Source organism: Apteryx mantelli, chromosome 7 (assembly GCF_036417845.1).
Source record: "Apteryx mantelli isolate bAptMan1 chromosome 7, bAptMan1.hap1, whole genome shotgun sequence".
Lineage (NCBI taxonomy): Eukaryota > Metazoa > Chordata > Aves > Apterygiformes > Apterygidae > Apteryx > Apteryx mantelli.
The window spans coordinates 20,021,773-20,597,203 of record NC_089984.1 but is presented as its reverse complement, the minus strand read 5'-3'; the positions used below and the strand labels follow the sequence as shown (position 1 = coordinate 20,597,203).

At 38.2% G+C, this 575,431-nt stretch overlaps 4 protein-coding genes and 2 long non-coding RNA genes across 11 annotated transcripts; 4 read left to right on the top strand and 2 right to left on the bottom strand.

Moving 5' to 3' along the window:
- Positions 1 to 18,750: 18,750 nt before the first annotated feature.
- LOC106498902 (uncharacterized) lies at positions 18,751 to 165,549 on the bottom strand. Of its 2 annotated transcripts, none has more exons than XR_010884716.1 (3): positions 165,475 to 165,549; positions 144,805 to 144,984; positions 18,751 to 18,846 (listed from the first exon to the last, which is right to left on the bottom strand). It is a non-coding gene; the product is annotated as an uncharacterized lncRNA (long non-coding RNA). The 2 variants fall into 2 exon arrangements; XR_001295065.2 differs by lacking the exon at positions 165,475 to 165,549 and adding an exon at positions 152,662 to 152,707.
- Positions 83,474 to 93,221, top strand: PLAU (plasminogen activator, urokinase). The gene is made up of 11 exons (XM_067299514.1): positions 83,474 to 83,548; positions 85,101 to 85,215; positions 86,333 to 86,387; positions 86,563 to 86,667; positions 87,246 to 87,411; positions 87,812 to 87,909; positions 88,003 to 88,192; positions 88,809 to 88,954; positions 90,074 to 90,214; positions 91,279 to 91,427; positions 91,936 to 93,221. The coding sequence occupies exons 2-11, from the start codon at positions 85,156 to 85,158 to the stop codon at positions 92,128 to 92,130; spliced, it is 1,305 nt and encodes a 434-aa protein (XP_067155615.1). The 5' UTR covers positions 83,474 to 83,548; positions 85,101 to 85,155; the 3' UTR covers positions 92,131 to 93,221.
- Positions 165,152 to 232,252, top strand: VCL (vinculin). 4 transcript variants are annotated; one of them, XM_013960225.2, is made up of 22 exons: positions 165,152 to 165,576; positions 187,207 to 187,277; positions 195,172 to 195,322; positions 197,308 to 197,416; positions 199,977 to 200,099; positions 201,527 to 201,687; positions 207,195 to 207,285; positions 208,671 to 208,818; positions 211,320 to 211,473; positions 212,421 to 212,596; positions 213,821 to 214,011; positions 216,423 to 216,622; positions 217,201 to 217,329; positions 218,335 to 218,484; positions 219,105 to 219,213; positions 220,249 to 220,551; positions 221,131 to 221,255; positions 221,590 to 221,775; positions 225,590 to 225,799; positions 228,024 to 228,227; positions 228,854 to 228,958; positions 229,623 to 232,252. In XM_013960225.2, exons 1-22 carry the CDS (start codon positions 165,409 to 165,411, stop codon positions 229,767 to 229,769), a joined length of 3,411 nt encoding a protein of 1,136 aa, XP_013815679.1. In that variant the 5' UTR covers positions 165,152 to 165,408; the 3' UTR covers positions 229,770 to 232,252. The 4 variants fall into 4 exon arrangements, with proteins under 4 accessions (XP_013815679.1, XP_013815680.1, XP_067156003.1 ...); XM_067299902.1 differs by lacking the exon at positions 165,152 to 165,576 and adding an exon at positions 174,510 to 174,604; XM_013960226.2 differs by lacking the exon at positions 225,590 to 225,799.
- Positions 232,253 to 234,740: 2,488 nt separating this feature from the next.
- AP3M1 (adaptor related protein complex 3 subunit mu 1) lies at positions 234,741 to 255,819 on the bottom strand. Of its 2 annotated transcripts, none has more exons than XM_067299899.1 (9): positions 255,802 to 255,819; positions 246,017 to 246,292; positions 245,127 to 245,298; positions 242,529 to 242,666; positions 240,429 to 240,514; positions 239,916 to 240,049; positions 239,045 to 239,252; positions 237,139 to 237,283; positions 234,741 to 235,803 (listed from the first exon to the last, which is right to left on the bottom strand). In XM_067299899.1, the coding sequence occupies exons 2-9, from the start codon at positions 246,287 to 246,289 to the stop codon at positions 235,703 to 235,705; spliced, it is 1,257 nt and encodes a 418-aa protein (XP_067156000.1). In that variant the 5' UTR covers positions 246,290 to 246,292; positions 255,802 to 255,819; the 3' UTR covers positions 234,741 to 235,702. The 2 variants fall into 2 exon arrangements, with proteins under 2 accessions (XP_067156000.1, XP_013815739.1); XM_013960285.2 differs by lacking the exon at positions 255,802 to 255,819 and adding an exon at positions 250,702 to 250,722.
- Positions 255,820 to 256,277: 458 nt separating this feature from the next.
- Positions 256,278 to 264,484, top strand: LOC106498934 (uncharacterized). The gene is made up of 2 exons (XR_010884715.1): positions 256,278 to 256,356; positions 264,171 to 264,484. It is a non-coding gene; the product is annotated as an uncharacterized lncRNA (long non-coding RNA).
- A 513-nt stretch (positions 264,485 to 264,997) lies between these two features.
- ADK (adenosine kinase) lies at positions 264,998 to 567,256 on the top strand. The gene is given in 13 exon segments (XM_067299898.1): positions 264,998 to 265,046; positions 265,049 to 265,175; positions 265,177 to 265,197; positions 272,154 to 272,228; positions 291,053 to 291,106; positions 346,719 to 346,797; positions 404,463 to 404,635; positions 408,979 to 409,087; positions 482,056 to 482,226; positions 517,334 to 517,369; positions 524,050 to 524,164; positions 547,381 to 547,467; positions 566,072 to 567,256. Coding segments are annotated over 13 exon segments (1,221 nt in total). The 3' UTR covers positions 566,197 to 567,256.
- Positions 567,257 to 575,431: the final 8,175 nt, after the last annotated feature.

Sequence of the window (575,431 nt, the reverse complement as noted above, 5' to 3'; positions counted from 1 at the left end):
TGCATGCAGCGGGAGGGGAGAGGAGGGGAGGGCCGGGCCGGCCGCCGCCGCCGCCCGACAGCCCTCCCCCGGGCGCACGTAAGCGCGGTTAGCTGCGGGCTGCGGGCCGCGGAGGCGCCCTGGCCCCGGCGGCCTCCCTCCGCGCTCCGAGCGGGCCGCGGCCGGGCGAGGCGGGCGGGCCGCGGGGAGGAAGCAGACGCGCTCCCCGGCCCCCCCGGGGACTGCAGTCTGACGCCGCCGCCGCCGCCGAGCGCAGGGGGCCCGGAGCCCTGCATTGCCCCCAGCGCGGGGAGAGGCGCAACCCGCCGCCCCGCCGGGCGCTGGGCGGGGGGCGCCGGCCGGGGCAGGCAGCGGCGCGGGGAGCCGCTGGCCGCGCTGCGCTGCGCTGGGCCTCGGCGGCACCCGCGGGAGGCTCCGGGCGAAGCGGCCGCCGCGAGCGAGGGCAGCGCGTCAACGCGGGGATGTCTTGAAACTGCCGCGCGCGGCCCCCACGCTGGCACGCGTGTGCGCTGCGCGAGATGGGACGGGGACGGTGAACGGAGAAATCGGCGGTCTTCAGCTGCAAAAACCGTCGGATACAGTTCTGTCTCTAACACCATTTGAGAGTGCTGTCCGCAGTGCCTTCATAAGCGAGTTTATTTTCACCTCTCATTTCAGTGAGTCTGTCTCTGTCTAGACAATTGCCAGATCTGCTCAATGTGCAGATTTATATAGGGCAGTCACTGATCCAGCCAGAGAGGGAAGGGCTGCTCCGGCCTCTCCTGTGTGACTGGGAGAGAAAGCTGTGTTACGAACATACAGACAGACAGACGGATGAGCATGCCGTAACCCAGGAACAGTATTAAACTGATCTGAAAATGGAAAGTACTGTATAAGTACCATGCATTACTGCCCTGTGACTGGACTAGGAAATCATCATGTTATTCAACCTTGTGAAAAGCACAGGCAACAGCCATCAGCGTATGGTCCCCTCTGTCTCCAGGTTAAATACACCAGCGTGGTGCTGCAAAGTCTGCACCGAAGCAATGCAGTCCATAGAAATACAACCGGAAAGTAGATAGCAAAGTAGGACAATGTGACAGTAATGTTACAACAAAACAAAACCTCCACGAGGTGGTTATGAAACAACAGCATTCAGCCTCTTATACCATGCCAGCATTTAAAAGCTGGAAACCCATGGACCCAGCAGAATAATTACCAACAGGTGCCAATCAGTGGATCTGCCTAGTAGCAGGCTCTGTAGTGCTGAGCTGAAACTGCTCCAACAGCCTCATTCAGTTGCCTGCCAGTTTCTCTATGAGATGATGGATGAGTTGCAGAGGATGAGGAAAGCAGTCGGACAACCCATACCTCTTTCCTTACCGGAGAAAACTGCTGATAACACAGAAACCCAAATGGGAGATTCCAGATGTACTGGTCGACAGTGCTGTTGATACACAACCTGCAATGCACCTCCACCCTCCAAATTAAATAATATGTTCTTTGTGCAGGAGAGGTGAGCTGTTTGATTTGTGCTGTGGTTGCACCAGCTGATGTAGTCAAGATATACCCAACCCTGTCCCCTGTGTTAGAGCATATGGAGGTAACTGGAACAGGAATCAATGCCACTCTTTGACTGTTCCTTGACACCAAAGTTTAGGGTGGACATTTAAGGCCAGATTTTAGCACGCTGTGCTGTATGAGCAGTCAGAAGGAGAGAATCTGAGCTTTTGTGCACTGTCGTGTATTCCTACACACTGAAGAAAGATGATGCAGATAAAAAAGGGCACAAGCCACCAGAAATAGATACATCAACATGCAATGTTTACGCAAAGCTATGCATTAAACTGTGAGTGAGATTCTGCCAGTCTGAAAACAGGCTCCCAGCAGTGCCGATAATAGGTAGGGAGGGAGAAGTTCATCACCAGAAAAGGATGCACATTTCTTGTTTACTCATGATGAAAGAAAGGGTGGAAGTAGGAAGATTTCTAATTCTTAGGATTTAACTGGGACCTAGAGAAGGAAGAGGTAGATGACACAGTTACAGTAGAAGAGGAGAAAGGATTAAAAAAAACACAAAAAACAAAGCAAAAGCACAAGAGTGGCATGTAGAAGGAGAGAAATGCAAAGAACAAATAAAAACTAGGAAGTCTTCCTTTAATGTTAGAAATTCATGTTGTTTCAAAAAGTATTTAATGCCATACAGATAAGGACTCTCAAGAAGCTTCAACATGTTACTATGTATGTACTTTACCAGACACACATGTAAAGGCAATTCCTGCCCTAGAGAAGTCCTTAGGTAGGATTTCGCTTTTAAACTGCTGAAAACTGTTTAACTAGAGCCCAGCACTGTTCTGGGGAACAGTTAAAGATCCTACACAAAGCATCCCACAATATTACGAAAGCCCTGATTGCAGTGGTCTCATAGAAATACGTGAAGAACATAAAAAGAGGGAGACAGAAGAGGAAGTTTCTTATCTTCAAGTGCTACAAGAAAAAGAGAGGTCTGGAAATAAGAAAGGGAGAAAGCAAAGAAACAAACGTGGAAAGGATAGCTAAACATGTGTTACCCATAGCAAGTGCTATAGGAACAGATTGCTAACCGAGAAACTTGTGTTAGGAGAGAAGCGGGATATAAATTGAGTGACAGACTTGATTAAACCAAGTACTGAGTGGGAGACTAAATTATGGGGGTAGAGTTTTCAAAAGGAATGTAGGCAAAATGAAGCAGGAGGAGGGGTGGCAATATGGATAAGAGAGTATTGTGTCAACAGAAAGAAATATTGATGTTCTGGCTGACATAGCAGTCTACTTGTACTGAGAATAAAACTGCAAACAGAGGTGAATATTGAATGGTGTCTGGGCAGAATAATGTTGTAGAGACTAGAAAATATTTGTGCAGATAAAAAAATGTTTTGAGAGAGTCTGTGCACTACTAAAGGGAGAGTCAGATAAAGAATTGTAAGACAGATTCTGACCTCAGTTGTGCAGGAATGAAATCTGGAAGTAATACCTTGCTTTTAGAAGACCAGCTTCAGATGTCAATTAGTGGAGCAGCAGAGTTTGGGTCCCCGTCTTTGGAAGTAGCACAGGTTGACTTATACAGTACACTGAACTGTCAGGGATGTATCAGAGATTAATCTGACTTTCATAACTGGAACTGAGTAAGCAGCACTACTTAAAATAGAAAGAAAATATGTAAAATACAAAGGATTTAATGCAAGGCCCATGGACATAAATGGACACTTCCTCTGATGTTAATGGATTTTGGATCAGGCCCCATCTAGCCATGGAGCCTAAGGTCAGGTTTGGCATGTTGAAGAATGTCTGTGGGAAGGCAGCAGCACAAAAGCGTTGGTCTTTAGGGAAGGAGTGTGAAGGACTACAAAATGAGTTCACAGAAATTAACTGGAATTCAACCCACTGTAGAAAATGGGAAGTACAACATTTAACTGCTGGAGAAGCTGCACACTAGAGCCTTTCCAGTGATGCTAAACAGACCGAAGGGTAGCATGTATCAGCAAGCCGAGCAGAGCAGCGCTGACTACTGCCACATATGAAGAGAGGGTGTTAGCAAAAGTAAAGGACCTGGCAAGGCTAAGAATGGATGGAGTTAGAAAGCAGTTGGGGATGGTGAAGGCAAGAAACAAAAAAGAAATAAGCAACAAATGGAATGAGTAAACATAATTTTTTGAGTATACATTCTCTGTTTTTCTCTCCTTAACTTAGGGTCCCACAAGAATCAAGTCATTTTTCCTCTCTATGCCTCTGCTGTCCAAACCGTCCATTTAGACTGCATAATTCCAAGGTGGGTCTGATCTCTCACAATGCATTTACAGGATATCCAAGCCAGCCTGCCCTGCTCTTGTGTGGGACATCCAATATCCTACTCCAATACAGTAACAAATAATCAACAAACAAACAAACCCAAACTCCTGGATTTTATAAAATATTGCATCATCTTAAAAAGAGGGACTTTTTGGTGGGTAGAAGGGAGAAGAGTGTTAAAATTCTTAATAATTATTTTGCTTCTGATTCCACAGAGAAAAATACAAAGAATTACCTAAATTAAGCATCATTTTATCATGACTGGCAACTGATGCACTGTCATGCATACAGAAGAAAACTACAACAATTAATTTGTTTTCATAGGTGACTAGTCATGTTGGCTGTACAGTGCAAGATCTCTCAGAAAAAGCTTGACTTAAGCAATTGTTGGACATCTACCAGAAAAATTATGTTCCTTTAATATGTCTGGTTGTTCTGTTACTCCCCTCAAACTGAGGTACACTTGTTATCTCTGAAAAATCATGGTTTAAATAAGTCTAAGTAGATTTGTAGGTGTAGCTGATGATAAACAGAAAAAGTAGCACACATAAAAGGAAGGATGGAAGAGAGGAACTTTTAAGCAAGTGAATATAAAATTTATATATGAAATAAATATTAGATTTTAGAGTTCTGGAAAGAAGCAAACATATAAATTACCCTATTAGTACAGACTATTTAGCCATCCATCTAGTTTAGTGTCTTGTCTTCAGCAGTGACCTATTCCAGATGATAAATGTGAGGAAGGGGGAACTGCAGAGGATGAGAGGAGGAGGGAAAGGAAGAGAGAGATGAGAAGAGGAAGGAATCAAAACAAGCCAATATAAAGATCCCTATAAACCACCTGCATACTCTGCAATACTCAGTTAGAGGGTGGCTTTCTTCCTGACCCCACGCTGACGATCAAAATATGCCCTGAAGCATGAGGATTGGTAGCCCTTGTAATTTTGATCCTAGCTTGTGTCAGTACATGTGCTATTCTGTTTCATGTCAATGCCTAATCCTTTTTGATTCTTACTAAGCTATTTAAGTCAATAATATCCCATGGCACTGAGTGTCGCATGTTAATTATACGGCTCATAAAACATATAACCTGATATCACCGCAAATTTGTTCTATTTTAATGTCAGTGAGTGCTCTCTCCTGTTATGAGACAGGGTCAATAGGTACGTCCAAACGGCCACCCTCGCTCTCTACACCTCTGCCCTACAGTGCTGCCAAGTACTGTGGGTCCCTGCCCCAGTGGGAGATCAGACAGAGGAGGGGTGGCCGAGCCCTGCAGGGTCCCTGTCCCAGGTGCCCCCGGGCAGGCCACGTGTGCCTGCTGGCGCCCAGCTCTGGTTCACCAGCTCCCCTGACAACTCACTGGGACACATGCCTTTTACCAGGACTTTTGCAAGCCATCTGGATGAGAGGCATTTTCCTCTTAGCCTGAAGTGCTTGAAACTTTGGATTTCAGAAGTGCAGTTTAGGTCCCAGCTATGAAAGGGAAGCATTCAGTACAAGTTAGCTTGTACTGAATTTAGCTGCCACAAACTCACTCCACACAGTCTTTCCTCAGATTGCAGGAGCCTATCCTACCTTTGCTGAGGGATCAATATCAGATTTACTGACTGATATCACTGTCTGCTCTGGATTCCTGGCACAAGGACATGCAATATAGGCAAAGCTTGGTGGAAGAGAGAATACATGGACAGTCTTGAAGAGCTGAATACATCACCCACTGTCCCAAACAAAGCAGGCAGCAGCAGCCTGATTTTATGTTTCTCATCTCATGAAAATCCAAGCCCACTCAATACAAGCCTGGATTCTAGGTTAGAAACAGACTGAGGTACAGGAGAGTAGTCTTTCTGGCCTCTTCTTTGAAACTCTCTTTGCTGTAGAGACACCACTACGTGGCTTCTGAATGCTGAGCTGCAATGTCCATTGGCTGCTCTCTTAACTGATCAGTTCTACAAAACATTTATGGTTTTTTTTTTAAACAATCCTCTAAAAGGTATGAATAAGACTTCATGGAAAACTCCACTGAGGACTACTGAAACTGGGTAAATGTTCTGAGCAGCAAGAATGATTTCCTCTCATTCTGTATCTACAGCAATATTAATAATACTGCATTCAAACATTTTCAAGTTTCCAATCCTGTCCTCTTTAAACGGGCTAATGTCAGCTGGTAATCAGGTGAATAGCAAGATTTCCCACCATTCATATGGCAATAAGATCATGCTCTACAAGTCCTGTAGTAATTATCCAGTAACACTGACTGGTGTGTTAAAAGCCCCCTTCGACGGACGCAGCCTCAGACTGGTTCCCATGTGTACCGTCTCTCACAGGGGGCAGCCAGAGCAGCAGGTTCTCCTGCTTCAGCGGAGCAACCGAACAGGGCTGTGTTTCCAGAGCCAAGTGTAGCTTGATCCTGTCTCTAGAAGGCTCTGCTGTCACTGAAGGGTTACTGTGTCAGTACACGATAGTGGGGAAAAATCTCAAACGCTCGTTTGAATATGGCCATTGCGATGGAATGTCCAGCAGCTATTTTAAGATTCTCACTGTTTGTTTAAACAAGATTGTGTGACTCAATGGCTGTTACGTAAAGGATGAACACAGACTTCTCCCTATAGCCCAGAGATCTCCAATAACTTAAAATACTGTATGTTCTTTACTGAAGACTAATGCCACATCCTGAGGTGGGTCTGCCCTCTTTTTTAAATAGGTATCTGTCCACAGGAAGGCAATCCTGAGAAAAAGATGACAAATGGAGAGTCCTGATGATTGAATGCTGTCTTACACAGTCCTGAGAAGAATACGCACAAGCAACTCCCTCATTGCTGGGGGTTTCTGTTGCTTTTAAAATGGAGAGAAGATCACTGAGAAATTTTCCGATTTACCTCTCACCCTCAAAGAATGATCATAATGTTTGGCCACTACTACCTCTGTTTGGATTCAACCCAAATTAAAGATAAGCTCCATATATGCCATACGATCCATCTCTTAATTCCTTCCTCTTGTCATCTCAACTATATTTACAGTACAGTCCTTGAGGAGACACCAGATTTTTTCCATGAAGTTCTCAGTAAGGTCTTGATTTAAATGACTGTGTATTATTGTCCTAGGATAAAAGTGCTAGACACCAAACCTACACTGAGGTCTCTGTATACAGACACTTGAGCTTACAAAGAGACCAAATGGTTCCCTTTGGGAATGTGCCAGTGTACAGTACATTGAAAGACCGGACTCACACTGCCGTCTCTTCAGAACGAGGAATCTGTCCAGACTTGTGTGGCGAAATCCTGTGCACATCTCTGCTGGTATGTGATAGACTGGTCAGTATGAAATGCAGCAGTTCTCAAATCATAACACCCTACTGATCAGACATCAAACCAAGACCAAGTTATTTAACACTAAAAAAGGGAGATAATTAAAAAAATACAGGATTTTGTTTTCTTCCAACTTAAACATAACTTAATAGCATTCCATCAAGCTTGATTATGTCTGGCAAACTTGCAGTCTGAAAGTTTTGGGTTTTGAAAAGAAATACCCTGTGCTCCTTACCAAAGTGGGAGTGTGACATTATAATAAAAAAAAATGGCAGAATCAGTACTTTAGAATTCTGAATCCTTTTCTCCAAAGAGATTAATTTGAATCTGAGACACCTCAGAAGCAACTTTTAATCATCACAGACTCCTTGGCTATTATCAAATGTGAAGTAGTATCAATCCAGTGACAAATGTCACTGTCTTAATTGGCATAAACTGGCCCCTCCTGGCAGTCTCAGGAAATCAAGTTTTACAGAGCCTGAGCTTTCCTCTCAACCCCAGGCAGAAGTCCTTTCAACTTAGGGCTGAGGCAGGAAGGGTGTGTTTTCACTAATAATGTCCATGGTGTAAGTATAGATGAATAGATGCAGAAGCAATCAATCTCCAAGGCTATTTAATCATCATTTTCACAAGCATGCAACTCTCAAGTAACACCTGTTAACAGAAAATACTGGTTTTCATTTCTTCATCTCTGAATCCCCTTAGTCCAGTGTTTCATTTCAGTTTAAACAGTAACTGTTTAAACATGACCCTGACGTTTTTAAAGGAGCCTGTAAAGCCTCTCCTTCATAAAACAGCCAGATTAACATATATGCATAGTTAAAAAAACCAAACAATTTAACCAAAATTGCCTAAATGTTTATGTGAGGAGAGAGACGGCTCACAGGACTCTTCAAAGAACATCACTGGCAGCAATTTCCTACCCTGAGTAAAATAAATTAATTAACACACACATCCTGTTTAACATCAAAAGAAAATCTGGCTCCAAAGAACAATCCGAAGAGAGGGCCTGTGACTGTTTACAAACAGAGCCTGAGCCAACAAATGCAGGAAGAGGGTATCTGGGAGCCACGGTGAAGCCTCCACCCAATAGCTGGACTCTCCAGTTTGTCCAGGCTTCAGGTCTCCCTGTACGTGACAAATAGAAGGCGAGTAGTGAGGAAGACCTTGATGGGCCTGATTTCCCAGCCAGAACAATGGTAAAACAGAGATGTACACTCCCCTTTAACAGACACAAAACCTGTGGGAATAAATGAAGTAAACCATGTCTTACCAAGAAAGAAATGAGGCAAAGAGGGGGACAGTGACTCTCTCATAATCTCACAGGAGGGTAGGGGCCAAAGAATGTGCATAATTCAGATTTGCTCCTCCAACATGAGCAGATATGGACATTTTTCTCTTGATGTGGATTTTGGGTGAAGATAATACACTGAATTAAATTGTGCTGCTCTCACTAGATTTCTCCTGAAAACTGTGCCTTCAGCATGGATTGCCATTTACAATTAAAACCTCACTAAACATTTGTCATGCTCCTTAGACACTTTTATGTGGAGTGGCTGCAAATTTTATTGCTTCCTATGTCTCCTTCTGAGTGTACTTTGTTCTTTGTATCTTGTTAATAAAAATAAAATGCAAAAGAAGAAAAGATGGTTCTTGACAGGGTAAAAAAATTACATCTAAGATCTGTCAGTTTGGGTTGGGATCCCCATTAAGGATCCACCATTGTGAGTCTGCAGTGACACTTCCTGCCTTTGAAGGGCACAAGGCAAATGCACCTGACTTCATGGAAATACAAATATTTGCACATTCAGAACTCCTCAAAATGTTCAAGGGAATTTCTATACAGCAGACGAGGGTATTATTTCCATGTTTAATGTCCTTATTTTATATTCTAATGGTACTAATAAAAAATACATCACAGCAGCAGAATATGATGCTAGCTCATGGCTGTTTGTTTCTCAAAGACTTGCAAATCACAGAAGGGTGTACAAATGAATGAAGCAAAACTGTCTTTCTAGTCACAAAGATGTGGGTAAGCTGAGTCAAGCAGAGGCGTGCATGTGTGTGTGCAGTTGGACGGTGCATAGCCTCGGTGCATATATGCAATACAGTCCCACAGCTGGGGACCCCAAGTAGAGAGATGCTGTGAACTGTGCAAGGATAGGCCTCCCAGATGAAAGGCATTTTCACATACATATTCAAAGACAAAAAAAAGTCGGAATGTATAAGGGGCAAGGATCCAGAGAGACCAGAAAGCAACTAACTTAAAGTGACCTCCCTACGGCAAAGAGAGATAAGCTGGTGGGTGGGTCAGAGAAAGAGTGACAAAGCATTTTGTGTTTACATTAAAAAATAAGTGCTGTCATTACAATTATGGGCCAAACTTCATTTAGCTCTTGGCTCTGAGTGAGTTGTTAGAGGACCTGCACTTGGTGATTTCTGCATAGCTGCAGCACTAAGCTGTCGTTCTAAAGGGAAGAGAAACCCCCCCACGGAAATCATACCTGCTGGCTGAAATAAAATCTGCAGAACTAACATCTGTCCTAGCTCTGGCAAGATCTCAGCTCTTAGGCAGGCATGGAGTAGGTGAAAGCATGGACTGTTCTTGCCTCCACTGGATGCCCCTGCAGGCACTGCTGGTGCTGTGGACACGGCACCACCCCACACAGCTGCTAGTTCTCCACTTGGGGTCAGCTCTTCCTCCCAGCAGCTTGAATATGAATATAGTCGTGCTGGGCACAGTGATGCAGCCCTGGTTATTTGCTGCCTTAATGATGCCAAATGAGGACTTGAAAGTCCTATTCCTAATGCACACTTAGCTTCAGCAGGAGGAAACAGAGGAGTTAAAAACTTATTTGTATTGCTTTTTGCATGTCACTGAAAATGCCATTACAGAATGTAACTCAAATGTTTTACAGACACAGACACCACCTTTGGAGCTCCCATACGATTTATTTTCTCTTGGTACAACAGGTTGCTTTGAGGATAGCTCCACGTTATGCGCTTATTTTTTGTCAACACCTTAGAAGTTCTCTAAATCCAAAGACTGCTTATTTATTTCAATCTATCTTCTAATCATTTTGTCAGAAGGTACAATCCTCTTGTTCTTTTGGAACAGTATCCACTTCTTGGTAGCTGACACAGTTTCTTCAGCATTTTCTAAAGCATATTTACCAACATTGAGACAACAAAGATGACTGCCTAGATCACTAGTCTGAGAATACCACTGACAACGTCTGTTTCCCTGCTAGTAACATTGGTTCTTTTCTGCATATGATACACTGTGATAGACACAATTCTAAGCTACAAGCCCTGCACAGCTGATTTGGAGATGCAGCCTTCTTATAGATGACACCAAGCACACTTTGTGCATGAAATTTGTATGCACTTGTTTGTCCATCTGCTAAGAGGCCAAATACTGCAGAAATTTATCTGACTGCAGACACAAGGATTTGGCCTCCTACGTCAGCAACACCTTTTTCCCACTTTGTTTGTTAGTTACAAAGTTTATAGGTAGTATAGTAGCAAGTGTACAAGTGTTGCACTAAGCGAAAGGAGTATTTACTCTCAGTGGCTTCTGGTTGCCTGAATTCTACGAAGCCTAATGCTTTATACAAACACCCAGCATCGTTCCTGTAGCCTTAGACAAACGACTACACTTGTACAAATGCAAGACCCAGAAACAACAGCATCCAAAACTCAAGTTTCCAATGTAACTTCTCCAAGCTCCAGCACAGGTCGACAGTCAACAATGTCCTGCGCACACTGGACTTGTGTACAATCCCCCCCAGGAGAGTTGCTTCTGCAACTGTTTCGGTGACAGGAACAGAGGACAAGTAATCTTCAGGTCTTGCTCACAGCTTTCAGCACCGCTGTGGAAGTACATGTGTTCTGGGAGAGAGACCTGTGGGAAGGTGTCCCTGTGCGAGTCCATCCAGTACCAACGAGATGGCACAGAAGCATTGCTGAGTACTTTGCTCATGAAGGCCTGCCTGTAGCATACGCAGGAAATGTTGTAACAGTGTCAACAGGCAAGATTGCAAGCAGGAAAAAATAGGAAAGCTACATACAGCTAAACCAGATGGGGGACATCTGAGTGGAAAGTGGAGGAGAAAGAGTTTCAGTGATTACAGGAACAGTCCTGCTCCCACTGACTCAAAAAAAAGAGGCCACTGGGGGAGAAACAGTGATTCTAACAGCCATTGTTATCCGACTATTGCCAATGCAATTTGGCATTTACAAAGCATCAAGCCAAACAGGTACTGAGCAACCTTTGCACAGCATGGCAAGCTGTTAAGTCCTGCAGACAGCAGGGAAAATGGAACACCATCAGAAGATCACGGTACACAAAGCCATGAGAGGTCTGTCCCCAAACTAACTGGTTTTAAATTTCTTCCTTGACAATCAAAAAATCTTACTACAAAGGAGGATCATCACGGCTACATGACCGGGTATTGCACTGAAAGAGCTTTGGTCACCAAATATCTGAGATGCTAGAATGTCCTCAAGAAAGCATCGCTGAGAGACATCTAGTGGCAGCAGCAATCTTTGCACTGGAGAGCTACTACAAAATTTGCAAGTGAACGCCTCCAGTAAGTATTCACTGCAAAGGTTAATTTATGTGCAACTCAGGCTAACGCTGAATAACTGAACACATAAATCATTCCCAGGTGTAAAGAATGCCAAGTGCCAGGACCGCTACACTGCCAGAGGACTGAAAATACATCCACAATACTTATTTTACAGTATTTAATTCTGGGGTTTAATTAGCTAAGCAAATGCTTCCAGTTTAAGGAAGTTTAATCTGCATTCCTCACACTGCAATTCTTAGAAACACCTTTGCTTTTAGGTCCAATGTCCTGGAGCATTTCCCATTCTCTCCCTGGTTTCAAACAATATTCCTTTCAACCAGCTTCAACCGTGTGCATCTCCTCCTCTTGACATTACAACTTTTGCTCTTGCTATCCTCTGTGCTTTTAGCACCCTCTTTCTGCTCATTTATTAGTGTTCCCTTGTTAAAATCTAATCCTACAACAGGGTCTGGAAGCAGGTGACCCTGCCCTCTCATCATAAATCACTTCCTCTGCTGAACTGTTATTATGTTCTTTTAGGTAAACACAGCTCTTTAGAGATGGGCTGCTTACTTGCACAGGCCAGCAAGTATTTACCTAGTGATGTATAAGAATAAAAGGAGATAAAAAGAGTTGCAATAAGTCATGTCTGATCATCATTACATAGGCAGAACTCCTAGTCAAGTCAAAAAAAATTGCACAGAAGGGACTGAGGAGAAATTGAGCTTTCCCTTTTTTTCTGCTGTTTACCTCAGTAGAGAAATCACAAACCATCGTTTAGATTGAATTTACTATGATTAAAGAGTTTTTTTGCACTTATGAAATGATCTCAACTGCTCAATATCTTTTAATTATTTAAAGGGGAATTGACAGATATCCAGGAATACATTTGAGGAAAATACCTGATTTATACAATATAGCCAAGTACCTCTTTTCAAATGGATTTTCTAAGAATCTATTTAAAGCATTCATTAAGTATTATGTATAAAAAGGAGGGGGAAAATTCAAAGTAAAATGCTGAAGCGTACCTCAGACTCCTACCATAATTCACTTCATCAAATCATTAATCCTGGGAATTGCTGCCTATCAAACCTCTAACATCAAGACAGGCTAGCTAGGGGGTAATCATCCCTTTCACGTGCATCTCAGAAACCTCCTGCTGCAAAACATCCCTAAGCACCAGGATATACTACAACAAACAAACAAACTTGTTTCAGTTATTAATTTCTTGTGTTTTTCTGAAAATAACAATGCCATACTGTGGTTGTACATACACAACAACAGAGGAGAAATCAAAGACCTGAAAGGGGATCTTTTAGCACCCAGAAGAATTATACTGTGAACTAAGGTTTTCCAGGCTGAAAGTGCCACTTGCTTCTCTCATGTGACACACTACAGGCAGGAGAACCTCTAACTGCTGGGATTAACAGTTTGCCTGGAAAACCTCAGCTTGAAGCCTAACCTCCACTAAGAGTATCTCTCTAGGGTCCCTTCAAATAACTTTTTACTAGAAAGGGGCAATAATGAAAAAATAAACATGCGTATATATTGAGGGGGGGAAAAGGCACTTAAGAGATCTAAAGTAAAAGATATAAAACACTAGGAACTGGGGTGGGTGGAGGAGAGGAGAGTAAGCATTTGCTTGATTGAGTCAAGTAATTGGCTCAGTGTTAATGAGTACATGAGGTGCAAGGAACCAGACCAGATCTGATACAGAGGCAGTTCCTCCATAAGAGGAATTCTTAAAATAACAAGCACCCTGTATGCACTTGAGAAATAAAGCTATGGTTACATGATCATGTTTATTTTAATTACACAAGGGCACATTGTCCCCAAAAGGCAGCATCCCACCCTCTTCCACTCTCATGTTTGCTTGTTCCTGCTGCTTTTCTTTTGCCTGCACTTACACTCATTGCAGATAAATGTCAAGGGATGTTCACAGGGAAAAAAATATCCCAACTTTACGTATAAAGTGATGGACTCTGAGCTGACTGTTACCGGTCACAAGAAGGAAGGGCAACAAGGATGGCCAAAGATATTGAATGCTGCTATACAAGAGAAGACTAAGGAAAATGGGACTCTTCAGACTAGAAAGGAGACAACCAAAAAGTGATGTGAAACTTGTTCATAAAATAATGATTGGTAGAAGAGAGGATGGAAAGGAATCCATTCTTTACTCTCTCTTCCAATACAAGACCTATGGGGCATCAGATGATATTAACAGGAGCCTGGTTCAAAAAAAACAAAAGGAGAAAGTGGCTCTTCATGCAATGGGCATTAAGCCTGTGCTATTCATTGTCAAAGGATATTGTGAATGCTAAAGTTCTACATGCAGTCAAGGGGAGACTGAATAAATTAATGAAACACCCCACCCTCCCCAAAGTTACTAAATAACAGGTAGAAACATAGAAACCACATTTCTCAATAACTCCTGAAGCTGAAAGTATATCCAGGCTAGGAGAGTATTAGGAGGAAGTATAGATGCCCTGTTCTTACTCTTCTCTAAATATTCACTTAGGCCACTGTAACTCGGTGCACCTTTGTTCCAGATGCTGTTCAGCAGTTCTCAGGTTCTCATGCAGCCAAGGAGCAACTGCAATCAGAAGACTGATCCATATGAAAACTGACCTGACCAGCTCCAAAAACTTGGGTAGTTTTCAGTCAGATCAGTTGCCTGCACAGGCCCAGAGCATGGCCATACAAACATGTGTGTGACACAAAGGACATGTGGGAAGAATGGCTGGTAATGGGCAAATGGCAGGACCAATCCTTTCAGCAATGGTGCAGGTTTACGTTCAACTGAGACAACCACATAACTCTGGCCTTATCACCTTTGGCGGGTGATAATCTGTATCTGAGTCTAAATCATGCCTGCTCCTACAACAACAAAAGAGAAGCTGATATCTCAAAGCATCACCGCTTCTGCCTTGCAGAAGTGTGTATCGATTTGCCTTGCTCCAGCTCTGCACATTTCCCTCTCCCATTTTCCAGTTAGCCTGAAGGACTAACAGTGGGAAGGTGGATAGCATATACCCACACGTTCCCATAGCCCTTTGGAAAAGGCAGGGCCCTGAACAGAGCCCCTGAGCATACTGTCTTTACTGTGGGGAACAGTGTCCTTGTAATCCCCGTTTAGCAGTTCCTGCTCCACTAAGAACAGGTCTGCATGCGGTGGGGAGGGGGAAAAAGGAGAAGCAGGGCATGGGGAGGCTGTCAGGCAGTTTCCACACCCTGCTGTGGCCTCTCTGAATCCAAAGGCAAAGTGTGGTTAAGACCTTAGGTACATAGTGCCCAGCTCTTTTTGATGTCAGATGTTGACCGTAAGAGGTCTGAGGATGGAGGATGAAAGGGTCTTTCTCCTGCCAGCTCCTGGCTCTGCTTTCAGGCTTGCTTTGCCTATCAGATATGTTGCCTTTATTGTAATGGGGTAAAGTCATCTGCTATGGTCCACTGAGGGAAGCAGATGCTAGAAACATGATTTCAGGGCAAAGAAGTCAACCCTATTTGGGTCTTACAGCCTGGTGAGACACCTGAACATCTTATACAAACAGTCTAATACTATTTTCCCTTCAGCTCCACTGAGCACTTTAAGAGAGAACCACGAACAAAGCTAAGGGCTGTTAAAGTAGCATCAAAAAAGACAGGACCAGTCATAATTCCTTCATGCTCACCCCTTCTAGGATACCAAACTTCACGAAAAAGATTTGGAGTACAAACAAACCAGGACCCAAATCAGGCACAGCCATCCTTAAAGTCACAGGTTTCATGATCTGGAGTGAAAGGGAGAAGGAACAGAAAGGAACTGTGATAAATGCCACAAACTTATGCTTTCCATTAAGAAGCTAGTCCTGGTATTTCCCTCTGGACTTCACTAAATCAGGTAGCTTTAGACTTTTGCTAGATGAATATTAGGCTCCTAGGTCTCAGAACAACAAGATGAGGTGCTCCACAGTTTGTTGGATCCTTACTGCCACCCTGGGCTCCCAAAGAATAGATCAGGCCAGTCTTACTTATGGAAACGTAACTCTCCCAGAGGGAGCTGCCCAGATCTCCACCAACACACAAGCAGCACTCACCATCATTTGTACCCTTCGGCCTGAGCCTTGGGCGTGAAGGCAGTATGGGCTCGGCAGAGCTGAGCTGCTACTGCATGAAGGAGCTGAGTAAGATCTCATGATCCCTAGTACGGGCTCTGAATGTTCCCTCAGACCTCCAGCTGGGCCTGCACAAATTGATCACAACGCTCAGCAGAGGTTTGCAGCTCTTGGGAAAACAAAGGGAATCCATCCTAAGATATCAAAGCGGCAGCTGCCTTCAGAGCAATTTTTTGCATGGTCTTCTCACTTGGTTTACATTTACTGATATACTCCTTTCCTCTGAAGTCTGAAAGAGGTTCAAAGTCTTTTCCAACCTTCCTCTCTGCAGAGCCCACACATATCTACCATAATGTAATTCCCTTTTCCATTTCAAGTTTTTTCATTTTAAATTCTGGTCCCACAAGATGCCTCGCTGTAAATAGACCTTGGTGCTTTCATAAATCCACAGTTCAGTAAATAGCATAAGCATTTAGAAGTGGAAAGGGGAATGATCCAGAGGGAAGCCAAACGTATGTGAGCTGGATATGATGAAGGCTAGAATAAAGTCTGTGAAGTCCAACAGCAAGTAAATTCTGTACATCTGGAAGAGTGATAGAAACTGGTGCAAAACCCACTTGGTATCAGAGGGCAGGACAACAGAGGTGAGAGATGAAACTTGCAGCTACGCTCAGGTAGGCTGAAAAAAGAGACGTATGGGATCTGAGTCCTTGTGACCACCCTCACCAGAGGATGCAGCAGCTGGGTGGACTGTGCACTAGCAGTAGGGCTCCCACCATCAGACATTTCAATTAGAGCTACGCGAGTTTTGAAAAGTGCAGCATATTTAGCAAGGCAGAGACTTCTGTTTTGGCACATGTTCTCCAGGCGGCCTTTCCCGTTTTTTAACAGCTGTGCAGCGCAGCGATGGGCAACCCGGCGGGCACGGCGGGGTGCACCGGCTGCGGCGCCGCGCCGCGGCGGAGCCCGGGCCGAGCCAGGCGCGCCAGGCCGGGGCAGGGGCCGGGGCCGGAGCGTCGGAGCCAGGGGGTCGGAGCCGGGGCCGGAGCCGGAGCCAGGGGGTCGGAGCCAAGGGGTCGGAGCCAGGGGGTCGGAGCCAGGGGGCCGGAGCCAGGGGGCCGGGCCGGGCCGCGCGGCTGCGGGGCGGGCGGCGGCCGCGAGGGGGCGCCCCCGTCCCAGCTCCGAGCGGGCGCGGCGCCGGCGCGGCTGCCCGGCCGGGACGGGACGGGACGGGCCGGGCCGGGCCGGGCCGGGACGGCCTCGGCGCGGCGGGCTCCCGGCGCGGCGGGCTGCAGCAGGAGCTGCTTTCTGCTCATCTTCAACCGTACCAACCCGCCACCGCCATCGGCGGAGGGGGAAGGGGGTTGCATCCCGCAGCGGGTTCAGCGCCCTTCCCTGCTCGGCCGTCCCCGAGCCTTCCCGGCGGCTCCCACCGCAGGCTGCCTGCTGGTAGCGCTGCCCGGGCGGCGCAAATAGGGACCAGGGGACAACAGGAAAGGCTGCATTGCACAGGGTTAAGAATAAAGCATCACACCTCATTCAGAAATCACCATGGATGTCGACAGTTAGAAGGAAGCATCATCTACAGGAAGATTATTTAAAATGCAAGCTCACACTGAGGCCATTTCCACTTTCCTCAGGAAAGGTCATTATCAGATATGATAATGACCAGGCTGGAGATGAGATTTCTAGGCTAAGCAGATCACTAGCCTGATACAAGACAGTAACTCTAATGTTTCTGTTCTAGTCAGTGACAGCGCCATAACCCCAAGTCATCACTAACAATGAGGAAGGTCCTGCTCCTCTGGTGCACAGCTTCTCTAGATGAGGACTGTGGGTTTGAACTCTAAAGAGCACATCTAGATTTCATGACAGATTTGCACCTCCATATGAGGCCAGATTACAACTTTGGCTACAAACACCTTCAACAGCATTTCAAAACAGACAAGTCAGTTTGTATCTGTTTCATGCATGCAAAGGCAGCATCTCCCCGGTCACGGGAGAGGAACGCCAGGCACCGCCATGCCATGGTTCACCCAAGGCCCCATGCTCAGTCCTCATGGTCCTCAGCCAAAGCCCAGAACTGCAGTCCCTCCTGCCACTTATGGAGGGCCGTGCCTGGTCCATCAGGCGATGTATCATAGGAAAGGAGCCAATGCTGGACCGTGGCTGTGGCTGTGGAGCACCTCCTGTCACAGAGCAAGCCCGTGTGGACCATATGTGAATAACATCTACCTGAATGCAAACATGACTCAAGAGCCAGCTGCACAAGCTGCAGATTCATTGTGCAGGGCTTGACGGTCTGCTATTTGTAAACAAAAGGAGTTTTGGCTCCTTGGTATTTCACTGTTGTTAAAACACACAAATCAGTTGGTATTGCTTTCATCTGGAATGACATTTTGTAGTTTATTCAAAGCCTGAGGCTTGAACTTGAACATGAACAAGCCTCTGCCAATGGTTTGGATTAGATGGCCTGCACCTGACATTGCTTCCAGGCTATTTCCTGTTGTTCAGGTGTGGCCAAAATCATAAAATAAGTTGTTTTTATGACTAAGATACTAGAAATTTTACATGGGCAGAGACTTTTGTTTGAGTTGTACTTAGTGTTCTTATCAGTTTATAAAATTTTATTCAAACCACAAGAATTTTAAGGACAAAACCTGTTCAAACTTGTTCAAAATATTACAGTGACATTTTAAATAAGATCACTGGATTTGTGCAAGCTGTACAAGGGTCATCGGTTTGAGATTTATGCTGTTTAGAACTATTCTAATAGCAGCTCAAGACTCCTGTAAATGTAAAATTAAACTCTGTTCCTGTTCAGCTTCAAACACAGACCTTGTGTAGACGAGGAGTATTCAGCACCTACCCACACCACAGCGCTCGGTGGTCCTCTGAGGTATATGAGGGAACATCTGGGTGTGGTGTACAGGTTGCCTGCCTTCCTCAAACAAACCAGCATTCTTCATGGTCTAACTCCTGAATGCCTCGGCAAATACCAAACAAATCCAGTCAATACTGGGAATCTCCTGCAAGACACTTGCAAATTCAGTTGAGAAGGAGGAACTGGTGAAAGAGCACAAGGATAAAGCAACATGAGATATGATACATTTCTGTAATAACATTCAGTTTAAACCTAACACAGACAGTGAAAAGTCCTTTTGAAATAAAGGATCTATCTGCAAACTAAGGTACCTTGCAAGAGCTGTGATCCAGTAAGAAAGACAAACACCATCAGACAATTTACATTCACAAATATGGGCCTGGAATTATCTCATTTTCAGCTCCTGATTCCACTCTGGCCTCAAATGAGCCCTACACATCTTACCTCTATCTCTTTGTTTTCAAGATGATGATACTACTTACTTACTACAAATCACATATGGGGCTATGCTATATAAAGAATGAAGAACTGTTAACAGTCAGTGGAGCTATGCCAACTCACACCTCCTGCAAATTTGTTCTATTTTTACTGTGGGTGTAAGATCATTTAGCCAATTAATGTTAGTGTGTGTCACTAACCTGACAAACCTGTAGCCAGTGAGACACGAACACTATGTAGAGTGTGCATCACACTCAGCAATCCATGATTAGTATTTGTTTTTACTAGAGCCAATGCTTTTATACTCCAGAATAATAAGTCCCATGTTGCTCAGGTAACTTCATTTTTGTAACTTCAGTATTCTGGAGGTTGTAACCCTGCAGGGGGATTAAAAAGGACAAACAAAAACATTGGGAGAGAATTACTTTTCCATTATGCTGAATCTAAATGTGCATCCCCTTTGCAAACAGGAGGAGGGGCTGTTGTTTGGGATTTAGAGTTCCCAGGGCAGTTTGCCATGGTTGAGGAAAATGCTTACTGCAGATGTAGTATGTTACGTACTGTTGCTTTTAATTGCTTTTCAAAATGTGAAGACAACTGTGATATTTGGAATACGTGAGTGAGCTGCACTAATAAGCTCTGCTCTGCAGCAGATCTGGTTCACCATCCAGGCTCCTCTACAAAACTTTGCCAGTACCCTAGGGAACAGGGAAGGAAAGAAAGGATCCTAGGCATGCCCTACCCAGACAAAGAAGTGAACTTGAACAACTGTTTACCTTGGAGTTGTATCAACAGAGGTCTACATCCTTTCTTATAAGATCCTCCAGTAAGAGCAGCTAGTTATAGCTGCAGAGCTATAGAGCTACTGTGTTAAACTGTTCTTTTTGAGTAAAAGCCATACTGAACATTAGATTCAGCAGAAAGTTATTTGGCCAGTTGAGAACTGTCTTGGGAATTAGTGGTTCACTACCTGCAACAGAAACAGACAGCCAGCAGTGCTCCTTGGCTGAGAGTTCAGTGGGGCTCCTCAGATCTTCAGAAACACTCCAGTTCCAGGCTAATATCCATCTGGAGGCTGTTCCCAAAAGGTTACAGACCCTGGCCCCAGCTGGTAATGTATGAAGCAAATTTATTGCTTCCTTCTGGGGGAAATCAGTATTCTGGGATTTTGACTCACCTAGAAGTGAGTTGGAGGTTTGGCGGAGATGCTGATTACAGCTGGGTGCTCTTGAGTGATCGGAAATGCTGCAATGAACTTCACCCAGACCTTTGGAAGGCAAGTGTGTAGGCTTCTTCCTGGGACTTGTACAAAAGTCTCAGTCCCAGATGTGGAGTGCGTTTCACAAGCAAGTGAAGAGCCAAATGAAAATGGCATGTCTGAGGGTGAGGAAGCTTTGCCTCAGCAAAGATGTTCTCCACAAACCCCACAGCCTTTTTTTTTTTTTCTCCCCAGCTGTGAGCAAGCCTAGAACTAAACTCAGACAACACATCAGCAAGGCAACTAGTGGAAAACGAGCAGATTGAAAATTGCTCTCACCCTATCACTCCCAGGTAACTTGCTTTATAACAAAACTGGATGCAGATAGGATCCAAATCGTGGCTCCCAGATTCTACCCCTCCGTAAGAGCTGGGTGTAACTTCTTTGTAGGCAAGTCACTTAATTCAAACCAGAGTGCCCAAAGTTATGTGCCTATTTAGAAGTACAAGTGGCCACTAACACAGACTCATTTTCAGAAATGCCTGAGTTCCCAAAAATTTCAAAGCAAGCTGTGGATGTTCAGTATCTCGGGGGGGGGGGGAAATCAGTCTGCTTTCATGTGCTAAATATATTTATTCTTAGAAGACTGACCTCAAACGTGCTGGCTCACCTCTCATTTGACCTCTCTGAAACCTGTTTTCCTCCTCTGGATTATGTAAATAATAATGATACCTTTCTTTGTAAATTTGCCTGAATAATGCTATGTAAATACTAGATACAATTAACTACTGTCATCCTTACACATCGGGAATAGGCAAATCATTAATTTTGCTGTTTCTAAAGGTTTTGGCACTGGAACTGTCTTAATTTGACAAAAGGGCTGTACCAAAAAAACCGAACACTCGCAGTTACATACCTTGCTGAAATTATAGCCAAAGCCATAGTCTTACTGAGATGAACATTATCCATGAATAAACAAGCACCTTGGATTTCTTTGTATGACAACGACATCCAAGTCTGAGCAAACAGACACAAGTCCAAGCCAGCCCACTTCACAGGCCCAGTCCCAAATGCCAGCAAAACAAGGGACTGCCAGCATGTTCGCATGCCAGGGCCCTGCGTGCACCTCCTCTGCCCCGGGGCTTAGCTGCCTCTGCTCAAGGCTGGGGCTCTTACTGTACCTGTAACCTGCTGTAACCTGTGCCGTTGTTCAGGCTGTTGTAAGAAAGAGCTGTGAGAAGCTGGGGCCTGCCCTGCCTTTGCTCAGGAGCCGCGTTTAAGCTGAGGGTCTTGGCACTGAGCCCTGCGTGAGCTATGCTGAGGGTATGCCTGCGCCTGATCTCGTACCTCTCTGCCCTGCTGACTTCTTTGCTTGACTTCAGACCTGCCTCACCACCGCTGGCTCTCCTTACCCGCTGGACGCTTGGCTGAGGCTGGTTCCTGCCCCGGGCCTGCCCTGTTCTCTGTGCTGGGGGCCGATGCCCCGGTGGCGAGGGCTGGGCCCGACCCTGCCCACCATGCCATGGCTCCCGCTCGCCTTCCCTGGGGAGCAGCCAGCCGTGCTGCTCCCTGACACTGCAGGCTTTGAAACAGTCCTGTTCCATTCTCACGGCAGGATCAGAGACACAAGAAAAAGGTTTCATAATTATTTTTGATCCCAGCCAAACAAATGTATTTGACTGCTTTGGGTGAGCTTAGGCCCCTTCATACAAATGCCCATGACAACCTAGCTTAAAGTTTCACTGTGAATACAGGTGAAAATTTGTGTTTAGATGGGAGGTTTTCCCAGAAACTCTGCTCTTACAGCAGAAACTCTGCCTAGCTGATCCTCAGAGATGAACAAACTGCGTCTAGGAGATATGCATAGAAACTTCCTATAATCTAAAACAGAGAATGCTAAGTGCTTTCAGCACATGTAGACACCATCAGCTTCTCACTGCACCTAGCTAGCTGGAGCACTGCTAAGGTCTACAGAGCTATGGCAGTTACAAGTCCTGACTCACCGAGACATTCCCAGTCACTCTGAAGCAAACTTATCTGCTACCTGTCCATATACTTTCCTTTGTTTATGCTAGGAAAAGTCTTATGTGTTGCACAAGTACTGAGGCTACTTAGAATTGGCCGGAGCCTGACGAATTTTAGGACCTGATGCGAAGCGGTTCCAACCTACCTTAAATAACTTCTATTGATGAATACATCTCCTGCTAACTTCTGTAACACCATCTTCTCTCTAGCACTCTTTTCACCATTGTCTAAAAGCACTTCCTTGAATATCCATCCCCATCAGTCATTCTGCTTCCAATTTTGTGTTCCACCTTGCTTGCTCTTATTTCTCTTTCTCTGCCCTTCAATTGCCATGATTACCATTGCAAATTATTTTAGACATATAAAACAAGACTGTATCACAATGCAATATAATATATACTGTCAGTAATGAAGAAAATTAATTAAAAAGTTTTTAGCACTAAGAGAGAGAGAGATTTCAGTGTCTACAGATGTACTGTAGTTGTATTATCCATTACATTATTACAGCTCAACTGTAATAAACGTGCCACCTTGGCATTTGGGCCATATTCTCAATTTCATATTTTGGCCTTTCTATACTAAGGCTGATGGAACAGTGCTAATTAACACCAGCCATCATTCACCTGGGGTCATCCAATCCCAGTTAAATACACTTAGGAAAGAAAGCAAAGTGGTGACTCACTGTTGTGGGCAATGCAGGATATACTGTCTAAAGAAGAAAAGACAGGGAGAAAGATCACAGAATCACAGAATCACTGAGGTTGGAAGGGACCTCAGGAGATCATCTAGTCCAACCCCCCCTGCCACCTAGAGCACATTGTACAGGATCGCATCCAGGCGGCTTTTGAATATCTCCAGAGAAGGAGACTCCACAACCTCTCTGGGCAACCTTTTCATGGGCTCAATAATGCAATACTCATTGTCATTATTATGCACAGAGGAAAGATTCAATACAAATCTAGTACCAGCTAATAATTTAGACATAGACACTTGGAAATCTGACTTCATTTAGCTTGTACTTTCCAGGGGGAAGGTATTGGGCCCTCTGTTTGTCATGTATTTGTACAGTAATTAGCACAACAGGGCTTTGATCTATAACTCACATTCCTAGCCTCTACAGCTATTCAGCTAGTTTAGGCATTCAAGACATATCAAAGAATTGTCCAATGCTACTGGCAGATAACTACGCGGTTGTCACAGGAGAGGCTAAAGACTGAAGGGAGAGAGATGCTAACTTTGAAAGAAAGGTAGAGGCACAAAGGTAAGATAGTTTTGTGGTCATCATTTCTGCTCACACCCAATGTAATACAAATAAAAAAGAAAGCTTTTGAATAGTTGCTGTTTTTAAAAATCAGACTTGAATTACCACACTAAAGGAGGATGATGGAATTTAAGATGACCTTCAATTTTCCAAGCAGTTTAACTTAAAAAAAAAGCTAGTCTTCCTTTTGGGTAAAACTTTAAAATATTAATGGTGTAACCCAAAGCAAAAAAGTGTTATTTTAGGTGCGTTCCTGTAATATTCTGAAATCATCTCAGCTGTTACATGAAGACTGACTGCTGAGATTTTCCGTATTATTAGTCCTACTCTGATTTAGTCATTTTTTCTGGTAATACTTTTATAACACATTTTGGTATTTCTGAGGCCAAGCATTTTATTTTCAGTGTCTTCTTTAACTAGTCATAGTTCAATGATATGGTAAACTAAAAACAGATTACACTGCATGGGGTATTTCCATTTTGTCTTCAGCCTGTGCCTAATAGCACTATTTTTCTTACTATAAAATATTTTCGTTTCCTTGAAGAAGTCCAGTGACAGAGATGAAAACAAAGATTAAATTATCCAAACACAGATGCTCAAAAGTAAACATATCAGAAGTTCAATATAAGAATCCTTGGAAAAGCAATGCCTTAATTTGCTGGAGAAGAAATATTGCGAAAATCAGATAAGGGCCATGCTGAGTCTTTGAGTTTGTCCCTCACCGTTGAAGGAAGCCACTTCATAAATCCAATTTCTAAAATGACCAGCTTTCACCATGAGACAGTGACAGGCTTTTTGTGTCATTTCTTCATTTGGAAAGCTGCTCCAGACCCAATAGTCATGACAGTCCGAGAACTCCTTTTAATTTCCAGCCCATATTCACAACCAGTTGATACCCCTTTGATTTTGTCTTTTCTCATTGTGGAGGGAACTGCCATGTATATTTATAGAAAGCAATTGCTGCCTCCCTCAAAATTATATTGCTAGATTTAGATGAGCCAATCTTTCGCCTCTCCTTTCATAAGGCAAGGTATCTGTTCCTTTATCATCTCTGTATCTCTGATCCTTGTATAGTCTCTTCCATGGATTCCGCCAAGTGACATTTCCCGCATAAATAGCTTCTACCATGTAAATGTGAAAGGAGCATGTACATCTTTCTGTCATCATCTTTGTGACCTAAATGGTTCTTCAAATCTCTTTAAATAGTAGTTCACCCTCTACTCTTCTGGTGCCTATTGAGAAGAAAAACCTACAAAACCCTACAAAATCTGTACAAACTCACCTATACGTATCCTCGTTTTCTACTTTTTATTTCCTGGGATCCTCTGCTCTGCTCTTTGCTTGTATTTTAGCTTTTTGCCTGAGTAAACACTCCTCCCCCATATAGTGTTAGCAGGTTCACCAACTGTGTTCAAAGGAAAGAAGCCTCCCTCCAGTCTTCAGATGTACAAGACCTTCATCTTCCTAGTTCACAGATGAAAGACTGCAAACAACATAGCACATGAACACAGTTCAGTTGGGGAAGGGGTCTTCAGCTCAACAGACTGGCACTTGTTAAGTCTGACAAAAAAGAGGAAGTTATTGCTAACATTTCTGATTATTTACTGAATTTGCAGTTGCCCATATTAAAAGATGGTGTTATAAGATGATAATTCAGGGAACGAATTTGAATAAATGTTGTTGGTGCTGAAAATAATTAATGTCTCTACAAAACATCGCAAGAATCTTAAGGATGGACAAACCTTAAATTAGTGGACTGGACATTTTAAATAATTTCACAGTAATGAAGTCGCTTACAACCAAAAGGTGAGTCAGTGGTAGAGCTGACAGTAAAACTTAGCTTCATGATTCATGAATTAAGGTTCCCTCCAATGCAAAGAACTGGTTTCTACAGCAAAGCAGTTTATGTGTGTTATCAGCATTAGAGAAAAGATGGGAAACTGTGCTGACCACTTAACTTTCAGTTACCAGCCAGGTCAAAAGGTAGGATGACAAACTCGATAGATCAAATGCTTCCATCTGTGATGGCAAATCTATAAGCATTTCAAATATATGGCTGTCTTAAGTTAACTGACTCTGTAACGGACTAGAACTCTCATTATCTGGGCAACCTGAGTAGGCGCATTGCTTATAGCGAGGTATCTGAATTTCCCAGGTTGATTGAAAGATGATTTTTTACTAGCTCCTCATTCTTGTCTTAGCCTGAAGAAGAGGAAAACCCCACTGACACATGAAAGAGCAGGAAAACAGGCAGAACAGAAAGCACAGTGTTGCTTAATGTGTTGGGAAAGGAACGAGAATACCCTGCCTTATAGCTTTTTGTTTACAAGATCCTTCCTACAAAACTATTTAGAGAGCGCACACCTGCCCCGCTTTTTCAGTTATCAGGCAACAAGTCACGGAAGAGTAGTTTCAAGCAGGAAGTTGAGGAGGGCAATGTTTAATGTCCACTATGTATATATGAGTAGGATCTGTGCCGCGCTGTTTTCTCTAATTATAAAGTTACATTGTCACTTATAGGTATCAGCTAACTTGATATAAACCAGATTTAAAGTGACTGAATCAGTTTACACTTGAAGTTGCAGCAGCTTCACTAAACAGGTTTAATATTCAGCTAAACTAACCTAACCTCTCTGTGCTGATCTCCTCCAATACAGTTATCCTCCAATACAGTAGAGCACCAGAAATGTAAAATGAATGCACATCATAGTGAATATATTCTTTGTATACCTGCCCCTCCCCCCCAATCTGTTTCCAATGACAGCAGCCTTAGGAAAAGAAAAAAAGAACTGAAAAATACCCTTTCTCCATTTCATTACACATTAAAGAATTTCAGTAACTCACTACATTTAAGAGTATGACCCAGAGATGAATAGTCAAATAGGTAGGCATTCTTTCTCATAGGCTCATGCGATACGAAAAAATACTTATCACAGTACAGCAGCTTCTGAATGCAACTTATGTTTCAGCAGCCCATAACCTTTCTTCAGCTCTACAGGAACATCCTAACCCTCACCACAAACTAATGCAAGGCCTGAGACCAGGTGTAAGGACAAAGTAGTTACGTATATAAAACTATAAGTAGCTGATCAGTTGAGCACAAACACAGCAGTTTGTCTAGAGTCCCTTACCCAACCCACTGTCAGTAATGAAACTGGAATGCAGTATCATACGGCATGTGAATCAGCAGGGGCACACATGTTCACCTCTACATTGACAGCTGTGGAGAAAGGTGCTAGCCTCCAGCCAGAGTTTCTCAGTTTGCACAGAAGAAAAAATATCATCCCTTGCTCTTCTCATTAGAGATATTCCTCCCCTGTAAAATTCAGGAACACATCTTAATTTCAGACACACTAAAGCACAATGAGTGTTGATGTGGTTGAGACCCACTCCCTAAAAATTCCATTCACAGTTCTCAGCAATAGATCTGGATCAGATTCTCTGCACCACCAACTTTCTTCCCAGCAGAGTATAAGGTGAGAGCAGATCTGGTCTTCTGGTTCATTTCCATCCACCAAACAAATTGGGAGCATAGAATTTGGCTTCCAGCTCCAAATATATCTGACATGTTACGAGGTATTCAGCAAAATATGATATACTGCTATCTCTACATTCATGAAGTCCCAGACAGAAGAATGTAGTTGCAATATGTCTGTGTCTTCCCATCTGCAACATGCCAGTTCCTTGAAGGTTAAAACACTATTTGGGGAAAGAGGAAATAAGCCATCCTACAAAGGAAGCCTTTAATCAAAGGAAGCCTTTAATCAGTATTAGTTACAATGAAGGAAAGTAAGACCATCCTGTTGAAAAGCAGTGTGAAAGGAAACCTGGAACCATTTCTTCCTAAAATCACACGCTCACCATGTTATTCATTCCCAGGGCAAGCATTTAGTTGCAGCTGCTGAGAGGATACCAGCAGTCATTATAAGGTGAGAGTAACTCTCACTGTTTTCTACAGAATTCATGCAAAGACTTGATAGGAACAAGATTGAAGGCCAAGGTGTTTGATGAGTCGGGAAAGAGTTTCCAAAGTTGCACTTGCATTTTGGTGCTTTTTTCCCAGCTGTACTCATGCCACAGACAACAGAAACCTATGCAAGTGAGGTGTGGCCAGTTTTACCCATTATTTCTGCAACCGGTGCCAGAGAATGGAGCAGGAAATGCTCTGAGAACTGGATGGAGGAAAGGCCATTTTCCTGTTTAATAAAAGAGCTGCCTGATCCAGATACTTTATTCAAGAGCCTCATGGCTGCAGAGGTTAAAATGCCCCAGAGAGGGAAGGACACTGAATCACTTAACAATCTGGCAAATTCACCTCCAGAATATTGTTGGCTGCCAAGAGGATTCATTCTGACTCACAAACAGATGTATATATTATTCTATGAAAGGATGTGACTGTGTATAGTTCTTGCATTAATGACCCTTAAAATCAATTTAAAAATTTCAGCAATTCTAGTAGATTTCTATCTGTCCTGAAGAATAGTTCCTGTTTGCAGAGGAGACCTTCTTAGACTGTCTGAATGCCTCACTTGACCAAAAAGACCTGGTGGGTGGCCTGCCTGGGAAAGAGGCAACAAATCATGGAAGCGGAGGTGACCTAGTAATGTGTCAGCAAGGAGTGGCAAGCCCGAAAAAGGCAGTATAAAGCCAAAATGGAACAGGGGTAGGTAATCAAAAGATAGTTTGCTAAAACAGTTCTGCCCTGCAGAGGTCTTTTTTTTTCACCCCATGCAGCAGGAACCCTGAGGAAACACTACCTACCTTTCCTGGGACTGATGCTCTGTGACTGACAATGCTGTTCACATGACTGCTGTGATTCATACTCCTTTACCAATTTCAGGGCATGAGCAGCACCATTTCTGAGCTGTGGATCTGGCAGAATCACTGTTTACTGCCAGCTTTCTTGGGATTTCAGAAATTATCTGAGAAGAAAACTCGTGGACCAAATTTGGTCCTGATTTAAGCTGGGTTACTTCACCAGAAGATTTGATCCCTTAATTGCTAAATTTAGTTCTTCATTATTTCAGAGAATGGCTGTTTCTAAAGATTTCCACATGACTGTTAAAAACATCTTCAAAGGGAACAAACACAAGCCTTAGCTGTGTGGATGCTCAGATTCCCTTTTGTTAAAAACACCTTTGGCTTTGCACATCTAAAAATCTTCCATCTTGAATAGCAGTGTGCCCTTCACACAGTCATTAGCTGAACTGGACAGCATGCCTACGTGGTAAGTAAGCTTATTTACATGTCCATTTAGTGGATATGTACATTGAGAAAGGAAAATTTTTGACTCACCTAAAGCAACAAAGCGACATGGTGACAAACAACTGGAATCTAGAAGATAACATTCACCTGCTTTGCTTGATGTTACTCTTTTAAGTTAACTAGCAGAACTCTTGAACTCTGTCTCCAAAAATAATTCTCTTCATTCCATACTTGTCAATGTGTGGGACCTTTCCCTGCTCCACTGGCCAGGCTGGAAATCACAGGCTTGCTTGCCATTAAAAAGATCTAACTCCACTATATTTCAAAACAGTCGTCTGCATGCCACAAGTTTCTGTTTCCACTAGTTTTACACTTTGGATAAAAAGTTAAAATTACATCCAATGCGGATAGTCCCTTGCATCTGATCACTTACCGCCCTCCCTGGAGTCCACACTCCAGTTGTTGGCACCTGTCTACAGAAGTCTCAAGCATGTGAGTGTATTTGAAAGGGAGATGAGAGAAATGACGAAGATGCACCATATTCCTGGGAAGCAGGACTGGAGCCCTGAGTCAGGGCTAATATGTACCAGGGTCAAACAGATCTGCACCCCCACAAAAACTGGAAACTGTGAAAGATTAGGAGCCCTTCACTCTGACAGGGGAATAGGGCAGGATTGCCCAGATTAGAAGTGCAGAAACATTATTGCTCTTCACAAGTGAGGGAGCTTAGCCTGACTTTGGTGAGAATTCACAGCTTGTTTTAATGTTCCTGCAAACTATTTGGCAGCAGCACAAAGGTTTCTTCGCACAGCTGTGGGATGTTACTGAGCACTTTGTAGTCTTAGCAATGCAGTAATTCTCCAACCGCTGTACAATTAAGGGCTTTATTGAAGTCCACTGACATGTTAGTGTATTTGAAGTGCTGCACCTTGTTTCTTGGATCAGACTTACAAACACGAAGAAAAATGGTTAATTTTTAGCCCGACTTTAATCTGCAAAGGTGGATTCTTTAAGAGTGCTTCATACCTTGTGGAGTTGTAGTCCATTCCGACCCTGTGCTATTTGCATCCACCCCGCAACATAACCATTCTCTAAATTTGCTTTTAGTCACTGCTAAAGGCCCAGCACTCAGTTCATAAGTTGACTTGCCTCTCTTGAGCTCAGAGCAGCTAAACGTTAAGCCTTTTGTTCCCATCACCCAGTGATGAGAGAATGAAATTTCTGAGCAGATGATTCTATCTTATTTGATCACCATTTATAATTTCTTCCTTTGTTTCCTGTCAAGGATTTCCCTGGGAAAGAAACAAAGAAGCTTTTCCTGCCTGGTGTTTGATTTCCCTGCCCTTCTGCTGACAAGCCAAACGGTTGGTGCTGACTGGTGATAATATTACACTCTATGCAAGAGGCAAAAGGGAAGTGACCTGTCAGCATTCAAATAATGAAACTTGCAACTGCCACATTTCACTGCTGATGACTTGTTTGTATTTCTGCCTTCATAGAACCTCTTTCATGCTGGAAAATCCTAAAGAAGTTTTAAATTGCATTCAGGAATTAAAGACTCATTCTACCAATTCTTGTTCATGCAGGTGCTTCATGAAAATCTGCACTAAAACCCGGGGGATGACTCATACAAATGTCTGCAGATGCAGGCATAATTCTTCTATTCTAAGTAGTAAGTACATTCACTGAATGCACCATATGCATTAAGTCTGCAGGATGGGATGTCTTATCTGTAAAACAGGCATCGAAAGAACTGACAAAAATTTTAAACAACTTGAGTGACAAACATTTGCCACCTTCAGATGCCTAACTTCTTCTTATAAGTACCATCTGATATTTCACATCCCTGCAACGTAAATATAATGAGAATCACTTCAGAAATTATCAGTCCTCTGCAGTTTTCCAGTTCATCATTATCTGCTCCCTTCATATACAGATATTTTAGAAGATTCAATCAATTCTAGTTCAAGTTTTGATATATGTAGACAGAAAGATGAAATACTAGCTAATCAATTTTGTATTGCTTTTCCCAAAATCTCCCTTTATAGAAAAAAAAGAGAAAAACAAACATTTTGTAATCAAACACTGGCATGTTAAATTATACACAAAATGCAGTATAATATTGTTATATTGCAGCAATATTCTGGGCAAGTATGGGCATCACAATCTGCTGGTATAGTAGAAACTACTGACTGACTTTCCTACAGTGACTAAAACCCCCTGAGGCTTAAAGTAATTTAACCTGCTTTTCTTAAGGAAGTATATTCAATGTAGGTTTTGGCAACATTTTATTTTTCACACATGATGAATTAACCAGCAAAACATCCTGCCTTTTCTCACACAGATGAAATAAACTGTATGATTTTCCATGAGAGTTTTTTCCCCTCAATAGGGCATAAAAAAATAGAAAAGAAACAGAGCAAAAACCAATCTAATCTCTGTTGAAAATATGATACTTAGTAGAATATTCATTCTTACGGGAACTGAAATGAGATATCAACTTCTAATGTGTTTTTTGGGGATTTTGTATATCCATTCTGTCTGCAATTTGGGGCATTTTTCATGAGCATAAATGCCCCCACTGGCTAGGATCACTTAAAAACTTAAGTCACTCACTAGCTCATCTCTTTCTGGCTAATAAAGGAGGTTGGGTAAGAAAGGCACAGGGGTGCGATTCAGAGCATTCCCAAAAAACATTTCTGATTCTCCCACAGACGCTCTGCAAGACATCAGGCAAGTCAGTGACAACCTGCTGCAAAAATCTAACTCATCTTTCTGCCTATAAAATGAGAATAATGTCTTTTAAGAATAGAAAGTCTTCAGGGCAGGGAGGGTCACTTACTAAGTCTTTGTAAATTTCCTGGCAGCTTGGAAGCCTGATTTCAGCACTGGCCTCCAGGCAATATCTTAAATATAATGCAAGAGATAATAATAAACCCTGCTACAGCTTCCCTGTGAAGATGTGGGTGTTATCAGTAATCATTTACTGACTCTCTTGTCTGTTTGATGGCTACTGCATTGCTCGCAAAGTGCTAAAGAAGAGTTAAGTCTGACAACGGTAGTTTCAGATACCGGCATGAACAAAAGTAAAAGGTTTCAGATAACTGGTGGGAAAAAGACAAAACAGGGATCAAAGGCCTCTGATCAAGCCCAACACATGTCCAGTGGGACAGTGCCATAGGATATGCAGGTGTTAACAGAACTTTTGAAGATCTGTCCCGAGGAACAGAATAGGAGGGGCAAGGGCTGAAATTTTTCTTCCCCAGAAGTAGGGATGCTTGGATAACTGGGGCCTGCTTAAGTCCAACGGAACATGCTAAGCACTAACTAATTTTGCATGCAGACCTTTTATTGTTTTGTCCTTTTTCTGTGACTCCTGTCCTCCAGATGCATAAGTAACATTTTGAAGTTGTTCTGGATCCTTATATCATCAGAAAACCACAACTCCCTAATCAAGTTCTGTGGAAGTGGCCAGGCACAGTGAAGCTGGAAGAACAATGATGGCTGCAACTACAGGTTGAAGACCCATTTGAAACATGGTATGAAGTTTATGGTTGTACCCAGAAAGAATAGACAGCCTGGGGGCTGTCATTCAAATAACTTGATCTGGAGAAGCCTGAAAGAAAGGTGCAAAAGTACGGCTAGGCCTGAATAACATCTGTCCTAGAATATATATTTCTGTAGTACAGAAGGATTTCATTTTATCTTCCACATCTGTAATATTGCGTCTTCTAACTCCAGAAGGGGTGGGTAGAGTGATTCTGCTGTAGGGCAGTATAGGCAAAATCTATTGGTGTTCCGGTTTAAAATAAATGTGATATATTATTTGAAGTTCCCTGTATATAAATGAAGTCTTCAAATTCTCTGTTGTTGTTCACCTTCAAAACAGATTAGGTATTTCCTCTTACGCGCAACGAATCTAGCACTGTTAAGCAGATAATGATATGAGCAAGAACGTGCTTGTAGCAGCAAAACCAGTTTCTACAGGGAGATGGATGTTCTGTGGGTGCTGCCTTTAAATATTGTAACTTTCATGCAATTGCTAACACTGGAGCCTTCCCACCCTCCGGTAGTTCACTAAAAACAAATGTCACATGTTGCTTAGATGATTTTTATTTCTAGTTCAAGCTATCTCCCTTAGTTCAAGTCCAGGCTGAAAGATAACAGAAAACAAGTCTTTCAGATCTATGAGGCAGCTCAGTGATTGGGCCCTAGAAATATCAGGCACAAACTAAACCTTATTCATTGGTGATGGCAGTCCTATCTGCAAGCCAAGATGGTGATATCTTTTACAGGATCACTGACAGAGCTAGTCTGCTTATATGGGGCTTCACTGATGAGTTGGTATCATACTCACACACATGCTTGCATTGCTGCACATTGCTGTTTCCTCCCTTAAGCTTTGGAAGCACTAATGAGAAACTGAAGTGCTGTGCTAGTGGTTAGGTAGTGCCAAGAGTATGTAATTCCTAAGAGTTCACATTCTAAATAGGAAAAAAAAAAATGTAAAGAAAGTAGTGGGGGAAACGAAGCACCAGTAGCCCAATTTGATAGATGAGAATGAAGTTTCAGAGAGATTAAAGACCAGAGTTTCAAGAGGTACACATGCACAGCAAGACCTTCAGAGGTAGCTAGACTAGGTAAATTCCTGAAACACTAGTAAAATTCCTGAACCACTAACCAGAGTTACCTGGGGGCAAGGTCAAGTTCCAAAGCATAGTTCCTCTACCTCCATAAGTGGAGGCCAGATCTGAGGCAAGTTAAAATCAGGACAGATCTCTTGTGCCTGTGACAAATGGGAGCTTATAACAGTAACTAACCTTGGAGGTAGCTATGTGACGCTGACACTGGCTTACTCCATATAGTGAATACTCCAGCTGGCTAATTCTCTCCAGCTGTGCTAAGGCACATCTCCTGCAGGACACCACCACTCTACCAGGAGGCGAGCATCCTCCAGCATCCTTCTTCCTCAAGCTTTAGCAAGCTACAGTTTTACTATCAGAAAGCATTTGGACCCATGTGCATTACAGCATTGCTGGTATGGGCTAGCTAATCAAGTCAATACAACACAGTCCAAAAGGAGACCAGCAGAATTCTATTTTCTGGCTATTTTGATGTGTGTTGAGTTTAAGTAACAATCATCCCAGGTTCAAGATGAAAAGTCCCAAGTACTCTGGAATCCCTTGAAACTCTCAGGCTTTTACTGTCTGTCTTCATTGTCCTATTATTTCTTCTGTCTTCTTATCACTCCTCCTTCCTCCCCAGTTTTCTAAAGATAGTTCCAGCCACAGCCCTGCAACTGTGGGTGAGCCTGATTGCCTGGACATCTTGCAATAAGTCAGTGGTAGAGTCTGTCTGCCTCTTCTCAGCAAGCTCTGCTATCTCCACACCACACCACTCATTAGTTCTGTTTCCCAGGGTGGCACTGACTGACATGCCTTATATTTAGCTACAGCAAATCTCATGATGTTTCAGAATGTCCTCAGGTAAACTTACTAACTCCCCTGTAAACCCCATGAGTCAAGCCAGACAGCTTCTACTGTCTCACACTCTAAGAAGGTTAGTCCTAAATAGTTTTTTCTGATCAGAAAAGCCCGTGTATTAATGAGACAGTCACACCTACCTTAACATGTCTTCTTGTTAGAGTTTTTTTAAACCTAACACCCAATAAACTTCCAATAATCAGAAGAAAGGAATGAATGTTCCCACACAAAGTTGCAATACTGTACACTGCAAAGAGGAAGTGGATTATAACGTCCCTTCTTTAGTTATTATCTCAGGACACAGGGCAAGCAGCCTAAAAGTCAGAAATAACTTCACATTGCTAGGATCCCTTCCACAGATAGACAGAATTGGAAGAGCACTACAATCCCAATAGGTTGCCAAGCTATACTAGGAGAGAAGGTGGAATTTCTGTCTAGTTTCCATTATGTTACCATTGTTTTCTCTCCCCGCATCCACGTAACCTCACTTTTCTTCATAGGCTTACAGGTAAAGATAATGAGTAACAATATTTTTGAGCAGTGCTGGCTGGCTTCCATGAAATTAGAATTAGATGTTGCCAGGGTCAAAGATCAGCTGGGCCAAATAGACTGGGGAATGTGGGCATCTATGAGAGATCCGCTTGGGAGCAACTCTATCTGGAGAACAGCTAACATTCAGTAGGAAACAAAAAACATGAAGAGCAGATGTAAAACAGTAAGACATCACATAGAAGAACAGGATGGTGAATTTTGCCTCTTCTAGATGTGGATCCCCACTCATTCATCTCTTTCTCTTCAGCCACACCTTGTCTGTCTATGTGATCCTTTTACACAACTGAGAAGGAGGTGGAGGTTCACAAAAGGCAGGTCAGACAGGGTGCAGTAGACTGGAGAAATGTAGTGAAGTGTCTGCGGAGCAAGATCAGGAGTAAGACTTTCCTAGTTGATTTTCCTAGCTGATGGATCAACACCCTTTGCTACCCTTCTATCTCCATGTACTCCATAGGAAGCTGGCTGGTGTGTCTGTTTCCAAACGGAACTCTGCAAAGGCCAGGATGAGCAGCTTTCTGCAAACTCTTGTCTTGTTTCATGTATGTCACCTAGCTTGCTTTCACCACAGTCAACCTTCTCTCTTTCCCAAGAGCTCTCAGTCCCTCCAGTCCCCACACTTTCCTCTGCTCAAGTTGTAGGGATGTCTCCAGATTCACAAGCCTCTTCAGCCCCTACACGGAGCCTTTGAAGAGTTCTTCCGCAAAGCTCATACTGACTACTTGTTAACTCCTCCAACCTGAACGTGGGGCACGCCTGCATTCATATGTGCTCATTCTTTTATTATTTGCTTTCTTGTTTTGCTCATGTTTCAAAACTATGTCTAAAAGCTTTGGCTCCTCCCTTTCATATCTACCTTAATGGGGACATTTGATTCGTGATGCCCAAACAGGCAAAAATCCCCTCATAAGACCCAGGCATGTTTTCACAATCATTCTGGCTGACTGACGGAGGTGTTGGGAAACATCTCAATTACAGCGTGTACAGATACTCTGTAAGAGCAAACTAGTCTGCACACTTTCTCTAATGTGCTAATAGGTCTACCATAACTGTAAAAGGGAAAAAGCTCAACAGGAAAGACAGACATGATCAGTTCCTTCCTTAAACAGTCTCACTGACTTCAGCTCTGCCACTCTGAGCCACCAAAAGTAATGAGGAAGGGAATTCAGGGGAAGTAAGCTGGGGCAATGAGCTGTACAATACACTCACAGCTTACATGTTGCAGAACGAGACATAGGCCCAGACAAGTCAGAACATCACTCAGGTCTGTAAACAGCAACGGGGTGTTGCCAAAGTCCAAAAGCAGCAGCAGGCAGGTTTGTAGTGGTCACAGAATCACCTGCATGGTGTGGAGTGAGAAGGTCCCAGGTGACTCCCTACCTCATGAGACTTGCCAAAACAACCTATGAAGGCTGATTATTGGCTGATTTTGTTTCTTTCCTTTTTCTTGCTGCTTTTCACTGCCTCTTCTGTAAACAACACAGTGTAACAACAAGAAATCTTCTCAAGATCACTTTTCTGCTTATTTTTTTCAAAGTAGAAAAAAGCTTGTTCCTAGAAAAATCAGAACCAGTCTAGAAAGCCACAGATTAGCTACAAAATTCACCCCATCAACTGCCTATTGTTTTTCTTACCAACAGATCACAGATAGGTTTCTGTACCTTTTGTGCTCTTTTTAGCCAGCTGCAACAAAACAGCCCTACCATGAAGATTGGGCTTCTGGGCTGCAAGCTTCAAAAGCCTCTAAGAGACTTAGGCTCTTCATTTTCTTTCAGATTCCAGGCGAGTTCAATGCAGTAGCATGTTCTTGTGAGAGCAGCTATTGGACACAGCGGCTGTTTGCCCCTTGTGTTCTGAGAAGTTGTCCTGGATTCTTGGTTAAAATGCCAGAGAACTAAGGGTTCATTCCAGCTGTGCTACTGACCTCCTCTATAACTTGCAGAAAAGCTGCCCCTCACACTAGTTTCTCCACCTGTAAAATGGGGAATACACGGATTTCTGATGGCAAAGGAGGTGGGATTGAATTAATGAGTCTGTACAGCACTGTGGCCTCCCCTACAGAAGACACTGTTACTTCTTCTCAAAGTAAGTTTCTTCCCAGAGAACCAGAGGGAAACAACTGATCCTCCGTTGCGTTTATTCAGTTCTGTAATAATATAAATCCCTATGAAACAGCTTGCAAGCAAAGAACTTCTCTCCTTCATTCTGAGAGGGAGATATCAGCCATGGCTGAACCTCTCATAGTCTGCCAAAGGTCAAGAAGCACAGCGTATACAGTAGTCTAAGTCAGGAGTTACTCCACTGCTGCTCACAGATTCAGGCTGGTGTAAAGTTAGGACAAATAAGAGAAAAATCTGGACTGTAATGGCTTTGATTAGTCTGGCTGTTAGTTCATATAGCCCCTCCCTTCCTCCAGAAAACAAAATCAAAGATAAAAACTGGAGTGGGCTATCACTGTCTTCTGCTGGTCACTTGTTACTTAGATATGACTCTTCATACCCATAGTCATAGCCAAAAATGAAACCAAACAGGCAGGTCACTTTAAGAAAAGGAGTCCACAGTTGCTACATCACTGAAAGTCTCTATAACAGGGTGGTAGTCATTATAAACTTAACCCAGCAACTTGGGTTAAAGGAGAACACGGATTTTGGCTGAGAAAGTCAACCCTCTACTAACCATTTGCCAAATATTTGCATATTGCACTTTAAGGCCTACTTAAATGAAGACTCTAGAGGACACCTTTGGGCAAAGCTAAGAGTAAATTAAAGCCAACAATGTATTAAGACATTTCAGAAAAGGGGAGACAGCTCTACTGATGTTTGCATTCACTTGCAAACTCCTAGAAGCAATACAGAGAGAGTTATATTATTTTTCCAGAGAAAAGTGGGTTCCTCTCTGGCTGTATAGGAGCCAGTTCACTACCGGATGCTCACACACTGACAATCTTCAGTTTGTCTGAATTGACTCATTGTCTATTAAAGGATGCCTAAACCATAATTTATAGCTTGTACTATTTTAAAGCTCTCCACCATATTTTCAATATGCCATCATCTTACAATTATAGGACTACTGGGGAAGTGTACTGCGTATTCCTGAGTTACTTGGTTTAGCCTTGCTAGGAGGTGTCCTCTAGCTTGCTAGCATTATCCATGAGGAGTCGGGAATTCAAAATACTCTGAGTCCCTGCTTTCAGTTTTGTTCTCCTGTCTAGTAGCATTCTTCTGCACTTCATGCATTTATCACCTTACAAACAGAAAAAAAAAAAAACTTATTTAAGAATGAATTATTTATTTCCAGCTAAAATGAACTAATAACTGAGGATTAGCTATACTGTGTACCAATGTCTCATATACATTATCAAGAGGATGAAGTGAACATGAAGTGAAATAGGTTATTTTTTTCTTCAGGGAGGAAATACTCACATCATGACCTACAATTTTCATGTCAAACTTATCTCTGTTCCAACTGAGTAAGAGGACCTATGTCTCAGTACATTTAGGGAGGGACCAAAGAAGCAGGACAATGAGATGCAAAGAGCATGGTTCTGAAGAGTTCTATTTTCTTCCAGCTGATTCCTTCATTTCCAGCAGTGAGCAGCAGCAGCAGCCATGGCTGTAGAGAACTTTTTTGCTGGCATGGGAAGACAGCAATAATAAACTCAATTGTCATCTACCTACCCTGATGGCAGTATGAGAAATATCAGTATCAATGGTTCTGCTACCTTGAGGGGGAGTCAAAGCAGCTTCAGTGCTAGGATGCATTTCCACTAGCCACAGTAAGAGATGTTATCTGTCCTGGTAAAACCCATGTTCAGTAACACACCGGGCAGCATTTCTCAAATTTTTTACATTCAGAGATCACCTAATTTTGAAATGATCCACGGATCACTTTGTAGAGTATTTCCATGAAGTGGACATAAATTAGGCTAAAATAAACTAGGCTGAACCTAGAAATTCATCTATTACTTGTATTTCCTGCCTTCTGTTTGCTTGTTCACAGGCATGAAAATACGTACAGGACTTCAGAAATTTGTTTATCTGAAGTGCTTTTGAAACCAGCTGGTGATGACCACCAGTAGTCCTACTGATGACAGATTGAGAAGCCCATCAGGGAGTAGGAGTTCCTCTCCATTTCAAAGAACCTGAGCTTTACTGAATCAAGAAACCAGCCCCAAAGACCGACAATATGATCTTGCTTTGACATACTCATACGTAAGGTGCACCTGTAGAGGAAAAAATTTTCATTCAGATTTGCAAAACCAGAAGAAAGCACTCTGCATAGTTATTTGCTTAGCTAATCTAGGCAAAGGAAAAAAACTGCCTGAAGGAACATGCCAGCAATTTGCTGAGCAAAGGCAGCTTGTGTTCCAGATGAATTTCCAGCCAGTTTCTGGTTAAATCCCTGACAAATACTCCACAGGCTAACTTCAATTTGTAAAATAAGCTGGCTAAGTTTTGGCTATGACAGTTTATCATGATCCAGTTCTTAGATGGATTCCCAGCTCCATGTCAGATCTGAGAACATTCACTACGTAATTGGACTTTCCTGTTCCGAAAGTTGTTTGTTTGACCAAAACCTGTTATTAAAGGTCACTTTCACGAGCCTGAGTAAAAAAATGTGAACACTGTAAAACTCAGGGTTATACAATCATTCTGTGGCTTGGAATGTTCATAGTGATTTTCTATTTTTGGTGCAATATGAGAGATGTCAATCCAGCTAGTCTGTTCTCACTCTAGGTACAGCCTCCCCTCCCCTAGTGCCGTCAGGAGGAGATGACATACAGACAGAGCAAAATCTTGAAGGAAAACAATATACTGTGAAGACATGGAGCTGGATACTTTGGTCCCCCAAGTCTACACAGCACTATGTGAATGAGAGCTGTCTAGATACTGCCTTTGTGCAAGAGGACTTCAGCAGTACAAAGCTGCAGAAGCAGCTCTGACCTCTTCTGCACTGGATTAATTCCTTTCTGAACATAAAAAGAAACAGGGAGTGAGTCAGAAATGGGGAGAGAGAATATGAGTAAAGGAGGGTCATGTTTCAAACCAGGAAAAGATCAGGAAGCAACACAGTTCGGTAGACCTGAACAGTTAATCCAGCGCTCTCTGTCACACTCATACATAAGCAACACAAGTTGAAATGGTTTCCTCCAGCATATAGCCACACCAGCTAGCTAAAAACCAGAAAAGGCACCCTGAAAAGCATTTAAATAAGCAGTAGAACTACACATCAAAAGTTGCTGTAAAAAGGAGCAAATTCTTAATCACTGCTTGTCAGTTATTCCAGCCTGCCTTGCCCTTAATGTTAATGTGGCTTGAGGATTCTGGCAAAGAAATCCATAGAAGAAAAAGCACATCTTCCAAGTACTATCTACAAGTATTGCAGCATACAAAAAAAACAGGTATAACCTTTTGCACACACACTATATATTATATGTTATATGTTATATAAGTTATATAAGTTATACGTTATATATCATATATCATATAAAAAATATATAAATATTTGTAAGTAAAAAAAATTAGTTGTAAGTAAGAAAATTTCTTTTACTCACTTCTTGTGAACTTGGATATGACATCTCTTTGTCAAAGTGTTTTTCTTCTCTCATACAATCACACTGGTTTATTATTGCAGAACAGCTTGTAAATGCTGAGCTGTGAACATTGGTTTGCTGTTGTCTGAATGGTCTCAAAGTGCTGAGCTTGTACAGTAACTTCTTACTTTAAAGTTCCTCAGATGATCTGAGCTGTTTGCACAGGTCTGTTATTCTAGGGTTGCTTAAAAGTGCTGAATTATAGAAGATCTGTTTGTTATTGCATGAAAGATCCTAAGTACTGGACCTTTTTTTTTTTTAATTGCAAGGTACCAAGTAGCAGTTTTACTGATAAAACCCCCCAATTAACCAAACCCCCAAACCAAACTGATGCCTTAATTAATTCTTTGTTTCATTCCCCACTTTCTCATGGCAAACATAAGAATTGTAAAACAAAGTTATGAAATTTCCATTTAAATTGCTAGATCGTGTAAAAGAGTGGGATTATGAATAGCAATTACACATTTTAATTCTTTATGGAGTAATTTTTTAACCTGCCCGCAATTAACTACATAAACTACAAAAAAAAATTAACTACATAAAAATCTTAGAAGTGATAGTATTTTTGTTCAGATGAGGAAAAGATCTCTCAATTATCTCTCAACTGCAGGTAAATTCTGCTCTTATTTGCACTGTGTACACAAAATAGATTCACTTAATGAAATTTCTGTGGTTCATGAGGAACCATAATTTGCTACTCAATTAAAAGAGCTGAACATTATAGATCAGATGCAAAAGACTATCTTATGAAAAGGCCTTTATGAAAAGGCTCTCATCCTAAAAAATGGAAGATACAGCACCCTTCATGCACTGATGTGCATACCAGCAAGCACAAATTTTGCTTCTTCGTATTTAATATCCTCCAAATAAAATGAGAAATAGAGTACGAATATAGTGATGAGGAGCTACATTTTGGATCTCACGAAGATAGCAGGTATTATGAGAGGCAGCATTCTTTACAGGAACCACATGTTTTGCCCTAAATTTTATTCTTTTGTTTATTTAATCATTTTGTTTTACCAGATAAGTAACCTGAGGATTTTCCATCTAAAGATGATGTTGTATTAATTTTGCCAGGGAGAAATTGCTGACTCTATTCTGCTTTTAATTACTATGCAGTTGGAATCAATTATTACGAAATCTGGTTGCTCCAATCTGTGTGATTCACTGAGTTCACTGTCTAGCAATTTGGTGGTCAAGCTCTGAGTGGCTACTGTGTGAATGGGCACCACACTGCAACATTCACCCTTTCACTGTTTTTGGAGCTAAGCTCCTTTTCTACCGTCTCTTCTTTTCTATAAGCCTCTTTCTTCTACTGACCAGCCTCATCTCTTTTCACTGTCTCTCTCCTACAAAAATACTGGACAGCTTCTGCTACATCACCTGTTCAATGTGTACATTGTCACCACATACTGCTTTTTTTCATTGCACATTTTCATGGTCCTATGTTTGGAATATTGTCATCTTTTCATAGCATCTGTGAAATATAACTCATCCAGTTTATAGTGGGACACTAGCTTGGATATGAGTAAACATAGTGCAAACAAAACATGATATCAACCTGTTAGTTTACATTAAACTTCTAATGAGTCTGAAATTACACTACTGTAAGTGAAAAAATAGTATTAAATAAATATCTAGTTTAAAAAAGACTCAAGAGATGGATAGGTAAGTGGGAGAAGGGTCTTCTTGCAAAAGTTTGCCTACTTAAATAGCTGGCCTAGGAAGCTCTCTCCCTCACTGTACTGTAATGCTAACTAAGGCTCTGTAGAAGAATAGCTGGTTGTGTCCATAACTTTCCACACCTTAAGAAATGTAAGGATAACACTGGCTATTGTAGGTGGTGATACAACACTGGTCAGTGGAGTCAGGGCTCTAAAGACTCTGCCTTTGCTGGAAGCAAGCTCTGCTGTTAGCTTCACACAGCTTCTCTGGCAGAATTGAACTTCAGCCTGTGGAGGAACTACTGAGGACAGGTTGTGTGCTCCTACTAGTGCCCACATACGGGGCCATATCCCTCATTTTGGTGTAGCTAAGCTGAGAGTCAGAGAGTACCCTCTCCCTGCGTACCAGCAGAGGAAGATCTGACCCTGTTTTTACAATCCCGTGCCCTACAACTAGGTCACTGAATCATATTGGTGACTCACTCTGGTGTCTGTTGATTATAAGCACTTTGTGGCTGCCTTTCCTTCAGAAACATTGCTGCCAAGGCCAGGGCTCCAGGCAACATGTTTATAGGAATGTCAGGGGTTTTGAATTTGAATTTGGGTTTACACAAAATTAACCAAAATCCATAAAAAAGCACATTCATCTCTGTCAGTTCATTCTCTGGCTCAACTGACCATGCCAAAGGGAGGAAGATAGGTCACCAGTTCAAGTTTGCAAACTTCAGTTGGCAAGAGTTTGCATCATTACTTTATCATGACATGGCATTACATTACTGTAATGTAATATGTCACACATTGTACCACTCAGGAGCTCACTAATGACCACAGGGAGCAAAATTCCCCATCCCAAATGGTTTAAAATAAGATTTTGCTTAAATTCATGAGATTCTTAAAATATAATATTTTGTGATCCTCTGATTTGCTATCTGAATCCATGCTTCAAGCTGTTTCCAGTAATTGAGGAGGTTAGAAAAATATAACAGATTCTCCACCGCTCTGATACACCAAGGAGCCTTAACGTAATGTATCAACTGTAGAAAGTCTTGCCATCAAATTGTGAAATTTGGCAATACCAACAAACTGGAGTGTGGCTGGCTGCTTCCTCACAATTAGCTCATAGAAGCATCCACCCTGGAGAGCAGACTGGGCTACTACACAGACTCCTTTGGGCCTACTTTGTGACATGGTGTCTGCGTAACAAGCAAAATGTTTCCATGGTTTTATTAGACATAACCAGACTTTGAGTCTTTGAGCCAGCATGATGTCAAAATTCTTGGTTTTCACTTTTCCTGATTTTAACTTTACTAATTTTGGAAATTAAAATATGATTTTTTTTTCCTTTCTATTGCTCCCTGGGTCTTTGTTGCTGAGGTAGGGGTGACACTGCTGGGCAGCTACTTTGGGGAACTCCGCAAAGGCTGTGAGTTCAGCCGTAGGGGAAAGAGAAAGGAGGGGCTTGCATGACTTGACTGTGATTGATTTAATTGAGTCAGCTAGTCAGCTCCTCTCCCAGGAGTATAGTGCCTTGTAACTGGATTTGGGAGCAGAAGGTAAAAGGGGGATTTTTTTTCTGGCTTCAGCTAGGACCAGAAAGAAAGACATCAGGAAAAGTGAGCATGTACTGGAATGGTGTGTTAGGGAGTCACTTAACCTCTTACTTGCCTATGCAAGTAAGAACTGTGACATGTTCAGAAGGTAAAGCACAGGAAAGGCAATGTGGTGAATTAGAAAATGAATTCTGCCAGGAACAGAACAGTTCTGATCTGTCAGCTGCAGCCCTGACTGCTGTCCTCAAACTCTGCTAGTCAAATCCTGGGGCTTTCAAACTTGTGACAGACACATCATTTCCTTTGCAGACCACTTCCACTTATTAAAAAAAGGAAATTAAAATTGTCTCTGAAAGAGATGTGCTGTACCTTAGAGCGCAAGCTTTGGCAGATGGTAGGAAGGAACACTTTCTCTTAGATTTCAAAGCTCCTCTACACTGTGCTTCACCGTGCTGGTTCTTCTCTGTTATGACCACTGTTTTTCCTTCCCATTGGAAATAACCAGCACTAAGATAGCTCTGTCATTGTAAAGGTTTCTTAACAGGTTCTTCTTGAACTTTTCTTCACAGAATGAAAAACTCCAAACCATTAAAATGCCACCTCCATATCAAAACTTCTTTGGAGCTGCACTGAACTTACCTGCATTGGCTAATAACAGGTTGTCTATTCACATGACTTCTACTACACTGTTATCAAGGGGTTAATGAATCATTAACACACCTATGAAACAGATTTGTTGCAATTTCTGCAGAACATGGATTTTTCTCAGTAACACACTGGTGTTGAAACTACTAATGACTATTAGTGGCTAGACAATGGCTTGGATGACAAAACTTAGGTCAAGCAAATTTGGTATATTTTCTTGGTAAATGTAGCAGACTTGTGTATGGGAGAAGACATGGTCCCTTAAAGGGCGTGTTCCCTAAACCCTAGCCCAAAGCCCTTTACTAACAATGAAATAATATAACAATTAGAAGTTAAACTACCACCTACAATACCACTTACGGCCTAACATTACATCTGACAGCTGCATTTCTATTACAATAGCCTGTTCTTCATGGCTCGGTTATCTTGGCCAAAGTCTGATTCAAGCCATACAGAAAGAAAGAGTTCTAAAAATTCTGTAATGCTGCCAGCTCTGTCTGTAAAAAAAGTGTTCTCAGGGGATGGGGAGGGGGTTCAAATGCATGGTGACTTGACTTCTTCCTCCCCATTTTTGTGGAAAGAATTGACAGCCTGTGACTAAGGGGCTCAATCACACAAAGGCAGTAACAAGAAAGAGAGAATCTCTACTGTGAAAAGATGTTTGGGAAATACTTGGAAACAAGTCAGTCATGATCCAATGCCTGTTCTCAAGGGGAAGGATGGGTGGAAAGCAACAAGTAGGTTTCTGAACAAGAGTTATGAATATAAGACCTGAACATGGACATGAATATGAGACTGAAGAAAATCTTATCGATCCTTCATTAAGGCGTTTGATTGTCTCACTTCCTGTTTCTAGTTAGCTGTCATGGCTACAAAAGCAAGCATGGAGGAAGGCAACAGAAACTTTCTTAAATATAAAGCTTCTTCACTATATATGTTATTCACTGCATTGTAGCCACTCTACAACAAATCACTCTTACCCTGAATGTTTGGCTGACCCAACCTCAGTGACTGTGCCGGCACTTCTCCAGCTATTGCAGCATTAGCAACCCAACTCCGTGGTAGATATGTTCAGGAGTTTTGACAGCTATGTCCTCTAGGTTTGCATGGCTGTGTAGCCAAGCTGCTGATAATAATCAAGTCATTTATAGTTGAGCATATCCCACAGGTGATAAACAAGAATTTAAGGAGAAATTCCTAAAACTGCCAGGGTTACACAGAATCATTGTGAAGTATAAACACTACGGATTTTTTTTTTTTCAATTAGAATAAGTTAAGATGCCTGAGGACTGGAAGAAAGCTAATGTTACTCCAGTCTTCCAAAAGGGCAAGAAGAAGGACCCAAGGAACTACAGGCCAGTCAGCCTCACCTCGATCCCTGGAAAGGTGATGTAGCAGATAATCTTGGATACCATTTCCAAGCATATGAAGGATTAAGAAGGTGATCAAGAGTAGTCAGCATAGATTCACAAAGGGGAAACCATGCTTAATCAGCATGATAGCCTTCTACAATAGAATGGCTGGGTAGATGAGGGAAGAGCAGTGGATGTTGTCTACCTTGTTGTCTTCAATAAGGTTTTTGACACTGTCTCCCATAACATCCTCATAGGCAAGCTGAGGAAGTACAGGCTAGATGAGCAGTGAGGTGGATTGAAACCTAGCTGAATGGCAGAGCTCAAAGGGTTGTGATCTGTGGCACAAAGTCTAGTTGGAGGCCTGTAGCTAGCGGTGTCCCCCAGGGGTCAATACTGGGTCCAGTATTGTTCAATCTCTTCACCCATGACCTGGATGAAGGGACAGAGTGGACCCTCAGCAAGTTTGCTGATGATACAAAACTGGGAGGAGTGGCTGATATACCAGAGGGCTGTGCTGCCATCCACAGGGACCTCAGCAGGCTGGAGAGGTGGGCAGAGAGGAACCTCATGAAGTTCAACAAAGGCAAGTGCAGGGTCTTGCACCTAGGGAGGAAAAAAAACAGGCATGAGTACAGGCTGGGGGCTGATGTGCTGGAAGGCAGCTCTGTGGAGAAGGACCTGGGAGTCCTGGTGGACAACAGGTTGACCATGAGCCAGTAACGTGCCCTTGTGACCAAGAATGTCAATGGTATCCTGGGTTGCATTAGGAAGAGCATTGCCAGCGCTTGTGAGGCTGCATCTGGAGTACTGTGTCCACTTCTGAGCTCCCCAATACAAGAGAGACATGGAGCTACTGGAGCAAGTCCAGCGAAGGGCTGCGGAGATGATTAAGGGACTGGAGCATATCTCATATGAGGAAGGGCTGAGAGAGCTGGGCCTGTTCAGCCTGGAGAAGAGAAGACTGAGGGGGGATCTTACCAATGTGTATAAATATCTGAAGGGAGGGTGTCAAGAGGATGGGGCCAGACTCTTTTCAGCGGTGCCCAGTGACAGGACAAGAGGCAACGGGCACAAACAAACACAGGACGTTCCATCTGAACATAAGGAAAAACTTCTTTACTGTGAGGGTAACTGAGCACTGGATAAGGTGGCCCAGAGAGCTTGTGGAGTCTTCTTCCTTGTAGATATTCAAAAGCCGTCTGGATGTGATCCTGGGCAACGTGCTGTAGGTGACCCTGCTTGAACAGGGGTGTTGGACTAGACGATCTCCAGAGGTCCCTTTCAACCTCAACCATTCTGTGATTCTGTCATTCTGTCATTAATCCAGCTCTCTGCACCATCCTACAGCTCCCCATAGCTCCAGACTGAGAGGATGCTAATAGAGTAAGGGGCTGTAAGGTCACCCTGATTTAATAATAATGACTGAAGAAGGTCAAACTATTTGTATCACCCACTGTCCTCTCCAACAGGGGTTATAAAATCTACATCTTCAGAAGAATGATGCAGTAGACCTATTGATCTCTCAGTGAAGAGGTAATAGATTTGTTTCTGGCACAATCCCACATGATATTCTCATACGGAAACTAGTGAAATACAGTCTAGATGGAACTGCCCTATTGTATGAAAAAGCAAATATACAGCAGTCATCCGTGTTTTACTGGCAAATGTAGCACCCATTAAAGTCTGTTCCTGGAGGTTTGGTACTAGCCAATGTTATCATTAACAATTTGGACAAAATATTAGAAATTACAGTCATAAAATCTCTCACAGTGTGAAACTGTGAGGAATTGCCAGCAGTCTGCAGAGCAGGACAAAATTTCAAAATGATTTTGATTAGAATGAGAGAACGATGAAAAGCAGCAAGATGAAATTCAGGAAAGAGAAGAACAAATCACCACCCTTGAGAAGGAAGAATGAAAGCATACAAATTCAAAATGAAGAATAATTGCTTACTAGTGAAATGGCAGAGAAGATTTTGGGCATAATGGGTACACACTGAATAAGGATTAACAATGTGATGGTTACAAAAAAAGGTAAATCTTGGTTTGTGCCAAATTATCAGCTTTGTTGGGGATGAGGGAAGGGAAGCAAAAATCCAGTGCTTCTGGGTGCTGGTAAAAAGGAACATGGTGCAGTTGAAATAACATTCATTCTTGGTATTGCTTTAAAAATGAACAAACAGAAGAAAGATTTAGGCAAACTGGAGAGAGTGCAGAAAAGGGCAACATGAATGATAAATCAGCTAGAAAACATGGTCTAAAAGGAAAGGTTGGAGAAGTTGGGATGATATAGTCTAGAAAAGGGACAACTACGAAGGAACATGGGGAAACACAAAGGTAAAAGGCTTCTAATATATGAAAGGTTGCTCTAAAAAGATGGTGATGAACTCTTCTCCATCTTTAGTGGATGGAAAACAAGAAGAAAGTATAAGCAGAAACTGAGGGTTAGTTAAATACTAGTACCAACACTACAACAGTGAGGAAAATATAGCTCTCAAAGAAGTTAGCTGGGGAGGTTTTAAATCCCACTCACCAGAGGTTTGAAGACAAATGTCTCTCAGGGATTTATAGCCGTTTACATCTGTTTATAACTGATCCCACCTCAGTGAAGAGGGATGGGTTACATGACATCTCGAGTTCCCTTTCATTTTCACATTTCTGGGATCATTTCAGTCATATAGGAAAATATAAGCACAGAAATATGATGACTTGCCTAACACAGATCATGAGACTTTAAATTCTCTGCTTTAAGCAACGCCTCTTCTTCCAACTATGTACATAGCTCTAAGCACTGAGCAATATACATACCCCAAACTCTCAAAGAAATTCTCATCTTCCTTCTCCTTTTTCTACACCATACATCAAGTGTTAACAGTGATAACTCAATGTTACTGAACATCAGCTGAGCTGTGGGAAAGGTATGACAGTAATTCTAAATGGTTTCACATATTTATAGGGATTGGGGTTGGTGGCAACGTGAGTCTGCCTTTCTCTACAAAAGACACCTACTCCTTTGTGGTAGGTGTAAACACCTGGAAGAATACACTTGGGTCCTCTGTGTCCTGCTTCAGTAAACATTCATAACTCAACCTGTTCTCTGTGAAGAGAATAGCTATTTTGGCAGTGACAACCTAGAGCAGTACCTGAACTCCACTTCAGTCATGGAGGTAGCACTTTCGACCCCTGTTCCCAGTCATCTGTACCCTGCCTCTGCCTTCTTATCATGGCAGGCTAAATGTTCTCCTAAGCAAACCAGAGAAATCGGTGGTTTTTTTTAATTGTTATAGAATTGAAACAAAATTGATGACAAAACTGTTCTCAAAGAATAGTTACCAGTGATTTTCTGCTGAAATGGGTTGAGGTTACATTGAGTGGGATTTTAAAACTAGTTTGTTGCAGAGCCAAGGCTGTTCAATATTTTCATAACAACCAGAATGGTGGAATAGACGTTATCATTAAGTAACATGCAGAGGACTGCAAAACTTATGAAGATCAGTTTAGAACTCAAGGCAATCTTGGCAAATTAGAAAAACAATCAGAAGAAAAAGAGAATGCAAATCGATTTTGGTAAGTTCAAGAAAATGAGCTTAAATGGGAAGATGACACTGGATGGGATACTACTGGCCAGGCAGCAGTTCCGCAGGAAAGGATCTCAGGGCTATAATCATTCACAGGATGAAGATGAGTCAACAACATCATGCTGCTGTGAAAAATGCAGGCACTACACTGAAGTGTCTACAGTGGAGTATGACCTGTACAACATGTGAAATAATCCTTCTCCATCCACTTCAGCACTGGCAAGACCTCAGCTGAAACACTGGGTCCTGTTCTAGATGCCATGCTTCAAGAAGGATGTGGGTCCTGAAGGCACAGGAGACCAACCAAAACCTTCAGAGGTGCAGGAAACGCTACCTGTCAGGAGAAATCAAACAAACTGCATCACTCACACAAAGAAAAGGCAACAGAGGGGACACAATAGAAATCTTGAAGTACAGGAGGGTAGGAATAAAATGTTTAAATGACTATGGTGGACAGGACAAGAAGTAATGGATTTCAGTTGCAGCAAGTCCAGGTTATCATTAGAATAAAATGACTGTGGAACAAGCACTGTTTGCATCATCAAAGGTTTTCTTAAAGCAGATGATTCAGTGACCCTACTTTTGCATGGACGGATGAATGTAAAGTCCCTTCTAGTCCTATTTGTTTTAGAATTCAGTTAAAGAAAGAGTAATGCAGTGTTGCATTGCAGATGATTCAGTCCTGAACTTGAAGGCACCATTAAAGAAACTGAATTTAAAGAAGTGATATACAACCCTCTGCCTCTCAGACAACTTCCTTCTCACAAGACCATGAGGATGTGAATGTTGCCAATTCCTGTTATGATATGCAGAAACACAAAAATACTAACATGGGAAAAAGAAACTCAAGCAAATCATCTTCTTCCTCTTTCATCTTTGACACAAGTTCCGTCTGTCCAACAACAAAAATAATTTCTCAGTTTTATGCCTATTCTGGAAATGCAGAAAGGTCTGGCACACCAACTATAAATCTTTCTAGCAAATCTTACTCCTTCCAGAAATTAATTCTTTGCCTAACATCATAATTCATTATGCAGCCACAAAGTTCTATGATACACTATGCCTCCAGATATCCAGAAAATAGGGTCATATTCTTGATTTGCAGGTTTATGTAATTTCCCTATGCCTCAGTCCCTATTTCCTGGGAATACTGCAAGGTTAAAGCCATGACTGTCACAGAAAAGTCACTAAACAGATACATTACAATAAACTTCAAACAGTGTTTTCCTTGCCAATATATCAAAAAATAGGGACAGGGCTAGCCAGTACCTTGGCTGGAATGCATATCAGCTATGCCTACTACACACAGCTTTTCAAGCTAACAGTATTATAGCATCATTTTACTTTGTTTTTTTTTTTATTTGGAAAATACCTCCAGTTGTCATGTAATCTCAAAAGGATCTGAAAACCAGGAAAATTTCACATTCTTTTATTTAATGGCTGCTATCATTGCTAAAAGAACTGCAATGACTTGCCTAAGGTAAGAGCCATTCAGACTCAATAAACCCATTTTCCACACTAGGACATCCAAAACTGAAGATCCATTTTCACAGCTGAAAGCAGTACTATAATGAAGATGCTTATGGGGGCATCTGTATGCTGACTGAGAAATCCCAGTGCAGGCCTGGCACATTTATTTCTGACTCCATGACAAATTAGCTAATTGTCCCTTTCCTCATAACAACTTCAGCTATTTCCTCCTACCACTACACAAAGCATTCAAAATAAGAAACAAATAAAATATACAAATCTCTTCTAGACTCAGGATTCAAGATACTGGAATCAAGGGGTTGAACCTCATTTACAGGGTATAATCCTGCAAAGAGCAGGCTGCACAGAAGAAGGAAGCAGATATTCAAACCATGCCTTGCACCTAGCTGTGCATAGTGTAGGAGTTACAAGGAGCAGAAGACCTTGGATTCTGACAGGGAAAATGGACTGGAATCCTACAGCCAGTGAGGTCTGGGGTGCCTGGCCTGACAAGAGAGACCACCAGCGTGGATACTTTATACTTGATGGAAAAATCTGCATCTGAAAAAACAATTATCCTTCATTCAATTTGATGTGAAAAGCTGTAAGACATGAAATACCAGTATGGTAATACGACGCCTTTTGCATGCTTTTCTGCATCTGAAACAACCACTTTGAACAAACTTTCCTATATGCCTCTTCAGTTCAACATACGTATGTAAATGTATGATTGATTTCAAACATATGATACATTCCTAAATGTAAGGGTACTAATAGACAAACTGCTGAACAGGAATGGCTTTCTAAATAGGGCCTCCAAAGTAATAAAACACAGAAAAACAGAGATGGTTACATAGGACAGATCCAGCAACCTCAGTTCTGACAACAGTGCCAAGAACAATACTGGGGACATTGACTCATGAAGAGCTGTTTATATACCAGAGTAAACTACTGCACATCTGCATTACATCCTGGAGAAAAGCCAGACTTGGAGATTTTCACTTCTTCTTTTACAAAACTCCTTAAAATTACTCTCAGGGCAATCTCAGACAAAAACTGAACAAAGCTTAGGAAATACAGGACTCCATTGGCTAAACCAGAAGGACCGAAATAGGTTCAAAACAGCAAACTTGTTCTAAACTTGCCAGCTTCAGCAAACTAGGTCATTTGGCATTTTGTGCCTCTTGAGATTTATTTTAACCCAAGTTCATTTGACTAAAGCAAGGAAAAATTGCTTCATCCTTACGGAAGTTCAAGTAGTAAAATTCAGATTTGTTTCAAACTTTTAAGAGCATACTCCAACTTTTAAGAGTAAAATTGTTTTGAAACACAGTCTTTCTAAATAGAGTTGTAGCCTGAAATATCTCATTTTCAGTGTGTTCAGTGTATTACAAGTATCTGAGATCAAAGGACATAACAAGGAGGTTTATAATAACTGTAACAATGGCTACCAAGAAAATTCCATGCTTCTGCATATAGCAAGAAGTCTATTATATCTCAGTAAGAGAGGGACTGCATTGAAAATAGGTCTGGTTGCAACATTTACATTGAAGTCTTTTTTGATTTGCAAATATTTTGTGAGTCAATTCTGATTTCTTCAAATGTAGTCATTTGTCATATGAACATATCACAACATTTTCACAAATATCTGAAAATTATCTGAACGCAACCTCACAAACCATAGCAAACCAAACATTGTGCACTTCTGTATGCAAAAGTATTTGCAATGTTGAATCACTATTCAACAAACTCCAGTTGTCTTCTTCAACACATTTTTCTCTAGCATTTGAGTTATCATCATAAATTAACATTAAGCAATGCCAGAATTACACTCAAGATACTTTAAACTATCAAACTATATTTAACACAGAAAAGAGAAAGACCTGTATAATCAACACTTCTTTTGAAACCAGTGAAGATAACTTGACAACCTTCACCATATACTCATGATATATAGGAGAATTATTTTCTCTCCTAGGTTAGGCTAAGTCTCTGAACATGGCCCTCAAAATATGCAGCGTCAACATGAATTCCATGAATAATTAAAAGAAATGAAAAATTTAATTTCTGAAATAATTTAAAAGAAAACCCAAAAGCTGAATCTGAATCTCAGATGAAGATTGTTTTAATGACAAAAACAGTATGATTATAGTTACATTCACATCAATACCAGAAAACATGCTAGTATGGGGAAAGAAAGTCAGGAGGCCCAAAAAGCCATGAATTTCTCTGATCCCAAATATTTTTTGCCTCTTTCCCTCGATTACTTAACTTCTTTATGATATTAACATTAAATTACATCATCTGGTTCATATTGATTCCTCATTCTACTGACACATTCGAAGAATTCTCAAATAAGGGAAGTAAGATTTTACCTTGCAAAAACTGTATTCTTTGATTCTCTCAGAACATCATCTTCTTGTGCTCTCTATTTCTAGTTTTAGCTACAGTTTCAAATCATTTCTTGGGAATAGATGTAAGGTTTATTGGTATACAATACCCTGAGTTAACCTTAGAATATCTTTCAATGCAGGAGAACTACTTATTAACTCTGATCTTCCTCAGCAACTATTTTCATTGAGAAATAGCACTGTTTTTAACATTCACATACTTCATATTAAAGTTCCTTTATAAATTTCAGATGCTGCTCACCTAACAGCACTACTTCTTTTTGAAGCACTAGTTTGCTCAGGCACCACTCTTTTTGACATTGCCTTTTTAAGATTTATTACAAGGACAAAGCAGGTCCAAGAACGGTACCTCTCCAGAACTAATACAGAAGATAAATATGGAGGGGTAGTTTGGAATCACAGCAATTGTCTAAACTTCCTAACTGTATCTCTTAACACCTTGTGATCCAGTAGGCTAACCAAGTGCGTCATGGACTTGCTGTTTCCAATAAGCCTAAAGATGCATGTTTCTCTTTGATTTTACATTAACCATTCTGAATTATTTGTAATGATGTGTTCCCTCTTACTGCCTATCACAATTTACAGTTCATTTTACTGACTTCATTTCTCAAAGAATTTTGTGTGGCGTTAGTAGATTTTCAAACCTTGTCATGTAGCCAATATAATTCTCTGGAATGGAAAGGGACAAATGTTTTTGAAACTTCTGTATTTTTGTAGCAACCTTCTAAAAGAACTTTAATTAATTGAAACTGACCAAGCACGGATTCAGGATCAGATACCCCCCTGTCATACCAATGCAATGCCCCAGTACCCTGTCATACCAATGCAATGCCTCTTTGAAACAGCACAGGTGTAAAATAAATCAAACTTCAATGCCACAGAAGTGGGGTAATGAAAAAGGAAGGCCATTGGGGAAATAATTGAAACAAAAGGAGAATGGATATATATGACAAAATCTTAGGGGTAAACTCAAAGGAAAGACAAAATGCAATTGGCTGGCAGTGATTTCCAGTGATTACAAGACTGCAGATAACAGCAGAAGAGAGACCTACAATGTGGTATGCAGTATCAATACAGAGGAAATGAATAAAGATGACCCTATAAGGCTGACAGTCATACTCAGTCTTAAAAGCTATTTCAGTCACGTCCTACTTTGTTTGGAAATGCAGCCACAGTTATGTAAAGCAAGACAGACTGAGCGTCAAGTCATGATTGCATAAACTTATTTACAATAGCATAAATAAAGGAAGCAGTGTGAAAAAAACACTGTAAATGTGACTGATGTAAGGCAGTCTCTCACTCACACAATTGCAGTCATTTCCCTGCTGTGGCAATCAGTAAACTCACATAGGGGCAGATACATTTAGAAATTTTTCCTTGCCATCAAAAATAATGAATATGCAAACAAAGCTCAGACCTGCATTAGATCTGAGGAATGAGTTACGTGGCTAATAAGAGAGAGCTAACAAGGTTGCAAGCATCTGGGCTATCTTCTTTCGTGGATTCAAGTTCAGATAAAGCAACACAGGAAAAGAGGCAATAGGATATGCCCTTCCAAGGACATACATTAATGTGCTTCAGAAGAGTCAAGATATTTCGTACATATTTGAAATGACAGAAAGCACGACGAAGGTGAACCTTGTTCTTGATACACTGAATTTGGTACCACTGAATCAATTCATATTTCACTCATGTAAAATTTTGTTTTGAATTCTTTAAGAATTGGAGAGAAAGATAAATTATAAAGCTGAAAACTCTCACTCAGTCCTTGCTCTGGCATCAGTATTATCAAATGAGACATGTCTCTTTAAATGCCTTGATGCTTTTATTATCACTGGGCCCACAAACATGAGGTAAGTTTGCTTACTAAGCTGACTTGCATGGCACCGTATCCAATTTTCTTATCCAGATTTGGCATGCTATGAAGTCTACTGGTAAAACAGTCGCACTTTAAGATCTGATTTACATTTCTCTTGACATCAGCAGAAACACTGGTACTATAAGATACTGCACAGCAGACCCTCATTGTACATTTAAACATCTATGAAACATCAAAAGAAACTCATACAAGGCCATCATCTAAATACTTTTCTTCTTTGTCCCCCCACTTCATGTTATGCAGCTTAATTCTACATCTTTCGTATACAATAAATTCAAATGAGGATTTTACCATATGTATTTCAGAACAAAAATTTGCCTCTTGAAAGGTTTTGTGTAGCTAAATCTCATACAGCTGTGTGACTGTAAATGCCTGAAACTATCTGTGCATGTCAGCAACAACAAAATGATCCTATACTTTAGTTCCTGGTAAGGGCAGTGAAGCATGTAGGCATTCAATGTCGTTACACAGAAGAGATAGGTCTCTTGCATGGACGCAACACAGAGCTCCAGGCAAGGAATACCTGATCCTTAACTCTGTCAGTAACACCCTTCCTGGTGTTTCCCTCAAACAAGCACTGTAATTAGCATGTATGATTCTCAGAAAACAAGGAGTTTAATATACATGAATCCTGCATTGTTCTCTGCTATGAAAAGCGACTGAAATACACTGGTTTAAGAGCTGCTGTTCACCACTCCTTGCTGACTGTTAAAAGCAAATCAGTATTGTGAGCACGCTAGGAACATGCCTGTAAGATTTATAGAAGATTTTAAGTTTGCCAAATTTCAGGTGAAAAGAAATTTTCAGGTTGCACTAGAGAGGGTTGGCAGTACACCTGAAGAGCGGGTAGAAATTTTTAATGACATTTCTATACTAGCAGAAGCCTTCGTATAGATACCATGCAAGAAGAGAAGGGGGTAAGGATGCTAATATATTTTACTTGGCTTGCAGAGCTATTATGTGTTTAATCAGCAAAGCATTCCAACAAAAAATTCCTAGAATAAGCTAGGCCAAAGGTAGGAATTTGCTAAAGAACCTGAGAAAACTGTGTGATAAATCTCATTGAATTCCAGCTCCTTTGGAAACTCTCCTGAAATAAGCACAAAGAATTAATGCAAGAAGTATGACAATTCTGTTATCTTCTGAACTTCTAGCTTTGACTGTATAATATGCATAAATGTTGAGCAGCCTTTTGCTTGAAAGACAGAGGATCTGTGAAATATCTGACAAGGAAAAATATAAAATTATGAGCACTGACTGATTCTAGTTCCAATAACATTAGTCCAGCTTTTCAGCTGGTAGAGATATTAATCATAGGAAGGAAATCCTTATCAGCATTGGAAGAAGTGGTATCTCTATCAGCAAAAAGCAAAAACAATATCCTATTCTTTTCTCTTCCTCATTAAAATTAACATCTCCGGAAAAGTGGAAGTCTGATTCAGAATTTCTACAGATTTTTTACAATTAAACAACTGAGGAAGTGGGAAGAGTGATACAAAAAAATATCTCCTTTTCATCTTCCTAAGGATGGATGCAGTTCACCACTTGACTGAACTCACTACTTTGTGGCAGGGAAATGCATGTCATGTGTCAGAGCACTGTAAATATTCATGGCAATTGCCCTCCACGTGAATGGCAGTTACTGCAGAAAATACCGAATCACATGGGAATTTAAAACCACTCCCATTTTATTTTATTTTATTTTTGCTGAATTATTCTTTTACATTGAAAACCATATTTCATAGAGAGAATAATGGACAGCAGAACACTGAAGGAAAAGGGAAACAGGTTTTAAAGAGTGGTACCAGAACTGAGCAATCCTCCAGTTGTGGAAGGGGAATAACTACTATTTCAACCAGTGAAGAAAGCAATTAGCTTTCAAATTATGTTGGGCTAACCTGATTGTAGCCTTCATTCTGACAAAATCATAAAAGATTATGAAAGTTAGCGCTCAACTTCCATCGTCCAAAATGTCTTAATGCTTACCCAGACTTCAGAATGATGCTGTTTTTATGAAAATTGTATTACTCTTCTTTTCATCAAGCCCCAAACACACTTCTTTACTCTTCCAATAAGCACTAGCCTCTCCATTATTCCTTCTCTTGTCCCATAAGGATACAGTATGTGCTTTCTTCCAACACACCCCTCTTGTCCCTGCTGACTTTGAGAAGTCTTTGTGCATGCAGAACAGAGGAAAATTATTTACTTCACATCTCCTTATTATCCTTGTATTATCCTTGTTAAGCACCTGGGGAAATATTTCTTTTCTTTTCATCCCCAAAGCATTGTGGAGGTAGTTAACATTTCTCTGTTATCACTCAACTAGTTACTTCCCCAAGGCCTAAAAAAATGCAGTCTTCACTCATCTACACATTGAGGGCAAGAGAGAATAGTAGGTCTTCAGCCTCTTTTCCTTCCCTCGTAAGACATACCAAAATGGAGAAGAGTGATGGCAAAATTGCTGAAATCCTTCCAGCTCTATGGATACTTGGCACGTGAGATTTGTTTGTAACATGAACTTTGTAAAGGTTTAAATGATGGGGATTTATGTGCGCCCATTCACCCATACTCCAGATTCAAGTGTCCAGACCAGTGACAGGAAATTTTAGAGATTTTTTTTTTTTCTGTTGCTGACTCACATCTACTATTGTAAACCAGAAGATGAGGACACTTGTAATTTTCTCAAAACGTGCACATTTGTTACTCTAACATCTGCATTCCATGAAGGTCTTTACGTATGCTTACAATTATTGGTTGTATTCATCATTTCATGGTGATCAGATACGTGTACTGCCATCATTATCACCCACTGAACCTTGTCTTCCATGCTGTTTTTCCTAACAGGGCTCTTTTTTAAAAAGACTTTAACTTAAGCTGAACAGCCTTTTGCTTGAAAGATGTGGGACCTGTAAAATATCTGATGGAAAAATATAAAATTATCAGGATTGACTGATCCTAGTTTAAAGAACATTAGACCACCTTTTCAGCTGGCAGAGATATCAAGTGTATGCATTGACAGATAATGACAGACAATACTGCTGAAGCTGGGAAGCAGCAGATGGGACTGCTACTGTTAATTGTGCTTTTTTTTAAAAAAAGCACTAAGCTTCATTTCTGAAGTATTGTGCTCTCCAACGACTAACATATAAATATATGTTTGGCAGACAGTACACATTCCACCTAGAAAACCAATGCCATATATCAGTGGAAAGCTAATATACCCTGACTTACTCTAACGTCTTAAACTGAAGAACTGAGTTAATACATAAGGCAGTAAAATGCAAACTCCTAAACTCCAAATAAACACCATGTTGTATCATAGCAAAGATTGTTTCTGATAGACATGAAATATGTAAGATCGGAGATCATAATTTGTCAATATTCTAATATACATGTCCTGAAATCTATTAGCTGGAAAGATGTCTGTGACCAATGTTTATTTTAAGAGAACAGAGATGTATGGGAATTAACTTTGCAGCTGAGCTGTCCATATCGCAAGAAAGAGATTAGGGATATTTTCCTAGTACTGCCACAGATTTCTCTTTCCAGATTTCATTTTTATGACTTTGATCTAGCCAGTTGAACTTTCCATACCTCATTTTTTCATTTGCTCTCCTACCAAATAACTGCGTATTAGTTCAACTGTGAATTTTTTGGAAGGGTAACTTTCTACGCTTTTACGAAATGCTTAACACTTTGGGCTTTTGTAAGACCAAAAAAAGTAAAAATGTATAGATTGCAGCAGCTTTGAAAAAAGACCTGAACAATGTATATAACATGTTTTTGGATGGTCAGCTTAAGATACTTCAAAAAGTCCAGTTTTTCAGAAGATGTCAAGTGCCAACTCAAGAATCTTTAAAAAGAGTGAACTGAGGCACACATTTAAACAAACAGCAACACCCACTTGTAATGTATTCAAGGTAATTCTATACACACTATGGACTTGTGTCACCTGTTAGCATGGTCCATTGCATGAGTTTCACTGGCTTTTTTATTCTAAATATAGACCACACACTAGGTCCCTTACATAATCTTAAAAGTTATGTTCCACACTCAGACTAAAGTAACCTACCATGAATGACCCAGAACTCCTTCAACTCCATTAGGGACAGCAGGCATGAGAAGGGATGCGATGTCCTCAGTGCTGTGGGAAAACTGTATGCTTTGGACTGGCAGGCTCATTTATTTTAAACTTCCTGAAAAAACTAATCTGTTCCAATTAATAAGTATTAAGGTTTCCTGTAAGAGTTTGTATTTACAAACTGGAACACACTAAATGCAGTGAAAGAATGTGGAGTATACAACAACATAAACATACAAATATTTATCATTTACTTTGAATTACAACCCAAAAATTTCCAGGAAAAGGCTGATATGTAAGTCAGAGAAATATGACCGTCTGAAAAGATCCTAACTTCAAGGGGTTTTTTTGTTTTTTTCAATTCTTCCAAAACTTCTTTGCAGTCTCTAGTAAAGGAGGCTATTTTTCTTAATATTCTCTGAAAGGATCTAATAGTTGAGGGGATTTATCACTACTGAGCCATTAAAAACAGAAAGAATTAAGCCAAACATATTATGCATAGTAACATATATTGTCCTCAGGGCATTTCAACATTTGCATGACTTAACTGGAGATACCTGTTAGTAGAGCACTGGAATGGAATTCACAAGGCTTAAGTTTTACACCCTGTTTTCCCACTGACCTATAAGCAATATAATTTAAAGTTTCTGTGCATCCTGCTACAGTTAAGCCATTTATCCATATTATTGTCTGTTGAGAATGCCAGCCACTGCTGCTTATAAAGGTAGTGAGAACTGTGAGGGAGCAATCTGGTGACAGCCTGGAGCTCCCTGAGTTGATGACTGTCCGACACACATATCTACACTCGTTAAATGACAGTGGTGTTATACAGGTTTTAAATCAGTACGCATATAGGACAGCTACATTATATAGGAATGTTCAAGGGACAAGTAATTTACATCAAGCATCCCACACAAATAGTAATAATCTGTTTATATTGCACAGTATTTTTAGTCTATACCACGTGTTGCAGAACCTTATTTTAAGACTAGTTAGGAGAACTTTTAAGACACTGTATGGAACTTTTTCTTACATTTCTCAGCAGGGTCAGTTTTGGTATAGGTAAAGTATAGGCAGTAATGTAGAGCAGCTGCTTGGCAGGGCACAGCTGGAAACAACAGTCATGACCAGAGCTGCAAGCAACCAGGTGTGCTCCTGTGGTTGCCTCTGGAGGAAGCATCAGGGTGTGTCAGGCGGCAGCTACAGCTGGCAGCGAGGGGACAACAGCCCCTTAGCGACACCGGTCTCTGCCATTGTCTTTCCTTCCATCCCTCATATACACTTGGGACCATCAAAAGCAGCAAGCTGGGTTCTCCTCCAGGCTAAACTATGTATGCCAGTTTTATGGACATGGGTTTCATCTTGTATCCTGTTCTTAAAAAGATCAAAACAAGAGCTGACCTGCTAGCTACCAAAGCTAGAAAGTATTTAAATACTTTAATTTTTGCTTAATGAAAAAGGCAAATGAATACAACTGTTTGAAGGTTACAAATTGTGACGTCAGTGGACTTGTAAGGGTGTAGCTATGGACAAGTTTTGACTCACTATTTGTAAATGATCAGATCAAATCTAATACCAGTCAGATATTGAGCTATTTCATAAAAATAAAAAAGATTTACTGGTTTTATAGATTTTTTTTTTAATTATTTAAGGATCATTCATACATTAGTAACAAAAATAGAAAGCTGCTCTCTTCCTAAAATGTACTGAATTGTTTACTTTTAAAATGTAGTGGGACAAGCACAATATCTGTTGATGCCACAGTATGTTTTCAAAATTACTGTCATCTGTCAAGGATTGCACAGCCCTAGCCTACGTCTTTGGCCCATGGGAAAAAATAACCAGTTACTTGCAGCTATAACTGATTGGGTTGTTTTTGAAACACCTGAAAGTTAAAAAGGTTATCTGTTTATATAATTTTAATCACAAGTTTTAGCTAAGTCTATTAAATAATTTAAGACTGTGGACTACACAATAATTTTTTCAGTCCATTTATGAATAGTGGCTTCTAACTGATAGGAGGTATCCTATCTGGGTATTGGATACTAGGGCAAAGACTTAAGTGCTCCTGAGTTTTCAGCACAGCTGGTAATGTGAGCCATTTCTCTTATTTCTGAGCTCTGTCTCTATTTCAGCAGTTATAAAACAGCAATAAGAGTTCTCACTATACCTATTTAACACAACTGAATTGGTTATTGTCTGCAGAATTTTTATCAGATCGAAATGCTCAGATATAGGTGGAAAACAAGACACAGAGGACACCTTAACTGTTCCAAACTTACAGGCATTCTTTTTTTTTAACTGCAATTGTTTTATAATGTGATAAAGGAGAATAACTTGACCTTACAAAGACAGGCTGAAAGGTTCCTGCTAGGCTTGCAAGTTGTGGTCCTCTCACTCTTACAGTCAACCCGTACTATGAACAAACTGGTGGCTCACACACCCAAATCAGTAGCACAATACACACATAACTAGTAAAAAAGTAAAGGATATCCTTCTTTTTTTCCCCTGTTCTTGTGGGGTCACACAATGTGACTTTCACAGCTCTACAGAGCAGTCTGACCAGAGAAATAATCTATATAAACAACTACAAAATTGCCCAAATTGGCAAATAACCCGGGAAGAGGAGGGAAGCAGGCAGGGAACAACCATGAAAGATGGAAAAAAGACATGAAAGGGGAGTTAGGTCAACTGTCTTTGCTGGATGTGCCTCTGACAATACCAGGGTGTCTTTGTGGGAGAGTGTTCCGGGATGTTCAGGAAGATTGCCCACAATGAGACAGTTGAGGAAAACAGTTGAACATCTTAGGACAACTGTCCATAGGGTAGGAGGTAGGAGAAAATGAACAAGTCATTAGCATTTTTCACGTAAAGATCATAGAGAACAGCACCCACAGACAGCTATCTTAGGAACACATCCTATAGTAAATATGACTAATTCAAGTCCTCCACAGCCCCAAGTTCCAGCCATCAGTCAGTTACTTTGCTCATACCCTGCTTTGCCTCTTCTAGGTGACTGATTCAGTGAACAGCTTCCTGCAGCATAAAGTCACCAAGCAAAGGTATGACTTACCTCCCCAAGACAGTATCTTATATGCACCTCAGCAAACAGAATGGCAGAAGCAGGTACAGCTTGACTCATTTCACTACTCTGATACATGAATTGTTTAGGACAAGGCAAGAGCATATAACATATATGCTTTAGGTGAGAATTCTCTCACCCCACTACCTTTATGCCTGGAAGTTGGATCGGTCCTTCACTGGGTGGGGAGGATTAACCCAGTATAGGCACTTCAACAGACAGCAGTATAGCACTGTTCAGATGATCTGTTTGCAAGACTTGGCATAAGAGGCCAAGGCATAAACTTTGGCTGCAGAACTGGAGATGCAACAAGACATGTTCTACAGATTTGAGCCAGTGGTGCAGCTTACAGAAAAGCATGGAAATAGTTGCAACTTGGACATTTGTGGAGTAGAGGTTTAGGTGGGGTTCACACTTTTGGATCTGTCTACAGGGCAATCCAGTGATGGAACTGCAACTTGTGTAGACATATCCCAAGAAGTTTTAAGGTTCAGTACTGCCAGGAGTACAGCTATGGCACATTCAGCTCCACAAGTCCAAAAGGGACTCCAGACCTACCAGTGAAACTACATGCCACTGCAGCTTTACTGGATGTAGCAAGTTACCTAGCATAAAGCTACATATCTACACCAACTGTGCTACCCATCTCGATTACTACAAACAGAAATTTTCAGCTCTAGTTTACATGGAGTTCACATTAAGACATACAAATGAGGAACATGGTGTAAAATAAATCTTTACTGCTAGTCAGCTCTCTTCATGTCCTGTCCTCAGTAACCATGTCTCAACATTGGCCAAATCTAGCGAGAACTGGAGAATGGGAAATGGTGCATGATAGCCACACATCTTTCCTCCAAAGCCTGCTTGTTTTATTATTTTTCACAAAAATGAAGAGCTCATCTACCCCAATCTTCCTATGTTTGAACCGTTACTTTGGTTATTGAGCTACTAATGAAAGCATTTTAAGAAATGTTTTGTTTTCTACTATTTTATTTCCAAAAATACAAAAAGCCAACCCAAACCTGATTCTTTCCTTTTTAACTGAGAAGACATCTTAACTAACTTCAACCATGTTTATGGTGATACTTCTTGTAGGTCTCAGTTCTATGCTACAGAATATGCCACCAATGACTTTGAACTTCACAGGGAATGTATTCCAACTCAGTGGAGTGTTCTTAGCTTCAAAAAATCTTTAAAAAGTAAACAAAGCAAAACAATCCCCCCTTGTTTACAGAATGAGTTCAAATGTGATGTGACCAAATGCCTGTGAAATGTCAGGCAGCAGGATGCATTGGTCAGTTCTGAGATGTTACAGACTAATAGTGAAAACACGCAGGGTATTTTATTGAGAGATTCATACTGCTATAATTCCCTGAAATGAATCTCTTCACAAGTTTTGGTTCATTTGGAAATATTAAAGCACAACTTCCATAACAGGACATAAACTCACACAATATTTTTGTGTTCTGTACCTTGCTTTTTAATGCAAAACCAGCTAATTAAGTCCCTTGCTTTAGAGTTTGAAAAAAAAATCCTATTATCATAGACTACTTTCAAACATATCACAGAAAACCCTCTCTCTGCATGTATCTGAAGTAAGCCAGTATTCCTTCCCTGTCAGGACTTGATGTCATTTCAACCCATGACCCTTGCATGTCAGATATCTTACAGAATTAATATGGGAAAGATAAGCTTTTTTCATTCATTTTTGCTTCATGGCAATATCCAGCCACACCTTACTTTCACGAGACAGCTGTTTTACTGATTTCTCTGGACCTCAAAGAAAAGACACTTCCTTCCTAACAGACCCCACTGGCAATAGGTTTAGTTCCTATCCTACCAGTCCAGTGTTGTGGAGAGAGGAGTCCTAGCCTTCTTTCATGGAACTGTTTCTGATTATATTTTCCCTAGGTATGGCAGATGCTTTGCGGAATAATATTTTGAGGAATATTCTGCTACTTTTTGAGGCAAGCAGCTGCACAGAAATGATTGTTTTTCTTAGAAGACCTTTCTGAAATTATTTTCTTGAAATTATTATTTTTTTCTTGAAAATAATCACGTGTTTACTGTGCAGAGAAAATGATTCCATTTCCTAGTAGAAAGAATGGGAGTAAACTGCAATTTCAGCATGTGAAACTCATTCCTGCCTCCCTACTTCCAAACATGAACAGGTTGCAGGACTTCTGGCACTTTCTAGTTCCTGTAAGGTCAAAAATATCAACTCTTTGCTCTCATGTTCTGAATCTGGATATTCATAAACACATAAAAATGGGAACCGATGGAAAGAAACAGAGCTCAAGTCTGCCAAGCTGGAGAAAAAGAGTCAAAATTGCACCTTCATTTCTAACAACTTATTGTGAAGCAAGGACAATGAAAAGGAAATAAATATATACGAAATTTCCAGTAGAGACAATGAACTTGACTTAACTTTTAATATCATCCATTCCAAATTATTTGAGCTTTTATCCATGAATGACAGACAAACAAAGGATCACGAGCTCTCATGAACATCCTGACAGAGTGAATCACACCTCAGTAGTGAGGCTGCCCTGTGTTACTTTCTTGCATAGTTGACATCACATATCTTCTTCTCATTGACATTCATGAACCCCCTAACAACCCACAGAAACTTGAAAAAGTAGTAGGAAAGTGCAGTATGTGGTAAGAATAAATATCTGTAATGCTACAGATCTTGCTGTTTCCAGAGGCTTCAAGAAAATTAATATTCCCTCTGTTTGCTGTCTGCAGCTCTCCCATTGATTACTGACAGCAATATACACCCAGTAAGGCTCTGTTCCCTGAAAATGACTTTTCTTCTCTCCTGAAGTCTGAGGAGAAGGAGGGGAGATGTCTGAGCTTTTCTTCCCCCTTTTTTTTGACTGCTCTGTACATTTTCACATTGCTAGCTGTTGAAAGTTTTGAGTTTTGCTGAGGGAGCTGGAAGTAACAGAAGGAGGACCTACACTAAATAATAAACCAGCCCTCTTCAGACAGCAGTTTGGGAACCCTCTGGCTTAAAACTCAAGCACTGAAATAAGAGGCAGGTCTCTTTTACTCTCCACTCTGATTACTTTGTGACCTGGCAAAATTTACTTTTGTCCTGCATTTACAGATATGAAGTTAATGTAAATAGATGTGTGAGGCAGAGACAAGTAAGATGCTCATACAGGAGCATATATTAGCTAGATGACAACTATCGCAGATGGTAGAGTTCTACATCTGGTGGTTATCCCTAATGTCATGCACTTCAGAAAGAAATCTCATGGTTACAAAGGAAACTGAAAATGTAATGATGATAGCCTGCACTTCCAAACAACCTCAATTAGCTGCTTTCAGAGAAAGAGCTGGCAATCATTTTTCACCAGGACATACAAAACGGCAGGAATCCGCTAGCAGAGCTTTGTTTGCTGCAAGGAAAAAAGAATGAACAAAAGTACTTCCCCTAGAGGTGAAAGAAACAGAAACTTCCTGCTGCCACTAAATGTTATGTTCTTGTTTATGTATCTGAAGGAAAAGGAGAAGTGAGCCCTGTATATCTAAAAAGGCCTTTGGGTAAATGACACGCTGCTCCTCAGTATTTGACCTTCAATCTCTTTTAATGTTCATCCCAGAGAGTTGTGAGTACAGCAGCTAAAAGTCTTACAGTCAGGTGAGACAGCATCTCCTTCTTGCTTGCACAATCAGGCCACATAAAGCAAAAGGGTCCATTGTAAGCAAATCAGCTGTATAAAAGCAATGTAAGCAAACATCAACAAGTGGTCCCAGCTTCTCTTCTCCTTGCAAAACTCAATGAATGATCACAAGCAATAAGCACTACCCCATGCTTGAATTCTCAAGCAGTAAAAAACTTTGAGTTTTTTAGACAAAAAAGACAAAACCAGACAAAAAAAGAAAACAAGACAAAAACTTTTTTTTAACAAAAAAGACAAAAAAAAAAGTCGGAACCATTTTGTCTTCAACCTGTAGTTCCAAGGTGAGGGTGAAAAAAGCCTGCCCTTTGAACTCTTAATCAGAGATACACAACGGTTTTGCCTGTTCGTGATCCCAGGAAGCTCAGAAATGGCAGAGGGCAGGAAGTGGTAACAAGTCTTATTCATGAGCCAGGTTTAGTACAGGAAAGGACAATGCCTTTTGTTTGCTCAATGATTTTTCACTGACGCTCTGTAAAAAATCTTTCTGAACCTAAAGATAGAAGGGATTGGAGCTGCCTACTCATTTGACAATGTAAGACCTTTCCACTAAGCCTTCAATTACTAACCTTTCCCCACAACTCAAAATGAGTAACTGCTTCAACATGGTATCTGCTCCTCAGTTCTCCAAAGGCTAGGAAAGATATAGTCAAGTCATAAAATCTCAGAGTAATAATGTTACTATTTTTTTCAGTTCACTTTTGCCAGTCTCTAAGAAAAGAATTTGTCAGGAAGCCAGAGTGCTTACTGAGGGACTCCACTGTCTGCAGCCCCACAGCTCCTGCCACGCAGCCCAACTCATCACCTGCACTTTGTGCGACCTCCCACATTATTGCAATATAGGTATGAAACACCAGCATTTCTGAGTGAATAGCTTTTTAAAGTTTTCTATTTTCTGCATTGTGTGACTCTTTCCAGCAATACAAAGAGAGAACAATATACCAAAGCAACCCTAAAATGTTCCCAGGTGAGGTGCTTGGCTTCTATAGTTGCTTCTACAGGAAGAAAATGTGCTAGGTGAGGAAACACCCTAAAAGCAATGTACATAACAAGCAAAAATTGAAAAATTGAATGAAAAACTGCTTAACGTAGAATAAGCTAACATGAAATATATTGTTTTGTTTGCACAGGACAAAGACCAACAATTAATTATTTGATTTTTTAATAAATAGATGCAAATATACACATGTAATGTATACCAATGGTAATAGGATATTACTCAATCCATTTATTTCGTTATATGGTTTTACAGGTATCAGAATATAGACAGCATAAATCATCATACCTGAGGGAGAGGGAGAAGCCATAAAGCAGTCAGGATATGACAGATGAAGGCATCAATAAAGATTTTGATCAAAATGGAATTATGATCAAGTAGAAAGCTTCAGGACAGGCAGGTTGTGGACTGCAGGGAGGAGGGGTACGAGGAATTTCATAGTGGATGGCATTGCTGATTCAATACACAAAGAGAACTGGCACTCAATATTATATTGCTGTAACAGATTTCACACAGGGCCACAAACTGAAAGCTCCTACTACTAATTGCATCTGATTAAATTGCTTTGTCTAGATTATCCCCTTTCCTCATTTCTTTAGAAGTCTTTCAAAAGATTTCTAGTCCAAAGCCCTGTATTGAGAATCTTATTTTTCACTGACCATTTCCTTCTCCTCCCTTCTGCTTGACTAAGTGACCCAGCCCTTCCTCTAGCTTTCTCTCCTGGGGTAACATCCAGGCTCCCTCACTTCCTTCATGATCAAGTGGAAAATTTTCTATTGGAGGGTGGAGGTAAGATAAAGGAAGGGGAAGTGGAGAGTCCAGGAACAACTGGTGCGCTGTGCATAACCTGTACCTTCCGTATACGGCACCAAGAGAACTTTTTGATCATGAGGATCACATTTCAGGGTGAAATGTTACCACTGTTCCTCATATTGAGTAATATCCTATTCCTCACTCCGATGGAATTATTTACTGCTTTAAGAACAAAGGACCTGCAAGCCCAGTTCCAGCAGCTTTTCAGAGTTGGTGCTATTGTGCCTCAGGGAACTGAATTTTGCCTGCTTATGTCCTTGTCTCTGCTGTAGAAGTTACTGCATTTCCCTTGATGAACTGCATCTTTTTGCTATGATGAAGCATCTAATCTTTAAACATATTCTTAATATTAATGGCAATACTCACATGTTTACAAACTCCACCTACATCCACCTGCTAAACGAGATACCTAAAGTTTAATATGTTCCATAACTCCAGAAATCAGTTAAGCATTATATACAGACTACAGTGGTTAACCAAATGGCCCCAAAACACATCTTCCTGCTACAAAATTCAAACCATTTTTATGTAGTCAGTCATCATTTTAAGAATGATAACAGTAGGCATAAAACAAGCTTTACCAAGAGTCCTACTAAAAGTTCTCTAAAGCTGTATCAAATGTAGGTACAATATTATTTCATAATTATAAAAAATGAAAAACAGGAAAATAATACAAATATTTCTATGAATACTTAAACATGAAAAGATTCACAATTCTAAACACTATGATGTCCTTAACTACATGCAGGATCACAGCACCTGCACTGCTTGTTAGACAATTTTGGATTTGAAGCTGTGATCTTTCACAGTAGCTTCTGGTATTGCTTGGTAAATCTGGGTGCCAAAATTTGCTGCCACAAATATTCACATGCTTATTCACATAAATTGGTATTTGGATGAAAGATATTAGATATCTGGCTTGAGGACTGATTTTTCTTAAATTGTAAAGTTGGGAATTTTTTTCTAATTGACAATTAACAAAAAACGTAAAATATATTGTGTAGAGAATAATTCTGCATTGGACAAATCAGGGCCACCTAAAGCCATTAGGAAAGATCACATGCGTGGAGCATCTTCAATTTAAACTTTGCTGAGGTTTGATCAATTCCTATCCCTGAATTAAGACTTTGTTTAGAAGAGGCTGTTCTGAGTCACTGTATGCATCTACTGGATCACGAGTCCTGAGGGGAAACCTACTGCAATGGCTTAGTGCATCCTTTCAATTGCAAAGCTGAACCAGCTGAAAAAGCTCAGACAGGTTACAGTGATGGTGTCTCTCTGAAAGACAGTCTTCAAGCGGGATAAATCAAGGGATTACAAGAACTGCAGATGCAAACTCTGGCACTTCCAGCAGTGCTCAGAGAAAAGCAGACTGCGTGTCTGAGTTGTGGCACTCACCCTTTCAACATGACTAAAGGAAGGTGACCAGCTAAGTGCAGGAAAATGGTACCAGCTTAGAAGGAAAGGAGAAGAATAATTCTTCCAATGAAGAAACCGGGGGAAAGCTGTCATTCCTGTCTGGAATCTGGGATGTTGTGGTTAATATCCCTGTTCTCGTCAATAGTTCAACGAATTTCCCAATGGCCACAAATGTTCAGGACTTCAGTTTTACATTTCTCATTCTAGAAACACATTGGGACACTGGTTCAGCACTGACTCAGTGGGCAAGGTGCCGTTTACTGAATCACAAATACCACTTCCTGCAGGACTGTTTCTGCCCATAGCATTTTGAAGGAGTGCTTGGGGTGGTTAGCTGAGAACTAACCTCACAACTTAAGATAATAAAGCAGCAGAACACATGGAGTTTACGCAGATACATGAAAAGTGTTTGAATGTATTCTATCGCACAAACTTTGAATGAGGTTATTCAAATAGTAGTAGTGGTGTTTTGTATGTGTTAAGTAATATTCATTTTTCTCAGAAAGATAAACTAAGTTTTTTCAAATGAAAAACAGAAAGCATGCCCATCTTTATGCTTCTCTTCCCAGTGCAAAGCAGCCCTTTATAACTGAGTTGACATCCTATTGAATAGGATGATTTTTCCGTATTAGGAAGTAAAGATAGCTAAAATTATCTGAAAAAGCTGGATTTCTTTCTATACCTTGGGCTGTATGACACTTAAGAAGCACACAAAAACAAAACAACTCTTAGATCACTGTAATATTACACATTTTTACAACAAATAAAGTACTAACGGGGTAATTTTACCTGCTACTATACTCAGAAATTACACATGTAATTCCACGTGCACAGATACACGTGACAGTCCCAGCTCATAAATTTATTGCTAAGTCTCTGGTCAATAATGCAGGTAAATGTACTTGTCTTTTGATATGCAAAAGAGGTAGCAGTCTTTTCCTCTCAGTGATAGACTGTTGGTTGCAAGCAGTTAAACAGTTAATTTCTAGTGAGGATCAGTGAGTTTATCATGAGGTCATGCCGGCACACCAGCACTAACTTTTCCAGCTGCTTCTGCAACCCAGCCATGCCTATGCACTCTCCCAAAGTTTTGTGACTCTCCTGTTATGATTTCCATTAGCAAAGATTTGGCAAGTTGTTCTCATAAAATGCTTGTCAAGTACTAGGAACATGCAGGAAATAAAACTGTAGCCAGAAGTAGTGGATGCTTCTGTTCGAATTTCTCTGTGTTAACCCAGCTATAACTATTCTCATTTGAGAGCTTCTTTAAAATACATTTAACTACTTGCAGATCTGCTAAAGCAGCCAATATTTCACACCAAATATCTGTTTTAACTGGTACTTGTAAGTCACTTGTCATGCTGAGAGCAACCAAAGATTTAATTAGTCTGGAGACTCAATTAACAAGGTTTCTGAAGAAGATTGTCCAAAAAGAGGCTTGAGCTATAAGGAGACTAAACAGTAAAAGCCTAGCTTTGAGCTGTTAACACATTGAAATTTTCTTCCTACGCTTAGTGCACAAGGAATTGGGAGATCATTTTGCTGGTAGAGTAACAGCACTGATACCTCATCCTGTGCCTGAACCATGCAGATAAGAACCACTAACAAATTTAAAAATTCAAATCAGAAATGCTCAGATGAGACAACAGATGGGCTATCTGTGGGCCAGGCACTAAGAACTGAATTGACTCTTTTGCAACAGGTATCATTTTTAGTTTATACAGGTAGCCTGAGTCGATCCATAGCATTCATGATATTCCTATAAAAACCCAAACTTCACTTCTAAGTGGGTCATTGTGGAACTTTCCACAGCCACAATGTTGCTATACAGCAACTTTAAGAACTCACCATGATGCCACAGAAGATTGCTCTGCTGTAGAAGATAGGATCCAGCACAGGCGAGACAGCAGTAATACTATACAACAATCAGTCATGATTTCACTGATGCTTTTCAGTATCCAAAGCATACTGCCTTCAGTCAGTGCATGAGAAGAGGCACTGTTACTGTTATAATCAATTCACATCAGTGAAAATAAGGAATTCCCTATGCCTTCATATTCTTAGTTGATCATCCATTCAGAGGCTTTGGAACAGATTACTAGATAAGGACGTGCTCCTGATATATAAGCAGGGTCTACAAGCATCAGACACTTTTATTTTGTCAAGAAATAAAAAGAAAACACAATGCTAACTTCCAGCTGCTCAGCTTTCCTGCTCTTGCTCTTCCTAGAAAGACTTCTTCAAAAGAAATTTGCCACTGCTTCAGAAGGCAAATCTCATGTCAGGGTTTGGAGAACCACCTGTCACATCAAAGGCATTTCAGAGCTCTGATGAGTCGTAGCTTCTGGGACTCCTCTGGCTCTAATAGCATTGTTCCAGCTAACAACAGGAGAAATCCTCTCATAACATAACAGTTGCACCAGGTATTCAGGTATCTATTCTTATTTTCACTTCCATTAAATTGCTGGAAATTTTCCATGTCATTTATTAACAACCAAAATATAGCTTATAATACTTCTTTTGCCTTTCAAAGTGTCTGTGCTCCACAGGCATGTATTCGTCAGAGCTTTATGGAACCCTTACAGTTTTCTGAAGACACTTGAGGCCAAGTTTGCCTGTGGATATAGTTTGAATTACTAAACAAACTGTTCCAAGTTATAATACTTCAGTACTCACACAGAATCGAATATCACATGCTCAGACTGTGGTTTCCTTATGTTCCACAGAATGATTTTTGTCCTTCCTCTTTTCCTATATTTTCTCATTCATTTTTTTGAGGAATCAATTTTCTCAGAATTTATCACAGATAAGGGAAAAAGTCAAACATGTTTGTAGAAGGCAATACAGAAGAACACTGAGATCCAAGTGTACTAAATGATTTTGCTCCAGAACTGAGAGCTGTGATATGCTGCACTATGCCAGCTTAATGAATCTCACTTTCAGGAATTATCTCATGTTAATGTAGAGACATGCTTTTATGATCAAAGCAAACACCTGTCTGGCACTGAACGGCACTGTGGGATCACCTACTATATATTATCAGACTGTCGAAGACAAGATATGAATCTTGTCTTTCAATATGAATTTTAATATGAAATATTTTTAATATGAATCACACAGTGGGAAGACGAAAAGGCAGAGAAATACCATTAATCACCTATAGATATCTGAAGCAAGCAAATAACCTAGTAGCCCACATTCTGTTTGTTGGAATTTATCTTGAAAATCATCATTCTTGCCAGCTTAATTTCCACATGTATCAAATTTAATCATGGAAACATCAAAAATGAGGTGCTTGGCCTGGTTCAAAATGCCTATGTAGGTATTTAAGCTCCTTATGTACCATGGGAGCACCTCTGAAAAACATTTGAAAAGGCCTATGCAATACGAAGTCATGCTTTTGTAGAGCAGTTTTAAAACTGACATTGTGCACCTGCACTATAAATCCCTCTTCCCCCTTGAGATTCATATCAAGTTCTATTCTAAGAGCAGGAGGTTGAGGTTGACAAAAGAGGCAGTACAGCAGCACCTACTTTTTGCAGTTAACCTGAAAGGAAAAATTGGGGTCCTAGGCTCTTTTCAGCCTGAGGAGACATCAATTTATAGTTTTTACTGAGAGGTGGGTGGCCTAGGGCAGGAGGCATTCTCTCCCCTTTCCTGATGAAAATGAGGCCCTACAGAGAGAGAAATGGAAGATATATGAGGCCCAAGAGACAATGAGTAACTAGGTAACTTTCCAGGAAAAGTCATTCCATAGGAACATATGCTCTACAGTAGTCTTTTTATATATTTTTGTGGATACAAGAAAACAAGAGTTCTAAGTGATCAGTTATTATAAGTCAGATGCTGATCCTTGTTACACCAGTATAAGCACATTATGGAGTAACTGAGCTTATAACAGTGCATTTGGGAAGAGGTTCGGGTCTCTGATTTAGCTGGTATTTTGGTACACAGACATTCCATTGAAATGAAAAGAAGACATAGATCTTCCTAACCTAGTTTTCTAGTAAATAATATTCAGTGCATTTTAGTAAGCGTAATACAGTAACTTATGATTTGTCCTGATGTTCCTTACTCCCACTGAGTAATGCTTATTCATGCAAGTAGTTCCATTTAATGAACTATGTTACATGGGCTATATTAGAAATTTCCATTTATCTCAGGGGAATTCACATAGGCTGGCACAGGTTTTCCTAATGGACTACAACAGGAATGATCACCACCAGGTGTGGAAAGGGAAAATACAATTCTTTCCTATAGTCTGTCCTACTTTAACAATATCCCACTCTCTACACTACTTCACATATTGATGACCTCTGAGCTCACCACATACAAACTTAACAGTGGAGTTTTTACTCCAATGCCAGTTTAGATTTTCTCCAATCTTCCTCTGTCCTTTGCATGCAGTGGAAACTATCCTCATCAGAACAGATCAGAATCAGAGATTTGTCCTCATCATCCTGAGCTCAGGAGCTTCCTTTATACATCACTGACCGTACTCTACAGCTGTCTCCTTCAGTGCTTCTCTAAACATATCATCTTGCCTTGAAATGGCTCTTTTCTTGGTTTCATTTTTTTCTTCATTTTATATCTCACTTGGATATCTCACAAACTGAATTGCCATTTCTGTGTGGGTGATCAGATGACCTCTTCCATAAAGGTCCTCCACTCTGTCATAGACTAAATTTGCATATCTCTCTGATATCACCTTCTATAAGACCATTCATAAGATCAAATGCATTCAGAACTGCGTCTTTCCTGGTTCTTTTGGGTCCCACAACACTGTCCTCTACCTTCACTCTCTATCACTAAAAACAATGCTACTTTCCTGCCTGTCAGTGAAGCCTGCCAGAAGCCTTTGACAAATGCAGTTCTACTGCTTTCACCTGCACTTAGAAAAGCTTCTGCAAAGGCATCTCCTATAGAATTCTCTTTGATCAAGTCATCCTCTTCTTTATCATCCTCTTGCTCTTCTTCACTGAGTCAACCACATACGTGATTTGTTTTCACTCTCAGCGCAACTCATGACCTACGCTCTCTAGGCCCAGGCCTGCCTCTCATATTCATCGACTAGATATTGACTCCTGATTCTGTGTGGCAACCACCTGTGTGGCCAACCTCCATTGCCCACTTACTAATTTTCAAAGATTAAGTCCTTGGAGAAGTGTTTTTTAACCTTTTCCAGGGCAAGCTTCACTTGCTATTGTGTTCTCTTTCTATTTCTGACAACTACTTACTTACCACCCCTCCTTTCCTACCTTTTCCCTTGCTAAACCCAAGCTGTTTCTGAAAGGCAAACTATACCTAACATTGCCTCCTACCCCCCCCCCCCCCCGCCTTCCCGATCATGACTACGACAGTACCAGCATGCAGCCCAGGCTGCTGAGCCTTACAGATTTATTAGCATGGACTCTGTTCTACACCATGCCCTGTCCAGCTCCCCTGTAAAAGCCTGCCTCACTCACCACTTGGTCTGTAGCGCCAAGGGAACAAACTCCTGACACCTCTGGGTGAATAAAGGAAAGATCCACTCCAAAGCTGTTTAAGAAACTCCCAATGTGGGACCTTTTGTTTTATGGCAATTTGAGACATTTTGCTCAAAAAACACATACATTTCAGAATAAATAAAATACTGTCATTTTTAACACTTCTAACCAAAATCACAGAATGGCATAAGTGGCCAGTATGGCCAAGAAAAAGCCATGGAAAGAGCAGGGAGACGGAAGGCAAGCATTTCTGCCTTCTGGTAGGAATGCCCCAGTGGTACAAAAGATAGGACTCTGTATGTCAGAATTCCCTCTACAAGATTTTGCACAAAGACAAAGGAAAGGCCTACTTTGCAAACAAGGTGTGGTTTTGAAAGGATTTTTCTGTTGTGTCTATGATATACAGGAAGGCTCTCTAATCCCTCCCACCCCCCTTTTGGGGAGCTATGCATTGCTGCTGCATAGCTGAAGTTTCATGCTGAGTTTCCCCACCTCTCTGTCCAACAATAAAAGTTGCAACTGCCATAGGCAGGGTAAGTGCTAAATTTCCTGAAGGAGAGCAAGGAGAACTTTCTTTAGAGATGTATTTACTTAAACTCTATAAACTTTAAACAATAATCAGCAAACAGAGATTACAGAAAGGAGCACAGTGTCTATACTAGAAATACATTACAGGAAGCTTACTATAAAAAATGGAGGACTGCAGCCAAAACATCCAAAGGAGTGGGAGGGGGGAAGAGATATGCACTATTATTAGAGTACCCAAGATATACACTATTATTAGAGGACCCAAGTTAATTTTGTTTCCCTTTTTTCCTCAGAGGAAGTACGCTCTTGCTCAACAGCACCTAGAAAGCAACTTAATTTTCTCCTTAAAAGTCTTCTTCCTCTGAATTGTTCAACAGCAGTTCACTTGCAAGTGTGTTGAGATTCTGCCTGTCACACTGGGCAGTACTGCCCCACGGGCTCTCTGCATTCCCATCTTTCTCCATTTGGTATCTTTTTCCTTCAGCTGTAAACTCCTAGGACTATCTTTTTTCTTCGGAGCTTTTTGGTATTTCATAGAGCAGTCTATGACTAATGCTCATTAGCGTTATGATGACAGAGCTATTTTTCTTTAGCTTGTGGTCATTTAGATGTAAAATGCTTTAGAAGTTTATACTGCAGCCCATCATTTTGGCATCCGGATATTTACAGTCAAAACAATCCCCATCCATTTAAGGGTTGTAGTACAGTTCTCCACCATGACTGCAAGCAATTTGCTTCTCAAGGGAGCGGGAACAGAAAAACCCAGTGCAGCTGCTATTCTCCAGACAGACGGGGCTCCCTGCTGCAGGTCTTACACCCCTGGATTTCACCCGAGAGGTGCGAGACCTAAACAATGTTTTTTTTCTCCCTGCAGGCCAAAATTGGTAAGAGCAGGCAGTATCACTCCCTAGTGAGAGCTGGAAGATGAATTGTCCCTCCACTACAACACCTGTTAGGGTGTTAGTGTTCCTTGACAGGGCAGCCTGTAAAATCACAGCTTCCTTCCCTGTAGACAGGAACTGTCTATTTTAGTTTAGGCACTTCTTGTCCTTCACTAGTAGGAATGCTGTAGACAGAGGAGGAAGGAGGAGAATCCCGAATGAGTTCCCCAGGCAGGGCTCTCTCACTGACAGGGACACTGTCAATTTTCTCACCTGGGCTGTAGTACTCCAAGCTATGGGTAGGCTGCTTCTCTGGATATACCGCCCCTGGGATATAGCTCACAGAACTCGCACCTCAAAATTCGTTTTTTTTTCCAGTTCTTAACAAATCTTTCTTTCCCAGAGATCTGCCAGCTGGCTCTCTCTCATTTTGTGGGTTTTCCTGTGAGATGTAGATCTGATTGTCTGATGCATCGCCTAAACAACAGCCCCAGCCAGGCGTTTCTGTAAATTTCCAGTGGTAAGTTTCAATGTGTTATTTCAGACCAGTATATGGCACGCAAATATAGTATTCCCTTGAAATATATTCCACTTCAGAACTTAAAATCACCACCAGGAGCACAGCTTCATCATTAAAAAACTCCGTATTTGCTTTCTGCCTTCTAACTTCAGACTCAAAAGAGAGGTATTTCTTCTTTCCCCAGTGCTACCCAGCTAATTGGAAACTAAAGATAGGACTGGACCTAAACGCAAGCACAGTTATAAGCTGTTTAGGATGTGGAGCCAACATCTGCAGCTCAGGCTAATCTTTGCTTTAGACATTAGCTATCTCAACTCTGCACATTTTCAGAAGTCTGAGCAATTTCAACAAACCTCAAAGAAATTGGCGATTTTCATAATCTATGGATTTTCACAAATGCTAAATGAAATTCAGTCTACACAAAACAGTTTAAAAGCAGACCCACTTAAACCTGATGGAGAAATCCTCAGATATTATCACTCCCATTCTAAAAAATACCAGTATCTCAGCTCACTGAAACAGTACATTGTATACAACAAAAACTATTCATCAACTACCTGCTTTCTACTTTCTGCATGAATGAAATGTGTCTAATGACAGGGGATTTCACAGGTGCTCAAGGTGCTCTACTTGTACTTAGAAGTCAACTTCTAGCATATTCAGTCCCTTTGAAAAGCACAGCTGGAGTATCCAACAAAACTGTGCTTGTGAGTGATTATATTTCTTTAATGTTTCAACCACATTCTCTTAGTGCAATAAAATCGCTGAGCAAACAGCAGTTGGTTTCTTGTTGTGACTGAAGCAAGTTTTAAAGTTTTTGATTACACTGGCTTAGTTCAGAGATAAAAGGCCGGCGACTCCTTCTACTCACAGAGCAACAACAAGTAGTATCAACAAGCATCCCTAGAGAGTTCAGTGACCCACAACTGATACACTCTGCTACTTCTAGCCGCATAGATAATAAAGAAAAACAGTAGGCAGCAAGGAAAAGAACAGGAACAAAATTTTAAAATAAACAAAGAAACCTGAGTAGCTGAATTATACCTAAAGGAAATGAGATCACCATTTGCTTCAGATTCCAACCACAAACAACTGACAAGTAATCAAGAGTCATTAAAGTACAAGAATTTTTATGAATCACATTCGATTTAAAATCAGCTACTTTGGAAATTCCTGGGACTCATACAAGCTGTAGTTTGAGAGAGTGAGATTAAAGGCAAGTTGTATATTTTTTACATTATGACTGGTGATCATTAAACATTTAAAATCCATTGTTTTACATTTCAAATCTATTGTTTTTTCATCATACCTGTCATTATCTCAAGAGCTAGATGTAAACTGATTTAAAAAATAAACTTGGCCAATAACAAAGAGAGAATAGAAAATGTTTTACTGAAAAAGTACCCGAGTTTGTGAACCTGGAGCCAGAATATTCTAAAACAACTTTATACTGGAGCAATTCCTTTAAACTTGTGTCATATTTTATGACTGCCTTGAAATCCTTTCTGCCATAATCCAAAATTTATTGTGCTCTAATAATGTTTGATTTTGAAGCACTATTCCAATATGCAAAGCAGTTGTAAAAATAGCTACTTGACAAATTTTTTATATTCCTATACCCATAGCTGGAGCTATATAATTCAGTGACAAGCTATTTTCCTTTCAAAAAAACCCCCAAACTATTAGCATTACAGAGATGACACATCATGTAAAAAGGATCTAGGTGCTTTCTTGGCTTTCACATCCTTAATCACTAACTAAATATTGGATGTGAGGCTTAACCTGGCTCTTTTGTATGAGATGACAGAGGTTCAGGTTAACATGTCTGGTCATATGCAAATTTAGACCTCTCCATCCCTGATGCACCATGAATAGAGAGGATTCCTGCATGATTCTTCTATTTTGTGGCAAGCTGTGTGGGCAAAACACACATTTTACTAGACACAGGACCAATTCTGGCATTAATTACACATGATACAAACAGGAAGGTGTCCCACACAACCACCAGACTTAAGCTGATACAAAGCCTGAGGTGTATCTGAGCCTGAAATTGCCTTGAAAAGAAGGGACTGCTGCCCCTGCACAGAGCCCCATCACCTTCAGTGGGGTCTTACAGAAGTGTCTGGTCACGGAGCTGAGATTTCAGAATTAGGGCAGATATCTAAGCACGGTTGTAATTTTAAGTGTGTGGAGATTTCTACTAAGCTAGTGAGTGTCCCTGCCTGAGAAAATCAGTGTGGAATATAAGGGTACCACAGTGAGGGAAATTTTTCAGGATAGAACTGCACTTGTATGGCAGTTCCTTTTACTATTATTTACGTGGTTATTTTAACTTCCCGTGAATCCTATCCTTTTGGGCTTTACTGATGAACGACATGAACCAATGTATGATTGATGGTATTTCTCCCTAGTTTTCATATTTTATCACCGACTGTGAGAAAGAACACTGGAACTAATAACACTTCCAGTCCTGCAATCCCCCTGAAACAATGTGAACCTCACAATCTCTTTCAGCCCACCACCAGGAGATAAAAAGCCTGTATTTCTTTAAAAGGGTCAGTGTCCTCATCTAGCTGGAATGTTATCTTTTCTAAATTTGCTAAGTCAGGCTGGTAGACCAGTTAGAAACACTCAAGTTATTTCAACTATAAATTAAAAGAATCAGCAAGATTTTTATCAGCAACTGAAAACTAAACCACAATAAACCAAAAACTGCCCAGCTGTGAGTCTGATCCTACCAGCTCTTTGGGGTTGGATCCATTGTATCTGGCCTCTATTGAAAAGTTCATTAAAACACTACAGGAATGCAAGAGGTTCACAGGCTTGGATCATATGAGCAGCTCATAACAGGCATATGCATTCTGTTTAGTCTGTGCTATAGTCCTGGCATAGACAAGAGAAATATGTAAAGCCCTATTATTAACAGTTCTGACTACATAAATGAGAGAACAACTTTAAATTTTATGAATTGCATTTTCTTGTTGAGCCGCTAGACTCCTATTAAGATGCTAAAGTGTCTTCAACAAGATCACCTATGCCACTTCTGTAGCACCTATGTTTTCTTAGGGAACATAGGTTTTCTCCATCCTGCCCACACCTCTTCCAAATTCAGATATGAGACTAAAGTGATGAAACCACAAACATGTACAAGGAAAATGAACTAGACAGTGGAAAGTGGAATGTGGCTGGTAAAATATAAAATGTGTTCATGGGTCTGTAACCTAAATGTGCTACTGTTTCTCTTTTAAACCATATGGCTTCTCATTAACCAGTAATTACCGGGCTCATAAGTTCCACTCAGAGGCTTTCAGTAGGCTTTTCAGTTTGCTCAGTTGTTCCTAAACAATTCAGATTTTGGGCTATGAAGGCCTTCCTTTGTCCTATAATGATCTTCTGGAGAGAGAGCATGGTTTGTAACAGGGCCCTTCTAAACTCTTAAGACATGCAATAATGAACAGACCCTGACCCTGAAGATAAAGGAAGTCCCTTGGTGGCAGAACTGGTCCTGTTCCACCCCTCATGCTCCCTTGGTCTGTGCATTTCCCATCTGTGCAGGCAGGTCCAGCTATGAGGTCTCTTGGAGATCTGGCCATAACTACCGGGTTGTAGATTCTCCAACGCTCTGCCTTAGGGTAGGGCACATAACAAGTTCAAGGGTTTATTTCAGTTGCAACTTCGCTTCAGATCTTGTGCCAGCCATCAGCCAGGAAATCATTCAGTGAACTCAGGTACTGGAAATTCTCTCATCCATTCTGCTTCCTCAAGACTCACTTAGTGCTGATGGAGATCATGCTGCCCTGTTTGCTTTGAGACTGCCTGCAGTACCAAAGCAAACTCATTTACAGCTAGTTTGGGTATCTCTCTGCTAAACTGTAGTTTTAATTCAGTCATTCAACCATCATTCATTCATCTCTCTAGGTGCAAGTATTCAGACTAAGGAAGTAGATGGCACTAAAGTGGTATTGCAAACCTGGCAGACTTTTTCTGATCAGTAACTGTTACCAGCCTGATTGAAACAGAGCAACACCTCTGCCAAGATCACTTCCCCTGGTGGCCTTTCAGATATATTTTATTACTAGGAATAAAGTTATACAGTATTTCAGTAAAACTTAAATATGTGACAAGTGGTAGGAAAAGGGAGTTTTGAATCTGTCCAGCCCCGGTGGACCCCACCTCTCTCTGGCAGCTAGTCCCCTCCCTGCTCTCCCCAGTGAATCAAATAATGACCCAGGCCATTTTTCCTCCCTACTCATCACCCTCATCTCCACAAGCCTCTCAGCTTCTGCACTGTCTTCCAGAGAAGCCTCCCACTGTTCCTTGGAGAGTCTTTTTCCCACTGATAGGAGTGATGGTAGCAAATGCAGATGTGAGGGGTTTCCCAAAGACAGGACATGCGTGGACTATACTGTGTTATGGACACTTTCACAGATTTGGCCACTGCTATCCTCATTCAATCTACTTTACTAGTCCTCATCTGGAGATAAGCACTACTCCACAGAGGCTTCATTTCCTTCTTCTATCTCCATTCCACATTATTTACGCACTGTTTTGAAATTGCTGACAGATGTCATGCCTTCTTTCTGAAAATATCTGAATATAATTTGAACATATATTCCTTATTTTATTCTCTTTCTAGAAAGAGAGACAGGGCTCTCAGGGATGCCCAGGACTCACAAATACCACTGCAGATCTAACTAGCAGTGAACCAACAAAACATAAGTTACTGTACTTCCCTTCTCATGAAAGGAATGACACATGACAAATGGTAAACTGGAGGTAAAAGTAGTATACAAAACATAGCTTGATTCAGAATTATATTTAACTACTCAGATAAATTAGTCCCCTTTCTTGTTTTCCTTTTTTAGCATTGTCATTTAGCCCTTGTAAAAACTGAAAGACAGATGGGATTACAGTTTAAAATTTTTATCCACAAAATTTCACAAACTTTGAGATTTTATAGCTAAAAATGATTAATGTGTGATCATGGGTAGTCTGAGATTGTTGGGAGTATATTCTAAGAGTCAAATTCCTATTTTATATAATTTCACTGGCTACAGGGATTTTACAGGTAGGGAGGAAATGTAGTTCACCACCTTCAGCAAAGAGCTGAAACTACCTGCAAGGGACGATGAGATTCCAGAGAGAATGATAGTTAAGGCATATCCCAGCAGGTGTGGAAGACTGACTTCTTTATTATGTAATGCTGGTGCATTAAAATTAATTAAGGCAGTAAATGTTGCTGATTGCTTTTCAATCTAGATTCTTTTTTTCCTGGAATTTATTTCTTAGAATAAATTTACTTGAAAGCCACTCCTCTAAAGTAAATAGAGTTGTAATGGGGATTCTACCTTGATATTATCTGCCATATTTCTTAGAGGATTTATTTGTTTGTGATGTTGATATATCAGTTGCTACAGAGACAGAGCAAAATGACTTTACTGAATTTTAAAAAGATTTGTTCCTTACCTATCTTCACTTTTGGACTTCCAGCTTAATCTATTTCCTTTGACTCATTTGCCATTCAGTGAACATGAATTCAGCACAATTTCAGTAGAGATGAGGTCTGTTTTGACATGAGCCTGAAAAGCTGAATTTACAACAAAAAGGAACAGAGAATATAAGCAACTACTGCCCAAATAAGGGTATGGCTGTACCACAGACTTGACACAAACAGAATGTGGGGAGCAAAGAAGAAACCTAAGCCATATTCCTATCACCAAAGTTAGGTGTCAGACATAGAAGGGAGGTCTGCTTAAGCTCTGAATTGCCCAGTTATGAAAAACATTCCTCCAGAGGGAAATTCAGGTACATTCCTGCTCTCAACTGGCCTATGAAGAAGCTGTTCTTCCAAACATGAAGAGACCTGCCTCAGCTTAGTCCTTAGCCTTAGCTGCAGTACCTGAAGCTAAACACTAAAAATATTCCCACAAATGCTATGTGTTGGTGTTCTGCTACAATGTCAAAGCACGTGCATGAAAAATCACATTTGACTGGGCTTAGGAAAGAGTATATATTTTGCTGGGTCTGCATTCTTAGGTAGTGCGTGTCAGCTGACATCCACGTCCATGTCCACATCTTAAGTAATGACTCCACTTTGCATATTCCTTTGGAAGACAGAAAATATTATTACAGGAAAACCATGACCAATTTCTCATGAGTAGAACAGTGCTTTGGAGTGAGGGAGATTTAAATGGCTTTGAAGAATATGAGTTTAGCCCCCACTGTGAGTCCTGTGCTGTAATAGATTCCATCTGGCGGCCGGTCTCTGCTCTCTAAAAACACATTCTGGGCTTCTAGCACACCAATCTGGCCCACTACTCCCTCCCCATGGGCTGCGCTTTACCTAAGAAATGATCTTCCTAATGTATTGGGAACATTCTGCTCTAATCCATATCTATGAATCCATTTGACCCTCAGACAATAAATCACTTGTGTTTCTTTCATTATGGATAGTGCCATATAAATGTGAATAAAATACAACATCACTTGTTCACGTCTCTAGGCACGTTTCAATACTAGTCATTTTCTTCCCAGCTGTCACTCCCATTTCTCTTTTGATTTTTAAATACTTCTTACGAAATTGCTGCCTATCACGGTACATGAAGCAAAGGAAGTCAAGAAATAGATCTAACTTCAAATGCTGCGTAGCTTTAAGCAACAAAGAAGTTGTTTGTTCGCCCCGGCCACACTCTCCCCCCCGCTCCGAAACTAAAAAGCATCATTTAAAATTCCCCCCCTGAGTCACCCCTGGAGTTTTTGTTTGCGCCGAGCGCAGCGCCGAAGCGTTCGCAGCTCGCGGCGCGGGAAGGCGGGCGGCGCCGCCGAGCGGCCCCGGCGAGGCCAGGCGGAGCGAGCCGAGCCGAGCCGAGCCGAGCCGAGCCGAGCCGAGCCGAGCCGAGCCGAGCCGAGCCGAGCCGAGCCGCCCCGCCCCGCCCCGCCCCGCCCCGCCCCGCCCCGGCGGCGGTGGGCGGCCCCGGCGCGGCGCGGCCCTGCCCTGCCCGGCGCGGCCTTTATAGCGGCCGCCCGCCGCTGCCGCCGCAGCAGCCTCCGCAGCCGTCCCCGCTCGGCACCGTGTCGCCTCGCCGGTAAGTGTCATGCCTTTATCAACCTAACAGCGGGTAGCAGCGCGACTGCCAGGCGTCAGTCCAATGTAGTGACAGAATCCACTGATCGCTCTTAAATTAAAGCAAATCCCAATCGCATGCAACCTAATGTTTTAGCAATGCAAAGATCTGCGCTATGTTCCAGATTTTAGCGGCATAATATAATTTTGATAAGAAATCAGCTGTACTGCTATTTGTGATGCTAAGTGTTGGGCCTTAGAAAGCAATTATAGTAATGAGGGAGAAATCATTTGCATGCTTGCCAAATATATTAAAATAATTATCTTAACATGATTAGTTTAAGAGAAAAATACATCTACTGCAGTATAAGCTTAACTTGAAAAGTGTGTGTGTCTGAGTACCTGAGGCATGATTTGCTTTTTTTGCATTATGAAACCTGCACTGCTTATAAACAAAGGATGCATCTATGTTAGCACTTTGGTTTGGATCAGGTCTGCATTTTTTAAATGAATCTGCTGATCCTCTCTATTTCCCATGCTTTGGGTCATACCATGGAATGGTTTTAGAATTGTTAAACTATATTTCTTTTGAACAAACTAAACTGAAAGATGCATTTCAAATATCGGGGGCACTCAGTCCATGGGACAAACTCTGAAGCAGATAGTGCAGAGCAGGTCTTCAGTGCCAGCTCTCTTCTGCATGCCCTCTCCTAATTATTGTATTGCACTACTTGCTAATGTAAATACAACCAAAGTTCCCAGGCATCTTCAGTTTCTCTTTTCTTTGAAACTGAGGATACTTTTTTTATTCTTCCAAGAAAAAATAAATTTCTATGAATTACATTGCAAATGAAGGAGGAAAAAAAAAAGGGGGGGGGGCAAATTAGTGCTTCACAGCTTTCCCCCCCATCACTTTTACAAGTTTAACTGTCACTTTTGTGAAGATTGCTATGCATGCTTGGCTACAAGAGGCAGCTGCATATAAAGAAATCAAATGGAATATGTTGTTAGCCTTTTAATATTATAAACAAGTGAGGTAACATCAAGACCAGATTTTCAAGAGTTTGCAGTGGTCAGGGCACTAAATGAGGTGGCCAGACTTACACAAATGCCCAGTGTCAACAAGCTCCAGTCAGCAGCTATGGAGGTACTAGGAAGAAAAGGCATTTTCCCTTTCAGATCCTTTCGTCCTAAAAGTAGATGTTAAGTGCTTCTTGAAATCTTGCTAAAAAGTAGTAACATCAAGTTAAATAGATACACACCACTGCACAGCAACTAAATAAATGTGCCAATTTCTAAACTGACTGCATTAGTCTATACTGCAGTAACTACTAATGTGTGGATTCTTCAAATTTCCCTGTCTCTGCTTCATTTGAACAATACTAAATCTGATTGTATTTATAAATGTACAATATTGTGGCAGTAACAATCGGATAGTCTACACTAAGTCAATTCTTAATTTTTCTGTCAACTGAATTGTGTGACATGTCCTGAAACCAAATGAACACAACAGAAAGAAGAGCAAGCTGACACTGCAAGCTACAACATGATACTAAATTCCTCTTTATTTTCAGAATCAAAATAATACAGATAGAAGAAGAGGAGCAAAGTAAGAAGTTACCTAACATCATGAAGTTACTCATCATCTGCACAGTAACTCTGGCCACACTTGTCACACGACTAGATTCTGTAAGTTTTGAAATAAATGGGGTCATCCACTTGGAACCACTTCTATTTTTCCTGTTTTTGACTATACTTCTGCTTTGGACAGTGAACTAGACTTTCTGCTAGCATTCTGCTTTTTGCTGCATTTGCATCTGTTGCATATATACCTCCATGAAACACTTTGAACCCTCTGGTTTTTTTCTGCGTTTCTGCTCCACATTAAGATCTCCTCTAGAGAGTTCAAATGGGGAGGACATAATGCAGTAGCTTTTATACTTAATGCAATTCAAACCTGAACACCAAGTACCAAGAACTCACTGTGTTTCCATGGAGGCTGATATTGGTCCTTAACTAAATTCCCATTTTCCCCTACTGGAAAGAGTGTGATTTTTAAGAAAGGAGCAACAGATCTGACTGAATATTTTGACTATTAACTTGTATGACAGCTGATATCTCAACAGAGCCATTCACCAAATTATGGAACTATATTGTAACCATGACTTGTTTTAGCTCAGGCTAGCCCACTTCACCTCTGGGAAAGCCTACCCTTTTCTCTTTCTCCATGAGAGTAAAAGTCCAGCCTATACTTCAGATCCTCCAGAGGCATGATCTGAAATACAGGGCAAATAAATCTACTGTTGTGTAAATCTACTGGCTATTACTCCATGCACAACCATGGAGCACCAAGGTCACCAGAACCAGAAAGGGAGCTGGATCTATGCTGCATCTTTACTGTACTGCTTGGTGGCTGAGAGGTGGGAAGGGAGAAGGCTTCCTTCCTCTGTTTTAGGGACACTGACCCTTGAAAGCTGTTTAGGTCCTTATAGCAGCAATATAACAACAGTGTTGACCTGATGCACTGGCCCAGTTTGTTTGTTTTGGGTGTTTTTTTTTCTGGTTTGCTCAAGTAGCGTTCAACCTCCTATTCACAAGGAGACTCCACAGAGCAGGTTCAGCTGGTAACCATGTGCACATAACTTTAAACTGTTGAACAAGAAGGTATGCATAGGGAACAGAGCTTGGGCCCATAATGTCAGGCGTTGCAGAGTTGTACAAAAACTAGCAGATAATAAAACCACATAAAAGAAACTGCTTCCTTAAAAATAATTCGTGTCCCTTTTTCCCCCCCTTCTTTCTTTAGGCTTACAGCAAGAAGCACTACAAGCTACCACATAAACATGGATCAGAACACAAGGGTAAATATCTGCCAGTTCTACTTTAATCTAAAACCAGTTTGTTAACTTGCAATTAGCACATTCATACAAGAGGGAAGACTCTTAATGATACCTATCATCTAGTTTGCAGCTACATTTCACTTTACAATACTATTCAACTGTTTTAACTCTGATTCCTGGTGTCGTTCACTTGCAGATTGCAACTGTTTAAATGGAGGAACCTGCATTACCTATTACCTCTTTAGCCGAATTAATCGTTGCTTGTGCCCAGAAGGATACAGTGGAATTCACTGCGAAATTGGTAGAGTATCTATCTTTCCCTACTTAATACTAACTTACTATATTGAAAAGATATAAAAAAAGATAAGCAAATCATGAATATGAAATGCCAATTGAAAGTACTACAGATAAAAGTATCTGGATATTCTGGATAAAGTATCTGGATAAAGACTGGATATTCTTTAGCACTTTATACTGATAGATTAGACAGAAGAGAAATAGGTTATTGGAGCAAAGTCATGATCTCTGAGGTTTTTTTTGTCCCTGCCTCTTCACTAATGTTTCAGTTTGTAAAATACAATGAATTTGTTTGGGTGTGTCCAGAAGTGCAGGAAGAACTGATTAAATTGTGATGTATACTGAAATCATTAAACAAGCAATATATATGCTTTAAAACATAAGATATTTGGTGCAGAATATTCATATGAAATAAATTTAATAAGAATATATAGAATAACTAGTCCAGATTTTGCATCATCTGTTTCCAAGTGTAATGCAAGAATGTTTTTGTTTCTTTCATTTTGTTTCATCCATATGGTTATTTCTATTTCAGAACAACTATAAGCAAGAACATGATGCTAGCTTAAATTTATTTTGCAGACGCTGACAACAAATGCTACACTGGGAATGGTGAGGACTACAGAGGAATTGCAACAGAAGAGGAATGTCTGCCATGGGACCTTCCCTCAGTAATCAGGAGGGGTAGTTACCACACTGACTTGAAGAATGCCTTGCAGCTTGGACTGGGCAAACACAATTACTGCAGGTAAGATAATGTATCACTTTTCCTGAGATCAATTCTGTTGTCACATATTCTCAGAAGTGCCTCTAGTGATGGTACATGATCAAAGGAGTGCTACAATTTTCCAGAGATGAATATTGATTAGAAATACTTGAAACCTGGCTCTCTGAAGTGTCTAGAGTTCTCGTTTTTCACTGAAGCCAATAGTACTGCAAAATTCCCAGAATGCTACAGTAAGGGTCCTACAAGAAGTACCAGCTATGACAAAATGAACTGCCAGTTTTGTGTTCAAACATGTGTCCTCTTGTAAATTAATTTCTTTGGCATATCTTGCAGTCTTTATCCTTTTCAGAACAGTTCAAATGTTAAGAGACTAGCATTTACAAACTGTGTTTATGAAAAGAGCACTTCCTTAATCTTGCAGAAACCCCAATGGAAGGAGCAGGCCCTGGTGTTACACCAAAAAGGGGTTCAGCATTCAAGAAACGCCTTGCAATATACAGGAGTGTCACACAGAAAGTGGTAAGCCACTTAGTTTTCAAGACAACTGATTTCAGGACAAGGTTGGTACTTGCCTGTTGTAAGCACATCTCAACAAAATTCTTCCTTTCATAGAGCCCACGTGTGGTCAAAGGAGCTTCAGCAAGTACTTCAAGATTGTTAGTGGAAGCCAGGCAGACGTTGAGTCTCAGCCTTGGATAGCTGGCATCTTCCAAAACATGAGGGGCATCGACCAGTTTTTGTGTGGTGGCAGCCTCATTGACGCTTGCTGGGTGCTTACAGCAGCACACTGTTTCCAAGATCCGTAAGTTCTAGCACTTCATAGCTCTGCATTGGTCCTATTTTCAGCTTTTGTCAACTGATTTCCTTGGGCAATGCTCATAGCACAAAGCTCAACACCCTTGAAAATCTATCCTACTGGGACTTTTTTTTTTTTTTGACTGATCAAAACATGTGATCAAAACATGAAGAGTAACCATGATCATTAAGCCTTTGAGAGCCTAAGTCTAGCAAAATGAGCTAGCAAAATGTAAACATTTTGCTGGATACGCAACTTAAACAATTTAGTCAAATTGGAACCAGGGTTTCATGCTGTTAGCTGTTCCTCAAATTTAAAAGCTGTACTGAAAGGTGATGAGCTGTTAAGAACAATACATCTAGTAATATCTTGTGGAAAGTCTCATTGCCAATGCCTGGCACTAGCAGCAGCCAGGTAGATGTGCAGCTCAATGTCTGAACATCTAGTTCATATTGACTTAAAATGGCAAATCAGGAGTCTAGAATATTGGATCATCTTTCAAAACTAAATAGCTAAATCCTGCTTTTTCTTGTCAGTATTAAACATGAAGCAGAAGTCAATGGTCCTTGACCTCACTCTTGGAAATCAAGTAGTCTTCATGAATCTCTTTACTTTCACTCAGGTCAAAAGACAAGTCAGCCTACAAAGTCTTCCTTGGAAAGTCCATACTGAATGCTACTGATAATAGAGAACAAGTGTTCATGGTGGATGACATCATCTCTCACCCTGACTTTACAGATGAGACAGGTGGCTATGAGAATGATATTGGTAAGTGTCATCTTAATATGAGCCTTTAAAGCACTGAGGATAGTTGTGAAGGTTACATGATTATGGTGTACTTCCACTAAAATAACTAGAACCAAAGAACAGATGAAGGGGAACAGGAGCCAGGTGCTTCTGAGACCTAGGCTTATAGTGAGCAAGATTTCTCCACTTACATAAAGGTAGTTTGTGGCACATCTCAAATGTAAAGTTCCATACATTACCTGGCACACAGTCAGCTACAAACCTGTCTCTCTGCTGGGCCTGCACAAGGCATAGCTCTTGAATAAGCACTGGTGGCAGCACCCCCCATTCCTACCATCTTCCCAAGTGGAGGGAGCTGGCTATCAGCAGAAAGGCAATATGCACCAGGTCTGGACATTTAGAATGGGGCAGGACTTCCTGGTTGCTCTGCCAGGAGCACAGTATGCCCAGAACTTTGCTCTGGGGCAGAGATTACACTACTGTATCTCTGCAGAGTCCACACTGTATTTGTGTAGTAAATCAAGACACAGCACATGCACCATAGGTTTCCCCATATGTTAGAGGAATGTCATACCAGGTACCATACGAGCTAAAGGTTACCTTGAATTAAGCCCCTCCCTAAACCAACAAAAACAGAGAAGTTTTTGTAACTTAATATAGTAGACTTCTCACTTTTGCACTTGACACACATTTCACCACCCCTTCCAAATTCTTGCCATTAGAAAAAAAGACTCAAAGAATAGTTTCTTAAGCCCTTCTGGTGAGTGGTACAGTAGAAGCTGCCCTCTCTTCAGCAGGGCACTAGAGGCTACCCTTCACAGCCAGTCAGGAAACTGAGGTCTTAGAACAGTAAGAGGCAGTTAAATGCCTTTTGAGAGAAATCTTCCCCCAGTTATTCCCCCCTGCTATCCTTCCAGGAAGGAAGTTCAAGTTGGAATGTTTGCCCACTTCAGTGTTGGAAAAATAACTTAGTTTTCCACTATAATAATGACTAGTGTCATTCCTTAAGTGATGAGGGCAACCAGATGTAACTGAACTAGACATAATCACTTTATCAGATGCTTCCATTTTCAAAGAACTCATGAGGGAAAAACTTGCTTTACAAATCTAACTGTGTCTGCTCTGACCTTTTTTCCTTAGCTTTGATAAGAATAAAGACAACTTCTGGACAGTGTGCAGTAGAAACCAAATATGTCAGAACGGTCTGCTTGCCAGAGAAGAACCTTTACCTACCAGACAATACCCAGTGTGAAATTTCTGGCTATGGAAGACAGAATTATTGTAAGTGGATGACTTCTCTCATCAAAGCTGTACTCAAGCAACATGGAAACCTCTTATATTTGAAATACAACAAGGAAAACTATTAAGCGTTTCTCTGCCTAGTATATAAAGCCTCTATCTTAGGGGTGAAAAACTTGACCAAAGCTGTGTTGTTCTAGACTTCTACAGATTTCAGTAAAGTGTTTTTTCTTTCTTCAAAAGATAAAAAATCAAGTGTACTTCAGGAATGGTACACTGAAGCCACTGAAGCCACATAGTTCATAATATGTACAGAAGCATAGCACATTAAGAGTATCCAGCTTTACTATGAAAACTATTTCTGACTTTTAGAGGTAGTGTACTACTGCAATGCCCTACACTCTGGTCTTCCCTCAAATGCATCAAGATTACCTTACAACACTCTGTTGCTTATAGTCACTCTTAAAACCACAGTTGCATTTGTGACTGTTAATGCCAGTAACAACCAAGACCCACGAGTGTCAAGTAAAATGAACACAATTATATAAACTGGGCATGTAAACAAGCTGTTTTTTATAGCATGATCTGCAAATGATTCGGAGCCTCCCTGCTATTATTGTGTATTCCCAATGTGCAGCTTTTTTGAAAGATTGTTTTTTGCTATCACCTTTAGTTGTCCATGGCATTTTCTATCTTATGCTTCTCGCATTCTTTCAACCATCCAAAGTAAAACAAGATTAAAATAGAAGAAAATGCTGTCCCTTCCCCCTTCTTCCCCCCAAATAAGAGTGAGGAGGGAAAGAACTGAAAGCTATGTTGGAGTATTAAGCAAGGATTGCATCCATACAGAATTTAGCTCCAAAAGATATCAAATTCTTTCTCTAAAAAACTAGATAAATTTTAGAGCTTGCACTTGGAACATTTGTTTTCACTTTTAATATTAATGAATAAGTCTTAAAGTAAAACAATGCTGTATAAACTGGAAATATGAGCCTCAAAACAACTGGAATGGTCATGTTAATTTCTTTTATGAAGACTAGCAGTATTTTTTTTTTTTTCTTTCCCCTCTTGGAGTGTGAAAGTCTAAATAGCTCCTTTGTTTGCAGATGACTATTACTATGCTCAAAGACTGATGTCAGCCAATGTGAACTTAATATCACAGAGAAAATGCACACATGAATACTATGACAATATCAGAGTTACTGACAAGATGGTCTGTGCTGGAGATTCCGAATGGAAAACTGATGCGTGCAAGGTAAAAACTGGTTTTGTTTTATTTTGTAAAACTACTCTAGATCATGTTTTCCACTCTAATCTCTACACTGCACTGATCAACCGTTGGTATCTTATAATTTGCTAGCCAGAAGAGTCTTTCTTTAAATAAAGGGAATACAGTGCAGCCAATGGGCGGGGAGACAACTGATTCCAATTCTGTGATAAAGAACTGAGCATGCTGGCTTTCACCTTTTGTAACTAACCTAATATCTGTGATTATAAACATAGTGCAGAGCACTATGTGCAAGGTAACTATTCCCTCTGTGCCCAGCTAGGGTGGACTGGAGAATTTCTTACCTTATAGACTATGTTCTAATAGAACAGAATGCTCAGCAATTTCCTGCTATCTATGCAGTATCCTCAAAAATCAAACCTTAACTCATAGGAGTTTGCTAGTTCTTTTCATTTCAGAAAAATAATCACAGGGACCCTGTGATAAAGGCTTCATCTGCAGAAAAAAGGCTAACGTATTCTCTTTCCATGGTCAGGGAGATTCCGGCGGCCCCATGGTCTGCGAGCACAATGGCAGGATGATGCTTTATGGGATTGTCAGCTGGGGAGAAGGCTGTGCAAAGAAAAACAAGCCTGGCGTCTACACCAGAGTCACTCGATACCTTAACTGGATTGAGTCCAATATGAATGCAGTACATACCAAAAGTCGTTCTCTCCCTGAACCAAAATGACCTTTTCTCCACATATGGAGTCAAAGTATTTGCACCAAACAAATGAGATTAAGCCTATACTGATGCCAGGACACTGAAGTCCTGAATGTCACTGAAGTTGAGTCACGTATATTCCTCACTAGAGGCTTTAATTACAAATACTCACGTTGTCTGCCACTCGTATCTGTTCCTGATGCAGAGACACAGTGACATACTATTTCACTACTCTGAATTACCTGAAAACCACTCCGTGGGAAACTAAAATATTTAACACTTAAATGGGTATTCCCATGCATGATACAATACATATCAGGTTATCTGCCTGCTTCATTTATGAACCAGTGTTTGGTCCAGAAGTATTGGTACAGTTTACTTAGTTAACTGAAGTGTGCATTTTGTACATAGACTCAGTGTAAAACTCTTCCTTCCCCTCATCACATTGAAGAATGCCAGAACTGAAGTCCTAGAAACCTAATCTGTTAAAACCAGTACGGAGAAGGCTATCAAGCTTTGTGCTAGAAAGTGAAAGAAATTTCGTCAGCATTAGCTATCACTAATGCATAAAGGAGGACTAAAGTCTAGCCTGAAGCAATACTTGGCATACGGGGCTCAGTCCTGTAGTCCCAACATATATTTAAAATCTTAGGGATGGCAACAGTAGCTGTGTCAGCATAAAAACCTCTTAATGCATTCCACTTAAGGACTGTGATACAAGGAAGCAAATTGTATATTTTTGACTGGACTTCCAGGTCACATCTGAGGGTGTCCGGGTCCCCTTTAAAGTCTGATTCTGCCACCTTTCTACATGTATGTATGTACCTAGAAGAGGATCTAAGTACTCAAAGACTTTTTGTAACTTCTGGTCAATCAATACCTATTGAATGCTGCAGATCTCAAATGTCAGAAACTATTGTCCATTCATTAACTGATATTGTATGGAAGCGACTTCTTTCTCTAAGATCGATATGCTGGTTTTATTTTTTTAAAACTTGTCTTTGTTTAATAGATTTGTATTATTTGTATGAGGGCTGGAACCTCAAGTTTTATTTAATTATTTTTACTATGTTTAACTTATTGTTTGTATTATGGATGTTTGTATTATGGATGTTAAACTATCATTAAAAAAATCCTGTTGTTATTATGTGGTTGTTTGTTCTATACTGGAAGTGGAAGGCCATGTTTTGAAAAGGGAACTACCATTATCAAGTTCTAATCTCAAGCTTAGAGCAAATGGCATGACTCTCCCCTGCTTAAAAAGGGGGGAAAAAAGGAGTGGGGGGCAGATAAGCAGCTAATTAGGTTCTTGAATTTCCCATTTATTAAAGCATTGAACATGAGAAATGAACGTCTTCAACTCTGGGCTGGAGTATTAGAAGACTATGTGTATACTAGCTAAGTCATGCAGTGTAAAATGATACTGGTATGATGAAATGGTACCAAGGAGCAAATATCCACACTGGCTGGCTGTCTTTCAGGGCTCTTGTCTAGCCCTGGGGACTAGACATGCTAGCTGAGGTGCAGCATACTGGGTGAACCCTGGAGCACAAATTTCCCCTTTAGCTTCACCCTAAAGGAATATAGTTAGCATGCTCCATGGCTATTCTGCAATGGTATCCAAATCACTTTTTTGGGGGGAAGGGGGAGACAAGCGGAAGATTCATTTCAAAAGTTCATCCATAACTAAAATGCTACTGCAGGTGTAAGAATGCAGTGTAATCCCTTTGTCAGAGAGATGCAGCAATATCATAGGAAGGTGCTAAAAGGAAAGTCACAGTTTCAGCTTTCCTCAGTATTTCTTTGTGAGCAGTGATTTTGGAAAAGAAATATATTCAAAGCTGACCTCAAGTACTTCTAAGCATGACCTTAGGTAGTGAAACTTACGTCTCAACAACAAATTTATTACAGACTTATTTACACTTCATTTTGCTGTCAGTTCTCAAGAAAGAAGTGTAGCTAGAACAGAATCCATAGTAGAGAGCTCTTAGAACAAAGAAATACTTGAGGCCAGTTGCATTTCCAGTTCTGGACAAAATGTTACAATTCTAAACACAAACTAAATGCTCACTGAAGATGCATGTGTGAAGATGCACACATTCTGTTGCTTGGACAGACAACAAAAGCAGAAAACACTCTCTTTTGGGCGGTTTAGGGAACACAGAGTTCTTGGCATCACTTTGACACCGTAAAGAGCATGCTCTGTGCCTGCTTTGGCATTTTTTGTTGTTTTTTTTTAAGGAAACTGTAATACATGGAATGACTCCAGCTGAAGACAACTGAATGAGATGTTATCAAGCCACCTTAAAAATAATACATAATCTATAGAGAGTGTATCAAATTTATAGAAAACAATTTGCATTGCAGCATTAAGATGCAATTTACTTGGGTGATGTTTGCAAATGTGAAAGCAAAAGGTCTGCCCATATCATAACAATATCCTGTCAAGTATTTAACACTATGAAAAATGATTTCTCACACAAATGGCCAGCATGGAACAAACTAGCGGGCTAATTAGCAGACTAATTTCTGAAATAAGGAGTCCTGTTCATCCTACTCAAATGACATAGTTAGCCAGCAAGACTCCAGTACTTATTGGTCAAAAGATGGCAGATCAGCATTTTGGCTTTCCATTTTTTAGCCTATTTTTAAAAAAATTAGTACCCACATATTTTGTTGCTTATTCATCTCCTTTCACAAATACAGAATTTGGGTAGCTCTAGGGTCAAATTACAGGACCTCTAGCACAATCAAATTGATTTTTGTAGATTAGCTCATATTAACATTTACTTGCCTTTGTAAATTACAGTTCATTTAAAATTTCAGAAAAAACTCTCAAATGTGCATGTCCAACAATCTTTACAGAGCTCTCACATAAGCCTTTTGGTCTCAGTCACTAGCTGCTTAATGATGACTGATTACAGATTTCAGAAATATTTTGGAAGTCTTGAGCAAGAAATTAGTTGTGACTTATAAGTGGTGCTCTGACTATAAATGAGTAGTATTTGGGAATGAATTGGATCTTTTTAATAACATTTCAGTCAAATGGATTTTTGTCATGTTACAGACATCAAAAATATAAACAAGCCTCTGAAAAGAGCAAAACTTATTTTTCCATATTATTCTCTTTGAACAAATAGAGATGAACAGATAAACTCATTGATACACTGATTGATGTCTTCCTTTCATAGCAAAGCACCCGTGAATTCAGAGTTGCCCAGGTACAAATTCCACCATAGCAATCCTTTCAAAAACTAAGGGAACATGCATCAGCTAAATTCCCTCTCTCCAATAAGCACATCACCATTTGTGAGAAGCATGCTACGTCCTGTAGCTTATTTAGTTTGGGTACATGAAGCTTGCATATTTGTGATGGAATGACAGGAATAAGAACCTTAATGAAGGGAAGTCTTGTCCTTAAGACTCAAGCCTGAAGCATGTAACATCCGGATTATTAAATCACAATGTCTTTATACTTCAATTTCCCATCTATAAAATGCATGGGACAGTATTTCCTCTCTCCCACAGATCTGTCTTGGTATGGTTTCTCTGGGGGAGGGACAGCTGACAACTGTGTGAATGTACCATGACTAACATGCTGAGATCCCAGTCTCATCCAGGGACAGAAAGCATTACTTAAACACAAAATGATTAGTGACAATATTGGGTTGTGAACTCTCTGGCAATACAATTTGTGGTTGGGATCGGCAAGCAGAAATTTATTAGTAGAGGTTACCACTTTGTGTGTGGTACAGTTATTTGGTGAAAGCATGTTGTTTCTGGATTGTTGGTTAGTGTTTCTGCAGGGAGTTAAAATTGCACTTTTTTCTGGAGAACCGGTTAGAGATGTTCTGTGAGAGACTCTGAGACTGGAGACTGCCCAAGACAAGAAAGAAGGTATCTCATCAATGATTATCTGGGCAGTAACTGACAGGACAACCTGACCTGTGTTGGCAGACTGTACTATGGGCACAAAGTAAACAATAATAATGCAGTTTAAGACAAATATTTACTTTATTTTAATCATGTCTTTTGGGATGCTACAGATTTATCACTTCAGTATTTCTTTCATTTAAATATTTATTGAAGTATTAAATTCATCAGATTTGCAACAGATGGAGAACACACATCGTCAGGGCCATTGTGTATTACTACCATTGTAATCAACTGCATACTTCTCATTGACTTCTGGGGGCTTTTTCTACAAATAAAAATCAAATCAGTACAATGTACATTTCAATTTACTCCCATCGTTATGAATATAGATAAGAATGAAGAAGTTTTGCATTTAAGTCTCCTTCATCCTGAAATTTAGGATGCTTTGCTAAAGTATGAATAAAGACAGGGTCTTGAGAGCTGAGGAAATCTGGATGCAGTTTTGGGTTCTGCACTCCCAGCTCAAAGCCTCAGTTTTTTCAGGCTCTGATTGCTCCTTGTGTGTGTAATAGTTTTCGTTCTTTAGCTAACGTTAAACTGCCTGAACCAACATGAAATCTTTAAACAAACATACAGTGCATATACCTCTGCCTTGACTGCTATAATACATCATATACTCTCTTCTAACGTTCTGCGTATGACTCTGACCCTAAAACTGCGGTATCATCTGGCTGGCTAGTTATTAGAGCCTAGAAAAAAGAAGGGCAGAAGATGAGAGCGCAGTTCTTGCAAAACTTTCTCTTCCTGCAACAGAATACAAAGGACACATTTTCTTTCCCTCCTCACAGAGAGTGAGCACAGGATGATCCAGGCTGTAGGGCTGAGGAAGAGGGGCAGAACCGCCTGGAGAATTCTGCATGGAGCACGGCGAAGAGCACTACAGACTATTAACAGAAATCCTAGAGAGAGGTCACACATTGCTGAGGGGCAGGCCGAACTCTGTATGCATTCTGCATTCTTCCCATGTAGAAATGCTAGTTTTGGCTCTGAATAAAATAGCTTGAATACCAGAAACAACACAAACAAGTTAGCATAAGATAATTATTCTTGCTGAGAAGTGATACTGCATTGTTTCACTCAAATGTTTCCTTATTTTAACAAAAACAATTAACATGATTTTTCCTGTTCTTATGGTGTTGCCATCCTTCCCCTCTACAACACTGTCAAGTCTCACTGCAGACTGCAATACAATTCAGAACTAGATTATACTTCAGGACTGGATCTCAATAATGTCTCCAAATAATAGTCCAAATTCAGACAGCCCTGGGTGGGCCAGTTTCTGTTTTCCTGTAGCTTTCCCAGAAGGTACATCAGGGTAGTAAAGCACATCTCACACTGAAGTACAAGATTCACTTCCTATCATCCTATATGTAACATACATCAACATACATGTTTCTTAATGTTCTCCACATTATGTTTCATAGTAGGGTGGTAAAGCCAACTCCCAGTCAATCAAGATGTTGACATGACTTAAAAAATAATCATCCCTATTGGGATGGTAAAGAGATTGGTAAAGTAAAACCAGGCTAATGGTAATGACAGATACATCACTGGCAAAACTTGCTTTGAAAAATGGGGCAACATTTAACAATTACTATCAGGACTGCTACCCCAGCACTTCCTGGGATGCCATGATCCTTTTGTTACACCTTCATATCCTAATCCTAAAAGGCATTGCAAGCAGACACTGACACCTCTAGTGGCTCAATCTCAAATGCTTAGGATGCCAGTTGTTGAAACTCCTTTACTAATGCAGTAATTTTTATCCCACCATATCCCTTTTTCTCACTTCTTTAGGCTGCTGAGGGGCAGACACTTGATCCCAGGTTTTAAACCAGTTTCAAAAAAGAGTCAAATGGGTGTTAGCACATAGCCAAAAGGAGCAAAACAAAACTGTTTTAAAAGCCCTCTTTAGAAAAGTTCTAAGATATGTTAAAGATACAGTCCAGTATCAGACTAGTAAAGGCTAACTTGTTATTACATAAGGTGTAAAGCTGCAGTAACTTAGTACCTCCACACAGTCCAAATTTAAAAAAACAGTGAAACATACCTAATGCTGTGCCACAAATGTTTTTCTGTATCAACACAGGAATATCTCAGGATCTTGGCAGAGGCTTAATCTTTACAGAGCCTCTATTACAGGCAGTGGAGGGAAGTTGCCCTCCAAACCACTGCTCAGGAAGTTTTAAGAGACCCACAGGAATTTGCAGTCTCCTTCCAGGGCGCTACCACCCTCCTGGTTTGCTTTTTGTAGTCACAGTACAACAAGTCTGTAAGTTTTCAACCTAATTGGAGCCTCTCAGAGGCCCAAAAGATATCTAAAAGATTTAGCATCTGATGCTTGTCAGGTCATGTGCTGCAGAATTCCAAATATATGATAAGAAAGGAAAAACTGTATTACTTATCAGACTCTTCTTCTACCCTCCCTAACCAGTGTCACTAAATACACATAATTTTTTTTCCTTTAAATCCTTTTTGAAAGATATTAGATATCTGGTGGATACTAACACACATGTAGAAGTTTGCAGGACAAATCCTGATATCATAATTTTACTCTTCAACATCTTTCCTTGATTTCAGATATGTGGCAGGCAATGGAAAGCAGCAGATATGGGCATCAGCCGAACAACAGAAGAGATCAAATTCTCAGAAACCTTAAGAGCATGATGAAGAGGAATTCAAGTCACTACTTCTCCTTAATACTTCCACAGAGGAAACATATTAAGCAATGAGCATAAAACAGTATCTGATGTGTCCAAGACACAGGAAGCTAGTTTAACCTGTCAGCTCTCAAAAGGAAGTGATGCATTCTGAATGGACAAACCACTTTACCTTATATAGCTAAGGCTTTTTTTAATGGAGGTGGAACTAAAACGTGACTCAAAGAACTTAAAAATAAAATGGATTTTAAATAAACCAAGTGCTGGTGAAACATGATACACAGTCACCTATTTGTTGCACGTATCACACCACTTCCATGTAGAATTGCAAGGGTCAAAGGATTTTGCTTGTGTGTATTGAAACCTGACCTAATAGAGACCATTATGACTATTTGATCCCCAGGCCTTGGCCTCACTTCTGACACTTAACCAGAGTGCCTGCTTTGGACTTATCTGTGAAATGAGAAGCAAACCTTTGTGCATCCACCGAACTTGTAATCTGATGTTTTAGATACTCCCATCGCAAGCCAAAGTAAAAAAAGCAAGCAACATATTTGGAACAATGCATATTCATTAATGAGCAAATCTGGGTTCAAACTTGGTCTGGCATACACCATGCAGATATATAAACAGAAATTCCGAGCAGAATTTGGGTTATGTTGTTTAACCTTCCGACAAGTGAAAGAAGTGAAACTTTAAGAAGTGAAAATATAGGAAATTTATGGAACAAGTACCATGTGCTTGCTTGCTCTCATGAACAGGGAAATAAGATGTACACTCAGAAGTTAAGCATGAATATACAGGCCGACCTATGAGAGCAGGATGCTCCAACTCCTGTGTCCCATTCCATAGCTGCAGCCAACCAGCTGACCCAGGCTGCTGACTTAGGCTGCATATACCTGGTAGGATACACTAACTATATTTGAAGCTGGAAGGCCTGCAAGTGTTCCAGGGTAGAAAGCAGAATCCAGAGTGAGCTTAGCAAACTAGAGCTGCCTGAAATGCACAAGATGTAAATTAATAAAGACAAACATAGGAATAATCACATGCACAGATACCAGATGAGTAATGACTGGTATGAAAGCAGATCCAGAAGGCATAGCAGACCACGAGCTGAATGTAAGTCAACAGTACTGCAGAGTTAAAAAACCCAAAGATCATACTGACACATACAACAGAGCAGTCTGTAAACCTAGGCTCTAGGCAGACACTCAGTTGTGTCTTGTTTTGGGGATCATTCTTCTTGATGAGAACATAACAAAATTGATCAACAATCTAGAACATGATTTGGAGAAAAGATCGACAATATTTGCTTTATTTTATAGAAGAAGCAAAATTTAAAAGGGAGATTTTCTTCAAAGGGGTAGAAGGTTGCTGCAGAGAAGGGAATAAACTGTTCTCTGTGTCCATGGGAGAAAGAATGAGAAGCAATGAGCTTAACTGCAGGAAGGAAAACTGAATCCAGATATTATGAAAACTTTTATACTGGTAAGAGCAGTGAAGCACTGCCATAAATGGCACTGAGTGGAGGCGAACCTCCTCCACTGGAGTTTTTAAGAACAATTTAGACAGAGGTCAATCAGTTGATAATGTATTGGGATCTTAGAATGAAACTGGAAGAGATTTTAAAAAAATCATCTAATCTCAGCCTCCATGTTCTACTCAGAAATAAATAAGCATGCTCAGTGACTGAGATAACTAAATGAAAATACAGACACCACAAAGAAATTTAGAAATAGTATTACACAACTGTGGATTTAAGTGTCTTTTTTAAAGTGACTTTAAAAAAAAAAAGGCTCCTGTGACAGGAAAACATCTGGATTTATGAATTAACCATTACAGGCAAACCTCTTAATGGTAGATTTATAACACTAAAAAGTGATGAGCAAAGTCTTCTGTGACTCTTGACAGTATAATACTCTGAACAGAACTGGAATGAAATTAATTGCTTCCACTTCCCACTGTGCAAAATATTTTCAATGTATTACATGCGTAACTGGCAAGAGAGTACAATGAATATCCCCCACTGGACAGTGGGAACATTATTTCTCTACTGAATAACTGGAAAGAGTTTTGCACATAATGCTATGACTTGGCATCATAAGCATGAATTACCTCAGTATGTTTCAAGCTGCAGGCCTCTGGGTGTGATATAAATCTTCCAAAGCACAGTATCATCATAAGGAGGCAATCAGGAAAGAAGATAAATATCACAGGCAACCACCAGATGTTGTGAGGCACAGCCTTATGCATTTTAGGATCTGACACCTGTTTGATGACATAGTACAATTCCAGAAAAAACAGATAGATGTATTTACAAGTAAATATATCCACAAGTTGTCTCATCATCTGTTAGAAATGAAGCGCAAGTGTCAATGCTAGTCACAGCTCAGATTTTCTAAGTTCAATATATTTGTGACTTCAGCAGCGGTAATTCAGAAGTACACTTACTAATTCTTCTTTGTGGCATAAAACACCCTGGCCACCAGCAACAAAGCAAATGTAGGGCAACATACTTCTGTCACTTCTGGGAAATTCAGCAGGTAGTATGCGCTTTCCTCGGACTTCCTGACTTAGTGCTCATCCTAACCTATCGGTAACCCACAGAACTTCTCAGAGACGCTGTCTATCCCAAAGGCCTAAGTGAATATTTTAGCCTAAGTGAAAACAAACCTTCCCCAAATGACAATAAATCAGAACATCACTACAGCTGTTGAAATTGCAGCTGTTCCATGATCACAGCATGCACTTGGAATTACTACAACACATCAGGATATTTGATAGAAAAATCTTAACTGCTGTTCCAACTCCTTCATCTTCAAAGGCATCTGTGAAGTCTGAGGCACTGAAAATTGATATGATTGGTTAACTTTTTGATTTTTAAACACATTCCCATGCTATGTTAATAGCAGTTCCATTCACATGAAAAACTGCCTTGAACAGGTACCCTTGATCATCTCAGTAGTATTTTGCTCTAGAACTTATCAGCCAGAAGCAGAGCCAGCATTCCAGGACACTGAGCAAGCTTAAGCAGCTGCCATTCAAAATGAATTCATTTGTCTCAAAGACGATTCTGACTAATATACTTCCAGAAAAATGAGAAAAGCTTTCAGATTTAAATCAGTGACAGAATTCAAGTTCCATTATTCAAGCGGAAAGAAGACATTTCTAGCTCCTCATATGGTTAAAAGCTTCTATTTTATTTCTGAGATGTCATTTGACAATTCTGATTCTTTACAGAATGCATTTTAGGCATCCTGTTGGGGTATTTGTTTTGGCCTTCCCATTAGATGGATGCTGACTAAATAACTTGGAAAATATTTTATATATATACAATTATACTTGTAAATGATCCTAGATTATATAGAATGCCATAAGTTACATACATGGTTGTATGAGAAGGGAGGTATGACCTGTTTTGCAATAACTGTTATCTTACTCAAAAGTGAGATTAATAAAACCAAGTTACGCCTATAGGTATTTTTGTATGAGACATTCTGCAAACGTTTGGTATTTATCATGTGATTCCCCAACTTGTTTTTCAACTGGAAAAAGATCCTACAAAACAAGCATGCTTTCTCCATATAATAGTCCTGTAGGCAAGACATGCTCACACAAATATTCTTTAGAATATTCCTTCAGATTAGTCCTTCAGTAAAACAAAATTTTTATTGGTGGATCTATAGTTTTTTATTCTAAACAATTATGTGAAAAAAAACAGAGGTTCAAGTCTTATTAAAGCAAAGTATGGAAAATTTCTAAAAACTTTCACACCTTCAAAAAAGGTACTGTTTGTACTGTGTGTTCTCAGAGGCCACAGAGGGCATAAATGAAAGCTTCTGGTCTGTGCAATACAACTGGAAAAGCAAATGGGGCCTTTCTGAGCTCAGTGCAAAGAACATGGATTTTTTTCTATATTTCCAGAGGAAAACTGAGGTGGAAGACTCCTCAAAATCATGGGGTAGACATTCTCATTGAGTCTATTGTGTGAAGACTGGGCACAATAGAAATATTTCAAGTATTTACTTTCAGACTGAATCCAAGCTTGGCTGTTTCATTTCCTTTTGACATCTTTCTGTTTGGGATCAAGTGTATTTAATCACAGACATCATTTTTTATATATAAAGAACAAATGTTTGTTTATTTCTTTACAAACTAAATGTAAACAGATAAATTGGAAATCTTTTTGCAGAATAACTCAAGTTCACCTAAAATAACTGCAGCTAGGATTATCCTGTATATTAAACCTTTTGGCACGTAAAGAGACTTTATCACATATTTACTGTATTCTTCACTTACAACAGGCTGGTATTAAGACACACAGTATCAAGGGCTTTTTTGCTTATTAAATGAGGAGGAAAAGCAGAGAAACAGATCATATTTTGTAGATGAATCCAGCCTATGGAAATTATTTTTAGGTGGTCAAGTCACAGTGCCACACGACCATGGGAGCTTTTTATCAGCAACTCAGTGGCACCCTCTAAACAAAAGATACTTCCCTTTTTTTGATCATGTTAAGAAATAACTTTGCATGGACTAATAAAGATAGTAATAACTTTCTCCATTTTCTATAGAGTGTTTCTCACTTGCTCCTGGTGGGCTGTCTGATGTAAGACAGCACACAAATGCAGTGAATCATAAACGTAATTTTAGCATAGCTTCTAAGAATAAACCCTTTGAATTTTTTTTCTTTGTTACCAAGAAAAGGGAAAATATAAAAAGCAGGATGGCTGCTGCAGAAGTATATACCATAGTATTATCCCACTCATTTTGAAAGACCCCTTGATTATTACCAATTAAACAGTCCTGCTTTTTAAGATTCACCAATAGTGAAATAATACTTGTAAAGCTTTATCCCACAAAGATACAGCAAAAGTACATGATTCTCATCTGACAACTATTGAAGACTTCATTAAAAATGGCATTCTTCTTTCTGACCATAAATCTCTCAAATAATGGAAATAGCAAAACAGGTTCTGATAACATCTCTATTACTACACTGTAGTGCAAATAAACCTTTGTATGCATAATGAGTTACAAACTGCAATGAACATGCACTAAGAATATGTGCAAACATATTAAAAAGTACGGAAATAGTCTAGACTTGGAAAACATATTCATCCATTAACCATCACCATTTAGAGTTGATACTGCTATTGCCAATTTTGGGACAGAGCATCTACAAATGTGTGGAAAATTAGAATCAGTATTTACTTCTAATGAGTCTCCCAGCTCATATATTGCAGATTACAGTGAAGTACACTACAGACAGGTTATCATACAGTTTTGATGGTAATGTAGCAAGAAGTCTTAAACTGCTTTTCTCCTTCTGGAAAAAGTTTCACAGGTTCTGAAATGGTATTTCATTGTGTCAACTTTAAATACATGCAAATAACAGGGGATGGGGTGGGGTTCCTTCCTGGAACTGAATGAGATTGTAAATATTTTCCAGATATTAAAAGTTACTTTGGTATATGCAGGGAGGGTCAACTAGCTAAAACTTTTGGATTCTTTGATGTCAAAAAGATGGTAGACATGGAAAAGACTTTCAGTGATTGAAAATTATTTATATTAATTTCACAAGATACTAACCTCTTCTTAATTAGCAGGTCAAATAGCAAATGTTGACATAATAATGCATTAAATGATTGGTAAGTTACAACAAACAACTGATGACAAATTCTTGGGCCATAATTAGAATTCTTACCTGAAAACACACCAAAGCAAGGACAGAGAAATGGAAACTAACTCACACTAACTCTCAAATGCTTCCATGTACATTTTTATTTTCTCCAACACAATTATTTTAATCTGATCAAGTCATTTTTTGGGAAAAAAGTATAGGCTTTTCAGGAAATTATAAGCATGATTTAAAGACTGAAATTGAATAAAAGACTATATATGGATTGTTTGTATGATAAATACTGAGTATTGGGAGATTCAGTAGAATTCACATGCTCAATTCTGGCGCCTTGCATTAGAAAATAGTTTCACCTTCTCTCTACAAATTCTGATTCTTTGCATTCCTTAACATTTTCTGAAAATTATTCTGTCTATTCCTTTTTGAAACACAACAGTGAAAAGAATTAACAAAATAAAAATCCTTGTAAAAAGGACTTGCATGAATTGCACACAGCTGATAAATATGGATTGTTAAGGCTGACCTTCAAATTAAAGTTAATGTCAATTGTACATGCAAATACTTCCATGAATTTACTGAAAACTAAACATGTACTAAAATAAATGGTACTCAGAAGAATAGTGTTAAATTTTTAATTGAACTGTATACTAACTGAACTGTATATTTCAAGGCAACAGAAACATACCTTTGAAAGAAGATGTATGACATATTTCCTAAAATGTTTCCTAACACCCTCCTCCAGCCCACTCCCAAATTTAACCGTTATTTTTCTTGCAGTTTTCCATTATTTTCATCCAAGAAACAAGGAAAGCCTAAGGAAACCTGTTGCCATCAAAAATCCCCTTCCTTGAGACACTGATGTGACTCTGCAAACAGCAAGTGTGTGGCAATAGTTTAACATGGATGAGTGACTGAGAAGCACCATGAGAGGAAAAAAGCCATGGAGTTAGGCAGGGGTAGTACAGATTTTCAATTGGACTGGGAGTAATTAATGTCCAGTTGTTACAGATTCTTTTAAGAGCAGATGCTTTCAATTCTGTTCATTTCTTTGACCATCTCCTCTCCTAGTTGTTGCATTTATATAGGTTTGGCCTAACGCAGATGGTAACTACTGGATCAAAATCCATCATCTGTACTTCTTCCATGAAAAGAAAGTGACTTCAATTGTAGCAACCAGCTCAGTCTCTTAAAATAAAAATTACAACTTTTAGGTATCAATGTCTTTAGAGAAATTTTACTTCAGGTCTTGTAAAAGTCGGAAGCAGCTCTACTACTCACACATACACATCTGACTACATGGCATATGATTCAGCAGACAACCCAATAAAATGAAATGAAGAACTAGAGGCACACACAGCATTTTTCATAATTGTCGTACTGCCATGCAAGAGACTTCTGATTAAGACACAGAATCAGAAATCAGGGCTCACAAAAATATTTCCAACCCAGCTGCAGACCTGTTCATATCACCAAAAAATCCAAATCTAAAGAGTTCTGGTGACTCTTACAGCTCTAAAATGTACATTCTCTATCCCCCTTGAGGTGTTAAGTTTTACTTCACTCACTAATGCACTTCATTTCAAAAGCACTAAAACATACTTTCAAATGTGTCCACACAGGGCATCATTTGAGACTAAATTAAAAAAAAAAAAATCAACAGAACATTTATTTCAGTATGGAGAGAAAGGTATAGAGATAAAAGCACTGTAGAAAGCTTATTCCTGCACTGATTTATGCACTTAAAATCTCAGCCCTAAAACTATATTAAAGGGACTTTTAGAGCATTTAGGGGCAAAATAATTTAAGTTGCCAGCTTTGCTCTAAAAACTTTGGAACAATTCTTGTTTTTACCGTCATATTTTAGTCCTGTAATACACATATCTCCTCCTGAGGCATGAAAGCAATCACATGGATGGGAAAAATATTGACTTCTCAGAGGCAGTACAGCTGTCAAATATGCAAGCTAACAAATGGTGGGAAGGAGATAAAGAAACAGTGAAAAGGATGATAGTTTATGAGCATTATGGATTGCAGCGCTTAAAAATAAAGTTTGTCACCTGAATATGATGTATGTCAGCAACCTTTTAACTCAATATACTTATAATAATAACAAAAAAAAAAAAATTATTAATTCTGGTAATGACAATGTCAGGAGGCAGCAACATTTAAAGACCTTTTAAGAAGTAAGATATAGTATCTCAACCCCAATATGCGAGACTAAAGTGCCAGGCTTTATACATACTCATACTGGTATTTATGCTGATAGACTTTGTTTCAGTACAAGAAAAGGGAAAAGCGTACTGGTATAAAGGGATTTTATACAATACATTGTTTTATATTTCTGACTATATTGGCTTAAACAAATTAATCATCTTTCCCTATCTGATGGTTTTACAGCTACAAAGACTGTGCTAACAAGTTCTGAATTTCACAACTGGATTTTCTACTACCTAGGTTTCTCCTCTACATTTTTGTTATTAACCATTCATGACAGGCTGAAATTTTTACATATGCATGATGTATTTTGCCAACTTCTGATACCTGAAGATCTCTAGTATTTCAGCTCCTGGATTCAACAGGCTGAGAAGGTGGATACATTTGTTGGTATATCCTAGTTTCTATAGGGGCAAGCAAGATCACATGCTATTTAAATATTGTTTTTTCATTCTCTGGATCTCTGCTACGCTTCTCCAAACACTACAACTAAAATTACAGTCTGTGGGCTCTTCAAATGGCAAAGAGCATTTCTGTATGAAAGCTTGTATAGGAAAGCTTTCCTACTTTGAAGGTTACCAGGTATCCCAGCCTGACTTGTTTATATGCTGGTAGGTATATTTTACTATTTACAGAAAAGTGCAGCAAGGAGAAATACAAGCTTGGAGAATTACATGTTGTTGGTATTACTGTACAGGTGCTAATGACTTATTTTTCATACTAACAAAACCAATGCCAGATAGAACTGCCAGTCTTATATTTTTAGCTATAGAATCTTGCAATGAAAATGAAGATCCGTCAAGATGCTCTTTATCCAGTTTTAGCAATGGAAATGAAATCAAAAACTCAGATCTATGCAGCAATTCTGTTCCTACTAAATAAATGTTTAGGGCTTGTATGAATAACTTGATTCTACAGCGGCCTCCTCAGGAGATCTGGCGTATCATTAGAACAGCAGAAAACTATTAAACATATCTCCTTCTTTGTTTGATCAGCTCATCTCACCACAAGCACAGTCCCACTCATTCAGTGAAATTAACATTTCTCTTAGGTATTAGATCAAAGAGATATGGGTGATCAGATCCATCTGGAGACCTGTGAACTATCAGAGAAATAACTTTTTAAAGGGAAAATGTAAGTATAACCTGGGGAAAGCCAAAAGAAAAATGCAGCTTCATTACAGAATGATCTACAAGAGCAATGGAATTCTCATTTCCAGATTTAGTCCTACTTGTTCTGGCCAATTTCATTTCCCTTGTTTTGCAGGAAACAATCTCACATATACAAGGCTCCCAGCAGATAGGACCATTTTCCTGTCTTTAAATGCCACTATTCTCTATTAAAATTTTATAAACATCTGAAGGGAAATCAATAAAGACATTTTTCATTGGTTGGCCTGTAACTGGACTCAAACTTTGACGGGCCGCATCTGCTTTGGTTCAAAACTGTTTCTAAGCTAAGTAACAGTTGCGTCTGAGCTAAGCCTGGCCTGTGTAGCCGGCGCTGCGAGGAGCAAGCAGCTCTTCCCTCTGCCCAACGTACAGAATTGCCACTAGATGGAGCATCAGCCTCAGAAACCGAGGGGCTGTCTCTCACAGCCAAAACACACAGCCCAGGGACGCAAATGACAGTGTTTTTATTTATAGCATATCATTTGCCCCCCTTTCATTTCAGTTCTTCTGAAAAGCTGAGCAAGGAATGACCATTAGGCACTCAGTCAGTTATTTATATAACCCAGCACTTTTTACTATGACCCTGCCAAAGAATACCTCCGAATCCTCATTGCCAATTATAACGCTCCATCTGCCTGAACTGTCCAGGTTTCAGTCAGTGTAAGCACACTTCATAGGAGCAGAAGAGCCAGAATACTGCCCTTGTGAGAATGTCCCTTGGCACACCAAAGCATTCGGGAACAGAAAAAGGGCAGTTACTCCCAATCATGCTCACGGGAAGGCATGGAAGAGTGGAAAAAGTGTTTAAGAAGAAATTGTAAAAGTGCAGAACAGTGTATTACTTGTTTTTCTGCAACAATACATGAATTTCACTAGAATAACATGAATAAAAAAGATAAACTGGCACATAAAGTCGGAGGAAACACGAAAATCCTAAATCTTATCTGTAAAGAGTAACAGCTACAACTATGCTTTAAGTGGGTGTGTTGACAGTGAACTTCCCCCGAGCCTCTGCATAGCGCTAGATTATAAAAACGGGACGGCCCCCGGCTGTCGCCTCACAGCTTTTGCTCGGAGCCGCCTCCGGCAGCGCTCCGCCGGGGGGAGCCCGCGCTTCGCGGCGGCGGCGGCGGCGCCCGGGACGAGGGGCGGCAGCGGCGGCGGCGGCGCCCGGGACGAGGGGCGGCGGCGGCGGCGGCGGCAGGCGCCCGGGCAGGGCCGCCGAGGCGAGGCGGGGCGAGGCGAGGCGGGGCGGGGCGGGGCGGGGCGGGGGCAGGCTAGCGAGCGGCGCCTCTTGTAACACGGAAAAGGAGCCGGAGGAAGGAAGCTGCCTGTACACCGAAACAAGCACCCCGGTGCTAGTTGTAACCCCCGTGCATGAAAGCGTCGAGACCGCACCTGAGGCCCTGCTGCCGCTCCTAAGCGTGAGCCAGCTCAGAGTTCTGGCCCGGGGGCTACAAAGTCCTTGAATGAACATACTGGCCGCGCTGTCACGCGAGCTAGAAGTGGCATCGCAAACACGTGCCTCTAAGGTCTTCCTGGCACTAACGCTCAGCCAGTTCTCCCCAGACCACTTTCCTTACCTATTACATGCATAACAAGACAAGTACTTTGTCGTACGGAGCTGCAACAAAATAGAGCAATGGGGTTTGAGTTGGTTTAGTCTCTTGGATATTATATGCTTAAAGTTTTTAATTTAAAACTACACCCATGAAGTTTTATATTTTTTTTTAGTATAGCTGGGTGAAACAAAGTAGTCAAAAACTGCTAATCCTGCAGATTTTTATCACATATGACTTCTGTAATGTTCCTTTCTACAGGTGCGTGGGGAACTCTGTTCTTCCCATGGTTGTTTTCTGAAGGTAATGCAAACACATTCAGATAATCTCCAGAAGTTTTTCACTGTTTGTTTTCCATGGGTCTTCACATCTGACATCTGACACATTCAAGCAGGGAAGTGAAGTATGTCAAATGACTTTTGACCCTGCATTTCCATCAGAAGATGTATTAATATTTTCAGAACACACCTGATTTTACACTGAACAATTACTTTAAACTATTCAGGCTTCAGTGCACAGCTAAAAAAACAAATCTTATCAGTTTGTTCAGGAAGGTTTCCCATCCTGAAAGAAAAATGGCATTACAATCCCAAAATAGGTATAACAAAGATTAACAGAATATGCAAGCAGAAAACATTTGCATATGTTTAACAAATAAGTCTGCACACCCCTTTGCTACAGATGCTTGATCTGCGTTATCATTTGTTGTCAAATTTTGTGAACCCCCCGACCACATTGCTAGGGATCCTTATAATTCTGTATCTGGGACATACAAAGCTGTTAAAATACCTGTGACTGCAAAACGTAAGTTGTAAGTTCAAGAAACTTATTTTTTCAGCCTCTGATTCATCAAAATTACACCAATAATTTTTCTCAAGTATACTACTATGAGAGAAACGTGAAATGTATGGCAAAGATTAAAAATCTACTTCACAATTCCACTAAAGAGCACTTGAAAGATCATTTTCTCCTTGAACAGAACTCAATATTGCTTAAAGAAGCAAACGCTACTTTTTCATATCAAAACTCCACACTTATTTCATCTCACTCTGCAGATGTCAGACAAACATGACATCAGTCAGAACGCCTGAAGTAGTCTGCATGTCTCCCAGATTGGCTACCCACACTAGAAACTGGTTTTATGTAGTTTGAACAACTTTGCTATCTACCCCGTTAGACTACTACAGGAGCACAGCACACAAAAACTACCCATTTTCTAAGCTATTACCGATTTTCATTACAGATCAGTTACAGGTTAAAATAATGCCATATCAATTTTACAGTCACTTCTGCCACAAATATGTGATATACTGTATTTTGAAAGCATATGAGATTAAGCTGTGGAAATCAGCCTTGAACTAGAATTTGAGGGAAGAGGGAGACCATTTTCATAATATTCAATAATTTTCAAAATTATTTCCATGACTAATATCTTCTGCAAAAATTGTGCTTCAGATGCCCAGGATATGTAGACTTTTTTTTCATGAAAGGGTAAATTCAAATTGAAAATGTGAAGACACAATTTAATAAGGAAGAATTTTTTCTAAAGCATCTGGTTACATATTAGATGAAAGGTAACAGCCAAGGAATTAACTTTTCCAACAAGATACATATGACCTATTAACATACGCTACCTAAATCCAAGATGGCATTACACAGAAAAAAACATCTTTCATGAAAAAGCCAGTGATTAAATAGCCTTATAGGAAGGGAGATATTTCCAGGCAATGCTGGAGAATGAAGTTTAATGAAGAAGCTCTTGCTGCTACTGGCCAGGCTGTGCTCTGCACGGCAGCCTTCCAGCACCTACGAGGAGGTTATGAAGACGACAGAGCCAGGCTGTTCACAGCAACACATGGCAGCAGGACAAGAGACAACGGGTGTAAATGGATCTGAGAGGTTCTGACTGGATATATGCAAAGCCTTTTCCCCAGGAGGAGAATGGAGCAGTGGAACAAGTTGCCCAGAGCGGTTGTGCAGCTCTAAGGTGGAGGTTTTCTACAGCTGTCTACAGAGCTGCCCGGAGCAACCCGGCGGGGCCTCTCATGGCTGACCCTGCATTGAAGAGGAGTTTGGTCTAGAGACCTCCTGATGTCACTTCCTACCTGAATTAGCCTACAATGTTATGATAAAAACTTCCATTGTCCCATAGCATATTCACATAGTCACAAGACACTTTCAAAAGGAGACTATGATAAAATTCACACAATATATTATATGGTATCACTCAAGCTTTTAAAAATGCATTTCCTTCAAGAACAATCACAAATCTAAGACTTTATCACTTTATATTAAGAAAGCACAATTTCAGAACTCATTTTCTGAGACCAATGATTGTCAGCTCCCAAGATGTTTTAACGGTTATTGGTAGTATTTGAATCTTGTCATAAAATTACATTATTGACATTTATAGTTGCAAATATAGATATAAAACCACCCTGAGAAGCAGCCTTTGTAGTAGAAACAAGCATACCAGACTTTGTAGTACCTCTGCTATTTCAAATTTATGAATGGTTATTGTAGTTACAGTTCATAATAAACTTTCTTCCAAATCTTGAATATGTCTCATAATTTTCCCATGGCAGTTTACACTTACACTGTATTTAGAATAAGATAATTGCAAAGAGCATTTATGATTTACTATTTATGACTTACTATTATTACTGTTGTTATTATTATACACTTTTACAGTTAAATGAAGAACAAAATTCATGCACTTATCCAAAGTCTTCGCACTGATTACCAAGAACAGTGTGCAAAGAGCTCTTTGCAGTCCTGCAAGCTCAGGATCTGGTCACCACCAGAAGCAGGCCACACTGCCTCCAAGGTCAAACTCCCACACACTGGTGAGCATTGACTCAGCACTGTACTGAGGTAGTAATAGAGTCTGCACCAGGGGTCTGAAGGCCTGAATGAAGCGAACATGGAAGCTAAACGTCTGCTGGAGTATGCAACTACCTTCTGATTACTTGCCAGGGACACTGAAAAAACATTCCTGATCTAAACACTCACCTCCACAGCACTGCTTTCTGGGATATTTTCCTCACAGTAGATGGCAATCTATGCTGATTCCATCAGCTTTAGTTTATCAGATGGCCTTTTATGGTCATGTGGCAACAGATGACCAGAAAACTTTCCGAGTAACTGCATGGCATAAAATGCAAAAGATACAAGTGTAGAAATGCTTGTTCCCCAAGTATGGTAAGGCCTGAGGTCTCCTGAAGGTAAATCCCCTTCTCAATCCCACCCTTGCTCTACAAAAAGAATTCATCCAAGAGAACCTTTAACTCTGGAGTATTTTGTGTCAATAACTCCAGTACAAGGGCTAGCCTGCTCATAAACGAAGAACATGGATGCTTTCTTTTCATTCAAGATTAACAGGCTGAATCTCACTCAAAATGTATATGGCAATCACATGTGAAAAGATGCAGCAATGAAAGATATTTAAGATGTGTTACCGAGACGCTGAACAGAGAACTGGTATCTTCTAGTACATACATGAAAACAGAAATTCTGCATCTTGGTACAAACTTATTTGTTCCCACAAGTTACTTCATCTATCAGTAAATTTCTTTCTTCATGGACCAGTCTGAGAGGGTAAAACAAATCAGATCAGCCAAGAGTGGAAAACAATTACAAAACATCTACTGGTAATATCCTCTTGGTAACTCTGCAAAAGTTAAATACTGATTTTTGCACTGTGATTGAATTTTACTATGCCTTTCATAGCACTTACATCAGCCGATAACCTCCTCCTTCAGATCTTTTGCAAGGCAGTGCAGATACATCACTATTCAGCTATCAGTTCTCAAATATTAGTATCAGAAAATCTGTCAAAGAATAGTTATAGATGCAGAGTCAGAGAGGTATTTCCTGTATTCCTAGTCTCTTCAGTACAGAACCTACTCTAACTTCTGTCTCCTCTCTACCTCTCTGTCTATCTCTAAAAACAGGTTTAACAGTTGCAACATTTCATTATTTGATAGATAAGCATTTCCACCTTTACACATTAAAGGTATATCCTACAAATAGGTATATAATAGATTTCCTTACCATAGGAATCTGCAGGATTCTATTAGAAGAAAAGATAGTATGATGCCATGAAGAGAAGAGTTTTAAAAAATCTGGTTCTTCACTATCTTTTCTTTCATCAAAAAAGAAAAAAACAAAAAAACCTCAAGTACCTTCTTATTATAATCCTTTCTCAAGTGATGGGAGAATTTTAACAATCGATTTCTTCCCAGTTGCAAACTTCTGTTGATAAAAATGTCATCTTGAAGGAAAAGGAACAAATCAATTCACGTTTTTTTTGTCTATTTAAATAAGGAATCAATAAAGTACCAGAAAAACCAACATTAATCAAAGTAAAGCCAGCCTTAAAAGCATTAGTCAATTTGTCTCAGCTCTTAAATTTGGCCTTTCCAGTTCTTTATTGTTTCCTTAGAATCATTTCTTTGGTCAGTAATGAATTTTGTGAGCCCCTGTAATCATGCATAAAAGCTGTTACTGCCACCAGTTAAAAGACAGGGTAAGCAAAACTAAATTGCAGCAAAACTAAATTGCAGTTAAGTGTAGCTAAGTATAGGAAGGGATCTGTAATTTCCGGATGTTTCTTTTCTTTTCCTGAAGCTCAGGGGAGCTATGGCACAGGGAGAGGACAACTCTCCAGAAGCTTTGTAAGGAACCCTAAATGGGTTGGGTAGTTGGAGAATGTTGGAACTCTACTTCTAAATCATGTATAGACTAGCACAAACTGGTAGAAACCAGTCATTAGTTCTAATATTGGATTTCAGTATCCACAAGTCATACTGTATCAGCTAGGTAAGGAAGAAAATGTTTTTAAGGACAGAAGCTAATATCCCAAGCTATGAAGCTAACCAATATAATATGGTGGCAGAATATTCACAATGCACAGCTCCAGTTCACTACAGATCAAAATTTATTAATTGAACAAATTTTTAAATAAGTAACAAAAATAAATAAATCAGTGTGTTCACAGTTTACTAACAGGAAGAATGGTCATTTTTGTCATATTGCAGTTTTTGATGGAAATTATTCCCACTATTCTAATGAAGTGTAGACATATGTCTGAACCAAGTATTTACTGCTCTTGAAGACATTTTCAGATTAGGTCTGTAAACAATATATCAGGTGAAAAAGCACATAGAACACACTTGGGTTTTGTCATGAAACATGTCACAGTCTTCTTACAGCAGTTTTAAAGGGGTTAAAAGATGGTAAAGAGAAAAATAGCGTCTTTACAAATGAACCTGATTTTCTTTCCTAACTACACAAACTGTTGCATATATTTTTCCCCCTAGCAATCTCATTTTCATTGTTTCACATTACCACCCTGAATAGTAATTTGGCTTTGAATAATTCCCTCATCATAATGCAGATGTCAGCACCGAGCTATACAGGCACAAGCTACAGTGTATGCAGCAGCTCTGGTTTAAAATGCAGGCCTTTGTATGCAGAGCCAGTGAAGCATGTGTTTTTTATTTTTTAGCTGTTTCGAACAGATTGAAAATTCCACAGGCTACAGAGTCTTGAATAATTTAGAATGCTGCTTAGAGTACTCCTTAGCTAGAAAAATATATAAAGAGGGGGAAGAATTACTTCATTTTGCTTTGCTGGATATATTTGATCCCTAGATAGTAGCAATTCCTTGGTAGGCAGAGACTAAGAACACATAGGGATAAGAGATACAAAAGATCCCATTTCAGGAGAACAGATTGATTCATGATATTAATGAGATTGAAGAGCAATTTCATCACTGAACAAGACTAGCAGCAGGGCTATTTCTCCATCTTTGTGACAGGAGAGGAATAAAACTAGGCTGTAGGACTTGCTCTGCTACTCAGAACTGACAAAACTCAGGTAGGTGGAGAAGAAATTAGTCTGCCATTGCTTCAGTGGAATGGTGCTGGGGCAGCATGACAATCACCACTCAGAAAGGAATGGCTAAATCTATTTATTCAAATGCGTTGGTGATATCTAGAATGGTTTAAGTTAAATGTTCAAAGAATCTACTATTTATGGACCTCCCTTGCATAAAAAAAGCCTGCACCCAACAAGGGGGTAAGTTAATGTCAGGTTCCTCGTTATGAATCTTTTCTGTGCTCCTCTGCACGTGCCTTGCCTCAGCTCAAGCCAAATTCAGAAATGGTATTTATGCTGCACTTCATTTTTCAAAACAGCTATTTTACCAAAAATAAAATACATGCCAAGGAGTCCTACATTAAAAAATATCCTCCATCAATCCTGTTTGTCTTGATTATGTTCTCCTAATAAATAAAACAGCAAGTCTTTAAATTTTTGTGTCAGGATCAATCCCAAATGTTCAGCCCTCTCCTCATAAATGCCAAAGCTCTCATTGAATCACATGGGCACCAGGTACACATTTCAGTGACTGCCAACTTTCTCTTACCCTAAAGTCCAGATTGTCATGAAATAGAAATACAGTTCAATGAGATCATATGTCTGCACAGGTAACTCTGAAATCTCTCTGCGTTTCCCTACCTGGATACATTTAAAACATGCTACAGTGAAGACACTACAAAATGCACAAAAATGTATTTACTATGCAGTTTAAGTTTTGCAAACATTTGCAAGTCATAGTTTCAAGGCTAGGCTGCAGCTTTAGCAAGAGGCTGAAAATGAACTGAACTGCTGTAGCAATAGCACTCTTGCTCTGAAGAGCCCCTGTGGGGATCTCCTCACTTAGACCTGTCAGGTCTCATTGCTCTGAGCATATGACTCACTCAATTAGACCTCAGCTTGTGCACTTTCCCACTCCTGCCACAGAGTCTGCATTTCACGTATTTGCAGTGCCATGATTTTCATTTAGCTCTCAGCTGTGCCTTGTTCATGGGGTTTCAGGAGGAGCAGTGCACATTTTCTGGGCAGCTGCCTTAGCACATCTGCACTTTTTCACAAACATGCCAATCCATGACATGACCTTGATCATGCCAGATGCACAACCTTCTCCCTCATCAGCTGGAGTCCCATGAGTCAGCATTAATATCTGTTAAAAGACACATGCTCTATGCATAGACTGGGGGAGCAAAGGAAATATAATTCAACAAATCTCTCCATATGTCTAATTAAATAATGCTTGCACTCAAGAGAAGCCTACAAGAAGCACACAGCCAACTCCACCAACTTCACGTGAACTAGCAACTAGTCACCCAGTTAGTTGCAACCTAACCCTGCTATGAGGGGGGAACAGAGCAGAACTGCAGGCCGAGGCAGTAATGCCAGCTGTGCTTCTAAAACAAACAAGCACTGACAGTGGAAGCCCTGCACCCTACGCAAAAGCTGGGAAACTTGTCTCCTGTGTTTCTCAAAGCCATGATAGAAGCAAAGGACTACTTTTTGTATAGGATTCTATTTTTAGCAGTGACTTCCATTTCAAGGTAAAGTGGAAAACTATTCATAGTCATTAATCATACTTACAAAAACTCATCCTCTGGTGACTGTGATCAGACAACTAAAGTGTTAACTTTTTGCATTAAACTTTCATACTCTCAGCAGTTTTACTTTATTTTGTGACTCATTCCTGGAACTAATGAAAATACAAAATAAAAAAAGCTAAAAGCTTTAAATGCAGGCAAGCCACATTAATTTATGCATCCGTCTGATAAGTGCTGCTGTTCTTTCTTGCAAAGTACTTAGCAGAAAGATAGTACTATGTTTTCTGAGGCTCAGACCGCTTCATTGTTTCTTTAACACTTGTACTGATGAATTACAATGACATGAAAAACCACCAAAGCATAGCTTCTATTAAGTAGGGAATTTATTATTAACAGCATAGCCTAAAATTGATGCCATAAGTGAATTTGCTGCAAAAGCTACACTATTAAGCCAGGTGAACAACATTGAAATGTCTTGTATTGTGTACCTAGGTGCTTGCTTGTATGTTCAGAAGGAACACAAGCTTAGTGGCATAGGAAGACATAAAAGTATTTAGGCATTTAGATTAATTAAAACAGGTAATTCCAGCACAAAGGAAATGGGCATGGAGATGAGCCCCCATTTGGAATCTGTAGGTCCAGTTAACGCAGAAAAAATGGCATATTGGTAGTGAATATATTATTCACTATATTAATATAGTGAATATTAATACAAAAACATCCTGACACCCCGTTAGTCTCTATCCATAACTTTACCAATATTTTTTTTTAAGTTAAAAACTGAACTGAAAGCTACATAAACCAAAAGGAATGAGGAATTTATTTCCTGAGTGTCCATTCCCATATGGAACCTCAAGACTTTATTTTGTACACTGCTTAATGACTGGTTGCAAATACGAACAATCAAAGCAAATTCCCACTGTGAAAGCTATCTTCAATTCTTCCTTCTGCTGACATCCATCTCACTGGAATTAGAAAGAGGATAATGACAGATTTTAGAAATGGTTATGATGCAAACCTCCATGCTTACCAAAACAGATATGTATTGATGTCAGAAGGTGATATTCAGCAAATTTTTTTTTCTATTACCAGTGTACAAGAGTCTCAGACTGCTTAATGCTGACAAATAAAACTATAGAGTGCTTCCTAAGAGAACTTTTTCCCAGTGTCACCAGTAGATAAATGTTTATTATAACACTGGGAAAGATCATGGCACAGCAGCTATATCAACTGCAATTATGTTTTTCTCAGCTGGGGCTGCTGTGTCCAGGACAGAAAACAATTTTAAAATTAGCTCTCCATTTCACTTACCGTTCTCTGGATGGAAAGACACAGGGCTTGAGCCTACAACATTCTTGTTTCCCATCAGCTCAGCATCTCTCTCATACTCATAGATAAGACTTGGTTTTAAACTAGCAGCCTAGTCAACAAGATTGCTATACTGCAGAACAAGTTAAACAGTTTTCTGTGAGTTTCATAGAGCCATCTTCTGCCCTTGCTCTTTTCTTCAAGCCAGAAGACAACTCATAAAACAGACTGGATTCACTGGCACAGCTGAAATGACCGAGGGATAAAGCTTTGCTATTTCTTGACCTGAATCCTGATTGTTCCACCATCAGATGGAAAAGCTTTAGGATTGCTCTGACTGGCACTATTTGAGAAAGTCCCAGATGGCTGTTACATCTTCCAGATAAGTTCTTTGCCTTATCCTGGCACAACAATTGTGCCAGTATCTAAGAAAGCTGTGATGTAGCGTTGACTCTGTTGTTTTTGCAGTAACAACATTTGCCAATATTTACTCGAGGAAGAGGAGTGGCAGATGGTGACAAATGAGTCAATGGTAAATAATACAAGAAAATTCTTCAGCTAACCCTGATGCAATCCCTTGAGATTGCCAAAGATCCCCACACAAGACACATGACTGACTCCAGGGCCTTAACTTTAAGGAGAGTCTAAATACAAACTTGGAGGTGGAAAGTCAATTTGGGGTATATTTTACAGTGCTCCTTTGTCTAATCTCCATTTATGCTTGCAAACTGTATTTTATAAATTATGTTTGCAAATGTTTGTAGACCTTGAAGCCAGAAAGCATTTCTGGAAGGTCAAATCAGGCTCCATAGTACCATTCACTCATAAATCACTTCCTATACACAAGTCAGTGTTCTGCTTTTTTCCCTAAATTAGACACTGCGACACATCCATACCCAGAATCAGACATAATAACAGCTGAACCACTGAGCTGAGCAGATAACTTGTGTCAATGCAGAGTGTTTCATTCCTTAAATAAGACAAAAACTCATAATTTTGACTAGTAAGAGGCTAGCATTCTTATCTACTAAAGTACATTTCATTCTCCCCCCTTAGTGTCATTGGATAACCATTGCCTATAGATCTGAGCTTAATACAGCATAAGCAAAAAATTAGCAAGTCTAAAACAAATAAATGTGAATTAACATTTAAGGAGTGTATTTTACTGGGAAATAGATGAGAGCACCCATTTGTTGTGACAGAAAGGGCCACTAAGATGATTAAGGGACTGGAGCCTATCTCATATGAGGAAAGGCTGAGAGAGTTGGGACTGTTTAGCCTGGAGAAGAGAAGGCTCAGGGGAGTCTTATTAATGTGTATAAATATCTAAAGGGAGTGTAAAAGAAGACAGAGACAGACTCTTTTCAGTGGTGCCCAGTGACAGGACAAGAGGCAGTGGACCCAAACTGAAACACAGGAAATTCCATCTGAATATAAGAAAAAACTTTTTTTTACTCTGAGAGTGACAGAGCACTGGAACAGGTTGCCCAGAGAAGTTGTGGAGTCTCCTTCCTTGGAGATGTTCAAAAGCTGTCTGGACACAGTTCTGGGCAACATGCTCTAGGTGACCCTGCTTGAGCAGGGGTGTTGGACTGGATGATCTCCAGAGGTCCCTTCCAACCTCAACCATTCTGTGATTCTGTGAAAGATTTCAAAATGAAGGAAAGGGAAGGCAAGGCAAGGCATAATCAGACAAATGAAATGCCAGTTAAGATTCCTTTTCAGAAATACAATATATCTCATGGGCATCCCTTCATTTTTTCTCTTTCAGTGGATTAACACATATTGTCCTCTGTGACTGGTAAGCCCCAGCCACAATGGGCTCAACAGTATGCTATATTCCCATAAATTTCCATCTACCCAGTACTATTCTTAACCACAGTAGACAACTAGCCACAGTATGGCTTAGTCATTTCCTTGCAAATGTATGCCTCACAACAGTCTACAGCTATACAACAGAAGCCTATGTAAAAATTTTCAGAATGAGCAGATGATCATGTAAGGAGCCAGTGAAAATGTTTCAGAAACTGACATGTTCCCGCTTTCGGACTTCCACCCCTCTCCCCTCTTAATTTTGCCCCAATATTCAGTGCAGGGTTAGATCTGAACTTTGGTTCTTGCACCCATACCTGCTGCTGCTTACCAACATGTACACAAGACAGCAACAAAGAGGAGTTTTACCAATGCACAGAAAGCCCCAGCAGGGGAAGGCTCAGTGTAAAGCCATTGTAAACTGAGCTAAAGAAGCTAGCATTGCTCATCAGTCACTCAGAATTAGTATTACATTGTTGACAACTCAGGAGCAATTTAAATAGCTGAAGAAGATGATGGCCCATTACTAGACAAGATACAAAATTAGAGCTGAATATTAGAGCTCTGCCTTTTTCTTACAACCAGAAGTGATAGAATTATATTCTACAGATGATAAGATGCACCAGTACTCTGAGAACATCCAACAACTAGAGAGCTGATCCTCCCATAGAAATCTTGCCTGTCTGCATTCTCTTTTGCCCTGACTAACCTCAAACAGCAAGAAATCTTTAGCCATTGGCAAATAACAAAAATCTTGATGAAAAACCACTAACTACAGCCCTCTTTCACTGCTAATTATTTTTTATTAGTCATCTTTCCTGTCCTTAGACACCTATTTTAATTTGATTTGATCTATGTATATGCACACTTATACACTGTCTGATGTTTGACTTGTATGAAATAGAAGCAAAGATTCTCCTGCAAGCACCAAATATCTGCTCAGAAAATGAGCACATCATGACTCGGTTCTTAGGTTCTAGAAGACAATTGTCACTTTTTACCAACTCACAAATAGAAAAAACATCTCCAAATTAAGGTAACAGTGTATTTCCCAAAGCTTAACTGTGAGCATTATTTTAAATTATTTCAGCATACAATGTCCAAGCACACTCAGATTTCTCCCAAACACATCACATCCCCCTGTTACTAATTGCATCTTTTTCCAGATGACTTGGAAATTACAGCTTAGAGGGTACAGAAGCAAATTACTATACAGATAGTGCTCTGGTTGAAGAGATAGAAATAGTGATGCATTCACTTTATAATTGGCTGGCATTTACTATCGACCATATAAATCCTCCACCATGACATGCTGATTACCATGCACTGTAATTTAACAGCCAGCTGTTCCATGCTGGAATTCTGTGCCTTGTAATCCATACTGTAAAAATGCTCTATTTTAGTGCTGTTTCTACCTGCTAGACTGCAGTTTGAGAGTTTAAAGTGTAGAAGCTCCCAAAGCATCAAGAGCAAGAAAAAAAGATTTCATTTAATACTACTTTCAAATACATTTATTAAGAGCAAAACGGAGTTAGATAGGTTGGTTAAATCAATGACTGATACATAAAGCCATGTGTGCTACTCCCATATGTGGAGACTCCTGCAACAGATGCTCTTTACTGAGTGCCCCTGACAGCTCAGCAGCATTATCAGTACAATGGCATTAGAGTAGGAAAAAACTACAACTTCTGTCAAGCAAGCGCAACAGAATGAAGCCAGGTTTAAAGTACTGCAGCAAGCCTGCAGAATCACTTCCCAATTTCAGCACTGCTTATCACAATAAAGGTTTTGAATATGGCTTTGAACAGAGACCTAAGAAATTTAGGCTAGTCTGTGTCCTGCTCCTTCTCTCATTCCTTCTATTTATTTCATTGGTTCAGAGATAGAAACAAGCAGCCATACTGTGGTCTGCAACAGTAACTAGTGCAAGAGTTGCACTTCTGATGCAAGCAATTTTTACAGTAAAATAAGAATATTTGCCTTCTAGAAGACAGTAGTCAATCAAGCAACATTCAGCAATTTTGACCCTCTTGGTTCTCTTTCTATCAGGGCTCCAACTTGCATGCTTCTCTAGACAGCTCTAACCCCTTAATATTTTAGCGCCAGTTATCTTCAGATTTTGTATTCTCACCGACTTCGGTTGTGAGACACTATTCAAAGAGGAATGACATCAGTGACAAAGGTTAAGAAAAGAATATGGTCAGAGTTCTGTAGAGAACAGAAGAGTTCCAGGAACACCACAATTAAAAAAATAAAATAGAATAAAATAAAAATGTTATGTTCCCCTACAGTCTGGTCACTAGGAATTGCCACAGGATGGATGTGAAGTTATGCTTGGTCCACACATACAAAAGGCAAAGTGAGCAAGGCCAGTCATCAAAGTTTTGCTTGTGACTAGTTCAGGCTTTCTAAGATTGAGGGTCTCCTCCTGCTCAGATATAACAGATAGACACTTTAATTGCAAGTTAATAAGCTTGCATACGTTCCAAAGCTACCCATCACAATGGCATTTAGAAGGCTTTTGAGAAATACATCAGTAAAACGAAGTCATCCCTCTGGTCTCTCTGTCTCCCTGGCTTGTTCAAAATTGCCACAGTCATCACTGGGAAACGACCAAGGTCTAAAGCAGGAGAACGTCTCTTCTTATGAAGGAAAAAGATGCACCTGAACAGACCATACATAATGCCACACAGCCAAGACCTTGCAATCAGCTGAATACTGTCTTCAGGGTAGAGAAAAGTTAATTAAGATAAAATATTTATAATAACAATAAAAAATTAAAACTAGTCGTAATTAGCTGGTTGCCACTTCATTAGACTTGCAGTGATTAAAATGCAGATGAGCTTTAGTTATAACCTGTTAACAGTGGGAAAACAAAAGACTCACTCTTATGGGCAGGCCAGATAATTGCTGAAATTTAAGAAATACGGTAATTTAATTGAAACACTGGCACACATTTGGAAAAAAAAAAAAGCCTGGCAAAGTTTGTTCTTCTCTAGAAAAGACAGAGATAACATCTCAATCCAGTATTCATTGAAGAAGGAACCACTACTTCCTTTCCACCCTTCCCTTGGAGACATTCTGTTTTCTAAGAACTGTAAGGAGAAAAACACAAACAAAAAAGAAAGAGGAAGCTGAACTACTAAAAGCAAGTTTGTGGCCAGTCACTATTTAAATTACCAGTAAGGCTAGACACATTCATTCAGAATGGCCTCACACCTACCATATTGGTTCTTGTTTCAGTACTTTGTGCTTATAAAACATGCCAGTCCCTGCTTCCAGATTCCATCGGCAAGTGATGATTTCCCAGCTGCATCACAACAACATCTAGGCAAGATTACATCAAAGAGCACAGTCCTTTAGTTCTTGACTCCAGCTCATAGCTCTGCAACTGCAACAGTTCAGGATCTCGGTTCCCAGAAACCCTTTGCTTGCTGCCCCAGTGGATGTGTTCAGACTGTCTCAGAGGCTAACCCAGAGTTCAGTCAGTCTCTGTAGAAATTTTATCGTTGAGACACAGAAGAAATTTTTACCACATCCCTTCCTTCGGGTGAGCCACCTATGCAGCCTATGTCAAAACTCTTTCACTTCTCTCCATGCCTTGTCCTAAGCAATATCCTGTCTTTCTACAGAGAACTAGTATTGTGCCTACCCTGACACAATGCCAGTCTGAAGGCAACAAAAAGCAATGGTGTTAGCAGACTGTTCCTAATACACCTCAGCTCAGACCTCCTGCCTTTTGTTTCCAGTCACTGACCCTGCTATTTCTATACAAGTTGCATGATCTCTGGTAGCATGACCTTGTCTTGAAGCCTGGATCTCTTAGGTCTCTGAATGCTTAACATCTGTGCTCTGCCTTTTCCACTGATTAACAACCCAGTTCTTCATGTAGCTCAGGGTAACCTTCACATATTCTGGGATAGCTGCAGTTGCATTATATATTCTTAGTTTGACTTTGCCCTCTCTAACTATATAGAGCTTGAACTTTAAAGGAATATTGTATTTTACTTGAATAGGACATTTCATAAGTTTTTCATTGTAAAAGGTGATGTTTGGTAAGTGCTTCTCATATGCAATATGAAGTAATGCATTTAGAATTAAATGCATAGCAATAGTTAAAAGCAATGCAAAACTCAAAGTCTGCCATCGGTTTTATTGGTATATGGGAACCTCATATAAGCAATATTATTTATGTAACAACATTATGGAGGCCCTGAACACACCATGCACATGCATATAGTGTGAAGAGGTGTGTATTATTTTACCTCATAGTCAGTCACAGGTGATGGGGAAAAATACAATCCTCCTTACTCAGAATTTAAAGGATCCTTCAAGTACTACCACAGAAATCTCTGCTAGCCAATGTGTGCTGCAAAGGGCTATTCTATAGGACCAAAGAGTAAATTTATTTGCCTATGCTGTATGGTAGGCTTCCAAAAACCCCACATAGGAAAACTGCACATACAATACTGTTTTATCTTTTAAAAAAGAATATATTTTTTTGTCTGTATTTAGTAGTGACACACAAAAAAGGACAAACATACTTCCCCTTCAGATTTCCCTGTCAAAGTTGCCTGCATTCATACTACACTGTACTTGCGCAGTAAGTTATCTGCTTTTAGGATATGCCAGAATTACTGTGCATGCATAACTATTTTATTCAGTACTTCCCAGAATGACTGAGCCAGTGAGAATGCCCAGGGTTTCCAGAAGTGCAGAACCCTAATCAGAACTGCTGGGCCCTTATACCAGTGTCTAATCCAGGAATTTCATATAGTCTTTTGTATAGTTGCATTTTGTTTATTAAAAAAAAAAAAAGGCTAAATGGAAAGACAGGGTCATAGTTAAGTTTTTAACTGTTCATTAGATTAGGCCAAAAACAGGATTACCATATTTATTTGTATTTTTCATCCACACACAAAGAAGAAGAGGGCTTAACACTCGGTCAGAACAACTGCATACAGGTCATAGTATTCTGAATGCCGGACTACTTATTACTTACTTAAATGTGTGGGCCTGCTTGTTCACACTAGTTTCCAAACAGCAAAACAAAAAGCAAATTAACAGAAAATAGAAAAAAAAATGTAAGTAAAAGAAAACCAAGACAGAGATACTAAAGAGACTTCTTCCAGGACACACAGCAAGTCAGTATCAATGCTAATGTTCTATAGCTGCGCAATTCTTGGATTCAGAGCTCCAAGTTCAAGCAGAATATGCTCTTGTTTCTCAACTCAAAAAACTGTAGATTCAATTAAAAACAATTCATATTATCTTCTTTCTACTGTCAGGCTTCCCACCAAAAGAACTGTCCAAAGATTTGGGATAACCTAGCTGCCTTAGTAATGATTCATACAAACAAACAAGAAAAATCAGAAATAGTAACAATTATGGTTGATATCATTTGGCCCCAGTGCCAGGAGGAGGCTGTATGCCAAGGGGAACATTCCTCGCAAGTTAGTCCTACAATGTGCTTGCAGCCAGCGAGTGCCTGGAACGAATCCGATGTTCTGCTCGGTCAGGCTGCATTCCCAGGGCACCTGCGAAGCAGGGCAACGCAGGGGTGTTTTGGGGAGCTCTAGGGTACACAGTAACAGGGGCATTCCTTCTTCCTCTGTAGAAGGGAGGCTGTGGGATTAGTGGAGGCATTTTGCTGAAGCCTGTGGCGTAACGGCAGAAGAAGAAAAAAAAACACCCTAGAAGGAGTTCAGGCTCTGCTTCTCAAACATTTGTCAGCATGCCTTAAGCTGTGCTTTTCTCCTTTATTTAAAATATTTTGTTTCACAGTTAGGAACGTGTCGAGATTTTTAGCATCAACCTCCATGACAGAGTCAACAGCTAGAACAGATGATTGTTTCAGGATGCGAGGCATATTGTAGCCTTTGGACCTGTACATACCAGATTTTGCCTACTGTAATAGGAGGGGCACTTGTAAAAGAGGAGATTTAAAACCAAAGCAAGTCCAGATTCAATGCAATTCCTTCTGGGGTCTTCTAAAGGTTAAGGCTAATTTCTCTAAGTCTTTGACTTCCTCCAGAGAAAAAAGCAAGTCCACCCTGTTTGCTAAACTGCCTCTGAAGTTTTCAGTACTGCATTTCCTAATACTATTCTTATGTACAGTAGAGGTAGCAATATTCTTGCCTAGTAACTAATATTGGAATACGACAGCAGCCACTTTGCCAGGCCACCTTACCAGATGAATACAGCACTCGTGATTGTCTATTAAAAAGTCTTTCAAAGTTCAGAAAAAAATAATTTTGTTCCATCTCCTACTGCTCACAGTAGCTGTAGACATTTTTCTTTCACACTAAGCATAGTTCCCCATACAGACAAGTTCAGACAATTTCAGATTTTATGAGTGTGCATGGCTCCATTTCCAAGGATGATTAATTACATTTGACTCTCTACCACCTGAAGAGTACTCTAAGACCAATTTCCCTGAGTATTTAGAAGTTGTAATTTGTTCAGCAAATGATGCCAACTTGCTGCTGAGAATTTAATGGACACATATACCTTATTGTGTTCTGTGATCTGCCTGACCTTCACTAAAAACAAAAAAAGCAAAAAAAAAATCCTGTTTATGTCACCATCTGTCTGTCTTGAAATTCACCCGAGTTAATGATCAACATCTTGATTCAAGTCATAAGCTTAAACACTGGAAATCTTTCATAAAAAAAGCTTGGGGTGTTTTGTCAGAAGATACTAAGTAATACTGAAACTTTGCAGAACTTACCAGATGTAGTAAGAATCAGTAACCTAGTGGTTACATTCATCTAGGATTTTGGAGACGAGTCAAGAAACTGATTTACCCATACTTAACAGGAGACTGACTAATGCCTCATCACCATGTTATTGGCTATTCTGGGAGAAGATGGCTTACAATCAGCTTTCAGAAAGCTCTCTGTGGTTCAGCTGGAGGAACGGCACATCTCTCCAGAAATGTCACAGCAATTGTGACCCTTCTAAGGGTCCACATTTGGAAAGAAGGCTGCAGTGACAAAGTGTTCTCAACATGGGAGAGCCCATGACATGAAACTTTCTTCCACCCCTGCCTCAAAGCCTGTTGAGTACTCTGAATTCAGTCAGGTTATCTCATTTTACATGCTGTTCTCCTATATTCCAATTTGTAGTTACATTACCTTGAAAATCATAATATGATTTGTTTAAAGGATATTTTTTCATGTTTTATGGTGGTATTTTTTTTTAAGCAAGACCTCAGATAACTTGACTACAAGATTCACATATCTTTACCTAGAACAGACTACTTTAAAATATGCAAGCAAAGTACTTTAATTGAGCACCATAAAACCCAAGAATATTATATGCTGGCTGATGTTGCAAATATCTTTGCTAAAAGCATTTCTTAGCAGTTATCAGTAAGATCTTAAAATGCAGGAAGAGCCTTGAAGTGCGTTTTTAAGTCCTGAAAGGAGAACAACGAAAGTGTCTAGATAGAGATATAGCCTTTTAAAGCCTAACACAAAGAGAATTTAACAGGATTAGCAGAGAAAGACAGACACTTTCACAGATAAACGTGTCTGAGTTCATCCAAATTCAACAGCAACTTAGGTCATCAAATTAAAAGAAGTTTTGGTGTTTCACTGGAAGCAAGTCTGTGGCTCTCAGCCAGTTTCTAGAGAAAAGTTACTCATCAAAAACATGCCTCTATTTGGCATTCATACTAGGGGTTTCAGAAAAGTCCAAGGAGTGAAAATACGCAGAGCAGTTCTTTTAAACTGTATTATATTAGTGGCCTTTCTGGAACCTGACTGAAATGTACTAGCTATAATACCATGTCAGGAACACAACCCCCTTTTATTCAGTTGGGGATATGCAATACAATCCATGAATAAGAGCAGGTTTTTATAGTATTATTAATGTTGATTTTTCCCAAAACATTTAACATATTCAGTAGGTGGAAGGGAGGGTTCAGATGATTCACCATTGAACTTCTCATTCTTCAAGTGAAACTCTGGTTATAGCATATTGCAACTTATCATTACATTGTTGTCATGGGATTTCTTTTATACAGTCCTTCCCCATAAAACTATACCTGGGATAAGGCAAGACTCCTTTCTAACAGGAACACTATGTGAATGTATCACGCTTTTATAAGACAGAGCTATTCTACACAGGCTCCAAGGAGGCTGGCAAGCCTCAAGTGCTTTTGCAGACGATGGAGTCAGAGGCGTTGAAGCCTCTAAGATGACACCACAGCATCACCAGGCCTGCAGGAATGTGGGGGCCACTGCTCATCCACCCAGACTGAGCCATCTGGAATTTCATGAATTATCGGGTCTCATTCTTCCTCTAAGGACCAGCCTGCAGACAGGAATATTTCATCCAGTTACTTGGACAACTAGCCACACAAAATTTTTCAGTTTCACGAGTATGTTGCTCCAAGTGTACACAACAAAGTTGGACACTGGGAAAAGGGCACAGATTTTCTGAGAGGCTACAAACAAATAGTATTTCCCCAAGAAAAAAAGGGATTGTGAGGGGGAGGGATGCCCTCTTCATCAGACATCTGTTGTATGAGCCTATTAAAAAAACCCTATGAGCCACAAGTTTAGTGTGATCAGTGACTTCACAAAGAGAAAACCTTCTTCATGAAAAATCATTGTGTACACTTCTCTGCAAGACACCCACGGACTTGTTGTTGAGTACCCTTTATGCACGATCCAGTTCTCATGCTGCTTGGTCAGATTAATACGGTGCCTAAAAATCAAATGACCTCCTTATGTACTGTTTATGAATACGCAAACACACACACATAACCAAACTGCTTCTTCTGCCTTAAAAATGGGGGAGGGACAGGCCCATTGCATGGTACATTTACACTCACCCAGCTCAGGCAGGCGGTAAATATAACCCTCTCTTGAAGAGCGCAGACATCCATTTATCTACTTGGTTTTCCACCTGTTAACGTTTTTCAGAGAGGCACTGTCTGGAAATGACACTGTGCTTTCATGATGAACTCTATGTGCTTTACTGGACAGAACCAAGATGTGACTCATTGCTCTGAGATGTGTAAATATTAAACCTGTTTCAGCCATGGAGGCTTAGACTTGTCCGATACAGACAGGCATCGGTGGCAGAACTGAAAAGAGATGACAAAAATCTGGACTTCAAGATTTTTATTCTACCTGAAAGAAATGTAGGCACTCTGATAGTAATCTGAAGAAATAAGACATAATCAGGAAGACGTCACTGAATAGGAGCAGCAGTCTCTGCTTTCTAGAAGATGGGAAAATATTTGCACCAGTAATTAGGGAATCTTAGCAATCCTTAAGCCACTCTTCTCTCTCCTGCCAGTCACAAGGCCATAATAACTGATCACTGTGGGATTTACTCACATGTCCCTGCATTACAAGTTCTGCTCCCAAGCTACTCTCAATTTACCTGTAATAGTTTTGAGGAAGATTTGGGGGTGAGGAGGAATGGAAATGTAGTAGCAAGTTATTTATTAAAGGATGTTCCTATTGCCCTAACCATCATGATACTGAATCATCAAACCAAATGAAACAGGAAGATTATTACTGTTTCAGTGTCAAAAACAACTATTTCATGTACTGTGCCTCCAGTTCTGGCCTGTCTTTTCAAACTTTTATCAAGTTATAATTCTTAAATCAAAATGAAATAAAATTTTTTTTACTAGATTACATAGGATTAATGTAATGTTCTCTGCTTTTTTCAGCATTATATCATGACTTTCTGGAATTCCTTGAGTCACGCCTGTCTCTGAATTTAAATATTACTTGGCTATTGGGATCATAACACCAAAACAGTTATATACTAGGGAACATATTAAGGGCAGTGACTCTGGTTAATGCAAGGACTGCCATTATCGTTAAGAGATAAGACAGACAAGAAAGTAACTGCAGTATTCTGGGTAACTCTGTGCACTAATTGATCATTAGTATAATTTTGCAAGAATCAGAAAAAATGTGCAGTATAGATAAACATCACATGACATGGTCTTGCTCCTGCCCTGAGGATATTGCAGATATTAAATGTATGCATACAGAAGAACAGACATAGTAATATATAACCATTCATTTAGTGAAACCTTCTCATGCAAAGTAATTGAAAATGTTTTAGTTTTGACAGAACAGATTCCATATCAAAGAGGATATGGTAGGACTGGAGAGTGGGAAGAAGGATTTATGCATTTCAGGAGTGTGGTAGCTCAAGAAAATTTCCTAGCAGTGTAAAACAGCAGGAATCAGGAAAATCACTAAACAGCGTAATTTAGCTGTATATAATTCCGTGAAGAAGACGGGAAAACTAGATGGAGAACAGCTTTGACTGTTAAAAATTCAGAAGCTACAGCATGACAAAGTGGAGACTGCACCAATACATGGTCTTAACCCTCACACACATACTGTTTTCTACAGTTACAACCTCATCGCCACTTGCTCAGCTTGATACGCAGCATGGGTGATATCCATCACTTGTACAGAGCCAGTACAAGGCCTTAGTGCCATATAAGACTTACTGATAGGTTGAGTGGTGCCAAGTCATGTGAATTAGAGTCAGCTTCTGAGTTATCTTCAAGGACTCTAATCACTGTACCAACCAGGGTATACTTACTAAGCAACTGTTAACAGATTTCTCATTTCCCCACCTCCCATTTGCTCCCCCAAAATACAAAGAAATAACCTGCAACCATTATGATACACAGCAGCTATGACAGATGAACAACTCGCTTTCCCATACAAGAGACGTTACAGGTCTAGCCTATAACATTCTGGCAGAAGATACTGGTATCAAGACAGCATAGCTCTCCAAAAGGGACTGCAGGCTATTTTGTCTGCTATTTGATGATCATTCCTGACCCTGAAGTGGTCTTTAACATGGTAGGAAAAAAAAAATTAGCAAGTAACACTTCAGAAATAATTCAGTATGAATATATACTCTTTCACAGGAAAATGCTGTGGCAGAGCATGTCAGCATAACAACAAACCCCGGGGAAGCTTCTTTAATAGATTAGCCTGAGACAGATGCAAGCATCATATTTCTGTCAACAGATAAAGAAAGACAGGAACAAAATGAAATTGCAGTATCTCTTGCATTTCCTCAACGCTTTTCTCAGGGGCAGGGGAGTTCACCTGTGTATGTGCCAATTATACAGCCAGTGATGGCCAAGTAAAAAGGAGCAGGGGAAAGGATTGTTCTCCATGTAGCTATCAGACTTTGATGAATTTTCTTCTTGTGTGGCCTACATTGACAAAACAACAGAAATCCAGGTCTTTCCAAATAAACACTGCGAACAGCCTGACTCAAGGGAACTCTAAATCTAGTTTTAGTTTCCCACAGAAAAACAGCAGCCTTATACTTCCGGTCTGTATGTCTTATTTTAGATTAAGGAAAATGCTTTCACAGATCACTTTGTGGGGTGAGAATTTAGGACTGGGCCCTGCAAGATCCTGAATCTCTTGTTCCACTAAAGCCAAACACTTCAACGGTGAAAACCTCATACTTTTATTGCTGTTAAACCGGTTTAGATTTTGTTTTCTAGCAATAGCCTTACTAACTTTGAGTCCTTCTATTTCATGGTTGCTAGTAAGTGTAGACCTGCAGAGTTCAGCAATACAGAACAGCACTGGCAACTAGAGCACATCAGGTTGTTACAACAGTTGGTAGTCTTGAAGAAGAAAAAACTTGCAATAACATTTTAGCATCCACTACATTTTGCAAGAAATCTGGAACAAATCATTTGGTGAGTTGTCTGCACACATTGCTAGAATCAATGCTCTCATTAGAACTGGTTGCCAGTTGTCCTATGAAATTTAAGTTACAACAGCCTCCTCATTGCTGATGCTCCGTTTTCAACAGCTTCAAGTGAAAACTGTACTGGTCTAAGTTCCTGTTTCAATACACTACAGCCAATTTCCCAAGTGAAAGACAGCTGGTTCTTTCTATACTAGCAGTTTCATTACCTCTGAAAGCGCCACTTAAAACCCAAGCCCACCTGTTGTTTTTTTCCTCCCCCTTTTAGTCATATTCGAAACCATATTTATTAACACTGTTGAGAAAAGCTGGCACCTTCTGCTTTTTATTCCTATTGTGCCTGTGTATTATATGCCATTCTGGGAGAGGAAGCTGGGCTTCATTTTGGCTTCAAATAGACACTTTTAACAAAGATTCTCACGTTGTATCTTTCCTAACGCACCTGAGCTCTTTAAGTAATTAATGAACAGGAAGAAAACTCTCCTTTGGTTTCATTTTCTAATTAGATCTTGCAGCAGTAGCAGTCAAAAATAGCTTTTTACTTATAAACAGATAAGATTTGAGATCGCTAACAAGAGGCAAACACAGAGCATTCCAAAGCCACTTCACAGTCCCTTCCAAGAGTCAAACTGCACTTTAAAATATTACTTTAAAAAGTATGAGTTATCTTAATTGAGCAAATGATCTGACAGTTCAAAGCAACATTTCCCCAAACCATCACAAAGCTGATTGATTGTTTCTATAGAAGTTTGGCCATTGGCTTTCCACCATCACACAGCTTTACATTAAAGACATATAAAAAAAGACACATCTCCTCTGGTAGTACTCAGTAACAGCAGTACTTTAGGACCTTCAAGGCCCCAACCAAAACCAAGAACTCTTGCAGTATACTTCATATATATGAACTACTGTATCCTGTTTTGAAAAGCTCATTTCTCAAGTTATGCAGGACAATCTCTAAGAGCCACTGTCTCTGGGAATATTAAGTCTTGGAAGCAATCAGAGTATCCATGACTTCCTTTGCAACAAATTTATAGGCATTATCCACAGGGCAGTGGTATATGATATTAAACAAAGGAAAATTCTGAATTTCCTCCTAGTCCTGTACATTGGCCACAAATAAAGATCAGCTCAATGAAAACAAAATCCATTAGTACATTTGGGCATTTAATGGGGAGAATAGAAAACAAGTCAGGCCCCGGAAAATCACGTAACTAAAGAATTAAGTGTTGTGACTCAATCTACGTTCTGGGCTTTCAGAATTAGAGATCCCCATTTCTGAGTTTTCTCCACAGGCTAGATATAGGAACTAGACGTTTTTATTTAAGAATCTTTATGGTGTTAAATAATCAGAGAACTCAAGAGTTCTAGTTGTAATAGTAAGACTAAGAATAAAATTGATAAAGTTTTAGAGTAAACAACTTTGAATGCTGAGCTAGTGGAGATTAGAAAATTACCTAAACTTAAGTAACAAAAGCAGTCTTTTTCATCTGATAACAGACAAAATTATGCCTCTCAAAAGAAAAGACTAATAACAACACTCCAGCCTAGAAACAAGAAGCTATGATGAGTCTTTGAGAACACTATTGTCACAGGGGAACTCTTTTAAGGCTTAGCTGGCTGACACTCAGGCTTGTGGGCACGGTGAGACAGGTAGTCCGCAGTTGTACTTTGTCTTAAAACGTCTTCTACTCCACTGTGTCAGGTTCATGAGAAGGCTATAGGCTATAGCCTAAGAAGGCTAGAGGATTACAGATGCGGGTGAAGAATCTGTGTTTCAGACCATGAGCTAATGACAAATAGATTAGCCAATGGATTTAATTGGATAGATGACACACACGGTATGAAAGGAGCCTATCTCATGACCTGTCACTGAATTTGCAGTGATAGTTATGTTTTAGTATTTTTGAACAGGTTACGAGTGACTTGTTTTGAAAAGAGATTTTATAATAGCTTTCATGCACATGATTCATTTCTACTTCTTTTTGAAGTGTTTAGTTCCTATTTATTACATTGAACTCAGAACTCTTGTCTCATTCACACCAAGTAACACACTTCGGGGTCTTGCTCTTCAAACACTTCACTTTAAGTAATAATCTGCTGTGTTGCAACATTGCAGTTCATTTGAAATGAGTAACATTATCTGGTCTGTTCTGGTTATATGGAAGGAATTAATTGCAGTTGCAGCTTCTGGTATGCCTGCACAAGGCAAACCCACAAGAAAAAGCAATAAAGAAAATTGAGCAGAGATTATCCCAGGACTGAGAAAAGCACAAATTTGCTGTCTCTTTTATCCAGAAAGGGGGCTGTATTATTTCCTCTACATCACTGTCTGCAAGACTTATTCCAAATAAAGACAAGGCCTTGGTGTCTTAGCAAATGACATGTAACTAATACAATACACACTGCTTACTGACTTTTCTTTGGTAACTAGGTACAACCTGCACAGAAAGCAGGAATACTTGCCTTTCTGCTAGCCTTCCAAGTGCTTAGTATGCCTGGTCTTCAGCAAAGAAAAAAATAATACTGTCCCACCTACTAAGCCCTTCCATGAGAAAGGAACGTTGGCCCCTGTTGTTTTCAAACTTCAACAGCACTTTGCAAGCAGAGCGTTAATTGAAATGTAGTGTATGACAGTGCCCTTCCAAACATGAAGTGGGTAGACTATTCCTAGAATTACTAGGAGAGGGAGGGATAGATGATCTGCTACGGAAAAGTTTACAGCTGTACTTTGTACATTGTGACAACTCAGTAAATTGTTAGCAGATGGGCTGCATTGCCAGCCGTTAGCGGCCAAGGCGCTTCCTATCAGTGGTTTAAGAATGATCAGGGGGATATGTTCACCTCTCAGGCGAATGTTAACAGCACTTCAGACTATTGTTACCCAAATGCATGCTGGAATGTCACAGACTATATTAATTTTGTCTTAGAAGCCCATATGAGTTCCTCATCATCTCTCAGTGCGGCCGAAGAGCTCTGGATACTCAGGAAGATGTTCTGTAAGCTGTTAGAACTCATTAACTATATAGAGGTTCATGCCTGAATGGATATTCTCCAGCTTCTATAATAGTTATAAAGCGTCCCATAGACGACATACCTTTGTGGCTCTTTGCAAAGGTATCTTATGCATTCTACCTCTGCACAGTTTGCTAATCACATCACTGCAAAAAGGGTAAGCCAGCAGAGACTATGCACTATGTTTTATGGTATCACTAATTAATGTGGGCAATTTATTCACTGCAAGAAGTTGCATTTAAACATATTAAGTAATGTTCAGAGTGTGTTTATGCACACAGTCTGAGGCCAACTCCTGCTCTGCTTCACAGCTTCCTTTGCAATATCTGGGAACACCTCTAGACTGTCAAGAGTTTAAGTCTAGACTGAATGTGTTTGGGAATAACATATACAAACATAAACACGTACAATTATTTTGCATTAATGCTGGGAATTTTGTTCAAAATGAGAATGAGTGTTGATGCTCAGGTAGGTGAAAACTTTGGGAATTTTTTCCAGGTCACCTATGTTCTTTGAAGTTCAGGGGTAAACTCCTTGCTCTATTAAAATTTGTGAGAGTTTTGCTACTTAATTCAGTGAGACCAGCAAAGATATTTCCTTGCATGCTCAGGACTTGAGAAAGATTTTGCAAACTTGGTCTAAATTCATAAGAAATCTGGGCCAAATCATAACTTAGAAAGAAACAATAGAAGACTGAGGTATAAGCTCTGCTTCTTCTTCTTTTTTTTTCCCCCCTCCTTTGGACAATATAGAACAAATGGCTAATATTAAGGATTCTCCCAGACGTTCACACATTCCTATAAGCCTTTGAGATACATGCAGATGTCTTACGATGGTATAATTTATGGAGAGTAAATAAATCAATCCAGTGCAAGTTATGTCTGTATCCCTAGAGTGGGATCGTGGAGGAAAAGAGACTGAAAATTTAAGTAGTATCACATCATCTCTATCTAAAAGCTAACATCTAAAGCTAAGAATTCAAGAGAATGGATCTCAAGTGATGTATGTTATTGGAGTTAGAGAAGTTAAAAGACTTACCTTAAGTCATCCAGAAGCAGTAGAAGAGAACTAAGTGTTCTCACATTCTAATTCAGTGCTGTATCCAAGACCACTACTGACTTGCTCAGCTACTATAGTTTTAATATAAAACACCATGATAGCTTTAAACTGCGAAACTAACTCTGTGACCACCACATAACACATCTGACTGCATGAACAGTAAGACAATCAACATCCGATTGTATAATTACCGTGTTTATGACAAATCACATAAAATAAAAGAAAACAAAAATAGTGCTCTCAAATGGCTCAGGAAGATCTGTCTACAGAATAAGGCTAAAAAGTGACTTAGCAATTTCCAGGCACTAATAAAGAATGAAAAAAATGATCTTTTTTTTTTTAATAGTCTCAATTTCTCTTTTTGCAAGATAAGGACTTATTCTATGACGACCTCAGAAGAGAATGCCAGACATTAGATATCCAACCCTACTTTGAAAAATATATAGTGCTAGATGAACTTGTAAAGAGCACAGTTAGATACAAGTAATACCACAGAGGTATTATTTACACTTACAGAGAAAACAGGACATCCATAAATAGGGAGGTTAATCTACCATCAGAAAGACCAATGTTACTATTACTGCTATACAATACTTTCAGTTACTTAACAATAGTAGCCTTTGGTAGAAAAAAAGGATAGGAGTCTTCACTGATGATAATGTCAAATCATGATGTGTTTGTGTTTTAGTACCTGCATTTCTTATAGACTACAGTGGGAGTTTTGCAAGCTCAGCAGTTTTGGAAATCCAGCTACTACCAAATGACAGTCATTTTGCCAGTAAATGAATCATGCTGCCTGTGAGGACGACTACACTAGTAGGATTTTCATACACAGTGGGATGTATGCATCTAAATTCCTGCTCAGTACATACTTTTTCATGACAGAGAGGAGCTTGCTCAGCCTTTCAGGTTACAGGACAAGTAATAGGAGAAATTCACTGCCACATGATAGGGGCGTAAAAAAATATTTCTCCTGGTTTTCTACCACCCTTAGGCAGGAATTCCTAAGTAGGGCTTCTTGCACCTTCCTCTGAAGGTGTCCAGACTGGCCACAATCTGATTACTGGTCTGATTTATATGACAACTGCTACCTTCCTATAACAAGTCTGTGTAAATATTTGTGCTCCTATGAAAATGTAAATAGAAAATATTTGCTATTTCATATATCAAATAAAAGTATCTTTGTCTACTTCCAGAATAAGAAGAAGTCTGAACTCAGTGTGGCTATGGAGTTCTAGCTGGGAATAAAAAAAAAAGAAAGAAAAGAGAAACAGCCTGAAGATTTTTATGAAGCTTTGGATCATTCTATGCACATGGAAATATATACAGTGGCATTAGAAACAGTGCCAGATCACTTCTTCCCACTGTAAAGGCTACGCTTTGACCTTGGCAACTGCAAGAAAATACATTCCTAAGATGCCAACTGTCTTCTCTTTAATTTTGCAGGCTAGGGGGGCAGTGCTAGCTTGTCTCCCATGCATTGTACTACTTGAAATTAAGCCTAGAGGGCAGAAGAGGAAACAGTGCAGTAGACAGAGACAAACCTCCTTTGATTCTGGGCAGGGTGGGAGATCCATATACTGAATCCGGAGGGAAGGAGCACAGTTCTCCTGTCTGCAGTACTATCAGTGGTACATCCAGTTCCCTGGAGTGCTCCTGCAGTGTCCAAACATTCAAATGTACTGTTAGTAAGAAGGAGCAGTAACTTAAGAGCATTTAAAATGCTTCATGCTGGCTCAAAGCTGATTGCAACCCATTATCATCATTTTAAATGTAATTCAATTTATATTTGGATGTACTTTAAGTTATTTTTTACTCAGTAAAAAAGCAATTATTTTATCATAATGGCTACTTCTTTCTTATGGCTACATTTTTTTTCCTTGTTCCAGCTATTCTAGAGTTGAATCCTTCCTAAATTATTTTTCCCAAATTAATGCGTGTGTGTGTGTGTATATATACACATATATGTGTATATATTTGTGTGTATATATATGTGTGCATATGCATGCAAATTTAGATGTTACTACAGAAGAATGAAGCCTGGGACACCATGCACAGGTGCTGGGCAAGATTCTTTACATAGCTCCTCTGTGACAAGGCACCTCAACCCTTGGCCTCCCGTCGTTCTTCTGTCCCGGATTCACCAGGGAGTTCTACCTCTGCTCGCTGTGTCTCTGCACTCCCTGTCTTCATGTTCCTGGGCCTTGCTGGAGCCTTTAAGCAGCTCCTGCAGTTCCAGCCCTGGACTTGAGGGACCCTGAGCAGGCATAACCTAGGTTATGAAAATTCAGCATATTGTACTAGTTGTTTTGTTGGTTTTATTTGCTCTTTTCCTAAGTTCTCCTATCCTACTGCTCACAGAAACTGCTCAAGCAAACCCTGCAACACAGGCTCCAGGCTGCTGAGGCAAGGCACTTCAGGAGACACAAACCAACATCTGGCCTGGGTTGCAACTCTGCTCCCTCTCCCTTTGTTGGCACTGGAGAAAAAAGGACGGCAGCAGCCAGGCTGGACTGCTTACACTTCCTCCTTCCCTCTACAGTAGTGTTAGCTATTGCATGATTCAGTAAGATTTGCATGATTTCAGTACAAAGGCCACAGCCTCCAACTCATACAGCATCTCTGAGTTTATCTACTTGCACCCACTATTGAAGGCTGTGTGGGAAAAAAAGTAAACACAGGCCTCACTACTATCATCAACATAATTGCTTTGGCTTTTGCATGTGGAGAGCTGATCCAAACTGTGTCATAACTCATCTGTGATATTACTATTTCTTAAAAAAATATACTTGTGTTCCTTTTGCATTGACCTTTTTTCCTGAGAAAAATAACAACACTTGTTTGCTGGTGCTGAATGGAACATAAATTCTCTTAAGTAAAGCCTAGCCACAAAATCCACAGAACATGTTATCTGCTGTGTTACCCAGCTGATCAGTGTCCTGGACGTAATAATATCTTCTTTGCATTCTGTGTAAGAAAGCCCACATGTAATACCATCTGCTCTTGCACTGACAGGTTTCCCTCCTACCATGGCACGTGACAATTAACATTTATATCTCACATCAGCTTTGAGACATTTGACATGCAACGAAAGGTGTTCCCAGACTGTCGCAGCCGGTATTTTACAGGCTAGCCAGTGTGGAGACTTGGAGGCCTTGGCTCCAAGGACATTTCATAACCACTTGAAAGCTATTTGCTTTTGGGGTTTGAGCCACACAAATCTGTGAACCATAATTTCCTTTGTTCTTCAAGTCTTAAACTGGTATTAGTACTGTATTTTGCAAATAGACAACTAAGAAGAACAAGGTTCAAGTCTCCAGTAGTGAAGGTTACTACGTTACCCCCAGCATCCTCTCAGCTGCCATACTTAAAAAGCTACTGTGCTGAGGTGATAAACTTTGTAGCCATCAGGTACTACAAGCAGCTCTCTACAGAGCTTTACCAACATCAGCAAGCACAGCATAGAGCCCTCACTGCTGGTAATCACATTTGGAAATATACTTAGTGATATTATTTTTAACTCTTCCTGAAAGCAATAGGAGTACTGGTTTCCTATGAGAGGTAAAGGAAGCTGACCTCCCATGGGTTTTGTGCTGCGGATGCATGAACTGTATCAAATCAGATGTGGTGTGGTTTCTTAAAAAGTTTTGCTGAAGTTTAAACTCAAGTTTTTCCTGTCCACTACTATGCACTTTGAAACTAAAATACAGATGCCATGTTTCCCTTGCCAAAATGAAACCTATGCTCACTGTCATTTCATGGACAGAATAAAACCCTCTCTTCCCCTCATGAAAGCTCTCAGATATTCAAAGCAGCCCTGTCTGTAGAATGCTTATATGCTTTTCCCAATAGAATTTTCCACCCTGTCTCAGTCCTTTGTTCAGAGTGTGTTTCCTTTACCTCACTGTCAGATCTAATCTTCCCTGGGTTTCTATTGCATTATTTTTCTCTGCCCTCTCTCCCAGTCTCCAAGAGAAATACAAACCTAATTAAACACACATGGAATTTTTAGGCTATGTTAGAGACAGTTAAAAATTAGAAAGAAAACAGGCTTGCATTAAGCCATGGGAGGTTGTTTCCAGTCATCTTTTCAGAAGAGAGATGCCACAAGACAATTCCCAGTTTTCATGAAGAAAGATGCATGAGATTATATCTCACAGAGAGTGTTGTCAGCACATAAATAAGGTGCACAGGAGTACACAAATGGGTATCTTTAGTATACAGGCAATATAATAAAAGAAATAAGTCACTAGGGGATGCGGATCTTTTATGGCTCATGTTTTGAGTGCTAAAAGCACACATGGCAGCTAGAGCTTTGCTCAGCAGGCAGTCTCTGCCATGTGACCAGATGCAAGCCCACCACATGACCAGACCCACAGCTGTGCCTCTCGGGTCATCGTGTCCACAGTTGTCCATAGGGTCAGAACATGATGACGCATCATGTGTCCTTTTTTTCCATCATGTTATCACTAATTTTTAAATAGAAACACTGCTGTGTTTATAGAAAATGTATCTTTGTTGTAACAGAGGCAAATGAATTCTAGCCTCTCTTTAAAGAGTGAGCAGAAGAAAAGTTCAGTCACGCAGAAAAGAGGAAATAGTAGCAACAGCAGATAACAAGTTATTTTCATATCACACACTATCACACTGAGGCTTCTTGTTACCCTGCCACCAATTTTGGTGCTTCTTTCTTGGTTTGAGGTATTCGAGCAGAATCATTTTACAGGAACAGCATGAAGACACCCAGATTCAGATCACGTGTATCTTCTAGCACACTATCCCAACTCTCACAGTGACCAACAGTAGATGTCCAAGAAAGAATACAAAAGCAGGGCAAGAATAAAATAACAATTCCCCAAATACGTTTGCCCAGCTCTGAGCCATCTACAGCTCAGGATCCTTCTGAGCCAGAAATAATGCTTCCGCATTTAATAGACCTTGATGAGATTTTCTACTGTGAATTTGTCCAAACAGTTTTTGAACATTTGAGACTTTTTAACTTTGTTCCATATAAACTTTTGGAATCGATAACATCTTTGGGTGAAGATACAGTGAAAATATCTCTCTATTGAAATTATAAGCACTTAACATTCAGAACCCCTTACCCTGTTACTGATAGTAAAGCCTGACCATTCCATAAACACTTCAGATATGCAGAACAAAGGGACAGGATTTGGGAAAGGGTAACGCTGTACGTTGTATGCTGGCACTTTCTTGCAGTCAAGTAAATTTACCAGCTCTTCCAGTTTAGCCTGGATAACTTTCTCATCCTGAGGAAATTCCACCCAACTATATTTTGTTTCAGACATTGACTTGAGATAAATGATTTTCCCTTGCTTCCCTTCTCAAATCTCAGGCCTGGGAACTTGTGCCTTCCCCATACCACAGGAAGATACCAGGAACGAAGAGACAAGAGCATCTGGCTTCCGCCAGGCTTTTAAGTGGGTACAGGGGATCCTACCCCTTGAAACACAAGCTAATAAAGAGAGCATTTTCCTGTTATGTGATGTGATACACAGGGCCTACCTCTCCTTCCTGATGTTTACAACACACACCTAAGTCATTCTGTGCTGGACAGCCAGCTGGAACAAAGAACCAATGCAATTCTCTTTCTATGAAGGATCTTTACGGTAGACACAAGAAAAAAATACCAGACTGGCATCAAAAGACCAAATTCTCCCCTGGCTATTTCAGTAAATCAAGCTTCTTTGGACTCAATTTCCCCAGTATAAGTACCGCTTTAATTACCTCTCTAAAGCATTTCAGGATTCAGAAGTGAAAGGTTGCTATAGGTTACATTATTTTAAGTACTTTAAAGGTACTTAATCCCTCAGCCAGCTGCTGCTCTGTAGCATAAAACTAGATATGAATTAGAGAAGTATTTAATCTCACAGCTTTCCAGTGCCAGACTCAGCACCTCTAGGAGACCTGGAGGAATGATGCAACTGTTAACCAGTGTTAGAAACTCCACATGCATTTTGATTAAAGCAACACTTCTGCGTGTAAAGCCTTGGTATTTTCAGCCAACAGAGAAATCCATTTGTGGCTTTTATAAGTAGTAGATTTAAGAAGGAAGCACAGCACAAACAGCTGCAGAGAGGCATTTAAAAGCTGTAACCTGCATGAATATACTCAGCATAAAATGCTTTATGCTCTGCACTGATTGTTTACCAACATATGCAGGGCTTTCCATTCTGGAGGGGAGAGGCAAGATGGCTTGCCATGCGTTTCCACTCCTCAAAACAGGAAGAGTTTTGCACACACTTCAAAGACCCGGAGTAAGATGCTTAAGCTGATTTAAAAATGCCATATTCTGTATATCCATTTTAAAAATGCAATTTCTAGCAAGTTGAATTACTTTTGCCAGCAGCTTTAAATCTACGTCAGATGAAACAAGGGCAGTATCGATTAAATATTTCTCCCAGTGACTTATAGGGCAAAGAGGAAATCACTAACTGAGAGGCACTGTTAAGCTTCGTATGTAACTTGTGTTTACATTTGAAAAGAACTTTAGGAGAAAGGTACTGACCATAATCTACTCAAAACAGTGGGATCCTCCAAATCTTGCAATGTGAGATCAGGGTACTGTCTTATCCAAACAAACCACCATTCCCAATTTCACCTTGTTATTTTTCCTGCCTATTTTTTTAATCAAGTGTTAATAATAAGTTACATTTCTTATTATCTCTAAAATTCATCAAGAGTTTTGCAAGATAATACTAAAATGCATTTACGAAATACAACCTCGTAAAGGAAGATTTTAATTGTGGCTGGTCTTTCAAGAACCAAATAATCATTTGAAACTGTAAAATTTAGATTGTCTTTTGTAGCTAAGCCTGGATGCAGGTATCTATGTGCTCAGTGGGCCAAAGCTGCCAGCCACTAAAGCTCTGGAAGCCTTGCAGTTGTACGTTTGACATCCCCTAGTCCTTCCAGCCTTTCCTATTACCCTCCACAAACAATGAGAAACTACTGCAGTGTTCCAGACTCTTTGCAAGAGATGATCTCAAAACAAATTTGCTGAACATGAAATATTGCCTTGCAAATTACATTTGTTGTAAGGCTTCACAACCTGATAATGCCAAAATTACCTGGCCCTCCAAAAGCTTCTGTAACAGCTCAGAAATGATTAAATGGCACCAACCAATTTGTTAAGAATGGCCAGCATTTCCATTATATGAATAAGTTTGCCTGTTGACCAGATGGATATTTTCTTTGGGTCTGTCCAAATGCAATTTTAAAGATACATTTTTCTATCAGAGATTAGCACGGCGACAAACAACATCTGGGAAGACAACATATGGGAGGAAATAAGTTAACTGAAGTTTGAGCTTTGTTAAAAGTTGTAAAAATCATTAGGCAAATAAACTTTACTTCTTAGCTGACTGAAAGAAACTGAGAAAATTGTGAAGTACAACACATATGTAGTCTCTGGCCAGATTTCTGCTTAGACGTTTATTATGGACACTTTCTAGTTGTGCTGTCATAAATTATTCCAAATCCCTACCTTCAAAAAAGATCAGCTACTACTGTGAAAGTAGTTCTGGTAAAATAGTTTGTACGAGAGTGTTTGGCTAGCAAAATTATGCTGATTGTAACACACCAGTTCATTATACCTATCACCAGTTAAACCACACTAGCTAAAGCTTACATTCTAAATGTGGACATTATACAAAATCAAATCCTGTATGGAGACTGCCTCTACAGTGAATTTCCACAGCAAAATGAACTGCCCTTCTCTCTCAATTCAGCATGTGTCTATTATTTTTACTATATTGTATCCCTAACAGGAGGATGAGAGATCATCCAAGAAAAAGTTTACTGTCTAAAACAGTAAGGAGACATGAAGTGAAAGCATGATTGTAGCATATCTATATAAACAATCCGTGGAGACATCCTATGGAGGGATACATGCCAAATATTAAAAAGTTCTTCCAGAGCATCTTAAAATTATGCTGCTCTTGTTATTTCAGTTTCAGGTTTGAGGGGTCTTTTTGATGATGTCTCTCAAGTTGATGTGGGAGTTATTCCTCAGTCCCTTTAACTGGATGGTAGGTCAGCAAAGAGCTCTAGAAACACATATGAGTTTCTCTAAACAAGAAAGAGAAACTCAGCTTTCTGGCAGCACAAAATTAACTTCATTCTGAAACAAACACTGAGTCCTAAAATGACACCTACCAGACCGCAGACATGAAAGACCATCCTGCTAGAATAGTGCCCATCACAAAACACAAGCCTGACTGCTTGTAACTGCTTCAGAATGAGATAGCATTAATAAAGTATTATAAAAATAATAATTTTCTGACATGAACAAGCAATTACAGAAAAACTAATTTACTCTTGGCAGATTATAAGAAAGAAGAGATCTTTTTTAGATGAACAACGTGCTTTAATAGCCAGGAAAGCAATAAATATCCAAACACTACTTGTAATTTCTTCAGTTCTGTCTTGTTCTCAAATAACCCCTTACCAGGTCATGTGTGAAATAAACCAGTGCCAGGTTTCAACTGCCTGATATCCTGGAAAAACTGTTTCCCCCAACCCTGTATTCCTGCTAGCCTGCACCAAATATTCTGGGACAAATGATACTCAACCACACATCCTCACTGGAGGATGCAAATAACACACTGGCTTCACTCACGCTAATGCTGCGATAGGAAATGTAAGCGGGCAAGGTACTTCTACAAGCAAGAGGCAGCAAGCCAGCTTAAATTCAGAAAAAGTACAATAGTGTTTTATCAAAAGGTATTATGTCCTGTGTCATCACTCTTGTCATTGGTAGTGCTGAATATGTTGTGCTCCTCTGTGAACCCACTTCCTTGTCCACCAGTTTCTCACTTACTCAATTAGTGTGGACAAGTTGTGGTGAAACTACAATCTAGATATAGCTCATGAATTCATTTCACATAGCTGGGAGCCAAATGAACTTTTCTACTTTGTATAGCCAGAGCCTGATCAACATTCTTATTTAAAAACAAGAGCAGAATTCATATCTATTAAATGGAATATTTTTCTTCAAAAAATAAACTTATGTAAAACCAAAATTATGGCAACCTGTATGAAATTTAAACTCAAATTATTTCATTACAATTATTGTATTAAAGTCACATGAGTTAAAGAAACAATACTATTGAAATGTCTTTGCATTTGCTGCTAAAACTTTAAAGTCAAACTACTGACCTGGTGGAAGAAAGTGGCTGAACACCTGGAAATAGTCAGTGAGAGCTGGGCCCTCTTCTGCTGCAGCAGGAATTCTGTTTTCTTTGTTTTCATTTACTCTTTTTAGTTCAATTGAGCAATTAGTTTGGTCAGAACTGGGAAACCAGATGAGAATGAAAACGTTTGCTTTTATCTTCCAATCTACAACACAAAACAAGATTAACATTGAAACTTACAGCTTTTTGCTGCTGATTTAAATCAATTCATCCTGAGTTCAAAAGCAGTTACTACTTCATCAAAAGTTCAAAAGTAGTTATTACTGAATAATTATTGACACTGAAATCCTTAATGTTATTTACAGCTGCAGATAGCATATATTCATTTTTTAATCTTCAATAAAGATTGACCAGTCAAAGCATGTATTGCAAGGCAGTCTTTTATGTCTTTGCAAAATGAATTTCAGACTCTACGATCATGTACAGAGATGGAAAGTGAAAAGCAGAACCAAACTGGGAATTAGGACTTAAGCCTTTGGGAGGAATAAAATACATCTCCAAACAGCAGCCAAAGCAAAATTTTCTTACAGAATAAAGTACAAAATTTCTGCAGTTAGACAGAAACAACTTTATCAAGGTTGCAATATTTCCCATTTCGGACAGCTCTGAAAGCTAATGATAAAATTTAGTACCACTCCTACTAAATCTTTCACTGACAGCATGTTAGCTGAATCACTATGACTCAACTTTAACATTATAACCACAATCTGAGAAAGTTATGACTTGAAATTTAAGAGCCTTTCCCTTGCATGTGGTATCTTTCTTTTGGTGGTCATGGTAGAGGGAAGGTGTGGAGGCACACAAAAAAACTGTTTAGGATTTGCAGAGAGAAATGTTGATGCTTTTGCCTAATGGCATATAAATAATATACATCCGCTTCCCAGCTAGGGCCAAAAGAAATCCAATTTCAATTAATGCTCAGACTGCAAAGAGTTTCAGAAGTCGTAAACACTGTGCAATCAAACCTCTTGTGCTAAGAGAACATTGGATACTTCTTTAGGCAGTTTGAAAAGAAAAATAAAATCTTTTACTTCTACCTTTGCCTTAATACAATCTGCCACAAGAATAAGCACTACGTCTCTTCCCTTACCTGAGCTATTTTTCTAGAAAATTCATAGCTCTTTCCCAATGAGTAAGGGAAAGTGGCCTACAGTTTCCTTTCCTCCATAAGGAGCCTCCCCACCTCCATAAGAGGGCTCTTTTTAATGGCATTTTAATTTATAAGACATTGGCTTCATTTTCCTGGACTGTTTCTAAAAGCCAGGTTTACCCCTCATCCTATCAAAAGGGCTTAAACCTTGTCTATGATGCAGTCAATAAGGGTACCACTTACAAAGTGTTCTGTAAACAGTGACTCACTAGAAATGCAAACCACTCCACAGCCCTTTACTCTGTCAGACTTGCCCTTGCTGGTTTGGCTCTGTACTTCTTTGGTCTGTAAGCTGCTGCTTCTCTGTGTGCCTGGATGACACACAGCTACCACTACTTATGGAAGTCAGAAGCCTAGAATAGCTGCAACAGTCAAATACAAGTGAAACTACCAGCTACTAGTTAGAATCTGTTGATCCTCTACTTTCCTGGAGACTTTTTTTGAAAAGGTCCTCCCTACATTAAATGTATGTTATGACTCTTGTTAAGCCTTTGAATAAGGATTTGCAGAACGTGGAGCCTAAATTTTGGTGGATTTAGCTTGAGAGTCTGTTCTGGCAGAATTTCAACCCAGACCTGGTAGTAAGTCCCACCAATCTTCTCACAAGCATTCCCCTTATGAGTCCTCCTGATGAGTTTGCAAACCCAATGGATTGGGAATTGGCAGACTACACATAAACATGTTGACTGGGGGATAAGTGCACTATTGCATACTGAAAACCGGAATGGAAAAGAACTGTACTTCTGTTGTTCAGACTCTATACAGTTAAAGCTCAATGACACTTCTTTCTGCTACCACACTATTTGTATTTCATTCCCTTATTCTGACTAAAGCATTACAGCAGTCACCTTTCTGAACAAGTTCCAAGAAGCTCATGCAGTCCAACTGAGACGGAGGATGGCCTCCCAGGCTATTAGGGCTGCTTCTCTTCTCCCATATTTGGAAGTTGGCCTGCAGTATGGAGATCCCTTGTGGATTTCTGTTTAAATTCCACCATCACTATTGCACATTACCATTTCCTTTAGCTGATGTAAATCAAATACAGTATGAGCAAAAAATGTGAGTCTAGCCTTGCCCAACAGCTTTGCAAGGGAAACTATTGAATGCAGAAAGTTTGTCTTAGAGGAGAAAATATTTGACAAGCACAGCATGCCTTACACAGTGTTACATGGCTGAGGCTATTGACCCTCATTTGGCAGCAGTTTGCACACACTTTACCTCTACGTACCATAGTTAATTGGCAACGCTGACAGTGTGCAACAGAAGAATCACACACTTGCATGGGACGTATTTATCTGCATTTTTTGATACATAAAGCCCAAGAATTCTAGATTTCATGTCATCCCAGAAATCCTAGGGCATCTGTAGGAAGACTTAATAGCCCTTACTTTTTGCTACTCATCTTCCAGCAACTCCAGGACAGCAGAATTCAAACATCCACTTGTTTCAAAAAAAATTAAAATTTTTATTAATCAAGTTTTCTTTTTTGTTAGTGAACTGAATACATGATATCATACGCAACATAATACCTTTTTCAGGAATGATTCTAAAACATTTTAACAGAACTAATGGTTCATAGCCAAGTTCCTTTAGGGGAAGGTTTATAAACCTCTCATCCTATCTCTGAATATTCCCATGAGTAATCTCACTGGTGTAATGGGGCAAAAATCTAGACCACTAATATCTGATCCCACAGGAAAGTAAGGCAAAGCACAGGGCTCTTCTTCCATATGCACAAGAGATTCACAATTTAATTCTTACTAGCCATGAATCTAGCTGCAGGAGACTAAGAAAGAACAGCATGTTTTCAGTACACTTTAAACGCTTCTAAAACTATTCTTATGGACATAAAATGTCATGAGGACAGTTTTTTCCAGCCCAGGAATGTTGCATAGGTCAATGTAAATCTGGAATCTCCCATTTACAACAGTATAAAACTCCCCTTGTAGCACTAAGGATCTTTAAACCTATGAGTGAAACAGCATTAAATACATCCTATTCTGTCTAGGACACCTCTGCATTTTTATAAGGAATGAAGAACAAAAAGTATACATTCACAGAGCAATCTTAAAATGAGTCCTACTGAATTTGACTTGCAAGTACAAGGTCCAATTACATGAAACTAATTGTAGGTTCGGCATCTTATGACAGGAAGAAGGAAGTATTTTCATATTAGGTTAATTTTCTTTCTTTATTGTAATTATTTTAAGCTCCTCTGAGGTCTGGGAATCTGGAAGAGTTTTAGTCAAGACAAATTAATAGATAAAATGCAGATAAGGTACTCAAAAGTACCTCAATATGATGTATTCTATGGATTTATATTTCCATTATGAATGAAAAGAGTTTATAAATATATACAGAAATTTGGTACTGTCTAGCAATTTCTTTTTTTTTTTTTTTTTAAGTATTGCATAACTTAGCCATTTAGTACTTGCTGATGGCAATAAGCTTCTGTGACTACTGATATCAAGTCACAAATCCTTAGTATGCAAGCTAAATAAGATACTTATTTAAGCCATAAAGACTCTACGAAAGAGTTAAACCTTTTCAAGATCACCCAGTAAAAATTTATTACAGGCACATATTCAAAGAGTTCCTTATTACTAAATATAGTATTATTTAATTTTTGTCAGTGGCTTTTCCAGAAATCTTGGCCAGTCCAAAGGCTTTAGCTTTGTGGTGAACTGGAATGTACACAAAATTGCAGAAAACCCTGAGCCTGTTAATTCTGCAGAAGGGATATATGTAACTCAGGAGACTCCAAACCAGCAAAACACTTAAAATTTCAGTCTTTTCACTTACCAATACAAACAAACTTTAACACTTTGATGGATCAAATCCAACACAAGGAACTTCTGGGAAAGGAGTTGATATATACAATTACGTAAGACGGGGGTGGGTGGGAGAAGCCTGTTGAGCTGAAACAGACACTGAAAAACACACAGCCAAAAAAATAGCCAAGTATTGTATAGGTCAGCCATGTAGGCTGATTTGGATACAGGTGTCCTTGAAATTTGTGTAAACATAATTACATGTGAAAATGCTTGATCAAGGGCACAGTCAGACGTGTTCTTGCAATGGACATCAAAAAGTTTCAGAACTTACTCTACACATCTCAGCTGAGGTGATTTGTACCTGTCCATTTCAGCGCAAAGTGAAACAGAAAGAAGCTTAAATTAAGCTACAGAGAGCAATTTAAGACAACCTTTCCACTTCATAAGGAAAATGCACAAGAAGCATCAGTTACCGCATCTCAGCTGACAGATGCAACAACTTTGTAAACTGAACTTAATCACAAGAGTCTGACTGCTCCAAAAAGGCATGTTCTTGGAAAAGAACCAAGGTGCAGCAAAGGCCATTTTAAGCTGAATGACAGCATCCCCATGAGGTTTAATATTCTTAAACACACTTAATATCTTTAGTTGATTTGCCTCAGTTTTCCTGTGTCCATATATAGACATGATCATACACATCTACTAAATTATTAGTGGTAACATGAATATTTTAGTTTAGACTGTCAAAATGGAAACATGCTCACTGTGAATAAAGCCCTTCACAGAAGTCTTCAGATTATTTACAAGCAATTCATTTAAACTGACACACACTGAGCCAGAATGCATATACTTAGAACACAAATATACATCTGCCATTGCCTAAAAACTTTATTTAAAAGAACACAGACACAGTCAATGCTGATACTTAGTGTGATATATAGGAACAGTTGGTTGGCTTTAATTCTTCTTCTTTTAGTGATACTGGTCTATCTGGTCAAGTGATCAAGCTCCTGAAAATTACCTACTGCCTATTGAAAAATCAAAGTCTCTCGCAGGTTCAGAGGAACGTTGCCACAAGGGCCAAAATGTATTTTGTTTGCATTTACTGTGAATAGATTGTAATTTTAACTACATATAAGCTATCATACATGCTTTCCACATATATAGGTACTGATAATATAGACTCATTTGGAATTTTTCAAAATTATGAAAATCCATTTTTATGACCCTCATTCCTAGTCATCAGTCTCTAGAACAAGCATTTACATGTATATGAATAAAATAGTGTTCATCTTTCTTTTCCACATCTGTTTTCTGTTCTTAAAAACACTGTTTGAATTACAATTGTTGGATATACAGTTAAAATTGTTGTGCTACTCCAAGATAAACCACTTGAGAATGCAGTGTGGTTACTAAAATGTTTTGGACTCAAAGCAGTTGGCACAATAACTCAAAGATGAAAGAAAAACTAAATTTGTATTTTTGGCTTCCCAGTAGATGTTACATAGCTGTGCATACCTTCTAGCAAGAATCTTCTTGAAGAAGATACTGCATTGGTAGCAGCATTCTCTAATTTAAGCCTGTTATGCTTTAACAACACATAAGACCTACAGAAGGGCAGCTAGGAACTGAGCAGTGTTGAGTGATGAAACAAAGTTAGTAATCAGGAGATAGCGGACAACTGTGATTGGAAGTTTTGAATCCCAGATAAGCTGCTCCTACCTAGCTCAGATAATGACTAATGATTAGTCAGTGTAGAAAAGCCATGATGGGTTGGTCTCCTTACAGTTCCCAGCACACAAGTTTCTAAAATGATAATATATCAGCCAAGACACAGAACTGAACAGAACCTAAGCTGGTCTCATGGTAGAAGTCATCTTTACAATGGCAAGGCACACTGACAGAATAATATGATGAAGTTGCACTGTCATAGCTCCTTAATAATCTGCTTTCTTTTCCCTAGGTTTTTAGGTTCAGATCTGCTCTTAGGTGTGAAATGTATCCTTTCTGTTCTAGTCACTAAATACTAGAGCTATCAATAAAGTAATAGCATTCAACAACAAACCCATGTTTAACGTACAATTTGTGTTTAATGCAGACATTACCACAGAAGGGGGAAAAAAAGTTTTTTTTTAAACAGATTCCTTCAATCATCCAGTGCTTAATCCTTAGATTATCCAAAGTTAATGGCTTAATAAGAGGGAAGTCCAGAAGGTGTTGACCTTATAGTCCTATGTCCACTGACCACCAACAGCCTTCAACCTTCCTGATGTTGATTAAAAAAAAAAGACTCAAACCCTTACATCTCTATATATGCTTAAATCTTCATAGGATTAAGGAAGTAATGCAATCCAGCACATGCAAAATACCAATATGTTTCACAGCATTTAAGTAAACTTTTTAGGCAGCTAATTTAGGTGTTATTCAGAAAAGTTAGAAGCTGGTACAGTCAAGGAGCAACATCAGGCCCTTCTAGAGAAAAGTGATTCAGCACACTCAAGTTAAATGCCTAGAAAACCTAATCCTCCTGTGCTGTGGTACCTAATCCTGAAAACGTCTACTGTGAAATGTAGGTTAGTGCTAAGCAGACCCAGGGACTTAACTGAAGTATTCATGTTAGCAAACACCTCCTAATTATAAATAATTGCAAGTTCATCAAGCTCTTTGAAAAGGGTTCTGTTCCGCTGCTCCTGCCAGTAGCCGCTGCAGTGCTGTGTACCCCCACTGCAGCACACAGTACGAACAGGTATGCAGAACTCTCCAAAAGACATTGGGGAAGAGACTGCATTGCAGCTACATTGTTTGTTAGTATGCAGCGTTCTCCCTTTTCCTACTGAAGTCTATTACTTCTGTATCATACATCTCACTTATTTCAGTGGAAGTAAAGAATGGATTTCTTTAATTCATTAAAAGATACACTAATATATGGGAAAAGGAGGTAGTAGTGAGAAGGGGGCAGCAACAATATCACTGTTCTATTATAGATCTGCAGAGAGTATGGAAAGCAAAAACCAAATTGTCAGAGCAAGAAACTACTCAGCTAAAGTAACAAAATTAAAAATGCAGACCTGGTCAACGTAGAATTGATTTACACCATGGATATTTAGAGATCTTTATGCTCAATAGATGCAGCAAGGAATCGTATTTTCTTACTTCATTATGGCCCAACTTTCATTAAAATCAGAGGGAAAAGATTCAATGCCTCCAATCTAACTTGGATCAAGCCACAATATAGTCTTTCATCTTCTTGTGTAGCCTCATCATAATTTTGTAAAAAAGGGAACACAAGTAAGACTGTGCCCACAGCATTTTTTTATCCAGGGAATCTCATGTTATAAGAATTCATTAACTGATGATCTGGGACAGAGAGAAAGTTTGGCCTTGCATCCAGTAGAGATTCCTGTAAGCACAAGGGTTTGCTGGCATAAAGTTCTTTGCAGAACTGGGTTTAAGTGGACTCACCTGAGTTCTGCTTTCATGGAAAGAGTGTCTTATAAATTAATGCTTTCAATCTAACCACTTTATCTTGCTCAGCATGCTCGGCACCACTATAATGCTAATAATAGATGCTACTTCTTAATAATACTAAAATTTTGAGTGTGTGGAAGGGAAAGAGGTCCAGCATTTCTTTTTTCCCAGTGGGAATTCACCATTGCATGTGCAATGCCAGACTTGAAGTAGGACAAATAAAAGAATTCATACATTTCCACCTTGGGCTCAATAAACAGAAAATATTGTGATCAAAATCTATCATTATCTTATTCCATCTGTTAGGATCTGGAGAGTTAATAAAACTATAAACTGGAGAAGCAATCTCACAGTAGGAGCATAATTAATGTACAATTACAGAAATAGAATGGTGCAAAGGGCAAAAGAATCTGGTTAAAAAAAATAATACCTGCTGTTGTTATTCATACAACATCAATGTGACAGATTTGAACACTGCAAAGAAAAGAGAAAACAATGTAAAGGTTGTACTTAAAAAAAAAAAAAACAAAAAAAACAGTGCTACATGTATTATTAGCTGCTCCTTTTGTAATTTTGCTGGATGTGGCTTCAAAAATTATGGTTAACCACAGCAATAAGAAGCAGAGAATTTCAGTTATGGGCCCACTGTACTACAGTCATGTAGTACAGACAATAAAAGTTAATTTTTGCATTTGCAAAAATTGAGCCAATATAACCCAGATGCTGAAACTAAGCTCTTAATACCACCTGACCCCCATATGCACAAACACACAAATTTTGGCCTTGTAGGTGAACAGTTTCAGAAGGCTGCCAAAAATGTCCATGGGTTCTTTCATATTTTATTTTGCTTGTAGTGACTGTACCTATTAGAACCACTATGACAACCTTTTAAAATGATCAAACAACACATTTTTTGTTCTTTAAAACATATGCATGTGCATATTTCAGCTACAACTCAGTATACAAGATCCCAGACTTAAAGCAATTATTTTAATCAGAAAACTTAGCTCACGTGCAAGTTCCACAAAAGACTAAATAAGTGGTTTATTAGGTTTGCATACTTCCACAATATGGAATTTAGCAGATGATTAGTTCATAACATGGACTAATTGCTTTTTGTAATTTCCAGCTGCTGCACATTACTATCCAGAAGGATTTTTATGTGTACTTATTATTAATGATCCATAATATGCTAAAGAGGCATTACTGGGAATGCATATATTAGAAACAGTAAGTAAAATGTGATATAGCTAATAACATGCAGTACACTTACAGTATATAGTGTGACTTTGTACACTCATTACTGCTAAAAAGCTGATTAAGTATGTCTTGAATGCCAACAAAGAATTTGGTTATCTGTTATCAAACCTACAGATATACTTGTTTCTGAACAAAACTAGACAGTACAACATGGAAATTAATAGTCTGACCTTTCGCACTGAAGGGTCAATAAATACACATATGTAAACACAATTCCCACCATACAAAAAGAAAATATATATTAAAAAAAAGAAATTCAGAACTGAAAGTATTGCCAGAGTTTCTAAACCTGCACAAAATGCACATAACAAACAAAATCTGTTTTTCTCATCTCTTTAGGCCTGCAACCTATAACTATCCCAGGAGCTCCAACAATAACAACTACTACAAGTGACAAATCCTTATGCACACCAGAACACTTACTGATTTAATTACTCTTTCTATATGTATCATTTTCTACTAATAGGATCAAAAACTGCACAGAAAGGGCATCCCGTTTGTTCTTGTTACAGGTAAACGCGACAAATTGACAACCACTCGGGCTGGGTTGCATAAATTCCAATTTAATAAAATAATTGAGCAAGTTACAAGTAAGCAAAACAGCGCTGGGCGGCTGGGGAGTCTCCTGCTCCACCAACGGCGCGCGCAGCCCCCCCCTCACAGTCTCCTTATATGCAATTCCAGCTCCAGGTATATGTGGCACTTCCTGTAACTTCTGCGGTTGCGCCGGCTGTTGCTAGGGGGTCTTCTTCAGCCCTCTGCATTGTGAGTGGTGACCCTCAGGTCACGCATATATTTTACAACTTTCGAAGTCGTGCTATATTTCACAGTTGTGTGACATCGCCATCACCATATTAGGCTATCTAAACTAACATTGCCGCTTCGCTAGCTCAACTCCCTTATCTCAGGCAGGGTACATGCCCCCACCACAGGATGTAGGATGTTCCCACAGATGTTTCCAAGGCTGTTTCTTACTTTGATGTAACCAATTAGCACACATCACAGTCCAGGATGTTTCAAGGCTGTTTCTCAATTTGATGTAACAAACTAGCACCTATCACAATCCCCCCTTTTTGTTTTGGTCCCTTCTAATTTGTTCATCAAATCGAGCAACAACCTCCTGTGCCAGGGAGAGCATAGGGTTATGCTTACTCTCATCTTCATTTAGTTGTTCATATTGACTTCTTATCAACAGTAGGTGGGCAGCTTCGAGTCTGCTTTTTGCTAAGTTAATTATTTTATTTACTATACACGGTCCAAAGGTCAACACTAGTACTAGTAAAGTCAATGGGCCCGCGATGGTAGACAATAAGGTTGTTAGCCAGGGAGAATGACTGAACCATGATTCATACCACCCTTGCTGGGCTTCTCTTTCCTTTTTACGTTTTTCAAGGCCTTCTCTCAATTTCGCCATAGTATCCCTGACAACTCCTGTATGATCCGTGTAAAAACAACATTCTTCTCCTAGGGCTGCACACAATCCTCCCTGTTGCAAAAATAAGAGGTCCATCCCTCTTCTGTTCTGTAAAACTACTTCTGATAGCGATGTCAACGATTTTTCTAAGGCTGTAATGGATTTTTCTATTCGTTCTAAGTCCTCATCCACTGCTGCTCGTAGGGTGCTAAGGCTCTGCTGCTGCACCACTAAGGAGGAGATTCCAGTTCCCGCTCCTACTGCCCCTAGGCCCAGTAAGGTGGCTATAGTAATTGCGGTGATTGGTTCTCTCTTTACTCGGACCGGATGAGGGGTGTCCCAATGGTCGTACATCACATTTTCTGGGTGGTACAAGATCCTGGGAACTACCTCTATTTGTATACAATATTCTTGGGACTCACCAAGTACCCTTAGGGAGACACAGGGAGTTAGGCCCGTTTTTGAACATATCCACCTAGCTCCTTGGGTGGGAATAATCCATCCAATTTCGGAGGTGTAGGTTTGCAGTGTCACAGACCCACACAGCTTTTTCTTTGATTTTGGTATTTTACCAATACACATTCCCATTCCCGTAACTTGCTCCATGGTCAACCCCTTCTTCTTATCTTCCCATTGACACTGTGAGCCGGGATCATTGCTCACAGTATATGTCATATTTACTCCTATTGCTTCATAAAAAGGGGTCTTATGTCGTAGCATAACCAGCAATGGGTGGTTATACTAGGGGTTGTAGCATTTAATACTTTGTAGGTTGCCTGTACAATCTTCCACAGAGGATTGTCTACCCCCTCTGTGGCTTTACTTTCTGAGATTACAACAGTATCTTTCGGGGTGGGGTGGCTCATAGGAATACTTGTCAAATTCATTATCGCAGCCGTTGGTTTGATTCTTAATTTTGCTCCTTTAACGGCTAGATTCGGCCCTATTGCTTGAGGAGCAGGTTGCACACTTTCTTTCTTTATGAAAATCAATCCACCCCTATCGGTCCCGGGCTCCCAGTACCGGACTCCCCAGGTCTTTCCCAAAAACCACCCTGGATCTTCAGGACGGGTGATATTTATCATTAAATGTTTACAGTCCGAATGGGAGGACGGACGCGTACCTCCAGAAGAGTCTCGTTTGGGGGGTGTACAACCATAGGGTCCCCACTGGGTCTGAATAAACTTATCTGATCCTGCGCCGGGTGTCCAATCCGAGGCTATAGTTTCACATCCCCAATAAGCACAATAATAAGAGTTTGGGTAGTTACAGTATCCTCGCCCAGGATTAGAACTAGGGCAAAAGTAAAACCCCTTTAGATTTAAACATGGCTCAATGGGTACCAATTCACACAAGGTAGGTGTGAATGTAGGTTTCCCGGGTACGCTTCGTACTTGGATCACTGTTTGATCTTCCCATCTCATTAATGACCATTTAAAGGGTTGGTGTACATTATGTTCCCCTTGGATTCGTCTTCCTAATAAGCCCAGCACAATCATCTTCCAGAGGAGTAGTGGACCCATGGCTTGGTCAACGGATATTTTACGAACCCTTAATGCCTTGGAGGGGCGGTCCGTGATGCCAAGTGTCTCTGGGACTTTAAAGAGTCTGGGTCTTACAATTTTGGGTATTCCTGCTTAGGAGGTGGCTTATCGGCCTCGATCCCCACAAGTTCTATACGTCTCTGCCTCCCCTGCCTACTCTTTTGCTTCAGAGCAGCAGGGTGTACTGTCTTCTCGGCAGCAGCCGTATTCTTCAGGGGAACCTCCTGTATGAGCCTTTTAGATTTTTTTAAAGGCTTCCCAGTTCCCAAGAGTGACACTCAACATACGGCGCGGTCCGCCTATAATTGGTGTTTTCAATTTTAGCCTTATGTGATTTGGGGTGGTTGGCGTGGGTACAACCTTTCTCTGGTTGTACTCCTTTTAACAAAGGCTTCCCACCGTTCTACCGATCTTTTCTTAAGATCTTTTAATGTCCAATAAGTCAATTTTGTCGTAACAAGGGCGGCAAATGCTGTTAGGGAGATACCCGTACTAACAATGAGTCCACTACTTCCCTTTACAAACCCTACATGCATAACACACAAAGGGATAACAAATACAATGTGGGGTTATAACAAATACTATGTTAGGTTTTACAAAAGGTGGTCTCACTTATCGAGGTTTCCAGGTTTCTTCTTAAAGGTTACTTTTAAATTGTCCAGGTTTCCAAAGGCTTCCCACGATGATTCTGAAATCGGTCCTTTAATTCTGCTGGCATGTGTCCATCCTCGCTCTGCGGTACGAATAGCAGTGTCTGTGGTAAGCAAAACAAGGAAAGGTCCCTCCCAGCGGGGAGTCAAGGATGAGTCTTTCCAGGTTTTAATTAAAACCTTGTCTCCAGGGTTAACTCGGTGAATGGCTACATCTAGTGGAGGTCTCTGTGCTATTAGTCCTTTCTTTATCAATTCTTGTCTTCTCTTCATAAGCTCTGTAATATATTTCTGTAATAATCTCTCTTCTACTTTAGGATGTTCTTTTGGTATTTCTAAATCGTATGGCATCCCATATAACATTTCAAAAGGGGAGACTCCTGTGTCAGTTCTGGGCTGAGTTCGTATATTCAACAAAGCTAAGGGTAAACACTTGATCCAATTCATCTGGGTTTCCATCATTAGCTTTGTTAACTGTTTTTTTATTTCCCCATTCATCCTTTCTACCTTTCCTGAACTTTGAGGATGCCAGGGAGTGTGATACTCCCACTTGATTCCTAAAGGATCTAATGTTTCTTTAATGACCTTGGATGTAAAATGTGGCCCCCTGTCTGAGTCTATGACCAATACATTCCCATACCGGGGTATGATATTTTCTAACAATATCTTGGCTACCGATTTCGCAGTTGCTTGGGCTACGGGAAAAGCTTCTACAAAGTAAGTTAAATGATCTACTATAACTAATAGGTATTTATACCTGCCCACTTCTGGGAGTTCTGTAAAGTCAACCTGTATTTTCTCAAATGGTCTCCTGGCTATGGATCGTCCCCCTGGGACCTTTTTTCTGAGGTGCTGCTTGTTAACCTTCTGACAGGTCAAACATTCTCCCACTAGTCTTTTTGCTATGTCATATATTCCAATGCACATATATTTAGTTCCAAACTGGTCTACTAATGCTTGCACTCCCCAGTGAGTCTGTCGGTGGAATTCTTTCATGATTCTCCAAGCTACGCCTTTGGATACAATTTCTCTATCATCGGGCAGCACCCATTTACCTTCTTTTTCTAGGGCTCCTATCTGTCGTAATTTATCTATTTCCTGTTTAGTAAAACTCATCCTGGTATCTAGTTTATCTTGGCCCTCTTTTCCTTCAGACAATAGGTGTAAAGCTGCTTTTTTTGCTTCTTCATCTGCTAGATTATTTCCCCTTATGTGGTAAAATGTGCCTTTTTGATGGTCCCTAACATGTACTACTGCGATTCTCCGAGGTCCCCTCAGAGCTTCTAAAGTTTTTCTGATTAATTTTTCGTGCACTAAATTCTTCCCTTGTGAATTAATCAGTCCCCGTTCTTCCCACATTTTCCCAAATGTGTGTACTACTCCATAAGCATATTTAGAGTCGGTGTATATAGTCCCTATTTTGCCCTTTAAAATTTCTAAGGCTCTAAAAACTGCATACAATTCACAAGCCTGGGCCGACCAAGTTTTGTGTAGGGGCCCTGATTCTATTAACTCTAGAGACTTTCCATCTACAATAGCATACCCTGATCTGCATTTCCCTTCAACTACGCGAGAGGATCCGTCCACAAAGAATTTAGTCCCCTCTGGTAACTCTTCTTCTTCTAAATCTTCTCTTATTTTTGTTTGGTATTCTATTAGACGCATGCAATCATGTCTTAATTGACCACTGGGTTCCCCATACAGGAACTGGGCTGGATTCTGCAAGCTTGTAGTCTCAATTTCCAACTTTGGAGAATGGATTAAAATGCCCTCGTATTTTAATAGTCTGGCATCGGTTATCCATTTTTCGGCTTTTTGTTGTAATACTCCTCGTATATTATGAGGGGTATATATTTTTAATTCTCCTCCAAAGGTTATCTTTTTAGCCTCTTCTACTAATAAGGCTGTAGCTACAATGGCTTGTAGGCAAGTGGGCCATCCCCGACTGACGGGGTCTAGCAATTTTGAAAAATACCCTATAGGTTTCTTTTTCCCTGCCCATTCCTGTGTTAGGACTCCAAAGGCTGACCCTTCCTGTGTATTGATAAACATGTAGAACGGTCTCTTAATATCTGGTAAACTCAAAACAGGTGCATTCACCAAGTCAGCCTTCAAATCTTCGAGGCTTTGATCATCGGTTTGAGTCCATTTTATTAGCCCATCTACTATTAGTTTTTTTATATAAAAATTTTACTTTATTGCTATAATTTTCAATCCATTGTCTGCAATACCCTAATAACCCCAGCAATTGTCGGACCTGTCTTTTGCTCTTCGGGGGTCTTATTGACAGTATACCATTTACCCTTTCAGGGTCCAATTTTTTGTGCCCTTGCTAAGCCAATGTCCCAAATACTTCACCTCTTCTTCCGTAAATTGCAACTTTGATTTTGATACTTTCAATCCCTTTAAACTTAGGAAATTTAACAACTTAATACTCTCACATCTAACTTCCTCCTGGGTTTTTCCTGCTAAAAGCAAATCATCCACATATTGTGTTAAAGTAATTTGAGGATTAGTTTCGTAAGTACTTAGAACCTGCTCCAGGGCTTGCCCAAACAAATTAGGGGATTCTGTAAACCCTTGTGGTAAAACAGTCCATCGGAGTTGTTGTTTCCTATGGGTATCTGGGTCTTCCCACTCGAAGGCAAAAAAGTCTCTACATTCTTCCTTAAGGGGGCATGCCCAAAATGCATCTTTCAGGTCTATAACCGTATACCATTTAGCCTCAGGTGACAGCTGACTAAGTATGGTATAGGGGTTAGCTACAATTGGGAACCTGGTAATTGTTCTTTTGTTTATTTCTCTTAAATCTTGTACCAATCTATAAGTACCGTCTGGTTTCTTTACGGGCAGTATGGGGGTATTATAGGGAGACATACAAGGCTCCAGTAACCTTTGATTTATTAGCCTCTGGATTACTGGTCGGAGTCCTTGCCTCCCTTCCTGTGACATTGGATATTGCTTGACTCTAACAGGGATTTCTGGATTCCGTATGCTCACTTCAAAAGGAGCAATATCTAGTTTCCTACTGATTCTGGGGTATACCAAACTTCAGGGTTGATTTTGGCCTCATCTTCAATAGTAAGGGTGCGTAATTTTATAACTAATTCTTGATTCTCTACTTCTAAATTGACTCCTAATTCAACCATCATATCTCGGCCCAGTAAATTATATTCAGCTTCGGGAACTAATAAAAAGGATCCAACACTTAATCGAGAGTCTGATTCTATTTCCACATTTTTAATTACTGGGACCTTAAAGGGTTCTCCCTTAGCTCCTATCACTTGTAATTTCTCTGGGGATGGTTTACACCCCCAGGGTACCGTTTGGACAGTAGATCTTTCTGCCCCAGAATCCACAAGGAATTCTACTTCTTGTCGCTGGGGACCTAATTTCAATTTTATCAAGGGCTCAGTTCCTTTATGAGTCCCCAGCAAATAGAGCCCCTGACCCCCCTAATCTTCTTGGAACATTTGCTCATCCTGCATTCGCTTCCTACAATTCCTCTTCAGATGCCCTTTTTTCTGGCAATAAAAACACTCCACCTGCCTCAAGTCCCTCGTCACAACTTCTCTGGGTTGTCCTTCTTGGTGAAGTGGCTTTCTTTTAGGTCTGTTATACGACCTAGGGGGTTGTGCCTGGATTCCTCTCTGCCCTTCTCGGACTGCTGCCACCAGAATCTTTGCCTGCCGCCGATGGGTTTCCTCTTCCCTCCGCACATGCACTTTCTGAGCTTCCCTCAGCAATTCGTCCAGCCCCCTATCTTGCCAATCATCTAACTTCTCTAGCTTTCTTCTAATATCTGGAAAGGCCTTTGCTACAAACTGTGTTTTCAATAGAGCCTGTCCCACAGGGGTACTGGGGTCTACCCCGGAATAAAGTTGCAGATTTTTCCTAAGTCTCTCGAGCCACTCTGTTGGTGTCTCATCCTTCTTTTGTTGTTCCATGAAGGCCTTATTAATATTTTGCCCCCTGGGAACAGATTCCCTGATTCCCTGAACTATTATGGCTCTCAGATCGGACATATGTGTCCGATGCTCAGCATTCTGATTGTCCCAGTCCGGCCGTTGGGTGGGCCATTTAATATCTGCAGCGGGACCTTGTTGGTGTTGTTGATCCCAAATCCGCATCCCAGCCCTACGGATCATTTCCCTTTCTTCCGCTGTAAATAACATGCTTAAGATGGATTGTAATTCCTCCCATGTATAAAGGCTTGGACCTAAAAACTGATCTAATTTCTCAGCCACCCCTAAAGGGTCTTCTAATAAATTCCACATTTCTTTCTTAAAATCCCGTACGTCCCCTGAACTCAGGGGCATAGACACAAATCCCATCCCCGGCTGCGGTCCTCCCATGGGGAGTTCTCGCAAGGGGTACAGCTGATCAGGTCGCCCACCTCCCCTCGTTTGACTCCTCGTGACCCTTCGGGTTTCTTCTGGGGAACTAGGAGGGTTTAGATCCCAGTCTGGGGTCATCGGAGAGGGGCTATGAGGAGGGGCTGGTGTTGGGTTTTGAGCCGGAGCTGAGGGAATATAGGGGGGAGGAGAAACGGGAAGTTCCTCCAGTGTTTTGCTTTTCTTCCTCGAACCCTTCTCTTTCAAGGTAAATATCATGGTCCGAGTATCTGGTCTTATCCATAAACTAGCATACTCACTTTCTTCTAAACTAAAGGGCTCCTTTGAATTCACATATATAGTTAGAGCCTGACATATCCAATTTTCAAAAGACCCGTATACTGGCCAAAAAAGGGGGTCTCCTCTAATCTGCTTCCCACCCCATACTTGCATACAGTAATGTACCATTTTTTTTTCTCGACTTTTTGCCTTTTCTGGAGGGCCAATCGTTCCAATACTTAATCATTAATCCTAAAGGGCTATCGGGCGGTATATCTGGTAACTGTACCGTAAAGCCCTCTATGGGATCAGAAGACTTGCTCTTTTTCTGTCCCATCTTCCGGAGCACCCACCCCAGTCACTCTCTTTCTTTCCGCAGGGGACCGCACTCACACCACCCGAGTCTTTAACTGCTAGGACGGTTGTCCCTTCGCAGCGGGCGGCCCAGTCGGCCGACGGGTGCCCCGTTTCGGTCCCCTATTACAACTCTCTCTCTCCGCAGGGGACCGCACTCACACCACCCGAGTCTTTAACTGCTAGGACGGTTGTCCCTTCGCAGCAGGCGGCCCAGTCGGCCGACGGGTGCCCCGTTTCGGTCCCCTGTTACACAATCACCCTCATGGAGGGTCCGCACTCACTCCGTCCCCTGTTACACAAGGACCCCCTCTCCTGGAGGGTCCGCACTCACACCGTACACAAGGACCCCCTCTCGTGGAGGGTCCGCACTAAGGACCCCCTCTCCTGGAGGGTCCGCACTCACACCGTACACAAGGACCCCCTCTCGTGGAGGGTCCGCACTCAGGACCCCCTCTCCTGGAGGGTCCGCACTCACACCGTACACAAGGACCCCCTCTCCTGGAGGGTCCGCACTAAGGACCCCCTCTCCTGGAGGGTCCGCACTCACACCGTACACAAGGACCCCCTCTCCTGGAGGGTCCGCACTAAGGACCCCCTCTCCTGGAGGGTCCACACTCACACCGTACGCAAGGACCCCCTCTCCTGGAGGGTCCGCACTAAGGACCCCCTCTCCTGGAGGGTCCGCACTCACACCGTACACAAGGACCCCCTCTCCTGGAGGGTCCGCACTCCCCTGGGGACTTCTCACGTGCTCCAGGTATCCCACCCCAACCGAACGGAACCGCATACATATACTCACTCAGTCCTGAGTCTTCGTCCGGATCTTCGTGCACAAAGTTTATGGGGTACTGCAGTTCTTTTGCTTACTTGTCCTGATTTAGGGTTCGGAAATACAGGTTCTGGTAGGGGAACTACCCGCTCAGGGGCCATCCGAAGACGGGATGGGGCGCCTCCCCTGAGTCAGAGTCCTGAAACCAGGGAAGCCTGTATCCGAGTCACGGCACCAAATTGTTACAGGTAAACGCGACAAATTGACAACCACTCGGGCTGGGTTGCATAAATTCCAATTTAATAAAATAATTGAGCAAGTTACAAGTAAGCAAAACAGCGCTGGGCGGCTGGGGAGTCTCCTGCTCCACCAACGGCGCGCGCAGCCCCCCCCTCACAGTCTCCTTATATGCAATTCCAGCTCCAGGTATATGTGGCACTTCCTGTAACTTCTGCGGTTGCGCCGGCTGTTGCTAGGGGGTCTTCTTCAGCCCTCTGCATTGTGAGTGGTGACCCTCAGGTCACGCATATATTTTACAACTTTCGAAGTCGTGCTATATTTCACAGTTGTGTGACATCGCCATCACCATATTAGGCTATCTAAACTAACATTGCCGCTTCGCTAGCTCAACTCCCTTATCTCAGGCAGGGTACATGCCCCCACCACAGGATGTAGGATGTTCCCACAGATGTTTCCAAGGCTGTTTCTTACTTTGATGTAACCAATTAGCACACATCACAGTCCAGGATGTTTCAAGGCTGTTTCTCAATTTGATGTAACAAACTAGCACCTATCACATTCTGAAGCACTTAGAAACAAAATCTCTCATAGAGTAGGTCTGACAGGAACAGTGATTTATAGCTTAAAATAGCAGCACCAGGACAAAGAGAAAAATACCTAAAAGTTAGTAATATTATTTCCAAATCTAATTTTGTGCTCACGTTATCAAGGAAAGGAAGAAATACAGACTGCAATCCCGTAAGTCCTTACTCGCATGCTTTGTTTTATTATCGTGAGTACTCTCAGTGTCACCAGAGACATTGCACAGGCAGAGCCTGACAGGGAGAGCGCGCCAGCAACGGAGCAGCACATATGAGCTCACGGACTAAGTTTTATTAAGCCTCGGAACGGTATTTGGAGGCCTCAGGACAGCAGGCTCATAAATAACCCCGCTCAGCACGCCGGGGGAGCGCGCAGCCGGCCCTTGGCAGGCGGCTGCTCGGGCCGCCAAACTGACTGAATCCGTCCCGGCTACTGAACACCAGCCCTGCGGCACTTCATTCCTAGCAGAAGAGCTGTCGGCAGCCGCGCTCCGAAATTAGCGTTACAGAAAAGAAGGACTGCTTTTACTGTTTGCATTTCTTCCCCCCAAAAGATTGCTTATCTAAACACACTTAACTGAGCTTCCATACCTGGGCTGCTATTATCGCCTGAATCTATTATAACGGCAAAACCCCTAAACCAGGGTCACTCTCCCCCTGGTTTCTCTAGCGCTGCCTGCCTCAGCCCTCCACCGCGCCTAGGCCGGGGGTCCCGCGCCGCCGGGACGGGGCCGCTCGCCTCGGCCGCGCCCCGCTTCCCCTCAGGGGCGGCGGAAGGGCGGCGGAGCGCAGCCGGGCCGCCCGCAGCGCGGGGGCGCCGCGCGGGTGCGGGGGCGGTTGCGGAGGCGAGCGGCCCGTCCGGCAGGGGGCGGCGCGCGGGGCGCTCTCCGAGGGAACCTTCCCGAAACGGCAGTTGGCGACGGGCAGCGGGATAGGGGCGCGGGCACCCCCCCCCCAACTGCCACTGAGCTGCACCACGGAGCAACCGCCGCCTTCCTCGGGCACACGCGAAAGCAGCGGCGCCGCCCGGCGGGGCGCCCGCAACGCTCCGAACGGACGAAACTGCCGCTCCCGCCAGGCTGTGGGAGGGGGCGGGGCGGCCTGGCGCGCAGGAATCCCGCTGCCCCCTCCTTCCCGGCCAACTATCCCGGCGCCCCAGCTTTAATCATCTCCTAATATGGACACCAGAATGTCTGACGTCATCCCAGCGCTGGGAAACCAGCGCCCGCGCAACCGAGCTTGGTTGGGAAGGCGGCTGGGTGGAAAAGGCGGAGGGAGAGGAGGAGGAGGAGGAGGAGGAGGAGGAGGAGGAGGAGGAGGAGGGGGAGGTGCTGGAATGTTGATGGACGCGGCGCTGCGCCACTAGGAGCGGCGAGCGCGGCGCGGCCATTGGGCGAGGGCAGCCGAAGGGGAGGGGAGCCGCGGGAGGGGTAGGGTGTCCTGGCTGAAAACCCGCCGCCTGGCTGCGGAGGGATGCCAGTGCGGGGTGGGCGCTGCTGGAGGGAGGCGGCAGCGCGGCGGGTTCGAGTCCCGCCTCCGCTAGCCTGACTGGAGAGCCACTTCTCAGGGCCGTGTAATCCGCCAAGGGGCGGCGGCGGGGGGAGACTTTAGGTTTTTCCCCCCCCCTTTTTTTCCCCATATTTTTTCTGCGGAGGCCGCGGCTTTCTCCGTGGGGCGCCGGCCCGCCGGGACAGAGTTGCCCAGGAGTTTGTGCGGACTTCGGGTCCCGGCCCCCGCCCCGCCGCCGCCATGCCCGTCTTCCACACGCGCACCATCGAGAGCATCCTGGAGCCGGTAGCCCAGCAGATCTCCCACCTGGTCATCATGCACGAGGAGGGGGAGGTGGACGGCAAGGCCATCCCGGACCTCACCGCCCCCGTGTCGGCCGTGCAGGCCGCTGTCAGCAACCTGGTGCGGGTGAGTCCTGCGGCGCCCTCCGCCGCGCCGCTCCCCTCGCGGAGCAACTTTCCGCGCCGCGGCAAACTTGGGCGCGGGGCCCCCCGCCCGCGCCGGCCTGCCGCGCGCAGGTGCGCGGGGCCCCGCCGCGCCGGCCGTTGGCCGCCCAACGGGCGCCCCGTAACGGGCGCCGCGGGGCCGTCCGGCGGGGGCTCGGCAGCGGCGGGAGGCGGAGCGCCGGGAAGGGCAAGGTCGAGGCTTTGTGGAGCTCGGCGGCGCCTGTGCGAGAGCCGCTCGGGGCGCTGCCGGCCGGGACGGGGCCGGGGCCCGGGAGCGGTGTCCAAGCAGCGAGTCGTCCCGGGTCTCCGCGGCCCGGGCAGCCTCCCCCTTCTCCCCCGCGGCCCCGCCGCTGTGCTGTAGGTACCGCTCTCCGTGCCGCCCGCCCCGTCCGGCGCAGAGGGCTCCCTGAGGCGTCTCCTCTGCCATGCCCCGTATGTCCTTTGCTGTCTTGGAAACTCCTATTTTAAGTGCGTTCACTGTAAAAGGCGAAGTGCTTACTTACCTATTCTTTGGGGGGGGGTGGAAACTGGGAAGGATTTTGGTGTTGATCTGTGTTGCTGAAGACGAAGGCTAGCAGTAACAAGCACAGGAGCTGAGGAGGGACTGGCCTCTGGTTTCTAGGCGAAGTTTGGAGCTGTAGGTCTGTGTGTTATCTAGCCTCAAGTGTGAGTAACTGCTTGCTTGCGGGAAGCTAAAGCAGACTGAAGATCAACTTGAAGCTCTTGACTTCTTGAAGGCAGCTATACGTAGTGTGAATTTTCAAGATATGAGTATTTGCAATATGGGCATTTTAGTCTGAGAAGTGCAAACGGCTAACGTGTTTGAAATGTTTTGATTGTATTAATACTTTTGTAAATAACTGCATCAGAAGAATAGCAAACTTGCAGTGCAGAAATATGTCTGGTTTGATACAGGAAGCATTGAAATACTGCATACTTCTCCAGGTTACAGTTAAGGAAATAGAAAACTTGCCATGCACATCTGTTAGGTTCATTTACAGACACTCTGAATTCATTTTCTAACATCAGATGTTACTTACTATGAATCTTGTAAAATTCTTAAGTTGTTTATGGCAAGCAATATCTCTTGCCAACATATTTTAACGTAAATTGGAGTAGGACAGTGTTTCTCCTTTCCTCTTAGCTTTGCTATTACATACAGATAAAAATATTGTGTCATTGTTAACTGACACGTATATTAATGATGCAGGAAATACGGCATCGTTTTGAAATGCAAGTCATGCTGAACATATAATAAACCTCAGAAGAGAAATTGTGAGGCTTTTGAATATAAAATGATGTCAAGATGAATGTTTTAAGTAATATGTGTTCATTTGATTTAGGCTGCAGTACTTGTTACTGCAATAATATCTCCGCAGTATGAGATCTGCAGTGTAACTGTAACTTTTGGTCCCCCTGATTCCATGAATTTTACAGAATGTGTTATCAGGAATGCCTGTGCTTCTTGTTGGTTTTAGCTGAAACCTTTGAGTTTAATGGAGAACAATCCATCTCCAGCAGTGAACTGATGCAATAAGAATATTGGTTGTAAGCATATGAAGCTTGAGTGTATGAAATACTTTTCCTTGAAAGGAAGATGTTGCCGTAATGCTTTGCCTCTCCAAGCTTAGCTTGTATCACTGGATTGTGTGATGGTTTTTCCCTCCCTTTCTCTTAAAAGTAACCTAATCTGATAGCACAGTGTTTATTAGAGAAATGTAGAAACAGAATTAGTTTCTTCCTGCAGCTTGCTAATGCCAGCTCTTTTTCTATTTTGGGCTGTGGATTTTGGAAGCCTCTGGCTTTCTTTTAAAGCCCATTAGCTAGAGAAAAGGAAAGACCGTTGAATTGTTTTTCTGTGTTAATTCACAAAGAGCAAATAGAGGGAGTATAATCTGAAGTGGTACTTATAAGAAAGAGTCCCTTTCTTGGGAGAATATAGCTTTGACTACACTAGGGAAAAAAACAGAAATAGAGTTCTGTCTGTAAGACAGAAGTAAAGTTCTGTTTGTGAGTTGTTTTCAATGCCTCATTTCTAAGTGTAAAGAAGATCTGTGAAACTGCAGTTCCACAGAAGTGGGAATATTTGTGTAGACGGGATATCTGATTATTAGCCTTCTAGTTGCTTTGCAGGTGGTGTAGCAAAGATGGAATTGCCAGTATAACGGAGATGGTAAGGTGGCTATTAGCACTTTGTTCTTTGATCTTTCTGCTGTGCTACGTTGCTAACGTAGCACGGATATTGCTAACTGTACATGATGGTAAGTACTGAGCAGCAGTGATGGGCAATGAAAGTTCAGTTTATCAGTGGTAACTTACCACATGCAGCAGCACAAATGTCTACCTCCCCTGCGTGGAATAAGGATGCCAAAGTTTGGAAGGTGCAGTATGTAATTCATGTAACTTGTAGGACTGCTGTACCTGTAAGTAACTGCTGGTAGCAGTAGTTGAAGAGTTGAGACCCATTCTGTAGAAGGCCTAGGAAGTATGCTAAGTTGAGAAACGGGCTAGAAAATGAGAAAATGTTCTTTGCTTCTGCCTTATTGTTGAGGAAGGAGCCACTTGCAGTAACTTTTTTTTAAAAAAAAGTTTTTCTTTGACATTCCTGTGGTGGAGTACATGCAATACATTAGAACCAAGAAGGAGCAGAGTTGATGGATCTTCTGTAAAGCTTTAATTTAATGTCTTTTGCCATTAGATGAGTTAAAAGGGAATCCTTCTCTTAGGTAACTTGACTATAGGCCTCTATATGAGACCTTGTCCTTCAGTTTACCATTCAGTATTCGTTTCTTTGTGTGTGTATGCATGCATGTTCATTTGTAAATGGATGTGCTGCATTTTAAGGTTTACCTGAAGCCACCTTTACTGACTTTTTTTTTTTTTCTCTCCCCTCCCATGTAAGGCTTGCACATGCAGCAAGACTTCCTGTAGGGATGCTTGTTTGTCAGAATATAATTGTGAAGCAAACCTAGGAATGAGAAAGTTTATTGTTGTTGAAATTAAGATGAAATAACTAAATATTTACGTATGCTGGTGTCTTTCCCCATGACAAATAATGAAGACTTAGTGTTTTGGGCTTTTATATTGGTTCCTAATATGTACAAGTTGGGTTCTACCATATCTTCAATATTCTGTTAGTGGACAGCTTTTGTGGAACAATATTCAAATCATGTAGTCATTTATTGATGAAATATTTGTTAATTTGGAAATAAAACACAACCTGTTGTCCATACAAAATTTTTTTGTGTAGAGGTAAGTGACAGAAGCTTCTTGCACAAAAATTTCCCTTTGGCTGGGGCCAAGAAAATGAGGGAGAGGCTTCAGATTAATATCACAAGATGAATAATGTACTAAATTAGTCTTTTTAACTGAAGATACTATGTTTTTATTGGCTTGTATTTGGAGCTGGATGTATGTCTCTTATGGGAGGGTTGGGATTTGGTTTGGTATTTCATGTACCTAGAGATTTAACATTGTAAATTGGAAGAAATTAGTTGAAAAAAAATTAATCAAGCTGAACAGGTGGGGAATAATTGGAGCTTGCCCAATATACTATTCTACTGTGCCTTTTTTAAACTCTTCGCTTACTAGTTTATATGGATTCTGGCTTTCTGGCAATACAGACATGGCTAGCTCTCTGTTACTTCTCTCTGCTTTTGGAGCTGCCCCACAGCCTTTGTTCCATTGAGCATCCACAGCTCCCTAGATGAAGCAGCCAGGTTTGATGGATAGGGAAGCAATTCTGCCGATGAGAACTAAGGTAATAGAGGGGAACCTGTGAAAGGAACTTAAATGCACACAATTTAAATGTACAGGAATATCTTATACAGGGTGGAAGATGAAAGGGCCAGAGCAGAATCAGCAACTTGAGCTGATGCCAGCTTCTTGGAGGCTGGCATGTTGGACCAGATCACCATTCTGAAAGATATCAGCTGCTGCTTTTATGAGACTAAATGCCTGACCATTACCTGGTGTTTCTGTCCTTCATCCTTGATTGAGCTTGATTCATCTGAGGCAAGTGATGCTGATTTGAAATGCTCATAGTGAAAAATTTGTGAGGTGTTCACCATGGATAAGTGTCTGAGATCTTTCAGAACACTGATCTGCTCTGAAAAGCCAACATTTCTTCTAGCTGCTGCTGCTGCTTTTACCTCTCCATCCTCTATGCTGTCCCTTCGCATTTAAATCTACGTATCTCATAAGTCTCTGCATGCATCCCATTCTATTATATGAATTCTTATAGGGAAATATTGCTTTGCTCTCTATTAAATTGTTAACTATCACACTTATCTGGAACATATCCTTGATGGATGTTAGGATATGCCTTTATTCCTCTATTGAGATTTAGAAGCTTATGAAACTATTGTGATATCTTTCTGCATCTTAGTCACTAACCACAGGTAGCATGTCAGGCTGATCATCAGTAAGGATTATGAATATCCTGTCTTGCAGCCATGGTTATTCAGAGGTATTCTCTAAATTCTGCAGGGCAAAGGGCTACTTGTCTAACACTAATGAATACAGTCTAGAGCAAGATTAAGCTTAATTAGAGGTTACTCTTGACAAGAACCCCATGACCCCTGTGGTGCTGGGTCAGTCAGTCACTCATGTCATAGAAGTTTCTGTCCGCTTTCTAAGGTTGAGAGTGAGTCTCTTTAATTACCACCAGCTGAAGCACCCCATCTATGCACAACCAAAGACACAAGGATTACTCCCAAAACAGATGAAACCTTATACAAACACTTAGGCAGTGATGTAGAGCAACAAAGCTGTGGGAGAGCTACACTTAGTGTAGCTGTAACAGCTATGCTGTCTCATCTTATCCTGGTGGAGGGAGCAAGTGCAATCACCTGAAGGAATCAACATCTCCTGGGTGTATATCCATGGCCCCCTGCTGGGTGTGAGAAGTTCCCTGGGAAAGCAGTGTTCCCTGTGTACTGCAGAGAGCTGTGCACTTTCCTTGGACAGGCTGCAACTTGCCCACCAAAACCTGCAGCCTGCAAGCTCAGGAGTCACTTGTGTTGATGAATTTGTGGAAGATGAAACCAGCTTTGTAACCACTGTCACGCTGGCAGCAGAAGAGGTCAAATACATGGCTAAGCACTTCTAATAAGTGGTCCGATCACTGTGGAGAGTGGATTGTAAAACAGCTTCCTCATCCCTACCTTTTCTTCTGGCATAGCTGACTTGCCTGTATCTCAAGGTGCGCAAGAGAGGTATGAGCTGTTGGGGACAGGTTAGGGAAATGATTTTTTCAGAGAAAAGTTATCTTGTAATATTTATGTTTTGAAGAGTATTTTAGGGGAGGATGGGAGAGGAGAAGAAATTAATTAAGCTTTTTCTGTACAGAATCTTCTGCACAGCACAAAAGACTGCTCTCAAGAGGTTACTGAAATTTCCTGGATTTTTTTCTTGGTATTCGTAACTTGTCATTGGAGATGCATAAGTCTGTATCCCATCCTCATGGTTTGTTGTACTGGAATATCTTCAAGCTGAAAGAAATGGATTACTATAGCAGCCCCCCAGAACTCTGTTATGTTCCAAAACTTACTGCTAAATGACAAGTGAATTAGAGTACCAGAAGAGCCCCAATGAACTAACGAGATTTTTTTTCACTGTAGGTTTCTATGCCTTATATGTGTATAGTAGAAATATGTGATTAGTGCTAGAAAAGAGGTGTTTTTTTCTGCTTTTTGGGGGTTTTGTTTTGTTTTGGGCTTTTTGTTTGTTTTAATTAATCTGTTTTAGACTTCCTTCCTCTTTGAAACAGAGCATTCTACATTGATGTACCTGCAATTTCTTAATGATTGTAACAGTATTTCTATATAAGGTGGGAACAGGGGCCATCTGCTCTGAGAAAGTGGATAAAACCAGTTAGTGTGTGCATGGGGTGTGGGGGAGGGTGTTTAATGATTGATCAAACCAGAAAGAAAGCAACTTTGTAATAACAAAAGCATGTCAGAGACTTGTTTCTTGCTTTTATCTGTTGGGAATGAGATTTAAATAAGTGATAAATTAGTTTCTGATTTGAATGGAATAATCTCTTTGTTCTGTTATTATGTTTGGAGACTTAATTTATACCAGTCTCTTCTATCGGCTTTAAAAGGATTCTTTTGTTCTGTGTTCCTTTAAATGGCCATGAAGATGGTAAATGCCTCTGTTAGTAACTATATGCAGCTTGCTTTTGGGCATAAAAACTGAGAATATTATTCTGGAACCTTAAAGCAGTTGGTTGGGCTTAAAAGTTCCATGTGCTGACAAGCTGGTGTATACCAGTCCTGCTCTGGAAAACTTAACATTTGCTTTCTCCTGCATAAGTGAATCACTCCAGTAAGAGAGGAGTTGTTAAATCCATACTGGGGGCTGTGTGGGGGTGGGGTGTCTGTGTGGGGGTGGGGGTGTTCTCCCCTCTGACTTCCTGTAACTTAATAAGTGTCATGTAGTTTTCAGTGTGCTTTGAAACAAGAGGTTACTCTGATACATACAGAATTCCTTTATAGAGTTTAATGAAACAATGAACCAAATAGAATGTTTTATACTTGGATAAACATACTCAGTATGTTTTGTACTTGGAAATGTGTAATTTCCAAAGCATTGACAGGTGTCTTCCCTTTTCCAGTATGACTGAAATTTGGATTGACGAAGTAAGTCTGAGAGGATTGTGGCAGGGAGGGGAGAAACCAAGGGGTGGTTTTAAAGATGTGTTAGCAAACATGCGGTATTAACACTCATTGCTGGAAACGATGCCTGAAAATGTTAACTGGTTGCAAATGCTGGGGTGTGTTTCTTGATTTCCAGATCTGCAATAATCGTTAAACAAAAGCCAAGTTGTTACTTTTGCCAAATATTTTTTCAAAGGAAAGAATAGGTCAGTCATAGCTTTGATTTGACACTGCCTAGGGTATTGCTTAATTTTGCTAGTGGCTTCGCGGAGAGCTAAGACTAGCTTTTTATTGCTACTGCTCTATTGTACAGCTTGTATGTATTATTTCTAAATTTGTCTTTCTGACAGAACTGTATATATTGGGTCTTGCTGGCTTTATTTCTCACCTCAAATATGTAGACAAAGTATCTACTGTTTAGCAGTATCTGTTTTCTCCTGGTGCTGTTTCTCCCTGTGAAAAGGAAGTCAGACTGGCAAACTAGACCTTAAAAGACTCAGAACACTCTATATAATGTCTTTTTTTTTTTTTTAGTGACCCAGAAATCCTATCCCATCATTTGCTCAATCAAATGCTGGGAAACAATTCCTTTTGATACGGAATTGCCTCTGCTGCCACCATCCTTAATTCTAGGAAAATGATAACCTTTCTGGCATTTATAATTTAAGCACAGCAGCAGGAATTCTTACTAGGGAGTAATGTAATGTAATACTGATTTAGACAGTAAAGGATCATCTTCATAACTGTTATACCTATATGCATTAAATAAATTGTTATGTTTCATTGTATAATTTCTTCCTCAATTTTACATCAGGTAAGAGGGAATTAACATCTAGAATGTCTTATAACTGGAGTCTAGAGTAACTATATGTGTTGATGCATGGAAATGCACCACAGGTGCCTTACAGGTTTCTGCACTTCAGAAGACACTTTGTACATACAAGATGATTTGCTGCATGGAGAGTTGAAATGATAGAATAAAGGCTGGTTTTTCTTTACACTTACAAATATTTCACCAGCAAGTATCTCCTTAAAACATGAGCCTAGCATTCTAGCAACACAAAATTCAACTGGGAAAAATCTTTACGTGTATAATATATGGAAGTAGGTCCAGAGTGTCCCTACTAATAAGTTCAGGCCCCAGTGCATTTCAAATGTCTGGGTATACTGCAGCTGTTTGGTTCTCATTGCTCCACACACTCTAGAATTGTGTCAATTTTGAGTCACTTGAATAGGAGACAGTAAATTTTGTATAGTAATTAAGTTGCCTAAATTCTTTAATGGACTCAAAAGCTACAGATTGGTTCAAGGCAGTCTCCGTTCAGGTTGGCAGTAGGCAAAGACTGAAAAGCTTTGTCCTGTGAGGATTGCAAGTAAACAATTTGCACTTCATAAGGATTTTTACAGTACTCTGTATTCTTGGACAGTGTTGATTCAGCAAAGAATTTTCAATAAAGTGATAGAAAGAAAAGACAAAGCAAGCTTTTTTAATGGTCACACTGGCAGTATCATACTATGTTCTCTTCCATGTTTACCTTCTGTTTGTGAGAATAGTAATGTACAATTGTATTAAACTTGAACTGTATTTTTGTAGCTGAGTTTTTGCATGGACTACAGAGGCAGGCCGGTCCCTCCTTAAATGTTGAACAGTGCACAAGAAAAAGCTATGAAAATTAATTTCTTAAATGGCCTTAGTCACAGAAGTGCCAAAATAATACTAGAATGGTGATTATTTCTGTAACCTGTGCGCCCCCTTCCCCCCCCCCCCCCCCCAGTTGATGAGGAGCCCTCTGGGCTGTACTGGGTAAGTCATGGGTGTCACCTTAATTAAATCATTGTGTGATGACAAGCAGCAGTTACTACTCCTTTTTGGATATATCTTATACTTTTTAATTCTCATCAAATAGTTGCCCTTTAATGTAAGGAGCAGGTGCATTAAAGTGGGAAGCTTATTAATAAAGGCTGAACTGGAAAAATCCATATAGACTTTCTTGTCCTATTCTAATCCTACCATCTATTTCCTGGGCACGAGCTCTTCAGCTGCAGAAGTCTGAAGGCTCCTTCTGTTGAGCAGTGGAACTATTACGAGCTGTCATCTGGGACATAGTTATTCCAGCTGAGCTGCTTCCTCTGCTGTCTCCAAGCTCTTTCCTGTGTTTGGAGGAGACTGTGTACTGCAACCCTCTTTTTTGGAGGGGGGGTAGCATTAATACAACTTTCTTTCTTTATGCAGGCCTTGTTTTGTTTGCCTGCATAAATCCTTTCTGGGAAGGAGCAGAAACTGAGACTTCAACCATCTAGTCAGTACCTGTGAAAGCCAGATAACTTGTAAGTTACAAAATTTGGGGGTGGGGTTGGTTCCTGCTGACCACAAGTTTATTTAGGTTTTGAATGAATAGGCTTCTCATTTATGAGTAAAATATTTAAGTCTGTACATAGGCAATAAATGCTTAACCTTTTAATCTCAAAATGAAACACAGTAGTGTATAACTGAATGAAACAACTAGTGCTAAGGTTTAAGCTGTATGCAAGCTGGCATGTTCAACCTTCCTGTTTAAACTCTATGGGAACCTTATCAGTTACTGACACACACCAACAGGGTCATCTAAACTTAGTCAGGGGAAGTCTTTAATACGGAACTGTGTGATATGCTGGATATTTACTGTGAAATGTTATCACTATTAATAGTGCTGCATCAAGCATCCAGTTAAAAGTTACTGAGAAGGTAACTTTCTACTGCTGTTCTTTCTGGTATATCTTTTAAAAGTTAAACAAAACCTTAATTTTTTTCTTTTTGAAGACTGCTCAAGATTGATCTCAAAGGTGCTTCCCACTTCAACCCCCTACTGTGTATACAGGTGTTCAGATATACTTCAGCTAAGTAAGTCTGCAAAAGCTAGTTTGATTACAAAATTCACAAAACTCAATATTTTTCTTAATTTCCAATACTCAAAAGAACTTATTCTCAAGTGGGAATAAAAATACTTTCCTAAATTTCCACACAACTTGTGAGATTTTAGGTGAGAGAACAAGTTGGTAAACTGGTTAGTGTTCATTGGACTATGCTAAACATCACTTCCACGAGCCTGCCCATCTCTGCAACTTTTACAGCATAATAGTTGTGCTGAATGTCCAAGCAATTAAGCAAAAAAAGTATTTCTCAACCTCCAGCAGAGTAATAGAAAAAAAACAGTCACTTTTTATTTAGTTTGCCCTAATTCAGAGGGACAGAAAGAGTTGGGTAGAGGAAGAGCCAGTAAGTGCCAAACCACTGACTTACTGTAGCAACTGAAGAAGCATTGCATGATTCCTTGCCACAGTTATGAAAAGTTCCCCTTTTCCAGAAAATCAAGGAGGGGGGTGGGAACCTCTGTAAACTTCTTAGTTGTTTTTTTTCTTGCCTTCAGACTTTCTTCAAACAAAACCATATTTTCACTAAGCAAAGCACTGTTTTTGTTTCTCTTAAGTTAATACTAGAGAAAAACAGCATTCCTTAGTTCTCCGGACAGACTCAGCTGGTACTTGAGGTCAGCCCAGCCCATCTCCCTTGCGAGAGGAAGAGTTGCATTTTTTTGTTAATCTGATTTTATATATATATTTATTCATTTTTTTTTATTTTTTCCTTCTTCTCAGCTTAATGTCAGTGATTATCAGAACTCCACCCTATGAAGTGTTTTATCTCAATTGCAAGCTAACTTTCAGCATACCATTTTGCTCTGGAAGCCCCTTTGGAGAGGGGCAGCTGGGATCTTTGTCCTGTTCTGCAACTACTTGTGGTAATGAAATGCTAAGGGACCTTGCCACCTGAAGCAGTTGTTAACTGCTATGAAGAGCTGTTGCTTGGCCTTCATTGTGATAGATTTTTACGCAGTTGTGTTTTGCAACTTTTTTTTTCTTTGCTAAGAACTGAAACTTTCCTGCATGTGGCTTACTTGTTTTGAAAATTTTGACACTGCCAATTAACCAGGTCATGATACAGTGTTGGAGGAAGTAAGCTATGAGGGATTTTGTAAACTTGATACTTCTAGTTTCCACCTTTATGGCAGACTACAATTACCTTCTTGAGACTTTTTTCTAGTTGGCTTGTTAGCTGACCCAAAAACTTGTATTTGTTTTGTTCCATATTATATAATGGGTACACAGAAGGGTAGTTCTCTTCTATTTCACTGCTTTTAAATCTAGAGCAACTTTCTTAACTAAGTAAGACAAAGTGTTGTTGGGAACTAGTGTAGCTGCTTGCTGTAGGAGATTCTTTTAGTCAGATTTGCAGCAATAATGCCAATTCTGTTCTAGTGCTTCTTGAGTCTTCTAGCTTCTCATTTCCACCACATTTTTGTGGTGGATAAAAGAAAATATACCTTTAGCTGTATTTACTTTGCCAAGCTTTAAAGGATTTTTTTATGATTTGCTATTAAACATCTGAAAGGATTTAACACTTAAACACTACCTGCAGCTTCTCAAAGCAGTAGCAATTATACTAACAAGGATTGACAGTGCTTTGGTATCCTTCCTCTAAAGTGGAGCTTCCTCCCACCTTCAGCTCTGATCTTTCTTCTAATGCAGAGTTCACTCTTGTGTGATGACTGGATAATAGTGTATCTTCGTACAGTTTCTAGCTCAATGGGATCCAAAATACTACTGTACTACAAATAAATTACAGTGAAAAGTTTTCTTCTTTTTTATTAAACAATTTGAACTTCGATTATATTTTTATGGTTCAGTGTCAAATTTATAGATTCATTTGTAAAACAAGCTTATAGAGACTTTACTTCTGTACAACTTTGAACTACTACTTAAGAATTTGAGAGAGTTTGCACTGGGGGGAAACAAATGACTAAGATTATTCCTTTCCCATGCAAGAAGCGAAGCCAGTTTTTGGCCAGCTTTGTTAGTCATTGGAACTACAAATACCTAGGCTGAAATTAACTATTTTATGTACTTGATTGTGACCAAGTTGCTTGCTGACTCTGCCTAAATTTCCCCTCTATCAAATGAGTAGTGATATTAGCCTGGTGTTTCAAAGCTTCATTGAGCAAGTCTCTCCATCCTGCCAACCATGTTCAGATGCTGCTGTCTGTAGTAATAGGGCCAAACAGATTTGTTGGTTTAATTCATTCTACAGACCTAGTTAAAATTCTTGAAGGAGCTACTAATAACTCTTAGTTAAGGCTGGGGTATGGGGTGGGGGGAGGGAAGGAATTAGCCAAAGTGCAAAACTATATTATATATATATATTTTTGGTTATGTCATTCCATAATGGAAGGTTCTTTCTACACTGGTAATTTCTGCTGCTGTGCCATAATGTTTAGCAGCCCTTACCATGAAAAGCACTTCATCTCTTCAAAAATAGTTTTCTCTTTCAAGGCAAGTCAAGAAATAAGTGGCAAACACTATTGAAAATAAATGTTTTTTCAAGCTTTTTGTGTCTGTAATAAATAGTTTGTTACTTTGTGATATAGTGAGCTTAATCTCTATTAAAAATTAATTTTAGCAGCAGAGTAAGTCTTCATTTAATTCAGAACTAATGCCATATCCTGTCCTGTGTCAGGTATTTTTGCCAACTGGATAGCTGCTTTGTTATTGTTTGTTTGCAAATTCTTTGTGATGACTCTGTGCATAAGTGGGTTGTAGTCTATGCACTGAATTCCTTGCAGAGCACTTATAAGCTGTCATGAACACTGAAGGCAAAATCAAGCTTGAAAATAATTGTAAAATATGAAGCTTCTGACACTTAAGGTGTTGCTGGTGCTGTAAATGAGCATTGTTCTTTGGAAAACAGTCCATTCCTAGTTCTTCATTCTGTTTAATATGACTAAGTACTGTTGTAGCTAATTAAAGCATCACATTTGACATATGAGCAATGATTTACCCCATGAATTTATTGTGCACTTGAATTACTTGCTACTCAAGGAAAATTAGACCCTTATGAAAGACAAGACCGAACTGTCCCATATTTAACATTACAGAAGGTAAATAATCACTGTAAAATGCTAGATGTTAGTCATTTTTGAAGAGTTTTACTGTGGTAGGGCTCATGCCAAACAAGCAAGAGATGCAAGTTCCTGTTGCTTCAATCATATATTAATAAATGCATTACAATATTTTTAATTAATGTATTCAAAGAACACAGTGAAAAACGTTGACTTATTGATAAAACTAACTTTAGACAAATGTCTTAGAGAAACAATAGGATTAAACACAAAGACAATGATGGACAGAATGCTGTCATTTCCTGCATTGTCAGGTTGACTTCTCAAGTAAACAGATAAAGTAGCATTTCTTATATATTCTTTCTCTGTCTTGGTACTTTGTTTAGCACTAAACCCAGTTAGTTTATGTAACCCAACAAGATTATGGTAGTGGAAATAGATGCTTGCTTGACAAGGATGCAGTTAAGTAAGTTGTCATTTATATGACGGGCACAGAAGACCAAGTCCAGTAACTTGGAAAAATGTTGTGGGGGAAAAATTATTGTAAGAACTTTGGAATTGCTTAAAGTGAATGGTCGTCTGCAGACAATGATTTTAACAAAACAGGTGCGTTTAGAATCTTAACGTGCAGTAGTGCTACATAAATGATGGGGTAGTGAGTACTGTTCCATACATGGTTATATTCCTACTGATAAAAGCCTTGCCCCTATCTGGTGCTAGAAGTGAGTCTTTATTCAAATTTGTCATGGCCTAGAATCTGTGATGATTCATATTCCTCCTCCCCTGCTATCAAAAGTGTGATTCAAAGTAACTGCTTTTCCTTACTCATGCCCCATGCTTATAAATGTTACCCTCCTGCAGGGAACTGCTGCTATCTTGAACTTAGAGAGGAAAAAAATGTGTTACTCTGGAACCACTGATGTGCCTGGAGGGAACTGGGAAGCAGTGCTGACGTTTCTATGGAAAAGGCAAATCTGTGTTTAACAGTCTGGTATTTGGAAGTCAGTCCAAGTCTGCTTATCATGAAGAGAAGATCCTAAAATTCAATCAGTGGCAGCTGACCTACATTTTCAGTTGTGATACATTAGAATTCTTCATATGGTTAGCAATACCTGTGAAGTTAGTTGTGGGTTTCTAAAAATGGAAGTGGGGTATAGAAAGTAACAAACAGGTTTCGTAGTTAACTAAATACCAAAGTGAGTCTTTGGATATTTATAGTGGCCAAATTTTATCTACAGAGGCAACTGAGATGATGGATGACAGCTCTTGAAGAGAAAACATTTAGAATGTGAGTACCGGGAAATTGATGGAAGAAGATATTCTTGCCCCCCATGCAGTTTTGTCGAACAAAATATCAGCTTTCTCTGTGCAGCAAGACAGTGTCATAACTATACTTTAATTTTATATTTGATACAATGTTTCTGCTCTCTAAAAGAAGTTACTAATATATATTTTTTCCTTTTGTAGTGTACCTTCTTGAAATACTAGCAGTTTCTGTCTTTATTTTCTTGTAACTCACTTCCAGAAGGAACAACTCTAAAAGTGGTGACTTTTGCCACTTGATTTCTACTGTTTTAGTTTACATTTTTATTTGACAACGTTGATTTTTACTTATTCAACATGTTCTACCATTTCAAGGTCTCCTGTTATCATACCTTTTTGAAGTTCAGGCCTTATTCCTTGGAATTGAGATTTGGGACTTCAATCTCCATTTGCTTTGCACCTGATTTAGTCAGACATCTTTGAAACATGAGGAGGACACTTTACTGTTATGATTCTGAAAGTTATTATTCAAGATAACAGAGAAAGCAAGTTCATTTGTTCTTTATTTTCTCAGCTTCTTGTGTATTATCTGTGCCAACACATGGATAAGTAAAAATACCAGTTTAAAATTATTGTTACAGAGGCCACTTGCAATTCAGTTTGTCATTCTGCTAAAGAAAAGGTGACCTGGGGAGAAGGTCTATTAGTGCCTATGTGAAACTATATTTGGTTGATTTAGAGAATATATCTATCCAGTGCTAGGTTTGGCATCTGTCAGAAGCATGGGTTCTCATGGGTCAATTTGTTTCTTGAAAGAAAACTCTTCTCCTTCGGCTGACCTATGAACTTCCTGTGATGAGGCTTTTTAGAGGTTTTTAACTCTGCTGGTAACATAACAATCATAAGAAAATATTACAGATATTTCTATCTGCCTTAACACATCCTGTCCCCCCAGTCCTTCCCAAGTATCCCCACTGCTGGGGAAAGAAACAAAACCTTGTGTGCGTGTTGGAGAGGATTTTGGCCAATATTAGCCAATTGTCAGTGAAGAGGTAAACCTACCAGCAGCATCTTGGTATGCAATGTTCTGTTGCCTGCCCTTTCTGAAGTCATTCTAATAAGGAAAGAATGTATCTCTATGGTATCACGTTATCTTTTTAGGACAGTACTAATTTATTTAAACATCATTAGCAGAGTGTATTATAAAACTTAGTGATGATCCATAGTTCTAGATACATGGGAATGAGCTGGAAGAGCTTTTGAAGTCTGTTTTTTTTTTTTTTTTTTTTTTTTTTTTTTGGCACGACAGCCTTTCCTGTGACAGTTATTTGTAAGGTAGAAGTGGCTAATTGCAGCTGTGCATTTCATTTGTAAAGGACAATTGCTATATCTTCTTGATATTTTCAGGTGGGTTTTGCATATGCCCAAAGATCAGAGCTGACTTCTATGTAATTTGATTAAAGTGGAGATGTAGCATGTCTTAAAGTAGTTCTACTTGGAAGTGCTGGTTTAGAAGGAAACCTTTCTCTTTGTAAAGGAACTATTTTCTAAAATAAAATAGTTCCATAAATAGTTTCACTATGACATACTCAGTATTTGTTTTTACTTCCTGTATAGTGAGTGTGCATCTTTTAATCAGCCAAAGCAATGAAGTATCAGCTTTGTTATCTGTCCAGGGTCAGTCAGCATTAGCAGCATGAATAAAAATATCTTTTGGTACTCAAATGATGTCATTTCTGGTTTCCATATGGTTCTTGTTCCATAGTTATGTGTTTTACTTGGACTGCAAGAGTTCCTTGGCCTCAAGGCATTTGAAATTTGTCTTAATCTCCAGTGTAGACAGGTAGGTCAGTTTGCTATTAGGGACCAGATGGCTGGAGTGTTCTAATTTACTTGACTTACTGCCAGAGGAGTTTGGAAAGGTGCCCTGCTATGCCTGGAATGCAGTCTCTGGGGTCATCATGAGAAAACCAGGAGCCAATGTACAGCTTCCATATTAACTGGAAGGCATAGTGGCTAGGTTCTGATTCAGCAGTCTCCTTAAGTTCATGCCTAGTTTAAAAAAAAAAAAAAAGTCTTGTTTACTAATGTCAGTGGCAATACACGTGCATTGTTCATGGTTGGCATAAACTAAAAGCAAGAAGCAAATTCAGCTGCTTATTTCTTTAGGCTTATTTTTCAGCCATTAATTGTGTCATCCTAATCTACTGCAGATAATAAGCAGGAAAATTTAAACAAAGCCTCTTAAAATAGTGTTATTAATTGAAAGTGACAGATCAATCCTGTTCTTTAGATTTAAGCGAGGTGAAAGGGTAGAATGATAAACAAACTTGAAATTTGCTGTTAAAAGCTTCCAAGAGAGCTTTTGAAGGAAAAATAAATACTGTTTTGAAAATAAGATATGCTTTATTCTACCTGGTTATAACCCTGACTTTTTTTTTTCCAGGTGTCCTGGGTGTGAAGGATTAGATTGTGAGGAGTAACCTGTAAACTTAGACTCCTGTATTTTCTAAAAGCATTTCAGGATTGCTTATCTATTTTATTCACTGTCTGCAGAATGTTATACTTTTACTGGAGGCTGAGAAAGTCATGTGATCATAATTTTTGAGTGACTTGTGAAATTTGGATGGGACCAAGAAATTTAATGATACAACCCAAACCTGTTTGATATGCATCTGGCAAAGTTGTATGTTCTGTTATGACAGAATGTGTGCAATTCTGTTCTGCTAACATTTGTCACATGAATGGTGGTGGCTAGGGGCCAGGGCATGGTAAAATAACAGTCACTCCAAGAGCTGTATTTCAAGACAATCTGAGTGAGAAAGTTGGAAATTTCACTAAAGTCTCTAGTTGTTGATATGCTTGATACTGTAAATAAAAACAGAACATGGATTGCAATTGAAATAGTAGGGCTGACAGCAGTAAAAGAAATCAGAGCTGTACCCATTTGGCTTCTTTTTCCTGCCCCAGCTTCTTCCCCCTTCTCAACATCTTTCCATGACAATTTGGCCGAAATGCCTGGCTTCGCTAAGGGAAGACTAAATGATTGTGAAGTAGTCATTGAACCCTTGCCACATTTGAGCCCACTGAGACAAACTGGCTCTGAACTCAGTTTGAGGTAAAGGACCTGCTTTGGCTTTCAGTGGACAAGCCTTGGGGGGAGAGGGAAGAGCTCTGTGAAAGGTGTAAGGACACAATTGTGGACTGCATTGACTTATGCCATTATCTTCCTTCTACTGTCATGTGCAAGAGCCCTAAGTCTGTAACCTGAATTCAAAATGTTTTCACTAGGAGTTTTAATTCTTTTTGCCCAGTGTTAAAATTTTTTTTATCTGGACTCAAATGTAAGACATCTGTGCCAGCAATGAGTAGGCATAAATTTAGCATAACTTCTGCTTGCTTCTAGTGCTTTTTGATGGATTGTTCATCATATTGAAATCTTAGGCTCCTTCTTAAAGGACACATATTTTCAACTGGCTTTTGGAACATTGTAGAAAGTAATTTGCGCTTTTTTTTTTTTAACTGGGGAAATCATATAGCTGCAAGGAGGATTTCATTTCCTCCATTCTACAGATCCTCAATATATGCATTCAAAAGAAAACTTTGATGTAAAAAATATTAATAAACTTTGGGCTCTTATCTTGATATTTGTGTGTGTGTTTTTTAATCCTGTATGATACATTCACTTTGTGCTTTCAAGCTGTTTCCTACAAGTAGGAGAACTAGAATTACTTGGTGTTTGTGGTGTGTTTATTTAAACAAAGTCTAAAAGAATTATAGAAGCTGGAGCTCTTCCCTTCCTCACTGAGCAGCTGTTCTTAGCTATATCATGCAGGCTAGGAAGATGGAAAAAGGACCTTGTGGGGTACTCTTGTCCCATCTCTCCTACAGCAGAAGCAGATATGACAAAAAAAGCTGCAAAATTGATTATAAGGATAAAAAACTCAGCCTGGTCAGAATGTCGTCTTGTGTTTTACACAGAGGAAAATGTTCCCCAGAAGGAAACTTAAAACACACTGATCTATTAGTCAGTGGCAGATAAGAGTGCAATGAGAGATCTCTGAATAAGTGTAAAGGACAGGAGCAGCAGGAAATCTCGGTCTCCTCTGGTCCTGAAGCCTGTTCACTGTTCATGTTTGCCCTCTAGCTTGTGGGTGTCCCATTTCCTTCATGTTTCTAAGCATATTGATCCTTTGTTCCTCATGGTTAAGTAGTGCTTGTTCTCCCTTTACTTCAATTCAACTGTTTTGTTTCCAGTATAAGTCACCACTTTGCCCAAAGAGTATCAAAATGAGTATCGGGTGGAAGTCACAACAACAAAACTATGTTGGTGAGCTTTGCGTGGTAGCATCTGTTCCTCTGTCACTGCTCTGGGCAGGTACAATGTTCGCAAAGTTAATGTGTCTTACTCCGTTAAACAATGGAAAGTTTCTCTGGAACCATGAGTGATGACCACTTCTATATTATTTAAAAGCAGAAGCTTAGATTCTATGGAAACTGTTGCTTACCACTTAGTCAAGGGAAGCTTATATTAGAGGGTAAGGATAACTGAATAGAAATAAAATTCAGGATCCCTAGGTAATTGTTTTGTATTAACATCAAGCAATACAAGCCTTCTGTCTGAAATAGGGAATGGGATCTTTAAAAAAAAATAAACATACAAAACCTTTCTTGATTCCCATAGTATTTGAGTACAGAAAAAGTGTAGCTGAGTGAATCTTTACATTGTGTAGCGCTGCAATATGTCTGAAAACTGCATAGTTGACATAATTAGTCTAAAGAAACCAGATCTTATTAAAACAAAACAAGAAACAATTCTCCTAACCACAAAGTTAAAAAGGAAAACCCACAAAACCTCTTTGGGGTTGTGTATTTTTAAAAAGTCATCAATGTGGCTTTGTTTTGAGACTGTCTGTTAAATGGTGTATGGAGTACATTTGTTCTTTACATATCATCTCCATACCTTGGTTACAAATGCAAGGACTGCAGCTTCTAAAGGTTAATAGCTATGCAAATATGAAATGCTTTCCTTATGAGACAAAAGGATTTGTTTAAACTGCAGAGATTCAGTGAGGGGTATGTGGAGTGTTGCAGCTTAAAATATGGTAAAAGTCATTTTTTTCTAGAAGGTTAGGGGACCTTTTTAATAGGCCTGGTGGGAACTGCTTGAAAGCTTTTGTGTGTCTTTTCTGTGTGCTGTATGGTGCTGAGGATATAGGAGGAATGAGTGTTTCTAATTTGTGGTGAACATGGGAGAAAAATGGGCTGTCTTTAGAGTTTAGGACAAAAACTGGGTCTGTATTTGAGATGTATTGAGGTTGACACTCCCTACAAAAAATGAAAACGGAAATTACCTCATATCCTATACGTTATTTCCATTTGAAGAGTAAAGAGCCTAGCCAGGCATAGCAAAGAAATTCTTATGACTGAGAACTGTTGAGTGTTTGCTCCAAAGAGGTCTTGTGAGTGAGTGAATTTGAGCTATCTGTGCCAAGTTCTTTCATTTTGTATATCCCACCTGTTTGATTCCAGCTACACATTGAATTATGGTGATTGCTTATATGAATGAGGTACCTCATTTAAACCCAAAGAATCAGTTTTTTTGTTTATTTACAAAGTTAATGTATGGAAATTAACTCAGCTGCCACTGAAAGGCTTAAAAAGATTTACTTTGAGAAAATTTTCCAGAAGAATTATGGTCTACTGAAAAAACTTCAGCTAAATTTATGCTGTCTAGCTGCAGTGTGGGTGAAGACAGCTGTGTCAGGTTTGTGGCCTAAATGTTGCATCCCATGAGTTAAGCCTAGATATACTTTATTTTTAGAAAAGTTTAAGAAGAGGAGACTTTGCTTTCCAGACTGAAGAAATGCTTTTGTTTCAGTTAGTAGAATTAGCAGTAATTTCGATAAAGCCTATTGTAGCTTATGAAAAAGTTGTTTCTCAGTTGTTCCTGGCGACTATTCAATATAAAAAAAGCAAGCTGAATATTGATTGTAGGGCGAGCTTTGAATTAAAGTTCTTTTGTTGTAAATTTTGTTTTTTTATGCATTCTTTAAAAGTTGTATATCCTCAGAGTATGTATGTGGTGTGTTTTTTTGTTTTTAAAAAAATTGATCTATATGCAGATTGGTACAGCTGAGAAAGAGAAATACATCTTGAAGGCAATGGGATTTTCCCCAGTGGCTTTTTGAAATAAAACATTACTCTTGGTTTTCATCTGGTGACAGACTTCTATCTACATCCGAATGATGTGTTCTCTATAATCCAAATTATGCAGGCTTATAAGAATTATTCCTTTTCTGTTATGTTTCTGCGCATGCACCCCCCCCCCCCCCCGCCCATGAGAAATGTATTTAAAAAAAAAAAAAGTTTCCTGACCTGGAGTGGAAATGTTTAGAATGAAGCAGGCATGCTGTCAGTGGTGGGTCATACAACCCTGCCCCAAGAAGAAATCGGGGTATGAGACGCTTGTAACTGTGCTGCTGAGGCATTGCCCTGCTACCCCTCCCCTGCCCAAGACCCTGGAGTTACAGGAGTCATGGCAATACCGTAGTGCTGCGCGCTAGCTGGCAGTGGTGCTGGTACTGTGAGTTACAGTAAGCATAAGAGATGGAAAACCATGGTAAAACTGAAGACTTTCAGCATCTTTACTCTTCCCTCTGTTGCTAGTAAATACATGCATGAATACTTGCAAGTGTTGCACTAATAAGTTTAAAAAAAAAAAAAAGTTACATGTAGACTAGAGTGTCCATGTGTATGAACCAAATGAAATATTAGGGCCAATGTAATTCTGTAAAGCCCCTCTGAAAAGGACTGAAGTAGCAAGACCAATTTTGGCAAGTGGAGTAAATTTGCAAGGAAATGCTGCTTCTGGAGTGTTGTACAGCACTAGAATTTTTAAGTACTGTGCATATTGGCGCACTGCAACTTCTGTCAAAAAACAGCAGATCTTTAAAGAGCAGCTGATCAGGGATTTTTAGTGCTATCTTGTCTAGCTTGAGCAGGCCTGGCAGCTCTTAACACAAGCTAGTGTCTGGGTTAAAGACCTTCTGCTTTGTGATGCCTTTCTGAATGGCTTATTCAGCTGGAAAATACAGTGAACAAAGGAGCTGGAAATATTTTGTCAAGTTGGTGATCTCACAGTCCAGAGAGCCAGCTACTGATTATAAAGACTTGTATTGTATAACGCAACAGCTAGTGCATAGAAAAACCCAGATCTTATTCTATCTCTTTCTTTATTAACTTCTGCATAATTATTTTTGCCTAAGGAGGGTGTGAATGTGGGTGTGGGGAGTATTGTCAGTAATTGCGTACATTTTTCTAATAGACTAGACAGGTTGAATAGGAAAATGGGGATTATTTTTTAACTTTGAATTTGATTTTTTGACTTTTGGGGGGAGTTGAGAGAGAAGCCTACAGAGTTCATTGTGATTAAGTTTTTCTTATTTGTTTGCTGTGTTTAGTTGCACTGTTTCTGTGGAGAGTGGAAAGAGGGAAAAGCTCCCCCCGCCCCCAAATAATTTAGTGGCGATGTTGGCAGGAGACACAATGTGATTTGTAAGGCATTAAAATTTGACTAACCCAAATATATAATGGGCTCAAAACTACACCCAGCAACAACAAACATAGTTGAAGGAATTGTGTCATTGGTACAAATACATTTTTTGTTGCTGTTTGATTTCATTTAGGCTTTATGCTGAAATTCTGAAACTTAAGTATGACTTCTTTCTCCTGCAGGTTGGAAAAGAGACTGTGCAGACAACAGAAGACCAGATCTTGAAAAGGGATATGCCACCCGCATTTATCAAGTAAACTCATTTATATTGTCAAATCTTCTATTGTAGGTACAGGAGATGTGCCCCAATGATAGGCCTTGTTACTCACTTCTATTGTGCAGATTACAAAATATATAGTTCTCTTTGTGGACTTGAGGCTCACCTTCTTCAGAAATGACCTTTCAGCCAATAGTGACTTGTTATATTTTATTTGTATGGGTGCATATCTGTCTATACATGTCTTCCTTATGTCTTCTCCAAAAATAAAAATATTTCATAGTAACCATGGCACTTACCCGTGTGCTGGTATTGTGCCTAACAATGCCAAAGATAATGTGTGGTGTTCTCGCAAAATCTTTTCTTTAATTTGATTGGTGAAGTGTGAATGTGGCAGTATAGCCAGTTGGTACATCATATCACTGCTTGGAAATCTAAGACATTTGAAGAGCAGTGACTGACCCTTTTAATTAAGTTCGTGGCTCAGTGTTGAAGACAAATAACTTTTCCTCCTGCTGCTTGAAGTCTTAGAAATGATACATCATTTTTTTCCTGTTGTGAAACTGCCAAGCTTCTTATTGTCAAATGAGAAACTTTAACTGAAATGATTCTGCCTTACAAGCCACTGAAAGCAGTATTAGCATTCTCTGCTGATGTGTACAAAATTAATGAATATCTTACTATATTCCTGAAGACAGAAGAGGCAGATACTTCAAATCAGAAAGCACTGAGTCAACTAGGAAAATAATAGAATGGAGAACAGAGGTGATGTTGAAAGAGAAATTTCTATGAAGCAGTGAATACAGATTTATTTTGTTGCATTGTAGATTGACAAAACAAAAAACAGCTAGGACGAGGTAGTATTAGCCAAAGAGCAGTAAAGGTTCATGAATGAAATAGCTGAATTATTAGTGATGTGCAACCTCTCACTTGAGACTATCTGGTATGTCAGAAGTGAAGGTGATGGTCCTGTTTGAAAAACTTTCTAGGGGAATCTAGGGATCAGGAGATCAAGAGGTCTGGCATACCTTTGGGGCAAATGACCAGAAGAGAAGAGAGAGGATAATAGAGAAGAGAATTAGCAGGCGCCCAAGTAAATACAATTTGCTTTGGGTGAATTGACAATGTTTTTGTAGAGGCAGGTCCTGCCTTACCAGCTTCTCGTGTTCTTAGAAATATCATGAAGATGGATAAGGCTAATCCAAGTGATACAGTCTACATGGATTTGTAAAAGTTTTTTTGACAAAATCTGAAAGCTTTTAAGAAAAGTTAGGCGCAGGGTAAGAAAGAAAGTTCTTGCGTGGAAAATAAAAGATTCAAAGTGAAAGGAAACATTAAATGGTTAGCTCTGACAGTGGTGGGAAGTCATCAGCAGGGTTCTACGGAGATCTGTGCTGGGGTTTGTGATTTTTAACCATATTCACAAATGCCCTGGAAACCAGGATGAGCAGTGAGGTTAAAGAACTTGCTGGTGACCAGAAGTCTGATGCAGGGTAGTAAGGATGATGGATGACTGTGAGAAATTACAGCAGGAAATGATTAAACTGAGTGACTTGATATCAAGTGTAGATGAAATCATTTTGATAGCTCTGAAGTGACAGACATTTGGGTGAGTAGCAACTTTAGCTTCAGATAGGATGCTTGACTCCGAACTGACCATCACTACTAGCAAGGAAGACTGTGGAGCTCTGATCGGTGAGAGCATCCGTTAACATGCTCAGTAATGGTCAAGAAAGGATTATTAGCAAAGGACTAGGACTGTAATGTCACTGTATATGATTCTGCTGCTCCTTCAATACTGCATGCACTTCTGGTCCCTCAGTTTTAGAAAAGATGTAGCAGAACTGAAAAAAGCACATAGAAAGACTTCGAGGGTGGTGAAAGGTATGGAATGGCTTCTGTATAAGGCAAAGCTGAGTAGGTTGGAACTCTTCCGCCTGGGAAAGGTGCCAGAGGAGAGATGGGGGACCGACAGAGGTCTAAGGAACTATGAGTTGCATGGAGGTATGGATAACTTCCACTGCTCTTGCAGTGCAAGAACTTGAAGATGGCATTACATTAAGCTGATAGTTTAAAAATCAACAAAAGGCAGAGCTTCTTCATACAGTAAGTGATGTCCTGGATTCTTTGTATTGGTTTGGAGGATAACAGGCCAGTACTTAGAGGAATCCATTGAGAGTTATCAAATAGACAAACCACGGGAAATCCCATGAGCTGAAAATAGTTGGAGGATAGGAGAGTGCCCGGAGGAAGTATGATAAATGCTTGTCCTGTTCTTAGCCTTTCTTAGGCATCCACTTGCAGCTACTTTTGGAGACAGGATACTAAGCTAAATGGGCCTTTGATACAATCCAGACAGTATTTCTTATGCTATGTTCCTGGTGTGTGATCTTGTTTGGTTGGGTTTTTCAGGATTGGTTTTATGTTTTAGGGGAGGGTTGTTTTGGGGTTTTGGGTTGCTGTTTTTGGAGGGTGTGTGTGTGTATTGAAATGAGACTAAAACTTTTTTCTTGATCCTTGGGGAGCTGTATATAAACATGTAATTTTGTTTGTGCTCATTTTCTAGGATGTGTAGAGTTTTTGGTTCATTTCCAGCTTCTTGCTCACTAAGGAGAGTAAGGGATTAAGGAAAAGAGACTGCCTTCTGAATTGCTACACAATAATTGGCCTCTGATAACATTTACCAGATTCTGAAGACTTACATAGTCAAATTACTATGGAAATGTGATGAAAGCTTAAAGGATTCTTTAGTGGAGCGCTGCTGAATAGTAACATTTCTTGCTGAGTACAAGAACTTTTTCCGCAACAATTTGCGACTGCTTAATTCGTAGTACAATGAAAAATGAGAAGCAGAACTATCTGTCACAATAATGAAACCTTTTTCACACAGTACTTACCTAATATCCTGGATGGGATAACACGAATGATGAAAGATGGATGACCTTTATGAATGATAGCCTATTATATTTGTTGGTTTTAGTTAATCTAGACCTTATATCAAAAAGAGCTAGTACATGTTAACAGTTCTTCGTTCATATGGTGGAACATACTGTCACTGACTTCTCTGGTGTAGGGACAAGTGATAGCTGTGAGTGAGCTGCCAAAGGAGCTCTACCCGATTCTGCGTTAAAGAGCAAGACTGGGATGTAGGAGGCCAAATGGAAGAGGGTTGTTGTTTTTTGAGGGGAGGGTTGTTTGTTTCTAAACTGCTGATTCAAGAATTGGCAGTCATCTTTAGGAAGTCCTTTTGCAGGACTTGTCCAAACTGGCCTGTGTCTGATGGGGTAAGAAACAGTGTGCTTGCACTAGCGCTGTGTTCCCTGCCCATGTTTTTCTCACTCAAAGGGACCACAAGACCTGGAGGGAACCATGCCTGGAGGATGATGGAGATGTTATTCTTCTTAAAGACTTGTTTTTTTTCTTTCACTTGCCTGAGACTGATGTTGAGGGTGTATAATGAATATTTGATGGTACTCTGTGTAAAGTTTTCCAGTAGGAGTGTGATGGCAACCAGCAAAATTTTGTTAGCCATGGGGAGCCTAATGTGCATCCCTTTGCTTGCTAGTGACATAAACCACCTTGGAAGCATTGGCCTAAAGTTAAAAAATGCTGTGTTCTGTATCTTGATTGTCTTGGTCTCCAGGGAGTGTGAGTAATGCATGGAATTTAAATCAGATGGTTTTGCTGTGTGTTCATATTACTTGTTATAATTCTGTTGTAATGAAGGAAAAAGCTGTAATCTCTGTGCAGAGAGTAGGGTACATCTGAGTTGTTTGCACTTGGAATAAAAATCTGTCTGCAGTTAACTTGCATGCAAACTCATTTAATAAAACCATAATGCTATTTGTATTAACACTATTTTTGTAGCCAAGTTGGAGCAGCATTACTGGTCACCTGTATTAACAAAATTACATTACTATAAAGTATTTACTTCTTAAATTATATTTCTGCAGCTGTAGGTAATCTAAACTGTAGTGAGTAAACTCACTACAACTTGAGCAGTTAGAAATTGAAAAAAGTGCTACTCAGGTATCAAAAGCATAATCTTGTATTTTAGAACAGCCATCTGTGTTTGGGAAAAGCAGAGGTCAATCCTAAATCCTGAAAAATAAAATGGGAGTTTAGCATAAGCTGCAACTTTTCCTCGCACTTCATAAAGACAACGCTAACAGGAAAGAAGTTGGTTGACTATTGGAAGTTGTTGTAGTTGGAAAGATCATGACCTGTGTGTCTTCTCTACATAAAATTTGGCTGGTGTTAACATAGATTTATTGTAACTGTGCCTCTAAAATAAAAATATGCATTCTTTTATAATGGTGTCTTTTAAAGTTATGATATGACATAGGGATTTGGATATTTGAAAATTAGTTTGGCTCTCAGAGGAGGTGCCACTTTTTTAATTGCTTCATAGACTTCAGATTACCAGCAGAATATCAATTACATTTTTAGGAAATAGGCAAGTGATAGGATTTCATTGGACATCTGCATTTTCCCTCTTGTTATCAGAAGTATTGAAAAATGCCTAGAGGGCACTACTTTAATGTTTCTTGTTTTGTTTTGATAAATATTTTGGAACGAATTTAAAATCTCTTTTTTGGCAAGAAAAACACTTCATTTCTGAGGTTACACTAGTCGATTCCCTGATTAATTGGTTGTTCAGTATGGAGATTTTTTCAGTTTATATCATTTGAATGCCACTTCAAGTTAACTGCTAACCTGACACCAGTTGATAACTTACTGTAAAATTACCCATCTACTGATTAGATTGTTGTTGAACAGCTGTGTATTTTTTCTTGTGGAAATATCAATTCCTATAAACTGCCAATGTACTATGTGTGATTTTGGCTACTGTAGTCTTAACAAAAAAAACCCCAAACACTTTAACTTTTTTTCAATGGGTATTGTGTTAGAATTACCAAATTTGAAACAGTTTTTCAGTAAATCCAACAGAATGATCCAACTGTTATTTTGAATATAATAAAGCCCAATACAAATTACAATTAAAATGAAGTAGAACGCAAAAGGTGAGCAATGATATGTTTTCACACTACAGCTATTTTAGCAACTGAGTTTATGAAAAGTTTCACATTCAGAATAGGCTTTCATGTTTTTGAAAGCGTGCAGATGTTTTGATATATACAGATCCAATTACATTACAACTATGTTATGATCTGCTTATGTCTAAGAATAAGAGCATCAAAATATAAAATCTGTATTGAATTTGTTCTATAAATATGGTGGTGTTGTCTAATGTTACAGTACAATTTTGTTTAAATGTCTGGCAGTTTTTTCAGCTATTTTCTGTTTGGCCCTTAACTGTGATTTTATCTGTAAGCCAACATCCTGAACTTTAGAGGAAATTAAAGTTTTACTGATGTATTAGTATGTAACTTGCACTATATTACATCATGTGCAGACTTTTTTGTGAATTGGATTCTGTGGGGTTTTTGGCATTGGAAGAATTTCAGCTTTCTTCCAATAAACAATTGAGCATCCCCTTCCTCTTTGCAAACTAGATAAGATTTGTGCTGTCCAGATCTGAATGTAACAAAGAATAGGAGTGTGTGTGTGTGTGCGGGGGGGGGGTGGTATTCCACAGAAACTGTCATTAGCATTAACTATTGTAGCTCTGTGGTTAATTTTTTTCCATCTGTTTATAAGATTAAAAAATCTTAAGTTTATCAAAATACGTACATAAAGTACCTAGCTATCCAGAGTTTTCTGTGTTGGTTCTGTTGTGTGCTTCTGTGGGTGTGGTCTCTATACATAGAGATGCAGGTTATGCAACATAAAAGCATGAAGTAGCAAAGGCTTCTTATCTCAGCAGTGATTTAATTAAGTTTTAGTGATAAATTCACCTTAGCAATGAACTGCTACTGAGAACTTTTTAGTATGTTTCATTTTCTGTGAGAGAACTGGCACTTCATTGCAGTGAATATGTTGAAGTGTATCTTTTAACTTGAAATCCTCCCCCCCCTTTAATCCTTTGTTTCCTAGTGTGTTTTGGGGGGGGGGAGGGTCTGTTTTAAAACACCAGCTCCCTTCCCCTCCACCCTCCTTTCTTGCACATAGAACTGCACGTTCCTGAAGTCTTTCAAATACACTGGGAAGTTTATACAAAAAAGGTATTATGCAAGTAAAACACAAAATTAATTTTAAAGGTTCAACTTTGAAACCTGGAACAGAAGTCTTTGAATCTTTTGAAACTTCATTCTTGTGCTAAATTGTGGGAACTTCTTGGGTTAATGCACATTTACATTAATTCATTTATTCACAAATGGAGAAGCCAGCCTTGAGATAATCATTATTATTAAACAGTTGAGCATGAAATTGAGCTGTAGGAAATGAGGTATTTCTGAGTCTGTGGCTCTGGCTGGGTGAATAGGTGATATCTGCTTTCTTAGCAGAGTTGGAAAAAATAAACTTGAAGTGGGGATATCTGCTTTAGTGAAGTTAGTTGACCTTGATTTTACAGCTAAGTTCATTGCATACTAGTGAGTAAACCATTCCCACTCTCTGCCTTAAAGTCCTGTATTTTTCTACTCAGTTGTGAGTTACCACCCAATACGCTCCCCAGGTGTCTCACTGAAGAATAGATTATGACAATGGGGCTGGTTATCTGGGGAGCCATTAGCTGAAAACCTTACTTTCTGAAAAAAGTTTGTTTTCCTGTAGTAGATGTGTGATTTCTTGCTGCAGTCAGTGGTAGGATTAAACACTATGTTCTGCCATTTGTGTGAGAAAGAACTTAAGAGGGAAAATGAAAAAACTGTAACTTTCCCATATAATTTAACTGAAGGTCTGTGATAAAAGAGTATGCCTAAATGATCACTAGAAAATAAGCTATGACAAGCATGAAAAAAGTTACAATGAGAGATAGTATTGCTGAAATAAGAGGGTTTAATGTTTGTTGGAACTTGGTGCAACTTGAATAGGCATATGGCATTCGTCTATACCTAGAATCTGAGTATCGGACTTATTCACAATTCTCTTAAACAAGGTGAGAGAATGGAGGAAAGGCATGGTCAGCGTAGTCAGTAACTACAGTCATGATTAGCGTAGCCGCCATAGAAGCAAAGTTTGACTTTTATTTCTCTAAGCTGTTGTGAAATGACTACAGCAAGCAAACAAAACACAAAGCTCTTTAATGTTCCAGTTATTGATTTTTTTTCTTAATTGTCATGTGAAATGGCTTGATAAAACTTAATTTTAGAGCTCCCTTGCTTCTTGTAGTACCTTCTGTATTATTGTAATTGCACATTATAATACCTTGTAAATTCTCCTTCCTGTTCTTAAATACGGAATTTCAACCTGCATTTGAAATTCATACCTTATCACTAAATCTTGTGGCCATTTAAAATGCTATTTCTGTAATGAGTGCTAATAAAGTTAAAAGCTGGAGCGTAGCTCTGTGAGGTAGAGAATAGTCTTGAGAATTTTGGTTTCCTAAATGGGATGTTCTTTTGTCTTAATGTGTAGCAGTAATTTAGTATTTATTAATTGCAGTTGCCTCTTGAATACTAATGCAGATATAAGGATGATAAAGGTTAGTAATTACTTTGACTTGGAAACACTAAGACAATAATTGTACCTTCCCCTACCCTGATCATTCATAATAAAAGATGTTTTGCCAAGTCAGCGTTTGGGACCTTTCCTTAACAACATTCTGTATTGACTGCTGTATATGGGATACTTGAAACATTCCTTAATTTGGAAGATTTCCTGACTTCAGAAAAAACACATCATATAGATGCTGTCTATTTTCTTGTTAACGTAAATATCTTTGTTCGTTAGACTATAAATGTAGAGAATGAACGCTTGCAGCGTTTCAAGTAGTGAGGCTGAAAACAAATCCTTCACCATTTTCTCAAGTTTGTTGCCTTACAGACAGAAGTAATCAGCATGTTTTGTCTGATGACTTTCCCCACAGAGTGGAGAATGCCTGCACCAAACTTGTTCGGGCAGCCCAGATGCTGCAAGCAGATCCTTATTCCGTCCCAGCTCGTGACTATCTCATTGATGGATCGAGAGGCATCCTTTCTGGGACGTCAGACTTGCTTCTGACATTCGATGAAGCCGAGGTAGGCGTCCCACCACAAGTGACGCAGGTCGCAATACTGTTGCGTTAACTGCAATGTCCACTTAACTGAATTTGCTAATGTAAACTATTGAGTAGAGCTGAATATGTTTTTGACTGTTAGCTTGATTTAAAGCATATTTTGCATTTCTGTCCATCAGAAGAAGGTTCATCTTGTTGCTGTATTTTGTTAAGAGTATCTTTGTATGACACAATGGTTTTGTTTGTGTTTGTGATTATTCCCTGAAAGGGCCAGATTCCATCAATGCTGGCTTACATTTTCCTGCCATTTTTCTGTCTTCCCTTCACTGTACCCATAACGGACCCTTACCTTCTCCATATCCCTTCACTGAAAAGCCCTAGGCTACTTCCTAACCTCTCTGGCTATCTTTGCTTGACCTCATTAGCTGTGGCAATTCAATTGGCCTGGTAAGGGGGTAATCCAAATTTAGACTGTTGGCTGATCAGCTAGAGGATGCGTTCTGATAAACATAACACTTGTATTTTGGCTGCTGCAGAAGCCAAAGAAATGGCTCAGAGGTGCCATTTGTAGCACCTCAAATGAAAAAGGCAAAATACACGAGAGAACTTAAAAAAGGAGGCGTTGAGTGTTTTGTAGTTGAAAATCTGCCTTTTTGTTGGAAATCTTTTTTTACTCTTGTGATCCTCTTACTGGGAGTATGAGGTCTTATGCTTTTCTTAATAGCAAATATCACGCCTTTAAGAGGGAATGAAGCTGGCGCTATTAGAACTGCTGATAATTCTAAATTTTACCTGTGCAACAACCTGTTAATCTCTGACATTACTACGTTACCCTTCCTGCTGTTCTGTGTAGTCTGGCAGGCAGCTTGTCTCTCATTTAATCAGCTCATGATGCTGTTAGTATGTTCCTCTGAAATGAGAATAATGCTGTGGGACTTCTCTGTGGCACTAGTAATTATACATTATTTTAAATGTTTTTAATTGATATTGTCAAGTGTTATGGGACATGATTACAAGGAAGTAAGCTTGACGGCATTTAATCTCCCTGCTTTCAATGTTTAGGAAAGGCGTTGACTTTTACGGAGTTAATGCTTCCTTGAACTCCTCTCTGACAACTGCATGTAAAAAGAAAAATATTACTCTGGAATGATTGACTTTTCACAGATAGAAAACTTGGCATGTCTCTATCTACTCTTACTATGTTTCAAGATAAACTAACATGGGGACAAAACTGAAGTGAGTTTTAGAGGAAATTATGATCCATCGTTATGAAGACTGAGCACTGCATGTGGCTGATGCAAATTAAATGTTAGCAAAGTCATTCTTCAATGAGAATTGTATGTGTGCTGTTGGAAACATAGTTCAGGAAGCAAGAAGATTAGGTTAACCAACAGAACTCTGTTGTGGCTTTAAGCATGAACTAAAAAAGTAAGTAATCAACAGCTGAGGCAGAAGTCCAGAGGTGAATAAAGTACATATCTTCATAGACAGATTTTCCTGGAAGGCCTAAGATGTTGGATCTACCTTTCCAACTGGAATTCTGGATAATGTTTTTTCCATATGTAAAGCTGCATGGTGGATAATATTTTCTATGAAAGTTTTGAGTCTGCTTTCCTTGTCATTTTGCTTTGTGATTTAACTTACATGTTTTTTACTGATGAAATTGCAATGAAAATTTTTGAATCAGGCATGCCAGCATACTTAAATGCAATTCTTTATTTCTTTTTCCCCTGCTATCCTTCAATTATCATGCAAAGTGAAAACACCGAAAGGAGGCTTTTGCATTTGTGATGAGTAGTGGAATGCTGATTAAATTTTGTCTTTGTTAGTACAGCATTCTTAAGTAATTGAGTTGTGGGTTGCCTAATCAGCATCCCCAACCTGTATGATTGCCCGTACATCATGTGAGCAAATGCTGTACCTATTCTGTTCTAATGATAGACTTGCATTTCTAATTCAAGTATAATTTAGCTTCATCTAATAAATGATGGAATGTTCCTTTTTTAGGTCCGTAAAATCATCCGTGTCTGCAAAGGAATTTTGGAATATCTGACTGTGGCGGAAGTAGTAGAGACTATGGAGGATTTGGTGACATACACAAAGAATCTAGGGCCAGGTTTGATTTGCTGCAGTATATCATAAACATATTAAGTGTAGTCTTTTTTCCTCATCCTTTTTTCCCATACTCCCTCTCACAGCCAAATTTAAAGTGTTTAGACAGTGATAAAGCAGTTGCTTTGAAAGTGTCTGGAAAGAGTTTTAAACTACTATTTTCTGATTCACATTCTCCTAAGAATGCAGAAGAGTCAAGATATGTGCTGTGTGGATGATGTGTACTGTACTTTCTCCACACTACATTATGTGTGGGAAATAAGCATGCATTTGCAAGAGTAAAATAAAAAATTTGAAAGATGTATAATTAAGCATTCATGGCTAAAGTCCCTTCAGACTGTAACATTTCTGTACTGAGATGGTTAGGCCTAACAGGAATTTCTCGGAGTAGTGTAAGGTAAATGCTCTATATTAACATCTTAATGAGGTTGCAGAAATAGCACTCTTGCAGCATAATACAAAAGCCCAGCAGTTATCCTAATTCTTTTCCTTCATTATTTGGTGGTCCTTCACTACTTGTTACTTCACCATGCTACATCACACTATCTTTCACTTGTGAAAATAAATGATTGGTAAGTGAAGTGCTGGGCTGGTACAGAGGAAACCTACTATTAATCTCCCAGTCATCTTCTGCCCCCAGTGCTTTAGTTTCAGCAAGCATAAAAGAGTTTAAGTATTATTTAACAAAAACATTCTGTAAAATTTAGGTGTTGTGGTGGTAACATAGGAAAACATTGGAATTGAACTAAAGTTGAACTAAAGTCTGTTAAAACCAGAGCAGGAATTCAATTAGTGTCTTGCTGTTTGACAGTGGCTATATATATATATATATATGTGTGTGTGTGTGTGTTTATAAGAATACATATATAGCATAAGTATAACTAGCTAATAAAGGAAATTGGATACTTAAAGACTAGAAGCTGTCTTACATCACAGAGCATATTTATCCTTCTTGATGTACTTATAGATTACATTGTTTAACATATGCATATAGTTTAAGTTCCATGTGAAGGTATAGTGTTTTAATTTTTTTTTTTTTTACGTCCCATGAGAAATTACTTTCAGCTAAATTCATTTTGCTTCATTTTGAAAAGGAAATGATGAAGCAAAAAAGGCAATCATCTCTTTCTGTGAAATTCATTATTTTACTTAGTATATACAATTTTAGTTTCTCCTTAATCGTAATGCTCTGTCTTTAAAATAGAAGTTTTCCTGAGCTTCTATTTACTCTGTTTGGCTCAGACAGCATTTGGGACTTCTCATTGCACCTCTCTGACATAATTTGTTGTTCCATGTTTATGATGGAGGTAACAAGTGTTTGACAAGTATCTAATTTCTTAGTCAGAAGTGAGATGTATGTTTGTGCCTGTGTCCCAAATGAGATTCTCTAAACTCATACTGTTCTGGATACAGAGCTAATCTTGTGCTTCTGGCATGTTCTAAAAGCATTCTCTTTGCCTGAATTAAATGCCACTTAACACTTATAGCCCTGGTCCACAAAACTTTAACATTTTATGCCATTAGTCCTTGTTCCCTTCAGTTATATCACTGGACATCTGATCTTACTGTCAGCTTAAGCACTATATGAAGACACAGGAATATGAGTGTGTACACTTAAAAATCAACAAAGTGCTTACAGGTTTTAAGCTGGAAGTAGAGAGGAATATGATTACCTCTTTAGGTTTTGGTTACTTGAAAGTGGAGATGCTTTTGCACAGCATGCCAGTCTATGCTGGCAGTGTGGTGGTCCTCCTACTTTTTATTATTGGCATTAATGCTTATTTAACCTTTTGCTAGGTTGGCTTAAGATTCTAAACTAGCAGAAAATTAACTCAGCAAAAGAGTATATGGCTTTCTGCCAGTTTTGTGCCCTCTAGAAGAAGGTGGGACTATGGCAGCATCAATTTAAATCAACTTAAATTTTTATTGAACTGTGCCCAAAGTTTCCACGTGTTGTGTGGTAAACATCAGAAGTCTTAGCTCTTGAAGACAGATTTACTCTAGAATGAGTTTAATTCTTCCCTCGCCTTTTTTAGACCACTGAAATATTGCTAGTAGAGCTTTCTTTAAAGAAGTAAAATATATACAACTCTGGAATTGTATCCTGTAAAACCTCAAGACAAAATCCTTGAAGGCAAAGAAAGAAAAAAAAAAAAGTAACCCTGATGTTTCCTTTTCCTGTCATTCACACTTAAGGGTTTGATTGAGTCTTAAAAAAGGAAAAACCCTGTAAATTAGCTTCCAGTGTTCATGAGGTGACTTAATGTCCTGAAATAGCTCTTTATCTTTATTCATGTATTCCTATTTTTTCTCTGGAATTTTAAATCTAGAATTTTGAGGCTTTCATTCTGCCTTGCCTAGTGGATAGATTTTGAATCAATGGGTTCTCTAGAGTATCTGAAATGCAGTTTAAATAAGAGGTGCTAATATAAAAGTTCTAAACTTAAATGTGGTTGTCATAACTTGTTACACTTTGTTCCTGTTTAGAAGGCTCAACTGTTGCAAGTTAGGCTTAATATTACATTTCTTCATTTATGACTATGTTTAATTACTTCTATCTTTAGGAATGACGAAGATGGCCAAAATGATTGATGAGAGACAGCAGGAATTAACGCACCAGGAACATAGAGTTATGCTGGTAAACTCAATGAATACTGTGAAAGAGCTATTGCCAGTACTTATTTCAGGTATCTTCTGCTTTAGTTTTTAATACCACTTCAGATCTGTGTCTGTTCTGAACTTTACTGTGCTCCTTTGCAGGGACATATCATCCTGCTGGCATCCCCATTTCCTTTTATGTGGAGACACCAGCAGTACCTCAGACTGTGCTGAGCCATGTATAGGCAGGCGCTAGAGGCATTAGCCTGTTTGGGCAGCCTGTGGGGGAAGAGCAGGGGAACATGTGGAGGTGTACTATGGCCTGAATCGAGCTAGTTGGACTAAAGTGGTTTCTTAATCAAACGAGGACAGTTATCTCCCCTCTTCCCTGTCCTGATTTTTACTTGTTTAATAACTGTAAATAGGATATCCTCCTGCTACATTTCCCTGGCTCTTCTCTGGGCATGTTACGATATGTCTCATGTTGAGGAGGAACAAAAAATGCAAACGTAATTCCTGGTTTAGGAATAAACTTAGATCAGAGTTCACCCAATTTTTAAGTGAAGAGGGGTGTGCAGTCTGTTGCCAAGATTTGAAGGAACATGAGCTCCCCTTATTTTCCTGACTGCTGCTGAATAGAACTGTGTTGCAAAATACATCTTTTAAAATTATCATGTTGTCTTCTCTTCGCCCCTTCTATAAAAGTGTCAGTGTAATGGATGTGTTGCAGGTGTGTATAAGCTTGGCTTCTGTCTGCATTCGGAGGTGTTCTGGGCATCTGTTTGTTGTCTTCAGCTGCTGCTTATTTGCCATCCTGAAGGCTGATGGTTAATGGTGTGAATGGAGGGCATTTGATAGCTGTCTGTGTGATGAACTGTAGATTAGCTAAAGTGAGATATAGTTGTAATCAGGTTCTCAGCAATAATAATGGAGGAATAAGAATAATAGTAACTCAGATCACAGGTGGCATGATAGTGATTGGCCACCACTGTTGTAAACCTAGTTTAAAACAAATTAATGGCCTGTTAATACAAAATGAAGTTCTAATAGTAGTTTGTGAATCCCACTGTGCTGAACAACCACCACTAGCTGCAGTAGCAAAAAGCTAATGGCAGTATGTGCAGAATGTGCTAGTAATCAGGCATAAACTCTTTTAGCACATGCTGAAACCCATGTGGTGATGTTTAACAATGTCAATTGCAAAGTATGAATACGATTGGGACAAGAAAACTACTACTGTGCCAGTCTAGTTAACTTGAGTTCTCATGTGATACTGGTAAAATACTGGTGTAGATACAGTTGTAGTCTTAATGATTTAAAAAAAAGAAGAAAAAAGGGGGGAAAAAGAAGAAAAAAGGGGGAAATACAGATGGCTATAATTACAATCACTTTTGGATAAAATGGTCCATACAAAATAAAATTTACTGCCTCTGTATTTATGTAATAGGAGGTTACCTTGAATATTGATCATATCTTGCAGGTATTTTTTTTCTAACCTATGGTACCATGTTCACAGCTATGAAAATTTTTGTAACCACAAAAAACTCTAAAAGCCATGGAATAGAAGAGGCCTTGAAGAATCGCAATTTCACAGTAGAGAAAATGAGTGCTGAGATAAATGAAATAATCCGTGTATTACAACTCACTTCCTGGGATGAAGATGCCTGGGCCAGCAAGGTATGTTTTACATCTGCATTTGATATACAAGTCTCTTTTTTATATATTCTATTATATCCTTATAAACTGGTATTTTTGAGAATGTTGACATAAGTATTTGTTTATCAGTGTTGCAGCACTATGCAGTCACATTGTAAAGTCTCTTCAAGGTCAAAGAACATCTTCAGAGACAATTGTCTTAAAGCTAATTTTTCGAAATTAGCTTTTTCTCTCTCAACAGGCTAAGTTAGAGGAATGTGGCATTTGAAGGTGGCCCACTGGTTTATTGGCACTGCATGGTCACCCAAAAGATTTGTTCACATTTTGGCTTTGGCTTGATTAGGAAATCGTAGAATACAATGTATTCCTCAAAGAAGGTGTTTCTCGTTACCTATAGCTACCTTGCAGCCTGATGTCTGACAGAAGAACATTAGGTATGAAAGCTGTCCTTCTGTGCCTTAAACTAGTCCTATAGCTAGGCACCCATAAGCAGGACTACCTTAGATTTTTCCCCTAGATGCTAGTAGAAAAGTTAGGCTGCAAAAGTTAGTCATTTGAGGGGTACTTCACTGAGCACTTTTCCCCTATTTTTAATTTGGGTATGGAAGTAAATTTCAAGTGTTTGCTTTGTCGCTTATCTCAAAAACAGGCACCCTAGATTGAGCAGCCTTTTTGGATAAGAATGAAATGAATGAAGTCTGTGATGCTGGAATATGGGCAGCGTTGGTTCCTTATGACCCAGCGTTAAGCCGTGTAAATGACTGCCTCTGCTTCCCTGGAAGGCTCATGTGATGTTCTTAAATGAGGCTTGCTGAAGATAGGGAAATATGTAGCAGATCTGTCTGTTACAGACCATAAAGCTGCTTATGGCAGGCTGAATCAGCAAAGTGCTGTTGTGGACTTATGAATAAATGTTGTATAGATGAGATTCCTGCCAGTTTGAGTACCTTGAAGTACATTGCTAATGGGATTTTTTTTTTAAGGGTTAGTACTGCAAACAACAAATAATAAACATATTTAAAGAAAGTATTGAGACCTGAAGTCAGACTTATTAACAAACAAAATCTCTTGCAGAAAATCTAACACTGATGTGATCAATTAAAATCACTTTGGCCTATATTATTTGGCACTTGACCTTTAGTTTGCCTTTTGAGTTATTTTGTCACTATCACTTCCTTATTATGACTACTTTATGCATCTTTGTTTTTGTTCTCCTGTCTCTTACTCTTTTCTCACCTTTAGAAGGTAAGATTTCTTCCACACCCTACACCTCTACTTTGTACTAAAACAAAAAAAGCATGTCTGTGGGATTTTGTGCTGTGTGCAGGCCGTGTGCTGTGTGATTTTCTTCTGTGTGCCAACTGTAACACCATACTTATGTATATACACATAGAAGTTTTAAAAGGATCTTAATAACCCAGTCTAGCTACGTGTGGAATTGGCCGTCACTAAGAGAGTGGCGATGGCAAGCTGAACTACATCAAGACTCTTTCAGACCCTCATGAGAGCCAGCCCAAGATTTTAAAGCGCGTTCCTTTTGAATGCTGTTGGATTATGTTACTAGTCTCTGTAGCTACATATAAAAGGGTCCAGTCATGCAGGAACAGGCTTTCTGCAGGCCCAGAAAGGTTTATTAAATCAGGAATTTTGTCCATTCTATAGTATTTCATCAGCACCCTTCCTTCAGTATGTCAGTTCAAATAGTTCATGCTCTTCAGGCCTAGGCCTAAAACCTGAATTTCATGTGTATATTTTTAAATTCATTTTTATTATTGTATTTAATCATTCCTGCATTTTGTTAAATACCAATACAATTGATCCACAAGAAATCTGGAAATTTTCATGGTAAGAAGTGGTTGTGTTACAAAAAGTAGTTAAGCTAGGCTTAGAAGATTCTTACTTCTGTTCCTAACAAAGGCGTCTACCAAGGATTTTCTTAACAAAATTTTTGGCATATTAACAGTATCTATAAATGGAAAATGTTGGCCATTATGCATAATGCATAAGTATGTTGTGTGGACAAGTACATCAAAGTATTGTTTTATTCTCTGAGTTAAGAGAATTTTTAATTCTCAATTGTATTTTGATTTTTCAGAATTAAGGTACTTTGATGATTTGGAGCTGTAGCACTGTACATTAACCAAAAAGTAAAGTGTTTGTGATGTAAAGAATTTGAGTGCAAAATTCAGTAGCTGTGAGAAGAAGCCAGAGCTAATTTTCCAATGGCCACATATTGCAGACCTTCTTCCTTATATGTTTATTTATGTTGATTTATCTCTTTTTGTGAGAGAGGAAGGAGTTGTCAATTTCTATGATACTACTGTTGCATGCATTTCATGCCTGGCCATCAAGGGAAAGATTTTTCCCATGCTTTTCTGGAGCAACATAAGGTCTGTTTGGGGACAGACTGACTTGAATTTTGCCTGTATACATGCTATTGTTCATGCTGGAATTTATTTTAAATGTGTTATTCTTTCTTTTATTATGTACACATTAAAATATCATAAAATCTATGTAGATATAGTGGAGAATGAACAAACATGTGGAGGAATAGTTGTAGGCTTTTTCTTTAAAAAGCTGTTCTATCAGGCTTTCGTTAAAACCTGAAGTGCACGATACCGTTATGGATTGCAATAATCTCCACTTGCACCAAAACTGGACTTTTTTTAAACATAGTATGCTGATTTATAATTGAATCTTTGACAAAATCTTATAAAAAAAATAAAATAAAAAAACCATCTGTACTTATTTCTTCTGTTTGTAGTTTTGTTCCATTTTGTTTTCTTTTGGATTTCATTTTACAGAGAAGTTTAACTTTCTCTTTTGTATATTGTTAAACTTGTCCCACTTTTTATAAACTTTAAGTAATATTGAATTCATACGTCTTCCATTTCCATGGTAATGGAGGGGGTTAAAAGTTGTAGGAGGCTGAGAAGTATCTACTATCTTGCAGGATTGGACCCTGGATGGTGACTAAGCTATATATTCTGCCAGAAGGCTGGCTTTGCCTATTTCCTTCAACATTCCCTTCTTTGGTAATGAAATGCAGACGTCTCTAGACTAGACCACTTAATTGAGTCAGAGATTGTATTTTGTATTTAACAAGGGATTGTGTTGGATTTCTCGTTCCTTTTCAAGGCAGTGCCGATGGCACCTGCTGCATGAATAATCTCAAAATTCTTCATAGTGGTAAAAGTGGTGCATAAAGTATCTTGAAAAAGTGCTCATTTCCCTTAGAAATTGTCTTGCAAAAAGCTTGCTTGCTCTTTTCCCTTCAGGGAACGTTGCCCTAGTTATTTAACTGTTTTTGTTTAGCTCTTTTCAAAAGGCAGTAGTGCTGATTTTGCTCCTTTTGCCAACTAGATGTGGGAAAAGGAGGGAGAAAATCAGATTTTGCTGGTAAAACTGCTCTACACTAAACTTCTTGCAGGATAGCTGCGAGTTTTTTTTTTCTTTTCTTGCTCATAATTGTTCTTCTGGCAAATCCCGGATGGTCAAGTCTTTAAGATACTTAGCTGTTTAGGAAAAGACATGACACTTGAACAGCTCCAGAAATCAGGAATATCAAGACTTGCTTTCAAACAGTAAGATCATGAGCAAGTGTGTGTGTTCTTTGGGTTGTTTTAATTTATTTATTTTTTTAATTGAATGCTTCTAATTCCAACTTCCTGCTCAATAGCCTGGATCAGTGGACAAGTCCAGACGTTTCAGGATGGCAACACCTTTGTTTCTTGCCAAATATCCAACACCTGACGCAAAACTGTGGCAGAAACAGAAGTGAAATAGTGAGAAGTGCCGTAGCAGCAAGGCTGGTTAGGGATGTGTTCTCATTGTCTGTCTAAAAATTCCTCCTGTCTAACTGAAATGACAACTCCTTGCCAGGCTAAAGCTGAGAGTGACTCCTTGCCTTGGCAGTTTTGGCTTTTAGGAGGGGAAATCCGTGCTTTAAGAGTTGTCCTGAAACACTTTGACTGCTACACTAGGATTTTACCAGATTTTTTTTAACTAAACGAGGGGGATGGTGCTTTGCAAACAACACAAACTTCATTGCGGAGCCACGTGGGATAGCAAGACTTACACTGCAGAGCAGTCCAGTTGCACAACCTTCATATGATAGGAGAGATGGATCCTGGATGGCTTGGGTAGTGCTAGCAGTCATGGAATCATAAGTGTAAAAGGTAGCTTTGATTTTGGCCCCTAGTATGAGACTTAGATTCCGAAGCTTCTGTATCATTTTGCTGAAACTGCAACTCTGCAGGCGGCTGTGTGGACACAAGAGCCTGCGTCAGTCAGAAGGGGAGGCCTTCGCACCTCCTGTTTCTCCCCCCTCTCCTTTTCCAGCCTTGCACTCCCACACCTATCATCTCACCAATACACTCAGCAACATCTGTCGCCTTTTTAAAAATTCAGTTAATTTTGTTTCAAATTATTTATGGGGCAGTTCTCTTTTTACTGTTGTCAGGGTATCTCCCCTTATACCCGTTACTGATTCTTGATGCTAGGAACAGGCTCCTCTCTGAAAGAGTTGGACATGGACAGTCCAATTCAGTTACCAGTGTGAGGGCCAGGCTTCTCTTCAGCTGTATACTGTATCCCATAATCATGGGATGTTAGATGCATTTCAAATTATTTCTGTCACATTTATGGTAAAGAGCTATTTTGGCCTTGTCCCAACTTTTTACTTAAGGTACTTGTTGCTCTGACTGTCTTTTCATTTGTTTAAGATAGAAAACTTCTGGCCCCTAGTGGAGAGATGACATCGACAGTTAAGAGAGTATGCAGAGAGATAACTGGATGGTTTGGTCTCCTGTAGGCAAAGATGTGTTAGATAATAGCAGGATAATAGTCAGAAAATCAGCTTCTCTGACACTCATGGCAGAGAGATTCTGAGTTAAAAATGTGTTCATGTGGGTTAAAACCTCCGAAGACCCTATATCGGAATTGCAGGAATGAACTGGCAGTCTGTGCTTTTCTTCAGTGCTGCTTCTTTCTTTAAAAATGACAAACAGCACCTGTTTGACTTCAAACAGCAAAACAGTTTTTTTTTTTTTTTTTTTTTTTTTTAAATAAAAAGCAAATGCACATCCTCTTACACAGAAGTAGTAAAATTCACTGGCCAATTTCCATCATTAAAAAGTTGACTCTCTAAAGTCTTGTGAATGATAATCTCATTGTTATAATTTTTCTATATGCCTGATTTATATTAAGGGGAGGAAAAAAAGGAACTAACTGCAAGATGTGTGCTTACTAGAGCTTTGACTTCAGAAATTAAAACACTAGTAAATAAAGGAATAGAAAAATCACTAAAAACTTGCATGCACATTTTCTGCATTTTGAGTGAGATGAAAGCGTCTGTCTTCAGAAAGAAGTGATTATGACCCGCTAGTTTGAAAACGGGTTTTGAGCTGCTTATATGGGTGCGCTTCTGTAAGGAGATGGTGCTTTAGAACCGTTCTGTCTGCTTTGGTTGTGTTGACTATTTGTGCTTTGATTTTGAGAATCATTACGGTGGTTTCTCTTTTGCAAAGGACACTGAAGCCATGAAAAGAGCTTTGGCCTTAATAGATTCGAAGATGAACCAGGCAAAAGGGTGGCTGAGAGATCCAAATGCACCTCCAGGTAATATTAAAAAAAAGAAAAGAAGTATTTTGATTTTTAAAATCCTAAATAATTCTTCTGTGTAAGACAGAATTGCCTTTAAACATTAATAAACTATGCAAGGTGGATCATTCTGAATGATCATTTAGAAATTCCTTTCTTTAAATATTGAAGATCAAGCAAATAAATTATGTGCCTAATCACCTAGGAAGCTTTGGTTGTTTTTAAGTTGTCCAAGTAATTGCTCTGTATAGTGTATATGATTTTTTTTCTTTGCATTCCACTAGTAAAAACCAAAAAAACGCAAATTACATTGAACAGTATTTAACTGCAGCAGTGGATAATACTTTAAATCCCTCCTTCTGTACTTTTAAATTTGATACCTTCAGATTTGTCTAATACTAATCTCTTTGGTAAGTGTTTTTCTTTGTCTTGACAAAAAAATTTTAACATGGAAAAGCTGCTGTAAATATTGTAACTACAGATTTGTCATCTCTGTATAAAGGTTTTGCCCTTCTATGCATCTTTAAAGCTCATAAAACCAGCTACAGGCCTATTCCATTTGTACTTTAAAAGACCTTGTCTGAAAGGCTTCCTCTGAAATGGAAGCTAAATACACAGTTGTAAATGTTGGAAGTGAATTATCATCTGTGAAGCTGCTGCTTATTTCTTCTGACCTTGTTCCCCATGCCACACTCAACTCCAGAAAATTCAGTTCCTTGCAAAGCCTTCTGTTGTTGACATTGACAATTAATGAAATAAACCATAAAAAAAATTCAGTAGCCAAGGACAATGAAAACATGTAGAACTTGCTGCAAAACAGATTTTTCTGGGTATATTACTTGGAAATAATCTCATATTTTTGTCCTTGAGTGGTTCTTATGGCAGCACTTGTTCTTTGAGCCACTTCCATTATTCTGATTTCATGGTGGAAGTGGCGCTTTATGGATGGTGGGGGTGCCAGTACCCATAATGCTGAGGGATGGGGTGGGGGGTGGATTACAAGGAGAATGAATGTTGTTCTTGATCTTCTTTTGCCAATTATAAGTCAGATTTGCAGCTGGCTAAAGTTAAGGCTGCCTGAACCTTTCTACATTGCTCCTTCCCTTCTCATCCTGAGTGCATTAAAGATTCTATAAATGAAGCATATATAGGAATTAAGCTATGATAACAGAATGATTAAATGATTTAATGGCACATGATGCACACTACTAAATCTGTGCTCTACTGTTTCAGGAATATTGTCCCATTGTAAGATTTATTCCATTTTGTGTATGTCTTGTAATTTTGGATAAATGTACTTTCAAATTGGAACCTAATAAAATCAGTGTGGCAGGCTGTGATGAGATTCCCAGTTATCAAAGAATATCTTGTCTGACATTTTGCTAACTGACTCTGCCTCTTAGGGGATGCTGGTGAGCAAGCAATAAGGCAGATCCTTGATGAAGCTGGAAAAGCGGGAGAACTGTGTGCCGGCAAAGAACGCAGAGAGATTCTGGGAACATGCAAAACACTGGGCCAGATGACGGATCAACTGGCTGATCTCCGAGCCAGGTAAATCTGTTACTCTTACTGGGTTATTTTCCAGTGTTGTTAAAACAGTTTTTCTGCACTTACGATTATGTTGTTTCTTAACCCATAGGGAGAGCAGGGCAGTAACTGCATTATTTTTTGTTCCATCACTGTGGTGTGGCATGTGGTTATTTCATTCTCTTCTGATAAGAATAACTTGCTTTAATATGTGTTTAATATGTGAATTCTTAGTTACAGGACATGTTGGGACAATGAGCAGCAGAATTACTTGGGTAGATAATTCAGAGTTTGTTTAATGTCAAACACAACTTTCCTTCAAATTAAGCAGAAATTAAATCTTACTCTGTTATGCCTGTTCCCCCCAAAAGATACCCTAATGACCATCAGCTGCATGAGTATTACAGTTGTTAGGTTTTTATTGGGATGTTAGGCGGCAAGCAGTAGTTGTTGTTGTTGTTAATCAGGTACTGATAAATTCTTCAGAACTTGATCTGCCTGCCTTCTGTTGGCATTTGAGTTTGATTTAACTTGAGTCCTTTATCAGTTTTCTGACTCCTCACTTAAGAATTGGTTATTCTCTCACAAAGCTGGTTTTGAATTAAGGGTGTTTTTAAGCAGCAGATGAGTCTCTTGAGGTTTGCTGAACTTCTTCATTTTAAGTACTATAACCTTTTGTTCTTTTTTTTAGAAAACAGGAAGTATGATATTCCTTTGTGAAGGCATAAAGATGATGAGTTAAATAACTACTGCATGTAGCTTGAATTCTATAACCCAGTCTCCTTTGAATATGAGGAATTCTTTTTCTCAGCTGTGCATCAGTGTAATAAATCCTTAAGCTGGAATGCTCTAATATTGATCTCCTTATTTTGTTCCAATGATCCTCTCCCCTGCCACCACCCTTAAAAAAACAAACAAACAAAGCAGAAACCCCCAGAAGCTGTTCATAACAATCTATCAGGGAGACAGACAATGATTTCATGGTGTAATATTTTCTTCCTAAATGTTAATGCATCTTGCAAGAAAAAGCAGTAGAGGTTATGAGTTTTTTTCTTTTAGAAAAATAAATTGCCTTTATTTAAAAACAAGCATCTCTTCTGACTTAAACCTGTGAAGTGCAGGAAATGAGCAAATGCAAATTATCTGAAGATCTCAGTTTTGAGTGACCTTAGATAAGAACAAATTCCCTACCATCACTTTAAAAGTGGAGACTGGCAAACTGTGAAGCATTTTAGTGATACATACAAAAGCTTGGAGCATTTCTGAAACAAATTATTTCTCTAAGGAATCATTAGTTTGATTATACAAAGACTACAAAGGTCAAAGAATCAGAAATACTAGCTATGCTGTCATTAAAGAAGTGATGTATGTTGTAATGGTAATAATAGATGAGAAGCTGGTTTTGGTTTAACTTCACTTGGATTTCCAGATGATTGGCCTAAGAAAATGCCAGAGTTTCTTTGTACCAGTTTTTGCACAGACCATTGGAGATTAGGTCAAACTTTAATTCTTGCTGTAAAGGAATAGCTGGTGTTAGCTTTTGTAGTATTTGAAATTTTTAAAAGTGGAGGAAAGCAGGACTAAGATTTACTAACAAGTAAGTTAATTTGTATGCTGTCTTAATATATAAATGACTTCAACTCAGCCTATGAGAAGTAAGGTGTGAAGAAACATATTTTGAAATCAGACCTCTGGTCTGATGTGTGTAAATATACCTTATCTCAATAGCATCCTTGTCATCCTGCCACTTACTATGATCTTTTTAAAGTTATTTGTTTGATAAAATTAACACACTCAAAGCTTTCCAATAATCAAATATTTTGGAATGGAGTATGAGATTTCTTATGTAAAACTCTAATGTTCTCAGGCATGTATACCTGAAATAATTTTTCTGTCTGGCCTTTAATTCTTATGCAATTGAACAATCAGTGCTGCAAATTATTTTCTACAGCTTTGTAAACTGGTATTTTTAACATCCTTTCCTCCAGTTTAAGAAATAATACCAATATCCTGTAACCTTTAAACTACTTTGTCAGCATGATAGAGGCACAGCAATGACATCTTCTTGCCACTTACAGACTTGTTGGCCTCGCTTAGGCAGGGCTAGGCACAACTCCGGCAGGTTCTGACTGACTGTTGCAGCAATCTGTAAGTGAATAGAGAGCAGGCCTGGTCATCAGTAATTCAGTGGAGCCAAATTCCCAAATAGCCTTACTTTATCTTTTCATATTGGGGAACTTAAAAGTATTTATTCTTCTGGGGATACTAAATACAAAATCTCTAGGAAGGGGCAGATATGCTCTAAGTATGCTATTAGTTTTAAACCGTTGCCGTCTCGTTCTCTCTGTTATTTTTGTTTTCAAGAGAAATATTCTGATTAAATACTGTAGCTCTTTCAAGAATAGCTGAGAATGCTCATGAACTTTTTTGTTGCCTCTTTATTAGAAAAGATTTTTACTGTTCAGTGTCAAAGAAATTTATTCAGTCCTGAGCTGAGTCTGTGATGCTTTTTCTGTCTTGAGCAGAGGACAGGGTGCTACGCCAATGGCTATGCAGAAAGCACAGCAGGTGTCACAAGGTCTGGACTTGCTCACTGCGAAAGTGGAGAATGCAGCCCGCAAGTTGGAAGCCATGACAAACTCTAAGCAGGCAATTGCTAAGAAGATTGATGCTGCTCAGGTACCACTACTGATTTAATAAATGTTTCAGAAAATGGTTAAACTGATGCTGTTAGATCTGTTTGGCTGAACTGCCGTAGGTGTTTCCAAATGCAACACAGCTAGTCATCAGGAAGAACATGTACTTGATTTAACACAGACAAATCTTAAATTCTGTAATACTGTAATTTAAAATTCTGTGAATTTTGTTACAGCTTATGACTTTTCTTTTGTTTTTTTTTGTAAATGGTTTATCATTGCTAAAGAGTTTCAAGGATATGAACTTAAAATGAGGAAACACTCCCTAAATTCGGACATAAACTGATCTTATTAAAGCAAAGAGTAGAGGAGTTTCAGACTGCACAGGTAAACTTCCTTGGCCTCTGTTTTGGGAGTACCAGTACAGATTTAGAGCCTCATGCTTTTGATGACAAAGAGCAAAACAGTGTTTTTGTAACTTTTAATCTCCTTCGATCTTCAGCCTATTACCCAGTGAAGAAGATCATAATTATCAGATAATGAATTTTGTGTGTGTGTATATGTATATATATAAAAATATAGATATCTGGTCTTGATATCTATATATAAATATATAGATACATATCTATATATTTAGATTATGAATCTGATAATTGAACTTTTTAGAAAGAGCTCCATAAGGAAAGTTACATTGTCCACAGGAGCATCTGTCTTCATTTTTCTTCTAAAAGCTAAACTGCAGTTCTCTAAGGCCTGTAATTAAATGTTACTTCTGAAAATATTGTTGGCAAATGCTGGGGAGAGTAGGTTCATTTCGTTTCCTCTTATTTTTGAAAGTAAAACATCTGGCAGACAGAGCTTCAGGGTACATAATCAACACGGATTGTTTTTCAAAAGTATTTTCTGTTAAATAAAGTTTTGAAAGCCTTTTAAAGTCTCTGTAGAAATAGTATTACTATTTATCTTCACTTCTACACAACTTCTATTAAGAATTGGCTAGCAGATCCTAATGGGGGCAGCGAAGGAGAAGAACATATTCGGGGAATTATGGCTGAGGCAAGGAAAGTTGCAGAATTATGTGAAGAGCCTAAGGAAAGAGATGACATCCTTCGCTCCTTGGGAGAAATCTCTGCTTTGACAGCTAAGCTGTCAGATCTACGAAGACAGTACGTATTTGTTTATCACCATTAATTTATTTGAATACCTTTCATTGGTAGTTCAAAGCACAGAATTTATTAATCAAAATACTGCTGATTAATTGGGGAATATGTTTTTCTCCAAGAACTGGGAATGAGTATCGTAAACTTTTGAGTTTCCATCCCGCATTTAGTAAAAAATGCGAAGAATTGTTCAGTTCCCAGAACAGAAAATGTAACATTTTAACAACGTTTTTAAATTTTAACATTTTAAAAGTTTAACATCCCTTTTAATATTTGAATCTATTTAATGATTTCTATCGACAAGCTATGGTTGTTATCTTCCCCCTATAGAAAATGGGAGTAGCTAGAGGTGCACGTCTATAAAATACTTTTTCTACTGCTTATGGAATGTTTGACTGGCAAACTGAAGACAAAAGCCACCTCCTTTGCACTATCAAAGCATTTCGAAGGAACCAGATAATGTGAAATTTGCTTGTTTATACAGACAAATGTCATCACTGATTCTTTGCTAAGCAATTTGCTGCAAGACAGGGTGGAATATTTCGCACTTCAATCTTTCGTTAGTGTTCTAAGATGTAACTGTAAACCATATAAAGCATAGGTTTTAAAAGACTTGCAGAAAAACTTGCAGGGTTCAGTGCTCAGCTGCAAATGATGTTTCTGTATCGGTTTTGCAAAAAGGCTGCTTGAGAACAGACTGAAACAGTTAGTGTATAAACCCGGATTTTTAATCTCTAGTCAGTTGCAATATGGAAATAAATACTTTTCTTTCTTCAGTAGTTAGAGACTAAAGTTTTTCTTGATATTTAGCTGCCATAGGTCTTAATATGCTACCTCTTTCCTAGCTTGTGAATAGCCTTGGGTCTGTTGCTGCTTATTTTTGAACTTGTAATCTGTGTGGCTTTATTGCAGTACTTCATAAGATGGCCATGAGTGTGGGAAATTGAAGTCATACATCAGTACTATCAGTGACATTAACATACCTTCCCCCACTTCAGTGTTATGTTGAACATAAGTAAGGTCCAGGTGCCAGAGAAATCTGAGGTGGGGATTTATGGCTGAATCTCAGAGCAAATAATCCCGATCTGTCAAGTCTTGATTTGACCTTCTTTAAAAAGACTAAAAGTACCTTTTCTTGTGTTCCTCCCTGCCCCCCCTCCCCCCAACTGAATTTAGGATTAAGTGATCTTTGACTGTATTTTTTTTTTTTTTTCCTTCCTTTATCTTCAGCGGAAAAGGTGACTCTCCAGAGGCCCGTGCATTGGCTAAGCAAATAGCTACATCACTTCAGAATTTACAATCCAAAACAAACAGGGCTGTAGCAAATACTAGGCCGGTTAAGGCAGCTGTCCATTTGGAAGGCAAGATTGAGCAAGCTCAAAGGTGGATAGACAATCCTACTGTTGACGATCGGGGAGTAGGTAAGTGTTTCTGCGTACTCTTCTGGAGTTTCTTCTCCCTTCCTTACTATCCCAATTTTATGGTTAAACTTGTTAGTAATTTTTATGACTGAAACTACTGCTCCTGAGAGGCTTAACATGTGTAGGATCTCTTCACTGATACTAAGTTCATGGCTGGTGGTTTATAGCCATGTTCTAGCTGCAGTACTATTGAATCAAGCTGGCCTATGATTCACTTTTTCTTCTGGAAAGAAGAATTTTCTCAAAGAATGGGAGAATGTGTACTGCAGAATAGACAAACTTTAAACTCCTCTTTGCTCTTCTCATCTTACAAATATAGTGTCCAAAACCTGAATTTATATGTACTCCAGCAAATTGAGAAATTGAGTTCTTCAGAGAGGAGAAAAGCAATCGTAACGGTAGTTTAAAAATGTCTTCTGCTTGTGTGGCTTCTGGGTTATCTGAGAATGCTACTTGATTGAAGAGAAAAGTGATCTGCAAATTCAAGCATGCTCTCAGTGGGCATATAATTATGGTTCAAGAATTGCTTTATTGAGAGCTCATTGCAAACAATCTCTGAAAAGCCTTGTTTTGCTGCTTCTGATGCCATTTTAAGTAGGTGGATGATACCTGAAATCTTCATTCGATAATTTTCTGGTGTGTGAATAACCAGGGGCAGATTCTTGAATTAATGATTTGCAAGGCTGATAGCTTGGACATTTGTGAAGTGCGATTTTAAAAGTAATGTTATAACAGAGCATTGAAGTCCCATGTTTTGACACTTTTTGATGAGTAAACTGCACACCAAATGAGATGACACAAGAAGGTGGCATGTAGGTTATGTTATATTTTGGCACTGACTTAAAAACCTTCCTAATCCTGAGCTTCAGATGCTTCTCTAGAATTCTGAGGTGGTCAGCTCAAAAAAGCATGCAAACTGTACTTTTTTTTTTTTTTAATTCAAAAAACCAAAGAAACTTAAATCCCACTTGAAGTCTGCAAAAGCATTGTTAACTATGAGGTTTGGTTACATAAAGGAAGCTTCTTTAAAAAATGGAAGTTTAGGTATACCAGCTACACACTAGAGGATTTAGTCAATTGCTGTAGTGATGCATAATGACAAAGATGTGTGAAAGATGTGTAAGATGTTATGTGCCCCATAACTTGAATGTTCCTAATACTATATAATGAAAAAATTCTAGTTATGACATGAAGTTGTTGCGTGTTTTTTTGGTTCTGTTTTGTTTTGGGGGGTTTTGTGTTTTGGGGGTTTTTGTGTTACAGTTGCTTTGGCCCTTGGTAGGCTGTGTATATGAAAGATATACTAAAAACCTAAGTCAAATAAGTGCTCTGTTAGGTCCAGACAGCACTTCTGGAAGAATTTGGCCTTATATTTTTAGTCCTACAATAATATGAAAATACTTGCTCAGTGTTCTCTGCAGCAGGAATGACCATTTCACAAATAACTTGGCATGTTTACAGTTGTCCCAGGCAGGGTAGCACTGTAGCACAAACTGACTTTGGAAGTAATGAGATGCATCTAGCTTTTTTCATAAACACGTGAGTCACTTCAGTGGTGTTTACTGCTACAAATATTTACATGCAGTCATATTATATGCTATGCTAGCTAAATGATGGCTAAAATAATTATTTGAAAGATGTCCTGTGACAACTCCTTTCTTAAGCAATCTTGAGCTTGCTATTAATTTGAATTACTCGTATGTTAGCATTGGCTTCAAATGACTCTTTAGTAGGTCTTTAAAGGACTTATTTTTAGAAGAAGTTATTGTATATTAATATTGCTATATTATTGAAACAACAGAGGACTTTATCTTCTGTTAGTGAATGAAGAAAATCACCCACACTAACAAAACTTTCACAAAAATAACTTCCAATACACTGTGGAAGTTTTTATATTTGTTATTTTTTTCCATCTTGGACACTTGACATTTCTTACCCATGATTTTTAGAATTCCTAGAGAGGATATTCTGCTTTCTCATTTGTATTTTCTACTTTGCTTTTCCCCCCTCTTCCTGCTCATCTTCTAATGACTTAAAAAGACTCAAATTGCAGTACTTGGAATTTGCAAGTACTTTCTGTTGGAGTCAACAGATTAGTTATGTAGGAATACATGATAGCTGTAACAGTTAACTTCTGTGAAGCCACCCTGACTGAAAAGGATGCATCTCTGGCCAGAGATGCTGTAAAGGACAAAAATTGATGGAGACTCGAGTTCCTCTTTGGATTTGAACTGATGTTGCTTAGTGAAAAAAGTGAAAGATTCTTCCCACTGCCAAAGCTTTCTGACTAGAAGGGTGTGCTTAAAAACCTAAGAGCTCTGAAATGTCATTTAGTTCCTGGTACATCGAAGATGTGCTTGCAGCTTTTGGATCTACTGTGTATAAATGCAGTATGACTTTTTCCACTGTAGGCCAGGCAGCAATTCGGGGACTGGTTGCAGAAGGTCGTCGTTTAGCCAATGTCATGATGGGACCTTATCGTCAAGACCTGCTTGCCAAATGTGACCGTGTAGACCAGCTGGCTGCTCAGCTAGCCGACCTCGCAGCGAGAGGGGAGGGAGAGTCTCCTCAGGCTAGGGCAATCGCTGCTCAGCTTCAGGACTCACTCAAGGTAAGAATCATTGCAGTTGGATCTGTTCTTGTGCGGTGAAACACATGAAATGTTGAAGTATTTGTACCACTCCGATAAGGCACCTGTATGTGTGAGGCATCAGTAACCAAAAAAAAGAAAAAAAAAAAAAAAAAAAAAAAAGAGGTGTAGCAAAAAACCTGTATGGAGTAAAGAATGTGCAAGTGGATTTTTTTGTTTTTGTTGAGAAGCTCTATTTTCCAGAGATGCTTAAAGCCAACGTCCTTCAGAGATCATGATGTTGTGCTGTAGGGATCAATTCCAAATGAACAACTCTAGAAGACAACATGTTAGCATCGCAAATTTGAGGGGCAAGGTCTCAAATCATGCCATTCATTGCTTCTGATGCCGCTTAAGCCTATTATGTAAGCTTTTCATATTTCAAACAATAAGTTGTTTATTGAACGTGCTCTTAAGGTCATGTTTTATCTTAGTGGCTGCCACTAAGATAAAATAGTAATGGATTTACTTTTCTGCAAGAAGAGATTTTATGAGATTTGAACCCCTACAAACTCTTAGTGTTCCTGTGTTTTGTACCAATACCTTTTATTTTTTTAAAGGATCTTAAAACACGGATGCAAGAAGCAATGACCCAGGAGGTTTCTGATGTTTTTAGTGACACTACAACTCCCATTAAATTGTTAGCAGTAGCAGCCACTGCTCCTTCTGATGCTCCCAATAGGGATGAGGTAAGCATATCAAGTTGTTTTTTTTTTCCTGTGTGAAACTTCAGTTAACTTATTGTATAGTTTTACCAGAATTTTTCTACCAGAATATTTTCTCTTAGGCTTGAGATCCATGCTTATTCTGAGTGAGCAATGGTTGCCATGCAAAATTCTCTGGGCTGATGGGGATTCATAATTGTGCTATATATCCCTGCAAATGGTATTGTCCATGACTTCAGTAAATGCCAAAGATTTTTCCCATGATGTTCATGTCATGTTGCCTATAACATGCTAAAAAGTATTGGGCAAGAAACACTAATTAACACACTAGATTGCATATCTCAACATATAAACTGATTAAAATAGTCAAATTCATGCCAAGGTTCATCAGCATACTTAACCTGTTCTTTTGCTGTGTGATCTTTTCCTGTACTTCAAGGCTACTGGCTTCATGTGAAGTATCTCAAACTCTGCGATGGGCAGCTCTGTTTGCCTAGTTGGTTTGAACATAATCAAAATGATTCCCAAGGCTTTGGGGAGTTTGGCTTTACAACAGGATAGTTTTTGCCAAAGTATTCTGTGCCTTGAATAAATAAGGACTGTGAAAGGAGAAGGTTTTTTTCCAATGTGGAGCTTCAATTCCTAGGATAAAACCCAGTATCTATCTTCCAAATGTAATTACTTCTGGTTTGTAGGTTTGAGGATTAATCTCTACATGCTAAACCAGGAGTTTTATTTGTATTAACTCAGTATTTATTATGGCACTGGTCAGGAATTAATGTATTTAATATATCATAGGTATAGAAGTGTGGTAGTATCCTTTGATGGGATAGGTTAGCAAGTAAAAGTCCAGTAACATAAAGATTTAAAAAATGAAACTGCTTCAAAGCTTCTGTATCCTCTTGCATGCTGTTAGAGGTACATTAAGTTTGGATGTTATGAAGGTGTCCCTAACACTTAAAGAAAAATTGTCTATTCTGTTAGAGAAGTTGTGCTTTTGTCTAACCTGTTTTCTCTGCTTACATCTAGGTGTTTGATGAAAGAGCAGCGAACTTTGAAAACCATGCTGCCAGACTGGGAGCTACAGCAGAAAAAGCAGCTGCAGTTGGAACAGCTAATAAAACTACTGTGGAAGGCATTCAGGCAACTGTGAAATCAGCAAGAGAACTTACCCCACAGGTTTGCTTCCTTAGTCTCAAAATGCTATTAAGTGGCCAGAGAAGGACTTGAGTGGGTTTTTCTGTGTGCTTCTGCTATTAATACCAGTGAAGAACATAGTGCTGGCACCCTTAAAAGGCAAAAGTTTGGTTATGTGATATCAAGTAGAATAAGCTGATTAAATGGCATGTCCTACTCTTGAACTTCTGGACAGAAGCCATAGTGAATTTATCCTTGCAACAAAATTACTTTAAGGGTTAATAAAATATTTAAGTGGAAAATACATTCTTTAATATTTTTTTTCCAAACTAAACTTCTAGCATTTGTTCAGTAGTGAGACTATCTTTGGTACTGTGCGGCTTTTCACTGATTTCAAATATTGTTTTATTTAATTAAAAACCCCCCACCTTTTGATGTATGATAAGCATGTAATGGAAGTTCTAGAAAACACTATTTTTGGCAATGAATTCTGGAAGCACTGTAAATCTTCATGCAGCTAAAAGTTGATAAACTAGATTTAATAGAGTATGACAAGTGTGGAGCTAAACATGCAGTCCTGAAAGGCAAATGCATTTTCAAGAATGTGTATGATATCCTTAAGTACTGGTATTTTCGTAATTGAAAATGTTTTCCATTGGCAGGTAGTATCAGCTGCCCGTATTCTCCTGAGAAATCCTGGAAATCAAGCTGCTTATGAGCATTTTGAGACCATGAAAAACCAATGGATTGATAACGTAGAAAAAATGACAGGTAAAATAGGAATTTCTGTTGAAGACTGTACTTGTGGCTGGCTAGCTGGTGTGGGATTTTCCCCATTCTGTTTGGATTGATGAAACATGCATAAAAGTAATGATTAATTGAAAATAAACTGTTTCAGAGAAATGAGAGCATGTGCTCTATGACCCCAGAAATGTGTATATTGTACAGTATATATAGAGTAACTTGTTTCACAGGTGTTAATTTTGAGCAGCGTCAGAGTAAATTGGGCTTTAGTTCTTGCTTGGGAAAAACGGAACACCTTTCTTGTTTATTGTGCTTGCTGAATTTAACAGTATATCACTGTAGCAACTAGAGTATTTTTGTTGTTGTTTTGCTTTCAACATGATCTTGGCATGCTGAATGAGGACAGATAATTAAATGGGGGCAAGAAGAGATGCTCAAAATGATGTAACAGCTTGATGAAAGCAATGAATGAAACAAAGCTACTGATCTACTACTGAATCATGCTGAGACAATTAAATACTTCAGTCCTTCTGAAGCACAGATCCTCCTGCACTAGGCTGCCATCCAAATACTTTTGCTTGACTATATACTACCTCCTTCTCCAATCCCATAATTGCTCCGTGAATATTTTAAATCTTACTGCCTTGTCACTATATATCACCCATAAGGAGAAAGCACTGCTGGAGGGGCCTTTCCTTTTGTATCAAAGGGAGAGGTGTACAAAAAATACTGAATATGCATGAAGAAACTTGGTGGGAGGAGGAAACTCTGCTGCTTATACTCTGCAAGCCAAGTCTGGACTCCAGCTACATTCCACGGCAGAAGAGTAAGAGCTCACAATGTCATTAGCGGGAGGAAGCCTTGATCAGATATTCTGACCACAGTTAATGTGCTAGATGAGCCATGTAATCAGAAACAAAACTGCACTAATACAGTTGATCTAGTTCCCCCGGCCCCTGTTTGGAAATACTTATTTTTCTGGTGGTGACTAGTGCCTGGAATACCAAATATCCCTTTCCACAGATGAAATTAGAATATTAATGTGTTTAATTTTTATCCTAGGGTTGGTGGATGAAGCCATTGATACTAAGTCTCTGTTGGATGCATCAGAAGAGGCTATTAAGAAAGATCTTGATAAATGTAAAGTTGCAATGGCCAATATTCAACCTCAGATGCTGGTAGCTGGTGCCACCAGCATTGCTAGACGAGCAAACCGCATCCTACTGGTTGCAAAACGGGAGGTTGAAAATTCAGAGGACCCTAAATTCCGGGAGGCTGTTAAAGCAGCCTCTGATGAGCTAAGCAAAACTATATCGCCAATGGTAATGGATGCGAAAGCTGTGGCAGGAAACATTTCTGATCCGGGTAAGGATTCAATGAGCTGATTTCAAATATATTTCTTATTGGTTAAAAATGATAAGAAGTAGTCCTCATTTTGTCTTGTTACAGCCGTGCATCCCCATGCATGCAAATTTTATATACACTTAAATCCCAGAGTGGTGAAATCAAGGTCACACTATTAACTGCTGGATCTTGCTCTTGTTAAACGCAATCAAAGAAGTGAAAAGGATTCAGCGTTCCAGTTTATGTGATTTCATGATCTTTATCCAAAACAAGTATTCGTCACCAGTATCAGCTGTATTACTTTTACAAGAAAATATTGTAGAATTTATTTTAGAATAAACATTGTTTTGGGAACTACTTTGGTTATTCATAGTGGCTATTCCTCAGTCCAGGCTTTATTTTATGCATGTTGCATATGTGACAACTAACACTTCAAACATTGAAATCCAGTGTAAACATGGTTTGTAAACATAATTTCACATAGGTATATGTGCACTCTGCACAATATCTTATGCAAATATTTTTGGGGTACTGTTGCTGTTCTAGATAATAAGAAATGCTAGGCTTTATTGAATTTGGAATGGGATTTTTTTTTTTCAGGTTTACAGAAGTGTTTCTTGGATTCTGGATACAAAATCCTGGGAGCTGTAGCCAAAGTCAGAGAAGCCTTCCAGCCTCAGGAACCAGATTTTCCACCTCCTCCTCCAGACCTTGAGCAGCTTCATGTAAGTACAGCATAGTTTGTAACAGAATATTCAGTTACCACTGGTAAAGTGTAGATTGCACACTGAAATTACTTGAGTAAATTTTTATTCCTTAGAAATAAAATGCATTACCTGGCTAGCCACACACACAAGCAGCCTGAAAAGAAAAAAAAATAGAAAAAAAAATAGAAAAAAAGGCTGGCTTTCAAGAGAAAAGATTAAAGCATGGCGCGCTCATAACAGAGAGCCCTTGGAAAACCTAGAAGGCATGAGCCATGACGCCATCCCTGACTTGATCTGTATACTATTTCATTGCACTGAATAGTTCTTTTTGTTTTTTTTTTCCCTTCCTCAGCTGACTGATGAGCTTGCCCCTCCAAAACCACCACTACCAGAAGGTGAGGTTCCCCCACCCAGACCGCCACCACCTGAAGAAAAGGATGAAGAGTTCCCAGAGCAGAAAGCAGGAGAAGCTATTAATCAGCCCATGATGATGGCTGCTAGGCAGTTGCATGATGAAGCTCGGAAATGGTCTAGCAAGGTAAGAAGTTGTTACATATGTATCTTGGGCTAAAAGGAATTATTTTTCAGAATCAGTGTTTTAATTTGGTCCAAAGTCAGCTGCCCTAATTTTATATTTTGGGCTTTGGCTAATAGTTGTGATTTTGTGTATGTCATAGTTCTTCAGCTGGCTGTTACCAAGCTATATAGTAAACTGTAAACTTTAATCTTTCTGATATTTTTGACTATGAAGAACTTGGTGCTTTGCATAGGAGTCAAAGACCGTGATGTGTGCAAATCTTTAGACAGTTTCTCTGAAAGACAGGGAATGTTCTGTATCTGTGGAGAGAAGGGCATTGATTTTCTTCAACTTTTTAAACTAGTACAAACTATGGCAGTGATGTTTCATACTTGAGTATTGAATAACATATGTTTCAAATAATGTGCTTTTCCCAAAGAGACAAACAGTCCAGGTCTCAAAATGTCTATTTTTGCTCAACTTAAACTGGAGGAGGAAAAAAAAAAAGCCTGGTTTGTTTCCAACAACACTCTTACATTGGTCCTATTAAATTCCAGGCAGCTATGAAGATGGGCTTCAATACAGAATTAAACAGTGTATGGACAGGGCATATACTATAGTGATGGAGTAGTAAGAGTGAATATGAAAATATACTTGCCAGTTGCTTTACAGTCTCTATTCTTTGGCCGCCTTCGTGTAGCAGCCAGAGGGGAATGCCTGCAGAAGTCAGACTGCAGAAGCTTTATTCGGAGTGCTATAAAGTAAATGAGGCCCTCCATTTCCCCCATTCACGCTATTTCTGAACTAGTGATGGCAGAGATTAGTCTTATAGAGACCAGATATTAAAATTGTAGTAGGAGGAATTAAACTCTTTCAAAATGCTCAGTGAACTATATATAACTGTGCTAATACTCAGAATTGCTGGAACGCTTTATTAACATACCTCTGCACAAATGTATGTGCCTTCAACGCTAAGATGTTTGTGATCCTTGAAGCTAGCATTGCCTAGAGAGTCACTAGTACTTAAGACTTTCTAGACTGACAATCTGACTGCTGTATTTAACTGACTTTGCAAAGACCATATGGATGTTACAGATACCAGCTGCAGGACTCATGAGATGGATTGTCTTAATTCTGGGAGGAGCTGAAAGTTACTTTGTGGTTAATGTGGGCAGTTATGGTCAAAAAAGTGACCATATATAGATGGCCTGGTCTCATTCCTTTTTTGTAATGAGTCACACTTGCTATCAAGGCCAAAAGCCTTCATTTTCTTCCAACTTCAGTGCTATGACAAAGTAGTCTGAAGTCTTTATTCTAGCTAACAAATGCAAATGTGACTCATTTGCTTCTCTTTAAAAAAGAGATACATTTTGCCTCTGGTAGCAACTGAGTAAGGACTTCTCTGAGCTTTGGCCTTCTGCAGGTATAACTTAAAGGTCAGAATTTGGCTTTTAAAAGCTCTATTTTTTCCCCTCCCAGTTAGATGATGAATAAAAAGATAAATTTAAACAGCTGACAGAATCAACTTTAAATTTATGTGCACAATAGGAAAAACTGTGGAAGTACAGATAAAATGCAAAAGAAATCCTGCAAATCAGTTTGACTGTCTTTTCCATCACATGTAAAGCTCAATTTATTTTCCCTATACTTTTGGATATGCCACACAAATTTTCATATTATTAAAGGGATACTACTAGATTTTATTAGTCATCTCAAAAGGTAATTGAAGTTGAAAATCTTAACTTCTGCTTCCTAAAAGTGTTTTGATATTTGAATCCCAGAACAGGTAACTTAACAATACACAGTAGGTAATAAAATGCTTTTACTATATATATTCTATATTAGATAATGTAGCTATTAAAATATTTACCTATCAAAGCAGTAGACTGTAGAACTGCTTGCTGATTGTGGAAGAGCTATAAGATTAGTGTGTTTGGATTATGAAACACTGTTTTCATTGCTGTTTCCATAAGTTGAGACCAACAAACCAGGGAATTAGCTTGACACTTATCCTCCTCTAATTCTTCTAAACAGTCTCATTTTAGTAATGACAGAGTACAGTTATTCTGTCGATATTTCTGTAGGGAGTGAGGTAGTGATCAGTAGGACATGATTTGTCAGTAAGGGTTTTTCCAGCACCCACAGTCCATGTTTTAATTTTGAAATATTTTCTTAGTCATACTCAAAGCCAAAAGTATGGAGTTTTAAAAGCTATTTTTGTAATTTCTCAAGTCACTTTCTTATTAGGTGGAGCAGTAAGAGGGATTGATGCACAGTACCACTGAGGAATATGGATTAGATGTAGAAAGATGGAAACACAAGCTCTTGCTCGTGCCAGATGGCAGCAGACTGTGTGTCAAATAGCTTCTGCTCTATCTGCCTAATTACATTACCTTACTGATACTTTACTATGTGTTACCCTTACGGAAGGGGAAGTACTTAGTCTTTTAAAACACTTGCTGACATTCTTCATTCTTGTAAGATTTTAACTTGGTTGCTTTTTTCTTCTCTCTGTCTCTCTCAAGTCCTCATTGCTGAATGGACTCTGGATTTGTGTGCACTCCATTTTTCTCATGGAGCACAAATCAAACACTGTCAGTTGCTGTAGATTTTCCTGCCTTTTTTCCTCATTTGGATAATTCAGAGAATAAAATTTTGCTTTTTTCAGTCAGGCTCCTGAATCAAAACTGCCTTTAGAGAGGAGGGGATATTTGGAAGCTTTTGACTGGATTGGGACTTAAGAGATGAGTTTTTCTTTAAAGATGAGTCAGTATGATAGTATATAAATGTTATAACTTGTTCCTTCCAAAGGTTTTGGCTTTTTTTCCTTGGTTTTAGATGTTTTTCTATAAAAGGCCATATCATAAGCAAAACAGTTTGAAAATGCATACTTTTTGATAAGGGTTGTTTGGCTTGTTTCACACTTTGTTTCTAGTCTGAGAAATGCAGTTAGTAAATGTGTAGAATATTTTTTAATAAAATGATGCTGTATTCTAAACACTTGTACTATTGAACCATTGTTACCTCTTCTTTATATGATCTACCCTCAACTCAATATATTTGCTTGAATCCTCTTTTTTTCTTTCTTTAAGGTAACGGATACAACATGTGGCAAAACAGTATAATATGCTTCATAATCCTCTTATTTTACTAATTTCATTTCAGTCTTTTTTTTTTTTTTTTTTTTTTTTAAGAACTGTAAAATTCACAGCGTTCATGACATTCAGTATCACCTCCTCTTTTCATAACCTGGTTTTGTTCTTTTCAATGTTATCTGCGGTACCTCAGTGTTCACTTCTACAGTCCCCCCCACCTTTTTTACACGACAGAAAGCAGTGTGTCAGTGACTGTTCTGTGCTGCTGCTTCTGCTATCTTTTCTTGTTACATATATATGAAATGGCTTCTGTACAAAGCTTTGTCTGCACAAATACCGTGATCATCAGCTGCTGTGCCTGCTTCTATCCAGTCAAAATGGCTTTCTTTAAAACAGAAAATCCAGTCATTTCATCATTGTCTTGCCAGAAAAATGTTGTTCTGAAAATCAGCCTCTGTGTTTTGGAGCTGTTTGCTTCGTTGAAAAATGTTGCTGCATCTTTGAACTGTAACTTCTTAATGTTCTTGGTAACTTTGGTTCACAGGTGAAATGTTTGTTTCCCTTTTGCTAATCTTGTAGTCCTTCCCCTCCTCCCTCTGACCCTAGAGTTGTGCTGTTGTATCCTTAGAGGCCAAGAGGATGTTTGGTCACTAAAACAGCTCAGTTCATGCTCTTCTACCAAATTCTGCTTCTCATACTAACTGTCCCCTGTTTCTCCACCCTCGTTGCCACCTGCAAAGCCTGCTGTGACTGTGATTAATGAAGCAGCTGAGGCTGGTGTAGATATAGATGAGGAGGATGATGCAGATGTTGAATTCACTCTCCCCTCTGACATTGAAGATGATTACGAGCCTGAGCTGCTGTTAATGCCAACCAATCAGCCTGTTAACCAGCCCATTCTGGCCGCTGCTCAGTCTCTACATCGCGAAGCAACCAAGTGGTCTAGTAAGGTACTCCTGAGTCTCCCCCGGGCGACTGGTCTGTGTGCATCCGGCCGTTGGGGAACGCTGGCACATTTGCATCACTCTTGATCCCTGCTGGATCCCATGATTCTGAATGAATAAGTGTGTCTGCACTTCATTTTAAGGACTGAGAGTGGCTTCACAAGTTTGTTAGGTCTGTCTGTCAGTGCCAGATTGAAGCTTGATTTGGGTCACTTATTAATATTAAAAAGCTTCATCTCCCTTTGCATCTGCCTGTTCTTCTTTGTTATGGCAGCTTTCAAATTGTAATAGGGGTTGTCTCCCCCCCCTTTTTTTTTCTCGTTAATTCTGGCTACCTGTGAAGCTATGGGCAATGGTTTCTTAATGACTGTTTTAATGATGCAACAGAATATAGAGCATTCAAGAAGTCATTTAACATGTCTGTTGTGCTTTGCCTCCTTTGATGCCATCAACTAAAATACATATGAACAAGGAATGGCTTTGTATGGCAGTGTTTATTCAAGAGGACTGTCTGCTGGCTTGCACTTGGCTGATTTGCTAACGCTGGTCTTGAGAGAATTTTTTTTGTTGTTGTTTTTGTTCGTTGAAGAAGCTGCACTGAATGCATTAGTTGCTGAATTGAGATTGTGTTTATATGAAACCAATGGAAATGTAAGATGAGATTCAGACATTCACAAGTACCCTGTCTCTTCTGCCTAAACACAAATGTTTGCAAGACTGGTCTTTTTTTTTTTTTTTTTTTTTTTTTTTTTTTTGGAAATGGCATGCTGCAAAAAGTACGGCTGTTGGTGTCCTATAACTAAGATTAGGTGTGTATGTGTGTATATATACAGTAAACTATTCTTAATAAAAAGGGCTTTCAAAATGTTCTTGTCCTTTTCAGATTCTGATGCTTGGATAACTTGTTAGAGGGCTTCGTAAATGACACTGGTCCTAATTACTTGATCCTCCTACGTGAAAACATGGAAAAGTTTTGCATCCTAAGTGGTTATACTAGCAAACTGTTTAGATATTAGGTCACAGTAACCAATAGTTCTGCTTTTTATATCACCTGTATCTGCGTGATGTTTAATGATATGTTTGGGATTTCTTCTTAAATTTACTAGTAGTGAGTCATGAAAGTATGTGCACAGGGGTAGAGAATACATTTGCTAAGTTGAGTTCTCTGTGTACTTCTTGCTCTGAACTTCATCGTCGTTAATCATGGAATTATACTGAAAAAAGTGTGCTAATACTTAAACTCACTATGCTAGTATTTCATCCACACAACAGGAATGTTTCATGGCACCAAATATTTCACATTTATCTAACAACTTTCTGCAAAGGTGAATCTAAATATACTAACACTATATTAACGATTGGTCATCTAGGTCTGCTTTTTCTTGCACCAGGTTTCTCTCTGGAACAGAGTATGAGAAACACTTTTGCCTTGGTCATACTTAGCTCACATGTTGCAATTATTTCTCAGAAATATTTCTGTAACTGTAGTTTTAATCTATTTAATATAAGAAATCTGAATTTAATCTGAGGAATATCACTAGATTATCTCACAAAATATTGAAAATACTTCTGCCCTGGAAGCATTGTTTTAAAGGGGGAAGAGTTTGTCAAAAAGGAAGATTTATTTTCAAAGCGTAAAGGAGATCGTTGAATCTCATTACTGCATCACAACCTGTGACAAAACTTCTGTGTGTTACAGAATTTCTTCCTTTTTTCCTTTACCAATGTAGTAAGTAGCAGTATAGCTGATAGTTAAATGACTCCAGTTTCAAATGCCACTTAAAACTTTATGTTCAACTGTTCAGACTAGACTATTTAACTTAATTAGCACTATTGGTTTAACAAGCTACTTAGCACACTTCTTAAAATAATGTTGCTTTACTGGGAAATCTGGAATTTCTAATGCTAATAACATGCTTCATCTTAAAGCCTAGCCAGCAGACCAGTAACCTGTTCTATGGACAAACTAACACTTTTCTTTACCACTTCTTTTTTTCTAGTTTTGAAGCAAACTTTTTTCCTGAGTGTTAGAAAGAAAAGTATGTCACAAATATATAATTAGTACAGCTCTTCCCTGTTCCTCGAAGAAACCTCTTCTGTGTACACAAATCATTCTTCCATCCTTGACTTGTTGAAAGGATTGGCTACCAAAATGTAGACTACCACTCAGACGTGACTTCTGTGAAGCCTCCAGCCTGGCACTAACACTAACTGGTGCTGTTCTCTTCAGGGTAACGATATCATTGCTGCTGCGAAGCGGATGGCGCTGCTAATGGCAGAGATGTCTCGCCTGGTGAGAGGAGGTAGTGGGAACAAGCGTGCCCTTATTCAGTGTGCAAAGGATATTGCTAAAGCATCGGATGAAGTCACTCGGTTGGCCAAAGAGGTGGCAAAGCAATGCACTGACAAGCGGATTAGAACAAACCTCTTGCAGGTAATGATTTAACTTTTAAATGCCTCAAAATACCCCTTCCTTTGACCTTCTCTCGGTATGGGTGAAGGCTGGAGCACAGGAGCTGTGGCAATAAATCACCTGTATCTTTCCTTGACTTGTTAAGCTTTGTCAAGTTCAAGTCTGTTTTTAGATCCCATTGCAATACATGTTTTGTAAAGTCAGGATTTGGTTACAGATGGGTGGAAGATGCCAGTGCCCAAAAGAACTTGAAAAATACCATGCTATGAACATTAGTCTTTGCAATGTCTGCATTGCTTTACATTTCACCTAGTCATTCTTCTTGTATCAAAGTATAATAGCAGTAATATAACACACTCCCGGGCTTTTTTTTTACCATCTCAGATGGTCAGGAATGGCAGGATGTGTATTTGGCTAAGTAGACCCTTAAAGAATACCTAGAGGAGGGGAAAAATCTTAACTCCATTCTCCCAAAGAATTCATATAGCAAGTCAGAAGTAAAATAAGAAGTTCAAGTATCCTACCAATACTCTATGCTTATTTCTTCTCTAATACTAAAGCAAAATCAAAGGATTTAGCTGAAAACCCAATAGATAATTTATCGGTTCGGTTTACAATGTGAAGTGTGTTTAATCCCCATTCCTTAGGTCTGTGAGCGAATCCCAACCATCAGTACACAACTCAAAATCCTCTCCACTGTCAAAGCTACTATGCTGGGCAGAACTAATATCAGTGATGAAGAATCGGAACAGGTAAGAGGTGTAAAGTTTGATGGTAGTGTGAACTGTTGTTCACAGTTTTATGGGAAGGGGATGTAATATCAGATGTGTTCTAGGAATTCAATATTGGAAAGCTTACCTTAGCTATGTGGTAAAGCTAATTTTTAGTATAGTGCCTTGGTTTCTGGTTCAAAGGCTACAGTTTAATAGTGGGACATCGATTCTTCCCAAGTCACAAGGTTATTTTCACTCAAATTTTTATTTGAACAACTTGTTAATCTCTTGACTTTATAGTAAAAAGCAGAGCTAACAAAAGAACTTGCTCTGAAACGATCAAGGAGGTTTGACACCTGAGGGGTGCTAGCACCCTCTGGTGGACTGTAGTGAAAATATTTTGTTCTCCAACAACTTCTTAACTGTCTTACAACTGTTAGCTTCCTAATACTGCAGATCTTACCACAGGGTCTTTTTGCTTCTGAGAGAGTAGTCAACTCTGAGACACTGAGCTTTATTCAGATTTCAGTAAATGGACAATGAAAAACAGGGTCTGTTGTGAGTCAGTATGTTACTTGCTGGTTTCCAGAGACTGTTTCATTTACTTTTCATAATTTAGACTGAGTTAAGAATGCTTGTACTGGCAGAATGCTGCTGTCTTATTAATACATTGCAAACAATTTTTCTTCTCCTTTCTTGACAGGCAACTGAGATGTTGGTTCATAATGCCCAGAACCTCATGCAGTCTGTAAAGGAAACTGTGAGAGAAGCTGAAGCAGCTTCCATTAAGATTAGAACAGATGCTGGATTCACCCTGCGCTGGGTTAGAAAGACTCCGTGGTATCAGTAGACACTCGCCACATAAGTATTGTTTTCTGTAACATAAAATGCCTTTTTTTTGGAAACAGAAGAAAAATATTAACAGCAAAAGGTGCTGTAAACAAGCTTAAAATTAGCTTATGCTAATGCCCCATTCTAAGGGTATGAATTATATGAATATGCATTTCAAATATCTTCGGAAAGCATTTGGTATCACACAAGTCAAAATTGCTTTCGATAGTAGACAGTTTTTATCCTTTGTTTGCTTTTGAAGATTCTCTTCATGAATTCTGTAATCCCAGAAGCACATTTCATTTATGCACTGTATATTCCAGTAGTTTCCATGTGATAATATAATACATGGACTTCACTTTGAGCTTGTACTGAAAGTCTAGGACACTAACAGTGTTACTTGACAGTGATACAGGAACAATCATTGACACAAGCATTCAACTTTTCAATAGAATTTTAGTTAGCTGTTCTTAAACCATGCAGAAATGATGAGCGGTGTTTTTAAAAAAAAAAAAAAAAAAAAAAAAAGGAAGGCAGAACACTTAAAGTGAGGATGAAAATCCTATTGCTGAAATGATTTTTTTTTTTTTTTTTTTCTGGCTGTTAATTTTGCCTGGCAACAATACGTTAAGTCAACAAAAACTGGAGCTGTCCTTGTCACCCTGGTGTCATCCTCTAGGTGGGCTTTCCAGAACGCTTGTTCTGTCCTGAAATGCTTCGCAGTGGATGTTCGTGGCACACTGTGGGCAGCTTGAGCCTTATGGTTGAAGGCCTTAAATCACAGAACTCTTTCCTTCTTGCTCACTTTAGTGATGTGAGCTGAAAAATCTTGGTTCTCTTAAGCTAGCTGTACATATTCAAAACAAACATAATCATGTCCAGGACCAGAAAATGTCATGCCCTGGCTCCTTCCTTTTGAAAACCAAATGAGCACATACACAGGGCATTATTCTATTTTTTTTCTTTTATCCCTCTATCTACTGTTGTTCTAGTCACTCATGGTAGAAATTAAAAGATGAATAACAATGTTCAATTCAAGAAGACCTTTTACCTCTCTGCCCTTTTTTTCCAGCAATGAAATAGCAGTTGCATAAGCTTTTCCGAATCCAAGTACTGCAGGGACACAAAATCCTACACTTAGGTAGTCAGATGGCTACTGACAGTCCGTGGTTCCTAATATTAAACCTTTTCAGATATTTTTACTGTTTTTAAACATATTTAGAGGCCTGAAGTTCAAAAATCTTTTTAAGTCCTAGTAATAGTAAATTGAACAAAGTGTTAGTATGTCTTTTTAAAAAATCTATTAATAAAAATACTTGGGATATTTTTATGCTTCCATAATTGAACATGCCTTTATATATAATTCATGTTAATTGCTCCGTAGTCTCCTTTGGCATTTGACAGAGAGAGGGAATGATTGTTTTCGAATGGGTCTCTCTATGTTTGCAAGGAACCCTTTCAAATTTCTACCCAGAGCAGCACTGACCTCGTGAAGACCCCTTAATTTCCATTTGCTAAAAATTGTTGCGTGGTCAAACCACCTTGATTAAAGTGTCCTTGTGGAAAACCTGCTCAGTTAGTCTAACAAATCAAAGGAAGAGAGACACAGTATAGTCAGCTGTTCTTTGCCTGTCTGTAGCAGTTACTCTACACTTGGATTTTCTTTTTTCCCCTTTCCACTGCACTGTTATCTAAAAAGGGAAGTTAACCTGATTATAATACATCTGCCTCAAACTGACCGTAGCAAGAGAAAGCGTGTGTTCATCTTTAATTCACTCCCTGTGTCTGGGTATTATGAAACACATGGTACTTAGGATCTTTCCTTACTTTCTCTTCCTGTAATTATCTGTAACAGGAAGAGTGAGGAGGAGATGCCAGAGCCTTAACCTGAATGTCTTGCATTTGGTTGGTTTATACCAGATCTTTAACATAATTGTAATGTAGTCATTTCTATTTAATAGTAAATTACACTGAATAGGTAGGGGTTATTTTTAAGCAGTCTTCTGAATAGTCTTCCTGTATTTCTTTCAATGCTCCTCCTCCTCTCCCCCTCTCCCCCCCAATTCAGGCTTCTCCATGAGATTTTTTTTTTTTAGCATCACTGTTTAGTTGCTTGACTGATATTAATGCAATATTACTAATGCCTTTAATACATAATTGTTTATGCCAAAGATCACTTTTTGTTTATTGAGGAATGTTTGTGGGAATGTTATGAATCATGGTTGCCTTTGATACTCTTCCAGAATGTTTGCTATGAGTTCTTGAACTGTTTTGTAAAAGCTGAGATGCTTGTCCACCTTATGCAATTACTGCTTTTTTGAACACTATTGGTCTTCAGACCTGAAATGCAGCAAAATTTGAAAAAGACCATGAATGTCGGTTAGAAATGTTTTACCACTATAAAACTTCATTTATAAACCAAAATGTGTTATATAGTCTAATGTTTTCAACCTTTTTCTTTGGTTCTGTTAAAACAATAAAAATGCATTTGTACAAATGTTAGCTTGTGAGTATTAACAACTGATGATTGATGACACATTTTTAGCAGCAGAAAGTAAAAAAATGAAGCACCAGAAATACTCAAGCAAAATAATAGTGGGTTTTACATATTCTGAACAGAAAGGAGCAAAACTCCTGAAACAGGAAAAGAGGACTAGACAAGTTGGGCTTTCGCTCTTGCACCAGTAAAATTAGCAATGAAAATAATTTATTGAAAGCTGTGGCCCAGTGGGAAGAAATGGGATTTCTTGCAGAGGCCTCACGGTCATCTGTTCTAGTACTGCCAAGCAAAGCTGTGAAAACTTGAGATGGGATTTGTCTGATCCTGTCAATAAGAAGGAAAGAACCACTGCTCTGGCAAACACAATATATTTACTTCATTAATCTGAATTTCACTTTGCAAACCGGAATGGAAGGGCAGTTAGCATGGAATCACTGTCCTGTTTCTTCCAGTCCTTCAGAGCAAGAACATCTTATTAATCATTCATGAAATCTTTCTCTGTATAAAAATTTCTACAAGCACTGCATAGATAATGTTTTGGCTTCACAGAATCAACATTTCTTGGTGACGTAGGACTTGAAAATATAGTCTGACAGTGCAGGAAGGCATCTGGCATTTAGTAATAATACATGAAATACAGATTTTTCAGTTGCTGTTTTCCCCTGAATGTTGGGGGAGGAGGCTGTCATGGGTTACACATTTGTCATGAGACTGTTAACAGCAAATATTAAAAAAAATGTATGCTCCATTTCAACCTCATCCTTCTCCCTTCCCCAAAAATGTTCTTTTTATTATTTTTTTTAGGCTAAACTGTGCATACTGTTTATGTTGTAATTTCAGTTGACAACTTCTAGTTGTCAGAAACGTGAATTTAAGTTCCATTTTTCTTGCTTAATATCAGACTTTCATCTTCATATTGTTCTCTCCATATCTGAAGGAGGAATAGAACCTGTGAGACGCTCACCTTTGTCAGTGCTCCCAGAGCTCGACACCTAGATCAAAAGTTGGTGGTACTAATTCCTCAGTAATGATATTCTCCTATTTCTTAAGCGGTACTATGCATATCAGTGCTGGTGCAGTTTATTTCATTGGGGAGAATGTGAACACAGTCCCCCGCTACTGCAAATGGTGCAGTTTTCTGTGTTTGGAGAAATGGCAGGAGTCAGCACACCCACAGTGGAAGGTGTAAGCCTTACACAAGGAAAACCATTTCCCTGAGGAAAACCATCTTTGGGCTCAGGGTGCCTTTCTTACTGGATAGATGTAATTCTTGTTGGCAATGACCTCTGGTGGTGCCAAGTGTGGATCAGAGCTCCTCCAGAGCCAGGAGCTTTGCATATCTTTCCCTGATGACTCAGTTGCAGGAGACTGGCAAGGCTTCTTCTAAGACTCTGTAATACACTAAAATGCAATCTTGAAGGAAAGTGTTAGTGCTGAAATTAGCCATTTTTTGATACTACATTATGTTCCATTTCAGTAATGGTATCACTTGTGAATGGAGATATTGCAGTGTTTCCAGGCTGCTAATGTAGGCAGCAGTTCTAGCTACTCAAGGCTTAAGCTTAGGACATATCAATTACATCTTAAGTCAAGACTCTTAGTAAAATTGGCTTAACCGAAGGATGTTATTTACTGTAACATGCAGTAGAACAGTAGAATGAGCAATGAACTGACAGATGATTCCCCAAATGGAGAATGGTAGACTAGAAGCTTTGTACCTTTCAATACACAAGAAATGTGTGTCTGCATAATACAAGGCTTTCTTACAAATACTGGTTCTTAAAAGCACTGTTTTATCTACCATAATCTACTGTCAGTTCAAAAACTCAAAATGAATGTCTGCAGGCTAGTCACCCTAGTGATACTGCTGAAGTTGGCAACAGAGAATGTGCTCATTTCTTTCCTTACTGGCTTGCTGCCAATGTTCAGGTAGGTTCCCTCTTCTTTTTTCTTTTTAGACTTGAAATCATTTTTGTTTCTAAGTTTGAAATTTTGGCTACTGAATGAATTTAGTTCATATACTGATCTTAAGCAAAGTTAGTACCTCTTTATCAATTTGTAACTTAGGTTAGGGAAATGAAGATTCTCTAGTATCCCACTCTTCCTTAATTCTGAAACTTGTTTATCTCAGCCTACTACGTATTGACCAAATGCATGGTTTTAAACCTGACGGGTACTGTGGCACATGTATTAATTTACAGGGATAGCAAGCTTATGCTGATGTATAAGAAAAACTTTGTCAGCTTTGCGTGATCACTGTTATGACTTTAGTGTGCAGATTGTGACTGTTCAATTGTCCTCCATTTAGAAAATCAAAGGGAGCTCACCTACCATGCTCCTGAATATACTCTTTAAACTTTAAAAACTTGCATAGTGCTCATGTTCAGTGACAGTGTAGCAAATAGTCATTGTTTAGTTGTGGACCAGATGTCTTCTGTGTACAAGAGCATTACAAATAGTTTACAATACTGATGACTTCACAAGAGAAGATGCATTTGCAGTAGAGTTCCCTTTATTTCATTACATTAAAGCAGACAACCATTAAATACACTTGACATTTCTACTGTGCTATCTAAAAGCTATGCTCCAATGTACACATGGCACAAATCTGGTGGCATCCACTTCAAACAAGTGGAACATCTGAATCAAAGCTCAGGCTTCACATAAAAAATAGATCTTACTCTCTGCAACTGTATTCTTAAAAAATGAATATGATGATGAAATTGAATGGAAAGAAAGTGGACTACTGAAGCAACAAACACCCCTCAGATTTAATGTAGAATATTATTTTTATCAGCTCATCTGCAGATGGCACAAATGAAAGCAGATTAAGGCAAATGCTTCTTAAGAAAGGCAGTTTCTTGTAAACAAAAAGGAAAATATTTTTTTTCTTTCTTCATCAGAAGCTCTTTCTCAGGAGTGACATTTGCTATGGTCAAGGCCTGTTTGGGAGCCTGCCCATCATTCTGCTGTTCTCTATTTCTGAAGGGATCACATGATGCTTTGTGGAATACCAACTTGCAGCTGGCTATGAGAATAGCTGAGCTTTCTCTGCATGCTGCAGCAGCAAAATGTGCTACCACAAGACTCTCCCAATAGCCTGACTGGCCTTTATAATGTGCTTGGCCTCTGGGCTTTGGTATCTGATTTGGCAGTGTAGTGTTTGTGACATTCTGTGGATTACCTATATCTAACTATTCACCAGCACAACAATTCAGTAAAAAAGGGTGAAGGTGTATTAGAAAAAAAGGTACCGTATTTTAAAGCTGTATTAAGAAAAAATAAGCTACACTTTCATTTTAAGACCTGCTGTGCACAAATGCTTTGATCTCAAACTAATCAATGTCTATTAATTGGCACCTACTTAATAGCAACATAAGTCACTAAGCAGTCGTTTTGTTTTGTTTCGTTTTTTTTAAAGGGGAATTTCCTCTTGGAAGTAGAGCATCTTCTCATGTCCTGACTTGGAATTTTCCTGCTTTTGTAATATATTTGACACCTTTAAAAGGCTTGTATTTTTCTCCATACATGTCCAGGCGATTGACTTTCAATCCTGGAACAAAAGTAAGAGTACAAAGTTAAAGGCAGAATACTACAAATTTTGTCAGTCTGTTTAAAAGTCTTCTCCATTTTCTTCAAGCATGTTAAAAGCAGTTAGGAAGCTAGTTTTCCTTCCTACTCCTTCATCAGTTCATCCATTTTGAGAAGCAAAAGGGACGGTTCTTGTCACCCAGTCCTCGCTGGCAGCCTGGGGGGGACAACTCTTATCTGTTCTACTCAATGAGTCAACATCCTCCTTCCCAGGGATGAAACACTGAGCAAAGGAGTTCATCCCCCACAGCTCATGCACAGTACACCCTTGCTCCTACTAACATGGGTGAAGCAAAGCAGAAATTTTAAAATTTTCTTCACTCTTTAAATTATAATTTCAAGGACCAGCAGTCCCTCTGTTACTGATTGGGAAATACCAGCAGCTATTAATTACCTAACAGATTCAGGTTGGCCCCTGCTTTCTCATATGTCTACTAGCTTTGGCATCCAGCCATTCGGTCTACTGTGTTTTGCTAAATTTAGACTGGTGGATTGCAAGTTTAAGAGGGCACTGTAGAATTCTGTTGTTATACTAGGACAAACCATTATTTTACTTAACAAAATAGTCTAGGATACAAAAGAACACTAGCCTAGTACCAACCTGGACAGATACTACATGCATTACCACTGGTTCTCATCTACTGTCTTCAGTCATCTTCCTTCCATCCAAGTCTGAGTCTTTGCTGTATGGGGTATACTCTGTTAAGGCCTTAATTCTGCAAAGACTACTCAGAAACATTTTGCACACGGAATGCTCATGTGATTTAAGTGTTTGCTGACTGAGGCCTTGAGTTTGCTTTAAACTTTCTTTTGCACTTACCCTATAGACTTCATGCTGATTTCATGTGCAGATTATTTTGAAGATGAAAAACTAACTAGTTACAAAAGAAAAGAATAAACAAAAGGGGCAATCTTTAAAATTAATAGAGCTTATTGACCAGTAGAAATGGCTTTAGTGGTACAAGGCTAAAGAAAATCAAGAGCAGCATGCTAAATCATCATTTATCATTCTTCACTAAAAAGAAATTGCATATTTTTAATGCACAAATCAAAACAATTCCATTCTTCTGTACACTTTTTCACAACCTTTCTTGGGCAAAGCAACTGGGAACTCACAGTTTTCTGCCAGCAGGGTTAACTGTCAGGTTTAGGTTAACCAGACTTCACCTGTTTGGACGAAGTCCAAGCTGACTTTAGTTCAGCACCTCCAGTTGAAAAATTAACAACAGGAAGGCTCCATTTCCTATTGTTATTCTACTTGTTCCACCAGCATCAATTTCACTTAACGCCCACTCACCTGAAATTGCAAGCTGTTGTATTTTAAACTGGATGTTTAAGCTTGGATTCTCCTCTGGCTTGGGAGCTCCAGACTGTAGGTTCACTATGCCCTTCAGATTTGGTAGCTTTTGAGGGGTAATTTTGCCAATGTCCCATGTTAACACCTTGTCAGGAAAGAGAGAATAGTAGTAGTAGCATTTTAGGAAACCCTCTATGAGGCCACATTCAGGTCAAGCCTTAGTTTGCAGGCTGGGTACAGTAAGTAGCCTAGTAGCCCTGAGAATAATTCCCCCGGTCGGCGAGTTGGCATGGTTAGGGCTCCTGCAGGTATGGCGTCTGTTCTTTCCCAGCCTTCCTTTTGCCCTACGAGGGTTCCTTCGTTGGGTTGTGCACTTAATAGGGCTCATTCTCTTAGTAATACTGGCTGACCCCATTGTCACATTGGGTCAGATAGGTCTGCAAAGCGAGCATAAAGGTAGCAGGTATTTAAGCATGGGAATGAGCAGGAGAGGAGCGGGTGCATAGCAAAAGATGTTTAAGATAGAGTAACTTTTCCAAGAGACACTTTTTTCCCATTGATTCCTACACTTTAAAGAAGGTACACGTGACAAAGTTGGCCCTTTACTTACCCACAAGAGGTTTTTTTTTTGCTGTTGTCGTTCTTGTCTTATACAAAAAACTGTTGCTAAATGCAGAAAAAACTCAATTTTCTGTACTTCTAGAAGCAAGGTTTTGCAGTTACCATCCAACTGTGTGGTAAATTCAGCAGTATAGCAACAGGCCCAGAATTTCTGTAGAGCCAAGTGAGAGGCAGCACAAGCAGAGCAAGCATGATGAACGTAATCAGCTCCACCATGCTGTTGAGGTACATAAAGTTTTGGTTTTAAACTAAACAAGTCAGACATCTCTTCAGTACAGCAGTACTAAGAGCTATTTTAGAGCTGAGCCTTGTCACAGCTTATCACAGATCAGTTTGAGAGGAAAAACAAGAAGACCAAGTTCTGAAAAAGGGGGCAAAACTGCGAGTAGGGGGAGAAGTTGTTCCAGGGGATACCAGGAACACAACAATCCACTGACAGTTATCCCAACTCTTAAGAAAAAAACAGTAAAATTTATTTCTGTCAGTCATGACTCCCTGTCTTTTCTCTCCTTTGCAGGGAGGAAAGGCGACTTCAAGGTTTTTTTTTTTTTTTTTTTTTTTAAAGATTGGTGTCTGTTGCTTTTAAAACCAAATGTTATTTGGAGAGCTTTCACCTCCAATTCAAATCAAGCACTGCCTGAGAAATTCCAAGAGCAGCAGAAAGCTCAGAACAGGGTGTTAAGAGCCAGCAGAATGGCTCGGCTCAGACCGCATTCCAGCAAAATGGTTCCTGGGGACTAAAAAGCTTCAGGAGCTTTGGGAAATTTAGGTTTTGAATCACAACTGAGAGGCAAGAAAGCAGGATTCCCAAGATACAGTTTTTCAGACTATTTGTTTGCCATTTTTCTTCCTGTATGTCTTTAGGCAGATCTTTTGGGAGAGACTTGCATCTCCTGCTTCCTGTTTTTCTGACTATCTATTTTCAAGTCTGCTGCATTTTCTCCAGATATGTTTTAAAGGGCATAGATTGCAGTATGCACCACAGCTGAAACCAGCAGCAAAATACTGCTGCATCCATTAAAGAAAAAAAAAATAGGGGTGAAGGTGCAGGAGAAAAGAGATGAAGGAGACGGGAGTGAAGTGCAGACTGATATAATGAGAAATCACATCTGGGTCTTAAGACTGAAAAAGTGAATTTTAAAAAGAAAGTTTTAATTCATAAACATATGCTGAAGGAAGGTTTTCTGCTATGTGTGGCACAGTGTTCCAGTACTCTGCAATATGTATAACTTGCTCTAATGTCTTCTTAGATATTTAAATAAATAAAAATACAAGACTTACTTACTTTAGTAACTGGGTCAAACGTATAGTTGCCTTGCGTAGAAGTGAGGTTCATGTTAAGTACTGCCTTTGGCATGTGAACTGTCATGACAACTCCTTCTACTGTTTTCCCCATATTCTGTTTTGGTCCAATGGTAACATCAAATCTTCCTGAAGAACTATTCTCCTTAAAACTGATCATGTGTTTCACATATACAGGAATCGCCACCAAGCTGAAGAAAGAAAACAGTAGTTGCATGCATCCTGGCTACTTCTCTATTGGGGAAACTAAAGCTCTTTTTCATAAATAGACCTTATGTTTCTGGCAGGCATAAGTTAGAACCAATTTCTTTCAAGCAAGAAGTGATACTCAGCTCTTCAACATCATTGTTCAAGTGATTTTTTATTAGTGGGGAATCATGGGGAAAAAAAAATTTTCCAAATCACTTTTCCTAATCTCTTTCCTTCCACTCTATTTTTTTAAAGTAATCTCACTTCTCAAAACAGCCCTCAGTCAAACGAGACTTAGTTTGCAGATATTTGTGGCTTAGGCTTTTTTTGCTTTGTTGTTTTTATGAAGTTTATGATCCTCTATGGATACAGACACTTAATCACAAAGATCTATCAGCAGTATCAATTACCAGGAGTGAATAGCCCTATATTACTATCACATGTGATTTATGTCACTGAACAGTGATTGTTTAGTATCAGCAGCTCTGTTGAAAAACTGTTTTCTTGTTTTAGTGTGGACAGAGCATCAGATCAGACAAAAACAGAGAACATGTATTTTGACAATGATGCAAATTCTGCTTGTAACAAGGGGAAATCTGCAGTTACCCACATGGAAAGTATTAAATGGTGTAGTTAAAGAACCAGTGTATCTAAACCAAACATACTTCTGTGAGCTGACACGGTAGGAGATCAGTCTGAAATTCCCATCTGGAGGAATAAATGAAAGGACTCTTTCAGACTCCCAGCGTTTGAACCGAATACATGGATGGAAGCTGACATCATCCAGCAGCCTTGGGTTCTGTAAGAAGTGGTAAAGTGGTAAGTAGAAACTCACAAAGTGTCAGCGGTTTGAACTAGGCTACTAAACTCTACACATTTCCTATGTCTTATATTCTTAAGTATTTTTCCTGATCATTATCAGAGGCACATTACTCAACTAGATGGATTTCTGGTCTGACCTGGTACCGCAGTTCCTGTATTTTTGCGTACGGACAAAAGTCATTCCAACTACTGAACATGTAGCAACTTTTACAGTACAAGGCAAAGCTTGGTATATTATTTTTCACATGTCTAACATATGAAGCAGTTGTTGCGTTATTTTACAGTTGTTTAAATCTGATCATTAAGCAAAATAAACCCAGAGCAATTAAAATTGCCAAATACACTGCTAAATTTACCATGAAAGAAAGAGAAAGATCTGGCATTCCTGAGAGCTTAATGCATGAATCAATAACACCTTGGATTTCTGCAAAGACTGTGGAACCTGGGAAAGAAAAAAAAAAGATACTTATCAAGGGTGTAACAAATGTTGTGAGTTGCAGCTAGAGGGCACAGAAGCCATTTGCACAGCACTCAACAACACACCAAGCACAGATAGAAAAGGTCATTCCAGTTACTGTGGCCTAGGCAGCTTGCTAAAACACCTGAATTAGAGCAAACAGCTTGCCCCGAATCAGCAAATTATACTTGTGCAAGCTGTTACACAGGATTTGTACTGGAGGTGCTTGAACTGGTTCCCAGCAATGAGCAGATAAGAATTTCAGAATATGCAAGCTCTGAATTTTCCTTTCTTTCACCCCTGTCCTCTGTCTCCAGAAAACTAGCCAGTTGTGCAGTGATGTCAGGAAGCTGAAGCACATCAAAACAGTCAACATCAACACAGAGTAAGTTTGGGCTATGAAGCTCAGGATCTTGTTATCCTTGGTTTCCACAGCTGAAGTGTGGCTTATTTTACAGTAGGATTAAATACTCATCTAGATGTTAAATAAATCTACAGTCAAAAAACCAAAAGCAGGATTACCATGTGCCTTACCCAGGAAAGGATCGTTTCCTTAAATGCCCACCAAGGGCAGAAAGGCATGAGCAGGATTCTGGACTAATTAGCCCTACAAGCAAAGGTTGTTAGAAGTAGAAACTTGCTGACCCAGTTAAAGGGAAGGAGAAACTGTGGGTTAATACCTCCCCTTAAAAGAAGAGATCCTGTTTCAGATTAATGCATATAACCATATGCCTATGAAACAAGATAACATCTATTCTGGAGGAGCAATCTTATCTATTGCTTAGTCCTAATGAAGGTTAGGAAAGAAGATTTTTGCACTGTAAGTCCCCGAGGAATTAGAGGAGAAAAGAGTAGTTACAATTACAGCAGTGGGTCCTCAGTAGACTTAAATAATCTCAGTGGTCTCACACTCTATTTGGGATTGAAATGCATACAGAAATACACACAGGGTCTTGATTATAACTCCTCAAACTGGGCACGCATAGTACTCTTAGGAATGCTATTGAGCTAGGGGAGTAATACAGCCATCAGGGCGTACTGACTGTGATCCCCACTACCTTTTAGTCTCTCGACAGTGAGAATAAGAGTTGCACAATGGCCATTTTTGACTCTCTAGTATGATTATAGCTGAAGTGTGTGTTGAACTGGTGTATGGAGACAAAAAAACATTGACTATTGTTACTAACAGCAGCACTGAATTAAGAAATCAGAGATTTAATCCCCTCTCTACACCCACAAACTGGTATCATACAATCTTCAGCTTTAATAGCCAATGGGCCCTGCCAATGAACAGAACAGCAGGCACTTGTCTACAGCCCAACAGTTTTCTTTTTGGATCAGCTTTTTTCTGTTTCCTGGCACTGGCAACATTTACACAAAAGTTAGCAGATTCCTCTTCAGAGCTAAATTTCATATTAAAGACTGCAGTAAAGTATTTGAAGATATCATCATTTTTCTAAGTTATTTACAGAAAGGAAAGGAATATTGTTATGCTTCATAACATCTGGCTCCAGTTTATATACAAGGAAAACAATACCATCTGACTATTTTGCAGCAAGTTTTGTCTTGCTATCAGAAGACAGCTAATGACTGCTTTTGTCTTGTTCACTTGAGGGCCTATGAGGACCTACCATAGACTGTTAGCAGGAACAAGGGAGATAATTTTGTCATCACATTTAAAGCTTTAAGTATTTTTTTTTCTATTTGTATCTCTTAAGAGATAATAAATATACAAACTAGGTATCTAAGTACAGAATATTTCTTGTAGGTGTACAGCATGTTCTTTAAGCAGCCTAGTGCACGTTGCTATTATAAAATGAACTAAAAATATATTTGGGCATGTTAAAATGGGCTATGTATTTTTATTTAAGATATGGATATATGTATATAGAACATACATATAAATGCAGAAAAGCAGTTGGACTGTATTCTCTCTAAACATCAGTGGCTAAATATAAAAACATACAACAAACAAATATGAGTTCACATGTCATCTTACCTGATTTGTCTATAATTGCATCAATTTCTTCAATGACATCAAAATAGGCTTCGTTGTTTGTGTATTTTACCCCTGCTCTGCGCCAAGGAATGTTGGACAGCTGCCCAGTGGGAAGTGTGTCACCCACATTACTACTGCCTTAAAAATTAAAAGAAACTCATAGAATCAGTAAGTAATTACAAGAGGAGTGTTTCAGTTATCACAGTTATGAATCAAAAGCAGAATTTGACCCTGAGAACTGCAAACTAAAATCTGAACCACTAAAATTTCATTAAGTGACTTGAATTAACTTCAAGTATGTGTCCAGACTTACAGCTTTGAGACTGTATGCTTTGCACAGCAAAATACAAGGCTCAAGACAGCAGAAGATTTGAGTGGGGGCAGATGGGGGGTTAGATTCCCAAAAGGATTCAAGTGCTACAATTCAAGACATTGCAGCTCCTTGTGAGGGCTCTGAGCACTGTTTCCCCCTCTTCCAGGAGTTTAGCTGACTGCCTTCACGGCCAGCTTGCAGATAAGAGATATTACAAAGAAAAACCTGGAATAAGCCTTAGTGGGGGCTCCCTCCCCCTTTACTTGGGAGCTGTTGAGGCTCTTGCCTTTGATGCCCATCTGAGCTACCTTGTAGGATGTGACAATCATGTCTGTTCCCAACCATGTACCCCACTGATTCAGACCCTGACCCACGGACTTGACCTTCCAGCCTGGCGATCACTGGACTGTGGCTGACTCTGCTTACTGTCTCCAGCCCTGATCCTCACCCTGACTTGCTGGCTCCATTTCCTCGCTCCTTGTCAGTGAGGCCACTGCCCTGCCTGCCTTGCACTCACCATCAGTTCCCAGTTCTTCTTCCCTTGCAGCACAGCCTGCCCATGCTGCTTCCTAGCACTCCTACTCTTGGCTCTTGAAGTAGCACCTGTAGCCTCACACCAGTAGATAAATAAAATTTGGTTCCCCCAAAGAATAAGATTAATGCCACTCAATGTGAGAAAAAGGCTTCCTGAGCCACCTAGTAATAGAGTAAAATGATGGTTCTTTAGAAAGGAAAACAAATCATATCTCTTCTGGGGATTAGCTAACTGATCTTGAACTCCCAGTATAGTGGAAACAACTCCCTCCGCTACGCGTTGTTATCTGGACAGGGCTACAGCTCAGCATGGGTGTGGTGGTGTGCTCTGCAGAGTGAGACAGCTTCACTGAGAGGCAGGGGCAAACGGTCATCACTTCTACATAACTTGGTGGCTAGGCCCTCTCCCAGGAGGCAGAAAATTAAAGTTTTCATTCTTTTGGGCTGGTAAAATAAACCTCTCTAAAAATACCCTTACTAGACTCTGCCTCAGTGCTATAAGATGTGGGGGATGAGGGGCAACTACCTCCCCACTCTAACTGCCTTTCTGAAGGGGAGCAGCTGCTGTGGCTGTGCCCTGTGCCCTTCACAGCCTTGCCGGGTGCAGCAGGCACGTGCGAGCCAGGCTCAGCTGCAGGCCAGGCTCAGCTGCAGGCCAGGCAGGTGGGAGAGCTCCCAGCCTGCGGCTTCCCACTGGCTCGGGGCTAAGCTGCTGACACTGACAAGACGGAGGCTGTCCTAGGCAGGCACTTTAGGCTCCTAGGGATTTCTAATGAGGCTTTAGGTGCCTGTGTAGTAAAACAAAAGGATTTGAGGCTGCAGCCCTTGGCTGAGGCATCTTAATTCCCTTTACAGTGCTGCATCTGGTCCATTAATGACGTAGACATTTTTCAGAAGTATAACTACTGCCATCCAAGCCCACATTTTTCCAAAAAACAGAAATAAAACCTGATGAGACTTACATATAAAAACTAGACTGCATGTGTTACCCCAAACACCAGCTCTTCCGAGCAATACCTGTGTGGCCCTGCAGCCCACCTACTACCCATCTCTAACAATGTACAGACGAACATTTTGCTATCTTCGACCCCACGTGACACCTCATGGGCCACCTCCCTCGCGTCCGCTTGCCAGACAAGCAGATTCCACCAGCTCAGCTGACAGACATGTGGCTGTCAGTGTGAGACGTACCCATTTACGACAGCCTGAAACCAGCTCTAAACTTGACGGATGCTGATGGTGGCAGGGTACGTGCATGTGTGTGTGGGGGGGTGGGGGCTGAGGATAGGCTATTTGCTTCTCTTCAAACTATTTGTTCCCAGCCAGCAAAGATTTATTGGACTACTACTATACTAGGTATCTGTTACTTATCTTTATATATTAATTTCGTATAGCATGCATAACCTTCTCCAGTGCCCCTGAGTTATTCAAGACTTGGGCTAGTTCTGTAGCAATCCCAGAGCACCTGTCTCCAGTATGTGCTGCCTGAGCTGGGTCCTGCTACTCCTGAGGGACTTCAGCAGCTGTGGCTGGACCAGATACTACTACCACTGAGGATCTCAAAGGGGCCCGGCCTAAACTGCAAATACAGAGTAAGTTGCCTTTATTCAGCTCTTAATTATGGGAAGCGGAAGGACAGTGGCCTTGCCTTATAAATTCAAGTCAATATAGTATTATTTTTTAATTAAAAAGCACGACAGGGCTTGTTTTTTAAGCAGCCAGTCACCTCTGAATATTATTTACGTTCATACCTGTGATGGAGTTGACAACGGAGCGCAAAATTGTGGGAGGCTTAATCAGCTCCTTCAGTATGTTAGATTCTGTTGCCAGTGGAAAGCCATTGTCTAACATTTCTTCTAGAAGTTCATACACAATAACTACATTGTCCTTAATTGAAGTCTCGGAACATTCGCCAAAGTAATCCTAAACAAATCACAGATTACAAAGGGGAGGATTTTTATTCCTGTTAAAATGCTTTACAATTTTTTTTTAATGCTTACAGAAACCCTCTAACATATCATGGAATTTTAGTGCTGAAAATGACTAGCTACTTCTATAGCCTGATTACACTACATGTTAAGGTTGCATTTACCATGTAATTAGAAATAAAGACAGTGTGAACAATGAAACTAATGCAATCTGGTTTACTATGGATTTGTGTCCCAGGGGTTCTCCCACTTGTGAACATTAACACATCTTCAGTCAGAAGAGTGCTGTGAAATATGGAAAATATCTTTTGGCAATGCCCAGTCTTCACTGAGGTTCTTTTATTTACAATATCTGCCAAATAGGTTGAAAATTGACTTACATTTAGCATCACTCCCCTCCCTACAGACTGCTCCATGACTGCATGCTAGTTCAGTCCATCAATATAACATGAACAGTACAAAAGCTTACAGAAACAAGGCAGCTTTTATAAATTGGCATTTGGGTTTTAGTGCATGTGCACTGGTATCTGTAAATCAAATGAATACACAAGATAAACCTTCTTTTCCTTTGTACTTTATAAACTAGCACTTGACTTAAAAATTGCCAAGGGCAAAGTCATGACAGGAGGGTTTACTGCTTTTTTTTAAAAGAAGTTTACATAAAAATTCCCTTGGAATTATTTCAATCTTAAAATTACTTAATGGTGACACACCTGGAAAGTATCTGCTACTCGGTGCAGAAATTCAATTACAAAGAGTGGTGGCACTTCTGTCTGTATGACAGACACAAAGAAGATTTTATCTCGATAGATGCTGATGAGGTAGTGATGTGGCGTTGAGATGACGGGAGGCACATTTTCAACATCGACTGCTTTCTCCTGAGCTTCAAAGAAATAATCACACACAGATTGGCTCACAACGCTCTTCCAGTGCTTCTCCAAGAATATATCACCAGAACAGTTTATAAGAAACAGACTGTGGATCATCTTCTGTTGGAAACACATTTGAACAAGTTAAAACAAACAAAAGGATTTGAGGATTGACATTTTTTCTTCTCCCAGGTCCCCTTTCTTATAATGGTTATTCTTTACTAACATTCATTGTGAATGAACTTAAGAAAAAGATACTGCTTTACTGCTGTTTTTTAAATGGCATTTTCTTTATTTAGAAGAATGTTACAGCACGAAATAACTCAAAGGGGATTAAGTCACTAATATATACTGCAATTTAAGCAAGAAGCTAGCACTCTCGATTTCTACTTTCATCCCTATTTGGCATTTGAGAAAGGCTGATTCTCCCTGGTTGGCACCCACTTAGACATGTTGTTTGATAACATGAATGGATACCACATACATGAAGTTTCCTGCTTTTCTTGCAACAAAGGAGTTTGCATAACATTTACACACATAACTGAGCATTGATGTCTCTTAAAGATAAATACCTTCAGTTTGTCAGCTTTCGGCTACTGAACTAGAAAACAGTGTTTCTTATTTGCTAGCCGATTAGTCTTTAAGTTATGACCAAGTGGCCCTTGGATAACGGGTTGGAATTCACCAGAATTACACAAACTTAGAAGTTTTTATCTTTTTTAATTAAATAAAATTACCTCAAATGTATTTGATACACATGAAAAAAGCTTGTAAAATATGTCTTACATCTAATACTAACTCTCTCATGAAACAGGAAGGTATTAGCTCCAAAAAAAGAATGTAACCCTTTTATTCCCGTATCTTTCAGGATTTATAAATAACATGTCTCAGGCTCTGATACTTCATTTTATTCATGGGAAAAGAAGCTTATCTGCCTTCTTTAAAAACTAATTCCTAGTCTATTTCTCAACTTTCAATGAAACAGTAGCTGAACTAAGAAGTGAATAAATTATTTTCTCCACTTCTATAGAACAGATAAATGCTATCAGACTTCAGTTTAGCTCTTCAACCTTTACATGAGGCAGGTATAATGCTTTGCCTGACCCTTCTAATGTCTTAGAAACCTCTTGTAAAGAGCACAGTCTTTGCTGGTAGATACACAAAGAGCAATAGTCAATACGTGGATGGAAAGATCCTATTAAGCCAACAGTATATAAAAGGAGTTTAATTTGGAAACTGTAACTGTCGATTTGCTTAAGAGTGGGAAAGGAAACAAATCTACAAGCTAGCACTACTGCAAGTTTCCACTATACCTCTCATGGATCAAATTCATCTCTATCTTACTTTGTTAAAAAAAACAGACAACTTTTATACTGCAAGCACAGCATTCTTATAGAGGAGCCTTGACTCAATTGCTTAAATCCAGTTTAACCAAATGTGTTCTGAGTTTAGCCAGCGCTGAACATTAAACCCCTCCAAAATCTCCTGGATAGTCACACAACGGTGGCAAGTATAATCAACCACTGAATGTCAGTATTGTTCCACACCAAGGCAGCCCATACATATGAAGGTGATCAGCTATAAATCTCAGAATAGTTCTCTGTACATTTTAATATGGATACAATAGCATATCTGTTAACAAAGATAAAGCCCAGCTCCCAGTAAATGCATGCAGAGCTGCATAGAAGAGTTCCAGTATCAGCAGCGCTAGCGCTGGCTGCACTGATAAGACTCCCATTTATGGAAGACTTGATCTACAGACCACTGTGAAGAAAGAAGGCTGGTCTGTGGGCAGCTGTGGATGATATGCTGGCGAAGTATAGCTGGGGTGTGTTACAGAGTGCTTTTACACCCTAGCAGTTGTGCTGCTGTTAAAGCTCATACCAATTCTATTGATCAGAAACTACTGCACTTGTTACTAACACTTAAGCAAATACGGCAGTCCAGCATGCCAACGTAATCGCTAACTAAATACAGTCACTTACTTATACCGTGATCACAGCAACCTCTCCTGGTAGATGAAATGACTGTGTTAACACAGCCACTTCTTTTGCCAGAAATCCCACTTATGATATTAGACCATGACTTAATATGCAAGAGGAGGGCCCGGGTGGCCAAAAAGGGCAGCAACACTCAACCACTGCCTCTATCTACTCATTTGTGTTTCTGCCCCAAGCAGCCCAGATACCAGCTGTGTTCATATGAGCGTTTGTGCTGCCACATGGTAAACTGGAATAACAAACTGATCCGGGGGACCATGCTTGGCAAATTATAGCTTTACAGTATCTGTGGAATGCTGAGCAGTAAAAATGCACCTAGCTGCCTACCATATCTTCTGGCAGTTTTTACAGGCTTTCGCATTATGCATTATTACTTTACTTTGAGCACAAGAATTCCCTTCAAAACCTCACACATGCTCATTTCCTCCTTCACAAGTTCCAACAGCACGCTGCTAAGAAATGCGAGTTGAAGTGCTCTGGAAAGATGGAAGCTCTCTCCGTATAGACCAACCGCAGAGCAGGCAGTGCACACTTTGATACCAACAGGCACAAGGCCTGCCCTATCAGTAACCGAGCAGCTCGGCCTGTTCGCTTCTCACTGCCACTGCTGACAACAGAAAAGCTCTAGTAGCGGTGGGAGTACCAATCTGCTAGGCGCAAGACCAATTCATTTGATTTATTCCACACAGAATCACAGAATGGTTGAGGTTGCCAGGGACCTCTGGAGATCATCTAGTCCAACCCCCCTGCTCAAGCAGGGTCACCTAGAGCACATTTCCAAGGATTTTGTCCAGGTTGAATATCTCCAAGGAAGGAGACTCCACAACCTCTCTGGATAACCTGTTCCAGTGCTCTGTCACCCTCACAGTAAAGAAGTTTTTCCTCATGTTCAGATGGAACTTCCTGTGTTTCAGTTTGTGCCCATTGCCTCTCGTCCTGTCACTGGGCACCACTGAAAAGAGTCTGGCCCCATCCTCTTGACACCCTTCCTTCAGATATTTGTATACACTGATAAGATCCCCCCTCAGTCTTCTCTTCTCCAGGCTGAACAGGCCCAGCCCTCTCAGCCTTTCCTCATAAGGGAGATGCTCCAGTCCCCTAATCATCTTTGTAGCCCTTCGCTGGACTCTCTCCAGTAGTTTCATGTCTCTCTTGTACTGGGGAGCCCAGAATTGGACACAATACTCCAGATGTGGCCTCAGCAGGGCTGAGTAGAGGGGGAGAATCACCTCCCTCGACCTGCTGGCAACACTCTTCCTAATGCAACCCAGGACACCATTGGCCTTCTTGGCCACAAGGGCACATTGCTGCCTCATGGTTAATGTGTTCTCCACCAGCACTCCCAGGTCCTTCTCCACAGAGCTGCTTTCCAGCAGGCCAGCCCCCAGCTGGTACATGGGGTTATTCCTCCCCAGGTGCAGGACCCTGCACTTCCCTTTGTTGAACTTCATGAGGTTCCTCTCTGCCCAGCTCTCCAGCCTGTCCAGGTCTCTCTGAATGGCAGCACAGCCCTCTGGTATATCAGCCACTCCTCCCAGTTTTGCATCATCAGCAAACTTGCTGAGGGTGCACTCTGTCCCTTCATCCAGGTCATTGGTGAAGAGGTTGAACAATACTGGACCCAGTATTGACCCCTGGGGGACACAGCTAGCTACAGGCCTCCAACTAGGCCAAACCATCAAAAGTTATAGCTTTGTTACCAGGGCTGAGTAGAGGGGGAGGATCACCTCCCTTGACCTGCTGGGAAACACATGCTGCCAAACAATTGGCACCAGCCAATTAAAATGGATATTGATGATGGATATCTTACAACTGGTATTATTACAAAAATATCTTATGTAAGCTAGTATTTAACTAAAATTACTTACAGGACTTCCAATACAGAAGATTTCCCAGCTAATCCATTTTTCGAGCGCCAGACTTCATTAAGACATCTAGACATTCCTGAATTTATGTCTCATTACCCTACCTTCTCCTTCTACCTCATCAGAGCTTTAGCTTTGCAAAAAGAAAAGATTAAAAACAGTGCAACATAGGAAATTGATATAGTTACAGTAAGATTCCTTACACCAATAGGTCAAATAAGTGATACAGGTGGCCAGATAGCAAAGCAGGTTAAGAACTGGGACACCTTGAGGGTAAAGGTCTTGAATCAAATTTCTTAAGTTTAAAAAACAGTAGCAAAAGCACATGACCAAAATTTAAGAATTGTCAGACTTTTGCAGTACTGTATACAGAGACCACTTTGAGATGGCAGCATAAAAGCAACATATGTAAAATACTAAAGGTGTATTTCTAGGAATATTTCAAAAGGACATGTCTCCTCTTTCTCTGCTTTTAGGCATATCTAGGAAGCAGACTAAAGATATACACGGATTATTACTTGCATCTTTAGTTCAGAGCAAGCCATTCATGCTCATTTTTAACAGACTAACAGCCTTCGATATTACTGCCTGACTGCGAGTGATCCCACAAGGCACTGCAGCAACAAGTAACCAAGCAGAGGTTTTGCAGTTTCTTCTCACAAACCTTCCATCCTTCTCAAGAGCTCTGATGCATGAAATTCCACATGATTCTCTGCAGTCACATCTCTTCTACCAGAATTTGAAGTCCTCATAGAAGAACTACAAGTTTTTAGCTAAGGTGTCTTCAGTATGCTGATTCCAAATCTGCATCTTTCCTTTTGATTTTGGAAATTTTTGAAATTTGGATATTGCAATTTCACTCTTCTCTCTCTCTCGTGGCAGAGAAGCATCTGGACTGAAGTCACAGCAAGTTCACAAGACAAAGCAGAGCTCACTGGTAAGAGGGAAAGGCTGTGTTCATGGGAACAACAGTGACAGCGTATGCTTGTCCTCAGCTACAATTAGATTCTCTAAAATTTAATTAATGCAGAGATACTCTTGCCAGCTGCTTTTCTGTAACACTGAGCTGAGTTACAGTCAAAGCACTGAAAACCACTGGCCTCTGCAACACCCTTTAGAGCTAATAATAATTACTGAGAATGTCTCAATATGGGATGTGCTATAACAAATAATCCCAGAAAAGCCTGAACATACCATCACTTGCAAAGTATTCCAGAGCTTCTGTGTTCCTGGTATTTAGCATAGCTGCCCTGAATGGTGGAAGGATTAGTGGGAGTGGATTGTTTGAGCCTCTGTTATACATTTGTAGAGATGAACTTTTAGTGAAAAGCCCTTAACTGAATGGAATGCAATTTAATCTTTAAAGTAATCTGGAGAAATGAATAAACTAAAATAGGTAGTTCTGTTTCTATTTTGAAGATAGTATTTTTGCCACAAACACATGGTCAGCAGTTCAGCTTTTTCCTATAAATTCAGGATGTGTCACATGACAAAACCAGACAAGCTACATTTCCCACAGCCCCAATGCCATTCACCAACTCTTTAAACAGCAAACCTAATGAAGAAAAATCCCATCAATTACTTTAATGACATTTACAAGACAGCCAGCATAACAGCTCTGAACATATATATAACTAGTTGGACTAACCTTAATACAGAATTAGTATTTGTGATTCAAACTGATGCACCTGGGAGTCTCAGATCACATTAATATGTGAGTGTTCTGTAACTACCATTTTTGTAAGGCTCCTGTCACTGTTGGCATATGTTATTGCTGCTGCTCAAGTATCATTAATCTTTTCACTTATAAGATACCACAGCTTAGGTGTCCGTACTATTAAGGTAAAATATATTTACAATCATTCTAATGAACTGCCTGGTGTCTTTCCCTGTTATTCAAGTGAAAGTCCCAGAATCAAAGCAATTCTAATCTAAGACCATCAAGTGCTTGCGTCTGTACAGTAACTACTTAGATGCATATTTTATCAGCAAAGTCATCCCTATTAAAGACTAAACAGTGTGCATCCCAGATGCTCACTATACATTTATTTTTCTTCACTCATTTAAAACAGTGGTAATAACTTTCTGGAATTGTTTTTGAAAGGAAGCAGTCCTTTGAGAATACAATGAAATTGTCTTAAATCACTATTTAGTATCCGTAACAACCTTTCAAACCACCTCCATGTTTTTTTACCAATAACAATCACAGCCTGCATAAGAATTTGTGCAGTATTCCATCTACTGACAGATAGGCTTTCGAATAACATGTTTGCATGCTGCCTTTGTTCAATTTAGTTTCAGCATAAATCCTCTAATTGCTGACAATTGCATATATATTGCCAACACAACAATATTAGGTCCAGAATAATCGAACAGTATTAGATACTGAATAATTGCATTCCCTTTGGGTTCTGCAAGAACTGAAAGCTTCACTGCAAAAGCTGAAAATCTAATAGAGTTGCTTAGAAAAAAAAAATTAAAAATTGATTGCTAAAACTACATTTTTTACATGAAGATGGAACAGCATCTCTAACACAAATTACATCAAAATCATTTGATTTAGGACTATTAAGGGACCATTTAAGAAATTCATTCTCTGGAAATGGTACTGAATAAACAGATAGGGAGGACTAAATTGACACCGATAGGGTCAATGTCTTGTCACATTTCCTGTCAAAGGGATTTTCAGGAACAGACTGATAATTAGGCTCATATTCCAGCCAAACCAGAGAACTGTGAATGGCCAAGGCAGCAGGATTCGACCATAGGAAACAAAAGCCTTGCCCTAGTAGTTCTTTGGGAAGATGTTTTCCATCATGCTGTCCCAATACACTGCTCCAGCAACTGTGACAGGCTGGAGAGATGGTGCCACCAGCTTTATACTGCTCTTTTTTCACATGCTCTATTTTAAGAGCCATTCTAGGTTCAAGAAAGGACATGCACAGCACCCAAAGAGCCATGCAGTACTGAAATACTAGACCAGAGCCAACCAGTATCACTGGAACCCTGCTGTAAATGACGGCTCTTACTAAGGTGTGTGCACTGTGCCACGACTAGTTCAAAATGCAGGTGGTAGAAAGAAGGCAAATTACCATTTTTTCCTTCTTTTCTCTTCCACGAGTAGAGCACAGCACTGCACTCCTTAATTTTACCATCCAAATTAATAAAATCAGGTTTCATAATACCAAGTGTTAAAGAGATTTCCAAGTAGTTTCTTTTAAAAAGCAACCTTTGATGCATGTTTGTTGAATAAGCATTAAAAAGATTTCACTTGTTTTCTGTGTATTACTTAAGTTTTGAAAGCAACATAGGAAATAAGGTGGGTGAAAATAATGGAAGAATAAGAGGAAGAAACTCTACATTTTAAAAAGATTTAATCAGGTTTCTTCCTGTCATTACAGCTATGAAGTACAGTTGCCACTTGTCACCTGCTGTTCACACCTCTCTACCTCAAGGACTTCAACTTCCCCTTCAGAAATAAATCTTATCATGAGATTTTAAGATTGCCTAAAGCAGAACTACTTGTAAGGGGAGTTTTGCTTGAAGGAGTAACTAGGACTTAATCGTGTCATAGTTATTTTGCACAACAGAAGACTAAATTTTTGGGCAAGGACAGCAAAATTAACCACTAGAGCATGTGGAGAGGTCTTAATATTTAATTTGCCATTTATGAGGAATTTTCAGGTAAGTGCACAAGGACTGGAAAGAATCTTCCTACCTCATTTTTTCAAAACCAGATTTGTTTGTGCTTTGAGTTAGCACCCAACATATCACAGATTAAATTCTTGACATTCAGAGTGAAACACCATTCAGTTGTTTTTTTTTTAAATAAACGAGAGGCTATGTACAATTCAAACCTGCTGGCAACAGCTGGCTGAATCATTCCCATGGCTGATATAGTCAGTCCATTTGTAAAACATTGCGTCCATCATTTTACTTCTTGCATGAGTAATTTGATTTGCTTGTGCTTTTCTTGCAAAATAGCTTTTCCTGTCACACTGCAGTCTGCCTTCTATGAACATGAACTTTCATTATTTGTTATGAATTTTTGGCTTGGTTGTTTATACAACAGCTACATTTCATGGTGAACCTGTTCTTTCAGTTGGAGCCACATTTATTGGGTACAAACCACTCAGCGTACTGAAAAGATGGTAAGTGTATTGCGACTTCAAAGCAGATTAGCATGCATGAAACAAAACGAAATAAGCTGCAACCTCCATCCAAGTACCAGGGCAGAAGCAATGTGCAGTACACAGCATAGGATGATAATGGAGTAATTTCTAGCACATATTATAGAAATTTATACTCACAAGGACCTTTGCTAATTAAGCAATTATAGCACAAGCACAACCATTGGGTTTACAGCAATGATGCCAGAGTAAGATTCGGTGAGCTGGGTGCTATCCCTCCTGCAGCCCCCCTGCCCTAATGTCACTTTGCTGCAGGTTTCCCATACAGCCTTGAACGGCAGGTCCTGCATCCTTTCTCCTGGGAACTCCTGCTTAAGCAGGCCCTGTACCAGGACACACCCAGATCCTAAGAACTTTGAACATGTGGGGAAAGGAAGGAGGAAGTAGAGAGGAGTCATTACCCTGCTTAAACCAGTCAGCCCCAAGGGTAACCCATGGATCGATCCCCTGCGCACTGGCCAGAGCTTGCCATACGGAGCACCCCAGCTTGACTGAGACCTCCTGGTCTCTAACAGTTACTCTCTGCATTGCCTCAGTTGCACTGTGACTCACTTATGTTTCCAAACATAAACAAACGTTCAGGTAAATAGTACTATCAGCAACATACTGTTTTCCTGACTCTTTTTAAAATGGATTCAGAGAAAGCCAAGGAAGTGTACAGGCACAAGAAAGCCACTAAAGTAACAAATCTGGGGGTGGAAATACATACACTAACTTATTCTTAAGACAAGCCACGACTGATTTTACAAAAGGGTAACTACAGGGGTAAAGTTCTTGCCTGCATGGTGAATTTGATTTGTCCCCTTCTCCTGTAAAAACTAAATTAAATGACCTCCCGATGCACAATCCCTCCTTCTCATCACTACTTATCGTTTTAGAGAGCGATCTACATAGACTGTTTTAGTTGGACGTGTGCATAGAATGATCTGCAAAATACTTGGCGAAATTAGGTGCTTCTTAAAAAAAAATTATATATGCTCCCTGTCACAGGCTTCCCTTTCCTATATTAAGTCTCGGAAAGCTACCTCACGAGCATTATCCCATGACCAGCAAGTTAAAGCGCAGGCTGAAGAACAAGCGGCCTGGCCAAGGCCCTCATGCCTGTGCAGTCGCTCCCACCGCCCTGCCCCGCGCCAATGCCGGCGCAGAGACGCTGCCAAGGAACGGGGAGACGGGCACGATACGGCGCAGCTCGGGCCCGCAGAGCCGCCTCCCGGCCCCGCTTTCCGGGGCGCCACAGCCCCCCGTGGCCCCAGCCAGGCCTTTGCCCCTGCCGAAAACACGCGGCCCTGGGCGGGCGCAGCTCGGCAGCGTGGCGATGCTCCTAACTAGAGCACAGAAGCAGCGCCGGGCCCCAGCGGGTACTTAGCACCCGGCACCGATGCCCCGGGGGGTAGGGCCCTGCCTCCGCCCAGCAGCCGCCCTCGCCACCGCGGCGCGGCCGCCCTGCCCGGCCGCCTCCCGCCGCCCCGGGGCTCGCTGGGGACGCGCCCGCCGCCGCTCCCGCCCTCCCGCCCCGCGGCGCCCCCGAGGGCTCTGGCGGCGGCTCCTGCGGCGGCCGCGGCCCCACGTACCTCCCCCGGCGCGGCGCGGCGCGGCCCGTCCCGCTCCCGGCCGCAGCGGCCAAGATGGCGGCGAGGCCCGGCGCGGCGCGGGGCCGCCCCCCGGCGGAGGCGCGGGCGGCCGAGGCGCTGCCTGCGCCGAGCGGCCAGTAACGGCCGCGGCGGCGCCCGCGGCGGCGCCCCTCCCCGCCACCCCGGGGGGCCCCGCGGCCGCCGGCGCCCGCGCGCCGCCCGCTGGCGCCCTCCGCGCCCGCGCGGCGGGCAGGGGCCGGGGGGGCGCCGCCGGGCGTTAAAACCGCGCGGGAGCGCGGAGCGGCCCCTCGGCGCCGCGCGGGGGGAGCGGGCGGCGCGGGCGGCCCGTCAGGCGCCCGGCGCGGCCGCTCCCGCTCCCGCCGTGGCCCCCGGCGGCGGTGCCGGGGCGGGGCGAGCCGGGCCCGGCGGGCGGGCGGGCCGAGGCGAGGGGAGCGGAGCGGAGGGCGCCGTGCCGTGCCGTACGCCGCCCAGCGCGAAGATGGCAGCGGGGGAGCCGCAAGCCAAGAAGCTCAAGCTGGAGCAAAAGCAACTTAGGTAACGGGCGGGCGGGCGCCCGGCCGCAGGCAGCGGGAAGGGCGCGGGGGGCCGCGCGGCGGCGGCTGAAGCACGTGCAGCACCGCCGGGGCGGGCGGGGCCGCCGAGGGCCGCGCTCCCCCCTCCCCCCCCGCCGCCCCCGCGCCCCGCGGCGGGGGGTCCCGGCGGCCGCCCCGGCCCGGCCCGGCCCTGCCCGGCGGCGCCGCGCTGGGGCGCCCGCGGCGGCGGAGGGCTGGGGGGAGCGCGGCCGGGCCGGGCCGGGGGCCGGGGCGGTGGTGCTGGGGGCTTTCCTGGTTAGCCTCCGCCGGTGCAACCGGCTGTCCGGCTGCTGGCGCGGTGCTGTGTGCTGGGGCTGGATGTTGCCGTCAGTTACCGCTCCCGGCTACCGGGTCAGGAAATAGAGCTCGCTGCCTCCGCGTGTCCTTCTGCTTCTCTTTCTTTCTTCTTTTTTTCCCGAACCCTTCGCGGGTCTCAACTTGCTCTCGTTTAGGCAGGATTTTAAAGCGACCTAAACATTCTTGCTAGCATGCATATATGTCTGTTTCGGGATGTGTGAAATATTCTTAACTGCGTTGAGGTTAAAATAATCTGGAATGAGGTATCAGTGCTATTTGCTGTACTTCGTTATTCGTACGAACGCTGTGTAACTGTATTGATTGAACCCTGTCTTTCAATTGATGCTTTACACGGAGGCAACTTTTCCTTTTTTCTTTTCTTTTTACTTTTTTGTTTTTAATGTCATAGCAGAAAAAATATGAGGTTACTCAGTGCAGGAAGCATGATCAAAATGAATACTGAGAGGTTATCAGAGGAGCTTTTGTTGGTGCAGTTTTTGGTTTGTTTCCTCAGGATTATTTAGACATGAATATAATTGTATGGTATCTGATCTGCTTCCAAGTGTTCAGTATATGAAGAGGATTAATGATACAAGGCTTGAAATGCCAAAAATGACTCTGGTGGTAACTAATAACGTATTCAAATACAGAGTAAAAGAGATGTACAGAGTGGAGAACAGTCCCTTTCTGTGCTGAGGGTCCTTGCTAATCCTATTAAATTTGTCAAAGTCAGGGTACTTGTTCTTCTGGCAACTGAGTGACTTTTCAAGTCTAATAATAGTTGACAAGCTCAGCTGCAAATAATGGAAGAGGAGGAAAAGTGTAACTGAGCTCTGAAAGTAAATAAATGGCATGCAGCAATGTAAACTTGTAATTAAAAAGCAACAACTATTGCCAACACAGGATGAGAAACTGGGAATTGCAATGTTTCTGTTTATACAGCTTAACAGAGGAAACTGCATTTTTACCTACCTGAAGTCCAGACATAAAAATTAAAAAATTGGGAGAACATTACTGAATTAAAAATATACAGGATGTTTACAATAGAACAGAAAGCCACTGTGACATGCTCTTGTAACAACCTATTAAACCAAAAATAATAATTTATAAGGTACACAATAGATACAACATACCAGCAATGCTGTTACAACCTGTGTACTCTAATCCTGTTACAGATCATTTCAATATGAAGTGTAAACTAGACTTCAGTCCTATTTCATAAGGAGACAAATGCTGCAACTAACTGGTAGTCAAACAAAGTTAATGTGTCATAGGCCACAGACTGGACCCTGAAGGAGGGGTATGGTGGTTGGGTTAGATTAGGCAGATCTCTCTGCCCTTTTGAACATAGCCGCAAGAGCGTGTCTGGCCGAGTGCTGCTGTAGGACCTTGTCCCATGTTAAGAGCCCGTACAGAAGGAACCAGGATGGTAATGAGGTTTTCTGACTTTGTTGTATTTGTAATGAGGGGCAGGTGTTAATGCAAAGCACTGTTAAATATGCTTGTGCTGTATTAGAAACAGTTAATTTACAGATTAGGAAAGAAGTGAAAAATCACTTACAAAAAGTTGTTATCCCCAAGAATTTATCTGTTGTACAAAGAGTTAGATGAGAATTCCTTGTTCTCAGCATGTTCTAGATCTTCTAGGTTTCAGACTCTCCAGCCTCTTCAGAGGACCATGTCTAACGCACTGAACAAGGATGGTCTTGTACCCTACTTATTCTCCCAAATGGTACAACGTAAATTGAAGTCTTCTTTTCACGTGTTAATGAACCTGTATCTTCCCTGTGGCTACTGCAAAAATTACTTAATTAGAAAAGTTACATTAAAAAAGTTAAATCTTACTCTGTAACAAGCTGTACCTTGGCAACAACAGTAAGTGTCAGCTCCACATTTTGTTTCCCTCACATATTTATTTATTTCTTTTTTTTCCCATCAGTTTCTCTCTAAGTGCTATCAGGGAGGTTTCCTGAATCAAAGACGGCTCCCTCATAACGTAGGCAAAGCCAGCCTGGCTCAGCTGAAGTTGTTTGAAAGCAATATGAGATAGCTGGCTTTTGCCGTCCAGTGAGCAGGACACAAAGCTTGAGACCCGATCTTGCGCTCCCAGCACAACGATGCTTTGTTGCTCTATGCTGACATTAATCTGCCGGGCAGGTTTTGCATCATCTTTACTGACGGGTGCAAATCACCACTAAAGCCAGCAGGCTTTAAACAAGGCCATTAATGCATGTTACGTGTTTCAGACTTCTGACCACGTCTGCTGTGTGAAATAAAATATCACTGTGTGTGTAAACTTTATTATTTGAAGAGAAAATAGGCTTGCAAAATAACAAACTGAGTTTTCTGCTGAGTAGTAGACACAATTTACTAGAAACGTTATGAAGCATCACTTTAAAGGAGAATTACTAATGAATTGTGTCCTTTTAGGTTTGGCTTGCTTTTATCCTAGAAGCCCGTGAAAAATACAGCCAAATTCTGTTAACAGACAGTTAAAGTTATGAAAGAATTTGAACATTCTCCTTAGAAATGTGTATAAGTGTATGCATACATTTCTGTATAGAAATACACACGCACACATCAGGAAAAAAAATGAGCAAAGTTTTGAAATCCACCATGGTAAAGTCCTCTCTGTTACATTATGGCCTTCTGGCAGCTCTGCAGCTGCTGTATTGATTGAATGGTCATGACGTAGTTGGCTGTTTGAGCAAATCGATTTATCTACATGAAGACAATGTAAGCATTGAATTTGGCAAATATTTTATACTCAAAGTACAAGGTGCAATATTCCTCTTTTTCTGTTACTGCTAGAGAGCTACTCCTTTTCAGAATAAATTATCAAGCACTATGGGTAACTGTTATCCAAAGCAGTCTCTTATCATTACTGTTCCATAATGTGATGTTCCTAAAATGTACATTACTGTACATTTTAGACTGCCTGATAGTGGTAACTGTAAAAAAAAAAAAAAAAAGCTAATTGCATGCGTTTTTAATTTTCTTACTCTTTCATCAGCTTTCTTCAAATGAAAATTTTGAGTATTTTAAACTAGCTGTGACAAAGCTTTCAGTTAGAATTTAGTAATTCGTTATCTTTCTCTCGTTATCTCTGTCTTTTTAATTATTACTCTATTTACTCTCACTCCCCGTTTGTATTCCCTCAATTTCTGTTTTCATGGCTTGTACTTCCCAAGTTTCCTATATCTGCAAATACAGGTAGCTTTCCCCGTGTCATTATTCTTAATGGCCTTCTAGTGCAAAGATCTGACACTATCTAGCACCTTGCTGTGTTTGCTCCCAAAAGAATAAAAACACTGAACGTTTTTCAGATGGATATTTAGACACATTTAGAAAATGGACAAACAAAACTATTGAAGACACTAGCAATGTACTCTTACAAATTTGCTTTATTTAGGACATAACAGCAACAAGCTTCCCTTTAAGACTGTGTTGATATAAATATATGCAAATGTTGGATGATTGATGGGGTGGGAAAGTCCTCGCTCCGTTTCCTTTGTTCGGTTATCTAACTCTGAAATTACTGCGTAGATTCCATGTGTCTTCACCTGATGTAATTGTGCTGAATTGCTCAGAGCATGTGTCATAGGATGCAGCTTTTATGCTTTCACATTATTGTATTGGATAAGTTTATTGCAATGTTTTCATCCTTATCCTTTCAATTAAAATAATTCCACATTTTATGAGCACATGCACATTTTATGTGCAATTAGAAGAAAGAGGAGGTCATGGGAAGATTATTTCTGCTCTGGACTACTAGTACAGCTGGTGTCTCTTACTTTATTTATGATATTACCCGCAGCATACCTGGCAGAAGTGACATGGACAAACAATGATAGTTTAGACGTGTAATAGGCAGTGATCCTGCAAAGACAGATGTATCTGACACTGTATGTTGTTTCACTGAAGTCAACAGGACTGACTAGTCTTGTCCCTGAAGTTGCTTACGTGCTCAGTTCTCTGTGGGAGGGGAGCCTGTGCCTCCTTGATGACGAATCCTGAAGTTCCTCTGAATTTTTGAGATGTGCAAGTTCCTTCTTTCTCATCTAATGAAACAGCTTGTGTAGAATTAATCATCTACTCAAATCTACTTATAAAAGGATATGGAAGATGCTTGGAAAGGAGAATTGAGTGAATCAAACACAGTCAATTGCAATAGTGGTTAGTTTAAAGTGTGCTTTATGTAGGATACAACCTTGGGTTATTATATTGTTGCTGAGTTATATTTGATGTGAAATTGTGGGAAGCAAAACTCTGGCTTGCAATTCAAGGTTGTGATATTGAATTTGAGCAGTTACACAGACATTGTACACAGATATTTCACAAAACCAGTTTCAGAAGTTGGGAATATATTGCTATCAAAAGGTCATTAATAAGTATTTGCTGGCGAAGTGTTGAAAACCCTTATCTTCCTGAAAAAAGTAAATTGAACTTGCAGATACAATGTGAATGCTACATTCTCTCAAGGCTGTTCATCTTTCTGTAAGTTGCCTCTTAAATCATTTCAATTTACATACTAATTTTATTTATATAATAAATATCTAAGCATTTTGTGTGAAGCAGAGATGTCTTTGGGTATTACAATTCAGTGAAGGGAAAGGGATTCTTTTTTTCCTCCTTTTCATCTAAAACTAATCATTTCTGTAATGACTGACCACAGTTAAAGCTGTTCCATGCTTGAAGGATATTGTGACGTAAAGCTGCTTGCTGACTTTATACTGCCTTGGGATTTCACTTCCAGTGAAGGATTTTTGTTTGGGCTTTTTTTTTCCTTTTTCTTTCTTGTACAGTCAGTGGCACAAAGCAGTCGTTACTGTCTCAAGGACTAGACTGTTTGACTTCAACCAGGAGAGGAAGAATACGATAGGAACAAAGAATACAGCTGTCTGCAATATGTTGAAGACTTAGCAATATCACTGAGTTTACAGATTCTGTTTTACTCTTACAGCTGTGTGATTGGTGAAGCTGCCCTAAAAGAAATAGGCACATGTTATGGAATTTTAAAATATAATGTATTTTTATCTTGTATGGATCTACTAGCAGATTATTAAATTTTTTAAATATTTTTGTAAAATATAAAATTCTCTTTATAGAAATATTTTCAAAACAACTGATGTTTTAGTAGCAAATACATACCAATACTCTTATTGAAAGAGGACTTGTGGACTTTCTGCTTGCTGCTCCCATTTTATAATGTCTGCTGAGGCTATTATGTAAAAGATCATTCTTCTGTCTTGCAGAGAGAGAAGTGGGCAGCTCATCTAAGATTAACCTTAGTTTAGTACATTGAAGAAATTGTGTGAAACAGGAGGGTTGGTGAAGAACTTTTTGATTCTATTTTGTAATCTAAAAGACTGATACTGAATGTTGTGTATGGAACATACTACATTAGTCCAAGGCTAAGTCCTAGACTAACCGTATCTTGGATACACTCATTACAAATGTATAAGATGTGTAGTTTCATGGATTACTTCAGTAAAATGTTATTTTAAAAGTTTTTACATTCTTACTTGCGTCATCAGGCAGGGGCAGAGTTCACTTTTAATTCATACTATACATGAAAGCAAGCATTTTAGTGAAATCAAGTGAGGAATAGTTATTCATCCTATTTAAAGAAACTGTAAGGTCATGAGGATCTATTCCTTACTGTATAATAACAGAGGCAGTCAGGAGAAATTGTGGCTAGATCCTGCCAAATCTTTTTTTAGATGTGAAAGTTGTTAAAAGTTCTGAATTCCGTATTTTTCTCTGGGGTCTCTGAAGCAGAAACGTATATGAAGGCAGAGCTCAGCTGCTCTGCGCAGGCAAAGCAAGTACAGAATGGAGCAGGGAGACTCCGCAAACTCAGATAACCTACCATGTATATGGTGTGACAACAAGTCAAACCTGTGGCATGGTTGTCATAACTTTATGATCATTATTTCTGAATGACCATTTTACCAAGGTTTTCCTGATTGCTGTTGCTCCAGCTATGTATTACAATGTCTAGAAGTTCCCTAGCAAATGACCAAAAAACCCAGTAGAGGTAGGGGATGCCTTGAAGAGATCAATAGCAGTAGGGTCTGCAGGTACGTGTTAGTACAAGCCAGAAGATTGCTTGATATACACTTGGGATTAGTTGTAAGTTTATAAAGTGCTATTGAAAAGTGCTGTTGAGATGTAACACATGCTATTTTGTCCAAAGCTGTTTAATTAAAAAAAAAAAAAAAAACCTTCTGGCTGAACTTGTAGGAAATAAGTAATGTGATGGTAGCTCATTTGGATTCCCTAGCTTAATATCGATAGTATGCAGTTATTACATGTTACAAATCACTATAACTGTAAATCATGTTAATGTATTATATCTGTATTCCTTTATGTATTCCTGTCTGTCTGTTAAAGCCAGGTAATTGCTTTATGAGGGAATCTACTTCTCAATTATTTAAAATGGATTTATTACTTATTTATTACTTAAATGTAGTAATGGGGCTAACAAGACCAAGCTGTGTTACTAACTATTATTATATTTGCCTGTGTGACAGGAGTTTTTCCCTTTTTCAGTTATAAAACAGGGGTTTGGCTATTAGGCATTGAAATTGTTAAACTAGGAGTAATTTGTTGTTCAGCACTAATCAGAGGCTATAGTCATTATATGTACAAATACAGTATTTACATTTTATTAGAGTTCAAAATCCTCCATCAGGATTTGGGGACCTGTTGTAGTGTGTGTTCAAAAGTGTGGGATGGGATTTATTTCTCAGTCCAGTTAGTTTCTTTTTTAAAGACCACTGGCAAACATGAATAACCAGAGTGTTCAGTTTGGAGGACCTAGGAAATCTTTCCTCCTTCAGGTATTAGACAAACATTCATGTTATCTTCAAGTGTCACTGTAGGTCCTTGAGCATGTTGAACATCTTTGAACATGTTGAACAAGTTTTGGCGTCATCTTTTCAGGCACACCTAAAATCACCCAATACTTGAAAAGTTTGGCCTTAATTTTTCTGACTACAATACTCCCATTTCATAGAAGAGGAGAAATTGAGGCTAATAACCACATCATTAGAAAGTTACAAAGTTTAAATGTATAATCTTTGAAAGGGCTAGAAGAAAGTTATTTTGTCATTTGTGGATTAGAGGTGATACAATAAGATTAACAGAACAACGTGGGATTCACTTTTGGCAAAAACAACCTTTTCTGACATCAGTCTCATGAATCAGTGTTTCTGGTGCTGGTAAGTTAACAAAATAAGTGCCAAATCTGCTTGGGATTAGCAGTAACTTTGACAGCCAAATGAAGAGCAAGTGGGTTGGAAGACGGAAAGAGACAAGAAACATGTATCTGGCTTTATTGATGCTTCTCACTTCTAATGTGGTTCTCTGCTTGAACGTCTCATGTAGTTTGGGACAAGAAACAGGTTAGATAATGAAGGGCTATCCTTTTTTTTTTTTTTCCCCTGCAAACGGAGACTAACCTTGCCATTTCAGAAGGCAAGCAAGCCTACATCTCAGCGTTGTCTCCACCCTTGCCCTCTGTCAGGCTCGAAAGATAAATTAACGTCTGATAGCTGCACATGCACTTCAGCGACCTGTGAAGGAAGCAGCCCCATCTCTGGAAGGACGTGGAGGCTCTACGTGGCTCGCCGCAAGCCGTGCCCTGGCGCTCGCGGGCGCGGGTTAGCCTTCGTTCACTATTGGCACATGCGCCTGGCTGTGACAGCTGACGAGAAGAGCTTCCCAGGGAGTTGCTGCAGGTGGTGTTGAGGTCTTAGCCAACACATAAATAAAAAGAATGAAAACGCGTTCTTGTTGAGTGTGTACTAGTCAACCAGTGTCCTTGCTGTGGGCGGCTTTGAGTGGTGGTCGGGGAGCGGCAGCAGCGGGCAGGGAGCTTGTGGCGCGAGGCCCAGTGGCCCGGTGACGGGTTGGGGTCTCCCCAGGAGCTGCAGCAGCTCTCGTGGCCCTGCGACGGCTGAGGGATGTCAAGGTCTTGGCCATCTTTAATGTGGGCAAATATAAATGGACCTCTGCACTGTGCGCTACCTCGACTTAACAAGAAAGACTTTTTAAATTATTATTCACGAGCACAACTGCTTCGTTAGGCTGAGAGGAAAGGAGGTGGCGGGAGCAGGCGGAGGTGAGCGGGAGGCGCGCGCTCCCTGCCCGTAACAAAGATGGCGGCCGGGGGCGCGGGGCGGGCGGTGCCGCCCGGTACCGAGCGCGCCCGAACCGGGGCGCGAGGCCGGGCGCGAGCCCCCCGCGGCGGCCCGCTCCCTTCCTCAGCGCGGGGCCCGCCCCCGCCGGCCGCCCAGCCAATGGCGGGGCGCGCGCGCGCGGGCGGGGCGGGGCCGCGGCGGGCGAGTGGGCGGCCAAGCCGTGGCCGGCGGCTCAGTCGTGGTGGAGCGAGGGGTCGCCGCCCCTGCCGCTGCTGCGGGCGGGCACCGGGCGGAGAGGCGCTGCCGCCGCGAGCGGGGTCCCCCGCGGGAGGGCCGGCGGGAGCTATGCCCACTCTCAGGTAACGCCGAGCCCCGCCGCGGCTCGAGCAGCGCAGCCCGGCGCCGGGGGAAGGGGCGGCGGGGGGCGCTGAGGTGCTCCTGCCTTCGGCGGTGCCGCCTCGGCAGGGCGGCGGGCGCCCGGCCCGGCTCGGCTCGGCACGGCACGGCTCGGCACGGCACGGCTTTCCCCCTTCCCCGGAGCGCGGCTTCCCTCTCTCTCCACCCTTCTGCTCCTGGGTGTGGAGCAGCTGCCTCCGCCGCGAGTTCGCTCTGCGGCTGAACCCCCCCGCCCGCGCCCCGGGGCGAGGAGGGACGGGGCTGAGCCTCGCCTTCCTGCCGCGGTCCCGGCTCCGCGGCCGCGCTGCCTGCCTGCGCCTCCCGCAGCAGCAGCCGGCGCGGGCGGAGAGCGGGGAGACGCGGCATCCCCGGCGAAGCGGACTTTATTCTCGGCGGTCGGGGGGGCGAGCAGGTGGGCGAGCCCCGGCGTCGCCAACGGTCGCTCCGGCGTCGCCAACGGTCGCCCCATTCCTTGCCGCGCGCCCGCCGCCCCGCCTGGGGCGATGTCAGCGGCGGCCCCGGGGCGCTGCCGGCCCTCAGCGGCGCCGGGGCTGGGCACGGCGCGGCGTGGCGTGGCGTCGCCCCGCCGGGCACGGGGACACGCGCGGCGGCGGCGGCGGCGGCGGTCGTGTGCCGGCCTCAGCCCCCGCCGGGGCGGCTCCGCGGCGCGGCAGCGGCAGGCGGGACTCTCGCAGGCTGTCGGAGCTCCGGTTGCGTCGGCTTAATGCAGAGCGATAAGTGAAGAATGACGAAGCCGTAACCTCACGTTCAGTGAGGTGAATTGTTGTGACCCCTTTTGCCTCTTAAAACGCTTCGTTTTAAATCGGGTTGTTATTGCCAAGTGAGCCCCTGACCTTCCTCACACAGATACTTTGATCGGTCCTTTAGCTTCTAAAAAAAAAAAAGAAAGAAAGAAAGAAAAAAAAAAAAGATATCTAAAGTTACAGATTCCAAGTTTGACCATCATTTGCTGACTCCTTTCCCATCTTTTCTCTCCAGCATCAAAATGCGGTGTATCAGATTGCACGCTGTCTCTAACCGAGGAGTACAGGCTGATAACTCTTCGAAATTGCAGGAGTGTTTAACCGTTGGAGTGTGTGGAGTTAATACAACTGCCTAAGGAGCTCAGTAGTCGCGCAGCAGTTTTTCTGTGCAGTAGCCCTATTTTTGCAAGGTTAAGGCTTTAAGCTTGGCTTCTACCTGTGAATGTATCACTGTTGAAGACTATGTTTCATAATGAATGAAATCTTCACTGAAGATACTCCTCCAAGGCAGTCTGTAAACATGTAACTCCTTAGCCAAATATTACCTTTACTTAAGGCCTAACTAAAGAAAGCATGTGAGTGGTTCTGCTGGCTACTTGTATGTTTAAGGTCTATGTGCTAAAGTGATTTGCTGACTAGTGATGCAAAGGAAACCGTCTGAACTCTGGAATCATGGAATACTAGTCTTCAAGTGCTTTTAGTGTTAGACAAGCAATGGTGAACAGTAAATGGCATCTTATTCACTTACATTTATGTTGCGTAGATAAGTATGAGAGAAGAATGGTCCTAGTCGAGTGTCTATAAGCTATTCAGATGCTGTTAGCATGGTACTAATGTTTTGTTTTAAATACATTTACAATTTTTTTTAATTGCATTCAAATCTTATGCGATTAAGGTGGACTAAGTTCTTTCATGACTGGAATAGCTGTGCTGGGAAGAGACTTAGGACATGTCTTCTTTGGCCTTGTTTTTAACTATGCAGCATGATCAAACTCTATAGAAATATTAAAATTTCAGACCTCATGAGGCAATACCTTATTTCCATAAATGGAAGACTAGACATACAGTAGGTTGTTGTGCAATGTGGTTTAACCCACCTGAGTCATGTTTTATTAAAGCTTTCTGACAGTAAAATAACTCTCAGCATAAGAATTTCATATTAAATGTACGTTACAGCCACACAGCAGTATAAAGCTGTTAAAGACCAATAAAAAGGTGAAATTACCAACTTAGCTTACTTTGCTGTTTATTACTACTATGTAGACAAAATTGTTTTTGCAGCAATTAACAGGAAAAATGTGAATTGCTTGTTAAGGCAATAATTGGATTTTTTTTTTTTTTTTTAAGTAAGACATGCCATTATCCAAAGACTCAGAATATTCCTCTATCTGCATACCAGTAACTAGTAATACACTTTCACAGCTATTTTGATGTTGCTGTTCCACTGAAGTGCACAGCAGTATGAGACGATAACATAATTGTGTGATACTTAGATACTGTACTGCAAACATTCAGCAGCCAACTTGAAGCCAGGCTGAATTTTTAAAAATTTGTATAACACTAAAGCAATTATTAATGTATAACCATGATTTTGGATACAGCTTTCAAGATCTTTCAGTTGCGGTTAATTTTGTTGATCTTCTTAAAAATGCTTGAAGGGTAGCTCAGTACTGATGTGGGTATTTTTTGTTTGTTTTCTTTTGTTTTTTGGGAGGGTTTTTTTACTTTCTTCCAGGTTGGTTGCACTTTATTACTTCTGCAGCTTCTGATGAGAAAAGAGTAATATGTGAAATCTTAGAAAAGAATAATATGTGAAACACTTTGACTATTTGCGAAAAATTAATAATCTTTGCAATCTCCCCCCCAAAATGCCACAATTAGCAGATGAAGATTTATGTTTAATGGTTTACATTGCTTGAACTTATAATTACAACTAAGTCTTCCTCTAGTACAAAGTTAAATGGCACACTCATAAAATATATTGCTTGTGTCAAGAGTTTAGAATGTAAATGTGTTTTACATCCAAACCTTCTGTAAAGTAATCTGGTGTTGTTCTTGTAGTTTTGTCTACTAAGTGGACAGAGTGTTTCTGAGTCCAAACAAGTTTTAGATTTGTATGTACATTTTATTTTTTGGTTTAGAATTTAAACAGTATATGCTTATATACTGTTCATATATTCATATCTATATATAGAGAGATATATATGTACACGCACCCTCCCCCCCCCACACACTCTATACATAAGGCCAGATATGGCATTAATTTGTGCCTCCTCAAAAAATAAGTGGCAAATCCACCACCTGCACATGTTCTTTTGCAGCGGGCTAATCAAATTAAACAGCGTGCCTCTTGAATAATATTGTGCTATTACTTGCGTGCGAGAGAAGGGACTGGGGACTGCGAGTGAAGGAGGCTGCGGTATACATTAATGTTGCATCTGTTGCAGAGATGTATTTCCCAAATAACCAGTGTACTGTGAAATCTTGCATTTCAGGAAACTATTGCTGCTTTCCTCACAGTGTTTTATATATAGTTAGGTGGAAATAATATGTGAAACTTGTCAGTCTGGTTGTCCAGTGTAACTGAATAGCAAAGCCAGTAGCAAGGCTAGTAGGGTTCACATATATTGCTGAAAGTGTTAAACGTGATTTAAAAAAAAAAAAAAAAGTAGCAGTTTAATTTTGCTGGTTCTTCTGAGCTTTGTAAGTTTAGTATCCTCCAGGATCCTATATATTATTCTTAATTTTATGCTTTTACAGTGTGTGTTTTTATGGAGTATATGTGCCCTCCCTCCCTCCCATTTTTGCAGAGGGGCAAGCCCCCCTTTAGCCAAGTACCTGCCGTACCTCATCTGGTACCATACAAAAAGCAATAGCGTAATGGTGCAGATACTTTGCAGCCCCTCAAGAAGGGAAGGATTTGCACTGTACTGAAATGTAGCCAGTGTTAGGTTAACCATGCTGAACATATTAAGGGTTCACAGATCAAAGCCTTTCTCTTTAACAGTACAAACACTGGATTCTTCAGATCATAATCTGAATCCTATTCAGAAAGGTCCCTAAATCTAATGTCAGAAAAGGCCAATGACAATGGTGCCTGCTTAAACTTGTTCATTTTTTTAATATATAATTTGGAAAGAGATTGTTTAGACCCCTCTCATTTTGTCCCAAAAGATATTTCTATCAAATGAAGTATCTGAAAAGGAGCAATATGGCTACAGTCTGCAGTAGAAATGGGGAGTGTGAATTTTTCTCCTTTCTGCCAATGGGATGTTAATATGTGGTGAAACATGAAAGTTCTAGTACCTTGGAATTGATTAATTCAAACATCTAGCTGAAATAACTGAAAATGTAGTGATATCTCTGTTAACTGAAAATACAATGCTAACTATTGGTATATGTTAGATTATGTATTTAACTTATTTGCAAAAATGAGTGTTACATTCTGTGCTTTTTTTCCTCATAGAAATTGAGCAGTTAATGAACTCAAAGTTGTGTGTGTTTGGAAAGCTGTAAAATTCTGCTACCTTATGAGAAACAGCTACGCTGAAGCTGGGAAGAGTTTGCCCAGAAGTTTCAGGAGATTTTTCTGAATGTCCTCTTACTAGTAAAATAACTATGTTGGCTTTTAAAGCTTGCCATCCCAGATGATACACTACTACACAGCTGTTAGCATACTTGAAAGGGGATGATTATAAAATACTATGCGAGAAGGAAAAACTTGGGGATAGAACAACAGCACTTGTTATATGTGATATAAAGAACTGCCTGGATTAAACAGCCCTGAAAGAGCTAGCTCCTGCTGCTGATAACATATGAGAAGTTTGTATGCGTGTTACTGGCTTGATAGAGCTTCTGTGGTGGCTAAACCAGTACAAAGTTGTTGTGCTGCTTCAAGCTTATTGACCAATATGTTCTGTTGTTCACAGCTTGTTAAATATTTGGTAGCTTCTATATTTTTGTTTTGTTTTCACTGAAAAAGACAATTTCTCCATAGGTAGGGATCACAACATGCTAGCTGTATTTCGGAGGATTTTTGAAGTACAACTGCTGGTTTTTGGTATACCATACACCTAAGTGCTAATACTTGTCTAATGTAGAAGTTAGCCATGATATCATGCACTCATTTCCCTAACTGTAGGTACAAAATTATTGATACGTAAAACTTGGCAGAATATGAGAATCAGCCAAACATGAAATACAACAGCAAACAGTTCTGGACAAATCTATATTCAACACTTAAAATTCTGACTTGTTTGTTCTACCTCCTACAGTACTTCTCATGGAGTCGTTTTTAAAATGAAGGAAGTGCCTTGTCTTGGGTCTCCAACTGCAATCCCCTTTCCCCTTACGTCCTCTTATCTGTTATTTTTCTCTCCCTCCTCATTTTCTCTAGCTATACATAAACTTATGTGGTTATTTTGAACTGACTTATATATTATCTTTTAAAAGGTGCAACACTTCCTCTCACGCTGACAGAAATTTTTAGTGAGTCTTACAGGTTTTTACTAAGCAGTCGTTACCTTTTTCAGTTAGGGGTGAGCTGCATTTCTAATTCTGATTTTCAGAAAGCATAGTCTTCCCCAGGAACTTGTCTGTTTAATGAAATATGTTGTAAAGGCCTGTCTTTAAAGCTACAACAACAAAATAAGAAACTTAAAAAAAAAAAAAAAAAGGTTCGTTGTGTTTTAATCCTTTAATCAAGGATATGAATCATGTTTGCCACTTCTTCACTTCTGGACTTCAAAATTTAGCATTTACTGGAGATTAATGTGGCATCCTAAAGAGGAAGAAGTTTGACTGTGTACCTTTGGCAAATTGCTTCAGATTTGACAGATGGTTGCCAACTAAAGGCTTTGGTAGTGACTGTGAGAGGAAGTACATGACTGAGTTTCCAACTTCTGTTGGACACAACTCGTGAGATGGTTCCATATCATCCCCTTTCTGCTTGTATTGAGTTCTTTTTTTCTTAGCCTGCTAGGTAGGAGTTAATGAAATACATCATTTAGTAGGCAGATATCAAGTCTATAAAACATTTCTCTTGCTCTAAATGGGCTAAAACAATTGGAAGCTCATTCACTTTCTTTGAAATTCAGCTGACACTGTTATCTGGCTTTGAGCCTTTGGTTATTGAAGACTGTAGTGTTACAGTAGTACTTCAGGGGGGATGGGGGAAAAGAGAGACTGGGAAAATGCTTTCTTTGCAAACCCTTGATAACTAAAGGATATAGTAAAGAGGGAGGCGCATTTGGTGGTTTTAATACTGGAGTCACCTTTGGTGGCTAGAGCAATGCTTGGCTTGCCTGTTGGAGCCAGCAGGTGTTAGCTTACCAAGGAATGTGATGGTTTTGAATGTAGTTTTATGCAGCCTTGGAGGACAGCTGCATTTGCTCCTACTTGTCACTGGGCCATATATTTAATCCTTTGGTATTACTGCATTATCACCCAAGTACATGCTATTGAAGAAAAGGGAGTACATGATTTTCAAATGAATCTAAAAAAAAATTCAAAGTGAGCTCTTTCAGCTGCTGCCAATCTTTCTCTGACGTCTTGCTTTAATGTGGTGGAAGTCATGTAGTGAATTTCAATTTGATTAAAAAGCAAGTATGAACATTCTTACCAATGAACAGCTATGCTGTTTAAGATGCCTAATTGACAATGCGGAATCCATAGTCTCTTAATTTCAGCTTGTTAAAACAGAATTAAATTGTTAATTGTTGGCCGGTTGCACAGTAAACCTAGCAACTGAGTCTGTTCAGTGAAACTCTATAACCTGGTCTGATGCTCCCCCTGTCTAGAATCTGGTATTACAACCTGAATAGAGTTCTTTAAAACTGCAGACTGTGGCATGCAGCTCTCTTTTTCTGAGTGACGGATAGTTTAACAGAATATATACACTGTTGTACTCTTGACTTCCTCTGTTCTGTATATAGATTGCAGAAAATTATTGTAGAGTGGTGCTTCATTTGAATTTGACGGTCTGTCTATATGCCAGGAAGGTTGTCACTACTGCACTGGGCAAAATGTGTGTGTTTTTGTTCCTTAGCTATATTCAGGAAAAACTCTTCTCCCTAATAACAAATGTCTTCAACATGTTATAGTAGAAACAATAAGATAGTAGTAAACTAACTTGAAAATAATTGGTTGTCTTCCAGTGAAAATGTCCTGTTTGGAATGGGAAATCCTCTACTTGATATCTGTGCCGTGGTGGACAAGGACTTCCTTGACAAGTAAGTGCTGAGGGGTTTTTCTCTTGTCAGTTGCGTTTCCAGAATGATGCCCGTAAAGAAACAGGACTGCCTGCTTGGGCAATGCTAAGTTTGCCTTGCTCTTTGTGCCATTCGGGCCTTATGCTGAAAGAAGCCTACATTGTATCAATAATTTGATTGTTCCTGCTATTTGAAACTGTGTTGTTGTCGTCCTTGTCAAGTAGCAACTTCATTGGTTTTATACAGTGGTTTTGGTATTTGTTATCTATCAATTATTTATTCTAGTCTCTGCATGCTGTCTTTCCTAGCTCTTAATTGGAAGGAACCATCAATGAAAGAAGCAACAAAAGTATTAAGTTAATTTGATTTATCAAAGCTTTTGGTATGATGTAGGTAGCAATCATGAATATTTGTACACTACTCTTAATACATTATGACAGCATTCCCCCCCCCCCTTCTTCAGTGATAACTTTGGGGCAAACAAGCCACTTCTGTAACATGCCAAGAAAAGTTGTGCAAGTGTATCTTCATTTTTATTTCAATTTATCAGTCAAGAACAGGACCACTTCTTATCATGTGGTCTCTTATCTTGCTTGAGCCTAGTTGTTATGCTACCAACCATATCACTGAATTGCTGTTTGTGTGCTGCTGGTGGCATTACGTTTACTCATTCTCTGATCAACTTATAGAGATGTGGCTCTTCAACAGCTGTAAAACATAGTTTGCTCTTTTAAATCCTTCTGCATGAGTTCACTTTTCTCCAGTTGCTGCTTCATGTCCCTAAATTAAGTGATCAGTGAATAAGTTGATTCCATCTTTCGAAGTGTTCAAAAATCTTTGTTTCATGTTTAAAGTGTTAATCATTTTTTTCTCTATTTATTCTTTTAGTTACTAATGGGAATGCTGGATCAAGAATAAATTTCTTATCAATGAATAAAGAACAGCTGCAGAACTTTTATTTGTCAATATGTGTGTTGTCAGCCACAAACATTTTGCTTCAGTGCTTTAATAAAAGGCACAATTTGTTTCACAACTGACATTTTATCACTCAAGTTTTATTTAAAGGTCCTGAATATCATAAGCTGGAGGCAAAAGACAAAGTTGTAATGGAGTGTTTAACTTCAAAAATGTATGGAACTTAGAACCCTCGAGACAAACTCTCAGTTTCTGAAAATTTGAATTATTCTGATTTAATTCTTTGCTGCATGTTTTCATTGAAATAAGTTGAAAACAAGGCTCTGAACATAAGTTAAAAAACAAACAAACAAGCAAACAAACAAACAAACAAAAACCAGCATCTCCAGGTAATCCTTATAAATTGTTACCATGTGAGTGGTGGTGGAAACTGAAATTCTGCAGGAGGAGTACATCATGCTTTTCACTGGACCTAAAATGTTCTGCAGAATTTCACTGATTTAAAAATCAGTAGTCTTACGTACTCAAATTTGAGTCCTGTCAGACAAGTTAAACCATCTCCTTGAACAGCATATACTCTGTGAGCATTTTTCTACTGCCAAATGCCTTGTGAAGTATTGCATTATTTAAAATGGTAAGCAGTCCTCCAACAGCAGCTGCAGAGAGGACCAGCTGATAGTGTGATGACTGATAATAACCTGGAAACTGGGAAGCCTGTTCACCTTCTTCATAAATTCTTGACTTTTCTTCTAGCTCCCTATCTGTGAGTGTATTCATAGTAGTCCACCTTTACAAGTGAATATGCGTGTTTCTACTCCAAGCCAAACTAAGTCCTGCACTACTTCTGAAAAGGGAACCAGATCTCATGCTTCCTCAGCCTGTGGAGGATAGATAAAACAACAACCCTAGCTGTAGAACAACTGCTAAAATGAAGATTCAAATCCTGCAAAGAGGTGCAAGAACATGGATGCTTCAGGACTCTGAAGCATTTGACAGAGAAATTATTAATTATAGCAAAAGCTGCCAGAGACCAATAGAGAATCTGGAGCTACTGCTTAGCCTAGTCTCTCTGATTCTCTTGTCAAATGAGGCATGCATCCATCTCTAGCCATGTAGTGCCAGCTCTTGGCATCTTGGTAATGATCAATTAACTTTGTGGTGTCTGTATCTCACCTCTTCAACTGGATGGTCATCTTTAATGGGGCCATCAGACCAGATGGGCTCTGGCTTAAAGTAGCCCGGAGGAAAGAGAGTTTAGGTAAACTGAACACCTGTAAGAGTTTCATATGTTTAACTTTTTCACTCTTTCTGTTTGTTCAACCTCCTTTCTTGCATAACCACTGCTTTAAGAATGAATATCTTTAGTCTGAATAAAGGACTTGATTTTGTAAATTTAATCATGATTTACTGTCAGTGAAATAAGGGAATGTTAAAATTAGTCCTGCTAGCCAGATTTTTTTTTTTCTTTTTAGCTTCTGTTAACAAACAAAATGCAGATGGAAAGAGCATAAAACTGTGCTGGAAGTCTCAGATGGTCCTTTTAACAATATTTAAGTGGCTATACTACATGTTGGAAGTAAACCTGAAAATAAATACACCATGGACTCCTACCCCTGGCAGATTTGAAGCAATTTGCTGCCATGCCATACTGGCTTGAGAAAACAAGATAGGGGGCTATTTTGGCCTTGGGCTGTTAAAATAGTCCTATTTCCTTTCTTTTAATGTGTGTTTTGGTTTAATCTGGGTTCCAAAGTCTTTTGTTCTCTGGACAAGTTTTGGAAAGCATTACACCTTCCCTAGACCATTTGTGGGAGAGGTGGTCTTAATTTATATCACAGTAGGACTTGGTCGTCTTAGCTTTTCAGGCCACATCAGCAGCTTGGCATTACATGAGCTAGAGAAGTTTTGGTCTCTATCAGGTAGTTATGTTGGGCATCATTTCTTATCTCTATTCAGGGAGACAATCTGAAATAGTGTTAGCAATATTGGTGGCACTGATGAAAGCTGGCCATATCCAAAACTACTTCAGTTCTTGTTCACAGAGCTGGAGAGCAATCTTGAAGCAAATATAGTCCATTGCATGCCCTTGGTTTTCTGAGTATCTACATAAAGGAAATATCAGGAGTGTGAGGGGGTTTTGCCTCTTTCTTTTCACTTGCCGTAAGCTAAAATTATCTTTTTATCCTCTAGTATGTAAATACTTGCTAAAAGGGGACAAAAGAGAAAGGAGCAGATGTTTTCTGGGTGAATTGCTAACTATACCTGCATTAATCTGTGAAAGTAACTTTGCAGGTATTTAATAAAACTTTCAGCGTGATTTGTTTACTAGGTTCTACCTGTGACACTTAACAGAAATGATTCCTTTACCTACTGAATTGATAATAAGCATTTAAGAATAACTTAATTACACCAAATACATTAAATTCTAATAAAACAGACAAAGAAATTCTAATTAACAGGTCAATGACATTTTAAGGCTTTCCATAAAAACTCAGGACCTCTGAGTCTTGTAACTTCTCCTATGTCCTGCTGTTAAAAGTTAGCAGGTGGCATCTGTCTCATTGCTCCTTCTAGAAGGAATGGCACTTTGTTTTGCAAATGTTAAGTAAAAGTCAAAAACTGAATTATAGTTGAAATATTTAGGCTGTAGAGATCTGCTCATTACTTATCTTCTCTAGTGTACATTCAGCAGTTGTAAAGCATATGTTCACAGAAGGGATAAATCTCTTTGCTGTTGTCTAGGAGTTTGGTATATGGCTGCAGGAACCAAAGAAGTGGAGAGAATCATTGACAATTTCATGTTGACAGAATTATTACGCCAGCCTTGGAACAAGTCTGAACTTCTAAATTTGTGAAAACCTTGTAGCTTCCCTGATTAGCCAGTGAAAAGGTGAGGGAAATGTTACTTGTAATCACCAGTGGCTATATAAACATGTGTAAATATCTATCAGTCTGCGCTCTTAAAAAGGAGTGGAGATACAGGGGAAATTATGGTGTGTGCCCCATTTCTCACATCAAAGTTATGGAAGTTCATTGCTGTATTTTACTTTATTTTCTGACTCTTGACCAGAGCCATGATCTCAGGAAGCGGGGCATGTGTACTAACCTTAGACATCTGGATGCCAGTTTCCATCATATTTGACATCTCCAGGCTGATTACTTGCTGATCAGCATCATTGTCCAGAATTATAAGCTCCAAGAATGCTATTTGATTTACTTCTCAGTTGTAAAGCAGCTGAGTCTTTTTCTGCTTGTGTGGGGGATTTTTTTTCTTAAAATTAGGGGGCTGTGAAAATCTTTTCACAGCTTCACTGAAGATGCTCAGTAAAGATCTGTATTTTTTAATGGCTTTCATGCACTGTATCATCTGCTCCTTCGTTCTCTTCTCTGCCACTTGATGCTGTTGAAGCTCTGTAAATACAAAATAATCACTCTCTGTAAACCAAGTAGTGGGTTTTTGTTCTTTTCTCTCTTTGCTGGAAAAGTAGATTTTAAGAAGTGGGAGAGGGAGAGTGAATGGGATCTTTGAAGTGTACATGTGTTTTGGGGGTGGTAGTGGTTAATATATGAAAAGAGAGTATCATCATACTGAAGAAATGTTATCATTTTGATCTGTAACTTCACAAGTATCCTATGGGTCTCCTGCAGTATACTACCACCCTGTCTGCAGCATTGAGAGTGGTAGGGTCATCACAGGGGATCCCACGATGCTTGGTCACTCCCTGCCTGACCTTACTGCAAAGTGCTGTTGATGGGTGACAGATTAGTGAAGCATAAATTTTACTTATGGAGCAACGCTGGCATCTGGTAAATTAAACTTTCTTGTTTGATGCTGTTTTAGTTTGCTTGCTGTGATGGAAGTGAAGGAGATATGTATATTTGATCTTTTTTCCACTCTTGTGAGAATTTGAATTATAAATAAGGGGAAAAAAAGGACCAGCAGCTGAAATGAAAAACATCTGCTTACTTGCACTAAATTTAAGCTGGTCTGTATAGCTGTTGGTTTAGCCATTCTGCCATGTGTTATTCTCCATATTTTTCAGCTTGTTACCTTTTCTGGTATCTAACAGAAGCCTCTCTAACTTCCCATGGCAAAAATCAAAATACACCGCTCACACAGTTAATTATCATAAATCATCTGAGGATCTAAATAGCATTTACATAATCATAAGTGAGTCTGTTCCCCAAAACTGAGGTTTCAAAACAATCTTAATGCTTCAATGTAAAACAAGCCCTTCCCCAAAAACAGATGCAGGCATGAGCTTGCAGGAGGACTGAGAAAGACGAGTGGTGAATCTGTACTAGGAAGTCTCTGGATCAGAGAACACGCAAGTCTAAGGTGTGGACTTTGCCGCCACATTTAAGTGAAAGATGTACAATTTCAAGCTTTTTCAGCTTCTCCCATGTGTTTGAGTGCCTCGTCAGCCCTTTGGGACAGGTTAACAGGTTTTAGTATTGTTTTGAGTTGGGAGTTATCTTATCTGTTTGTACAATGCGGAAAGTACTGGAAGTGCATAGTAATAACTTAGAAATCTGTTGTCCCTGAAAAGTTACCCTTCTTTTTTCGGAAGATAGTTCGCTATAATGTTCCATTGTTTCAATAACCCTTATGAAAGATTGCTACTAAATAGTTTCTGTAGCATTGGTTCATTCATTAGAGAAGCTGAATAAGTCGAGGTTTTATTATTACCCTGTGTTTTGAGTTGTATTTGTAGAACTCTATTCAACTTATCTCAGTTAGAATCTGAACATAAAATGTTGTTAATGATACCATTCAGCCAAATTGCATCATCTGACTGCTGGTAAATTATAAAATTTCAGTGTTTGCTTACAAAAACTTAGGATAATGATGACTGTCTTAAAGAGCACCTCTCAGTATAATGTGCCTATAAATTTGGTAGCATGCCTAACAATGTAATTAGAGCTGTTGTACTAACTGCTTCCTACAAGCCTGATAACGTCTTCTGCTGCATTTATGTACCTATGTTTAGTTTAAATGAATGAAAGATTTTAGTTAAGCACCATTTTGAAAGGGCTATGCGAAAAATCCACCTGTGCAAAGGCAAAGTTTTGCCGAAGGAGTTGTGACATTTTCAGGGTATACTGAGCTTGTAACTAATTATATACCTATAAATAGGGTGTAAAATGTTCATGAATATGAAATACTCCAGTTCTTACCATCTCTTCTCTTGTTAATATATCAGGTGTTTTCACTTTTTAAAATGTTTGCTTAGTAAATAAAACTGCAAATCGTAACATATTAGATATTTTATTTTTCAATTTCTTCACAAAATTTGCTAGTTTAATTACATGTCAATAGACTATGGCTAGTTCTTGGATTAATTGTTCTCTTTAGAATGACCTTGAGACACGTCTGGCTGACGCTCAAAGCTTATCTGTATTTTCCCTCCACTCCCAAATAAAAACTTATTTAACAAAACTTTGGGAGTTTATTTATTACAAGGCATATGATGAAATACTGGAATTTTAAACTCAGTTCCATTTGCCTAGTCTAAATATAACAAAGAACAAACAGCAAAGACCTGTAAGTGAGAGTCCTATGAATTAAATAAGTTTCTCTGTTTTTAAGTAGGCAATAAAAATATTAGATGAAAAGACCCTCGCTGAAAATATCTTTGATGAAAAATCTGTATTTCTCTACTACTTGAACTGGTACAAAACAAAATGGTAAAACTCTTTCCTGGGAAGTGATACTTGCTGTTTGTGCTGAAAAGCTTTTTCATCTTAAAGTTTTCTGTTCACACAGTTACAAGAATGTTTTTTCTTTTATTTAGAATGCATTAGATAAAATCATGATTTAAATTCTGGGAACAGTTGCAGGCATTCTTTCTAATTACAGGTAATAAGGTGTGATTTTAATATTATTTTCTATTCCCATCGTGCTTGTCCAAACCAAAACTACCACCTGCACAGGAAAGGCTAAAGACTTACTTCTGGTTACTGTAGTATATAGTATTGTATCACTCATGAATTGAGATTAGAAAAGTCCAATTAAAAATTAACAATTGTTTGTCAGTTTTTTGTATTTTTTTTTAACTGTAGATGAAATTGCTTTGCAATTGAAGTGTCTTTTAAGAAAAGAAGACTTTTGAATGATAACATTTTTAAAGTCTTTGGAATTTCTTTAGTTTCTTTAAAACTTCAAATTTTAAAATTAGATTTTTAGATACATTCTAATGTTCATTAGTATTTGATTGTTTTTGCTTCATTCAGGTTAGGTAACTTGCTGTCTCACTGGCTTTTTTTCACCAGATGAGAGAGATTCCATCCTCCCTTTCTTAAAATTTAAATATTCATTTTTTTAACATTTCTTCTTAGCAACATTATTTCATCATGCTATTCCTGAACAATATGCAAATACCTTGTTAGTGTTATTGTTAAACATAACCTAAGTTATGAGGTAGTGATACTACTATTGATCCCTGATACGCTATTTTTGTGCCCTCCTTCACGTAACCATGTCCGGGCCTGCTCTGTGCTTTGCCTCTCCTTGTCCTCTTCCTTTCTGGAGTCTTGGACCTATGGTCTCTGCTGTAGCCACAGGGGAGAGGGTGGAGGCAGGCTGTGGTCCTCTTAATCACTAGTGTTCTTGCTTTTCCAGAGTCAAGGGCTGGAGAAGGGTAAACCTGCTATTCAAGTCGGTTTTGTTGTTTCGGGGTTTCTTTTTTTTGGTGGTGGGGGAGGACCTTCCGTATTCCAAGCTACTGGAAAAAGACCAAACCTGTGTTGGAGGCTTCATGATGTTGTGAGGCCTGAAGTTCCCTAATAAGTTCAGATTAAATGCAGAGCTGGGGAGAAGGATCATTGATTTCATGAACCCTTGACCCTTCTTTTAATAGGATTAAGAATATCTCAGTGAGAGTGTTATGCTTTCTTATTTTTAATAGATATCATGAGATTCAAATGATAGTTCACCAATCACTAGTGTAGCTGTTCCAGTGCCATATGTCCTGGTATGCCGTTAGATTCTTAATTTGAGCCTATGCCAAATCCTATAAATCGCTGTTGTGTCTTCTACTGCAATTCAAATTTGCACTCGGAAACGCTCTGTGTAAGCCTGACTTGATTTTAAGATACAAATTGTCTTCCTCAGTTCCACTTAAAATGTGTGGGTATATGTCTGTCTTATTATCAGATGAAGACGAGGGAGCTATGGCTAGGGAATCTTGGGTGATTGTTTTTTCTGTTTGCCTTTTTTTTTTTTTTTTTTTAAGAAAAAAGGGGAAGAAAGGATTTTTGTTTGTTTGTTTTTTCCCTTGTTCTGAAGTGACAGCACAACTGATTGTTTCAACAGGAGCATCTGAGATACACATGACACTTAAAGCATAAAGGGAGCATATGACTGTCTAATATGACAAGCTGTAATATGTGAACAGTAGCAAGTGGACATTTTTCAATCCTTGCATAGTTGAAGTTATTTGAGTACTAAAAATTCCCTTCTTCCTATTCATCTTGTTTTTTTTTTTTTTGAGGAACAGGAGCTTTTGGTTGATAGGAAGATAGGCAATAAAGATTGCTGTAAAACTATGCTATCAGTCTAGCCAGAAAATCACTTATTTCAGAGGTTTACTCTCTGGGAATTAGCTATCTTTATCAAAAAAAAAAAAAAGAAAAAAAAGAAAAGTTAACCTTTGTTTGCAAAATCCCTGACTTTTTACTGTAGTAGCTCTTGTGCTAGGGACATTTCTAACATATATGAGCTAATGCAAACTGTAGAGTTGCATCAACACATTCCACCATTCAAACATTATTAATTAAGATGAGAAAGCTGCTTTAGTAACTGCTAGGTTTCTGTTGTTTCGAAAGCACCAGTTACGAGTTCCTGCTTTAGCCAAGAAGGTCTGAGGCATAGCTGACTGTTTCCAAAAGTAAGACAATTCTAAATTTATACATATATAGGTTTAAAAAAAATTAATAAAAGAAGCCCAGCAACTTTACAAAATGAGATATTTTTAAGTTTCAATTTTCTGCTGACTCACAAGATTAGAAATGCTCCGACCACCGCCTTCTGCAGCCAGCTCTGGGACAAAATTGTTCCGCAACCAAAGTAGGAAGCTCCCTTGGGCAGTAAATGGCAGGAACTGTCCTTCTTCCTGCCAGAGCCCTGGCTGGCTGGACTGGAAGTTGCAGCTACCACCCTGGGTGAAGAGTTAAGGTACAAAAACACAGCAGCTATGGCTAGAGGGGAAAGGGAGAAAACAGTTCTTCCCAGAAGCCGTAATTGCTGTTCTCGGTATGTCTGATCCTCTGGTGGCAGCAGAACAAAGAGTTCAGCTCTCAAGGACTCTTCCCTGAAACTCTGTCTTGGTGTTGCAAGTTCATTTTTAGAATGAAATTAAAATTTTCAGTGCAGTAAAAAAACCTTCTCTGCCATTTTCCATGGGCTGCTTTTTTTCAATAAAGATAATGCTTTTTGCTGCTTAGATAAATTCTTTCAGCACAGCTGGAATTTCATGATAACAGCAACACCTGTCTCTGTGTCGTTCACTGTTTGCCGTCATAAGGGTGAAAATCATTTTTAGAGATGACAAATTAAGGCGTGTGAACTCCTTGATGATTCTCCAAATTGCTGTAAGCTGAACTGTCCTGTAAAAAGTGTTCATGTGTGGAGACAGATGAGGGAGAAACCTCACTTTTAGGCAGCTTAAGGATTCACTTAGATTGCAATAGAAATCTGGAATTGATACTTTCGCCTAACCTAACTAGCGCAAACAGAAGGATGTCCGTTAAGTTGTGTAACAGCAAAACAGACTGCATCTTAAGCTTTTTTTTTTTTATCTTCTTCTAACAGGTATAATAAGATTAGCTGTTAATTTTGTGGTAGTTTCTAAACTAAGCAATGTATTGTAGTTTTTAAATATGATACACTTTGTGAATAATAAAAAGATCAATTGCTCTCTGAATTTTTCTCTATGAATAATGAAAAGATCAATTATTAGCATTTTTAAGACAAAGAATGTTTTGAACAGCATCTTACAGCACAGCAGTCATAAGATTTGGTACTGTCTCAGCACTTTCAGTATCTTCCTTTGGAGGAATTTATTGCTTGAAAGTAACATTCTGGACTGACTTTGTGGCTTATGATTTCTTGACTGGACAGTAATTGATCTTATTGATGTGGTAATTTTATTGATGTGGTATTAATTGATTTTATTGACGTTTTAATAGGGAATATTGAAATAACTGTGTTTTAGAAATTCTATTTTAATTTTTCTTCTGGTGTTGGAAAGGCAACAGATCTAGTGTGGGGACAAAGTTGTAATTCAGTTATGAAATGTATTTCATTCTGATGAAGCCTAAACTGTTGTTAGGTATTTGCAATAGTGTAATGTCACTGCCTTTTGTTAGTTTATCCAAGATATTAGCCTGTATTTTATTGGAGCAGTAGAGTCTGTTGAACTTTATCCAGATACCTAATGCACATAGCTTTTCAAGTGTGCCTTCTCCTTAGAAGTAATAGTGAAGATCCATTCTCAAGCCTAAGGAAGCTCACTTGAGTAGGTTGCAGTGCTATTCATATATGGCATACAGACTATTTATTTAGAAGAAATCATTAAAGTAATCTATAGATGTAGGTAGAAGAGTCTGAAGGTCATATCCACAACTGCACTACTCTACTTTCCCCAAATTATATTTTTTTTACAATTTCCTTGTCAAGAAGAGCTCCTGCTTATGCAGTAGTAAGGTATTTGTGCGGGGAACTTCAGCACTAGTTCTGTATCTGTTGTACAACTGGTAAAAGTTAGTCCAAACAGTAAGTTTTAAAGTGATAATAGCACGTGATGGTGGCTAACTAGGAAGAGAAACTGCTCAGGAAGCCTTCAGTTTATTGTTATCTAGATAATGTACACGTTACACTTTTTTTTTTTTTGGAGTTTTTATGCAAATCAAATTTTAATTCAAAATTGTGACACCGGGTTTGTGTTTAGAATTAAGATTAATTCAGTTACAAACCAAAGTTTATATGTTTGAAGAAAATCAGTACATACAGGTTAGATTATAGATTCAGAACAGAGACAATACAACATGACAGATGTGACTAATGATATAGTTTAAATATTGAATACTCAAAGGAATAATATTAAAGAAATACATAAAAGAGCTCAACAGTCTATAGGCTGAACCACCTATAGTTCTGCACAAAGTTAATTAAATAATATTTTATTCCATAATGAAATTATGAAAAGTCAAGCAGATATAAATGCTGCCAATGTAATGAGTACAGAATCCAGACTAACAATTTCAGAACAAAATGTAGACTGTGAGGTGACTAACTTTTTAAAAGAAATCATTGTAAAATGAAAATAAGACTAAGGTGCTTGCAGTCAAATATTTCAAAAAATACTATTGCAAAAACATTTTCCTTTACATATTTACTGTAAGTATTTAGACATCTTACATTTTTGGCTCACTAGTTTATCATTAAGTTATTTTGACAAGGCCACTACTGTATGCTTCAGTCTAGAATGATAGGGCTGACCCTATTAAATGATCATAGTTTTCCTTAGTCTGGTATTTAGCAAGCTTTGAACTTTCTTAATCCATTTTAATCATTTAAACCTATTATTGTTTTGACTTCAATTTCAAAAGCTCTTTAAATCTGTCTTACAATATTAATAGCTGCTTAAAGTTCTGATTTCCTAGCATACCATCAGTGGGGAGTCTACTTTATTGCACCAAATAATTTAGGAACAGCTATTTAGGAAAATGTGGAATCAAGAGGGGGAAGAAAAGAAACAAATAAAAAACACCAGAAAAACTATGCCTAGTAATGTTTATGTTTAAATTAGTTATCATATCCATGCAAGAAATTGGGAAACAAAGTACTTCTAATTTATATATGACATTGATAAATGCATTAAAATGCATTTTTTTTTCTTTAGGTTTTAGAAGTGTAATTTTAAGTTAATTCTGTGTTGAAATTTAAGATCTGTCTTCTGTTTTAATAATAAGTATCATAGTGAAAAATCTTTCTGGTAATATTTTTGGGTTCCCTTTCAGTCAGAAATCTCAGAAGTTTTTTTTCTGAAAACCGGAGATATTTATGTAAGATATGATGCAGTCCAAATAAGACTCCAGTCATACTAGTACACAGGAACTGGGAAAAACCTCATTTTGGAAAAACAAAAACGCCAGAAACTACTCCATGAGTTCTCCAGGATGTGGCTTCGGTTTCTCAGTAGTGACATTATTTCTCTTTCAGTAGCAGTGTTTAAAGTCTGGAAACTTTTATAAATGAAAGAACCATGATCTGTGGTTTGAGCTGAGTTTAAATTCTTACTTAAGAAGGTGCTGTTGTTTTGTTAAGCAGTGTAACTCTGCCAGGGCAAAGCTACATATTTCTTTTCCCCTAGCTAGACTTGATTCTTTCTTTGATAACTGTGAAAAGTCATTTATTTTCAACAGTCTTCAAACAGAAGCATCTTAACCTTTTTGTATTGCTGGTTTTCCTTGTCTCTTTCCCATTATTGCTAGCGTGTGCTTTATTCCTACCTACGTTTCTTTTTCATAAATTAAATTTTTTAGCTCCATGTTCTGTACAGATTTGTAGGATTAAGATGGAAGAGGACAAGATAATTAGTGAGGCTGACTGGTTGTTTTTGTTCTGCCCCTATTTCCATATTAAACTGGTTCATTGGCATCTTTTCTCTTTGACATAAACTAGAAGCTTGTCTTGAGTTAGTTGAGGATTATGACCCTGTTCCCTCCCCCCCCCAACAAGTTACTATTTTGTGGGGTGCACTTTACCCCAACCTATGTTTGTATTCTTTTTGTTCAGCTTCTTAACTCTGCGTCTGTATTTTGAAGTTACCATGTTTGAATGGGTTCATTTTACTGCCTGCTGGCGTGTTCTGCTGTCACTGCCTACCCTTGCCTGTCTGCTGTCATCTAGGGATTTTATCAGCAGTTACTGCGTTTAACTCCAGATCACTCATAAATGTGTTGCATGGCGCTGGGTCTAGCACTGATTCAGGCTGAAGTCAATCGGAGATGCACGTTCTTCCATATACCCGAAACTTTCCCAGAGGAGTGTCTGAGAAGTCTTTTAGGCAGTTTCTTCTTTTTGTGCTTAAGATTTTCAGGAATCAAGTTCTGTTTGGGATTTCAGTGGTATCATATGTAATCCCTCTTTAATCTTTCAGTTTCTCAAGGAAAAGATTCTGGACTTGGTTTTGTGTTTGTCAGCAAAGCAATATCTGCTCAGTAAGGAATTTTTCTAAAACTGTTTAACCTGTACAGAGTCACCCTAGCATAACAGTGGGTGATGACCAGCTGTCATTAAAGAGACAAGTCATTGCTCAAGGGTCCCTGACTTTGTAGTCAATTTGAGGCCAAGAAAGGAATGCAAAAGGACAGGTGAAAGAAGCTGCCCTATTTATGGAATAGGAAGGAGGCTGAATGGGAGAGGAAATTTTGAGGGAAAACGAAGCGTAGTGCCTTTCAGAAGGTGAAGCTTGGAGACTGTAGGAGAACAAAGCAGCAGAGAGCAACTTGGGAGAAATAAAAGAGCAAATGTATTAGCACTGTGATGAAATGAAATATGGTGCAAGTCGGGCAAGAGATTTTGACTTTCAGGATATGAATCAAAGCCCTTTTGGAGGGCGGGTTATTGAAAATTTGATAGTATTTGGGTTAGGGTGTATGTACATGTCAATTACACAAAACTTTACTTTTAGTTTAGCTGGTTGCATCTGGTTCAGGATGGGTTTGGCTGCTGAATTTATGTATAAGGTATGGTCTGGATTGTGTTTTTTTTGTTTACATCTTGATTTAGGAAATATGCAGCCCCTAGAACCTTGTATAGCAAGTTTCATGTAATGATACGGGAAAAAATGCAAAATCATCGCCCTTATGCTCCATATTTGAGTACATTAAAAAGAACACTAGGCTAATCAGCAGTAGGAGGCTATATTAGGCTTTCCCAAAATTTCCAAGTAACTGTAGCCATGCCAAAAATGCAGAAATTTGCCTTGCTTCAAGTAATATTTTACTACAGTTGGAAAAGCAGTTCACTTATTGCCTTTTTCTCTCTGGACAGATCAAGTCTGAAGAAATGGAGTTAACAATTATGGCATCATTACTCTTTCCATCTGATAAATCACACATGGAAATTTATAAACAGGCTGACCTTCTGTCTGTATTCCATCCCCCTCTTAAATCTGCCATGGTAGACGTATTTTTGGAGCTTATGTGTGTTGGTCTGCAAGTGCCCGTGAGAATGCACTGTTGTTGCAGTTCATATGTTTATAACCTGAAAGATCTTGTGGGATGCGTTAACCATGTTTGTTTAAAAAGTGGTCGATACAATCCAAAAAATGGACAAGTACGCACCAATGTCCCTCAGGCTTCCTGTCCTAGTTTTATAAGATTAATTATTTAAAACAAACAACAGAAAAAGGACTGCATTTCTTTTTATAGAACAGTGAAAGTAGCTTTGACATCACTTGAAAGTTCAGGCAACATAATTGCTGAATCATTCTTCTGGAAATGCTTTCTGATTAATTTGAAATACAAGAAAACTATACATTGAAGTCCTAAAGGTTTCTTAATGGCTTTGTGGAAAATTGATGAAGAAGTGTTTCTGCAGAGCTCTGCCTTAAGATACTCTTTTATTGATGAAGCATAGACTATTACAGCATAAGTTCTACCTCCATCTTGTCTGGTTAGTAAAACCAATGTGCTTTAGATCTCTGCCAGGAACCTCAAACTCTGTTATTTGTTGATTTGTTGACTGTTATTTGATGATTTTTCTGCAAAGTTGGAAGAAAATGTTGGAAATCTACCCTCCCACACATGCCATTTTTAATCAAGCTGGGAAATATTTCAAAGAATAACTACAGCAGAGCTTGTCAAGTACAATAAGCATAGGAATCAGCAAAGCCCAAGTTCATCTCAAGGGGAGCAGGATTAGTCAAATACAGTGGACTAAGCCTTGTACTGTGGCCAGGTTCATACTTATTTGAACATCAAACAAGGCAGAAGAATGACTGCTCAGATATGAGTGTATGTTCATAGCTTCTTAGCTTGCTTTACCGTCTCTATTTATTACTGAAATAGGGTTTTTATTTTTTTTAATGATGATTGCTTACATTAACAATTAATACAAAAATATCCTTTTACCTCTAGCTCCTTGTTCCTTTACAAGTATTCTTGAAACTTTTCATGAAAATATTACATGAGCATGTATCCGTGTATGGTTTTGTGTACCTTCTTGTTTCTGGGTAGTCTACACAGTGGAGACCTTAACTTGGCTGTTACGGCCCAAGCAGCAGTGTATATGCACGTGCTGATTTTTAGTTTTATCTCTGTGCAATTTTCTGGTATCGTGTCTATCTAAATTTTTGCTTACATTGGTGGACATTTTGAAAGGTAAGTGAATTTTGAAGATGTAAATTTTACTGTCATTTTTAAAACCTGTTTGCTCATCACCAGACTTGTTTATTTTGGGCCTTGGGCCAGCTGAATTTTACCAGCTTTTCAGGAAACTCTGGTTCATGGAGCAGATCAGCACTTGATATTCATGTGGAGTTTTTACACATACAGTACGTATTTAGTGTTGGCTGTGTGTTCTGTTTTTAATTTGGTTAAGGCTTTGTAAAATTGGATGTTGTCTGAAGGGGACCGTACCTTACAGCTGTTTGTTCCATTAAGAGCATTATTGCAAAAATGCTGACTGCAATCCAAGCACATTAGTCTCCATAGTCTCTGTTATTAAGAGCTGGAAAAGGGAAAGGCAAGGAGTTGCAGCAGCACCATTTCAGGAGGATCTTTCAAGTGCATTGCACAAGTCAGGCCTGAGCTTACAGATTCTAATATGCCTAAAAAAAATTAAAAGCAAACATAAAAAAAGTTTATATATTACTGTAAAACTTGAGGCTGAGATGATAATCTCCTATGTGAATGCTAGGGAAGTCATATGAATACCAGGTGAGAACATCCCTCATCATAAAAATTCAGTTATTTCAAGCTTGTCCTGCTGAAATTTATTGCTACTTTGTTAATTTTCTGAAGTTATAGAGCTTGTGACTAATGGCAGGCATTCACATCACCTTGCTTAGCAGGTTAATTTAGACATCCCGTATCACTGTAACAACCCCCCACCCCCCGTATAGTCAACAGAGGGTGAGATGCTTTTCCAGAGAGTGAATTGGTTTGGGTCTGTGTTTCTTGATGGAATTTAGGGAGATTAGTTTACTAATTTTTCCTAGTAAGTTAAATGCCTAAACATGGATGGAATGAATGCCTTTTTGTAACCAGGTTAGAAAGAATACCATTTAAAACATTATCTTAGTGCTCAAAAATGTTATGTAAAGTTAAACTGAGAGTAGAGCTTGGGTGACAGAATAATGTTCTCTTCTACTTGCAGATAAGTTACCTGAGCTTTGATCAGAACAGGTTATGCTGGAGGGACTATGGTGCAATGACATCTAGAAGTTAGACCAAGAGTGTTGTGGCCTAAGAAGCTGCACAAGGAACCAAGTTTGGGGAGAAAGCTAATGTCTTATAAAAGTTGAAGCTTTACACAAATACAACCAATCTATCAGATGGTCGGAAAACATTCGCTGCCGTACTTGGGGGCTGGGCTGTGCGTATCTGGCCGGGCAGCTGAACTAGCTTGGCAGTGTGCAGCTTTGCAGTGTGACAGACGCTGCAGTCAGGGCACTTTTTTTGTCCCTCTTTGCGTGATTATGTGCAGCTGCCATTTGGAAGCTGATGGCTGGAACGCTGGCTGCTCTTGGAGTAGATTAAATGTCTGTAAAGGACATATCAAAGTGTTTAAATACATCGTTTCTGAAATGTACTACAGTTTGTTTTGACATTTGCCTACCATATTGCTATAGAACTTTGCACATTTGTATTCTTTTCTGAAGTCCCACTTTTGAAACAGGATCTTGAGCAGTGATGAAGAGATTAGTACAAAATTTCAAACTGTATCTATCCCAAATTGGCATGTACTGGATAGTTTAAATGTCATTTCATGCTAGGATGTGTTGAACTTGAAATTTCACAGGGCAGGAAATAGAAAAAAAATTAAGTTGTGGTCTCTTCAGCTCCTTTGCCCACTTTCATAGCATGTTTGAGTTTCTTCTTCTCACTAGTTTAATAATACTTGGGTAACTGTATAATACATTATAGCAAATGTGCAATATGTTGTTCCCGTTGCTAAGATAGTTTCAAATGTCCTAAGTTATTTTAAAATTTTAGATTGTATATTTTTAACCTCAGTTTTGCAGTTAGTTTCTTTAGAAGTCTAGGGGACAGAAATTCTTTGTTCCAATTCTAACCCTCATCAGTTAGGAAAAGCCAACTGGTGCTTCTCAATCTTGTGTACGAAACACATGTTGGGAAATACTATGTAAGAGCTGTTCAGTGTGCTAGCTGCACATTTAAATACATTAAATACTTCAGCAACTGTGTATGAAATACAATATGCATCCTATCTTAATGTGGAAAGTACTAATAGAAATTTGAACTCTACAAGTATCTTCCTTTGAGGTAATTTTCTTTGACAAGTTGATATCAAAGCCATATCTTCTTTAAGAGACAAGGAAGGATATTTGAAAAATTAAAGGTGCCTTTTTCAGGCTGAAACAAGGGAGAAAATGAAAAAGATTAGGTAAAATATGGCTCACAGAAGGAACCATTCTGCAAACCTCAAAAGCAGCCACTGCTTCCCTCCATCACCCCCACCCCAAACTCCCACTCCTCCGTGTTATGTCAGTAACCTACTGAAGGCAAAAATAACACATTTGTTAATCAGCATTCCCATTAAATTACACGTTTTTTGTTCTAGCCAACTTACTCAAATGAAGAAGTAGTGAAGGGTTTTGTTTGTTTTGGCTTTTCTTTAAATAACTGGATGTGCGGGTTAAATTATAAAAAGGTGAGGAAACAAGGAATCTGGAAGAATCTGTAAAAAGCTCAAGTGTAGATATTAGTACTTATGTCCTCAGCAGATAAATTGTATTCAGTTTGAGCTGAAGTGGTTTGACTTCTTGCTTTCAAATTGCCTGTGGAAATGCATGTGGTATTGTTCTCGGTGAAGAAGGGTGGTTCTGGTTGACATTGTGCAGATATTTTTTTAATGGGCAAAATTATCTCCTCTTACCTAGCGGATGGCACATTAGGCAGGGTATGTCTGTCTATGACAGCCTGATTTTATTGTATGTGAGATTACAAGTCATGTAAAAAGAATTTGTGTCCTTTGACTTCTCAGAGATGTTCATTTTAGAAATTTTCTGGTAGCTCTTTTCTTTTTTTCTGACATATAACCAGTTGCTATCAATAAAGTGCTTATTAAGACATGGCTAGCAGAGATAATCAGTGAGGTGTAGCAGCATTATAAAGAGACTAGTACTGGGCCTGACACTATTCACTAAAGAAAACATTGATCTGAAAATAAATGCAGGATCGCAGCAGGAAAGACATCTGGGCGCTTAAACCAAGTGATCTGAATTTGTTACTGAACAATGTGTTCAACAATGTGTTGAAGTAACGTATATACATTACGAGTCAAATGCAGACTATACCCTTAAGATACATGGAGTGAAGGATAATGTGGATGGAACCTTCTGTATCCTGGTTAGAAGCAACTCCGTGAAGGATTTAGCAGCCAAGTGGATAAATGGATGCAAGTCAGCATGATACTATGGTGAAAAACATAAGACAGTTTCAAGATAACTTGATTATAGTTAATTAGTGACCAGAATCTTTCCTCAGAGGGGTAATTTATGGTTCTTCAGTTGACTGGAGAAAGGAATAAAAATAGAGGGCAAAGTGACAAATGGTATATTCTTTATTTTTAAGTGCCAATTAAGCATAAAATTGCCAATTTAAAACCATAAAACTACATTTTATAACTATGTTCTCAAGGGAATAACCATGTTTTGTGTTTTGTTTTTCTCAAGGTATGGGCTGAAGCCAAATGACCAAATTTTGGCAGAGGAGAAACACAAAGAATTGTAAGCTCTTCTATATTTCTGCTTATATACATGCATGTTATATGTATTTACTTTTCTATGTGCATACATAAGATATGTATATCTTCTTATTAAAGGTCTGGAGCAGAAGTTTTATGTATCCAGAAACATAGTTTCTGCTCTTCAGTATCATGTGCTATGAATTAATGCAAATTACATAACTTGTCTGAAAACCAGTTGAGTTTTTAAAAAAGTGAGTTTCAAAAAAGATTAGAAACCTCATTTTCATTCTTTTTTTAAAAAAGTTGCGCTCTTAACTGCAGTTGACACATTTGCAATTTAAATGTCTGAATGTTCATTCTAATTGATGCTTTGTGTGTTGAAGTGATTACACTAATACTTACCACTTGTCTGCAGTAAGCCCTAAGTGATATAAGTGATATAAGTGTATAAGTGATTTTTTTTTGAAATCTAGCAGAAATTGAAAGGAAGACTTTTTTTTCAGGTGAAGTGTTGGATCATTATTTAAACTTGTTTACTTGTGTGATATCATGGCCATCCTCAACCATTGTGAGCTCTAGTCACACAACTGGACTGTGCAGCAAACACTCACCAGTGCCCTGTTAGTTATAATAAAATTTTGCCTGTTTTGGCAAGTCTGATTCTGTAGCCTGAAAACTCTGTTCATGGAGAAAAAAATATAATTCTATTGTGGACGTATTTCATTGTTGAATAGCTCATTCTTTTGTCTTGCTGGAAAAGTAGTCACAGGTAATGAAACATTATGACAGCACCTTAAATGTTTTTGTTCCTTCATTAAAGAGATGCCCATACCAAATAAGCTTGAATTTCAAATTTATTCTAAATCTGGAAGCAAAGTATTAGAAATGCAAAGCCTCTCTAGGTCCTCAGCAAACCACTGAAAGCTTACTAAGAAAACTTGTGCGAATCAATAAGACTTTTTTGGTTTAGAGCAGCTTCCATGTTCAGGCAAAATAACCGTTACTTTTTATTTTGGCTCATTAGGTACTAAAATACAGAAGTTTGCATTTAAGTTGAAAACAATACTCCGTAGCATGCCTAAGTATGTTGATATACATTTGAAAAAGGGAAAGTAAAAATATTAGTGGATATTATCAAGACATGAGGGAGAAAACTTTCTGAGTTTGTATATCTGCTTTTTTTTTTCTTTTTTAACCCTCCTCTTTTTCATTTATAGTCACTTTTAAAACAGTAACTGAAGTTCTTAGTTACTGACTTCCTGAATAGTATACATGTTTTGAAAGTGGGGGAGACTTCCTTGAGCTTGGTATATTTTCTGTAATAACTGATTTGTTCAATCAGAATCACTGTATTAAAGAGGAGAAAAACATTCACTAAACTGTCTGTTTTTATATAAACTTTGTATATAGCTTTGTATAAACAGTATACAAAGACTAAAAAAGGCATAATCGGAGCATTCCTGCTTGTTTGTATGTGTAAGAGTACAGGTTACATAAAGTCACTATTACAGTACTTTTCATTTCAGGATATAGTTAAAAAAAAAAATTCTCTTGCTCTTAAAGCTTTTCATAATGTGAAGTAATTGTCATTACTGTTCATTTTAATTCCTGCGCATTATTACCACTGGCTGAAGAGCTATACCCAGTGCATGAAGTCTCATTCCCTCACTTTTTTCCATATGTTGCCTGAAAAATATTGTATTTGAATGTCCTCTTTGCCATCCCTCAAATCTGTATTATGTAACTGCCTTTTTTAAAGATAGTTTGTATGAAAGACTGTAGAAAGTGTTTCACTTGTCAGCCATTACATAATTGTGTTGATTCAGTGTCTTTTCCATAGTGACTAGTGGAATATTTATGTAACAGTTATATTTCCAAGTAAGATACAGATGTTTAGGACTGCTTTCACATTTCTTTCTTTTAGGATAAAGGTAGTGGGGGATTTGGTCCCTTCTGTGTGCATTTGCATACTTAAATATAAAAAATCCCAACACCTTTTTTCTCTATTTTTAAACTTTCAGATCTTGCACATAATTGTCTGTTTCCCTTATTACATTACCAGGTGTGTTTGTCTTATTTTGAATTATTTCATAGCATCCAAAAAAGGCTGTTAAGCAGTTTATCCACATGTAAAATGAAGCAACTGTTTCAGACAAATTAATATCTATAGCTGCCAGTTTTTTCTATGTTAAAGGTCTGGATATTTCGCAGTAAGGTCATTGTAACAAAGAATCCTGGTAATGAAGATTTAATTCCTTTGAAAACAGAAGCGTGTGCTAAAAGTCTTAGTGATTGAACTGCTAGCAAAATAAACTTTCAGTGTTCTGTTTGAAGATGGAATGAATGAATGGATGAATTTCATTTGTATTTGTAAATCATGATAATTTACCTGTGACATTAAAATGGCTAGTGCTGCAGGCAAAAGAGGCAACAGCAATTGCCTTTGATTAGCATATTAGGTTGGTTTTACATAGAACATTCTCTGTAATAATAGAACATTTGCAGACAGCATAATTGTCATTAAGCCATTAAATGTATGAGACCATTTTAAAAAGACTTAAGCTGGAAATATTAAAAGTACTAGCAGGTTGGGGGGGGTGGGGTCAAGCACAAGTTAAGACATATAGATCTCTATTTTGGACATTACAAGTTATACTGTGTACACAAGTTTGTTTATGCAATACACATTGATTAAACTTAATGTTTTCAGGTGAAGTACTTCATTTGAAGTAGTTAAAATAAAAAAGACTAGAGAGTATTTTAATGTTTAAAGTGTGTTGCATGTTGATTATTTAATTGCCTGTTAGTTACTGACATGTTTATGACAGCCATTGCTTAAACGAAGGGTTGAACTCTCTTAAATAAAGAAAATTCAGTAAAAATAAACTGCTTTACAGGAGTCAGCTTCAACAGAACCTTTCTTTGGCTTTTCATTGTTATCAGTACAGTAGCTCCTAAAATGATTTATACTCTGTCAGTTATAATGAAAGGATTGGAACACGCTTTTGCTGTTGACCTTGGCATCTTGAATGTCACTGATACTTGACAGGGAAAAAACTCTCATAGGTCAGTGTCATGTTGTTTCAGGACAGACCTTTGGAACTTTTCTAGTATGTCTTGTGCTCTGTGTGAACTGTCTTAACTATACAGTGCAGAACAGGTTAAACAGAGTGGTGAGCCTCAGAGAACTTTCTGTCCTTCTAGCTAAATTATCTCATTTAACTTACAGGTAAGTTGTTATATACTTGACTGTCCTTTTCTGATGTTTAGATGAACTTTCATATTTAAAAGAAATGCCAGTTCTTGGGAATGGTGCAAGACTAAACTTCCCATCAGAGTAACTGGCTATAGATCTATGTTTCAGTTCAGTGCCCTTATGATAAGGTGCTCTTCTGAACATGTTGTAATGTTTTCTTAAGTCAAAAACAAAGTTTTCCAGAAAAGTTGCTTAGGTTTGTCTCTGCAATATTTTATCTTCCATTTTTTGAAATGTTTGCAGCTTTATATTGACATACCTAGCAAAGATGACTAATTTGGTATTCTTCATCTAATAGTTCTAAGATGATTTCCTGACTATCGGAAGTCCTTCACTTTCTTAGTGATCACTTTTGTACATAGCTGTTCTTCATAAAAATGTAGATTTCATTCAGTAATGGATGCACTATCTCCAAAAATAATTGGGCAAGCTACTCCCTGACTTGGCTTGATCCTGTTGGCCTAGAATCTTAGCTATCTAGTGAGGCAAGTACAGCCACTGAGACAGGCTGGAGTTGGCTTACAGGCATGGCATCATACTAAAATTCTATTTTGAGAGCTAAGGTATGAAAGATCACCAATTTTTTTTACTTCCTATTCACTTGGACTGCAGTAGCCTTCTAATATTATTTTATCTTTTCAGTAGTATATACATTTTTTGTATCAGAAAGGAAATTGGTAGCAACAAAGTTATATGTTGGTGACTATATGTTCTTCTCTGGATCCAAACTGGAAATATCTGTCCCCCATCAACTCCTGAATGCACACGAGGTGGAGGTCACTGTCCTGCAGCTCAGCCAAGGAATGGGAAGTGTGAAGGTTCCTTAGTCTGCTTCACTATAAAATTAACATATTAGTTCAAAACATCTTCACTGATGATTAAGCTAAGCATGCCAAATTTGCAGTGAATCAGATGAGCCATCATATTTGTTTTTACTGGTTCAGCTGTGGTGTTGGTAATCTCTAGCAGAGAATAACAAAGACAGGGTGAACAGTAATGTCTTCAGTTTGCACAGGTTTTTTGCAAAGTAAATGTGCATTTGTGACTGAAGAGAGGTCTGGGAGGTGCTTCTTCCCACCTCCCCCAACCCAACTAATCCCATATAACTTTTGGGGGGGGGGGGAGAACCCTCCATCCTTCAAGTTGCTGTGGAAAACTGGAGCCAGTGATGTTGATGAGGCCTTGATGTTGCTTGTTCTTCCCGTCTGAGAACAGTAAATAAATATAAAGTCTGAGAGAAATGAAAATATTTCCCATGATTCTTTGGATATTCTTTGTCTTGCAGAAGTTGCTCCTATTTTTAGTTCTTAGTCTGAGTGACTTCAAGGTCATATTGCCAAATATAGTCTTTTAAGTGTGTGTGTGTGTGTGTGCGCGCGCGCGCGCATGTGTTGTTGCCCAGGCTGATCTTCTGACTACAGTTCCAGATCAAAAGTTTTTGAGGAGAATAAATTAAGGCTGACTGCAGCAAGTGATGAGAAGTGACCTAGGTTAGCTTGTCTTGAGGTTAAATAGAAACACTTTATTGTTTACCCAAACCCTGTTATGACTAGATATACAGAGTTCATTTTCACTGGATAGAGAAGGGTTGGCAGTAGTGTTGGGTTTTTAGTAATATTCTCATTTACTAAAATATGGGCTGTAGCAAAATCTTGCAATTTGGATTGGCAACTAAAATATACTCATTGTGAGTCTTAAGAGCATTGTTTGAAAGTTAGTGATAACACTGAGCAGTGCTTCAGGACCTTTAATATGGCTTTGGCTGCTGGTCATACAGTTTTATAAACTGTTTTGTTTGTTCATGACTGACCACTTCGCTTTTTTGGAAGTTAGCTGAAGGAGAAGATAAGAAATGTGGGAGCTGCTTTATGTCCCACAGCTATCTATCTCTGCTTTCATAATTGATCTTTTTTCAGCGACAAAGACCATAAAGTGAGAAAGAAGAAGATGATAAGTGAATATAACCTTCCATTCTCTTCAGTCAACCGTTTGATATGTTGTAGTAGGAAGGGGTGGGTGGGGGGGCTATTGCACTGCTGCAAGTTTGCCAAGAGGAATTTATTTAGGTATTTTATTCTTAATTTCACACTTGCTGTGTGGGCATTTTCTCGTAGTGAAACTGAAGAAGGGAGAAATGGACTATTCGGTTTGAGAACAGCTAGTTGGGGAACTGACTGATCTGGTTTTGAATTATGAATAACTTTTTTTTTTCTTGTATTCCAATTTTGCTTAGCCTATATGTGTATATGTGTGTGTGTGTGTGTATATGTATGTATATATGTATGTATGAGGGAAATGAGTATTGGAAGGGCGAATTTTGGGGACATAGGAGGCCTGTTTGGGAATTACAGAGCACCTGCGTGAAGGCCGGAATAGAGCAGAGAAATACACAGTAGAGGTCTAGAAGCAGCTTGGGTATGTTATGGAGTTAGAGGGTGTGAAAGGGATTTGAACCTGTTGGTAGGAGGATCTGAGAATGGGGTAGTGGAGTTTTCTCGTATTTTGAGTAGTTACCGCGTGTAAATCACTGTGTATCGCAAAGCTTCAGTGCAAAAGCCACCGGGCTCGAGCCCCAAGCCACCGCTGCGCCGCCAGCAGGGCAGGAGGGCGGGAGGCCGGCGGGCTGCGGCTGCTGGAGGCCGCCACGCCGCAGCGCGTTGTGCCACTAGGGGGTGTCGTTTATCCTCGATAATGCTTTGAAAATCCTTCTGAATAGGTTTCTTTGGGGAATCAGTGTCCTGTTGATATGTAGTCTCCCTGAAATACCTTTGTTTTTATCCATCTTGTTCCCCCCCAAAAATAAAAAAGAGGGTGGAGGACTCTTTTTGAGGGAAAGATACTAAAATATCAGAAATACTAAGCTTTAGATCTCCGTGTTTCGTGAGCCTACTCAACATATGCTGACAACACAGATTATTTGCACTGTTGGACTGGTGCGTGGATCTGTCACAGACACCTTGTCTGTCAAAGCTGTTGAGTTACTTTATATAATACAACTCACTCATAATTACTTTTGAGTGGGCCAGTATGTGATATGAAAAAAGTTTTGATAATGAGGTAATGTGGAAAACTGTTAAGGCATTAACTGAGTGCTCAGCTTTACGAAAAAGCTCACCAGTTCTAATCTTTACACAGCTTTATTTTAGGTTTTCTCCTCATTTTTAGACCATGCTGCCATACTGACCTGTTTCCTGATGTAATGGTTTGTATGGAAACTTCATAAAGATGTATATTGTGGATTTTTAAAAAAATACAGTATTTTTAGAGTTGATACAAATTGAAACATCTAAACTTTTTTTTTTCAATGAATTAAACATTAATTTAGAAAGATCAGCCTCTTAAATTGCCAGCTTCTCCCATAGCAAATATAAATTCTGTTTTATATTGACATTGATTATTCTATGGCATGTTGTTGACCACTTAAAAGGACAGTAAACATTCTTTAAATGCTTGGGACTTTTGTGAGTTAAGAATCTGGACAGTGTTCTGCAGATATCTGAAAAACATGTCAATGGGATAAAAGAGATTGATCATTGGGAAGAACTCTGGGCTAGTCTGGAATGCATTTTGTTAATCTTATTCCTTGAGTTGTTGGCTCCCTCTGTAGAAACTATTTAAAATTGCAGTTTGATTTCTCTAGAATTGTTTTATCCTTTCTGTAGTGTATATATTAAGGCTTGACTTACATGTACAAATAAAGCTGATTTGTGGTTAGCTACAAAATTTCTATTACAGATTCATCCATCTTCTTCCTCGCTCTGGTTCTCCCACCCCCACTATAAATTCTTTTGAATGCAGCACCAAGGCAAATTAGTGCTACACAAATCATCTTATACAAAATTCTTGCTAACAGACAATTCTACATAAAATTTCCAAAAATTAAGGATCTAAATTATGGCATAAACACCTTTCTTTCTTTTTTTTTTCTGTGATGAAGGTCCTCTTAACATTTGCTTCAATTTAAAATGAAAAATTGCAAGTGTTAATTATATTGTATTACTTCATTTTGCATCTTGCTATTGGTTATATGAAATAACTGGGTTACTTACATGGGGTGGTAAATGTATTGGATCAATATTTTAAGTTGTGTCCTGTATCAACACAGTATTGTAATTAAGCCATCTGCCTCTGTTTACATTATTTTGTGTAGATATAATGTATATAGTATATTTAAATCAAATAAAACTTTTCTCTTAGCTTTGTAGGCTGTACTAGAACAGTCTGAGATGCATCACTTAAGCAGCTCTTGGAAGTCAGTGTTGATTCATTCTTAAGTGACACTGTGGTGATTTGATATGACATAGAATAAAACTCCTGTTAATAGCTGTGGTTGGCGGATGAAAAAAAGGCTTAAGTCCTCTGGGAACTTGATTGTGTAGTATGAGCTGCTTATCTGAGGCTGTTGTGCAATGCAATGCTTTCATGGTAGCAGTAAGAGAAAGACTGGAGGGGAAAAAGAAGGATGGATGTGAAAGCCGAGGGAGAATCCAAAGTATTTCTCTATGTATTATATATATTATTTATTTACACAGGGGAGCCTAATGCAAAAGATCTAAAAACAGCTGCTAGAGAATGGAAACTTTATTTGCTTAAATCAAGTTACAGAAGTTCCTACTGTTAGGTTTCTTCTGTGACTTAATCTCATAGATTAATTTTTCCTCTCATACCTTTAAGAGACATTTTTCAAGCACCTGTATGATCTATTTTGCTCATTGCTACAGTATTATAAATGGTACAGCAGAGATATCAAATGATCCTCCAATGGAAAGATATTTTGGAATATTCCAAATTGTAATTCCATTTCAAATCTGAGAGCTTTTAGAAGCTCTAACAGTACTGATTATGGAGTTAAATTGATCTTGCACAGCCATTTCTTACACTCTGAAAATTTCTGTCTATAAGTATACGTGGGAGTAAACGGCTGGATGGACACTGACCTGGCTGGCTGTTTTTTATATAGTGAGCTAATGAGATGAGTTACTATATCACTCTTTCTGATCATAATTACTGTTACTTAATATATACTCTGCATACCATACTGTGTTTAAAGCAATGGAATACATTTTGGCTTTTGTTGTATATTCCTGAAATCACCCTCAACCACAGACTAGCTGATGGTTAAGCAGTGTTCAACTGAATGTCCAGACTTGTGTGGCTCAGGTATTCTGAGCTCCAATAAAGGGTTTCAACCTGCCATTCCCCCAGCGTTCATAACCAAGGCTTCACAAACAGCCAGAAATAGTTTCTTATCCCCTGGGGTTCATGCTTCCATAAATGCAGGTGGGACAGTCCATGAGGTGTGATGGTACAGAAAAGGAGGCTTTTTCTTCACCATTTTTCCAGACACTTATTTTTAGAACATATTCAAAAGTTGTGTGAAAAATGGGTATTAACTGTATTTTATATTGACTCCATGTATGCGTGAAGTGCAATGCATGTCACAACAGTGACCTGACTATGTGCAGCTGCTGGCATATTTGAAAACTGAGTTTGCATGTGCAGAGTGATTTTTCCATTGTGCTACCTGTTTCTCTTACTGTGGTGATTTCTTTTGGACAGAGACTGGATTGTGTATTTGCTTTGAGATGCGATCTTATGCTGCAGAGCTTGCAAACTCTTCTGGGATTGCTCTTTCTTATTTAAGGTAGTGTTTTTCACACTGTAAGATGGGCTTCTTGCGAAGAATGTGTATGTGCATGGGTGCAGATGCAGAATGTATTCTGGAGGGCCTCAGCTGTCCTCAGTTGATAAATGGAGGAGGCGAATTCATCTAAAAAGTCTGTAGACTGAGTTAGAGGCATACTGTGAATACATACCCTTTGGGAGATATTCAGTAGCAAAGATATTGCTGTTGGCAGAGAGATTCCCTGAGCTGCGTGTAACGGGGGCTGAAAGAATGAATATGTTGTGAGGAAATATTACTATATTTTTGCATGGTACTTATATGCCTTTATTCTGTTATTGCCCCCATCTGATCTGTGTATGTGTGTTTTTAATCTAAGCAAGGGGGAACATTACTCTGGGCCTCCTGCCATGTCCCTTGAGGGTGAGTACAGAAGTCTGCAGGATCGGGGGCGCTATATCTAGGTGAGATGTGGGCCACAGTGCAGTGAGATGGCAGTGGGTGCAGGCAAGCCCTTAGTGACCGTAGCTCCGGCCATGTGTGATGGAGGGCAGGTACTCGTGGGGGGTGACGGTGTTGGTGCTGCGCTGGTGGCTGCAGCTTTCTACCCCTCTTGGGCAAGGGGAGGACAGTGAGCTGCAAGAGCTGCTGCTGCTGTTCTCTGCCTGCCCTGCCATTGATTTGCAGGGAACAGGTGGGGCCAGCCTTTCTTTTCCTGCAGTACATTGGGGATTTTCTTGACTTTGGGGGTTTTGCATTTTTTTTGTGTGTAAAATTTGGTTTATTATTAATGTTGTTGTTGTTATAAATCTGAAAAAATCGAGCTGTGATAGATCTGTTTCAGTCTTCTGAAGGTGGGGACTCTTTCAGCTTCTGAGCCTTCTCCCTGTCTGTGGTGACCAGGATGTTCAGGTATCTACTGTACTGCAGCTTGTACAAAGTATGAAGTTCTTTTTGGTCTTGACAAATTTTTCATCCTCCCTCTTGCTATCAGCGGGAAATCTTTCCTCTCTTGAATTTTGTGAGCCACAGCTGCAGGGCTGGGTTCCAGGTACTGCTGTTGCTGTCATAGCCCCAGGGCTTTAGGCTAGACGGATCTCTACTTGGAACTGGTATATCTATCATATATTGAATTAAATGCAAGAATTTTATGTAACTAAGATAATTTAGTTTTTATTTAAGAGCTCTCCAAATCTAAGGTCAATAGAAATACTTTATATGAACCAATATCAAATAGTGGGAAACAATAAACCTTTTCTGCAGCTTTTATAATACAACCATAGACTTACTTTGCTAGGGCAGGGAAAAATTAGACTACAGTTGTACAGCAAATGAGTGTACAATATTAAAGAACTTTATATAACAACATTCAAGTTGAGAAAAATAGGAGTAATAAAGGTTGGTTGGTTTTTTTTGAGGTATTTTACAGGAAAATCATTTTTAAGCTAAAATACCCAGGCTTGTACATTTCAAATGTAGCTTTAGCTCATAATTTTATAGCTAATAATGTATAGACCATTCTAAATGAAATCAGTGTCGTTTGATTTGGCAGCTGGAAAGCTTTCTGCCTCTTTGTTTCTGTTGCATACAACTATCAAATGCACAGTCTGGAAATAGACAAATTTGTCTTTGGAGTGTTAGTTTGTATGTGATTTGAAATATAGCATAAACTTGACTCTTTTCTTTTTTCCCTTTTTTTTTTTTTTTTTTTGGAAATTTATAAATGACCAATTGGTCATTTTACTGACTTGGAAAACATACTATCTCTCTTAAAAGGTCTCTGAGCAATAGTACGTGGGATGGTTTTGTGCCATCAGTGTTGCTCATTTCTGCAGCTCTTCTGGTGTGTCTGCTTGAAGTATCCCAAGAGATAGAACGAGAGTTAAACTTCATACGGGATTTTTTCCCATTCTTCTACAATGCTTTTCACATGTCAGCAGGTTGCCTTTTGCTCACAGCCCTCTGGAGACAGTACTTGATGCAAAAGAAATGCTAATACCTGCCTGAGCATTTTATGAAATTACATTAAGTTCATAAATGCAGTGTGTGTATGTGGAATCTTCAAAAGTTCTTCTCGTGGCAGAGATTTTTGAATTATGTTTTTGTACAAATTTTAATGAAAAAATACAGCAGAGCTGTTGAAATCTTTGCTGTGTTCAGAAACCTGAGAAAAAGGGCATGCAATTAGTACTGTTCTAGTCACAAGGTGGCGCTTTATATAGTAGCTAGCTTTATGGCAATTAACTTAAGACTATAGTTAAAAAAATGTCTAAAGCTTTTAACCAGTTTAAAGTATTTCGCAGTGCACAATTCATTTTTGTTTAAAGACTTATGTGCTTGAGATCAGAAGCCTTACTGCTTTTACCGAGACAAATTAACTACAATAGAAATAAGAAATATATATTCTGTTGCACATTATGTGCAAAAGAGAATAGGCTGTTTAAGGTTGAGCATTACGGATGCACCTGAGGACAGCAGACAAATTGTTTCTTTCATAACACAGACCACAAATATCTTTTGGTGTTCAGATTCTCTAGGATAGGTAATTTGTTAATGAACTAAAGTTGTAAAACCCAGAATGATAGTTTAATCTTCTCTTCTGTAGACTCAGAAAATTTTTTTTGTTAGTGGCATAATCCGGTTGAGGTGATGTGCTTTAAAATCACTGGTGTGATTATCCAAGAGCTGGCCAATGCAAAATAAGGAGTAGCGTAGATGTGTGCTCAGAGTAAGTTAGTCATGAAATTCATGATTTTGTTTATATTTATCTTTTGGATAGGCCTGATGGATAATTTAAATTTTCAGCATTTTTGCATTTGAATGAAAAGGTCTACTATAATAGAAGATATGCAAAACTGAAGCCTAAAAAGCAAACATCTTTCATTTAGTAGTTGATTTTTAAATAGCTTTAAGCTTTAGTGAACTCTTGCTATTTAAAAAATAAAACTTACTACTTAATGGCACCTGTGTGCATTTGTGAGTGTGTTCTGTTTACAATGCATAAAATATGTAATTTGTGTTTTCTTCATAATTCTGTAAGACACATCATCATGCTATAATGCCAGTGTTTTTCCTAAATATATCCTTAACTGGATAAGGAGATGCATTATGGCATAGTCCTATTGTTCTCAGAACTTGTATGCTTTTCAGTGAAAAACATGATGTATATTTCTCCCCTGCTAGGACTTCGGTTCTCTCATTTAAAATTTTTTGCAGTGGGACTGTTCTGAAGTGACTTGCCACAAGAGAAATTCAACTGATGTCATGCTTACTATACTATTGTAAAAAAGGCATGGCCAGGTCAGATCTTCTGTTTCCAAAGCTGCTAATGCAGTATCCCTCTCTTCACTAATATAGCTTCAAAAATAGCCTCATTTGCAGGTGTAAGTTCCCAAAATAAAAAATATAATAAGCTACGTAATTTATCAGCAGCTGAAAGAATAGATAAGTCTTTATCGCCTCTTCAGTCGTTTCTAGGTTAAGCTTAACCCCAAGAGTACCAATTATCACTCAGTATAGTGGATTCTGCTATTTTAAACAAGATGATCATCTATCAGAGAAGATTAAATGGCCTATGTGAAAGTAGTGTAGTAGCTCTCCGTTAATTGCCTTCCCTTTCATAGAACCTTGGAAAGGAACCTCAAGAGATCATTTAGTTTCATTCCTCCAATCCAGCTAGAGATGCATCTTTGTCATTTCTGGCACTTACTTGTTTAGCCTCCTCTAAAGGTCTTTGAGGGAAATAGTAAGATGTCACGTGGAGACAGTGCAATCTTACTGCATAATCTGTATTGGTGTGCAGTTTCATTCCTACTAAGTCCCCCCCTCCCCAAACCACTAAATCTAGGTTTTAATCTGTTCTGAATAAAGTTCAGTTCCATTAGCTGTCCTGTCCTCCACTGACACAGAGAATGGATTATTCTCTTTCTAATTGTTGCATTCTTTTTTATGTTATCTACTCTTCCCTTTTCTCTCCATCTGTAGACTAGAGAAACATCTTTTTGAGTAGCTCACATCTTCTAGACTTCTCAGTTTCGCTGCTTTCCCCTGGACTCCCTCCACTTGTTTTAGGTATTTCATAAAGTATGTTGCCCAAAATGGGACATAATCTTCCAGATGCGGCCTTACCATATGCAGTGTGGAAATCCTAAGGCATCAAATTAAAACACATTAATCTCAAAGCTGACTGAGTGCAGTGTTCTGAGAAGTGGTATTGGAATCATAAATATTTATCTTCAAACTTTGATTTTCCTGTGACTTTGGAGATGCTGGTTGCCATGGCTTAGAATTAAAAATTAGTGTGGTGTTAACATTGAAATTTATTAAGAAAAAAATTAATACTCTTTTTTAATTAAAGCAATTATTACTTCATATGTTTAGGATTTAATTTTTTAAGTTTAAGAGTAAATATATTACTGGTTTAAAAATTAACCCTAATTCAGAAATGATTATTTAGCAGCCTATATTGACTTGTTTTTGCTTCTGAATGAATTCAGGTGAAGAAAGCAGATGCTTGAAACCATGCAGATAATTGGTTCACTGAAGTTCTTTGGTTATGCTACATAAAAACAACAGTGAAATAATTTTGCATGTTTAATTCCCCAAAGTGTCGTCTTTACTGATAACTCAAACTTTTAATGTGGCTGCAGAGAGTTCAAAATTGTTCTTTTGGAATGGCTACTGATTTCTGTTGTTCTTGGGGGACTGGGTTGTTCTTACTTGCCTTCTGGTAAATGGGAGACCATGTGATGAAGCAGTTTCTCATAATTTTCAGTTGGAGTGACTGAAGGTTGGTCTCATTTATTTATTTAGAAAGAACTGTTCTTTTACTTCTGAAGAAGGTTTTGTGTATGAGCCTTCCTGTTATAAGAAATAATGGTACAAAATCTGGCAGTTCTGTTTCTTTTCAGAAGATTCCTATTCCACCAAATCTGCTGTAAGAACATGGAATGGCAGAGAGGCTGCAGGAGGAAACACAGAACTAGTGACCTTAAGTAAATTGAACAGTGGAGAAGGAAGAGTGAAGGGGGAGTGGGATGAATAGGATGAATACAGAATGAATAGGAGTGGAGATGGGAGGAAAATGGAAATGGATCTAAACCAAGGAGCGGAAATAATACAAGATTGCCAGTTTAAGGCCATATGCAAAGAGAATGCACATATGTATTTGGTAGGGCAAGGTTCTGTGCACCTATGCACCTCTGGAGGCAAAAATGTAGAATAGCTAGAGTAGCCTGTTGTGTGAGGGAAGACATTGAGACTTAAGCTATTTTATTAGTGTGATGGAAGAGATCACTGAAAGTTCACTGATTTAATCAGCACATGTAGCAGCTCCTACTAACTAGTGTGAGTATATATGTCCAGTATAGATATGTGGTTTTACACTTGCAGGGGAGGTAAATTTGTGTTTTCATGTAAAGCTGATTTGTTTTCTTACTGATCATGAGTAGTCTTGCAGATTTGCCAGGAAGTATGTCTTTTTCTGATCTACGTATATAGCTCAATCATCATTGTATCTGGGTGCCTCAGACATTTAAACTGATTTGTCCTAGCAGTTTGTTAGATAAGATCCTAATATTATGGATTTGTGGCCAAAGCAAACAGGGAATGTAGCTGGGTCAGAATTGCATGGCAAACTTGCTGCAAAGTCAGAAATTGCATGCCTTAACCACCAAGCCATCTGTTTATTCCGAAAAGGGTTTCCTGCCCTAACACCTTGCTGACTGTATGATCAGATGACCTTGCTTTACAAGAAGCAGCAACAGCAACTGACACACACTGCTGCTCCTATCCCCAAACCAGGGATCACAGATGGAGCGCAGCTGCTCTAAGGGATTCATTCAGTGGTACCTTCTGGTTGCCTGAGTCAGCTGGTGCAGTTGCAGCTGCAGATGCCACAGTCTCTGCTGAGCAGCTGAAGCCAATATACATTATTCAAGCTGGTGCAGGAGCATGTGGGAGGTGATGGAGATAAACTCCTGGGGCAAATTAGGCATCTTCAGCACCCTGCCTCAGTACATGCATCCTGGCCTGTCCTTGTCTCCTGAACTGCTCAGCAGGTTCTAGTTGTGAGGGAAGTAATGATGGAGCTCTTAAAATGCAGTACAGACCAGGAGAATATGAGGGTATTAATTCCTTTCAAATATTAATTTCTCGTATAGGCACAAACATAACAGTCAACACACACGTTCTCCTCCTATCCTGCTTCTCTTAGGTTTAGGTCAGTAGGGTATGTGCAGACTGTGTACTTGCCTGTCAAAGATAGGCAGATAGATGCTCTTTCACTTCATTGGAAAAAGTATCTTGGGAAATTCAGTATTAGAACAACAAGGTGTTGGGTGCTTCAAGTTCAAAGTGAATATTTAAACAAGTTATTGAACTAAATTAGTTAATATTGTCCTTTTAAACTGTAGTGACAAGTTATCTTACAGATTTGGTGAAAGCTGAGATGGGATACTATCATTTGCTTCTGAACTCACTTGAATAACTTTTTAAAAGTAGGTGATAATATATATTCAGCTAACATTTCTAGCATTCAGCAACAGTAAAACATGTCTGTTTTCAACACTGAATAAGCCTGCCGTTCTCCTCTGTTGGCAAAGAGTCCTATGTGGATTTCTGAATTCTAAAAAAGAGCAGGGTTGGACTGTAATCCCAACAGCAGCTATAGGAATTTCTTGAAGCAGCAGGCTTTCTTAAAACTTTCTACTGTGTGAACATCCCACTTAACAGTGAAAAGAAAATCATGCCATCATAGTTGTCCAAATGCATGTGTTAGTGGTTGATACAATTTATAGCAGTCTTTCCTATATTGGAAAGATGTACCAGTGCTAAAGGCTGGACTTTGAACTAAACTGCATGACTCTCGATTCATTTATTTTCTTCTGTACCCTGAGAAAAGTGCCCTGAAAATGTCCTTAAAATCAATTCTTTCTTTTCTGGCTTATTGCTTATTAGAAATTAGGCTTAAGAAATATATTTTGTAATTCCTGACATATTGCTTATTGCAGTTGGTGGAAGGCAGAGGTATTCTGGTACAGCAGGCTTCCCCTCCTGCCTGCACCATCCCCAAAAAACTGTAATGTTCATATTGAAAAGACTCTGAATCGGTCCTACCTAAGAAGCAGAACAAAGTTGAGACTCCTAGGAAAAAAAGCATTTTCAACCTGCTGTGAATATAACAATAGCATTTCAGCACTGAAACAAATTTGCATTACAGATCTCGTAAATGTTAGAAGTAGCAGAAACCCATGTTTGATACTTGGAGTTCAGTGTTTGCACAGTTACTTGCAGTTGCTCTCTTCAGCCTCTTTGCCAGTACCACATTTCCCACCCAGATCCCTCTATTCTCAGAAGGCAGGCTGCTTACCGACCCTGATTAGAAGTGGAACCTGGTTTAACTGATTTACGCCAGCAGGATCACAAAAGTAAACACGGAACTTTTTAAAGGAAAGATATTGCCACTGGATGGTGCTAGTGTTATGTTATTTAACTTATGTTCTCAGATAATGTGGATGGCATGATGTCTCTACCCCAGTCCTCCCCAAAGATTTTGAAAAGATCTGCTGCAAGAAAATCCTGTGTACACAGGTCACAGTACCAATGGAGAAAAAGTCATCCTTAACCTATACCTTTGCAAAGGTTGGGCAAGGATAATTCTATCTGGTATGGTCTGTATTTGAGCTTTGCAGATGAATGTTTAATACAAGTTGGGGGGAAGCCTGCTGCTTGATAGTGCAGTTGTTTTTATGGAAGGTGATGTTCTTGAGGAAAGGGATATATAAGCCAATCAGCTCTGTGAAATCTGCATATTCATAAAATGTCTAATTATCCAGAAAGAGATGCTGAGTTACTGAAATTGTCACTTTGAATGCTTTCCTAACAAGGGGACTGTCTTTTAGAACAGCAGGGGTTACATAGTTAGCTACCTATTCCATTACCAAAAAAAAAAAAAAAAAAAGAGTTTTGACTGTTTTATGCAAATATACTGCATTACCTCATATAATGAGAAGGTAAATCAGCTTTTGAAAGCCCTTCATATTTTGGGGGGGGGGGAAATGAATTGTCCATATAAATTTGCATTTCAAGAAGTAAGTAATGACTTGAAAAGGTGCACCTTCTTTTAAAGATTGCGGTTTGATAGACTAGGGTTTGAGAGTTAAAATGGCTTTAGAAATTTTTGAAATTCATCTTTAGATATACTATGAACAATTGGAAATGTATTCCAATTCTCACATGAGCTGGTTTAAAAATGATTTTTTTTTATGCTTGCTCTCTCTTCCCCTTCAGTTTTCTTTCATATATTTTGATCAGTCTAGAACAACTGGAGTAAATTTTTTTTTTAAAGCCTAGGAGAGAGGAGCAAGAAGAAAAATCCCCAGAACCTAAGAAGAATATTGCTACTGTCAGCCTTGACTTTAGAAAAGATCATGAGATTTGGCAAGAAACCATCCTGTGTATTTGTAGCCTAACTTTTTTACTGATTGAGCTATCCTATTTCTATCATCTAATAGTTCTTAAGCTCACTCGACAATTTCATGACTATATTTGATAGGGCAGCAAAAATTTCTAGGATAATAAATACTTTTTATGCAAGTTGGTGGCTGATAAAGAAGAAAGTCCCATGGAGGAAAAGGTGGGTAGAACTCAGCCATTACTTCCTCTCAGAAACTTGATGCCCAGCTACCTTGAACAGCCTTTGGGTGGTACTACCTAGTGTCAACCAGGATGCAGAATGCCCCAAATCAGCAGGTCCTCCTCCCTCTTCCCCAGCCAAACAGCTAAGACGATTGCAGGGTGATGGTGGGGCTTCGGGAGCATGACAGAGAACTAAGGCTGTTGGGGTAGGAACTATAGAATATGAATTTATGAAAAAACAGACTTTATTTCTCTTATCAAGAAGCAGTTTTACGTTTAGCGGGTATATCTTTCAGAAGAAGCTACTTGTTACAGTATGTTCATTAGTTATTGAAATCAAAAGCTGTTTGCTTGCTCCATCTGCACCTGGAAGACCTCAGTCTGTTTATGCCATACACACTAAATCTGTCCTGGGAATTCTAACTTTCATTTTATTACTTGTGCTTTTCTAAGAAAAACAGCTTTTTTTTTTTTGCTTTTTTTTTTTTTAATTGTCAAACAACCTGTTTCAAACCTTCTGCTCTAACAGGTATAGATTTCAGTCTGCTGCTTTTGGTGCAATTATTTCATATGCTTAATGTTCATTTTTCTCCTTCCTGTCTCAACCCACAAATCATTAACTTTTTTACTGGGTTTATTACACTTACTAGTGTAGCTGTTAGGTCTATCTAACACAGATATTGCTGATGGCAACTTAACCTTTTGAGATAATAGTAAGTACATACTCATACAAAGCAATGCTATGTATCTTGAGTTCTTATAGAAAGAAGGCAATTCTATTTCTAGAGCCCTGCTCAAGAACAGGGTTTGGGGAAAGGCAGAATGAAGATAGACTGTGAGGAGCTGGCTCGAAGGGTAGAGAAGCTATTTCTGAGAGAAATGTCTGAAAAGATATGACAAGGGGGAACTGTTCAGGAGCTTAGGGAGATGGCATAGAGGATAGGAGCTAGGTAGGGAGCAAGAGAAGGTGCAGGGAATCCTTGCTGGAAACTGGAATGCAGGATTTTGACAGGAAGTTGGACAGAATACTTTGCTGGAGCTTGGTGTGAGGATTTTTCTACAGCAATATATGTGGTAGCAATTTTATACTTGAGGTAGCTGTTAGGCTGGAGGTTGGGATACAGTTATTTGGAACACGACTATAACATAGGATCTGTGCATAGTTATGTTGTGAGTGGTAGAAGCTGAGATCCAGAGTATTAGGCTAAGTATGTGGAAGGCCTAATCTAAAAAGATTATCAACTGGTGAATCTATTTCTCTTGCATCAGGGAGATGGAGGGATTTAATTCTAGTTGAAAATTCCTTTCATCATTATTCCCCTTCCTGCACTACAGCTGGTAGAAATGTTTATATATTTTTAATATAGTATGATAGCTCTTCCAACTGAATACAAGAGAATGAATATTGAAAGATACTTCTACTTTTTCAAGTTTTTCAGTCACCACTTACACTTCTTAAAATCCCTTGGTATTAAAAAAGATCTAGAAAGCTTAAAAGTAAACAGAATAAAAATCTTAACTAATGTTAACCTTATTGCATCTAAAGACACAGCAAAGGAACTTGGACATCTCTCTTTCATGTCATATATTTTTATTTCTTCAAACTTTTAAACTGAATATCTTTTAAACACCTGAAGATGATATGTTTCAGAAACAAAAAATGGAAAAGTCTTTGTTCTTCTTTGTGTCCATCTCCTCCAGCACAAACGGAGGTCATATACAAGATAAAATATCCACAAAAACATGTGCTTTTGTAGCTGAAGGTGGGAAGCCTTTTGTAGAGTGTTTTATTGAAGGCTGCCATGTCTGTGTGAATTATCAATGAAGTTTGATTAATATGTTTCATGATTTCATTGATCATACTTTGTTTTGCATCTTTTTGTAGGGTCATTATAAAATAATTTGTAATTTAACAGTGGAAAAAGTCGAGCGTACGTATCTGTGTAGATTATTTTTCAAATAAAATTCTTTGTGGTATGTGATAGAACCGAACATGAATTGTACATACAAAAAGCGGTTTCAGTAATTGGAATGAAATTTGTGAACCATAGTAGCTAGGTATGGGATTCCAGAAACACCTCAGTTTTGGGCGGGGGGATTTTCTTGATTATCAGGTGTGCATGGGAAAGAATGATTGCGTTCCGTTAATGTGACCACTGCTATGCCCTCCAGCCTTCTCATGAAATAGCTAAGCAGAACTACCAATTGTCTGAAAGAGTATGAAATCCCAGATACATTCCCACGTGGAAGTCTCCCATGTTCAGTGTATCATGGGCCTGTGTCACTTACATTCTTATTACTAGAGATTCATTTTCTCACTGTAATGAGGTAACACATCACAAACTCATGTTTTAGTCAGTGTGACTATGAATATAGATAGCGTGTTCAACAACCAAGACGTAGTAGTATTTTCAAATTGCGGTAGGTACTGTGTAGCATGTGTCTTTTTAAAATGTATAATGTACAGTAGTCGTGATAGATTTCATAAACAGATATTGTTTCAGAGCATCCAGCTTCATTTGTGGTAAATAAAGAGAATTCTTTAAGGATACCATCTGCTCAGGGCTCATGTTCTTGGGTCCAATGCCTCCTTAGATTTATGAATCTTCTCTGATTTTTGTAAGTCCCTTCTCTCAATTCTTTTTTCCAGTGTTCATTTTATTTTACCTTTCCTGCCTAGCTAGCCTTGCTCTAAGGGTCTGGATGTTGTGTTTGTTGGTAAAAGAATTTTTTTTTTTTTCTTGATTCATTCCCACATGTAAAAACACTTAGAACTCACAGGCTTTAGCCTTTAGCCTTAGTGCTGCATGTTACCTCTTTGCTCTGCCTTGTCTCTTGGGATACTGTTCAAACTTCCTAGGTTTCAAGAGTGAGAATACTTAACAGGTGCATTTTAACGAGAAGGAAAGCTGTGGCCTATACTACTACTCTTCTGATGTTCTTTTTTTTTAATCCTGGATTCTTACTTCTTCGCCTGTTCTCCTTATTAAAGAATGTAAATCTGTAAGTTAATTTTCATTTTTTGACCTTGGTTTTTCACTTTTTCTGAAAGATGAGACACGAGTTGTCCCATTTCAATCATTTTATGACTGGCTTCTGTCAGTGGGAGCTCTACCTTTCTCTGTGGGGAGAGGAATGTACAAGTAGAAGAGGAGTGTGAAAACCTTGGAGCGCTGCCAAAAGCAGCTTGCTTCATATGCCATCCTCCTCCTCTGGTGTAAAAACTTCAACGTTAGAGGTGTTGCCCCAGACTTGACAACAGGCTATAAGTATCTCAATGGGAAGAAAATGCCGAGTAGTGGAGGGGGTTTTTTAGGATAAAATAGAAGCATACCAAGATTAAACCAAGCTGGGAGCTTGAGACAGGCAAACTCAGATCTAAAATGAGGCAGGCTGAAATGGGCAAGCTGGTCAGATGGAGGACCGAAAGTCCTGCAAGCTAGTATCTTGACAATTATTAAACAAATTATTTTTGCGTGTTAAGTCCTTAATAAACTGGGGCAGGGGAAAGCACATACAGATGTTAAATTTTGCATTAAAAACCCAAAACCACAATGAGAGGGAACACAGTATGTAAATTTCTCGTATTACGTCATGATTTGTCTCTGAATATTTGGCGTTATTTAAAACAACTTTGTCGAATTGGGTGAACTTTGATCCTAATGAAGAACATTTGATCATATTAAGTGCAGGCTTAAAACTGGTGTTTATCTTGAGAAGAAATATCTGCAAGTAAGTATTGTATGTATAGCTAAGCAATCTAAAAATACTAATTTTTTTCATGTAATATATGCTGATATGCAAATTTCTGTTAGCCTGAGGAATGTATTTACGGCTTTCCAAATTGTGCTCCATGTTTCAGTTTCTCATAGCAGAACTAAGCATTCATTTCATGGACTTTTTTGTTCTTCCTGCTCTTGCATTATGCAAATGTAGCTTTGAAATGAGGTTGTGTTAGGCTTGCCCTTAAAGGATGCTACGTGCATCCCAGCCTGGCCCTTTCTGATCCTGGTAGAGTGGCAAGTCATTTGCTCTTAGTAGTGTACCCTGGGGGACAGTTTCTGCTGTAGCCTTATCTCCTCTGTGTGCTTCGCAGTGGAATGGCAACATTATGTCTGTGTTTTTGCAAGAGCAAAGTATTGTGCTTCTCCAAGGCATAATGCCTGCCTTGATTACTGCAGTTCTGGATTATTCTGGTAGGGAGTCAGCCCTCTTCATGTAAATTCCAGTTTTTGGTTTAAGTAGACTATAGGTTATCTAACCCTGTCAGTGCTAGTATGTAAATGAAGTCCATTTATTTAAACTGACTCATTGGGTTTACATGTAGAGATAGTATTTGGAAAGATGGGTTTTGTATATATAACCCTGCTGTGATTTTATGAAAGTAGCCTTTGAGGAAAAGGCCCCTAGCCAATCTGAATATTGACTGGGCAGCTTGATCTAATGGGTTCCATAGGTGCGTTTATGTTAGTGTCTAGTCTGAATTTCTTTCCTGCTGCTTTTGAAGTGAATTTCCCAACTGTCCCCACTTAATGCACTTGGCTTCATTTCATAGAGTGATCTTGGAGCATGCGTACTGAATTCTTTTTGGGTGACACTAACATGAAGGTGTGCTGTGGGAGCACACCTCGCCTGCTCCAACTGCTCAGCAGCTCCGGCTATGGGAATAGACCAGAGCTGGTCTGAGGGACTTCTTGAAATACTTGTACATGAAATACTCATACTCAAAATACATGCTGACTCCTAGGAACAGCTAATTGTTGACTGTACACATCTGCGCCTATTGGGCTGCGCTATTTATGTAGGCACAGCCAGTGTTGACTGCTAATTCACTGTTGATGTTTTCCATGTTTCTTTTTATTTAGAAAGGAGGTTATTACCTTTTGTTGTCCCAGGCAAACTTTTCCAAGTTTAAATAGCGGTGGAAAGTCTCTCTGCATAGTGAAGGCTAAAGGATGTAGTTCATCCCCCAGTTTGTTCAACTTGTGTTACTTCCACTTTCATCACTGTCGGCATGTATCGCCCTTATTGCTGGCTCTGTATATAAGAGCCTGAAATTATTTGCAGACCTAGGACTTCTTGGGGCAATGCACTACCCATTGAGCTGTCTGGATAGTTATGATGGCATTGTTAAATCTTTTAAATACGGGACTGCTGTATGTACACTCATTCTGGTTAAGGCATGTAAGAAACTTTTACCTTCTCTGAAGAATAAACAAGTGAAGACATGGTGAAGAGTTCAGCACTGTGTTCTTTGAAAAGAATAACCACTGATGTGGGATTTAAAGATAAGAGAAAAATCAGGACTGGACTGGAATGCTTGTTTTGACTGCTAGGAATGTCTGTTAATTTGGGGATGTTTCCATACAGATAAGACTTTACAAAATGTTTTTTTGTTTTTTTTTTTAACCTGAATTCTAGAGTAGTGAGATTTGGCTGCTCTCGGCAACAGTATAGTGTATTCTGATTAATATGTTATTTTGATGCTAAAGAAATATACTGTCAGTGCAGCATGTGTTTGTTCCCATTGACTTTCATGTGGTTCCCCTTTGTGCAGTTCAAGGTAAGTTTTACCTTTAGCCTTAAAGGTACAGTTGAGAGAGTACTATGTTTTTTCCTGGAACTGAAAAATATCAGTTTAACAGTTCATAGGGAAAAGTTGTGGGATATGCTGATCTGTATTAGTTTATGTTCAATTTTATGTTTGAATTATATTTTTATTGCATCCCTCCAGTCCTTTAGGGCTTCCATTGCCTGCCTGCAGTAGCTAGGAAGGACCTTCCCTTCATGTGCATAACTTGGTTTCTTGTATGCATCTCTTAGACTTGCTGGAGATAATGCTAAGTGTAATTAGTATTGCCACTAAAGCAAGATGTGCTGTGCTTCTGGTGGTATTACAATACCTTCTATGCCTGTCAGGCATATCTTATTCATGAACCGAAGGAGAAGTACAAATGGTTCACAGAATATGAAATGAGATAGACAAGGACTCTTGGAGTGCAGGTCTGCTAGTTTGGGTTTTGGCTTTCTTGTGTATTCTGAGGTATGGTGGAGTTCCCTAGATCGTCTAATGCATTTCTGATTATTGCAGGGATTGAAGGCATTTTTAATGTCCTCATTCTCTTCCATTTTTATGTTGGTCAGTGATTTTTCCCTCTGCCACTGTCTGCGGCAACCTTGAGATTTTGTGGCTTTTGATCCTGTAAAGGACACAATTCAGATCAACACTAGTGGGGAGGTAACTTTGTGGATTTTGGTGTACACTGTATGTTCTGTGGCCTGTCTGGCTTATCTGTGGTTGCCTTTGGTTATAGAGAGGATTGTGCATTAATTCAAATAGTCCATGTACATTGTCTGATGTTGTCTTATATTTCCATTTTGGCCATGTAGAGGTGTTTTGCTGCCTTTAATAATTGGAGAGCAAGACTGTCTATCACTAAAGCTACTGAAAAAGAATAGTCTTTGCAGAACATGTTTTAAAAACAGCACATTGTAATGGAGATTTCAGGCTCATGTGCCATGGCAGCAATAGCACAACTGTTTTTACAGAGACTTTAATATCGCTGCAGTCGTCTTGTATCATTCGTATTTTTAATTTCAGTTACACTACTTAGATGTCACAGTAATTGCTGCTTGCAAAATCAATTAAGTAAAAAGAAGTTCACAGATATTAAATAGCAGTGGTACATGGGAAAAAAAAAAGAACAACAACTCTGGATAGGAAGTAGGAAAAGAAGGAAATGCAATAGCTCTGTGTTTGTACCACCCAAGACCTGAATAAAATAAGTAGCTTTGTTTGGGAATTGCAGCCCTCAGAACTCTTCACATACAAGATAAGAAGTGATGAGTGAATTTTAACAGAGTGGAGGAGGGAGTTGTTAGATGATGCATGTATTGCCTCCTTTGAGGTTTTGTTTTTGTTTTTTATTTATGTACTCTGGACCCTGTTAATTCAACTTCAAATTTTCTGTACTGATGGAATCCCAGCCTGTTCCTTTGGGCTTGGTTTTGTGTCTTCTGTTTGGAAGTTAGACTCAAGAGTCTGGAACTGAGGCCTGATTCTCTAGCCTATAGGATTTTTAACTTTTTGGCCTGTTGTATTGCTCAGTCTGAAATGGTATTGTTTGTTTTGTATGTTTGCCGTATCTTAAAGTCACTAGTGAGCTTGAATTTCTGGTGAGCATTGCTATTGTATAACAGTTGAGTGAGAGAGAGAAATCAGTGTATTCTTAAACTTCTGGAAAAAGTACTGACATATATCAAAATGTACGTAGACCAGGCACGAAAAAACTGACCTACTTCCGTGTGGGAGAAAGGTCGACAGTTCATTTGGATCACTGGGGTGACGAGCAGCACTTTGACTTTCTTTGCCTCTGTTTGTGGCTAAGACTTCCCTAAGCTGAAGTTGTTCTTATTTTATAGCTAAGTGTTGGAAACTTGTTTAAATCGCTATGGTAATCACGGTGAGGTCACTGTAAAATTCATTTGTTAGCCTTTCAGAGGAAAGATGTGCGTGCTTATTGTCAATTACATGCATCAAATTGATTTGAAATTGGTCCATTAGTTACATTGATTTAAAGTGCCAGAAAATTGATCTAAATTTCATAATTTAAGAATGGAACTAGTTTCTCTTACTTACAGGAGGATGATTTATTTAGAGACCAACTGGAGCATGAGTACTTGTATAATAAAGTAGATAATGGAGATGCAGCAGTGCTGGGAGAGAAGTAAAAAGGCTATCACAGTTTGTTCAGGGAATAATTTCACTGTAACCCACTGAAAATCAAACACACCTGAATATCTCTGGATTTCTTGTTAAAATTTGTGTGTTCACATACTTGCACATTTTTAATAATTGCATTTCTTTCCCTTCCCTTTTTAGTATGCTTTGAAGCTTCAGGTAGCAAGCATCATGTCTATTTAATAAACCCTTTCAAATAAAAAGCTTTTTCAGTTGCAATGGATGAGATGGTACGCTGCTATAATGTGTTCAGAAAACATCATGATGCAGGCTAGGAAATTTCGGAAGTTTAATATACTGGAACGTTTGAAAGGTGTAAGATGCTGAAGTTACCCTGAGAAGCAACAGCTGGGGGAAGTGGGTGGAAGGTAAAATTTCAACTCTATTTTTGTTGCTTAAACATTTACAACTGATGCTACTGTTCTGTGTAAACTACTAATCCTATGCCAGGTTTTGTGGAGCCAGGAAAGATAATGTGAACTTTTTTATTCAAAAGTTAGGTCATGCTGAAATGTGCACTGTGGCAATGTTCATGTTTTAAATCAAACAAAGCGAAATTGGACAAACTTAGAGTGTAGCAGTGTTGAAACAGTGTAAATTGTAGATAACAGAAAGTCTATATGAAATTGTCAAATGATTTTTTATAGAATATTTTTAACCACTTCAGGTATTTGTTTCTTCAAATATTCAATTAATAATAGAATATAAGAAGTTACTGAATTTTTCAACTAATGTATTGTCATCTGATTTCTCTAAGTTGTGGTCTATGACATGTCGAGTCCTCTTAAACTGTAATCATTTCTTTGTACAGATGAATTTTGAATGTCTTGGCTCTGAGCTTTTTGTTTCTCATCGTAGATTGTTAACATTATGAAGAATGGACCTGGGTTTTGTGCCTGTCGAGTTTCATACTGGGGTCTCATGAAACTGATGCTAATACTAAACTTCATTGAGATGACAGGGTTTGTAGGATTGAGCCCCGTGGGGATACACAGGATAGGATCCCTTATTAATGTCCATGGAAATATTGGGGTTGGGGGAGCTTCAGACTGATTAATTCTACTAAATATTTTCTTGATGCTGAAGGGTATTATTGGTAGTCTATACCCTTGAATGGACTTTTGTTTCAGTATCATCATTTTGGTTTTTCATTTTGCCAAAATCATGTTTGTTACATGGGCTAATGAAACACCATGATTCCTTAAGTAGACGTAGATGATTGATTCTGTGTTTATTTAGTGTGAATGGGTAATCAGCATCCAAAAGGTAAATAATGACAACTGATCATGGAAGTTTTCATTAGTACTGAATTTCGTCATAGTCTTGACACTTGATGATGCAGAGAGAAATTCTGATGCTAACCTATGTAAGTATAAAATATGTCTGAATCGGAAATACCGTTAACCAGTGAAGATATTTAGGAGTGACCAGTACAGAGTGGGGCCAGGGGAGAGAAGATAGGAGGTTTGTACCTTATTGTTTTAAAGATACGGAAGCTAAGTACATTGATTCAGAGAACGGAGTAATACGTGTGGGCTGTTAGACAAGTTATGGCAGTTCTAAAACTGAAACAATGATTTTTGAAATGCATTAAAATGCATTCATTTCAAATTTTCCAAGCTAAATTCAGCAGGTGTAATGAAAGAAAATTATAAAAGTGGGTGAAAATGGGAAGCAAAATCTTAGACATAGATATACTGGGTTTAATTTTGATAATAGGAAAATATTGTAATTATTGATTATAGTAGGTAAGTAGGTCAGTTATATTCATATGTTTTTGTTTAAATGTGGTGCTTGTTTTGTTTCTGGAAGATAAAGATGTCAAGTATTTAAATAAAATGGGCAGAAAGATACTTTAGTCTTGATAGTACATAAAAACAGGATCATAAGAAAAAGGACCACTTATTAAAATTTTTGACTTTTTTTGTTGTTAATTTATGATCAAATTTTTAAAAGTTTAATCTCTTATAATCATGGTTTACATTTATCTATGAAGTTGCCTGCTGGCTGTTTCATTTCACCCTCTTAGTATTCATTTAAATATATAAGAAAATTATTTTAAATTTTTTTCTAACTTGCTAAATTCATTCATGGTTAAGAATGTTAAAAATGATGACCAAGTATTTTGTTTATGTAGTAAATGCATCTTTAAAAATTGCGTTCTAACTTGTACGGTAAGTAGTATCATTAGTAATGAACATTATAGAGGGACCTGACAATGTATGAATTATTCAAAACTAGATTATTATATCTTTGTTGTTAGCATGCAAGATAATGAACATAATTACTATGGCAATGTACTCAGGGGAATGTGCAGTTCCTCCAACAGTCTAGCCTGTAGTTACCACCTAAAGGAGTACTAAGAAAATATGGACAAGGTCTGGTAGCTGAGATGCTGCTTTTTATTTCCTTCTGGCTCTTTAGTAAACAGATATGCTTTGTACGCTTTAATCTTAAAGGTCTTTTTTTTTATTATTCAGAATAATACTCATCTTTCTGTTTTCAGTTTGGTGATATTGTATGCTGACTAAATGGATTTGATTTTTAATTGTAACAGCATTGTAGATTTACCCTCCTCTATTAGAAAGGTCTATTATAGTAAATTAGTATAAACAGTCTAATTACTTAGAAAATTCAGGGTAAAAGGTTAATCAGCAATTTGCCCTTCCTTAGAGGACTTAGCTTGTTATGATTTACTTGTCTTAAAGAACTTGGCAAGGCATTACTTTATATGCCTTTCTAATCTATAAGGTTGTCCACCTGATCTTAAGTTAAGCCTTTTGATGAACCAACTGCTTCTATTTTCTGTTTTATATAATGATAATGTAAATTATCTGTAATAAGCCATCCTAATTAAAGTTGGTAAATCTACAGCTCTGCTCCAATTACACACTAATCAATTATACACTAATTTAATTCTACTTAGCTGGATACAGTGAATCATTAGTCAGGTTCAGATTTAATACAACAGATTTACTGTATTAACCAAAAAAATTGGTGTGTTCAAATGGAGGAAAATAAAGGAAGTTATGATGCCAAACAGTGCACATAAATGCTTTCTTATCAATAATGTATTACTAACAATTTTATTTTTCAACTGGGAAGTATAACTGAAACCAGTTTTCTCTTTGTGAGAAGATTAATGTTATGAGCTGATAATATAATACCTTTTAAGCAGATCATAGTTGTTATTTCATATGCTAGTCTTAATTATTTTAAATAGAGAATTGTCTCACTTCTAATATGGTATAAATGACTAGTCATAAATTAAATTTATGAAAAGTTACAATGCCCTCACTTGTAGAAGAGCAAAAGCTAGTGGCCAACTATATGTCATTCTGTTCAGACTTTTGAAAACTTCTCCCTTATGTAATAATTTGTACAACTTCAACTTGTTATCTGATGCTCTTACTAACGTCTAATGTTTTGCAAGTGCCCTTACAAAATACCAAAATTAGTATATAAAGACTATGGCTAATTGAAAACCAGTGCATTTTTAATGGTTACCAATCAATATTATCCTTACTTTAAAGCAGTAATTAAAAAGTAAAAATACCAAACAAAAGGAAAACTGATTATATAAACAAGTTTTCTTACTAATGAAGATGCAGTTTCATGGTCAGAGTAAATGCTGCTTCTGAAAGATACAATCACACCTTCACCTCCTCTACTGTGGGACGAGTTTTATCAGCTCTCTGATCTGGATCTGAAAAACTACCAGTAAGCTAATCTTTAAGATATAATTGTGCCTAAAGTCTGTTATCTTAATTGAGTTAAATTCATTCATCTCTGTGCCTGTATATTGCAGCATAAAGTGCACTTCAGGCTACCTGTATCAAGTAAAGACTCCACTTCTGAAGGACGGCCACATACTGGGAATTATGGGGTGTGGATGGAGGAGTAAGGATGGGCAGCACATGTTGGAAATACTTACCTGTTTTGCAAATGACCTCATTTACCTTTTTCTAGGTAAATCCTTGATGAGTTAGAATTTTCTCTTCAACTGCTTCACTGGTTCTAAACCACTAGGGAACAGAAAGGCCTCCTGCCACGCTGCGGTGATCCCTAAGAAACAGCATAAAGTATTGGTCCCATCTTGTCACTCAAGTGGAGCATTTCTTAAATCGGGATCAGCACAATGCTGTATGTGTCCTGTCAGAGGACAGGATGATGATTTTCAGGTGTCTTTGGTGCTACAGAAAATGCAGAAGGACAATTAGAATGTGAAGAAGTTGTTGGAAAACATTTACTGGAAAACAGGAGTAAGAGAATACATGGAAAATGGTAACTATACTGATGCCAGCTGTTTTGGATGGCATGCATCTCTAGACTGAAGGGGAACTAAAAAAATGAACTTCCTGTGTCTCTGCCTGTTTAGGTGCAGAAAATCATGAGCTTGGAGAGAGGTTTATAGTGTTCTGGAGGAAAGCAAACTTGCTTTCAGAAAGAGAAACAAGGGTTATTTTAGTTTCTCCAGACATCTGAGGAAGAGCAAACCACATTATAAAATCTGCACCTTCACGGTGGTGGAGGAAAATCCAGATCCAAGTCTTGTGCTTTATAAAACTGGGCAAGTTTAACCTGCTTTAGTTTGCCCCAGTGTCACTGTTCTGACAGTTGCCTTTTAATACGGACATTGTTCAAAGAAATCCCTCTCCTGTTGTAAAAGTTCTCGCACTGATAACTTAGATATACTTTGGGGGTAATACTTTGCAAAATTCAAAGACTAATTCTGTACTGGGTTTTAAAAAGACTGCATTACTTCGTGATTCAGATAGAAATACTGATTTAGATAATTGATACATTAAAATGTTGGAAGTGATCTGAAGCACAACACTTAATATAACATTAAATTTTAAAATCTGTGCAAAGCTACCTTGTAGAATATAGAATCCCTCACCCCTTCTTTAAAGCTCTTTTCTCTCATAAATTCATAGCTCAAACTGAAGTCAGTAGAATAGCAGATATGTATTTTACTATTTAAAGGGACTTGCAAAACTTGTTTGAATATATCTAAAGGCATTGGTAGGTCAAAGTATGTTTAAGTCCAGTTAATGATGTTTTTAAAAAACACTTGAAACTTTTCCTTGGGTTTAGCTGCATAGGAAAATTTATTGGCAGTACTTTAGCATTATGACTGACGCCCATTTTTATTTTCTATGTAACACACTCACTTTGGAAAAGGAGTGCTAGCTTCAAATTAGCTGATACAGTTTTCAATAATAGCTAAACTGAAGGGATCGAGCTCATAATGTGGAATAGAAGTATTAATAAAAAGTGTATCAGTATAAATAAATACAAGGGTGTAACTATAGAGGCATGTGAATCTTTGCCCTGGGTATGTATAACTTGCATTATGTGCAATAGTGACAGAGTAAACTGTAGACATGTCAATCACCAGTTTCACCAAAAATGGTGTTGCTTCTTTAATAAACCAGTGAAGCAACATATGAATACATGGTAAGCTTAGAAGTGAAAGAGCTGTTGGGAAGTGGAAATTTGCAACCTTACAAGGAAGAGCATTTCTGTACCTTTCAAGTTTATTTCAATGTGGAAGTGGAAGCTGTCAGTTACCTGACCTAAAGAAATCCTGAAAGCAAGGTTTCCTAAGGCTTTATACATGAAAATGTAGTCTGCTTTTCAGATGAGTAGGGGAAGAAACTTTAAAAAGCTTTGTGGTTCTTCCATCAAGTATTCTCCCTATGCTACAAATACCGAATGTATATACAAAACAAGGAGCAGTTACAATAGTCTGTTTTAACTTTTCCCCTCCCATTTACCTTCTGTTTTCTTTTTTTTTTCTTTCAAGAACACGTTTGTCAATTGATGGTATTTAGAAGTGAAAGAAAAGTTGTTTTGAAGGAAAAAGTACTGCTGAGTTTAGGTTGGGTGGATTTTATTTCAGCAATGTTGATATACTCTATATAGCTCAGGATTATATTAGGCACTTTGAGTTTCTTTTGTGGACAGATAATTTTGTTTGTTTTTCTTAATGTTGCAGAAATGGCAGTCTTTTAACAAAATACTTCTAATGAAAACACTTTCAGTAATTTAAACTAAAATGACTGCTTTTTTCATTGATTGAAGTGAAGATGGACGTTCTTGCTCTTTTGTTATGAAACTGTTCATTGTCAAGTATTTGGAGACTCTACACAGGTGGTGTTTTTATAATTAATTTAGGAGAAGAGTACAAATTGCCTTTAAAAGTAACAATACATAGAAATAATAAATTACTTCTTCTTTGGAGTAGGAGGAAGAGATCAATTGCTTCAGGATTTTGTAAAAAAGAGAAATGATTTGTCTGCAGGGAAGTCAGTTCATAACACATTACCTTCTTCTGAAAAAGAGAGGAGAATGATTATAGCATAAGAACAGCTAGTTACAGGGACATGTCATCTCTAGCATATATCAGGGAGAGCACACTGGCTAGATGAAATGATACTTCAGTTATTCTTAACCTGTTAGCATTTTTTTGACTTAGTCACAGGGGAAAATATTCCCCCTCACTTCCTGGTGTAGGTATCATTTCCAAAATACATTATATTACAAAAAGTATTGACTTTCTGATATTGCCCATATAAGGTTTGGTAAAGGTGGGTTGTGACTTCAGTAACTTAAAAATATATTGTTGAAGTTTCTTAAAGGAATATCAAGCACAACATTTTCTATTTACTTCATGCTATAATTGCAGTTCATGTCTATAAAAACACTTATTTTCAGGTTGTTTTGAACTGCCTGAAACGTTGATTAACAAGACACGAAGGCTGTCTGTGCTGCTGTACAGCACAGGAGGACAGTGTTGCCTAGAGAGATTAAATCACTTGTAGGAATGACTATAAGAAAGTTCCGTTCATAACAGACTTGTGTGACTGTGTATAGGTAATTTGTTTGCTGTACTTCCTGTGACTAGCTCAAATGCTGCCCTTCATCCCTCCGGAGTTCTCAGTGTGCCACAGTCTGACACAATGCTGGGGAAGACTGGGCACATGCAATGTCCTCCTTTCCTAGTCCCCTGCCCTTTTATTCCTTGCATTGTGACTGACGGAGATGGAAACATCCTTGGCAGGGTGGGGGGATGTTGGAGGAGGCATTTCAAAGTATACATGTGCCATGGACTCCAGATATAGCCAATGAGTGAATTCAAAAATCAGTCTACTCTACTGATTCAATTCTTATGTCAGTTGGTGTAATCAGTGATTAGGTGTTTCTGTTCTTCTTTTCCTTCAGAGAAATGTGCTTTTGCATCTTGAACGTGTAGGGTATATTGTCTTCCTACTGCTGTAGAACAAAGTGATCTCCTAGATCCTTAAGGCTCCCTACTATATTTGAGGGTATGTGAAGGTATGTACTGAGGTAGATGCAGTAGTTAGGTTGTTCTAGCACTAAGACTATATTAGAGCTCAAACTGTATGAAAGTGGTCTGTGGTATAAACATAAGGACTCCTCCTTACATTAATACGCACTCTCTGCACCTGAGCTGAAGGTACATCCCTAGCATGCGTTAGGTATCCTTATGATCAGAATCTGCAAAGCATAATTGCTTTGCAATTATGGCAGATCTTTGTCTAGATTTTTGTGACCCATTGACTGAGTATTGCTGTAATCACTGGGTTACATAAAAATCCTCGTCTCCTGATGGAATTTTGGATCACTAGGAAAAAGATAAACACATACAGGTACTTAAATGGTACCATGGTTCTTTGAGATGCTTTGTACATGTGGACTGCTTACCTGTCCTGTCCCTGAAACTCTGAGCCTTTTCATTAGGCAAAAAAGCAAAATATCAGGTGATGTCTCCAGCATTCATCCATTTGGGGAAAAAGTGAGCATGAATGTGTGTGCATCCCCAAATCCTGATTAATTCTGCTGTCTTGCAGTGAGCTGTGTGTACTCTGGAAGTTGAAATTACATGCACAAAGTGCCTCAGGGAACTACAGCTACTGCAACAGAATACTCCTCCCCACCGTACGTTTGTTCTGTAGAGGCTGTTGTTTCCCTATAATGACAAGATTTGGTTGGGTAGCGTAGCCTTGAAGTCAGAGTGCCATCAGTTTATCATTGATGCTTAGGGTGTTGTCCTGTCTCCCACTGAATTAAGACCAAGGTCGCTTTTAGGCGTAACTTGTCACTGAAAGAGGTTAGATTGCTTGAGTGTAATACAGGTTAGCTTTGATGCTGTGGTTTCATTAGCTTCAATAACTTGTTTTAACTGAAAGATTTAATGTTTGGCAAAACAAAGCGAGTTCCTATATGTGTGGACATGAAACATATACTAAAATGTTAAATATTTCAAGTGTGGATATAGGGTCATTATCCCACTTTGTTACTTTTTGAGGCAGTAAGCCTCCCTCATCACATGGATTTTAATTCATCACATTGAATTTATTCTAAATTATTTCAGTAAATATACTTCTAGTAAATTATAGTGTTTGAAAATTTAAATTTTGGCTTTGTGTAAGAAAAGATTTCAGATATTCTTTTCCTTTCCTTCTGAAGCTGCAAGTAAACTAGAACACAAGAAAAGCTGAATTACCACATTGTATGTCCATTTCTTGGTACGAACTTTGGCAGGTGATCTAATCAGTTTGAAATAAGTACAGCATCTCTGAAAGCCACAGCTTTTAGTCAGGAGAAGAAATGATTCCCCCAAAAAGCTCTATTATTTGAATGCCAAAGACAGATGAAGGAAAAACAGACTACAGAAAAATGCTACTTTAATCCGGGTGAAAGCCTGATGAAGAGTAATTTATGGTACTGTCAAATGTGGATAAATTTCACCACGAAAATGGAATATAACTTTGTTTTAATGCTAAAAGGTGTTCATTGTACCAGAGGTAGTAAAATTCATGTGTATTTAGGAAACTTTGAGCTTTCAAGTTACTGTTTTGGTAGATCATATTCTATGTTAGAGAAAAAATCAAGATTATATTTTTATATATATACAGTTGAAACATACTGTATTTGTTTGCTTTAGGGGGCTTACATGTTTCCTTAATTGCTGCAATAATAGTGATTTTTTTTCTTGTATAATGTTTAGTATAATTAGAGTGAAATTTTAAATTGACTTTGAAGTATTGGAATGTATTTTCTACAGAGATGATGGAAATACTGCAGATGACAATACAATTATTTGGTTATTTGCTGTATTGTAGAATCCTTCTCTTTCAAAAATCTCTAGGTAATGGCGCAGCGTGTTTTGTTGCGGATCATGATGCATGTTGTACCATTTTTGCTAGGCAGTTTTGTATTCATTAGTATTTGATCTGTCCTTTGCCACCATTTTTCCAATGCAAACTAACCACTCATTTTGCTGACAACCCAGGTACAGCAGTAGGAAATCTGTAGCAAAGCAGCAAAGAAAATGAGGTTTAACTATGTTTTGACTGGACCATCTCTGTTTTGGGAGGGATCAGAATTTATCTTCCCTTCATATATATGCTATTGATCTGCCCATGTTTGAGATTCTTTCTGATAAACTGCATATTTAAAGATTCTTAAATCCAGATGGTTAGGAATAAAGGCTTTGAGAAGTCTACTTAATGTGCTTCCAGAATCTTAAACCAAGGTTTTTATGTGATGTATCGATGACTGTCTGTCATTGCTATCACATTCCTGTCCTAAACCTATAAAGCATATAAAAAATCATGATATGCTGAGGTCAGAAGAACATCAGCAACTTCAGTTCACTTTTCCAGGAGATTTGGAAGGCAGCCTTTTAGAGCTCTTTAATTTGTAAAGGCTTGATTTAGTTTAATAATGTTCTTTGCCAATCAAGCTTGGCTTCTCTGTTGTAGGATCTGAAACTGAACTGGGGAGAAAAAAGGTCTTTGAAACTCCACTGAATATTCTGTGTACATCATTTGATGTCTTCAGGATGTGTCTTTGTCCAATGATACCTTGTATTTAATTTTTTTTGGAAGTACTTTGTCCTTCCTACAAGTTAGGCTAACAGATGTACTTCTAATTCTTGCAGTCAAATATTAGTTCTAAAAAATAAGTGACGGTAGATTGTTCATGAATTTTCAGAGCCTTTTATAAACACATGAGTTTACTTTGGGGAATATTTTTGTGTGTGGATGTGCCTAATGATTATCTCTGAAAGTGAATTAAACTAATCTGCCTTGATTTATATTCAAAGGGACTAGTAACATTTATGCAGTTGTTACCATCTCCACCAAGGTGACAGTAACTATCGGCAGTTTGGTTCTCTTAACTTCTTCAGTCTAGATAACAAGTGTTCACCTCTATGCCAGTAGTCTTCTGCAGTATGATCGTACATTATTTGTTACAAAGGACTGTTCAGAGCACAATATGAGAAGAACTGTGGTTATGTAATGAAAAGGTGCTTTTCTCTTTAGGGCGTTACACTGTGAAAGTTGGGATATGTATAGCTGAATGAGAAAAGAAATAGTGGAAAGTAAAGAGACAGTTTCTGTACAGCAAAGTGAACACGGTCCTAGAAAATCATATTCTAGTCTTCTCAGTAAATTTTCTACGTAAACCCAGCTTTCACAGGTGATGTTTCTGGGTGTCTGACATGAGACATAATGTGCTGAGTACATACAACTGTAAGTAAATGAATGGGAGTTGTACTTTGAACATATTAAGTGCTAGATAGTGCTGAATACTCAGAAAAATAAGGTCCTAAGCATATCAAGTTGAACACTCAAAATTAGTGAGTACAATTTTTGTTTTATTTTTGCTTCCACAGAAAGAGGATAATTATACCTTTCATTCCAGTGGGATTCTATGAAAATACATTTGTTTATACTTGTATTCAAGTGCTTCACTATAGAAATTTGTCACAAAATACTGCTGAAAAATCAATAATTTTGTCTTCATGCAGGATATATATATAATGCATGTGTATACATACTTATATATATAAGGTATGGGGCCACATGCTTAACAGGGAGATGAAATAAAAAGTAGCACATATATGAATGAGCCAAAGTCTTATTTCCAGCTTTTCCTAACTTTTAAGCATTTGGTTTTTGAACCATAACGTGATTTTGACATAGAGGGTTTTTGTGTGTCATAAATGCATAGTTTTGTACATTTTGTATATCCTTTTTCTTTTCAATAAACTAATTTTGCTTTGTGTTGTAATTTGAAACCTTAGCAATCCTGTTTAAAGTTCCACTATTTCCACACTAGAATAGATTAGTCAACTGAGAAATCCACACTCGTAAATCCGGAAGTGTAAATTGACTAAAATGTGTTGGAAACTGTTTCATAATACATGCTATATATTATGTTTTAATGAATGATTTTAACTCTGCTACTAATTAGTAAGGGAGAACAGAGTTATAAGTGGAGAGAAGAAAACCTCATGAATGAAAATTGAATTATTATATCTTATTACAGAGGAGACAATATTTTATAATGGTATATTATGTTCACAGTATATAAGTAGCTGCTTCAGCAGTTCATTTTTTAAAAAAGGCATGCATACATACATATATATTACACACATGCGTGTGTGCATGCACACACATGCACACACACACACGTAAAATTAAGTATGTATCGCTGTGCATGAGAATATTCTGTATAGCATTCCAGTAGCTCTCATTGCAAGTCACTGAAAAGTAGCACATGACATGCCATTTCCACAGGAGGAGTTTATATTTGTGTGATACTAATGCAATAGTTAATTCATGATCTATGCTAATTTCCTAGCATCTATGCTTATGTGTTAAAAAAGTTTGTGTATATATGCCCCTAGTTCTATATGGAAGTAAAAAACTTGTGAAAACTTTATTGTAGTTCTAAATTGCCTTCAGGAATGATGGCTCAAAGTTTTGTGTTTTCAAAACAAGTATTTCTAAATGTGGGAAGAATGTTAGTTACCTGTAAATTATGATGACTCTTGGATAAGTTTGCTTATATTTTCAAGTATTTTATATTCACATAGATTCTCCATAATGGACTTCTGTTTAAAGCCTAACATTATAATCTCCCTTTAAAATGAATGAAAAACTATTTTAAAAATTCTTTATAAAAGAAAAAGCTTTGTAAAATGCACACAGTCCTCAACAGTTATGCAAACTTAATTCAACAGTTATGCAAGGCTACTCTTTAGAAATAAAAGCATATTAGCAATATAAGTTTTAAGGGGATTATAAATATGCCAGATGTTCCCAGTAGCCATATTCACAATTGACCACAATGACATATCGGCACTAAGTCGTTCCCCCCAAAAGAAAGTTCTGCAGCTATAGTTGTGCCTTGGAACATGGCACAAAGCCACAACATAGTCACTTTTAAACCACAGGAAAAGATCTGGAACCTGAGAGCCTAAGCTGACAATACTCTGCTTCTAGACTAATGAATTTCCACTACATTTTAACTGCCATGTGTTGTTTTACCCACACATGCGCACACACACGCACACACAAAAAAACCTATCCTTATTTAGCTAAGTATATAAATTTTTTCTTATGTTTAGCTAGATTTTTTTTTTTAATTTTATTCCTGTATGAGTTAAAAATCAGAGTAAAGGGGTTTTGGAGACCATAGTTTGTTACTTCTGAATCTGTTCCTTAGATATTATTGAAAGATAACATCTCTGTTTTGTTTGGTTACTAAAACGCAGTCTCTAAACACAACTTGCATTTGGTTCTATTTTGACAATAAAAGTTAATCTTGTATGGTTTTTGTTAAAGCACTGTTGAAAAAATATCTTATTGAACTATTTGCGGTGGGTTTTTTTTTAAGATGTTTAAGATTTCGCATACAGTTTAACTGATCACAGATGAAACTGTAAATTAATACCTCATGAGTTTTACTGACTGCAGGGCATTGTTTGTAATTCAAAGCTGCTTTGTTCCTACAAACTAGGAAAAGGCCCTGTTCAAGCAAACAAATTAAAGAGTTCATCATGATATCAAACTATTTATTAAAAATGAAAAGTCTACTTTTGAATTATTATTCCACTGTGACTTTTATAATAACCAGTTCAGAACTTATTTTTTTTAAACTTAAATCTTTAGGGCTTGAAATAGAAGATCTAAACTTGCTTTTAATTGTTGGCCTTAATCTACCTTAGTAGAAATTTTTGTGCTCTCGCTCAAATAATTATGCTGCATACAAAAAGAAAAAACACTACAACTTGCTTGGTTCAGTTTGTTCTTTGATCAGATTCATTTCCATTTCTACTGAATTGCATATGGTCTCAGGACAAATAACAGCTATGTAACAGAAAATAAAACTCTCAGACATGTTTCATGTATAAAATTTAATTTTCTCTCTAATACTGATAGGTTATTCCTAGCTAGAGAGTCAGGGTGAATATATTTGTTTTCAATCTCCTTTCTGTCTTCTCTAACCTCAGAAAGGATTTGGGGATGATCTTTTTATACTTTTCTTCTTATTACCATACAATTAGTGAGTAAAACTAAGAAAGGCAAATAAATATAGCTTCATACAATTTGAATGGCCGTGACTTCTACATCATCTTGGTGTACTGCAGGTATTTGTGATCACATAAAGACCTGAGGAAGCTATAATAAAAACAACAACAACAAAACCCTCTCAAGCAACTTGCCCTTCAGCAAAAATAAACTATTTATGTGTTTGTGGTACACTCTTATCTACTTCAGTGAAGCTAACTGTTCCTGAGTTATGAAGCCATTGAAAGTCACTTTCCACATTTGAGAAGGGAAGAGAATATGTATTCTTGTTAATTTAGAAATAACCAATTACTGTTTCAAGCAAAGGTGCTACACAAGTTGATTTCTACCTTCTATTAGAAGAGATTCAAGAGCTACAAATCTCATCAGAAGGTTCAAGATGAATTTTCTATCTTGAAGATTTATGATGACTCCATCAAGCTTTAAAAAACATATCTACTCTTATGCCCTCATAGATCCAGCACCATGAAAAAGAAATGCTCTGAAATGGAAGAGGGGTATAGAATGAAGAGAAAGGTATTCAGGGTCAGTCACTGTTTCAGAAACAGCTTCTGTTCTTACTGGTAGATTAGCAACAAGGCATATATCTTTATAATCCATCCGTAGGCTTTTGCCAACCTTGAAACAAAGAAAAAGTGATTTGGCATGCTGATTAGGGGGAAAAAATGCTAGCCTTCATGCCACAATCATAAGGGATGACCAAATGATCTCCATCTAAATTAGTACAATATTTATTAAGCCAGCCTTTAAGAATGTTTTAATTGTGAGCTGCTAATCACTCTAGATTTTGAGTCTGAGAAATGCATTTTTGTTTGCCTAAGTGGCTGATCTACAACAACTAAACTCCTTTACATTCTATAAAGAGACTTTGTGGCCCACTAGTATTTCTGTATTCTCCTAGTAACTCTCCAGCCCACTCTTTAAGTTGTATTGTTGTAGAGAATCCAAAAGCTAATTCTTTGAGGCCATCTCATGCCTGGTAGTATCTGATCTCAAGTGGAAGAAGTGTTGTCTTCCACAGTGATGTTTCATACTGTTCTTTTCTTGAAGTTTTTGAATTTCTGCTTTGAATACCTTATGGCAGGGGTGTGTGTGTGTGTGCGTGTGTGTGTGTGTGTGTGAACTGTTCACTATTCCACATTCCTTTGAGTGATTTAGGATTTCTTCTTACTCTTCTCAGCAGCTCAAACCTATGAGTGGGAAGTTGAAGTGGGAGAGAGATCTAGAAGAAGGAAGAAACAAAAATAAGTGGGAAGCAAGAGGTTGAAAAGCTTACAGACATTCTTCCTCAGCAGTACTCTCAGGCAGTGTCTTGAACTTTTTAATGTGACAAAAATGTGTACGTTTCGTAGGGATGTGTTCCCAAATACAGGATTGGAAATGAGGGAGCTTGGCTGATTTTTTTTTCAGTTGATTTAAAAAAAAACAAATAATAATAATCTCATCTGGTCAAAATACCTTTCATGTTTCTATTAAAATCTAGTTTTTAACTTCAAATGTACAAAGTAGATTCAAGTACATTTCACAGAATCACAGAATGGTAGCATCACTGTAACATGGTGAACACTGCAGGCTAGCCTTTGGTGTAAGAGCCAAACTGGTTTTTCTGTATGCAGTTCAGCGTCATTAACCTAACAGAGTACCCTGCTCAAGTCTTCTCAGTGGGACAGATTAACCGAAGTAGTGTGTAATGGTGGCAAACTCAGACTACTTAAAACAGCTGAAACGGCTCAGGTACCTCTACTTGGTAATATATGAGAACATAGTTATGGTTACATCCAGTCAGTCTGAAGGCTCGATTATCAGTATCTGAGAGGGGCAAAGCAGGCGATGGGACGAAAGGACTGTGAAATACAGCAAGCATCACTGTACTTCTGTTGTATATTCTCCCAGCTTCCAACAAACACTATTTAGAACCATGTGAAATAGAGATGGTAGGGTTTTTTGTTGTTTTTTGGTTTGATTTTTTTTTTTACTTACCTAGCTGATTTGTCCATGAATTTAATTTAATTTAATATTCCATTAATTTTGGCTATATTTACATTTCTTTCTCCCAGCCCCCCCCGGAGTCTTGTACCTGAATGGTAATATTTAGGTCAAGACCCTTTATTTTATTAGGGTTAATTTTTCTTCATGCATATCCATACATCATTTGGTGTGCAGTCTTGACATTCTCTTAAAATTTTCTAAAATAAGTCTTTCTTGTCTACCTGCAGGATATTCAGATTTGCCTGTGGAAACTCTTTTTCTGGTCTTGCCTAGCTATTCAAAATAGCTTTTCAAGCTGTTTTTCTACTCTTCTTGGGTTCTTGCATCATTCTCATCATGCTTAATACTGGAATGTCTACAGATACTATAAGAGGGTGTGTTTTTCTGTGTTCTTGTATGTATTTTTCTCTCACCCTCTCCCCAGCAGGAGATTTAGGTACAGTTTTGTGTTTCATGTTTTTTTTTGTTTTTTGTCTTGTAACATTTTTCTTTATTCATTAAAGAGAAGGTTAAATATATGTATCTATCACTTGGAGAAGTGGTTGTGCTTGCTTTGGATTTCCTTGGGACTTCATTATAGTTGCTTGGTTTCTTGAACAGCTGTGTACTCTTTTGTCATCTGTAACTTAATTTGAAAGATTCTGTTTTGAAACAGAGTGAGCTGTTGATTTTCATTTTCTTCAAAACTTCAGTGTGGAGAGCTAAATAAATTCCATGACTTCAAAACTGTTTATTTCTACTATGCATTTGCTAATAGATATTGTTTTATGGAACCACAGGACGGGGCTAACATGTTTGTGATAATCAAAGTTGCTGAAAAGTTGCTGGTTTGGAAACTGTAAGTTTTGCTTTCCTTAGCCCGGTGGTATGTCTTCTGTCTTGTTCAAACAGAACAAACTGGACAGCCCAGGGCCCTTTGTGGTGATAGATGGAGGAGCCTTTAAAATCTGTGTATCATTGACGCTTCGGTGTCTGTATACAACACAACTAAAGGAACCAGAGAGAGAACTGGCTTTTGTGGAACTCCTCAGATGAGAGAGATCTCTTCTGTTGTTTAGACCTACAGTTTGATAACACTGCTCAGTTAATGCATCCTTCCATCTTTCTAGTTCACTTTTGTTTTAGTTTTAAAAGTGGGGACTACTTTTTATGGAATCTCAACTTCATCTGTTGTGTATAGATAAGAAGGCTCTCCACTTAAGTTTGCATTTAACCCTTAATCAGGTTGCCTTTTCTTCCTGACTAAGTCCACCTGATCCAAAAATAAGTACAGTGCTTGGTGGAATGGTGAAATATGATTTAAAAAAAATGGAAGCACGGTAAGCTCCTTTGCCATCTCCATGCAATTTTATTAAAATACAGCTACAAAATAAACTTCTTGGGGAAAAAATCTTTATGAAAGGCTTTGGAAGATCATTATTGTCATCCTCTCATGCAGTAAGCACTACAAATTGTGTATCTGTTTTTTGTGGATGTAGCCTGATAGGATTAGTTCTGCAAACTGCAGTACTCAACTGATCTTACAGGATCATGCAATGAAAATAGTTAATATAATGGTTTCTTTCTTGTGGGAGCTTTTGTGCTATTAAGGGTAGAAGATGAAAGGAATGATGAACCTAGAGGTAAGAGAACTAGAAATGTCATTCAGTTTTCTCCCATGCTTTTAATTATAGAAACACTGGGCTGTTATGAGCCTCAAGACATTCATAGCACCAAGATAAATGTATGTAGCTGAAATATTTATAATAAAAGTTTGTCTAACTGTTTTCAAACTGTTGAGTGAAGGAGATTCTGCTTCTGCTAAGTTGGATGTTTCTCTACATGTGGTTAGCTTTCTGTAATGTATAATCTAAATCGTAGTTAGGCTGATTTCGGCCTGCCTGCAAGGGATATGAAGAAGTATTGCTTGCTTTCTCTGTAAGAGCCATGATGTGATTGTTCATCTTGTCTCTAGACATTTTTTTTCCTAGACTAAACTCAATTTCCTCAATCTTTTCTTATACATCATGTTTTAATACCTCTTATCCTGCTTGCCCTCTGATTAACTCTCTAAACTGCTTTTCCTCTCAAGATAGGCTACCAAAATTGGGCTTGATAGTTGGAGTCTTTGTTACTACTATGTAGAAAAGACTACTTTTACCTTGCATCTAGAATATCTCACTATTGTATTCTAGAAAAATATCACCCTCCCCTACCCCAACTCTCCCAGTTCAGCCTCTGCAACAGATTCAGGTTGTTGACCGATTTTTACATTTTTGATCTTCTGTTACCTCCAGACCCTTTTTTTTTTTTCCCCAGTGATACTACTGTTTAATCCCAGTTACTCCTCGTTTGGTCCTTGCTCCTTAACTTTCTTCTGCATCAGTCTAGTACTTAGCACTAGTCCTTGCTGGCCTTTCATCCTAAAGATTCTGGGTAGCTTCTTAATTGTATTGGGAACCATTGAGTGAGGTGGTTCATTGCAGCTGCTTACGTTCTGCTAATTTTGGTTGTTTTGACCTGATTATCCACTGTATCATAAAATAAATATTTTCTGCAAAATGGCCATCCAGAAACAGAAATTAAATTTCAGTGGTTTGTAGCTTCTGGTTTCCCACTTCTTCTCAAAAAGAATATGCTTCCGTTTTTCCTGTGCTTTGGGACATACGTAACGATTAATTATTTTTTCCTAATTTTCGGAGGGCTGAGGATAAGAAAAGTTTCTTCCTCCTTTATTCCAGTCTCATTGGGAGGGGAGATAAGTTCTTTCATGCGCAGCTTCTGTGACTAACTGCTGCTTTTCAGGAATGTTGTTCAACACGAGCTGATGTGATTCTGTGAAACACAGCTGACCACAAGCTTAGTAATATCATGAAGACTAACACTGAATATCAGGGTGGTCACAGACAGGGGAAGTCAAAATGGCTGGTTTATCAGAGGGAGCTTCCCAGTGTTGTCATGTTTGGGTCAAATGTTTGGGTTTTTCTTTTCAATCCCTGGGTTATTGTTCTGCTGTGGAATTAGACTTTTAGTGCTGCTTGGAACATTACTTTCTGAAATGATTTATGCAGTACTATTCCCCTGCAGCTTTTTTTTGTTACTTGTAAATTTTTTTGCTGTTCATTGCATATGCTAATTTTTTGCCAAAAGGTGACCCTCTGAGATTGTGCCTGTGGAGTGAAGAGATGGACTGAATTGTCATAGGCTGTGGGATGAGTTATTTTTAGCTGTTGGCATTTCAGGCTGGAACACTTCATTCTGTCGTGCCTGCTAATGAGTCATCTGGAGAAAATGGGCTTCTCTTGCTTTCAGAGAGGGTCTGTAGCAAATAATAATAGGCTAATCTCTGCAGGAGATACTCTGTCAAGTAACTAAAGCCTCAACTAGAAAATATGTTGAAATGGAGACTTATCACCTCCCTGCAAGAATAGGCACGCACTCACTATTCTTATTATATTGAGATGTATATGAAAATCTGAAATACTAGCAGACTGATGAAGAGTCTAGTAATGGTATTACAGTAAAACATTTTCTAGAAAAGCTTAATTGGAGACAGCTTACCTTTTACAGATAGAGAAGAGTACATACTCACTTCCTAATTCAGAACATAGTTGATTTGCTGGAATATGATATGTTACTTAGTATTCTGGAAATATGCTTAACTGCAAAAAGTCGTATATAAATTGTCTCCTTGAGGGAAAGCAAAATGTATCAACATTCAATATATTATTTTTAAGGATTATCTAGCATCTTTGTTTTGGTCACTACTAAAAAATAAATTTAAAATCTTTGTTTTGTTTCTGTGTGCAGTTCATAATGTCTCCCTTGAAGATGACCTCTTCCCTTAAGTTTTGAAGGTTTTGTGTTGATACAGCAGGAGACTTTGTCTCACAGGTGAAAATATCACCACTCAAGTGGAAAACTTAATATAAAAATAATTGATCAAAGGGGCTAATCCAATTGCTTCATCTTTCTCCCTTATTGAAATTCCAAGATTCAGTAATATAAATGATTCATTTATTGAAAAAAAAGAAAAAAAAGACAGGGCGGGGAGGGGAACCTGTATCAAGATTCACAGAGTGTTGTATGAAAGAAAAAAAAAAAAGAGAGAGTATGCTATGAAGGAAATGATTTAAGGAATAGCATCAGTGTCAAGTCTGTGTGTCACCTTGATACTTCTGATACTACTTCTAGTCTATACTTTTACTTTCTTTTATTTACATACCTTCCTTTTGTAAAGTATGTTACAAGTCTGAAGAGGCCTTTCTGTTTTAGAGGCAGGAGGATGTTTGCTTTAGAGCTAATAGTTTTTTACTGTCCATTGATTATTGTGGCTATTTGAGTTTGCTTTTTTCACTTATCAGTGAAACATTTATTGAGACATAAGAAACCCTATTTAGAGAAATAATTTTGCATTATTAGCACCTATTAATCCTTCAACCTGTACTTATATTGCTGTGATCATTGAACAAAATGCTTTAAACCAGTCAAGCTCTAATGCTTCTGACATTGCCAGAGTCTGCTGCTGCTAAATAACCCACAGGGCTTAGACTGGGTTAGTCAAGATTAATATTTTAGATTTTTGAAATTTGGAATATATCTGCATTGCAGACAGTAGTGTTGTGGTCAAACACCTGAGATACACTTACATAAACTAGCATATGTATCAGAATAATGTAACTGCAGCAGCGTGGAACTCTGCATGGGAAATTTACCCTGCATTTTAGCAGGAAGAAGTAACCTTCGGTGAACGCCAGGCTGCTGTGGCTAGACTGCTTCCAGAATCTGATCTCACTTGTTTATAGCTGGCTTGAGTACACCACGCTGACTCTGTAGCTTCTTCCTTAACTGTCTCCCTAGTAGCCAATTTATGTATCTCCTCATGTGGCAGTCCACGCTATGTATCCAGCCCTAGGATGTTGTCCCACCAGGATAAGTTGTTCTGCTTGTAGGAAAGACAGTTGGGTTTTTTTGTCTTCTCCAGAAGTGAAAGCAAACTAGTTCCATGTTACTCTTTCCAAAACAGTTCTGATTCCTTCCTACTTAAAATTAGTATTTTCTAAAATGTCCAAAGATGTTGGTAATAAACAGTTGATTCATTTCCAATCCCTTTCAATGAAAATACAGATTGGGACATGTGATTACATACTTACAAAATACTTACAAATAGGAAATGTGTTAGGCAGTATAAAAAGAGTAAATGCTTGTGATAATAAATACTGCCTGTGTTCAAGTTACAGAAGCTCATGTTGTTATCCACTATCAGGAGGTAATTCTGTTGAGGGATATTCACAACAAAGTTTCTTTGAAAGGGGGGAGGGGAAAGAACGCAATGAGAAATCTTGCTTGATATTTACTGTTGGCTGTGCTCTGTGCTCATTTTACTGTATGTTCCTAAGGTTTGCCTCAGGAAAATTACGACAGTTCGCTCCAAGTTAATACGAGCTTAGAGGAGACCTGTACTATCTTACTGGAGTACTGAAGTATCCTAATGTAGTTTTAATGTTTTCTTGGTTTAAAGCCAATGTACTGACTTGATATCTGTTTTAACATAACTTAAAATAACACAAGTGGTAAAGGAAAATAGATATTTTAGCTGTGTGATTAAATTGACCTGGACTGTTAGTATTACTGAAAAGAACAGATCGATTTATATAGATTGTAGTTACAACTATCACCATTGTTTTGGACTTTGTGTTAACAGAAAGGAATATTACTCAGATAAAATATTTCTTAATCTGAATGATATATGGAAGCAATTAGCTTATAATTTGTTTTTGGAACAGCTCTGTCTCTGCAAAACCTAGTGATATTTTTCGACTCTGAATTAGAATCCAAACTTTGCAACTTGTCTAACATTTTTTACTGTTCTGATGTATTTATAGATAAAAGCACAAATTATAAAGTTACTGCACAGTTCACAGTTAAAATACTTCTCTCTGCCAAGTGTGTGTGCATATCTTTTTGTGTCAGCTCTTTAAGGTAGCTTAGTATGATTTGAGCTGCAGCTCTAGATAACCTGAATTGTAGCAAAGATAAGATCTAAGATCTCTTGTATGATGACTGGGTCCTTTTAATATTAAAATATTCTTTGCAAATATTCTGTGAAGTTAAACAAATGTTCACTTTGATGTGAGCTGGAGTAAGTTGCTGCTTGTGAAACAGCAGCTTCAATTAGCATTCACTAAAGAACTATTGACAGTTAGCACCTGGTCTACTGTGCCAAGTGGGAAGCATCTAATGCAGTCTCATATGATTGTTGCATAATTAGGATTATGATCTCTAATTTGCTTTTAATTTGTAAATCTAATCTTATTTTCAAAAGCATTCAGTGTTACGTGTCATCCTGCATCTTTTTTGTAGGACAGATGAAATTATTGATGTTAAGAAGATTAAAAAGCATACTACTATCTAATTTGAAAAACGGCTTGTCCTATTAGGTACTTAGCAAGGAAATTTGGACATGGAAAATTTACAAATAGGTGTCAGAGTTAGAAAGCCTATGTTCTTCCCATACTTCTTATGAGAAGCAAACAAGTAATGACACGCTTTTTTTTTTCCCCCTCAAGTAATGTTCATGTATACATGCTGACAAACATATACAAATGATATCAGGAGCAAGCGTAAATGTTTCTGTAATACTACTGAGAAGTAACAAAGGAAACGAGCTAGTTCCTCAGTGCTCCAGAACAAATTTGGTGCATCCAGGGATGATAAAGGTAACTGCTAGATACTTTCCCTTGCCTGCAACCTCTTTTGACCCTTACTGGTTACGTACAAGGGCAAGGAGCATTTCTGCCTGCAGTGTTTTGTAACAATACTGTGTGAGTCTGTAGATGTATTGGGAAGATCTATGAGACTTGGCTGATCTTTTGGAAGGACTTCTAAAAGAGAAAGAAGAGGGGGAAAAGAGTGTAAGCTTCGAGTGAGTTACTGAATTGACAGCAATTCTCTGATAGCATTTCTGATTACTTTTCCTCAGATGAAACTTTTTTTCTTAATTTTTTTGATTAGAAGTTTAATAGAAGAAAAGGAAGTGTAATCAAGAGGTTTCAACCTATAATATAGTAATCATATATGCTAGATGTATTTTAGGGTTTGTGTGTGAATATACTCTGTGTATGTGCAATGTGTTTATGTATTTGTGGTGTGTTTAACAACAGTTAGTATTAGAAACATAAACTTTTAATAATTTAGAGGTATAGTTTTCCTTCTTAGCTCTTCATTTTCCTTCAGCGTTTCAAAATATCAACAATAAAATTCGCTTCATGGTGGCTGACGCTTTTGGATATAATCATGTACATTTTTGAGATAATGTAGCGAGGGAAAATATCCAGATAATCTGGAATAAGAGGGGCTTTTCACAGAACACTTGCATAAATTTGCCTGACTCTTTGCTGAGAAAAGAAGAAAAAAATTACTTTGAGAAATGTCTTTAAATCATAGTCCTTAAAAGCTGATGTTTTAACCTTAGATTTGAATGACTGTTACTTTTTCCATCTTGTTTCAATATGCCTAAATGCAAACACATGTGGAAAATGTTCTTTTGGCTTTTATCAAACTGACATTTAAGTGCATTTTTTTCAACCTCGCTAACATTTGTGGTAAAATATTTCAAAGCTATGAATCTTGCAATTTGCCTATGCATTTTTTTTTCTTCTTTCATATATTAACATTTGGTACTCATAATCCTAACCTGGTTGGAATTACTGGCTTTTTTCATTTGCTGTTTGTTTGGATGAGGTGATTAGGAAAATACTTTATGTGAAATTCTAGTTTGCAGTAGTAAGTGCTTCCATGGAGAGTCACTGTTTTCTGAACTTCAGTGAAAAGAGGAGAAAAATATGATAATCTACTATTTTCAATTGTTGCAATCATATTCCTAATGCATTTAGCTTTCTGTTGTGTTAGATGTACACAGTGCTAACCTGTCTCCAAACTTCCTTTTTTGCATTTTTCAGTCTTCCCCTCTACTCCCCTATCCATTCCCAAAAGCTTTAATTCCGTGCCAAACTAATAAGGAGAAGAACTAGCTATGGGTAGAGTCAATCATTGCCAAGCAGCTGTTAAAAAGTTTTCTCATGTACTTCGGTGATTGTACCTCATTTCTCAAAGGCAATGTTTTTCCTCTCTTAGGCTGAATTTTAAGCAAGAGCAACCAATTATATCTGCATCTCAGTCTTAACTGGTTATATGTCAAAAGACTAAGGTTGAAATAATTCTTATATGTAACTGTCCTATATAGGATTTGGACTTTGAACATTGAGTTGTACAGTTTAGACAGAGAAATTAGTAATGCTCTTTAGAGTTAAAAGTATGAATTGCTTTTCTTTTTCACCACAGTGTTTATCTTGAAAGAGTCTCCCCTTTATTTCTATTTAAATATCAATTGCATTTTAGATAATAGAATGTTTGAATATTCTGAGACTAGACCTTTTCCTTAAATCAGAGTTAATATTTCACTTCGGATCAAACTTCTGAGGGCTTCAGCTTGCCTCCTGGGGCTGAGCAGGGTAGGTTGTCTTCCCCCGCGCGTGCTCCGGCGCCTGCCCACAGCATCGCCCCGCCGTCAGCCCCGGCTCCAAGGGAACTGCGAAGGCGACAGGCGGCAGCCTAACTTCTTCTGCAAAACAGTCAGGTCACACGTTTAGCATTATTTAGTTGTTTCGTTGATTTATTCCTTGAGGGTTTTCTTTAAAAATTGGAGATAAAATTTGATACTTTTTATGTAGCATTGCTGAGATTTTTAGTGTTATTAAAGTAGGTTGTATAAAATGATATTCACTCTCTCACATAATTTGCCTTTAATTTACAGAGTGACTTCATAGGCATTCTGTCACAGGTTACTTAATTTGAAGATTTAAGTGGATTTTTTTAAAGAAACGCAATTAAAAGGTTCGAACATCAAATCGTCATTATATTAGCCCGGTTCCCTCATAGCTGAACATTTCACTTAAAGCCGTATCTTAATATGACCTCTTCTTGCAACTAAAAATGAGTATCTGGGAAGGGTGTCAGAATTGCCTTTAATTACAATTCTTTAATTAAAATTTAATTAAAAATCATCCGATAGCTGGAAAGCATACCAAATCCTTGTCAACCTTCCACTCTAGAAGTTTCCACAAAGCCAACCTTCCCACTCCCAGCTTACCTCCAAAGAAGTTACAGGCTTCTGTTTGCAACTTGAAACATTTTGTTGAATATTTAAGATATATCCATCTAAAAGTTTACTGAAGGTTTTTATACTAGCAAACCAAAGTGCACAATCCACTGGAAATATTGTATTATTATTATACAAAATAACCAGATTTTTGTCTTAAACTCAGGCTGTCATCATCTGGCATACAGAAGCAAAAAAGGCAAAAATTGTTTTTCCTTCCTCTCTAGCTGTTTTTGGCAGCTGATTTTTAAAGTGTAGCTCCCTGCTGAGGTATGCTATTGAGTACATCTTAGGTAATAAGCAGATATATCAAAAGATATCCAGGGCAACACACCCTGCTGAAAAACAAGAGATTATGTTTCTCTACTTCTTGCAGATAAGTAGCTTCTCACATCTGCATCAGAAGTGTTTTCTCCTGGTGCTATCTATATATGAGAGTGTTATATTTTGGTGTTCTAAGGCCATTTTACTCTTAAGAAAGAGTTTTTTGAGTTTTTGTTTTTTGTTTTTGTTGGGGTTTTTTTTGTAGTCTAATATAATTTGTGTCCGAAAACTTAACAGAATTACTTGAATTGCTTTATTTATCCTGACTCTTCCCCTGTTTCCTTATGTTGTCTGGGTATAGTTGTAAGGAACATTTTATGTGCTTATTTTAATTGTCAGTTTGGTTTTGAAACCACGATGAGCCCAACATGACTCTATTTGGTGCTGTATAGCATAGAACAAGAAGGTAGTCCCTGTTTAGAAAAGCCTCAGATTTTGTATGTAAAGCAAGTTCCTAGTTTCAAGTCTTGCAGGGCCTTGAAAATGAGCAGCAGCTTCCGTCTGAGATGACAGAGAAGGGGACTGGAACAGGGGTGCAGAGAGCGAGGTGAGCTGATCCCAGGGACAGCCGAGGCAGATGATCTTTGTAGCTGTTTGAGGGGCTTAGATACGAAGATGAGTGACTTTAGCTGTATAGTTATAAAGGAAAAGATCCATTTTAAGAGGTGCTATGAGAAGGAATAGTGTAAGACTTAAACATAGTTTGGTAAGAGAACACGGGATATTCATAGTCATGCTCAGGTTACGCATGGTTTGAGTGACAAATGTGAAATTGTCAGCAGAGAACAAAAAGGAGCGAGAAGGGAGAACTTACTGGGGAAACTCTAGCAGCCATCTTTAGTTTGATGCAATGGTATGACATCTCCAAGACGAGTCTGCGGGATGCAGGCATCCAGTCCAAAGTGCCTTTTAAAAATAGGCCTCTGCTCTTTATACTGTTAGGAATTTGTGAAAATTTATTCTCATTCTTATTTGTATTCTTTTATAAAATAGCTTCTTTTGTTACCTTCTAAGAAAACCTATTTCCATACTTTTTTAATAGGCATTACTTCTCTCAAATGTGAGGTTACTGAAAAGACATACCTTTCTGTATTGAGTTCAATTAGCAGTCAATCCTGCAATAAAAAAAAAAAAGAAGAAAGAAGAAGAAAAGGCAACTAACAGAGTTCTATCACCTCTAGCATAACTGAGCAAAACATTAACATATCTTTGGTCAGTGCTACAGTTGATCAGCAGTGTCACAGCTGAAAACGTATGCTGCTGCAAATGCAAACTTGTTTTTGTTAAAATGTGCTGTAATGTGGTCAACAAGTTCATGGTACCAAAGATAGGGGCCCCTCTATATAGTGCTGATCGTGGGATTTATTATTCTGTTATTTAAGGTAATGGTATGTTGCTAGGTCAACAGAAGGGTCACAGTTCTCAGATATAGCAGAGCTTTAAGAAATACTTGGAAAGACCATCAGTTGCAGGACCTGTAACAAAAATATTATTCAGTCTAGCTCATAAGGTTCTAATTTTCTTGAATTATCCTAAGTGTGATAACAGCTTACTCCTGAAGCACACACAGAAGCTCTATTTAGCATTCACTGGCCTCAGAGCAGTTTCTACAGTTGAACTTCCTTCCTTAAAATGGGGAGTTTTATAAAAGCAAATACCGTGTTTCTGAGGAGGTGTTGGAATGAGAGAATCTCCTCTCTGCCGGTCAGACAGTGACAGTCAGTTTTCCCATGCCTTCCACTGACATTTTGAAAAATGTCTGTCTAAATGTTCATTTTCTTAAGACAAAAGCAATTGGCATTCTTAATTTTGAGATCATATTCTGAAACAACATTGTTATTAGACTCTTGTGGATTGAACAACACAATTTATACCTTCCTTTTGATACGACGTGGCAAATGGTCAGCAAAAGTACTTTCCTTGCATTTGTATGAGCTCTCATAGTATTTTATATAACAGCCCCTTAGAGGTGTTGAGTGACTGTCTTAATTCAAAGAAATGAGTTAGGGCCTTTAATGTTCAGTCTGAAATAGTGAAAGGCAGTGGCCATAGTTTGTTTGCCTTATTCCACTAAATAATTATAGAATAATTTGTTGAGGTTATTTTTTTAGACTATATCAGCTGTCACCTTGAAATCTTGATATTAAGGGCAGTGCTTTTAGGCCATTTGCTTCTAGTTTTGGTTTGGTATTTTTTCTAAGTTCAGATAACAGCCTTTTCATTTGATAGATCTTTTTCATTTAAACTACAAGATGAAGTAACTAAATATGTTAGAACTCTAGATCTAGATGAGTAAGTATGTCATCTGTTACTGTCTACTAATACAAAGTAAAACATGCCATTAAATAATACAGGCAATTGAAACACTAGATGCTTTCAGGTAAAGGAATTAAAAATGTTAACAGACATGCTTGCTGATATATAAAAAAACCCAAAATAATCATGTGGGCTGGGCACTACACACTCAAAATGATTGAAAACGTAAAATGTCAGTTAAAGAAAAAATATTGCCAAAATACTAAATTGGTTCATGATGGTTTTGTATGTCTTTGCTTGAGAAGCAATTGTTATGAGACTTGTTGTTGTTTTTTTCCCCTCTCAGCTACTTGCTATCATTTGAGGTTTCAATTGCTTGACATAGAATTGGTGGATAATTAGCAGTGTGGATAGCTGTGAAGAGCATATGTAGTAATTTAGTTCTTGGTTCTTTCTAATTGCCTGCCCATCGGTAGTTTGCTAGGGTGAGTAGCTCATTATTCAAACATTTTAAAAGGAAAGTACTGTAGAAATGAAAATGCTCTTATTATTAACACAGTATTGAAAATCAAAACCTTTTAAATAAACAAGTCACTATTTGACAAATCTGTCCCAAAAGCCATTGTTTACATGGGAGAATGAGCAGATACAGTTCATTTTTCCCTCTGTCTGAAATAAAGATGTGTCAGTCTGTTTTAGAAAATGTTAAAGTTGAAGACATTAAAATATGTTGAAATAAAATAAGTTTGTCTAAATGGGCAAGCTTCATTGTTAAAGATAAACATCTAAAATTAATAGACTTTAAAGACAAATCTATGCTATTAATTAGGGTTGACCTTGAGGTCGTTTTAAACCCCAAACATGCCAGTGAATTTATACAGTAAACCTTTTAGCTTGCCTGCAGGAGTACTTCCTTCCAAGTCGAGAAGCTCTGTTGTTAGTCCTGCTTTTTAATGCACTCATTTTGAAGTGTGCTTAGAACTTAATGGCATGATGCAGTGTTTGAGCACCGTCTCCCTGCAGTTTCCACAACTGCCTGGTTCTAGCTGACACTTTACTTGTCTTTTCTATAGCCTGTGACTAGAAAAAAAGCTGGTTCTTAAAATGCTGTGGACAGAGCTGCAAAATGTATCATAGACAAGGAAAAGTGTCTTCTGCAATTCCATCTGGGTGGTCTTAACCCTAAAGCTTGGTACCAAATATGAGGATAGATATTTCACTTAAAAGCTTAAATATTTGTTTTAATGTGGAAACCTCATAATAACTACTGAATGCTACCATTTTAGTATGAAATGTAGGAGTAGCTACAAGCTTTACGGGTAAGGTAGGACCAATCCTAAGGGTGAGATGGTGCTATTACTAAATTGCTTAGCATTCTTTTTTTTTTTTTTGTAAAAGTGAAATGGGGGGGGGGTCTTTTTTTTTTTCATGCTGTCTTTCAGGAATAAGTTGACAAACCCAAATGTATGGTACCAGATAGTGTATATAAATTGTCCTCAACTTCGTTCCAATCCATTTTCGGTATATATCTCTGAGTCATTTGGAAAAGAAAAAAATGCTGAACTTCACAGTTCTACAAATTACTCTTTCTCCTGTTCCTTCATCCCACCTCAGATAAGGTAAATGACAGGGAGTAATTCAAAACCTTAAGTATTTAACCCTTGTCCAAGAAACTGTAAAAGTAGCATTTTCAAAGAGTTAGAGGTTAAAGAGGATAAAATATATAGAAAGTAAACATTTTCAGATATGTGAACCTAAAATCTTTTAAATTTTGCTGTGCACCATATGACACATAATATTAATGTTTAAAAATCTGAATTGTCTTGTGAGAACTTGTGTCAAATTCTGAGACCAATTTCATTTATTTAAAAGAAAGAGTATAAATTTTAGTGCACCTTAGCAAGCCACTAAAATTTTCTTGATAATATTACTTTATATCTTCAGAACATTTAGCAGAAGCCAATAAGGAAATTGCTATTGAATCACTAACGTACTAGTACCTGTGTTTGGGGGGGGGGATGTTTCATGAAAGGATTTAATAATGTCCTTTTAGGAGACCACCTGCTAATGAGGACAGTTTATTTAGGATGTCACGAGTCTGGCAAGTATTTACTAATGACAGAGTAAAAGACTGCTGGTTAAGACCACCGTTTGCTAATAGAGCAATAGTATCCCAAGAAGAATGTTTTTTCAATTAAGCTTCCAAAGGACATTGCTGTTGAGCAAACCAGTCTCTTAAGAAACTTTAAGTAAAAATCCCCAAATGGAAATGCAGTTCAACTCTATTTCTGTAAATCACTTGTAAAACTAATGTTTTGTTGGTCCCTTAAAACAGGATCAACTCCGTTACTTCGTAGCACAAGGCTTTTTTTTAAAGTCCATACCTAATTAAAGTATTGCTTTGACTTTTTCACCGACCCTATTTTGACCTTCCTGGAATGAAAAAAAGTCAGCCTGTACTGCTTTTTCCTTCTGTCTGTCTTTTCTTTGACAAGTCCATTTTCTTATTTTACTGATAGCTAAATAAACAAGCAAACCACTTAACTAGATGTTATTAAACTGTGTCTTCTAAAATAAAAGCTGATTTTGTCTCTGAAAATACACTTTTACTATTTTTGTCATATACTTTGAAATAGCTTTTGCGAAGTGAAATAAATGTTTTAGAAACAGTTTAAGGAATATGTTTACATAGCAACATGAAGGACTGGAAAGCTTATTCACAGAAACTGTCTTTTCCGTCTCTTCTCACATTACTAGTAGATTTGGTCATAAAAGTTGGTCACCTGTCACAATGCAATATTTCATATGTAAACTTAAAACATAGCACAGTTGCTTGGGTTTAGTTAATTTGGAAATATATCCTGGATCACCTTCATCTTCTCACTGAACTTCACATTCTGCTTCTAGGCTTAATTGGGTGGGATGAATCTCTGAATATCTTCATTTACATAATTTTTCTTTATATGAGAATATATTTTATTTATCTAAAAGTTAATTGCAATCAAGCTTATGCTTCAGGTAATGTGTATTTGAGTTGTTATTTAAATGCACAACTGTAAGGTGAAGGACTCAATGTCACACACTTTGCATTGTAATTTGGACAGAGTCTAAATAGATCTCAGCTTGCACCATGTAAAATAGCTAATGTATCTGAATTTCCTGTTTGCAAATAACATGATGTCATCCACTTCTAATTCTGATATCTTCTTTTGCAAAAAACTGCAGAATTTAACTTTCTTCTTCCCTTCCCACTTTTTTTTTTCTTTTAACAGATTTGAAGAACTTGTGAAAAAGTTCAAAGTAGAATATCATGCTGGTGGATCTACTCAAAATTCCGTTAAAGTGGCCCAGGTTTGTTCTTCCTTAAAAATAGTTATTGGTACAAGATATTCAAAGTGTTGATTCTGAATCAGCTTGATGCTCTGTATAGCCTGCTATGTTTCTGCTGCCCGCAGGATGTTTGGGGTTTTGGGGGGGCATGATTCATTTTGAAGTTTTGCTTTTTATTCTTTTAACACAGTTTCTATTAAGGTTATATTTACAATTACTATGTAGGTGCAAGCACACTGGGTCACTTGAATGGCAAAGAGGCTGGAGCACATGATGTCTGAGGAGAGGCTGAGGCAGCTGTGTTTTTCCTTTAGCCTGGAAAAGAGAAGGCTGGGAGCATGAGGGCTCTAACTGGGATTCAGTTTTTGGCTTCAGCTACCTAAAAGGGGGGAGAGGAGAGTTTTAAGGAAGATGGAGCCAGATATGCTTCTCAAAGGTCTACAGTGGAAGGACGAGAGGGAAGGACAATGTCCCTATTTGCAGTAAGGGATGTTCTAATGGGATATAAGGGGAAAAAAAAGAGAGTGGTTAAACACTGGAACAGGTTTCCCAGAGAGGTTTTCAAATCTCTGTCCTTGGAGATTTTCATAACTTAAGAGGATGATGCCTTGGGCAACCTGATCTAATTTTGAGACCAACCCTGCTCTGAGTGGTGGGTTTGACTAGATGACCTGCAGAGGTCCCTTCCAGCCTACATTGTTCTGTGGTTCTACCCACATTTATCCTGTAGGAACTTGGAAGTTTGTTCATGAAAGTTTGAACTGTAAAACTTTTTCTTAATAGAAGGATAGTTTTTCTGTCTATGAGTATGATGGAGAACAGTAATGAATTGGATTCAAGGTGTACTTAGTGGGTTTTTTTTTTCATATGTAACTAAAATATGCCTTTTGTCACACTACTCACACATATTCTTGGGTATATATTTTTAGATAGTGTGATAGATATATAAATCCTACAATTAAAAATGTACAAACTATATTTATAACCTTTTCTTAATGATGCTGGCTTATTAACTTCCAGACTCCTTGTATAATTAAAACTTATTGCCAGATAGCATTAAATGAACATTTGGAAGAAATTAAATTCACTTTAACAGTTCTAACTCTGAATGGTCGTGTCTTTTAAATATAGTCAGTTATATACAGTTTTTGGTTCCGATAATAATTTAAAAAAACAACAAAAAACTCTTCATCAGGCGAGCTGGAAAGCAAATCATTGAATTTATTCTGTGTCAGAATCACCGTTGCTCAACCTGTGGGCATGGTGTCATGGTGGAAGGCTGTTGATTGCATTCCTGATGGTTGATCAGAGGTCAACTATTTGGAGGGAGTTCTGTAACTGTTTATTAGCTCAGAGTCATGACGTTCTGCTTCCATTCCTACCTCTAGATTACAGAGGTACACAAGCAAATGTGTTTGGTACATTCTGAGTTGCTAAACTTCAGGGTGTTCAAAGAGCCCAGGATTTTATCTCCATCTCTTCTTGAAATGACCTCTTTGACCTCAGGCAGTTTTTTAGTTAACTGTGTGTCTGATTCTTGGATGTCTCTTAATTTAGTGGTCAAGGTGTTGTTCAATAATAAGGCTATGAAGTGCACAGAACATACATATGAGTGAATGAAAGAGAGGAAGTTTGAAGCAATGAAACTTAGGGTTGTCTGTATCAATGCTCCTTTCTTACACTGATAGGATTTTGAACTTTTCCCTTTGCCTTGGCTCTGAACTGGAAGCCTCATTCAGCTCCAGTTGCCAACTGGAGTTGAATTTGTCTCCAGAAAGGTTGTAATATCTGAGGTTTTGTTTCAAATAAGAATAAAACTTCAAACAGTTGTCTGTGAATAACTTAATATCAATAAGAAACTTTAAAAGAGGGACGCGAGGGTGAGAGACAAAGAAAAGGGAATTCTGGAAATCTTAAAAACAAGCTGTTATTCTGTAAGCTTTAGCAAAAGAACAATGTGAGGATGGAAAAAAAAGTTAAAATATATATTATAATAAATATATTATATATTATAATATAATATAATAAGGAGGAGATATAGCTTTGTATAACTTAAATATAGATATTTATGTTTTTAAATTAGTGGGAGTAAGTAAAGAAGCATTCAGGAAGCCTGACTGGTCTTTGGAAAGAAGTAAAGAACCAATAAATAAGCTCAGAGCTTAGAGCTAGCCATCTCTACAAGGATGCATGCAGGGAAAGAAATCCTGAGACCACCACTTTTATTAATTTCTCAAGTCATGTTACTTTGTGCAAAAGGCTTGGAAAAATATGCTAACAACCGTGAGAGGTATAAACTCAAAAAGTTTGTTTCAGCTATTTTTGAGAGTTTAAAAGTCGCTGAGAGTATAGGTTTGTTTAAAAAAAAAAATGCATCCTTGGAAAACTGACTATAATGAAATACAACTGTTTGAGTAGAATGATTGCAAATGAACAAATGGCCTCTGAAGTCTGGTAACTGCTTCTTTAAAAGTCCATTTCTGAGTGGGAAGAGTGTGTATTATTAAGTAGTGTGGTAGGAAAATTAGAGGCCAATTAATAAAATGATTGAGATAAAATGAATTTAAGCAGTTAAACAGGGTCACTGAATTACTTATGTTTCAAACCATCCGTTTCTTTATGGGTCAGAAGAGCAACACTAGGCTGAAACAAAAATACACAAAGGCAAAATGGGTGGGGGAATTTAGAGTGTTTACTCTGTTAAAAATGGAAAAATGAAACCGTAATAAGCATGCTTGGATGGTGTATGATGATCATTAGCTCTGTCATGTATTCTCATGTATTTCAGATATTTCTTTCAACGTTTTTCTATCATGTCTGTAAAGATGGTGAGATCTACTCAGCAAAGACTATCTCTGTTCTTTAAATGGATAAGCCAACTTCTAAAAAAATAATTAAAGAGAAACGAAAAGGCTTAGAAATATTTTATTTATCGTGCATGAGAAATTTGAGAAGGTGATAAAGAAGCAACAGGAAGAAGCTGTGAGTTCAAAGAAAACGGAAGAAAATGAAACTTAAATCACAGATTTTGGAACTAGAAGTTTAAAACATCATCAACTTTAGTGGAAATGAAGATTTTAGTGTACAAACAATTAACTAGAAGCGCAGTCAGGTTGTGAAGAGTAGAATTATTTAGATTTTTTTTTAGCAGTGTTAATGACAAAGAAAGATCTGAAGTGCAGCCTCGAAGTAAGAATTTGACAGGTAAGGTACTAAGGAGAATCTTGACCTTTTTTTCAGTTTTGTCTTGCAGTAGAAGCAAAGTAGAATGTATGGCACACTGCAGAGGAGAGCTGTGCCTGGAGCCATTGTGGGAGTCAGAAAGCTGAATGATATCTGTCCAAAGTGGGTATTATGTGGGCAGGGTTCTCAGCGGGGTCATAAAAAGGAAGAGGTGTGGACATAGGGACAACAGAAAGGATGTTTTTTAAAGAACTGCTTCTCAAGGGCCATGGGGAAGTAAAAAAAAATTTACAAAGTGACAAACATCTATCAGAGGGAAAGCTGTATGAAAAGAAAGGTCTAAGCACTGATGAAGCCAGCTATTTGAGAAAATTATTTGGAAGGAGCAAGTTAAGAATGATTCTGTTGCAGAAGAAGTCCAGAAGACTATTGAATTGAAAATTAAGAGGGTGGAAGATAAGTCATAAAGGGGCAGTAACTCATGCTCTATTGTTTTTCATAAATGTATTTAAAGTACAATAATATTTTTAAAATATTTCCGAAAGAGGTGAAGAGGAGTACCAAGAGCAATATAGAAGTAATGAAGAGCAGTACTGAAGCCAGTGAGACTAGGATATTTATGTTCAAGTCTTCTGAGCATATGCTGATCTTGAAAAGAGCAAGAGAGTTGAAATGATTTTGGCTGCTGCTTCTTCCTATGTGTGTTACTGTCATTTCTAGAATACATCAATCACTTTTTTCCCCTCCTCCTTCCCAATATGAGGAGGGAAAAAAGTGATTGATGTATTCTATAAATGACAGTAACACGCATAGGAAGAAGAAGATAAAACAAATGAGGTTGCAGTTTAATCTTTCATAAAAAAGTTTAAGCTAACAGTGAGTATGTCTTGGAAATATTAATTCATATGATGAGAGAAATACTGATAGAAAGAAGAGAGGAAAACAGACACAGAAAAGTGTCCTTGTGGGGGGGGGGAATGAAATAGTTTGTACCAGAGAACAGGAAATAAGAGAAAAAAAAGGTTATTGCCTGAAGAAGAAAAGCAGTATAAAAATCACAGTTTTGCTCTGATGCTCTGTCCCTCACTGTCCCATCCTTGTTACGTTTTTACTAATCTGCTTTTCATTTTCCACTTTCATCTTTCTTGGATGTAAACTAGTTACACTGGAAAAGAAAAGATGGGTAACCAGAACACACTGGGTATTTCTAAGGCCTTAAGGAAAAGTCTTATTGAAGTAAATGTCTTTTCCTTTTAGAATTTAGTACTGAATGGAAAAATCAGTTAAGAAAGAGGCAGGCCAAAAAGAATGGGGAGAGGGGAAGAAGGTAATGCTAGAGGGTTTTCTTGGGTGTAGTACAACATGGAAAACAGCTGGAATCCAGAGTATCGATAAATATGCAGGTAAACTTAGACAAGCTATGATCAGAGGTGTTATGTTATTAGGCAGGACTGTTCCCCTCCTCCCTAAATACAATTTTAAGATGCCCATATATAGATATGGGATCTTTTGTGTCTGAAAGATTGGTTTTCCATTTTATTTCTAAATATTGTAATTTTAAGGTTCTCTGTTTATCTGTGGCCTTTGTGTCTGTCTTGTTTAAGGAATTTGGTTACTGAAGAGGTTAATCTGCTGGTAAGGGGTTTTAATAATTTCAAACTTTGCTGGATCAAACTTTAATTTATCAGGCGTTAATCACTGAGAATTGCTTCATGATACATTGGAAAATGAGGACTAGAGATGAAACTGAATTGCTATAACTTAGTTTCTAAAATAGAAACTAACGTTTAACTTTCCTGCTTGGTGATCTTGGCACTTGAATTATCCTTTTATATAGACTTATTGTTTTACTTTGTTTTTAAAGTTGAAGTTATGATGCATGCTTAGGAACAGGGAGAAGTGGGGGTATTTAGTTGAAATTGCAATGTGCTGCTACTCTGACCTTGTCTCATTAAATTTTGGCTTTGTATCTAATATGATATGTGACATCTTGCTTTAATCTGAGCTCTTACAATCCCTCCAAATGATTGGATCCATTATATTAAATCTATAAAATATGCATACATGTAACTGCATACAGTTCATAAATAATGTAATGTTTTAGAGTTTTGCCAACAAACTAAATTCAGATTTGTGAATACAGTATTTTACTACTCCTCAGCTTCTTTCTGTAATTTTAATTAAGCCTATGTGCCTGTCTAGCCACAAAGATTGATCTGGAAGGGGGGGGGGAGAGTTTTTTTTAGTAGTGCTAGTGACTTCAAAGCATCTAAAACAGATAGCTTGCATGTGCAGACAGGGCAGGTATTACTGACCAGGCCATATTTGCATGCTTTCTATTATCGTTAATTTTGAGTTTGGCTTGCTGGGGTTAGAACTGTAAGAAGTACAGTCTCTGAAGCTTTATCTAACTCAAGTGCTGATTTTAGATTTCAAGTCTAACCTGATAGCATTTTATAACTTGGATTTTAAATAACAACACAACCTTGTCAATGCATATGGCACATGCTCCTTTTTGTTTTTTTGAAAGTGAGTGTAAAGAATGGCACATTCTTCATGCTCAGTATAGTTGCTCTTGGTTTGTGCTCAGTTTCTTGCTAGCTTATTTTCATTTTAACAGTTCTGCTGTTGCTGTGGATCTAATTTAGCCATTAGAGAGAGCTCTATTCTGTCTCATTCATCCTTGAGAGAATTGTAAAACTCTCATTACACAATTTTTATTGCTACTGGTGTAGTGTGAACTTGGAAGAATGTAGTTTGATACATTCACATTGAATTTGTTGGACTGGCAGATAAGGGAAAAACATCTTAAGATACAGTTCTTGGGAAGGCTTCATACAGATACTCTTGGGACTTCACAATAATGTTTTTATAATATACACTTCAGAAAATAGTATTGACTTCATATTCTTTTTTCTGCATTACCTATTGCTATCTAATTGTACGGTTTTGTTATTTGTGGTTATACAATATTCTTGCACAAAACCTCTTGCAGTTGTTAGATGCTTCAGTAAAGAAGCTTGATTTAAACTACAATATGTGCTTATTTACTTTTAATAATGTGTAGAATGCTATGGCTTTTTAAATGAGGGATAAAAACATGATAAAATAATACAATGATAAATTATGCTGAGCATTTGAGTCCCGCAGTCCTCTGTAGTTTATGGAGGTATAACACTTTCCCAATATCATCCTATATTTCAAGGAGTTGTAATTTCATCCCAGTTTTTTATTCTTCAATGATGATTAGCTGGATCTGTTAATCTAAAATGATTGTGCTTTTTAGCATTCTAATAAACTGACAAATCTGAGAATACAGTTTTGAAAAATGAACTGATTCATGCTTGTTTCTAAAAAGAAACATAAGTGATGAAGACTTATATGGCTTTCAGATTTTTACTATTAGTCATATACTCATTTATGTGAGTAATTAGCCAAACCATGGTATGATATTAAAAATACTTGTCCACTGGGTCATGTTTAATCTGAGAATAATCTATAAAGCTACAAATGTATCTATGAAAAATCCTTGGAGGGAGAACTTTATTTTTTAAAAAACATAACCTGTAATCTTGTAAACATATACTAGATGCATTGGGCCTGGTTGCATGCTTAAAATTAAGCTTGCATGTATTTGTAAGATAGTGCCCTTGGTTAGATGTTAGCTATAGTGTGTGATCTACAAAGTTCATCACACCTTAGCTCTTCAGTGTTGAGTAGTTTAGTGATTTCCTCCTCACTTTCCCATCATTCAATATAAATATATAAAAATGACATATAACTTTAATGGAATTAATCTTTTCCTCATGTGTGAAAACTGCTGGATTACTTCTATGCAATTAATTAGACTGAGACATAGCAGGAAGAAAGGTTTGGCTTAGGAGCAGGGCTCAAATTGTATTGAATGTGCATAACTAGAAGGGAGGTAATAGAAGAGTTATCAAGGACGTCACCCCAGGCATGTTCTCAATTGTCTTTGGAGGCTCATATAACTTTGCTGAACCCACCGTTATTTTACGGAACCCATCATGCTATCACCTAGAAATGTTCTCTGTGCTAGTGGTTGCGTGCTTAAGCTCGCTTGTGCCACAAATGCCTTTCTCCAAAGACTGTTTCTGGAATGGTGCTCACAAAAGGTGCAAGCAAGTCCCCTTCTTCCTTCTACTTAGTGAAACAGGACATTTAACTCCATATCCTTCTGTTGACAAAAAGGAAATAGATCATTTTTTCGGAAGAGGTAGGCTCTGTGCCTTTGAACCATTTAGGACAGAGTCTTAAGTTTCTCAGTTAGTTTTGGCCTTATGCTCTGTGTTCCTTAAGCAACTTCATTACGTGCCCCTACTCAGATGGGCTTGGTGGCCTCCACAGACATGTTTCCAATATTTTCAATAGTTCAATCCAGCTTTCAAGAGAAAGTATAAAAAAAGCTCTCTAAACCATTTTCTGTTTTGTATGATTTAATAAACTTAGGTATAGCCTCATCTTCTCTGCCAGAAAACAATCCCAAGACATGTGTTTCCTTCTGTGCCAGCTCAGATATTTTTCTGCTGTGCCCCATTGGTATAACATTCCTCCAGCATGATTTCCTGTCAATGACAATGCCAGCACACAGTGCTGTGTTGCAAATGCGAATACCAGCTTCTCAAACCTATTTCACTTGAAAAAAAGATAAGCAGGGAAGAGTTATGACTTTCAGCTCATTTTTTTATATATACCTTGCTAAAGTTTATATGCTACTGAACCTCTTAAATGCCTATCCCCAATGCTGTGGCCACTTCTGATAAGTGAGACTTATACTCACTGAAGGAATAACAAAACATGCCTTAGTGCTGACAAAAACAGTCATTTGATTAAGTACGGCTCTATGGAAATATAACAGTGGCTCTTTCCACTGATGTGAAGACAGTGTCCCATTGTCAGTGCCATGGGGGACAGTGTCATGCGCCTGTGACTTGAATGCTGTATTTCCTAAGTTTTTCTTTTCAAGGGCACTCTATCATTCATGTGCTCTTCCAAATTAGCCAAAGCCAAAAACCAAAATGATGATGTCTGTATTGATTCAGACAGAACAGACAGACTTTCCCCTTCAGAAAGATAACATGCAGGTTGGGTAATTTTGGTATAATGCTTTAGCTGGTTTGGCACAGATATTAGAAAGATTATGTAGTATCTATGAGACCTTCCTAGATTTTTTGAAAGCCTTAGAGAAGATTGCCAGACCTTTTGCTCTGCTGTCAGTTTCAAAGTCTTAGAGCCACCAGAAACAGTTCAAAAAAGCATCAAAACCACATTACCACAGTGGTAAACTTTGTACAATTCTAAGCAAGTTCCCCCCAGATTACAAAAGTGGGTACTTCTCAGACTTTCAGTATTTAGAAGGAAGCTCATATTTCTTATGGCCTGTTGCTGGCATTTGACACTTTGCTCCTACAGTTTTGAATTACATGTTGGGAGTAAATTATGCAGCAGTGTGCTGAAAGAACTACCTTTTTGAGGTTCCTGATAGCGAGGCCTTTTTTCCTGCACGGTGATACTGGCTACATTCTGGTAGTATGGTTTAGAACTCCCTGTGTATGTACGTAGACCTGTGAATGTAGTTTTGATGAATACCAGGATGGTCAGAAAGCAAAGTTCTGAAGAGCTTGTGGCATTTTTTTCAGGTTTCCAAATGCCCTCCAATGCCAGGTTTCTAAATCTGTTCTCTTAAAATTAGGCAGTGCCAATTAGACCATTGGCAGACTCCAACACTCAGGTGCTAACTGTTAAGCATTGCAAGACAAATATCCTTATCACTTATCACAACAATGTCACTTTGGCATGGATTTGAATAGCTGGCTGCTGGCCAAGTGGACTTGCAGTTTGATGCACCAGAACCACACCCGCTTGTTTCTTCAGGTCTTGTCCCTGGCAAGCACCATCACTAGGATTTAAAAGTAGGACATTCAAAATCACCTTGGAGAAACAGGCATCTGTGTCGCTTTTTCTGGCTAGAAAGAATTGTACAGTCGCAATTCCCCTAAATCCTTTCAAACAGAGCCTTCAAACTCTCATTTTCAATGTGTTTTCATGAGCTTTAGAGTCCATATGCAGCCTCTGTTCATTCATCCAAAATTCTAATTTGTTTAAATGATTAAAAAACTGCTTCCATGTTCCAGAGTCGTCAAACATCAATCACCCATATGAAATCAGAAGACACTCTACAAATGGCAGCAGTTGGCTCCTCCTGGGAACAACCCTTAGGCTGTGAAATTCAGATGCTTGCTGCTTGACTCAGCTTCCATGCCTGCTTGGCTGTGTTAGCACCATATTTTGGAACTGTAAAATTTGTCAGCTTTTTCAAAAGCAACCAAGGAATTCAAACACAATTAGCACCTAAACTAATGTTCAGCTGAATGAGTTGACCCAAACCTCATTGTTTTTTGGTCTTCCCTTGCACTGTTTGCACCTCTAATTTGTGAACCATGCTATATATGAGAATGAGATGGGTTAGTACATTCCCTAGTTTATGCCTAAGCTGAAAACAGACATTTTTCTAGGTAACACAATGGGTGCAGGCTGGGATATATCCTGAAGAAATAAAGAACTGGAAGTGTCACTGGGCTACATATAGGAGAGTACCTGCAGGGTGCCATGCTGTGAACCCTCCAGCCTTTTGTGCTCTGAGTGGCAATGGGACTTCTCAGAACCTTTCACGGCAGTGTCCATGCAGTGAAGGGCTAATGGCCCTCCAGTAATTCGATGGCATTTACTAAATGTGTTCCTATCAGTTGACACTGGAAGGAGAATGACTGCTTGCTTTGGCAGTCTCAGAAGAGAGGGTAAATCCCTGGGCTTTGCTGATATTAATTTGGCATGCTACTCAAGTCTTGGAAGCTCAGGAGCCGTTTTATCCTTAGTAGCTCAATAAGTTACATAACTACATCTTTAGCAATTAATTAATGTTAAGTGATATGATACAGTGGGGAGTTAATTGCCTTGGAAATCCAAAACACCAAGTTATGAGGGATTTCTTGCACATCTCTAGAATATTTTCTGTTGTAAGTGTACTTTTTTTTTTCCTCTCTGAATAAGATTACTGAAAATCTTACTGTTAGCTAAGGACTCTGTGCAGGTATTACAATTTATATACTGTTCCTGGACATGTAGTGCTTTCATCAGAAAGTTTAAATATAATAGTTATATAATATCTGTATAAATATATAAAATTAAAATAAATATATTTTTTCTTGCACATTTGTTAGATATTTTCACAGGTTTGTTGCCTAAAACGATTCTTTTCTCTATTTCAATAACTTATGCTCAATTCATGTGGATGCATGTCAGAGTTTGTACTCTTGAGTTTTGAATTTGACATTGCTACTAACTTGCTTTGTAGCCATGCAGTAAATTAGTATACCTTTCTCTTACTTATTTAAAAAATGGAGATAATATTGGTTTATCTCAATAGAAATATAATGCAAACACCTATGAGTTTGCATAGTGTTTTAAAAAATGTAAAGCTAACTTGATCAGTTCATCAGAAGGCACAGCAGCACTTTTATTAAAGGCTCTTGAGCATGATTTCAAAGGAACATGTAGGATTGCCTTGCCAATCACACCAGTAGCCTGTGTGTTTCCGTGGCCTTTTCAGTGACTACCATTGTGTGCTTTATGGGAAATTATAATATTGCCTGTTCAAGGAAAGGGTATGGAATAATATAGTAAACTCCCAAGAGTGAAGTTTTGTCCGAGCACTACTCCATTAGTAGTTGACTTGCACCCTGACACATGACATCTTGCTTGTGGATATTCTTATTATTGGTATATATGTCTAGTGCTTAAAATAATAATAATAATAATAATAATAATAATAATAATAAGGAAAAAGAATTCCCTAAATTGTGACTTCATTTATATGCATTGACTTTCACAGTTTAATTATTCATGCTGCAAAATAGTATTCACCTTTTAATTTTATGTGTTTTCACCTTCTGTTAGCTTGTAAAGGATTAAAAGAGATTCTTTATTGACTTTCTGGGTGTTATCTGTAAAATTATGTATTTTGCTTCCAATATGGTGACAATTTTTTTCATCTCCTGTCATTCTCTTGTGTCTTTTTATGGTTATCACTAGTGTTGGGTTGAGCTTGGGTACTGTAGCTTTATATACTGTAGGATAACATTTTCCTTGTTTAACTGTACTTAGAAGATCTATATTGTATTAAAATGAGTCTCTGGTAGTTTTTATAGTTGTCATAGTTCCTTTTTAAAGGATTGGGCCTGTTATCATCTTGAACAACTGTAGGAGAATATTTACCAGACATGTCGCAGGAGTCCTGTTGGAACAGGTCACAGGACCTTAAAGGAAAAGTATATCCTCTAGTATATTCTGGCTTTGTTAAAGTATAAACACAAATGCAACAGCTCCAGTTACTTTCTTGTTACGCCGTGTGTAATGAAAGTAAAACACTCAAAGTTGACAGTGTTGTATTCCCTTCTAAGGCTGTTACCAGTGTTCTGCTTTTAACTGAGATGCTTTTCACTTGTGAGTGAAAGGAGGATCATTTACGTGTAACAGTTAGATTTTGCGTGCATTCCATAGCTATCCACAATATCTACCTTAAACTCTCTCACCCATCTTCAAAAACACACCACAGTATCAGGACTAACTAAATGATGTTTCAAGTACTTTTGTATTGCTTTTACAAATCCCTAGATTTTTTCCTAGGAAACAGAATATGTAAGTAAACTTGTTAGCTTCTACACACACAGTTTTATCTTTTCCATACTCTAATGAGAAGACCACTCTGATCTACTCAGAGATATGTAGGAGTTAGGAGCAGACAGTTTAGAAGTAAAGATACTGTGTACTGACACAGTGTATACCATATGCTATATACTAGTCTATGCCAGAAGAGTTAAATTTAGGTGTCATAGTAGAGTTAAATGACTATACTCAATTATAGTGAGTTTCTTCATGACATTACTGTGTGACAAATAATTGAATTAATTGAAGAAAATAATTTACTCTTGTTTTGTCAAGGATTGTGCTAATGCATTAAGATAAATTTGTAAACCCCAAAATCAAAAGTCTTTCCTTCAGAGTCAATATAGTGGCACAGATGTACTGTAGGATAAATTAAGTAGGTTTGTTTTCTGTCTTTTAAAAATGCATCCTGAAGTCTCAGTGATTCCTTATTCTGTTTAGTTTATGAATAAAAAAAAAATTATTTTTTTTAAAACAGGTAACTTTCCAGTGCTCACTCACACTCTGAGCTGGGCTGGGGATTTTTGCCTTTTTTCATGCATCTTGAGTAGAAGAAGATTCTACGTGGCAGTTTATGCCCTGAGTTATACCTATCTAACCACATTAGATTTTGTGGAGTTTCTCCAGGTGTAACTGAGAAAGGCATTTGTCACACGACGTTTTATTAGAGGCGATGATGCACAAAAGCAAAAATATCTGGCTTAACTCAGATTTTAAGTTAAACTTGTGAGATTGGCACTAAAAGAGCTCTGTATGACTGGAATATACTTGATTCTGAAGTAGTGAATTTCATCAAACAGTAGGTACCACTTTGCGGGCTCACTTTGCAAGAAGAAGGGGTTCGCTTCAAAGGGACAAGGTAGAATGCGTAGACATATCTTTGAAGCAATTATGTGACTTTTTTTGGAGCAGCAAAGAAAATAAATGTTACTTCACTTCCATGCCTGAAGTGTTCAGATAGAGTATGGTGTACAGTCTCATATATGTGAAACAGCTTTTCATTTAAATTTGTTTCTTTTTTTATTTGTTCTCTTATAAATGAATCAAAGTAAAAGTTCTTATTGGTGCAAATTGAATACCTCCCAGTTACTTCCAAACCAATATGTGCAATCAGCTCTAATTAGTTGTTATGCTTGCTTTCTTATTTGACATACAATGTTGAGGTTTTCCATTTGCTAACGCACTACCGTTCTCCTTAGAAAGATGGGCTGGGCTATGAGCCTTCCTTGCACTCACAGTGCATCAGCAGTAGTCTTTCTTATTCACCTTATAAGCAAGTGGTTTCCCTGCCTTCTTCAGCGTGCAACACAGAAGGGCATAATTCTCAGCTGGGACAATCTCATTTTGTTTTGGAGGTTTTGGGGTTTTGTCTTCTTTTGCAGAACTAAAAATGTCAATTATTACATAATTGTATCTGTGTCTCTTCATGTTAAGATTTTGATACTTCATGTGTGGCTTTTTTTTGTTGTTGTTAGTGAAAAACTAACATGTTGGTATTTTGGAAAGAAAATGACAGAGCTTTGCAGTACAACAGACTCATATTTGTGTCTTCTTTCTGTAGGCTTTTCAATACAGTTATGAGTGTCATCCATTTTGTCTTTTTGACCTTTAGAAAAATAAATAACTTAAGTTCATCCTTTTTTGGCTCCACTCTAATTACTAGTGTACTATATTAGTTTTAATGGTGATAGGAAAAGTATAGAACACAAATTTGGTAGGCAAATATTTTCAGATTGATTTTATTCAAGATTAGCATAATTTTGATCATTTGTTTCCACAAAGAAAAACAAGATTTCCCTTCTGCTTGATGTAATAGGTGATTCAATTTTAATATGAACATGCTAGCATTATAAGTGCGTAAATTACTTGAAGAGACCTAACAATAACAATTACAATGATTAATTGCATGGAGAAAAGTAAAAGTTTTCTGTAGGTTTGCTATAGGATCATTTTTCATTAGATAATATAGTCCATGGATATTTTTACCTCTGCAAATTTCATTATTCATAAAACTATTAACTTTTTTGTCAACTCATGTATGTTGGTACTTCTGGTTTATTGCAAGATAAACATCATTGTTGTGATGACAAACTTTTCTTAAAAATTAACTTGTTATATTATAAACTGATCAGTATCTTGTTTTGCATTTAATCAGCAAATTAAATTTTAGCCTGTGTCTGTTTTGCAAGTATTTATAGTGTATGATTAAACAAGGAATGAAACTTGTTGACGTGTTTTAAAATTATTGTTCATTTTTCAAGTTTTTAAAATCCTTTGGGTGCTAGTTGAGACTACAAAGGGACTGACTGACCAACACAGTTAATTTTGGGGTGGCTTCAGCAATTCTCATCTGTGATCCTGAGATGGGTTGTCTTATTCTATAACAGATACTGAGGTGCTGCAACCTGCAGGCCAAAATATGAAGAGAAAATCAGTGCTGATTTATTTCAGTGTACCAGACGGTCAGCTGCAGCAGCTTAGTAGATAGGTCACAAGCAACTGAACTGTTCCTGCAGTGAGGGTAAGGCTCCCTAGGAAAGGGATCAGTATGCTGCTGGATGAAGTGCCACTAAGCTGTCCTTTAGAAATCTGTCCCTGCTCGTGAATCGGAGCTCTACACCTAGATGAGAGCCCTGAAAATCCTTCCGTTCTCTCTAGTGGGTACACATTACGAATCTGTCCAGATTCTTAGCCGTGTTGTTCAGCTGTGTTTCTAAGAGCCAATGCCATGTTGTAAGAAGAAAATTTATCTCAGATTATTGAGTCTTCAATTTCTGAATGTGGCTTACATTATATTACAGTACCTAAAAAACTGTGATCCCCAAATTAATTTCACTAGCAATTGTCATATGTGAAAGAGGGATATGATAGTAAGCTGCTGATATGTATTACCTTTTAAAATTGCTGTGATAATTGATAAATATTGTTGCTTATAAAAATCCCCCCCTTTTTTTTTAACAAATGAGGTATGATGGTAATGCATCTAATTGAACAGGTCTCGTATTTTAGGGAGTAAGTGCCAATTTAAGTCACTGTGGAGTTTTTTCAACTATTTTTCCAAAACTTGATTGAATTGAAATATGAAAAATGCAAAAGAAGTTAACAGGGCAGGATTGCCTGTACATTACAATTATACTGTCATACCAAACTGTATATTATATTACTAATTGATTTTCCTAAATGTATGTGTGCTTTATAGTATATAAAGTTTTGTTTTTGAAGTTGTTCTGAAATTTTGTTGCATGTTTCCTTGTCCAACATTAGTTGCCCATTGAAGAAGTCAAGTCTTGGTGACATTTTGGAGTTATGGAACTGAGATCTTCCATCTCTTCGAAACAGTGACTTTCGATTCTGTTCCCTTCTCAGAAAGAACCAGTTTTGAGAGCAGAAGGAAGTGGGAAAAGACTCAGTCCTTGGAGGGAGCGCTAACTGAAATGAGAGTGAGGAAAAGTGCATCTAGCAAAGGCAAATAAATAGTCTTTTGAGTATCTCTCCTCATATTTAGTTATGATGTTTCTCCAAAACCATTTTTAATGAAAAGTCTTTTTTGTTTATTACCAGGTAGTCCATGAGCCTCTACCTGGGCAACTTAACAGTTTTTGCCATCACTGATTCTTATCAAATGCCTTGCAGTAGCCCTGTAAGAGACTGCAGGCTTTATTTTTCCCCTAAGCAAGCTCAACAATTTAGCACCAAGGTTCCAAAAATCTGCATGTATTTTTTTACTCACCAGGGGCTCACTGAGCACAAAGAACTAATTGAATTGAAATCTTTGTGATTTTTTTTCTCCTGAATATGTTACTGGTGTGTCACAAAATATGGTAGGTTAACAGGATCGAAAGGGAAATTTTCCTTTTTTGCTACCCAGTTTTTGGTACGGATAGATAAGGACTTCAGGTATGGCAAATATAATTTTTCAGAAGCACCAACTTTATTTAAAAAACTGTAGCAATGGCAATTTTTAAATTTACATGCATAATGCAAATTTGAGCTGTATGCTAGGGAATGCTGCTGTGAAGTAGACCAAGTGTGATTTTTTTTGTGGCAATCTAACTGCACTAGAATTTTAGGCTAGATGACTCAAAGCTGCCTTGCTAAAAATAAAGTAACTTTCTGTTTTAAAAACTGAACTGTACACATACAAAATATATATGCAATTAAGAAACAGCTTCTGAATGCAACAGTTTTCTTGGGTGGTATTTTAACTTGGACGTGTAGCTCAAAGGTTAAAAGATCCTGAGAACTAAGGTGCTTGGATGTTAAAAAGTAACTGTGACTTGATCACATAGGGCTATCTGTCTAGGTGACTCATCCCTATGTCAATAGCTCAACTACTTTCTACAAATATGAGCTGGATGCTGTAAATGGTGTAGCAGCACAGACTTAAAATCCGGATTTCCTTTTGTGAAACATTGTGGGTAAGATACATTTTAACATCAATTTAAAGATAAATAATTAAATTCTAAAACAGCTTGTCTTAGAAAACGAAGAATGACATAGCATGTTCTATTAAAGATACTGAGGTATAGTAAGGGAGTGTGTCCTGTGTCAAGCAAGCAAGGACATATGTCAGATAATTATTTTCTGATTGCAAAATGATGGAGTGGGATGGCATTTTGGTTTCTCAGTTTCTCTTTTAAACCTTTTCATTTTTTCCTATCTGTTCTTTGAACCATTTTGATGAATTATATTCTGTTAGTCCTATCAAGGCAAGTCTTAACCATCTTTCATCTTTTCCAGAAGGTGCATCTGAGTTGGAGGAGGGGGAGAATTTGGTCATCATCTGACCTGTGTTCTTGTAAGATTTTTCTCATTGTACCAGCATCATCATAAGTGTTCAGCCTTTAGGATACTATTTTGAGGACAGCTGAAAGCAGAGTTTAGACTACCAAAAAAATCTTCTGTTTGACCAAAAAGTCAAAGACAAAACCTTTGGTTGTAATGCATGCTCTCGACTGCTGTCTGACTGCTGAAGTTAAACTTTTCTCTTTTGTGGTGTGCCTGACTTAGCTAGAAATGACCTCTTCCACTTCCCACTGTCCCCTTCCTTGCTTTTTTTGTGAGCATGTGACAGACACCAAAGGTTCCCAGTTTCTAAAGCTATGTTTTCAAGTGCTATGGGTGAGGCAGATTAAAGAAAAAGCTTGAAAGCAAATCATCCCCACCCATGTTCTTTATAGGATCTTTTTTTTCTTAATGGTTTCACTTGCTAGTCCAGGAAATTCAAATGACTTCTAACACTAGACAAATTCATTGCAATTTCCTCTTTATCCCCCGGAAGGATTTCTGCATGTGTTTGCTTTGGATTTGCTCTTTATTACAACCCGCCTGTACCTCTTAGTGGTCTGTAGCCTTCCCTTGTTCAGAAGGCTTGTTGTTGCTTTTTCTTTCTGTTTTCCACATTCTGAACTTAAGAAGGTTTTTCCAAGGGAGTATCTTCAGTTATTTTCAGAAAAGCAGAAATATCCCTCTTCTAATGGAGGGACGCAGAGTGCAGTATCAGGATGTCATATACTAGAAGCCTCCCTTTTTCTTTTCACAGTCTGCTTAGGGAAGGGCAGCTGTGAACAGTACTTCGTATTTCATTAATGCAGAATTTGTCAGGTGCTAGTTGCTATGTCAAGTATCTTAAGTATCATGAGCTGCTCTACTCTTGGGAGGGGAGCCTTATAATTAAGTTCAAAACTGTTGTTTTATTGCTTTATCTTTGGAATAAGTTTGTGAGTGTTGTAGTAGGTCATAGGTCCAGCCTGCAGCATAGGGTTGTGCCCAAATTGTAGACATTATCCACATCTCTTTGAAGGAGAGCAGTAGTGCCATTCTGTTGGTAACATACAATTACAACATATAATTGTGATCAGTATTTAAATATATAGGCCAATGAAAAAGAAAAGCACTTGTTGCTTCTGTATCTTTCTCTTTGTATGATAGCTTTTGACTTCTGAGGAATTTGTCTAAGAAGTGGGTTGAAGGACAATTCCCAAAACACCCATCTTCTGCCAGTATTATGGATCTGTTTCACTTGGCCCTTTGGTCAAGTTGACTTTGGTAGATGTTTGATGGCTGATGAGCATTCATTTTAACAGAGCTGTTATTAGGGGTGCAATCAAAAGAGTAATGAAAGAAGAGACGGAGGCAGTCTTTCCACAGTCATGTTTATTACCTGGCCCACAGCTCAGAGATCCAAATGTTGCTACTGTCACTGACAGTGATGACCAAACTAATCTTGGTAACTATTATTATGGAAAGTTGCGTCTTTGTTTCATGAGCTGTCTTTTGTGGTAATTTTGCAGACCTCTGTTTTCTTCTCCATGGTAGTTATAATTCATATGAAATGACAAGGGATTATCAAATGTTGTCAGTGTGCAGACATGAAATAGTTGTATGTCTCCTTCAAGTACATGCTGAGAGCACTGTCTAAAAGCTTGTGAGAAATCTGAGCATAAATGAAAAGCAATATACGGAGGCTGAACTCAGTCAATGTAAAAGTGATGCAAACAGAAGGATGAAATCCTTGCTAAGAGTTAGTAACTTAAAACAAAATACCTCAGTTTGTTAAAAATGGTGCAAAGCTTGTGATCTTCCTCAGTCTAGGAGAGAGCTTTTAAAAGCTGCCTTTTATTTACTAGCAGTCTGTGCTGTTATTTTGACGGATTCAGATCTTGTTTTGGGGACTTACAGGCTTGTTTACTCTAACAACCATGTACTTGGAAAATACCTAAGGCTTCAAATAGCGCTATCAGGTCCAGAATATGGCAACTGAAAGCTGAGAGGAAAGCCTCATTTCTAATGCTCTGGACACTACATTTGCTCTCCATTACATAATGAAACTGGCTCTGGAGCATGGTACTAAATTTCAAAGTCCTTCATGTGCTGACTGGACTACCTGGGGGACTGCTTCTCCTTTAGCAGTAGGATCTTTCACAACAGCTGTCCTCTTTGGAAACAGGGGAGCTATTAAAAATAACAGCTGCAAAATCTGGAAGAAACGGTCAAATTCAGAGACAGAAGAAAGTAATTTATCAGTATGAACTCTAACTTACACATCCTAACAGAGGACAAATGAGTCAAGTCAGTGTAAAGCAATGTATTTTATGAGCATTTTATATCATTTCTGATTGTGGCCTAGATTTTTCTTGCTGATCAGCCCACAGGAATTTTCTTCCAAACAAAATTAGTGACCTCAGATCTTATTGCCTTCTGAATCACCTGCAAACTTTCAACAGTGACAATAAATCCAGAATGTAGAGGAGGATGGGTGGAGGGAGAATGTGTGATTTGCATTGACAGCTTTATTTTGTATAGATACCAAGTTATATGTGGCCATAAATACTTGAATTGGGAAGACGGAGATTATTTTCTCATGGATTACTCTGCCAGAGGGGAACTCTGAGCTACCAAGTTGGTACAAGTCTTCAGGGGTTACAGCAGTTGCTTGCCCTGCTTTTGCCTAAGGCCTTTGTTCAAAATTATATCAGAAATAAGAATGAGACAAATACTTTCTGATTCCCTCTCCCTTCCTATCCTGTTACAGTGTATCAGGATCTGATGGAAATTACTGCTCCGAAGAGCACTGACTGTCAGAACATAGTCTTCATTGATAAAAAGCACAATATGTAATCTTTCTCTTCTGAGTCAGTCAGCGGTATCTTTTGGTGTTAATTTGTACAGGGAGGTATATTAAATGTGAAGGCTTAATGACTAGTTTACTAATTGCTTCAAATATTTTAACCATATTTCTATGAAAATTATTTCTCTGAAGTTCTGGTGTTATCTAAAGGAAGAAAAAAATAGATGATACGTTAGAAACGTAGTGCAAAACCTTTATCAACAGTGACTTTAGCCATCTTAAAACTATACTGAAGCATACACGTGTACATGTAACTACTAGCATAACTACTCCTAGTAGTTATGTTCATGTTTTAACTTGCAGGAAGAAAACAGCAAAATGTATTGGCATTAGAAAGACGTGTGCCCTTTCACTTCAACAAATAGTGGAAGAATAGGAGAAAATAGTATGCAAAAATCATAACCAATTATTTTACCTTTGTGTTTATTTGCTTCAACTCTTTTTATCACGCTATTTTGAATTTCAGATTATTATGATCTTTTCTACTTTTCCATCCTCATGAATGTTGATGCCTTTTCAGTAACTATTTATCATAATGCCCTTTTTGATTTCTTACAATCTATGGAGTAAAATAATACAGAGATCTGGGTAACTACAGATTTAAATGTAAAGCAAGATGAAAATAGTGAAGTGTTCAGAAAAGACTGTGTGGAAGACAACAGAGGAGAAATTAAAGGGTTTTTGGTACCTCTAAAATTGTTTAGCTCTACAGTTGGGCCAGAAGGTAAAAATAGTTGACCCGGGGGGGGGGGGGGGGGCAGCGGGCGTGGGGAGGTGTCTTTGGAAGAAGGCAGTCTTTTTACCTTTTCTTCGACCTTTCTTTTAGTACGATTTTACATCATACTTGTCTCAGTAAATCAAGTTGTATGTGCATCCATCAGTTTCTGTTCAGGATGAAAAGAAATAGTAGTAGATGACAAAAGTAAACTTCTACTTTGTAGAAACAACACCTCTTTCAGACTACACCATTTCAGTAATTTCTTAGTGAAAAATAAAAAGATTTACAGTTGGCAGTGCTCCATGACACTGCAAAATTTCACAAAAATGTTCCTGGACTTGGCATTCTCTTTACTTACATAGGCTGAAGTCCATCAAATGATACCACTCCTGATATTAGAACATTATTATTATTTTTAATCATAGTGGCAACCTAACTTGCATGTACTCATAGTTTAGACTCTCTTAGGCAATAGAAAGAAACAGTTGCATCTCTTGATGCGAAGCTGTTTGTTTGTTGTTATCTTCTCTTTCAAAAATGTTGGGGTTCCTGTAATAGGAAATAGAAGGTCTTGAGACTACATGTGACAGATTTTCAGTGTGGACTCACCTGCTGTCTTCAGTCTATCCTGTTGTGCCTAGGTGTTTTAACAGTTTCACAGCCATGACTGATCTTGTACGTGGCATGTGGTGCATCACCTAGATACAGCATAATTAAGGTGAGGCTTCCAGCTAGGATAGCTTTGCTTCTGTTGGTAAAACTCAAAATGCTTGTTTTCTTTCTTTTTTTTTTTTTTTTTTTTTTTGGTATTTTCTGTGTGTGAATAAGTTGAAACCTTTATATTCCATATGTCAAAAACATTGTTTTGAGATTGTAGTTCAGGTATAAATCCACAAACTGTAAAACCCATGCCAAAAAGGAGCCATCCTGATCAAATACTAATTTAATCTAGTTACTCCAGTTTTTCCTGAAAGAAGTAATGAGTCCTGGTCATCAAATAGTATACTTTTTTCTAGTAATGCAATTTAACATGAATGTCAGGACATTTTTTTTTTCAGTTTTGGGGCTTTTGGTTTTTTTCTTAACTAAGTTTAACACTTTTTGTGAAAACTTCAGTTGAACCAGCATGTTGATGAAACTGAAATGCAGGATGAACGAGCATTTAAATGTATCATTCCAAAAATAGACTTGAATGTAAAATTTCCAATATCATCTAGTAGCAATGAAATATGAAATTAAGTTAACTTCAAAAGCCCCCTTTTAGGCCTTTATAGGGACGTTTTTAGGTATGTTAGTCTTGTGAGGCATTTCAGAGCTGGGAACCAGCAACTGAAATATATAAGGCTTGGGTCTTTCAGAGATGTTTGTTCTCCCATTTCCTGGGTCTCTGTTTTTCGCAGAGTTATATGTCAATATAAAACATGGGACTTTGCAATATGGGTGTAAGAATCATAAATGTATTCTGACTTTGAAGTACTTTGATATTGTGTTGATATTTACTAGGGGAAGAGGATTAGAGGAAAAAATATAGAGAAGAAGGTTTTCATTTTACTCTGTCATAAAAATAAACTTCACTAGTATTTTGTGACTGATCACACTCTCAGCTTGCTCTTTCCCATGGAAATCTTAAAGATCTCAAGAGATTTCCTTTACCTGTTGAGCCAAAATTGCAATGAGGGTAAGGAGGAGATGGATAGCAGGATAAAGGATAGTCAGTACCAGGGTAAGTAATACTCAAATAGTCTGTACAGTCACTGGGCTACAGAAAACCTAGATTCAGAATGCTAACACCCTGGTTGGGTGATCTGGCCAAAAACTATTGGGCATGTTCCAGTCTCTCTGATCAAAAAGTGCATCTTCATCATGAGAAATCCTTCCTGACAAAAGTCTGGTCAAAAAAAGACATCTTCCTGCAATATGCCTTGGTTTCAGGGACACAGTATTTTTTAATATGAAATCATTTATTTGGAAACTAAATGAAACTTACAGTCTACTGCATTTTTGGTCCACCTTCTTCTCTAATTTAAAATTAACTGTGAAGAGGAGATATTTCCTTAAGAATGGGAAGCAATGTAAAATGAATATTAGCATTTTGCAGAATTTGAGTTAATTTGTAGCAGTAACTCAGTACCAAAAACTCTTTTAGACTCCAAGACAAGACTGAGGTGCACAGTGAAGTATGGTATAGTACTGTAACTGGAAACATACCTAATTAGTACTGTAATTTAACATAAATCAAGCAGAGAGAGTCTGTCAGCAAGAGGATGTAAAAATTTCACTTTCATTCATTTATTCATTATTATTGTCTGTGAATTTAGAAAATAAAGCATTTTACAATGTTTATTTCCTTTCAGTACTTGAAAAACATCCTTAATAAAAAGAGTAAAGGTCTAAAGCAGCATTGTCTTCAATTGTTTATTAAAGTTATGTTTATAGTTGTCTTATGTCTGCCATTAATTCAGATTATTTTAAACTCATCTTGCATTAGCCTGTAAACGGAATTGCAGTACACTTGCTGTTAGAAATAGTAAAAGTTGTATTACTTACAATTGTCTTAAGGTTTTGCATTATTTATGTCAAAAGAAATTACAGAAGCATCTAAATATATGCTGTTTACTCTTTTTTAAATTTTAGGTACTGCTTAGATTATTTAGATAACTAAAGAAGCCATTTATAATAATTCATTCATACTTTGTAATAGATATGCAGAATGAAGTCTGATAAAAGAGGATAGGCTTTTGTGTTGTAATCTCACATTTCGTCATGATTTTTGGATCTTGCATACTACAAAAGGAATGCCTATACTGAAATAAAAGTCAGTGTTTCTGGACAGTAGAGAGCACTCAGAAAAACCACTTAGATGTTAACAGAAATTGGATCCTGTTAGTATTTTACATTCCGTGCATACTAAATCGAAGTCTGATGCCTAAATATGCTATAGGGGATGATTAAAATTATACAGTTATGTCCTGGCTGAAACTTGAAATTAACTGCTAACTTTCTTATTATGTGTAGTGCTTAAAAAGGTTTTTTTTAAAAAAAGAAAAACCTGTGAAAGAGATAAAATTAGAGATGGTTTCTTACCTTAAAAGTAATTCCCATTTGGTTGCAGATTTCAATTGCAATAGAAAAGGCCATAACAATTTTTAAAGTTTTATTTAAGACATTGAATAGGAGGTCTGATTTTTCAGAAGTGCTGTGTATCAGCAATTCTGAAGTATTTTATATTCTAGCCAGAAGCATAACATAATTGATACTTATATTATTGGGCACAGTAGCATTCTGTGTGCATCATTTTACTTGTATTTTTCTCCTTGCTTGTAAAATCATGTTTTATTTATTATTTGCATTTTATTCTTAATCATTTTTGCTAATGTAGTAAAAACATTGAAATGCTATTGTATGATTAGCAATTTTCCACCATATTAATCCAGTGTTAGATTATACTCTGTGTTGACAAGAATGATTTCTAATGTGGTAATGAGGGAAAGTTATTAATGTGTCTTGAAATTTAATAGTTTCTTAATTGCGAGATGAAAAAATATATGATACCATAACCAATTGCATTAGGCGGGTATTGCATAATGATGGAATCAGGACCAGAAAAATGTAAGGATATACTCTGAGTGTACCACAATCTCCATCACCATAAACCTTTTGTTTATTTGTTTTTTGAGGGGAATAGTGTACTTATTTATAGGATTTTAAACTCAATATTAATATTGACAAATAAGGGAAGACTCAAATTTAATGCACATTTACTGTGCCTGTATATATGCAAAATACTTCTCTGTTACTGAGAAGGCAGAAGGTGTGTGGTATCCAACTGGGAAAAATGATGTAAAATCATTAAGCAATCATGGCCATAGTATAATATACTAGAAGAGCCACAGTATGAACTAAAACCTGTTAACAGAAAAAAAAAATCTGCCTTAATGATTCACACCCAGCATAGCCTAGATTCAAGTAAATACATATAGTAGATGATGCATTAAACTCAAGATATTGAGTGAACTCTGATATTCAGTAGATCATTTAAGATGTATTGGAGGTGCTTCAAAAATTGGAAATTACAAATCCAAATGTAGCTTCTGTGGCTTTCTTTGTTGTCTGCTGGGGGAAAAGAAAGCTCTGTGCGTGTGTGTGTGTGTGTGAGAGAGAGAGAGAGAGAATGTTACATACAACTTTTTTTTAAAAGGTTTTTTAATTAGTCTAAGCAAGCTATAAATAGTTGGCTTTGTTTTTATTTAAAACATTGAAAGTTTCACAAAAGTACACTTCCCATTTAATTTAACAGTATTAAAGATAATTTTGAAAATTGCTGTGGGGAGGTAGAAAAAGGGGGGAAAATTTTATAGTCAGTGGGAGAAACGAGTGTATTTTCAAATCTAGAAACATTATAACCATATAGCATATACAGTGCATACTAGAAAGTATGTTAATAGGCAGTCTTATTGTAACAGCAGCATGTGAAGCTTCAGATGGAAAAAGCTACTGTATAGATAAAAAATATATAGCCCTGTGGATAATATTAGTGTCTATAATCCAGCTAGAACAATGGAATTTTGCTTTTCTCAACTAACCAAAACCAAATGTGACATCATTTCTAGAAATTTAACTAAATTTCACTGAATCACAGAATACCTGGGATTGGGAGGAACCTCTGGAGATCATGTGGTTTAACCCCCCAAATTTGCTGAGAAGTCCCTCTAATAGAGTGGTTTTGGTACTGGAATAAGAGCAAAACCACACTATAAATTACTTTGGTTTTTTTTTTGGAGATTTATATTTTCAGTATTTTCTTTGTAGCACTTCAGTGAGAAATTGTTTGAATATGAAGCTCATATTTCCTGACAATGTTAATCGGACATCATACAGATGATGACCAATAGTATGACAAATATGTTTTTGATAGAAAATTGTAAGTAAAGGAAATAACAAAATAGATGTTTTAAAATTTACTAGTCAAAAATCGATGCTTGAATCTCAGAAATCATAAATGCAATTATTAAAGGGAATAAAATGCTTTGCATTAGTTTAATTTTTAAAATTCTTATTTTACATCATATAAAAGGTGGATGTAGATAATTTTTTAGCTGCTTTAAAAGATTATGTTGAGAAAATTGCTCTCAAATTGAAAAGGATATGCTAGACTTTTCATATTCAAAATGTCAGGGAGTCAGATCGCTGTGTTAAGTATCATCACAGTTTTAACTGTAGGAGTGTCAGATTGCCTTCAGAATTATACTTATGGGAGGCTTGGGTCCGATCCATCGTGATTCCAGTGGATTTATAAATACTTGAGTGTGCCTTCCCTGGTGTTGAGGCAATGTCTGAGCAGGGAACTTACCTGGAAAATGCAGGGCTTCCCCATCTGCCCCGTAGCCTGGGCAGCTCCCGTGGCCGTGATACAGTTGGAGGCTGCTTAGATTACAGCTTTCCTCCAGAATTTTGGCATCTCATTAAACTGTGCATATTTCTGTGTGCATAATCTCACAGTGTAATATTATTAAACTGATAATAAATTTCTTCCATTGTGCATTCACAGGTTTAGAAACAGTGTTTTCTAGCATCATTGTATTTAAGTTTTCATGATAAAATGATTCTTGCTTCTGTTGTTTTGTCTTTGCATTTGGAATATTTCTTTCTGAAATACCTTAGGTTAAAAAAAAATAATCAATGGATTTAGTACTGTCAGCCTTATTTCTGTCTTCTTAGATGTAAATTATCCAACAGGAAATGAATGGAATTTTCCTGGTACCTCTTTCAAATCAACAATTTAGTTTATGAGGTAGTGTTAATGATATATTAAAGAATTTCCTCTGAAGGTTCCACTAGAGTGACTTGCATTTTATTACCCAATAAAAACAGTGAGGCTTCTATCAGGATTCTTACAACTGAGAATTTTACATAATATAACTGTCACTTGAAGCCAGTATTTATGAACATGAGGGCAGTCCTGTACTAAGTAAAGGATGAGCTTTCACTAATTTTGCATCTGCTACAATTAGGAGATAGATTTAGATTCACTTTATGTAACTTGTTGTAAAACAGATTCTTTGAACAAAGCTGAAATGTTTCGCCCGCCTTTATTACATGCTTAAATAGTGTAAGGAAATGACATTTTCAATGAACATGCCTCTAAATATATATATTATTCTCTGTGGTTAATTTAAATGCACTTCTTTGTCTCATTGATTTGCTTTTAGCAAAAATACTATTTTCTGTTCAATTAATCTGTGTAAAACTTGGTGAAAACTTGCTCACTGATACTCAAGACTTCTTTTCAGAAAAAACAGCAGTAGGCTATAAGAGCATTGCAGATGTCAGCATTGCCTTCATCATAGCTGTGTGTGAACTAGTTTTTATTCTCAAAATAGTTAATTTTTTATCAGCCTGCCCTTACGGTTTTAGAACAACAAATTGTTCAATACTTGATTCAATCTATTACTATGAAATTCATTTTCAGTAATGCAAATCAATTGGTTGCCTTCCCCCCCGCCCACCCCCCCCCCCCCCCAAGAAGTACATTGCAGTTATAAGATTGAAATTCTGTGCTGAAATTGGACAATCTGGAGGCATAGACCAAAAAATCTGTTTTCCTTTATCAAGTAGATGAATAATAGTATAGATATAGTGGCATCTGCAAGTCCTTCTTCCTTTAACATCTAATTTCTATTATTTGCGATCTGACTTATTGAAAAACCTCTTAAAATAGTACTCTACTTCAACTTTTCCTTAAGTTTTATATTATTTCAAGATGTACTTTAGATGGAATGGCTTAAATCAAAGCACTAATGAGATTAGATGTTTAAATACTGTAGTAAGATGGCTATTATGTTGAAAGAAGTTGATAGCATTACTCTTAATTAATATAGTCTCATGTTTCAGTAATGCAGATTTGTTCCTGCTTTCCAGTTTTATTTTGCCCATCCATATAGTTAACTATGCTTCTCATGTTGTTGAATTTCTAGTTGCAGAAATAGAAGCTATTATAGAAACAGATGATCTATAATTAACAGAACAAACGCTTATGAAGGCATACTATAAAGTGATTAGTTGTCTAATTTTACAAGCTTGTGTTTGTTCCTTTCCACTCCCTATAAGTGTTCCTTTCTTCTGACAAGTGAAATACGGAATGCTATTTGTAATTTGATTTATTTCTGAGATAACTGTTGATACATTTTTAGTGTTTCTCTTCATACATATGTGATGTGTTTTCCATTTTCAACTAAAAATCTTGTAATGCTTTTCTTTTGGATATTAGGGGAAAAGTTGATTCGTCTGGGGCAGTTCTATAAATGATAAACAAGTGTGTTTATAACTGTATGCATAACCTGCACCCTAGTCTTTGCATCCAGTGTTGTAAGTGTCAGCACTGAGGATTTGGGGATGATCACACAGAAGTGCTCCATTTCCATTTTGGCGGTCTGATTGTTCTTGTACACTGTGATATTATTATATGTGGGTGGACACCTTTTCTCAGATCTCTTAGACAAGAAATGAGGACGCTTAAAAATAGCTTTTTCCCCCTTATGCCAGAGAAGAATATTTGAAACTCTTCATCTTAATGCGTGGTTAAGAATACTTTCAGATACTCTAACACCTCTTTTGTCTCTGTGGATATCCTAAAAAAATACTTTGTAAATTATATTGATGTGACCAGAGAGAGAAGTAATATTTTCATTTGCTTTCTAAATATTCCTCTTCCTGGTTAATTGCTTCAAGTGATTTTCTGGTTAGCACTCCTTATAGACTACTGTAAGATATCAAAAATATTTAAAAATAGTCCATAAAACTGTGCTTCCAAAATATGGCAACAGACATACCCAGGTGTTATGTAAATATGCTGGAACCAATTCTAAATTTCATTATACAGCTTTTATTCAAGTATTTCTCAAACAACATGAATGCTGCACGGCTCAAGTCTAAGTTGTTTTTTTAATGGTTTTACCTTTACCCATGCTTTGTGTTTCTTCCCTTATATTTTATAGCTGTTTTTTGTTTGTTTGTTTGTTTTTGGTTTTTTTAAGGTGTGATCATGCATATTAACAAGCAGGACACTTGCTCGCTTAAATCATTCTTCCCAAACCAGCATCTAACTATTTGGTCTTCAAGAAAACTCTTAATTTATTCCTTCTTACATAATTTATTAGAATGTCTCTGATCATCTTCTCTGTTCTCTGTGTTCAGATGCATTCTGAATAGATGCTGGAGTAGGGAGTAGCTATAAGTTACTAAAGCTATAAAAAGTGCCTGGTGTGATTTTTCTCTATTGCAGCATTTGCATCAAAATATTCCTGACTTCGCTTTCAGAGCACCTATTACCTCACTCATTACCTCATTACCTGACTTGTGATTTTGGTAATTTTATAATGCTGCCAGTGACAGAAGACTATCCCTTAGTGTCCTGTTCTTGCTTACTGCTCTTAAACTTTCACATATATTTCCATTGTATGAATTACTCTATCACATATCTCAGGATCCTTGGGAGAACCACACTATATTTGTCTTTTGACAAAGACTTTTTCAATTTCTTACTTGCTGCCATTTATTTCTGACTGTTTCTCTCTCTCTCGTTGTTGTTGTTGCGTTTCTCTTGTACTTTACACAGTTGGTGGTCGTTTGTCATCTCATATATATTGATCTCCTTGGGTACATCAAATAGCTTTCAGTCTGTTCTACCACAGCCAAAAGTTGAACACAATTCTTCTGTAACTATTTTCATTTGTCCTGAGATACAAAAAAATAATTTTATACTCTATGCACTGAACCACATCAGTTATAGAATTCTTGTCTTTTCCTTAAGTGTTCTGTATTATTAAAAGGAATATTGAATCTGATAGCTCTAATAGTCAATTGCCACCTTTAAAATTACAGGTGGGTAATCTTTGACCGAATCCGTACAGCCATGAGAATAATAGCAGTGTGTGAATTACAGCTTTTGCGGGAAGTCAAGCAGGGAGTATGCAAGTTTCCCTTGTTTCTCTCTGTATCCGTCTTTGCAGTAACAATGCCGCTGCTCGTTTTCACAAGCCTTAATTGTCGTTCCGAGTATCCCATTTGAGTTCAATTATAAGCTCTTAAGGGGAAGGAACCCTGTTAATGTTTATCTGTAAAGTGCTGTGTTCATTTATAGCCCTCTGTAAGTAGTGATCAATTTTCTTTTATGCTGTGCATTCTGGTTTGTACTAAATCCCTTTAAGAAGGCAGTAATTTTTCAAGACCAATCCTTCTCAGTGTGTATGTTATTGGTAATTCAGTAAAAACCTATGGCAGTGACATGCAGTTTTTACTTGCTTTTTATCAATTTTGTTTCTTAACTAATATTTTCAAAAGCAATATAATTTGATATTATTTGTGAGCATTGCATACAGGTCAGGGTAATTCTTACTCAGTTTTTTTCTAAACCGATGCTTTTTATGTCCCAATTAAAAATATATTGGTATATCGTGCATACAGAATGACTATAACATTTTCTACCTTTCAGGAGATTCTCAGAATCAAATATTACAGATCAGAATGATTAAATGCATTAGATTTAATGTATTCATTTTGTTGTTAAGTACTTTTACTTCAAATACCTGAAGTGCAGAGAATGGGTGGTAAGAACTAACTTATTCATATACTTTCAGTGCAGTTGGAACTGAAGTGAGGTAGGATCGTAGGTCCTTGTTAACTTTGCGCTGAACATTGAACTATTAAATATTAAAAATAATTAAATATTAAATATTAAAAGAGATACTGTGATGTTAATACTGTGCGTTTCCCAGACTAAGAAAAAACACAAATATTCTCAAAGAAGATTTCTTTTCAGTAGTACTTCTACTTGTAGTTACCTAATGTCACAAAAAATTCTTAAAATACAGTTTTATTGGGCTTACTGATTTCAGTTCTTTGTCTAAGTAAAAAGGAATTTAGATTTGCACTGGATTTTAGCCCCATTGACATTAGAATTTTTTTTATTAATATTTTTTAATTTATTCCATGTATTTTTGAGAAATAATACATATCCTCTGAAGAAGTGACAAAAAAATTCTTGTAGTTTAGTCTTCCTAAGTCTTCCTGCTGTGTATGTTTTCTGGGCTCCTCTTAAGATGTGGATAAGAGGAGGCCAGAGGATTCATGTTCGATGTGCATTCCTGCATAACAGGTGGCTGCCAAGCAGCAGCCTGCTGTCCCTGCCGGTGGCGCCTGGGCCCGGGGTCTCTTCTCTTGCTCAGCCCAGGTTCTGGCTGACGTTGCACATTCTTGCATATCAGGTTGGGGGGGGGGATTTTGTTTTTTTCTCTAGCGTCCGCACCAGCATACAAGGGGTCTCTGCTGCTGGACCCTTCTTCCTCTCTCAATTTTTGACTAATGTCTTCTGAGCTATTTAGATCTCTGTAGATCTTAGCAAACATCTGAAGTTGTGTTTGGAATTTTAGACATATTTTGGATGGAAAATGGCTGTTGCATGCCCCTATGGCCTGATTCTGTAACACTGAAGATGAAATAACCAGAACGTATTTAAATGAGAAATCAAACTTAATGGTCACTGTTCTTTAAATCACGTATCCTGCTGGCAAATGGGAGATTGATGTAGTCCATTTCAGCTGTGTCAGAGAATACCATTAGCTGTATCATACGTCAGAACAGGAAGTTTTCATGAAAGGTTTTGTGTTTTCTACTGTTTAAATGTTCAGATAGAAGCACACAGAGCCCCTGAGCACCTTGCTTTCACAGCAGACATTCAGTACTTTTGTCTCTAAGCAATTCTTGTAGAAGTTGGAGCTGCCTGGTACTTTTAAACATTTAAGCCAATCTATTTAATACATAACTTCAGTGATTTAGGTACACAGACTTGAAAACTTTGATGGTTCTGTATTTACACTGAAGAAACACTGACAGAAGCAATTTCTAATGAAGAAAAGTGTTTTTAAAAGTGAAGTTGTTTCCTTTTATGGATTAAAAAAGTGGCTATAAGAATTATTACAGGGATGAAAGATCACTTCACACAAAATAAGTTTCTAAATGTCTGTTGTCAAGGAAAGATGTTTCTGGTGTTATCAGTTCAAGTGAAATATAGCTGTCCCATGTCGTCTTAGCAGTTACATATAGCTCTTTTTCCAAAGTTTTGTTCTTTTCTTTTTCTCTTCTTTTCTTTTTCTCTTCTTTTCTTTTTCTCTTCTTTTCTTTTTCTCTTCTTTTCTTTTTCTCTTCTTTTCTTTTTCTCTTCTTTTCTTTTTCTGACTTGCAGTGGGTTTGGGGCTGTATCTATTAAATACTTGCTTTTTTGACAGATTTCCATGCAGCTTGTTATCAAATGAAGTATTTGCTAGATGTACTGCTCTGATTTAACAAAAATAAATAGCACATCATCTGCAACTAGTATATTCGTTTATTCTCCTTTGAAGCATACATTGCAGGAGATATACTTCAGCATTATTTGAAAGTGTTTTATCACAGTTTTAAATTCAGGTACAATAAGCATGGAGATGTCATGGTAGATGTTTCAGAAACTGATTGGTTATTTGTCTTTTAAGGGTCAAATGGAAGTAAATCCGTAAGTTTTATAGGGATTGGGAAGGGGGATTATTTTGTTTTAATTTTTAAGTCCAGGGGACAATAAATGCTTGCTAGGAGGGGGCTGTAATAGAGTAATTTCAAGTTCTTCTTTGGAATTTTCATAGTATCTTCATGAATATCTATTTTATCCTGATCCATTTACATTGCCTGAAGTGAGGTCACTGATATAAGCCAACAAATAGCATATGTTGAATGCCAACAAAGGTCAGATTTTTAAATCAAGTGTAAGTAAATCCTGCCATTTCAAGATAATAACAATACAATTTTCTGTATTGTGTAGACAGCTAATGTTTGCAAGAGAGGAAGTTCAGTGCAGTGTAAAATTGCAGTGTAAAATTGCCAAATGAGAAGACAGGATGACTCCGTGGAATACTGTGTTTGAATGCATTTGAGTAGAAAACATATAGTTTTTAATTGTAGTATATAGAAATTTGCTTCTGGTGCATGAAGCATGGTTGATAATGGCTAGTTATTATTTTTCCATGCAATAAATTGTTTGATATATCCTCTATCACAATCGTACACTGGATTGATGGCCTGGTAATCTGCTACAAATAAAAATTCATCTTGATTAATATAGTTTTTGAATGTTTATTTAGTAGTATATATTATGGCTTGTTGCCATGAAATCAGTTGTTGAGAAGTTGTATGATATTCTATGCTTGGTAGGGCACTGAAATTGAATTGGTAAAATGATGCAAGAATGATGAATGATGTAAGAAATGATGAAAGAAACAAAAACCAGACCTCTCATGTACAGGGATCTCAAGAATCAGAGGTCAGGAAAGAGAGGTAGACGTAGCCTGCTCTGAATTTTTCAACATTTGTGGGTTTAGGTTTGAAATTTGAGATCTTTTAACTTTTGCTTATTAGTTCAGGATTTTATCTTTAATTGTGGAAATCATGCTACTGTACATGCAAACATTTAAAAAATCCTAAGAGTAATTTTAGATATTGTTCTGGGGTTTAGATAGTGTTCTGGGGGGTTTTTTGGTTTTGTTTTTTTAATTTCAACCCAATAGAAGTAATTTAACATTTTCCCATCTTCTCAAAGTATGTTAATTAAAATATTTCTAAGGTAAAAGAATAAGGGCTAGAATACTTGCATAGTTTACTTAATATTAAGATGTTATGAGCACTTGCAAATAATTTGGCTGCTGGGGTGGGAGTTATAAGTGATCAGACTGAGACCCTGTCTGTTATTCTCTGTGAACACAGGAGATGCAGACTGTGTTCGGTTTGCTTTTCACTTTGGAAGTGCTCATTACTTAAAATTTTCTGGTTAATTTCACTTAAAGAAACAGAAATTAGCATGCTCTTTAAAAGTAAAACTTTAACTGCCTGAAGATGGTGTTGCATTTGATACAGGCAGGACAGGATTCATTCTAGAGCTGTGGCTGCTTAAAGATTGTTGCACGTCTGCAGAGTCTGTAATACTGAATGCTCAACTGTGTACATATTTAATAGTATATTCTTTCATGTTGTCTGCATATATTGTGCTAAATCTGAGGTACAATGAAGTTATCCTTCTCTTTTAAGAAAAGAAATAGTATTGAATAAGAATTGCAGACCCGAAGCTCTCCAGATACCACAGACAATTATGTTTTGTAATCCCTTTCACGTATTTGTCAACTTCATCTCAAATCCAGATTGGTTTCCTACCCTCATATGATTTTTCTGGAAAGCTGTTTCAAAGTAAATAATGTAATTTTAATCATGTGCTTTTTCCTGGCTAATTTAGTTCCATGCTTGTGTCAAGATGGTCCTTCAATTCATGTAGCCATTTTAGTGTTTACACAGAATCGCTGAGGTTGGAAGGGATCTCTAGAGATTGTGTACTCCAACCCCCCTGCTCAAAACAGGGTCAGCTAGAACAAGGTTGCTCAGGACTGCCAGGTTTTGAATACCTCCAAGGATGGAGACTCCACAGCCTCTCCGGGCAACCTGTTCCAGTCTCTAACCACTATCACAGTAAAAATGTGTTTTTCTTATGTTTAAGTGGAATTTCCTGTATTTCAGTTTGTGCCTATTGCCTCTTGTTCTGTCACTGGGCACCACTGAGAAGAGTTTGGCTCCATCTTCCATATTCCCTCCCATCAGGTATTTATACACATTGATAAGATCCTCCTTCTCTTCTCCTCCCACCCCCACTACCCCCGAGCCTTCTCTTCCCAAGGCCTAGCAGTCCCAGCTCTCTTGTGCTGGGATTCTCTGAAGTTCTCTTGGTTGAACTTCATGAGATTTCTGTTGACTTGTTTCTCCAGCCTGTCAAGGTCCCTCTGAATGGCAGCACAACCATCTGGTGTACCAGCCACTCCTCCCAGTTTTGTATTGCCTACAAACTTGCTGAGGATGCACTGTGTCCCAGCATCCAGGTCATTAATGAAGGTGTTAAACAGGTTGGCCCCAGTATCTGTCTCCGGGGGTCACCACTAGTGACTGACCTCCAGCTGGACTTTGTACTGCTGATCACAACCCTCTGAGCCTAGAAGTTCAGTCAGTTTTCAGTCTACCTCACTGACCACTTATCCAGCCTGTACTTTATCAGTTTGTCTTTGAGGATGTTATGGGAGATGGTGTTGAAAGCCTTGCTAAGGTCAAGATAAACAACATCCATTGCTCTCCCTGCATCCACCAAGCTACTCATGTCATTGTAGAAGGATGTATGCCCTCATGCATACAGTCCTTCTCAGCCTTTGTTTTACTACACTGTATAAAGCTGAACTGTTTTAGGATCCCTTTATAAATTACTCTCTCCATTTTCAAGATCTTCTTGTTCTGTTCAATTTTTATTCGTCTTTTCTGAAAACAGGCGACCAGACTGCAAAAGGTATTCCAGTTGTGGTCCTAACAATGATTTTTACAATGGACTTAATATTTCACTATCTATATCGAAAACACTCTTTCTTTTTCTTTTTTTTTTTTTTTTTTTTAAGTATTTTAAGGCATCTCGGGTTGTGGTCAATGAATATATCCAGGTCCTTCTCTGACAAATGACCCCCTACCTTATATTAAAAGAAAATACTTACTGGACATTGACTAGATGACCTTCTATTTCATGCTATGATGTTTCTTACCATTTCTGTTTCTACAGTTGAATACTTCTCGAAGTCATTTAGTTCCTCTGTAAGGGTTTTCTGATTTTCCTCTTTACTGAGCTTCTTTGTAAGCAAATCTCATTAGAACTGTTCTATAGGGCCTGTCATTAATGTAATTTATTTGTAAGGTCTGTCCCAGGACTGATCCTGAATCCTGCTCCTGCTCCAGCCTTAAATTGCTTGAAGTGTGATGATTCCTATTTCAGCATAACCCATTGCCAGGCACCACTGCCTATTACTTTCATTGAATTCCCATACTGCTAATTTTCATTTCTTCAGCTTCATTAATAGTTTCATATAAAGCATTAAATCAGATACTTCAGTCAAGTCCAGATCTATCAAATATTAAAGAAAAATGTCAGATTTGTCTGGCGTAATCTACCCTTAGGAAGCCCACATGGCATTTTTCCCACATTCCATTTATCTCCAGATGTTTAGCACAACTTTTCAAGAAGAGTGCCGGTAATCTTGTATGATATTGAGGTCATGTTGCATGTCTTCAGTTATCTGCATCATGTTTTCCTTTTTCTTAAATGTGTGTTTCTTGTTCTCCATGTATGTAGTACCATCTCTAATTTTAAAAGATCAGTTAAAAATATTTGCTAATAACCTTAGAGTTTGAGTCACTTTTTTTGGTATTCTGGGATTGAGGTACTATGTCAATTATTATAACATGAGTGGTATATATTCTTGTTTTAGATATGCAAGACTTCACAGTAGAAGTGAACTGAAAACATTAAGTTGTGATAAACGAAATGAGTTTTCAGTAGTCAGTTTGTGTTACTTTGTGACTGCTGGAGATATTTCATTCACGTTTTCTTCCTTATTCACACTGAGAAGAAGCCAAAATCATGTAGCCAATAAGCTTATTGCTTATAATTGTCTGATTATACTTGGCAGGTGGGGGACTAGATTAAATAGGCCATGGTGTTCCACTTTCAGTTAGCAAAAGCTACAAAATACATTTTCTTAGGCTAACAAATAACCTTTTTGGGGAGACAAGGTTCTGTGGCTTTTAACTGGCCACAGATACAGGATCCTGGCCTTCCAGTCAGAATTTATCCCGAGTTCTAATCTACTAAATTCATCTTTGAGGCTCTCTTCTTTAACCTAGGTACTACATCACTGACAAAAAGCTTTCTGATAGTTTGGTGTTTCAGTAGTCAATAATCTATCTTATTATTTTTTATAGATGCCAATTAATACTTGAGGGGAGAAAGGCATGAGTCTCTGAAGTAGACATTTTCTGTAAGAAAACTGTTTTTTTCCTTCTACCAGCAGGTACCTGATCATGTTTCCAATGGCTGTGTTGATAATTCTTTGTGAATGTTTTCTGAGTCCTTACTGCATCAAGTATGTGAATTTGTGGTAATTTTATTAAATAAGAGATTGATTGTTTTTTCTTAATAGTATTCTGCTATTTATCAAGGTTTTCATCTGGAACATACCTTTTATCCTATAGGGAATTGCTATTTATCTGTTTTGGAAGCAAACACTGCCACAGTGATAGCTAAAAGTGAAGATAAAAGCTTAGTAGTATGTGGTGTAAAATCTTTACTGGTTTGCTTAGGACAAATTTAAAGAAAAATCTAAAACAAAAAGTAGTTATCTCAGGAAATATTCTTGTTTGTCAGGGTTTGGGATGATATTCAAGAAGTTGGCAGAACAGGTGAATGTGGCTTTTATTTTAAAATACTGATTATGTGGCAGCCACTGAAATTGTTGTGTGCCTTTCTACCCAAAATGCTTAGGATGTTCAGTATAGAGCTAATTGCTGTGCTGGAGTGTTGGAGTAAAGGAGGAAGACAAAGGCATGTGAAGAGTAGCTGAAAATTCGTGGGAAGGCAGGCCTTAAGCAATTGCTGGGTACCAAGAGCCTGTATGATGTAGATATATATGGGCAAAGTCTCTGGGAGGAGCCCAAGAACCTTGTGCTGGAGCTGGTGTGAGATAGGCAAGCGGGAGTGTGCAGCTAAGGTCAGGGTAAGATAGGATAAGTGATGAGGAGCCGCTAACTTCTCTGACAGCATCACCTAGACCTGCGCATCAGATTCCTCTGGTCATGCCTTAGCCAGCTTTTTCCGCAAAGATGAGTGATTGTTAGAATCAGTTTACCCTTTGAAGTCTTCCAGGGAGACTGAATTTAATCTTTCACCATAAACTCGCTGTGCTTTTTCCTTATCCAAGAGATGGTCTGGCCATTTTTCTTAATGAGAAGAGGCACAGACTCATTTCCTTAGGTATGCAAATACGTCTTTGTTAGACAAGGTATCATTTCCTGCACTTGACTGGCCACTGAGCATCTTGTTACTTCAAGGAGTAAGCTGTCTCCCTTTTCCTTTGGTGACACATGTTTGATTATGAAGCATCTTTTAAAGAAGATCTTGTATTCTCTGTCAATTTGTGCATTAATAAACACACATAGTACAAACACTGAAGTAGCTGATTATTACTCTTCTGTCTGGTCCCAATCAAGAGCTAATTAAGCACAATGGGATGATAGTGTTTTTGTGGGTAATGGATCCCTGCACTTTCTCTTCTTAGCAGGAAGGTATTGAGAATTAAGTATATGAAACAAGTCATTTTTTGCACCATGGATTTCCGTTTGTTTATTCATTTACTTCACTATTTTGGATATTTTGATTTTACTTTTGTGGTTTTATTTGTATTGTAAATCAGACAAAACCACTGAAAGTTAATCTGGTTATATTGGACTAAATTAATCTCTGGTAACTCCAATGGATTTAAGGTGGGTTTTGCATATTTTCTTCTGTTGTCTTAAGATGACAGTTGCTCTTAACTGTTTAGCAGCAACATCCTACATATTCTGAAACCCATATTTAAAAATAATCACTTCAATGTAACACTTTAAAATCAGTACTTGAAATCTGTTGATTATTGAAGGTATAAGCAAAGATACAATTAAGTTCAGCATACTGGATAAAAATTAACATACGGCATGAATATTGGACTTCTTAAAAATATAATGTTCTGTTTTAGACAGAATGTAGTAGAAGAATCACTAAGCAAGTAGTAAAAGTGACTTAGAAACTCTAAGTTTTATTGGCCTGTGATGCAACTTAGGATTTTTCAAGGAATTTTCAAAGATGCAAGCAGCTCTAACATGTTAATTTCCACGCTTTTTCAGTGGATTGCCAACTGAACTTTTTAGTGCTTCCTACCGTTACTTATGTAGGATGGATTACTTAAATTGGATTCTTATGCTATCCTAGAATCCTAAAAGCCTCTCTGAAGTAACATGTTCACCACCAAATCAATTGGAGGTTCATGTACTTAACTAAACACTTTTAACCACATCACAGTCCAATGATAGTAAAAAGGATATCAGTATAAAAACAATATCCAACTGCTGATGTGAATGCATTTTATGTGTACACTTTATTTTAATAATTCTCAATTGTATTGCAGTTACAGTAACAGTATATTTTATTTTGATCTTTCTAATGAATCACACAACGCCTTTTGGAAAATCCAGTGTTGGAATACTTCCATCTAGAACTCTTTGCCAAATGCAGTATTATTATTATAAAGTAGGTGTAACTTCCTTTGCCAATCATATTAGCTATGATAGCAGAATGGAATGCCAAGTGCTGGCAGCTGTTTGTTCTTTTATTCACTGTCTTTGATATCCCTTGCTTAGTCATTAGTACTTCCACAAACATTTAGCAGGTTAATGTGTCAGCTACATATCAGCTATAAAAGTATTTTTGGCAGTCTTTCAAAGAAACTTCTCTTTTGTGGCTGAAAGAATCCAGTCTTATATTCAGTGTTTTAAAAATAATTCAGGTTTAGATTATACAAACTGTAGCTGTAAAACTGAACATAGGTATCACAGTATTTATGAAGTATTTAAAAATGTTTTGGGTTTAATTTATTGTGCAAACTTAAAAAAGAAAAAAAACCATGAAATCTAAAGCCACAGTTTTCCAGGCTGCTATATAGCTTTTGCTTTACTCTGCCCAGTGTTCTAGACTGAGGAAATAATAAACTCACAAAAAGACAAAAAAATCAAAAAATCAGGAAAGTAGCAGATGAGCTTGTTGTATTAACCAAGTTAAACTCGGGGTCAAACTCGTAAATATAATCGCTTTAGTGTGTAGAATCTTATGATGTTTTACTCTACTCAATATATTTCTTATAATATCTTTCTTTTACACCATTGCGCCCCCCTTTCCCACCCCCTGCCTTCCACCTCCCCTCTTCCCACCCCCTAATAAGTTAGGGGACTTTCTTACTCTGGTTTTTTGGTTGGTTGTTTGGGGGATTTTCTTATTCGTGTATTGGCTGTATGTTACGCTGTTGATTTGTTTCTTAGAATTGCATTTCCACCCGCCTGGAACTTTTGTCCTGTCATATGATTCTTCCTTTTCTTTAAAGTTATAAGCTGTGCTATGTAGCATTTTCTGAACGCATTCAAAATTAAGATGAAATTTTTCCTCTTCAGTTTTTTCCTGAATGACTCTCAGATTAAAGAGGTATTTTCAACAGGACCAACCAGAAGTAGTTCCTAGCAGTTACAATGACAAAACCTGCTTACAGTTATCTTCAGTGTGACTCCAGCTCAGCTTCTGAAACCTACACCTTTTCTCTGCACTGCGGCAAGAAATACAGTATATCGTCACAGGATCTTCACACATACCTGCATAGACTCTATACTGTGTATCTAAAATAGCTTGTTGCCACTAAGACAAACATGCATTACTCATTAATGTTAATGGGAGTTATGCCTGAATGTCAAGAGAAGAATAGCTCCTTAGTGCACTAAAGGGATTAACTGAGATGTGTTTGGTTCATTGATTACCGAAATGTGACCATTAGGCTTCAAGAATATAAAGAGCATTTCAGTCATGTACAGTGGACATTGCACTGTTCATAAACCTATTGATTTGCCAAGACAGACCTTTTAGAAGATCTGTTAATTTTTGGATAGCTGGTGTAAAGTTTATGTTGGATATATGTCATCAGAAAAAAAATGTGATTACTGATTCTGTGAGATATAAAAGGAGTGAATTTTATCTGTTCAGTTAAAGAAGGTGAAATGAGAGCTTTATTGAAGCTTCCTTATAAAGAAAAAGCTGATTTGTTTCTGTCAGCCATTTTTAGCATCTAAGATGATGTAATAGTCTAACGAAGAAGTAGTCATCAGTTTCACAAGCTTTCGCTTAAATAGTTAGACAACTTTTATTAAGAAAACCACTGAGTTGTTTGATCAAATCCCTTCTACCTCTTTGCTTGGTGTTAATAGTGTTGTGTTCATTCTTTCCTGTTCTCCGTATGTTGCGTCAGATAGTTACTGGTAGTCGGAATTCTTAAATTTGCTTCGGCTCTGCTCCAGGCCTCGCTGTGTCCTTTCAGTTTGACTGTTCTGAAAACTTTATAGCGTGCTCTTTGCTTAACTATACTGCAACTTTAAGGAGCTTCTGGAAAAAGTTTGACTGCCATGGAAAAATTGGACTTGTAGATAGACTGGCTTGAGGTCTTTTCTTGTGTTTTTTTGTTTTTTTTAACAATAAAATATAACACCCTACAATTTGTTTGGAAGGCTGCAGATAACTGGTGCTTCTGTTGGCGCCATAGTAAGGAGTTGGTTTCTCCGAGTGATACAGATCTCAGACTCTACGTGTTTGGAAAAAAGTCATTTCATCATCCAAATACATGGTGTAACTCATCTTTACAGAGCCTCGTGATAGACATTGTGATTAGAACATGATAAACAGTACAGACGATACTGGTTGCATATATAGTATTTATTGCTTATTGTAGGTGAATAGTATTTTGGCTAATTTTGACTAAGCAGATTCTTTTTTTCTTTTTGGTATGTTACTTACAGTACAGTGCAGTAAATGCTAAAGTTTAGTTTATTATCTGCCATCTTTTTTGTTGAGAAGTGATTTGAACTAAATTTTAGGCTTTCACTGGAGTTCAGTACAAAAGGTACAAATGGAAATTGCTTCATACACCTTATCAATGCTGACATCCTTTTATTCTAGTTTCTAGGGGTATGCTGAAGACAATGATTTTATGTATTTTGATGGAAGCAGCAAGATTTTATATGCGTGCCTGGGAACAATTTATTGTAATTGACTGAACAAATTTTACCCATGTACTGGTAACAATAGTTTGGTTTTCTTCCAGGTAAATTTATTTAGTTACTGAAGTTCGAGACCTTGTCTTGGAGCAACGGATTGTTCAAGGGAGAACAATTCATGATTGCTTTCCAAGTAGCTACAGGAATATTTTGGGTGATGTACTGTCCCAGACAGAAAAACAGAATTATTACTGGGGAGATCAGCTATATGAACTTCCTCTACTACTGACAGACTTGTAAGCAAGCAAATAGCTCTCTTCTGCTGTAAAGAGTTTGTCATACAATAGCTGTTTATTGCAATAAGGAAGATGCATCTTGAGACATCTTTAAGCTGTTAAAGTGACAAAATAAAATATTGAATGACTGTATAATGCTCAGTCGTATTTGTAGAGTAGTTATAATTTCTTCCCTATTTTGAAGTAGTTTACATCTTAGAAAAACACTCACTTTTTCTGTTAGAAGTTTCATGTGCACAGTTAAACTCTGAATTCCATAAATCAACTGATTTCTACATACTTGATAAAAGTTATTAATACTTTCTAAGTGGGGCTCATCACCGCATACTGTAAGTTGCCAGAATTCGTCACTGGGCTATAAAACACTCTTTGAAGTTTCTCTTCTCTGTTTTAGTTCTTTCTCGGTATACAGGAATGCAATCTGCTGATCCCTAAGCTTGGTATGTACAGACTGGCAGTGGTGTGGACTGACAGTTTAATAACATTTTAAGAGGGTTTTTGTTTTTCTCTTAAAGGAGTTAAAGTGTTTGAGCAATAAGCTCAGACTTGTGTATTAAAATATTTATTATTGTAAACTGAATAGTTTTTTAACATCTGGAATTTGCTATATTTATAATCTCTGGTAGGGTTAGGGTTAGAGGGATTTTTTACAGCTTCCTACATGGATATCTTCTGAATGTGTTGCCTACGTAACTGTAAGGTTGTTGTCTTTTTAAAACTTCTTTCTGAAAGAGCCCAAGATATCTGTTTTGATAGATTTCTAGCTTTCATTTTTTAAACACTGCTATCTTTTGTTCAGGCTTCAGCAATTGTTAAAATGGATAATGGATTAGCAAGGAAATTGGATACACTTCCTGCACTAAAGAATGCTACTTTTGGCTTTTAGGGAAGGAAAACTTTAAAAAAAAAATTTTTTTTTTGAAGTGATTATATTGCAAGTCATATTTAATTGCAGGAATGACTGTAACCACATTGTTTTCATGCGTTTGTCTCCATAAACATTCCAAATTGTTAAAATGCTGGGTTAGACTGGTATTTTAACAAATATATTTTGGAAAGTAAAGTGTTTATTTTGGCTTGTGTGCAAAAAAAACCCTGGAAGATGCTATGCTGGTGCTAGGGCTCAGCTGTAGGGAGGCAACTCATCAAAATCATTGCTGCCAAAGGGTGAGCTTTTAATATCACTACATCTAGGAGGAATCCTCACTGTGAGCAATTATTTCTCCTCTTTGTAGGAACAGCCTGAAAAAAAGACAAATCTGGATTTAGGCAAGCTAGGCATGACACATGGGTTTGTTCGCAAAGGCAAGCTTTAGTCTAGTAAAACAAAGTTCCTTTGCATCTTTCTACCATCTCAGTGGGGCGGAATAGGAGCAGCTACTGAAGAGGTTGATTTGAAAAAACTGAATTAGGGTTAATCTCTAACTTGCCTTCTGAAGGAGCCAAATGCTAACTATTTACCTTGTGTTTCTCTACTGGTAATCAAGTTATCTAAAAGTGATCATGGACTTTTAAGTGGTCCCATTAGAATAGCACAAGGAAAAAAAATCCACATATGCTATCTGGAATCTGTGTATAGCAAAATTTTAAATGGATGTGCACTTACTTGCATGAGAAGACTAGTGAGGTCTGAAAGTGAAGAACCTTGATTACCACTGTTGTGTTTCATCAGAATAGAGAATATTAGCCTAAATTTAAACTCTTTAAATACCTGTCAGACCCTCTGAAAGTTTGATGACTGTGGTTCTGCTCCTCTGAAACTCCTTTCAAGGTAAAAAAAAACTAGAGCATGAAAGTTTTCTGCTTCACAAAGCAGCGTATCCTTATGTGACAGGTAGATTTGTTTTCTGGGAAATAATAGTAAAATTAAAATTGGCAAAAGAAAGGGTAAATAAAATGATAAAAATAAAATCAATGGCAGCAATGATGATAACTAGTCCCTAGTCATATGATGCAGTGAAGTGGCAACACAAACTGCACCTTCTCCCTAAAGAGAGAAATCACACCTTTAGGTAGAACCTGTGCTGGCCATCCCCAGCGTATTCACAGGGCAACCCCTGTAAATTGATATGTGATACAATAAAGTGTGAATATGGGAATATATGCATTATAAGCCTGGATATCTATAGAAGTTGCCTGCTGCCACTGGCCTGTGGTGGGCTGCTTTTAATCTTCAGCAACAATTTGTCCAATCCTGTTTCAGACTGTCTTAAAATAAGAGTAACCATGTTGCTGTATTAATAAGAATATTTTAAAAAAATCTAGTTTCTATATCAAAAAACCTTGGGGGTAATGTATCAAATCCCTACAGCATTTTCCAGTGGGTTAAGTCATGTTAATAAATGGATAAATGCTTTCAGCATTGGTAAAATAATGGATCTGTAGAAAAAATTTTCACTAACACCTGGATGATCTGGCTTAATTTCAGCTTGCTCTTCTTAAGATTAAATTGTTTTGTTTTAATGCATGTAATTTTTGTACCTACTCTGAAAGAGAAATGTATTCATGTTTTCTTATAAATAAAAAGTGATGAGCTTGACATTGAAATCATATGCATAGGCAGTAATTTTATAATAGTGCGTAGCACTGATCTGGTCTGTTCAGTTTCAAATTGCTTTACAGTTATTAGTGAATGTCCCCACTGCACACTGACAGAGCAAAGTATTTGTATCCTGAGGACTTAAAATTTGAATTCTCATATGCTAGGAGTAATAACATAGCAGAATTAAGATAATAGGACCAAATTCTCTTTTAATCCGTATTGGTATAATCCTGCTGATACCAGTCAGGTTCCACCAACATAAGTATGAGCAGAAAATTGGATTTTGGATTTAAAGAATCTGAAACACTTACAAATTTGTTCTGGGAAATTAAAAAAGAGGACTAATGAGTTAACCTTTTATCTTATTAATAGTTAGCTCTTACATAAAGAGAAATGGTGTAGTTTTGGGTTTTTTTAAGCTGAAAAATGGTAGTTCATACCTATTATAACTGTTGAGTGTTTTAATATAGATACTTGTCCTTATCTTTTGGTTGATTTACTGACAGATTCTACTCTTACTGCAGTTTAGATAGAATCTTTAATTTTTTTGTTGTTGTTCCTTCAGATACTCTAATGTCTCAGTATTTTTTTCATACGTTCTCTGCCTGAAGCATATACACAGTGCCTGAAGCTAGTTTGCTTCTTCTGTTTTAAGTACCATTTTCAAATCTTGCATGCTGTATTGCAAATATAAATTTGCATTGGATGTCATTTTATCATTTTGACAGCCTCCTAATCTGCTCTGTTCCTCTGCCTCTATAGAGAATAAGTAGATGGAATTACAAGTTGTTATCCATGGGAAATCATGTAATGATGTAATTAACATTAGTAGAACAGCTAACAATAATGACAACATCCAAAAACTCTAGAAAGAATCCTTAAAATTATGTTGCAATTATTATTTTTAGAGAGAGGAAAAAATCCCAAGATGTCATTATTTCATTTAATTTGAAAACGCTTTATTTTATTATAGTTTTTCTTAGGTGTGAAGTTAAGTACTTTTTTTTTTTTTTTTTTTACATTTTAATATGATGGATTTTGTGCTGTACAGAAAACAATTATACCAAATACCAAAGTCATCATATGATAATTTAAAATCCAAATAATTTAGCATGTTTAAATTATCATATGATGACTTTGGTATTAGTTAGGGTTTCAGATTAAGGATATGCTGCCTAATGCATTGGGTTTTCAGGATTCACAGTAGCATGGTCTGTAATCAGTGCAAGCAAGTTACAGAGTTGTTGGCTTGCCCAGTGCTACTGAAAGCAGTAAATGCCGATGAACAGAAAACAACAGAGATTATTGAATTATGTTGTTGCTTAGACTATTTTAAATTGTTTGCTTCTATAATGTGTACATAAAAATACCTCTTTAAAAAGTAAATATGCTATTATATATGCTAGGATGGAGATATTCTATGACAGGTTTATTATAAAGAGGAGCAGATAATTCTGGATATTTGGAATTGCCCACAAGGGGAAAAATCTTATAACAATTAAAGTTACCATATTCCCAGTGCAGCAACTGAAGATTTCTGTCTCATTATTTAATAGCATTGGATATCCTCTATGACATGCACAGGTCAGAGTATTGCACTGAATTTTGGCCACAGAGAATTTCATTTTAATTTTGTACATTATTTTTTAACAGTTATTGACAATGATGCTAGTAGGAACATACAGGTCTTACAGTATGTTTTGGAATGAAGTTGCTTCTGCATATTTCTCTCTGGATCTGTTTTTTTCCCTTTCTCTTACTTTGTGGCAGCCATTCCAACTCTTGCCCTTCAAAAATAAGTTATGACCTGGCATTTCACTCTTACAGTGCAATCTTCATCAACAGCAGGCCTCCCAGACTACAGCAGAAACAGGTAAATAAGAAAATCCTAAATCTGTGAATTTGGGGGATACAAGGTAGCACATTTTCACGGAGGTATTCTCTCTGGCCATATTTGAAAGACTCGCTGTTACCAATATGATCACAAGACTAAACTGAAATGCCTATTGCTAAATTAAGGTTCTGTAAGTGTCACTTGTGATCACTTAGCAGGTTGTGGTATTTGAGTGATTTGACAGGCAGTTACCTAGTCTTCAGCAGATCTGAATAGACAAGTAAGAGGATGTTTAGGGAGCTGTTCCTGTCGCTTGAGGATATTTGGTCTGGTGGCTTCAAGGCAATAATATTTTAAAATTATGTTCTATTAATTTTAAAAATTGACTGTAGGTTGTTATCCTTATAGGGATTCCAGCTGTAATTTATTCTTGTTTTGCCGTGTTAATGGAAAAGAAGAAGAGTACAAAGTACTCCATATTCCATTTTATAAATTTTAATTTAAACTCATCAAGAGATACTCTTTTTTTTTTTTTTTTTTAGGAGTGCCCAATAATTTTTTAAGAGTGCTAATCCTTGATACAGATCCTATCTTTGTTATAGTCTAATAGTGGTCAAGGCCATGTAAGGTAGGTGCTGTATGCATGCATTGTAGAAGATGATATTGAGTAGTTGTTTTAAATGTTGAAATAATGAAGCCACACACACATAGTCGCAGGTATTCCTTTAGGTAAAATCAAAAATAAATTACTCTACCAAATGAAAAGATAATATATACAGGGTCATACTAGGTCTGGATTTGATCTCATTTGCATCTGCATAAATCATTCACAGCTCTATTGAAATGAATAAATTTGCATGAATGTAAAATTGGATTAATTGAGATCACAATCAGGTCTGTTGGGCTTTCTAGCTTCCTCGGAGGCAACTGAAAAAGGAAATCTTTAACTTCAAAATGCACCTCACATTGCCTGATTTTAATAAACTTTCAAAAAAAAATTAACTGTATCAGGGCAGTACAGTTATGAACAAAGCATCTTTTTCTTTGTGCTTCCTGTATTGATTTCTTCTTTCTGTCAATTTTCATTTTCGAGTTTTTGAAAAAAAATATTTCATGCTGTGTAGAAGATAAGATATAAAGCTTATCAGGTTCAATCATGCTATTTTTGAAGCTAATTGTAGCTTCAAAGGTTTACCAGCATTCTGGTAAATGTAAAATTTCCCTTACCTTCCACTCCTGCCAGGCCAGACTTGGGAGTTGGTGCTGAGGCTGACTTGATCATGGGAGGTGTCAAGCTGCCATTGAATTCAGAAAAAACAAATTCAGGTGCGATTTGCTGTCCTTTTTCAGGAGCGCACAGGACTAAGTTACCTGTTTTGTGAAAATTATTTGAACTTAGCTCAGAGCTTGAGCTACACACCAAGGAATTCAGATAATGCCAAGCTCTGCTTTCAACTGCACGTAATCATGTATGATCTCCCTTGTAAATTTTGTTAAAATTTCCTTTTATTCATTATAAACAAACATAAATATTATCATGAAGAAATACATCAGTTCAAAATAAGCATAAGTTATAATAAAGAATTGTATTTTGCCCTCTTATTTGATAACTTGGGAATCAGAATTGAATATCTTCACAATATATGGTTAAACTAAAGCCTTCTTAACAAATTATTTTGACAGAGATATTGCTTGTGTCCAACCACAGCAAATCTAAAAGTATTGTGAATGTAACTGGCAGGGGGAGAAGTAAGAGATTCTTATTAACCGGAGCAAATACAATACAGTATTTATATACATAAATAATGAAGAAATAGACAAAATAAGGTTGCCACCATTCAGCTGTTGTCGAATGGAATAAAACCCATTTATTTACGTGAATGGATAATATTAACTGCTTGGGAGGAATAGCATACCATCTCTCCTGAAAGTGGTTAGCAAAAGCATTAGACATAGTGGTTTGAATAAGCACTAGGGCTACAGCATTTCCATCCCAGAAATCCTGGAGAGGAGAAGGGAACCTGAGCCATGCTGGGCACGCAGAGTAAGCCTCATTTTCCCAGTGCATTTGACCTACTTACTGCATCTGCACTGTGCAGATGGCTGGTGCTTGTGTGGTGACTCCAGCGCGCTCCGAACACGTCATGATTTCCGTGGGCGAGTGCAACAATTGCACAGTAACCAACATATTCGAGACATGTTGGTCCTTCTGTACAGATGAACTGTGCAAATGGGCTGCATTACATGCGATGGCCTTTTGTCCAGAATTCTCAATGTCAGGCAGCATGAAACAATAAAAAATCAATACTTCTAATGCAGCTAATTGCCTATATTTATCTAGTTGGTAATGGAATAAGAAGCCAAAAGGTGATTTAGAAATGTGGAAATATATATTTCATCTGAAGCTTCTTGTTCCTTTCTGAGCTTTTAGGAATGAAGGCCAATTTGTGTGTGTGTGTGTGTGTGTGTGTGTGTATTTTATTTTGGTTGAATGTTATGTTGTCAGACATGTTTATCAGTTCTCCTTCAAATCATTGTTCACATTGGCACTGTGGATCCATTATTTTCCTGGAGTCTGTGCCCAGTCTATGTACCTCTCAGGGTCTGTGAGGGACACAGTGCATTTTCAGCTTCAAGTGGTTGAAAGTGTCACATAAGGAATCCATAGGGTGTTCTGAGCATTGCCTGTCCTAAGGCAGTAATTTTTCAGTTGGTTCATATTTACCTTTCTTTGAAGAGGGATCATTCCTTGAGAATCTGGAACCTTGGATACGAGGCATTTCCATGTGGGACATGGATGGAATGTGTGGGATAACAGAGACTTCAGGGGGGTTGTTTTGTTTTGTTTTGTTTTTTTACTTCTGTTCTCATGATTTCTTTTGGAGAAACTTCTTTATTAGTTTTGGAGAAAAGAAACTTTTTAAAATTAGTTCGGGTAGAATGCTCCACCACAAGATTGCAACCTCATCACTCCAGACCTTGTTTGGACCCTGGAACCTTTCATCTTTCACACTCCTATCAAGAAATAGGTAGAATCTGTCTGTCTTCATAATTTCAACACTGATGTCAAGTGACGGCAAATTGGTTTTCTTCCTGGCTTGACTGTCTGCCTTTGTGGCATGGTGTCACAGGCTCTTGTTACAACCTGTAAACAAGTTCCTGTTACCTGTAAAAAGGTTTAGCCATATCCTTGTATAAAACATACCAGCACCTAGTGGACAATTCTAATTTTTTTAAAATCTAAATTGTGTATCTTGTTCCCTCAAAACAATGAGGCACTACTGAAGCACTGCCATAAATGTCATAGTGCCAAAACTCAGTGCAGTCTCCAAAAAAGCCCAGATATTTTCAGTGACATCACTGAGGGGTGTCTCTGTTGAAGTATTTTGTATATTTTCTGTCTGAAATTCATCCATCCTCTCCTTCCTTCCCTGCTTCCTCCCTCCCTGTTAGGCCCTTGCTGCAGTGTCCAGGCATGATGCTAGGCTTGAGGGTATTTAGGATCACTGACTTCCTATGGTTTCCTGGTATTTTCCTGGGTTTTAAGGTTCAAATACTACTTGGAGTGAGCCAGTGTGGGGCTGAATATAACAATCAACTATCTACTAAATAAAAAATGAAGGTTATTTATTAGTAACTGAAAAGCCTTTCAAATGTATTTGCTATGTGCATGTTTGCAGCCGACCCTCCTTTCTCCTTTGAAGAAGGTTGGGATTCAGAACAGGAAGGGTGAAATACATTTGGATTATCCACTACTTGTTGCTGTGGCAACATAGATGCATAATTTTAAAGGGAAGCATTTTCAGCATTTGGGGTAGATGACATTTTATGTCTTTTTGCTATTTCAGATTCAGAAATAGGATTATCATTTGTCAACTTCTTATAATTGTCACACATCCACTTGAAATGTAATGTATTTTATGTTTATAAAATGTATAACCAAAATTAGTCAAAAGAACGATCTCTAATCGCTCAGGCATGCATCATAAATGAAGGGTTTGATTTGACAACAAAAATTACTCTTACAGTCTGTATTACTAGAGCTTTACGAAGTGGTAAATAGTTTAATGTATTGGGAGTTTTTGACAACAGATGAAGACCTGCCACTTTAAAGACTCCCTTGCCTTAACTGCTTTCTAACTCCAGTAGTCAAAAGCTGTTAAGCTTTAAGTGCTCTGTCATATTTGTGGGCTTTTATAGCAGAAGAGAAGAGCAGACAGCAGTGATGATGGAAAACGATGGTAGGTAGACTTAAAATACTCTAAAGCATAGAGACAATTGTATGTAATGCCTTGAATTGAATCCTTTTTGAATGAAATGATCAGCCATATGTGCCACCCTTATGGACCCTGTAAGAAGAAGAGAAGAAATGTACCCTATTGCTAACTGTGCATGAAATTGCAGTGTTAGGAGATATTGACCAGATGTTTCAATCTCAACAAATAGCTTGTTATGGAACTGAGTGAAAATCTCTCTGCTGCTTTGATCACATACACCTTAAAGGAAGAAGTAATTTAATAGAGGCTGTCAAAGTTCATCATTGTCAATAAACTTTGACTTGACCTTTGCCATCTGTTTTTGATACTATTGCTGATAGAAGTTGATAGGCAGATGTTTACAGTTTGCACTGTATGAATTCTGTGCTGCCAGACAATGAAAGAGATCTCTTCACTTCTGGATTTTTTGCTGTGATTCTGACTGTGGGTGTACTCATTGAGACTGCACACCATCTAGCAGGAGAGTAAGCGTGACGTATGCATGCATTTTAAAAAAGATGATTTGTTTTAAGGTTATGGATAAGCAAAACCATATGTGAAATATCCTGTAGTGTCACTTTGCCACGCTGTCATCTTTGCTGTTAGGTTAGTACTTAAATACATGTACAGTGTTTTGCGCTGGAAGACTTTAAGGCATTTTTCAAATGCTTATCAGTCTTCCCAGTATCTCCACGAAGTAAGCATTAATTCTTTGGAGGCAGGGTAGGTTGAGGCATGATTAGCAGCAGTGTACAGTCATACAATGAGTGTATCTTACTGTGCCAAAGTATTACCTTGAGTTTTCATGTTTATATCAATATGCTTCCATTAAGACATTCAGCTTTCAGCCACACAAAATAACAGGGCTTTTTTTTTGTTATACTTTATTTGCTGCTTTGCCATGTTTCACACAGTGTTCAACAAGGAACTTAATATCTTTGAGTTCTTTTACTGATAGATAAAGGAGCTCTAAAACCTTACCTCATACATAGCTTATTAATAATAGCAAATTTCTTAAAAAGAAAAAAAAAAGTTGCATACACAGAAACAGTTATGGAAGAGTCCCAAGTACAGCTAGAATTCTTACTGTTGTGACACCCTTCGCAGGACTCCCTGGCATATCCAGGCCTTGTTTCACAGGTGTGTCATTTTTTACATGATTTGGAGAAGGAGCTGTATCAGTGATGTGCAAGACAAAAGGGAGTGACCCATCACATCAGACAATGAAGATGTGGTTGATGTTTCAGGTTCTGTGCTTCAAGGCGAGAAGGGACACAGGGCCAAGCTGCGGTCTCAGTCATGTGCCTTGCAAGGTCTTGCAGAAGGCATTCTGGTTTTGATCTCCAACAGATTATATGACCAACATATATTTAACTTCAGGAGAGAGTCTGCAGCACTTGCATTTGAGGCAGAACTGTAGCTGCATTATAAATATGGGATAAGTGGGTGGAATAAGGAATATTGAAGTTAGGATCCTAGTTTGGCCAATTTATAAGGGGTCAAATAAAAGAGAGAGCCTGGCTTTTGGACACATTAAAACTTTGGAATATGGCTACTACAAGTTTAGTTACAGAATGTTTTCTTGTATTTCCTTGTACAGAGAGCAGCTGATTAACTAAAGACTATCTAAAAATAAAATAGTGGACAAGCAGCTGGAGAGCAAGGGAGGAGAATAGGAAGTGGAATACAAGAGAAGAATAGCACTGAAAATACAAGTATTTGTATTAGGGATTTTGTTCAGAGGCAGTTTGTTAGCTTTGTGTTTTTAACTGTAGAAGTGAATGAAGTGTTGCTCCTGGATGATTAACATTTTGATAGACATCTTATTTCAAAAAGCTATGGGAAAATGCAACATGCGGCACCATACTAAAGCTAATAGATATCCCTGTACAGGGATTTGGATAGTACATGTTGGACCAACTTCTGATAAGATGTAGATATTAGTCTCAGTGCAAGGATTTAGCTAGTCTTTTCCTTTCAAAAATATTATCACTTTTATCTCGCTTGACTGGAAGTTGCTTGAGGGTGTTGTCATGCATTTTAACAATATCACTTCCTCATGCAAGATTTGGCAGCTTCAGCTAATGGTGGAGGAATTACTGTACAGTACATTGAGCTCCTTTTTGCAGGCCTGTCTTTGTAAAGATAAGCTTATTTTTTCCTCTTCATTTTTTTTCTTAAATGACCATTAAGTGGTAATAGCCATTGCAATCTATAAATATAGATCAGTGAAAAGATAAAAAGAAAAAAGTTCCAAAGGTGCTGGAACAAAGCCATAGTATCTCATCTGTTTCCCAGGGTCTTGATGCTGTATTTGATACTTCTCATAGCAATGATTCCTGGATGGGGATTTGAAATGATATAGTATGTGTAATAATAACCGAATATTGAGTTCCAGTTGTGCTTCAGATGTTTCACGCCACTGACGAGAAATAAGTGAGCCCAATCACTTGGAACAGTGAAAGTGATGGGGTTTTTTTAGGGTTGTTTTTGCATATTGGTAGCATTCACATGCTTTTTATATGTATATAATGATTTAGTTTTTGATCTTACTTTTTCTTGTTTTAGCTGGTATTCTAAGATGAGAAGTGATTTATTTTCTTTTAACATTAAAATCCTAAAAGGTTTTTAATAGACTGTTTATAAAATTGGTGATGGAAAATGTTCTAGGGGTAAAACAAACTGCTGAAACCTTCTGAAAGGTATCTGGACTCATTCTCAACTTTAGAATAGAAAAAGAAAAGAGATACTCCACATAGAACTGTATGAAAACAAGACTTTTCTGTTCTGATTTACTAGAAAGAATGCTTCATAAGTAGTTACTGGCATTGTTTAGTTTAGCTTTTAGCAAACATGTTAAGTCTTAGCTAATTTTAGGTCTTTAGAATCCCCTCCTCAGTGAGCTGCAATTTAAAATAAGATCAGATTTGACAGATCTTACAGAGAAGAGTCCAGCTTCAAATAATGCACTTCAGATGCACTTCAAATGTCTGTATTCACTAGTGTTAACAAGTTCTGAAGAAGCTTCACTATGAAGGGGCATAATGCTTCCTGTTGTGTTTGTCAGTTCCCAGGTATTTAGGATTCAAGTATACAGCTGAAACTCCTGTGTACGGAAGGTATGTCAGTCTAAGCAAAGCTTCGTGTGCTTTGGCATTGTTAGTTTAAGGAGACTGACAGATGTGGAAATGCACTACTAGCTACAGCTTTAAAAAAGAATTCAGGAGCTAAAGGATTCAGATGGAGAAAAATGTGGGACTAATAGCAAACGTCTTCCTCAGCCTCCTTGTGGGTTATGGTTATCAGTGTTGCCCAGATATTTTTGGCACTTACAGCAAAGCATAAAGTCAGAGTAAAATGCCATCATTTCTGAAGAGTCTTTGTTTTGGTCTGAGGGCTATAAAGCTGTCTTTTTTTAACTTCATCAGTATGGTGTTCTTTTTTAGGTCTTAAAAGAGACTGTATATTGAGACCCAGCAGCAGTGAATTCTCCTTTTGCAGAGGGAGTCTATTTGCAACTGGAGATCGTGAGGAATGTTGTGCTGCTTTTTGCCTTTCAAGTAGAAGTCCTCCTCTACTGTGAACTTTGCAGCAACAGCAGAGAAGAGCTTTGGACAGGGATCATCTGTTTTGAAGTGGGATACTAGACTCTACACTGTGTCCTAAACATGGCATTCTCAAGTTCAATAGCATATTTGGGAAATACAAATCAAATGTTTCAGTTCTCTTCTTTTTCTTATTCTTTAAGACCACTGGTGCTTTTTGCATAGCATGAGGGGGCATTTTATGTTTCCTTGGGTTTAAGAGACCACACAAGTAACTCCATGACCTCATCTTGGTCTGAAAATTGTTCTTAAAAGACAGCATTCAGTAGTCAGAGTCAAGTCCTTTCTAGCATTAGAAGAAGTGCTTCTGTAACTCAGAGGGAAGGTTGTTTCCAAAGGTGTCTTCTAATTAAACAAAAGTGGGAGATAGATGTACCATATTTTCAGATCTGAGGATGCAAATGAATGGGACAGAGTTAACTCAAGCACTTTTTAAAAGGGACAACAGAGGCTTTAGGAGTTTTACTTGTTAGGAAGATTTTTTGGCATCTTGCAAAAGATGATGTTCCCCTCAGTTGCTACCCACTCCCTGAAACACAAAGGCTCTTACACTTCAACATTAGCTAAAGTATGCCAAAGAGTTCACCCTGTTAACTCTGATCACTAAAAAACCTTTAAACAGAGACTCCTACTTCTGTGACCTCAGATCAGTCTCATGAAGTTAAGGAGAAAGCATTCTGTCATTCTCTAGTATATCCTTGAGTGGTCAGTGTGCTGGCCTCTTTTGAAGTACTGGCTTCACTATTTGATTATAAGGAATAATTTGCTTACAGGGATAGGGTAATTTGATACTAGATGCTTATTTTGAAATCAGCCTAATTTTAAGCTAGGGTTATGGTAAGGGCAAGGAAGAAGTAGTTAAAAATGTTAATATTTGCATTTGGTTTTCCAGACTGAATACAATAAAAATTTAAGGAAAATGTAATCTGTTTAACTCAAGAGAACATCTGAAAGGTGTTTTGTTTCCCCTGCTCCTTCCTCTGTCACAGATGCTTATCCTAACTGACAGGGTCAGGGCCTGTCCTTGTGTGTACCTGATGTCCTTAAGTTGCACTGACAGAGGAAAACTGCAGGATGGAGAAACACACTAGATTTCATAAACCACTCTAGATGTTGGGTTTCCTTTGCGGTATCATTGAAATTCAAATCTTCCCCCTCCTGAAGCTGTCTTGTTCCTTCATGATAAGTTCCTACTTTTGTCACTTCTGTCTTTGGGCCATTAACAGCCTCAAACTCCCCTGGGGAATGGTGAGGATCCTTGGTGTGGCCAGGTGCCAACCTCTCCTGACCAGGCTGTCAATACAGTTAGTTAATAACTGCCTCGCTGCCTAGTCAAACCCTAGATAATTAACTCATTATGCCAGTGCCTGCTGAGCTGGGTCATTTTCCATTTCTGTCTAGAGTCTTTTCATTCAATTAAATCTTCTATTCCACATAAATCTGTAAATCGAATTTGCAGTTGATGCAGTCCTATACCTGGCATTAATGTGCACAGTTTGTTATTGGCCTTCATTTGAGATTGGATATAATACTGCGCGATCATTTTATGGTGATAATTGTCATGTGGTGACTGAGCCCTCATTCTCGTTTACAGTCATTCAACCAAAAGTTTAAAAACAATAATAATGGTGTATGAAGTAATCCATAAAAACCTGTTTTTCCATATCAGGATATTCACAGTTAGACTCAATCCAGGGTCAAATGCAAAAGAAAGTGCTCCAAGGTCTACTCTGAAGACATTATTTTGTCTCATTTGTTTTTCACACAAATGGAAAAAGTGTTTGCTGTGGCTCATTCCATTAGGTACAACTTTAATGGTATGTCACGGATACATTTCTGTAGTTCACATTCATCATGCTGGCAACATAATGTCCACTTTATTCCTTTACCAATATGTAGTCTTTTAACTGAGGTAAAGGAAGAACAGTTGGGAATTCTTACTCAACTAGCGAGACCTCGTTACTGTCATTATGGGAGTATACAGAGATCGTTCCAGGAAGGAGCTGGGAGTATTTGTAACTGGAGATCTATGAGAAGAGGATCTTAATAGGAACGCTGCTTTTCTGTCTTCCTCAGTGCTTAACTTAGTTCAGATGTTCAAATGGAAAGAATATCTCTACAGTGGGGATATTCCCCACCATATAATACCCATGTCCAAAATAATCATCAGTATGAGAGAAACTACTACTTATAGAAGAAGTGGTCTGTACAAATATACAGAGGTTTGTCTCAAGAAACTCCAGATCTTGACTTCTGATTCTGAAGGATAACTTGTATTTAAAGTAAGGACTGTCACAGTTATTTATGGCATGTATCACATCTGAATTCAAACTGAGCTGCTGCCAATAACCAAAACTGATATTTTAACAGGAATTCTTTTTTCACAGAAATGTATGTGAAATACTACTTACTAGTGCTCCAAATGTTGTCAGACTTATATATAAAGGATGGAAAAGTTATGTAATTTGAGAAAATGTTGTAAGCCTAAGGTGCATTTTGTGTATGGTGTTCAAAGTGATCTCTTCTTGTTATTTGTGAGAGTAAGGCATGCTTTTCAACACAGGATGCAAGGCTTCAAATCTGTCCTTATCAATCTGGAAACTAAATCCATATTCCTTACAGTAGGTCACAACATCTTTAATCTTGTTAAATAATCTGTTCTACTTAACCATACCTCCCAATATAAAAGACTACTAAAAAATATTCTAAAATATTCTAAAAAATATTAAATTATCACTTTGCAAAGTATTCTATGTAAAATACAAGGGTGTTGTAGATAGATCTCTTACTTGTTAGAGGTTTAATTTGTATTAATTTAGAATGATACTGAATAGATCAGCAGAGCACGTCTAGTATGCCATTCAAGAATGAGAGATTGAACGCTGCCGCCATCTGACAACACAATTTTTTTGGCCTTAAACTTGATGCATATTAAATTGCTTCAGGAAAGAGACCTTGTTACTTTTATCCACCTTTGCCTTATTAATGAAGACTTTTGCATGACTAAAGCAATTTTTTTCCCTCTGGAGCTGAAAGTAATGAAGATGTGACTAAGCATGTATTTGCAACTCAGTTACTTGACCTTTCTACAACCCACAGATACCACTAATGCTGATTTGTAATGGAGACATTATCATTTATTTAAATCTTGATTAGGAAACAATTATAAGTAGGGTTTTAGCATAGCAGTAAATTGATGTAGCCTTTAATTCATACTATAGATTGAGTGGATAAGCTTTCTGGCTGTAATTAGAGGGAATTATAATGACTTCAGTTGGTTGACTCATCACCAGCAGACTAGGGCCTGTGATTGTTTCTTCACGTGTATTTTTTTTTTTAGTTCACTCTTGGTTTTACTTTGCTGGTAAATGCAATTTTTTTTTAACTTAATACAAAATGGAGCTACATTTACAGTTGAATGATATGTATTTAGTATTAATAAAAGAGAAGCTTTATAAAATAACCCAGCACCTTAGCAACACGATGCAGCTATGTTCTTTCTTTACAAATCAAGTGACAGAACTGCTCTCAATAAAGTTGAAGATAGATATTTTCATGTGTGGTTTAACAATGTGAATGGGGAGCATTTCCTTTATTTGCATATAATTAAATGGTAGACACAAAAGGTTATTTTCAATACTGTTTAGTTTTTGTATATATATTGTGAATGTTGCACAATGTTTCTTTCTAGATTTCTCAAACGAATTGTTTTCCTTATATTTGCCATCTCCCTCTATTTTATTTTTGCTTTTCTACAAATTTCCTTTAAAAATACCATTCTCGGTTTGATTGAATGCAAGTGTACGGGCATCTCCTTTGAGCAAGGGAACTTTTTTATTATGTTTTTACAAGGTATTTCATACCTACTTTATTTGATATGCAGTCAGTTGCATGTACTTAAGTGAGTTTTAGGCTAGCTATTAAATATTCAGCAGGACCATTAAGATAAGTTCTTTATTCTTTGTTGGTCATGTCTCAGCTGAGGTGCCTGATGTTTTCTACTTGGCATAGAAGTGTTCTGTAGGATCTTTGTATGTCACAGTGCTTTGTAGGCAAAGAATTAAATATGGCAACTGGAGAGAAAAAAATGGCAAATAATGTATCAAGCATGCTAACTATTTATATTTGTTTTTGTTTTTGTTTTTTTTTTTTCAATCTGCAGTGGATGATTCAGAGCCCGTACAAAGCTGCAACTTTCTTTGGGTGCATTGGCAAAGATAAATTTGGGGAGATCTTAAAGAAGAAGGCTGAGGAAGCTCATGTGGATGCCCATTACTATGAGCAGAGTGAAGAGCCAACAGGAACCTGTGCTGCATGTATCACTAGTGATAACAGGTCAGGTGCATTTAATTTTTTTCTTAAGATATGAGTGCAATGGGCATAGGTGCGGAATCTAACTTGTTTGGAATATTTGACCTTTTAGAAATTGTAGTTGGTATAGTAAAGAAACTATTAGCATGAGTTTTGAGACAACACAGGGCTACCTGGCTCATAATTTGGGCCTTTCTTTTCTTCTGCATTTGGAGAATATCAGAGAATAGGGTAGAAAAATGTGAGATAATAATCTACAGCCACTTCTTGTTTCTGAGTTTTAAATTGTTCAGCTGCTCTGATGAGAGAAGACATGTAGGAAACAAAAGTTGGTTAGCAACTATGTTTATGCAGCATATGTGAGAGTTGATTGGCATGTTCCATTAAGTGAAGAAAATACTTCAGAAGGTAATGTGTTTAAATAGGAGAGATGTCAGTATATAACCTGATTAGAAGGGTTAAATTGATTTTGTACAGGAGGAAGTAAAGTGAGTTTTTTGTCGCAGTTGAAGTTCATTTAAGAACTGTAATTCTTTATGTCTAGATCTTAATTAGTTCTTCTCAATCTCGTCTTTCATTTTTTCATTTGCTGCTTTTTTTATATGACCTCTGTATTATCAGAATTACTTCTCCAGAGCTCTTTGATGCACTCAATCTTATTTACTTGTAGTAGGCTATGGACAATGGTCTTTGTGTTATTTTCTGTGTTTCAGAGCGTTCTGTAAGGAAAAAAAAAAACTCTTACTGAGGGTATCCATTTTGGATATTGTAATAAAATTAATAAAAACAAGAATTTCAGAAAGAGATAATAAAGAACAGGAGTTTATCTGGAGGGTGTCCCTTCCCTTTCTTCTTTCTTCCACCACTCACAGCATTGGAACTTACCCTTTTACTGTGCATCTCCGAGAAGAGTCTGACTCCACAGTCTCTGTAAGTCTCCATTAGGTAGTTGAAGACAGTAGTAAGGTCTCCCCTTAGCCATCTCTTCCTAAAAATGAACAAACCCAGCCCTTCCTCGTGTGTTGTGTGTTCCTGCCCCCTAACTCTCTTGGTGGTTCACTGGTGGACTCACTGCAGTATGTCAGCGTCTGTCTTGTACTGGGAAGCCCAAAATTGGACACAGTATTCCAGATGCAGTCTGACAAGTGCTAAATAGAAGGGAATACAATAACTTCCCTTGACCTGATGGCTACGCTCTTGCTCATATAGACCAGAATGCAATTAACCTTCTCTGTGAGGGTGCACTGCTGACTCGTGTTCAATGTCTTGTCCACCAGGACCTCCAGGTCCTTTACTGCAGAGCTGCCTTGTATCCTGTCAGCACCCAGTGTATACTGTTGCATGAGGTTATTCCATCCCAGGTGCATGACTTCACATTTGCCTTTTTAGAACTTCAGGCTTTCTGTCAGCCCATTTCTCCAGTTTCCTGAAGTCCCTCTGAATGACAGATAGCCCTGTCCTCCAGCTTATCAACCAATCCCTCCCAATTTAAAGTCCTAAAGAATATCTTACTCTAAGGAATGAATGTACATACTCAAAGCAGAAAAGAAGTTCATTATCTTCATCTGGAGTTCTCACATTAATTATGTTTACAGACTTCTGCCTTCATCTCTAGGATCTGTATTCAGTTTTGCAAAAAGGAGACATGAAATAAAGGTGTTTGTGCTCTGCAATTCTCTCCTCAGTCACGCAGTCTGTGTGTGCATCTTGTGGCAGTCACCACTTCCTACATGACGTGATGGGGAAATGAAGTCAAGATTGTCAATAGACCAACATAACGAACTCAAAACAAGTATATGCTTTTTTGCCATGCATCTTAATGGAATGTGATAATTTAGATAAATTTATTCATAAAAATGACCGCAAGTACTACTTTAAAATGGTAACAATTTATTGAGCAGTAGTTTTGATTTGCTAACATAAATCACTTTTCTCTCTCTTAATATCAAATGTTTGCTCAAATACTAGTGATAGTGGCTTCAGTCATTGTTTTAGAATGTGCTTTCAGCTACACGGAGTACAAGAGACTAATTTCCCTTCTCGGGGGCGGGGGGAAAGAGACCGCCACTAAAGGGTTTACTGTGCAAACCCCTCTCTTATGGTGAGACCATAATGTATTCTCAACCTTTAATTTCCCTCTGATTGTTTTTTGATTTTTCAACATTTTCTTGATTTGTAAGACTCTCTCTAATCTGGCCCCAGTTGATATCTCTATTTATTGATTAATCCTTTATCCCAATTAAGGCATGCGCTAACTTCCTTCTTCAGGTAGTTCAGATTTCTTGTCTCTTTTGGAGAACTGGAAGCTGGTAAATAGCACTGCTGTTTTTCCCAGTAAGTGGCTGTGCAAATTTATGCTCCACATGCCCTAAAATGAGCGTTTCTTGTTTCTCCTAAGTCTGCCTAGCTTTCTGCAGAAGAAGGTTCCAGCTAATTGGAGATTACCGCTCTAAATTCTCTAACTTAACAATACTAATATGCTTTGTTTTTTCAGGACTCTTCAATAAAATACTAACACATGATTAAACTGTTAAATAGTACCTAGACTTCATCATAATCTGACTTTGAGTTGTACATTTTGCTCATATATGTGCACACGCGCATATACACACAGAGTCTCCATGAAGCTGTTAGACTGGAAGCACTGTCGCTGTCTCCAATTACCACATTTCATTGAAAAACATCTACCTTCTCTGCATTCCACGTGTTGAGCTTAATGCTGTTACTGCACAGTTTTAATTTAGAAAAGCTTGGTGCTTTGCCTTCATTGTAATGATCTTTTACTACACATCACAGGCAGAGCATCTCCGCAGTTGGCTGTAGCCACTGAGAACCAGGTTTACAGTTTCAAGGGCATGTCATAAGTGAAAGCAAACTTATAAACAGTCTTTGCTTAGGTTTCTGAAACCTAATTGCTTTTCACTTATCAACCTGAATGCATGTAGATAGAGAAGATTTTTCCAGCTAGGTCCTTGATGGATATTTATAAGTTGCCAAAACTGAGAGATTTAATTTGCTTTCTAAGTTTGGTTTATACAAATTACTGGTTATGCACATGTCTTTCTTAGATTTACTTGGTCCTTCTGTGGATTTCTTGTCAGTGAGTTGAAAATACTCTTATTCACCAAGAATTAGAACTTCTTATGCTGCTATGGAGGGTTTTTATTTATTTATTTATTTTTATTTTTATTTTTTTGCAAATTCACATTAGTTTTCTTTGGCTTCTGGGTATAGGGCCTTCTGAAGAATTAAAGAGATAGGCCCCAAGAGTATTCCTTCAGGCATGAAATGAAGCAGAACTCTGCTATGTATTTTAATCTATTCAGAAAAAGTTAGCCTGTAAATTTTTTGTGTTGCTGTTGATAATCTATTTAATTTACAGGAATGGCTGGCAACAAACGTTTCAGAAAGCTTATAGGAAAATTTGGTCGCTGTCATTGTAAGAGATTCTTTTCGTGTTTTTGCTTGTTTTAAATTATATTATTGAACATTCTCATAATGAAGTGGCACAGAAGGATTTAATCATGGTAGCCACAATTAAAAGCTCGTGCATAATTCTCTTGCTCAACTGCTTTTAGCAGTGCAGCTATAACTTCTATGTGTTTCATAAGGTTGAATGTCTGCAGGTGAGGATGTTAAATAGAATAAATCCTAAATGCAATAAGTAAATATGATACAAGTCTCTTATTCTTGCTAATGGAAGTTGTGTTACCATGTCTTATGTTATAATTTCTTAGGAAAGAATTAAGTGCAAATAAGTTGTTGGTAGTTTTCCAGTAATGCATAGCAAGGCTAAAGTTTTTTTACTTTTCATCATCTAGGATAACAACTTGACCCTTTTTCAGGTGGTAGTTTACTCATGTGCTGAAGGAAATATAAGTGTAACTAAGAACTTCTTTAATAATACAAATATCCATTGGAAAAGCAAAATGGCAAGACATACATATCCAATAATCTTTTGGTCCTGGTGAGGGGCAGTGGTTTTTAGACTATAAACAAAAGCAGCCACTCCAGTTTAGATACTGGGTATTAGAAGAGAATTAATGAACATCTGAGGGTATTATGCCATGTACAGAGAATTGATTGCAGACTATAAAAAGGTTGATTCTAAGCAAATGAAGTAGTGTGAGCAATATAATATAATAATATAAATATAATAATATATAATATAAACTATGTGGATTTTAAATATACTAATTTTTAAAAATAAATATTCTGAAGTGGCCAAATGTGTGTTTCACAGTGCTCTTTGTAAATCTTTTTCATGCTCCGGAGAGTCTTTGATTATCTTTGAGAATTTTTGTACTTTGAGAAGTTTGCAGTAGTAATAAAGGAGGATCTAATGCCTGTGTTTTAATCATTTCTAGGTCTCTTGTAGCTAACCTTGCTGCTGCTAATTGCTATAAGAAGGAAAAGCATCTTGATTTGGAGAAGAACTGGAAGTTGGTGGAAAAGGCCAAAGTTTATTATATAGCAGTAAGTTCAGCTTCTTTCAAATTGTGAAAGTTTGTGTTACAGCATTGTCTGTGAGACTTAAGCAATGAAGGTGGTTATTGCACATGGTTTGGGTGATTTCTCATGAATATGATGAAAGAAAATCACTGCTTCAATTTCAGCAAAGTTTGATTTCTTCAACCTTAAATGTACAAATGTAGAAGTATGTTTTAGTTGTGTGCTTTCTTAAATTAGTGGGAGAAATCATAAGAACCAAACATTTTGAGAGCTTTTGTAGTAGTGCATCAAATTTACATTTCACATTTGCTAGTAGATTGTTGTGAAGGATGCACAAATTATGTAGAAAAACACTATTAGCATAATTATTCACTGCAAACAGTTTGAGCTTATTTGTGTGAACAATCTTAATTGCTATTTATTCCATAGTAATTACTATGGCACCTTATAACTCAATATTTCGGAAACAATGATTGTGACAAATCTCTTGAATGTGGGCGGTGGGGCAAACTGATTTTAATGATGAAATCTTATATGGAATAAAGTGGTTTGGGGGATGGGGCATTCGTAGATTCACAATTAGTATGACTTTTTTTTTTTTAACCATTCAAGAATGAATCAAGCCAGATTAGTGTATTTGTTCAAATTGCATCTTGCCCAGATGTAAGTGGTGAATTTGTTTTCATTTTGCTCTCAAGTTGATATAACTGATCACAATTAGCAGATATAAAACATCTATGATAGATTAAAACCTCATAATGTGCATATAATGTATGTGTTCTGTATGACAGCTGCTTCCATTCCACTACCTGAGCTATGTGGGAACAGCTGGTAAGAAGTGTAAAAAATTGATTATCCAGGAGGAACAAGTTCATTCAAAATACAGTTATTTCTTATAGCTAGTGTTAATGTCTCCTACAGCCTGTTAGTGTGCACTGCTGTAGGCTTTACATGGTTGTTATTGATTCTTGTGTATGGCCAAGACTGCCCCTTTATAACTATCAAAAAATAGTTACAACCTTCTCAGTATACAAAGAAAATACATCCTGCTGCTCTTGCCATATGTCTGTGCTACATGCAAAAATAGATAAGTTTTTTTTGTCTACTGATTTTTAATTTCTGTTTTTCAAGCGTATTCTGTTTTCATTTCTCAATAATTATATCTCAGTCTGTCCTGAATGCCATGGTTAGGAATTAATACTATGGGCTAAATATTATAGAAAGGCTAAGAGTATTGTTAAATGAAGAAGAAGAAGAAGAATGACAAATGTTACCAAAAGCTATGCTGCACTAAGCTTTTTGTATTTTACCATGCTTGTATATAATTACCACTGAAGTTTCCAATATATAATTTAGAAAAATTGGACTTAGTGGAGATGCTTCAGGGGAAGTGGATGAGGTGAAAGAGAGACTTGGCTTTTTTATCACGTAGTCTTCATCTTATTTTAGTCTGAAACCTTTCTTCTGTGTTCAGTTGATTTTATCACTTTAATTTTGACTAGCTGATTTACTGTACAGATTTTGATATATACTGAAAGTCGTTCTTCAAATGCCAGTTCTATGGCATCCAAGTATTGACCAAGAGACATAGAATTATTCTGCTAAACTGAAAGTAAAACCCAAGGTGTTCATATTTTAATGGATAAATAAATAACAGTGAAGTGTTAATAAATTGTATTAAACATTTGCAAAATGGACTTCTGTTTAATGAGACATCTGGTTGCAAGAGGAGATTTTTTAGGTGAAGGAGCTGGTCCACACCTGTAGCAAATGCACTTGATGGTCTTATTTAGGAGAATTTTGGGACAGTGTTATCACTTCAGATTATAGATCCCATATGTAAGAATATTTAAAGAAAGGACACAATGTGTAGAACTGCACCCATTCCCTCATGCCACAAAGCCATCGTGGTCTTGTGTGCCCTTTTCTTTCATTTAGCTTCTTTATGCTCAGTTTTGTAGCAGTTTACCAGTTTAAACAAAACTGTGTAGAGAGCAGTTACCACTCTTGAGGTATGGGGTAGCTCTTTTGGTCATTAGTTTTTTACTGTTGTGTCTGTCTTCACTTCAATCTTGTTACTTTCCTTGGCTTTCCACTGTGCATATGTTGCTTTTTATTTGCTTCTTTCTAGCCAACTGTCACCTATTTCTTAGAATGCATTAGGATGTCTATTAATGATAGATATTTATTCTGGAAATCCGTGTCCTGAGATCATCAAGCAATCCATTTGCTTGGCAGAGTAGGGCAGTTGTTGCTTTAGGACAGGTCTGCGATATCCTGTGGTCATCTGTACATGCTTCTGGGAATAGATAATATGCTTTCCAGTGCTGCATTCAGCAGAATGGCCCTCAGATGAAACTTAACTCTGAAATCTAATCAGTTCACAGAGGGGGGAATAGGTACAAAGGAAAAGATAGTGAACCCATGACAGAACCCTGAAAGAGAACTTCTGTTACCCTCAATGAACACAATACATTTATTTAAGCCATCTGGTAATCAGATCAGCCAGACAAATTGGAGAAAGACTAGCAAAGAATAGAACCTTGTAAATCATAGATAGAAGCAAAATGCAGAGAGGCTGCCCCAGCTTTCTCAAAGACGGAAAACTTAAAAAGGTGCATTTTAGTTCCTTAAAATTATTCCAGGTTTTATCATTTAAGATAGATTACATGCACCATCATACTCCATGCAATTTCTTTCCTTTCTCCAGTTTGAATTCATCTACTTGTAGTAATTTCTACCATTGACATCGTATCTTCCAGTCTGTCATATTAATTTCATTGTGGATCAGCTAGCTGTACTGCTGGGGTCTGATTAGAATTCACTGCGAGGGATTTTATGTTGGTTCCTACTGGGGCTAGAAAATTTATTTTCCTCAGACTTTCTCCTTATTTCGAAATAAGTTGAGAGTTCTGATAAAACTAAACATTGTTATACTGAAAAGACAATTCTGAATTTGTGAACGGAACATAGACTGACATCAAAACAGTCCTAAATGAGAGGCTTTTGTGTGTCTGATTTCTTTATTTTTTTTCTTTCTTTCTTTCTTTCTTTCGGTGGATCTTTGCTTTCTATCAGGACTTGCATTTTAGAATTCTTATGTATTGTAGCTACATCTTACAAACTTGGGTGATCTAAATCCATATTTAGCACGTTACTTGTCTTATTTTCAGAGACATTGAATAAACTGATGGTAGCACTACTGTATTTATGTAGGCCTCTGTATAAGAATTCTAAAACATATATTGATTTTTTTTGTTGAGATCATCAGTCTTCCGTGCCTACTGAAATCTATGGGAATTGCTAGTACTCAGTTTTCTGACCAAACACTGTCAGTTTCTCTGACACAAATATTTCAAAGTTTTGGACACTACTTGGAGTCTATAGTCATTAGTTTTCAAATGTTGTGAAGGTCTGGAATTTAAAGACATTTCAATTGTCAAGTTTTTTGATTTAAAAAAAAGCTGATAAGAAATACTTAGGAGAACAGAAGAAAGTGAGGAGGATTTTAATTGTCATTTGACTCCAGTTAGCACCTACACATTGCTGTATATTAATAAGGAATTTTGCACTTGTCCTTTGATATTGGGAAGAAAATGCAAAAGGAAAAAATGCTTTCCTTTATTAAAAGTTGCAATTAACCTTGTGGAATTTTAACTCTGTAGCAACTTATATTGCTTTCTCATGTGGCCAGTTTAATTTTAACTTTCTGTCTGTATTTGAACACTATTGCCAAAAGTGTAGCTTCCCTGGATGTATTTTTTTCTCGTGTTCCAGTCAGCCATCCTTATTTCTCCCAGGTTAGTTAGCTTTACTCAATTTGTCCTTCACTCCTGCACCTGCATTCATTTAAAGTTTGCAGGTAGAGGTGCTGAGTGGGTGAAGCACTGTCACTTCCTGGTAATATTATTTTGGCGATTAAGTAATAAATGTATTCTTAGAAGTTCCTTCGTTGTTTTTTGGGGGAGGAGGGGGGTTGTAACTCCCCCAAACCAACCAGATCTTCTGTTAGAACAATATTTATGTGTCTTTTCTGTACAAAGGAAAATAACAGACTGTTGGTTAAGGACTGTCTTTGAAATAGTATTTCATAGGCATATTTTGTATGCTAAAAAACTGTTATTAACAGTAAGGTCTAACATACAGTTATCAGTGATGTCTCTTTTCTGTATAGTATATACATAGACTTGTCTATCCATTTGGTATAGAAAGGTATTGCATTGCCATTGTGAAGCTCATGCTTATGAGAGGCTCATGAAGGAGGGGAGGGACCAAGTTTGCACCTTCCTTTTTGCCCACTTCGATCCCTTTTCTTAGCTTTTTGCATTGACAGCATCTGAAAACTTTAGCTTCTTTGGTACCTGTTGTAGGTAGAGTAGTGGAGCAATGAAAATTTTTTGTAGCCCTAAGATCTATTTCTAAGCAGCTGAATTTTGGATTGCTCAATTCCAATATTTCCAAATAACCTTTTGCTCAGAGGAGGTAATGCTTTCATTCAGGCACCTTTGCATGGGCTGTTGCTATTTCACAATCTGAAAAAGTTTAAACCATTCCTTTCTCCTAAGTTCCTGTAGTAAATAATAGAAATTTCTCAGAGATAAAGTCCTTCAGTTGCATTGCATTTAGTATAAAATTTTCTAATACTGCTTAGATTTTTTTGCTGGCGATTAAATTACTTTCACTACCCTCAGCATCTCTTTATGTTTATGAAGTTAATGGCAAGTCTAGCTTATTTTGATGTTAATGACAGTTCTGATTAAGACCATGTATTCTGGTCTTAGGCTGTGTTTCAAGTAGGAAATGTCATGTGTTGCAGCACGTGTTAATGAACTGCCTGTAATATACCTATCTGCTAGAAGAGAAGTTCTTTAAGCCCAAACACCCTGGTACATTTCAACAAATACTGTGGTATTTTTATATTTATTTTCTTTTAATGCCTAAGCGCTTGTCTAAGCAGAGAGATACTGTGGTGGTGTAGTGAGCTTGATGGGGGAATTATCTGGTTTCAACATGAGTCTGTCAAAACATAAGCTTGATGTCAGCAATGTGTATCAAAGCTTAAATAATATTCTACAGTATTTTACATGGGTTTTGGCTATTCTGCTTGAGGAAAAAATGTTGATTATTGTAACAATTTAAGTATAAAATGAAATTTCTTTTGTGCTGTCTCCTACTTTCAGAAGCATATTCAATGAAGGCATTTTTATTGTAATTCACCGCTATGATGATTATGATGATTTAAAACGGATTATGATAGGTTTTTTTTCCTTTCAGATATGCTGGGTCTACGTATGCATCATAGGAAATGAGTGACATGCACAGAGTGTGGCAGGAATCAAAATACCCCCTAAAAAGTCATTTATTTGAGTAATTCCTCAATAGCTTTTTTTCCATTAATAACTTTTGCCATAGTGCTCTGGCATCAGTGTGTATGCCATTTGACATGTGAAACCATATTTCTCACGTCAATGGTTAGGTTTTATGGCTGGGAAGACATAATTTTGAATGTCTGTATTGACCATAAAGAAAAAGCTTCAGCTAGCAACAGTTAGTTGTGGCATTTTCTTTGCTGGCCTAGGATAATGTTGTCTTCCTGCAAACCACCATCTTGTGAAACTGGGCGTCCTTGGAGCGACAGAGGAAATGCGACGCAGTTATTTTAGAGAGAAAAATGGATAGGTTCAGTAGCGAGACAGGAAACAAATCTGTCATTTACTGGCTTGCAGAACAAATGCGGGAAAAATACTTTCTCTCTCATAAATAGAGAAATTCCCAGGTTTTTTTTCTTTGATCAAAACGTGAACACGAGCTGTGTGTGAGGTGCCACCAGCAGGCACTGTGGCACTCGGTGATGTTTGCGGGTGTGGTGTGCCTTTGTGCTACCATCGCGCATGTGGCTTCTCATGCAGCGATAGTTTTGCCACTGGGATTTTAAAGTAATTTAGATGGAAAAGTGAATCAGAAACTTTTTTCTAGTTTTCCTTTTTTGCAAAGTTTGATCCTCAGAATGTCATTGTGTGAAGATGAATGCTTTGTACTTCATGGAGAAAAATGCATCATCAACTTTTAAGAAAGATTGTACCTCCTTTCTCCCTAGCAGAAAATTAATAGGAATCTGTCTAACTTGGTAAAAATATTTATTTGTAAATGTTCACCCCTAAGTTATTAATTATATTTATGTGATGAGTATGCATGTTTCCTCCTCTGTCATCCTCCTCCTAGCCCAGTAGCCTTTAAATTGCAGATAAACTTCTTCAGCACAGTAATTAGTGAAGCTCAGTCATTGCTCCTTTTATCATGTGATTTTTTTATTTTATTTTTTTAGAAGAATGCATTATTAGAGCACTTACACAGCCAGTCTAGCTGCAACAGCCAGGCGGCAATAGCGGTGCCATTTTTCACAAAGAAAATGTTGAACAGGAGCCAAATGTTTGGTGGCAGAGTCTGTTGCTAGGAAATCAAGTTCCTGAGGCGATTAATGACAAAGCAAGCAATAACAAGAAGGCAGAATTACAGATTTAAAAGAGAGGGGAAAAAAAAGTGGTTGGTGTTATAATTACCCAAAGAAATCCGTACTCATTAAATTGGCTGTTTTTATGATTGACTTTAATTGGAGGTTAGCTCAGATATTTAGCTCCTTTCCCACCCCTTTAAACACACACATGCACATAATCTGCAGAACTGCAGACTTGTTTTTCTAAGCATTGAGAGGAGCTTGCCCTGTAATTTGATCCCCACTGACAGATGCATTTTCTATGCTGCCATTTTGAATTAACCTATTGTGCAACAATTTTCCTCAGCTCTGTTGAATAAAACATCAAGTCTTATTACCTCAGATGGATTTGATAGAGTAAAAGAATGTACTTCTAGCTGAAGTAGACTATTTGCAATGAGTTCAGTGATTTGAACTCTGCCAACAAGCACCAATAATTTGTGATGTATACTTAAAGAACGAAAGAGAGAAGAGCCACGTGGGGGGTCTTTTGGGCTGTATGAAGTTCAAACACAGACCTCGGAGTAATATTGTTGTTTGCACTATGGTTATTCCCCGAGATCAAGCCTTTTTTAGATAAAGCATGCTAACTAAGATTTTTACCAATAATCAGATTTTCTGAACCTGAGATTCTCTTACCCCCAGTGGGTATCCAAACCGTCAGGCTATTGTGGGATTAAAAGTATAAAAATCAATCCAACAGCTGGATTTTTTATTTGAGCCTTCCTTCCTGAAGAGAAATTTTCCCTCCTAAATTCAAACTTGGGGAAATGATTTTTTTTTTTTTTTAATAAATTGGTATTCCAAATAATCTATATCCTCTGCTAAGGGAAAAATGGGCATTCACTTTGCTCCCCAATTAGAAGAACTCATCCAGACAGTTCAGCAAAATTTTGGCACAGAAATGGGGAGGAAACTGACCCTGACATTTAAATCCTGTCATGTTTCATCGATCACCTTGAAGACAGTATTTGCTACTTATAGCAAGCGATAAGTGAGAAAATATCCATTTGCAGTACCTGCAAGTGAGCATACAGGAGCTGAGCTGTAAAGGCGAGCTGGCGCCGCAGCTCTGCGAACTGCTCCCGAAGAGCGGAACAATGGAAGCGCACATAGTCTGCCCAGCCCCACACACGTTACTGATCAGATGCCAATGCCAGGCTGGCTGCTTTGTTAAATACCCGGCTTCCCTGAGGCAAGGAGACAGCTGCTACAACTGCTATGAAATTTGGTAGCTCAATCTATTTCTGCTACCCTTGGGCTACCAAGCTACTGTTAATTCAGACCACCCCAATTGGTACACTTTAGGGATTATTTTCAAAGTGTTTGTAATTAAAATGATAAAACATCATTATTACTCTGAAGATGTTGTGTGTGCTTTGCATTTGACAGATACCTACAGAGATAAACGCAGCATGTAATTTTCATTGACGTAATGGTTGTGATTGCACTTCCCTTTTAAATGTATATTGCTTTTTAAAAAGAGGGGAAAGGGCATGCTTTTATTTCATTAGTAGATTCTGTGGGTCTGTTGAAATACTGGATTGGCGCGCTGGTGGTGAGGCGCATCCCTGCACGGCTGAGCAGGGCGCTGCCGCCGCCGGGGGGTGCTGCCGGCACCGCTCTGCCTGCAGGGACACAGCCCTAACACCCATAGGTAAAGGCTGCGCAGACTTAACACGCGATTTAATTGCAAATTAAAAAGGAGAAGCCTTCCTGCCCTAACAGGTGAGGGGAGTGCATCGGAAGGGAGATTTTTACTGCAGGTCCTCTTGCCTGTCAGGCTCCATGAGATGCTATCCTTGCAAGAGGAGAAGAATTTGTCTGTTACCATGTCAACTTTGTCAGAGCAAAATCTCAAAATTAAAGCACCAGCAAATCTGGGAGTTTGAAGCTCTGACTGAAATAGCTTCGCTTCTATCTTGAATCATTTTTGTTTTCAGTATTTATCTGATAAGGTTAAAATATAATTCATTCATTTAGGACTGTTCCGAAGACTAAAATCTGACATTTGAGAATTCAAATTCATTGAGGTAACTGTTGCTTATTTTGGATGTTGACTTCCAAAATTAGCAGGTAGCTTATTATTATTTTATTTATTAGCAGGTAGTTGCCACTGTGCACACTTGGTTGAAATTGAGGGTTCCATCTTCCTTCCAAAAGAGTTGGGCTCCTTAACACATGAAGACGTTGCAGTCTGTATAACCCTGAAAAATGTACTCTTTGTGGCGGTGTCATCAACTGCCACATTAAAAACAGCATATAAATATTGCATCAATTGTGCTCTGATTTACATGAAAAAGGTTAATTTCTGTAACCGCAAAAACTCTGCATGTGCATGCACGCAACTTGAGAGCTGAGAGTTAAGCTGTTTGAGATAGCCCACTATTTGGTCTGAAGGTCAAATAATAGCTTCATTTACCATTAACATCTGTAACAGGGACAGTGCAGTTGTTTAAATACAACTGTAATTTTTCCTGCAAAAAGTTGTGATTACTGATTTTTGGCAAAAGGGAATGAAAACAAAAATGCGTACTGGGCATGGATGGAAGTGCAGATGGTACATCTCCAGTGGATTTTTTTCCTATAATGTTCAAGTTTTTCAGCAGTCCAATATCACGTACACTGTGGTTTTAAGGTGTGATATTTTTCCTTTGCTTTGAAATGAGCATTCTAGAATGGTCAAATTTGTGCTTGTTATTTCAGAGGCAATAACTTTTGCACTTAAACTGTAGAATGTTAAAAATATGTATACATAGCATAAAGTGATTCATACATGCATCTTCATAGCTCAAAAACTGAACTGTACTGAATTTTAGAATGACATTGACCTTTGCAGTAGACTAGAGGTGTTTTGAAATATCAGGGGTTGCAAGCAGGATAAGAATCTGAAGACTACTTTTAGACTCTACAAGTAATAATTCTCATTTTAAAAGATAAAATTGTTTTTATAACATAGCTTATCAATATCCTAAAGATCTGTGTCAAGTAGATCGTAGTGTGCTATGTTGTGCATAGCAAATGTGTATTTGCAAAAATGCTTCTGCACAGATTTTTAGTGATAACATATTAAACATAGGTTTTAATAGACCTGCAGGTCAGGCTTTTACAACCTTGTAATATATTATTTTGCCCTTAAGAGGCAGGAAGGCTGAGTCCAGCCAGCCTTGTTTGTTATCAGGTCCATTTGAAAAAAAAATTAGCTGATTCCTAAAACAGACTCTGGAAGTACGTTTGAAAGAAGTTACAGGACATAAGATGAATTCTGGGTTGGCCTTGGTGCAACAGAGGAAAGGGCCTTTGGACCCCGAGATCCGCTTTTGTCAAGATCTTCGTGATGTTTTCTGAGTTTCTTTTTAAAGAACAGAACTATGCCCTAAGGAAAGGGCTGAGCAGGTTTTGTGGTGTGTCTTTAATACTTCTCATCCTCCAGGCAAATATTCAATCAGCAGTGTGCTGGGTCACCCACTTGGTAAATGTGTTTCAGACTTTCTGGTTTGGATCAAAAGACAGATTTTTTTTTCTTTTTTTTTTTTCTCCCTATGTTTTAAAAGAAGATACACTTAAGAAAGTACTAAATTCTGTAATTAAGTAATGAGTGCTGTTTTGGAAGAAATTTCTACACCAGGGAAATGTAGCTAGGTGCTAACCCTTTCTAAGGCATATCCAGACCAGCATGGTGGGGCTTGACTAATGAAACAACAATTCACTGATGCGAACAGCAAGATAAAAACACCAGTACTAAGCGTTGCAAAGGTTTGATGTAAACAAAAGCTAAGGGCACTACGGTTTGTCTGCAAAAGGAGTCTGCTGATGCAGCTGTTGTCGAAAACCCTCATGAGGATTTACACTTTTCTCTGGCAAAAGCACCTTTGTGTGGATACAGTTTATACCAGCTGCTATTCCAGCAGAAATGCTCTCTCCTTTCCAGGCTAATTGTGGTTGCACCACAGCTTTTATTGGCAGGGCTGTTGTGTTGGTTAAGGACAATATTTTTTTTCCACATTTCTAAAAAATGTAGTTGTTCTGGCAAAATTATTAGATAAGTGCTAGGCCATAACATTCATCATAAATATCAGGATACTCTCACCTCATGGTCCATAGGTATTGCAATTCCCTTTATAAATCACGGGGTTTCCAATGTGTAATATGTGACTAATAATGCCTAGTCCTTGAAGATCTGTAGGTGAAAAGCCTTGTTACTTTTTTTTTTTTTTTTTTTTAATGCTAAAGTCACTGAATTTCTGTTGCAGGATGCCACCGCTCTTAATAGTTTTTTGGCCAGCTATGGTATAGCCAGATGCAATACAACAATACTTTCCTGCAAATTTGAAAATGGTGGGGAGCGCAGTCAACAGTATTTAGCATGAAATATGCCTCAGCATATGCCTCTGAACATGTCTTTTTAAGACCATATGGAGCATAATTGGTGCTGAACAACATAGAGGTGTTTTGTGAAAAGTAGAGGCTAAGCATAGTAAAGAGTTGCAAAATCATAAAGAATGAGTCGAACACAAGAAAAGAAAAGGCAGGAAGAAGGGACGTGCCGAATTTTCTGTCTCTTGCTTTCTCTACATGTCCTGAAGGGAGAGAGCACGGTATTTTGATAGATATCTGTGTGCGATAGGGTTAAAATTAAGGAATTCAGCAGAATTGTGACATAGAGATGGTGGGCATGGAAGATGGTGTGAAGAATCAGAATGGAGAAGAAACAACATTATCATCCATTGAGAGCACCCACAAGAACATTGGCATTTACATCTGGGCATGCTATCATTAGCATTCTTTGTATAGGTAGTTCTTAAAACACTTGATCACAGAGAAGCAAGGTAAGAATGAATTTCATCCTTAAATATGAATTTCCCTCTCCTTTGAGGACTGGAGTAAAAACCTAAGAAAGGTGGGAGGGTTTGTTGCTTTTAAAATCTATTCAGATATTTTATTTCAAACAGAAGATTTAGAATTAGTCAAGCAGGGTGCTAAAACTAAAGTTTCTCACCATTTCTTGATTTTAATCATGAACTGAATATTTAAACAGTGGCTGAATTTACAAACTGCAGGGGATTGAAAATTTTCAACTATGTGAAGGACCCAATTTTCTCTGAAGAGAAAAAGAGAAATTTTCAGTGAGCATTTATAAAAGATAGCAAGTGTTCACTCTTCAGAACTAGTGCTGTCCCTAAGTGCTGCTTTCTGCTGCTGCTGCGAGTGGGCTGAAGGCTGATTCTGCTGAGGGCTGTAGATTCTTATCTGCCTAATTGAGCCATCATTTGTTGACATGAGTGCAATCATGTGACCTGCCTTTAATGCATTTCTCAGCAACAGCAGGAGTGTAAATCGTAGTTTGTGGAAGGGGAGCAGAAATGATAACATTTTTAGAATGGCCTTCTATGAGGATACTGCGAGGTTTGTATTAAAAGAGAATAAAAATGTTTGAATGGTCACATGGGAAATACATTAAATAAAATCATTGAATTCTAATTAATTTGAAAGCATTGAACTTCTTTCTACTACAAAGCCCCCAAATCTTCAGAATATGAATGTAATAATTTTAGCAGCCTGATGACAAAATTATGCCAGTAGAATTGAAAGCAGGTATCTTTCTTTTTTTTGAGCAAACATGTCCACATAGTAATCTGTCCAATTGCGGAGTTGATTTCAGATATTGTACAGTGGTGAAGGGAAAAACAGAAAACATTCAGTATTATTATTTGGTAGATGAATACTAGAAAAGGCTAATAAAAAGTACCCTATAATTAGAGGCACAGTCTCTACTTTATTCAGTTCATCTAGCGCATCAATTTAATATTTAACTTCAACCAAACTCCCTAACCAAATTTCCTGTTTTATAGAATGTAGAATTACAAGCATGCCACTGTCTTTTCAAGACATCTGTTCACCCAAACAGTCTTTTGTTCAGCATTAGGTTGAATTGATCTCATCTGTAGGAAAGGTTAATTTCAATTCTGTTCTTTTAAAATAAGGGATTACTGACTGCTCTGTTGATGAGTGACATCAAGGGTTGAAAGACAGTGGCTCAGCAGCAAAGACAGCTCAGAATGGTTTGCAGAAATTACGCAACTGAGGAACGTGAGGGAGGTATAGCTCTGGAGGCTAGCTTGTGGACGAATAACTAATCTGATGGTGTCTGCTAATTTTCACATCGCCAGTAGTCATATCACCACTGAGCTGACAGGAAAGAGTATCAGAAGCGTACTTGATTCTTGCAAACTGAATGTCTCTACAGGAAATTGTCTACTCTGAAAATAGTTGGCAGCTGGACAAGTATTGTACATGCTTCTCTTGTATTTCTCTTGCCTGGCCATCCACTTGTGGCTGCTGTTGGGGTGAGATACTGGGTTGGAAGGACCTTTGGTTCAATAGTTTAGTATGGCTGCTCTTAAGTTCTCAGGATTCATCATTTGCACCCTTCCTAGTGAGAGAAGAAAAATGAAAATGATAGTAAGACAAAGGTGTTAGAGGTGAAAAAGAGAAGTACAAATCTTCAGATAGATTTTAGGAAAAAATGCTCTTGGGCGTTTTATTACATTGCTTCTGTTAATACTTTACATAAAAAAAATCCACATATTTCAGTATTTTATTTTCAGGTATATGGTGATAGTATGAATACAGTAAAGCACAGCTCATACTTTGTGAATCATGGCAGAGTATGTACTGTATTTTCCACACTTGACCTGATAAAGCTATTGGGTTTATGTTTGAAAATAGACTTGGTCAGGGCATAATTATCATAAGCCTGTATTACCAACTGGAAAGAGATGCTACAGTTCATATCAGCCTTGAGGGCATAATTTTAAAATGTGACTGTAAAATGTAGTAGTATGCATATGAATGTATATTCATATGCAAGTAAATATATGTTCATTTTAAGAGTAGATTTAGACTCTCACATGTAGGAGGCAACAGCTAGCATGCTAAGCAGGATAAGAGTTTAATTTTCTGAGCTGACGTAAAAGGCCGTAATTGAATCACAATCAACATATATTTAACCCAGAATCAGTTTATTCCTTGCTTCCTCTTGTTTTCCAGTTTGGGAGAATAATTCATACAGCATTTGACAGAGTATGTGGTATTTTGATCCTGACTGACATATTGTCAGGAAGGAAGAGCACTGCCACATTTCCTCCCATTCTCCTCTTTTCATCCAGTTCAGATAAGAGACTAGCAAGCCTTAAAACTTGCTCGTTTGCTCCTCCCTGCACATAACATAAATGCATGTGTGCATATGCAGCCGGCGCAGCAGTTGGGCTTTGAAAATGCATTTTTAACTCCTCCTAACAATACTTGAGCAGTATGTTAAAGCCAGTAACAGTTTGTTCCAAAATTCTAAATTTGGTCATAATCTTGTCTTTTCTTTCTTATTAGCACTATAAATAGTAATGTTAAAAGTAATCATTTACATTTTATTGCAAATAGATAATACTTATATTGCATCAGTTTTACAAGGCTGCATTGTCCTATTGTTATGTTTCAGCTAAGTTTTCAATTTTTAGAATTTTAATAGTAAGTTGCTTTTAGTTTTAAATTAATAGAAAATATGTGGCCTGAGTTGGAAATCTTTACTCGGGCAGTGATTCCACTGAGAGCTGAAAGACTGCTAAACAAGAAAAACAAAACCAAAGAAGTCTTATTAGTACTGAGCGTGCCCCTTAGGTAGCAAATGTGTGTTCTTGTTTTTGCCAATTCAGAATGTCCAATGGAAATCAATTTATGTTTTTAGTACAACAAGAAAAGAGGGATTGAAATAATAAGAACCTTGGTTTGTTGATATAGCCACTGGCAGAAAATCAGTGTTACAGGCTGACTCATCTATACTAGAATGGCAGCAGTAGCCCACAGCAGAATAAAAAGAAAAATCAGTTACACTGTGTGTACTCTTACGTTTTGTGTATGTGCCTTAATTATTTTAATTGAAATAAAATTAAATACTGTTTATGACAATCATAAATTTATAAGTTTGGATTATAATTTAGGTAAGATCTTAAGGACAATTTGTACAGATTTTTGGGCTAAACCTAAGAGGTATTTATAGTCCCTTCAAGTTGAAGAGCTCTGGCTAAATATGGAAGTTTTGATGAAATGCGTAAAGCGTGTTAGCTATAAATTCTACAAGAGAAATGTTTGCTTTGGAGTTCTGTTTGCCTTCACTGATAAGTTTGCCTAGCAATACTCAGAAACGATGATTGCCCTGAAACAGATGATGGTTCAAAAATAAGCCTTGTGCAAATTAGAAGAAGTTAATATTTGCCTGATCCGACAAATGAGTAATAAGTTTTAGAGCAGGCATAAAAGCGGTTCTCAAATTGTACTCTCTTGAGTAAAAAGAACAAGAAACTTTTAGAAATCCTATGAAACATTGTGGGTTCATCTTCCATGTCAGTAGTTTTTATTGCCAGAAGAGCCACAAATGGTTGAGAATACATAACAAACTAACCAGTTCTACCCAGATGTTAAGGATTATTACTAATAACTCATTTTGTTTTGTAATTGACATAAAGTTTTTCATTACCGGAACCTCTGATGAGATGATTGCTTTCTCAAAATCCAAGACACTATATATATATGCTTTTTTATACTGAACGTTACTATTTCTTTGTTTATTTTCTGAAAGCTCTTTGCTTCTAATGCCTGGTATCAAGTATTTTTTGTCTGAAATGCATTATAAAAGGACACCCATACAGTTGATCTGTCTTGTTTTGTTTTGTATAGCCTCGTTTGGCATAGTGTTCCAAATAAATAAACACTACACAGATCCTTCAGCCCCAAAATACACTCTGCTGGTTTGGTAATAATAAGCCAGAAAAATCAGATTTCATTCATCTGTCATCTTTGTTCCTTCTAACTTGTCATATTAAAAAGATTACTGCCATATTAGCAATAAAATCCTAGATTTCAAGGGTATGGAAGCAGAGGACTTATGCTGCAAAGGTGGTTGGTTTAGTCTCCGGAGAGATGCTTTTTTTGATCTCCTCAGACCTCAGCCACCTTTGTGACAAGATTCTCTATACTGTGTCATTCATTTTATAGTTTAATTTGTTTCTGCCACAGAGAAGCTCTCTGTTGCTTAGTTGATGTAAAATATAAAAATTAATCTCTCATCATCTCAGAATTTCTCCTGTTGATGATATGCAGGAAGATGTACCCACTGTCACATGGTTAGGCCTTTAACACCGGAGTCGTGAACTTCATAAATCATCTAAAGGAGGCAATAGTGCTGCCTTCTGCAGTTGTTGTCATAGGAGGTGTGGCATTTTTCACAATATGGAGCAAAATTAAATGAGAGGGGGCAAAGAGCACATTATAAAGGAGTTCAGTGCACTGTGGTAAAATTGCTTGTGTTTTTATTCAACATATTCAAGAAACTTTGTTAGGATGTGGGATACCCCATTTGGTTTACAGTGTGGTTTTCCTGGAAGGATACCATTGGTTAAGCACAATAAAGCAAACAAATCATTTTCCCCAGACGTATGTGGTTGAAGTTCAGTAACTGTTTGCTGTTAAGAGCCCTAGACCAGCAGTGGTTGATTTGCCTTGCGCTAATGTGAGTGCATGTGATTGGTGCTTCAAATGTGGCAATAAATCTAGATGTAATTTTTCTCCTATTTTTGGTATATAGCTTGGTATAGGTTGTTATAAGGGATTGTTATATGCTTGTGAGACCACCCTATACGTTTAGATCTAAATATTTGATGTATTATGTTGACTATACTGTATACTTATTGATTAAAATTTTGTTGAACATGGTGTGCCATATAGTCAAAATAAGTATTTGAATTTTTAATATGAATGCTACAGCGGATTCCTCTTTTAATAAGAAGATAGCTTATCATCTGACTTCAGCAAGCTAATCCTTAAAAAAAAAAAAAAAAAGAAAGCAGAAAAGGTAATTTCATTTCAGAAAAGAAGTTTCAGTTACTAGCAATCCAAACGTGAAATTAAGTACATCTTCTGCTTGCTTCATTGTCAAAATGGATTTACGTTTAGGGAAATTCTTGCAGATTAAGTAAATTCTCCCAAGCAATGGTGTGCATGTGAAACATGACAAAAATGACTTGACTTGCTATGAAATGCACAACATTTGTTATCATCTTGGAAGCTGATATTAGAAGCATTTATAGCTGTTTACTCTACAATTGGCCGGAAAGCGACTGCATAAGTCTTCTTTCAGAGGTGGCCATGCTGCTCCAGCTGTGACATAGCAGGAGTATTGACAGTTGTTTTAGCTGAATGGGAGTTGAACTACTTTCAGCAGTGCTTTGTTTAGGACTACTTTGTGCTCTAATTGATCTGGATAGTTTAAGGTGTTCTCCAAAGTTATACTGACATTATTTAATAAAAACTGTTCAAGCACAAGTTGGGCAAAGTTATTCTAATTGATTTTCCTGTTAAGTCCAAAAGAGAGAATTAACCTCATCCCCTCTATTTGCTTTAAATCAATGATGTTGATTAAATAAACTGCTTTTTTTTCTGCCCGTTACATCACTCTCATTAGAATAGTTATTTAAACATATATAAAACGGGCATTTAGGTACTATTTATTTTCTCAGAAAATATTTTCTTCAACAGCAGAAAAAAGAAATATAAATGATAAATAAAAAAAGAACAACGTTTGCAACTCTTTTGAGAAAGAGTTGTTAGAGCAAGACGAGCGCTAAGGGAAGAGTTGGAGAACATGGCCATTGTATAGTGATGCTTGCATGAAATACTCTCTCAGCTTTCAGTAATCTGCAGCTGAAGGTCCTCCTCAGGTAAAGGTGGTAGCGTGGTGTTCAAGAATTCTTGAGGGCTGGGTTTTTTCCAAATGAATGTAACTAACAGTTTTTTGAGCTTCTAAAAGTGCTTAGCATTTGTGACATCCTGAGATAACAAGTCATACACTTCAAGAGTGTGTGTGTGTGTTGCCACTTGGTAATTTCATTTGATGTCCCTTTGTCCCCATATTTTGAGAGACATTGAGCAGTTGTTCTCTATTCACATTCTCCATGCCCTTCCTGATATTAGAAGTTAGGTGTTTTTTCTAAAATGGAGGTGTTTATGTCCGGTACTTGTCACAGAGTAAGCAATGATGGGAATTTAGAATGCCAGGCTATTCCCCATATGGATCTTGTTAGTGTGTGTAGACTGTGAGGTAACGAATTTAGCTTTTGAAGTGGAATGGGCTGATGTGCACAAAGGCCTTAGTGTCTTAAGGTTTGCCTGCAGAAGGAAGCTAGGACATAGTGTATAAGAGCGTAAATTTATAGTATGGTAGCTGCTCTACTATTGCATGAATACTCTTAATGCACACCACTCTGAAAGTGATGTAAGATTTACTTTCATACTAAAAATATGGATAAACCCAAGTATGACCTTTCCAGGATCTGTGGAGTACGTACGGTGTTACAGTCTAGTTTCCTGTATATTTACCTTCCTATGTGGACAAGCCCAAATACAGCATGTGAGTGTAGATTTCTATTTTCTCTTAGTAACTTTATCCTTCTTTGCTTTTATTAGTATGTTGAACATTATATCTCTTTATTTTGTGAGTAATATTTGTTTTTCGCCTGTTCATGACATCCTGGCTCTAAACTGAAAGGTCCCAGTCGTCTTACTCTCTTTTTCCACGCTGGGTCTGCCTGTAATCATGATGACCCAATGCTGGCTCCCAAGAGCTGAACACTGCATTTCAGATAAGGATGTATGATTGCAATTTATTCAGAATTATTTTATAAACTTTATATATACTCTTTATTTGCTTTTTTTGTAGTTGCTGAGCAATGAGTTTGCCTCAAGTAGGTAAAGCTTGAGGGAGTGTCCTTTTTTCCTAGTTTGAGCCCTTGATATTTAAAACAAATAAAAAAACAGACAGACTTCTTTACACATTTGAATGGCTATGGAAGAACTAAGACAGAACTATGTAAATATTCTAATAATGGAGAATTAGTTATTACAAGATCCCTCCCACCCCACCCCACAATCATCTAGATCTTGGCAGGGTAAAGGAGAAAGGAATCCAAATGATTGACACCATGTGAGAATAGTACCTATCTCAAGACCTGAGTTGGTGTGTCTGACATGGTGCTGCCACTTAAGAAGAGGACAAACCAAGGAAAGAGTGTGTACTTCCCAGAAATCAGGTTGCCATTTTGTAGGCAGTATCTAGATAGACTAGCTTTTGTGAAGTTTAAAATTCCATGCCAAAAAAAGAAAAATCAATGTTGCTTACACTGTTTTACCCCATTTTTAAATAGGCATGAAAATCTCTTTTTAAAAAAAATATAGTTGCTATAGTGGTTTTATTTTACATTGTTTAGCAACTTGCAAAGGATTTGTATATGTGGGTATGTCTACTTTCTCTCAAGAATGTGGACTTATACTACCTTTAACAACCTGGAATGATTGTATATCCAGTGGCAATAGATTAAAAAAAGAAAAAAGTTAATCATAAAATGTGGGTTGCTACACATGGCTTAATGCCAGAACAGTCATTGATTTGCAAAGGTTCAGCGATATCCTGAAAAGAGTTATATCGCCATATACTGTTGTACGCCAGCAATGTCCTCCTACACCTAACCCTGGCGATTGCATGCAGCTTTGCTCAAAATGAGGATATAAAATTAACCTTACAAATCATTCCATGTTTGGACAGCAGCAAATATTCATACAGTCTGTTGTGTAGACCACTTATGATTTGTAGGGTTAATTTTATAGCTAAGCATAACAAAGCAATCAACAAAAACTTTAGGAAGAAAATAGGGGAAGGTGGAGGAGGAGAACACGGGCATACAGTGGTGCATGTGGCACGCTTTTCCTGCCGTATTGCTGGTTTGTCAAATAGTCTGAGCATTGCTTCTGTGAGCTGTGGATGGGCTGTATTTTTGCCCAGTCCTCAGAAGAACATACGAGCCTTTATACAGCATTAAATTTAATTTTTTTTTCTTTGGATATGATCTTAGTGGCAACACCATGTAAACAGTGCAGGTATCTTATCCTGGCTGGTTGTTCTGAAAGCCTGTTCTACAACTTTCTCTGTACAAATCTAATCTGTTTTGACCCAAAGAAACATTCCCACCTTCTTTCTATCTGTGCTTGAATTACACGAATACATTTTCAGCATAACCTGGTAGTAATTCTACCCACATAACCTGGTAGTAATAAATTTGAATGTAGCATTTTTGCACTTGAATTGAGAGTGCTTCCTAAAAGGGCCCTATGTTACTATGCAAAGACATCATGTACATCTGCACTGCAAGTCTAGGTCATTTCCCAAGTTAAAGCTGATGCTTTCAAGTTTGCTTATGTTGAGGGAGGGTGGACCCATTATGTGCAAAATAGCACTGGAGTTACTACATAGGTATTGACACTACTCTCTCTCATGTGCGACACAGAAGTTTCTGGGGCACATTTCCAGGTTTTTTTTCTCCAGTAATCTAAGTCACTCTCCCAAATGTTTTCCTGAGTAGTTATGTTAAAGCTAATCGATCCTTTTGGGGCACATAATTATATGTGGGAAAGAATTAGAAGTATTGCCATAGAGCTTGGCAGCATCCACATTCAGAGTAGTTAAGTTAGCAGGAACTGAGTTGTTCTAGCTTGAATATTACGGTGTGGTGTGTCACGATGGTTTCTTCTGTGGCAAAATGCATCCACTTGACAGCCTCCTCCTTCTCTTGTAGGTTACCACCCATAGGAAAACACCCCAAAAGATAATGTGCATATTTTGAATTGAACTCTGCAATCTGAAGCAATCCATCCTTTGAAAGTAATAATGGCTGGCAGCAATATTGTCACTACCTCAGTATTTTTTTTTTCCTTTGCATCACTGCTCATAATACAACAATCCTCATAAATACCAAGTATATGTTCTCAGGGGAAAATCTGAAGTATTTTTTCTTAAATATACCAAACGAATTTAGTATTCCAGTTCTCTTCTTTTAAAACAAATATTTTCTGGAAGACTAGTCTCTCACAAAAGTGGATATTGATGTGGTATCCATGTGGGACAGAAAAGGATTGTTTGAGCTCACTCAAGTGAAGTCCTCCACCTCTTTTGTAACAAGTACAGACACCAGTAGATGAATGAGTGTTACAGCTGGTGCCTGTCGTGATCACATGTTCTGCTTATGGATCTTGTCTTACTCTAGTCTTGATGTATTACAATAATTGAAGTAATAAACTTCACAGTGAAAGATTCAAGAAGTAAAAGATACAACTTCTACTCAGACTTGAAATGCCTGCCTTTATTAAACTGAGGCTTTATAGTTTAGGGAGAGCAGTATGTCTATGTTTTTTTGTTTTTTTTTTTTAATGAAAAGACTGAAATGTTTGCTATTTTTCTAGTGAATGTAGGTGGAAGAAAGCAACATTTTGTTAAACACATGCAAATATATCAACATTCTGACAGAAGCAATGTTCATTTATAAAAAATTTTCACATGTGAATATTTGATAAAGCTAAAGTCTCCCACTGAAATTTCTACAAGATGGATACGTTTCACAAAGCAGTTTAATTCTTTCATAATGATGCTTTTAACTCTGATAAAACAAATGAGTGAATTCTTGAAATGTGCCTTTTAGCATTACAGTGTCTTTCATTCATGTTTTTCACACAGAAAATCTAAACGGTTCTTCATTCAAGTGCATCTGTGTGGCCCATAATGTGCCAGTACAGTGTCATGTGTGGTCTTCAGCCTGCAGCAGCAAGATCAATGTCTGTGCTGTGGAACGAAAGGGAAAACTAACACGTGTCTAGGAATGCAAGAAAGTGTTGTGCAAGTTGAAATAGGGATTCGATGCTATTTGTAAATTTGCGGAGAATTCTATGGAAACTTGACACTTCTGGAGTGCCGATGTCCCAGACCAGGGTCTCAGAGCACTGAGACAGTCTCTTGCAGGAATCCTGCTTGTCAGCAGTCACAGCATCAAAGCTAACATATTTATTTGCAGAAGCAAATGCAAGATCTCAGGACCAGTGTCTCTTCCATAAAACATGACAAAACACAAAACAAATTCTTCTCTCTACTCCACCCTCTGAAAAAAAAGAAGGTAGGGGGAAGAAAAAAGCTTCTGTAAGGTTAACAACTGTTTGGTGAGAGGACAGCTGGAAGACTGAAAAATTGCAATTGGTTGAAAGAGCTAATGTCAACATATAGTATTCTGGTTAGTTTATTTTCGTTATATCCAGAAATCCCACATTGTTTCTTGTTGAGATATAGCTCACATCATACTTCATACATATAGCTCACTTCATTAACTTAACATTAACTGCATCTAGTTAAAGTTCCTTATCCCAATAATTATGTTGGAAATTACAAAGTGAGCATCTTAAGAGGTCTCATAAAGCTCTACTGCAAAGAAAGTTTTGTGCAGGGAATGTCCGATGTTAGCGAATGTGTATGCACACAGGAACATGCGTATGATTCATGTGTATGTTCTCAAGCTGTTAGACTAAAACTTGCTGAATTCATCACAAATTAAATCTCACCTTTAATTATAATTCAAGGTAATTTTCAATGCATAATTAAGAATTGATTTAGAAAAAAATAAATAAGAGGCATTTTTAACAGTAAAATGTCAAGGAGAAATACTTGGATTTTTTTTTTTAAGCAATCCAGTATTCCTAAACTGATATAAGAAAAAAAAAACCCTAATCCCAGGTGAAGAGAAATCAAAATATAGGGTTTTTTAGAGTCTGGACAGAGTGACTATTGTTCTAGACCTAAAAAAAATTTAATAGACATTTATTGTGACAGTTAATATTCCTGCTCCTAATAATACATAAAGCTAGTTTGTATGCCATATTCAAAGGAAAAGATAACTTTCATTACACATAGTCTACCTTCAGGTAAACAGATCTACATGACTTGCTGGTAAATGCTGTATGCTATTTGCTGTGTTGTGAGTTAGACTGAGATCATAAATATTTTGAAACACAGTATGACTATTTTTAATCTTAAGTCACATGAATTACTACCTTCTTTCAGTTTATTTATATCTTACTGTTTAAGCTGCCTGGCAGTGTTCCTTTTTGTTACATAACAATTCTTTACTTTATGTACTCCCAAATATCTTTATTAGTTGGTAATAATATAATTTTTCCTATTTGAGCTCTGTAGAAAAAATTGGGAACCTGTGGAACAGCTCAGGTGTTTGCTGGAAAAGTTTGCCAAGATGCTGTTCTGTGCCTTTTGAATTTTTTTGTTTTGTGGTGTTTGAAGACACTGAATAAGAACTGAAGTGTACTTACAGGTCAGCATTTTTATGAGGAACTTAATGGAAAGAGTAAATCCGAGTGTGATGACATTTGCCAAAAAAGAAATTGGGGGGTGCGGAGGTGGGAGGAGGGAACCAAGAAAAACAGACTTGGTGAGACACAGTAGGTTTTGTTACAGGGATCTTCTTCTGCATATTTTTAAGCACTATTCAAAAAGCTTGTTATTTGATTTACAAGTTAGTTTATATTTCTTATTATTGTGCTTTCCTTTGTTGCTATTTTTTATATAGTATTCCAGGATTTTTAAATGTTACTTAGTTTTTCAAATATTGATTATCTTTTTCATATTTTTGCCACTTTATAGAAAAAACACTGTTGATTTCTTTTAAATTAACTTTATAGTGAGCTGGATGGTGTTCTAACTATTAAATAATAAATACATCAGTGTGAAAATATTTCTATAGATAGTAATGAAGATTATATTCCTCTCTCATAAAGCTGTACAGCTAAATATGCAGGTGGGATAGCACATCTTCCCTTTGAATCTTGTGGTTTCCGTGTGTCTTATGGGTAAAATGTTAACAGGAAAAATGCATAAAGGACTAGAGATCTAGTTCTGTCTGCCTAACCATCTACATCAGTCAATGCAGTTGTTAAGGGAGTTAAAATGCTGCTGACACATCTTTAGCAAAAGACTGCTTTTTTCCTAGAAGTAAGCAGTCCTGTTGTTAGATTAACTGGTGTCCCATGCACCTACTATTACTTAAAAGACAGTTGGTGCATAGAACAATTTAATATGTAAGTTTAAATGTAGTTGTAAGAGTAGTATTTCATTTGAGTAAGGCTATGTTTAAAAATTACTGAACTTTTTTCTGAGTCTTCCTATTTCCTGACTTCTGTGTATATCATGAAGTCAAAGGCGGAATTGTTGTCCAGGTGGTGGATACTGCCGGGGCACTGGCCTGGTTCAGCATGTAGTCTTGTATCACAGAAAGAACTAGTGGAGTAAGATATTCAACTATAATTTATGAGGATCTTAGTTAAAATCTAGAATATAGAAACTAAGAAAAGTATCTGGTTTGTTACAGTGATCCTGAACAGTTAAACAACTGTGTACATGTTTCAGCTTCAAGCTGGTCTGCATGCTTTACACAATTCTGTCCTAAAATGCGTTTGGTTGCATTACTCACATGCCCTTTTCACTGTTTTCTCTCACCTCCCACTCATCTTTAGCAAACCTCTGTAGTTATTCCTACTGATCGAATTGGGGCTTAGAGGTGAGTAGAGAGTATAGAGTGCCACGCTATTCATCTTGTGGGTCTGACGTGATCTTTGAAGACTGATAGCAATTTGTGGATGTGCTTTTTATTTACCTGTTTAAACCTGGTAGTAAAGTTCACATTCGGAAATAGTGTGTGGCTCTGATAGGCAGCATGGACACCCAAGCAAGAATGCTTACACACAAACAGCTGACCATCCCTTTTGTGCTGTGTGTGCATTTGTGTTAGTGAATAAACTTCCTTTCCTGATTACTGTTTCACAGTAACAATTTTGCTTCATGTTCAAGTAAAGGGTGCCTCAGCACAGAAATGAACACTTTAACCCATGCATCTTTGGGACTAGTAACATTACGGAGGTGAAGCTTTAACAGAGAGGTAATGTAGTAAGTGCTTTTTTCTCCAACAGCAGGAATGTACTGAGAATGCAACAGAAATAAAAGGGAAAAGGGATTAAACAATCCATAAAAATGTTGGCCCAAGCAGGCACAAGTGTTGATCAGTTCAGAACCACTCTTAAGAGGTGCATGGGTGGAAATCGCAAATGTTATCATCCTCAGATTTTCCAAGTTAATTCTAATTATGTAAATGTTATTGTTATTCATGACTTAATTGTAAAATTTACTAAGATATTTGATCCTAATTTTTTTTCTGATGTGGCATTCCATGCATTTAAATGTATACCACATTTTTTTAAAAGTGACTCCTTAATACTGTTTGGGAAAGTCTACTAAGAGAGCCTTCCCTATCCTGCCAAACTTAATGCAGAATTCCCTAAAGTCTGCCTTAATAGTAATATTTTGTACGTACTTCAAGAAGGTTCTGTTGCTATAAGTGTGAAGTTACACTTAAGAATGCCTTGCATCTTTTATTGTAAGGCTATTTATATATAAAGGTGTTACTGGATTTGCTGCTTGTCCACTTTCAGAGTTGAAATTTAATTTTAAGGCTTGGGGTCAGCATTTTTCAAAGTTTGCAAAACTGTAATCCTTGAAAAATATTGTACAGAATAGCAAGCTGTTTTGTATTTGCTAAAAGCTGAGAAAGTTATTACTTGGGCTTTTGCCAAGGAAGATGACTGAAAAAAGAAAAAGTTTATCAGAAAGGATTATGGAAGGAACAGATTTATGGCAAGTGTCTGATATATACCCAGAATCCTCATGTTCAGCTAAACCAGACTTGCCCTGGGCCTTCTGGAGCACAATGCCCTTAGCAAGTAGCTTTCGACAGCTTTTTCAGGAAGCAATATTTTTCTTCAGAAAGAGGGTCACTCCACTGTTTTTCTTTTTCCTTCTCTCCTGTCTTATCTTTTGAGTTCAGGAAGTACTTTAAATTTACAGCCAGCTTTGAAGGCATGAAGCAAGTTCAGCCCCAGAAGTATTTCCTGTTATGGCATTAATCTAATTCCATGAAAGTGGAACTGATTTTTCATCTGTAAAGTAGATAAAGTGCCTGGAGCAGCAGACCATTACTCTGGGTTATCATGATAAAGAGGCTTAGTTTTGACACCAAAGTGTTTATCAGCCTAACCAGGGGAAGATTTCATCCTTTTTGTTGAAAGAGATATTAATGGATTATAATATTTCTTTGCTTCATGGAGACAATGAGTTCATATTGAAAATGTTGACCTGAAATAACAATGTTCCCATAACAAATTATAAGTTAATTTATCTGGGAAGCTGGAGGAACAGGGAAAACTAGTTGTAAAGTGATAATATGGTGGGCAAGTATTTCATAAGTACATGATAGTGCTAATTTCTGAATTATGAAATAGTTTCAGAATTCTGTTAGAGCTGCTGCTTTCTGTATGGCTTCAGTACTGCCTGCGGGTGGGGTTAATCTAATCTGCCTCCTTTTAAGGATGCTACAAAATATATTGCATAGTAGCACTCAGATACACTAGGTGAGAACAAGTTTTACACTTCTTTTAATGGCTATTTTGGTTTCACTTTTATGTTTCTAACAGTGCCTAAAACATTCTGCATTTACCTAGAAGTGTGTAACGTTACACCTTATTCTTTATTAGTAACGCTGCCTTTTACAGGGTGTGTTAGGTAGAATTGTGTTAGTACTTACATTATAAGCAGGTATTTTGAAGATAACACTTAAAGTTGCCCATAAAAATTGGTGCCAGCTTAAAGCTTAGACTATATCGCAAGAGTGTACAAATACAAACTTTACATTCAAATATCTTTCAGACTATAGCAGCTACAAGAAAGTGTCACAGTGCACTCCCTGCTAACTCTATTTCCAGTGCCTATATTTAGGCATCGTCTCCCCAAATACAAACTCATCTCCATATTTGTTTGCTGTCACTTCTAGAGCTAGGGATAAACAGTATTCACTTGTGTATGTTAATGTAATAGTAGCTTTCACTTTGCATGCACTGAAAAGGTTTTGGTACATGAGTTCATGAGGGACTCGGAAGCGGTGCACTGGTTTCTCACCGAGCTCCCGGGCTGCCCTGCCTTTACTCTGCCTCAGGAAGTGGAAAGCCTGGCTGAGTCCAGCCAGTGGGAAGGGGCATTTCAAAGGCATCTTTGCAGGTTGAAATGAACAGATTTCTGGTAGTGTGGAAAAAAACTAGGGATGCATTGGCCAAATAAGTTACAAATACTCAAGGTTGCAGGAGTACCCACGAGTGACTTCACACTCTAAAGCAATCCTGTTAAGAAGCAGGCATAGAAGGAAACATCATTCTGAGTTCGAATCATTTTCAGGGAAGGCAACGCCTGAGCACACAGCTTGTTTAAAGAACTGACCTCCAACTAGGGGAACTGGAGTTGTCCTGAGGATTAGCTGGACTTGAAAGTCTGCTAGCTGAAAGGGACATAGAAACAGCTTGAAGCCAAGCCAGAAGGAGGGGATAGCAATGCAGTATGTACTAGCTTCATTTCTCTGTGTCTGTCACCAAATGCAGTAGATTATTTGTTCCAGAAGAGTGTGTGGGCTCACCTGGGCTAACTCTCTTACAGCTTCAGGCCTTAAGCTAAGAATTTTGCCCTAATTCATTTTGTCATTTGGAAAACAATATTCAGTGGGTGAGCGTGGTTGTATAACTATGTGCAAATTCATTCTTTATTTAAGAAATGTGCTTACTATATTTCATGACAGACAAGGTAATCTTAAAGATAAATAAGATAACAACATTCTCATATCTCTATATTCTAGGAAATTTAAGGCAAGGATGTCTGTGCATTTCTTGTGAGTAGCGTGCTCAAGTCTTCAAGCAGCTTCTCCCTGTCCTAACCCCCTGTAGTCACTGTTCTAGTAATATAATCTTTTGGGCTGCACTCTGGACTGGAGCAGGGCGCTGGATGGGGTGAAAGAAAGGAAAAAATGGTTATTTTTTTTACCCCATCTTGTTAGCAAGCCCACAAACAGTTCTCCTATAAAACTTGCAGTGGTATAGAGGAAATTAATGAGCAATTGGGGAAGGGGAAGGTTTGGAACTACTTGACCAAGCATTGCTGATGATAAAAGTGTACAAGTTATCAAGTTATCATGGCATAACTCTGTCTACATCACGTTTACATTTTAATAAAGAACAAAGAATATATGTGAGGCATATTTATTGACCCCACTCATAGGACCATTATGATTTTACATTGTTATTTTGGACTGTCAAGGCATTTCTGTACTACTTATTTTTAAAATATATTTTCTTATTTAAGTGTGGGTGGATGGTATTGTAGTAGCTAAGTAAAAACTAGTATATAAACAGAAAATTAAATTTGAATGATTTTAAAGCAATGTGCCTATTGTTGCAAATTTTTCTTTTTGCTATTTGGCATAATGAGATAAAAATTATACTTTAGTTGTTGTTTTTAATTAAGTCTAAAATTGGAATTACCTTTATTTATGCAGTGTATGTTAGGGCAGGTCTATAGCGTGCAATGGGGCACTCTGCAGTGGCTTTTCAGCTTCAAAGGCAATGTAACAAGCCCCTTGAGTCGCTTCCCCCCATCCCTTCCCAAACCGCAGCCTGGCCGTCTGCTGAGGGAGGCGGGGGGAGCATCTGGGCCGGGAAGGATGGCTCACTTTTAACTCGCAGCCTGCTGTGCTGGGGAACAGCTGTTGAAAGAAGGTAACCACCGGGCGATGGAGCAGCTCTTAGCACTGCTCTGGCATATGGTGAAATGGTCTCACCCATCCCCCAGGAAAATGAGAAATATGTGAGGTGCAAAGGTAGAAGTCCGTCCTCCACTGTATCTTCTGTATTATGCGTTTCCGAGATGGTATTAAGTCTCTGGCCCATTTGTTTTCTTCTGTCTGTTGATTTGTGCCTGTTGGAGGTGGGGGAGGAGGGTGAAGGGGAAGAAAATGATGATTCCTTTACTTATCAGGTCATTACGGCTACCTCTGATATGCTGCATATAATCAATATTTTTAAACTTTCTGCTGAAGAGCTTTGGCTGTAAACTTGCTATGGTTTCCTTGGAGGAAGGAAGGGGGAGGTGTGTATTGTTACAGGAAAAGTACGTTTTGCTCTAAAACTGCACCTATGGTTTCAATTAGTGAACTCTCAATTATAATAATGTAATGAGGAGTAATGAGGAGGTGGGGATAACCTGGCTAATTGCAAATGTGGCTAACATGAAACATATGTAAAATTAGACTACAAGAGCCTACACTGAGAGCTTATTAGGAAGAAAAGAAAGGTCAATGATAAAAGTTGTTGCACCCAGGAGATCCCATCCAGTTAGATGCATCGAAGCAGGCAGGTGTTTACACTGCCGCAGAGAACCCTCATGACTGTGTCACTCCTGTACACAGCCTGCTCTCCATCCAAACCACACTTGATCTGCCAATAGGTAACCCAACCACGGATGATCAAGAGTGGTGTGGGACTGCCAGAAACAATATTTTAGAAGCAGTAAATACCCTGTCTTTGTGAGTAAAGGAGTATTTATTGGAAAGGCCTTCTATGGAGCAATGAACTGATTTTTCAGAACTGTGGCTAAATAATCCATAAGGTCTTTTTCTTTAAGTACTAATAATTAATAAACATTTTCATTGTCAGATATGTTTGCTTCTGACTTTCTCCATTGTTTTAACTCTGTTTAATAAATACCACAATGCCTTCAGGCTGCTACTTCATGACGATCAAAGATGATGCAATTGTATTTTGCATGTCTGCCAGAAAATATGAGTTTAATATGTAGTGTGGTAGCTGAAAAATGGATGTAAATTGTTCCCTTCCTGAATGTTTATGTGGAAGACGACTACATGACTCTGTTCACATCTGTAGTGAATGTTTGTATTCATTCAGTCATAAGCCTACTTAATTAAAAAAAACAAAAAAGGAAAAAGGGAAATATGCTTATGGTACAAGAATATATTCTATTAGTTTGATTGTAATTGTATCTATTGCCGCCTTATCTAAGGCCAAGGCATAAACATTTTTTCATTCCCTTTCCTTGAAAAAAGGAGTATATTTGTCTTTTTAAAATCATTGTCTGAGGATTCTACATAAAGGAATTTCCAAATTAATGTTTTTTCTAGCAAGTATTTACATATTTTGTTTTAGATTATTAGAGATAATCCTTTTGCTCAAGCAATCCTTGAGGTTTGTAGGCAGTTACAGGCATGTAAGTTTGAGGATTTTATGAGGTAAATTAGTAGAGACTATAGTAAAATAGAAGTAATGGATGCCTGGGTAAATATAATTCACTTGGGAGGAGTCAGTATGGCTTCTGTAAAGGGAAATCCTTACCAGATTTGTGGAGTTGTTTGGGGGACTCAACAAATGTGAATAAGGGGTTATCCAAGTAATACAGCTATGTCTACATTAGCAAGGAATGCCATACCACAGGAGCAATCTTGAAACCATGCTGAGGACCAGCACCCCTGTTATGTTTGATGTGGGAGAAGGAACAGGCTCGATTTGGTTGGATGGACAGAACTCCCGTAGTGCTTAGTTTGCTCTAAAAGGAATGCTTGGCCTGTTCCAGGACTACTCTTCAATGCAAACCAATGCATGGTAAATGAGGATGATAAGTAAATTTGCTTCAAAAGTTTGATCCTGATGCATGTGACAAGATTAAGGCAGGTTTACCTATAAACTACATAAACTTCCCAAAGCTTTTTGACGGATACCCTCACCAAAAGATTTTAGGGAAACCAGAACATATGTGAATAGAGGGGAAGGTCTGGCATGTATGAATAATTGGCTAAAAGAAGGGAGCAAAGAACAAGAGTCAGTGGCTGGTTCTCACAAGGAAGGGAGTTCATCAGTGGAATTCTGCAGGAGTCTCTACTCTTCAACATATTTATTAATATATTGGAAAAGGAGGTGAGCAGTGTGGGCAAGAAATTTGGTGGCAAGTTACTTAAGATGTTGTTCAAAAATGAAGACAGACTGTGAAAAAATTGTGTAAGGACCCTATGAGACAGAGTGAGTGGACAATTCCGGGCTAAATTCAGTGTAGATAAATGTTAGGTGGTGCACATGGGGACCAATAATCCCAGCTTCACATAAAAGATGTAATGGTCAAGTTAGAGTTCATCATTGTAAAAGCATAAGATTTTAGGATTCCACAAAAATATCAGCTCAATGTTCAGCAGAAGTGAAAAAATCCCCCAAATAGGGGGCAAGGACTAGACAACAAGACACAAAAGACAAAATATCATTATGTCATCATAGGAACCTACACCTTGAATACTGTGTATAGTTCCGATCCCTTCAATTCTAAAAGGATGTAGTACAACTGAAAAAAAATTCATCAAAGTTATGCCAGGGCTTCTGTATGAGGAACATAGGACTCTTGACTAGAAAAGAAACAGCGTAAAGGATGAAACCATAGAAGCTGAAACAATCATTAGTGGTGTGGATACATTAGGATCAACTGTTCACAATTTCTTCCAGTGTGAGAATTGAGTGTTACCTTGTGAAGCTAGTATTAGCCAGATTCAAAACAAACACAGGTAGTAGACCTGCATCACACCGAGCCAAAGGATGCTCTGCTCTGCAAAATGTTTACTTCCAAAACAAGTTCTTGGAAGACAGATTTGCTGAGTATTGCCAAAAAAGACAAACTACAGCATGCTCAGGACTTGAGCTGGAAACATTTGGGGGTCAGAAGAATACTCATGGGAAGTATGGTAAACGCATGCCCTGTTCTTGGACTTCCCTAGGTGTATCCACTCATGGCCATTATTGGACACAGGACACAGGACTGGATGAACCTTTGATTGAATGAGTATAGCTGCTCTTGTGTTCAGTATTGGAAGTTGTGGACTGGTTTCCGAATGCACTGAGACGTTAAAAGATTTACAAAGTATTTCCATTCTACAGAGAGACTCTTTGATATAAAGCTGAGAGGAGCAACTGTGCTGCTGCTTGTTTCCATTTGCTATTTCTGCCTTTGGTGTTAGTAGAAGAAATAACTGTACTAGGGTGGAGTTGTGGAAATGACAAGTTCTGGCAGAAGGGTAAAGAGGTGAGCCTGATGCTCAGTTGACATGGGAGAATATAAACCAATAGTTTACATTAAAGCAGATGGAGAGCTGCAAACTGCCCCTTATGGGTGACCTGTTATTACATTCAGCAGAGCTTCAGTGGAAGTGGAATATCTGTTTTTGCAGAGTAAGTACAATTAGTAGCACTAATTCAAGCAGTATATATTGCTCATCAGCTCTTGCCAGAAAAGATGATTAGAAAAATCTTTAGCACAGAAATCTGTAAAGAGCTTCAGATGTTTAACGACAACGCATCACTCAGCTTTGAGGGGCTATACAGAAAAAGATTTCTTTTTCTGTATTATTTCTTTAATTGTACCATAATTGTCATTGCATTAAAAATTATTTGGATTACCCTGGACTCATTTCAGTAAGTTTACAAGAATACTAGTAAAGCCACCAAATGAGTATCTGCTAGTGGCTTGCCTTGTCCCACTTCAATTTGAGAGAAAGAGATCTATAATGGCTCAAAATGAGAAAGTATGACAAAAAACAGTGAGTGAGGCATGTTTTAAGGTGTGTTTCTCTGGTTGGATTTTTGGTATTGTGTAGCTGCTATTACTTGCTGGGCAAGTCATTTTTGTCTGTCCTAGCGTCTTTGATGGTCAACCATGTAATTCAGGTTCTATTTCATTTGTTGTCTTGTGTCAATTCAGGGATGCCACATCATGTGGGCATGGCAAGGAGTCCGAATGAGTGCTTGTTAGTCATCTGATGCTATGTTACATGCACTGGGGGGGAGCATATTGCAGGCCATGAGAGGGATGAGTGCAGTAGTCCCACAAGCATGCATTTTTTTCTTTAAAAAAAAGTGTGTCATTTCATCTTTTTAGCCCATCCAGTAGCTTCCTTTAGAAAATTTTAACGCTGTTTCTGTCTACACTGCCATTATTATTGTGTGTGAGCTTGTGTTATGCTGCTGAGTTCACAGTACTGTTCAAAATCCATTTATGTCCAGTTTTCTCAGGGGGTATCAGGATAAATATCATTTCTGCAGAGTCTCAGGTCAAGAGCAAACTTCTCTGAACAATTTGAACACAATCATTTTAGCCATCTGTTAGCCTTTGCTCATCTTGAGTTAAAACAAACAAACAAACTGGAAATTAATGCTTAATAAATATTCATATTTCTTGTTTTCTCTTATAGTGAGAAAGCAGCCGGATTATTTTCAAGTAAAATTTTACATTGTTGGATTGAAATTTGAATCATTTCTTCAGAAGTAGAAAAGGGGCATGCTGTTTCTCTTAAGATAATGACATGCATGTGCTCATGACTGATTCAGTGTTTTGATCTCACATGCTCTGGACATCTATCATGTAGCTACTGTCATATAAATTACACATTAATATCACTAAGATTTACTCTAGTGTTTGCAGTAGTAAAAGTTCCCCTCATGACACAAAGTTAACAATATTGTTGTATGCGTACCATATTATGGGAATTTTTTTTTGAAGGCTGCCTATCTAGACATACTAAGCAGCTACATCTTGTATATCTTTATACTAAAACATCACTGATTTAATTGAAATAACATTTGGAATCCTTACAGAAGAATTCATTTCATACGTAAGGTCATAAACAGATTATAATCCTACCTTCCACAATTGATAAAGGATATGTGATCCATCAGTCCTAATATTTTAAAATATTAGTGAAGACTTCACTAACTAGTGCAATCAGCTCATGAGGACACTTGTTAATTACACATGACTATTACAGAAAAATCTGTTTAAACAAACCCCTGTCATATGCACAGGTGCCAGAGCCAATGGAAATATTAATGTTTATGCCCAGTTAACTGGGCTATTTTTGTGTTCCCCATTCATGAACTTTATTTTCTGTTTCCAGACAGTTGTACTGTTTTATAAATGTTGGCTAATTATTTCGTAATAAAGGCAGGAAGAGGAGACTTGCAGAGAAGGAGCAGCAGCAGGGAGGTAGGGAAAGACAAGAAAGTGAACAATATGGAGAGTGCATTTTAAACTTTAAATATGAAATACACTCAAAACATTTGTGGTGATGAAACTCACACTTACAAACCATTAAAAAAGAAAAAAACAGATTCTGTGCGTAAGGGAGAAGTAGACCTCATAAACAACTTCTTTGGGAGGGGGATGTGCAGTGGCATGACTGCCGTCACCCACTTGGATGAAGGCAGAAGGGAGAGGGTTCCCGGGCTAGGACGGGGTTCAGAAGACACCAGGAGCATCTGCTCGCTCAACGCCGTAATTTCGAACCCTAATCACAGCACACACGTGACACTGGCTGTCGCTCCTGTTGCTGGAGTGGGAGGAGGTAGCTGGAGCCACTGAAAATCTGTGGGAGATTTGCACAGCTATGCATGGGAGGAGTGCTATGCCAAGTAAGCGGAGCAGTTGGTGAAGGGTTTTTCTGACTGACTGCATATTGCCTGTATGTGTGTGTGTGTGGGGGGGGTTCTTTCTTCATGCATATTAGAAAGGAAGAAAGTATTTTGGGAAATAAGAATGCAAGAGCTGGTGAAGCAACTTGGATTTTTTACTGGCACCGAGTTTGTTAAGAAAAAGTGTAGCTAAAATATGATATGGAGAAAGAGACATAATTTTAAAGAGTTATTTACAGTGGCTGAGTAGGAAATGAAAAGGCAATAGTGAATTTAAGGAGGATATAAAAATAACAGATAGCTAATAGGAAGTTTGTCTGTGAACGTCTTAATTACTTTGCTTGTGCCTTGTATCTCTCTTTTTTTTTTTTTTTAAGTTAGTAGTTTGGGGTAGGAATTGGGTCAGTCTTTATGCATAGATCATCTACTATAATGAAGTTGCAATGTAGATCAGAGACTTTGAACATTACCGCAACATGAATAAATAATAAAACTATATTAATAAGAAACAGCAGCCCATCTGCACAGGATGCACAACCACCCTGAATTCTATATATGTCAAGTGTAGATGAGTTGCAAACTTTGGGTTTCTTGGGGTAGTGTGCATTTCCTGTGTAGAGGAAATTTCCTTAATCAATAAAAGACTTAGTCATTAAGCAAGAACTACTTTTGTATGCAAATGCCTCTTAAAAGAAAAAACATATATATTCTGAAACAAAGTTAGTTATCTGTGTCTAGCAGGACTTTCTGGTTTTGAGATTTTATATTACTAGATTATAAGCATTCCAGGACAGGAGCTGTTGAGTTGTTTTCTAGTTGTAAAGCAATAGCACACTGAAATCTGAAGAAATACTCATTATACAAAATAATATACTCAAAGGTCTTACCTTCCTTTATATTCTTTGCTGTCTTGAAGAGAAGTGTAAAGATATCAGGCAGATGACAAAGGGAAAAATCAGCTGTCCTTGGATAGAGACACCCTAATAAGCACTTAGCGAGATACTTAATGATTAACTGTGTGCATTAATTAGTTACAAGTGTTATGTGTCATTAATAAATCTATACTTAATTACAATATTAAATATCTTATGTGTTTTATGATTAATTCTGTAACTAAAGCAAGCATTTACATGTTTGCAAATAAGTGGTGATTGCTGAGTGATTATCATTAAATTGACTAAAATGAATTGTTAACTGTGTCACTGTAACCTGTTCCTTTCACTCAGTCTAAGAACGAATGAAACTTCAGGCTTTTTTTCTCCAGTTTATTTGTGTATTTGCATGAGAGCTAAATGCTCCTGTATATTTTCAGGTTAAGAAACAAAATGAAAAACATTCAGGGATAGCAGCCCATTTGTAACAATGGTAGATACTACTGTTTTCTCATAAGTAAGTTAGTATGTTCTTTTTTCTGCAATTTTGGACATTTCTAAATGAATAAGAAAAATAATCCTGGTGTGTATTTGGCAAAATGCTATTCACCTATTTACATATCGTTCCTTAGCTAGAATAAATAAAAGTAAAGTGCATTTTATCTTGGTATTAAAAGTGATCGTATCAGATGTATTACAACATTAGAGTCCACTTCTGTCCCATCAAAAGTTGGCCGAACTCTTATTTCACTTCAGCAAAACCAGGCCATTATTGTTCTGCACATAAGGAACTGGTTTAGTGGCTTAAGCTACTAAAAATGCAGTTGAAAAAGCTGTAGTTTCTTAGAACTTTAAATTAAATTATTCATCCTTTAGAGGATAGATGACTTGAGTGCTCACTAGTTTAAAAAAATATAGTGGTGAAACAGTTTCATTCTTTTTCAACAGTTATATCAATACATGTTCTTCAGTCATTTTCAGTTCATATCTTTGGGCTTATTTTGTATTATAGTTATCAGAAAATGCCACGTAATGAAAAAAGCAACAGGAAAATGTTTCATCCACATTTGTTCCTGCTATACCTGTTAACTCATCATTAGGAAGCTTAGTTTACTAACTTTACTAATAAGTTTCAGGTTTTTATTATGAAAAAATAATGCTGACTTAAGTAGAAGAGTTTCCAGTAATCAGCTTTCCTTTTCTGAAACCTGACAGCCTCCCAACATTCGTGGAGAGTTTTGCTCTTATTGCCACTCTCAAAACAGATGGGCTTTTATGTTGATACCTTGTCCAGCTGACTAGTTTCAGTTCTTCCTTTGTATCATCATAGCAGGAGAGAAAGGGCTCTTCAGGCATGTCTGTCTGGACCTTTCAGGAAAATTAAGGCACATTGTGATCTTGGTATGCATACAAAGATTGTAGTTTGTTTCTCTTCCTCCACCAATTATCATTAACTTACATAGTGGATGGATCTAAATTTCCGCAGAATTAGGAAACTTGATTGTCTGCTTATGTGAACACTTTTCTTCTAGAATAAAAGTGCTGCGTTTATGTAACTTACCTTATTCTCAATTTACTTAGTATTTCTTTTCTAAGCAAAACTTCCCACACAAAGTGAACCAGAATAGTGTCCCGTTCACGTGCGTTCTTTAAATTCACATTTCACATGCATTCTGTAAATTCATTCACATTCTCAAAGTTTTTTCATTTAAAAGGATCAAGAGTGACGTTACTTGCAGTACCGACATTTCCGTTTTGCTCTTTGACTTCAGAGTTAAGCTATTTCTATGAAGATGGATGTTTTCTGAGCAGAGCTGGTGGTCTATCAGACACATTAATAAAATATACATTCATAAAATAATGTATATTGCACAAGTCCCTTATGGCATTTGAGAGAGAGAGCTCTACAAATGTAAATGAAGTGAGTTTCCTCTTCAGAATAGCCATTATTTTGTAAAAGTAAGTTTTTGATCCACTTTTACCAAAGAGAGAATTATTCCACTGCATTTCTCAATGCATATACAACGTTCTCGCAAAACACCATTGTTGGTACTTTTAATCAGAGTGAATATTCGGTGAGAGACTGAATAAGATGAGAAAGGTGGTAAAGCTGGAAGCAAGTAATTCATGTGATTCTTCCTTTAATTAGGAAATTTAACTGTACTATCCAGGACTATTAGTAGGAAGAGCGAAAGACTATCTTTGAGGTGAAGATAGTGGGTCTGGAGCTGTGAGAAAGGCCTCGACTCCTGGGTGTGCCATTAGAGTTTTTTGCAGAACCTTGGCTTAGAAGCTTGCCATTTGGTTTATTTCGATAATCCTTGTGAAATCTTTTGAGCTTCTGTTATAAGCACAAAGTATCAGAATTATTTGCCTTGTTGTTGACAGTTTGCCCCACGGATAACAGCTTCAGCCAAGTATTTCCTTTTGTATTCGCTAGTAGTTATATGTATGATATACCCATAAGTCCCATCTGTCCCTATTATGATTGTGATGTGCTCAGAAAGCAAACTGTGAATTATATTTCTGAAGAAATTAGAGGCATCTTCCAAGAAAATGTTCTGTTTGAATATAATTATATATAAAGATGTTAAAATTTGGGATTCCATTTTGTTGTCCTAATACCAGGACTTGTTCATGGAACGAAGTGTCAAAGGAGGAGATGACTGGTGATAGATGTAGTATTCAGGAAGTATGGACCATATAAGCAAGAATGTAGATATATGCATGTGCATGGTTGTATATCTGTATATACACAGAGGTATCTGTCTTTGTGTTCCCTGTGGAATCCCTCACAGTCTTGAAGTTCTTTATTTTTCTAAAGAAGCGAGGCTTGTGTGTACATTACGTAGTTTACAATTTGTTTTTCCTGTGATTTCAAAATTTTCTTTGTTGTGTTACAAGTGTGATTGCAATTTTAAAAATTATTTTTCAGACACGAGAAATGACATCCATTTTTATCTCAGGATACATTTACTCTAGAGAAGGTTAGAAATGGTATTTTCAGAGTTTAAAGTACTCACAGAAAAAGTCAATGTGAACTTTATTTCCTAGTCAGGCAACTAACCTTAACAGATACTTTCGATAAAGATAAGAAAAATCAGTGGTAATGTACAATATGTTACTAACAAAAAAGACATCTTTTATCAATGCTGGGGAGGTTTTCAGCAGCCAGCAGAACTTGCAAAAAGCCAACACAGATGCAGAATTGCTGCAGGACACTCTTGGTTTTACTATCTCTCATCAATTACAAATTAATTTTGCTGCAGTTTGTAAAACACTTGTATTGTTCTAGTTCTTGTTCTTCATAGCAGATGAGAATCTCTAGTTCATCTGAATTAAGCTATTACAATGTTATGAGATAGAGCCATAAATGAAATCTGGCTTGCATTCTCAAGTATTGGAAGTCATGCTTTTTGGAAAGCAGCCTATAATAACTTAAAGCTTATATAATTTTAACTCCTTGGTATTCTTCAGGTGCTCCAAGTTCTCTACTGGATGTCATGGCCCAGATTCACTAGCTAAATTCTGCCAAAGACCTTCTGCCTATTATTCCCTGCTGCCTGCCTCTGCTTCACAGTGCCTTATCCAATAGGATACAGTGAACATAGGGATTTGGTGGAATTTAAACTGAATCAATCCAGCCTCATTATGCCACCTCTGAGAAACTAGTCAAAATAACTGAATGTGTAACATTTCTATTTTTAAGTACAAATATATATTTTTGAAATCATTATTACTAAGATAAATGTTTTAAAGACTAATTAGTCATGCTATCTTTTTTCCTTACCTTATCTGCAGGTCAATGGCCTGTTAATGCATGATGATTGTTCTACTTCCCACTGTGCTGCTTCTTCTAATTATCTTTTAAATGTTAAAAGACAAAAAAGTAACCAAGGTTCCTTTCCATCTTTGAAAAATGCTATGCCATTAACCAAGTCCCCATCCCTTTTCTGTAACATCTAAGTTTTTTGTAGGACTAGAGAAAATTCAAATTTTGTAAAAATCAAACTCTTTTTTTTTCAAGCAAGAGATACATCTTCTACCTTTGGAAGAAGTATTCTAGAACTGCTTTGCACTTTGGTAGCATGCATTAGTTATCTAAGACAGGTACTGTGGCAATGTAGGTTTAGAACAGATTTTTTAAAATATGAAGTTAAAACATCTTCTAGTGTTTCAGTCTGGGAAAGGATGCAAGAGTAATTTGGCTTTCCTGTTACTTAGTTGCTGCAAGTCTTTCTTGGGCAGGGCATAGAAATATGAACTAGTAAAGCTACCATCTCCTTCAGTTCCCACCAGGCTCTCAGTTCATAACATTTTTTACCAAATTCCTAAGAAATACCATAGAAGAAAAAGCCATTTTTTACTCAAAATGATCAAATCAATATTTATTAAGAATATGGGTAAATGTGTTGAAATACCAAAAGGAATCAGATGACAAGTCCCTAACAGGGACTATGAATCTAGGTCATAGTCATCATGTTCACAATGTGAACAAGAAATATTCTTACAAAGACTTTGAATACTGATCTGCCCCTGTTTATACATTGTGAATAGGAAATAATAAATACTTGTGTATATATTTGTAACTACATGTCATCTTAATAACTTAAAACAATAAAAATAGTAACTATCTGATGGTAACTAGAATCTGGCACTCCCAGTTCCTCCTTTATTCCTCTTCTTCAGTGGAAAATTGTATGTGATATGATATTGTATTTTCAGCACCTTTGTGCTCTTCTGTGAGTTGCTGAGTGTTTTTACTGGTAACATAAAGGCAGAAAAAGTGCACTGAATCAAAGCGGTGGTTATTGAAATACAAGAATATTCAGGAAGATTGAGCAGCCTCCTGTCGCATATCTGCAACATCCTTTAAGTTCAAAACTGGCATAAATTCTGGCATTTGCAGTGCTGCCTCAAGCCCTCTTTTATAATTCTAAATGTGTACCTAGGATTTTCACAGTAAAAATGATTATTGTTGCAGCTTTGATGAAAATGTAGACAAGCATATGTCACAGTCATTCATTTATCATGTGCAAAGTTAATCAGGGACTTTAGACAATAAGTGTGCAGTTTGTTAGAGATGAAGTTGTTGGATAACTAATATAAAAGTATTCATTTTCAGAACTGAAAATCAACTACATATGATACTTGATCTTCAGTAATAATAATAGTAATGGATAGAGCCCTCCTGTTAGAACATTTCAATATCCTTCTGAAATATCGTGAAAATATGAAAGGCAAAGCTTACACGACAGTCATAGCTGGACAGCCAATCCATAGCAGAGCTTAAAATTAAACCCAGTTTTTCCCCCATACCAATTTATTTCACACTGTTACTAGTCTAGAAAGTAGAAATGGCAATGTTTCCCTCAAATGAGCTTAAAACTTCTATTCTGATTTCCAGTTTTTCATAGTAATCTAATGCATCAATGACAGTCATTGGGGAGTAGGCAGTATTAAAGACAGTATAGATCAGGCAGATGTCTTTAAGAGGTCGTGCTGGTGTTTTCTGCAATAGTTACAATCCTGGTGTTATGAATAGTGCAACTAACTATAAAGGAACATTTAAGCAGAACATGTTCTGTTACAGTCAGATTGCACTGGCCTACCCAAGGCATAAGAGGGAAAACAAATTTGAAGTTACCTAAATTAAACTTTCAGTATTTTGAAAGAAAAGTTTAAGGGCTCAATATTTAAAGCTATTTCTGTGCCTGAGAATACTGATGGTCACCGATAGTAATTTCAAAAGCAGATAGCCTGTTAGATGCCAGCTCTGCTTAGGGTTCTTCTGAAAATCCTCATGAGCTTGTTCAGCGTTACAGGAATTAGTAGAAAGGTCTGTTCTTGTCTTACCTTAATTTTATCTTTTTTCTTCTCCTTTCTTCTCAAGCGTATGCTTTTCTTATCCTGCTCTGCAGCATGGTCACTCAGAAACCGTGGTACATTTAGACAACATATAAATCACAGAAAACACCTTTTCTTTTGAAGCATTTGTTATGCTGAAATGAGACTAAGAGTTCTCATGCTACTGAGATATGCAGACTACCACTACTTTTAGATTTGGGGAAAATGCGTTGGGAATCTTCCAAAAGAGCAAAATAAAGTATGTTCCTCTTTGTGATAAACTGGCAGTTGTGTACTTTGCGGATGAGGATTTCTACAACCACTAAAGGGCAGTGCGTGCCATCTTATGGTTTCTCTTCTGCAGCCGTTGAACTGTCCTTGCAATTAATAGGTTTGAGATAGAGCCTGTTGCTGTGCCTTCTTTCTTTTTTTGAGAGTTTTGTGAGCTTGACACGTTTTTTAACACATAAGCATTAAAGGTCTACTCTTGCGAGCAAGACATGAACAGGAGGGTTCTGAATACTCTCCTTTCCTTGTTCCTGTTCAGAGGCCAGCTGCCATAGGCCCGTAGTCAATAAGAGAGCAGCTTGCTGTTGAAACAACATTTTTGATGGCCAAAAATTGGCTTGTGTTGTAAGAGGAATTATAATTTATTTTCAGCATTGATACTGAAACAGAAATGCTGTGCAGATCTAAAGGCCTGACTATGCTAAAGAAAGTATGTGGTATTTATTGTGTAATTGAAGCTATTAGCTGCTCTAATAAGTAAATATGATCAGGTTTTGGATTAAGCAAGTAAACATAATAAATTAAGATATTTCAAAGCATGTACCATGTTCATTTATTTGGAAAAATATATTTTAATTATTGATCATGATGGTAATATAGTAAATATGCAGTTGCTACCATTAAAAATTCAGCATCTTTCAACATTTAGCTAACAGTATCCACTCAGTATTCTTTGAGATACTTTCTCTTTTGGCTATTACATGACACCTGTTGGAAAATACTGATATTTTTTAATGGTAACTGCTACCTTATAGTATACTATATAAAAATAATGTCTTAACAGGATAAGACTGCCCTGAGTCATTGCACTAGAATATATGACAAGCAAAGTACATGATATAATAAAATAGAATATCAGAACTGCACTCAGTGGTTATTGAGTTTGGTAGTTTGCTTGTTTTGGAGGGTTGGTTCTTTTGTTTGTTTGTTTTTTAATTTTAGTGATTATCAAATTTTGGGATCAATGAAGAGGAAATAGTGAAATTTTACTCAGTTCATAAACAAGAAAAATATTTTTTTCTTTCTATATGCAGTAAGTTAATAACGTGCTATAATGACTTGACCAAGAACACGTGCAAATGGGATGTTCACTGACATAAACAAGAATTCCAGGAATTGAGTCAAGTGTAGGGAAGAGTAAATGACCAAAGGAAGCAAAAGCTCTGCACATTCTGTACTGCTTTACTTAGAAAGAACAGAGACTTGTGAAAAAGTATCAACTCCAATACCTTGCCTGCCTTCTTTGAATGCAAGTTTTTGAGTTGAATCACCTGAAATAAGCTACACACAGGGCAGTACAGTAAAGGCAGACTATCTCACTATGCATTTTAATTTGCTGGAGTTTTTATTGGTTGATTGAGCAGCTGTAGCTTATTTTTCTTTACAGGAATTTTTGGAAACAATTTAAGAGTGTTATGTTATCAGAAACATTTCTCTCATTAGTACATACTGTTGAAGCTTTAAGATGGTGATAAGTATTGAAAATAAGAAATCTGGGATTGTCAAGGTGCAGAAACAATAAGTAAGCACTTACTAAAAAGGCTTACTGAAAGGCTGCCATTTGGTGTACTCTGTCTTTAGACAGTTTCTGGACCAGAGTTTTGTGAGAGAAATGTCTTCAAGAGAGCACTGGAAAAGGTGATTTTCTGTCTGGAAAAAAATTGCTGGGCCTGGTCAAAACTTATTCTCTCTCCAGGCTTTAATATTAAAAATATATATATTTTAGCAGCACATTAATAATTGAAAAAGATGAAGCATAGTCCTCCTATGCTTGTCATGTTATGGAGAACTGAATTCAAATCAGAGCTGCTGCCTGCCTGCCTTTGGTTTTCTCTGCTTGAAATTTCCTGGAAAATCACTGGTTAAAGCCGAGATCCAGCACTGACAAATTTTGATCCAAAGGGAAAGTTTGACAAAACTGTGCCCAACTGAAGGCATTCTTAAAATTGGAAGTATCATACCACTTAAATAATTGTATGACACTAAAGGAGGATTCCTAAGGATAGGAAATGTAATTCCTGATATGAGTTCTTAGGTATTAGATGGGTTGTTATTACCAAAGGAGAGGCAAGTCATTTGATCATTGTTTCTTCGTATCACATTTATGCAACATAATCCCTTGCTTGACTGTTTGTCCTGGTTGGTTGCAGGGCAAAGAAGAGCATCTTTTCCTGTTGCAGGGCTTGGCCTCTGAGTTGTTGAGTTTCTTTCCACTTGTCTCTGAAGCGCTGGAGATCAGTCACAGTGCCATATGTGATGAAAAGCAGAGTCTATCAGTACTCCTCCTGCTTGCAAAATATCTAAGTGTCCGACTGGTGCATCTTGCTTATCCACTCGTTGCTAAACTTTGTCAGATTTGGAGTCAGAAAGATTAGTGGGGCTTTTTTTACTCCTTGTTTATCATGGATGTGGTGTGCTTCCAAAGGCAGTTTAAATTTCATCTTGTAAATTCCTTGTCATGTTGCAAGTGTCTGTATACAGAAAACTGGTTGTACCTCTGATCTCTTCTTCTTTCCTGGGGGCATGTTACAACTGTGGCTTGAGATCTTTTCCATCTCATCTTTACAGTATCATTTTGGGAATCGTTTTCTTTTTCTTTTTTGGGGGCCGCTCATCTAGTAGGTAAAGATATTTAATGAATATCTATTATCATATACACCACTTATTTGTGTGATGAGACTAGACTTAACACACGCAGTCCCTTCGTTCCTGATTGTCAGGAAGGTGGCATGTTCTATCAGTAGTGATTTCACTTGTTGATACAGATGCAGATTTTATGACTGGAGTATATCCAGTTTGCAGGGAAGAAGCTGTTAGCAGTTTGGTCTGTGTCTTTCTCAGGAGTCTGGTAGCACTGCAGAGCCACACGTGCCACGTTCTGCCGTGACATTCGCTTGCACAGTGTGGCAGGCTGACAGCTGACAAAGTGTGAGCCACAGCGGAGGGGCCGCTGCCAGGTCGAGGTCTTCCCAGCCCCCATCCCTGGAAGAGAGGGGGCCACGCTATGAGATCTCAGCATTGCAGACTGAGCTGTTGAGACGGCAAAGGCAGTTAGCTGCTCAGTGAAATGCACTGGTGGCACCAGCCCCAGCAGATAGGTCTCTGGTGTCTGCAGTGGCCCCAGTGGTCTGAAATGAATCTGCAAGGACTTAATTCCTAGGGAGAGGTTAAAGAGTTTTAATAAAATAGCAGGCACTTCAGTTCCACACCATGCATCTTTCTCTCCATTTACAGTCTGGTGTTTTACATAGCATGCACCCTAAAGCATTGGAAGATGCATGTTCTTCAACTCCATCTTACAAAACATCCATAAAAGTCTATTTAGAACACTTTTAATATTTAGAACAATCTTTTAAAGTGTATTTGTATCTGTTTATTTTTTTAAAAACTGAATTACAGAAATATATTAATATTGAATGGTGTATAGTCTTTTTAAAAAAGAGAAGAACAGGAAAAAAATCACTGCCAACTGGTGAACAGCTAATTCACTCAATATAAAACAAAGATGCATTTCTGTAGGGCTAACGACATGCATCCCATCTCCTTGACAACCACTCTAATTACCTCAGCTTGGACGATCAATATTTGATCTTTTTCCCACCATACAAACATGTCACTTTAACTCCATAGCTTTCTCTTAGCTTTTTGATAATTTGCAGCCAAGTGAAAATGGTCCTTTCTATTTGTTCTTCCTGGCTTCAGGCCAAGGGTTCTCTCAATAGTATAATGCAGTTCATTGATATGAATTTGTTGATCTCCTGGGTAGTTTTTCACAAATTTAGGGCAATTAAAAGCCTTTATAAAGCATTTCAGTTGAAGTTATTATTGGTTGTTCAATAATTTTTCTTTTAAAAATTACTTCATCATTTTATGATCGTTTTTTCTTTTTTTGTTCATAAAATAACTTCAGAAGAAAGACAAAGCAGCCATTTCATTGAGTAGTTTTATATATATATATATATATGTATATATATAAACACAGCTTTCAAACTTACAATTCAGTGACAGTTTAGAAATATTTTAATTGGGCTGTTTGATTTGTAAGAAAAAGAAATTTTGGATTGTTTGAGAAGTAATTCTTTTTCTTTCAATAGAAAAGATAATGAAGCTTGATAAACTCTCTGAAGATATTTATATCATAGAAGATACAAAAGGAATCCAGTATTAGGGGGGTCAAGGGGGTGTTGTGGATTTTGTTTCTTTTTGAATAGTTTTTTAGGAGAGGCTTTCTCTCACTAGGCTGTTCTGGAGATATTTTAGGATTTGCATGTAGTGCAACAATATGATTGAATCCATGAAGAGTTTTATGGTGGCTCAGAAGTTTTAGAATTTATAGAATGAACCTCATATAATGGAGTGTCTTCTTTAAATAACAGAAAGGCTATGCAGTCTTATGGTGTCTTTCACTGCTTATTACAGATTTTCAATTACCATCATCCGAGTTCAAAATACTGCATATCTCATTGTGAAATCTCATGCGAAGAGTTACTGAACTTTTGACACCTAGGTACAGAGTCTAGTTTCCTTGGAGAGAAAATGGTACTCATGGGGAAAACCAAATAAGTAATGGTCACATACAGATGGAATTTGAACACACTTTTGTGGAAAACAGGGACGGATGTGTTTTGTCATTTTGGAGTGCAAGGTCCATGAATATTTATTTTGATCTTTTTGTATGTTTTATACAGATAAACGTGTTGTTTATGATATGTAGCATAAAGATTGAGTGCTATGGTGAAAATATCTTAATCAGTTCTTTAAAGATTTTACTGATGCCTGGATGACAGAAAATAGTATAATTTTTTGCTGAAAGATCACATCCTAAGATTTCCAGCCAGTTTAACTTGGGTATAATGGGCTACTGAGAGGTCTTAAATTTGATAAGCAATGATATTCTTTAAAGTAAAATAACTGTAGCTGATGCTGTGTACAATTACACACAGTTATGAGTTTTGTACTGAAAAACCATCTCAGAAACTACAGACAAAATTCCCTACCCTCCTTTATTTTCTGTATTAAATTAGGAAGTGATCCTGTGAAATAAATGATTGTTTCAAACGAAGACCTAACAAAGCTCTGAAATGTGATGATGTTGGTAATATTGAATATGTAAAAAAGAACAGAATTAAGATTACATGGGATGGTCTTAATGGTGGCATTCCTCATCTTTGAAGTATTGCAATCTGCAAGTTTCTTTGATTGCAGAGGGCATTTAGGGGATGGGAAAGGTGAGTGTATAATAGAGAAAAATGCAGAATGCACACTGTAGAACTACAGATTATCATTCCTTATCCTTAATCTCCAGTGAAGAAAAGGAATCTCTGCCTGAGCAAGCAGACACACGTTCATTGTTTGTACTTCAAGCAGGTGCAAGTTTATTATGCCACATTCTGATGTGTCCAAAGGCCGTATAGTCGTATTCTGTGCAACACTGAGCCTGAGTTAATGTACCTTTTTACTCGGATGCACTTATTAGCTAACTCAGGCTCAACACTGCGCTAATGTAACTACCCAACTCTTGATTTTTGACTGTGCTTGTGGCTAGCCAGCCCAGATCATAAAAGCGTGAATCTGCCTATAAAAGACTATTCAAAATACCATAAATCTAAATGATTCAGTTTATCTGTATCAAACTGAAGTATGTCCATATCAGTTTATGACAGCTTACCATGGTTTCTTGTTGATCACTGCACCCACGTAGCACTGCACTGTTCAGACTGGCCACATTCTGAGCAGACATTTCGTGTTCCTGAGCTCTGCTGTTGAGCTTTATGTCCTTAGATTTTTTTTCCCCGATACATTGTGAGAGGTCTGTACTAATCTGAAGGAATTTTGGCACTGGGAATGACACTTACAGATTACAATAATCTTTCCATAGCACCCACTAATTTTCAAATTACTGACAGGGAACATGGAAGACCTACTGACAAATGCCTTGACTTTGGTTATTCCAAGCAGGAAGGGGGAAGGTACATACGCTTTGTGAGGTGTATTGGCAGATTGACTTGACTCCATAATTTTCCAGGACTGTAGGCACCGTAATAGCCGATATTGGTGAAGAATCTGAGCCTATTACTTTTGTAGAGCTGCACATGTCTGGAGCAGCCTTTTTGACCCCACCAGATAGCATGGGAGAGAGCAGTTACACAGAATTAGAAGTGTTAGCAAACACTGGAAATGACAAGGGTTGCTCTTTTAGAAACCTGTGGAGGGAAAGAGTTTTTCTCACCTAGTTATAAGATAGAAGTCAGTTCAGGAGGTTTGTGATGCCATGAGGGAGGTGTTGCAAGGATGCAGGGAGGGTTACTAAAGGTTCTGCCTGAATGGGATTTGTGTAGAAGGGACAGGCCACACAAGGTTTTTTTGTTGATCACAAAAAAGTTGTAACTTTTACCAGTGGGACTCTTTCTCCATGGTCTGACAAGCTCTAACTGATTGCTGTGAAAGAGTCACTGTTATTAATGGAGAATGGTTCAGAAGGCTCCTTGATGTTTGGATCATTAAAGATTCAGGCTTGGTTGTTGGAATGAGCAATGGGACAGTTGCTCCCAAGACCAATACAAAGATTAGCAGAACTGTTATTCCTGCTGTCATTTGGAGAGAACTGTTTCTGTTTCTTGGCCTTATGAGACATTTTACTGGACCCTTGGGCAAGAGGAAGGGGTGATGTTACTTCACTCTGAGAAGTTGTCAAATGTCAAGGGAATGTGTTTTTGGAAGACCGGGATAGTAGCCATGAGGCCTTATGAAAAGATTGGATGTTTCTTCTCATTCTTTGCTTAGTGTAATAAATTCCTGGTGCGTTTTACACAACATCTTTGAGAGCAAATGAGGGTCTTGGACTAATGAGCCTTGATATGCACTCAACCAAAGATACAGGTCACATCTGAGCATTTTGAAGCTGGAGGAAGGGAGAGCTAAAGCTGCCAACTAGTTCTTCGAATTGAGAAGAAGCAGTTCTCGCTGCTTCCCAGCAACCTGTCAAGTTGGTCCCAGAACAATGAAGAGCAAACAAGTATGAAGGAGGTCAGTCCAGGTATGGAACAATGCAGTCAGAAAATGCCACGGACTGGGTGTTTCAGAACAGATTCGCACAAACTTGAAAACAGCAAACTCATTGCAAAGAAAAGTCAAAGCTGGAGTACGGCATTATGTGCCAAATAATTTGGTTAAGAAGCAAGGTATGAACACCAGACTTTCCAAAGATGAACCACTCATGCTTCCATTCAGTGAAAATTCTCAAGTTGATGAGGTTTGTGAAAGCTGTAGTACAAAGGAGGTGCTATGGAGTCCAAAAAAGCCTTGTGAGTTGTTGAGTGTGGCACATCAGAAGTAGGACCAGTGAGCATCTGCAATTCAAGCCATGGGATGGAGTGGTTTAACTGGGATACATTCTTACTATCACGTGGTTTATTTATTCATTTTGTTCCCTTGCTTTTTTTTCCTATGCTTATGTGGGAATCTGTTTTGTTGAATTATTATAGAAATACTAGGATTACCTTGGGTGGGCAATGCAAGGTTTTTTATGCTATCTGGTGCTGTATTGTTTTCTTGTTGATTTCTCTTTAGAAATTACTGTTAAGTTCTTGGTGTTTTACGGAAGAGTTCAAATGCTTTGTTTAGTTTAGTGCATGCTGAGTTTATTAAACAGATACACTATGTTGAATAATAATCAGTTCATAGTTAGAGTGAAAGTCTACTATCCCCAAGGATATGTTAAAGTCTTTGCAACTGCACATATCTGCAAAACACAAAAGCTGTCACAGTAGGTCAGGACAAAAAACCTGTCTAGCCAAGTACCTTGTATCTGACAATGGTCAGTATTAAATACTTAAGGAAATGAGGGAAAGAAGAGTCTTTCTTCTGGAGTATCCCGATAATGTGTGGCTATCGGCAGTGCATGAACTTCATTGACCAGAAGTTGAACATAGGACATCATATTTGACAATTAATTAATTCAAGAAAATTTTTATTTGACATAATATGATTTTTTTGAACTTTTTTTTGTCTGTTCATACTATCATTTTTGCTTGTTCAATATAAGGCATTTTAATACACATTCTGAGAATCTTGGTAAAGATTGGTAATATTCAAGAGCTACTGAACCTGTAATTTGAAACAGAGGACAGGAGTAAATCATTCAGGAGTTGTACCAGACAGGAAGAGTGTTAATAAGATGACACTATTTAACTGGGTATAGAATCATCTCCTTGAAGGCAAAAAATCATTTCCCATGGAATACCTTCTTTACTTGGGCTAATTAGATTCACATTTGAAAAATCTTCACATTTAGCAATGGCCTAATTATTTAGCCAACTAAATATATTGCTTAACCAAAGAGACAGTCAAAAGAGGAGTTACGTCCTGTTATTTGTATGAAGTGCATTTTTTTTAACTACTACAGGAATTTGGGTCCAACATTATTACCACAATTATTTCTGTGAGGCAGCCCAAATCCAGAAGACAGTAATCTTCAGGGACAGAGAGGAAGGAAGAGAGAGGGGATATTAGAATGAAAAAGCGAATAGAAAAATTTAAAGGCTCAACCATTAAATTCAGTGTATCATTACATTTTGTTCCTACATTGTCAAAGAACAATTTTCCATAACAAGATAGATAGCATTGAACTCTGTTGGAGATTGCTTTTCTTCTTCTTACTTTTTAAGTTATACCTATGCTGTGTCTGAACTTGATGTGCTATCTTTCTTTGTGTTGTAGTTACAGAAAAGGTACAGGCTAGATGCAGAAATTATCTTTGTGGTATATTCTTGTCAAGTGTATTGAGATGAATGATAGCTGATTTTATCATAATGCATCTAAATCTCTAAGCCAATCTCTTGAGACAGTAAAATATTTTCAGGACCCATTTCAGTATAAGGATTGTATGCAAAATGGTGGAATATTTTTCATGCACCTTATAAGAGTTTGTTAATTAAAAGTAAATAGGGCTTTTAAGTGGAAAATGAAATTATCCCATTGCTTCAAATACCTTGATGCAGTTTTTATTACAGGTTGCATATGGTATCTGTTAGGAATTTGAGCATGGGTTGGTTGTTGAATTATTGTGTGGATTAGCTGTAGTATTTGAAGGTTCTCGACTTTAAAAGCATGTGTCTGTTTTAAATCCTACATAAATTCCTCACAGTTTTTTAGAACAGTCTGTAACTTTAACCAGGGCATTTTTTAACACCACAGCTTCAAACAACAGCAGGAGCAAATCTAAAACATTGCTTTGAGTGGTTTCATAACATCATTAAAAGATTTCATTTTAATTAGATAAATGCCCTCTTTCTTTAACTTTTCAACCTTTCTCTAGAAGACAAAGGGTGAAAAGACTAACTGAATTGAATTAAATATTAAAGCATTAAAATTGGCATTTTAGAGAGCACAATAAAAAAAAGAAGCAAAAAACTCTTTAAAAACATATATATTTTAATGTGTATTTTAGATTTTATTTTCAAACCTTCCCAAAACTATATGGATATTCTTTGTAAGAAATATTATAGGCTGTGTTGTCTCCCAGGGCAGCTAAAGTTTCCAAAAGGAAGTTCAATCTGTAATACATCTTTCATATGTTATTTTAATAGAAAAGCAAATATCGTTTGTCTGTTTCCACCGCTAAATGGAGACCCATTGTTTGGTCATGTTTCCCTACATCAGCAAATACATTTAGAAAGAATAAAGTGAACTTTATTTCATGTTACACTGATCTCTCCTAAATCATGTATGTCTAAAGGGTTATATGCATGCTATAGTAAAAATGATTCGAGATTGAATATGAAAATAGCTTACTGGTGTTTTCATGTGAGTCTAGCTTTTTACATGTATGCATTCATTTGCATGTATTTACATGTTTGCAACTTTTGATGTTATTGAGCTCTCTTTTTTCTCCTCACTCAACAGCAGAGAAACTTTATTGGTAATCAAGTACTGTGATCTATAAAAGAGTAAATGAAAGAGAAATTACATTTACTTAGTTTGCTCTGCTACCATTTTTCCAGAGCAACTTGTAATATATATAAAGAAAATTGAGAGAAGCTGTTCAGTCCATATAAGCATTGATCTGCACTGTAAAAGCAATAGCTCTTTCCCCACTGTGGGTCATGGTCTGGAACACACTGAAGGGATTATAACAAGTCTTTGCAGGCTTTAAATGTTCTATAGCATAAATGCAATTTGTCCCTGGTATTAGAAGAAAATGGGTCAGTCCTTTGATGCCTTGTGAGGCATGGTATCACAGGCAGCGTATAGTTGTGTATTTATCTTATTTTTGAGGCCTAGTGAGCACTTGACATGTTTATGAATTCAAATTTTGTTCAAACCTATTTGAATGATGAGATCTAGGTTTGCTGAACAGTGTCAAAGAAAAAAAGTCTTATAACCAGGTTTCTTGAGGAAACGGTAGTGCTGGTAGACAGACCTTGTGTTAGCGTTGTAGGCTGAAACTCTAGAGTAAGAAGTTCACTGCTCCCATCTGTTGGTTAACAAGGGAAAAGGGTGGCTATAAACTGGTCTTTATATGAAACTTTCCATCAGAATTCTTACGGTGATCCCCTGGGACCTATCTTAACTAGAGCCAAATTCATGATTGGTTGTATATATGTTAAGAAGGGTTTTTCTGCCTTGTGATAAGCAATTTATGTCAGGAGAAGCGTTCTGCTGAAGTTGCATCTGTGCCATTATTTCCTTCCCGCAAGAACTGCGTGCTAACCAGAGGGCTGCATGACTGGAGATCATGTGCACTGAACACTTCACAGCCTCTGGAGAGGGTGAGACCGAGGCAGCTGTTTGATGCAGGTGTAGCAGCAGTTACTCGTCAGTGTGGCGCAGTTAAGAGAAGGTCGCTTTGCTGAAGTTGCAGCATTGGTACATGAGCTCTTGTGACTCCATCCGGGCACTTTATCGTAACCTGGCAGCTGGGGCACTGGAGCTTTGGTACAAGAACGGACCGTGCTTCCCTCTGTGCCTGTCCTGAATTTCCTTGCTGGCGTGAGCAAACACACTTCGGCATTTTGGGCCTAACGCCTGAACATAAAATCTGAAAAGGGGGTTAAGTGATGGGAACTGGCATCATCTTCAGGTAAATTTTCCTGTTCGCTATTTAGACTGTAGGTAGACAAAGGCATTATTGGACAGCTCCCAGTGGCTGTGGAGGAACATTTTACTCATCATTCATTTAGATATATTGTTGCTCTGCTTCCCCACGTGGACAATATATTCTTTCTCTCCAAGTATATGTTCCTTGTTTCATATACAGGCTCAGTGCTTGTGATCGGGGAAAGATTGCGTATTGGGGGGGCATCCAGAGAAGATGCTCAGTAACACCAGTAATTCTGGTTGTGGTCTCAAGTGTTACCTGTTTAAGGCTAGAAGATATTTCTATTTCTTTCCCCCGCACGTAGCAATAAAGGATTTTAAAGGATGGATTGTGCCATTCTGATTGTCAAAGTAGCCTGGCTTTTTAAGTTTGGTTCACCGAATCCTCAGTTGTTGTGACTTTCTGTTGGAACAGGAGAATAATATGAACAGTTATTATTGGATTACCGGACTGAGGCCCAAATCTAAAAATGTAAGCAGCGACAGCTCAGGTTTACCACTTTTGTGGGAGCTGGCAATAAGTCCTTTGACAATCAAAGACTTCTATTTCTGTAGAAAGTGGCTTGGTTTCTTTTTGGGTTTATATATTGAATCAGGGATTTTTAAATGCTTTTAAGGCTTTTAGGCCAGGTGTTATCTGAGGAGCCAGCTTCCTTGTTCCTTTGTGAGCTGTTAGAGTGCTAGAGTTTTACACTGATTGACAGGGCATACTTGTGTTTTTGTCATTTACTTTTTTATTTAATGCAAAGAAGAAAAAGAGAAGAAATACAGAAAAGTATGTAAAGTTGTGTTAGTTTTGTATAATTATTTTTAAATCTGCTTATTGTTTTTTTTTCTAATGCCACAATAGAAATTGCAGCCTATTTATGAGGAAATCAAAGTAACCTTTCTGAAAGCTATGTTCTGAAATTAATTTCTATTTGTTTTTTATTCTTGAGTGGAGTGTACATAATTTGGCAAAATCTGCCCATTTTTAGTTGTTTTATGCTACCTGTAAAAAGTTGTCTCATTTATAAAGTTTTCACTACAGGTTATTTGTTAGGGGTATAACATTGAATCTCTGGTGCATTCTCAGAGAATCTCAGAGCACTTTCTGGATGATGTAATTGACACATCATATAAAGATTCACAAAGATTGAAGCTGTTCAATGACTCACAACAGCGCTATGTTGTAGTTTAGGACAGGAAGTGTAGAATAACTATGTGCAGCTGATCTACAGGATGAAATTAAATGGACGGGAAATACTTAACCAAGCTGGAATTTAACCACATCCAAAGTGGAATTTATGTTGAGACTAGCACCTTTAATTATATGAAAATTTTTCAAAGGAAAGCTTATGATCATATTGGGCCCCAATATGAATTTTCTTGTGAGACACTGAAATTCAGTTATTGACTGAACCAAATTTTACTTATCTTGTGAGAATGGCAGGATCCTAACAGTCTTAAATTATTCAACTCTTTTCTGTGCAACGTTTAATTCTTGAGTGGAAATGTATTTATGATTTCGTAGGATCAAATTATCAACCAGTAATGATCTTATTTTTGACTGGTTAAAAGAACAATTAGAACTATGTTCCCTCCTATATTTCTGCTGCTGTTTTACTGCAATTGCAGAGCATGGACAAGACTTTGAAATTGGTCAGTATTGTGTGAGAGTTCATGAAGATTAAAAAAACAAAAACCTCTCTCCTCTCTGCCCCTGGAGTTCAGGAAGCTTTTCAATAATCTGTCACACAAGCTAACTTTTTTTTTTTCTTTGTATTATTGTAGTGCCTTGGAGACTTAATGACAAGTCCAAGCCCCATTTATTGTTCTAGAGAGTGCAGTAGGGGAAACACACAGAAATAAGAACATAGCAGTGGCATTGATCTGAGTAAATCAGAATCTCCAGTGGTAAAAGTTTTATAGCGGCCCTGGAAAGGAGAGGCAAAAAGACGACCCCTAGCAGATTGATGTGCATGGTTATGGGAAGTGCTTCCCATGCATGTGGGATAGCATGGGATAAAAGCATATAGCTACTTGTTTCAAAAGTGGAGTAGAAGTGGTGGATGCTCACTGATGATCCAGTTGAAGATGGTGTTGACCTTTCCAGAGAGGACTGAGAGATGAGAGCTAGAATCAGTAAAAGGGTATGAAAACCTTGGAAGAGCAGACAAGTAGCTAATACCTGATGCAGGCAAGAAGGGGTTGAATGGAAAATGATCCGATTAGATATGAACTGGAAATTGTTTCTCTTTGTTGAGGTCAGTTGGAATAAGGTGATGTCTGCCCAGTGTAAGCTGTACAAATAAAAAGTAAAAGAAATGTTATGCAGACACTAAATTAAACTGAAGGGGGGGATTAAACTAAAGTCCTAAAAAAAGAGCTTACTTGAAAATGACAGACAGGAAGGGTGATAGCTTTATATATAGTTGATGGAGAAGGGAGACAGTGTGGAGAAGATCTTAGCTGGGATGGAGTAAGTCAGGACTGGAACACACAGACAGAGAGAGAGAGAAAGGTTTTTGAACCATCAGCATGAATAAGTGTTTGGTGATAAGGTTACCTAGAAATAGACTAGAGCTGGAGATGGTAATCTTAGACCAATCCTGTGGAACACTGTTTGGTAAGGCTGAGGAGGATCTTCCAAAAGATATACTAAAGGAGCTGTTAGAATGATAAGAGCATCAAAAAAAGGGGGGGGGGCAAAGTCATGAAAGTCAAAGGAGAAGATTTTAGAAAGAAGAGCATGGTCAATTCTGCTAAAAGCTGGTTAATGAAGGAAAAAGAAGAACTTTTATTCTCAGAGTTTTGAAGAGATTTTTAGAGATGTTGATTGAATATGCCTGGTGGCACAACTTGCATGAGAGAGTTGCTATTGCATGACAGGAGTAGAAGGTGAGTTTGGGTTGGAGGCTGATGGCCATGTAGTGGAAAAATGGGGGAACAGCCAAAAGATAGGAGAGGGGAGCTTGGAAAGAATCAAGGGCCATTATCAGTGGATGAAAGGGCAGGATGATGTAATAACCTGTTATTTTTATCATCTAACTCTAATCCTGGTGAATTGTAATACAAATCACAGAATATGTTACTTAAGAGTTAGATATTTTTATCATAAATTCTTTCCTATTGTCTCGCCTTCTATGCCCATCGTTTCCTTTTTCTTGTTAAAACAGTTGGCAAATCCTTAGCTTGCTAAATTGTACATTATGTCATTGGTACATTGAGGCACATGTATCAGCCCAGTTCATAAATGGAAGCAGCTGGTTTCCTCTGCACTTAAGAGAAAGCACAAACACACAACCAAGATCTTCAGATCCTCTGTATGCTTTGGATACAATTCCTCTGCTGAAAAGCCATGCTGTGATTTCAATTAGTGCAGATGTGCACCAAGCCACCTTATTGGCTCACGGAAGAATTCTTTTGTTTCAACACTTGAACTGCTAGATCTGGTTAATGTTACCAAATGAAAAAAAAATAACATCACACCTATGGTATTAGTCTTATACTCCAGTATCTGAAAAAGCCTTGGCAGGAAAAAAAAATGTTATCATCTCATAGGGAAAAGCTGAATTCATACACAGGAACTGCAGGATTACTTCGACATTTTACTAGTCCCCTGTAACACCAGCAAGTCCCATAAATGCCTAATGGAAAAACAGCAGAAAATGAGATCTGCAGCAGGCCTTTAGAAATCAAATTTATGTTGCTGAACACTTTTTTCAGGTCAGGTTTAAAGGCCAAAAGAAAGTGGATAGATGATATTTGCTGATTTTGCCAACTTTAAAGGCCCCTTTTAAAGGTTTTCTGTTTCTATGGAAAACCCCAAAATGCTTTTGGGTAGTTTTGTACAAGAACTGAAATGTACAGAATCTTTGCTAAATTTTTCTCATGTGAGAAATACAATCATATAACAATACTTATTTATCTCCCCCCTGTGCTCCTGAATAGCATCTGACTTAGATCTATGGTATGTAATCATTTTGAAATAATTAATATTTCCTATTAATAATGTTTTTAATGTATATTGGTTTCATATACACTCAGACTCATCTATGACAGTGCCAGATGTGACACCACTGTGACAAAAAGTCACCCTACTTTGTGTTCACACACGTGTTAAAATTTGTCTCCCTGTTTCTCACACAGTAATTTTTCCTTCTTTATCTCCAAGCAGCAAAGAATCTCGTAGTGAGCGTCACTAACTTTTACAGTCTGTGGTCTCTCAAATATGAATAGAATCAAACTATAATACCCTCAGTTGAAAAGGAAGAAAGTGGAATACAAAAATGTACCACTAAGGACATCCCTAGATCATCAGTCTCTAGAAAAGGAATTGCAAATGCTAGAAACAAAATGAATGATTGGGGGTGGGAGGATGACTATTGGGCAATGTCTTCAGAATCCTAAGTAATTTGGGCGTAATGCCAAAAATGTCATTTTAAAAACAAAACAAAGCGCTCTTTTTTCCACAGGATAGTAGTATTACACAAAGGCAAGTTGAATTAGAAACTTCATTTCTGTACATGAAGCAGCACAGAACAAACAGCGTGCTTGTATACCTGTATTTTGTTTTGTAGTTTTATTTATATGGATTTATTTCATCAGCCTCTAAGTTTACAGGTAATTCAGTGTTTATATAGTGCAAGATAATTCAATATTAGCCCAATGTCAAGTCTTAGTACTTCCCAATTCAAAAAATTTTGACCTAACTTGCTTAGTATATTCCCTTAGAAAAATCTTGAATGTATCACAATCCAGTTGTTCTCTCAGTGAATTATCATGTTTACATCTGCAGTAGATATTTTACTGAAAAGGACTTTTGAGAAATTACTTTGAATTGCTACAATTCTTTAAGCTTTCCAGTAGATAGTTTTCTACCATGTGATGATTTTTAGGACATGAAGTTTTCAGTAAAATAATTCAGAATTTCATTACTATTACATTCAGCAAAAGCCATAGGCAACTGTATTGGCTTTCATCTGTGTGAATTTCCTATACACTTACCTGAATTAGTCATGTCTTTGGAGGGGAATTAAGTGATATCTTTAAGTAAAGATTTACCAGTATCTCTCAGTGTTTCTAAGTACATTAATAGCCACTCATTTAGGAAAAGCTTTTCTTTCAAGATAAAGCTATAAAAAATAAAGAATCATATTCTTATGATTCAATTCTGTAGCAAAGCTTCCGCCAGGATTTGTAGCGCTAACTGCGATGAGAATGTGTCTCTCTTGCGTGTGGTCCCGTGGGAGGGCTTCATGTTTGAACTCCACTGCTAGTTACAATGATTTTCAAACTCAGCCAAAGTGAACATAATGATTCCAGTTTCCGTGCTAACTGGAAAATGAACTGAAATGGAAGCTCAAATATCTAAGCACTTTTATTGAAATATAGCTATCTTTTACAATCACACACACAGACACTTGTCTGACTAGATATGGAGCTCACCTGAACTAAACAAAACAAAATGTAAGGCCTTGGTCTGGGCTGAGTAACAACATGTCACAAAATGTGCACAAACTCAGGGTAATTTTCAAAATTCTCCTTCCAGAATGTAGCTGATGGGACAAATTTTAATAAAATTGGATACATCTGCAGTGGTATCATATATCACCCAACAGGCAGACAAAAGAAATAGGAATTTATTGGAGGAATCCATCCGACTTTTCTTGTGGGCAGAACTACATCTGGCATTTGTGAGGGTGTGCCATTTCCCAGATCTTCACAGTATGTTGGCAGACTATTTTAACAGGCTTGGATGTTCATTTGGAAGAGCATGATCTCTGAATAGATACATAGTGCACTGCAGGAAAAATAAAGGTAGAAAACTCCCCAGAACAAACTCTTTTGCCATAAGTAGAATATCCAAAGGCAAATACAAATTTGTAACAGGCAGTCAGAAAAGCAGACAAAGTATTACTGTATCAAAATGCCAGGCATTCAGAAGATGTTTTATGAAAGCTAATTTTTCAAACAGCTCCTTGTCATCTGTATCCTTTTCTCAGAACATAGAATGATTATAATGGTAATTGTGGAAAATTGCTAGTCATCAGTGCTATTAAATATCTAAATTCTAAAATGTATCATAAAGTCTTGAAATTGTTGAATAATTTCCAAGGACTATTATTCATAGTGAATATTCTGAAGTTCCTTTGCTATGAGGTTAGAATGGACAGGGATTTAGCAGAGTACATGAGTTATAAGCAATCATCCCTGGGGAGAGTAGATGCCAAGGAAGTGACTTTACAGGAAGACTTCTGCAACTCCTCCATGTCTGAATGCAGACTGTGAGGAGTAAGCAGGGTCAGAAGACACCTCAAACTGTTTCATATTTGTATGCCAAAATACTGCAATGTTGCAACCCATTCTCTGAAATCTACCTTTTCAGCAGTCTGAACCATACCACGGTATTACTCAGAGGTTATGGATGTGAATTAACTTTTACACGTTGGTGCTGTCAGATTTGCAAACTGCACACCTTCACAAGTCTGAGGCCCTGATTCAAAGTGGAGTCAAATAATTTCTTTACTTCCAGACAAGGCCAGAACTGAGTATCTAATAACTAACAGTAATTACCTCTGTCCAGTCCTAGTGGTTAGATGACTCTCTTCTGGTTATAGTTCACACTGGAAGAAATCATTTGGGTGCTAGCAATAGAAAATCTTGACTTTCTTTGTTGAGTATTAAGTGTCTGAAGTGCTTGCTTAGGTAGTCAAGGTAGAACCTGAAAACTAACCTACATCACCCTATCAGTTCTTAAAAGAATAATTTCTCTCTGCTGGAGCAGTTTTGTCTCTTTCGGTGTCCTGAAGGGAAGTTTCCCATGAGTCTGTGTGTCAAAAATTCAAGTTCTAAACACACGTTCAGGAAGCATTCTTATATCAGGACCAAATTCACTGTTGGCACGATGGTGCTCATTTGTAAAAGCTAATATAAAGCCTATGCCAGCAAGATATTTATTCTCCTCCTTTTTTTTTTTTTTTTTTTTCTTTTCTTCAAGCGTTGGTGCTTCAATAGCATCCATGGAGAAGAGGTATATAGGTAGGCACATAAAGAATTAAGTGTACCTTCACAGGAGCCACTGAACTACAACTTTTTCAATGGAAGTGTCATTTGCAACTTCTATGAAAAGTTGTCAGCATCTGTTTCCAGTACAGAGCAATGCTAGTAGTGCTCAGAGCTGGATGGAGTTTTGCTGCAGAATGACAGGAATAGTTGAATGTGCCCATGTGCTACCTTCACCTGAGTGACGGATTGGAAAGAACACCTCGGTAGCCTGCCTGGCAGCTCCTTGGGTACAAAAACAATGAACAATCCATATGTTTGTAGATCCTGTTTAATTACTGATGAGGCAGGGTAGCATTTTATAAGCCAGTTATCTCCAGTTATAAATTTTTTCATCAAGTTTCATGGAATAAGATTTCCCTGCTACGGAAATGTACGGGATAAAAGGAAGAGGAGGAAAAGGGAATTTGCACTTCAAATTAGTACATCTAAGTGAACAAAGCCATCCATTGTGTTGCTTTCGTGTGACTGTTGTTAGATATTAATTTGATAAGGACAGAGTATGTTAAAACGGGGACTGAAAAAAATCTTGAACCTTTTTTTTCCTTGAATGCTTTATCATACATTATAATGTTTATTGTTGAGATTAAGTACTCTCTATTCAAGCAGTAACAAGTTTCATAGAGGAACAAAAGTAGGCAGCACTCACAAAATTCATTTCAACAATATGTATGAACAGAAAGATATGAAAACTATTGATTATGTTGTCTGTGGTGACATACAAACAAAGTAATAACTGTTCACATCTGTAAAAGTTGAAGAATGGCAATGTCAGGTTGTGCAAAGATTAGCATAAGAATCTGACATCTTTGGTGAAAATTTATAATTACACTTGACGCTTTGGTAGAGATTAGAATGAGGTTGGAATCTTGTCAAGTAATTTTTTTTGTTGTTGTTCATGTGGGTACTAACTGCTTAACCCTTTGGTTAACAACAATTATTACTATGGAAAAATGAGGCTATGGGAGATGGAAATATGTTCTTCTGTGATTTATAGCAGTATTTGAGCTGTCAGAAGTGAGCTTGTTAGGCTTAGTTTTGTTCTGCAGATGTTTTTAGTGCCATTGTATAGATAACGCTCTTCGGGGAAGTTTTGTGACAAGAACTGACGTGTGTCTCTGTTGCCCTTTCTGAAGAAAACCAGAGAAGTATCAGAAAGTTGTAGACGTGTAAAATATTTATCCATGGTTTCTGAACTCTGGTTTGGAGGTAACATTGCCACTTCCTGTTCTCGTTATTTGTAGAAGTGTTTAATACTACTGTGCCAGAGCTGGCTTCTTACTCGATGCTGCTGGTTTAGCTGGACCATGAATGTTGATGAGGAGACATTCCATGAAAGAGGGGAAAGAGAAAACTGTTGATTTCCTTGGTTATCTGTTTTAAAGAGAAAGCAAGCTCCAGCAAATACCTAATCATGGGTATTTCCTATAAATGAAGGAATGTTATTGATACAGATACATAAAAAATATTTAAAAGTTGAGACAAAGACTTTCCACATTTGCTTTGAAGAACGCATGCTGCATTTTACTTCCATGTGGACCAGTAATTTTCATTCTCTAAAATTAGGTTATTTATTATACAGATCCAAAATGTTCTAGTTGGGTGTTTAAAAAGGAGAAATTATGTCTATTTAGCATAAGGAATGAATTTAAACTCACATAAGTGAGGAGGTGATTTTGAGAGATTCCAACTTCCTTTTCTTAGTAAAGCACTAAAACATGAGCCTAAATGCTGATTTGAAAAGGAATACTTTTTCATTTATCTTTATTTATATATGTCCAATGTATCAACGTTAAAGTTTAAAGGAAGTTCTAATCTAGAATATCATGGTTATTGTGTATAAATTAGCACACAAGTTAACACTTAGTGTTAAGTACATTGCCATGGTTTTAATGTCTTTTTTTCTTATTCTTTCTTATTTTTAAGGACAAAAATAGGATGGGCAGAAGTAATAGTAAAGGGGAAAACGATCAGAGAACTTCCTTTCATAATTCATGTCCTTGCAGGAGAACTCATTCATGTCCCAAGGACTCTGGGCACGTAGGGCTGTTGACATTATTACAATTTCAACGAGTTCGTGACTTGGAATTCAGGGGAGCCCCATGTGATGCTAGAGGACCTACTCTCCAAGGGGGTATTCTACTCTGAATGCATTTACATGGTTCATCTGCAAAGTGTAAGCATTTTGTCGTGTTTATTTCAGGATATAAAAACTGATTTTATTGCATGATTATTATAGGTACATGCAGTTTCTGGAACACTGCGCTCTGATATACTCTCTTAGAAGCTGATAGAAAATTGGAGAATGCATGTTTTGTCCATGTAGAACATATTTTTCAAGTACTCACAACTCTACTATATCACAGAATCATAGAATAATTCAAGTGGAAATGGACCTCTGGAGGTTTGCTAGAGTAACTTCAAAGTTAGACAGGTTACTTCACATTCAGTTGTTTTGAATATTTCTAAAGATATTCCAATGTTTGACCCCTAATGAGATTTTGAGATTTTTTTTTCCTGTGTGAAACTTCTTCAAAATTACAAAACTTGCGTGAATTTCAAAAACAATTTCAGTTGTATGATTTCAAATACAAATTTTTAAGAATATCCAAGCTCTCATAAAACTCTCTTTTTTTCCCCTGTACACTTTAACATTTCAAGAATGAGCAAATGGAATTAAACTAGACAAGTTAATTTGGGGACTAGCAAATGGGAGAGACTTTGGTTCAAGGGGTTATGTTGATCTTTCAAAACCAGAATTAACATCTTGGAAATATCACCCTGAATACAACTCTGCTTCCATAAAAGAACAGTTTTGAAGGCTTAAGCATTTCAAAAGAGGTCACCAATTGGAGTTACCAGTAATTTGCCTAATCGTTATATGCATTCTGCATTGTTGTTCTTAATCTGTAAATTGATTTGGAAGTATAAATTCTCATTTACATCACAGTTTATGAATTCCATTTGTCTGTCATACATTAAGTAGAAAATACTGCCCGTGTGTTTCTATTGTTGCAGACAAAAGGTATAACATTACATAGTATTTTTAAAATCAGTAGCATGTGATCCTACCATTAAAATTTGCATCATGATGCATATGTGAGCAGCCTAGTGCAGGATTTCCTGCATTCCATTTTGCCAGTCACTTGTGTTTTTAATGGCATATCTGTGATTTGGTATTGTTCCTGTTAGAAGCTATTTAGCTCCACATGACCTACACAGTTACTACGAAACAAGCTGCAACATCTGCAGAAGGGACCTCTACCCCAGTGAGCTTGAGTACCTGCTTACCAAGACTGAGAAGCTGCAGGTGTAGATTGTGTTTCTAAGGTGCCTAAAGGGGCCTTGTCACACGCCACACGTGTTTAGTGAGCAAGAGGGTGTGTTTTCCTCTCCGTTTGCAAAGGTTTCCCATTCTCAAAATCATTTCACTTGAAAACTCGCATCAAAAAAGGTTAGGTCTCTGCCTTAGTTTGCACGCCTGACTTGTTTCTTATTGATCTTTTATGGCTCTGGAATGGTTTTGAAAAAAAAAATTACACATTTTGTAATTAAATGGAAAAAAATGTTTGTTCAGTCATATTTCCTGTATTTGTCGTCTGATTTTCTGTGAAGGTGGGGAAGGAAAGGAAAGGAATAGAGTGATTATCAGGTGGAGAAGTACGGAAAATATCCAGTAGAAAATGAAAACTGATTCAGAGCAGCGCATCTCGAGTTGCGGTGGGAAGTGAAGCCCCAGTGCGGCCGGCCGGTGGCGGGTGCTGCGGCGGCGGGGAGAGAGCTGGCCCTTGGGCGGTGAGAGGGCCCTGCCCTCCCGGGCGGCAGCGGCGGCTCCCCTCTTACAGGGGGTTTCTGAAGTGTGAGCTCCTGAGCGCGTCAGAAACAGGAACTTAATATAAGTATTATTTGGCTCTAAAAAGCTAGTGGTTAGGGGTGCTTCCCCCCCTTTCAATTGGAAGAAAATACACGTGCAGACTGTAATAATTAATGCTAAGCACTCACATAGCTCTTTAGGTGTACAAAGTGTTATACAGACGATAATTGTGATTACTTACCTAAATTAATTTAAGTGAAAATATCTTTGTTTAGAGTTGAGCAACTGTCCATATTCCAACTATATTTCTTAATAATTATTAGAATTAGCATAGGTTCTGACTCCCATTTATTTGTGTGTTCAGAAACAAAGCTATACAGTAGTCTTTACATAATGAAAATTAAAAGCCCAAACAATAACATTAATGTTCTTTTAAATAATGAATTTTAATGTGTGGAAGTGTGAGCAATAAATGTTTTATTGTAACCCCTGATGTGGTAATTAATCCAAGTGATTAGGACCTAATTGCGTGTTTGTAGTAAATGTTATATTTGCTGTGAAAGAAGGATTTTTAAACTTGCTGTTCTGGGGCTAGAATTGTCAGAAGACTCATAGCTGAAAGGAATGGTAAGTGCTCTTAACTTTAAACTTGGTAAAAGTGAGGTCAGAAATTAAAATAAATATGTCCTTTATTTTACCGGTTGCTCTTTTAGTTCTTTTGAGCATTTTTTTTTACTATGCACTTAATTTTGTGCAATAACTTTGCTTATAAATTAAATTAAATATGTCATAAGGGTACACAAGCTGTTTAAAATCAGCTAGCAAATACCCTTGGGAGCCAGAGAGGGTATTTGTTTTATTTAATCATTTACACCTTAATTTGCAAATAGCAAAAGCCCTCTCATTCCATAAAACTTGTCTTTATTTTCATGCAAAGAATAAGTCTGTCTGGAAACAGTGCTAGTTTTAGGTGTACTGCTAGCATTTTGAATGGCCGTATTGCGCGCCAAAGCAATTTGATCTCCACCAAAGCTGCAGAGCTGTTCTGCATTTTCACTGATGTAATTTATGAAGTTTTGGTCCTTGGTTTGCTGGGTTTCTTGTTTGTTTGGTTGGCTGGTTTGTTTCTTGGGGGGAGGGGGGTGGTTCAGCCAAACTGCATTTTATAAATACGTTGTATGCATCTGTGGCTCTGTACGGCGCTGTGTTTTGCCCTTTCTGAGTTTGCTTTACTTAAACAGACTCCCTTAAAGATGACTTAGCGTTTGAACAGTACAATAAGCTTCAGAAATCTTTTGTGTTACCTCTTTGCTATTTCTTTTCTTTATACCTACCCCGCTACAGTGTGAGTGTAGGCTTTCTGATGATATGATCTTTATTAGTGAAATAATATGCTCTTTCTTTGGGGCTCTTGAAGAATGTTCTAATGATGATGGTAATGACTTTGATTAATATTTAATCCCCATGCCACTATGTTCTTACAATTTACAAGATCTCAAAGGTGGCGAGGTGGTGGGGGGAGGCAAGGAAGGTTCTGCCTAAGTGTTTCAATAAGAAAGTCCATAGGGAAAAACATACCTTTTTTTTTTTCTTCACACCTTGTATCTGTTTTCAAACCTGAATTTAAGTAAAACCTTTCATACCAGGAACATGTTGTTGACAGGGAAATTCATAAGTCATGCTGGAGTTGTCTTATTTTTCATGGCATTTGACTCATTCCCGTATTTGTTTATATTGCGTAACTGTCGGCATTCCTCTGAATCCTCTGGGACTGCTAACGCTGCGAGGCTGCAGGTACCGCGCACTAACGCAGAACAGGGCGGTGGGGAGGATATTTTTGTCCTTTTTTGTTGGAAAAGCAAATGATCTTTATAAATGTGGTAGAGTAAGCCCAAATTAGTTCCCCCCTCCTCTCCAAAAGTCACGGTACTTGTGTGAATCATCACATAACCAAGAAGTCTATTGCATGTACAAAGCAGAAGAATTTTTTTTTTAATTTCAGGCCATGAGATGTTAAGGACAAAAATAATAAGTAAGCAATACTAATATGCCAGCTGCAAATGACTCTCCACATGACTTTTTACAATCACACAAAATGATCTGCATTTTAAAAGGTCTTTGATACCCAGTCAGTCAATAGTGATCATCTAGCAATGCAGTAATGTATAGATCAGTCATTTTTTCAGTCTGTGTGTGTTTTACCTGTATTTATAAAATAAACCATGGTGCTGATATAAGCCCACATAATTAAAATAAACCTCATATTTGTTCTTTTCTTGTTTAAGGCTATTTGCATAAGCAAGGAATAGGCTTGTTTTAAATGTTTTCTTCTAGAGCTTTCAAACTGAGTATTAAGTATCTAGAGAATTAGAAATCCTTTATGCATTCATAGTTGCATAGATTTTCTCAATTTACTAATATACTGTAAATATTATGTACACAACAAACTTGAATGAATTCAACATATGGTTGATGTTTACATAATTAATGAGATGTCAAATTATATTAATGTAACTAGCCATACACAAAAAAGCAAATGTTGCATAATCATCAAGGGTCTAAATTAACCATACCCAATAACTTATTCCTTACTTCCTGAAATGCTTATTTGCCAGGATGGGACTCTGGGATTGTATGCAAAATTGTGGAAATTAAGATTGAAAATCAATTATCTCATTGTTCCTACCATCATAAATAATATAATTGCCAATTTTAAGACTTCTGGTTATTGTTTCATGAAACAATAATTGGTGTGTCTGAACCAACTTTTGATCCAAACACAACATTCTCCTCTTTTCTATTGATGGGTTAGGCATGCCTGTTATTAATAAAGAATTATTTCAGAAGGATAAAAGGTGAATGAAATAGTTTCTCTCTATAATCAATTTTAAAAATATTTTATGATACATTGCATTTTTAGTAAGGTTTAAATTTGTATTCAAAAAAGGAGGAGTATGGCAAAGTGTTTTTGGAGAGAAGAAAAGTGGCATGCTCTTTATCGTACCTTGTTTGATTTGTAGCTTATATTTTATTGATGATAATACCCTGTACTTTATAATACCTTTCAACGTAGAATTTCAGTCATTTCAGTAATGTTAAGTAATTAAAACTCCCACTGGTTCTGCCAATGGAGGTGTATTTATCATTATAACTATTTTACAAGTGGGTAAACAGAGGCAAAAAAGGTTGAATTACTTAATCAAAGGAATAAAAACTTAAGACTCCTGCCTCCCAGATTGTTTCATGAATATTCTCCCCTAAATGCTCTTATAAATTCAGTATAAATAATAGTAGACATCTCACTCTCTGAGCTTCATAAACTCACATAAAACTCTATGCTGAACTTCAGAGGGAATATGGAGATCTTTTGCAGTTCTCACAAAGGACTTTAGGGAACTATGTCTAACCCGTACTCTTAAGATCTTAATTCATCTTGCCAAAATGAGCTTAACTACGTCTTTGTTGTTTCTAGGGAAAGAGAAGAATTGGGAGGGGGGGAACATAGGAGATTTCCCTACAACAAAGCTAGGTATATTCCTGCATTTTTGCACATGTGTTTGCATCAACACCTCATTGTTTAAGTTCACATCTATATGTTCCGTGAGTATACATCTCGTAAGTTGTCACACTTTTTTTTTTTTTTTGTCCTAAAAATGATTTGGAAGAACTTCCTGGAGAACACTTAGTTTAATCTGTATTAATCAGAATTGAAACAGATTTCCGAATTGTTTAAAAAATAAAAAAGCACTTGCTAATATATGCATAAAATAATTGTTTTCTTTAACATATAATGTCAAATATTGGAGTTTTTCTGCTACTGTTGTAATCTGATAGATACTAATATGGCAGCAATCAGAGTTCGCTTCAGCAACAAAGAAGCTGTTCAAGTCTGAAAGCAATCCTCTCCTCCTGACATGCTGGCACCATCATAGAGGAAAATGTCAGGGTCAATATAAGCACGTTTACTGACAGTTAGGTTTTTTCCTATGTTACTGAAAACTGTTTGAAACTTGGCTTTTATCAAAAACAGAAACACTGGCCACTCAGAAAGATAGAACAATAGTTTACAGCTTAGTCATTTTCCAGTTATAAAGCAATACTTTCATAAAAATAAACAATGCATACAGTAACAAGCCAAAACAATTACTCAGAAAAATTGTTGCATTTTTGCCATCCTTGCTTTCTGATTTAAAACAACTGTCTCCAGTAGGAACTGGATGAAAAGCAGCGGGTTTTGTTTCATTAAGTAACCACTTGCTGATCACTACAAGATAAAGCATAGTTCAAAAATGCAATTGATACTGTATAGGTACTAAGTTCCTAAATAACTTACTACATGAAGAATAGGTACATAGATTAAAAAACTTTCATATATTTCACTTATTTATAGACTGAACATTTCCCAAGCTTGAAGTTCTGTAGAGCTTTTTTCCTTCCCAGAGAAAGTAAAAAAGACTTAAAACACAAGCACCTTCTTTAGCAGAGGTCATGTTGTTTGTTTAATTTGTTTTGTTTCTTTTTATTTCTGGAGTTGTTGTTTTTTTTTTAATCAGAAATATTTTAATATCTATATTATTCGATACTATTTTGTCGTATCTCAGTAATAAAAATATTTTATCAAATAACTTCATGTAGGAACAGGTTGCAAGTATAAATGCTCAAAATCCGAAGGAAGAAGCAAGTATTTCATTAGGTCTGCTAATTTCTGGTTCCTGTTTTGAAAGGAAGATGATTTCGTTATCTTGACTCAGTGTGTGGGACACGAACTGCACCAAATTCGTGCTCCATACAGTTCAGAGGGTAAAAAATAAGTCTTTCAGTCTCCTCTAGTTGTAAGGGTACATGGCAGCCTTGTGTAAGCTATTCTGTCTCGAGCAGTTACCCCATGGTTCATTCCCCATGCCAAGAATTGCCATCGTGTTGCAGCTTCGCTCCTTCCAAGCGCTGCTATTTCCTCTAGGATGCCGTAGATGGAAACTGGTGGTAGAGCAGAGCTGCAGGACATCCCTTCTGCCCAAGTGCGTGGCCTGAAGTTCTCTTTGTGTATGAGAAAATACAGAAGACTTCAGCAGGTCCAAAGGCTGGACTTGGTTATGTTTGCAGTTTAGCAGAGCAAGTTTCTTTTGCACTTGAGAAGTCTGTGATTTAACTGGAACTGCTCACATGCTTGAAGTTAGGTGATTTCTGAAGGGCTTTTTGCTGAATCACAGTGTTTATCAGTACTGTCATTACACAACTGTCCAACTTGCTGTGAGCCTGAAAAATCCCACCCTTTAGATGGATGAGTGTGATGTCATTGTAATTGCCTTTTTATGTAAATGCTTGCCATAAAATAATTTTGGATTAAATGATGTGATTCTTTCATGCTGGCAGAATATAACTTACTTAAATGGCAGCAGACGGTTGTATATATGTTTCTGAAAGTTAAATATTTTGATTCACACTTGCAATTCCTTCATTTTACATTGTTACCAAATGCTATTTGAAAATCAATTCAGGGTATCGTGTTTCGAAAACCAGGCATTCATATGATGAAGTTATTTCCATATAAACCACTTTGAAAATGGGGGGAGTGAAGGGAAGGACAGAGGAGGAGTTAGAAGGAAGAGGGGGCAAATGGAAGCATTTTTGGTGGGTGGTAGGTTTGAGAGCAATGCTAATTTGTATTATCTTTACATGTTCTTATATAAACATTGCTTTTGCGGCATCCAAAAATAATAAATCCAAAAATACAAAGCTGTTTGTTATCATCACAATCTGGATTTATCTAAATGTGTGCTAGGTCACAGATTTCAGTTTTGGCTTTAAGGAAAAAAGAAAGTTAAAAAAATATATCTTGACCCTCATTATAAAGTTACAAAATCATTAAATGTATGTAATCCTTATAGATTCAGTACAAGTACGTTTTTTCATGTGAACAAATGACTGCAAGATCAACCTCTCAGTTTGGACAGAACAGCTTATACAGAACTACATTCAACAAAGCCAGAGCAGTTCTGGCTTTGTGAGACGCTTCAACACTCTGATTCGGGGCTGCTGACACTTTTGACACCCTTAATTTGCTGCACTCACATCTGCTATTGCTAGTGCTGTGTAAGCTTAGTGTGGGTCAGAAGAAACCTTTTGGGTCTTCATGTGGTAAAAATGAGAAATGTCTTCCAAAGACAAACTGCTTGTGCAGAAGCCTGCTAAATCCTTCCAGTAATGCTAGTGTCTATATTTAAAAAAAAAAAAAAAAAAAGACAGACTTGGGTGTACAAGACTATCCTCTTCTCACAGTATCCTGGTGCATTTTAAAAGGTGCATCAAAGAATATTGTTAAAGCAAGATTAATATGATATTCTCTCTCTACTAGGTCTACTGCTGTCATGCGTATCTTAATATTGATTTTTTAAAAGCTCTTAAGTTATAAAAAAGCTACTGCATCTTGCATAGCCTTGCATCTTCAATACTTGCATGTGTTTTCCTTATTTCTTCCTTTTTCTCTTCCTGCCATGAGGAAAATGTTTTTCTCTGCCAATGGATTGTATTTAAACACAAATACTAAGTACAGTGCATGAGAGACGTATCTCTGTGTTTTGTGTGTTTGTATACATACAAACAAACATATCAATAATTCAGTATATCATCCTGTTTTCCTGAGGTATATATTAGTTTAGCCTTGCTCTCTGGTTTATGGTCCAATGGCACCTTTTTCCTGGCATGGAAAAGAGGCTTGCTACATTTTGAGCAGCAGCAAACTGTGGTACACCATGAAGCAGTAGCATCTGGTACACTCAGCCTCAGTCAGTGCAGGCCAAAGGAGTACTGTGTGCTGTAAGGATGTCTGATAGCCCTTAATGTGTAATAGGTTTTCTTAGTACAATAGTGCTTCCTTTCACGTTCCTTGACTGCCCTATCTAATTATCATATGTTCTTCTATGTGTAGCATTCTTTCACAAAGATAGATACCTATACAGTAATTTTGTGTAGTATATCAATCCAACCTAAAGTTTCCCAGGCTATTTGAATTTCTGTGTACTAACCGAGGGACTCATATTTTGGTTACAAAGGTTCCTATTAATTTCCTATTAATTGTTTTAAGTTACCTTTGGTTTTTGAGGGTAAAAAGGTTCCCATATCTCTCAGACGCAGACTGAGGTGTGTAGATGGGTACAGAATATCTTCTGAAAGGCCTCTTAATGTTCTTTTTAGTGAGAAAGAAACTTCTTAATACTAAAATATGAAGTCTTTTAGACCAGTGGTCTTTGTCTTGTGTTTTGGGGGACTTTAAACTGTCTCTAAAGAATCCACAGATGTTACAAAGAGATGTAAGACCACCTGTTCTACCCAACAGTCTACCCAAGGGAAATCTCTGAATTGCTACTGATATTGGCAAAAAAAAAGGGGAGGGGGTCATAAATTAAATAAAGATGCAAACCACTGTTGGTTCCTAACCTATAGTCCTCTAACCTTTAAGGTGTCCTTACTTGACATCTCTGAACGTCACTGTACCGTCACAGAAAGGATACCTAGAAATGCTTATTCTCACCTTCAGAGATGATGTTGGCTAGGAGTTAATTGCGAGAGCGGGTCAGAATCGTTGACTTAGATTCTAGGTATTCCTTCATATACACCTCTCTGGATAACAAGCAGAGGCAGCTGCAAGAGCAGGAGGGCTGTGGCTCCGAGGAAGAGATGGAGCAGCTTGCTTTGTTATGAATCCCCATGAGATACAAGAAAACCTATTTGCTTTGGTGGAGTTCGTTCCTGTTCAAAATTGTAGCATGCTGCAATGGTGTGGTCTGTGGCCTCTAGTTGCAGTTCAAACTAAGAAGCTGTGTTCATTATCTGTACTGGCCATAGCTGGAACTGGAATTCTACTACAGATAAAGTCAAACTCTACTGAAATCCTTAAAGGAGAAAAAATATAATTAGCTTTCTTTAAACCCAGATCTGTTTGATTCAGATTTTATACGTTTTGCTTCTACCTTAATTCCATTGTGTGAATTGTACAACCACAACTTATTTTTGCAAGGAAATGTTGTATTTGGCAAAGTTTTAGTAAGAGTTCTCTAAAGCCTAACTCTTAATTTCTAAATGTTTCATTATCAAATACTAATTTAGAAAAAATATAAAAGAAAAAGCTATTTGAGGAGTGAAATTAAATGGCAGAATTGATTTTAAGGAAACCCAGAAAACAGAGCTGTAGCTTTTGAAAGTCCCTGGCCTTTACTATGCAGAAACTGAAAAGCAAGCTATCCTATCTGCATCTCAGTACTTTTATGTTGCCTTTCCAAAGGAAAAGGGAGTTGGATGCAGGCCTGAGTTAGATCTCACGGGGATAGTGTTCTGTACCTTAAATTACAATCAGATGTATTTTAGTTCAGATCAAGTTTTCAGCCTAAAATTGGTAAGAAGCCTAATTATTTGACCAGGTTACTATTTACGCAGACCACTGTATAGCAGTCTGTGATTTATCCACAGCTGGCAGCATGTTAGCCTTGAAAGGTTTTTATTTTGTGTTTGGAACAGTTTTTAAAAAATCCAGCTCTGTTCATTAAATGAAACACTAAAAGATGGTAGAGATTGCTATGGAGACAAGATGTTATATAAACTGTTCATTTTAATTCTTCAGAATGTAAAAATAGCAAAGAAGCTTGGATGTTTACAGGATTCCAGTCTTTCGAGGTACTGAGTAACTCCACAAGATGCAAAGCATTCTTATGCCCTTTGGACTCTTATTGCCATGTAGAGAATCATGCCCAGATTTTAAAAGTGATCATATATTTGCTAGACTGGGGAGCATGGAGTAGGCAGAAATAAATGGAAAGATTTTCTAAGTAATCTTTAATCTATAGACTCTTCATTATATTATTTTTCTAGTGAATAGAAAGCCTAAGATGAGCTGTTAGCTGAAGTATTCAGGGTAAAAATATAGATATTCTGTGATCTGAAGACAGAATAATATGGATAAAAAGTAGAAAATAAGACTGATTCACTATTATACCTTTTAGAGTGTCACAGTAGCAATGTTATACATAAAACTGAGATGGCAATTTATTTGTAAGGTCCCACTCAAAGTTGTTTGTTACTCTGCCTTAGAAATTATCTCTGGCCTTAAATTTAACACTTGGTGCTCTTGCTTGAAAATGGCTATTGTACACTGAGTTTTCAGAACAGTTACTAAAATTGCTTTTAGGATTGCAGAAATTGAACACTTAAAATTTGTTTAATTAGTGTAAAAACTATGCCTTTGTCTAATTAGTAGATTAATGAAGCTAGGTGATCTTTAAATAACACCTGGAACACATGAGGTTCAGTTTGGGGGCGAAGAGATCTTGAAAAAATCTTTGCGCTAGCTCTGTTAGCAACCAAGAACTTTCATATTAAGTGTGGAGGACAATATCTTTTTTTTTTTTTTTTTGGTAAAATACATTGTTACATTTTTAAAAGAACAGGTATAATGGAAAGGAATTGTGTATTTTTGCCTGAAGATTGTAGATGAATGTCCCATTAGGCTCTGGAGTCCACCTCATGTCAGGCCAAAGGACAAGAGCTGCAGCTCTACTTTAGTTTGATAGCTGAGAGCATGACAGTCTCCCTTCCTATCAGCAGCTGTATCCCTTTAACAGTAATTGAATGGGATCATGTTCTCATAATTCAGGAAATGCCTATATGGAGAAGAAAATATGGAATCTGTGGTCGCAGGAAAATGAAAAATGCCATGTGGAAACATGAAAAACCCTGGGTTTTTAATGCAGAACAATAGCAACAAGTACAGCAATGATAGCATACTCTACATACTTACTATAAACAAGGTAATAATTCTTCTGGCAAGAGATTTAATTAATCCCTTAGTTCCATGTAGAGCCATCTTTTTGGGCATTGGAATTAAGCAGTGGAGTCAGATTGACTCTGTTACCAAAAAGGGGCATTTAGAATTGTAATATGACGCCTTTTAAATACAAACATTAGTCTTAGCTGCTATGGAAAGTATACGACATAGAATGCAGATGTAGTGGGTTATATTTAATTTTGGAGGCTTATCTTTCTCAGCATATGCAGATTCTTTGTCACCTTCCTAATACCTTAATGCAAAGGCAGTATTTATCTGCAGTGTTTCTGTGGATGTGCATGATGAAAAAGGTGTGTGGAGGGGTGTTCCTTCTAGAGGCACCTACTTAATGCAGTTCCTAATTTGAAATGATTAAAATACACTGGGTTGTTTGTATGCTTGCAGGGATTCTTCCTGACGGTGTCACCAGAAGCGATATTAAAAGTGGCTGCTCAGGCTTCTGCAAACAACAAGATCTTCAGCTTGAATCTTTCTGCACCATTTATTAGCCAGTTCTATAAAGAGCCTATGATGAAAGTCATGCCTTATGTTGATGTCCTTTTTGGAAACGAGACGGTGAGTCCTACAGAAGTACATATGTCTTTTGCACCTACCTGTTTGTGTCTAGAAGTGTCGCCTGCTTTCCAGTTCTTTGTTATTCACAGAGTGAGACTGACTTTTTAAAGTGTCACTGGAAAATGAAATCCACAGTCACAGCTGAGAAAGAGGAGCCAAAGGAGTGTGATGTTTCAGTTGATGCCAAATATGACATTTCACCTGTTAGAGGTTTACAGCTCGCTCATGTTAGCGTAGAGACACATGACCAAGTTACTTCAGTTTAAAAGAGGGAATGTCCAGCACTCTGGCTGCTTCAGAATCACTACCATATGCATGTACTTGCCCAGCAGTAAATCTCTGCTGGGAGAAAACATATGAAGGGCTACTGCAGAGCTGCTGAAACTTGTTTCCGTACCCATACTCCTATTCTTGACAGCATTTTCTGTGATGAAAATGCTTGGTCTTTTGGGAGAAGCGGGAGGAGAAACCTGAAAAACAATTAATTGGTTTAGAAAGTTCTTACTGATTTTTATAGAAGATGGACTGGCAGTCCGTCTAAGGAAACTTATCTTTGCTATGCAAGTTGGTAAATAGAATGCATGAAATTCTGCCTGGAAGTCCATGTAATAGACCAACTGAATTCAGATTTCACTTATTGTATTACTATCACTTTTTGATTTTTTTCTGGTTCAGAAAGTTCTCTTAAATATTTATTAGTTTGCTCAGCACAAAAAGGTAACAAAAAAAAAAAAGTTGGAAAGTATGATGTACCTAAATGAAGCAAGGGCTTGCCTCTCCTTGAGATAACTACATTAGTACAGGAAAATTATGGAAAACTGACTTAAACAGTGCTTATTCCTGTTATGACACAGAGAGTGTGCTGTACCAGCACAAGTCACTTTTTACACTATTGCTGCATGTCCATGTTAGGGCCTAGTATTGTTCCAGATATAGTACTTACCACAGGTAACCATGCAGAGGGTTTTTCTGGACATTTTGCTGCCATTGTCATCTCTTACCTTTGTTTTCTCCTTTGCAATACAGTCCTTACTAAGATGCTACTGCGTATTTGGATTTATTGGTGATATGATTTCAAGAAAAAAGTCTTGTCAGATCTCACAAATTAAGCAGAAGCAAGTTTAGTCAATGTTTGGGTGGAGGGGCTTCAAAAGAACTTCTGGGATTAACCATTGCTGGTCTTTTATATAAATATTGCCCCTTTAACCTGTTAGGACATTACAGATCACAGTGAATCATAAGGTGCTATTTTTCAGAGTATAAAGCATAGATTATGACCACTTGTCTTCTATGAATTTGCACACTTTATAAGTAATAGTCCAATATACTGGCAAGATTACAGTTTTGGAAATTATACTCTGACTACCTAATTCCCTCTGCCATTTCAGTTTGCTATGGTATTATTCACCTCTTGTCATAAAATATTATGCAGGACTGCTGTGTTTCTTGAAGTGTGAAATATTCCCTGCATTTTCTGTGTATATTTTCTGAAGCATTTTGGTGTCTTTCAGGATAAAAGATGCTATTTAAATGTAAGTGATCATCCTTAAATTTGGCTGCACAATGTGTGTATACTTCAGATTATCAGCCTCTTACACTCTGTTACTTATGCTCCTTTTTGTACATGGTATACTTGAATTTCCAATCAGTTGAAACCCTGGTCTGCTTTTAGTCTCTGCTTCTTACTATATAAGCTGACCATGACTGCTTTAGAGCTGTTGAAATGCTTTTCACAGTGGTTTATTCTCTTGTCTTCCTGTGTGACTTGAAACCACCCTCTCGGCATGGCATGCTTCCAGTTCTAGTGGCTGCTGTATCTTGTGACTGTCAGTGCTTCTGCTCACTGCATCATGGTTTGTAGCAAAGAGTAGTTGCAAAACTCCTTAAGAGAAGCGTATTCTGACATGTCCTGCCTTCTAGTAGCTTCCCTTCTAGTTTATTCTCCTGTATTCATTTCATCTGCAAGTACATTTGGTTTTCTTTGTGTTTAGGTATGCCTTGATGGAGAATGCACCACTTCAGCTAGCCAGCTCTAAATTTTCGTTCGAATCCTCTGATTGCCTTTTTGCTACGTTTTCCATCAGTTTTGCTAATTTAGTTAAATAGTGAAAGTACATCTCAGTTAACATACAAGCAAAGCAGACTAAGTAGTGTGGTTATTACTTTATTAGAACGAGAATAGTCTCAGACATGATTTTTATTCTTCTGTATATTTATCTTCTACAGATTATACACAAATATAATTTTATTGTTAAACACTGAGCTGCTTATATTTTTAGAGTAATACAAAAAACATCCAAGAGCAACAAAATTCCAAATTGCTGCCATTCCTAAACTAAAAACAATTGGCAAAGTGATTTTTAGATTACATCTTCTACTTAAAAATTTACATCTGAATGGAGATCAGCTATTTCAAGTTTCAGCCAGATGGTAATTAAAATGGGCAAGTTATAAACCTCTTGGAATAAATGTTCTGGTTTAGAATGTAAATGCCAACATACCCTTAACCGCAATGGAGACACTGAATGCTGTGATAACTCAATATATTTTTCAGTGTCAGCATTAGCTCTATGACCACTGGGATTTTGATAATTTCTTTAAACCTCTTTTAAAACTAGTCAAACATCTTGCCTTGAATTTTTGATACTTATTAACTATAGTTCATATAATAAATTTAGTACAGAACATTCAGTATAGGAATAATTATATGTTCATTGCTGCTAGCCAATTAGGGCCATCCTGCAGTCATTATCTAGCAATACATGACTGGAGAACTTGATTATTGTCACTGCTTTTAATTTTTATTAAATTAAGTTTTTTTTATAGTATCATTTTGCAAATGGTTCTTAGCAATAATACCTTCCAAGCTTCCATAATCACTAGATAATTAACCTGCCAGGATTAAGCACACTCTACTTTGCCTCAGGATGCTTAACTCTCAAATAAGGTCAATTATCTCCTGATGATAACTGCTTTGTCACAAGTTGCTGCTTAATTCATCTGTAAAAGCTTACCTTAGAATACATATTGTACAACTCAGAGTAACTTTCAATAACAGAATGGTCAAAGGAGTGAAAGCATTTAAAATTACAACTCTACACAAAGTTCTGGAATGTTTCTTGCACAGCAATTCCTAGGCAAGTAAAGGAGCCTACATTTGTGCATATTTCTTCCCAGACCTTTTTCTGCATTGCCCCAGTTAGAGCTAAAGCTTGATGTCTCTGATATGCTTGTGATAGGGTTAGCCCAAAAAACACCTGTCCTGTCCTACATTATATGCATTTTGAGAACCCATGGAAGTAAATGCCGGTCACAGGAACATGAACTCAGTTTCCAGTCTCCCTAAAGCTGCAAGATAAAATGGCATCTCCTCAGGGAAGGAACTACTGGGGAAAAGTCTATGTGTTTTGGAACATGCAGCTGGATAGCAATTTATTTTCTGTGGAGGTCTTCAGAATTTAGGGGACTCTACAAGGCTTTCATATGATTCTGCACCTCATCCCCACATATGGCGGGCATTCCTGACTCGCAGAGGAATATTTATTAAGATATTGATGTGGTAAAGATCTTTCTAGGTTCTCTTCCTATGTCTAGACAGGACATCCCTGAGAAATTTTAAAATTTGGAAACTTTAGAATTACAGAAGTGCCGAGTTCCTCATCTGTTGGTTTATAATAAAAACCATATCCAAACAATATAGTTTGGAGTATACAGTGTACAACAATCAGTAAAAGTTAAGGAGGATATGTAAAAGAGAAATCATGGATTTTTCTTAAGTAGTAATATAAAAAAACTAATACAACATTTCATTCTGGAAATTGGATTCTCTTTCTCACAAGTATATAGAGGTTTTACTTCTAAACACAGTTTCTGAACAGATTAATTACAGGATTGTAAACGGAAGTTCTGCAAAGGCAGAGTACTTCTGCAACCTGATCGGGAAATTGATGCTGGTGCAACAAGCGTGCTGAAAAGAAAGGTGGTTGCATGAAAGACATGTATGTTTTAAAAAGCAATAACAACAGCTTTAATTACAGTTCTAGAGTTATGAATCCTGGACTTTAAAAAGATGTGTGCCTATATATGCAATAGGCTATCATATAAACAGGTCATCATTTCATCTCATAATTATACTAAAATGGCACATTGTGTCTCCTTAAATTAAAATGCTTGCAAATAAGGTATCAAATATTAACATAAACATCTCCCCAAATATATACTGTTTTGACACAGGCTTTACGAACCTTTATAAGGCCTTTATAAGCCTTTATAAAACAAGTGTTGTCTTCAGTTATCCTACTACTTATTTTATTTCTGTACATCTTGTTTAAGGAATATTTATGTTGTACCTTCGCTTTAATGACCGGGAAAAACAGTAAATCTAAAACTGATGACAATGGTTAACATTGTCCTAGCTTTGAACTTGCATTCAAAGACAGTCTGTATTTTTGTGCTTATTTTAACTGGAGGAGTGAATGGAAATGCTACTAAGTTTTTTGGCATAAAACTGTGTTTAATGCACTAGGATTTACACCTAAATGACAGTTTCCAAGCAAGTTTGGCCATTTCTGTTCTGTAACCTATAGCATATGTTTGCAAACAACTTCAACTCCACATACATTGGTATATAGCATTAAGATATAGTATTGTGGACAAAGTTCAGTCCTGTGAATAAATTGCCTCTGCAACTTTGTCACCTGGGACTAGGTTGATACCTGAAGGCTTAGGAATCTGCCCACAGCTCACAAAAATCTCAGATGAGACGTAGCAGCTTTCCTAAGGTAAATCAGCCACATGGTGATTTTTTTTTTTTAACTAGTGTATGTTCATAATCGTATAATTTAATTGATCTGAATTTACACCAGTATAATTAATACTGTCTCAATCTAGTTTATACACCTAAAATATACAGTTTTCCAGGCTTCCTGCATGCCTTTTCACACTGAGGAATTGTCTGATTCTGAGGAAGTGATTAAGAGGTAAGAGAAAGGAGAAAATGAGCTGGCAGACATAATTTGGTGCATGGAGGAAGGGAAATATAGTTTGACCTATCATAATTGATGAAAAGAGAGACGAACATTTAAGTCTCTTCTCCTCTATCAAGTGGGGCTAAAAAGTGAGAAAAAATAGCAAAGGATGACTGGTCATGCCATAAATGTCAAGAGTTATTTCTTTTTGAACTAAGTGATTTCAAGTAAGTATTTGAAATTATTTATTAGAAGGCAAATACTAAATTGTGTTTGAATTGAAGCTAAGTTTCTCCAGGAGGCTCATTTTAGCCTGCTGTTAACTTACATGTGTGTAAAGAGCCCTTAAGAGCCCTTAATTCTTTCTTTTTGACTTATCAGAGCTGATATTTAGGGGTTATTTTCAGTCAGTGGTTGTTTGTAAACTGTCTGCCTTAGGAGCTGAACCTTTACATTCAGTTCCTAAATCCTTATTCATTTTGAATCAAGCTTTCAGAAATATTAATCATCTTAATTGAAATTGAGATGGGTGTCAGTATTTCTCACTTCAATTTATTTGCCAATATTTCCCATTTCTTAGGGCTTTCAAAGGCTCTCAGAAACTTGCCCCAGTGGTGAGGGTAATTATCTTCATTTTGTAGACTGAGAGGCTGAGACTTGCAAAATCCCATACAGTGAGTCTGTGGTTAAGTTAAAAACTGTAGCTGGATATTCTGACCCAGTTTATTAAATACACATGGGAAAAATGTTTGTAAGGAGATATCTCCTCTTCTCTTCTGTTTTAGCAGGTAGGGGTTTTTAAGGCCAATTGATGCTGGTGTTTGCTTTTCTAAAATACTGTAAACAGAAAGCAATTTCTTTTTATAAAACCTACTTTTAAGATTCCTGCAAAATCTTTAGCTAATGGAGCCTGGAAATTAAAATTTGTAATTTTTAATGGAGAAAAAATGAATATTTTTCTTAGAGTTCCTTGATTTCTTTGTAGAATTTTGTCGCTTATTTTTCTGGTGCAGGTACTGAATTTTCAATTATAGGAAAGCTATGGCATCATAATATTGCTGCTTGATTCACAGAATTAACTACTTTCTCAGTGTCTGAATATCTAATAAATTGTGGCCAACTGAAAAATGAGGGGGTCTCTAGCACAAGGGAGGTTAATAATGTCAATGGCATGTTGTAAAGATGTGCTGTGGGAAGGATTCTGAAGCAGCCCAAGGCTATTTCGGCTGCAGACACTGAATCTGCTTTTCCCTCTCTCTCTCTTCTGCCTTTTTTTTTCCCCCTTGTGAACTGCAGTGGCTCTCTAAGATGAAATGCTTTTAAATCATTTCCCAACCTTGCAGCCGTCATTGATAAAAGCCCTGCTATTTGAAATGATATGAATCACTGTGGAGTTAATCGCACCTTATACAACAACATATTTTGTTATGATTCATTCCATTTCAATTAATCTTCTTATTTATCTACATTGTCTCAGCTGCTGCAATGAAATTCAGGAGTAATAAGCAAGTAATTATTTTAGTGTAGCTTACCTAGGATATTATGAATGAAAGGAAAATTGAGAGCCAAGTATTTTAGTTGATATTTAGTGCTGCTTTCAGCTAATGTCTAGCTATTTAAGTAATTTAGGAATCCTATCTCAAAAATGGCTTTCTTTTTCCTGTTTTGAAAAACAAGCAGGTATTTAGAAGAGAAGCATACGCTTGACAACAGGCTTCACTTCTTAAAACGGAAAATGTTTTCTGGTAGTCTCTCAGAAAGATTAGGGATATTTATCGTTCCTTATGCAATCCAGCTTTGCGATGCTTCTAAGGTCAGGAATGCTGTACAGAATGCAGCACAGGACAGAACACGTCCTGTGAGAGGGGAAGGAGGATTTCACCATATCTCAGTGGCTTGTGTTTTACTGACTGTGATTGATAACCCTTTTCACTTTGTAGCACTTCCCAGAGCATCTCATAACACTTCCTAGACATTAAAGCTCAGAATAAACCAATAAGGTAGGTATGTAGTCTTGTCTGTGTTTTACAGGTGGACAACCAAGAGGTTATTTGCCCAAGGTCATACAGCAGAGTCAGGAACAAGGAAAATTAAGTTCTACCTTTTTTTTCTTCTGTTAGTGTCCTGAAATGTTGTTAGCCACCAGATATATTAGGATGAAACTCACCTGTGTGGAATAAAAGGTCTGCAGAATTTGACTTTCAATTTTTAGTGTTATATTAATATTAATATATATCTCTGAAAACTTTTTAAATGTAAAATACATACGGTTTCAATAACCGCAATACTAGGGCAAAAACAAATACACAACATAAGAGCTGTGAAAATCAGAATATTAATAAAATTTAGTAATACAATTGATAAGAAGTAGAAGAATGAGGGCAGAAATGTTCACAAAAATTGTTTTTAATCAGTGTAAATCCAGAATAGTTCTATTTCACAGGGATTTTTTCAGATAACAATGCAAGTAAAATGCGTAGGTTTCAATGAAGGGTTTTTTTCCAGTCCAGCTGAGATACATGCATTCTGCGACTCCACACTTCAAGCCCTGTTTGAGGGCAGATGTAGCCAGTTTCTAATTCAAAGCATTATTAGATCATGCTAAAAGCCTGTTATGCCAACAAGGAATCATTGAGATTAATGGGATTGAATCTCCGGTATCAGTCCTTCCAGCCACCTGTAAGGTCCCATTTAGAGTGTGGTCCAATGTTCTGCTTGATTTCATCAATATGTAAGCCAGTGCAGAAAGGGTGACACTCTCTCCCAGTATCACATAGTCTCATTCCCCCTACTCTTCCCTGGGCCAGATTTAACAATTTTATGTCTACAGCAAGAGTAATCTTTGCGGGTTAGACTTCTGTCAGATCAGTGAGCTGATTCAGCTTTCCTGGGGCAACACAATCACTAGATCTAACTAGATGAGGTGGTGATGCATGATGGTGGAGAGAATTTGGGAGGGAGAGCCTGATAACCTCTTTGATGAGATCAGATGAAACACAACACCAATCTATAACGCTAGAGTCTCTACAGGAAGATCCCTAGGAGGCAAAGGAACACAGCTGGGGACATTGGCTGACTTTTATTTCTGTAGAACAGTACCTTCAGCAATGTCCTTTTAAATCCTGACTTATGTTATATATGCAGCTACTCAGTGTAGTGTTATCTACAGGTATTTGATTGAATATTATTATATGTATCATATGTATAATAACATTCTATATAAATATTATAGATACAGATATAGCTATATAGGGCAGAGGTCATTATATAGAACAGTTTACATTTTTCTGATGAGTATGTATTGATACTGTGGTTATAAATTTGCTTCTGAACAAAGAGTACTTGACCAAGAAGGAAAGGAAAGGATGGTTAAGGAGCTAGTAGTAAGTCCTTGATGATGTATCCTTTGTTCAAACCCTGTGATCATATATTGTAGAAAGGCCTGGAAGCTGCACTAAACTCTGTCTTGTTCTTAAAAATTCTTCAAGGAAAAGTACTTATAGTCGCAAACTGACAATATACCTAGTCTTAGTGGTATGACAAGCACAAGAACCAGGTACGCTGACTTAATGCAAAGAGTGGGTTTTTTCATGCTAAGAAAATTCTCAGTCTGTCAAATCTCTAATATCACAAAAGCATCAAAAGCAGAAGCATTTTTGGCCCAAAGTTCCACAAGTGTTTCTTATTGTGTTTAGTATTCTTTCTGAAGACATGAAACTCACTCTCTTTTTAAATAGGTAATTTTAATATTAACGATAATGCAGATTGTAATTATAATTTAGTGTTGCAATTTATATGCTCCGGCCCACCGCCATTTTAATCCTCTACTGTCGGGAGTGTGCTACATCACAGCAAACTACCAAATTACATCTAGAATTTAGGTTACAAAAATACAGTACAGTTCAATACAAAAATACTTGTAGCATGGACTGATTTGATGAAAGAAAGTAGCTTTCCTATTAAGTTACTTTTTATGGGATGTGGAGGAGAGGGTTGGCCTCTGTAAGCATGCTACCACCATCTTTCCCATTACAGACAGTTCAAGAAGAAAAGCATATAACATGTATGAGTAGAATGGAGCATAAGACAGTACTTATTTCAACACCTTCCACTTTCGCAGAACTGAGTACACTTAGATTACCCCAATGAATGTTTGTCTAGACTGTTGTAAGGAATCATCGCCAAAGGAGATGGCACACATTCCTTGTTCTAACAATTGGTCACACCTGTGGTTGGAGAGGGTTTATCCCCTTATTGCCTGACCTGCATGTTCTTGGTCACAACCTAAGCTGATATTTCTCAGTAGTCGAGAAAACAACTAATCAATCATCTCATTTTAGCACCTTCTGAAATATTTAAAGGTAATTATAATATTCCACCTCTTTCCTATCTTCTCCCTTTCCCTTTTTCTTTTTTTGACTGCAAGATCCTTTTACACAAAGTTCAGACAAGAAAGTGGCCAGAGGTAACAATTTACCATGTCAGCTGGTCTATGGTGTAGCATGTCTAGCCAACAAAATGCAAAAGGCTTTGAGTTAACTTAGTCTGCAATGAAAATAGTTTCATGGAAACCACGGAGACATGAGTATTGAATAATGTGGTTGTAAGAAATGTGTCTCGTTCTCTTCTCAAGGATTATAATCAAGATTTTGCTGTGAACAATTCTTCTTTAAATGGAGTCTGCTCATTAGCTGAAGAAGTTAGAAGTTGTGCAGTACATGAGAGGGGACTGCAGGAAGATAAAGCACCTGGGGTTTAGGAATTGGTTATAGAAATAGTCTTAAAGAAATCTTCTCTGAAGAACTGAATTCTTTCCCTGGCTTTGTCACAAACTTTTGGTGTAACCTCAAGTTGAGTCTTTTAAGCCAAAATAGTAAAGATGGCCAATAATTATATATATTCCTTATTTTCTGGATACCCAAGATGAAACCCCTTTTGCTGAATTTTTTAGCATATATATATATATATATATATATTTAGCTATAATGGGAACTATTCCTTGACCAATTATGTATAAAATTGTGTAAGTACTCTGAGAAGTTGGTCCTCAGGTTTTCCAAGTATAACATATGATCCTTTGATACTTTCAAGAGCTTTCCCTTATCGTTTTGTGCCTCAGTTTCCCCAAATATACAGTGAGTATAACATGATACCTCACTGAGTAATGAAGTTAATTTTAAGAGATCAGTGAGTATTACACAAAAGCCCATAAGTCCATTTAAAAAATAATGTCTACAGCAAAAAGTGGTGTGTTGGATGGCTGGTGTGCAGTATATAACTTTAACTCACTAGTCTGCATATTAACCAAGGGCAATACCTTGAGTTAGATGCCTATAAAAATAGTATGAAGTCATATAATTGCATCTGTATCTTAAAAACCTCACAGTGAAATCACATTAAGATTGCAGAAGCTTTAGTTCTGGTATTTCCTTACTTTGTATGCTTGATGTTGCAGCCTTCAATATTCTTCTGCCGTGGATTTTGTGTGTATCTCTTCCCAATTACCAGATTTTTTTGTGCATTTGCCTGATTTCCAGCATCACAGGTAGAGTCGTCAGCATGGCACCCTTTTGCTTGCTAAATACTCCCTCAGAGACCACTATCAGTATCGCTCCTGTGATCAGTCATCATTTAGCATCTGTTGCCTATCCAGCATTTTGGAATCCAAATATATAGCTAGTGTGACAATCCCACAGGGAGAGATATATTATAACTGGACATCAGAGCAAATCCAAACTCTACTTTTCTTTCTTTTTTCTTTTTTTTGGAAAATCTGTGAATATCTAATAAATGCAGAGAATATAAGTAGATGTGTTTTTCAGTGTATATGAGTGTAAATGTTTTATATGATCATTTTAATATTGAAGCCACTTAAGGAAAATAGGTACAAAATGCACACATGTAGTTGTGCAAAAGTATGTTGACACTGGATTATAATGGCTCTGATCTTTTATTATTAAAACTTTTATATAAGGAAATAATCTTGAAAACATACTTTGGATTTTTAGGAATGTATTTGGCAATTTCTTTATTACAGCATCATTCTTTCAAAACTAGAATTTCAACCTTGTTTCTTTTCTTGTGTTACCTTACTTCATCCACACATTCCTTCAGCTTGCTTATATAGGTCAAAAAATATTTTTATTCCATCAAGAGGGTTACACTTGATCAAAAATATTTTTATTCCATCAAGGGTTACTGAACAATAGTTTAGTTTTTCTGAATTTCTTCAGTAAGGAAGAGCAAAACTAGACATTTGAATCTTTTCTTCCTTCTTACTATCCAGTTATGTAATCTGTCACTAGGATTCTTACTGTTTGTAGATTGGATAGGAAGACGTGTAGCCCTCTGATGTTTCATTGAGACGATTGAACAGGTGTTGTGTGTAACACTTGTATAAGTAAACAATGCAAAAGATTTTTCCTTCCTGCATTGACATATATGTTGAAGGTATTTACAACTGACCTCTGCTGAACTGTTGTTTATTGATTAAAAATCTGGGTTTTAATTTTGAATTGGAATTTAGAATTAGGACATTAGAATTGCTAATACTGAACATTTTCATTAATTAAATTTAATAATTATGCAATTAAAATATAATTTGTCATTCATATAAATGGGATTAAAGGGATAGCCAAACCTGCTCTGTATTATGCAGCATATATAGTGGGTCACAAATGTGTGTAAGGGTTGCAAAAATATTTTATTAATTTCTAAATAATTTTTCAAAGAGTTGTCAAAAACTTAGGAAAGAAGCTTGGACAGGGCATAGGAAAAGATAATTTGCAGCTTCTGTTTTGTGTGCAAATAAGAGCTTATATACCTAAAAGCTTCTTTTTTTTTTCCAAAGGTAATAATTGGTCTAATAAAAGAGGCTTCCTTACTCTAAAACCTTGCCTCATTCATATCCATAAGCCACCCCATTTACAACAGCCCGTGTGTGATCATTTTGCAGCCACATGAAAGTTTCTCCTTAAACTATATTTTGAGGTTTAGTGGTCATATTCTGACTTACAACATCATTTGTTTAAATATCGACCTCTCAGGGAAGCAATGTGGAGAAATAGCTTTGTTATAGGTTTTTTATTTTAAGTTAACAGAACTTATCTAGCCTAGTCATCACACTTGCTTTGGCTTCTCCACAGAAATGAGCCACTAAAACTTTTACTAATGTTCTGCCAGAATACTAATGCCAACAGATTTGTGATAAGTAAAAAAGTCAAAGCGTTGCTCATTTTGCCCTCAGACCATCATTTGACACCTGGTATTCCCTGTCAAAAAGAGCAACATATGCAGTGACATTGGGGAAGCATGCATATTTGAATCAGTTTGTTTTGCATGCTAAAATAGTTTCCAGGTGAAAGCCTTTTCTGTAAAGGAAAGAATTATAGCAATAGTATGGTCGAAATAGTAGAAACTTTGTAGTATATAAATCTCTGTGTTTCTTGGGTATGCTTCTAGTTGTGTAGAGGGGGATCCCTACTCAGAATTTGAAATTGAGTGAACAGTTGTATTCATCATCCTCAAATTATTTCACTCAGGGTCAACAGTTTCACAAGCAGGAATTTTCTTCTTCCCAACCTCAGCTATGGAAAAGATTTCCTTGCCATCCTCGCAAAGGAAGCAGCCATCATCATTGAATTCTGTTTCAAGCCTGGGAGCTTGGAGAGAGTTTTGCATTTAGCCAGCTGGTCCTCCCGGCTCCGTAAGGCCACAGACTGACTGTCCTTGTCGATGAGCAAAAATCTTAGCATTTGAGAAACTGACTTTGAAAGCAATGGGAAAATTATATGTTTGAATGCAAGGCCCTTATTTTATCCAATAATCCCAACTAATCTCTCCCTGGTGATGCTTCTTAAACTGTCCTTCTCTTAGCAAGATACAACCCTGCCAGTTGTGTGGGCAATTTGAGGATGTTCCAAAAGATTCTGGAGGTAGGAGCTTTCTTTTGAAATTTTCTGATGCTGAAGTTGATGAATCTTGGATTCAGGGAAACTGATTGCCTTTACTGAGAAATTCTGCTTCCTTGTCTTGATGTTACTGCCCTTTGAGTCTAAGCCAATATGTAGTTAGTCTGCAGCTACCAGTCAACAGTGTGCTTATTTCTGTTTCTGTATGACTGTCCTTCTGAAGGATACTTATTTTTCTAATCCTGAGAGGCCAAGCCATTATGAGTGCCTTTTGCTCCTGGTAGGTTAGGGACCCTCACAGGACTAAGCCCTCTCTGGGATCTCTCTTCACAAAGCGTCTCTCTGCGCTGGAATGTCTCCAAGAGGACAGGCCATTTTTGTCCTGCCTCACCAGATTACGCTCACCAGAGCTCACCAGACTGCTCTGAGTTGTATGACATTCCTTCTTTTTTGAAATCCTGGAAGTTTCATGAGAAATGAATTCATATCTGTATATCACAGCATTGGGACAGTTCTGATTGCTCTGAAAGGAGGACTTTCTTGTTATTGGAACAATACCTGAAATTTCAGGAAATTGCAGGTCTCTTTCACCATCAGTGCACCTGAAAGAAGCCTTTTTAAAAATTTTTTGAAACATTATGACCTATGTGGGTGAGCAGTCGATGGCTTTAACACGCATAACATTTAATTAATATATATGCTATTTTGGGATAGCTGTGATTAACATCTCTTTTTCCTCTCACTGGAATTTCTACGAGACCAGTAGATACATCTATAAGTGGTCTTGGACATGTACCAGTTTCAGATAAATGAATCAGTCAATTTAAATTCTGTACATCTAGTTGCCAAACACTATGCATTTGATTTGAACATCAAAGCAAATGCCAGATTTGGTGGAGATGCTTCTTAGTATAAGAGAATTATGATACTAAGTCGAAGTACTGAATCTAACTGCTCAAAAAAGAACATTTGTCATCTGAAAACAAATTTATTTCTCCTGGAATCTAAGTATTTCCTGCCATCTCCTTCAGATTCCTACTGCGATGTGAAGCAGTGGGGAAAAAAGATACAGCCTCATGCAGCCCAATTGTAGCCTGTTTCTGAATGTGCAGATATCTGAGAGAGGGATGGACAGATGTATGGGACTCTAAAAGGTAGCACTGGTGGGAGGTTGACCCATTATTTAGAGCACACCAAGGAAGCCATAGTTTCAGGAGTCCATCTTAACTCTCTTTGTAGGTGAGTTTCTTTCATATTTAAAGCGAGAACACTGTGTCCCAAAATGAGTGATGCATGTATATATATATCAGTTAAAGCAAGCTAAAATTAAGATCAAAGTATTTAGTGTGTTAGCGTCTACTTCAGCTGTGTCCCTGGGATAATTTTTAAACTGGCATGGAAGTGACAGGATAAGTCATCCCAGAAGATATCTTTTCATGTATGGTAAAGAACATTAGATATCACAAGCTTTTCTTCTTCCCTGTAACAGTCTTAATTCAAAGCATACCTATTCATTTTCCACCTCCTCCATTGGAGTTGTTTTTGTAAGAAGGTAAATGTCAATTACCTCTTTTTAATCAACCTTCACCTCTACTATTCTTAAATAAGTTTGTCTTTCTTGTTATTTGGAACTTTAAAGTGCACTGTATAGAATGCTGCAACAGAAATTAACAGAAGCTGGTTACTGCAGAAGGCATCTGGACAGATCTAGAGTGAGAGAAGAATATGTAATAGGTTAATGAGGAATGTTATCACACCAGGAAGATGCTTACTTCAGGAGTAAATTATGCAGACATTCTTTCTTTTGGCTGTTATTCAAGCTAACAATTTTAGAATAGTGTCTTGTATATTGAAACACAAAGCAAACTCCCTGAATTTCCATTTTAAAATGTATGCATTTAATTATATAGTAATGATTTTGAGTGTTAGGTGGATGGGGAGAATGAGATAATTGGGCAGTATGGCTATCCACAGTTAATATCCTTTAAGTCTCATTTTTCAGGGTAAAAGCCAACTCTTTAATGAGAGTTTAAAGGAAGCTGGGCTGTTCTGTAAACTTCCACTGCAGTGTTTTTTTCAATTTTCTTTTTAACACTGGAGCTTTTTCCAAAGACAGGGTCCTGGACTGGATAGACTGCTGGTCTGATCCATTATGGCCAGCCCCGTGGTCCTTGAACAAAGACATTTTTTTCAAGGAAAGATTACTCTGATAATTAGAACTCTCTCATTTTATAATTTATGCAATATGTGGAAACTTTTCTAATGAAATTTTTTTAATTAGAATTGAACAACTGTTTTCAGTGCTACTGTTTTGTTCATCTGTTAATAAGACCTCTTGCAATAAATCCTTGTTCAGGATAATAAATGAGAAAAACTGTGCTTCATGAGGATAAAATTCTGAAGAGTAGATGTGAAATGTGTTCAGCTCATCCTGCAAACTGTTTGGAATTGAGCTAACTTTGTCTGTTCCAAACTGCCCAAATCATGTTACTAATTTAAATCGACAAACACATCATACCCAGCAACAATCTGAGAAACAGATTTGGTATGATTTTGTACTGTTTTCCTGGTTTAATTCCACATTTTACAAGCACTTCCATAGATCTTATGTTGCATGTCTCAGCTATGTGGAAAGTATAACAAGGTCTTCAGTAGTACTAACTACTGAGCATAGTTACTAGTACCTCTCCACACAGTGAGCTTCTGTGCTCTGAGCTACCCCATCTGGCCATCTTTTTGAAATAAACCATCTCTAGAAAACTCTGTTTTCCTGCTCCCAGTAATTTCCCTGCAAATATGTAATGCTTCCCTAGTATTATACTGGCTAGGGGCATAGGGCATGCAATGTTCAAGCCCGCAGCAAAACCTTTGTTCCTTCGATGGCTGTAAATGGGAGATCGACAATATTGGAGAGGGAGATCTCCAGCTTGCCTGCAAGACTTACAGAACTTACTGCCTGCCCGTGAAGGCCTCCAGGATATTAAGCCTTACATATGAGTTTACCAGCTATTATGGGATAATCTTTGAAGGTTTCTAAAATATTTTCCTCTGAGCCTCATATAACTTCCTGACTTTAGAGATAGAAACATATGAAAAAGTGTATCAATAAAATCTTAAAATTCTCAAAAATATTTCTAAAACGGTTTTCCTGTGAAACATGCCACATACAGAATATATGATAGGTTGACATGGTAAATGGTTTTATAGGCCCTTTTCTAAGGAGACTTGCATTACTTGTTTGTGAATTGGCCATGAGTAATGTGTCCATCTCAAGACAGATTTTATACAAAATCATCATGTATTCTTTTTCTTTTTTTTTCTTGCCTTTCTCCTACCTTTATTATTACATCAGTTAACTTTTTATATGGTGTTTGGAGTACTATACATTGTTCAAAACAGAAAGAGAGATCCTGAGAAAATTAAATTTTAAATAGGGATAACAAACAAAAGACTGGAGAAGAAATGACCAGAGAGAGGTGAAATGACATAACCATGATCATACGCTTGATCAGTGCCATTACCAAACAAGAAGCTAAGGTTTCTGACTTGTAATCTTATGCATCAATTTTTAGGAGAAATGCAATCAATGGAAAAGAAAAAATGTAATGATGAGCTGTGCTAAGTCTAGAAATACAAGTCCCTAAATTATAGATTTTTTTAGTAATTCTTTTGTATGTTTGTTGTTTTTCAGTCTTAAATATCATGCAGAACTAAAGCAGTCCATGATCAGTTAAAATTTTGAATATTCTAAAAAACAGTATTGAAGATTAACTGTTTTCCATTTACTGACCGTTACTTGGAACCAAAAAAATCTTGTATTTTTGTAAGCATAGTAAGCTGCACTGTTTTTCTTTAAACTTTAGAGTATGAATTATATTCCTATAATGACAGCTGCAGGGTGGAATGTTTTAACACACTGGAGTGAGATATATCTTGGACACATTCTTGGTATCTTAAGTTCAACATGCTCCATATGGTGCCACTGAGCCAGTGATTTTGAAGAAAACAGTCAAAGACTGCTGAAACAGCGTAAAATACAAATTAGTCTTTGCTATATAAGTAAAAATTCACTGTCAATCTTTTTAGCTTTCTGTGTGAATACTTCCAGCAACTTTTAATAGTAGTCCTCAAGTTTAAAGCAATTGTTGAATCCTAGTAATAGAAAGGAGATCGTATGCTAAGAATGCACACTCATTATTAACTGTATTATGCCTGAGTCTTATACAAGACAGCAAGGGGAAAAGAGGCTCAGCTTCCCTGTATTGTCACATTAGCACCGTCTTTAACGTGGCAGCAGGGATTATGTGTTGCAAGATGTGTGAGAAGTAGGCTGTTCTTTGTTAACTTGGTCTTCTACCAGCATAAAAGAGCCATGAAAGAGCTGTGTCTCAGGGAGGTGTTTTTACAGTCCTGCTATTAAGAATAGTAATAATAGGGTACCCCATAATAAAACTATGTAATAAACATTGTTATGACTTAAATATTTTCATGTTTGTGGTACTAGTTTAGCTGCGAATTATGTTTTCATGACATGTTGGACTTTTTTCTTGTAGCTTTTCTTTCATGGTATCATGATAGGTAGGACTTCATGTCTGAATAACTTGATTGTCTATTTTTCATTATAATGTGATTGGATATTTTTCAATATAAACTTAACCCTGAGTTTCCTGAGTTTATACTCATGCTTATAGGTTTCAGAATTCTTGCAGCTTATCTGCAGAGTTTTTAATGCTGAAGTTATTGGTTCATACCTTGAATTTAACACTATAGTGACCTGATGTAAATTTTAGTCCTGGATTATTATTGTTTTTCTGTGTGTTTTTCTTAAGTGTCATATATGGATTGTAAACAGGAAACCCAAGGAATGCACAGGCATACAAAAGTTCTGTCTCTTTCAAGTAGTATCAATCTTAAATCATTTTGTGTTGATGTTGACTCTTAAGAACAGATTTATGAATGCAACAAAGCAGAAGAAGAACAGCCAGAGCACACCAACCTGTTAACCTATGCTAGTGTACCTTTTCTATCAGCAGAGCAGTATAATGAAATGAGAATATCATTGATGAATCAGACCCTTAAGATTGCTGGTGGTGGTTTGCAGAGTTATTTTAAGGTGAAGTTATACATTACAGCCTGAGCTGATCTAGGAATTTACTGCCACAGGAAAATGGAGATTTTTTCCTCCTACTTTCAAACTTGTAGCTTCTGTCTCAGGTTCCCTCTGCACAGTGGAGCTAAGGCAGCAGAGCCACAGGAAATATTTTAAATAACAGTGCCCAAAGAGATGTAGCCACATGATTTTTAAACAGGGATGTTATTTGAGCCAGTTAATCTAAAAGCAAGAAACCAAAACACAATCTTTGAGTTTCTTTCCCCCCACTAAATTGTTAAAATCAATAAAATTGTCAGACAAAGACTGCCAGGTGACTGTTATTACATCTAACATTATAGTGATCGCACTTTAGAGTTGCCTGAGCTGCTGCAGTCCCTCTAAATATAATTGTATAAAACAATCATTAATAATTTGCTTAAATTTCCATCTTTAAATATAGCTTGAATGTCAAATTTCAAACAATACTTGCGGCATGTCTGTTAAATCCTTTGGGACACAGGCAATGCTAATATCTGTGGTAAAAGACCCAGTTGCCAGTGGGCTCATAAATCAAGTTCTTGTACATTCTCAGGAAGTACATTCAAAACAAGGTAAATGTTAATACAGTATTTCTCAGAGTAAACAGAGGTCAAATCTCTACTTTAAGTGAAAAACAGAATTTAGTATTACCTATAGAGTCATGACCAGAAGAACATCAATTAAGGTGAATGCTTTCTCCTCATACATAAAATATAATTTCCACCATTTTTGAAAAAGATTTCTTCCTTGCAGCAGCTGGGTTCTGTAAGCTAAACAGGTATCTATTAATGTGTATCCAGTGAGATGTCAGCTCACTGAACATGCTCTGGTGTATGTTCTGTGAAAGCCTTATTCAGCCATGCCTCCCTCACCAGCGATAACTGCATAGGCCCTCCAGTCTCCACCCTCAGCCATTTGATGTAATGATATAATGCGGCTGTCGCAAAACACCATCCCCTTTCTTTCAGAAGCGTAAGACTTCCAAGCTATATATGTAATCCAACATAAGGAAATGATCCTGAGGGATCCACTTAACCTTAACAGTGCCTCCCTTTATTTTGTGCCGTGGGTAGACAGACGGGTCTCTCTTTGGTTAACTAGTCAGTAGCATTACGGTTCCAGGCTAAACTGGAAGTTAACTGTGCTTTACTTCTCTAGAGTACTAGCAGTTCATCATTGCTATGTGTGAGAAGGCAGCTTGCACTTAACTAAAAAAAATCTGTTCCAAAATTAATTTGTGTATGAAGAAGCTAACAATTGTGTTGTGTTGCTCAGCTGGGGACAAAAGAAGGACCTCCTTAAACCAGACATTATTTATGGTGAAGAGCATGAAAGGAGACCACAATCGCCTTTCTGCACATTATTGCTGTTTGCTGTGGGAGGACAGAGCCCAGCCTGTTCTTCTCTAATTCCACGTCTCAGCCCCTATGGATTATTACTGGGACAGAGGAGGAGACAAAAGCCACTGAGGGGAAGACTTGAGTAAAGAAGGTGGAACTTTCTGCTTGGAAGTAACTCTGTATTTGTCAGAGCTGGAGAAATTTCCTTGCTCTTTCAGACTTTGCACAGTAGACCAACCTTTCCTCAGTACATAAGACCCTGGGAGTGGCTTTCTTTGTGCAGATCGGAAGCCTGTTCACACTTTGCTACTTGCAGGCCAATAAATTACTTCTCCGAAAAGTTCTTTTTTTGATAAAACAATCTGCTCATGTGTTTCTACTGTATTATGTAAGAGGAGACTTGTCATCTCATTGAAATAATAGGACATGGGGAGGTATCAAGTATTTATGACTAGATTTAACTTTTTAAAGGAAGCAAATTATTGCAGCTCCAGGGCAGCAGTAACTTACGCAGTGACAACTTATACATGTTTTATGTACCTATTTACTTCAATGTTCACTACATTGTATAGTTACCATAGCAATGACCACGTCACCTGTTCTTTGCTTGTTCTGAAATACAAAATACCCATACACCACCTGAACTGTGATTATTTTCTGCACAAGTACTGAAAGTAGAACTTCAGGTTGTCACACATTTCTCTAAACAAACAGTAGCACATTGATTTACAGAACATTTTATGGTGAAAAGCAATTGGTACAAGTGGATCTCAGATCTCTAGCATCCCTAGTACTGTAAATCCCTTGCCAGTATGCTGAAAGAAAAGCTTCACTGGCTCCTATCAGCAGGGACACCACTACTGTATACTTCGCCTTATATCTTGTGTGGAATAGCAGTACTTATGTGCAATATTCCTCGAAAATAATGTGTGGTATTCAGGAAGACATTCTCTCTGATTTTGAGTGTGAACTGGTAAGCAAAACCATCCCTTGGCTATATAGGTTTCTTAATGTTTTATAAGATGGCATCACAACAAGTTGTGCTTCTTGTTCTGCTTTAGAAATAGTCTCCTGTGTATTTAATGGCGAGTTTGTTAAGAACTTAGGTAGTGACCATGAATATCTTGGGGTGCAGCTTACTACCAATAGAGTAGAGAAGCTGAACTAGGTTTCCCAGATCAGGATTAACCCCTGAGGTGGTGGCGGGCTATTCCAATATGGCCTGTGACAGTATGGAAGTGAAAGAGGAAAGCTCTTTTACCACAGGTTTATATATAGCTGAGTTATGTTTTCTCATGTGTGATTGTGTGAGATGCCCTGAAAACATATAACAATCATAGTCCATGTTCACTGGACTGTAGGCTTAATCCACCATTTCAGTTATTTTCTTTTAGTAAGGGCTAAGTAAGAGCTAGGAAATTCATGTAGCTGGAAAGTTTGGTCCAACATCCCCAGAGTCCTTGAACTGAAGATTGGGACTGAGTGGTTCAGATTTCTGCTTTATGTAGTGATGTCACCATTTAGACCCTCTAAATCTGATCACAGACCCCCAAAGTAAAATTAATGAAGTCTTAAGATAGAAAGGAGGAAACTTTTTTTTTCCTAGCTTCAGCTGACTGCAAATTATGTAAAAGGAGCAAAAAAAGCCTCTTTTCACTGTGTTATATTTAAAAATCATTATTAAGTGATTTTAACTAGTTCAAGATTTTATTAGGGTTCTCTCCATTCTCCTAGATTTCTTTTTCAGAAAAAAAAAAGTGGTAATTTTAAATTTATCTGGGCAGCAAGTGGAGTTTGCAAATAATCTTTTAAGGGCATAGGTTTACTTTACATCCAGAGATGTTTGCTGACTTTGAACATGTGACCTGCAAAACTGGAAGATGCAATCTGATGGTGTGAGTGCTGTGCTCCAGGAGTACCTTATGCTGTGTCTCTCTATACAAATTACCAGATCAGGCCAGCAGTTCAAATAGCTCCGAGATCTCTGTGATGCTCTGCTGCCTGATCTAAACGTGCCCTAAGACTTGTGTTGTCTCTAACCTTTGCACAGACAGTGCGAATACTAGTCCCTATATAATTTACCAGATAACCTTGAACAGTCACCTATCTACGGTAAGGGCAAGCTCAAGCAAGGCAATGAAGGATGACCACCCTGTATCGCACTGGTGGGCAGATATGGTGGGAAACTTTATCCAAAAAGCTGCCTCTCTTTGCAGTGATCAGCTGCATGATTGATTTGTTTGGTCACTCTCTCCATCTCTTTCCCCTTTCACCACACACTGCTTTCATAGTCAAGAGTGTGTTTGCTCCAGCTGTGATGTTAAAACACATAACCCCATTTGCACCTATGGGAGTGATCTGGCCTGATTAGTCTTTATCATTATTGGCAAATACACTCAGTAGGGCAGCATTCATATCTTGTATACGGTGAAGATATCATGTGCACTCACATTTATTGTCCCTGTGACAGATTTAGGAATAAACTTGCCTCAATTTCTGGACAAAGACTGTCTTTCTCCTGCTAAAATCTGGCTTCCGAGTCTTGCTCTGCAGCTACTTGAATACTGTTTCCTTCTTTGTCCTCATAGTTTCGGGTGGTTTCCAAGGACATGTTCACACACATGCGTCTCTGCTGCCAGGAACAGAGGACCTAACTTTTTTGTCACATGAAAAGAAACTTGCTGGTACAGTACATTACCAAATGCTAGAGACTTATTTCATGAAATGGGAACACCGCAGGGGAATCTGGCAAGGAAGATGTGTTTATGTAACTGAATTGAGTGTTGCAACTGCCATCACTTAGTTCCCTTGGCTGCAGTGAGTGAGTTGTGAGAGAAAAACAATCCAAACAGAGATCTTCAGGCACTGAGGGCAGTGTTAACTGCATGCAAATAATTAATAAAAAATAAAATGAAATATTATTGGAAAGTACTAATACCATTAATTTTCTTACATGATCATGTGTACCAAACTCATTGATAGGGATAGAAACATCCAGGCTTTTGCGCTCTTTTTTGAAGTTACATATTCTTTGAGTGTCTTCAGCACATTCTGATATCCCAGGGAGATTCATGACACAAGAGTAATTGCACATAATGTAAACAAGATCTGCATTAGTTGGCTCTCTTACTCAGAATCCCTTTCCAAGTCCAGATGTGTGGTGTGTAAATGTTAGGAGAACAGAGTCCTTATGAGGTAGCTTTATCAAATGTAGCTAGTCTTTCAGCAAAATGGAGAAAATATAAATTAGAGCTCAGGACCTTGGTCAAATCTGGTGCATAAAATTTTATGGTTATATTTAATGTTCCATATGTGCTTTGGACAAGTGCCATGTTTGTAAAGAACTGCTTCAATATTATTTTTTAAAAGTGACACTTTTAGCACAGTATCCTCTGCATACTGTTCACTGCTCACCATGTGAGCCAGCAAGTCTCCAAATAAACTGTTTGTTTTCATGATGTAAACCTAAGATCAAAATGCCTTTTAGAGCATGGCAATTTTCAAAACATAGCATGGTGGATGTCAGATGTGACTTTTTGAAGCATAATTGAAAAGAGTTGGTAAGGAAAAAAAAAGAGGAGAGGCTGTGATATAAAAATCTGACAAAGGACAAGGAATTCAGAAACCTGCGTTTTTCTCCTTCAAGGGAGATGCATATCTCTCTGCTAGGGCTGAATATCTATTCTAACTTGATGTTTGTAACACAGTTATATTTTGCTATATTATACAAGCTCCACATTGCTCTTAGGTCTTTTAGAAAGAACAAACCCCACACCAAGGAATTTCTACAAGTCTGTGCCATTTTCCAGGGATCCTAGTATATTTTTTTCCTTCATTTCCCAGTCCCTAAACAGCTGTCTTTTACAAAAGCTTCTAGTGCAGCATCTGGTGTGCTGTTAGTGCCACTACTTTTGCTCTGAAAGCATAGCACTACTGTTTTAGAATGTTCCCATTCATTTGTTGTCTCGTATTTAGCCAGAAGTTTATTACTAATATAAGAGAAAAATTAATTTTCAAGAACCTGAATCAGAATGCAATCTGAACAAAAGAACAGTACTACTTTGACTATAAAGCTCTTTCCAAATTTTGTGTAAAATGGAAGAGACACAGCATCTTGAAAGAAATCACAGGAATTCTTTATGCTGGAGAGTGTGAGGCAAACTAGATAGATTGCAATAACGCCCCTTATATATAAATACAAATATAATGCTACAGGCAGAGAAAGAAGGATTATTTACACTTCTGAGCACTCAGGAGGTGTTAGAATTCTGTAGTGAAGGGCTTGAGCAAGTGCTTAGCTAAAAATAACCAGTCCAAAACTGAATTACTACTACTATTACTACTACTACTAATTTCAGCTTCAGAGTAGTCTGCACTCTTATATTTATCGAGTAATAAAATGCAATATATATCAGGTGTGTTTTTAGGTGCATTTACAATGTGCTACACATATTAAGCATATAGTTATGGTAAATATATATAACATCTATAAATTTATATTGAAAGAGAATATTAATTTATCTCAGTGATTAAAAAATATTTTTGAGACAAATCCTAAAATAAATGTGACATTTGAAGGATGCAGAAGTAGAGGTTAGAATGGTAGCTGTTCTGAAGTGTAGCTGAGGATGAAATCCAAATGTTCTTTGAGTCTTGGAGTATATGTAGAATGTGCATCTGGCAGAATCAAAGATGGTAGGTTTGTGTATGCTTATGTACTAAAACTTATAAAACGTTATTGCTTGAAAAATACACTACATTTTTATAATTCTTTAGAATATACAACAGATGCCACTAGGAGAGTGTCCTTGCTTAGCAGAGATGTAGAGACCTGCTCTTTTACAAAGAGCACAGTTGAAACTGAAAGGGTTTTTTTATTCAAATTCAGTTCAAACCTTTCATTTCTCTTCTGTGTAAAATGAGCCCAAATTTTACTTTCCAATTTGGCTTTTAAGGTTAACTGTGAGTTTATAAACTGGAGAATGTTTAGTACAATATCCTTCATCATTATGCTATAAGAAAAAAGTATTTACACATTAACACTTTTGTGCCTGGTTAGTACATTAAGTGGTATTTTTAAGAGAGAATAAATACTAATTAATTGTGACTATATTAACACAATAAAGCTACTTCATAGTAACAAAAGCATACACCGGTACTGTTTAACATGAATGGTGATTTGTCTTAAACAATAGTTGTAGGTCTTCATAACCCTTTAAGTGCTCAGAAAAATTACAAATGTTGGTAATGTTTGTTTTTTTAGTGGTTGTGATTCCATGGTGGATTTTTTTCCTGGTTAGAGGTCTAAAATAAAATGCTTGTGAACCACTGATTTAATCAGGAACAATTTAGAGAAGGGGTGTGTGTAGGAGAAGACGACTGAAATGCAGAAGTTTTCAGAGAGGGAAATCACATCATTTTACATTGTCATGAGTAATATATGTATTTGGGAAAGTTTCTGTATATATGCTGTATATATTTATGTATGTGTGTATGTATGTATATAAAGTTGATTTAACAGGGAAAGCAGAAGCCTGACAAACAAAAACACTAGGAATTCATTTTCTTGTCAGTATTACTGCTACCTATCCAGCGCATCTTAGAGCAAACAATCGCAGTGAAAGAAAGGGCTTCTCATACATTCATCCATGTATTAATAATGCTTTGCTAAACTATGCGCTTTTAACAAATATAGTTATTGTCATAATTATGCTATTATGTATTAGGTAAAAGATTACTTTTTTGAGGAATGCTATTTTGTGTATTTAAAGCATTTAATTTTGAAACTTTAAACTTTTTTCTACAAGAATCAATATGTATTTATTTTAGATTCTTTTTTGCATCTTACCCTTTACCATTGTTTTTTCTAGTGAGAGTATTGTGTCTTAAAAATAGAAAAAAGTGCTGAGAAGGCTTTTAGTTGTCTTTCTGTCAGAGGAATTCTGAACCCCACTTCTGTGAAAAGTATTGCACTTTCACGTTTGAAAGTGTAGTAGCAAAAACAGCCAGTAGGGTAGTCGTGACCTTTTTGCCTAAGCTAGTTGTAAAAGGAAAAAGCTATTATAATCATATGAGTAATTTGAATGCATGAAGAAACTCGTTATGGATAATTTGAATGTCTGCTGCCCAAATTGGGCCAGGCTCTTGAAATAAATAGCTAGGTGAAGTTCAGCTGCGAAGACCTTAAAGGACTTCCATGTTTTCTTCATCTTTGTTCTTCTGTATTGGTGCCATCAGCTCTTGGGCCTGCCGAACCTGAACAGAGGGTTTTTCAGAATCTGCCAGTGATACTGCTTATTTGCTGGAGCAGTTTGCTGTGTTTCACTCCTAGTCTCTGACTATCCTCACTTGCTGTGTGACTGCAGTAAGTTGCTTGGTTTCTTTAGGTGTGTGTTTTCCATCTTAATAGTCATCTGACTTTCCTGCTTATATCAGTAAATTCTTTGACATAGTCTTTCCCTGTCTGCCTAGTGCTGGAATGGGATTTTATCCTGTGCTTGGAGTCTGTAGCTACTATCTTAAAGTAAGGTATAATAGCAAATTAAGGCTACATTTGGTTCATGATGTTCTTCATAAAGCAGAATTACTAGGACATCATCAATCATACCAATAAAATGAATAAACTACATATTTTTCAGATAAGGAAGGAATTCATCATACAGTCTAGAACCCACAGCTGTACTTAGTTCATCTTATCTTTCTTAGTGTATCTGGTTGTGCCACTTAGGATTTTTCATCCTTAAATAGAAATTTTCTTTTTTTAATAATGGCTTTCAGTAATATAATCTAACATTCTTTTAATAGCTAAGTTTTAATTATTGCTTTGTATTGTGGAACTCATCGATGGCTCAAAGAGTGAAAATATCACCCTTAGGTTCGTTTGAGCAAAACTTTGTTTTGTTGAATTCATGTCCTAGTGACTAATTTCTTAATGTACTGCATTTTTGTACCTTTTTCCCCCCCTAGTATTATTAGTATTCTAGCATTTCAGAATAGTCTTAGGTCAAGTATTTGAAAAAATCAGTTTTGTCAATGAGAAATTATAGCCAAAAAAAAAAAGAAAGGCCTGTTTATAGTCCTAAATTCTGCTCTTGGAGACATGGTTTCTAAATCTTAGGCTCGCCAATGTGCCATCTGTTAGTTCTTCCCTCCTAAAACAGATAACAATAGGAAGAGGAGTGGGCAGATCCTGCAGATCAACACCTGGTTGCATAGCTGCTGTCAGGAGAAGAGATTTGGCTTTTATGACAATGGGACTCTCTCTGAGGATCAAGGACTGCTGGGAAGAAGCAGGATCCACCTGACCGAGTGGGACAAAAGCATCTTCGCCAGCAGGCTCGCCAACAGGCCAGTAAACCGGCTGAGAGAGCCTGTGTCCAGTGAAAGGACAAGAGGCAACAGGCACAAATTGAAATACAGGAAATTCCACTTACACATAAGAAAAAACTTTTTTACTGTGAGGGTGGTCAAATACAGGAACAGGTTGCACAGAGGTTGTGGAGTCCTTGGAGATATTCAAAACCCAACCTTCCAACCTCAACAGCTCTGTGTTTCTCTAATACCTCTTTAAAATATATGGGAATTTGTGATGACTCGATTTTCATATCTCATTTTTCTGTGAGACTCTATTCTGTCTAAGCCCCTCTCAGCTTCAAGTTGGCTTCTTTTAAAAATGGGAAAAACATACTGGAAAGGGCCCTATCCCAAGCACTGAATGGTCGGAAGCAGGTAAATTAGAACTTCTGTAGATTAAAAAAGAAAATTGGTGCAAGGAATTGGCAACTTTTCCAACATGGCAAAAGGAGATCATGTTCTTTGGTCAGGATCACAGTGGCCTAACTGCTCAGACTGCACATGACATCACGCAAAACAAAGTATATAAAACAATTCCATTTTACTGCTAAAAATGTGTTAACCTTTTAGGGGCGATAGATGAGTCCTGCTGTATTCCAGCACTTTTAGCACAGCACCTGATTATTCTCTTCACCTGAAATTGCTAGATGAGCATATCTTGTCAGTGATTTCAGGCCAGTCTGAGTGGCTGCAATCATAGAAGGCCTTGTTGAAAATGATGCAATCTTTTATTTCTGTTTGGCATCCTTCAGCTAGAAAGTCAGTACAGGAGGCTTCAGGTTACAGACTAAGAGCATCCGAGGGCACTATTAAAGACTTCAAAAGACCCCGCCCATCTTTCATTTTTATATGCATATGAAACTCTTACCTTCTAGCTATCGAATTAATTTTAATGTCTTTGTTTTCATTTTTGTTATGTTCTCCTGATTCAGTGATGATTAATAAAGGAGACTTTTTTTCTTCTCCCTCTTTTCTGATCATGATGCTTCTATTTTTGAGACAGAGATAAACACATTTGTATAGACAAATGGTGTAGGGAAGTATAGTTCACTAGTTTGATACCATTAATATGTGAGGAAAGAGACACATACAGAGTCATAGGTAGTTCAGTTCTTTCGGTTAGGATGTAAGGCAGAGATATAAGTAATAGCTCTTTATCCATCATAAAATTTCAGAATGGCTCAGAGGCATATCACTGCTGCAGCTGTTGCAGACCTTGTAATGGCATTAAGCTCTGACTCAGGGTGATTTTTTTCTGTAGAAGATTCTAGCAGCAACTACAGTTCTAGCAATAGCCTGAATACGAAAATAAATAACTCAAATGTTAATTAATTGTAGATAATATGGATGCTCCAGCATGGACCTAAACAGGATAGGGAATCCTTTTTTTTTTTTTTTCTTGTCACACTAGGCTTTTTCAGATAAAACCCTCTGGTAGAATGCCGGAACGCTCTGTGAACATTACAACTTTAATCCCATATGGTATTTCCACTTGCTCTGAGTATTCACTTGAACTGACTATTATTATTTCGTATTTTTACCTACTGGGTGAAGGTAGTGTAGATACACTTACCAGTATTTTTAGTACTACTGGAGGAAGCTGAAATAATATTTTAGGATATAACACCAATTCATGCTATCACTTGTGAACAATAGCAACTTTGGGGTCTGGCACTGCTCATGGGAGAAGTAAAGGGGCAAAAACCACCTCAGTGTTCCTTTATGACAATCTGCCTATCCAGTTGTTGCCAGCTGTGCTTTCTCCAGCAGTAACTTGCTCAGACATTGCCGATTCTCAGTGTCGATTCTCAGGCTGTCTACAGGGGCTGCCCCTTCTGGGACCAGCTTGGATTGATCTTGTCTGAAATGCAAACAGGTGTACACTCCTCGCCAAAGTCATGGATTAGTCTTCTGTGTTTGTCAAAGGAAAACAATTTTGAAGCATTATATCCCTGTAAAACATCCCAAGTATAGCTCAAACTATCAGCTGCAGCAGAATTTCACCAGATACACGTTTGCTTCAGAAAATATGCTGGGTGCTTCTTTTGACTTCTGTTTCTCAAACTCTCATATGGCACATTTTAAAGCAACTGTCTCTGAAAAAAAAAGAGGATAAAGTCACATTCTTCTCCTTCTGAGCCCTGAATACCTGTAAAAACAGCCATTTTTTATTAAAGGCATATGAGCTTGTACTGCTTTTACACAATGAAATGTAATAATAGCTGAACTTAAAGTAATGTGTGTCTAAATTAGACTACAATGAAATAAAGGGTTGAGTAGGCCAATCTACTGTGTTGTAACTATTGGTAACTATTTAGCAGTGAATTGAAGGGCAATATATGTATCTTACCACTAACCACAACAAACATACTGTTGGCACTAAAGTTTAGAGATCCAGCTGGAACTATGTCTTGTACACTCTCCATCCGTTCATTTTTAAATAGCGGGATATAAGTGGCCATTTGTTGAAATCATGTTTTCAATTGATCATCAGACAGTCTTCACAATATCTACCTCTGATTCCTTAGGTAGGTCATAATTATCATTACCACTTTGACATCATCCCTGTTTGCAGAGCATAAAAGCAGTTATGGTTCTTGCATGCTGTTAATTCATCATATTAAGAAGTGTGGATCTGTTATTACTATTTCCTCACTTAAAATGGGGATAGGCAATAAATAAGGTATAATTTAGTTTGGCTTTGTATAGCATACACAGGGAAGAGTGCTGTAAAGATAGGTCATATTACTGCACATTTATGGGCTGTATAAAATACCTGGATTTGATATAAGAATACCCACCAAGAAGTGTGTCATGAAGTTAATGGTTGTATGTGTGATGCCTTTATTATAATCCAAAGACAGCAACCAAAAATCCATTGTCCTGTCTGTGCCTCAAGACAGATGCCATTTCCAGGCTCATATTTATTGTAAACTGGCCTGGAGTCAAAATAGTAGAAAAGGTGGCACAGCTCACTACTCCCCTCCTTAAAAACAAATTTAGCTCCTACACTGTGATGAGTGTTTTACGAACAAGATACCAAAAAGGATGTACTTGGTGATTTTGATAGTAGTATCCTTCACAACTATATGGCTGCTAAACAAGTTACCTTCTAAACAAAAAAAGAGCAAGATTTTTATGGGCCTGTATTCAGAAGTACTGGGCATTAACAGATACTGCTGAAGTCAGAGGTTCTTAGGGTATAGCTCTGAATACAGAGAATTTTATGAGAAGGCTCTTCGTTAGGGACAAGGAATGATGACAGAGCAGACAGGGAGATAGGAAGGACAAACGTGCCTATCTAAGGAAAGCTGAAGTAAAGTGTTTGTAAGTAAATTATAATGAAACAGAAGAACTTCATCTCTCTCTAGTGCAGTATGACAAATAATACATGATTTTTAACTTATTTTTGTTTTCATTTATTTTTTATTTTAAAAAGTTTTACAAATAAACTATCCTCTTACAAATCATGAATAAAAAACATCTATTTCAGAAATACAGTTCTTTAGCACCTGTCTCAAAGTAAGGAGTTTGTCAAATAATACAGCTTAGATTGAGTCAGTCTTCTATAGAATGAAGTTGTAGATATCAGTGTTCATCACTTAATGAAAAAGTCTTCCCTGTATCCACATTTACTTATTTTACTTTGTTGTCATCCATTTCATTTAGATAAATGGGTTTTAATGTTAGAGAAGATTTATGCAACTAATACTTTGTTGCAGAAAACAAGGTGAGCTGTAGAAAAGCAAAAGAGGATACAAAGAACAAAAAGTTATACTGGGATTAGAGATGAACTAATCAGCAGGAGTGATAGTACTAAGTGATCATGTTGAAGAAACAGAATTATCTGAGGGAGATAATCATAGCCTGTAATATGTGCAGGGAAACAAGGTAAATGGAAGAAAACTAATAATTCATACTTCTCTGAAGCTAGTGGTACAAGGGCAAGAGCCTGAAACTGAGAAAGGAAATGTTTAAGATAGAGTTTTAGAAAATTTTAGCAGTTAGAAAAGCACTGTGAAGTGCAGTGGTGGAGGTACTAGTCAAGATATATTCAAACATGGGATGAGTAGGAATGGTTCCATCAAGTGCAAACACTGTGTGGATGATCCTAATAGTCTCTCGCTGCCTTTCAGTGATGAGTGAGTTCACTCAGGTTTGTGTGTTTCTTTCTTTTTGTCATTATGCACTCTGATTTAGTGCGGTATACGTGCTGTATGTGTGGGCAGCCTTAAAATTATATTGATATATGGGACAGAGTGAATCCACTGACTCACAGATTTGTTATGTAAAGGAAGGGGATGATATTCCTGAAAATGTGAGCAGGGCTTATTTTGGATTGACTGTCCTGGACTTACCTAGTTGGTACAGAAGCTTACAGTTACTGCAATGGGAACTCCCTTAAAAATTGTCAGTAATCCTCTACTCCCTTCTTTTCTTTTTTTTTTTTTTTTTTTGTCAAGGTAAATTAAAGAGAGATTCGGAGAGACCTGCACAAAGAAGTATTATCAAATGTGAGTGAGGTATAGGTAATTTTACAAGATGCTGCCTCTCTCTAGAATGATTTGGGGAAAAAAATAGCTTTGGTGTCCCTGCATTTGCTTTTGTGTGTAATTACGGGAAATGCATTCATGTGCAAGGGTATCGTTGTTGTCCTGCTGTTTTATCATTTCTTTATGAGATAATGTTGATTTCAGCAATGAAATGCAAATTTAGTTTACAGTGCTCTTCTTCTCTGTATAAAGGTTAAAATGCATATTGTAGATAATACTGCTGGTGGTGCTTTTGAAACAGTCTTTGTCAGCCATACGTGGCTTTAAATGCTGTTGAATGGAACTGCATGAGTTTTATGTTGGCCTACATGAATTAAATTTAACCCAACATGCATGTTGTTATCATTTTGGGTATAATTTGAGCAAGGCATCATATAACCTTGGTACCAATAAAAAACATGGATGTGCCGAGTATATTTAACATACAGTTTTCCTACTGAGTGTTATGGCAAACTGAACATACAATTACAGAAGTTGAGCCATCTTAAGTCTATAATCATAAAATTGTTCTAACACAGGGGGTTAACGAATACTCATAGTAATGTAGATGCTAATGAATTCTGTGTTTGGAGGGTATGTTTCTGTTTACTTATAAACAAATAGTTTGTATTGCTAGTGATGAAAGGGCTCAGAATTTTAACAAGTCCTGTTACAATTAGGCTCAGTCTAGATTATAGGCAGTTCCAATTAATAAATGCCAAGACTCCAACAGCAGTAAAATACATGCAAGAATGTAAAGAGTTTTCAGCTAGCAAGAGAGTTTTATCATAACAGCAAAACTAGTATTAACGGAAGTTGTCTTTTTTATTGTTATCTCTTTAGTTTATCTCGCTTTCCTGTGTAAATTGCTCAGCATTGTGCAAAGAGAGGGTGTGTGTTGACTTTGGTGACATTGTGTTACTCCCATTAAATAACTGTACACAGAGTTTCCTTCAGTGTGACCATACTTCTAAGGAATATTTTTTTCCAAACTACATGAGCCAAATAATGGTTCATAATTATTAGCAAATCCCATTTCTAGTTTAAGTGGTACAGCAATAAATCTGCTGTCGTGGGTAGTAAAAAGATGGTATAAAAAAAGGAGCGTGAGGTTTATAAATATACTTAGTATAAAAGAGCAAAAAGGGGAGGGGGAGGGTTTTATGAAATGAGATGTTATGTTGTAGACAATAATGGAAAATAGCTCTGAAAATCCTGAGCTGCAGTAATGACTGAATAATGTCTAAAGTTTATCAAAACTGAAAGAACTCCTGATGTGAAATGAAGCCTCCTAAGAAAATTCTGTTCCGTCGCTGTTTCGCTTTGCTGTTGTCGCATGTCATGCATGAATGAAAATGCTGCATTCTCCGGGGAGCGGTAAAGCCTCTGTGTAGGTTGTTTATTTCCTTAATCCCTCCTTCTTCGTGATTTCTGATGTCAGATATAAAATGGAAAGCCTGTAAATATAGTGATTATCATACTGATTATCACCTGCATTAGGGAATGCCCTGGCTGGCCGTTGTAACCCTAGCAGTGTCCACATGTTACAGCCACTTAGATTTTAACCTGACTACTTTATTAGATATGTGAGGCTCAGTATGAGGTGCCCTAGGGCTGCACAGATGGGGTCTGCTTGTTTCCTGTTCTCACTGTTATTGTGAATAGATACTAAAAGGTTCTCATCGCTTTTATCTGGTTAATTTACTTTGAACTGTCCCTGGTATTCAAGACCTGCCTAACATTTCTCACCATTTTGCAAACACCAGACTCTAGTCTCCCAACATGTGCTTTGAGCTTTATTATCCTTTTTACAACAAAGGTCTTAATTCTTAAAAGGGTGTTATTCTGAGAGATGCTCATTCTTAGGGAGCTGTAGGTGCAGCCCTTACTGACAGAGACTACTCAGGAGTTGTTTTGAGGCTTGGTTGATAGAAGACATTTCAGATTGCTTTTGTTCTTTGGCGCATTCAGACACCCTTAGATTAGAGATCAACTGCAGGAAAATCTATGATTGTATGCTAGCTACCATTATTCATGTGGCTGGGCAGTAGACCAGGCTAACAGGAAAATTCCAAAATGAGATACTTTTTAACAAATGTGCAATCATTTATACTTTCTTGTTAAAGAGCCAGGTCTTTTAAACCACATGTGCTATGCATGGGTGCCCCAATACAAAAAATTAAGATGAATTTTCTCAAAGTCTCCCACATAAGGAAATACTACTTAACTGGAATAGTTTTTATTTCACAGATGTAAGAATGTACTGGTGTCCAGTTTCCCAGCCAAACAATAGTTTAACACAGATGTTAATGTCCTGTTGCACTGGGGCATTAAAGAAACCCCCTTAGGACAGATCAGTGTAACTTCCGATTTCAATTGCATGACCAAAAACCCATGTTTAAAGAAGTAATTTGGCTACAGTACATAAGTTTTAGCTGTTTTCTTATTCTCTGCACTGCTTATCGCTCCCTTATTTCTGTTGGTTTTGTTTTTTCTGTGTCCTAGTCCCATCTGAGGCTTTCTTGATTGTGTTGCAGTTCATTTTAAGTGCATCACTTTACAGTGGGAGCTTGCAGATTCCTTTTTTTCATGTAAGCATAGGCTTTGTTAGTCACATGCTGGTTTAGGAAAACACTGCATGATATCTTTGAACCCTACACTCCATCTTGACAGCCAGGCTAGCAAATGTCATTGACTGTGTGATGTACAAGAAGGAATTCAATTGTAAGTAAATTGTCAAAGTGGCTAACCTTGCCCGCACCCAATTGTCAGGACCATGATTCAGTTTTTCTGTCAACATCAGCTAAGGCTAACCCGGTCAGCCTTATGTTTCTGCAGTGAAGCAGCCTGAGGAGTTGTGCTTTTCAGCTTATCACATTTTATTAACCTCAACTTACTGTTGTTATAATCAATTGCACCCACTTCAGATTCTTATATTGCCCCCAAATTGGCAGATCATATAGGTCCACAAGTATGTATTTTCTACAGTACTGCTTAAAAGCTGTCATAGGGATTCTGGCAGTGTATCTAGGCACACTCCCTTAAATGGTTTGGTACGGTAGTTGTTTTTATTTAGCTGGATTAACTCACTATTCTAGCTCAAGTCTTATCCATCTATTAATATCACTTGGCAAAGATAATTAGGAAGAATGCAAGTTACAACGTAAAGACTTTGATGTTGTCTGAAATATTTGCAATGTTAAGGTAGAAAGTGAACAAGGGGAAAACATTGCTATTGTCTCCTTGCTTTTATTTCAAAACAGAGATTTTAATTGCTCCAATTAATATAAATAAGAAACAAGGACATTCTGATACTCTGATGTTTCCTCTGTTCTTTGAGGAAAAGAACATAGTTAAATTGCCCAAAGCAGTGATTAAGACATCAGAGTATTTTTAAATGCTCATCTGATTCCACCACAAAGGTCTGAACACATTTTGTGGTCCTATTTTTTTACTGCACAGTAGATGACCTGAGTTTTTTAAATGGCTTAATAACCTATAGCCCATGAAGTATAACATGTAAATGGAGATATGATACATTTTTAATTAAGAACATGTCTGAAGGATATTTGCCTAGATTTGAAATAGTGGTTTCCTAGTTAAAGTCCTAAATCCAGAAGTAACTTTCCTCTCCTTGAAAAAGCTATATTGTGTGCTCTGCGTTTGAACTTGTGAAGTGTGTTGACATTGTATTGTTGCTGGGCTTGAGGGAAGGAGGGGGAAGCTTTTGGTGCAGCTATCAAAATTGAACAACTGTATATGGGCATATTGAGATAATCATGTAAAAGGAAAACAGGCTCAATGAGTTTCAAAATGTGTTATTTCTTCATTATCTAGCACTTTATAATTAACTGTTCTTTTTTTATTATTTCAGGAAGCTGCCACTTTTGCTAGAGAGCAGGGCTTTGAGGTGAGTTAACCCACAATTGCACACTAAACAGATCCTAAAGGTTTTTTTTCTTGCTGATAATGAAGTTCTTTTGGACAATGATTGATGTGCTATTATACTCTCCAAGCCTCGCAGCGGTTGCCATGGAAACTTGGCAGTCGTCATGGTTTCTTTGTTCTGCCAGCTCAGTGTTATGACGCACTCTGCTAGGTCTGCACCCAACATCGCCTACAGATGTTATTTATTGAATTTTGAAAAGCCTCTTGGGAAGCCGAGAGGTTGGGCACGGTTTCAAGCTGCCTCTGCAGATATGGGACCTGTCAGTTTGTTCAGTTAAAAAGCTACCTCATTAGCTGCATTACACTCCATAAGGATTCGCTGCTAAAGCAGTGGTGAAGCAAGACTAAATAGTGAAATATAACACCGCTTAAATAACTTAAACCTTGCCATATGCAGATTATCATTATGCAAATGAATTTTAGAAGGGTTGTATATAAAATTGTTAGATACTGATTAATGGAAACTGTGCTTCTCCAACCAGCTCCTTTTAGAAGGGGTAGTGCAGAATTTTTGTTTTAAAACATGTTCAAGTTGGTGTTTTCCATCTGTGCTCTCAAAAATGTATAATCCTCTACTTTCTCAAAGTAAACACTGTTGATTTTACAGTGATTTTTCAGAGCTTTTGGTTTCATCATCTTGATGTATTTATTTGAATGCCTAAGCCTTTTTATAGTTTCTCTCATTGGCTAAATTCAGATAACTTAATCTGGAGAGCTGTCAGCTATTGGTCTCTAGTACTGAATTCGAAGGGACAGTTTTTAAACACTGTAATTAATGTGACAACAATTATACCAATTTTAAAGATAGTAAGTGATCTTACTGAAATCTGAATTGCAGAACTATGTGTGTATAAATCCTTTTACATACTTTCTCACTGGAATTAGACCCACCTTAATTGATTTGTTTGCAGTGCAAAAGAATAGATAGGAGTTTCACTGCTCAACATCCATTTGCATAAATGATAGAAGCCGCGCAATTCAAACTACATCTCTGTAAGAACATGCCACTTCTGTATGTGGATGGTTGCATACACAGAAAGAAGGAAAGACTGACAGCTTTTGTTCTGCAATTTAGATTTCTTTAAAACCATACACTAGCAGGTACATCAATGCCATCAATGTTTGAGATATTAAAACTGTGGGCTGTCCCATTTCATTTTATGTTTCATAAATTCATGTGGCTGCTTTGTAGAAATCAAGACTTTTTATCACTGTCAGTTTTCATTTGTATAATCTGTATTGTTAGCATAAAAATACACTTTCAGTTTATTCTATCAAATGAATGAATTTCACAGATGCCTCCAAATATAATATGAAGCATAACAAATTATTGGTACCCTCTGGTAGCTAGACAATAAAAAAGAAAGGAAGTAGTGTATTAAGTCTACCCATTCTATATTTTTATTGCCCCCTTGAGCTAAACACTTTGAATGTGCCTGGTTTAAATTCAGTTCTAGTGACAAAGTGCTTTTGCTGGTGTCTGCTAACTACCATCATATTAACCTTTCCATTAGTGCTTGCTTAGAGATTCTAGCACAGTTCTTTCTGAACATCCTAAATCTGCCACATTTGATTACAGCATATCAGTAAAGTGCACAATGATTATGATCTTATCTCTTATTACCCCCTTGCTTGGCAACAACTCGCATGTCAAGTTTACTGACAGAGATGTGTAAAATTTGGTAAGTGTCCACAGTCCTGTTTTCCCACTGTTGTGTGAAGGTGAAAAAAAAAAAAAATCTCACTATTAATGAAGTATCTTAAGAAAAACTTGCATAACTTCAATTAGCCTTTCAATTAAAAAAAAAGAAAAATTTCCAGCAAGTTTCAAAATCTTGTAAAATTGATTCTGCAATTTCTATTGTGAATAGGAAGTTGCAAAGCATAGAAGAGTATAGTAAAGGACTAGAGTAGAGGGCAAAAAGCAAGAGGGTCTTTTTCATATATGTGATTTGAAATTGCTGGAACCTGCATTTGAATTTCAGCCTAGAAAGAATTTTGATTTTTTTACATAAAAATTTTAGAAAGTCAGAAATGTCTTTTAACATGGAAAATCTGTTGTGACTAGCATTTTTTGTATCTTCTCTGTTTCCATCTCCAAATTATTTCAGCAGTTTATATGGACTAAATGCATCTTTTAAATATAGATTGGGTTAAGTATATCTGAAAAAATGTTCAAAAAAAGACATTCGGTCATGTCAAATTCCAGAAAAATGTGCCCTTTCTGAAGATACAAATTCTTATTGTCATAGTCAAGGGAAAATACTTACTTCCATGATGGAAATCTATTTTTTCCTGGTAAGAGAAACCTTATTCAGAGATATTTTTATATTCTGTTTTCTGCTTTACCTTAACAAGAGTTAGTCTTCCATTGTACTTTGCTGAAACCTGAGGTATTTTTGTATAAAACAGTCATGATATTTGAAGACCATTATGTCCTTCATTTATCTCCTGACCAACACTTATCTGTAATAATCAGAAGCAGAACATTATTTCTGATGCAGTCTCTTCCTGGAGTGCATCAGTGCTTTCTTGTTTGTGAATTTTGTGTTCTATGACGTTTAAAAAATATTAAATAAATAATACGACCTCTCTCTGTGAAGACTGTGCCTCGTCCTAATTGTATACTGCAGCCACCCCAGTAATACATAATTACCACAGTTTTTATCCCAAGGTAGCTCATGGACTTGGTTCCTCTGTAAAGTATAGAATGGTTTTCAGTAAATTTTAACTGGACATTTGGAATATGTTTCAAATAAGATTGTCGGAGAAAGTTTGTGGGTTTTTGCTTTTATAAGCTGGTAACTTTGTGTTAAATGTCTGTAGAAATTAAGAAAGCATAATCCTTAAAGTTTAAAGGTCCAATTCTGTCTGTAAACCCAAACAGTGAAATGGAATGAATGAAATAATAAGTCCTTGAGGGGTTAGTAGCAGCCATCATGCAAAATAATTGGTTTTTTTAGAGGTAGAGATCTTCTATGTATTTTTTTGGAAACCAAATCGTAGAGTTTAGCTACCCTGGACCGAATTTAGGTCTTACAGTTAATAAGTGCACAGGTCCACTGGCTTCAGTGCATTTATGCCTATTTAGATCAGGGCCATGATGGTTCCAGCTATTGTGTATGTATTCAGAGACGCAGAAGATCAGGAGACTTAGGCTGACCAGCAGTGAGAGTTTTAAATGTATGCATCTTTCTTTCATGTGCTACTATCTAAGCCTGCCATATCAGCTGTACTTTTCTTACATGCATATGTTCTCCTTACTTGCTGGAACAAATGCCACGTGTGAGGCTTTTCAGGTGCAGAATCAGTAGGCAAATCCTGCTTCTGTGAGATTTGTATTTCAGCTACTTAAATCAGATTCAAATGCATAATTAGATATGTACAAGTACCCTGTGAATTTCAGACACGTTATAGAAGATTTAGGACCACAAACCAGTCCAGTCCTACCATTCAGCCATTTTTGTAGGTACGAGATGTATAAGAAAGTCTCACTAAGTATGCCAGTACGATTCAGTACAAAGTATATAGCAAACAATACTCATTGTAGTTATTTGAAAATATGTATATAGAGAACAGAAACAGGAGATGACAACATCTCATGATGTTTGGTTTGCCTGACAATAAAATGAAAGTCACAGTACAGCTGCAGTCCTAACTTGTAAATATTCAAATATTACAAAATACCATAGTTGCACCTTCAAAATATAGCATAATGGTAAGGCAAAGATATATTGTGGAAAAGTTAAAGCCTCCTCAACATTAAGGTTGCAGCTCTTCCACTATATAAGCTCTATTTTACTGTATGCTTTCCACTAATTTTAGTATAGAAAGTGATTTTGATTTAAAATGGTCAGGTTAATTCTCATAGATAGTTACTTCAGTTACTTTTAAAGTCTGCACAATCAGTCACAAGTCTTTAAATCTCTGTTTTGAAATTTCCACTTTGGTTTAAAAATGCCTTCTTTCCCCTAAATGCCTTACTACTACTCTTACACGTTTATTGTATATTTAAATCTTCCTGAAAACACATGTGCACTTTACTTTCTTTTACTGTCATTCTTCAGTAACCTTTTCCTCAGGGTCCTCTTTCTCTCTTTTAAGTACATCCTGGTTCTCAGTTAAACTGAAGAAATCATCTTGATCACATCATTTTCCTGCATTATAACTTCCTCATTTTTCTTTTTTAAATCTAAAGTTAATGTAAATACATTACACAAATATCTTCAAGCTCTTTGATGTCCTTGCCTGCTTTGCTCACCTGAAAATGTGCTTAATAAAGTTACTAATAACCACTTCATACTTAGCAAAAACTAAAGGCCTCTCTCCTGTTTTCCTTGATCTCCATGGTGCTTACTGTATTTTTGTTTCATGGTTCTCTTATTATCAAAGCCTCAAATACTTTAGAATTTAGGTGAACCTTCAGAAATCTACATATTACCCAGTTGGAGGGCTGTAATTCTCCATCTATCCCCTATTCAACAGCTTGTGCCACGAGCTGATCCCCTCTATTCACAGATCTCCTCTTAAAAAGATGTTTCAAAACAGAAGAACAGCAATTTCAATTTTTTTCTCTGGCATCTTTAAGGGACTCCTCACCTTTTCAGGACAGGCTAAGATGGCCTTTTTTAACTCTTCACAGTCTCCTAAGAGAGGTTCAAGGTTCTCCCCTTTCTTCTCTGGTGGAAGAAGTTGTCTTCTTAAAAGACAACAGTCTTACAGTATTAACAATCTGAGCATGAGAAGGGTAGAAATAACACAAATGAGAGGGTGGTGACTGTATATGGAAATTAATAAATATGAGAGAATGTGAAGAAGAGGTAGTTAAAGAGACCAATAAATAAGGGGAAATTATTTCAGTGTTTGAACAAAAGTGTACCAATCAATGGGCTCATCGGACTACCAGAGATTTGGGAGAGAAATCAAAGAGAGGCTGAGGATGTTGCAGAAGAGCTAGATAATTCTCACTTAAATACATATTGTTACATATATAGCCCAGGCATATTCTCTATCAATAATAAAGCTTGAAGTGCTGTCAGTGACTTGATGAACAGGATTATTGAAAAGCAGCAAGTAACCAGGACTGAATGGCATGCAGATTTGAGTTCTTGAAGTGTTTAACTGAGTTGCTGATGAAAAATAAGCCATCTCATGTTAAAACCAGCAGCTCCAGTCAGAATTGCACATGCTGTACCTAAGCTTAAAAATAACACTACATGTTGATTTTGGAAGATAGAAATCAATTTATTAATAATATAAATTAATTGTAGCAACTCTGGTAAATGACTTGAAACCACTCTGAACAGCTTTATAAATGAACTCTATTCATTATGTAATTGTGTTAAAAATGAGTTGGGATTCATAATGAACAGGACACTAAATAATGCAGAAAGCATTATTATGCTTTCATATATTCAGTAATAGGCCCTCACCCAATCTGCTGTGTTCCATTACAGTTGCTTGTATGTAGGAGCAAACTGGAAAGAATATTATAATGTAGTTTAGCAAGGATGTGAATAAAATGGGGCATAATAAGTAGCACAGAGAAAAATCATAGTCTTTCTTACTTTTTCTACTGTTAAAAAAAAAGAAAAAATGTATAAAATATGAAAGAAATATACACAGTTAATTTGTGGAACTCACTGTTGAGATAAATTTGAGAACAAAAGCTTACCACATAGCATTGTAAAAGGATTTGATGCTTATAGGGATAACAAGAATAACTGTAATTACATTAGATTAAAAACTAAATAATTTAGAAATTCAGTCCTTGTGTTTCAAAGCATAGGGCAACTAAAATATGAGAATAGCAAGGATAATATTCTAATGACGGATTGTGCTGTTATTGGGTCTCTTGCATCTAAACAAAATATCTCACACTGGCTGCTGTCAAAGACACTGGATGAATGAGAGGTTTGATTAAGTATGCCAGTTTCTCTGTTCCTATCTACATACACCATGGAGTACAGAAAAAGTCCCTTTAAAACAAAGATTCCTGAAATTTTTGCAGCTTAGCCTTACTTCAGAAAAATGGTCCCACTAGATATAGCTTTCACCCCTTCCTTCCCTTCATCTCCATTGTGCAAGCAGAGAACTGGCAAGCAAAGAGCATCTTCATTTGGGCGCCACACCTCCTTCTCAGGTGCTGCCATTCAGCAGCATACGGTGAGCTTCCTTGTTGAGATCCACTGCTATAAGGAAGTTAGAGAAACAGTATTTCTAATTCCGCTGAAATTAGAGGGGTTATACTGCTATGAAACCCGCCTAACTTGGATGAAAATCAGGCTCAGAGTTTATCTAAAGTCTATCTTACTAATTTTATTTTTAATTTTATGATAGGTAAGGTTAGAATCCAGTTAGCAGCAAAGAAACCCACTAATTGCTAATTAGGAAATGCTCTGTAATTCCTTTGTTAAGGCTTGCAGTTTTGCAGCAATCAGAATAGCTGAACAATCATTTTCAAGATTAAAAACAGTGGCCTCATAGTGCTACATAAACCTTTAAGACATCTTCCTCTACTGACAGTAAATTCTGTTTTACACCTAGCCATAAGAAGATAAATCTTTGATCTGCTAATAAACTTCTAATCTTTCGCTGCTCCAGAATGCTGGTTACAAGGATTTTCTTTCTCTCTATTAATAGACTGACGACATTAAAGAGATAGCCCGGAAGACACAAGCCCTGCCAAAGGTGAACTCTAAAAGGCAAAGAATTGTAGTCTTTACCCAGGGGAAAGATGACACTATAATGGCTACAGGTATATTTTTCAAATCTCTGTTGTCACTCACAGTAAATAAGTTAATTACAAGTTGTGGTTTTACAAATTATAACTGTTAAATGGTAGTCAGAGCATTTGCCTTCTGATGTTAGTCAGTGTTTTTCATCTCTGTTCTGCTTTTAACTTTTAAGATTCTGAATTTGAGAAGTTAATATTTCACAGGAATGTCTGAGAATTTAGTTCTAGACATCTTAAGTTCTTTTTTTATAACATAGATCAAAAATATTGATCCAGTTGGTTTTACTCAGATTTTTATGACTTGAGATTTTATCTGTGTAGCCATCTTTGCTGCAAACAAGAACACACTATGCCTGCTGAGAACAGCTGGGCAACGGTATAGTACATTTAAACATTTGTGAAAAGGAGGAAGTGAAATCCAGTACTAAGTGAATTTCCAGGCTTTTTTTGCTTTGAGCAGAAAATCTCACTTCTAGCTTTTCTCAGCCGTCTGCTCTTCTATTCCCAAAGGAATATGTGGGAAAAAGGTGTTCTAGCAGGGATACAAGTAGTTTGTGCTGTCTAAATTGATGATGTATGACACACAGATTTAACCATTATAAACATGACTGCCTACCTTTTGACAGTCTCTTTAATTTTGTCCACCTATGCTTCTAGACTAAATAAAGCTATTAAAAACATGTGCTGTGGCAAGCCATTTTAGTCATTCATTCCTGCACAAGGTAAGTTATTACCCAAGGTTGAATTCCTCCTTTGCAAATCAAGTAAAGTTGAGGAAGCTTTGCACCTGAGGGACCAGTGCCTACTCATATGATATTTGCCTCAAAATCAGAATTTGCTTCAGACTGTGGCTGCAGGGCTAGGCACTAAGTAGGTATATCACTGCTTTATAGATCATTCTTAGCAGCAGTTTGAATGATTTCTCCAATAGTTTGCTTCTTCCCATATTTTGTTAGCTACAAACTGGTTTAGAGGAAAAGAAAGCAATCACTGAGAGTTGTGTATGTGTATCTCACTGAATAACGATGACAGGATTGCTTCCAGAAAGTTACTGCATTATGTGAATGGCCCATATGGAGGCACTCCACTTGAGTATTGTACAGTTGGCTGAAAAATAGCAGTATGAAAATGTTTTTATACATGAGCTAGTAATAATGGTAGTAAACCTAAATCTTATATGTAACCCTCCTGTACTCTTATTTAATTTTCACTGTGTACTTATTTTATTCTACAAACTGGAGTTGTTAACAAATCCATTAATTCCTTCTTTGATATTTTTACAACTGGGAGCTTATTTGAGGACTGACACTTGCTAATCTTAGCAGTTTGTTCGCTATGAAATGAACTTAAATTAGAGAATGCACTTTATATGCATGATAAATGCAAGATGGATAGAGAGCGTATGCAATGGTGTCAGCTACAAAAGCAAACATGATAAATGTTAAGGCAGTTTTGAGCTGTGGGATAAGCTATTCAGTGCACAAGCATAGCTGAATCTCTTTGCTGTGTTGTTATTCATGGCAGCCAAATAAATGTCAATAATAAAAGAGAATTAAAGATTTTCATTTCCCAGAGGCAGTCCTCTAATACAGCTTGATCTTTCATTTCATTTGTAATTCGTTCTCATGTCAGGATGCAATCATTCGCCAGGCTCTGTGTGTCATGTTAAGTCATTTAATAATGATTAAGAACATAAAAATGCTTGGCCTGTGGGCCAGTACTCAAAAGAGATACCAATTTGTTATTGTTTTCCCCCTTTTTCTTTCCTTCAGTGTGGATCATCTTTTTCCCACCTCCTCATATTAAAATAATAATGAAAGAAGGAAAATGTGTCCCTTAATTTAGCATATGATGATATCACAGAATGGCATAGAGCACTGCTAACACACTTATTTGAACATAGGGCTGGTTGTGCTTTAAAACCTGCAGTGGAAAGTGTAAAATGTTTCTAAATGATCTTTGGAAGAATTGCTGCCTTTAGGGGTAGTTACCAGTATAAAATCTGTTTCCTTTTTCTAATGCACAGAAAACAACTAACTTTTTGAAAAAGCAGGCTGTGTATAGTTGATTATACTAGCTTTCTGAGGAGATAATATATTCTCAAGGAGTTTGTGCCTAGATGAAACCAGATTTGCAAAGTAGTAAGTCAGCTATGGATTTGGACACGCTTGTAGAAAACTCTGCTTTATATTTTGTCCAGGTTAATAATAATAATAATAATAAGGCCATGGTTCCAGGATGTTTATTAGTTGAAAGACATTTCTGTCAGTAGTGACTAAACATCAGGAGGTCAGTATCCATGCAAATGACACTACTATTTCTTTCTTTTCTTCTACTGTTGCCATTAACCATCCTTCATCAACTATTGGGCAGATCGTATATTCCAGTGGTCTCAATTTATGTCCTCTCTAAGAGTGTAGGATGGAACTAGAGCTTAAGCATGTGAGAGCGGAAGACTCCAAGAAGATGATTTTGGCCTTTGTGTTTTCTCTACGTTCTTTTCTCCTTCCCTTCTCCATTTTCCCAATGGAAAGTTCTCTGCTGTCCAGCAGCAATGTGAAGTCTAGCATTTACTGTGGGCTGCAGGAGTGGAAGTGAAAGCCTTGGACTGGACTGTGTTTTGGGAGGAGACAGTCAGATGGCCAGCTGTCCCTTGTTTCCTTTCCCCCTGCCCGTGCATGGCAAGGTGGGACAGACACTGCTGTGGCTGTAACAGCATCCCCAACACAGCTCCCCTTCCACTGCTGAACGAAGCTTGCCCTCGCTGTCTGGGACAAGGCGGCCTGGGAGGCCTGGGTTATGAGAGGAGGAGTGCACCTCTTCCATGAGTTGTGTGTAGGTTGAGTAGGGGATTAGGGAATGGAAGTGATGAGGGGATGCACTTTGATACAGCTCTGGCTGGAAGGGCAGGAGACAAGCTGGATAAAGGGGGTTGTTGTAGGTTGCTACCTCATCCATGAAAGGGCACAGAGTTGTATGGGCTGGAAATTAGATGTGGAACTTCTTTACTCTTGTGGGATGCATGGAGAGAAGGCCAAATACTGCAAATCATTACAGTAGAGAGGACTGTGGAGCCAGCTGTTGATTCTTCAACGTTTGGAGAGTAGAAGGGATTTGAGGAACGGAGGGTAGGGCAGAAAGGCCCAGATAATTTCCAGAAAGGGAGAGATTGACCAAAAAGTTTAGACTATAGCTCTGATAGATGAGTGAGAGAGCTTAGATTGAGATAGCTGAAAAGGCTACTGCCTCCAGCCATCTGTTCCAGCCCTACTGCTAAGACATTTAATCAACTCCTGAGGTGCTGCAGTTTACCTGGTATTGTTTTAATGCCCACCAAAAGCACTGATGGCTCACCTCAACCGGACTGTGAATTGCAGCCACTCAGACGCTGATCAACAAGCGACTTAGAGGTCCATGCCACTGAAGCAGATCATGAAAATAGCGAGGAGCAATAATTGTATTGGCCATCCCATTGCTGTTTGCCAGTCCAAGTCCTTAGTCTGTTTGAATTATTTGTGTTTTCAGAGGAAAAATTTCTATCAGTTTATCATGAAGCACATTGGGTCTCTCTACTGTCTGTTCGTATCTCCTCCATCACAACGCTCCAGCCCCAAGGCCCCTTTCCTCTCCCTTTCCTTCCTGTTCTTTGTCAGTAGGAATAATTGCAAGGAAAGGCAAGCTCAAATTCGAGCTGAGCGTGCTCAGCATGTTTTATAGGGAAGGAAAGGACTCTTTAGGATTGGCACACAGGAGCTGTGGCAGATGAAATGTTGAGTAAATTAGCTGTCAGCTTCTAATAAGACTCTATGGAGCATGTGCAAATTATCATTGTCTGAAGTTTTCCTGTTCACATTGTCTGGGTGCATTTTTCTCTGATGCTCAGTTTTATCTTTTACTGAAGAAGGCAGTGGAGCTTCTCAGTGACCGTAAGAATTACTATTGACAAAAACATTGTATTTTTCTGTAACATCAGTTCACAAAATGACTGAATTACTTTTGATAAAACTCTCTGTAAAAAAAAAGTGTCCTGATAGAGTCACTTGTGATGAAAACTTCCAGTACAGATGATTATGGTTTGGGAAAGTTACTATTACCTGAAGATAGGGTCTATGGACTTGCTTACGCGGAAGAATTTATTTGAGGAACAGTGGTGAGTTAACTCCCTGTATGAACGCTCTTTGGCCATGCTGGGAGCTATTCGGCTATCAGTACTCTTGTGCCACTACCACAACCATGTTTCATGATCATATTCCTCTTCCCAGATATGAGATTCTGTATTTGGCAGTGGGTTCCCGAGCTGGTAGGATACATTTGTTTCATGTTTCAACACGTTCTTCTGTAAACACAAAAAATACCTACTGTGGGTTGTGGGTTTGGGGGTTTTTTGTTCTTTTTTTTTTTTTAATGAACTCATGCAATCTTATTTCAGCAGCTGAGTTGCTTAAGAAATGCACCAAAAATCACAAGCGCTGGCAACACCATATATGTCATATCTACATGTGTACTATAACATTTGTCAGAATCAAATGCTGTGAAATCTATCCCTTTTACAGAGTTACTCATAACATTTTTAAACAAATTACTTTTAGTCAGATAGACTTTATGACTGGTCTTGGCCCAAAGGGAAATCTTTGGAAAGTCTGAGGAAAATCAGTTCAGCAATGGAAAAACATACTTTTATATTGAAATATTTGCATAATTCAAAAACAGCTGAAGCTACAAACTTTAAACTTGGCTTGTTTTATGGTTTTAATAGAGGAAAGAAAAACAATCCAAATTTAAAGAAAATCACTTCAGGACTTTTCAAGTTATGAATGATGAAATTTGGCATGTTCGGGCATGAACATAGAATTTTCCATTCTTTTTTTCCCAATGTTTGCAAGACCACCTCTGTTAAGGGCACATTTGTAATAAGCTCATTTGTTAGAATATGGCAATAAAGAATGAATTTCTTATGGATTCAGACATTGAGACCACCTTAGTTAGGGCTTACTGAGTTAATGATACCACTTATATCTTCTTCAGTTTGTGGGATACATTGAAAATATTTCAGGAAATGTATTAGCAGTGCCAATGAATGTGGTAGAACGAGAAAGATCCCACTTAAAAATTTCTTAGTGCACCTACCACATAGTAAATACTGAAGTAGTTTTGCGACTTTCTTCTTGTTAGTATTCCTTGTTACTTAATCTGTTTAATAAATTAAACAGGATGTACAATGTAGCCAAATTAATATGTGGCAGTAAAACTTGCAACATTTCCAAATTTTAGGGCCTACCAGCCTACCTAGATTTTATTGTTGGAGTGGTAGTAGGCATTGGTCTCTACCTGTTTTCTGAAACAGGATACTGAGCTAAACGGAGGTTGGTGTAACAGGGCACAACCATTCTTAAGGCAATATATGCACATGTGTTCATAAATTATAAGTTTATGTGTGTGTTTGGGTAGGACCAAACCATGATCTAAGTGAAAATAATAACAAAGGTATGGACAGCATGTTTTTTATGAATGACAGAAATTCTTTTACTTTGTAATTAGACCTTAAATATTTTAGAAGGAGAGTTTTTAAACTGGTTGTTTTAGAAGGCTTCTCAAAATTTTGGAAGCTAGAGATCTTAAGAGCCATTCTTAAATCAGAATGATATGACGCTGTATCCTTTTGCTGGGAATCAAAAGGATTGATGTTGAAGCATACTCTAAATAGAGGTCAGTAGGTTTTCTTTGTCAGGTTGTACTGCAGTCATAAACCAGCACGTTACCTTGTAAGCTTACCTATAAAACATAGCAGTATTTATTACTATTGACATTGGTGACATTTTATGGTGGGCCTGTTTGTAGCTCCTCTTTCTACAAGTTACTAAGTATTTTGTGTTCTCTAAGAAGCAAGAGAAGTGTTACTGTTTTCCTTAGTTCTGGTAGCTTACATGCTCAGACCTCCAGTCAGGAAAATCTTGACTAATTCTTTTATTAGGCAGCCTTCCTATGTGTTTACACAAACAAAAGTGGTGTCTTGGACCTGAGGAAATAGTAGTTTAGGTTACATTACAATGTGTTCTTTTTTCACAGGATTACACACTTTCACTCTTCCCTATCCTGTCATATCCACAAATGTAAAAACAAGTTTAAAAACTTAGTGTCTAATGGAACAACATGAAAATTTTCTGGGAAAACATTCTTTTGATTTAGAAAAAAAGGGAAATTTCAGTCAGGTAATGGTCAATTATAAAGAGATTAAAATATATAAAAAATGAGCCAGAAAGCCCAGTAGAATTATTTTTATTTTAGCTATTATAAAATATTTGTCATTTAGGAAACCAGAAAACCTAAATTAATAATGAAAGTTTGTTGATAGGGATTAATGAATAACAAAGCTAGTAATAACTTTTTGTAACTGAGACTGTTCACGATTTCATGCTGGGTGGGAGAAGTAGTCTGAACATTTTACTAGACAGCTGAAACACATTATTAAAACTTAAGTTCCTGGATACCAGTATCTTAGCTAAACTTAAAAGAGTATCAAAAATTGTATCTCAAGAATGTATATACATACATACATGCATATATATATATGTATATAAATATATATAAATGAATGAATGCCTGAATTTGCATTTTAACATTCAGGAAAAAAGTACGCCTTTAAGCTGTGAAAAATGCGTAAGCATTTGTTGAAAGGCAATAAATATGGACTCTCACAAATGCCACTTTTACATTTGCTGCAGAGAACCGAATTCTCCTCCATAGATTCATGCTGAACACAGAGAATCTGCAGAGTGGAAGTAGGACGACTTTACCCCAACCCTTAGGACTAGGCAGTATTTCCTGTTACACAGAGGAATTTCTATATTTCTTTCCCAATTTAATTTAGATTTAAGAGGTCAGTTTTTGTATCATAATTATAAAAAGACTTCTTAGAAGCATAACTGTTAATGCTGAACTCTATAACTTGTGTAGTAGGAATCATATGCTGTGGCGATTCAGTATAGAATGGAAGAGTGGAAGGAGGACTGAGGCAGACCAAAGGTCTGTCTAACCTATCTCCAGCAGTGTGCAGTAGTGGATGTTTGTAAAAGAGGATGAAAACAGAACAAATTTATAGTGATACCTCCATGTTACACTCTCCTAGCTTCCAGCAATCTCTAGCTTGGGAATTGCTCAACTAGAGATGTTGTCTTTGTGCTGAATAGTCCAAAACTGGATTTTTCCATCCATAACGTCTTGTAATAATGAGTTCCACAGACTCAGTGTTGTGTGAAGAAGTACCTCCCTGTATTTGTTTGGAGTCAGCCACTTAAGAATGTTATTAGGGATCTCCTGCTTCTCATACTGCAACAGTCGGTCAATACTCATTCCATATGCAACGTTTTGTTGCTTGTGATTCTGTAGAGCTCTCACTTATCTCTCCTTCAGTAGTCTTTTTTCCAGGCTCTCTTCCTATTCTGTTCAGTTGTTCTTTGTTTGTTCCATAATTCTGACATCCTTGCCACCCTTCACTACACCTTTTTTTAGTTCTGCTATAATCTATGTGAAATGGGGGGCTAGAACTGCATGTAGCGTTCAAGGTGTGAGTGCCTCAGAAGTTTATGAAGTAGTTTAATTTCACTCTCTTCTGTGTTCTTTATTCCTGGCCTAATAATTCCTAACAATTTGTTTGCTTTTTTTGGCTGCCATTGATGATTGATCGACATTTTCCTAGAATTGTCTGTTGTAACTTCAAATTCTCTCTCTTTATGGTGTGGTAATAGGTAGTTCAGAGTCCACCACTGTGTATTTAAAGCTAGAATTGTTTTTCCCATGTGCACCTCTTTTACACTGATTGACAGAGAATTTTATAGCCTAAGCACTCAGTAGTGTGAGAATCTTATGTAATTCTTCACACAGCTTTTGATTTTGCTATCCCAATGAGCCTAACTGTATCACAAGAAGATGGCACACAGTACACTGAAGAACTCCTCTCAGAAACATCATGTATAGCCTGAAGGTGCTGTCTGTAACAGGTAGGTACAGTTAATGTCAAGGCTGCACTTAGGCAGGAGATTTGAATAAGGCCATATCTTGAACCATTTGAGGCCTGTCTTCATCAAGACTCTGGAGAGCAAAGCTGAATCACCTTACAGTAAGATGCTGATTTAGGTGCCTTCAAATCCCAAATGGATACTCTTGTTCAGGAAAAAGTGGCCTTAGTACACTGTAGCTTAATCCTCTTTTGAGAAATAAGTCTTCCCTATAGTGAGAATTATTCCTCAATGAGAGCCTCCACATAGAATTAATTTGTCATAAATTTCTCATGTCCCCTGTACACATGGCTTTAATACTTTAGAAATCATAACTATTTACTGGTGACCTGCTGAGTTTTGAGATGGTTCATGTAGAAAAAATGACATCAGCACAATTTAATTTTGTTTGCTCTAACCAAGAAGCAACAGAACTACCTGCCAGGACTCCTGAGAAGAAAGACTTATGGTAATTAAGCCTTGTATTTATCAAGGCAGGCCCTTCTGTTCTGGGGTAATCATGGGGAGAATGAGGCTTCACCTTATTCAGTTTGTAGGTGCTCAGAGCATGAGGGACTGTGACTTGGTTCCATGACAGTTTTAAATTGTTAGAAATCACTGACTCATCCCAAGATACACGTTTCCATCCCCAATTTTTCCATCACACTGCCAGCACTTCTTGGCCCCCATGGTGAACCAGTTCAGCAGTCTGCACTGACTGGCAGAAATCTGTTTTGGTAGGGTATTGGGCTTTATGAACCCACTTATTGTAGGGTCCAAATTAGTACTAGTGCCAGCATGCGAGCACTGAATGCATGGTAGAAGAGGGGTAGAAGGGGGCAAGGATGAGACGATAGCATTTGCAAACTATAGCAGTTTAAATTGTTATGGAGCCTCAAACTGAGACATGTTTTATTTTGAACATCAATCTAGCTACAAAGACTGTATTTCTAAAGTCGGAAAGAAAGTTGATCCAGAATGAGCTGGTAATACTGTAGAATTATGTCTGCAAAGCAGAGAGCGAAGAGTAAGGGGACAGAGCCATGAATACATTATCAGAAGGGAAACGATCTCTTTGACATCTTATATTCTAAAAACTAACAGTTTTATCGTGGAACTACACTAAAAGAATGGTGAGATTGCAAAATCAGTCATTCTGTACTTAGGAAGTACTGGAACTAATGACAGCCTTGCAACTTTAATTTTTGCTTTTTGCACATACATATAATTGATGTAACTTTGTCAAGGTTATCCCTTATTTTCTGAAAATGACACCTACCTCTCTCCACATACACCAAAGATAAAATTCTAGTGACTCCTAGTTTTTCAGCCACTGCTTTTGAAACTACAATGTTCTTTTAGTCTAAATGTATTTTTCTGACTTTTTAAACAAACTGAAAAAGATCTGAACTACAGTATCGTATTTCATGTAAAATAACTATGCTATAAACTTTTCACTAAATGAATGCTTTAAGTTTCAAATTCAATGTTATCCCTTTTTATGCACGTATGCTGTGTTGCTGCAATATTAAGTATTGGATGCAACCCATTTCTCCTTAAAAACATACAGTTTAATAAACTAAAACCTGAAACACATGATTTAAAGTGTTACAGTGCATAGGCTTCTCACCTCCCAACACTTGAGTTCAAATCATACTAATAGGGTGGATATTTTATGACAATAATCAGATGGTAAGTTTTTTATCATACATTCAACTACCAATAATTTTTAAGAAATATATTTTCTCCTTACTCTAATTTGATGTGATTATTTTTTTCATTGTAAGGAATTAAATGTATGACTTGTTCAGCAGGTTTCATAAGAGATCAATAATATGTTGGCTTAACTTTTTTTTTTTTCCTGTAGAGATGTGGGAAGATCAATGTCTGTAGTGCCCTAGGTCATGATCAATACTTTTAATAAAACTTCCTTTTTTTCCTTTCTTTTTTTTTTTTTTTTACCTTTGTACGTTTGTACAGTTTTGCTTTTATTAATGAGCTTTTCCTTTAGTTTCAGACCATTAATGGTTTTTGGATAATGTCATACTGCCCAAGGTCAAAGCCAGTTTGAACTTATAACTCTAGTTATCAGTGATTAAATCTATTGGATGGGCTTAGATGTGTTAGAAAACATAAGAGTCTGAACACAGTATGAAGCACTACTTTTTAGAGGCCTGAAGTTAAAATAAAAACTCAACCTTCTGGGAGGATAAAACATTAAAGCTTTTTTTTTTTGCTTTTCCTTGTTAAACAAATAATGATTGTCTTATTTATGGATCTCATATTGGTGTTAACATCCCAAGTAACTACTGTGGCCTTGACTGCTCTTCAATTAAAGATATTAAATGCTCCATGATAGAGTTTTATAATATTATATTACCCATTTTGCAAGACCAGTTTGAAATAAGATAACATCTTTTGTTCATTGCTGAAATTCTGGATGGGAGGCTAGCAACTTATCAAAGTATGTGCTATCATGCGGAGTGCTTGCAGAAAATGTGAAATTGTTGTCTCGGGGGCTCAACCAAATGTTTTTTGAAATCAATGGAAAGATCTCATTAACGTCATTGAATATCGATTATGGCCATGGAGAACTTAAACCATTCATGAATATTAATGGTTTCTACCGATTCATTTGCCTTTGCGTGTGTTGCACCTTGTCTGTAATCTCTGATTCACTTTTTATAGTCTACCTAGAGGTTATAAAAAAAGGGAACTTTGTTTTTCCTGAAAGATTTGATAACACATTTTACCTTAAGGTATCTTCTCTGTAGTCTCTTACAAATGAGGTGCATAAAGAACTGGACCCTTTGACCACTGGCACCTAGGTAGAATATCTTATGTGGAAGATCATTTTTTCCATTATTTTGGCAGTTTTAGCCTTGTTATATTAGACAGCAGTTCACTTCATAACAAATCATCACAGAGGAGTCTGAACAGTAGAATCTCTACTCAGAAGGTGCCCTACAGACTCCGATAGTCTATCATCTTTAATTTAGAGATTTTATTTCCCATCTTGTGATTACAGTTGAATGAACATTGTAGAAAAGTTTAAATTGTAGCTATCTGTGTCACGCTTTTGCCGTAAATGATGGAACTTACGTTTTCAGGCCTCTAATCTTCACCAGCTCAAATAGTCACTGTAAAATAATCACACAGAAAGGAAAGAAGGTAAAATGTGGGTATATATGGTGACCCTGGTAGAAAATTAACTGCAGGAACAGACCCCTTGATTAGAAGTTTCGCTGCTGTAGCATCCAGTCTCAGACAATGGAAACTGTGGGAAAAAGGTGACTGAATGGACAAATCCTTAGTTCTAGGAGGGATAGAGTGGAGATTTTGGCTAGTGGAAAAAATGGACGAAGGGGAGGGTAGAAGGGGTCCTTCTTCACGTAACTTTTGCAATTTAGGAAACATTTTCTGTATGACGACTAAACATCTAGCTCTAACATTAGAATAAAAAAGGCTAAATGGAGTTCTCAAAAATTGTTATTTGCCTAATAGTGGAATTGTGAGGTTTTATGATCAGTTTGGTTCAATGATTTCCACAGTAGGTTTTATAGGTAAAGCAAGGTGGGAATGATTTAGATTCCACGTGTGAAAAGTAGGCTGTGCACATGTTATTTATATACCAAAGGCCTGACCTTGACACACCTGAACATAATATAGATTATGAAGTGGCAGTTTGGATATAAACCTCTGGAAACCACAAAAATGAAGTTTATGTGTTGATCCTATTTTAACCAAAGTAGGCTCCAACTTAGCTTTGCCATAGCTGTTTTCATTGTTATGAATAATAAAGTCAGTAAAATAAGCAGATCTGACTTAAAGTATATACAGACAGCAGATTTAGTGAATACAGTAAGCACGAACTATTTTTATATTGTTAAGTTTGGGCTGTATCTACAGGGTGACATAATGATAATGTTTGTTTAAAAAGAATACATGCGGTCATTGGAAATGAGATTTAAAGTTTGGAGGGCTACTTATGCTGAGTTTGTTTGCTGTGCTTTGCTCCCTGTGCCCCCCCCCACCCTTGCACTCCCTTCCAATTACTCTCCTGGCCCCAGTGATTAGCAGTCAAAACTACATCAGAGAACCAAATATTTATACCCCTCGTAATCTGACACTGTGATATTATACTGTGAACCTGAAAAGATGCCAGGCCATGCATTGTGGCTAATAGCAATTGATCACAAATGAAACTGCAGAACTCTGTTCCAAATTGTTGGCTTTATAAATTTGATAATGAGTACATTTCCTGATAGAACATAAAAGTGCAATAAACTATGCATGCTCTCTCTTTTCTCCCCACCTGTCCAACAGCAAAATGCTGTTTGTACAGTATATTGTTGTCACTGACAACTGAATAAGAATTTTTAGGAGCAGTTGGCTATCAAATGATGGCAAATTTAAAGGTTATGCAAATTGTGCCAGTACAGCCCAGCTTGTTTCAGACCTCTTTTCTCTATTATCATATCAATTGAGTCAGCTCATAGTAGACAAAGCAAGGTTATGGGAACCACCTAGAGCATCATGCACCATTAAACATCAATGCAGCATACATGAACATCTGCAACAATGATCTTATTAACAGAGGGTATAACGGAAGGCAATAAACAGCTTTCTTAGTCACTTAATTGTAAAAAATTTAATAACCTAATACTTGCATTATTTAACAACAGCAAGTTGGTCAAAAATTATGCATTGTGGTGAATTAGATTACAGTACCTACTGCACACTGTAAATTACTACACAAATATGAACTTCCATCTGTGAGCAGTTAAACGCTGTAGTTAGTAGAGTGCTAATAATGCAATTTTCTTTTAATCTCCAGTGCATCATGGGATATAAGTAAGTATCTGCCTCTTGCACTGACATTTTTATAACTGGCACCTGAAGATCATTTTTGGATTTCCTGCCTATACAGACAGCTTAAACATTTCAAAAATCAGTGACAGTTATTGTGTAAGGCAGAATACAGAAGCCATAAACTGGTCTTTGTGTGTGCAACCAAAACAGATGTTTAGAGAAACAAAGCAAAGCCTGTTAGATGTTCATATTGGAAATGTATTTATTGTGTGTCACCTTCTGGGTTAGATGCTACACTGATCTAGAAGATGAGAGCATGTGAGGCTGTGAGATCAAATTGCGCTGGGAAATGAGTGCAGAAATTAAAATACATTAGAATTTGGCAGATAAAGGGAAATGGAGTTTTTCTTCAAGGCCAGACCAAACTGCTAGGGAGAGGCTAGGGTGGCTGGAATCAGAGGAACTGGTGGGCAGCGACAGCCCCCTTCTCCTTGAGGACTGGGGGTACTGGTGAATTCCCAGTGCCTCCTCCAAGAGCTGCTTGTGGTTAACGTAACAAGTAGGAAAAGGTTAGAGCTACCAGAGGAAAGCGCCGCTCTTCCAGTTTCAGCCTGAATGTTGTTGCAAAATAAACAGGCATTTAAGAACGAAATCAGAAAAAGGAAATAGAGACTGCATGAGTAAAATAATACTGGATCAAAGGTCTAGTCTGACAAGTGCTTTCAGCGGGAAAAACTGCTCTAAATGTGACTGTGTTTCCGAGAAGCTTTGTTCATTCCTGGCACCCTGTACTACCACTGCTGCTGACATTGAGTATCAGGCTGTTGGATCTGATCGGACTGGTATTTATATGGAGAAAAAATGAAACCTTCTAAGCTTTTTTTTGACATAAAAAACTGAATTGTGCTAGGATTGTAGGCTACAGTCAGCTTCAGGTAGCCTGTAGACACCTCAGGCATTTCTGCAATCAAGAGGAATCCACAAATGACAGAAAAGGGCAGGGGGAAAGAAAGTGAATGAAAAGACAACACAGAGCAAAGATGAGAAAAACTTGGTGCAAGTATAAATTTGGCAAATTCGAAGTTACATAAGTTAATTTTTTTTCCATAAGAGAAGAAAAATGTAAGATAGAAAGTCTTAATAATTTTTTTTAAACAGGGTTTATTTCATCTAGGAAAAGATGGCCAAAAAAAGTGGGCACTGTGCCTAAATAACCATTAAGTATATGTTTTATACTGAATTAGGTCTAAAAGGAACAAGTAACAAGCATTTTCCAGCGTTCTTTTCACATTTCTAAGTTGTGGTTGAAATGATCTCGCTCTGTAGGATAAACAGAGTTTTAGCCTGCACGTCTACATTAAATACAATTCTGGTTTTTTTTAAAGCAGCGGTATCTGCTTCTTGCCTTTCTTCATTAAGATCTTCATAACTTAAGTATAGCAGCAGAGTGTCCACATTTTATCTATACATCTTTATTTACTTGCTTACTAATCTTGTTTTTCAGATTGGAAACTCTTTAGAGCAGGAACTGGTTTTGGTTCTTCCTTCTAATACATACATTGGTGGTCAGCTTGACAGTATGCAAATACAAGTAAGGTTGAAAGGATCACAGGTTGAACTTGGCTGTACGTGCCAATTAAGTTTAATTTTTTGAATTTTTATTATTGCTTCAAAAAGATCCATGTATTGTTTTGGTTTTGCTTGCCTTTTTTTTTTTTTTTTTTTTTTTTTTACTAAAAATAGCATAAAACTGAATGACTCAGCAATTTAATAGTTTTGGAAATAAAACTTTAAAAGAGAAGTAGCTGAAAGTGGCAGGCTGTGTTTTGAACTTGACAAGGTTCTGCAGAGATGGAGGATGGAAATTTTTAATTTGTCTCCTAGGTTACTTATTTTGGTTTTGTCAAGCAGCCTGTTTTTATAGTGTTGGGGTTTACTGTAAATGCCAGTAGTGTGTGTACTATAAAGGCTGTTGTGTTACCTTTATGAGTGCCCATATCCTACAGCCATGCTTTAAAGGGCTTGTTACACAAACACGTGATTCAAGAGCTCTGTCTTTCAAAACTGGCATTGTGTTAACTGTATCCAAATGAATTTAGTTCGCTATGTAGTAAATAATGTATAAATTCAGTGTTGCATAATTTACATTAAAATGTATGTGTAAATATTTTAAAAGGTGGTAGATTGAACATTCTACTTACAGCAATAATTAGGTAATACTTATAAACTGATTGAGTGTTCCTACAGAGATCATAGGTTGGGGTATTTAATTTTCTAAGAAATGATTTGCAGCTAATTTAGGGAAAAAATAAACTCCTTCACTTTGGACCAAATTCTCTTCCTAGACTAGCAAAAGTCTAAAAGAATTCCATTAAAAACAGTGTAGTTACTCTGTTTTTAACTGGTATTTTAAGAGCAGAATATTTTCCCTTCGAGATTAATACAGATCTCAGCCAACACTGCAGTGGCATCTTCTAATTGATCTAAAACCTGCAAAAACCTGAGAAAATTCATTTAGCAAGGAAGTTTCATTCTTCAAAAATAAATAAGTAGTCTAGAGAGATCTTAATTTAAGGCAACAGAGAATTTACAAATACATCATGAGAAGAAAAAATAAATGTAAAAATTAAAAATTTGACCTCTGAGTTAAAAGAATGAAAAAACAAGATTTCTACGTGGAATCTGAGTACTTAAAGGCAATGTCTAGGATTTCAGTGATATATATTCCTGAGCAATGTCTGAAAGAATACTATCTGATTAATTAAAAAAAGGAGAAGTGTGTGTGTTTGTGTGTGTATACATACATACATATGAATGTATTAACTTATTTTTAATAATATTTTTAGCAAAGGCTGTCTCTTTCATTCTGATGGACTGATTGTATGTATGAAACTAAATATAAATTCTCCCAGAAGAAAAAGCTCCTTCAAACTGCTCTGTAGTGATCTAATGTTCACTCCTTCTCTTTTCAGTCTCACTGATGCTCAAGTGAAATAGAAATGCCTTGGGCCCATTTCTGCCTCCACTGATGACCTATGCTTCTCAGATTATCATGTAGCATAAACAAAGCTGTCATATAACATGGCATTTATTTAAATGATGTGATTTCTGTGTTCACCACTCTGAAACTGAGGTATAGCTAAGAAAGCTTGCAAGTTATGACAGGTGTGTATGCCCCATTAGGGCCATATGCTTAATGTATAAAAATGTATAATGCAGTTTTTCTTCTCAAAATCAAATTATAATGCTGTTTTTCTCCCTTTTTTGGCCAATGCCCTGATAAGCTTTTGGGTAGGGTTTGCTTTGACTTGATTATGGACCAGGATTTGTCAGAAGAATCTCCCGTAGGACAGTATTCTGATGGTCTGGCTTTAGTAGTCATTTAAAATATGTCTGTACAATAGCATGATATGGAAAACAAACATATATGCGTTCTTGCTAGTGTGGGGGTTAGTGCAAACAGTAAGTGAAGTACATGGTCTGCTTCCTTAGCTGAAATATATTTTCTTTCTGCATGATCCACATAGCCAAATTCTAGGAGGTTGAAGAGCATGTGGGAGCTAGAAAGTATGTGTCACTGTAACTTGGACGTACAGATGTGATGTATTCTTTGAATCAGACACTGAAAATTGGAATTCCGGTTGTCATCATTCTCATTTGTTTTGATTTCTTTGAGCTACCTAGATTCATGGATAGAAATAGAGATTTGTTCATCGTTCCCACTCCCATATACAACTCAAAAATTACCAGTTTGGGGGGTTTGGTTTGGATTTAACTTTTAAGGATGTAATATGGTGTACACTTGCCAAACCAAATCACATAGGATTTACAGTGCAGGAGCAGAGATCTACGTTTGTTAATATCTGAGGCCTGATGTGCTTTTATGTCGCACTGGACTTTGGCTGGTCGGGCTAGACTCATTGCAGGAGAGCAATGAGCAGCTGATGTAAAACTGTAGTTACACAAATGGGGATACGCGCCCCGCGTTCTCCATACAGACTAGGATCATGCAGTTCAGGAGTTTAGTTTATTGTAACCCATCTCCTCTGTCTTCAGGACTGATTTTAATCTGAGCTTTTTATAGTAATTCCAGGACAGCCATTGTGTTGAGTCAGTGTAACATTTGCAGAAGTTTTAAGCTTTTCTTAATTTCGGTGCCTATGACTTCACTTCCTTTGCCTTTCCTTGACCTTCAACCCTTTCCTGGTGCAGAGAGAGATCACAGGAAAATGATTTAATTCTGAGCGCTACCTTATGTCTTTAGCAGCCGTGCTGAGTTAGAGGAGTGCATTTTCTGGCAGTTCAGTGGACATAGTTTCAGCTCCCTCTGAAAGCTGTGCCTAGCGGGCAAATGGCAGTAGTCTTGTGTGCTCAGAAAGGCTTTTTCAACAGAGTTCATTGCCATTCTAAACTTTAAACATTGTGACACATGCCAGAAAAATTCAGCAGCTTGTTCTTTGGGGCAGTTTTTCCATATATGTATATATATAAAAATTATATTAGCGCCAAACTGAAGCAAAACCATAGTGTCTTCTGTTGACCTCCTCATGTTTCCCCATCTTTTACATACAGTTATAGTGTTTTGTTTAATTGTACAAACAAAACAATTAATTAATATCAGAAATAAAGTAGAGCTTCAGCTTATGGCATTGGCAGTGATGGTACGGAGAATTTCAAAGGTTAAGTGGCTCTCACACCTTCTGTAAAGTAAACAAAACACATTTGGCCTATAAAAACTATTCATGAGTCATTAGGTGATGCTGTTACATTTTTACAGTTGTTGTAACTAGATATAGAGATGCAGCGTCTGATCTCATGATGGTATAAATCAAGAATTAGTTCAAAGGAGTGATGTTGTATCAAGAATCAGGCATAGAGGTTCAGTGGATACATGCTGGGTGTAAGAATATTGTTTAATTTTACATCATTGTTGATGGCTGATGGAGAGGGAGAAGTCGGTGTATGAATTTGTTCCTTTGGAACAATCTTCTTTCCTCTATTAACTCTAATCCTGTGAATCATACCTTAATAAGATGCTACGAATATGACTTGTGAATAAAAATACTCTTGACTAGATAATGGGACAACGTTTGGGCAGAACTATAAAGGGAAGACAGGTTACACTGGACATCCTTGCATTAACTTTACCCTAGAAGAGAGGGGAAGCAGGGTCTGCACGCTGTCTTTCCCCCCTACAGATACCTACCTGTAGGACCACAAGTAGAGCTGTACAAGGTTCAAAGTCTTTGGCATCATATTCCTTCTCTGTTCCTACTGTAAATGAACTAGCTGCCTCTGAGGGACAGCTCTTTGCATCCTGGCCAACATAGCTCTATGTGCTTTTTTTTGGTTAGTGAGCTGCAAGGAGAATTTTAGCCTAGTAGCACTATCTGGATATTTTATTATGTAAATATATTAATATTTATATTAATTAGTGGTATCATACCATAGACGTACAAATGCATCGTAAATGGCAGCTACTGTATGACTTGTTTTGAGTAACATTGTTTATTATATCAATAAAGACTTCTGTATTCCTAGTTATAAAGTTTTCTTGGCTACATATTGAACACATTAGAATACAGCATCCTTTGTTTTGTATTATTAAGATATTTGATTAGAAAGATCCCAAAGCATGTGGCTGACTTGCATCTCACTCATTACGCTATTTAATTCCATTGCCTTGCACAAATAAATTCCTTATTTCTCTGTCAAGCCCTAGATAGCTGCAATACGAGGCCACACAGTGCACAGAAATAGATGTAGGAGAGGGGAAATGTTGGCATGAAAATAAGGCAAAGTTAACATGCACACAGAAAGTGCCAGGGGGTCTGTAATGTTCATGCAGAACAGCTATCTGAAAGTCCCAGCCTGAAAATGCAGGATCTCCTTCTGTTTGCCTTGAAATGACAGGTTGAATCGACACTGACAGGTTTGAAATACATTATTATTGAAAGTCCAAGTATTTCTGACTGGGGGTTCAGCACACAGTGCCGTCCCGACGCTCCCTTACGACTTTGGACAGTGCTGTGCTGATCGTGGTCTGAGAATTACAGTATCTATTGGATTTATGTATCAAATCTGTTATCTGTGTGCCAAATACAGTAACAACAGTAGTTTCTACTGTAGAAAAAAACAGGAGAAAATATTATTATCCTGCTAATTTTAAAAGATGCATTAATGTGCTGAAGAAGGTGAAGAAGCTTAGAGCCTACAGGCTGCTTTTTTTAATTTTGGAGAGAGGTAAGAGCTCAGAATCATCCAAGCTGACATGGGTTTGTTCCAAATACTTTTCTTATTACTCCTTACCTCATGGCTGTCCAGAGACATTTATAGGTTTTGAGCTTAGGTTCCTATCTTCTGTTATGTTTTTCCTGTCCTTTCTTTCTCTTTCTTTTTATCTGTTTTTGGCCCCTGATCTAAAGAAAATTAGAGAGGATGGGGGTGGGGAGGAGATGGGGCAGAATTCTGTTTTGCAGTTGTTCTTTTTTTACAAGTTAAAGCTCACAAAAGAAGCATGAGTGTGTCTCCATCTTGTAAGCATCTGTACTACCACTATCAGCCCACAGATCAAAAGCTTATTTGAGGAAATAGCTAGACATTTTTTGTATGTATTTTAGGACTCGCTTCCTCATTTTATTTTATTTTAATACAAAATTAAGGACAGTCCAACATGTTGCCCATAAGAGTTCTGTTACAGGTAATTAAATGTAAGTTTACACATTTAATCTACTTTTAAGAGCAAGAGAGACTGGCAAATGACCCAGTTAAGGAAAGTACTCAGCCTAATTGGATGTAATGATTGCTTGCTGGTGTTTATTACTGTACTAAGAGTAGACGTGTAGTCTGTGATTCTAATTTGGTTTAAAGACAGACCTGTAGTTTTTGCAGCTATCATCAGAGTTTGATTGTTTCAGTTAACACCATGAAATAGACCTGTGTTCATTTGGGAGCTTAAATTTCTCTATGTCTTAGAATGGAAGGAGGACTGTTTTTTCAATTAATATTGTTCTCCAATTATTATCTCTCCAGACTGTTTTACCTGAAAAAATATCTTGAGCTAGACATCCTAGTACATATTTTTGCCTGAGGAAAATATAGATAGTTTTCACATCTTTATGTATCTAATGTGACAAATTAACAGTAACTAAATTTGCCAATGAGCTGATTCTGATTCATCTGTGAATATTGTCTTCAGCCTATGAAATCACTACATTAATTGTTTGATTTGGATTATTTCTAAATCATCATTCTAAAGCAGTTGTAGTCACTGGAGTTACTCAACACTGTGAAATCATTGTCAGAGCTGAATCAAAGTCCCAAGATTTCAGATTTCACAAACGCTTGTTACTAAATTTTCCTAATTATAGACACCTTGCTGCAATTTACACTCCCTGTTCTGGCTTCCCAGAAATGATACCACGATGGAATGGGCTCTATCTGAGTGTGTTTACCATAGAAGATATTTGTTGCTTAAAAATAGAACACTGGATATTATGCCCAGAGGAGCAGCACTTGGATTTCAAAACACTTATGTAATTATTCTTTATTTCATAAGCTCTCAGAATGATAAATGAAATCAGAACTGACTTTGAAAAGCAAGGCCACTGATGACCAGTGCACTTAGCCAAGGTGTCTCTATGTTCACTATGATGGATTTGGGAGTTTTATAATATAATAGATCACACACAAAAATGAAATTAAAGTAACATTAAACTCACAAAAGCAAGTATATTCAGAATCGAGACTTCTGCTTCATCTTAATTCACCCTGTTGTGCCTGTTTGTTACAAGACTGAGATCAGTGAGAGATGTTAGCTATTTTATATGCTGTTGCATAGACCTAGAAAAGTAACTTATTGGGAACGTTAATTCTAAGCGACTTCATTATTGTGAGGGAAAGAAAAAAACATCAGTATTATTTTGGTGCATCTTTTAATGTGTGTTGTTGTTAAATATAGATTTAAACATATCAGTATTCTATATTATGCTAGTAGAAGTTCTCATAAGGTTAAAGAAACATAATTTGCTGTATTGGATATTTGCAGTATGTGCAGATGCTATTATCTTTACAATGCAGTATGTACTCCAAAGCCATGCTAGTTGCTCTTGAAAAATCAATACTTCAAAATATGAGATTATTGCCCCACTTGAAAATATGTAAAGTTATAGACAAAGGGAGGCAGAATGTATGACCCACATAGAGGTGGAAAACTGTGATCAATAAATAAGCTTGCCCTCATACCAACTGAATTCATTGTTGTGTTTGTTTTTTTAGAATAATTCAGTTATTTACATTTACATCTACCTCAGATAGGATAGAATAAGAGCTTGTAGTGCAATGCTTGCCCGAAAGTACTAGAGGGAGCTTAGGGAAGGAAGCAAGACTCAGGAGGAAAAGCAAGGAGAAAGATGATGGTGAAAACTTTCATTTGTGTAAGTTTGCTTGAATACAGAGTCTTACTTGATGCCAACCCCCACTTATGGCATCCAAAATACAATCTGTGTGCATTATTCACTCTCTGTGCCCAAACATGTACATTTGTATGCATAGGCAAGTGTGCGCATGTGCTTAATGTGGAACATCTGTATGTGGCTGCGCACACTCGAGAAGGAAGCAGATTAGTTTATTACAATGTGTCTTCAATAGATTTATCACTTTACTGATTGTTTTTGCATTGTCTAGAGCAAATCATATATAGTTTCTTATGAAATGGATGAATACACTCTGCTCTCCTGGCAGAGCTTAATATAAGACCTCTCTTTCTTGATTTCCAATTCAAATGAATCCTGTTAAAATTACTGAAAAACATTGCTCTTGAAGACTATCTTAAGAGTACAACACAGCGTTGAAGTAGGTTTCTAAATAGCTTTCTTAACAGGATAGAGAGTAGGATGCACTGAGAACTGACTGAAACCTGTTCTTTAATTGGAATATTCATCTTATGTTTTTCATTACCCTTTTTCCTTTGCCTCTCATGGATGGTTGTTGCTAATGCTCCCCTCCCCTCCTGGTGGGCCAGCCAACAGTTCCCTCTGGAGGCAGCATCATTATATCTGCCTGGTTCACTTAGTAGCAGATGGTGAGGAGCAGTAGAGCTGATACACTGCATTTCACAGAAACCAGGATCCTTCTGGTACCTCTGCAGCATACACAGGCTTGCCTGATTTGAGACTGTGAATTCTTTATGTGCTTCCCGAACTGGATTTCCTTGTTTGCAACTGTGTAAGGCAGTGTGAGAATGATTTTTATGGTGTGCTCTGTTGCTGGACAGTGAAGAAACTACATACATACCTCCAGCTTTTAGCTATTGGGCGATCTATTTCCCATTTTATGTCTATTTTTACCAAAAATTAAAAGGAGGCAGCTCTGATGGTTTTCATTTTCACTGGTTGACAGGCTTTTCTCCCCCCCCTCCCCTTTTTTAATTCCTGCTGTCTGCCAAAGGACAATCTGTTTGCTCTGAGACAGTTTAATGCATACTGACTACCAGAGGCAGAACTTCCATTGGCTCTGTTACAGGGGTAATTTACACTTTAACAAGGTATTGTGACAAGGTGGTAATTATATTTTTATCACGTCATTATGACATTACCACCTGGAAAGTCCTAGCTGATTAATTAGTGGCATATATTAAATTTATAACCCTAGAACTCTAAAGTTATCATACCTAAGTGGTGTAATTATGTTGAGCTGTGGTGTGGCAGTGAATGGGAGGTGAAGATACTGAGTATCCACCTATTGAAACAGGTTTAGCGAGTGCCAGTAGAGGGCAGGGAGCTGCAGAGAAGGAAATACTTTTAAAAAAGGAAATACTAAAGAAAAGGATGAAGTCGTTAGAGTCTTGAAACCAAATCTAGTCAGATGGAGGCTCCTTGCATACATGCATTTTTTTTTTTTTAACAAAGAGGTAGTTTGAAAGCACTTTGATATATACTAATTCGTGCTCCTTATTTCACAGTTTTGTTTTAGTTAGTCCACTTTCATTCTGTTTTTTTCTAATGCAGCAATTTCTGTTGAACTTTTGGAGGCTTGGACTGGCTATTCTGGAGGCTACATCACCTCTCTGTGACTGATAGGAAGCACTAGTTTTGGCAGGATGGATTTCTCTTGGTCTTTTCCATATGTCCATGTGTTTAATGGTATTCCTCCTGATTTACTTTTTTCCCTTGCCCTTAATATTAGGAGATCAAGAAAAGAGATGAGGCTGAAAATAACTATGAAAATGTCCACAACAGATAGCTTGATCAGCTGTAGTTACATATTCCTGTGCAGTAAATACAGATTGAATTATAAGCCAAATCTATTTTTATCCAAATCATTATGTTAAAGATCAGTGTTGCAGTTTTGAATTGTTTTGCTCTACACTGTTTTGCTTTTCTGAGTCATATTTGCAAGTAACTGGTGTTTTATTCTCCTCCTCTATTATAGAAAATGAAGTAACTACTTTCCCTGTGTTGGTGAGTGATCAGAGTGAAATTGTGGATACCAATGGAGCTGGAGATGCATTTGTTGGAGGTACTTGTTACTTCACTGTCTTGTTTGGAGATTTTCCTATTATTCTCTATATAAAAACTACCATTTTTTTATTCAACTATTGTTTAGAATGAACTTCATCCTTTTAGGGCTTTCCTCTGCATCCTGAAGTTAGGTGATCTAATTAAGTTCTGATTTTCAAAGAAAAAGTGTGTTCTGTTACTTTAAAGATAATATGCCATTATGCTATACCCTGGTCGTTTTCATGAAATTAATTGTATCTGTCAGATTGTTGCATAAACAAGCTGCATCAAGTACTATATAGTGTACAGAAATCCCTCCTGGCCTAAATGTTAACACATTGTTGTTCTTTAAAACAGGTTGTAGTGAATATTAAACAGTATGTTAATAAGCGAGCATAATGTTTTCTGATCTTGTCAATTTTCGTAGAACATCTGCTTCCAATACAATTATTTGGACATCAGAAAAGAACACAAAGGGTTAATTTGTTAAAACAAACCCAGAAAATATCTGGCATTGCTTAATATCCATTTGCAAACTTACTATTTTTTTTGGCACAAGCTCTAAGGAAAAAAGAGGATGTTATGTCTATGCCTGTTTTAAAAAATGATTCAATATAAGCCAAAAACCAATCTAATCCAAAAGTTCTGTCATTCATTGTAACCTTCATACATGTAGTTTTGTGATACACTATTGCATCCTGAAGGCTCTAATATCCAGTAAGTAGTAGCTTTAAGGAGCTCCATTAGTCACTAATTTACTGGCAACATTACTAAAGAGACTTTATAAATAGAATTCCAGGGCTCAGTCATGAAGCTATGAAGGGGATAACAGGCAGTGTGTTACCCAAATTAAAGCATCAGATTTGGGCCCCACTTCAAGAAAGGTTTCAACATAAACTCAGTCTTATGCATGTGAATAATTCCAGCCTTGCTCAGTATATCACTTAAATCCATGATAAATTTTCAGTATTTGCTTAAATCTGGATGAAAATTAAAATGTGATTACTCATTTGCTTCAGTGCTTTCCTGAATCAAAAAGGACAGAAATAGAAGGAAGCATGTTAGGTCATGTTATCCATACACCTTTTAGTGCACACTTGTCACTCACTATTGTTCCTAAGTAACGTACAGGACTAAATTTGAACCAGCAAGTAAAAATGACTGTAAAATAAAGATCATCATCTTCAAGTGCTTGTCCCTGCATACATGTGCTCTGTGTATCAGCTGTGCCAGTAAGCTGCAGTTCTCGTCATGGAAACAGAGAAAAGATCTTGCCAATTTTATTTTCAGTTCCTGAAAATAAAATAGTAGTGGGTAGTGCCCAGGTGGGCAATATGGTAGTGACCAACCAAGCTTTTCCTCAGCAGAAAGCAACTTTTGACATGTCTGCCATATTTATCTCAGGCTGTGTTTATTCTCAGTTCTTCATTTTTTAGCCATTATATCAACTTTTGGAAATCAGGAGCTTTTCTTTTAATAATCCTACTTCTGTTCTTTCCTAGTTTAGCTGTAGGAAGATTATTATTACTAAATCATCAGATTTTAAGAACTGTCCGGTCTCTCATAAACCTCTTTAAACAATATCCTTTTCCCTGGTACTGCAATAGCTGCTGTTTTTCTGTAGAAGGGCTAAACTTTGATGTTAGTAATTACTCAGAACATACTGAATGGATTCATTGATATAAGCCAAATCAAACCCTATTCCAAATTGTTGCCTTCAACACTACCGGCAGGAGTTCAGGTGCATCTCATCAAGCTGGGCTTAGGTCCATTGTGAGATTCCTCGCTCCAAGCGTCAAACAGCGGATTTCAACAGTATGGAGGAAAATGATGGGGGAAACGCTAAACTCCCTGCGAAGGAAGTGGGGGAAAAATTGACGAAAACTACTTCTAAAAGATCAACTCCCCTTTTTCATTCTAAGTCTGTTGAGATAGCCTGCCTGGATGCAGCAAGCTTCAGTGTCTTTTGGGGGAATCTTAACAAAGCTCCTGTATTGTGGTTTATGGATATATGATTTTCCTCAATTCTCCTACAAATAGCACTGAGGCATTACATATTTTTTATATGGAGCACAAGTGCAGTGCGGTCCTGTGATAGCATGGTACTGTATGTTTCTCCCCGATAGCAGGTAAGGAAAGGATCACTGCTATTTTTCCCTCTATAATGTCAGTTGGCTCAGCAGTTGCAAAGCTATCTGAAATCTGAATTAGAGCCCCACCTGAGTAGCAAACATGCACTTAGGTTCTCATTGCATCATTTTTCACTCTGCTATGACTCAGAAACCAGTATGAGCTTTTGAATACCTGTAGTTCTCCCATTAATTTCTGAGATATCCTAGTTCTCCTCTGTTACTCCATAAATAATAAATTGTTGATTTATTCTCCTCAGAGTATAGATTTTCCTGAGTTTAATCCAGATGGGAGATTTGGGAGTCATAACAGTCTAGGTACACAGCTGATTCTATATACTGTGGTCTCCTTCTTCATGGAGCCATTTCATTTTCCTTCGCATATGCAGGAAATGGGATACTGATAGGCTTTGATTTGGTCTGTGTTTCATTTGAGGGGAATGTCTGTATTTTGTCTCTATCACACTTTTCATACGTTTTCAAAATATGTATTTGCAACAGGAAAAGTTTTTTATTGTCTCCTTACCAGAAAGTCCTACACAGTAATGCTGGTAATACTACTCAACATATGTATCTTCTGTTGATTATAGCATCAAACCAGATGCAGTGTTGTTGGCCTGACAAAATTTTTGTAATGGGAAAGTTAGATTTTCTTCAGTATTCTTCTAGTTTTTTTTCTTTGATTGAGATTTTTATCAGGTTGTTACTACCCAGGCAACAGTACACTTAATATTCTGACTCCACCTTTAGGGTCCTTGTAGTAAAATGTTTCAGAATTCATCCCTTAACTCAGAAATGCATTCAGTGGTATAATATACTTTTCTGGAAACATAGCTCCTTTATTCAAACAGTAGAGAACAAGAGTCCCTCGGCAAAGCTTCCCTTACTTCTCCAGGACTGGTAAATTAACTTGACTGAATGGTGGTCTTGTTGGAGCAAATGTCTTGGCTGAGAAGGGAATGTGGGATATAATGAGAGCTAACCCCATCAAGCAGGATTTATTTTACATTAGGAGGTCAGGTTCGTTAGACTTTATCATATTTTGAAAGGTCTTTCACTGAGGCACTTTCTTCCAGAGGTATAACTCACAAGATTGTAAGGAAATTCCATCTCAATGATTATGCCAACTTGGCAAATTGCTCCTCATGTATTTCTCCATGTGAAAGTGGAAAATAAGAAATCTGTTTTTTTTTCCTAGAACCTATCTAACTACTGAAGGTCATTAAACTTAAAAATGAAAAAATTTAAAGAAGCCAAGTTTCTGGGCACTTGTAACTCTGGGAGTTGGTTCGTGAGTTCGGCAGTTCTGTACATGAAGCTCCTGGCCTTCAAGCAGAACTAGCTTACTCCCACAGCTAGCAACAGAGAATCAGCTGGACTCTGCAGCTGAAGTGTGTTTTTATTAAGTCGGGATCAGGAATATCTCTGAATTTCTTACCTTGTACTGCAGGCATCAAGTCACCTGCCACTCAGGCTGGTGCAATGCATGAATGAGAAATTAGATTTTAAAATTGCTGGAGGTATCGTTATCCTAAAAATACTTCTCTAAACAATACCAACAGACTTCTGCCTTTATTGCTTTTCGACAACACTGCTTCCTATTAGAAGTTTAGCAATAACAATTTACTTTGTAGCATCTCTGCACCTCTTGTGGATTCCAGGGGTACCACAGATTTCCAGTTATAAATCCCTGAAATACCCATAAATTAAAGTTGTAATTCTACCCCAGGGTTCTGATGACATTGACAAATCACTTGAGCTTTGCTAACATGGCTTATGTCACAAGAGCCCCCTTAGTGGAATTACAGCCTTATTTTGTAGAGTTTGGGGAGCATTCTCTTACTCTTTATTAAATTAGCATTTATTTATTACTAGTTGGTCCCATTCTGAACCTCTGCAATCATGATATTCAAAGCCCATTTAATGGCAATGCATATATTGAAATATAGACAATTTTACCATCTTATGCTTTCCTTTATGCCATCATGCTCTCCTTAGCCATCATAGCCTTCTGTTTGGACTCCTTTTTGTTATTGCCACAGTAACAAATGATAACAATAAGAATCTTTTATGGTAGTTACTGTCATTGTTCCCTGCAAAATCTGCCCCCCCCCCCCCCGAATATGTCTACTAAGTGGGACTGGGCAGAGAATTCATAATAAATGATTGGAAGAAAGTGTAAAATCAGTATGTTCCTCCAGGTTCTGTCAATATATTTCTTTGCTAATCTAATATGATTTAGTTGTATACTGTAAGAAAAGTGCTAGAGTATGAGACATAACTGCAAATCATCTTAAAGTAGTGTAATGAAGCAGCAACAGAAAGTGCACAGTAAGTATATATTAGTATCACCATGCTATAAAGATATTATACCATTCACAAGGACAAGAAATCTTGAGCTATAAGGAGCTCTTCATTAGGCATTGTAAGGTGCCCAATACCAGCTCATAGCAATTTACCTCTGTCAGTATCAAAGCTGAGGTCAACAGCCCAAACCACCTGTCAATTTAAAAATCCCATTGGCAGCTTTCATGTACAGAGGGACTTTGGAAAGCTCTTACCTGCAGTTCGAAAGCTACATAGAGAAAATTTTTGCTGCACACACTTACAGAATAAACAGTTCTGCCTCCTCCTCTTCTGAAAGATGGTGCAAGTCTTATGAGGTGCCCAGCTACTGTCTCAGCTGTCAGAGAACCACTCTGCTAGAAGTCAAGGTCAGGAGCAAAAGCAGAGTTGTCTTCTGTCACGTGTCTTTGAGTGAGTGTGCCTCATGGCATCCTTATCTTTTCTTTGGAGACCACAAAGCTTAGAGGAGATACTTTCCTCCTTTTGATTATGTTCCTGCGGCCAAACTGGCTAAATTAAGCCATCCCTTTATCTTTAATATAGAGGTTAATCCTAAACATTATTTTTTTCCATCTTAATATAAACACATCTACAAATTAGATCAAGACCTTGGACTCCTAAGATTTTGCCCAAAGGTCATCACATTGTTCAAATTTTAGCCTGCTTTTGTGACGTAAATGCAAATGACTAGATTTGTATCCCGCTTTGATTTCAGAGTTCAGTAATACTTGGTATATTTCTACATTATTGCAATATTAAAATATTATCCTGAATTTGAAACATTCTTCAAATATAGTATACACATGTATATACCTTTATAAAAACACAATGCAAGAAATATAAATATAGGCTTGCAAAAGACCCACAGTGAAGAGAATCACTGACAAAAGGAGTTGTTTTGTAGCATATCAATTACTCCTCTACTATTAGGTTTGATTCAAGAAACCATTTTTAAGAAAGGTCTGATTCTGTTTTCTGAGTGCACTAGTATAAATCTGGAATACCTTCACTGAAGTTGATTTATAGAAGTATAATATCGATGAAAATGAAAACAGAATTTAATCCAATATATTAATGTTCTGCTGTTCTGCAAAATCCATCATTTATGGAAGGAATCCAAAGACCTTTTTAAAAAAAAAAAGCATCTAGGGGGGGACTTATCATGATCTGAGCTGTCCGTGCCTTAAGCCAGAGGCAGGGGCAGGTGATCTCCAGAGGTCCCTTCCAATCTAAATTATGGTGTGATTCTATGACTTGTAAACCTATAGGAATTAGGTGCCCAGATGTCATTTTCAGCTCCTCTGAAAATCCACTCTCAGTCATCTTCTGAGGGCAATGTTGGTCATTAGAGAGTAGAAGCTGACTGAATTAAAAAATGAAGCTTTTACAATGGGAATTCCATCTTCTTACAATAAATCTGATATAGGGCTAAGATGTACTGTATTCATGACTTAGACTAGTAAGTGCTTTATGTATTTCAAATGAAGGAGTTGTGTGGATGGAGGTGGGTGCATGCATGTGAGCAATGAAATATGTACTTTTGGATAGATGCTGTATGGCTACACCAGGATTGCTAAACAAGACAAAAAGTTCTGATAATGCGATCAGCAGAGACATGATTTGAACAGTTTGTGAGAACACCAAATTATGAGTGAGCTTGTGACTATATTAGAAAGAAAATTCCTTAATGTATTTAAAGGACACTCTAAGATTGTGAAAGAAACTGTTTTCACAAAAAACACTGCAGAGAAATGGAATTTTTCTTTGTTTTATTTTTGTCTCTGTTTGAATGTCTGTTGTAAGAGCTGCCCTTCCTCCAGTATTTGCAACCCCAAAAATATTCTAGATTTCTTCAGATCAGAATTCAAGGGACTAGGAATAGTTCTTTATTGAACAGCAGGAGTGTGATATCAGAAGCTACTTAATCCACTTACAGTGATCTTTAATTTGTACGTGGTTTTTATACTTGTTTATGATACCTTGGGAAATTGTCACCATTTCTTAATCACATTTGGTAGAGAGAAATACATTGGTTAAAATGTCACTGCTGTGAAATACTGCCCTCTGATAATACCAGAGCCCTGAGATGCAACTTGATTTGCCAGCTGGTAGTGAGCGATATTTTTTGTTTGGTGATATCAGTTAAATACATATAGATATGTAACTTACTATAGCTTATTTCTGCTATAAAATTTATCTTCATGAGTGAAGAGACAAGGGGATACTACTCTGAATTGTTCTGTCTTTTCTTTGAAGTGAAGATAAATGTTATAACAGAGATCAGCACTCTCATAGTCTTCATTTATACAACATGGGTGGCTAATTGCATCTGAGCAATCCTGTTGTTTCTGAAATCATGGCTGATGAGATATGAAGTTTTGAAATAAAAATACCTTCTTAATGTCATCAGCGTTTTGACTGACAACCCATTTTGCCCATCTTTAATACTTCTGTTTTATAAGCAGCATACACAAGTATAATAGCTGAGCTGCAGATAGGGCATCAATCTTCGCTTGCTGGGTGATAACTTGTCAGCATGTTCATGACTTACTGCCCCTGTGTTCTCATGCCATTCTTAACTTGCACAGATAAGTATCACATCTAAACCTAGGCTATTAGATGGCAATGTTATCTCTGTAGCTGACCTTCTATAAACCAGAAAATTACCAGGTCATATGTTCCTAGTTGATTTTTCTCGGTCTTAGCTAGAGGCACATCATTATTCTGATCAATACTGTAGCCCGTCACTAGTAATTTCAACATTAGTATTGGCACAATTTAGAAATTTGCCACCATTTGCATCGTAACTCCTTAAACGTAAACATAGAAAGAGATATCACTCAGGAAAAACACTCTATATTTCTGTTTGCTGTTTAACTCCCTATTTCATGTTATACTTATTTCCATTAAAAGTTACTTCTTCAGAAATAATACAGTCTTCTGCATTGGTATGATTCACAAATCTGGAAACACGTGTTTTAGTGTAATTTAATTGTGATCCGATCTATTTTAATTTTTTGTAATTGTTACCTTTCTTCTGGGTTCTAAGTGTTCATCTTAATGATTTTATTGCATATTTATTTTTTGTCAAAATACAACTTAAATATGCTAATTCAGATATTCACCTATACAGTATAAATGCAACCAGAAAAATACATAGTTGAATTAAGTGCAAGACAAATTCTTGGTTTATTTGCTGTCATTTTAAAAATAAAATGTAAAAATATACATCCATATAAAAGGATCAGTGCATGGAATTAAAAATCCTCAGAAGTTCCTAATTAGACTGAAGCAGGACCTGATCCTTCCAGTTGCTGTGTCTCTTTTCCTGTCAGTGATAGCGGCAGTATTAAGGGAAGCTCAGTACATGGCAAGAAGATTAATATTTTGCAAAATGAGGTCTTTAAAGGTGTAACTTATCTCACCATAAATTCAATGCCATTCTGGTCAGGCTTTTTGAGAAACAAATGTTGACTAGGTTGTGTACATTTTAAAAACAAACCTACTGTGTTAAAAATAGATTTTCAAAACCAATTATAAAGTTCCAATTTTTGCTATAATAGCTATGGGACAATTACAAATTGACTTAATGCCTCAAAGCAAATCATCATTGTTTAAAATATTTTGTCATGCCTACTATCCCTATCCTCGTAACATTTCATTTTATGTTAATGTGGCAAGTGTTAGAAAATCATGTAATGATAAAGAAAATGTTCATGTGGAAGGTTAGAAATGACTTTAATGAGTTATTATTACCTTGCTCTCAGACTGTTGGTAATATTTTTGTGTTATTTTAATGTATTCTGAGTAGAGACAGAGGCACTAGTCAGATTGGATCATCAAGAAAATTCCCCTGGGAGTCAGGGCAGGATATAGTCCCCTAAGAAACGATGTGTCAGATTAAACTGATGTTATATTTGCAGCAAATACAACAACACACAATGAAATGTAAAAACACACAGAAATACATTATCTATTTCATGTCTGATGTGTCTTGGTATGGTACTATGCAGATTTTCACAATAATCATAAAGATATTTCTCAAGACTGTGGTAGTAGCTAGCACTACAATAACTTGCTCACCATTTCCTCTATTATATAGTAGTATGAAAACTTCTCATGTAACTTGTTCAATTCCCCCACACTGAAATGGGCTCATACATGAAATGGGAATATGGAAAGGTTTAAAAAAAAAAAAAAAAAGGTCCCAAATGAAAGCAGCTGATAGTAGCAATGCTAGTAGGTTTGTCTGACACTGATCTACTGTACTTAGAAGGACATTACTGTTATTGGCGATCAATAAACGATTAGGCTTTTTTTTTCCTGGTAGTATCAATTCAGGACTGTAACAGACACTTAAAGAGGAAAAAGATATTAAATGTCACCCTATTGTATAGGAGCTTTATAAATATAATGCTGTGGTAGGCTATTTCAGTCCACAGAAGTCAAGAAATTCATAGGCTCTCTAGCTACCAAGTCATTCCCCCTGCACTGGTTGTTGCTTTTTGATTCTCTTTGCATACTGCTGGCTTGATTGTGTGGAAGTATACCTGCAAATGAAACCTTGCTGAATTATGGTTGCTCTGGCAAACACAGCTTCCAATTTCCTAGCTTTTGTGCTTGTGAGTCTTAGCCATAAAGATATGTTCATATAGCCTTTTTTGCATTTAGTGTCTTTAAATATATGACAGAAGCATCGTGCTTTCAAACAATGTTAAGAACCAAATAAAGAGTAGCACATAGTATTCCATTTTGTTATGCTTAGAGCTTCATTATTTCAATGTGAAATTCTCTTCCTCTTAACCCAACCAGTGGGTGTAGTAAGAAGATTTATCTGCACCATTTAATGTAAATACTAGGGATCTGTTCTGAGGCTTAAAAAATTTCCTGAGGTACTAAAAAAAAAAAGAAGTTTTTATTTCATTCTGCTGGCTTAAGAATGGCTAAAGGGAATTTTAACTTTCCAGAAATGCTTCTAGGAAAGTTTCTAGGAAAAGTTTCTAAGAAAAAAAGAAAGAGAAGTATCAGCCTGCAAGGCACTTTTTCAGATAGTTGGAGAAGATGCTTCCAGTGAAAATACTTGTGTTCTGGTTTAGCATATGCAGTGCCCTGATTATTTCTTGTAAGTCTGGAGACTGTAAAAACTTACTTTTTTATCAAAGTTTTTCCCCTGTTCTTGGCTGTTGAAACAAGACAAGCCCAAAGCCACCTGATTCTGATGCAAAAGGAAATTTCCCAAAGTTCATCAAGTGGAAATAAAAATGAAACATATGACCACAGAATCACAGAATGGTTGAGGTTGCCAGGGACCTCTGGAGATCATCTAGTCCAACCCCCCTGCTCAAGCAGGGTCACCTAGAGCACATTTCCAAGGATTTTGTCCAGGTTGAATATCTCCAAGGAAGGAGACTCCACAACCTCTCTGGATAACCTGTTCCAGTGCTCTGTCACCCTCACAGTGAAGAAGTTTTTCCTCATGTTCAGATGGAACTGCCTGTGTTTCAGTTTGTGCCCATTGCCTCGCGTCCTGTCACTGGGCACCACTGAAAAGAGTCTGGCCCCATCCTCTTGACACCCTTCCTTCAGATATTTGTATACACTGATAAGATCCCCCCTCAGTCTTCTCTTCTCCAGGCTGAACAGGCCCAGCCCTCTCAGCCTTTCCTCATAAGGGAGATGCTCCAGTCCCCTAATCATCTTTGTAGCCCTTCGCTGGACTCTCTCCAGTAGTTCCATGTCTCTCTTGTACTGGGGAGCCCAGAACTGGACGCAGTACTCCAGATGTGGCCTCACCAGGGCTGAGTAGAGGGGGAGAATCACCTCCCTCGACCTGCTGGCAACACTCTTCCTGATGCACCCCAGCATACCATTGGCCTTCTTGGCCACAAGGGCACATTGCTGCCTCATGCTTAACTTGGTGTCCACCAGCACTCCCAGGTCCTTCTCCGCAGAGCTGCTTTCCAGCAGGTCAACCCCCAACCTGTCCTGGTGCCTGGGGTTATTCCTCCCCAGGTGCAGGACCCTGCACTTCCCTTTGTTGAACTTCATGAGGTTCCTCTCTGCCCAGCTCTCCAGCCTGCCAAGGTCCCTGTGGATGGCAGCACAGCCCTCTGGTATATCAGCCACTCCTCCCAGTTTTGCATCATCAGCAAACTTGCTGAGGAGGCACTCTGTCCCTTCATCCAGGTCATTGGTGAAGAGGTTGAACAATACTGGACCCAGTATTGACCCCTGGGGGACACAGCTTGCTACAGGCCTCCAGCTAGACCAAACCATCAAAAGTTACAGCTTTGTTACCAATTTCCTCCATCACATCTTTCTTGGAGCATATTATAAATTGAAATGATTCTTTTCATGGACAGTCAGATGCACTTGGGAGGTTTTACATAGGTGATATGCAACACAGACTATAAATAGAGTCCACTGAGGATGAGTAAGGTGGAGGCTGTCACTGTATAAAGCACTTAAGCCTCTTCTCCAGCTTTGAGCCATTCCTCCTTAAAGAGTGGAGAGCCCTCAGTCAAGGCATAGGCTGACACATCAAAGTCAGTGGGAAAACTGCCATCATTCTCAATAGACTTCAGACAGTGATCTAAGTTTTCCCCATCCATCCCATAGTCTTCAGTACCAAACTGCTGTAGAGTTACAACCACTATTTCTACTTGAACAAAGACACCAATGAAACAAAACTGCTCATTTTCTTTAGAGAGAGTCTCTAATGGGTCCAAGCATCTAGGCAGGTCCTGGCAAGTAGGATTACACCTTATTCTACCAGTTTCAGTGAGCTGGCCAAGTAGGTGCAGACAGTGGTAAGCATAGAGGCAATGCAATAAGAGTATTCAGCCTTGAGTAACTGATTTCTAATGGAATGACAAGGATGTAGTAGAGTTTTATTTCATTTTTTTATTGTTTCACTTTCACAGGAGCCTTTTGTTAACTTTTTCCACATGCAATGTTTTATGGCATTAGGGTCGGAGTTCTTTTTTGCTTTGTGTATTCAACACCTCCTCTCCATCCCAGGAAATGGCTGCTAAAGTGATATAAAAACACTCCTTTCACTTATTCACAGCCATCTAGTAAATGCAAAGTTGTATTATTTGTGTGTGTCCATAAATGACTGTATGAACTCAGACTGAGGAAAGCATATACCCATCTGAGTGATCCTAAACAGATTCAATGCACTCAAAATGTGTCCATAAATATAAAGAAAACAAGGATAGAGACAACAATAATAATACTAGCTGCTCCTCTTGAAAACATGCTTGTTTTAGCATTCATGCTGGTGATTAGAAAATAAGAAGTTTGTGTTAGAGGGTCGTACATAGACAGTGAAATGCATCCCCCATTTAGCACGTGATCATTTTATAAACAGAGTAAAAATAGACTTCCCAAACCTTTTATTTGTGATCTCATGGTTTTGTCATTCTCTGGAAGTAAAAATATTGACATTTACCAGGCTGTTTGTTCCAGCTTTCTGATCTCCTGCAGTTTATTTTTGTAACAACCTTATCGATGAGCCTCTTACCCAGCTCTCTAGGTTTAACTGAGTTGAGTCGATTTGTTACCACAGCTTCAAGTAGCTGTTACAGAACAAGCAAGACATCCTAATAAAGCTGTAAACGTGTTTACTCAAACATGGTATTGATTTTACTTGGAGAGGGAGAAGCTAGTGCTTAGCATGGTGTCAGGGAGGATGAATTTAACTGCAGTTTTTCATTGTCATCTGTCATGGTTGTGAAACACTAAGTGAAGCCACAAGAGGATAATTAGAATTGCCAGAAATTTAGCCCCTAAAATCAGTTAACCACTTGGGATTTTTGTAGTTTAATTAGTTTTTATTAAAACTTTCCTCCAGTGGTATAGTCAGGAAGGCTTTTTTAATGTTCTTTTTGGTGAGAGTGAGATTTCAAGGTTGCCACTTGTTAGATACACATCTTAAATGACTGTTTTTCTGAAGGGGTTGGTAACCTTTTTTCTCTCACTTGTAATTAGCCTGGCACTACAGTTCTGTAGAAGCACAGAGCCATCTTATTTAAAAAGAGAGGGAAAGGCACTTGTTTATACATATACATTTGCAGTTAATAACATAAATGTGCATATGTGGAATAATTCTGAAACTGTATTTTGAGAGAGAAAGCTGAGGTGTGTGAAGGTTGAAAGAAGTAAATAGTGTATTTGAAGATGCATATATTTAATTTGTCTTAAATACTGTAAGTGTAATGTGTCAGACCACAATGCCAAACTACATGAAAACAGAAGCCAAATCCCACCCTTAATCAAACGTTTCCATTTAGAATAGCCAACCTTCAGTTTGATAGCAATGGGCAGGGCCTCTGGCTTACCACAGTTCTTGGCTGTAATATCCGCCATCTGCCACAAAATTAAAAAAGAAGAAACCGCAGCATGTTGACGTACAGTCATTCAGTGGCTATGTTGCAGAATCGTCTGATACCAGCATCTTTTACAAAATCTACATTGGCTGGTTGGCTCTTGGCACCAGCTTTGCTAGCCACCTGATTACAGCTGACCAGACTCGTGCTACCACAGCATTAACCTACTCCAATAGTACTGAAAGACTTCAGCAAAACCTCAGTCATATCAGCTACAAGATTTTAAATTACTAGAATAATGTTTCTTGAAAATTGCATCTTCCCACACTGCTGGCCTGGGAAGCTAGTGGGATCATATAAAAATAGATGAATATTCAAGCAACTGTGATAAATGCTGCATACGAACAAGAGTGTAAAAAGGTGCTTGTAACTGTCCTCCATGGTGGAATAACACCATTTTAGAAATTAAGCTGTAAAAAACTTTGAATACAAAAATAGAGGAAACAGCTCAGCTGCTCATGATCCTTTCTGTGGCTGAGACAGTTTTGCTGGATGGGTGTCCTGGCTAGCATGGATTACATTAGGTGCTTCTGGGTTCACCTGGAAGAGGAGAGTTGTCTGTGAACATCACATAGCAAAAATGTTTTGAGGGGCTACCATGCTCTGACTTGAGGTCAGCTTGCAATTGTTTATAATTAATGCATATAATTGCCGTTTTCCTGCTTTCATCTCTCTTGTGTAAAGAAAAAAATATTAATTTTTCCTTGGGCATTTTATAAAGGTTGGAAGTGTGAGAGAGACTGCAGAAAGACTAGTAGTGGGGGAGCTGGGTGTCGGAGGCTATAAACGGATTTCCAGCCAGCATTAGTAATTAACAGTCATTAAAATTAATTGTCAAGTGTACAATTTGAAATGAAACATTTGGCTTCAATATGAGCTGTTTTTGAGTGTTGTTAAACCATTACTGAAGCAGACCAGAACTGTTTTAAAATCTCAGCTCTTGGACTCCTACATTCCTATCCAATTGCACTAGCGCTAGGCACTCATTCAGAATTGTCACTGATAATCTGGAAAAAGAACTTTTAAAAGAAATCACTGAGTTCTGTGAGTATTGCCTCTGCAATGTCTATTTTGTTGGCCATAAGAAAATGAAGTCAGTTCTGCTTTAATGATTTTAAAGTGCTACTCAGCTCTTAGAAGTAACTAAGTAAAGACAACACCTTTTGTGTTGGTCAGTGGACTGTCTTCTTGTGTCTTTTCAGAGTTGTATTGACATCCCCAAGGAGATTTGAGCTGGTTTCAGTGAGGACCTTGATTTGGGTCTGGATTCTGAGGCTCAAGCACCACTTCTAGCACTTGGCTTACAGAACTTTTCATTTGGTGGTGAGCACAAAAAGGAAGAAAACAACTTGACTTTTCTGTCCTCTGTTTTGTTTGCAGAGCTAGTGGTTATAAACATTGTCTTTGAGCATGTATAGTATGGAAACTGGAGATAATAAAGATTAACTCTCAATTATTTCAGGCACTCTTTTCTGAGAAAAGTGATTTCAGAGTCACTTCTCTCTCTTGAGCAGTTGAGAGAGCCTGCAGTTCTCTGCAAGAAATAATTATGGGCCAAAAATAACTGTTGGTGTCTCATAATCACTTCTATCATCTGGGAATGTGAATACATTTTCTTTGTGTGTTGTACCACTCTAAGGTATAAAGCAGCTTTTCAAGCCAAGTTGTCTTTTCTTTCTAGGAAACTGCTGAATGTGTGGGATGAATTGGACACAGTTCCAAATAAGTTCTTATCATGAATAGGTGCAAGTTGGTTACTTGGCTGTCCCTGCCTGTGGAGGAAAAAAAGGCATCCCAGTTTCCTCTGAAAGCTTACCCATGTGGCTAATTAAAGCAAGGTGGCATAGTAGACATCCTGTAACAGCCATTTCGCTTACTCCACACACCATAAACACTTTGGATGTCAGCGCAGGAGGCAGACTATAGGGAATGTCTTGAGTTTGATTCCTGCCTTTGTTTTCTAGTGTGAAGAGGGTGGTATGTAATCCATGTAATACCCTGCACAGCTTCAGCAGCATAGAAATGCTAGGGAAAGAATAAATGCAAATAGAAGATGGTAAAAAAAATTGCCTGAAGTTGTTTTGGTAAAATATTTGAAGTGAGGTTGTCTTGTATAGCCAAAATGTCCTACTTCTTGTGCTCCATTCCAATGACAGCTGGGAACCAGTTCAGCTCCTGGCATAAGTTAAAATAGTTGCTGCGCTATTCTAGCGTGTGCTGGGATGATCTAGTTCTGTGAGCCCAGACCCATGGTACAACATCACAGTTCAGCCCTGCCCTTTCGGTCCATAAGCTTGAACAAGGGGTGTGGAGTAAGGCTGAAGCTATGTTCACTTATCCTCTTGCATTTCCAGTCATGGCACCTTAAAGAGATTCCTGCTTTCAGCTGCTTATCACTCTTCCTTCCACCGCCCTGCTTGCTGGTAGAGCTGTTTCTTTGAGTACTCACAAACCCTCTTCAGTTTAAATCAGCTGGGTTAGCTAAGATCTACTATTAAACAGCTTACTGTTTAAACTAATCTGGCTCATTTTGACAGAGCATCAGCTTACACAAGCAGAAAAGAAGGATAGTGAAAAGCAGATGGGGCAGCAACTTCTTCAACTGGAAGGAGAAGATCTGAGTTCATGCCTTGAGAGTATGACTCATGGGGTTTGCATTACAGTACCTGGAGGAGGCAAACACTGAATTATATTCTGACCATGTTGCTTTTTATTGCATTAACTAAAAAGAACATTCTGCAGCTAAAGCAGCCAACCTGATAGAGCTCTGTTTCTCTGCTCAAACAACAGTGCTTTCTGGTGTTCCCTCGGGGTCTGCTTTGCCAACTGCCTAGTCTTAGTATGTGATGTAGCTCTGTGTTTGTGATATGTGTGTTTGTATTGTCATTCAGTGCGATATTGTGTCAGATACTGCTATTTCTATTTCATCTATGAAATACATAGCTTTTAAGAGAAACTCAACAGACAAGAGAATGGTTTGAGGGCAAACTCCCCACTGCAGATTCTACATATCTTATACATGACAGCTGCACTTAATGTCGTTTCTCCACCACTCTGAAATCCCAGAGATCGCTCATTCTATCCCCAATTAGAACAGGATGTTTCTTTACCTGATTCTGCTTTCACTTAGATCAGAATAAATAAGAAGTAGCTTCACTGAAGACAAAAGATACATACTAGCTTGAAAATACTTTGAGCCTGAGAGGTGGTGACAGTCTTAGTCTAGATTGTATTAAAAAATACTTCATGTCATATGGTCCTTTACTCCTTTGATTTCCTCATTTTCATATATTTTTGATGCCTTGGTCATAAACATAGAGGACAATTTTTCATTCTTGTATAAACCCCTCTCTGAATTCATGCTTTGCGCAAAATTTAGCCTTGTGTTTGCCTTTGGAGGCCTGCCCAGTGCGTCTTCTGTACTTACTGAGTCAGAAATGGACTGTCTTAACAGCCTCATTTTACATACGGTTACAACTTGCTCTCAAGTTTTAACCACCCAGAAGCACACTGGCAAGCTCTTGTCTCCCAGGCAGCTGAAATTTAATGATTGACATTCTCTGTGTATCCAAGAAAGTTTCTTCTAAGAATGCATGTTAATTTAATGGAGAGCAGACCATTTTCATCTCGTTATTCAGAAATGGTCCGATTTCTGCCAGGCATGCTGTTTGAATTTCTCAGCTGTTACCCAGCTATTACAGCTGGACCATCCTGCCCCAGTTGGGTTGTCTGTCATCCCCTGACTGCCATCAATGATAGCATTCACAGCACAATTGCTTTCTGTTCACATTTTCATCTTTGTATACCGAAAACTCCTGTCTTCTCCACTTATGTTTATGGGTTTAAGATTTGTTGGTTAAGTAGTCATTTTTTCCCAGTTAATGTCAGTCAATATCTGTGAAATTCCAGCTAATATATGGTTCAGGTTTCTCTAGAATAGTACTGATGTCAGAAACATCCACAAATTTTCCTGGTTGTCAACCAGAACATCTATTTTCTATTGCCTCCCTATTCCAATGTAAAGTATTTGATTTATAGATTTAGTAGTTTTGACTTTAGCCCCAAACTCCTCACCCATTCAGTGCAGTTTAGAGAAGACTCTATAGATCAACTAGGCTTCTTTTCACTATTGGTCATGACTGAGAAGCCAAGAAAGAGATTGGTAATTCATGAAAACAGGCTCTTTTGCTCAACAGTATTATGCTTGGTTAATCTGTAACATTATTTTTCATGTGTTATATGATTTTTAATTTTCAAGCAACAAATATTATTGCATAAGAAAAAACTTTTTGTCCTGTTTTATAAACATGCTCTAATATTTCACACAGAAGCAAATATTTAGAAAAGAAACACAGGTTAAATGAAAGCGTCACAAGGAAATGTGGCGTGTTTATTCCAATAGTAACCAAGCTGAACAGAGAAAATGTATTGGTCTCTATCAAAAGAAAGCTATAGCAAAATGGACCATTATTTTTGAATCAAAATTTGTAATATGTCAGAAATTGGTCCTATGAGCTACATAGTACCTAGGAGAGACATAGTTTCAAGACTAGATTTGTACTGTGAACACCAAGGGCTGTCAGAGCACAGCACAGGAACTTGAAATGGTGGATGAAAGCTTTAAAAAAGCATGTTTCAGCTAGCTAGATTTCTGACTTACCTGGGCAAGCCTTGGCTTTCCTTCTGTGATTGAATGAGGAGGTGAGATGCTTCTTAAACACATTAAAACTGAGGATGAAAGTGAATAAGATATTACCTCTAAAATGACAGAATGGATTTTTAAATTATAAGAAGTTGAGTTTACTTTTCACCTCTTGAAAACCTCTTCAAAATTTAAAAGATGTATTTCACCTCTGCCATAAATTCTGTCACGCTGTCGATCACAATAGTTTCAGCCAAGATAAAACGTTTCAGAAATGAGGGACTCAATCCATAAAATTTCAGGTCCTACTTGTACTTAACTTTTCCAGGTACGTATGAATAATCTCCTTTTTGAGGCTCTATCTGCATATATTTATCTAAAGAAGCAGCCTGATTTTCAAGACCCTCAGCTCCCAGTGATTTCTGGTTTTGTAAGCCATGCATGCTAAGGGTTTTGGTAACTAAAGCAATTATCCAAGTTCCCTGATTCTGAGAGGTGCTTAGCTCTTCAGACAGTTTGCTGTTTACTTAGATATCTGGACATGGTAAGAGGTGTCCACTATTTCTGAAGTCTTAGGTTAAAACTCCAGTGATCAGGGACAACTTTCTTGATCAGATGAGTTTCTCATTTGATTTTTGTTGTGAACACCTGTAACTGTGAATAAAGATAACATTTATTGGTTATGTGTCTTTCGCTTTTTTTGAGAAAAGCTTGCAGTGACAGTTGTGTGGTGCTGTCACTTTGGCCAGTATGAACAGAAGGAACTCTCTTCAACACAGAAAGCTGTTTCTTTGTTTTTAAAAGGGTATTTGAGGAAAAGAAGAGAGGAATAACTCTGGTAAAATCATTTAGATTGAGGTCACTAATGAAGATCAGTCCTGATAATCTTTAATTTACTTGAAGCTACCAAGTGGAGACTTCAGGTAAAAATAACAGCAGCAGCACCCTAACTCAGCAGGTTGCTTAAGCGCAGCACTAAATTTAAACTACAGTCGGGTACTCCTGTACATGCAGTTAGGCCAGTATTTCAATGTTTTGCCATATGACAAACTTTGGTACACTCAAAAACCTAATTAACCATTTTCCTCCTTGTCTCTCTACTGCTTTGTTCCATAGGCTTTCTCTCACAGCTCGTCTACGACCGGCCAGTGACCGAGTGCATCCGAGCTGGACATTATGCAGCCAGCGTAATTATCAAGCGTTCAGGTTGCACTTTCCCAGAGAAGCCCGACTTCCACTGATACTGGTGAATCGGAGGGATCAAGAGAAAATCCCATGTCGCCATGGGACCGCTGCCTAAATTTTTCCTCCTTCCCCTTCCTCACCCTTCCAATTACCTGCATCAACGCTTCTGTACTTCTGTTCATTTTATCCTAAACAAAATATATATTTCTATGGTATTTTCCTTTTCCTACCACTGTAATGTCTCACAAGTCTTAACTTTGGGAAACAGTGCTAAATGAAGCTTTTTCTCTCATCAGCCTGGAAGAATTGTTCTATTTACACCATTTATAAGGAAGTCCCTTGTAAATTACACTGCTGATTAACCCCATTAAAATACTTCTATTGAAATCTGTAGTTTGTGTCCAGCTACAGCCAAATCCTACTCAACGTACTCACATGAAATCAACAGACCTGACTTTTTTGTCTCATAATGTTGTAATCCAGGAATAGTTCTTTGTAAGTCAGTGGAGTCACACTAGTGTTAAGAGTGGTGTGAATATCCCAAGAATTTCCTTACATGTTTTAGTGTACACAATCTGGCTATCAGATCCAGCCCAGCTCCCATGAAAGTGAATAGCTATTTTGTCAGTAATTTCAGGACATGATCCAAAGCTGATGACATGTATTAAGTGTTCTGCCACTGATGTGGAATCCAGCTTTGGTCTGGCACTATGTGAGAGCAGGTTCTGGCTGCTGTACTGTAAATTCACATTCATCTGTCAGGAGAGCTAGAAGATAGGTACTTTCAGTGATTTCAGGGCAGAGGCATGAGTTGATGATGAAAATAGACATATGGATAGATCCTATCTCCTCAATGTAAGCTTTTTAGAGGCTGTATTTAATTAAGGTACACATAGTGAAAATGAGGTACAGAAATATTTATGCAGGATATATTGACAGGATATGCCAAACGGAATCTCTGAAACGCACATTTTTAAACTTTTAATTTACTTTGGATAATTAAGCAATATGGTGGATTTTGTTTGTATTTTCAGTATTCAAAGAGGTGATCTGACACTGCATTCATTACTTTGCTATGTAATTTGATACTGATAAATAAAAAATTGTCATACAGTAGCTCCTGGCTTTTTATTGATATGTATCCAGCTTTCTTCCAAGTATCTTACTGAAACAGGAGCAGGAAGGGAATGCTTAACCCACAGTATAGCTCTCAACATTTTATCTGCGACTTTCAGTGTCCAGGTGGATGTTTAGGAGTGAGCTCAATGGTAAGGAAGGGGGTGATTCTTTTACTCATCAGTGTGGTGCTTGTACACAGCAGAGATGAAAAATTAATGGCTAGGTTCATCAGAGAATGCTAAGTCATTGTAGGTTTTGCATTTTACTGCAGAGCATGGAACAAGGGACACACAGAGATTGTTCCTTGCTCCTGTGCTCCTGGCATACAACTCATTGCAAAGAGCATGGGGAGCAGTCAAGGCTAGGATCCTGATTCCTTTCTTCGCTTGGGCCAGTATCTGGTTTGAAAAGTAGGAGAACAGGCTCTGTCTTCTTAAAGGCCACATGGTGGGATCCCTGCATGAACATTAAGGAGCTTCACACCAGCTGCTTCTGAGAATCCTCTTGGGGCTGTGGAGCTCCGCCATCTCAAGTGAAGATCACTGCATCGTAAGCACAATCTGTTCCTAAAGCACTCTGGCTTAACTGGTGCCAGAGAAATATGCACACACTGTATGTTTTGGCCAGTAAAGCCATGTACAATCATGTTAGACTTTTTGACCTCACAGTTTAGAGCTACAGAAGGTTGCTTGCATGTACAGGCCTTGTCTATCTATGGACTTACTCATGAACAGCGGTGTGCAGATAAAGCTTTTGTGCTTGTCTGGTTTCTCCCCATGTACTACTCTCAAAGAGCGTTGGGCTTTACATTTCTCATGTTCTCGAGATGGAGATATAACCACTTTCTAGCATAGGAGACAGGGAGGGTAATGGATACACTGGAGTAAAATGGAAGAGCAAACAAAATTGAAAGAGACTAGAGAATGCATGGTCTTCAGACTTTATAGGTTGGTCAGAAGAATGTAATTTTTTACATCTCATAGTTAATTTTTAATTCTTTAACTTGATGTATAGGCATGATATATTTTAATCAAGAAAATCTGACAGGCGGAGGAAGGATATCTTGCAGTCCATGCTATTAACGTATGGTCACATATATCACTCTATGCTTACTGCATGTATTTGGCTGTCAGTTAAGAAAATACATGTGATCTAGTGAGTAAATCTGCTGTTCCCTTTGCTCTGCATCAGTGACACATTCCATTCCTTTTGTAACAACTTCATCCATGTTTTAGCCAGATAACTATGGCTCATTTAAAATAGAATTTAAATACATAATTGTTCTTTACCAGTGGAACTAAAATACAATATAACTACTATAAGGGAAGGGAGATATGTTAGAGTCCACAAGACAGGCTTTTTTAAAAAAAAAGAAAAAAGGTTTTAAAGGCTTTTCTTTTTTTTTAAGCCTTAAAAAAGGCCATTTCTTGTTTCCAATTCAGGATGCAAGAGAGTCAAGTCAGAGGTTCTGTTCTGAGCTTTTCCACTGACGTGCTTGGTGAGCTTGGGCTCCTGACATTTGGCTCTGAGTGTCAGCGACAGAGCATAATTTGAAGCCAGTGGGAGCAGCTGAGGAATAAACTACTACCCAATTCATGGAAGGGCATCAGAGTCTGACCTGCTCTATTTAGCCATTCATTATTTCTCCAATATCTGTCAATGGATATTCTTGGATGATATATGGATACTCAGAAATGTATTGCCAAATCATGCTAAGTAACTTCAAACTGTACTGTCAGATTGCTTGATGATTTCATTCAGAATTCTTTTCAGTATCTGTAGTTCTTTTCTGCTTCTCACTGATGAAGGGGTTTTTGTCTGTATAATGGATAACGGTGCCATCCTTAATCTTCTCTCTCACAAATATTCTTTATCTCTATTTGTCCTCTACCAACCTCTTCCACACAGAAGCATGCTAGAAAACTGGGCCTCCTGAAAAACACGTTATGGAAAGAATTGTCTGCTGGTTACACATTCCATTGTCTCAAATCCCAGACTGGATAACTGAGGCGAGTCTGTCACTGAGCTTGAGCCATCATTCAAACACAAAGTTCTTAGCTGGGGTACTTTCAGAAAAACAAATATTAGAAATCTATCCAATTGAATCCAGGCAAGGAATAGGCAGTTATTCAGAAAACCAGATACTAAAGAGCTGAGAAGAATAAGGACTGGGAATCAGAAAATAAAGGTTATTTTTCCATTTCTGCAAGTGATTCACTTTGCGATTTTGGGCAGATCACTTTTTTCTCTAAACCTCTTTCTCTCTGTAAAGAAGATGTTAAGCTCAAGAAGACAGTAAATTCAAGATATTAAGGTCGTAAGAATTTAAGTAGGGCAGTATCAGCCACATCTCCACCTGTACTCATTGCTGACCTTTTAATTATTTTAATTTCTCCTTTTGCACACGAAATAATTTCAAACTATTTGTTTACCCTTAAAAAAATAGTGCTAGTAAACAATAGTGCTAGTCATTACTACTTGTTTGGGGGTTAAGAGAAGTAAGGAAAAGGGGGGAAAGGGAAGAAAAAGAAGCTTTACTGTAAAATATGCTACATGAAAATGACAATAGAAATGCACACTGTTTTAAGATGACAAGTATGGGAACAATCTTTAATTTAAAGGGTCTTATCCACAGTTTTCATAAGGAAATGTTAATTAAAAGTGTGATGATATGTTTGGGATTTAAAGGAAATCATTCTGCAAAGGATTTATAGCAATCGCAGCTCCAGAGCATTAGGATTACAGATCCTTGTGCTGTTCCTTTTCAGTGATCATGTGATTGGCCTGTTGTTAAATATAGCTCCCATTTAGTGAATTGAGACAGGCATGGGAAAGGTAGGGATAGTTTCTTTTAACCAGCAGGATTTCAGAGGTGTTGGAGATTATACAATTCATTAGTTTTTACATAAGATCAAAGGGAAAGAGGACATCTTAATTTGGGCACCAACTGCTACTGTCTGAAAGTCTTGCAGATTAAATGGAAAGTGAACATGTGCGGTGCTAACTGCTTGTATTAGAGCGTGAGCCTATTGTTTTATATCTCACTAACTCATTGTTCTCTTCCTGGAGATAATTCTCACACTTAAGACCTTCTGAGATAGTTATGTCTATTGTGAATAGTTCAGCAGCCAACTGGCTCAGAGGTTAGTGCCTAAGCATCTTTCCCTTGGTCTAATCCCCTGCAAGGTTTTTTCTGAGCAGTGTTGTTAATCTAAAATGACTGCTAACTGACTCTGTGAATAATGTCAAACATTATTCATTATGTGCTTTAAATGCTTCCTGCAGAGGCCAAAATAAACTTTGCTTTTTAAAAGCAGACCACAAGGAGTGCCTATGTAGGATATTTCCTAAAAGATTAGATTTTAAAATGGCAGTTAAGATGTTGGGGTAAAAATTGCACTCAGAACAAAGTCTCACAATTTAACCAGGGACATACAAAATGGACAAACCTCAGTTACCAAACCCACTTTTCAAACAGAATTGTCTATACCCTGCTCCTGTGTGAGAGGGAGAGCACCCTTGCATGTGAAAGAGATACTCTTATAAAGACATGCAATAAGCATAAACATAATTTAAAAATGCAGTAAGTCTTTTGTGTCTTGTTTTTTTTCAGGTGTCACTGGTGTTGGCATAAAGGGGAAGCTTTTGTTTGTGTCAATGGCACTGACAGGCCCTGCATGCGTAATGACAGTATGGGAAGAGAGACAGACAGATAGATTTGAATAGCAATAAGGTGGGTCTCCTTCCAGTGTGAAAAGAGCATGGGATTCCTGTGTACTGAGATGAAGTATAGCCTTGCTGCACAGTGCAAATATTTAATGCTGTTCTAACTATCCCTTGGTTATTGGAGTGTGACAGTTAATAGCCGTCAGCTGCCAAACGCATTGAACAGTCTGGTTCCCTAAAAAGAAAATGAAAAGTTAAAAAATGAAGCCAAGTCAGGCTAGAAACACGCAAATCATAAATGTGCTATAGCTTAGCAGGCAGATCATCTCCAAAGTTCAGAGTGATGTCGACCTGAGCTGCTTCTCAAATGAGAGAAGGATCGAGTACGTCTGTCTCTTAGTCCTAGCTTTGCCATGCACTCACCGGCAAGCTCTGGCTGGGCTCTCTGCCTTCCAAGGCTCTGTTACTCCCTAGTGATGTTTGTAAAGGAGTTTGAGCAAAGGCTAGAATGAAGAAAAAAAAGCATTATCATCATTCTGGCTCAAGTATCCCAATGCAGTGGTGCAACATAAATGCACTGAAAAAATGGAAGGGCTCCTAAACTGAGTGTGAGACAAATTCTGTGCTTGGATGGCCTTGCTGTCTATGGTGCCACAGGAATATTAACAGAAGTGTAAAATATTGCCCCAAAAGAAGTACGACTGTGGAATAATACTAGCAGATGAGAGAGTATTTGAAGAAACAGAATCAGCTTGAAAATCCTCCCTCATTCTACCTATTTTTGTTCTCAGTAATGCTAGTAGTAACACATCACTTCACTGTAGTTAAAAATTGTTGTATTGTGTACAGGGTGTACCTGCTTTCTGGGGCCTCGGGGACAGTCAGTCTCCCTCTTCCCCTATAGATTTGCTGTCTGTTCTCATCCCGCAGCTGTGAGTACCAAAGGTGACTGGTCCCAAGGCCAATGCTCCCTGGGCTCCCTCTGCAGCCACTGGAGACAGGGCTCCTCCCAGGGACGCGCCCGAGTGAGGAGCTGGGTGGTGACTCCTGAAATGCTCTGTAGGAGCCTCTGTTGGCTCTAGAGAGAAGCTCGGAAGGGGCAGGCGGCTGAGTCAGCCACCCAGAGCTGGGGCAGAGACTGGCAAGGGCTCTTTCCTGGCCTGTCACCTTTGCTGGTACCCAGCTTTCACAGAAATGGGAGAGAAAAGAAATAACAAATAGACAAATAAAGGTGCAAAAGCTGTAATCGTCAGCCAAGTGGCTCGTGGGTAAGGTTTAAATTACTGAGATCTCAATTTCTTAAAGTGACTTGGATTGCAAGCTGATGATGACTCCTTCAGTTTCTCATCTTCATATTAATACCTGCAGTAGATATTCCACTAAACCACCCATATTGCTCATCTGCTGTTTGGGCAGTGCTTCCTTTAAACTACACAACCATTTGTTTCCATTGGACTTCTCTCCCTCCTGCAGTATTTCCCCACAAATACGCCTTCTGTCCCCAGTTGTCTTCACAAAAAGAGTCGGTTTGGGGTTTTTTAAGGGCTGGGGAGAGTTACCAATCACAATAGGTTTTCCCCAAAATTAGATTGTTGTCATCTCTCTGGATCATTGAATTATAGGTGAAATTACTGATCCAAGTTTGGGATAGTTTCAGGAATATCACCTATTGGCAGAACTATTAATGGAACTCACAAAATAACTCAGATAACTTGCAGAATTTCTGGGAGTTTTGCATAAACCTATTTTAGCCCGGTCTGTCCTAAAGCATAGCCAGCTGCTGTGGCTGTCTTGCAGGGTAAGGACAAAGTAGATTTCTATTCATCCCCCAAGGTCAGTCCAAAAACAAGCACATTTTATGTCTGATAGTGCAAAGCATTTATCAGCACAACTTTTGTATTCTGTAAATGACCACAGATTTCACAGGGTGAACACCCTGGATTTAGGAAAGGTTGTGCTCCAGTCACATAGTGATTTGTATGTATCATGAATATACACATGATGCATTTCATCACTGAAAATGTGTAGTAAAATAGCCTCTTGATGCTTGATGTTTATTATGCACCACAGTGTTTTGGGACAAAGCAAGTTTACTTGCAAGAAAGAAGATTTTAGCAGGTAACCTGGTAAATTCAGGATTGGGAATGGGAGACACAGATTTGGTATGACTTGTCATAATACACTTACTATAGAAATTTATGCCAGCTGAGAAGTTAGCCCTTCCACCCCCCAGCAGCAGCTGCTTAAATTGGAGTATAGACAGAGTCTCACAGAGTAGGAAGATATTTGAGTTTCCCTGAGGCTCAGAGCTCTGCCCTGAAAAGAAGCCTCACATCTTGTTGTCTCAAAGAAAAAAGATAAACAGTAGTGTGTTTGGGTATTAATTTGCACCATATCAGTTACAGCTTTGTGGTTTGCTGTTGCCTTTAATACTGTACCATCCTGAACATCCTCTGCGTGACATATCTGTGCCCCTGCGCCTGACAGTGTTAGCCTGTCCCTCTTGATCATGTCTGTAAAGTCACAAGCAGTATGTTTTATTTAACCCAGCCCTGTAACTTTTTCTTAGTGACCTCGTTTTTCTGTGATGGGGTGGATGTCTTTCCCATGTCCCAGTTCCTACCTTCTAAGACACCAGCTTCCCTGAAAACTCATTCACTCTTGCTGAACTGATGCTGGCATTAGAGAACTACTCCTTGCTAAAAAGGCCAGTGGGACTTGTAATGATCAACTGGTTGAGGATCTTGTGCCTATACCTCTTGCCATGTCTCATGCTGTAGTGAGACATCGACTCTGTATTGAGCCAGCAGGCAGCCTACCAAAGGACTAGCCTCTATTCATTAATTGTCTTTAATTCTTGGTCTTTAATTTTCCTCAGATATAACCTACCCACGTACTAGTCCATCCTGACACTGTGATATTGAATGCGATTGGAGCACAGGGCATTTGGCCTTGCAGCTGGATAAAGTTGTGTGGCATACAGAGCAGCAAGGATCACCCAGGGCTTGGGTTTCTACCCCCCCCAACTCTACTGACAAAAAGGAAACAGACACAAATGCCTGTTGCACAGATCTCTCGCCTCTCAATTCTGCTCATTTAGCTCAGCTTAATGATTCTTTTTGGCCGCCTCTTCCCTTCCAAACTGTAGCTGTGAATATTCATCTTTTAAAAGCAAAGCACCATAGAAGTGGGCCTTCATACAGGACTCTCGCCGGCTGCCACTCCTGCTGACAAAAAAGATTGCAAGAAGCAAGAATTTGAATAAAGGACAAACGTCACATATGCTGTGTGCTATGGAGGACAAATGCTGAATACAAAATATGTTTAATTGCTGAGTTAATTATCTCACTAAAGTCTAAATGTTGTTTTTCGGCACTCCCCCCCCACTCAGTTGTTTACTTTTATCAGTTAGAAAATAAAAAATCAATGTCATGAAAAACATAATTATATTCCTACTAATCTGGAGTGTTTTCTCATTTGAGTACTGCAGTCTGATGCGTTTTATCACTTTTCATCAGCTTATAGCAGTGGAAATTGCCAGCTAAAAGCTATGGCTTTAGAGCAAAAAAGGGGAAGAAAACCCACCCCAAAGCCATGTGTCTTCCCAATCAAATCTTATTTCTAATGACAAAGCTTCTGTGATTTCCTTTTTGACAATACATGAATAGCTAGTAAATAATTGGTTCAACAGGAGCTTCATTAAAGTCCAAGAGAGAAAACAGGATCTTTCATGTGAATAATTTGGAATGATTGGATAAAGATGAGGCATTATTATAGGACTGCCTTCTGCTCCACAATCAGAAATATGCAGCCTCTTTCTTGCTGAAGTGTGAACACATTTTGTAAACAGGTCTAGCTACTCCCAAGTGGTAGATGATCTTGCTACTTAGTGAGATGACTTTTTGGTTGCTACTGTTTCTGGATGAAATGCACCCCTTCTCTGCACAAAAGCTATGTAATCAGGCTTTGTCTGGGGAGCTCAGCTGGGGACTCATCCACCCACTCCCAGCTTGAACAGGTTTTGGTGTGAGCCCTGGTGCTTTTCTCCCTCACCGCAGCGCAAAGGGTAGTGACACTGTCCCCACAGAAACCCAGGTGCTGTGGCTGCGCTCTGCGCCATCCCATCTGGAATGGAGAGTGCACATGGGGGGCACATGGGGTAAGTGCTCAGCCTGACTCTGCAGAGCAACTGCTCCACTGCTGCAGTCGTCCTGGAGGGCAAAAACAGTATAGAAATGCCCAGCTTGGCATCTGGTCAGCAGAGTGAATATTACCCGTAACAAAAGTGACTTGTGGTCATTTAGGAGCACGGGAGCCCATGTCAAACAGTTATCTCACTGTGAAACACCACCCCCTGGTACCGTTATCATGACATCCATGGAGCAGGGCAGCATAATACAGCAGGGTCCTGCCAGCAGATCACACAGATGCACATATCACTCTCCTGGCAAGTTAGGAAAAGGCAAAAGGAGCAGAAACGAGCTCGATTTCAGACAGTGACTCAGC

Excerpts from the sequence above, each read along its gene's own strand:
- VCL (XM_013960225.2), top strand. The coding sequence starts at position 165,409 with ATGCCCGTCTTCCACACGCGCACCATCGAGAGCATCCTGGAGCCGGTA. Across the intron at positions 208,819-211,319 it reads CTGGCTGATCTCCGAGCCAG|AGGACAGGGTGCTACGCCAA; the intron begins GTAAATCTGTTA and ends TGTCTTGAGCAG. Across the intron at positions 212,597-213,820 it reads CTGTCAGATCTACGAAGACA|CGGAAAAGGTGACTCTCCAG; the intron begins GTACGTATTTGT and ends CTTTATCTTCAG.
- AP3M1 (XM_067299899.1), bottom strand. The coding sequence starts at position 246,289 with ATGATCCACAGTCTGTTTCTTATAAACTGTTCTGGTGATATATTCTTG. Across the intron at positions 242,667-245,126 it reads CGTTGTCAACTCCATCACAG|GCAGTAGTAATGTGGGTGAC; the intron begins GTATGAACGTAA and ends TTAATTTTTAAG. Across the intron at positions 240,515-242,528 it reads TGCAATTATAGACAAATCAG|GTTCCACAGTCTTTGCAGAA; the intron begins GTAAGATGACAT and ends TTTCTTTCCCAG.
- PLAU (XM_067299514.1), top strand. The coding sequence starts at position 85,156 with ATGAAGTTACTCATCATCTGCACAGTAACTCTGGCCACACTTGTCACA. Across the intron at positions 87,910-88,002 it reads GGAGTGTCACACAGAAAGTG|AGCCCACGTGTGGTCAAAGG; the intron begins GTAAGCCACTTA and ends TTCCTTTCATAG. Across the intron at positions 88,955-90,073 it reads TGGCTATGAGAATGATATTG|CTTTGATAAGAATAAAGACA; the intron begins GTAAGTGTCATC and ends TTTTTTCCTTAG.